General features: G+C 40.4%; 1 protein-coding gene and 2 long non-coding RNA genes across 4 annotated transcripts; 2 read left to right on the forward strand and 1 right to left on the reverse strand.

Moving 5' to 3' along the window:
- The first annotated feature begins 47,819 nt into the window (after positions 1-47,819).
- Positions 47,820-88,373, forward strand: LOC137167087 (uncharacterized). The gene is made up of 3 exons (XR_010923984.1): positions 47,820-47,915; positions 82,509-82,576; positions 88,308-88,373. It is a non-coding gene; the product is annotated as an uncharacterized lncRNA (long non-coding RNA).
- Positions 88,374-193,060: 104,687 nt separating this feature from the next.
- Positions 193,061-193,827, reverse strand: LOC137167212 (uncharacterized). Its single transcript, XR_010924057.1, has 2 exons — positions 193,648-193,827; positions 193,061-193,487 (listed from the first exon to the last, which is right to left on the reverse strand). It is a non-coding gene; the product is annotated as an uncharacterized lncRNA (long non-coding RNA).
- Positions 193,828-194,669: 842 nt separating this feature from the next.
- Positions 194,670-472,057, forward strand: FBN2 (fibrillin 2). Of its 2 annotated transcripts, XM_067569251.1 has the most exons (65): positions 194,670-195,166; positions 196,419-196,501; positions 202,108-202,206; positions 202,756-202,851; positions 206,579-206,674; positions 246,451-246,648; positions 264,504-264,629; positions 286,380-286,505; positions 292,980-293,132; positions 293,897-294,130; positions 296,294-296,431; positions 303,604-303,723; positions 304,354-304,479; positions 305,943-306,065; positions 307,995-308,117; positions 312,763-312,915; positions 314,068-314,121; positions 315,930-316,055; positions 327,996-328,121; positions 337,380-337,499; positions 341,096-341,233; positions 343,458-343,508; positions 344,043-344,168; positions 356,939-357,166; positions 358,756-358,881; positions 361,449-361,577; positions 363,773-363,898; positions 364,472-364,597; positions 365,650-365,772; positions 365,922-366,047; positions 367,217-367,342; positions 368,577-368,699; positions 370,795-370,917; positions 379,650-379,775; positions 386,981-387,103; positions 389,342-389,464; positions 395,740-395,901; positions 397,100-397,168; positions 397,848-397,973; positions 400,677-400,802; positions 401,961-402,113; positions 410,543-410,611; positions 411,498-411,623; positions 415,853-415,978; positions 416,395-416,520; positions 419,022-419,138; positions 425,733-425,861; positions 426,232-426,351; positions 436,098-436,223; positions 437,590-437,742; positions 438,408-438,473; positions 439,130-439,255; positions 439,389-439,508; positions 440,769-440,891; positions 441,477-441,608; positions 443,907-444,032; positions 449,136-449,342; positions 450,331-450,456; positions 451,286-451,408; positions 452,081-452,197; positions 452,950-453,078; positions 460,684-460,803; positions 465,674-465,905; positions 467,009-467,180; positions 469,892-472,057. In XM_067569251.1, exons 1-65 carry the CDS (start codon positions 194,940-194,942, stop codon positions 470,264-470,266), a joined length of 8,712 nt encoding a protein of 2,903 aa, XP_067425352.1. In that variant the 5' UTR covers positions 194,670-194,939; the 3' UTR covers positions 470,267-472,057. The 2 variants fall into 2 exon arrangements, with proteins under 2 accessions (XP_067425352.1, XP_067425353.1); XM_067569252.1 differs by lacking the exons at positions 246,451-246,648; positions 264,504-264,629.
- The last annotated feature ends 29,884 nt before the right edge of the window (positions 472,058-501,941 follow it).

The raw sequence follows: 501,941 nt of genomic DNA on the forward strand, positions 1-501,941 counted from the left end.
ATTAGCTAAACACATAACTTTAGACACTGTGCAGATGATGGTCACTTATTTTCAAATTGTGTTTTTATTTATATCTGTAAAATAACTTAAAATTTGTATGAAAATAAATGCAGTTCCAAGTATGATATTAATAGGAATGATGGAGTCAAATGTTTGTCACTTACATGATTGTGATCGGTAAACATAAATACCAAAATAATTAGAAAAATAAATTCCTGTTCTTAATGAAAAAGAAAAACGTAATCATGTAATGTTAAAATTAAGTAAATATGTTTTTAGTGGAGTGAAAGACAATTGACTAAAATAGAGTATAATGGCAGTGATACAAAGTGTGTCTGTTAGAGAAAGTAAGCAGATTTTAAGCAAATTTTATTTATTTTTTATTTATCTCTACTAAAAATAGTGTACAAAGTATCAAACTTGTGTTTCTGATATCTGTGTTAAAGCTCCAGAACTGTTATTTCAAACCTTGGGATTGGCAATATCTTGCTTAATTATCTCCTGAATGTTCTGAATTTACACATAAACTTAAAATGTGGCTTTAATGGGTGTTTGTGTATTTGTTTTTCTTTATTCAGGAATTAGATACAGTGCTCATGTCTGCCAATTCCTAAGTTATTATCTGCAAAAAACCCTAGAGTTTACAGGTGCCTATGTAGCCCCTGGAATCATGGTTAAAGTTGCCCCCATCCTCAAAAATCTGAAATGGCACCCCTAGTGAGCCAGGAATAGCCAGAGGGCTGGAGGTGGGCCATTGACTCTGGCAAGATGCAGCCTCCATGTGACATAAGGAAGCCCGCTTTGAGCCGCAGGCCAAGCACCAGGCACCACAAGCCACATCAGCAGCATAGAAGTAAGGATGGCAATATCATATACCATGCCACCCATACTTCTGCACTGCTGCTGTCAATGGCGTTGTCTTCAGAGGTTGAATCCAGGCCAACAGCCAACATCAGCCTAGCCAGTGCTAAATTTGTTCCGGGGTTGAACTTTGGCACCTCTTCAATACAAATTAAGCACTGGGGGGAGGCAGTAGGGCCCAGAGGTGACGCGGGATGTGTATCAAAATGCAAGTTCATCCAGGTTGCCATTTTCCCTAAGGCCTGCCCTGACCTAAATATTTGATTGTATGGAGAGTATGTGGCATGAAGAGCTGTGGTTGCACAGATGTTATTCACCCCAGTGAAGTAACCTAATTGTTGGGCTACTGGGTACATTTTTCAAGCCCTAAGAATTCTCTCTCACTATGGCATTTTGCATCCACTTTGCACAGGTGTCAATGGTCAATGGGCAGTGGAAAAATAACACTCTGATTGATTAAGTGCCAGTGTAAGTACCTATTTATATCATAAGATGTGACTATTAATTTGCGCTCACCACTGCCCATGTTTGAAAATTGAACTCCACAGTTGTACACTATTTGGGGGAAATATATTTTTATGAAAGACACTATAGCTGAAGTTACAATATTTAGCTAGCCACTGCGTGAGTGTTTAAAATAGTGCTTTGGATTATAAACTTTAACTCTACAGTGGAGGTCTCTTTTTAGAATATAGCCATGGCAGTTTTCATGTCATGTTTTTTTAGTTGTTTCATATCAGGTCTATTTTTCCCTCATGAGATGTCAAGAAGATGATTTGAGTAAGAATTCAGTAGCACTAAATGGCTTCATCTTTCCATTAATTTACAGAAAATTATTTCTCTGATACCTAGCACCATAGTGTTAATATTTAAGTGTTATTACAATAAGAATATCTCCCCCAGTGCACCACACTGATATCCCATACAATCCCTCCAAAATGGTTAAATATATTTAGATGCTCTACATTTTTCATACAATGTTTTAAAATTGTTAGTGTCTGGATACAAACCTTAAGAACGTTAAAAAGAAAAAAAATGGAACTCTTAGGCTGGATACCCAGTTATATCCAGGCGTTTGCTCATAACTTCATCCAAATTTGTAGGGGGGAAGAAATCAACTAAGAGAAGAACAATAGTAGATGAATATTTATACCAGATGAAATGCTTAAATCTTTTGAACAGTGCACAATAGAATGGAAACTGCCAGCTACCTGTTACTTTCATTATTTACAGTTACATAGTACTTTGCCATAGACCTATTTGAGGGGGTGGTGGTGGGGACCCATATGAAAACATAAGATAACAGTATAGTATGATCATATTATTTATTATTATTATTACTATTAAAATTAGTAGAAGTTAGTACTCTCCAGTATTTTGAGCCATTTTAAAAAGCCCATTACAAGTAGAGTTGAAAGGATTTTTTTTAAATGGTGTATCTGGTTTGGAAATAAATTGTGAAGAAGAATTGGAATGGAGTCTGGATTACATTTTAAAAAAAAATTAAACACAGATGAATCCTTTTTAACACAAATAGCCTTCCAGAAAATAGCTGCTTACCAATCAAATTGCAAATTTAAATGTCAAAGTTGACATGTAAATGTAAAAAGTGTTCTTCACATATTCTGATTGTGTTCCAGATTATCTGAATACTGGCAGGAAAATTCAAACATTGTTGCAAAAACTGGAATTGTCCAAATCGGTACATTACACCTCGTGGTAGGAGACACACTGAAAATACATTAAGAATAGGCATTGCTTTATTAGCTAAAAGAATAAGGGAGATTTTTAAACACACAAATAAAGAGTTAGGAACCCAATTCCCATCAGATCTGAATGGCAAACTCTTGTCAGTTGTGGCTACCTAGACATCTATTTCTACTTAAGCTTTGAAACAAATTCTGATCTATATAATAAATCACATAAGTCATTATTATTATAGAATGCGCTTGCAGTAATAGAGTGGTATTCATTTTGGTTAAAGATTCGTTGCTCTTGTTTATTCTTTCATCTCTCAAAGATGGTTCTTACTGGACATGGATGTTTAATTTACTTTTTTTAGCTGCATTATAAATTGATATACTAATGTCTTAATATAAATAGAAGCCCATGTTACAGTGACTTCTTCTTAAAGTAAATACAAAAAGCTGCAATGTTAGGAGTTTTCTATACAAGGAATCTAAAAACACATAGAGGAATAGAGTTTGGCATAGCTAGTTGTTGTGTAAACAGATATACTGTATTGTGTATCTGCTTCCTTCACATAAAACACCACTGTAAACACTCTACTGTTTTTAACTCTTTAAATTTAAAAAAAAAAGTTTAAATGTTGAAGATGCTGCTATAAAGATGTGGCAAGTGAACTGCAAAAAGTTACATTCAAAATAAATACTTAACTAAGGGCTTGTTTACCCTAGGGCAGTGTTTCTTGACCTGGGGTTTTAGAGGGGTCGCAAGTGCAGAGCTGGTATTGGGGGTGGCAAGAAAGGCAATTGCCTAGAGCCACAGGGGCACCATGAAACTAAGTTACATGCCTCAGCCCCGTGGGGATGGGACTCAGGCTTCAGGGGTACAGTAGTCTGGAAAGGTTAAGAACCACTGCCCTAGGGGTTTAAATCAGATTAAATCTAGTTAATCTGGTTTGAAAACACTTGTGTACATAGAACAGTCCATCACAGCATACTAACTCTGCATTTATCATTAACTCTGGAGTCCTCTTGCCACGTGGACTATGTTTGCTGTGGATCTAATTATTGGGGGTGGCAAGAAAGGCAATTGCCTAGAGCCACAGGGGCACCATGAAACTAAGTTACATGCCTCAGCCCCGTGGGGATGGGACTCAGGCTTCAGGGGTACAGTAGTTTGGAAAGGTTAAGAACCACTGCCCTAGGGGTTTAAATCAGATTAAATCTAGTTAATCTGGTTTGAAAACACTTGTGTACATAGAACAGTCCATCACAGCATACTAACTCTGCATTTATCATTAACTCTGGAGTCCTCTTGCCACGTGGACTATGTTTGCTGTGGATCTAATTAGTGCTGTCTACCGTTCATTTGTACACAATGCTGCTGTACATCACTTTGGCAGTCCTCCAACGACTATCCCATACTGCTTTTCAGGCAACCGTTACTGACCTCTCTCTTTACCTTTATGACATCCATTGCTCTGCTGTTAAGTTATCAGGATGTCTCCTCTTCTATTTCAAAGGTGGCACAGGGCCAGATTTCACCCATTTGCTTCTGGATTCCAGTATATCAGAATTGCTGGGATATTGCTACAGAGCAGTGCTGAGGCCCTAGATCTCATCACCATCTGGGAGTAAAGCATTGGTGCAAGAAACTGTCATGGCCAGTCACTAAAATAAAGATTTGGTTTTGGACATTGCAAAGCAGATGTCCCTGAGGGAGTCATGACTAGGATACCAACTAGTGCCAAATATTGAGCAAGGAGGTTGTAGCAGTGGCTAAGAACAGCATGGTAATTGCTAGGGAAAGCATTGGCTTGGCCAAAGAGAGTATTGGAAAAAAAGACAGGGAGATGCAGAGGCAACTCATGGAGACAATACTAAGCCAAAATGTAATGCTGTAAACCAGGACCTAGCCACATTCTTCAGGCCCTGGATAATACAGGATACCGGAAACGCCAGCAATTCCATCAACATATCCTCCTAGCAACTCCATAAGCCATACCCCTAGCTCTTCTGTTTCTTATCTCTCAGTAAACCTCTGCTCCTCTTGTAGCTCCATGGGTACATCATCCCTCTCCCAGTCCTGAGGGGGCAGCTGCAGCAGGGTTCTTTTCACTTCTTGACCACAGCTGGGTGGGGGAAGACAGCTCTGTGGGTTCTTCACCCCTCTCCTCTTTTCCAGGCCTGCTATCGCAAAGATTGAGTGGGAGGGGGACAGAAGCACAGAGAAGATTGACCCATTTTTCACAAAAGGGGAAGGGGAACAAGGGAGCAGAGCTACCTTGAAATGCTGGGTTTTTTCTACACCCTCTGCCCTCTTGTGAAAAGGGGGTTAGCTGCTTCCTCTTCCCCACCTATCAATTCCTCTCGGTGCCTGAAGGGAGGGGGAAAGCACTGCTCCAGTAGAGACTAAAACTTCATTACTCATATTAAATTGAAAGAGTTGGCAACACATAATATGGAGAAGGATTGGTCATTTTCTGGATGTGGCTGAGATGGCAAGAGAGAGGACCACAACAAAAAATCAGTGAGGCTGTGTACTTGGTTATGGTGATTATTGGAGTGTTGTCTAAAATGGAAAAAGTTGGAAGAGGGGAAGGTTGGGGAAGAAAAATTTGTCAGGTTGAGGAGAGGCCAGGAAGGCAATATTCCCTCTGGGGACATATCTTGTGTTAGGACAAAGTTATAATAACTATACAGTGTGATGTGTATAGTATGGAACAACAATGGGTGTTGTTTTGTTTATGTAATACGTCTTTAAATTTCTAAGAACTCTCACTGTGTGCAGAGTTCAACAGCAATTTTCTACTCAGAGTTCCTTGTAGAGTAAACTTCATGAGAGCATAGCACGTGACTCAACTTTTGTACTTTCTTTTTGATTTCCTTAATTTCAATGGGAATTTATTTTTGAATGCAGAAGTAAAAATTCTGGTAATGAGGTTGGGATTGTAAAATGACAGAGAAGCTGAATGAAAGTAAAAAGGAGTGGAAAAGCTCTCCAGGTTAAAAATAAAGCAAAATAGAAAATGTAAACTGGTCCATTCTGGAAAAATGTAATGTTTCCAATTTAATGGAAGATGGAACAATTTGAGATATATGTTTAGACTTCTGCTCAGTATTTTTATACAAATATTACTACAGACCAATGTAAGTAGAACAGTCTAACAATGGTGGGAAAGGTGAGGAGCTTTCAAACGGAACATTCTGGAAATGTCTAAACCAAATGCTTCCAGAAATGATTTTTGTTTAAAAAAAAAAAAAGTGGTAGAAGAGAGGTACTATAATTTTCAAAACTGAGGCTCCTGTACTCATTCTCTCTTTTTTTAAACTTAACTTTAACTTGCTGATAAGAGTACTGTGGGAAACTGTATCAAAGGCTTTGCTAAAGTCAAGGTATATCACATCCACCGTTTTCTCCACATCCACAGAGCCAGTCATGTCATCATAGAAGGCAATCAGGTTGGTCAGGCATGACTTGCCCTTGGTGAATCCATGCTGACTGTTACTGATCACCTTCCTCTCTTCCAAGTGCCTCAAAATGGATTCCTTGAGGCCTGCTCCATGATTTTTCCAGGGACTGAGGTAAGGCTGACTGGTCTGTAGTTCCCTGGATCCTCGTTCTTCCCTTTTTTGAAGATGGGTACTATATTTGCCTTTTTCCAATCATCCGGGACCTCCTGCAATTGCGATGAGTTTTCAAAGATAATGGCCAATGGCTCTGCAATCACATCAGCCAACTCCCTTAGCATCCTCAGATGCATTGCATCCAGCCCCATGAACTTGTGCATGTCCAGCCTTTCTAAATAGTCCTGAACCTGTTCTTTCCACACTGAGGGCTGCTCACCTCCTCCCTATTCTGTGCTGCCGAGTGCAGTAGTCTGGGAGCTGAACTTGTTTGTGAAGAGAGAGGCAAAAAAAGCATTGAGTACTTCAGCTTTTTCCACATCATCTGTCACTAGGTTGCCTCCCGCATTCTAACATAGCTGTAGAAATACTTCTTGTTACCCTTCACATCCCTTGCTACCCACAATTCCAATTGTGCTTTGGCCTTCCTGATTACACTCCTGCATGCTTGAGCAGTATTTTTATATTCCTCCTGGGTCATCTGACCAAGTTTCCACTTATTGTAAGCTTCTTTTTTGTGTTTAAGCTCACTGAAGACTTCTTTGTTAAGCCAACCTGGTTGCCTGCCATATTTGCTATTCTTTCTGCACATCAGGAGTTTAATGTTATAAATTAACATAAGTTAATTTATACTCTAGCCTTCCTCAACACAGAGGATGGACTATGGCCTTTAGGTCCCTTCCATCCATCCATTCTCTGTTGCAAAATACCTTACTCTTCAAGTAGCCCTAGTGAAAGTAATGGAACTCAATGATGGATAAGATCCTGCTCATCATAAGTAAGGTCTTCACAATTTGGACCTCAAACTACTCCATTTTTTATTTAATTTTGACCCAAACTATCAAGTTCTTCCTTTGTTTCAGTTCTGCCCTAATAGCTTATTGTCTGAATTGAAATTCTGAATGCTACCAAACAGAATAAAACTCCTGGATGTATTATAGGCAGGGCTGGTCACACTGCCTATTAAGGTTGTTCAACACTTCCCCTTAAATCCCTGTTGTCAGTTGCTTATAACTTTGTCAAACTTCAACTGTTCACACTGAAATTTTACATGGCACATACCGGTATTTGCCTCAGTCTGAATGTTTTGGAAAATTTCAACCAAAACAGTTGAGCTGTTTCCAAGAATAAGGCTAAGAAAAATTTATTTTGCACAGGTTAGAACATTCGTATTGTTGAAAAGCAATACTGTCCCCGTGCTTTGGGGCAAAAACTTTACATTTGGCTGGGGCCTGGACTCTGTGAGAGGGATATGCTTTTTAAGGTCCCTGCAAAAATCTGCCCGAATTATAAGCCTTTGAAAAATTGCAGTTTCCACAAGGTCAATAGCAAGTTTGGTTTTTTGCAGCTAAAGTCTCTAAAAACTCCATTTTCACTGCAAATGCTCAAGCCTCAACTTTCAATGCTAAACCAGATGTGTATCAGTCATCCCCACAGAGCATTCAAGCATGTTCCAACCTAGGCTTATAGGGGCAGAGTTGGACTTTCCCTGTAACAGCTACCAGGATGAGACTGAGCACTAGACATCTGTCTCTCCTGTGCTCTCAGTGACCCCTCCCCTTCCACCCCGCTGACACCCAGGCAGTGTAGAAAGGAAGACATCCAATTCAAATGCAGAGAGTATAGAAACCAGACCTGGGGGTGGTGGTGAGAGAAGAGAAATAGATGGACACAAGGAGTCTGGTGTGGGTGGGACTCAAAGGGTGGGTGGGAAACTGGGACTGGCTGGGCAATGAGACAGGGCAAGGAGCTGGAGTGTGGAGGGGAGCCTAAACAGGTTTGATGAAGAGCCCAGGGGAGGGAGAGGGAGACTACAAATGGGAGCCCAGTGTGGTGGGGAGGGAAGATGGACAAAGATAAGATGAAGATCCCTATAGTGGGAGACTAGGGCAAGGTGGACTAGAGGCCAAGCATGGGGAAAGAGATGGGTTGGTGATAGGGACCAGTTGGAGGAGACTGGGCAGAGAAAGGTCAAGCTTGAGGCATGGGAAGGGGAAAAAACAGATAGAAGGGTATGTGCTCACTAGAGCACACTTCTCAAAAGCCTGGAATTGAACCCAAGATTTCTGAGTCTCACAATTACAATGCTTGTGCCTGTCCACACAGCACTCATTGTGTCACCAAAGCACGTCCACAGTTGGTGCTTTAGCATCGACAGTGACAGCAGTGCACTGTAGGCAGCTATCCCACTGTGCAGCTTGCCACCTTATGCAACTAGGAGTTGTGGGAAGGCGAAGAGGATTGCAGTGCATCATGGGTGCAGGCTCAATGTCCCATGATGCAGTGATTTTTATCCCATCATTCCATTCATTCCACTGCATTTCATGGCATTTTTCAACGGCCCCAGTTTCCTATGTGCCCGCCCTCTCTATATAGGATCCTGCACTGCTCTCCACTGTTGTTTTCATTGCTCTGAACACATCACGGTTGGTCATGCAGTATATATATATTGAAACAGGAATCCGAGGCACCTGACCTGTTTTTTGCCATGCAAACAAACAACACTGGATTACTGTTTGCATTCACGGAGCATCTGCACATGGTGCACCATCACTTTTGGGCACGTGAAACAAGCACTGAGTGGTGGAATTGCATCGGTATGCAGGTCTGGGATGGCAAGCAGTGGCTGAAAAACTTTCAAAAGCTTAAAACCACCTTCATGGAACTCTCTGCAGAGCTTATCCCTTCCCTGTGGTGCTAGGACATCAAAATGAAAGCTGCCCTCTCAGTGGAGAAGAGAGTGGTAATCACCATGGGGAAGCTGGCAACTCCAGACTTCTACCGGTCAGGCACTAGTCAGTTTGGAGTTGGGAAGTCCACTATTGGAACTGCGTTATCGCAAGTGTGCAGGGCCATTAATCCACATTCTACGAAGGACTGTGAGTCTTGGAAATGTGCGTGAAATAGTAGATGGCTTTGCAAAGATGGGATTCCCTAACTGTGGCAGAGCAATAGATGGCACACATATCCAAATTTTGGCCCTGGACTATCTTTTGGAGGAATACATCAATAGAAAGGGATACTTCTCTATGGTACTCCTGGCACTTGTGGATCACTAGGGGCGTTTCACTGACATCAAGCAGGTTGGTCAGGGAAGATGCATGATGCACAGCTATTGTTCTGGAAGCTGTCTGAAAGTGTGGAATGTACAGGATACCAATATGGGCCAGGAGTTTGGCAGGAATGTGTGGGTGGAGTTTGGGGAGGGCATGGAAAGCAGTTCTATTTGGCTGCAAGAAAGGGCGAGCACACATAAATACAATCTGCAGCATTACTAGTGACTTTAGCATCTTTGTTTGCTCCTCTCCTGCCTATTAGTTTTTTGATTTTCGGACCCAGTGTGTCTCCATGTCCTTTTTTCTTTTGTTTCCACCTCAGAAGAGTTCTTTTAACATCTCTTTGCTTCTTCTTTGGGGTTGAGTCTAGTGTTCGCTGCCTTTGAGCCCGCGGAAGTATCTGTGAGTCTCTTGGTGGTGGAGATGGGGTCACCGCCAAGGAGGGCATCCTTATAGAAGCGGCAGGTCTTTGGCTCTGCATTAAAGTGATGGTTTGACTCCCTAGCCTTTTGGTACCCCTGCTGCAGCTCCTTTTGCACGGGACTGCAACATATCCCGTTTATAGCCCTTCTCCGCCATTAAATGAGAAATTTGCCTGTAGGTATTAAAGTTCCTTCGACTGATCAGATCCAGAAGCTTCAGTGTGCTCCGAGCAGGAAAGTGTTTGGTGAGTGGAGCCGCCATGGTCAGCTGGGAAGATGAGAAATGAGCTCTCCACCAGCCAAGCAGGAAGTTTAATTTAAAAAATTCTCAGGACTTTAAAGGGATGTGGGGAGTGGATTGCAGTATGTATATCACAACTGTTTTGGCACAAAAAGCTGACTTTGGTCAACAAAAGTCTGTAGTATAGACCAGGCCTCAGACTGAAGCATGTCTTGCTTCTGAAATAGTCATGAAAGAGTTAAAGGCCTAAAAGAAATAAAATAGTTGTAGGTATAGAGAAGTAGTATTTTTGTTATATACATATATTAATCTAGAAGTTACGTAATCAGCTTTAAGCCTAAAAAAATGCTTGAGAAAGAAGGGAGAAGGGGGGGACTAATAGATAAAGAAGAAGTGAAAGGCCAAACAGACATCAAGTGCCTGGATACAGATAAAGGGCAAACCACAAGATGAAGAAACTAAGGTTTACCCCCTTCCTGCTTTTGCTAAGGTTATGTGCCAACTTAGCTAATTAACGGGCCCAGTAGTTGGGAGTTGTCCCGATTAGACAATCCTGTTAAAAGGAGGTCAAAAAGGCACCCTAAAAGACGCATGCGTAATAAGGTATTAGAATATTATCGCACACCCTGCATAGAAAATTGGTTCATTAGCATGAACATGTGAAGATGTTTGTATAAAAAAACCCATGTATGTAGTAGGCGGTCGGGAAAGGTGTAAACCTTTTAGTACCCAGCCAATGGGGAACGAAGGAAGGGATTCTTTCGGCCGGGATAGGAAATATATATTGCTGAATAATAAAGGAGGGGCGCGCTCCTTTCAGATATTCTTTTTTCTGGAGTTGTGCCCAGCTTTGCAAACCTGTTAAAGAAATAAAAAGTACTTTTCTTGTTTTACTCTTTACCCGTATCCGATGTTCTTTTATTAAAACCTTTTTAGTCAAAGGTATTTCTTACAGTCACAATAGCTGGTTAAGGAATAAGTTTCTCCATTACATGAGTAGGGGTGACAGAACCTAGCCCTAAGAAACTATCCGCAATATTTGGCACTTACAGCCTCTGTTTCCCTTTGCTTTGTGGAAACTTGTCTGAGATCACAAAAAACATAAATAAATTATAGAAAATGTTGATAACCTGGGGTGATTGGAGTGGTTACCAATCTCATGAGCAGGCACTGAATCTTTTAATCGCATTGAATTTCTAGGTGAAAGTACTGTTAGTCATCCTTCAAAGGATTAGAACAGGGTATTTGCCTTCTGTGCCCTCAGGCAGTCCTAGGATCCCAAGTTATTTGCAACTTCCCTCTTCCCAGTTTGCAAGCTTGTATGTTATAACATTAAATTGAACTTCTGTCATACTGTTCATCACTTGTTTGTTTTTGCATAATTTTTGAGCTCCTCATTGCCCTGGAACATATTCCATAAGGAGTTCAATTTTACCTTCAGCTCTTTCAATTTAGTATCCAGAATGACAGTTAAATTAGTTGTTTTGGCAATGATTTTCCTGCTTGTTTGGAAGATGCAGCAAAGGAAAAATCACACAAATGTAGAGCTGCTTGTCCATGCACCTTCTTTTTGTCCTTTGTCTTTTGCATGCAGCCAAGTTTTCAGAAGTGGGCACTCATTTGTGTGCCCAGTGAGAGACACTGTGGGTGAAATCCTGGCTTCACTGAAGTCAGGCAAGACTTCCATTGACCTCAGTGGGGCAGACGAAGGCTCTTAAGCCTTACTTTCAGCTGCTCCCTCTCTTTTTTTTGTTGATGCACTGAAAGCGACAGAGAAGAGGGCTACACCAAAACCATCAAAGACTCAGCGGAAAAGGAGATTTGGGTAATATTGGGGCACAGAAGTATTCCAAAGGTGGCTAGGGTGGGTGCCACCCCATATGTGCACTGCCACTTCATCTGTCACCTTGATACAAGAGCTTCTGTCAGTGGTAACACTGTGAGCAGCAGGAAAAGGAAGATGCAGCAAGACCCATTCCCCAAACATCTTCTACACCTTCCCCATATATGCAATTCCCTAGACTTTGCTGAAAATCTGTCTGGGCTGCTGGGGAAGTAACTTTTTATTGTGTAATTTTATATTTTGAGGCATCTTGTTTGTTGAAGGCTGGTAGGAACTGTTAGAGCATAGGAACTCCTGGTTACATTATGCTCAACTTATTGGTCACATTGTCCCTTTACCTGACCTCTGCCACCTACACTCCTTACTGTGAAATCTAACCCACTTATTTTTATATCAGCTGCACTTCATGCAGTAGTTTACATTACGGCATAGCCCTTAATGCATATAATAAAGTTGTTTACGGCTTGACTTTCATAAGTTTGAACTGTTTCAACTCGCATTGACTCCATTTGGAACTGCAGGTACCCAGCACTTCTGAAAATCAGATCCTCAATGTAAATTTAATGAAATAGTAGTCTGTTGTATGAAATGTAAATGAGACACTGTTGAAAAGTTTCCTCACCTCTGGCCCAGCCCCTCATGACTGGGCATGGCATAGTAGGCTCTTTCCCCTTCTGGTGCCCCCTGCCAACAGCCACTCCAGTGGTTTCTCTTCCTGTAACTCAGCCTTTTGGCCTAGTCAGAGTTTAGTCACACCCCTTTGGGGGTAACACAGTCTAACACATAACAAATGTCCAATCTCTCTGTCCACTCCACCAGCCTTGATCCCAGCCCAGTGGATTATATGAAATATCTATAACTGCCATCAACTATAATTACTCAATACTTAGCGGTTTATATCCTCTCACTCTGCCCTGTGTCTTTCAGTTAATGTAACAGCACCTTTTTATAATACTCCATTTTCCTGATGTTTTTACTAAATCGCTTAAAGTAGGGGGCGTTTTTTAACCTTAAGATGTTTGAATTCCTCAAAAAACTTTCCCCTTTCTTTATCAAAGCCCTTACATACCCATAAAATGTGATCAATTGTTTCTTCCACCTTGTGGAGTGCATTTAATCCATTTTTGTGTCTTTTTATTTGAAAATGATTTTTATTTAAGCCACAGTGGCCAGCTAGCACTCTAAACAAAAGCTGTTCATTAGTCCTATCCAAGCCCTGAAGTATGTGATAATCCTCAAATCTAGGGCACAATTAAGAAATTATTTTTCATTAATCCAAATTTTTTGCCATTCCTCTTCTAAATTTTTCTGTGCTAGTCTTTTGAATTCCTGTTTACTCAAGGATCTTTATAAGACAATCTTTCCATTTCTTACAGTGTTTTTAGGGGCTTTGTCTGCCATTCCTGTGCTGGGATGTGCTGGGATCCATGCTAATGCTGTATGTCAGGAGTGGCCAAATTTACTGACTCTCCAAGCCATATGCAACAATCCTCAGAAGTTTGAGAGCCAGGGCGTGCCTTCTGGGGTTTGGGGCTCCAGCCCCGCATGGAGGGGGTGTCTTGGGGCATGGGGTTTCAGCAGGAGTGCGCCCTGTGGGGCTGAAGCCCCGAGCCCCGGCAGGCACACCCCATGGGGCTGAAACCCTGAGATCCCCCTCCTGCTGGGCAGAAGCCCATAACCCTACCACCCTGCCTCAGGGCAGAAGCCCTGAGCTCTCCTTTCCCTCCCCAGTAAGCAGAGAACGGGGGGAAAGCATGGGGAGCTCCAGGAGCCACACTAACTGTAAAAGAGCCGCATGCAGCTCATGAGCTGCAATTTGGCCACCCCTGCTAGATGTAGCTCCATCTGTACTAACTCTCTTATTAGAAATATAAATTCATTGATTAAATCACTTCTACATATTGAGACACCTTTTTTTTATTGTTATAAGGCCTGAGATTGAATTTTAAAAAATGACTGCTACTCCTGGGCATACATCCCAGATGAAATTTAATGCTAGCATTATTGCTACTAGTTTGGTTGTCATGACAACTACATAGTCAGATATTCTTTTAGACATATTAATTTTCAATTTTGGTATTTAATATGCCATCCCTTCTCTTCCTGTTTTTTCTGTTTTGGACGCATCTGTCTGTATTTGACAAAACTAACTCAATTTTTCAGCTACATGCTAGTATACTTTATTTTTAATACCTATTGTCTCTTTTTTATCCTTAAGTTTATAAAATAAATCTAAATCTACATTTGGACATACAACTTTACATCCATAACTAATTTTCCCATGACTGAAAGTTTTGACTTAGTTCAGCTTTTCCATGTCTTTCAACTCCTACATCCACACTAACTCAAATGGCATGTGGCGCTCTAACATCATGTGCTATAGTTTGCCTATCAAATGCCCAACAATCCTCATAAAAGTGTTTGGTACTTTCAAAACTGCAGTTGCCATTAACTTTGGCACAGAAAGTTAGGTCCAATAGTTTCATTTGTAGTATAACTGGCATTTCACTATAAGCTACTTGTAGCACATGTAGGTGTTGTAATAAATGCACCACACATAATTCATAGTTCCTGGGCTTGTATTAAATCTAATTTTTTAAGTTCTGATTTTGATGCTGACTCAAAAGCTTGGAAGCCATAGTCAATACCTGGTCTGATTAAGACTCCGTATGCCATCAGCAGTGTTTTCTTATCTGCCACCTAATTAGTCCCAGCAAGACTTTTAAGCAGGTTAATCCTTTCTATGCATTGATCTTTAACAGTCTATACAATATTTCCGAAGTAATTTAGTATCAAATATTACCCCAAAGAATTTGAACCTTTTAATAATATCTATTTGTTTTCCATACAGATATGGTTTACATTCCTTTGTAACTCCTTTTTGTAAAGCTCAATCCCTTGGTTTTAGGAATGAAGAAATTGAAATCTTATGCACTTCACTAATAAGAGGTCTCTTGTAATGCTTTGTTTATTCTCTTTTCTGCCATCTCAGTTTTCCTGCTCCTAACCTACAGAGCACAATCATCTGTGAATAGAGCGACCGCCTACCCCAGCACTTACTTATTTTAGGAGATCATTTATCATAATATTAAAGAAGAGTGGGCTGATAGCACTTCCTTGTGGTGTACCATTTTTAGTATTATATATATTCAACATAACTTTCCCAACTCTGGCCTGCATGGTCCTTTTACTCAAAAGAGTCTCTAATCCACCCATACATTCTTCCCCTATCCCTAGTACACCTACTTCATAAAATAAGTCTTCCCTTCATAATATGTCGTATGCCTTTTCAATATTTAGAAAGACAGCTATCATGATACCCTTGCACCTCATACATTTTTGCATTTCAGTTTCTAATTTAGTAATGTGGTCAGTGGTGCATCTTCCTCTCCTAAAAAAGTGGTTTTCAACCAGAGGTACATGTAGATCCCCATACTTGTCATATTTTACCATTAACTTCATTCAAAATTGCATGAATACGGTCCATTGACAAGTTGCAAATATACAAGTACTTTTCCACTGTATTTTGTCATAATTTTTCATTTTTTTCTGATTTTTCCCAGTTTGTGATGTAGTCCATCACTTCTATCATAAATGCAATACAACTTTTTTCATTACTAGTATATCATTGCCTATTCCCTCCGCCAGAGTTTATCATATTCTTTACAGAATGAGGCTGTGTCTGCAGTTCCTTTTCCTGCATTGATTATCTCTTCTTTCTCCACCTGATGCTTTGAGAATCACCTTATGGCCTCTGAAAAAGATATGTTAACAATTTTTATCTTTTGCCTAATAATACATTTTTGCTAATATCATCATCATCATCATCTGCTTCTGCTTCTACTCTTTTCTTTTTTCCCTTTGTATCCATTCTCCCTCTCTACTAGAGTCTTCTTGAGTTTCCAGATCGACTTCTTTTCATGTCAGAGAATCTTCCACCGCCCTGCCCCCACTATAAACTTCCTCTCTTTATACGAACCCTGGTTCTTCCCCCAGCTGGGATTCATCAGTAACTGGTGTTGGCCCACCCTCCATGAGAGCTTAATTGAGCTCTCTAGTTCCAACTGACCCTTTTCATGCCAGTAGAGGGTAGATGCCTCATCACAAGTATGTATTGATACATCACATGCAGCTACTTTCATTGATAAACCTCATGCAGCTAAATAAAAGCATCAAGGTGATATTTATCATTTATTATGTGACTACCTGGTGCATTTATTTGATATCTCCAGTGTCATACACATATAAAACCTAAGTTCAAAGTATTGCTAATCGCATTTCACGAACACTTACACACGACCTACTTTTTGGTTAGTTTTGCTGTCTTTCTGCATATGATCATCTGATGTCTGTCTGGTCAACTAGTGGACTTGGGAATTGAAAGATAGAACTTGTATTTGTAAATATCTCCAAACTAGCTCAGTCATAAAGGGATAAAAGGAAATGTAGGTAATAGTTGTTAATACTAAGGCAAGTATTGACATTTATGAAGAATCAACATTATATTACAAGCAGCTATATTCATCTTTGAAATGGGCTTTCTTGCCAAAGAATTTCATTTGGGTTTAGTATAATAACTTTAATTATATATCTACGTAAATTATTTTTTTGCATAATGTAACTTATGCCAAGCTGTGTAATTTTCAAGGAAACAGCTAAGAACAGTGGCCAAGATTTTTTTTAAAAATGGGTGCCTAGTTATGCTTCTAAGTCCATATTTAGATACTTAAACAAATGGCCTTATTTTTCAAAAGTGCTAAGCACCCAGGAGCTCCCAGTGTCCTTAGATTGTAGGCAGGAGTGCAAAGTCCTGTCCCCCACCAGTGCCAGAGGACCTCACTGTTAAGTGTCTAAAATTCAAGATGAGCTGGCTTATGGTTTTTTTTCCAAACGTAGTACTGCATCCACTGAAGCCAAGAGCGTCATCTGAATCTGAGCAAACTTATCTGCAAAATACACTGAACTCTCCTAACAACCTGAAATACTTGACATTATATTAGAGTGAAGGCAATGGGAATTCAACAAGTTATCCATAGTTCCAACAGGTCAGCAACAGATTGCAACTTCACTGACACCAAGATGGATAACCCCTTCCAACTATTGGTTAGTCTGGGACTTTTGCCATAAGTGTTCTAGCCATCTTCCTTCATGTTTCTTCTGTCGCAGGCCATCTATAAACAAAGATAACCTGAAAGAAGTTAAGGAAAGTGGGATAAGAAGCTCTATCTCAATAACAATAGACACCAATATTGTTACAGTAATCCAAGATACCATTTATAAAGTATATGGTGCCTGGTTGGCTGATTCTTACTACCACTAACAATTAATGGCAATTCTACTCAAAAGGTAGGGCTTGCAATTCACAGTTACTTAATCATCCAGGGCCTCATCTTGCAACGTATCTGCAAGGAGCTAAAGAAAAGCACTCAACTTCTCTACATACTCTTCCCTTTCCACCATCCCCCAAGTTATTCCACAGTGGTCTGCTGTGGCCATATATTCAGTTTCTAGGCTGTTATTCACAGTTCCTTCAATACGTTCTTTTAAAATGTGGTTGAGGTATGCAGAAGTTTCCATTAAAGTAAGAATTTACCAATATCACACAAATACTATTATACTCTACTATTTGAGATACAGTAATAAGAGCCTGATCTTTTGAGGTGCTCTTCTTAAGCCTTATCCTGCTGAATACTTGCAACTCTCATTGACATCAACTGGAGAACTGCCAAGACTGGGCCCTAACTATGGAATCTCTGAAAATGTAGGAAATATTGACTCTTCAATGGAGACCACTGTAGAATATACAGTAAAAACAATTTAAGAATGGGGTAAGACTAAATTGTCAATAAAAGCTTACCAACATTTGAAAATGAGACCTTTCCAAAACATACTTATGTCTGTCTGGTATTAATCTCTCTCACCTCTAGGATATTCCATCTGAAATTTGGATTTCATCTTATCCTGAAGTTTTGGGGCTGGGCTATCATTTTAAAACATATATATTTGACACTTGTACTCCATCTTTAGTTTGGCTGGGTATAACTTGCACCCTCCATGTTACTTTTCCCTACTGTAGGAGATTGCATCTTCAATTCTGGATGGCTGAACTGAACTCTAGAAACAAGAACTTTGCTCACCTTGTAGATCTTATCCTCCCTGCCACAGTTGCTCTTATAAGTATGAAACGGCTGCTGGACTATTTTTCTCTTACTATTTCACCACTTTGAAAGCGGTAGCATCTCTTCACTAGAACTAGATCTTTATGTGTCAAACTGCAAAGCTCAGGAAATGTTTTAGAAGACGACTCTAGAGTTTTTCTGGCTGGGACTGCACTGGGTCTCCGTGGGTATCCTGAGCCTTCCTGTCGGGGAGCACAGACATGACATAGTCTGCATCCACAGCCAGGTCCATGCCTTCCACCTCCAGGCCCTGCAGAGGCTCTTTTACAGTACAGATAATCTGGCCTGGAGCATGCTGGGCCACACCTTCCTGTGTTTCCTCCAAGGGCTCTGATATGACCAGCAGCTTTTATCTCCACCCAACAGGCCTCTCCTGTGGCCCCTCTGAGCTGCTGTTCTTTTACCAGGACATCCTTGGAACCTGGAAGCTAGTCTCAGCGACCAGGTCCATAGTAGCCACCAAGGAGGCACCAAGAACACCCTAGCAGAACCTCTTTCACACAATCCACACCTTAATGTGCAGTTGTTGGGGTCCCCTTTGGTGCACCAGAGGTTTGTTCCAGCTTGTACCACCAGGCTGGGGGACATCCTGGCCTATGACCGGAGGGACTGGGTGGACCCTGTGGTGCCAGTGCATGGGGTTGTCCACTCTGCCAGTCCCCCATTGCGTGGTCCATGGGGTGACGGCAGCTTTGTCTCCTGCTTCTCACGCTTTCCTTGAGTGGGCCGTGTGGGATGGTGATCCCACCCACTGCTCACCCCGGCCCTTCACAACTCACCAGCAGTCTCTTGCCCAACGAGCCTCCCTGGCCATTCCTGATGTTCAACCTAAGTCATCTGAACAACATCCAGCCAGTCCACTTCCGAACCACTCCCAGTAAACATCTGAACACACTTGTGCATCACACCATCCATTTCCTCACCTTTCTGTCCCACCTCAACACCAAGTGGCAGGACCTGCTGCAACTCAGGCAGGCAAGGAACCCTGGTGGGCCAGTCTGTACTCCACTCGGGTTCCATGGTCCAGCAGGAATATCAGTTAGCAGTTCCTTTGTTAGTCAGTAAGCATGGGCATGTATCTGGCGCAGTTCATAAACTCCCCCGACACCTGTCCTTTCTGCTGCATGAGGGAGATCCTGTCATTCATCTACGTAGAGTGCATCAGGTTGCAGCCCATCTTCTGACTCTTCCAGAACTTCTTACTGAGGTTCTGGCTGCACTTCTCCCTGCACCTCCTGTCCCCACAAAGTCACGGGACCTCCATGTCAACCTCCTGCTGACACTGACTAAGATGGCCATCTGTCATACCTGGAGGAGGAAGCTAGAGAGGGAGGTACTCTGCAACTGTGGGGCCTATTTCTTGTCCCTCATTTGGTCACGTCTCTGGGCAGAGTTCATCTGGGTGGTGTCCATTGACTTCTTAGACACCTTTGAGGAGTGGGTGCTGTCTGCGGTTCTCTGATAGGTGTTTCAGCCCAGGTCCCTCATCTTTAACCTTTCACCTCACTCCCATTCCCATTTAGTTTGTTTTTATTCCCCTCCATTTGTTGTCCTAGGAACTCAGTTGTAGCCTGTGCTTAGTGGATCCTTTCCTTTTAGCTGTGGGGATGGGCCTTTAGTTATAGGTAAGCCTAGACCTGCCTGCCCCAGTAGTACAAATAGTACACACCGTTCAATGCTGATGGCATGCTCCTCAGAGCCCAAGGTGAGAGACCTGGCATGGATGGAGGCTTGCCAAGCCATCTATTCAAGAGCCTCTTCCACTTGGGGTCAACTGGATCAAGAGCTCTGGCCTGATGGTGAGGGGCAGGTGGTCTCCCTCTCACCTGTGCTCCTTGCCATCTGGCAGGTTGTGGGTCCATTGCTAAACCTGGGCATATTCCTTTCTGCCATCGATCCCTCTCTGCTGGAGAATTGGAGTGAGCTAGAGGCCAGAGGCCCCTTCTCCGCCATTGGATCCTAGTTACTGTCTCCTTCCCTGGGCTCCTCATCCAGTTTCAGTCTCTTTTCCTCCCACCTCCCTCCTCTGGCTTTTTGTCCCTATTTCTTTCCCAACCAGTCCCTTTTCTGCCCCTGCACCCCACCTCCTTGTCACATTTGCCTCTCTGTCTTCCCTGCCCCCATTCCTCTTCACTGCTTCCTTGTCCCAATCTCCCTGTCCAGCCAATCCCATTCTCCTTGCCCCCAAACTCCTCATGCAGATTCACTAGCCAACCCCCACCTCCCCTGTTTCCCTGACTGGTCCTGGTCCCAGTCTCAGCCTCCCCTCCCCATTCATGGCTCCCAGCCACAACCTGTGCCGTCCACAGCTCCCAGGCTTGGTTTACATCAAAAACTTAGATCTACCTAGCTACATTACTTAGGGCTGTGAAAAATTTCACATTCTGCGTGATGTCATCAGGTCATCATAATCCTCACTGTGGACATAACTAGGTGGATAGGAGAATTCTTCTATACACCTAGCTACTGCCTCTCTGAGAGTTGGATTTACTGCAGTGACTGAAAAACCCCTTCATCACTGTAGTACACTACAGAGCTACAGCAGTGTTATAATGCTTGTAATATGGACATGCCCCCCAGTCTCCTTGTCCAGCCAGTCTCACTCTTGCTAATAGGGACTCTGACAATCTGTATCCACCTCCAGGCAGAATAATAGGTTTAAATAGGGTTTATAAATAGGCAGGAGAGGAATAACATGTGATCCGAGAGAACCAATCTAAAAAAAATATTTTAAATGGTAACTGATGACTAGTACCTCATTGGAAAGTGACATGCTGGATGGCATGATGCCAATGGCCAGGCGAAGAGAGAAATAACTAATGATCCACATAACAATTTCTGTAGAATCCAGCACTTGGCATTCAGATTACATCATGCAACATCCCTAAGTGCTTAAAAAATCACCACTATAAGTTGTTGTTAAAGGGTATTTTAGTTTCCCATTCACCTTGTACCTTTAAATTAAAAAAAAAAAAGCGCTTTATATAATGACATTAAGATTACACAGTGTTTGGGGCTTGTATTATAACAGCACTCTGCATTTGGTCTCATTTAATATGACTAAGTGTTAGAAATAACCCCAGGCCAACACTCCAGCTGTGAATGCCCCAAACTTTGGAAGGATCAGAAATGAAACCCAGAGCTGGATCCAGATTTCAATATGTCTCTATAACAGGCTGAACCAAATCCTTAGGTCTCAACTCTCGGACTTTCAAAATCTGGATCCACATTTTGTGGATCAAGCTTATCCTTTTAAGCATGTACCAATGCTCAGTAGTACACATTTCTTATGTTATCACTTCATTTCTGTATGGCTTCAGGATTTCTGAAGGGAAAATTTGCCTGAGACAATGGGTAAAATTTTCAAAAGCACCTAAACAAATTAATGCACTTCTGAAAATTTTAGCCAATAGCTATCTATGCAGAGCATTAGCATGCTACGAATTATAATGATAGAATTTAATGTATATTAAAGTATGAGCGGCATCTAGTATGAATCTGCCTATGCATCACAGACCAGATAAAACTTTTGCATGCATAAGTAGTACAGCATTTTTCTTTTACTGAAAGAGTAACTACAATTATGTTTTCATCTAATTTTTTACCGTGATTCTCAAAAAGCATAATAGGGCCCGTCTTGGCAGGAAATCCACAACGCAATTTAGAGTATCTTTCCATGAAGCTCTTAGTTGGAATTAGCTACCATAACTGCCATTCCCTACTCTTCCACCATACCCTAAAGTAAAGATATAAGAGCAATGTTCTCACAAACAAGATCTATTGAAAGGAAATAAAACCTTGCATGGTTCCAATTTATGAATGCCAAATTATTTGAAGTGATTTAGTGTATGCAAATAACTCAAGTTTGCCATGAGGCAAATAGTGGATCCTCTTTTAAATAATTCCATGTGTGACTTCATTTTGCTTCTGATAATGTGCATCTCATTTAAAGCTGGGAAAAATGTCTGGCTGCATATTTATGAAAAAACTTCTTTAATCCCCACTTTGGAAAAGGTTTTGTTTTATTGGGGTGGGGGGATGTTGTATTAATTTAGATGGAATAAATGGTCCCAGAGAGTCAAAGATGTTAACATGACTATGTCACTGTCCAACATTAAACCAGGCTTATGTTAGGGTTTAGTATACGGAGACCTCAGCCTGTTTAGTACCATGGCAAACAAACCATTATAAATCTTTTGAACTTTTTATTAAAGATAAAGAAAAAAAGAAAAAAAACAGTTAAAGCATTTGAAATGTGAAGTATTAAATAAGGCTTTCATTTTAACAACATTCCTTGTTCCCTTTCCCTATAGCTGGAGAGCTTTTAGCAGGAACCCCCATTTGACAGTCTTTCAGATGGTATAAAAGTTGGTAAGAACTGTCCTTTTGGGGAAAAAGAGAAATTAGTTGAGCTCGGCTGGAGTTGTACTTGCTGCTGCTGCTGCTGTTAAAGTCCGCTCCTGTTTCCTAAAAGACAAATGTGACCCAAACATGCCTAGGGTAGCCACCTGAAAATGCCAAGGTCAGGGCAAGCTGCAAAAGGAGAGCAGATTCTCCCTGCACTAGTGGGTGACACTGAAGTCAGACTTCCCAACCAGCCACTAACAGTGCTTCTGATTCCCCACACTGGTTACCAAGAAGCCAAAATAAAAATATACACAGCCCCCTTTACTGCATTTCAGTCTCTGGTTCCCAATCAGCTACTAGATCCAGTAAAGAGACCAGTTATTTAAAACTCTATGCTCTTTACCAAAAAGGTTTCTCCTGAACCCAAAGGGTCAGCCACAGTACCAGATCAATATAAGTTTGGATCTTATCCAAAATACCACGCTGCCAGCCAATCCTTCAGTAACTAAAACTAAAGGTTTATTATAAAAAGAAAGAAATAAACTATAAGAGAAATGTTAAAGGATTAAAGCAATCAGACAAATACAATTGATTTGAAAGTCCATATACATCAGGTTTCCAATAGAATTGTGGAGTTTGCAGACTTGTATAGTCCCTCTGGTGTACATCCAGTACCTGGATGGGTCTCAGTCCTTTGTTTCACAGCTTAAGTTCAGTTCAGTTGTAGATGAGTTGATCAGAGGTAGGTGAAGATTGACTGAAGATGACTGAAGACAAAATGGATGTCGGGCAGCTCCCTTTTATGTCCTTTGGCCTTTGCAATGCTGGATGTGGAATTTTACAGGAATAAGATGAAGTCCAGAGTCACATTGAGTAAGTCCTGATGAGTCATCAGGTGTATCCCTGGCTTCTCCCCCTGGGCCCATTGTACCTGTGAATTTCCTTACTGGGCCATTAAGCAGGCTAGTGCTGCAGCCATCTATGGTATTGACTTTTACTTGCAGCTTCACTTTTAGAAAAACATAGGCATGGCACATATTCTTATCCACCGGTCCAAGACATGGCAAACTTATACCAGCACTGGGCTGTTTTGGACATTGCTATTATCTGCCTCCCTGGTTTACTATTATTACTAATATCTGCCTCACTGGCTTAAAGCAGTGTTGCAAAATATATGGTCCTAGCAAGGTAAGCCAAGGAAAATAATGGGTGGAATAGCCTCATTATATTTTTCACCAAGTAGGCCTAATTTTTAATATACCAGTTTTGATCCACTGATTTCTGGTCCCTCACTTTTCTTGTTCATCAAACATGATTTTAAGACAATCATTGAGTTATATCAGTAGGCCTCTTCGTACTATACCAGTCTCTCTCCCTCTTGTACCTTTTCCCATCAACACTTGTTATTATAGGTTATTGTGACACTTTATGAACTTTCACTCACTTTTCACCATAGAGCTCATAATTAGGATAAACTTGTAGGTCCAATTATTACCATAGCTCCCAGGACTGAGTTTTGGCTGGCATTAGAGATGGAAGTTTCAAGGACTGTGGGGGAAGAGTCACACAGCACAAACCATCTCTGTTTCCAGTAGCCTTACACTGAGGGACTTAATGCACTCAGCTAGGGCTTCTGCTTTGGGGTGACCTATGTTTCAAGAGTTTCTTTGTTTTAAACCCTTCTTCTCATTCTTGATTGAAAGATAATGTGTAAGATATTCAGAAAGTGAATCTAGCATTGGGGCGGGGGGGGGGGGGGGGAAGGGGGAGGTGCAGGGAGGAAGGTTCATTCTATTAAAGAGAACATACCTAATTTGCAAAAACTAAACTATTCAGTCTCACGGAATCTCACAAGATTTATTGCCCTTTTACTTAGGGTTGAAGAGTTCCTTCTATAAGATGTTGCAGAAACATCCAAAAGCATTCAAACATAATTACAGATTATGGCAGAGACTTGTTTAAAAAAAAAACATGTCTTACCTTCTCACAGAGCATGAAAAGAAAGCTGGAATTTATTGGCGATCCTGATACTTATTTATGTAGGACACTGATGTAAAGTTATGGGTGAGCATTCAGCATTATGGTGATTAGTCAAGAGCTGATAAACAAGTTTATGAAACTGTTTAACTTCATTTATGAAATCAAACTGGTTAAAGAAAAATAAAGCCACAATGTGGAAGATGCATCTCTTTCTAAAAGAGGCTGCTGGAGAAACATAGGCATGGCACATGTTTATCTGCCACTCCAAGACCTGGCAAACTTATACCAGAGGCTACATCTTTTACTAGCCTGTGAATTTAAAAAAAAAAATCAAATTTTGAGTCACAAAATAAAAAAATATCAGTACTATCATATAGGTTAATGAATTGTGTGTACAGGTAAGCTCTATTACTCTAAAGACTTTCTAGCCACAATTGGTTTGAAATATTATAAAATGAATCTGCTATCCCCTGCAGATAATGTAAAGGCAGAATTGTTATTTAAGAAAAGGTGGAAGTCAGCTTCTTTTTTGCAGGAGAGCTGTATTTCAATGCAAATCTCAGTTTATAATTTCTGAGTGTCATTGTAGGAAGCCACTGTGGCCTCCCACGGAGCCAGAGCCTGGGGAAGGGCCCGAGAGCTCTGATTGGCCCAATTCACACCCTGCCCCAGAGTCTGCCCGGCAACAAGGGACCCGGCCGTGATAGGGCCACCCGGCCAGGCCAATTGGGAGCCCCAACAGGAAGGGGAAATACAAAAGCCTGGCCCCTGAGCTCAGTAGGGCCCAGACTGCCGGCAGAGGCAGACGTGCTGCCCCGCCAACAGAGGCCTAGGCCGGAGCCTAGCCGCCGCCGCCGAACCCCGGCCCCACCTGGGCCCGGGGATTGGATAGGGCCCTCGAGGAGCTGGACAAGGCAACCCGGCCAGGACGACTGGGCCGAGTTACCCCGACCCCGAGGCCGTGCTCTGGGACCACCAGACTGGGCCGAGACCCCAGAGCAGCCCGAGTGGCGGACACCCCCGGAGGCCAGGCCAGATTTGGAGGAACTGCCGGCCGCCGAGCCCCTCCCTGCAGCGGGGCAGGACTTGGAGGAGCTGCCCGAGGCCGACCCGCTCCCCTCCTACAACGACCTGGAGGAGCTGCCCCCTGAAGAGGAGTTTCCTGCCTTACCCCCGGTCGACGAGGAAGGACTAACAACGCTACCCCAGGTGGACTACCCTTGGGACACGGACGCAGCAGGTACTAGGGTCAGGGGGGAGGAAGCAGCCCAGGGACAGCCACGGCCTGTGGCTGAGTCCGCCGTATTGCCGGTGTGTTGCGGCGGGAGCCCTGCCGGCACAGTGGCAGCCGCTTCTGCCACTGCTAGGGCCCTGGGCTGGGACGCAGTGGAGACAGGTGGGCCTGCGTCCCCTTTGCCCTAGCCACCCCAGGAGAATTGCTCTCCTGACCTCGCCGAAAGCTGTTGCCTCCTCCGCTCACCCTGCCTAGGGGTTGGAGCGATAGACTCCTTGTTTGCCCGCCCTGCCTGAGGGCCTGAGTGATCCGCCTGCTCACCCTGCCTAGGGGCTGGACTCCTTGCTCGCTCGCCCTGCCTGAGGGCCTGAGCGATCCGCCTCTGCTCACCCTGCCTAGGGGTTGCTCTTGCTCGCTCGCCCTGCCTGAGGGCCTGAGCGATCCGCCTCTGCTCACCCTGCCTAGGGGTTGGAGCGATAGACTCCTTGCTCACTCGCCCTGCCTGAGGGCCTGAGCGATCCGCCTCTGCTCACCCTGCCTAGGGGTTGGAGCGATAGACTCCTTGCTCACTCGCCCTGCTGGAGGGCGAATTGCCTAGACTGATCTCTCACCAAGAGCGAGTTATTCCCCTGTAGGAAGCCACTGGGGCCTCCCACGGAGCCCGAAACGCTTACAGTCATACTCCTAGTTATTATAAAATGGAGAAGTTTGTAAGTCACATATGCAGTATTTCTAAATGACTTCAAAATTGTTCTAATAATAAATGAAATAATAGACATATCTAAAAAAGAATCAATTATCTAGGTGAAAAATCTCCTTGGGTAGAGTTGCTTTTGTAGAACAGTAACACTTTTATTCATTACCCATGGAATTTTAGCCTAGAGTAAAACTTGGCATTATCAGTGTATAGCCATACTTTGTAATTTATACTCATTACATATTTGTATTATGGTCACTCCCAGAGGGCCCTATCAGGAGCAGTGCCCTAGCATGCTAGGTGCTACCCAAATACATAGTAAGACATGGTCCTAGTCCTGAATACTGTATTACCCAATTTAAGACAAGACACAACTTGCTAGTGTAACAAATAATAAAGTGGAATGGAGAGGGATGGACTAGGAGAAGAACAGCAAGAGAACAAGTGGTTCTGTAGGAGAGTAAAGAGTTAAAAGCTGGATAAGTGGTCGGGCCTAAATTACAGGGAATGGGGTCATGGCACAGGCAAACCTTGTTTCTGCTAATTAGTGTGAATTCTAGTTAGAGGCTGTTCTCTCTCTTCTTTTCCTCCCTTCCGGGCCATCTGTGCAGGGGATAAGTCTATCACCACTCCTGCACAAGGCCTTTGGTGGGAAGAAAGTATTATCTTCCTTCTCCCCCGGCACACCTTTACTTCAAAGAATGCTAGTGTAAAATTTGTAAGTTTTAAGGTGATGTGCCTGACCTCTGTATGGTAATCCTGTAAACAACAAACAGGCGTGGGTATAATTATATTAATTATGTAGTTCTTAATATTCATTTCATAGGTGTCACTATAACCAAATAAGGGTCTATGGGAAGTTGCTAAAAATGTATACATTTACATACTGTTATGTATAAAATAATTCAATGTCTGTGAGCCAAGATGATCAGGGATGCAATTCCATATTCTGGGTATCCCTAAATCTCCAGTTGCCAGAAGCTGGGGCTGGATGACAGGGAATGGATCACTCAATAATTGCCCTATCTGTGCATTCCCTCACAAGCATCTGGCACTGGCCACTGTTAGAAGACAGGATATTGGGCTAGATGGACCATTCATCTAACCCAGTATGGCCATTCTTATGCTAAGCATTTATACTGCTCTGATTACAGCCCTTCTATCCTGAAACTAAGGTAATCTTAACTGTAATTAAACATAGTATTTGTACATTAATATTATAATGTTGACAGTTATATGGCAAACGTATTTTTCTTTCATTGTATTTTATGGGTTTTGTGCATAATGATTTTAAAAAGCATTTAGTTTAATATTTTCAAATGCGTGTGCCTAAAATTAGGCATTCAAAGCCACATGAAAACTAAATGGCTGTGTAGTGTTCAGCCTTTCTGAAAACCCATTCAGGTACCTCCATGTGTTTTAGATGTCCAAATTTAGGCACCTGCCTTTGGAAAATGTTGGGATTAGAGCCCAGTGTAGACACAAAAAATTGAAACAAATTAGGGTTTTTGTAAGTAAATCCTAGAGACTGTGGGTAATTGAGAGAAAGTAATTTATTTTCATTAAAAAATATTCTATCATGTAGTTTTCAACTCAGCAAACTTTAATATACTTGTTTGTCCTCTGAAAATGAAGAGGCTCATGCTGTCTGGAATTTGCATTTCCTTTGGGTCTGGAGTAGTTTAGATTTTTGCATGCTGCAAAAGCTATTTTTTCTAGGGCTTTTAGGGAGGCCTCAGGAAATGGGGATGGACGGAGAAGGATGGGATATATTTTGCTGCTGTACTGTCCGATATGTTAACTTTATTATGCAGCTGAGTGACACTCCTTTAAAATATCAGCCTTTAAAATATATTTTAAATAGAAATGCCTAAAATAATAGTGAAAATATGAATATTTGTTATTTGTGAAACACTATGTATTAAAACTTACTGGCTAGTTAAGGAAATAACAGTAATGGTCTGGAACACTGCCACCTTATGTTAACTAAGGTGATCTAAACTATTGATAGCATTGTTAAAGTACAATTCATGTGTGTGTTTAAACATTTAAAAGGAATTTTCAAATCAGTTCTTATAAATCCTTGTCACTATTTCAGAATTCCCCTTCAGTGAATAGGAATGAAAGATTCCATCTTAATACTTTCCAACAAGTTAATTATTATTAGTAGTAATAATAAGTATTTCTTTGTATTACTGTAGTGTCTAGGAGCCATAGCATGAACCAGAACTCTACTGCATTAGCACTGTACAAACACAGAACAAAAAGAGGGACTCCAAAGAGCTTACAATCTAAATTCTGCTTTTGACGATACGAAATAGGGACTTGATAAAAGTGGTTACCAGGCATGGTGCCTATTATTGTCTCTATTCCCCCTGACTTTGGCATTAACTCTTCTTGTCACACCCTATCTCATTTTCTTTAATGGGACCATGCCTGACATTGAGCACTATACCCATTGGTGTTTGTAGGATCATGCATTATGTCTGAAATGATCAGACTCCTCCAACCATAAATTCTTTAAAACCTTGGTTACCTTAACTGGTAAACTTGGCAATTTAAAATGTATGGAAAGTAAGAAGAGACATCATCCTATTGACTGAGTTCAATAATAGCCTTGTAATTCTGTTACCAGTTCCTTCTGCATGTTTTAATATGCAATATCCTGCATAAACAACATCAAGTTCAATAACATTTTAAATGGTATCTGCAAACACTGCATTACATCCAAAGTTTTTGCTACATTTACAAAATATAAAGTCATATTACATAGCCTAACTTAAAATGTAGAGTTTTTTGTCAATAGGCCTTGAAATATATCTCCTTGAAACTGAAGAACCATTGTAGCAACACTAGAAATGTAACAAATCTGACTGTTCCTAATTAAAGTTGATTGTAATGAAACAATCAGTTCTTTTCAAACATGCTTTTTATGGTGTTTGCTTGCTATCTTGCACAGTGACTTATGTTTTATTTCAATAGTATTTTGATGTGTGAGTGTATATCTGTTTGTTTCTGGATAATAAACAGAACAGTGAATAAACTAGTAACTTCTGTAGATGGAATGTGGACTGGCACAGCCATTCCATCCGGCTTCTGTACAGAGCTGGGTTCATGCAGAATTGAATTGTCTTGATTTTTTTTTTTTCTCCTGTGCCTCTACTGTCAGATGAAAATGAAAAGAAAACATATGAGGGAAGGAAGAAAGACAGGCAATGCTGATAACATTGCAACCCTTCTGCCTGCCCCCCATTCCCCAAATCTCCCATAATTTACTGCATGAAGATTAGGTAAACTACCAGCTTTTGACATGGGGTTCCATAATCTGCCTTTGGGGTGCTCCCAAACTATTCAAGACTGATTTCTGTGCCTAGTGGTATTGACTATTATAGTTGTGGCATCTATATAAAACATTGTGTATATTATTGAGGGTTTTGATACTTGCTACAGGAAAGTACCAAACATTTTACATAGTGTAACCAGTTCAGTGCTCTGTTGACCCCGTATAATGACCTAGAAACTCATGCATTTTGAAAAAGAATACTATCTACCGCTGAGATTTGCAGAAAGGGAGCATTGCTGCTGCAGATGTTATAGGATTTAGGGGAATAGGGTACACAAGGGAGACGGACCATTCAGTGGACCATTCCTTCACTTCCTGAGGACATTTTAAGGTAGTTGGGAGGGGAGAATCCACTGCAAGCCTGAGAAAGTTCATTCCGCCGCCCTGACCTACAGGGGCTTACCACGACACACCCCTTCCCTCCAAATTTTAGGGTGTTGAGATCCGCTGCTGCCTCGTCATCCCATAAAAGACTCATAGGGACCTTCCTGACTCCCTACAATCCTTAATAGTCTTTAGTCCCAAACAAGTCTACTCCAGTACACTGTGGGACTTTGAGATTGTCTTGGCTCATGTTGAGCTCAGGAGACGTCTAAATCTGTGGGAAGATCTCAGAGAAGCATCATATGCCTAAGTGGGGATTGTGAGAGAGCTAATGCAAAGACCAGACGGGGTTACGTGCCTTCAACAAGCTTTAGGCTTGTGGGAGCTTGGTAGTTGCCTCCAATGAGTCCCTTAAGGTAAGGGGTAGCCTATGGGTCAGAGGCTACAAGTCTAAGGCTCACAGTACACAGGAGAAGCCCAGTTGAACAGAACAAGGAGCCCCTACACAGGCCAAGGGAAGTGAAGGACTCTGACTTGTGACTCCCGCCATGAGCCTGGGGAGCCGCCAGAGGGCTAGGATGGCACTTCTTTCCAGTTCTACTAATTCCCAAGCATCATGTCAGCCATCTGTCAACCTGAAATCCAGTCCTGACAAAAACATTCAAAGCAGTTGCAGGTACTGTACCAGACACTGGGACTCTGACAATTATTTTTAGGCACTTCTGTGTTGTGGGGCTTTTGGTTTTTGTACATGGTTTTTCTCTAACTTGTTGCTGTGTGAGACAAGCAACAGGGGGAACTGAGTAATTATGGGATTCAGTGAACTTGACTGTACAAAGAGTGCCATAAAATGTATGAAGTAAAACTGTAAAAGACTTCACTCTTTCAGTTATAATTGTGTTAGTCTTAACGCCACTTAAATTCAGACAATTCTTTTAAGATGGCAGTGCCTCTTTAAAGAAGAAAAATCTTTTAAGGAAATAGAACTGGTTTAGTTAACTTCAAAATCTAGAGCTGCCTGAGAGAATACATCGGACTTTACATCACTGATTGGATGTTTACAGGGATAATTCCTGAAGGAAACACTTTCTCCTTCATCTTTTCTAATTATCTAGCTTCTGTTCCATGACCAATGTCTTCCAGTCATACTTTTATTATTCTCAGATTTGCAATATGAAGATTTCCTTCATTTAAATAATGTAATGCATCTGTAATATGAGAACATAGTAACTTGGTCATCATATAAAATATCAATTACATTTGCACAATGTTTGGTTTCAGCCGGTATTGGGTTATTTGATGCCAATGCTGTATGTTTTGTTTAAGATTGTTCACTATTTTTATACTTTTCTGATGTTAGCTGTGTAAAGTTTTATTAACATTGGAAATAGGAAATCATTAAGCAAAATGAAGCTGCCCTGCTAAGGAAGGAATAAAAGACTCAGCTCAGTAAGGCCAAACTCACTATTGACTAGTAATACTTTTCACCAGTTTGAATGCCTGTTTTTGTATCTCATGGCGTATAAAAACAACATTTATGGGCAGTTAAAAGTAACAGTGTATAGCAGTAGTGCAGCTTCCACGCTCCACCCAAACATTGTTTTTCACTCTTATTCATCAACGACCAACTCTGCCAGCAAAAGGGTAATTCAGTTTTTATGCCCATACTGGCCTGGATTTGAAACTCTTTAAAAACAAAGTTTATTAACTTAGTGTAAAGAATGCAAAAACATATAATACCTTTCTGCAACATGTAGAATGTCATGAACGTACTCTTTACAACCATATTTGACCAGAAGCCGTCTTTTTGCAGATCTTTTGTTGGAACAATATAGGATTTTGCAATCCCATCTAAGAAATAAAAAACATCAGATATAACTTCTGGATTAAATCCATTCACTGGATGTTCTTTCTGGTGCTTGAAAGTTGTAATACTTTTCACGGCCTCCTAAAAACAAAATTCAGATATGGTGCATTATTCAACTCACCTTAAAGATAAGTAAAAAATACAATTACTGAATAAAATGGATGTCTCTTTTGTTATCAAATTAGTTTAGTTTGAAGGGGCGATCTGATTACCTGTTTGGCATGCATCATTACAATAGTGCAGTGAATATAAGAATTAGATATTTAAAAGTAACTTTCTTTATTCACCTCTATTTAAAAATCTACAGACAAGGTGACATGTTTCTATTTTAAAAATTGAAGTTAATGCAAAAGTTCACAAATTGGTCTACCGAGACCTTACTGGTAGTCTGCAGAGAGCTGGCTGATTGTATGGTGCTGGCTGCCCTATTTCTAGTTGCAAATTTCATTAAGGACAATTACAAATACAGTAAATACTTTCCTAATGTTACTTTTCTATGTAAACAATTGCTGTAGATGCCATAGGACAGTTGTGATCACAGATGCATGGAGAAGATGAACTGCATACAATAGCAAATGCGGGCGGAAGTGGTACAAAAATCTCTGTTCAGATGTGATCCACACTAAGGGAAAAGTCTGAAAGCCACTGTTTTGTGGCTTTTTTAAAAAATGTAGCCAATGCTTTCTATTAGTCTTCAACCTCAACAGCTTTTCAGTTCAGGTTTTTCCCCCTTAGTCTGTAATGATGAACTCACTTCCTTTCCTTTCCCTCCCCCATTTCTCCATGCCCATTTAGTCTTTGACCTCTTTGGCAAACTTATTAACAGTCAGTTCACCCCACTGGCAGTTTTTATTATAGGAACCACACTGAGACCACCAAGTCACTTCCCACAGGCAACTGAATAGCTAACAGATGACAACAACTTTCAGTCACTACCAACCTGGGGTTGATTACCCAAAGTAACTTGTGCTCTAGGTTCAACATGGTTCAAAAGCCTAAGCACTTAAGATAAAAAATTAAATAACCACTAAATATTTTAGAAAAAGGGTATTATAAATCTTCTCACTATCCTTCTAGTCTGAACTGCCTTTCATAAATACAGAATAAACTCATCAATTCATCATCATGCACTAAATTGCCTTCCTTTCAAATTTTGACTTCCAAAAACTTTTAAAAATGAGAACAGTTCATTTTACAATGGCCAACAGACATTTCATGGTCTATTTGTATGAAAGTATTAGCTGCATTGTATTAGGCTTTTTGCCTAATAAAGAGAAGGGCCAGAAAACCCAGGCAACCCCTCAGTGCAAATAAATGGATCCAGATCTACACACTTCCATTGCATGCAAGGAATGGGAGCCTCTGAGTGGTCTCCCCAGAGTTTGTCCCCTTGTCCAGAGGAACCACAGCACTTCCCCTGTGTTTAGGGTTGTTTGCAAGTTCAGGGAGGACTTAGCGCTATTCATCTAACTTTTTCTTATCTAGGTTTTTATACTTCAATATCTGAGCATCTCAGGAGTAGCTTATAAATAGAAATAATCTTTTTTCCCCCCTAAAGAAATGTCTGTTCAAAAGATTTTTCCCAGTAGAGGGCACTGCTGTTCTAAAGGATTCTGTAGATCAGCACTTCTGCTAGTGTTACAAGGTAGCACAAGGCTACTAATAGTTTTTAACAGATTATTTATCAAGCGAGCTTCCCTTCAATGAGTGAAAAACTTTCCTCAATGCTTAAGTCCTTCACTAACTTTTTTCCTTCCGTTAATGCATGTTTCCTCCGTCCCTGCAAACAATCATCTTATCCCCTCCCTCATCCTTCCCTTCTCCCCTCCCTCCCTGTGTTGTAGTTTTATCCCGTTCTTAATTTGGGCCTTTAAAACCTAATCCCTGTTGGGGGGAGTGCAGAACTGTAAAATACCACATGGGACAGAATACAGACTATTACATCCTTTGAGCGGTTGTAGGATACTCCCTGGAACAGGGCACCTGTCATTCTCCAGTGTACTGCACTGCCTGGCCAGTTCATGTGGCTCACAGTTACAAACACACATCAGATTATTACCTCTTCACCAACTGGGTATTTATTTATTTATTTTATTTATTCCTTCCTTCCTTCCTTCCTTCCAAACTATAACAGCATACTGCAGGCCATCAGCCCAGTCTCACCCTCTAAGCTTCCCTTCTGAATTTCCCCTGGCTGCCTGTTTCTTCCATGAAAGTGGTTTGTGACAGCTCCACAAAGGCCACTGTGGAGGATGGAGTTGGGAGTGGACCAACAGAAAACCTGTTTATGCATATGCAGTGACCCACAACATACTGCAATTGGTGTAAAGGAAATGCAGCTTCTATTTCATTCCACAGGTTGGATTAATGGCCACAGGAGTGAAAGTAAGGCCTGAATCCTAATAATTTAGCAGAAACAAATGTTCTATTTAAGAAAATCCAGCAAACATGTAACAAAATCCCTAGGTCCAAACAAAAGCACTGTACTAATATTCCATTGAGGGAAGTGATTATTCCCATCTATTCAGCACTGGGGAGGCCACATTTGGAGTATTATGTGCAGTTTTGGGGTCCTCACTACAAGAAGGATGTGGACAAATTTGAGAGAATCCAGAGGAGATCAACAAAAATGATTAGGAGGCTGGGGCACATGACTTATGAGGAGAGGCTGAAGGAACGGGTTTGTTTAGTCTGCAGAAGAGAAGAGTGAGGGGGGATTTGATAGCAGCCTTCAACTACCTAAAGAGGGATTCCAGGAAGGATGGAGCTAGGGTGTTCTCAGTGGTGTCCAATGACAGAACAAGGAGTAATGGTCTCAAGTTGCAGTGGGGAAGGTCTATGTTGGCTATTAGGAAAAAGTTTTTCACTAGGAGGGTGGTGAAGCACTGGAATGGGTTACCTAGGGAGGTGGTGGTATCTCCATCCTTAAAGTTTTTTAAGGCCCGTCTTGACAAAGCCCTGGCAGGGTGTTGGACTAGTTGACCTCCTGAGGTCCCTTCCAACCCTAATTTTCTATGATTCTATTATTCTATTCCATTATCTCACACAAACACAGATACAAAATCATGAAAAAATACTAAAACATATAAATTAAAGGAAGTAGACTGGCAGGAGCAATTCCATGCAAACCAAAGCAGCAGTTTGTAAGGTTGAGCTAAAAAGCAAGTATATGGCAAGATTATTGGTGTTCCCTGCCACTGGTGGCATTCACTTCATTTAGCAGCATACAGAGTTTGACAAGTGCTTTAGGATCCTTGGAGAGTCAAGCTGCTACATAAATGTGAAACAATGTTATCACAATCTGATACTATCTGGATTACATTAATCTCTGCAGTAACTGTGTTACATTGGGATGAATCTGGTTTCCGGTGTCCTCAGAGGCTGTGTGGCTTTACCTTAGGTTCTTTTGATTTGGTGAGGTATGGGCTATATGTTGCCGTGCTGTGCCACAGAGTTACAATAATGCTTCTACCAGCATTCTTGTCAGCAGTTCCTGAAATAAGCTATATCTTTCAGTTGAGATTCTAGTTTTAACTCTGCACCTAAATGAATGCCACATCTTCTCCAGTCTATACAAATTGGCACAGCATTGCTAATCACCTGTTGGCTGATCTACCTTCCTGCTCTACTTTTCCCAATTTACTGCAACTCCAGCTTCTGTCTCCTCTCTCTCCCTCTACTCACAAGTCTGCTCTGGCTGAAGCTGACCTTGTGCCAGTACTTCAGGAATGAAATCCTGGGGTGGGATTTTTTCCTAGCTGGTTTTTACTCATATGTCTGGCCTCTTCTAACACTCACCTTTCTTTGACCTCCTCGGGGAGCAAGCAGAGAACAGCTATATAGTGCCATCAAAAGAACAGCTATGAAGCTATGTATTCAAAAGATATATGATCGTTAGCTCTCTTCCATTCACATTACATCTGTTATGTCTAACTACTGAAGTTTAGTATTACATGTGTCGTATATAAAATGCCTATATATTTCTTATGTTCAAAACTGAGTAGTTCTTAGGGATATGATAACTAAAGGCTTTTTAGGGGTGGGGGTTATCTGGGGACATGTCTCCTCTTGGGGAAAACTGTTTAAAACTACTTGCCATGTAGTGCATTCCACAAGCAAAAATATTTATTGTCCAGAAATATATTTAGGAGCCAGATATAAGTCACTGCAGGCAGACATGACTTATCAGTATTCAGACAGGGGGAAGTACTCCACCAGAGGGAGATAAATCTGCTCTTCCCTTGCCCCTTCAATTCAACACAGTATATTTCTCTCACCTGTTTCATAAATTGACTTTTCAGCCTGTCAATAGACTTGTAATGTCTTCTGTTAAATGTGCCATTGTATTGAAATTTCAAAGCACAGTTAAAAAAGTAAATGATGAATTGTCAAGATGCCATTAGTATTTACATTTTACATTCATTTGTCATATTAAAACAGCTGGAAGAATATCCTAATAAAATAAGGTGATATTGCTGCCATTTTAATGTTCAGAAACTGTAAGTAATGTCTTATTTTGTACACTTACTCCATATAAACTGACTCTAAAAGGGTAAAATCTAGAGCTAACCATGACCTCATGACTGAGCATTGAAGCTAATCCTCTATAAAACGTTCATATTCCAGCCTAAAAAAAAAAATCACCACACTGCATTAAAATATAAACATCTTCTGGCCACCCAGTGTGTTATGTACTTGAAAAATTCTCTATATCCTAGATTCTAATCTCCTGGGTTCAGGCACTGTTTCTATCTCTCTTTTGTAAGACACTTGACATACTGATGCCGCTCACTCAAAAATAATAATAAAAGTCCCATGGTCGCTGCCACTGATATTTTGTGGGTATACTTGTATAACAGTGTCAAAGATGGAAGCCCAATTGTGCTTGGTGTAACACAACAAAGACGACAGTTCTAGTCCCCAAGAGTTAATAATCTAGATTAGAGACAGGAAGAAACAGGTGGACAAAACAGACAAACTGGGTGTGGCTGGTTTGGAAGGAGGAAGTAATAATAAAACAAACCATTCAACAAAAGTCAGATCTTGTTACCTTCTTGCTTGTGCTACAATATTTTTTATTTCCACCTTTTAAACTATGTATCACAGAACCATTATGGGCCTGATTCCAAGCCCACTGAAAGACTTTTGTTGACTTCATTGGGCTTTGGATCAGTCCCTAAAAATGCTTCTGACAAAGCGAAACTGGTATTCAGCAAGTACTAAAGTGAGTTGTGGAACACAATAACCAATTGCCATATGTGTGATTCCATCCAGTAGTAATTCACTGATTTTATTATAAACTCAGTACTACACCTAGAAGTGTCTTCCATCCTGTCAGTGAAGTAGATAAAGCCATGGTGGCCTATCACCATGAGGTCCCCTGTATCAAAGTTCACATTTCCTTTTCTAGCAGTTTCCTTTCTGAAACTTGTCTATTTCCAGCATAACCAGCAAATGGGGCTGAGTTACTTGGCCAACCACATACTATACAGGTGAACGCCAATTTCACCTGTACAGCATGGGAACAAAAAAAAATTGCCTTTACAGTAGCGAAATTAGAGCATAAAGTAATATATTAAAGCACCTTAGAAATACCAACCCCTCCCTCTTCCCACTCTATTATCATGTTTTATAGTTACTTGCAGATCAGGAGAAATAAGTGAGTGGAAGGGGGAGCATAGCATTACTTCCCTATTTCCTGAAAACCTGGAACAATAATGAGACCCAAAGTTTGAGCCTGATCATAGAAAAATACACAGGAAGGACCAAAGTTCTGTTTGCTGAGATTTTTCCACTGATTGTCCCATCTCTCTTCACTTGGATGGGCTATGGGATATGCCCAGAGGTCACACAGATTTTTATGGGATCCTCATGGATCAGTAGTAGTACAGGGCCATTGGTAGAGAGGCTGTATGTCTGTCTGCTAGCTCTGGGTCTCGGGCACTCATATACTTGGCAATTAGGTTCCAAAGGAATCATGCTGCTAGGGCTTCTGTGTCTGGTGACTACTCCAAGGACAACCCTCACCCCACTGGAGTGGGACTCTCATTCTGGAATGGGAGCTGCAGAAATATAATGTAACCTTTTTGGAGGAATCTCTGCTCCTTGTGTTTCCTAGAATGAAAGGATTCCTACAGGCTGGCACTGCTCTGAACACTAACCTTTCCAGTGGGTGTAGAGCTGTGGCCCCAACTCCTCTCCAGACTAACTATATCTTGTGGGGAGAAAGCGTCACAATAGGACAATGCATTCCCACTTCCCTTCTCTTCTTGGAAGCAGTGGAATCCGCCAGGACCTCCCACTAGGGAACATTTACACCACTCCTTATTGCCAGCTATAGTCACAGTTGAGCTTCAAGGACATACTCATATGCTCATTTAAATCCATGGCAAAACTCCCATTGACTTCACTGGAATTTGCTCATGACCTATATCCCTAAATATATTTTCATTGTATTATAGCTATGGTGGATTCTGGCACATTTCCCAGTCTGTTCCTGAGGTTTTTAAAAAAAAAAAAAAAATCAGCTTCCAAAGATTTTTTTTTTATTGTTTTTCTTCTCAACAGAGACGTTGTCCAACAGTTTTCTTCATAGCTGTCTAGCAGCCTCAAATTAAATCCTTCTTTATTATTTTGAACTTTTGATTCAGGGAAGTAGAATGGGAGATCATGTTACATCTCAGGACTGGAACTGATAACACTGCAAACAGGACATAAACTTCAAAAAACTCCAGGACCCAAAGAATGAGCTGTGCAAAACCCATTATTTTGTTTTACATGATGACTCTTTATGCCAGATTTTGATTACAGTTTCATGACTCCCTGGTTTTACTTTGAGTTTTGTTTTCATGCTAATTTAAATAATCAGTGTGAAATTCAAATAAATCCAGCAAGTTTCACTGGCTATGTTGTGAAAACAGCCCATTTCAGCAATAACTCTGAGATCAGAAGGTTTTGGCTGATTCATAGCAAAACCCTAATGATGAAGATAGATGGCTTCAGGCAAAATATTATTTGAATCCCTTATCTTTGTTATGTCTGAGATTCAGTTTAAAATAAAATAATAATTAACGTAATTTATTTTTTGCAAAAATCTGAGCAAGTTTCACTGAGGTAACTAGCCTCATCTGGTTTGGAGCTTTTTTTTACAAAACCTTCACCTAACTCTTACCAGAATGATCTCACTAAACCAAACACTCATGCCTAGAGCTATCTTCTACTGGATGAAGTGGCAAACCAGCTAGACTGTTTCTTTGAGGACTCCTGGGTCCGGTAATTAGTATTATCTTATTTAATCAAAGGACCAAATGAAACATTTAATTGGACCTGAAACCATTTTTTTTAACTTTCGCTTTTCCAAAAAAAATTCAGAAACCATTTTTTTAATGGCTTTGTCGCTGACCTGAAATATTGGTTATTCACACAGCTCCTGTCATTTGTACATGAGATGTAACATAATGTGAAGAAAGGTGCTCAAGATATACCAGCAGAATAGTGTCAGAACTGATCCTGTGTCTGTGCCTTTGGCTTTCTTTCCATAAGGCAACATAGAAATGAATATATTCAGAGATGGAAACTATTATTATTGTTTCTCACCTATGAGCACTTTTAAACACCATCCAAGTTCATCCTTCACACGTTCCAATTTCCAGACATCATATTTCAGCAATCCAAAAGAATGCAAGAACTAATTTAAAAAAAATCACTTCAAGAAAAATCTGTTCATCTTCAGGGAATCTAACAAAAGGCCTCATCCAAACCCCATTTAAATTAATGGAAAGTCTCCTATTTGATCATGCCCCAAATGTACTGCCATTATACTATGAAGGAAAGCCACATTGCTGTTAGATGATGAGGAAAATATTCATTTCTTGGAAAACAACATTAAACAGAAAGATGGTCAACAAAGAAAAGAAATCTGGAGTCTATGGGTATTCTCACTCATAGTATTCGATTAAAGGAAGAATATTGATTCTGCTTTTCAAAAAGAAAACAGACTTTCTGTCCATTTCTAAATGATGTGCTGTTTATTACTGGAAAATTAATCTGGAATATTTAAGATTCTCAGAAAAATTTCAAATTACATTTCCAGATATCTCAAAGTTATTCAAGTCAGTTAGGGCATAGTTGTTTGTTTTAGGCTTTCCTGCCTTCATCCTTTGTTCCACAAATTTAAAATTGCTTAAAAATCAAAACTATACTATATTCTATTATGATGGTGGTGGGAAGGCTTTTGTGGCATCCCAAATTAAAAACAGCACATCATTCCTGGAAATCATTAATCTGGTTTGGTATCAATTGAGCTGATTCTTTACTATGAATTTTTTGAAATATTTGATTGCAGCTTAGTTTTGTGTTTCACATATACCAGGGGTGGCCAAACTATGGCTCGTGAGCTGCATGCAGCTCTTTTACAGTTAAAGTGTGGCTTTCAGGGCTCCCTAAATCCCCACCCCCATTCTCTGCCTACCAGACTATGAGTGAGAGCTCGGAGCTTCTACTCTGTGGCAGGGTAGTGGGGCTTTAGTCCCATGGGACGCATCTATCAGGGCTCGGGGCTTCAGCCCTGCAGGGTCATCTGCTGGGGCTTCAGCCCCATTCCTGCTAAAGCCCGGAGCCTCAGCAGGCATTCTCCATGGGGCTGGAGCCCTGAGACCCTGCTCCTTGCAGGGCAGAAGCTCCTAGCCCCACCATCCCCCCCCAGGAGTGAAGCCTGAGCTCTGACAGGCGTGCCCCAGCTCTCAAACTTCTGAAGATTATCATATGCAGCTTAGAGGGTCAGTAAGTTTGGCCACCCCTGACATAGACATCTATGGCATAAAGAATAGTGGTTGAGATTTTCAATGTATTATTATTAATAGAAGATGTGTAGCTATATCTCCTGCACTGCTTTGAAAAGCACAACCAGTATCCTAGTATATGAGATTTATATGGAAAATATTTTGAGATTTACATTTTTCTCTATTTCTCAAGGAGTTTGAGGACTTTCTGGAACTGGTAGTCGGTATTATTTTATTTAGAGAAAGGGAACAAGAGGCACAGAGAAATTCAGTAATTTTACCCAAAGTCAAACAGCAAATCAGTGTATGCAGTAACTATAGACCTAGATCTTCAGATTCCCAAACTTGTGCACCAACCAAAAGTCTACTCTGCCTCCTTATTTAATGTTTCACTGCATATCAGGCACTTATCAAATAAGATAGCATGTACTCCATGTGAAAAATCACCTTCAGTGGATCTTGTGCATAGGCACTTCTATACAGCAAAGATATTTTTAATATCTATTTAGGCCAAATTCTTTTCTCAGTAACATCAATAAAATCCTGTTGACTTCAATGGAATTACACTGATGTGAATGAGATGAGAATTTGCCTTAGAATGGTTGTGGGAGGTTTTTGGTTTGATTTTTTATAAATCATACTTTGTCATAGCTATGCTATAACCATAATGAGTGTGCCCAGCATGTAACCCCCTCTTCTCTTTACTATTTGTGCCTTAGAGAAAGGATAAAGTTTGCCAGGCTTAGAAGGAATGTTTCTTTCTTCTTTAAGTGCTTGCTCACATCAATTCCATCATGCTAGGTATGTGTGCCCACCACATGCACCAGTGTTGGAGATTTTTCCCTCAGTGGTATCCATCAGGCCAGCTCTAGCGCCCTCTGTAGTGGTGCATGTATGCGTCAGTATTACCAGCCCCCTCCCCTTCAGTTCCTTCAGGAGGTGCTGGAATGTCCTTGCCTTGGCAAGCATCTCACAGTAGTTTTTCTTATATTAGTAGTGTATATAGTTTTAGCAAGTTCATTTAGTTGGTTTTTCAGTAGTTTTAGTGTTCTCATTCACGGGTTAGCCCAGGGGATGGGGCACGCCCAGGTCCCCGAGCTTTAAGCCTTGCACATTCTGTAAAAAAGCCTGTGCTCGTGAACGACCCTCACCAGAGCTGCCTGAAGTGCCTGGGTGAGGCTCATATTCAGGAGAAATGCAAGATCTGCAGGAACTTTAGACCCCACACAAAGAAAGACCCTGACATCAGGAGTTGGCCCTCAGACCAGTGTCCAAGCTGGGCCAATCAGATTTGGTGCCTAGTACATAGGCATCGACCTGAAGCGCTCCCCTGGCACTGACTTCGTCCCGGCACCAATCACCATCACCAGTACTGAAGAAACGGCATAAAAAGACACATGCTGACAGATGGCACTCCCCACCTAAGCAGAGCAAGTCAGGAGCGGGAGATGAGTCGAGACCTGTGCCGGGCTGCCCAGAACTCAGATTGGCCCTGGACTCACTCCCTAGAGCTCCCAGCCCACCTCGGAACCCACCTCCAATGCCCGGGAATGACAGAGGCCCTCGGTACATTGTAGTGCTGTCCACCCCTGAGGCCTTTCAGGCAGCTACAGACTTACTTTCACTCCCAGTGCCATCCACCCCTCGGGACAACAGGCCTTCACGCCAGGACACTGTGCCAGGCCAAGCAGCCAAAAGCAGCTCAAGGGGCAAGCCCATGATGGGGGCCCCACTCAGGTTTCCAGTGTCACGGTGCCAATCACCATTCCTGTGGCCCCCACTCAGGTCTCCAGTGTCAAGGTGCTGCCCACCATTCCTGCGGCCCCCACCAACACCTCGACAACAGTTGCAGGTACCTCCTCAGTCTCTAAGATGCAGTAGCCACCAACTGGACTCTAGGTACCGCTCGCCGGACGTTCAGTACCAGTCACCAGATCTCCAGAATAGAGCATCAGGATCTCGGCCCCAATCCCCTGACTGGAGGCAGCATTCACCCAAGCGTTCCTACCAGTCACCAGAACATTGGTGCCTCAGGGAATCCCAGCACCGATCATTGGAATCTTGGCACCGCTTCCCAGCACCGGAGCACTACACCCGTTGCTCCAGTGAACCAGAGGCAAGATCAGCGCTGCTGTGGTCCTCTGGTTCGGAATTGGAGGAAGAGGAAGGTGCCTCCTCTAAAGGCCACAGCTGCCGGGTTTTCCCCTGCCCTACCAGCAGGCTCTTGGCCACCAACACAATGGACTGGACCTTGGCAGTTCTGGAACCCATGGGGGTTCCCCATGGTCCTGGGGTCTCAGCATCATCCAGGTCATAACCCACCCCCTTGCAACAGTGAAGGTTTGTCTCAGGTTGCTGGGTCACATGGCAGCATGTAGCTACATGGTGCAATATGCAAGACTATGCCTCAGACCACTTCAAATATGGCTCGCGTCAGTCTGTTTCCCGGTAAGTCACAACCTGGACATGGACCTCACAATCCTGCCTCAGGTACTTACCCCATTGGCTTGGTGGACAATCCCCATGCATGTAGCAGAGGGGGTTCCATTTTCAGCCCCATGCCCAAAGCTTTCCTTGGTGTCGGATGCCTCGGACCTAGGATGGGGGGGCTACCTCAACCCACTCAAGACCCAGGATCTCCAGTTACACAAACATCAGAGAGGTCAGGGCAATCCACCTGGCCTGCGAGGTATTCCTTCCCCAGATGTCAGGAAAGGTAGTGTGAGTACTGATGGTCAACAAGCAAGGGGGACCAAGATCCTCAGTCTGTGGGACTTCTGCATGGCACATGTGATCCACCTGGGGCCAAGAACACATTAGCAGATCACCTCAGCAGATCTTTCTCTTCTCACCATGAGTGGTGCCTGCACTCAGAGGTGGCAAAAGCCATCTTCCAGAAGTGGAGAACTCCTCGAGTGGACCTGTTTGTGACCAAAGAGAACAGGAAGTGCCACCACTTTTGTTTCCTGCAGGGACTCCACAGCAGCTGGCTAACCGATGCCTTTCTCCTTTAGTGGTCGGAAGATCTCATGTATGCCTTTCAACCAATTCCTCTTATTCACGGAGTCCTCATAAAGATCAAGAGTGAAAGGGCACAAATCATAATGATCATACCAGCATGGCCTCGCCAATACTGATTCGGCATGCTGTTGGACCTGGTGGTGGCAGCCGCTTGGACACTCCCAGTCCATTCAGACTTGATCTATGAGGATCACAGTTGGATGTTACACCTGGATCTTGCCTCCTTACACCTGATGGCATGGATGCTGCATGGTTAAGCCAGGAGGAAAGAGTCTGTTCCACCCAGGTCCAGAGAGTCTTACTGGAGAGCAGGAAACCCTCCACTGGGACCACTTACCTGGCAAAATGGAAACACTTCTGCTTGGTGGGGGAGCATTACCTCTCCCCATCTCGAGTACCTCTGCCATCCATCCTGAAATACTTACTCTACCTGAAGCAGCAGGGCCTGGCACTATTGTCAACTAGGGTACACCTAGCAGCCATCTCAGCTTTTCATCTGCACATCCAGAACAGGTCAATCTTCTCCCATGAGATGACAGTCAGATTCCTAAAGTACCAGAAAAAGCTCTTCCCATATGTCAGAGATCCAGTCTTTCCATGGTCCTCTTAACTTGGTCCTCTCCAGACTCACTGAGCTCCCCTTTGAACCCATGGCATCTTGCTCCCTTCTCCACTTGTTCTGGAAGATCATCTTCCTGGTGGTGATTACATCAGTAAGGCCTGTCTCAGAAATCAAGGTGCTAACTCTGGAGCCTCCCTATACTATATTCTACAAAGATAAGTTCCAGTTGCGACCTCACCCTGCATTCTTGCCAAAGGTAGTGTCACATTTTCATGTCAATCAGGACATCTTCCTGCCAGTGTTCTTTCCCAAGCCACATAGCTCATAACAAGGAAAGATGTTTACACACACTGGATGTAAGGAGAGCATTGGCTTTCTATATAGAGAGAACTAAACTGTTCCGGAAGTCCACACAGCTCTTTATATCTGTGGCTGAACACATGAAAGGTAGACCAATCTTGTCCCAAAGAATTTCCTCTTGGATTACCTCCTGCATACGTATATGTTATGAGCAGGCAAAGGCCACGCCTCCTGCCACTCTAACAGCCCATTTGAAGAGAGCTGAAGCCTCCTCAACAGCTTTCCTAGACCAAGTCCCGATTCAGGACATCTGCAGGGCTGCAACTTGGTCCTCAGTGCATACCTTTACATCCCACTAAGCAATCATACTGCAAGCCCAGGACAATGAGGGCTTTGGCAGGATGAGGGCTTTGGCATGTCCATGAACTCCTGGCTCACCTCCAGAGGTACTACTTGTGAGTTACCTTGCATGGAATGGACATGAGCAAGTACTCGAAGAAGAAAAAGTGGTTACTAACCTTCCGTGACTGTTCTTCAAGATGTGTTGCTCATGTCCATTCCATAACCCACCCTCCTCCTCCTCCTCCTCTGTCGGAGTTCTGGGAAGAAGAAATTGAGTGAGAGGGGGGGCTGGCAGCGCCCTATATACTGGTGCATTTGTGTGCCACTGCAGAGGGCTCTAGAGCTGGCCCTACGGATCTCACTGAGGGAAAAATCTCCAGCACCAGTACATGTGGTGCGCACATACACTTAGCATGGAATAGACAGGAGCAACACATCTCGAAGAACAACAATTAAGGACTGTTAATAACCAGGGTTTTTTTTTTTGCCTTTGAGAAGATGCTAAGACAGCCCACTGCACCTGTTTTATTTGTGTAGTTGACCAAAATAACATTTCCTTCTGTGGAGCCAGGGAATTCAAATATTTTAAGTGGGCCAAACCACATCAGGAATTCTTTCCAGACATCTTAAGCCATTTCCTGCAGTAATGTGCACTTGGTGATTTCTTTCATCTTCTGCCTGTGAACAGCCAAAGAGAAACATTCTGAAACTTAGATCACTGGTTCTAAACTACACTTTATTTTAGAGAACAGATGAAAACAGATACGTGGTAATTCATGCCAAACTCTGCAATTGATAAGACTTAGTGTAGTGACAGACGTTACATATCTGAAATTTTTTATGAAAGGTGCTGGAGAAGCAGCAGAATGGCTTTTAGCTCATTAACATATCCAATGTGATGGGGTGCAGTTTGCAGCTCTAGATCCCAGTTCAGCAAAGCACTTAATCACAGGAGTAATTTTAAGTATTCTGAGTATCCTGTTGATATCAGAGGGATCACTAACATGCTTAAATTAATAATGTGCTTTCCTGAACCAGGTCATAGTACTCAGCACCTTGCAGGATTGCGCCCTATATGAGAAGTTTCTCATTTTAATTTGGGGTCAGGAGACTGACCACAATTGGCATTGTGGTTACTTATGTGGTGGGACGTATACACATAGTGTGTGCACTATAGTGGGAGCACCATCAGTCATTCGCATTTGTTAATGCTGGTGACAAGCGCTGGCGGTGCATGCTTCCCTGGTTTGTTCAACCTGCTCTGCTCTCTTCTTCATTTCTGAACCCAACAGACACAGATGTGATCAAACACAATTATGAGCCATATGGTGATCAAGATGGGGAGGAGTTACTGCATATAAATAATTACTAATGAAATGGCTCCTCTCTGTCACATGGTCTCCAGTGGTAAAATTGTGTTAGAACACTCATAAAAAGTAGCCAGTGCTACAACAGTAGAACATGTTGGACACAGTAGATTTCACAAGTTTAGCTTACGCAGAAATATTCCCCAAGTCCCTTCTAGTTTCAGTCCCTTAGTCTTTGGTGTTACAGGAGTGCTATATTCTACCCTTATTAATTCTGATGGGTGCACAGTTCCAGTGTAAGCTTCTTGTAGACTGATGCTGTCCCACAGAGTTCTCTGTCTAGTTTGTTAGGTTGGTCAAGTCTGGTTTCTACAGGGAACTAGGCCTATTCCATGGGTCTATTCTATACTCTTCAGGTTCTTATATTGTACCCATCAGCATAGAATCTGAATTTTGTCTGGGAGCAGAGACTGCTGATATGAGTTTCACTCACAGACATGGTACAAGTCTCATTCACTCTTTCCTGGAACACTCCACATTCCTGCTTGCTGAGCCACCTGTCTTTCTGCTTTCCACTCCAGTTCATGAGGTGTCTGCTACCATTCAGTATCTCATCTGATAGGCTCCTTTATTGTTGGGCCAGGTTAACACACTTTCTCCTTACTCTTTAATACACAAAGTCTCTTTGCACCACTAGTCTGGCCTACTTGGTTATTCCCTTGTCTTTGATGCCTGGACTTCCGGACTTACTGAGGAACCATCGGCTCAGTCTTGAGTTTGGGCCAGCTGTAATCTTGGATTACTTGCACTGTCCCTTTTTTTGCTTGACCCATCTCCTACATCCAGACCACATAGTTAGACAAGACAGCTGGTGAGCTGGCCTAGTTGCTCCTTTGTCCCTAATACTTGGGCCAACTGCTGTGGAGTCAGGCTGCATTTGAGACTAATACCCATTTACTGTTAAGCTGCTTATTCAGATCCACGTTCTTCAATCCTATTATCCCAAGCTCAACTAAGTCTTTGTATTGCATGACCAGATTTATGACTTTATAAAGGTTGGTTATTGTTTTATATTCTGCATGATGGAGCAGCGGCATATTGTGGCTATGGGTACTGTTTTCAGGAAATTCTTTTTTTTTTTTTTTTTTTCTTTCTTTCTTTTTAGCTCATTTAACATTTGCAAAATCATAAGATTAATTATCAGCCATTAAATAAAATACAGTAATCTCCACTTATAAGTTACCAATTTGGAACATTGGACTTTTATGTGGTTAATCCTCTAATCTGCTATATATCCTTGTTTTGTTATTAAATCCTGTTGGTAATGCTGCTTTTTTTTTTTTTTTTTTGGTCCTCACTGTCCAACCTTTAGTTATTTACATTGTAATTCAGAAGAAATGTTTAACAGTCAAGGCTCCTTTTGAAGGGCTATTTTAATTCTTATTGAAACTAGTGTATGAGCATGATTCTCCTGTCCTTTATGCCAGTTTCATACAAGTGGAATTCCACTGAGTTTAGTTAAGTCACTCCTGATTTACAGTGGTAAAACTGGAATAAGAAGCAGGATCATATATAGTTACAGAAAAGAATACAATACTAAGAAAATCGTGACCAATCTATACTATTTTTAAAATACGATAAAATTATAAAAATTTACTGCAATTACAAACAAAAAAAACTCACTCTGGGCTGGTTACAAAGGAAAGAGCAGAGTTCTCCTATATGCAGGAACAGAGTCATATTGTATTTTCTACAGTCACTCCAAAACTGGATTGCTACAAATTTCTTCTTTGTAACACAGGTTGTTTCTAGTTGAGGAAAAGGATAAGAGAACTGAGGAAATTGAGAGAGAACAGATCTTAATGGTTTATCTTCCGTCACTGTTGCAAACTACCAGGTAAACATTCCTTTACAATATAGCTATTTAAATTGTAAGCTGTTTGAGACATGATTTACTGTTCTGTTATATGTGCTTACTCCATTGAGGTCCTGACCCTTGTTCTGAAGCTTTAGGGCTACTGCAATACAACTACTACTACTAATAGTAGTAATTGTTAATTAAATATTTCATAATAATTAATTGTGCTGTATGGGCCTGATGCTCTTCTCACACCAATTTTAATCTGGTGTTACTCCATTGATTTTAGTTAGTTTATTACTGATTACACTGGTGTAAGTGAGAAGAGAATCAAGTCTGAGATCTTAGTGACATTCTCTGTATCTTCAAAAAGCCTGCCTAAATTGTCTCCTTTTCTTTCCTGTGCCAATAGAAACACTGGTAGGCCTTGCCACAGGAGTTCATCCTACTTCTATCTTTACTTTTTCATAAATCTATGTATCTTTCTTGTGGCCAAATTCTGCCTTAACCTACACCCTGTGCAAACCCAGTGGAGTTGACAAAATATTTTGCCTAAAACATTTGCTAGGCAAAAATTGGCCATTAGCATTTACTGATCTCCAACCTTTATGGAGAGGCAAAGTTTTGGGAGCACTCTTCTAAGTTGTGCTGGGTACTAGTGGCTCCAAGGAGCCCTTGTGGCAGCTGGAGATCGCAGGGAAGACCCAGACATGCCTCCTTTCCTCTTATTTCAGGGTGGCTGGATTAGTGACATAATTCTCAAAGGTGGCTTTTGAGAGACTCATAAGCCCAGGCAAAGCCTCCATAATATATATATGTAAATGGCTGAATTGGCAGTCAAGCATCTTTTACTGCCTCACATGCCATGGATACCCTCTATACTTGTTTCAGACTTTCTGCTATAGGGTATAACAGATGTTCTTGTTAGATCTACTGAGTATATTTTACCATGTGGCTGAATCAGTGTTAATGCTACCCATGCCTCATGCCTGGAAATGCTAGGCCCATTCAATATTTGTTAAGAACTACAGCTACACCTCAGGTTTTGATTCCACACAGAGAAAGATATCAGTGACAAAGCAATAAGAAAAGTACATTTCAGGAGTCTCTTGAAAGGAATGATATTATAATTATGTTAATGGTAACAAAAAAGATAGTATATTAGGAAATTGAAGTGTTTTATTGTATAAAGCCTGAGAGAAAATATTGCTGAAAGGTTGGCTCATATACAATTTAACATACAAATAAAATTTCTTACAAATTCATTGAAGATACTGTATATGAGTAGTTTGGCTTCTGTATGCAACCTACTGCTTGTTGATAAATCTTTCAATATGGTCAATTTTCTCTAAAAATACAAGATATATGGATTCAACCTCTTGGTAATTGTGAGCCCGATAGCTGGCCATTTGGGCTCACCTGTATCCAAGCTGTGCTTTTTACGGCCATAAATGTGTACAAAAATTGGGTGCAGAATTAACAATTACATTTGAATTTTAAATGCACTGTTGTAAATTGAAGTTTTGGAAATCTAGCTTTATATGTGCCATTAAAAAAGGAAGTATAAGAGTTATTCACCAGACAATAAAACAATACAGTATTCACCACTTTGCATATACCATAGATGTTTTATTTTCTTCATTTCTGGTTTTTATTTTCTTACCTAGCTACTTCTGTGCACATTGCCATGATATCAGTAAGGCTGCACAGGTGTAATTTAAGACAGACTTTTGTCAACAGGATAGCATTTTGAGAAGATTAGCTAGTTTGATTTGAATGAGCAGTTATTTATCAGAATACCTTGATTTGGAGTTTTACTCCCTTAGGATACTGACATAGTATGAGGTACAAACACATTGCAGTTATAGTTCAGGCTGTCCTCTCTCTCTTTAATGGTTTTCAATAAGTGAAACCAGTCTGAGTTCATTAGACATTATAAATAAAATTTCCCACCTGAAAAATGTTACCTAATTCAATGCATCTTCCAGTACAAAGAAGAGAACCAGTAATACGCTACCAAGAAAGAGTGATATACATATCCTCTTGAAGTTGCACCACCCTGAACAAGAGACCTATTTTGTACTTTTAGATGATTAATGACAGCAGCTTTTGGAAACCCGGCATAAGAAAAGGAAGAAATAAATAATATTTCAGTTATTTGTTCATATTACTAATTTCATGATTGTGTACCATGGAATTATGTTTGGTGTTTGTGATGAAAATGGTTTTCACGGGACTGTTACACTAGAATAGAATTAAGGAAAGATTTTACAAGAATCATTTTCTGTCAGAAAAAAACGAGAGTTCTGTGGCACTTTAAAGACTAACAAATTTAATTTTTGCAGGCATAAGCTTTCATGAGGCTCAGCTCACTTCGTCAGATGCAGAGGTAGAAATGAGAAACATAGGATGAGCTGAGCCTCACGAAAGCTTGTGCCTGTTAAAATTAAATTTGTTAGTCTTTAAAGTGCCACAGAACTCTTGTTGTTTTTGCTGTATACAGACTAACACAGTGGTTCTTAACCTTGTTGGAGGTACTGAACCCCGCAAGTTTCATACGTGCATTCACCGAACCCTTCATAGTTGGAAAAATAAAAATTTTTTTTTTTCAAATTCAAAACATAGATATATATATTTTATTAGTGCACAAAATGAACCATGCATCAGTTGCACATAAAATCACTGTGTTCAAAGAACAAAACCAACAAAACATGAATGTCACACAAAAACAAAAACATAACTCAATGAATATTTACTGCAAATCAATGTGACTTTTGCTGTTGCCTTTCAGAGACAAGTTCAGAAATGCACAGCTTCACCTTGGCAAGTGCCACTCTCATATCATTTTCGCAACAAAGTCTGTTCCTTTTCTTCGTTTTTATGTCTACCATCCTCGAAAAGGATTGCTCGCAAAGATATGTTGTAACAAATGGTATGAGTATCTCAAGGGCTTTCTTAGCAATAAGAGGGTATGGTACGATTTGATGACACCAAAAGGTTGAGAGCGTTGTGGTTCTGAAGAGCTGCTGTTGAACCTGGCTCTGCTGAAGTTCAATGATTTCGTCGAGGTACTCATCATTGACATCTGCTGTCGAAACACTAAACGTGAACGGCTGTCTCACCCATGCTGGATATGACTCTCTGGTGGGGAAGTATCTGTCGAGAGACTTTGCGAGCTCATCTAAGTGCATGGCAATTGCTTGCTTCAGTTCCCCAGGTACAGAAATGTCTCCGTTTCCAGACACGTCTTCGATCTTACTTACACAGTTGTCCAGCAGGGGAAAGTTTGCGAAGTTATCATTCTCTGTTCGTCGTTTCCATAACGGTAGCTTTTTTTGAAAAGCCTTCAGGTTTTCTTCCGCTTCGATGATGTTGACTCCACCCCCTGCATCTGTTGATTGAGAGCATTGAAGATATCGGCCATGTACGCCAAAATGAGAATGAACTCAGAATTTTCGAAGCAATCTGCATGACAGTGTTGGTGCTCTCGCAAAAACAGGGCTAATTCCAAACACATGGCAAAAACACGATTCAGCACCTTTCCCCGGGATAACCACCGAATGTTAGAATGGTACAGAAGTACCTCGAATTCAGAGCCCATTTCATTACACAGCTCTTTGAAGATGCGGTGCTTCAGAGCACTATTTCGCACATAGTTCACACATTCCACTACAATTTTTAATACTTCTGCCAGTTTTGGAGGCAAGGTTTTTGTTGCCAACGCATGCCTGTGCAGAACACAGTGCGTAACAATGATGTGTGGAGCATCGACTTTCACCAGCGCACCAAAACCAGAGTTTCATCCCGGCATGGCTGGAGCTCCATCCGAACAAATTGCAGAAACCATATCCCACGAAAGATCATTGTCTCTGAAGAAATCATTCACAAGTTTCTTCACGTTGGCTGCCTTAGTTGTTGTTGTAAGAGGCTTACAAAATAAAAAATCTTCCTTTATCATGTCGTCTTTCACATAGCGCACAAATACAACAAGCTGGCTTAGATTGGAAACATCGGTGGTCTCGTCGAGTTGGAGGCTGAATTTTGCTGGGCTTGATATCAGATCTGCAACTACTTGAGCCAAGATGTCATTGCTCATGTCATCTATTCTGCTGCTGATGGTGTCATTTGAAAGAGGAATTTGGGACAACTTATTTTCAGCAGCTTTTCCCAGCATGATATTCGCCATCTTCAACGCAGCTGGTTTTACAAGTATTTCACCAATGGTGTGTGGTTTTCCCTGCTTTGCGATCAGGTACGCAACTTCGTATGATGCTGTTAAGATCGGTTTGTCGATGGGTACAAAGCCGAGAACAGGCAGAGTAGCCCTTTCATCGAATCTGGCTCTCTTCACCTTGAATTCAGCAAGCGTTGTGTTCTTGTATTTCCCATTTCCATGCAGCTTTAGGAAGTGTTCCCTTAGTTTTGCCGGTGCTAGACTAGAATTGCTCAACTTGGCATTGCAAATCATGCATTGAGGACGCTGACTCCCATCACATTCCGTTATACACGTGAATCCATATTGTACGTATTCGTCCGACCACTTTCTTTTTTTGCTCGACATAGTACGAAGGGATTGGAATATTAAAAAGGAAATCACAAATGACGTACAATCACGACAGTCACAAGTCAACTACTGAGCGACCAAGTTCTCTGCAGCACAGATATCAAGGCCAAGCGAGCAGCCAATGATGGCCATGCGGAGCGTGACGTCACGAATCATACGAGTGGGGTGAACGGCAGGGCTGCCAGGTCGTGCCATGCATGGCATTTTTTGCCATAAATTACGCAACAAATTTTAGAATTTCCATAAATATTCGTCAATATCCTTCAGTTTCTTATGGTGAAACATTGAAAATGCCATAAAAGTATTGTGTGAATGCCAAAAGTATATTAATGCACCTGGCAACCCTGGTGAACGGAATGGACACACACACACCTCCGCCGAACCCCTGAGACTGACTCACCGAACCCTGGGGTTCGATCGAACTCAGGTTAAGAACCACTGGACTAACATGACTAACCTTCTGGAACTTTTCTGTCAGAAGTGTTCTATATTCTCCCAGTTATGGAGAGTTTTATGCTCAAAGAACTATACCTTCTCATCTCAGCTTCTATGTCTCATGGTTCTGTGTCTCATGGTTCCAGAACTATGATTTCAGCAGTTTTTTTGGAAATCTGTTGCCATGGAAATGATTGTGATATCAAAGTTGTAGCATTTTTACTTCACTGGAAGATGAAGGAGGGGAAAGAGATAAAGTTGGGCTGTAAATAGTGGTGAACAAAATGTTCAGAGCTCAGGTTCAGATAATCGTCCCTAGAATACTCTACTGTGTTATCCACACCATTCCTTACAGAATACCCCTGCTCCCTACTACCTGGTAGCAGTTTGTGATGCAGGCATTCCCCTCCAGCATCCATTTTCCTCTATAAGGGGTAACAGGTGGATGTTGCACTGTCCTTCTTGTTTGAGCAATGGGACTCATTCTTAGTCTCTCTTCTCTGGCCCTTTGATCTTTAAAGCTATAATTCCTGCCTGCTCCCATGTTTGGTGAGGAAGACCCCATATATAGTAGAACCAGTACAGATCCACATCCACAGAGGAAGACAGGGAGCCTTCCTCCCACAGAGCAGGAATTAGAAGGTTTTTTGTTGGGTTTGTGCACAGCTTGTACAGCGCGGAGCCCACCTGTGCAGGTACACCACACCCAGGGGTATAGGCAGTGGGCTAGAATAAACCTCAGCTCAGACTTTGGTGGGGGAGAAAGGATTACTCTTTTCCTCCACAGAGATCCCAGTATCCAGCTTCATTATATATTCTGAACACTGGGGAAAAACTCTTGAAAAACCCTGGTGTAAGTGGGCAAAACTCTATTGACTTGAATGGAACCACGTTTGCTTACACTAGGGGAGAAGATGGTCCAAAATGTATTATGGTCATAAGTGAACGAATGCATTGTTCCCCCACCAAACACACACCAATTTCCTTATTGCAAACTGCACTCTTTATCTGCCTGTCAGTCTATCTTGGTGGCTATTATAATGATGAATTTTAAATTATAATCTTATATTAATGGCACAACCTCACCAACCTCCTGATGTGAAAATGTACATGTCTGAGTTCATTATGCCAATTGTAGCTCCGAGATCAGGTGAGAAAATCATCAGGGGCATTTTCTAGTTTGTCCAGTGAAGTGCCAACATGTTAGAAAGAAAAACTATTGTTCATTAGCCAGATGCTATTATTTTCCAAGTACTGAAAAATAAACTCCTCCAAGGTGCCTACACAGTCTGTTGGGTTAAAGAAACAATAGCACATGTATTTAAATAATTATAGTTGAGGTCCAGATCATCCACCCTAGAACTGCACACCTAGATATGTATACAGTCAATCTACTTCAATTGTACAGATGACCCTGGATTGCAAATCCCAGCCACATGGTCTGATGGAATAATTTGGAAAGATCACCAATTTAGAGATTTCTCAGAGCCCCTTTCTTGGGCTTTTTCTTGGAAAGGGCACTTCCTTGATTACACTAAAATATAGGCTTTCATTTTAAATCAAATTTAGCATTATGTAGTGCTTTAAATGTCCAAAGCACAGTGCAGACTAACCAATTAATCCCCACAAAACACATGTGAAACAACAGTATGTGATGTAATGCTAAACTATTCAGCAGAGTATGTATTATCCCCATTTTATAGATAGGGAGACAGGAACAGAAAAGTGAACTGAGTTGCCCAATAAGTCAGTGGCAGGACCAGAATTATAATTCAGGTCCTCTGGACACCCAAACCTTTATTTATTCCTCCAAGCCACTTTACTTTGGGACCACATTTTTAAGGTGGCCTCAAAATGCTTCTAAATCCATATATGCAATTTGTGGGTAGAAAAATCCCTGCTTCTGTAATGGAAATGAGCCTTTGTGAAATCAATGGAGTGGTACTCCCACTGGCCAGTAGAGAATATGGCTCTTAGTCTTTTCCATCACTAATTTCTAACTAGATAAACCAATCCACCTCCCTGTCACTGCAGGATTGTGCCTTACGGTACATTTTCTAGTATGGTACATTTTCTTTGTCCAATGATAATCAAACTAAGTTTCCATATCTTAATTTTATCTCTTAGCATACTAAAAGGGGACAAAACTAATTAATTCCACTCCTTTCTTGGTGTTTATGCCTTTCAGATATGTACAAACTTCCCCTTAGGCATTCTTTTGCCAAGCCATACATGTTTACCTCTTACAGTCCTGAAGATCAATGGCTCTAGCTTCCTAGCCATAATTTCTGCTCTTTGCACTTGCTCCAGTTTGTCAATAATTTTGTAGTAAACTAAAGGCCCTATTACAAGCAGACCTACTGATTCTATGGGTGTTCCCTGAGCATTGTGGGTTTTTTAACTCTTCCATAGAGAAATCCGCTCTGATTGGATCTCTTTCTCCAGTCCCTCATCTCCTGGAACATACAGGGGCTCCACATACCTATGGACTTCTTCCTTTCTCAGTGTACAGAGTAGGCAGAACTCCATCTATCCTGTTCCCCCTTAAAGGACTGGGAATGCTCCTCAGTTGGTTCCTCCAGTCTATTTACCTACACTTCCTATTCCAAGCATTGGGATGAAAGATAAAGGAAAGCAACTCCCTCTGTCTCCTCATCTCACATTTCAGAGGTGAGAAAACTCCTAGCTTCCTTCCTGTCTACTTACATGGTCCCAGCTACTGGGGAGGGATTACTTCTACCCAATTAGCCCCTCAGATGTATAGCTACTCAGTTAATTGACACCCTCTGACAACTGCCTTCAATTAAGGCCCCAATTAATGAATAATGGTGATTTGAGTGCCAAGGTGTGCTGAGTCAGCACCTGATTCAGCATACCCAGTTACAGGTGAGTTTGTGTTTGAAGTGGAAGCCAATTAATGTATAAACCGAGAGGAAAGCAATCACTGAGAGGTAGAATTTGGAGTCAGAGTATTTGGTGATATGTAGAAGTTTACAGTTTTCTGCCTTACTGTGGATGTGGGTCCCACTATTATGCAGAGTGCATGGAAGTGTCTCTGACTGTGAGCTGAGGACCCCTAATTACAGTGATCAGCAATCAGTAGGGCAGTAACGGCAAAACCGTTAATGTAGAGAGAGAAAGCTACTATTTATATGGAGGGAGCCAATCCATGCTTGATACCCTGGGATAAGTTCTAATGGTGGAAATAGAAGATTTGCCTGTTTCCATGCGGGGCTCTACTGGTACAGCTTTGCTAATTGTTGTAATTGGGGCAAATCCCCACTCTAGGCAAGGTTTAATTTAATTTATGTACACTTATGCAGCTTTAAAATCCACTTTTTTTTTTTTTTTGCTTGAAGAATTGGAAGATTAGCAAGATGAAGTCGCAACTAAACTATAATCCTCCTTGTCCTGTGACATCTTTGTGTATGCAACCCACAACTGCTCTGAAAATTAACAATAATTCACAAATCACACAGGATTTACCTGCTCCTTTCGTAATGATTTTGTGCTGAAGTTATTAACACAATGCAGGAGGAATCTGGAGCAAACGCTGAAGTTGAGGAAAGCCACCAAACAGCTCAGCTTGGCCACTCCAAACCATATATGGATGAAGTCAGGTTCATTACTCATCATCAGGGCCATAGTGTTCTCCTTTGTCAGAGTCCCCTGTTGCAGGCAGACCTGAGCTACCCTGTTACTCCTCCTGTCCAGTTCCTGGTAGGTGTGAACATCCCCTTCGTAGATGATGAATAGCTTGTAGAGACACATCTCCACTTGCAACATAAAAAGATCAGTTAGTGAGATGTTCCCCTTCCTTTCCCTGCTCTTATTTTTAATCTCATCTGCCTCCTGAAGATCAGATCCAGCCAGCAATACAGAAAAAATAACTTGAGTGACATACAGTGTTACTGCTCATGCAGCAATTGCTGGTAAAATAACATGTTGCTGGTAAAAATAGCTATAAATATTTTACTGATACATTAGTATGTTCAATAAAGGGTTTTAAAAGAGAGGTAAGACTGAAACAGTCTGAAAGGGAAAAATTAGTTAATTGAAATCCATCCAGGTCAAAATAAAGGCTGTTTTTAAATGCCATATTAGAATTTACAGAAAGTAGAAATACCCAGAAGAAAAATATAAAAAGGCTAAGAAAGGTGAGAAATAAAATTGCACAGTTAAATAAGGAACAAGAGTTCATCCAGGTCAAAAACTTGTCTTCTGAAAATGAAAGAATATGCAAAGTGACAGAATGAACCAAGACTTTGAAAAGTAAATGGAAAATGGAAACTAAGATACAAGAATTTGAAGGACAAATAACATAAGATATAAAGAAATACATTTTGTATTCTGAAACAGAACATTTTAAAATTGAGTCAAGGTTGCTGCTAGGCTGCATTTCCCACCAACACAAACCCTAGAAAGCAAGGGAATGAACAGTTAAGTCAATGGGCACCGCATTTACATTTAACTCTCTTTCATCCTTACCTACCTCCCTTCCACCTCACAGCCTACTGTGATCCTGAACAGTTTATGAATACTCTGGGACTAATTATTTAAAATTAGTCGTCAGTTCATGTATGTTGCTTTAATCAATTATATTAAAAGTAGTTCTGTAGGTGGTTTTGCATTGGTGCGTGTAAAGTAGGTGAGGTACAGTGTCAGGCTGCAAATGATAAATGCGAGAAAGGTTTACCAAAATATTTAGGAAAATGTGTGTGAATGGTTGATCTGTTAACTGTTTTAAATGTATTAATTTTTATGCAGACATCAAAAATTAAATCTGCATATGAATACACACTGGGGTATTATGTTAATTGCTGGAATGAAGGCTGCACATTTTTGTTCAGGATAAAGGTGGATGTATTATTTATTATAAAAGTTCAGTTTCTCTCCCTGAGATGCCTGTCTGTACCTGCTCCATTTTAGGGCCTGATTTTGATCTCATACTCCAGTGTAAATCCAGAGAAACGCCTCTGAGGTCAGATCAAAATTTGATCCTAACTTTTCATATGCCTAGTTCAAGTAGATTAAAATGAAATAATATACTGGCACATTATAGAGAAAAATAAATAACAAAATAAAAGGAAAGTAGAAATAAACATGTTTAGTTGACTACTACTGAAAGCGTCTCTAGGCTGGACCTAAATGTATATTCTAACGTGTAGTCTCCAAGGTATTTTTGGGGGTTATTTTGTTTTTTTTAATAGTTGATCAGTCATTTGTCCTGAAAAAAAAGTAAGATATGGCTGCAATGTGGCCTCTGTACAGTTCCTAGCTTTCCAGTGGTTCATTCTTTAGTGACCAGATTGGTGACTAGAGGCTACATAGAATTGCTATGATTTTATATTTATATTATAGTACTTCCCAGAAGGCCCAGTCAAGTCCGTGAGCCCCATTTGCCTTTCAAGAATTTATCTGACAGATGTTTTTATATGATCATGATTGATTGAGGAGTTTTGCAGACTGATAAAGGTCACTGCAGAGCTTGGAAGGTCTAGAAATAACCACTGTGTAGTTTAGAAGTTCCACATTGACTGCTACAAAATTTACAGTCTAACCACCAAAACAGTCAATATGGAGTTTCTAATATCAGTAGCACAGGCACAGACTGTGTTTGTGGACTCCTTGGACAACTGTGTTAGCTAGCAGAGTTTACAGATCTCACACTTGGAGTAAACTCTGTACCAGAAAGGAAAGATCTTACATGCATCCTACAGAATACATGTTTGTAGAGAAAAAAAAAAGGGGGATTCTGAGTATGAAAATGTTCTGGCTTTCACTGCACATATATATAAAACAAGTTTGAAGTAGGTAGACAGAAAAAACATTTTCAAGTTATGAGTGGATTTTTTAAAAAAGCAACAATTTTCCAAGGATGAAAAACTGCTATTTTTCTAAGCCCTTAATTTGTAAATGGCTTGCCTGGTTAACCTCAAGTTTCCCCCAAATTATTTTCAGTTTTGGAGACAAAACATGTAAAATTTCAGGCCACATTTTTATTTATTTATTTATTTATTTATTTAAATTTGGAAGGGGCTCAAAATCAGGCCTAGAATGGAAGCAGTCTTACAGCCTTAGCATTTGAGTCACTTCTGTAACTCCTCAGTACATTAGTTTCTGGTTCTCTCCTTAATGCTTCAATGGCATTTTGCTTATGCATTTATCTAGATTTGATCATCTGCATGATCAAAAATAAAATAATGTAAATAAAATAAAGCCAATGAGCTCTGAGATCTTTTCCCTAGAGCTTAGGAAAGGGCATTTTAGCAACTAATACAGACTGATCAAGTCATTCTTTTGTTGTTTGATTAATTTGTGGCAAATCCGATATGTTTGGTTCTTAAATTTAATTTATCTATATTTGTCCTACCAGAATGGTCCTTTGGCAAAGAGCATTCTTTTTAACAGAAAAATGATTGGTAGTTTTGTCAGATCTGAATAGTCTCTATTAGGTTGCAGGAATCTGGTGCACAGGGGGCTGCAAAGACATTTAGTTTCACATTGGTCTGGATATATGTTTCATGTTTAACTCATTCTGTGAGAGTTCTGTGTATTATATTGTGAATATTACACTGACATTAGAAATTAAATATCAGACTGAGCATTATTGGCCCAAAAATTTGAAGCCTAAAACACCAGTGATCAGCCCAGTTACCTAAACTTAATTTGTGAAGTGGAAAAATAATGATTAGGCAGAAATCTCCCCCAGTTCACAATTGGAACAGCTGTGACACAGGCTATATTTCAAATATCACTCCATTTAAAAAAAAACAACATTTTAACCCAGGCACTGCCAACAAAAAGTAAGATGTCAAATAAATCATTGTTAGCTTAATTACAAAAACTGATAATATTTATTGTGCATATACTATCTGATTTAGTATGTCCTTTCTACACAAATTGATGGTAAACTATTCTGATTCTTGAGAATGTATTTCTTAATCATGAACATTTGCCATATGGTTCAGACAAACAATTTTCAGCATATGTGCTGTTCTCATACTGTTCCCTTTGACTACTTGTTATTACTTATTTGTGGTGTGTAATTGGTCATCAAATTTACATGCTATTATTTCTATTCCCAAATTATTTTTTAAACTAGAAATAAGGGGCAAAGAAAAATGAATAGTGCAGTAATAAAGAAGAGCAAGTAATTAATCTGAATACTAATGACCCTTTTACACACACAAATATCCAGATATGAATACAGGTATATGTACAGTATGGCTAACCCCAAGCATTCAAACATCATGAGTCAGATTCTCCAAAATAATGAAATTGGCTCAAAAATCATGAGATTTAAAAATAAATAAATTTGGATTTTTATTAATCTTCTGTGTTTTGAACTATTAGGGTTCACGTTTTCAAGCTTTTTTTAGTCCTCATGGTTACACAGAAACTTTCCTATTTTTTTTTTTTTTTTTTAAGATGAAAGCTGAGATTTTCACATAATCATTTGACTCTGGGAGCATAGACTTCAAGATAAACACTTAATATGGCGAGAATGAACTGTTGGTATAAACAGGTATAGTGTCTATTCCACAATATTCATGCAAACACAGTCCTGTTCACATGAGTGCCCATAAACAGCAAATAAAACATGGTGAAACTGACATCTACACGGAATTCAAAGGAATGTTTTGTCTTTGCAGTATTCAGTCTGCTCACCTGTCTTTACTGCATGCTGCCTTTGCTTAGTAGGAATCTAACTAGTTAGCAGTAGCAATTTATTTTTAAATCACACTCTGATTTTTAAACATCGTGCATGGATTAAAACTTTCATTCCACACTAGACACAAGAATCATCTTTAGAAACTTATATAAATTAAAACAAAGGAATTTTCAGATTTGTATATCAGACACTAAACTGTTTGTTTATATAGATTTAAGCAACATTAAAAAAATGCCTATGCAAGAGCTCTATACACCCTGAAATTTACTTAATCTTACAACAAAAAATATATAATACACCCAATACGTGCTAAATGGTAGGCAATATTACAAAACCAGCATTTCCTCACCAACACTTTGATTATTTCGTGGTTAGCTTCTGTGATTAGGTTAGATCACCCCTGGATCTGCTCATAACTTCACAAGAAAGATGCACAGATAATATGCTCATTGTATCATACAGTGGAGATTCTCCTGTAGTTCCTCCCTAAGGTGACCAGATATCCCAATTGTATAGGAACAATCCCAATATTCAGGGCTTTTTCTTATATAGGCACCTATTACCCCACACCCCCGTCCTGATTTTTCACACTTGTTATCTGGTTACCCTACTCCTCCCCCACATGGCATTGTAGGGAAGAGTGAATGAACAGGCACATGCAAGTGTCTATATCTGTCCTCAGCAAGTCCCAAATTGCCTGTCCTGTATTTCCCCAGCTTTGCCTCTGATTGAGTGTGTGGTAAAAGAGTACTAGAATGTTGTACTTTTGAATTTAAAAGGGTTTGTTTTATATACCCAAGAAGAAATGGGGCAGAACTCCAGCTTCTGAAAGTGAACATTCCAAATAGACTATTTTAAGTAGAGTTTGTCTAATAATTGGAAAACAAATGTGTAAAATTTGGCTGCATTCTTGGATCTTTCAGCTCATTTTTAATAAACATATAAGACCTGTGTTTGTACAAATACTCCTTGAGGAACAGTTATTCATATGAATATCCATATTCACATGGAAACAAGCACATTTGTGCACAACTAAGATTATTCATTATTCTCTTGTTTAAATGTGTAATCAAATCATAGAACCAAACATCATCATGTAACTTAGGTGATCAATCACACAAAAAATAATGAATGTTGAATAGTAATAGAGCTCAATTTGCAGAGAATCTGTAGGTTGTAATTTGTTTAGACAAATGATTCAATTAATAATAATGGACAGATCTGGGAAAATGGTTATTGGCTCACAGGTAGCCTTATGTCCTGTTCAGGAGCTAAAATTTGTCAAATAAATCGTTGATTTTGAATTGTTCATCCTAGTCTAATTAGTAGACTTGTCTGGTTATGGCACACAAATGTGGAATGTTGCATTGTCCCAGTCACAGAGTGAGCTGGCCCTTGAAGGGAGTTGAGGTTCAGCTGCACCTATGCCACGCTTAACTCACCTCTCCAGATGGAGGACAACAGTCATATAAGGGAAGCATGTGACTAAGAATCAGACCTCCTGGGGGATATGACCTGTGTTCAGCTGTAAAGAGCTATTGCTGGGAGAGCAGACTTGTAAGCAAGTGGTCCATTGAAGAGTGGGCAAAACTTTAAGGATAGAGCCTGTGAGGAAACTTAGGAACTCTCTAGAGTTTGTAGCTAGAAGGGCTGAGAGAGAGAGAGACCTGCAGGGGAGCAGGAGCCAGCTAAAAAGGTTGGAGAAGAAGGTAGCCTGTGAGAAGGAAAGCCTCACTGGGATATGATTAAGAACCCTGCATTAGTATGTGAGCCATCTAAGAAGGCTCGTGGAAGATTTGTATTGTTTTGAACTTTAAGAAATCAGTTTCCTGAAGAAGGGGGAGTTACTGAGAAAAAACTGTAGTAGGAAATTTGCTTTCCTGAGAAGAAGAGGCAGGGGCAAAGGCAGAGCTTAAAGCCAGACCAGGTAAGGCCTTGCTTTAGGGCCAAATTCCCAAATGCCAATTATGCAGGCAACTGAATTGAACCCAGTGGGACTTTGCCCAGTGTGAATTTGGTCGCTTGAGTTTATCTCAAAGTTATCTATAAAGTTCAGAAATTAATGAAAATCTGATAATTACTGCGAAGACTGTGAGATGAAAAAACTCACAAGATTTTATAAACCATGACATCCTGTTAAGCCCTGTCAGATGCAATTAAGGAATGGCCATGACAAAGACCAAAAACAAAACACACCATGCTATTAACATTGGGTATTCTAAGCAGGCACATGGACTCCACATTTACATTCCATTAGCAAAGAGCTCAGTATCCCATTACTGAGTATTAGTTAGTAACTTGAGCCAAGATACAAAATTAGGACTGAATAGGATGGAAAATAGTTTTCCTCCCCTCCCTGACAATAGCAGGCATTAGAATGTTACTCTTTTTGTGGTTTTGCATGCAACTAATAATTCTAAGTGACCTATTTATGAAAGAATGTGTAGCTAAGTGCAAGATCATTTTTATTCCTAATAAATTGTTAGTAAAATAGTGCATTATTATCACTGATCCAAAACACTTCATTTAAATTGGCTATTTAGGCAACTAACCTTTTTTCCTGAATCTATTCTAAAGAGACCATGGGCTAGATTCTGCTTCTGTTCATAACAGGGAAACTAAGAAGATAGTTTAAGCATATAAAGATGCAAAACTAGATTGCTATTTTTCTAACTTTTTATGCAAATGAAGACTTTGGTTAATGCTTACATTTCTAGAATCCCTCAAGTGATTTATAAACTGGTAATGTATTTATCTCCTTCATGTAGTCTACAGAAGCAGCACCTACCTGTTTTAATGTATGTTTTCATGCTGGAACTACAGATACCTCATTTATTTTTTCACCATAACTTAATAGAAACTGTCACTGAACCATCTGTGAGCCATTTAACATTTGAGAGAAAACACCATAGAATATTAAGGTCAATAACAAAAACACATACTGGATGGCTCCTAGTCAACAATTATATCCTGAACATGGCAGATGCTGGGAAATTTTAATCCAAAGTGCAGCAAAAATACTTATATTAATACCTTTATATTATTATAATACTAACAATAAATAAAAGAACACAAATATAATTTTAAGATAAATATAACTGTAGGTGGGCAGTTGGGTCAGTCACAGAGCTGATTGAATAATTTCAAAGAATGACCTATCATTAGATCGTTTGAAAGACATTGCAAAAGTTATTTCTTCCTATTCACTCATTCTACTTATGCAAACCTGAAATACTTATTTGAGGTCAGATTCTGTTTGTTCTTTATGTGGCTTCACAGTGGTGAAGAGGAAAGCGTCCTAAATTTTTGCACAGCTCATGTAAAAGCTGGGCAAAATTGTAGTCCATATTCCTAGGAATTACTTCCTCACTTCTTTACGGGGGATTCCCAATGCTCCAAAGGAAGAGAAGCAGAGAGAAGTCAGAGCTATGCTTCAGCCATCATCTCCCACTCTCTAGCAAGCAGAAGTGACAGGCCACATGAGGTGGAATATGCTACACCAGGAAGGACTAGATCTATGTGGGAGCTCTAGATCTGACCACTGGGGAGCTCCAAGAGACATTCACTCTACACTCTGCTTTTCGGGCTATTCTGGTCTATACAGGTTCTTGTACCATGCTCATCACAATAGTGTATTCTGCAACATGACTAACATCTATCACAAGTTGTTTGACTCTCATCCTCTCCTCAGGGGGAGAAGCATGTGCAGTGGAGTGTCTTATTTTAGTAGGCGTTTTTTAAATCTACAATAGAACTTCAGAGTTACAAACATCTTGGGAATAGAAGTTGTTGGTAACTCTGAAATGTTGGTAACTCTGAACAAAACGTTATGGTTGTTCTTTCAGAAGTTTACAACTGAACATTGACTTAAAACAGCTTTGAAACTTTATTATGCAGAAGAAAAATACTGCTTTTAACTATCTTAATTTAAATTAAACAAGCGTAGAAACAGTTTCCTTACCTTGTCAAATCTTTTTTTTTTTTTTAAACTTTCCCTTTATTTTTTTGGTAGTTTATGTTTAATACAGTACTGTACTATATTTGCTTTTTTTTGTTTGTTTGTTTTTGCTGCTGCCTGATTGTATACTTCCAGTTCCAAATGAGGTGTGTGGTTGACTGGTCAGTCTGTAACTCTGAGGTTCTACAGTATATGTTATGTATTTATGTTACAGAAGGCAAAGCCAAAGAAATGCACCTTGCACTTGGAATGCAAGGTGAGGATGTCTGTGCTGGTCCTTAGTTCCTGGGGGGAATTCATTCTACAATCTTGGACTGTTCCTGAGAAAGTTCTGCCTCCCACACAGACAAGTTTACCTTTATTGTAGAGAGTTCCATTGTGCCAGAGGAACAAAGCTGTTAACCATGGTCTTCATCCCATAACTTTAGGCAGTCTTTTAGAAATCTTGTGCCCAGGCCAATGTAGGGCATGCAAGATTATTGTAACATGAGGACAGCTTAGCATGGCAAGACTAGGCCCTAACAGAAATTGGAAGAAGGCTTGATGAACCAAAGTAGGCCTCCTGAGACCCTGATTTGGAAACACACTTGTGGCAGCTGAAAAGCCCCTGGAGAAAGTACCCTCGAAGCTTGGAAATACCCTCGGGATAAAAAACAAAAGTTAAACCAACCACAGAACCAGTTTAAGCCAGCTAAGGATCAGATTTAGCAGTAAACAACTAACCGCAGCTTATTAAGGATTGGTCCCTAGCTAACTGCCAATAGGACTGAAAGTAACAAGTGTTAAGACCCAATCTCTGAGTGGATTGAGATGTAACCGATGAGCTTATTGCTAGGATTGGGGAAAGGAGTATATTAGGGACCCTCGGGTGCCGCCCTGCCTGAGGCTATCCGTGGATCCGTAGAGGTGCTAGTGGATACCCCGGGGAGTCGGCTCCCTGGTTGCAACTCGCTTATTAGGGTGGAAAATGGGCCTCCCCATCCTCTTTGTGGTAAGCACCTAATTTCCAACAGCTTTCAGTCTTGTAACAATAGTCTAAGATTTGTAACTCTCACAGCTTGGGTGCTGCTTGAATAAACTGCTTGTGTGGGCACTTCCTCGTTCAGCTGCTCTTTTCTTGTTACAAAAATCTCAAATTACGAACCCTAGATCTCAGCAAAGTACAGCCATGAATCACGTTGAATATAAGGATTAAGATCTTGAACTTGATTTGATATTCTATAGGGAGCTAGTGTAAAGAGTGAAGGACAGCTTTAATTTGCTCACAGTAACCTGTGCTGCTGAGGAGATGTACAGAATGTTTCAGTGTTAGATGGAGTTTCCCATGGGCTGATGGCTTCATGCCTAGGCTAGGTATAGTGTGTTGCTGTAATCCAGCTAAGAGGTGATGAAGGCTATGCCTAAATAGCATAATCAAATGCTCTATCTCCTTTTAAAAAGAAAATGTTGCACTTGTACCAGTGTCTCACAGTGAAACCACTGTTCCTGCATGTCATACTCATTTGGAAAATAGGAAAATGACTTTTTAAAAATACTATATCACCCTTGAAAACATTCAGATACCTTGTGCATTTTTAATAGTGCCATATAGCATCTCAAGCTCTTGTATGGACCACGGTCTTTTACCACCATGCACAAATTAACGCATTTTCTGCATTGTACAATAATACTTCATCCAGGTACCAAGAAATTCACATATATGTACACTTTGTCTTTAGCCCCAGAAGATCACAGACATACTGTGACACGTTTCTTCTTGCATCACCAGAACAATTATTTGCAACTTGTGATTAGCCAGGAGAGGGCAGTGGTTCATTAATTTTGTGACAAAATAGAGAGAATTTCTTTATAGCACAGTATAGTGTAAGTCCTGCACCTTGGGAAAGTCAATATGTAGTCTGACATTTGAAATCTTAAAAGTGGTTTGGTTTTGAGCTGTTCCTATACTGATACTAATCAAATTGTTTCTAAGATACTCTGGCTGTAACTAAATAACAGATTCTTTCTGAGGCTAGTTTAATGTAATGGCTCAGATCATATCAGAAATTTATAACATAATGGGAGAATTCTCAGGGAATAGGTAATTGCCACTATAGTTAAGATTGCATAAAAGTCTCCACTATAAACCTTTTTTCATCTTTTGGACTGAAATTTTCCCAGCTCTGATGTCTGCTTGAGTGTTTTAGGGGTTTTGTTTGTTTGTTTTTGCAAAATTAGAAGGAATATAGTTCAGCCATTTTAAATATGAGTGAAAAAATATACCGTGCTAATACTGCAACCTTTTTTCAACAGCTGTATGCTGAAGCAGTTGGGGTAAGAAAGCTGAAATTTGGTTCCCAATTCTACAGTATAATCTAGGTGTGTATGTACCATTGTGCTCCTTTGGAGCCCCAGATATCAGTCTGCCTGTACAGAACATATTGTAAACTTGGTTCCTTGGTATGGCAGGTAGCCTTCAATGAGAAGAAGCTGCTTTGAATGCTTTGGTGAAATGTTTTGATTTGAGCAAATTATGTTCTTTAAAATTGAATGCTCTTCACTAAAGTATATTTTGCATGAGGCTTTTTGCTAAGTTTTGGGTGTTCATTTAAAGAAGCCTGTACCACATATGCATGCACTAAAGTGGTCTTTGTGTGGGAAGAATAACCAACTTGTGCACAACAAACTTTAAAATCAGGTCTTAAGAAGTGTATTGATAGTGTGGAGAGATCAGGGACATTTAGAACACTCAGGGCACTGGTTGTAGTTAGATTTGTAGTAGACAACTCTGTTCTAATTCATCTACTGCACTGGCGAATGCAAAGCCCAGGTGCTAAAGATCACAGGAGATAGACCAATGAAGGTTCAAGAAACATGGAATTCCAGTAGTAGGTAGCCAAATATCTCCAGTTTCTGAAATGTATAGCTTCTATTGCTTGTTTTTTAAAGCCAGCAGAAACACTTTCAAAGGATTGGTGAGTGAAGCTCCCCCTTCTATTTTTCCCCCCGATTTTTTTCATCATTTTCTTTTTAAAATCTCCCACACTGGAAAAAAAACAAAACAAAACACTGATCCTAAGGTGAAAAAAAAAACCCCCCCACAAAATAAGTTAAAGAGAAAGTTACCAATAAGCAGTCAGAAGTCAGGAAATATTCCAGTTCTGGTTATATCATGCCCAACCTTACCGCTGCTTCCTTTTGCTGGATATGCACTATCATTTAGTTCCTTGATCACATACTATTTCTCAACTAATATAATATTATCATACAATTTTCACAATCTTAAATACGTTTATGAAGGAACTCCAATGAACATATATTCTACTCTGTATAAGCCAGATAGTCAGTGAAAGTCATTCATATGGAAAATACGCAACAAACCATTCTTGCGTCTTGCAACATAGTTAAATTAACAAAATAAGAAAAAACAGTGAAAATTTGTCAGTCTATACAGGTCTCCTAAGATTAAGGCTATCTCAGATATCTCGGAATGAAGAGAATGTATATTAACAAGTACAAATCAAGTAGAGATATACTGGATGATTATGACAATGAAATTATCATCTTAGCCAGTGAACAAGAATAAGGTGTTACAAGATGCTGCATGTATCTAAGAATTTAGGAAGAATGTATGACAAAATCTAGTTGAAAAATATGTAATTGAAGACAATATTTTAGTGCATATACAGAAGGGGATAGCAGTACTGTTGCACATGCAGTCTTAATTGTGGAATCTCTTGTCTTCTGAGACCATAACCATGCAATCTTTGAAGATAGACTTTTTTGTATTGAATATAAGTGATGATAGCCATGTGATGGACTGCAGAAAATGTTAAAAGTTGGACTTTGTATACAGTTTTGACTATCTCATCTGCACTCTGCCCATTAAATCTGAGCAGCTACAAATAATTTTAAAACAAAAACATGTCCAGTGTTGCCAAATCTTTTGATTTTTTATTCAGTTTTGGTTTTATCCAGAGTTTTGAGATACTTGTTTTTTCCTCAAGTCTCAACTGCTGCACTCACATGATTACAAATAAAAGGAACACCAAATGTATTACTTTTTAAAAGGATATGATTTTTAAGCCAGTTTCATTTTGTGGGGGTCTTGACTCAATTTTTTTTTTTAAATCATTTTCACTTTGTAATAATGCATGCCAGGGAAATTTTTCCATCTTCCTACCCAGAGGAACTCCCCACCCCCTCAAAATTAACCTGGCCCAAGGCTCATGATAGGCAGTGTTTAGTCCTGGCCCAGCAGCAAGCATAAGATCCAGTATCTTGCAATTTTTGCAAGTTACAAATAGAAGTTTTATGCCATCGGAAGAGGGATGTTCCTGGCTTTCTACATGGACACAGTACTTGATTTTAACCCTGAAAATCATGTGGTAACAGACATTAAAATCACAACATTGTTACTAACAGAGTTGTGGTACTGAGTTGGTGAAAAGCACTAATGCCTATTTTCAATGATTTAAGCATCTGAGCACTTTCTAACATGGCTTTTTTTTTTCACTGCCTGATATCTATATAGCTGATTTGTTCTTTTTATAATGTTAGCATTGTTGAACAGGCGAAATGTTTTGAACATGTTTTAGCTCAAATCAGTATGTCTTGGTGTGACAGGGTGCTGCGAGCAGATATAAATTGAGCCCTGTGGAAACCAGTACCCTGGTCATTTAAAACATTCAGGTCACTGGTTGTAGTTAAAGTAGGAGGGACTTAAATAGTTTGGGTGTGGAAGGGTAAACGGGATCACTTGCACCTGTTTAATGAGTTGATGGGGGGGAGGGGGAAGAGGTAATTAAGCTCACCAGCTTAGTAGGACTAAGAAAGCAAGCAGTATGAAAGGCTGAGTCAGTGAGCAGGAAGGGTGCTCTATGTAACTGCTGTTATATTGAGGTGTATAAACAATAATCAACCAGGGTACCTTCATTATGTATGCACTTAATTCATCCAGAGGACTTACTAGACAGGGTTTCTAGGAGCTGAACTAGGAGCCTGTTCACAAGAGGGTGCTTGTTTGGGAGCCACTATTCAGCCAGACCCAGGAAGATTTAAAAGGTGGCCTGTGAAAGGACAGGATGAACCTGGAAAGATGGAGGATCTGATGTAGTGGCTAGTAGGCCAATATAAGGAGATGTAGAAGATGTTGTAGTTATTCCAGCAGACCGAGCAGCAAGTGCTGCTGGGATAGCAGGCAGAGCAACAGATAGCATTTCAGGAGTTGGTGAAGGAGCGGACCCATATATCTCAGCAATTATTATAAAACATGATACTTCCTGCCATGGGGAATAGAAGTCACTGGGACTCTATAAAATGTGCCCTAGGGATGATGCTGATGTGTTCTCTGGCTTTTGAAAGAATTGCTACTTGGCTGAAATAAAGGATTATGGGCCTTATGGTCAGCCTCTTTCCTGATGGGAGAAGCCTAAACTGCTTACATGGTATCGAGGGAGGAGCAGGCCAAGAACTATGATGTCTTAAAGGCTGCTACACTGGACAGTGTAAACTTGTTGGCTAAAAATTACTGACAGACACTTCAGCCACCTGGGGTATAATCTGCTACCAGTGCAGAGGAAAAGGTCACATAAAGTAGGATTGCCCATATGTGGACTGGGAGACTATTGCAGCTGGATGGGGGTGATGGGAAGCACTCAGAAGGGAATAATATCAATTCCTGGAAGGGTGGGCTGAAGACTGGAGATGGGAATTATTGAATGAGTGACTTGGTGCTCACTGGTTGGAGAAGGCTGGTTAAACTGCAGTGGTTTCTGGAGGGGAACACTCAGGATAGAGCGCATACATGGAGAGAAAACACATATCCAGTGACAATAGTCCCAGCAAAGGTACATGGGCAGTTCTGACGGAAAAGGGTTTGGATAGTGAGAACTTTGCCTCATCATGTGATCTTGGGTACTATTTGGAACCCATTCCTTTTAAGTAGCTGAGGGGAGGCCTGATGGAAGGAACCTCAATGGAGGATAGAAGAAAGAGGAGCTAGGGTCAAGTATGGTACACAGAACCCACAAGAGGGGATCCAAATGAACCCTAGAGAGGCACCCACAAGCCAAAAAAGTGAGGCCCAAGGAGGAAATGTTGGGGTAGAGGAAAACCAAGATAAACAGAACTTTAGACAAATCCCAACTGACTGGAAGAATGGAACCTAGGTGGAAAATACTGGGGTAGAGGTGGAGAAGGGGGTGAAAGAGCAAAGAGTACCTCTACAAGAACCACACAAAAAGAGCTGGAGGTGAACTTGCCATACCCCAGCTAGCTTAACTCATAAGGGGTGTTAGAGAACCTCCAACTACAAGATGCTAGTTGGGGAAGAAACCCTAGTAGTTCTAAAAAGGACAGGATAAATCCAGAGCAAAAATCTGCAGGTTATCCTTGATATGATGATCTGTGGGCTGAAGCAGAGTCGTGCTGTAGGCCCTCACCTAAGGAGTGTTTCTGTGGATGGAGAATGGGAGAACCTCACAAATGGTCCATGGAAAGACAAATTTAAGGAATGCCAGAGGTCGTTAGGGTTTGCTTCCTGCATAAGAAAGGTAGAGCATGGTCATGGATAAAATTGAACCTTCAGTGGAAAAGGGGGGCCCCTAGTTGAGCTGTGAAATTTAAAGGGAGAGGTATGTGAAAGGGTGCTGTTAGCAGCTATAAATTGAGCCCTTTGGGAACCAGCATCCTGGTTACTTAGAACACTCTGGGCACTGACTGTAATTAGAGTAGGAAGGACTGAAGTAGTGTGGTTTTGGAAGGGTAAAAGGGATCACTTGCACCTGTAGGGAGCCTGGTGAGCTGATGGGGTAATTAGCTCACCAGCTGGGTAGCTCTGACAAGAAAGCAACCAGTACAAAAGTCTGAGCCAGAGAGCAGGAAGGAGGCACCACACAACTGCTGCTACATTGTGATGTTTGTAGAGTATCAATAATAAAGACATGTGGTGAAGGTACATTAGTGGACTGTGTGTGCTACTTAGCTCTCTTTGTGAGTTTACCTACCAGGATTTCCAGGAGCTGACTTAAGAGCCTGTTCACACTTGGTAACAATGTTCATGTAGACGTAACTTTCAATTTGGGGAAGAAAGAATTGTCAGAGCTTGCAATTGTATACTTCCTTCATATCCCTCATTTATCTTCTCCCCACCTCAGACAATGTTGTTGTTTTCAGTGGTTTTACTGCAGTGTTGTAGTGAGAGCCAGTGGAGTGGAAGGGTAGATGGTAATACCTCTGTGTGAACTTTCTCCCCGTGTGTGCATGTCTTAAGGGCTCCTGGTTAGGCCTGTTAACTACACAATATACACAGCCTTAGGTACTCTTTCTGCTGCCTTCTCCTGTGCTGCTGCTGCTTCTCCCAGGAGCCTTCTCTGTATGTCAGCTGGGCTATTGGCTTCTCTCTCCCTCAGTGCTGTCCTGGGAATTACAAGCCTTTCCTTTCAGACTTTCTGGACCTCAAACAGCTTTGCTACAGTCCCATCAATCTACTCTCTCCTATAGACAACTCATACTGCTGTAATTTCCTCAGAGAAAGACTGACCTGCTTATGAACCAACTACATCTCCTCAATCAAAAATATCAACTTGATATTTTAACAATTTTAGCTTCTTATAAGAGCAGATATGGTACTATAAATCTTGAGATTACACATTCATCAGGGATACTGGACGTGCTTCATAAGTGTGGTGTTGGAAGATGGAGTGGTATGGTTTATAGGTCATCTACACATTACTTCATAAAGGAATGGAAGAAAAATAAAGAAAAGGGATGCCTGGAAAATCTTCCTTTGTGAAGAATTTTAAATAAAATGGTGCATTGAAAAGTAAACTCAAAATAGGCATGATTGTCTATGTCAAAGTCAAAGACAAGCATTTTACATTGTGCCAGGTTAAGAAATAAGCTCTTTTTTTCTTTAAAGAAACTTTCAAAGAGGTTTCATCTTCATTATGATAAACTGCTTTAAAAAGGTATAAGATGGTATTTTTGGATTAATTGCTCATATTAAAACAATAGCACAACTCTAATAGATATTTACTAAACTTGCTGTAATTTTATTGTAATTTGTTCCTAAAATATGATGTTATAAATACATTCATAGTATAGCAAACCAGCAGGTGAAGAGCCATTGCTCCCATATATAATGGTGTACATATAATTAAAAAATGAGAGCAGGGCCTGCCCTGAGATGTATCCCAAATACATTCTGAACTGGGGGGAAATTTCCATGAAGAAAGTAGGATTGAGCCAGGATTGAGGCCTTGTAGCATGTGATAGACATACAGGACAAATTTTCAAAGTAGCCTCAATTCAGTGTTCACTTGTAGGTGTATAACTACTCTGAAAACACAAAGCTTGTGGTCAGCAATGCTTAGTTCATTACCACCTGCATTTGCTCATGCCCTCTCCCCTCCATTTGTGCACACAGTTATCGTCTGTATACATAAATTCTGTCATTTCTGTACACGTTAGTTTGCAAAATGTTGCATATGCAGTCACTTGTTTATGCAAGGTAGCATACATGCAAACTGAGGTCATATTTTGAAATTTTGGCCTATGCTATCCATCCTGGACACATATCAGTTATTCCGAGGGAGCAAGCAAGCAGACAAAAAAATAAAACCAGAATTAATTTTTAAAATAGCTAATATGTAAGAACCACAGTCATCATTTAACCAAAGGAAGCCAGTGTATGCATCAACCAAGACACCAATTATTTAATCTCACAATCCAGAAACAATTAACCTCTGTAGATACTCCACTGTATATAGTCAACAATATTAATTTAATGTAAGTACCCAGTATTATTAGCATCCAAAAAGGCATATAGGGAAAAAAATATTCATCCTGATTTTCCACCCTCTGGAAACTTTACACCTGACTAGGAGACAATCCAAGAGTCTGCTATCATTCACAGTAAATGGCAGTGAAGCTTTCTTCCTTTGGCTTACTGTTTGCAAATAGGGTTCAATTTAGTTCCCATTATTTTATAGTAGACCCTCAGAGTTACGAACACCTCGGGAATGGTGGTTGTCCATAACTGAAGTGTTCATAACTGAATAAAACATTATGACACTTCTTTCAAAAGTTTACAACTGAGCATTAATTTAATACAGCTTTGAAACTTTACTATGCAGAAGAAAAATGCTGCTTTTAACCATCTTAATTTAAATGAAACAAGCACAGAAAGTTTCCTTACCTTGTCAAATCTTTTTTAAACATTCTTTTTATTTTTTTTTAGTAGTTTACATTTAACATGGTACTGTATTTCCTTTATTTTTTTAAATCCTTTTTTTGTCTGCTGCTGCCTGATTGCATACTTCCAGTTCCAAATGAGATGTGTGGCTCACCAGTCCATTCGTAACTTTGATGTTCATAATTTTGAGGTTCTACTGTGTTTCTCTTTGAACCTCTAGTCTTTTTTAAATTTTGAATTCTTCCGCTTTTTCTCAAATCAGGGTCTGAAATTCAGAGACATTTCCCAACTGCAGCATTTTAAAAAACAAACTCATGTAATTTAGCTATCTGCACTATAGTAAGAGTAATAAAATTATACCATGTTCTTCCCCACATTTCTGGGGCCTGATGCAAAGCCCTTAAATCAATTGAAACCATTGACTTTAATGGGTGTTGGATCAAGGCTATAGTGCTCTGGGATGTCCTTCAAGAACATTGGAGAGCACCTAATAAATGAAATCTAGGCTTATATTCTAAGCTGTTCTTTAAGATAAAGTATTTTTAAAGAGATTGAAAAACTGATGAGAGTTTCCCCAGGGTAGAGTCTCCAGGATTTGTCCATTAATTGTGGAGTCATCAACATAGCTACACATAGACTTGAAGACTATAGGTGCTGGTATTCTAAAAAATAGTGCCATTTTTATATAGTCACTTTTCAGACTATAACAATAATTATCCACTTTATAAAAAAATATGCTGGGGAGTCCATTTTTCTATGTATGTGAAGTATACATGCTAGAACTTTGCATATATCAATATATATATATGTCTAATAAACAGCCATCCAGGCATATCCCAACAGCACATTACTAATTTACTATACAAAAATGTATATACGTGTCTCAAGTGCATTAAAATGCCATATGAAGTATCTCAGGAGGGAGGGGAGAGAAAATATACTGTAATCAGCAATTGAATAAGCCAAAGAAATCTTTCACAGGGGCTGTATTTCAAATAGGAATGATAATTACAATCTGTATTTTTGGATCAAATGTTGCACATTTTATGAGGGGTACAGACTCTATACGTAGTTTGGCAAAGAGAGAATTAACCACTTTCTCCCTCAGCAAGAAATGTTACACAGCTATCAGAGAGCCCAGCCACAAGGGGTAATATGGCTGAGTACAGCCATAGTAAATTACATGAGTTTGAATGAGTTGATATTTTTGGATTAAATTGAATCTGGAAGCAGATTGAATTGGGATTATGTTTTAAAATAATTGACTAAATGTTGGCTTTGGTAAAATATTTTGAACCATCTTCATTATTACTTTGTATTGTGCCAGGGCTTAGGACCACCAATCATGGATAAGGTCTCCATAGTGGTGAGTGCTGTGCAAACAGAATGAAAAGATGGTCCCTATTCTAAAGTGCTTACAGTTGTTGAACTTTGATTGCACGAAGAACTTTTTAATTTCATGTAGAGAAAGTCTAGCTTTGACAAGACTTTTTACTTTAATTTTAGGCCTTTTGCAGCCAGAGTTTAGAAAGTTAAAACAAAAGACTGTTTTAAATGAAAGAAAAAAAGGCTTTTTGTAGCTCACTAATTTCTATGCTTAATAGAACTCTGATGGTTGCTTTGTTGGTTTTTCGCTCAGCTGTGGCTGATTTGACATGTCACAAGACAATATTTTGATTTCTTTTTAATCCACTTAAATTGCATCAAAATTAATCATTTTTTACCAAAGCTGGTGAACTGTGGTGTTAGTGCCATGGGATGTGTATGAAGTTAACAGCCCTCAGCTGCTGCTCTTTTTATAGCCTCCCTAAGCATAACACGCTCAAGAAGCAAATACCACACTGCATTATTACCGTTTTACTGTAACTCCACGCTGCTTTAAACTTAGATCTCCAAAGCTGCTGCAAGTCAGTTTCTTGCTGTGTTTAAGGAGGTTTTCTTTATGTTTGGCTTCAGCCTAAAGGATAAGTCTGGGTCTCAGTGAAGGACAGCAAGCAGCAATAGCTTGAGATGAAGTTCAGTGTGTGCCAAGATAAGTGAGAGGTTTGTTTTAGCCCTTAATAAACATAAGTTGAAGTTATGAGAATTCAGCCTAAATTATGAACATTAAAAAAACAGACTGATAAATCTGTCCTGCAGTAAATTATGGCTTCTTAGCAATTTCAATGGATAATGCAAATGTCTGCTCCTCTGCTTCTTTGCCTGTCCTAATATTCAGAGCTCTGTAGTCTGGCACCACTCTGTCCTTTCTACCCTCCCCCAGGGGTTAAAAGGAAGAAAATTAATTACAGCTGCTCAAACCAGTATCAACTTAAACCAAAACCCCAGATCTAAGCACACTGGAACATTGTGAACCGTATTTGGGGTGGAGCTGAACTTCATGGCTGGGTCTTCATTTCTATTACAGACTGATGCAAAACTCCAGTTTGAATCATGCCCTGAACCTGAGAAAAACCTGAGTCCACTCACATATCAGAACTTATGGTTTAGGCCTGTCTCTGAGAGTTTGGGCTGGACTACCAAAAATGTCTCCAGCCCACAGCATCAAAGTTATCATTATTTTCATTCTCCAAGTCAGGGATAGATTTTTGCATGGCCCTAGTGTGTGGGAAGGAGGCAGTAGTACCTCATGAATTAAGATGCAAGGAGCCTTCCTTGCTTTTTGCATCTATCCTGCCAAGGCCAGGCACAATAGAAGTGAAGTGCAGGGATTACTCCTGGAAATACAATCCATCCCAAAAGAGACGGGGAGGGAATGGACATTTCTAGACACATCTCCACATGTTTGGTGGATCAGGTTGTTTGCACTATGCAAAAGGATAATGCAGTGTATGCATTTCTGCTCATTGGAGGGCTGTTGAAAGACACTGTGCTTTTGGAGACACAGTTGTGTGTTGGAGTAGGTAGTACAGTTCAGCTCCCCCTCAACCTGTGTCTGTCAGGCAGAACAGAACCCTATTTCCAGAGTAAGTGTAACAAGCAGCTCAGGTTTTATTTTATATTTTTAAATACTTTTTGGTAATAACCCCAATCAGTGGCAAATTCAGTGTTGAAAGCTAAACTGGAATTATACATTATCCACTTTAGTAGCAGTACCTTCTGACTAAAAAGAAAAGGAATAAAAACTTGCCCCTATTACACTGTGAACTTGCTCTCTGTGTATCCCTCTCTCATTTTCCCCTAACTACAGGGATGTAGTAACTACAGGTATATAAGGGAGATGGATCAGCCTGTAGACCTACATATCTGACAGATTTGTTTGGTAATTGCCAAGTAACCAAGCGCAGACACTTTTGAATGGGGGATAAACTACGGGTACTGGACTAAAAGAAGTAGAAAGAACAGACTTGTTGGCCTAAAGAAAAATAGAGTAATAGTAGTCCATTGGCATGTCTCCTCTCTCACAGTCTGAACTTGAGCCAAAACTTTCACTCTCCTCCTCCCCAGCCTTCCAAAAATCTAAGGCTATGTCTACACTGCAGCACTAATTCGAATTAGCCTAATTCGAATTACAGAAAGCGATTTATAGAAAGCGCTGCAGACTGTCCACACTACAGTGTTTGTGCTGGTTTCTTGCGTCCACACTGACCAGCTTTAATTCGAATTAGAAAGCAGTGCAATGTGGGAAGCTATCCCACAGTGCAACTAACCATAGAGGCTGTTGTGACGAGTGTCATCAACCCAGGATGCCGCGCTGCTTCCCCTACCCTCTTCCTCCACCCCCAAACAAACAGGAAAAGGATTTTCATGCTGTTTTTTTACTCTCCCGATTGCCATTGCTGCAGGCACATGGAGCCAGCTGAACTATGCTCTCATTTTGACCGTGACAAATACTTCACAGTTTATCTTGGATTACTTTAGAACTGTATGCTGTTTGCCTTTTATGCTCCCCCTACCATCCTCTGTATATTGCCTGCCTTTGATTTTGATTCTACAGGTGACTGGAGAATGTAAGATAAATAACAAAGGAGTCAGTTAGTATATTAATACAGTGATACAAATGTTTCCATTTCACTAATGGAAAGCATGATATAATGTACCCACATGTAGCATTGTGAATAAACTTAAAGTATCAATTTCCATGATTGGCCACTGAAACAATGTAGCAAAGAATTTCCTCTCACTACTGGCATTTAAAACACATTCACCATGCGAGGAGGAGGGTGGGTGGTGAAATCTTTCAAAGGGACAAACTTTAAAGGGCTAAACTTTCAAAGGGACAAATCTCAAAGGGACAAACTGCAAAGGGCTTGTTGTGTGTGGGGCGGGGGTGATCGCAGCTTGGATTTTAAACCCATTCACTGCAGGAAATGAAGATTTAAATCTTCCCAGGGCTGCTTTGGGGGAGGGTACTGAAATGGGGCCTCATGGGATACAGTCTGGAGGCCAATTAATTCGAATTAAGTCCCATTGCGTCTACACTCGCACTAATTCAAATTAATTGATGCACTTCAGGCGCTAATCCACTTGCAGAGGTGGTTTTATTAATTCGATTTTAAAGGCTCCTTAATTCAAATTAACAATGCACAAGTGTAGACGTGGGAGTAATTAATTTGAATTAAGGGACTTTAATTCGAATTAAGCCACCAGTGTAGACCAGGCCTAAGTTAAGTGTATGCCATACTCATCACATATTAGTACAAGATCATCTACGTAAAGGTGATGAAGTTCAGCTTGGTGTTTCCATAGTAACACCAGCTGTAAGTTCTTAAATTCTTATCTTTTCTCTTTTCAAAATTCATTGAGTGGACAGTGACTAGATCAGAGAAGTAACAGGGGACTTTGGTTTTGTTAAACAGCAATACTGATCTTCATGACAGCCAGCTGGCCACACATCAAGTAATAGCAGCATCAGAGGACAAACATACCTTTCAGTTGCAAATGTATCAAGTCCACTTGGACATATCTGTCTTGCCAGGGTGGGGACAGGGTCCCACATTGATTGGGGACCTCTTGGGATGATGGAGAGGTTTTCACACATCCAGATGCAAGAAATCTTTCAGATAGGGTAGTAACTGTGTTCTCCTCCTGTGGCTTTACTTTCTATCTTTCTAAAATATTTCATTTCTTTGGAGGGCTTGGTAGTATAAATCTTCTGCTAAAACTTTTAGCTATACTGTTTTACTTTGATTTTTGAGCATAAAAATGAAGGTTTCTTTCCTTGGGCTGTCTTCTTGAGTGATCTCACTTTTAATATAAAATAACTGGGGGAAAAAACTAAATGTTTTGATTTCCTCTAGCTCCACCTTTTTCTTTTTCATTTGGTGTGTCTGAATATTTTACTATGCACTTAAGGATGACATAGGTAAAATTGATTTATTAAAGCCATTGCCTTTCAAATCCTGGAATGTCTTATCAATATTTTGTCCAGCTCTATTTAGCAGTCTGCTAGCATGTTAGGGTTTTTTTTTTGTTTTGTTTTTTTTAAACTCCCTTATTTACTATATCTCAGAACTGAGAGTTTGTGTTATCTTTGGATGATCTAATTTCTGGAGGCAAAAGATGGATATCACAGCTCTGGAAAATATTGATTTTTTTCCTTCTTTCTACACTTCATATTAAACCATTCTAGCCCAAAACATAACAATCTCGCTCCAAAAACACAGCACTAAACAAGTTAGGAATGCAATTGTGCATGATGCAGTGGTCACAACTTCAACCCATGACCAAGGTCATGCAGCAAATAACAACCAATGGGGCTTAGCCTCTGCTGACCGCGGGAAATTATAAAAGTTCAAACCCAGGTAGCAGAGAGGAATTGAATCTACTTGGCACCCCGTGTATCTCCTGGTCGTGTCAGTTCAGCGGTCTGACGCATCTTCCCCAGCCCACTTCGCTGCGAACTGATCACTCAAAGCAGCTCTCTCTCATCTGCCGTATCTAAAGTAAACGGCAACTGAATTTGGCTAACATGGTATACCTGTACATAATGTTTGTGAGTATGGATTAACTGTTCTCTGTTGTGTTTGTCTTGTAACTCCTTCGGGGAACTCCAAAACCAGGCACCCTAGTGTCACACGCTGGCAGCCATGCGTTGATCCGGAGAGATCACAAACGCAAAAGTCTTGGGTGGTGCATTTTGTCCTTTCGCGCACGGAGTTCTCCTGCCCTTTGCTATCACTGTTTGCTATGCAATTGCTTGCTGTGGAACTGTTTATTATAGAAATAGAATGGTTTATTATAAGGATAGAATTGTTTATTACAAAATAAAAGGTTTATTGATTAAGCAAACTCCTAGAATCATCACTGTCTCGCCGACCCCCCGTATCCCAAACTGAACCTATCTGAGAGTTTTTCTCTCCATTTCCACAAAAGGTACTTAGGCAAATAAACCCAAGAGTTAGGTAACTTTACCCCAGTTTTAGATTCCAGTTCAGTCTACAAAATTCCCACTGAACCCTGTAGGCACCTCAACTCATTTGGTGCATACATTTTCAGGGGAAAAGTTCCTTAGGTGCCTACATTCTGGCCTCTGATCATTCATGCTACTGCCTCCCTGCAGACATCCATATACTATCGCCTGCTTAAACCCCAGGGTGACCCATGAATCCAAGGAAGAGAGACATCTACTCAGACCTGGAGTCAGGTGGCTTAGGCACGTAAGGTATTTCTTGAAGGAACATGTTACCGTAGGTTCCTGCTTTGCTCTACACAAAACAGCAGGAAGAGGAGATGGTAGTGATGTTACCACTACCCACATATAACTTTTAGCTCAGAGGTCAGTGCATTTTCCTGCTAGGACTTGAACAGGGGTGTCTGAATTTTCTCCACCGCTGCCAGGGAGTGGGAAAACTGAACCTGCTTCTTCCACATTCCAGCTGAGTGCTCTGACCACTGAGCTAAAAGTTATAAGGTGAGCACTGGCAGCAACTCAACTGCCACCCACACCTTCTCCTCTTCTTCCTCTGGTTGTCTTGTGAAGAGCAAGGCAGGTGCCTAACTCATTCCTGCAAGAAACACTTTAGGCACCTAAGCTACCTAAGTCCAGGCAAATCGATCCTGTTTAGGGCTCACTAGCAGAAATAGGCACCTCCTTGCAGCCTGGAGCTAGGGCCCATTCTTTGAGAATGGGCAGAGCTTAAGACACATCCCTGTCATTTGGCATCTCCCACTGGCTTCAGCAGTTCCCCACCTAGCATGCTGACTTTTGTGGATTGCATTCTAAGGTGCCTATCTTTCCCCATTCATTGTATAGGGACCCTAGGTGCCTAACTTAGACTTTATAGATCAATGTTGTTCCTGTGATTTTTCTAGACTCCTAAAAGTTAGGCACTGTAACACACAGTATTGCAATGTGTAGATCTCTCTGTGGATCTAGGCCTGTGGATCTAGGCCTGAACTGCCACTAAAATCAGTGGGGGCTGAGTGTGATCAACACTTTGCAGGACAGTACCTTGTGGGAGGCTTTTCCATTAGAATATGCATCTTTAACAAGCTATTTGTAATAATATTTCTAGGGTGTCTTAATGTGAATGGTCTAGTGAAATACAATTTTATAAGTATCACCGCAAGAGAAGTATAAAGCAAGAAGAAAATGTAACTTGGTTTAATTTTGATCTTCCCTTAGTGGTTGACAGTTTGCCATGTCCTCTTTATCTCTAGTTTCTGACAGAAATTATGAAGTGATTACTTTAGGCAGCCTCTTACTGCTGTCCCAGTGCTATGTTAATTAAGGAAAGAAGAAAAGCTGTCATGTCAGCTACTGTCAAAGTGTTGTGAGATCTGGAGGGATGGTGTCTTGTATGGCATCCCTCTGTCTGTGTCCCTATTCATCTGGCCTAAATTATAGGTACTAATATTTACTGTTGAAATAAAGGAAATGAAAAACCACTTTTACTCACCGGTGTTAAGTGACTATTTGTGGTTTCCACCTTTCTGATATCTAGACTTAGTTTATCTCTTCCTCTTTGTGGCTGGTTGTATGTTCTGCTAAGCTCTTAAATATTTTGAATGCTGGAACTGTTTTCATTATTTTATGTTATCTTTTTCCTACCCAGGATTAGATCCTCACTCTCTACATCATTTCCCCTCATAATCCCTTTCTTCTGTAAATTTACACTGAAAGCACTAGAGGATTGGATGATTCCTGTTCATTTAAAATTATGTTCCTGCTGTATTCTCCCTTTCTCCTTAGGAGACATTGGGGGGTTTTAAATTGAAATGTTAACTTAGCATTTTATAATATTACATGCAGTATTACTTTTTGAATGGAATGATTAGATGTAAAGCAGTGGCTATATATATATCACATAATGTTTTCACTCTGATGGTTTTTACCACAACAATTGTAGTAACCAGGCAGCTGTAGCCAATAAGTTCCTCATTCACGATAAAACAAAGCAAATATTTTTGGTGCATGCTACTTTACACAGCATCATCTCTGTTCACATTTTAAGTGCTCTAAGGGTTCAAATAAGGGCTTTCTTCAAGCAACTTTTTTTCACTTAAATATTTAGGATTATTCACACACAAACAAAATCTTACTTAGAAAAACATCACACTTACTTTGCAGAGGTTCCATTTAAAAAAACCCAGGTTGCTCTGAAGGACATGCTTGTGGTTCAGCCCAATATAAACACAAATCCAGATGTGTCAGCACAGTGATGTGAAGAAAAATTCTCTAGTCTTTATTTACACATTACAGCAAATATTTTAATAAGAGAAAGTGAAGAATGTTGACATTTCACCACTTAGGCCTCCATCAGAACAATGTCCTGAATGCCAAAATGTCAACATTCCTTGTAAATTTGACAAACATCTGGCATCTTTTTTTTTTTCCCCCATGTTTCATTGCTGCTGGCTATTGTGCCTATGAAAATGGAAAGGTGTGGCATCGCAGGCACAGAGGAACTTCTCTCAGTAAGCCTTCTTTATTCGATTGTATCCTCACCAGGTAGGAAAAATTGTTAATGTAACCTGAGCTTCTTAGATTAAAAACATTTTTTTCTTAGTTATCTATCATTGTTTTAATATATTGTAAAATCATAATATAGGATGAACACAGTTTAATGAAGTACTCAACTGGTGTATATATGCCAGTGCTATGAATGAAACAATTCCACTGTGCCCAAGCAAAGCAGAACTCACTCCTCTTCAGGACAGGTACTAGAAAAATGCTTGACCCAAATTCTCATTCTCTTTTGGAGAGAAAATAGCCTGCCTGCCCTGCCCCAGTTCTGCAGCAAGAGTTTCAGAAGGCTGCACCAGATCCTGTTGCTACCTCTGGAGAGGGCTTCACCTTAATTTGGACCTGAAATGTTCAAAAGAACAGCACAGTGAAACCAAAAAGGAAGGGAAGTCAGAACTGTGAGTTCTAACATTAGGCAAAAAATGTTTACATAAAGAATACTACATAAAGAATACACTGAAAAAGAATGTCAAAGCACTTATCCACACTAGGAAAGGGAGTGGAAGTTAGGTCAGGGTGTAGTGATTAACCTTGACCTGGCCCCAACAGGGTTGCCTGTCCCTTTAAAGGCCAGGAGGAGCTGGATCAATCATCCCTGGTCAGTTATCCTCACCCTGCTACACCTCTGCAATGTATGGGACTTAAGAGGACTGTCCAGTAATTGAAGACTTGCTGGGGATGAGAAGGGGCAGGCTGCTTTGTGCGAGACAAGAGGCTAGGCTTAAGCTAGCCTGAAGAACTGAAAGGCTTGAGATATGCTGGGAAGTTTGAGGAAGAGGAAGGCCTGAGAGACCAAGAAGCCTAGGGAGCTGTGGAACGAAAGCCTTAAGGTGGAATGCCTGGGCCAGGAGGAAGCTGGTCAGGCCAGATTTGAGGTGATGTGTAAAGTCTGAACCCAGGAGGCTTGTGGGCTGAATTAGAATTTGGAGACTGAATAGGAACACCCAGCTAGGAGAGCTGGCAGTGAGGAACCAGAGGGAGCAACAAGGAGGCTAGAATCCTGTGGAAGACTCCAGGTAGGAAGATGTGGGAGAAGCAGATGAGAAAAGCAGGGAGCAACCCAAAAAAAGTGTAAAAGCTGAGCCCAGAGAGTGGGGAGATGAGAGGCCTCTTGGGAAGGAGGATCTGGGCCCAGTTTGAGCCTTGGACAAAGACTTTTTGATTGTTTTTTTGGATTTGGAGTTTTTGGAAAGGGTAGACTTTTGTTAATGACTGAGCTGGAGGGCTAAGTCACTGCAGCCAGTCATCTCATCTCATAGAGTTTTTGTGGGAAAACTGAGGCAGAGTGCCCCAACACCAGGTCTTGTCATGAGGGGGCACTCTAGGATGGTAAATCTTGTCATGCTGTTCATGAGAATTTTGTAGTGGGGACACATAACTATGCATTTTGCACCAATTGAACAGGTAGGTTATACCCTATAATCAAGGGGAAAAGATGTTGCAGTACAGCCACACTAGTAAAACGGTATGGGTCAGGTCAAAATTAGTCAATATAACACAACCTCTCTCCACTTATTTTCCTAGTATGGACAAGCTAGAAGAGTTCAGGAAGTCTCCAGTTCCGGGGAGAGGGGAGGAAAGAGAAATGTAGAGAGATCTTATTTGGTCAGTGAGTCTAGAGAGCCTGAGGTCAGTACAGTTACTGAAGGTGTAGTGAAGGGTACATCCTATGCTGCAAAGACTCCAGCTGTCAGAGTGGTGTAATGGCCGTGCAGTCACAAGTGACGCCACCCTCAGAGTATGTAGAACAGGCCTCTATATCTTGGGGAAAGGTGTGGGGTTGTCCTGAATGGATGGATAATAGATGTTCAAGTTCTCTTTCCTGGACCACCCAAGTTATTAGTTACTGCCTTAGGGCAGCAGTTCTCAAACTAGGGATGGGCCTCCCAAGGGAGGTATGGGAATGTATTAAGAGAGGCCTGAACTGTGTGTGTTATGGGTTTTTTTGGGTTCAGCGCTCTGGCTATCAGCCCCAGATGGCTGGGGCTCGTGCAGAAGGGCTGTGCACACCCGGTAGACAGGGATAAAGGGGACAGCTGGAGCTGTGCCACCTGGGCTCGGGCTCTTCTCTCCCCACCCAATCCCTCACCTGGAAGCAGCAGGTCTCTGGCTGTCAGCCAGGGGTGGCAACAGCAGCGCAGAAGTAAGAATGGCAATAAAGCACTAAGTTGGCTGTGAAAAGTGATTTTGATGAATATCACTTTTCACATTGCCCCCCTTACTTCTATGCTGCTGTTGGTGTGGTGCTCCTTCAGAGCTGGGTACCCGGCCAGCAGCCACTGGTCTCCACTCTGCCTTCAGAGCTGGGTAGCGATATATATACTTGGGATGGGAGGGCATAAATAACTACAGGCATGAAGGGGGACCTGATCAAATAAGTTTGAGAGTCACTGCCCTATGGGGTGTGTATGAGTACGTAGATAATTAAAAATAACGTGGTTAACGTTACTTTCAGATGTAAAAGCTGTCATTGCACAATCTCATGCAAGAAAAGAGGCTGTGTGCCTATACCAGCAGCAAATAAAGTAGGCATTCCAGCACTGAAAGTAATAGTTCAAAAGTACTTCCCTTCTTTTGATGTTTTAGGATCTGAATGTTTCCTTCCAAACTGTCTCAAGAGAGCTGGCTGAAAAATGGATTTTTTTTCTCAGAAAAATTTGAAAATAAACATTTTTGCCAAAATTTTCAGAAGAAAATTCTGATTTTTGTTAAACTAAGAGTCTTGGTTTTTCAGCCAAAATTCAGTTTAGTTTTCTGAAGGAAAAAATTTCTTAAAATATGGAGGAAGGGAGTGATTTCTGCAAACTGTTTTTGGTGAGTCAAACCCCCAATTTTCTGTTGCAAAAAAGCTTTAATGGAAAATTTTCAACCAGCCCTGCTTCCCATCCTCAAATAAACTCATTGGCCTAATTCTTGTTGTAAAAATTCAAACAGTTATACTTTTTTATTTTCATTTCTGTACTCTCTGTACTTCTCCGTTGAAAGGAGGAGATTGTCATGGAAGTCAAAATTAAGAGGCACAAGAGGAAAATTGAAACAAGGAGAAAAGCAAACCATTAAAATATTTTAGGAACTGTTAAGGTTGCGCAACACTATTTAACCTTCCAAACCATTTTTTTAAGTGAAAATATTTTCTGTTATCAATACCGTCAACTCAACCATCTCAAAATAGGATATAGAATTTAAAAAGCATTGTAAGTACAATAAGCTAAACTTTAGCATTGCTTCTCTTTAGCAGCATCTAGGAAATAAGTAAATTCCATTAAACTATACAGTTTTTTCCATTTCTGTGTGGGAGAGTGAACCATGTATTTTGACAGTAATATCAAAAGGTACAGCTGATGTTGGGCGCGTGGAGGACAGAGAATGGACAGCAAAGTTACCTGTCAGTCATACTTCTGGGGCTCCCATGAAAAGATTGAGAAACCATCTTAATTCCACATGCTTTCCTTTTGTTTTCTTGGTGTGATCAGCTGGCATACCTACCTTGTTCCATAACAAAGTCTGCATCGCTGTATAGGGTCAAAACTCTTTCAGACTTGAAGCCTGTACTTCCCCTCATGGTCTGGGGAAGAGATATGGGAACCCAAGCCCACCCTCTCCTGTGGGTTCCAGCCTCAAGACCAGGTTAGCTTATTTATTGGATGTTGCTAAAGAGAAGCAATGTTGAAGTTTAGTTTATTGCACTTACAATAGTAGGTGAAGGCTGAGGGGCTGGCATAGTGCTTGGACTACTGACTTACCCTGGAAGGGGTGGGACTCTAGGTGACTTGGCTACAGGACTGAGTCATAAGAAGCAGCAGACCATTGCAGGACCAGGGCCATTATCAGGGGGTGTGAAGGGAGGAGAGCCTGTTATACAGTAGAACCTCAAAGATACGAACACTAGAGTTATGAACTGACCGGTCAACCCAACACCCTGTGAAACCGGAAGTAAGTAATCAGGCAGCAGCCGAGGGGGGTGGGAAAAAAAGAAGAAAGCAAATATTGTGCCTGTATTGCAAGGTCGGCATGCAGACAGAAACAGTCCAGGGTCTGCATTGTTCCTGTAAGCCAAGAGCACTGTTTCACCGCTCCCACCCCACTGGGAGGGAGAAACTATTTTCACCACACACACACCCTCCACCCCTCCAGAGCCCAGGAAAGAAGGCTCCCTGCTGATGCCGTGCTGCAAGGAACTGAAGGTTGCAGCCAAAGCCTGGCCTGGAGCTGGAGTGGGAGTCAGCTGTGCTCTGGAGGAGTTTTAAAGGACCACAGCCTGTGCACTGATGCGGCCCAAGCTTTGCCCGTGGTTCCACTCCTGGATCCTGCCAGCACTTCTGGGAGTGCAAGGGGCAGGGGAGCGGGGCGCTGGCAGCAAGCTGGCACCAACGCCCTGCCATGTGCTGCCTATGGAGCGTGGTAAGCAGTGCACTGAGCAGGGTGAGCCCTGGGGAGAGGAGGCTGAGGGCTGGAGTTTGTAGTGCCAAGAATGCGGGGCAGGTCCCCCCAGTTCAGCCCAAAGGCAAGAAACAAGAATAGGGCAGGGAGCTGCTTGCAAACCAGGCAGTGCTGCCAGGTGTCACCTTTGCAGAGATCTCTCCCAGCCTCAGCTGGAAGACACTGACTGCAGGGTACTGTGCCATGATGTTTTGTTCAGAGTTATGAACATTTCAGAGTTACGAACAACCTCTATTCCCAAGGTATTTGTATCTTTGAGGTTGTACTGTACTACTATTCCCAGCGGTTAGGGGCATGCCGGCCAGTAAGTTATAGCCTTACAAGGTGATGCAAATGAGGAAACAAATATGTATATGCTCACGACACTAGGTGTCTTAGGATTGCGACATCATAACTGCATAGTGACTGCTCTGTACATTTTTCCTGAAAATATGGATATTTTGTAGATATGAGAGATCTTTTGAAACTGTATCAATCATATCTGCATACTCAATTAAACATGATTGTGTTCCCATTTGCAAAAAATTGGAAAATGTATCTCAAAGTCATTAATGTGTACATATAAATAGTCATGAACTAGACCTTAGAGTATGTTTATACTGATAGCGGCAAAGTCACTGCTGTCAGATCGATTTTTCTGGATCGATTGAGCGGTCAGTGTAGACCCACTCAATCGATCAGGAAGTCGACTGAGTAAATCCACCCCCTCAAGTAGCTAGCGCTGCGTCGCCGGGAACATGATTCCCATTGGTGCAGTGCAGTGAAGACGGCGCGCAGAAGGGAAGCACAGCAGTCGATGGGATTTACGCAGGTTACTCTGCGTAGCTTGCATAACTCCCATTGACTGCCACCAAATTTCCAGGTAAGTGGAGACCAGGACTTAGGATCCAAACCTCTCTGAACTTTGGGAAGTTTGGTTTCAGAAACCAGACTTGGCAACTGGGGCCTATTTTTTCTGCATAGGGGACATAAATGATAGTGATGTGCCACCTTCTATATCAAAAGAAAAGTAATGCATGCTTTGTGAGGCTATTGTTTGTAGGGTATACTATGTATAGTATTTTCCCATGTGCCTAACTTTCTGTGTGTACCAGTTGAGCTAGCACAAAACTGAAATTAAAATTTTAAAAATTCCACAACCTCATACTACCTACAGCATTGTGAGTTACATTTTAGGACAAGTCATAAATGTGCATCCTGCAAATGCTGAGTACTAAAATCAAACCATTACTATCCGAAGAAAAACCTAAACTGTTACACTTTCCCTTTTAAATAGGAAGTCTAGATGCCTTAAGAGGATGAATCCCATCTGACCCAGAACTCAGGGAAGTAGAAACGTAATGTATATTGTGGCACATCGGCCCACATAAAACTGTAATTCTATAATGTCAGGAACTTTCAGAAAAGTGAAACTCAGCTGAATTATGTGCTGCAAAAGCCCACCATGCTTTACAGTGTGGAAAGAAAACAGGTTGTCCCTGGGATGGGTTTAATAAGCAAGTTACAATACCAGCAGGAATAATACTAACATTTACTCATCATGGTGTTGCACAGGCAAAAAAAAAATTTTATGTGAGGGGGGCATGGGTGCATACTCCCTCAGCCCCCTACTTCAGTCATTTCCATTCCAAAGGTCAGTCAATTACAAATCAACATCAGTACCTGCAATTCACTCACTCACCTTCAGCAACCTCTGATCTTTACATATTGCAACATAATTTTAACTGAAGATGAGTGGCCTATCATCAATAAAAGGGATTGTTTTATGAATAAGGGATTCAAATTAAGAAAAATGCAGATGTTCAGCCTTCTAGCGGTAATACTTACAGTTTTTGGAGGTGTGGTACAAATAGGATGATGTAATTTCACTAGACCTTAAAACAGTGTAAAATTGCTTGGCAGGTTGTGTGAATATCCGAAGAATATATTATTAAACAGGCATAAGAAAAAGTTGCTCTTATGGTAGTATATAGAATGTGGTCACTTTCCATATTCTGATATTTTGTCACTCACACTAACATCAGCCAAGGGTTGAATAAACTCTAAGGCAATATACAATTGCCCGTGAGCAAATACACTCTTAAAATGAAAACATGTAGCATTGATATTTTTAAAACAAAAAACTTATTGACCATAATGGAAGTTTTCTTGGTTAAAAGCAGCCTCCAAGGGAACTCCGTTTCTTTAATTTGGTGGCCTCTAACATGACCAGTTTATGGAAAATGACCTTTTTGGTAACTGAGGGGAAAGTTTCTTTTTTATAAATCTGGGATTTTGCTTTGTGCTCAGCAGCCCACCCGGAATGAGTATGCAATTCATGACTGCATCAATGAGAACATAAAAACTGGAGCCCCATTCATGCAAAGACTTATACACATGCTCAACTTTACACATTTTGAATAGCCCCATTGACTCCACCAAGGCTACGCAGTGTGTGAACTTTAGCATGTATGTAATGGCTTGTCTACAAAGGAAAAGTTGTTTGTTTTTTTAATATGACTTCAGATTTAGTTTTACATAAACAGCCTTGTATCCCCACACACTTTTTAAAAAAAATTTCTCTCTCTTTAATTAATCTGCTTTGAAGCAACACAATTATTTTAGAATGAGATATACTGCTTCAGGTATTCTTCCCCCTGGTATCCCACACTGCACTGGTTCACATCTGGATGAAGCTTTCTAGTTACCTGAGTGGCCTCCTCTGCTCTGGGGTCCTCTTGACCAGATGTTACTGCTGTGTTTAAATCCCAGCGTATACCCAACTATGTCACTCTGTGAACTTGCTAGAAGCTAGAATCGTATACCCACAGTCATAGCAGCCATGCCCTGTACTTCCATGTTGGCCTGTGTGGAGTTGCTGGACTTTTGTCCCTGGGGAGAAAAACGTGTCCAGGTTCATTTTAATAGGCATCACCAGCCTTTGAAGCTTTAAGAGTGGCTATTGCGGAAAGCACAGGAAAAGAGGCACTCCCAGGTTATAGCCCCTGCCAAGTGAAAGCTCAGGAGCTCTGGCAGAATTACAAGAACACTAGAGACAAAAAACAAAGTGTCTCGTAATACTCCCAGTATATGCACTTACTGAGGAGCTGGATTGCATTTTTGACACCGATCAATCCACTACATGCTGAACAGTCTGCACACAGAAGATATCCAGTCAGTCATGGTCCCTGGAGAGATTCCCCAGACAATGAAGATCTCTTCAGACTACACCCCCCAAACCCAGTGACCCAGGTAGAAATGGTGCTGCAGGTGGCCCCATGGACTCAGCTTGTGAGTGTTGCAGAAGGGACTTCAACCAATATTATGTCATGTATAAACAGAGTGGGCACTGACTTTTTAGGGGCATTTAAACATTTATGTTCTGCATACCAGCTGCATCCTGCCATGTTGGTTGGATATAGCTATATAAGAGAACTGACATGGTCCTAGTTCTTCATGGGGTTAGCTTTTATCACTGTTCCTCCTCCTGTGATCCCAAAATGGCATCTGCAAAGCTCAGAAGGGTTTATTTCCCTAAAATACCGAAGTAAATGACCATAGACCAAACAGTCTGGTCCCCACTCACTTTCCTGTGCTGCCTGATGCTCCATTTCCCTTCCAGTTGGCCATGGCTGCTCCAGTTCAAGATGCTGTGGCAACACAGGGTTAAAAATGGATGGCAGTAGTTTTTAAACAGAGAGAAATAGCAATTTGCCACATACTTTGGGTCACAGCTTTTAGATACCTTTACACTGAAGACTGCTATTTGAACAATAACAGCCTGTGTTGTTTCTCTGTTATTCTAGCACCTACCACACTGCTCCTCTCACAGTGTGTTATCAGGCTTTGATCTCTTGTCAAACCTCAAAGGGAAGAGAGAAGGAGTGAGAAAGTTTGTTGACCTCATCAGGAGATCCCAGCAGAGGGCCAAAAAGAAAGAAATTTCATGATGCAGGGAAAGAGAGAAGAGGATAGGGACTACTCTGATCATCTGTTCAAGGAATGCATGAACCATGTGGACAGAGAGGAATACTCCTTTATGTTAATGAACTCTGAGGCCTGGAGGATGAGTTTGGGGTGGGAGGCAAATTAGTATGCAGGTCTGAGCAGTGACCTCCATGCATTGCCCAGCTTTGCACCCAAGGCAGCAGCACCCTCTCCATAGTAGTGCACACTTCCATAACAGCAGCCCTGACAGTAGAGTTACTAACACCAAATTGGTTAGTTACTGAGTGGTAGATATTGAGGTGGAAGCTTCCAGATGGTGATGGCCACGTGATTCTTTGTGCTGAGGGGAGCTCTCATGTTGGTAGTCTGGTGCCGAAGCTCTGAGGTGAGCTTTGCACAGGTCTCCATGGTGAGGAAAGTTGCTTTCCTAAAGTTATGTAGGCACTGCTAGTCATCCCAGTTCTGCAGCACTATTCTGTCCACCAGTTGATGGTGCTGCTTGGCTGACCCCCTAATAGCACTCCAGTGAGTAAAGCCACTTCAGGAAAGAGTCATGCATAGTTAGCTAGGCAATTTAGTCCTCTTCCTCCTCCAGCAGCATTTGCACAGCATCATGGTGGTAACGCAGGTGGCGGTCTGCCAGTTCCTCCAAAGCCACCCTCTTGCATGACTGTCAATACATCTGGAGGACCCTATTCATATTAATGATAGTCCAGATTGCCCTGTTCAGTAGTGCCTCCTCTGTGCTGCCTGACAGCAGTCTGACAATGGCTCTGGACCACATGAATTATGTGATACCATTGGAGTTTGAGTATTTCTCCAAGTCCCAAAATTACATTAGGTTCTGGTAGATATCCCTCAATGCACCAGGAGAAAAATTCCAAAATACATTGAGTCTAGTGGTGGAGCTTTGCTCCATGGGAGATCTGTCCCAAATGCTGAATGGTTAACTGGAAAAAGCTCAGAGCTGCAGGGATCAATGATTTGCCAGATAGCATAAACAAAATGGCGTAGATGCACTTTTTCACTATAGTTATATAAGCATAATGATAACAAAAGAACTTCCCTGTGTAGTTAAGCCTTTGCAGGATCAAGGCCTAATTGTGCCAGTCAGTGAATAACCTGTCAGAAATGACAGTTCAGTATAGTATAACTTTATATTTCTATTCCATGCAAAAAAAAAAATCCTGCTAAACTGGAGTAAAAGTTGAGAGTACAGCACCTCTTTGATTTTTCCCATGCTGCCCCTTATGCTTAGGAGAAGCTCCCCATAGATATCTGCAAAACTAACTCCTTATCCTCCTTCAAAACACTCCTTAAAAATTTCCTCTGCCTTGAAACCTACAAAAAATTTGGCAATGGCTAGGCTGCTAGTGTGCTGAAGAAACAGCTTATTATTCTGACCAATATTGTCAGCTTTTTCCTTGTACTTCTCCATCTGCCTGCATCCAATTGTTGTCTCTTGTTTTATAATTAGATTGTAAGCTCTTTGTGGCATGGACCATCTTTCTGTTCTGTTTGTACAACACCTAGCACAATGGGGTCTGGTCTATGACTGGGGCTCCTAGGTGCTATGGTAATACAAATATATTTAATAATAATTTATTATAAAAACCTGATATTCTCAGCCTTAAATGCATCTAATACAAAGATATTTTCTGGGAATTTCCTTACTACTTAAAAATACCTTTACTTCCTGGACTGCATGCATTGGGGAACAGACCAGGGGTTCTAAAGTAGCTCAGACCCTTTGCATACATCTTTTAGAGCAGCTAAATGTATGTGTGGCAGGGGAAGCGGGGGTGGGGGGTTCTTCCCACCATGGAAATGACTGCCCTTCCATATTGCTGTCTCCAAACTCCCTGTTCTACTCGTCTCTTCCTCTGGGTGGCACTCTCTAGTCACCTGCTTCCCTCTAGTTTTCGTTACTGGAAAATAAGTGTGCTTGACACTTTGCAGGGGTTATTCAATACCTCCAAGGATCAGGCTATTAGTCTATCTGAGTTTCAGTTTCTCCATCAGTTAAAGGGGGATAATGATATTTTCCTACTTCATGACTAATTTTATAAAGTGCTTTATGTCTGCAAAGTATTAAGTCCTCCTGGCTCCCAGCCTTGTGCTTAATCCACTAAACTATGTGGCTTTTGGGAGAGTGCCACCACCACCTCCTCCTCTTCTAGTAGCTTTTCCAAACGTCACAAGTGTGCATCTCTTTGACTGAAATTTCCTTTTTTTCAGGCACATTTTGTACAGAAAATTTTCCACTACCCCTCAGACTATGCTTTTCAGGCTTTAGCATGGATAATTTTCAAACCTCCTTAAAAAATGTAAAATCAATAATTCAAATGAGTTGCAAAATCAAGAAATATATAGAGTGAAAAATATTTCACCAATTTTTTCCATCTCTATCAGGCATCTAAATGTACTTCTACTTGCATTACTGTAGACACCCAAGTTTGAAAATTAGACCTTATATCTGCTTCGTAATTTATGACTACATAAGTACAGTAAAATCTATCATAAGCCAGTAAACTAAAGAGGAACTTTGTTGTTAGGTCTTTCTTTAAAATAGAAAAAGAAACCTTAAAACTTTAAGGTTCTTGGTGTTTAATCCGCTGAATTACCTAGCAACTTCAGGTGTATTACTAAGGACAAAATCCTGTAATTCTTTCTGTTTTTCCTATCATAGAAACCTGAGCCAGATCACACAAACCCAGAGAATATACGATATTTGGGAAAGGGTTTTGTGCCACCATTAATGGCTTGGAGCTGGATTGCATTTTACTGAAGTCAGTTTTAAGTAATTTACTTGAATATTTACTATGATTACTGAGAAAATGTATGAGGAACAGGACCCTATCCTCTCTGCAGCATGTATTGCAGACCTACAGATCCAAAATTAGCAGCTCAACCACTTGAACTAAAGGAGACTCCTCATTAAGTGCTAGTAAATTTAAAGTATTTGTATCTCTGGATGAACAGACTGACTTGGATAAAGATGATTTGAGCCATCACACAAAATGCAGACTGAAAATAAACATTTTAGGGTTTAAAAAATTTGGTAACCTTTTCTTTTTAATTTTTCTGTCTCTATGCTTCCTGATTTTGGCCACAACAAGAAGCAAAAATGTACTGCAAGAAAAGTTATCCCCTCCAAACCAAAATGGTTTGGATAAGCAACTTTTGTATAATTATCCCAACTGAATTCCTAGTCTTGTGATATTTACCCAGAACTAGACATCCACTTTTCATGCCGGCAGCCACAAATGAGCAAGGCCATGAATGCGCCATAAAATAAAGTGACACTTTTTCTTATCAAACCACATTTTTCTACCCTTTCCCCAAAACTCTTCATATTTAATTTTTTTTTCAACCTTTTCCTTTAATAGGACTTGCCATTCCCATCCCAGCCAAATGCCTATTATCTTCTTCCAAGCTTCTCTTTTTCCCATTCAGTTTTATATTTCTTTTACTTTCTTAGAGAGGACAGGAAATATTAAATGTTTCATTAGTGCTCCCCCCCCCCACAAAAAATAAAATAAAAAGGCTCGTATATGATTTTCCTACAGGCCCTCTCTTTTTTCATGGAACCAATCCTTCAGCTCAATAGAAAACAAGGAATGTGGGTTTGTGGATTTTTTCTTCATTTCCTGGGTTTGTTTTTTTTTTAACTTCTTTCCCTTTACTCCAGAAGATATTTATTTATTTTTTATTATTTATTTCCCTCTTTCTGTTCTCAAGCTATACATTTGCCTTCCATAACCTCTTTGCTCACAGATTTCTATTTCCACTTTCTTTATCTATCTCATTTATTTCCTCAGCTCTTCTTCATTCTTGAGCATGGGGACTAATTAGTCAATTACACTAATGAAAACATTTCCCACATTTTTCTTTTATTCTTCTACAAAAGATGGAGGAGTAGTTCTGTAAGTTTCAGTCTATTTCATATTGGGAGTGGAGAAACACCATCCCAGGTAATGCTCCAGGAAGGACTGAAGCCACTGAAAGTGTGAGAATTTTCAAAACAGAGCCAGGGCTATTCAAGTCTAACCTGTGGATGTTCTTATGGAAACTTATATGAAAGATACTTTATAGCTGGAAACTGGAATAAACAAACAAATTATGGCTTGCAAACACGGCCCTGAATTGAGGCAATATAGAATCTATCACGACAGTGGGAACACCAGAAGGCTTTGTGTCTCGAGGAGCTACAAAATCTCTCAGACCTCTCAGCACAGGAGGAAAATGCTAGTTGCTAAGTCCCATTCAAGGGGTACATTGTGCACTTCCTTCTGTGACCTACCACCTCTATTTCTCATTGCAATGAAGGACCATTGCTGCATCTCCTACTTGCCTACCCCACTCTTTTTTTGAGGGGTGCTTACCCCAGGGGCTCAAGCAGAGGGCATTCTGCATTGCCTACCACTAAGAGATTCAGGAAAGTACTTGGAATGCCCCATGTATTGGAGGTGCAAGGAGGGGTTCTTGAGCCCTTCTTCTTCCCTGTTGCACTACCCAGCAACAATATGGACAACATTTTTTCTCTAATTGTCTCTCAGCTTTGTGATTCAAAGCCATATATGTTGCTTTGCTTTTTGTTACCTACCAAACATTTAAGAAATCCATTATTGAGGAAATGGACAGAAAGCTTGTCTGGATGGTTCTTCTCTTTGTATAATGTAATGACTATTCCATTTACCTGTCAGTGAGAGAAGTGATTTAATGAATCTGTGGCCCATACAACAGTGTGGGCAGAACTTATATTGGAATTGGTTTGTTCTGTATGCTTTAACAGTTCAGGAAAATATGGCACTTCCTCCTCCTTCACCACAAAAGGGCCTTGAAAATGGATCTCAAAAAATGTTTTCTAGAAACTTGTTCTTAAACATGTAAAAAGGATAAAGTTCTTCTCAATGAAGGGGAAATTGAGGGATTGTGGCATGGTGAGTGTTAGGATAGCTAAACCAGACTAATTTTCTTGCTAGCACCACTGGCTGCTGAAACTACTATAGGAAGTGCCGAGTGTGCAGCCAGCCAGCCAGCCAGCCAGAAGAACAGAGGACTCCAGCCAGGGAGACAGCTACAGTCCCAGATATTGATGCTGGAAAAAATCCATGCCAGATCTTCATGTCCAAGTCTTGATGCTTGCCAAGCACACCCTATGAGTGGCCACACATGTGTTGGCTTCCACAGCAATGCACACTGAAGAGTAGAATGAAAACAGGAGTACTGTAAGATCCATACTACCAGCAGTAAAAGGGGGGCTATTACAGAGTCAGAACTCTGAAAATGGCACAGGTGGACCACTTTTCTTACCTCATGAATTTGCTATCAATTCTTTCAGTAGTTAGAATACAGAAAATGTTTTGGGCAATCAAAGCGAGGGCACACACATGGTTATTATATTTGAGGAGCATTATTTTGTAGTTAAATCCAGGATGGGGAGTCAGGACTACAGCTGGTTGGGAATTTTTTGACACATTTTTAAATGCTGACTCCAAATTGAAACTTTTCACAGGAATGTATGAGTCTTTCTGAAAGTTGTCAGGAAAGTATCTTAGCTCCCGGGTGGAATTTCTGGTCAAAACCAGAGAGTGGGAGAGAAAGATTTCAATGGGAGTAAGGCACCTAGTCAATTTTCAAAAGTGTCTACATCCCAACTGCATTTTAGCACCTAAATACCTTTAAAATCTGGCACAAATTAGGATCTAATCCACATGAAGTCAAAGACTCATTATGACTTCAGGTAGTACTTTGAGTGGCGAACATATGGGCAGCTCAACTGCACTCTCACCATATGCAAGTAGCTACAGACAAGATCTGAGGTGCTGTCCCTATTTGTCCTCCATTTTACTGCACTTACAATGGGTTTATATTGTGAAAATGAGCACCTGTTTTGGTGGAATGGATCTTTTAATACTTAGAATTTTAAATGGTCCCAAACCAAAACCCACAATCCAACTTGAGAGATTTCAAAACAAGAACCCAAATCCAAATTTGCTTCCTGGGCTCATCCTTAGTTTAAGTTTAAAAGTTGTAGATTTCTGAAATCCCTCTCTCTGAACACAACTTAATCTCATTTGTTTTCACCTATTAATCCCATACCCTTGACTCCCACATCCTTCTCTCCCACTCTAAAGTCTTTCCCCCTAACCCTCTGCCCTGGTTTATTCCCAGCACGTGCTCCCTCGGCTCCTGGTGTTGTGCTCCCATATGCTTTTGGATGACGTCCCACACTGACTTCCTGCACTACAGATTTTCAAATAAGTCCTCAACAGCCTTCCAATCAAGCTTTCAATGTCAGTCAAAAGTTATAGGACTTTAACCCCAATTATGCTCTGAATTAACAAAACTATTTCTGATATACTGGGTAATTCATCAGGAGGCAGAACACCACAGATAACATCAGCAACATTTTCCTATCCCTTTCTCCTGAAGCAACAAGGTATAACAAACAGCAACTTTTAAATGTTGTGTGAAATTATATGTCAGCTAGCAGAAAACCTCATGTTGTTCTACATACCACATTGTCCTTCTTAGGTGAGTGGTTGTATGTTTGTATAAAAAAAATCCATTTGAAGAAAACCAGTTCCAGACTTCAAGATCTCATCATGGGCCCTCTCCTTATCCACTCATAATCATAGAAGTGAAGAACTGGAAGGGACCTCAGTTGGTCATCTAGTCCAGTTCTCTGCACACCAGGCAGGACTAAGTAATAATTAGACCATTCCTGACAGGTGTTTCTCTGACCTGTTCTTAAATACCTCCAATGATGGAGATTATACATCTTCCCTAGGCAATTTGTTCCCATGCTTAACTGCTCTGACAGTTAGGAAGGTTTTCCTAATGTCTAACCTAAACTGCCTTGGCTGCAATTTAGGTTAATTGCTTTTTGTCCTATCCTCAGAGGCTAACTAGAACAATTTCTCACACCCCGCTCCTTGTGACAACGTTTTATGTACTTGAAAACGGTTATGTCCTCCCTCAGTCTTCTCTTCTCCAGACTAAACAAACCCAGTTTCTTCAATCTTTCCTCATAGGTCATGTTTTCTAGACCTTTAATCAGTTTTGTTGCATTCATCTGAACTTTGTCCAATTTCTCCACGTCTTTTCTGAAATGCAATGCCCAGAACTGGACACAGTACTCCAGTTGAGGCCTTACTAGCATGGAATAGAGGGGAAAAATTACTGCTCGTGTCTTGCTTACAATACTCCTGATGATACATCCGAGAATGATGTTTACTTTTTTTGCAAGAGTGTTACACTGTACAGGTGCTGTATTCACATTCACTTTTCTGTATAGGTAGAATTTCTTAAATAAAATAGTCACTGAAAATTATTCACCCAGTTCTACCTAATTACAAAGCTTCTTACTTTTGTAAGTGTAATCATAATAATAAATAATATAGAATATACTTAGCTCATATATAGCATTCTTCCACCTTTACATTCCTTTACAAACATTAACTAATTCATCTTTAAAGAATATCAGTGAGGCAGATAAGTATTATCCCTCATTTTACAGATGACGAGACCAAGACAAATACGTTAATGATTATTTCCCTAAGACCCCCACAGAGGATTTCAGTATCAGATCTAGAATTAAAATTCAGGAATTCTTGTGCTCAAACTTCGGGACCACATCACTTAAGCAGGATGCTCTTTATATTACTGGATTTTTAATTAAATACTCATTTTTGCTATATAAAATAAACTAACTACATTTCAGTTGGTTAAGCAAAAGATATTTTAAAGGACATGGGGTTCTGGAGCTCTGTTTCATACTTCTAGATAACATATAGATCCGATCATAACATTAAGTTATTGTGCAGAATCCACTGCACATATGTTATAGCTCTGATGACTAACATTTAACAATACTAGTTAAGATAGTTCTGTATATGGTAGAGGGACCTGTTAGAAACCACTGCAGCAATAACTAGTTTGCAAGTAGAATGGAATAAGAGTGAGCTCTAGCTTTAATGCCTTAAGTTTTACTTTGGCAGGGGACCTGCCCATTGTGAGACAAATATCTCCTGGTAGCAGTATAAATGAGAGAGACATTTTCTATCCCATTCATCCCTAATGGGATGTCTGTACCTTTTATGAGCACTTTACATTACAAGAGAATCATAGTGTAGACACACGTTTAGAGTCTTGCTTTTGCTTGTGGATGTTTTATAAACAGTTAACCATATTTAGTTGCAGTTGTTTTAAACTGCATTTAAATGGGTTTTGTCCACATTACAAATCTCCCTGAGAGGATCAAAAGTTTCAATGTTTGGTCTAAAAGACAGATGTTACCAGGAAGGTGCTGCAATGAGTCTTAAGCCTTAAACAAAAAACTACATAACCTTCCTGTATATTTTCTTAAGAATGAAGATAGCAATTATTTTTCTTTGAAAACACAGATGTCTGTAAATAATGCAATGCTTGTTTCCTGCTAGAAAGAAAAGATCAGTCCATCTGGAACTGAGAGGGAATGAGTCTATGAGACTATGTAAATCTGCAGTTAAGTAAATGTAAATTATCTGAAAAAGAATGTTACCACCTCTCTGCAGCTGCAATTGTGGTCAATTGCTACGTTAACCTTTCCTGTGTGTTTACAGGATGACAGTATGGGAATTGATTGTTAGCAGATATGAAGTACATTTCATGATCCTTTTCCAACAGATAACGCAAATTAGAAGAAGAGAAAGTAGAAATTATATTGAAATCATGTAGCTATCTCTTGTTTGAATAGGTGGGAGGATAAATTTGGGAAACATGTATACTATAGTATAGTACTATATATGAGGACATTGCCCATTACCACATAGTAATGCAACACAATCAATGTGCTTGAAAATAATAGCTCAAGTACCTCAAACTGTTTTGTTGTAGATATTACAATAGGTATAAGAGTGCCCTAGACTTTTCCCCTGCAGCATCCTGAGCCAAAACTGGTTGATTTTACAAGTGTTTTGGTGGCCCCATACTAGTTTTTAGTGTACATTTGGCTGGTGCACAGACCCACCAAATAATTTGGCACAGTTGATAGACTCTGCTGAAGACTGAAACAGCCAGGCTATTGCAGGTCAGGATATAAAGGCATAGCTGTAGTGAGATGCTTGCATAGTCCATGTCTGCATGCCATGCTTCATAGTTAGGAAGATTACCAAAATTCACTCAGAAATTCTAGTTAATAAAATTTCTCCACATCAAAAAGAAAATTAATTAAATTCACCAGGTGAGACTGATTTTCTTTCTCCTTGTTTTTTTTCCTTTTGAAATAACTGCTTAAAACTAAAATTAAACACCACTGGCAAACAAGGCCTTAGCTCTACCACAGAAATGTCTGTAGCAGCTGTGTCTAATGACCAATGGGAGACTGCATAAACTGTAAAAGACTATGGTGCTCTCTCTCTTCTCCATGACCCAAGAAATGTATGTTAAACAACTCTCACTGATACGTGGACAGTAAATTAAATTGAACCATAATGAACCTCTAGTGGCAAAACAGCTGTTGTAAAACCATCTTGCTTCCTCAACATATTCCTCAACAAATTCCAGAAAAGTGAGACAACTGTATTTTTAGTAAATGCACAGCAGTTATCTCAGGAATTGGATCCAATATTTATCTTTTCCACTGCCGCCCCCCATTCTATAGCCCTACCAAGGAGTTCTTGTGTTAGACCTTCATTGCCAAACATGAGATTAATAGATTTTAATTTGGAAGGGTCCACTGTGATCATGTAGTCTGTCCTCCTGCATAACAGGCTATAGAACTTCCCTGTATTCATTCCTGTTTCAAGTTAAGTAGTGTGCTTGAACTAGAGCGTGTCTTTTAGAAAAACATCCACTCTTGATTTAAAAACGTTAAGTGATGGAAAATCTACCACAGCTCTTGGTAAATTGTTCCAATTGTTAATTACCTTTGTTGTGAAAAATGTGTTCCTTGTTTCTAGTCTGCAGTTGTCTAGCTTCCCACTATTGGATCTTGTTATACCTTTGTTTGCCAGACTAAGAGTCCTGTATTTGTTCCCTGTGTAGGAATTTATAGACTATGATCAAGTCACTGCTTAATCTTCTCTTTGTCAAGTTAATAAATTGAGCTCCTGTGTAAGGCATGGACAGATTCTTCTCTTAATTGACACCAATGTAATTAATAGTATCACCATTGAAATCGTGGGTGATACACTGATGTAAAACAGGTGTGAGACGAGAATCAGTCCCTTAATGTTCTCAGAGATAATTATAAAATTCAGTTTTGTTCTGGTTTAGTCACCATGTCAGAAATGTGAATCAAAATGAGCCATCAGATCATCTCTTCTAGCCTTTCATGTGAGATAATTAAGATTTAAAATTCCCAATCCTTTTGTGACTTCTTCACAATAATGTCCTCACCTCTGGTTATCACTATTTTCCCCTTAAGTTTCATTCTCCTTTACACAAACACATGATGAAAGAAAGAAAGTAAGGACCATTTGAGGAACAAAGGAAGTTACGCTGTTCTATATATGATGGATAAAAGATATCTAAATTCATTTTACAATGGATTGTACAACAAAATATCACTATAGATCAAGCTGACTAGTCCCAGAAACTTCTGGGTTCAGTTTTGAGGTAGGCACCCAGTCCCATATTTTACATAATATCTTTTTACTAAAATTAATTTTTGTTTTGGCACTTGACTGACAGTGTTAAAACAATATTGTAATTAGGTGGCTGTTTTGGCATGCACAGCTCTGCTTACCTCAGAACCTCTTTGCCAATTTTTTAACTTTAGTGTTGCCCTTATAAATAACTTATAAATAGCATTGCACTCGCTCACTTCTGCTCTCTCATAATATAATTCTGAGGCGAAACATAAACAGTTTGTGCATGTTTATTATTGTACTAATTAAATAAGATAAACATATTAGTAAGCAGATCTTTTACAAACATGCTGAGTCTCTCATTCTGAGCATGAGCAGATGAACTCTGCCTCTATCCCACAGCCCACGCAAACCATGTAAGTCATTCAGCATACACAGCCATAAAACAGCAGTAAACTGTACCAACTGTCTAGCTGGAAGAACTAAAGATAGCTGGAAAGAAGTTTTTAACATACAGGTCTACTTATAGTCATGGCCAATAGAAAACGACAAATGTAATCAATTGTGGAGTCTGTCATTTTTTTTCTATGGCAATATGTGTATTTGGGCCCCTGGCAGCCTACCACTCTCTAAACCAGAACAGCCATGCACTTAAGGAAAATCCACCTATTAGATTCATAAATGTCAGAGGGGAAAAGGACATATTTGATCATGCAGCCCATCTCCCTGCCAACACAGGCCTGTTTTCTACAGTATATTTTCTAGAGTTTTGTCCAGTCCAGTTTAAAATGGCTTAGATAGAGAGGCTTCCACCATTTCCCTGGGGAGATTATTCCCCAGCCTAACACTTGTCCTTGCCAAGAAGCTTTTACTGGTGTTCAGCCTACATTTTCCCTTTCTTAGTTGCATCCTGTTATTTCTAGTTATGCCCTTGTGTATCACACTAAATAATTCCTCTCCCTCTTTGTTTACATCCTTCAGCTATTTACAGTCTGTTACCATGTCCCCATTTAGTCATCACTTAATCAAGCTATACATAAATATTTCACATTTACTTTTCATATTTTTCCTCATAAATCAGTAGTTCCAGGCCCTTAGCATTATTTGTTTTTCTTCTTTGTGCTGCCTTCAGTTTATCAGTAACTTTTGGTAATGTGGTGCCTAGAACTGATTGCAGTCTTTCAGGTGCAGTTGTATGAGAGCCATGTACAGAGAGACTGTTACTTCCCTGAGTTGCAATATGATGCTTTCACATATGTGGTCTATACCTGCATAAGCCTATTTTGATAGCAGTCCTACTTAAATATCTATATAGCATGTACATAAGACAGTGAGGTGGAATTTAATATTATTTCAAATAAGAGAAGGAAGGCGGGGCTGGGAAAGCAGAACAGAGGGAACAGAATGGAAGAAAACAAAAGACAAGGAGAGGTTGGAAGTTAGGCGTAGTAGAGGAGTAAGCCACTGAGTTAAGAGAGTCTCCAGCATACCAACCTCCAGCATTCACTCATTGCAAACTATTCCAAATCAGGAGACTGATCCTGCAAACACTAAACACCATGTGTAGCTGAACTCCTGGTAGTGAAAACTTCACTTATATTATTAGGTGTTTGCAGGATCAGGCTTAAACATGGTAATTGTACAAAATTGTACTAAAGAATTTATACAGAAATATGCATGGGGTTAGTTTAATGTACAATTAAACATCTTCCCCAAGCAAATAGCATCAAAGCAACTCATGCTGTACATTGGGCGACACATGTCAAACATTCTGGCTAGGATTTTCAAAAGCACTCCTCATTGGTTTAACTCTGCTGCCATTGAAATCAATGGAAGTTTTACTGTGCACTTTTGGAAATCCCACTCACCACCTACATTTTATATACAATGGCTAATACCATAATATTAAATCAGTGACCTTATTGTGAAGTCAATGTGAAGTGGAAGACCAGCACAGAAAGGGAGGTCAGTGTTTCAAAATCTGTCCCTAAAACTTAATTTATTCCTATTTTGAGATACCAAATATATAAGCATAATTCACTTTTAGACAGTATTTTAAAAGGTAGCTAACACAGAATGGCCATCAGGTATCATTTCTTTTTATCTCCAAGACTGAAGCTAGAGTACAGTGTTGTTGGTGGAAATGGAACAGCTGAAAACAACAGAAAAGCTGTATCCAGTGTGAAGTGTTCCAAGAGCCATGTGCTAGGTGTTATTTAAGTTATACAGAGTGGCAGACAGGAAAAAGCCAGACAACAGCTGTATGAGGTTGTGAAGGTCTCAACATGAAGTAGAGGTGTTCTAACAAAACAAAAAGTTTTCAGTTCAAATGATGAAAGAACCATAGAAATTAGAGATGGAAAAGACCTTTTAGGTAAGCTTTTCCTTTATCTGCCAGTGATTTCTGCAGTCCAGTTCTAAGTGACTCAAAGAACAGAGCTTCCACTACTTTCCTGGATAAACTCTTCCACTGTATTATACATCTAACTGGCAGGAAATATTACTTGATATATTTTTCTCCTAGCCCTGAAGTTTGTGGTTTTGCCAATCTGTCTATGTATCTTGATTTAATCTTTCCTAATATGTCATTTCCTGCAGTCACTTAATGATTTATGAATGCATCTCTCTGAATTCTCTCTAGTTTTCTTGCTGTTTTTCTGTTGTTGATGGGGTTTGGGCTGTATGTAATTTTCTATGTGTGGCCTGCTCAGTGCCGTAGAGAGAGGAGCTATTACTTCCATGGGTCAGGATATGATGCCTCTGTCACTGCAGCCCTATGTGAGTTGGTGATTACAATGTTTAATTGAAAGGATAAAATTTGTCCATGCTATGGATGATCTGTATAATACCCTTTTATGCTACCTGAATCCTGCAGGGGGGCTGCACAAGGGGCCCCAGGCAACTTGGTCCCATGAGTTGCCTGCACACTCCTTGCATACCCTGGAAGAGGCATCTGAACCGTGTGTGGTGATACGGGTAGGATAAGAAAGGGGCCACAGCAATTGTGACTGCATAGTGGTGATGGAGAGCTTTCATTCTCACGTTTGTTTGGACAAATTTGGATTCATTTAGCAAAGTTCATACAAATAATATAAAACTGTAAGAAGAAGACATTCCTATAAAGCCCAATTTTTATTACAGTCTTTCGATCTCTGCATATAAAGGTCTTATTATCTACATTCGCATATATGTCTCTTATTAGTGAAATGCTGACTAGCACTACTTTTGAATGACTGAGTCTTGAGGTTGCTTAGCATCTCTGTCGATTTACTTGTGGTTCAGATAAAGAGAGTTCAAAAGTTACCACCATTTGATGGATGTTCAGCAGCTTATGTGAAATATTGCTCATTCCAGTTCTTAGCAGAAAGGTGGGTACATCACTAACACACTTGACACTCTCTGGGAATCTTAACAGATAAGCTAACGATCCAAGCTAAGTGCATGGGACTGAACTAACCTCTGATCCTTAGAAATGGTTCTTCCAAGTTATAGCTAAGGCATATTGCGGGACAATACAGAGAAGTTCATACTGTACTTGTTCTGTGGATAAATAAAGATGCCAATCCAGCATCTTTCATTTACATCCATTCACTTCAAAGTGAAGCTCAGAATCAAAGTTCTAAATGGTTTCTATGTTTTGAAGTATGTATTAACGGCACCATGTGATAGCAATAATTTTGTTAGGCCAATGGAGCCAATCTATATTTAATACATTCCTTTGGATCATAAGAGAATGTAAGTGCTGCCATGCTGGGTCAGACCAATGACCCATCTAGCCCAGTATCTTGTCTCTGACATTGGCCAGTACCAGAGCCCCAAGAAGAGTGTACAGAACACTGCAAGTTTGGAGTGATCCATCCCTGTCTTCCATTCCCAGCTTCTGGCAGTCAGAGGTTTAGAGATGCCCCAAGCATTGGGTTGCATCCTTGACCATCTTGTCTACTAGCCATTAATGGACCTATCCTCCATGAACTTATCCAGTTCTTTTGTGAACCGTTATACTTTTGGCCATCACTACATCCCATGACAATTAGTTCCACAAGTTAACTGTGTGTTATGTGAATAAATACTTCCTCTTGTTTGTATGAAAACAGCTACCTATTAATTTAATTGGGTAACCTTCTCAAAGCCTTTCTGAAAGTCCAAATACACTATATCCACTGGATCACTCTTATCCACATGCTTATTGAAACCCTCAAAGAATTCTAATAGATTGATGAGGCATGACTTCTCTTTACAAAATCCATGTTGACTCTTCCCCATCCAATCATGTTTATCTATGAGTCTGATAATTCTGTTCTTTACTATAGATTTTACCAGTTTGCCCAGTACAGAAGACTTCACCAGACTTTAATTGCCAGGATTGCCTATGGAGCCCTTTTTAAAAATCAATGTTACATTAGCTACCCTCCAGTCATCTGGTAGAGGCTTGTTTCAGCAATAGATGGAATACTACAGTTGGTAGTTCTGCAATTTCATATCTGAGTTCCTTCAGATGTCCTGAGTGAATGCCATCTGGTCCTGGTGACTTATTACTGTTTAATTTTGTCAATTTGTTCCAAAACCTTTACTATTCTCACATCAATATAGGACTGTACTTCATATTTGTTGCCCCAAAAGAATAATTCTGATGTAAATATCTCCCCCACATCCTCTGCAGCGAGGATTGATGCAAAAAATTAATTTAGCTTCTCTGCAATGTCCTTGTCTTCAATGAGTGCTCCTTTAACACCTTTGTTGTTTGGTGCTCCCACTGCCTGAATGGAAGACTTCCTGCTTCTGATGTATTTAAAACATTCCTTACTGTTAGTTTTTGTATCTTTAGCAAATTGCTTCTCAGACTCTTTCTTGGCCTGCCTTATTATACTTAACCTACCAGAGTCTGTGCTCCTTCCTATTATTCTCAATAGGATTTGACTTCCACATTTTAAAGGATGCCTTTTTGCCTCTAACCAGCTGGGCATTGAATGGAAAGACTGCATGAGCCTGTTTATAAGAAGAGACTTTTATAGCCCAGAATGGGATGACAGGTGTGACTTGGCTGGAGGCCTGAGCCATGGACACAGAGCATCTTGACTGGCTGAGAGAAGAGAAGGCAGGTCATGGGACAAGAGGCAGAAAGGAGGTGTCGGACCTGGAATCAGATCATCCCCAGAGCAACCAGAAGGAGGCACACTAGCAGTGAGCAGACCCCATGACATAGCTCTTCTAATTTCTATCTAACAAGCATGTTCATTTGTTGTAGTTCCGCTTTTTAAAGCTAAATGTTACCATGTTTATAGCCTTGTCCAGTCTTTCCATGTAGGAAAATTGATTGCTATTTAAAAAGCTAGCCTGTTGGAATTTATCCTATTCTCACAACTTCCTCCCTCTCGCTCGCTCTCTTATTCTTCCTGCCTATAAAATTTAATTATAACATATGTACTTTGTATGTATATAAGTAAAAAGAGATTTGGGAACCAAAATGAAGAAAATAAAAGCGTTGGTGTCTAGGCAGCAAAAAAACCCTAAAAGGCTATTTTGAGTACACACTGAAATTAAAGTTCCAGAGGGGTAGCCGTGTTAGTCTGTATGCAGCAAAAACAACAGGAGTCCTGTAGCACCTTAAAGACTAACAAATTCCTGCAGACATAAGCTTTCATAGGCTGCAACCCACTTCATCAGATGCATCTGACGAAGTGGGTTGCAGCCCACGAAACTTATGCCCACAGGAATTTGTTAATCTTTAAGGTGCTATAGGACTCCCATTGTTTTTACTGAAAATAAAGCAAGCATCTTCAACCTTTCAGTCCTGCCAAGATGCTGCAAAAGCAAAACCTCCTGGCAATTCTCTGTCAATAGTTCTCATGGACCATTAGTAGGAAACTATTTTATCATGCTATCTCTTTAGGATGGTTGCAAAAATGTAATGGGCACCATTCAATCTCAAACCATTCTCCCCTAATCAGGCATAACACATGCTGTTTCTACTATAGGTTTCATTTCTGTGTTTCCCGGATCAGGGTTCCAAAAGGGTTTGGGGTTTGCCCCCCCCCTCCTGCATCCCCCATTGGCAGAAGCTAGGAATTCCACCCTCAGAACCTGTGGATCCCCCAAGATCCATTAGAATTACAGGCCATCTACCGGTATAACTTGTGCCTCCTCACTTAGTCTGGGGTACCAGAGACTTCCTGACTCCATCTGCCCCTGGAAACCCATAATATAAAGGGGCATTCCACCAACTATAATTGTAAGGAAGGGTAACATAAAGGAATATGCAAATTTCAGCTAAACTACATGTAAACCAGCTCAGCCTAACAAAACTACATGTAAAAGGATGCTGTAAATCAACCTCCACATAGAAAACATCATAGAAATCCAGGTTCAGAATTTTGATGCCTGTCCAAATGTACAAGGGACCCCAGGAGGCCACATGACTCAATCTCCCTCCTCTTTTTTATCTGGTGGTATTTTCTTGTGGAGAAGGACTGGTAACTAGCTACCAGCATCAGTGGCATATTTGGTGACTGTCCTTACCTTCAGTGTCTTTGGAAAGATGACTAATCACTAAAATTCTGGATGGTATTCAAGGGATGTGATAAGCAGTCTGCCTCCCAGAGTGCAGCAAGTAGTAGCATGGAACTGCTCCCAAAACACTTTTTTCTGAATAACTAAAAGAAGGCATCTGCTTCCTCTGCGTATACAGGTTAAATTGACTCCTAACAAATCTTTTGAGACTAGACCACAGTTTAGTGAGTCAGAGAATCAGAACCAGCAAATCCATCATAATATTTGATAAAGGAATGTAAAAAGTTACCAAAATATTTTCACTAATTTTAATAGCAACAAAATATTGAATGAAAAGTCTAGAAAATTGCTCCAATTTTGTGAAAGCTTTGCACACTTCAAAAACAAGAAAATTGACCAAAATCTTACACGATGAATGCTTAACCAGCTCTAAACAGCCAAAGCCATACATAAAATTCAGGGGTCTGATTCCTCAATTTACCTGTGTGATTTACCTTCCTTTGTAAAGCACATTGAGATCAATCAAGGAAAAGGTTTAGATTACCATTTTTTTTTATTGTTCCCTATAATTCTGAAGTAGAGGCAGTCTAGGGAAGAATATTACTTTTTCCTCAACACTGGTAAAGGTCAAATTTCAAATAAAAGAAAAGAAACAGCCCATTAAGAAATTACAAATAACAAAACAATTATTTCTAGGCCTGTCTGGCACCTAGATAAAGTGACTGGCACTCTCTAAATATGATAGAGTAGAGGCAGTCATGCAATGCTTATGCTACTCAGTAAATAATAATTAAAAAATTTCCATTTTCTCAGATCCAATTTTTGAAGGGATTTTGGCTTGAAGTCATAAGCTTCATGAATCTTGGTTTTGTTCACATATTAGCTATTTATATATATTTCTTCACAGATAGCACTACAGGATACATGGGGAAAAGATTTGGGTGATTCATTTAAATGCAAGAGTTTGGCAGCACATATGGGGAAATATTTATAAAGCAGCTCAAGAAATAAGACCGCAACAAATTCAGGCTAATATTCTTCACAGAACCTGTTGTTCACCATCCACATTTTATGGGGTTGGATTACAGACGGATGCTACGTGTTGGAAATATAGAAAATGCATAGGTGCTTTTCTTAATTGCATTGAGGTGTTATAACTTTAATAATGATGCTGTAATTTTCTCAGTTCCAGGCCTTATAAGTAATAAGTATCCATAGTGATGCAGCTTTATGAAAATATTTGAAAGCAGCTTATTATTAACTTCACAATTCAGAAGCATTGTTAAAGAGTGCAGGAACTGCACTCCAAACATTAAGAAAAAATGTCAGAACTTGATTTCTAACCAGAGCTGTAATATCTTTTGGGTCAGTAAAGAAGTCTCTTCTCCAGGGAAGAATTTTTACCCTTCATGTTTCCTGACAAGTGATCTTTGCCAAAAAAACAGCATGACTCTGTTTTCTCTGAGTTAATTCATATCATGCATATCATAGACATTAGACTAATATTACCATTTACTGGTTATTTAGTTTCCTCCCAATCAAAATGATGACAGCAGTAAAATATGGCCATGTCATTAGTGTAAATGAGAGAACCGGTTTGTTTAATGTGAGAACCCAGTTAGACATTTTTTATTCCAAACAGAAAATAAGCAATATTTTTTCTAAGAATAAGCTCTATTAACCTTTTCTGTGCTAATCTTATGATCCAGCTGTTGTACTCCATTGACATTCATGGAATGTTGGGATATACCTTGTGCTATCAGAATACAGGAGCATAAGGAATGGCATGCCAGATTTGAATAACAGAATAGTGTCTGACAGTTACTATTAGCAGATGCTTCAGAGAAAGAATCGGGTCTTGCCCGTAGTGGAGAATTATGCCAAAATACCAGAGAAGTGCTTATGTGGCATTGCAGACATTACTTTGTATTCAATTAAAAAGAGGCAGCCCCACCTTCTGGTGACTATATGTCCATTCCTTTATTCAACAAGAAGAAGATATACTTTAATTGCCTTCTTTAAAGTAAAATCCTAAAGATTTGTTTTTATTAATCAAACCTTTTACGCTTGCAAACTCTCTGATTTCTGATTCAGTGCTGTCACAATAATTTTAGTCTTATTTTAGGAAACATAAATTCTATGGCTGGCCCCAACAAGCAGTGTTTGTACTTTAAAATGATACTGGAGAACTGGGAATCCTTTTTATTTATTTATACTATATAAAAAGAGAGAATTAATTAAGTGTTTGCCTGTTTGTTTTCAAACAGACCAAAGTCATTGCAGTAAATTCCTCATAATCAAATGTGAGTGACATAAAAATAGCTCCCAAGAAGATGAGTGAAAAGAGATGGCCCACATGTACTTTAGCCAACTTATACAGCATGCATAAATAGTCCTGGAGCCATCAGCAGGTCAGAACAGTTAGTGGAGAAGTTTGCCAAAGAGCCAGATGCTGCTATTGGAAAGATATCAGCAATGTCTCATGTGTATGGCCATGGGTACTGAAGAAGGAGACAAGACAGCAAATAAGAGAGTTCCTGGGGCTTTGATCCATTTCAGAACTGTAATTCAAATGACAATACTTGCTAGATAAAAACTGGATCTTTTTTTTCTTTCTCAAAGATTACTCAGATTGAATTAAGAGGTAGAGATCTTATTTGCAGGAGGTTTGGAATTTTGAAAAGGTAGGAAAAAATGTGGAATTAAACAACTCAAACTGATTTGCACTAAATATTGGAACACATGCCCAGAACTTCCAAAATAAAATGTGTTAATGTTCTGACTGAAAGTATGCTTCAGCAATGACAATAAGCCAATAAAGCCACACTTGACATCAAGACAATTTTCCTTGGAGTTGTTTTCCACATATAAACACTATTTGCTGCAAACCAAATCCTCCATTCACATGTTGCATCCATTGAAGACAGGCAATATAGTTAAAGTTCACTGGTGGATAAGTCTTGATTTTAAATCCCAAAGCTTATTAGAGGCAGAGTTGGTGGAGAGGCCAATAGTTAAGATTGCCTAACAATTTCCATTATAAGCCTCTGTTTTAAGTTGCTTACAACTTTGCCAGTATTTAATTCACTGGACTGACATTTCCAATGCTTGGTCCTTGGCTGAAGCTGATTTTTTATTTTTGAAATTTTATGCACTTCACTACTCTAATTATTAAACAAGCCCTCATACCCCTAATTCCCCATTTTTACAGATGGAGTAATTGAGATGTTGAATAAGGTTATAGCAGGCAAAGCTGGGAATAGAACCATGTCTCTAATATGGCAGACCAATATCTCCCTCACTTGCACATTAATTCTGAAAGGAAGTACTGTATTGCTAAGATCTATGTACTTGTCTATGCTGTCTGTAACCACAAAAGTACCTTGCTCTCAAAAGCCAGGAATAGACCCCAAGAATCCCGAGTCCCTGCTTTCTAACAAAAAATTGTGTAATCCACTGGGAAAGCATGTGTATCACCCTACTCAAGTGATTGGTCTACACAGAAGATGACAGCTGCCTACTATTGACCCCTTTAGTGCAAGTAGCAGAGGTCTGTAAAGGACATCTAAGATCATGGGCTCAGAGCCTGCTGATGGCCCATGTGGAGGTCAGTATGATTTCACCTAATGGCATTTCTGTTTTTTAAATGGTCTTTTTAAAGAAAAACTAAGAAATTGTATAAGAAACTCTATTTTTAAAGGACATTAAGTTTGCAAAATCAAGCACTCAGAATTAGGAAATGTTACCAATAACGGACACCATACAGCTTTATTTCTGCCCCCATGTGCGTATGCATTCTGATTAATGAAATCCTTAATAATATCACATATTATTTGTTCAGAGGATGGACAGTAAATGAGCTGGGGTTATAAAAAGAGCACAGATGTTCTCTTGTTTTTAAAGCACAAGTTGGAAACCTAGGCTGAGTTGTACTCCTGTGTCTCTCGGAGACTTCCTATGTGATTTTCAGCAAGACTCTGTCACAGTGCAAATGGATAAAGTGGCTGAATTAAGATTGTGTGAGCAACCTTAATTCTGTCATTTCCTGACTTTTGTTTGATAAACTTTCCAATCCTAAAATTCTATAAAAGTAGTCTTTTGTATGTTATTCACAATTCTCCCAATCCTAGAAACAGTCCATCCACAGAACTCCCATTGAGAGCAGAGATTGGGGAAGCGGCTAAATTAATTCACTCATTTTTTGTTTTTAATATAAAGCAACTTTGGGCGAGGGCACAAATCCAGGACTTCCACTGAAAAGGAAGGCAATTTCTGAAAACGTGTCCCCAGATATTTATTAAATATGTGTAAACTATGCTTGCAGAACAGTATACACACAAGATAGTAAACTATGTCATCTTTCAAATTAACTGTTAACATAAATGTTAATATAAACCTGACATCAGCACTAGTTTAAAATTTTATTCACTGAGAGAAGATTGATTTACATTACTGTCTAAATCATGTGTCACTAAACTATGGGTTGAAAAACATTACACATCCAAGAGTGTGTGTGTGTGTGTGTGTGTGTGTATAGAAAAGACTTAAGTAACATTTTTCATGCAGTGAATACCTATTTTTAGTTATTAGCCTGATAATATAAGAAAAAAGAAAAAAAGAACCCTGGGCAATGTGCCTGTGCACAGTGATTTTGATTATCTGACCCATTTTAAAAATGAGCTGCTTCTGCAGTTCATGTTCCTACCCTGTGTCATGTAGCTGGGTCTGCTGTCACAGGTAGTTTTAATGCCTGATTACTTTGATAATTATAGAAGTGTGACTTATTCATGTGTTATTTTTTGCCTCTAGCAATGTTGTCCAGATTAGTAATCTGAATTTACTTATTCAGGACTGAGACATTCTTATTTTGTGTTCAGAATAATCTTCAAATGCAGAATCACTATTGGCTATGTACACTGGGAGCTGGCAGGTATGATTCACAGCTCACGTAGAGGTACCTGTGCTAGCTCTGCTCAAGTTAGTGCACTAAAAATAGTAGTTTAGCTGAAGTAGCACAGGCAAGGGATCAGGTTAACCACCCAATTACATAGCCAAGGGGTCCACTCCAGGCAGGTATGTACTTGGGTGGTTAGCCCAAGCTGCCGCCTGTGCTACCCCAGTTATACTGCTGTTTTTAGTGCCCTAGCTCACGCAGAGCTAGTACGGGTACATCTTCATGAGTTGGGAATCACCTCTCCAGTTTCTCAGCAAGTACTGTTCACTTATAGTTGCTGGAAAACATGAAGCTATAAGTGTTGCTATGACATAAGTTCTCCATATCTTGCAAATTACTGTCATTTAAAGGATACTACACAGGATTAAGTTTTTACTGTTACTGAGTCAGACTTCCACATTTTCCTCATGTGCGTCTGTGTGATAACTCAGATTGAAAATCTCCTTCTTCTTGTCTTGTGTACATATGTCACTATGGTCAGTACCAGGGTTTTTAAAACAAAGATGAGGGGGATCACTGAAGGGCAGCTCCCAGAACTTTAGGAGGCCCTGTACTCTCTGATCAACCTTTTTTGAGGCCCTTGCTACAGCAATACACTGTACAATGCACTATTACATACCTACTCATTTAGAGTCAGCTTCCTCCTCCTAGTCTTCCATGGAAAACTATTTGAGGACAGAGAAGGAGGAAGACCCAGCCTATGGGACAAAAATGAACCATGCCATGTAGTTCTTAAACAAGTGTTTGAAACAGTCCTGTCACTGTAGGGAAATATTAAGGGTCAGTGTTTCTCCAGCTTCCTCACACAACCTCCCCTACAGCTCCATGAGCAGCTCTGGTATGACCTGGGAGTGCTATGAAAAGCTGCTCTTCTTTTTCTGTTGCAGCTGCAGAGCTTCTTGCTGGCTAGCTGCATCACTCCAGAAAGAGAGAGAGTAGCTATTCCATTGTCTGCTTTCCTAAATGTTGTAAGACGCCCAAGGAGTGGAGTACTATCTGCCAAATCAGGAGAATTCTTGGAAAGTGGAACTGTAGATGGTTTCTTCTCTTTGCACCATCTAAGCAATGCAAAACAAAGCACAGTATCTACTCCAAAATATTGACCCATTCACCATTTTGAAATAATGTATCTGGTCCTCAGGACACCACAAGGTTAGCAGTATCCTGAGGAGTGAACTTCAATAGAGACAAGGGAATCACACCAACAGTTTTCTTCAGTTTTGTACCAGAATTTTAACAAGGAGCTCTCCTATAGGATTTGCTGTTCGAAGGAAGCCCATGGCCCTTCTCCAATCTCTCACAAGTAGGATTCCAGTACTTTTGTAGACTCTTTCCTTACCCATGGTGCCACTGATGTAAAATCCTCTGTATCTGTCTTTGGTAAAGAGATGTTTTATACAACAGAATATCCAATAGACAGCTCCAGTTTCATTAATGAAGGAAGCTTCTTTCTTTCTTTCTCAATGTAAAACATTCATTACAAAATAACTTTCTGATGTTTTATGTTTCTGAGAACCATCCAGCTGACTCTTTCTGGCTTTCACTCATTGTTTGGGTGAGAATAACTGCCACTTCCTGCTGCTTATGGTAAATGGTATTGTCCAAATTGTGCTTAAGAATGCTTTATAATGCCTGGCCAGAGAAACCTTACCTTGACTAAAATTTAGTTACATAAATTAGTAAACAAATGTTTACAAATAACAAATCCATCAAAATCAGTTTGTAAATATTTTCAAATTGTAACTGCATGTGATGGGGTTATAAGCTCTTTGGGGTACATCGGGAGACCTGTTAGGCCAGAAACAACCCATCTCTATTTTACGGTTTGAAAAAAGTGGTTCTAGGAAGAGTGTAGGCATGAGTACAGACAATGGTCAAGCAGGAACAGTTGTTTTCCTCCCTTCACTGATTGTCTGAGGTGAGGAAAGGCAGCTGTGCTCCTGACCAGTCAGTTGGCTGATAAGGGAATGTTGATGATTATTCTCCTTACAGAACAGAAGAAATGCAAGAGAGCTGTAGATAGAGGAGACAGTGCTCTAAACACATCATGCTGAGGAGGATATAGACTCAGTTATCTGTTTAATCCATTTAACGTTCTAAATTTGTTGTATACTTGCTATCTGTGAAAAGGAAGCAGTATGATTCAGTCATTTGGGATATAAATATTGTTTGTCTGAACAACTAGCAGGGGAGTAAAAAATATCAACTTAAAGAAGGGTATTTTTACAAAATAAAACAATTTGTGAGCTGTCTGTTCCTCATTGCCAGACCCTGGGTCTTCAATGCTATGTTGTGAAACAGATTGGAATGTGTATGTCCTTTTGGCACTACCTTTACCTCTCTGTTTTGGCAGTCAGATTGCTCCATTTCCCCCCTCTGTCTGCAGCTATAACTATAAAGAGTGTGTGCTTAGGGGTGAAGAGACCAGATGCTGATTTGTAAATTTTACTTCCTCTATTCTTGATATAGTATCATTAGGTCTCTTGGAATGGTTTCTTTGATGTTGACTGCAGGACCCTAGCAGCCATGAAATTTCTGGTCAGGCTGTTTGTAGAGTCAGTGAAATGCCTCAGCTCCCTGATATCCTGGTCACTATATAACTTCCTCTCTCTTTGTCTTAAAAGAGAACTGTGGACTGCTAAGTCTGTAAAGGAGCTGCGTACTTGTAACCAATCCTCATGTTCTAAAGGGTGACTCCAAATAGCAATCTTTGTATGTGGGATACTTCATAACACTGTAATAAAAATTGTTACTCTTGCTTATGAAGCAAAAGGAAAAAGTGTACAGCTTCCCTGCCTCCCACAAACATGCAAACACAATCTACTTATCAAGTCATGGGGATTCCTAGCAGAACACCAAGAGAAGATCTTATTTGACATTAGCATAGTTGAAGATATTACTAAACTCATGTTCATTTTTTTCAGATGCCAGTGATCCATATATCACTGAATCTTATTTGCACTTATGGAGCCCATCTATTTTGAGGTGGCATTCACTGATTAATGGATGCACAGCATATGTCTTTGCCATACAGCTGAGTGTCATGTCCTACAAGTAGGAGGTAAGTAACAACCATGAGGGGGAAATGGGAATTTTCACATAAAAAAGTCCCTTTGTACTGTGCCAGTGATATAAGCACAAAAGTAAAAGTTTGATCTTGAAGTGGAAAATAGGTGTGGTGTTAGTGATTTGGTGGAATGTGAATGTAGAGTTTACCTAGGGATTGAATCTGATCTTGTTTATGACAGTGTCAGTTAGGAGAAAATTGCACTGAAGTCCACAGTTATAGTGTAAAACTGGTCTAAGTGAGATCAGAATTCAGAATCAAGTCCCTACATACTGAAGAAGGGGAGAACTTTTTTATTTTTGGCTGCAGTTTTCCAGACAAACACAGCTGCTCTTTTGTCCTTTTAATGTGATAAAACTGTAGCCAAGCAAAGAAATATGCAGTCCAAAGACTTGATTTTTTCAAATAATTGAATGTGATTAGGATATTAAATGAATTATATCAGATCATGCAAAGCAAAATCTTGCACTTGCAGCTTTGACATTTGAAAAGAGATGAATGGCACAACAAAATATCCGTAGCCTATGTGCATCCAGCAAAAACAGAAGAAAAGCTACACATGACATCAGTCCTACAAATGGAGTACCATCATAGTAGTGAGATCACGGCACCTATCAGCCATAGTTTTCTCCAGCACAAGTATAATTCTGAAAGCTGTGCTAGTTTAGATTGCTGCATTTTTCAGAAAGGAGTGGAGATGGAGGGAGCCATATTAGCACTCACTGTTTCCCTGTTTAGAAAGCTGTAGATGTAGCAAGAGAGCTAAGCTTGAGTCTCAACAAGCTTTCCTTGATTTTGAGATTCTGGAAATCCAGCAGGCTGAACTTATCTCTTGTTCCCCCATAGAATCAAAAAATAAAACCTGAAAGTTAGAGATAAAATGTGAGTTGAGAAAGAGACCAGCATAACTCTCATAGGAGAAAAACTAATCACTATTGGTCATGCTGCTGCACTGGATCTCTCAGATCTTTACATATGACTGACCAAGCATCCCTACACACCACTGAACATTAAAAAAACCTATGTGTTAACAGCTCTTTTATTTTGTCCAAAATGAGTGATATTTCAATGCTGTCCTTTTAAAAATGTGACTCCCTGTCACAAGTATTGCATTTGTGAGGTACTGAATGTTTGTTTTGACTTTATGTATTTGTAGTACAAACACAGTATCACCTCATTGAGTGGATTCATCACGATTTTGCACTAGTGTCATGCACTGGTGAAACTTTTAATCTTAAAAAAAATCACCTTATCTTCTAGCCATACCAAAATGTACTGGTGCATGGTAATTGGTTACATTTTTGTGGAACCGTTCAAATGCATCTATACTCTTCAAGTTGAGGAAGAGAGAGTGTTACCTTTACTCATCATATTTAATTCCAGGGATCAACAATGCACAGCTCATACTTCAGGCTAATCGGAAACATTTAATCTTTACAAATGTAGCATATTGACCACAAATTTAATAGCTATGACCCGGATGCTGCTCTTTCTTCCACTGCTACACCATACAGCATTAGGCTTCTGACACTATTGACTGTAGTTCTTATACTACATTCTCTTTTGGTGTATAACACTATTTCACTTTGTGCCTGTCCTTATTTGATGCAAAGCATCAATATGAGCAAATGGGTGCAAGGTAATACATGCTCAGCTTCTGTTCAGTGAACTGCATGGAGTTGTATGCTTTGTTGAATACTATGCTAGGGTGGCATTAGGAGTGATGGAAAACAAGCAATGATAAAATGGAAAAGGAGGGACATAAGGCACATCATCTTATCACATACTAAGGCTACCAGGGAAGTGTGACAGGTTAATCATGTAAATGAGAATTAGGTTCTTAACTCTTTCAGTGAAAGCTTCCATTATGCAGAAACTGATATGGCTATAAGATAAGTACTGGGGGATCAAGCAGTGTCAGTCAAACTGGCTCAGCAGAAAACTTATATCTGCTCTCAGAGACAAATTCTGCTCTCAGTCACACCAGTGTGCATCTGGAGTAACTTCAGTGAGGTGGTTACTCCATAGTTACACAAGCGAACATTAGAGCAGATTTTTGGCCCCATATTTTATTTTATCACCATAGTTAAAAATTCTTCTCCTAAAAGCAATATTTCTAAGGATGCCATTGTAAAGACAAAACAAAATCTGGCAGGCTGACAATTTCCAGAGGTAGTGCAACTGGAATGTCAATTACCCCAAGCAGGGGTACCCTTAGATAACCCTTTCATGTTGCTTGCCCAAAACAATTTTTTTAAACAATATGTACCTCCAGATATCTGTCAGTTTTTCAGGTAGCGGGTAGTTTAGGGTTTGTTGTTCATTAACATTTATTTCTATGCATGTATGTAGAGAGCAAGTGAAAAGAATGACGAGGTGAATGATTACATTTACCAGTTCTCTTGGTGCCACCATTTTATGGCTATTTTGGGAATGAAGATAGACTGCTATTTTATTTAATAAAGTTTCTAGTAAATTTCATTTCAGTTGCTGAACATGTAATTAGTCCATCTAAAATAAGTGAATATTTTCCCATGTCCATATTTGTTTTGTATTACATCTATACTCATCTCAACTCAATGCAAAACTAACACAAGAGTACTGCAGTATTTCATTTTTTAATTGCATATGGATTTCACATTTTGGCTTTTTAAAAAATTGTTAAAATGTGTAATTGTGTATGCTGTTCCTAGAGGACATTTATAATTGAATGATAGAGTCTTGTTTCTGATCCAAGCCGTGAGAGAAGCACTCATCTTCATCTGCAGTTCTCTAGCTGCCAAGTACTCAAGTGGAATGAGGGCAACCAACTGGAATAAGAATGACTAACTTAGTAAGTACTTTCTGGGAATAATTATGATGACATTTTTCAAGCAAGAATTATTTCTATATTTTTAAAAAATAACATAGGATTCTTTAATTCCCCTGATAGAAACATCCCTGCAGTTGCTAGACAACTAGCATTCTTTTTTTTACATTTTTTTTTTGTTTGCTGTTGGCACTTTGGACCCTATCCTGTATGTGAGAAGCTGAGAGCCCTCAGTTTCCATTGACTTATAGATTCTAAGGTCAGAAGGGACCAATATGATCATCTAGTCTGACCTCCTGCACAATGCAGGCCATAGAACCTCACCCATCCATTCCTGTAATAGACCCCTGACCTATGACTGAGTTATTAAAGTCCTCAAATCATGGTTTAAAGATTTTAAGGTACAGAGAATCCACCAGCAAGTGAGCCATGCCCCATGCTTCAGAGGAAGGTGAAAAACCCCCAGAGCCTTTGCCAATCTGCTCTGGGGAAAATTCATTCCCAACCCCAAATATGGAAATCAGTTAAACCCTGAGCATGTGGGCAAGACTTACCAGCCAGACACCCAAGAAAGAATTCTCTGTAATAACTCAGAACCCACCCACCCTATCTAACATCCCTTCACACGCCATTGGCATATCTACCATCAGTAGTCAAAATCAGTCAATTGCCAAACTAGGCTGTGCCATCATACCATCCCCTCCATAAATTTATCAAGCTCAGTTTTGAAGCCAGCTAGGTTTTTTGCCCCCATTGGTCCCCTTGGAAGGCTATTGCAGAACTTCACTCCTCTGATGGTTAGAAACCTGCGTCTAATATCAAGTCTAATGTTCCTGATGGCCAGTTTATATTCATTAGTTCTTGTGTCCACATTGGCGCTGAACTTTAAATTATTCCTCTCCTTCCCTGGTATTATCCCTCTGTTGTATTTATAGAGAGAAATCATATCTCCCCTCAACCTTCTTTTGGTTAGGCTAATCAAGTCAAGCTCTTTAAGTCTCCTGTCATAAGGCAGGTTTTCCATTCTGCAGATCATCCTAGTAGCCTTTCTCTGCACCTGTTCCAGTTTGTATTCCGCTTCCTTAAACATGGGGGACCAGAACTGCACACAGTATTCCAGAGGAGGTCTCACCAGGGCCTTGTATAAAGGTACTTACACCTCCCTATCTCTACTGGATACATCTCATCTGATGCATCCAAGGACCGCATTAGCCTTTTTCACGGCCACATCACATTGGCGGCTCATAGTCATCCTGTGATCAGCCAATATGCCCAGGTCCTTCTCCTCCTGTCACTTCCAACTGATGCATCCCCAGCTTATATCAGAAATTCTTGTTGTTAGTCCCTAAATGCATGACCTTGCACTTTCCACTATTAAATTTCATCCTATTTCTATTACTCCAGTTTACAAGGTCATCCAGATCTTCCTGTATGATATCCCAATCCTTCTCTGTATTGGCAATACCTCCCAACTTTGTGTCATCTGCAAACTTTATTAGCATATTCCCACTTTTTGTGCCAAGATCAGTAATAAAATGGTTAAATAAGATTGGTTCCAAGACTGATCCCTGAGGAACTCCACTAGTAACCTCCCTCCAGTCTGACAGTTCACCTTTCAGTATGACCTGTTGTAGTCTCCCCTTTAACCAATTCTTTATCCACCTTTCAATTTTCATTTTAATCCCCATTTTTTCCAATGTAATTAATAATTCCCCATGTAGAACCATATCAAATGCTTTACTGAAATCTAGGTAAATTAGATCCACTGCATTCTCTTTGTCTAAAAAATCTGTTTTCTTCTCCAAAAAGGAGATCGGGTTGGTCTGGCATGATCTACCTTTTGTAAAGCCATGTTGTATTTTATCCCAAGTACTGTTAACCTCGATGTCCTTAACTACTTTCTCTTTCAATTTTTTTCCAAGACCTTGCATACTACTGAGGTCAAACTAACAGGCCTGTAGTTACCTGGATCATTTTTTTTCCCTTTCTTAAAAATGTGAACTGTGTTAGCAATTCTCCAGTCATACGGTACAGCCCCTGAGTTTACAGATTAATTAAAAATCCTTGCTAATGGGCTTGCAGTTTCATGTGCTAGTTCCTTTAATATTCTTGGATGGAGATTATCCCTCCCTTCTTCCCCCCAATTTAGTCCCATTAATCTGTTCGAGTTTGGCTTCTACCTCGGATGTGGTAATTTCTACCTCCATATCCTGATTCCCATTAGCCACCCTACCACTATCTCCAAGCTGATCATTAGCCTCATTAAAAATGGAGGCAAAGTATTTGTTTAGATATTCGGCCATGCCTAGATTATCCTTAACCTCCACCCCATCCTCAGTATTTAGCGGTCCTACTTCTTCTTTCTTTGTTTTCTTCCTATTTATATGTCTATAGAACCTTTTACTATTGGTTTTAATTCCCTTTTAAAGGTCCATCTCTTCTTGGCTTTTGGCCTTTCTCACTTTATCTCTACATGTTATGACCTCCAAGAGGTAGCTTTCCTTGCTGATCCTTCCCATCTTCCACTCCTTGTAGGCTTTCTGCTTTCTCTTAATCACCTGCCTGAGAAGCTTGCTCATCCAGCTTGGTCTATAATTCTTGCCTATGAATTTTTCCCCTTTCTTGGGATGCAGGCTTCAGTGGGAGTTGATGGCATTCAGCATCTTGAAGTTTGGAGCATTAGATGAATTATACTACCAGTGAGCACCTTTGGCAAACTAGAACTGAGATGTATTTTTTAAATGATTTCTCAATAAAGTGTCTGATCTACTGAATAATAAAACTAGGGTGACATCATGGAAAAAAGGACCTCTTCTCATGAGTATTCATATAACTCAATTGGCTAGATACATTTTGCTCAGGCTTTCTGGTATCGTTCACATTTAGCCTGAAACTAACCCTGAAAAATGTCAATCCCCCAATTTTTTTTTAAGAGTTAAAAATTAGTGGTGATAAGAATTAAATGACTCTTTCAAATTTTCTGTAGTGTTATGGTATTATTATAGTTGTAATGTCCCATTTCCCTTTGCAATGATCTAGTTTCTTTAGAAGATCAGTTTTGTATTTATTCACTCGGACTATATTATTGAGTGGGAAAAATTGAGTGCTCCTTCTTCTTAATTACAGAACCTTAAGCCAATCTGTGACTGCACAGGACCTGATTCTGCCACCTTCACTCACGTTGAGTAGTACCTTTACTCTGTGAGTGGTCCCTTAATGAACTAAGGGGTTACTCAGGCTGAGGAAGCATAGCAGAAATGGGTTGTTTTGGTGCATTTCATTTGTGTTACCAATACCAAGGATTATTTAGTGTACCTTGAGGTGGGAAAAGAAGTACCTTTCTGGCTAGTGAAAAGATTTCTTTGACCTCGTAGACCTCCATCTATTACTTATTCTGTGATACCACAATACTGCTAGCAGCATTGCTATTTATCTGTAGTGTACAGGTAGAGGGGATTGTAGATGGGCCTGACAGTTGGGAAATGGGACAGAATAAGAATAATAGTTATAGGATCCGTACAAGCTGCGACATTAATCTTCATTAGTTTACAGAGAACTCTTTGTTATGCCTGCTGTTTTAAGGGTTAAACTACCTCTGTACTTTTTAATTAACTTTGCAGAAGTTAATTTGCCTGTTGAAGATAAACAGTGAATGTGACTACCACAACCAAAAAAAACCCTTTAATGTAGCTGAAAATCAAATATCAGCTTAGAAGTGTGTGTATTCAATGTAGTGATCTTAGTTCCACTTAGTACAAGTTCCAACAGGGCATGAATGTTAGGGGATAATTTAGTTATTTATTGCTTGTTCCACGCTGGCAATGTGCTCAAAGCTGTAGTGTGCATATAACTATTTTTATTTTAGTTTTGGATTAACTACTTTTTTGCAGAAAGTGGAAGAGCAACAATACAGATCTAAGGCCTAGATCTACAGAAGGACTTAAGCATTATAATTCTGAGCAAAATGTATGTGCCAATGAAATTTCAGTGCCTACAGGGTTAGATGGCAGCTAAGCAGTGGGCCTAAATTTGGGACTTAGGTACCTAAATCCCTTTGTGGATCAGGGCCTACAAGCTTTGTTCAGTTAAAATGTCTGCTGAGAGCATAATATAGAGTTTGCTGTGCTGGGCCAACCCTGGTATTGTTATACAGAGATATAATTATGTAACATAACAGACATTGAGTATGTCTAAAGGTACATATATAGAGCTTGATCTTGTAAAGTGCTGCTGAGTGTCCTCAACTCCGTCTGAAGTCTGTGGAAGTTAATGGTGCTGAGTACCTTTTCAGGCTCCGGTCCATTGTTAGCTTTATTTGCATATCTCTGTAGTTACAGAAATATTCAAAGGATAATTGAACAAGTTTGATGAAAAATCAAATAGCAAATTCTGTAAGCATGAAGAGAGGGGAGAATGGCATGTATGTGACTATGCACATGTCTAAGCAATTTTAGAATGTAGGTTGCAGGCCTTAGGGGGTATAGTATGTGCAATGTGGATACCCTCAACACTATTGTTAAAATTTCAGGCTATTCATCTCTCTCCATTCTGAAAACTGACCATTTATTCCTACACTTTGTTTTCTATCTTTTAATCAGTTACTGATCCAGGAGAGGATCTTCCCTCTTATCCCATGACCACTTACTTTGCTTAAGAACCTTTGGTGAGGGACTTTGTCAAAGGCTTTCTGAAAATCTAAGTATACTATATCCACTGGATCACCCTTGTCTACATGCTTGTTGAAGAATTCCCTGCAAAGAATTCTAGTAGATTGGTGAGGCATGATTTCCCTTTACAAAAACCATGTTGACTCTTCCCCAACAAATCGTGTTCACCTATATGTCTGATAATTCTGTTTCGTACTATAGATTCAACCAACTTGCCTGGTACTGAAGTTAGGCTTACCATTCTGTAATTGCTGGGATTGTCTCTGGAGCCTTTTTTAAAAATTGGCGTCACATTAGCTATCCTCCAGTCAGCTGGTATAGAAGCTGATTTAAACGATAGGTTACATACCAAAGTTAGTAGTTCTGCAAATTGACATTTGAGTTCTTTCAGAACTCTTGTGTGAATACCATCTGGTCCTGGTGAATTATTAGTTTAATTTATCAATTTGTTCCAAAACCTCCTCTAATGACACTTCAGTCTGGAACAGTTCCTCAGATTTTCACTCAGACTCAAATTGCTGTTCAATCTCAAGAGCACTTAAAACTATGTTGAAGTAAAATAATCTTGTTATAATGAAACAAAACACACTTGGAACACACCTAGGAGCAGAAGGAAGAAAAGAACGGAAAGGGGTAGGTGACCTGGAAAATTGAATTAATGTAGAACAGCAAATGTCAGTCTAATGTCTGCAATTGACAGGATCAGTCAATTAACCCATGAGGTCTTTCTTACTCATTTTTGTGAATTCAACAACCTGTAGTCCCAATAACCTGTCTGGCACCTCTCATACAGTCCAGTGAGAGTGGGTGGGGGGATGTGAATATAGCATGGGGACACACATCACTGCAATTCCTTCCTCAGTGATGGATCAGAACTGTTGTCCTTGAAACTCCAGGCTCTGTGCAGCAGGGGACAGTGACAGGCCCCTATCTAGCTTAAGAAGAAACCTGTTCAAAACTGACTACTCAGGGCTGGTGCAACCACTAGCCAAACTAGCCAGTCGCCTAGAGCAGCAAAATTTAGTGGGGGCGGCAAAAAACTAAATGAACTATTCATCAAATTACATAGGTAAACAAACAGGCTTCAGCAGAGGGAATGAAAGGTCAATGAGAAGGTACAATCAGGATCGTAATATTCTCTCTTTTTCATATAAAAATCTGTAATTATAAATGCAAAATTTGTATTCATACTAACACACAATATTCATTTTTGAAAGTTAATTGGGGTGGGGTGCAAGGCTGAAGTTTTGCCTAAGGAAAATAATGCTCTTGCACCGGCTCTGTGACTATCTTAGGAAGAGAATGAGGAGAAAAACACTGATAATAAGGGCTGCCTGGGTGAGGGGAATGAGTACACTTAAGCTTCAATAAATAATAATAAAAACCTTGAGTTATAAAAGCACAATAAGACCCTTATTCTGAGTATTAGAAATTCTCCTGTCCTCAGATGAGAATTCATTTTGCTGAGAATAAGCTATGTTTAGTTCTCCAGATGAGCTAAACAGCATATTTATTTGAATGACAATTATTGCATGGTATTGTTGTAAACTATATGTATTGTTTAAAACCTTCAATATGTGTATATTTTTAAGTGTTCGTGAAAAGAGCCAGATTGACAGCATGAGAAATTAACTTGTCAAGATATGCTGGCCTCTTTCCAGGGTTAGAATGTGAATAAAAGCTCTTATTCAGCTAGTGTAAGCATGACAGCTTGGACCAACAAAAGATATTACCTCACCCATCTTGTCTCTCTAGCTTTCCATTGTAAGCCTTATTTTGGTACATACATAGCTCGAACTAAATTTGACAAAACAAAATCAATTCACCTAAAAAGTCTCATACATAGTCCTTTGAGGTTTGTTTTTTTTAAATCTGAGAGTAGGTGTTTATCAGATACAACAGTTTGTGATATAAAAATTTTTCACTTTTTCAAAAAAATACTCCAAATTGAAATTTAGTCCCAAATCATAGGTTCATAAATCATAGAAAGGTAGGGCTAGGAGAGACCTCAGGAGGTCATCTAGTCAGGAAGTTCTCATACTTTTTTTGTTAAGGGATCCATTTTCAAATGCAATGTTAATTTCAGGCCCCCAACTGTAGAAACTGGTTGACAAAAGTTTAAGTTTACTTCATATAAACATGTTCTGTTAGTAATGCTTTAAAAAGAAAAAATACAAGCATACTTACAGACATCAGTGAGATGGGTGTGTCTGCTTCTTACCGCAGAGTCTGTCTGTCCTTGGTGTGATGGTTGACAAGCAAACTTGTAAATCATTCTCCACTTCCAGTCAGGGCCTGAACTTTGTCCTCATAGCTGTCATGGCAGAGAATGATACTTCACATACGTATGTTGTTGGGAAAGGTAGCAACACTTTCATTGCTTCTGTAACTAAAATTGGGTACTTCGCAGCAACAGTTGGCCCAAACTGGAAGGTGTCTGTTCCTGAAACTTTATTTTCAGTGTGTAGTTACAGGATAGTGTGAGCAGTTCCTGTTCTGTTTTTCCACTCTTAACAGCACGATAACATAGCAAAAGTTGAGAACGAATCTGGGTCATGTTTCTCCATGCTTATATTTTTAAGTAAACACTGAAGTACTTTGCCAAAGTTGAAAGGTTAGCAACGATCCTGTCTCTCACACAGTCAATGGTCAAGCTGTTAGTATCCAGAAATTCTGTCAGTAGCAGAAATAAAACTGAGATTCCTCTGCTCAGTCTAGTTTTCCAAATCTCTTATTCCAAATCTTCCAAATCTTCTTCCAAATTTATTCTGAAATGCTGCAATCTTGTCACTCACCTCAAGTATGGTTGTATTGCCCCCTTGTGTGGACAGGTTCAGTGCATTCAACAATTTTAAAAAATCTGTTACGTACGCAAGCTTTGCGATGCATATCAGGTCAAAAAAGTTTCTGGTGATCTTGGAATTTTGCTCAGAAAGAAAACCCAGTAGCTCTTTGCAAAGCAAAAAACTCTTTCAACTCTCTGCCATGAAATAGCCAATGTACTTCCGTACGAAGCAATACATTGTCATGTCCTGCCCCCATTTCTAAACACAGCTTTGCAAAAAGGTGTGAATTCAAAAGCCAGGATTTTACCAAATTCAGAACTGTCAAAGCTGCATTTAGCACATCATGTAATTCGGGTTCCATTTTCCTTGATGCAAGGGCCTGGCAATGCAACATACAGTGTGTTACAATTACCTGCTTATGGCTCACATTCTTGCTACAACACCAGTCCTACTGCCTGTCATAGTGGCAATACCATCTGTGCAAACAGCAAAATGCTTCTCCCAATTCAGCGATTCAGTTTTCATGAAATCCTGCAATAATTTGAATATTTCCTGACCTGTTGTCCATTCTGGTAACTCCTGACAAAAAGAAAATCTTCCAAAATGTCCTCCATCCAAACATAAAGAACAAAAATTAATAATTGTGTTGCATTACCAACATCAAGCGGAATTGCAAATTGTTAACATGTATGTAGCCCATTCAGTTAGTTGGCATTTTACATCACTTGAAAGCTCTTCAATTCTCCTATTGTGTCGTTATAAAATGGTCAATTTCTTTGCTGCATCTTCGCCTACAGTCACTTTGCACCTTTCTACAGCAGCTGGAAGAGTCAGTTCTCCAGTGGTATGGGATTTTTCACTCTTTGCCATCCAAAGCATTGTTAAGAAAGATGCTTTCAGAGCTCTTTCCAGAGCCAACGTTATATTTGTCATTTGAGTTTTCCATCTGTTGGATTCTTCTTTCTTTTGCTAAATCCAGAGACTTCTTTCATCTTTATACTCTAGATGCCTTGTTAAGCAGTGGTGTTTCAACTTTGCAGGTTTCATTGCTTCATTTGATATGATTTGCAAGCAGTGTTTCCCAATCTTTTTGGCTTGAGGGCCATAAATATAATATTTACAACCCTGAAGGGCCACCAGTCTCCGCTAGCAGCTCTCCTCCCTCTCCACTGCAGCCAGAGGGAAGGAGTTCAGCGAGGAGGCTCTCCCGTCCCCCTGGCTGCAGCAGGGAAACTGCGCACTCCACCTGGGTCCCTGGGCAGTGGCTCCCTTCTGCAGCCAGGGGGATGGGAGATCAGTGCTCCCCTTCCTCTGACTCCAGCAGGGACCCAGCACCTATGGACCCAGGCACAGCGCTTTGCTGTCCGCTGGAGCTGGGGGAGGGGAGCACTGATCTCCCATTCCCCTGGCTGCAGCAAGGAGCCTGCACCGGCAACACACTCTGCCTGGATACTTAGGCAATGGCTCCCTTCTGCAGCCAGATCAGTGCTCCCTTCCCTCTGGCTCCAGCAGGGACCTCAGAGCCTAGCGACACAGACAGAACACTTTGCCGTGTTCCCTGCTACACCCAAGGAGAGGGGAGAACTGATCTCCATTCCCTTTGGCTACAGCAAGGAGCCTGCACTGGCAACATGCTCCACCTGGGTACTTAGGCAGCGGCTCCCTTCTGCAGCCAGCAGGAGGGGAACCATGGGCCACTCTGAAAGAGCACGGGTTGGGAACCACTGTTTGTAAGCATACAATGCATTGTAGTTATCCATCACTAAATTCCATAAAACCAAAATCAGTATAACTTTCGTCAATCTTTCTGTTTTTCATTTGTTTCTTACTACTTGACTCTGCATTGTTCATGACTTCAACACAACTAGCAGTACTAGTATGAGGATGTTTTAAAAACTGTATCCATTTTCAATGTAATTTGCTCATACACTGTAAAAATATATTACAATTCCACTGGCCAAAGACATCTCAGTTATCAAAAAAGGACATCGCTTCTGATTTGCTGTTGCAAAGCAGTGAGATTTTTTTACATTTGTCGGTTTTAATCATTAGGCAATGCAGACATGCGATGATTATTTTTTCATAATATTTTGTGGATCCCAATGCAGTCTGTAAGGATCCCTTTGGGTCTGGACTCCAGTTTGAGAGCCGCTGATCTAGTCCATCCCCCACCAGAGGCAAAATTAAGTGTACTTGTTCATTTAACCTGTTCTTAGAAACCTCCAGTGATGGGAATTCTACAGCCTGTGTGTGTGTGTTTAATCTATGAGAAATCCAGTGAAGTATGTGAATTCTGCAAGGTTCCTGGTTAACACTTGAACAGGGCTCATAAACTCTATAGGAGCAGAGAAAACTGCTTGGTTTGGGGATTTATCTGTTCCACAGGACCAAAGAAAGCTGCTAGGACAGAGAACCTCTTGAGATTAGAAACACTGAAGGATCAAAATGGCAATTGGTCCTAGTAGCTTTCTCTAGGCCAGTGACTTTTATAAATCTATCTACTAATTATTGGTTGGAGACTAGACCCTCTCTTGTTTTCATTATATGGTCTGGTCTTAATACCCTCACTGAGGGCTACTACATTAACACACTCAAGATTGGCTGCATATCACTTACTCTAGACCAGAGGTCCCTAAACTGTAGTGTGCTCAGGGGGCATGGTAGGGCCCAGGCCAGCCCCCACAGGTGGAAGGGAGGGAGCGCCACACAACCCCACTCTGCCCTGAGTTCTGCTCTGGCTCTGCCCCCGAGTCGTGGCCCCCCAGTCACAGCCCCTGGCGCCCAGCTACCCACTCGGTCCCCGCTCCCAGCCTTGGCCCCCAGCCACTGCAGTCCCAACAGCAGTCTCTGACCATGGCCCCGCTCCCTATCACAGCTCCCGGCCCCGAATGTGGCCCCATTCCCAACCCCTGCTGGGGGGTGGGGAGGCACAGACAGGGATAAGGGAGAGCGGGGGGGTAAAGGGTTTGGGAACCACTACCCTAGACAGAAGCTAGAGATGACCTTTTGCCATGTCCCTCCTGGACTTATGGGTCACAGAGACATAAGCTACACCCACCTTCACAAGGTGGACTCGAGAACCCTAACACAGGTCACAAGGGTGGATCATCAAATTAGATCATCTTACCACAAAAAGTGACAACTCAGTTATTCAGGTATTTGTTCACCACAGGAAATATTTAACTTTATTACATGTCACAACACATGGTTGTGCCAGGAAGAAAAAGATAAGCAAATAAAAATGGGCAAAGTAAGGGTAGGAGTTGGAACTTCAGATGGCTTATAGGCTTTTTTAGAAGTACCTCCATGAAATTGCAATTTCCTGACTTTCAAACAGGAGTCTGCATTTTGTGATTTTCCCCCTCCCATCCCCCAAATGTTGGAGTTTATTACCCATTTCTGCTGGGTCCTTCAGTTCAAAAGAGGTATCAAGTGTGGTGGTAGTTCCTAATGGTGCAGACATCTATGATTTGAAACTACACTGAGAGCACTAACTGCTTTCACTTAGGCTTTTCAAGAGCTATTGGACACTGATTACAGATTGGGATGAATTCCATCAGATGATCTAGGGTGGGATTCATGAAGGGACTTAGGTATTGCAATGCTGAGTATCATGGCATCTAGAAAATCACAGGAATAATATTGTGATCCGCATAGCCCAAACTAGGCATTTAGGGTTCTGATACAATAACTGGAGAAAGATAGCCACCTTGGAATGTGATCCACAAAAGCCAGCTCAAAAAACCCAAAAAGGGAGCTGCCTAAGCAAGCCAGTGGGAGATGGTGAGCACAGCAGAGTGTCCTAAGCCCAACCCTTCTGAGATAGGTACCTAAGTCTGATCTGCAGGGAGGTGCCTATCTCTGCTTAGCAATCTATCAATGGAAGCCAGCAGCCTGGAGTCAAGCAGCTTAGGCACTTGAAGCATTTTGTGTGAGAATGAGTTGGTTACCTGCCTTGTTCCACGCCAAACAGTGGGAGGCCAGAGAAGATGACGGTGTAGTCCAGAAGTTAGCACATCCACCTAGGAGATGGGACATCCTGGGTCCAGTCCCCCTGCTTCAATCACTCTCATTATTTATCTACAGTGGAACACCTTCAACAGGAGAAAATGAGGGTAGCCCTCTTTAGAATATCCCATAGCTCAGTGGTTAAAGCACTCTCCTGAGAGGTGTGGGAGACCTCTGCTCACATCCTTTTTCTGGCAGAGAGGGAGAAATTGAATCTGGGTCTCCCACATCTGAGGCAAGTGCTCTAACCTCTGGGCTAAAAGTATAAACCCACCACTACCAACTCCTCTGGTGACAGTCAGATTTTGACTGGGACCTTATCCAATAGGAAGCTCCTGCGCACTCCAACCAGATGGAGCCCTGCTCGTTACTTAGGTCTTTGGCCACCCATCTTCCCCCGTTCATTATTCTCGCTGTGGTTTGGTGTTAGGCAACTGGATGCCTAGAGTAAGGCAGCAGTGAGCATGCTTAGAGACAGAAACATAGGTGCCTAGGGAATCTTTACCCTGAAAATGTAGGTACCAAGTGATTTTAAATGCCGACAGGGTTCAGCAGGAGTTTTGTGAATCGCAGAGGAACCAAAATTGGGACTTAAATGCCTAACCTGAGATTTTTTCATTCCTTTGCAGGCCAGAACCAAAGTTTCAAACAAACTCTTATTTTTAGACTTTACTACTAGTGAATGATAAATAGAGGCTCTTTCCAGCTGTTAAATTAACGATCGTTCATATTTTGTACTTTGAGACAAGGCTAAGTCGTACTGTCACTCAACTCGAGCAAGTGCTATAAAACTCCCATCAGGCTTGCCTGAAAGATATGATGCTGGCATTTATCATTTTTAATCTAAACCAAAGAAGCTTTATTAAAAACAACCTCTTTAGGAAGGGTAGTTTTTACTTTGCATACAGAATTTGACTTGCTCTTTTGTTCACAGAATAATGTATCTTTGTACATTCGAGGAAATTAAGGTCTAGATAAGATTTCAGAATTAAATTAAGGTCTAGATAAGATTTCAGAATTAAAGGCCCTACCCAGCAGCAAATATTCTCTACCTTCCCAAACTTCTGAACTCCCAATGATCTAAGATCCTGGCTTAGTGGGAGTTGAATAGGGAGGTGGATCTAATTAGAGGCCTATGCTGAAATCCAGTTTAAACAGAAACACCTCCACATTTGCAAGAGATGGATGTGGCTGGAAGGTAGAGCACTCCTGAGCTATACACCTACAGTGCTGTACAACTACTTCAAACCTTCAAATATTTAATGCCTCTTGACACCCCCATCCACCTGGAAACTCAACATTTTGAAAACAGTTTTTGTTCTGAGCCAAGCAAATTCCATTCATCTAGGATTCTGCAAAGCTTTAATTATTTTACCTAGACCATTTACAACCCACAACAAGAATAAAACAGCAGGAAGTTAGTTTTCTTTTGGCTTGGCCAAACTCCAAGGTGATGATTTTTTTTGTTAAAATGAGTCTAGTTTCCTAACTAGTCAGGCTGAGTTTGGTAGAGCATCCTTATTTTCACCATAAAACAGCTGAAAGAATTTTTTAAAAATTATATTTGTGATGATGATCAGTTGCAACTTTGTTAAAGGGCCTTACATTAAGCAACTAATGTCTATAATTTGTTCTGACACTAAAAATCTGACAATATTCTAACAAACAGGAGTTGCTGATTTATCCCTCTATAAGCACTTCTCCAGTGATATCTTTTGAACTATGGAAGCAAAATAAATTTTAAAAATTACATTAGCTTTTAACATTTAAGTACCTGTGTTTTTCTTATTGTTAATGAGCTGCAAAGAACTGAGTAAGAAGGATGCCACAGTTTTTTGGCAAAAACCCCCTTCTGATTTAAAAAAAATTCTGATTAAAAAACCACAAACAAACAGCATGCATAATGAGCTCAGCTAGAGATCGGGCTGGGACTCAAATATCTGCCTTGCCCAAATATCTGTCAGTACCACCAAGTATTTTCTCATCAACGGGGCGCACCACTTCTAAAGTGTGAAGAGGGGGGAAAACAAACATTAAAGAGGGAGAAATAAAACTTTGTTGTATGTTAAATGTTCTGGGAACAGAGGAGGAAAGTGTCATGGTGTGTAGCTGTTTCTGCAACATCCTTCTTGAATATATTGTATGTTGGGTGAACATATTGGGTGAAAGTACTGCATTGTGTATATTGTTCTAAATTTCTGGGTGAATTTTTGTTTGGGATTTTTCCCCCGCTTCCTATGCTATGGGATCTAAATAGTGTCTGACAGAAATAACTCCAAATAAAAACAAAAAGTTTTGTTTCTCTCATCTATATTTCTCCCATCTTTCCCTAAGGTCTAGATTACTCTGTTTCACACCAAAAACAAGGGAATACATGAAGCTGCATTGACCAGCAGAGTCCCCTGAGAGGCATTAAAGCTACCTTTGCACATATCCCCATCCTGAATTACTCCTTTTCACCACGACAATCTTCATCCTTAAATATAGTGAAATACCCTGGATTCTCAGGTACTGGAGATATATGTGCTGGAGGGTGGGGATGAAAGAGAGTGTGTGATACTGCAGTATTTCTATTTTTAACTTCATAGGTGGTAAAAGACTAAACAGAAGAAAGGTAATGAGAGGGGGGAACCTATATTTCTCATGGGAAAAAAGATAGCTAGAAGACTGAGGGGCCGGCACTAATGAGCATTATGAAGGAAACGCTGAGCCAGAGCTCATGAGCAGAGTCAGGACTGGAGAATCAAGTTGCCAGCACCAAAGCCAGTGCCATGTCTCTCTAGGAAACTAGTCAAGTTGGAATATCATCATCCAGAATCAACTTACTAATTGCCTATAAGAAATTAAACATTTCCACATGAAGAAACCAGAGTAAATCCCTCAAAAGACAAATTTTCAAAAAGTCCATTGAGACAATACCAGATCACAGACTCTAGGCATTACAATATAGATAATAATTTCATAAATCATACTAGAATCAGCCTAGAGGGATACTTTATAAGCCATAACCAGCCTAGCAGAGAGGACTAAGAAGACTAACAAATGGAGAAGACATCTGAGACTAAAACAAAGGTAAATTCATTTTTTAATGCTAACATTGTTAAAATGTTAAATAATACAGTCAATTGGCTATCTTATTGACAGAAGAGATCTGAATTTATTGTGAAGACTTGAATAGGAAAAAGACAAGCATGTTTGTTAATTATTTATTGGTTATGTTAGAGCTATACAACTGGTTTCAGAAGTGGTTGGCATTGATTGTGGCAGCACAACGATCTTCACCTGTGTGGAAAATCAGTGTAAATTAACATGCAAATTATGTTTACATATGTTTGTGCTTGATCCCTTTAGTCTCTTGAATGAGGACCTTTCTTTCTCTTCTCTATATAAAAATGATATGTGATGACAATATTGAAATGGAGTAGGGAGCAGAAAGACTTGATGGCCAAGGAGATTGGTAATTAAATACAGTTGCTTTTATCTCTTACTTGCAGGTTCAAATCTGGCCCAGACCAATGGTAGTAACAATGATGTTAGCAGTAGGCAGCTCAGTACTCAAAATTCACTCAGTTCAAGTAGAGAGAGATCCATATCACATAAAACACTACTACAGCTGAAAATAATTAACACACTTTTTTGGTGGCCTCAACAAATGAATGAATGAACTACATTTTAAAAATACTTTTATATCTTTATCCCTAGAGGGTGATGGTCCCTTTTGGAATAGAGTTAAAGTGCATTAGTGCATTCTTTGTCAAGAATCTAGCACCTCTGCTGCCCAGGCTATACCAACTTTGTGACTGAATAGAGAATTTCAGTCTCTAGAAATATTATTAATCTAGCAACAAAGTAAAGTTTAAGAAATATTTGGAAAATATTAACGTATATAAATCACCTGGCCTGAATGACACGCATTCAAAGGTATTGGACAAATTAGCTAATGCAATCACTTTAGCAACGACAACTATTTCTGAAAAATTACAGAAAATTGGGGGTGTTGCAGGATGAACTGGCCTTTAACAGGGTTGGAACTCAGCCTCACCTGTGCCAGTCTTAGCTCACCTCGCTGGGTGGAGGGGATGATCATGTGATAGGCCCACTGTGAGACATAAAGGTATCCTGTAGTTATTCAAGCTTGAGGGGATTCTCCAATTAAAACTGGTTGCACTGCTGGGATAGGCAGTAATGAAATGGCCAAGGCTGGGTACATAGAAAGAGGTCCTGGGAAAGAAAGATGGCAGTTTAGGATAGGGGGAAGACAGCCCAATTATTTGGGGTTTCAGGATCAGAAACCTGTAATAGTGGTGGACACACTTGCCTCTGTCCTGCCATCTTGTGAGGTGATATAACCATCCTGTCATCAAGGAGAAGAATTGATTAGAACCTGGGAAGACTGGAAGCTGAGTCCAGATAAGGGCTAAAAATTGTTGAGGAAAGCTTGTGCCTGGCTAGAATCTAGGTGAAAGACTGAGTTGTGTTTCTTTTTAATTAACTCTGGAAGGACTGGACTTTTATGACTTAGCTGGAGGGCTAATTAACCATAGCACCTAAAAGTGCTGGAAGCTGGTTGCTGACTATCTGAAGGGGAAGCTGAGATAACTCACACACAAAAACTGAGGCAGTGGGCAGGCTTGAACCTGAACTGGATGATTCCATAGCCACAGGGAGATACCAAGAGATTGCAGAAATGGAAATATAGCACTGATTTTTTTTTTCTAAAAAAGTCAGTTTTCCCTGCTTTTTGGTCAAAAAATATTTTGACAGGAATTTTCTGCTCTACTGGTAATGATGGAAAGAGCTCAGGTTGACTTCAAACTGTTAGTGAGGAAAAAAAAAACCCTAAAATTATATGGGAAACATAATGAATAGGAGAATTCTTGTACATAAACACAAAATACAGCAATTAGTACAAAATTTAGTGTGCAACTTTATTTCTTGATTCATGATCTTTATTGGACTCCAAAAAATGGAATCACTGACATATCAGAGAAACAAATTTAGAGATGTAATACAGAAAATGTGGGCTTAATATTTATATCTAATATAAAGAATTAAAAGTTCATAAAATTGGGAAGGAGATAAAGATTGAAAAACAATACAGAAGAAGTGAGAGCACACAGCATTGAGAGAAGGATGGAAAAGACAAGAAAGAAAGTTACACAGCAATAAATAGAAGAAAGAATGGAAAAAGTGGAGCAAAGGAAGGTAAAGAAAAAATGCCATGTTAAATGTATATAAAGTTTGATATATGTGTGCATGCACAATACTAGTGAATTGAAAGGAAATATGAATTGATATGAATTTTTTTCAACTCCAGAAAAACGCCACTTGTATAAGTCAGTCCAGTTCTGACTGAGACTGCCATCAACGTTGCCAATTAAAGTTTAAATTCTTATGGTGTTCTTGTTTTGGATAAGGACAGCTTTGTCCATTGAGAATTGGCCCAAGAATGGGACCACCAGTATCATTATATACATTACTAACAAGCCCATCACATTGTAACAACTTTCAGTCACTATTCATCCAGGCCTGAGAACCTTTTGCATTCATATGCTTTCATGTGCATTTCTTTCTAACAAAGAGTACTGTAACTGTATCCTACTACATAACAACACAGTTGTCTTTTTTCTTTCATCAAATTAACTTTTCATCACTTTTTTAACCTAAGTGACATTCTTATCTGTCACCTACTTACTCAAATAGGTGTTTTTGTAAAGTATATCACAGTACCTGAAGAAATCATTAGTTCCATGGACATCTGAAAATAGTACTTTTGAATTAATTGTGACATTCTGATAATGTGTAGAGTTTCAGTCTTTAGCCATTTCTTTCTTGTCTGTTCAAGAATATATCTAGTAGTAGTATCTCCTCACTTTTTAAAAAGTCTCACCAATTTCTTCAATGCTTCATGGAACTAGATTTCTGTATGTTAGAACAATGTTTCTTGGGATGCTTAGTCAGTACAAAAACAACGAGAGTTCTGGAGCACTTTAAAGACTAACAAATTTAATTTCTGCAGGCATAAGCTTTTGTGGGCTGCCTCATCTACTCTAACTGAATGGAATTTGCTTATACCTAACTTCCCCATTGTTTTTCCTTAACCTTAGATGTATATATATACCCCCAATCTGATTTCTATTCCTTACATCTGATGAAGTTACATCTGATGGGTTACAGCCCACGAAAGCTTATGCCTACAGAAATTAAATTTGTTAGTCTTTAAAGTGCTATAGAACTCGCGTTGTTTTTGCTGTATATAGACTAACACGGCTACCCCTCTGGAACTTAGTCAGTACAGCTGGTTTCCATGTGTTATCTTAGACAGTATCTTCCTGTGGAGTTAAATGCTTGGCATTTGTATTTATAATATTGTTTTTATTATGGCTTTTTCTGTTTCTCTCGCCTTCAAACTTGATCTGGTGTTGGCATCAATAGAATGTTTTCATTAGGAAAAAGTGTTCCAGTTCTTCTTACAAATAGTAGTTAGTTCCTTCAGTTGGAGTATTTCTTAGGTCCAGTAAAGCTGAATAAACTCTCACACACGTGTATTGTTGGTAATACCCACCACAGTTTTGGATTCTCGGATGCTGAGTGTAAATGATTCCTTACAGCTTTTTTGAAAACCAAAAACCTCATATTGCGAACAGAACAGGCCAAGAACACATCCAGCATTGACCAATGAGTTAAATCCTGTCTAGAGTTAATGAAATTTTGAAAAAAAATTACTTTGAGATGCAAAACTCTGGCACATGTCTATGATATATTTGGTAGCTATTCTGAAATTAAAATGTCTATTAAACATAAATGTACTAATTATGGTAGCATTGTCCCCAATGTTATTATCTCATGTCTTAAATTTACTATTAATAGCAGCATCTCTCAAGCTCAAAAAAATGACATAGTGAATCATCCAGTAATTCTGCCTATATTTCATAGGTTTTAGAGCCAAAAGGAATCATTATGATTACTTAGTTTGATCTGCATAGCACAGGTTATAGGATTTTTCCCTGCTGCTCTTGTTAGTTTATTTTATAGCACCTGTTCGTATACTAGGCCCTTCAGAGTAAATATTGGGCCCTCCCCTGAACAGTTTACGAACTACTGATGGATTTAAAAGATAACTGAAGACATGATAAATATCCAGAAGGTATGGGACAAGCAAAGAGATTGGTTAGAGATGTATAATTACATAAATATTCAGCACACATGTAATTACATCTGGGTGGTGTTTATATTTTTAAGACTACTTGTGTGAGGATGAACTTGTTCCAGAATCTTCTCTTTTCACTTCCTTCCCCTAATTTCTTTTCTTCTCCTCCTCCTTTTTCCATATGCAACTTTTTTGTTTTTTTTATCTCATTTTAGTTCTTTTAATCTTCTAAATATTGACATGTTCCTTACACGTCCAACAACAAATTATATGTAATACAACCTCCCAGTGTATATGTGCCCAAAGCGAGTCACTCTATGACCTTATTAATGTAACCCTAGTCCTTCACCCCATCCCTTCACCATTTGACTCTCTTGTTGAATTACCTCTAAAATTAGATTGTAAGCTCCTTGTGTCAGTGATTTTTTCAGAAGAACTGAACACCTGGAACTCCAACTGACATTAATAGAATCCTTCTGGAAATGTTTATGTATTTTTATACAGTGACTAACATATATTTAACCACACAGAGACAGTCATAAAAAGACAATGCAGAGTAAACATTTGATATATACACTCCTCCTTTTAGAGCTTGTTAATAATGAATAATCAATAATTTGTCAATTAATAGCCAATAATCAATTAACAACCTGTAGTTAAAAAGGGTTATAATTACAACTATATGTTCAACAAATAATGCTTCTCTGATTTTAAATCAGTTGAATAATTAAAACCTTGAATAAGTCAGTTTTGATGAGATTTATTAAATAATCAGTTACAGCACATAATAGGAAGAGGCACATAGTGACCAACAATCTGGAGAACTGAATTCTTGCAGTCTCGGACAGTCTGCACCCAATCTAGCATAGTTCTAAATACCTGCTTTTAGCCTGTCATAATTTTACCTCTAGGTTTTTAGGGTATCTGTAATTTTGATTTCTAATGGTTCTGTTTTCTTACCCAAATATATCTTGTTTTTCAGTGCACTTCAAGACTTTTTTTTATCATGTTTCATAAATTTCCTAACTATGTGATTAACAACTGCTGCTTACTAATTTTATTGGCATGTTATATTTATTTATATTCCTATCTGTTACAGTTAGAATATTGCTTGTTAAGTCAAAAGAGCAGAGCACTGTGTTAAAAGACCACTACATTTTTCTTAACTATTTTAGCATGCTTGTATTTTTCCTTTCTTAACATGACCATAGAGGACTATGGAAGTCTGATTCATGAGCAAGTTATAAGCATTAAAAAAGTCTCTGGTTCATAGGCCAACAGGCTTACTTCTGCAAACACATTCCTGTATGAGTAACTTCACTCACATAAGTACCATGGGACTATTCAAGTAAGATTATCTATTTCAGTATGTATGACTCTCATCATAGTAGCAAGTGCATAAAGACAATGTTCTTAGGCCCTGGTCCTGTGCTGAGCTATGTGCTTGCAGACTCCGGTACCCAAGACAAAGCCCCCTTGAAGTCAACGGGGCGCTGCACAGAGTTCATTGCAGAATGATTCTGGCCTTATTCTGTATATTTCTAGTGCTTGAACTGTATAACAGACTCTTTCAGTATGTGCTTAAAATAAGTATAATTCAGACAAAAAGCTAAAGACACACATGGATTTCTTTAAAACATTTTTAAGTCGGTCCTATATACTGACAATGCCATTGCTATATGGTATATAACAAGTTTCAAGTCATGGCTTCCTGGAAAAGCCTGCAATAGTTTGTCCAGGGAAATGTTGATTTCAGGAACCAGCAGTGGTTGAGGTTGTCATTTTGTTAAATATCCCAAGGCAAACATAAAGAGGTTCTCTGAACTTAATCTGCTACCTGGTGGTCTGTTTTACGTGTGTGCTTTGTATTATGTCCCAAGTAGAAAATTTTACTTTTGGATTTCTTCAGTGTATTCACTATCACTGTGCTTTACATTTGGGTTAGCTGGTGCCTTATTTCAATTTCTCCAGTTTGGTGTTAATTTAAGAAATAATAGAAAATCAAACTAAGGTGACATGGGAAACATTGCACATTCTGCAGGCACCAGTCATGGTTCCATAGCTAAGGTGGAGTTGAGTTTTGCACTTGAAGCAGGATTTCAACCTCTTTTGATTTATATGAAAAATAGTTTATTCTCCCTAAAACTACCACACCCACTCTGTGGGTGCAGAATTATTTTTTTTATTCTAAATCTAATCCATAAATTAGATTTAGAATGAAAAAAGGATCCTTTAAGAAATTTAGCAGTTTTGTCAGAACTTTTTTAATCTTGAATTGTCTTAATAATGAACACATCAAACTTCCCACATAGTTAAAACTCACTCAAATATTGTGCATGTGCATCTTGAAAACAAATTGGGATTAATGGTCATTTTTGCCATTATTCTTCATAAGTGAGTTTTGCTCTTCAGCAGACTCCAAAGATTATTCTTCAGTAAATTCCATAAAGAATTAACCTCTTCGCAATGGCTGCCTGCCTTATTTAGTCCTTGCTTCTCTCAGTGACTTACCTTATTTTGTTAATGTATTCTGTGAATCTAATAACCAAAACCACATCACCACCATTAGCAATTTCACGAATATTCTTCTTTTGATTCTTGTGATATAGGTTTAGGATTGAGCATAGTGTATTCTTCTCTGTGCCTGTTAGAGGGTAGTCAACATTCTGACAAGGTGTCTCTGTGACTTATGTGACTATCTCCAGGTACTGTATATGGACTCAATTCTTCCACACAAAACTAAGGATCATAGTGTATGATATCTGACTACTGGTGAACATGGAGTATCAGAGACTCTTAGTCTAGTGGTTTATCATATAGGCCAGTGGTATCCACATTTTCAGTATGCATGGTGAATGTACTATTTCAAAAAAGTCAAAGGCTAGAATCTATACTTGAGGGGAAATTCTCTTTCCTGTTGAGTAGTACAATGGGAGGAGAGACCTCCTACAAATTCCCTGCTGGAAATTTCCCTAGAGCAAGTGAGTCACTAGCATAGCTGACTCCTGCACATCTCTCCACACAGTCCATGGTACAGGAGATGTACCAAGCATAGATAGGAGTGTCAGGGGCCAGAAGAGGAGTGGCTGGAGTGCACTACACCCTGGTAATCCATAACTGGTGTATCATCCCTTGTGATCCTTAGCCAGCTGGCAAAGTTAGAGCAGTCCCCAGGAAACAGACAGCTGATGCTCAGAATGATGCTGGGGTGCTTCAGAGCTGCTCCTGTGACTACATGGAAAGAGTTGTCATCCTTTACCATTTTTCTGTAGTGGCAGGACTAATTCCAACATTTCAGTTTAAAAGTTGCAAATTGGGGCTTAGGGAACACATCTTCAATTCATAATCAGATACCTGTTTTATTCTTAACACAGTTCTCTTGAGGACTACAATTTAGAGCAAACCAGAACATATTTTGAGTTGACAGGGATATATGAATATGAATAGTTAACAGATGCAGTAAAAATAAAACTCCTAACATATTAGGAAATAAAGTGCTGATGGCAGAAAAGAGGCTCATGGGATGCAAGTAGAAACTCCTAGGTGTCTAGCTGAGAAACCTATGAATTCCTGCTCCTCCCCTGTAAGGGAGAAGCAAAAGGCACTAATTTGCAGCAATTAGCACTGTATCTGTTTTCATTGTAAGAAATTGTACTATTATACACAGAACCATTATATTTCATATTTGTATTACAACATAGCAAAGAAGTTATTGGGGCATTGCTCTAGAATTGTCCTATGATTTTTACCTTATGATAACCTTTGCTAACTTTCTCTTCCCTGATATATTTTTAAATTATGTAAATGTTTCATTGCCATGCCATGTTTAAAAAGAAATGAAAAAGCAATAGTCCATAGAATTTGATTAGAAAACTTCTTTAAACTAGCTCTCCCTCATGTTTGCTTTGACACTGCATGATATATTTGTTAAAGAACCATCCAGAGACTATAACATAGCTTGGTGTTGTGTGTGACGGTCTGAAAGAGAATTATATGTGCTGAAATGGCAAAGACAATTTGGCGCATAGTTAGGACCAGAACTTAGAATTTATTCTGTATGTGTGTGGGGGTTGTATGTACATTTCTCAGTGTTATTTTAACATTGAGGTTTTTCTATTTCATATAGAGACATTTTTAGTTTTGGAAAATACTTCAGCAGTGAACTAGGTAATTCATTTGTCAAAACATGGGAGGCAGGGAAAGAGAGAGGTTTAAATAATGCACCCCCATTGGTGCCGTATGTTAAATTAAACATTCTGATGCAATCTTTACAAGGCCAAAAACTCAGTATGCTCAGTGTTAGGTGATTTGGCCATCAATTCTGCTGGAAAATTGTAAGTGTGGAGTCAATTCTAGTAATGTGCCATGAAATCAATTCCAGTATTCCAGCTACCATTGATGGTCCAACTCAGACACAACAGGAAGCAAACCAGTAACACTTTTTTTCAGAGTGCACTTGGAACACTTTAAAAGTATTAAAAAACGCTATCTGCTAAAAACTTTTCCAAAGTGCAAATTGCTGACCCTACAAATCCTCAGAGATGGATTGTTTGAGCAATTTGAATAGCACAGTTTACTTGCTCACCAAGACATACTAGGTAAGATGAAATTCAGTCACTAGTCTAATAAACATTTTAGAAGGGAATTAATATGGAAAGAATGTCATCTGATGAGTGATGGGGAAGAGGCAAAGATGAAGTCCCAGATTGTCTGCTGCAGCCAGTTTCTGGTGGTCACACCAGAATGTGAGGCAGACATTCAAGAAACAAGTTATAGCTCCCTGAGTTTCTTGTGGTTCTATGCTGTCCCCGGCCCCTGGATAGTTTAGAGCAGTCTAAGAACAGCCGTTTAGTTTTCAAGGCGCCACCTACCAGCTGGGGATTTCCAGAGCACAGCTGCAGCAGTCCAGCCATACCCACTCCCACCCTTCTTATGCTATGAGTGTTTAGGTATAGGGGCTGACTATATTATATCCATGTCGACAGGGACTCCTTGGAGGAATCTACAGCTATGGAGTTCTGGCCAGTTTCTGACCCCTTTTGTTCTGAGTGATTCAAGGGTGCTGGAATAGACAAGAGACTCTAGCCCAAAGTGAGACTGAGTGAATAAACAGGCTCTGCACTGGGAACCTCTTATCAGAATTGGAAATACCCTCTCCTGAGCTCAGACCACAAGGTTAGCCTACTCAAAGGCCCTTCACATCGTCCTGTATTTGGTAAGTGAATCCACATAGTTTCACATCCACTGGTTACACTCTAGCCTTTGTCTGGTTCAACCCACACCAAGTCTTTCTTCCCTGTGTTGCTGCAGAGACAGCTCTCAGGAAGCAGTATTTGGAAGCATGCAAGGATATAGAATCTCCAAGCATATCTCCTGTGAAGCTTTTCTCTCCCCCCCCCTCCCTTCAGTGGAATTATGATAGGCCTATTGCTTTTAGCACTTTCTGAACTTGTAGATGGGGGTGTGTGAGTGGTATGATTGGACTCTCAAAGTAACTTAGTTTTTGCAGTGAGGAATCTTGTAAGTTAGTAATTTCGTACTTAGCTATAACAATTTAGTGGAGCAAGAACCATAAGTTTTACCAGTTCTAGTCCTAAGCAACATGATTTCAGACATTGCTTGACCTTTAATATTTAATTGCAAGAATTCAGACCTGTTGTAACAATATATGAAATAAGATTTCAGCAGCAGACCACAGAATGAACAACATACCATACTGTTGTTCTTTCTGTATGTAATTTATGGTTTCCTTTGTAGCATCTCAAATGCCTGTGTATAAAAAATTCAGATCTGATATTTTTATGATGTCATAATGAGACTGAATAGCTCAAGGGTATTTCTCAGAAGCAAATTATTTCAGAAATCTGCCTCAAATTAAGTTTCATGGTATAGGCAGAGGTGAGGGGTTTTTTGTGTGTGTTCATAATATGGATGTGAAATACTAATTTAAAAATATATCCCAATTGATAAACTCTGATATTGTTGTAATAAAAAAATATTTACCTAAAAGAAAAATAAAATGAGATGTCTGTTGCCCCATTAAAAATCAACAGTTCGTGGGTGGTAGTTCTGGCATAAAACTATTAAAAACCATGTTCTTCAGTTTTTAACACACAAGTCCCATCAGAGTCTTTAGGTAAAAAGACTAGAAAATAGACTAGAAAATAAAAAGCATAACATCTAAAAACTAACCCTAGATCACCAGAATAATAAAGTAGAATTACCCTCAGGATCAGAACTAGGATAATACTGCATAAACGTACTTGTGAACATTCCAAATATGCCTTAATATTATTCACAAACCTTCTTGTTTGTTGTCTGTGAACATTCACAAGAGTAACTTTGATTGCAAGAATGTTCATGAAAAGCAATATTTTCACAAATAATATATATGTGCTGATGGAAAAGTTTGTGCCAAAAGAGACTTATTCAAGCTCTCTTGTTTATAAGTCTGAGCCAGGGAGCAAAAACATTATTATATAGCAAATACATTACACAGGACAAATACCAAATTAATAACTGCAGTTTTGCAGAGAATATTACAAAGAAACTCCATGCTGAAATTTTCATAATAAATGCATTAAATTATTTCTAATTTGTAAAAAATCAGTTTGATTTATGAACAAAAAGGTTAGTTTTTATATGACTAGTTTGCCTTGCTCAGTTCAGCATACATTCTGAAACAATAAATCCAGCTTTGCCATATATGAAATTTACTTATGCAATGACTCCAATTCACAGGCTTCAGCCAAGTTCTCTCCATTTTCCACAGTTACTCTTGTGTCCTGTAAAGTTTCTTCCAATGCAGTAGCTCCCCAAATTCATAGTTTTCTATTGTATTGTATCTGTAGTTTTGGCAGGTACAAACGTGCTGCTACCGCACTTCGTATCAATAAACTCCCATTTTCATGATGGCTGTGCAACACTGATAACTTGTCAATCATTGCTCTGGCCTGTTCAATTACTGTAGATGACTTCTGTGAAGCAAAAAATTAAGGCTGTCATAAACAGCATTTTAATTTTCCAGTTCACTTTTAGACTTGTGGTTTCTCCATCATTAATCTTTCTTTGTAGGGGAGGCGGAAAAGGAGAGGGTTGTCCTGCTGTGAAATCATAGCACCTGATTCTGATTCCAGTTGCACTGGCATAAATCAAGAACAACATTGACCTAATTTCAGTGGCTCTAGATTTACACTGTATATGAGAACAGACTTTGGCCCATAATGCTGATCTGAAGGAGAACTCCTAATAAAGAATTTGTGTAATTTTAACAACTTCTGTGGCATGCTCTGAATTGTCACAAAATGATGCCTTCCTTCACTCAGTCTCTACATGATCTAGTAGAAAAGGCAGTTGGGTTGTAAGGGTGCAAGCTTTTATTCAAAATCTAATATCTGAAAATATAGGAAACAAAATACAGAAAAATACTGGTTAATTACATTTTCTTATTTATTGTATTTGTTGGCATATTCTTCCTTTTCATATTTTCTACAATAAACATAAGTATTTTTTTAGAGTCATATAATTTTTTTAAATTCAAATACAAATGGATCCCTAACTGGACACTTCACTAGTTACAACATGTATTTAATGTACCTAATGAATGTCCAAAACATACATCCCCTTATCAACAATAACATTTCATTTCTGAGTAATACTTTTTTTTAAAAAAATAGTCTTAAAATAACTTATGACAATGGCAGTCTTGAATTTCTATAGTACAAGGCAGATTTTGTATGAAAACCATGTGGTACAGCAAATTGATGTGAATGAGTACTGATTTGAAACATAGCAAGAAACATTACAGGAGGCAGCTGAATGAGAGAAAAAACAGTGAAGAAATAGTAATAACAGCGCTTTCCACTATTGCCAGATCTTGCACTGAGCACAGCTGAGCTGGACCATAAAATCTGGCCCCCTAAATCCATTATGGGTAGCATGCTACTGGTAATTATCAGCACCATCATGATGGAGTGCTAGGATTCCTGGTGTTCCTTTTTTTTTATTCTTTATTTATTGTGTCCAGCGCTAGGATTCCTGGTGTTCCTTTTTTTATTCTATATTTATTGTGTCTAGCGCTCCTAGTTTGTGATACACATTTTCAAAAGTATGAGGAATGATAAGTATGTAAATATTAAGAGGAGATTCAAAAGACAGGTGCAGGGAATCTTCCCCCACAAGTGCAAACACCAAATTAATTAAATAATATATCAGTGTCTACTTTGACATGTTAGGAGGACCCACTGAAACAGCATGTGTCCTCCCCTTATTAAGGGCCCCAACTTCTTCCATCAAAGTCAATGGTAAACTAGTTACAAACAGAAAAGTTTATGCAGTCAGAGCTATATTCATGAGACAATATAGGCAGTTGTACAGTCTCCCTGCTACAGAATGTGATTAGAATGAGTGAGGAGGAGAGTGGTAATAAATAGGTGCAATGATTCATAAATAATGCATGTGAGTCAGCATATACACTTGCATTTTTGGCATCTCTCTATGACAAATGAAGTGAAACATTGTTACTCTATCAAACCATCCTGCTTGATGCCCCTTCACTTGTACAACTCCTTTAATATAAAGCTAATACTAAGAGTAAATGTTTTTTATTCTATTGAAATTAATGTAGGGGAATCCTGCTGATATGGTGATCAAGTGCTATCCTGTTTATTTACACTACATGAATAAATGTTTCCTTTGTACATAGTAAAACCGTACATTTGGGAGACATGTGCCTGAAACAGCAGCATTTTACTGATTCAACTGGGTTTGCCCAAATATTCCTTTCTATATTAGTGGCAAAAAATATGATCCGCAAATCTGTAATAGTTAAGAAACAGCAGTCTCTCAAACAAGAAGCTTGTTAAACATAGTGAAACTTGATTTCCAAAGGACAAACTTTTAAAAAATAAGGGAATTAGTTAGGGAAGAACTCAAGGATCTGAATGTGGAGAAGGCTTGGAATTAGTTTCTGCAACTTTGTATCTGAAGGCTGCATCCCAAGCAAGGGGGAAAAATTCATAGGGATGAGTTACAGACCAAACTGCATGAACAAACATCTGAAACGTTATTAAGAGAAAGCAGAAAACCTATAGGGAAGGGAAGAAGGGATGGATCAGCAACGAAAGCTCACTCTTGGAGGTCAGAAAGTTAGGGAAAAAGTGAGAATTAATAAAAACCAAGCAGAGTTGGACCGGCAAAGGAAATTAAAATCAATAGTAAAATATTTTCTTTTTATTTATATGGCTAGAGAACAAGGAAAGAAGAAGTGAGATTGAAAGCACTGAAGACAAGGTGGAGATTAAAAATAATCTAGACATGGCCCATCACCTAATCAAAGACTTTGCCTCAGTTTGTAATAAGGGTAATGAAGAGTTTGAGGGCAGTGGTAGGATGGCTAACAGGAACAAGGATAAGGAAGTAGAAATTACCATATCTGAGGTGGAAGTCAAATTCAAAAAGTTTAATGGGACCAAATTATAATCTCTATCCAACAATGTTAAAGGAATGGGACATGAAATTGCAAGTCCAATAGAAAGGATTTTTAAGGAATCTGTAAGACACTGTGTCTTATTGATTGGAGAATTGCAAATATAGTATCTATATTTTAAAAAAACCAAAACAGTGATCTGGGAAACTATTGGGCCTCCGTTGTATGAAAGGTCTTAGAACAAATTTTGAAAGAGAGAGTAGTTAAGAGCATAGATGTAAAGAGTAATTGGGATAAAATACAATATGATTTTATGTAAGGTAGATGGTGCCAGGCCAACCTTATCTCTTCCTTTGAGAAGATAACTGATTTTCTAAACAAAGGAAATGCAGTAGGGCCCTGTCTACACTTACTTGTGAGATTCGGCAGCAGTCGACGGGAGTTACACAAAGCACACACAAAATTGCATAACTCCCATTGACTGCTGAGCTTCTTTTCTGCGCTCCATCTGCACTGCGCTGCACCTACGGGAACAGTGTTCCCATTGATGCAGTGCTATGCTACTTGTGTAGCTGGTCTTAGTACATCGATTTCTGGATCGACTGAGCGGGTCTGCATTGACCGCTCAGTCGATCGAGAGAAATTGATCTGACGGCGGCGAATTTGCCGCCATCAGTGTAGCCATAGTTTAGATCTAATCTACCTGGATTTCAGTACAGCAGTTGATATAGTTCCACATGGGAAATTATTAGTTACATTAATCCACATCTTCTCCAATCTGAGAAGCAAAAGGTGGATAAGTAACTGGTTAAAGGGAAGACTATTATAGCTCATGCTGAAAGATGACCTGTCAGGCTGGAGGGAGGTTATTGGTGGAGTTCTCAAGGATTGGTCTTGGGACCAATTTACATTTTCATTAATGACATTGGTACGAAAAGTGGAGTGTGCTAATAAAATTTGTGGTTGACACAAGTCAGGCGGTATTGCCAATATGAAGAAGGAGTGGAAAAGATTTGGAAGATCTTGAAAATTTGACTAGTAGAAACGGGATGAAATTTAATAGTGCAAGGTCATGCACTTAGGAACTAACAAAAATAATTTTTGCTGTAAACTATGGACTTATCATTTGAAAGCTACAAAGGAGGAGAAAGACCTGGGTGTATTGGTCAATCAAAAGATCACTGAGATGCCAATGTGATGTGGCCATTAAAATAAGGCTAATTCAGTCCTGGGATGCATCAGGCAAGGTATTTTCAGTAGAGACAGGGAGGTGTTCATACCATTATAAAAGGTACTGGTGAGACTTCTTCTGGAATACTGTGTGCAGTTCTGGTCTCCCATGTTTAAGAAAGATTAATTCAAACTGGAACAGGTACCAAGAAGGGCTGCTAGCATGATCAGAGGCACAGAGAACCTATCTTATGAGATGAGACTTAAAAAGCTTGGCTTGTTTAGCCTAACAAAATGAAAGATGAGGAGAGATATGATTGCTCTCTATAGATACATCAGAGGAATAAACACCAGGGAGAGAGAGATGTCACTTAAGTTAATGGCCAATGTCAGCACAAGAACAAATGGATATAAACTGGCCATCAATAAGTTTAGGCTTGAAATTAGATGAAGGTTTCTAACCATCAGAGGTGTAGCCTTCCACAGGAGTAGCGGGAGCAAAACACCTAACTTGTTTTAAGACTGAGTTTGATAAATTTATGGAGGGGATGGTATAATGGGATTGCCTACAATGCCATATGGCCCATCCACAACTGCTATTAGCAAATATCTCCAATGGCCAGAGATGGGATGCTCGATGGAGAGGACTCTTAGTTACTAGAGAGAATTCTTTCCCAGGTGCCTGGCTGGTGGTTCTTGCCCACATGTCCATGGTCTAATGTAATGCTATATTTGGGTGTCAGGAAGACATTTTCCCCCAGGTCAGATTAGCAGAAATCCTGGGGAGTTTTCACCTTCCTCTGCAGCATGAGCCTTGCATCACTTGTTGGGTTGAACTAGAGCAGTGATACTCAGACCTCAGTGGATCAGGAGCCAAATTAGCTATCAACATTACCCAAAAGATCCACAGTAGTGTGAATTTATTGTTTCATTTACTATCATGCTATATATTATTCTCTCAGCAAATAAATTAATAATTTAGTGCAAGTTAATAACTTAATTGGTTAACATATTAACCAATCAAGATGCTTTTACTAACTTAGATTGGTTAATAATTAAAATCACACAAAGTTTTAATATCGTGTGCTGCTAAGAGCTGCAGGAGACCCATTAAAGAGCCACTTGTGGTTCACAACCCTCAGTCTGAGTATCACTGAATTAGAGCAAATGGTGGATTCTCTGTAACTTGAAGTCTTTAAATTCTGGTTTGAGGACTTCAGTAACTCAGCCAGAGGTTATAGGTCTATTACAGGAGTGGATGGGTGAGGGTCTGTGGCTTGTGATGTGCAGGATATCAGACTAGATGATCTTGATGGCCACTTATGGCCTTAAAGTCTATGAGTCTAAATAATTTCACTCGGATCATTTACTATAATCTGTGATAACATATTTGGCAGTATCATTATCTTCTTATTGTGCTGTATTTTAAGTTGTTGCATAATGGACTTTACACAGACTAGTCTGATAACTCTTTTTTTCACCATTCAGGATAGTATTTGCCTTGCTGGTTGTGAAGAAGTGGGGGTGGGAGGGCATGTGTATATAATAAAACTTCCTAAAGAAACATATTTATAGTTATAACATATTTACAAATCCTAGCCATGAAAATATCAGAGACAATACATTAACGTTATAAAAGTGAGTGTTGTTTATTTTTTAATTTCAAGAGAGAATAGATGACTATGGTTAAAGTACTGGACTGGAACTTTAGAGTGTAGTGGGATAAAAGTTTTTGGACAAATAATTTATTCACCAAAAAATGCGGTTTCAGTAGACCTGAAAATACTGGTGAATGAAACTCAATAATGTCAGCTGAGGAAAAGTTTTTCATGGTCAGCTTGTGCATGTCTTCCCCCTTTATAATCTTTAGCCCAGTAATCAGGGCACTTGCTTGGGACATTTGAGACCCAGGTTTGAATCTCCTCTCTGGATCAGGGGCTTGACCTCTGGTCTCCTTCCTGCCAGGTGAGCACCCTTACCACAAGACTACAGGCTATTCCAGTGTGGGTTACTCTCAATCTCTCCTATTAAATTTGTTCCATTTTGTATAAATACTTAAATATTCATGGGGAAGGGGGATGGGATAGAGTGACAATGTCTTTAGTTTGGTAGCTAAGGACCACTCACCTGGGAAGTAAAAGATGTGGATTCAAATCTTCTCCTCTCTGCCTAATTCAGAGCAGGGATTTGAATCCACATCTTCCTGGTAAATCCCTTAATCACCAGGGTATAGGGTCATTTTCTCTCTGGCCCAATGCATTTTTGAGTCTTCATACAAAGTGGACAACTTCAATAGGAGAGATTGAGAGTTACACACAGTGGAATAGCCTAGTCTAGTGATTAGGATGTTCACCTGGGAGAGAGGAGACCTGCATACATTTTCCCATCCCCCCAATTTGAGTCTTGTAAAATATCTGATCGTTTATGTACAGTTTATCATATGAACATATAATGTGTATATACACACATCTCTGCAAAGCCTTAGCTTTTAATTCTTAAAACAGTCATGTGTAGCCAGAAAGTAAGCTTTCTATCACAAGTTCCCTTAACTCACATCATGAGCTCAACTGTGCTAATTTATACACAAAATTCTTCAGGGAGTTTTTAGCATTTTGGAAAGCACCCTCCAAACGTGGGGAGTATGGCTATTTGTTTGTTGTTTCCTGCATCTTTGATAGCAACATACCTTCTCTCTATCCAACAACAATAACAACAAAAACATTATTATCAAGCACACTTCATAATGCACTCACAGAAGAATGTTAGCAGTTTGAACACATTTTAGATATTTCTAAATCTTGGACATTTAAAAACCACTTTTTATATAAAATCTTTCATAACTTCCCTTTAACCAATTAAAAAAAAAAAAAAAAGATAAACACGACACACACAAATAACATACTTGGAATAGATTTTAGCTTTTTCCAGGAGTTAAAATATTCCTCAAACTCTTCTTAGAAAACATAGTTCAGACACAATAGAAATTGTTCCTTTACATTGTTTACATAAGAGAACGATACTCAGGACTTGGATTGCCATTTAGAACTGAGGTCATCTCTCAGACAAATATTAGGTACGGCCAAACCTCATGCAGTGTGAGATTCTCCAAATGGCTTAAACTATAGCATTTTGAGAGTTCCCCAAAGTTAGTTTGAATTCATAACTCCTTTTTGCTTTAGTTTAATCCCATGTCTTAACACAAAGAGTGATCAAGTTTTTTTTAAGTTATGTACTTGTAGCTGAAATTCTTTGAATAATTTATCAGCATTGATCAACATTCTTAGGGCAGTATTTGAGAAAGCACTCATACCACCAAGATTGGAACCCTAATGAATACATTTCCCTGGTTTGGAAAAGAGACTTCCTGTATTCCTTCTGTTTGCTGGTTTTGTTACCATGGATGCCCTGCAGAGTTGGAGGTGCTTTTCCCATTGGATCATAATGCTCCTCTGACCTGGGAAGTCCTGCTCAGTGATTAATCTACATTCCTCTAAATTATTGCTGAGGAGACCACAGGGTGAACTTTGTGGAGTTTTCAGTTTCTTATGCCCCCCTTTCGTCTATTTCTTACCCCTGCTTATTACAAAATGCACCATTCATGATTTATCTATTTGTATTCAGTGATATGATTTGTGTGTACAAATAGAGAACAAAATGTTTGTGGACAGAGACTAGCCACGTGTCCAGTGTGCTGCTCCAAAAAGTTAACTTATTCCCCAGAGCAGGGACTGAAACCCTGGTTTTTCTCTTCCAACGTGAGTGCCCGAACCATCAGGTTATAGAGGCATTTTTGCCTCCCTGTTGATTATTCAAGTATTTTATATGAAGTGGAACAGTTTTGACAGGCAAGAGTCTTTTCATGAATATCATATAGCCTGGTGGTTATAGCACTCACCTGAGATGGGGGAGATGCAGCTTAAAGTCCCTGCTCCAAAGTGGGGATTTGAACCTGTATCTCCCACATACTAGCTGAGCGCCCTCGCATAAGGCTTTCGGGTGTAAGGGGGGCACCACCACCACTTTTTTTTTTTACCAATGGCACTCTAAAGCCCAAAATGGAAACATTCTGTTTTGGAAATGTTGAAATGGTTTGTTTTGTCAGTTAGACTGAAATAATTCACTGAAATCAACATAAATTTGTGAAAAACGTTAACTGAAAAATTTCTCTGCTGTTGAGCTCATTCCAGAAGAACATGTTTTAGAGGAATGGTGCTGCCTCACTTAGAAACTCTCAGGGTATGTTTACACTACAAGTGCTACAACAGCATAGATAATTGTGACAGTGACAGACAGGGTTTTTTCCATTGCTGAAGTAAATCCACCCCTTCCAGAGGCAGTAGTGAGGTTGATGGAAAAATTCTTCCATTGACCTAGTGGTGTCTACACCAGGGCTTAGTTTGATTTAACTTTGTGTCTCACAGGTGTGAATTTTTCCACACCCCTGAGAGACCATCTAGGTTGGCCTAAGTTTTAGGTGTAGACCAGGCCTCAGTTTCCTCTTTCTGTTCCCATCATGTGGAAATGAATTAAGCAGTGGATTTTTTTTTTTAAATCTAAGGCAACCAACATATGGCTGGTCCTGTTTGTGGGAGAGGGGGTAATTTGGCCCAGTCTATTTATTTTTCATTATAATTTCTTTCTCTCTCTCTCTTCTTTTGAAGTGGCATGGCATGGAAAGAGGAAATGAGGCTTTTACTATTTAATTCCCCCACTTTTCCCAGATCCCCAGCAGCTGTCCAGAGGTCCTCCATATGAATCAAGCTCTGCAACTTGAGAAGGAAAGAGCTGGGACAACTCTATGTACCACCAACACACATTCAATCCCATCTGGCTTCCTGATCTAAGATGATACTGACTGGGTCAGCATTAATTTAGGCAGGGTCTCCGCCCACAATGTCATCTGGCTGATGAAAAAAATTATATGTGCTTTGTAAATTATTTAAAAATTCCTTTTTAATTATTTTCAAATATTACCTTCAAAAGATTAAAAAGCTCTTGAAATGAAAGGGGAGAGAGGATGAGCTATATCAATATAACAGTGCAGAGCTGTGGTCCAGTTTTCTCTAACAACTGCAAAATTGTTAAAAAAAAAAAAAAAAAAAAAAGTCAGAATTACAAATTATAGTTGGCAGCATCACTATAAAACATTAAAAACGTTATGCTTCATTCCACAATTAATTCCTGTGACATAATTTATGAAAGGGACTTTGTCATCATCTTTGCTCTTCTGTGAATGATTAGAAGACTTTTTTTGGCACATATCATAGACTGTAACTGTTGATACTATAAACAAGAGATACTTAAAGACAGATGTCGAAGGGACTCCACAAAAAAAGAAAAATTCCCCTCACATTCTTCAAGTACATCTTAGCAGCTGCAGTAGTTGGCATTGGCCATGAGAGCTGTGCAACATTAAACTTTATGGTTTTCTAAGCATTTCAGGTACTTATTTTATACCATTCCGTTGTATCAAGCTTTCCATTATTTTTGGCAGTACATCCTAAGGAATGTCTGCTTCATTCAAAGGCAGTGCTGGTGCCAGCCTCGCATTGGGAAAAGAAACTGAGATTGAAGAAAAATATTATAAAGAAGGTACAATAACAAAAAATCTTTCACAAATTCATCCTCTCTTTCAGAAGATGGCAGTTCTTATGGTGTATTTAAATCACTTGGGAAATTCAGTGACTACATTGTATTTACCAGAATTAGAGGCTTTTCAGCAAGCTTCTTTCATGTAGGTGCTTTATTTAGTTGGCTAAAATATTCAGAAAAATCTGAATAGCTCTCATAGATGGAAAACAGGCTTCACTCGGTCTAAAGAAAAAAAAAAGTTTGGACATATCTGTCACTGAAGCACCTGCTTTGGGCCCATCCCATAGAAGAATGTTTTGGCTTCATAAATTGTGTGATGAACTAAACTATTGATAGTTTGGATAATGTTTAAAGTACTCTTTAAAGTTGTTTCTTAGCTTTATGTCTAGACGTATGGTCTGAGGTCAGCAAATAGCCTTATTTAGCAGCTATGGGATAGATTGTGCTTTTAGGAAGAGGCATGAGCAGGGGGTGGTGTAGGCAATAGCACACCAGGAGTAGCCCCAAACAGCACTGTACCTCTGACACCACTCTCACACAATTCCCTCACTATTTACCCTTTGCTTTTGATAGGGGAATGGTAGTAACTTTCAGGTTTACACGAGAAGCAAATTGTGACACCCCTGCACCACTCTATTGGGGGGAGATTGAGCAAAACTCCTACATCTTCCTGCTCATCTGCCCTGGTTGTGAAATAACAGGAACATAGCACCTACATATATCTGTGTGCTCAGACCTGAGGTCCAGGGAGCCCATTAGGGATGTAAAGTGTGTGTGTGTGTATTTGCTTTAGCTGAGGGGACATGTTCTTTCTCCATAGTTAGTCACGAGCTAGCCTTGGGTAGCTATTAGTAACTATCAAAGGCCAGATTCTGCCACTCTTCCACATGTTAAATGTTACCGCACTCCATGAGTAATTCTGTTGAAAACAATAGGTCTACTCATGCAGTTGTGTACTTGTCAGTTTGAGTAAGGGTGGCAGAATCTGGCTCAGGGTGAAGCAGTGAAATCTGAATGAGAGTGTTGCACCTCAGCAGCAGGTAATAGCTGAGGTGGGCCTCATTAGGGGCCTGACACTTATACTTTTGTGGTGGGCAGAAATTCCCATTGAAGCTAATAAGGGTCATGCAAATCCTGGAGGGTGAGAACTGGATCCTGTGATATGCACTAGACTGAACAGATTTTACACAGAGATTAAGTGGACCTGATTCTCCTCTCACTGAAGCCAGTTTTACACCAGTATAATTCCACTCACTTTGGTGAAATTACTTCAGATTTACACACGTGAGGAGAGAACCGGTTCTGACATAAATTGTCATTCTGTAACAAGTGAATCTTTGGGATTTTTCGGTGTAAAGAAGTGCTCACTCAAAAGCTCTGAAAAACAAGGTAAATTAGCTAGAAGCAAGATATTTAGTGGGCTGGCCTATATTCTGTCTACTCATAATGAATATTCATGTAGTGTATGGGAAAGCAGGATCTGGGGCTAAAAGCCCCCAGTCACCTTTCCTTTTTAATTTATTTTGATAACTTCAGAACATATCTATGGCCCCTTCGTCTGCAAGCATTCGTTGTGGTTAATTACATTTGTTATGGTGGTGCCTAAAGGCCAACCAAGAACGGGGCTCCATAAAACATAGTAGACTGTCCCTGCCCCAAACAGCTTACAATCTAACTAGACAAGATAGACACAGGTTGCAGCAAATGTCATGTTAGTTCCTTTTTTATTTATTTATTCATTTATTTGGATGTGTTTGATTCAGAGGTGGTAACCTAAATGGGAAGAAAGGAGACATTGAAGGAAAGGTGGTGAGGAGGACAGGGCAGGGGAGAAAAGGGGCAGGCGTGAAGAGAAGCTGAGGTCAAGAGACTGAGGGAGGACAAAGGAGAACAGCAAACAGTGAATCAGCATAGGACAAAGAAAGACCAGTCAAAACTATAGAAAGTTCTGTAAATGTCCAGAGGTTCCTGCTTTGGATGCTTCCGGTCCTAGTGGCTGGAGTCTCTGACTGGCTCCACTCTGTGTATTTCACCCAAGATCTCACATGACAGGTGGCGGGGAGGGGGTCTTAGTCCATGTGCAGAGTGCATGTGGGAGGTTCTCCCCTGCACTGTTCTGGATCCAGTGAGTGCCTGACTAACTATAACATAAATTCCATGCTTCAGCTATAATAAGCTATTGTATTTTTATTTTAAAAGTGTTATTTGGATGTAACTTCTGTACACTTATTATTCATTGTTTGGATTCATCATGTACCCTTGATAGTCAGAGATTGAATACTGGGGATCTGTCCAGCTAACAGCTGTAAATTACAAGACATATTTTAAAATTTATTTTGTATATAATATGAATAGATTTGTGTAGAAAAACATTCTGGTTTCAGACATACTGGCCTTGTCTGAATAATTTAAATTCTCCGGGATTGGTTTTTCATGTGATTCTCTTCTGATTGGAAGTATCATTATAAACCACGCATTTGTTATGCTCACTTGTTGCATTGTGCCTTATTTAGTTGTGACGTGTAGAGTGCCCAACCTCCCTATGCAGAAACAAAATCTGAAAGTGGCATGGAGGCGTCTTTCACACAAAGATGTCATATCATCTGCTTACCCCTATCACAGTGGAATATATGGTCTCATTTGTTTACCTGAAACAATGTTGCAATAAAAGATAAAATGAAAATTTGTTAAACATACAACAATTCAAAAACAGTACAATATAACAAATATTGCATTTCTTTTGGGGCCAGGTCCTTCCCCCTTACATTGGATAGTACCTTATTCAACAAGTAGTTCTAGCAAAATGAACAGGACTACCAAACATGAATAAGAATAGCAGAATCAGATGTTTGATAAGTATGGAAGTATCCAAGGGAAAGACAACACTCCTGCTTAGAGGTGGACAAAATTTTCCATTTGAATATATTTTTCAACAGAAAATTCAGGTTTTAAGGATATGACAGTTTTAGCAAAAAGTATCTGCTTTCTGCAGAAAATTTTGGGTTTTGTCAAATAAACACCATAGAAATATTCAGTCTGAAAATCAAAATATATTGATTTGCAATGCTACTGCAGTACCTTATGGGAGTTGTTGTTTGGCTTCCTCATGTCCCCATTCTCCTCTATGGGCCTGGCTTTCCACCCAAACTAGAATCATAGAATCATAGAATATTAGAGTTGGAAGGGACCTCAGGAGGTCATCTAGTCCAACCCCCTGCTCAAAGCAGGACTAACCTCAGCTATATCATCCCAACCAGGGCTTTGTCAAGCCTCAGCTTAAAAACCTCTAAGGATGGAGATTCCACCACCTCCCTAGGTAACCCATTCCAGTGCTTCACCACCCTCCTAGTAAAAAACTTTTTCCTAATGTCCAACCTAGACCTCCCGCCCTGCAACTTGAGACAGTTGCTCCTTGTTCTGTCATCTGCCACCACCGAGAACAGCCTAGCCCCATCCTCCCTGGAACCCCCTTTCAGGTAGTTAAAGGCCGCTATCAAATCCCCCCTCACTCTTCTCTTTTGCAGACTAAACAAGCCCAGTTCCCTCAGCCTCTCCTCATAAGTCCTGTGCTCCAGCCCCCTAATCATTTTGGTTGCCCTCCGCTGCACTCTCTCTAACTTGTCCACATCCTTTTTGTAGTGGGGGACCCAAAACTGGACACAATATTCTAAATGCGGCCTCACCAATGCCGAATAGAGGGGAATAATCACTTCCCGTGACCTGCTGGCAATGCCCCTCCTAATGCAGCCCAATATGCCATTAGCCTTCTTGACAACCAGGGCACACTGCTGACTCATATCCAGCTTTTTATCGACTGTTACCCCCAGGTCCTTTTCTGCAGAGCTGCTGCCCAGCTCGTCGGTCCCCAGTCTATAGCTGTGCATGGGATTCTTCCTTCCTAAGTGGAGGACTCTGCACTTGTCCTTGTTGAACCTCATTAGATTTCTTTTGGCCCAATCCTCCAGTTTGTTTAGGTCACTCTGTATCCTATCCCTACCCTCCAGGGTATCTACCATTCCCCCCAGCTTAGTGTCGTCCGCAAACTTGCTGAGGGTGCAATCTACCCCATCCTCCAGATCATTAATAAAGATGTTGAACAAAACCGGCCCCAGGACCGACCCCTGGGGAACTCCGCTTGTGACCGGTTGCCAGCTAGACATGGAACCATTGATCACTACTCGTTGAGCCCTATCTCTCATCTCTCATCTCTCTTTTTTTCTCTCATCTCTCTTTTTTTCCTCTCCAAGAAAGGTGACTATGGTACAATCACAGTAGATGTAGTTCAATGAAGGAGTCTGTCTTATAAAGAAGAATGGGAACATGGCATGAGGCACCATGGCAGCATTTCCAAATTGAAATAGTTTCAATTTCAGTATTTGAATTTCTTCCTAAAATTTTAAATTTTCCATTAAAAAACAAAGACTTTTTTTTTCTTCATTTTTGTCTAAATCTTCTGCAGGTGAAAACAAAACAAGACAGATCCAGCTCTATTTAGTTAAGGGCCATATTTTCAAATCTCGTGTTTCCACGTATTTGTGCACGTAAAATCCAGGACACACACATGGAATATGCAGATGTGTGTTTTCCCATTTTGCGGGTAAACGAATGCTCGTTTGCAAATACAAAATATGTAGGCTAATTTTGGAGGCCATTTAAAAAATATAAAATGTGTCCAGGAACATTAGAGGATGTGGAATGCTGTTTGTCCATGATACCTGAATCCATAATTGTACTTGGTTTAGTAAGAATTTTTATTCTGGGATTTTTCCATAAGCTTTTGTGTTTATTATTTGCAAGAATTTTGTTAACATGATTCAAAAGAAGTAATAAAACTCTTAATCTGAGGTAGGTCTTCCATGGTACAAGCTTCAGGATATGGAAGTATTTTACTGAGTATTATGTACAGAAATGAAAAATGGCAAAGGCAAATGCCTCTGAGCACATATCAGATTGTTCTGTGTTTAACAGTGTATATAGGTGGCTCTTTGTGCAATGAAACAGCAAGACTGAACTTCTGCTATTTTACATATTACAGTAGCAACAAAATGGTGGCGAGTTAAGGGCTTAAAGGATCAGCTATATTCCAGTTTTCACATGTATCCAGATTTCCCCCTTCATATGTGACCTTTACTCGTTTCTTAAGACACAGGTGTATTAGTTTTTAAGAGACAGGGAAAAAAATGTAAAGAAAAAAATGGGGCGAAAAGAAAAGAACAAATTGCAGAGATTCACCTGGCTAAAAAAACCAGAATGCATCAAAATGTAAAAATTCTACCTGGCTCAGAACCATAAGGAACTGCTCTTATACACACATGAGTTTTACAGTCACCTATACCTTTCAGGAACAGAAATCTAGAAAAGTAGCATAAAAAGCATTCTCAGAAAATTAGGCCTAGATGGATGAATCTCCACCTCTAAAACACATTGCAACTGTCATAGATTAGACTAGACCTACCCTGGATCATACCCTAGAAACCAACTTAGGGAACGTAGTTAAATTATGTTTTTAATACATTTCCAGGTAATATGCTTCTAACATGGTTTTGCAGGCCAGTTTTGGTAGGACTAAACTATGGCAATATACAGTTTCATACCAAATTGATTAGCCAAACAATGTTATAAACCAGTTGGGACTATGTTGAAACATGAGCTCCTTAATTCAACTTTTAGAACAATCTAGATGGAGCCTTTCTTCCAAAGATCTCATCCCTATTAAACATCAAACTCAGGCATGAGGATTTCCCAAAACATCAGAGTGGTTCTGGATTGTAGCCTCACGTACGACCACCATCTGATGAAGACCACCAAGATAAAGGCTAGGAATTATGTAATTCCCAAATTAACTAGGACCAGTTGGAGAGCAGATGTTCGCACCTTGCAAACAGCTCCCTCAGTCCTTGTCGTCTCACTATGATCTGTTAGTACATATATGAAACTTGCTGACTTGCAGTTGAATATCTCAAGGAGAATTGTAATAGGAGTGCTGAAGTCAATACTGACAGGCTGGCTCCCTATCCTCATGCATATCTTACTACCATCCCTCTGAAGAGAAGCAGCAACAATATGAGAATACAACAGCACAATGATTAACTCAGAGTTGCTCATCTATGAAGATCTCTAGCGTTCCCCCAAGATGCCTCCATTAATCCAGAAATTGCTACTGGTGAGTGGCCAAAGTTCTCAAAACCTCTGGACTGTCACCAAAAGAAAAGTAGCAGAGGCTATGGGAAAACAGTGGGGTCAAGAGTCAAGACCTTATAACAGATCCTACAGCCAAATCCCTAACTTCACCATGCTATGTATGATATGGATCACAGTGACCCACATAAGAACCTCACATAGGCAATTACTTACTAAACAAATAAAAAATGACAAACAGCCCAATATGCAAATATGGAGAAGACATCCAAACCATGGAACATCTAGTGAACCACTGCCCTCGAAGATCTTTCTCTGGAGAGACAGCCTTGATTTATTCCATTGCATTGGAAACTATAGAGTGGATGACAAATTTGGATGCCCACCTTTAATGTTACTTTTCAAATTCATCATACAAAAGAAGAAGATACCCATTATACATAATCCTTTGTGGTCTGAGACCTGGATTCCACATCTTAACTATTCAGATGATTTTTCATTATTACAGAGTCTTTTAATGATAGTGCCTAAAAACGTACCCTCCCTAAGGGCTAGAAAATGCCTGTGTTGGAGGCAGCATGGAGGCATCTCCTGGAGTTCCTCAATGAACATGGGTAGTGCTGTACTGTTATACTCCTGTTCAGAAGTTCAGAATAGTTCCCTTCCATCCTGCATTGTCAGCCAGCTCTGTTGGCCAACATGTGGAGGGGCAAGCCCATGACTCCACATACTCTTTTTTTTTCAGTGGTTTGGATTCAGCCCAAAGTGACAGCCACCTTAGAAATGTTAATTTTCAGTACACAGAAAACAAAGACATAAAATTATATATCTATATTCACCATCCAGAGTTTGTTTTCATAAAAGCCAAGAGTGAAATCTTGGTCCCACTGAGGTCAATCACAGAACTCATAGACTTCAATGGAGCCAGGGTTACATCCCAGAAGTCTATGGATCATCAAGGGAATCTCATCATAGACTGATACTGATGTGTATTTATGAAAAAGTTTTATGGAAAACTATAATACCTCTTTTGCTATATCTGTGCCAACATAATTGGTGCTTTTCTTATGCACATCCCCTTTTTACTGGAAAGATTCAGACCAAACATTTAACCAGGGACAAAGAGGTAGCAGTGGCCAAATGTAAGCCAGCATGGTGAATAAATAAGGCATTTAACTTAGCTATTGATAATTTTCTCCAAACTCTCTTTTCAACTGGTACTCTGCCTTTCCCTATCACTGCTATAAGACAGTGCTTCTGCACCTGGGGATTGATCCATTTGGATTAATATCAATTATATGTAAGTTGTATATAACAATTATTAGAGAATAGACCCCAAAGAAAGGTAGTGATTACTAATACCTTTACACTGTTATATCTCCTTTCATGCAGATGGATGTGCTTGGGAATAATACTGATAAGCAGCTGAGAAAATAGAAAACTAAATTTTCTTTACCATAAAAATATAGCTCTTTGTGCAAGTTTCATAAAGTGTATGATATTTTTTTTAATGAAGGCTTAATAAATGACCAGATAAATGGCTGGATGTGATGCTGTAAATTGACAGAAAACTCTGGGCCAGATTCTCTCCCTTCCCATTCCAGCAGCACAAAGAGACCAGATTCTGGCAATCTGAGAATTTCCCAGGCATGGGAAAGTTCTCCGATGGCATAAAGCTGGCTTAGTTTTTACTCACCTTGCACTGGTTTTGATGTAGGGGGCATGTTGGGTTGGGAGGGAGCAAGGTTAAAGCATTGCTGTGTTCTGGTTAACCTCAGCTGATGAACTGTTTCCAACTAGCATAGGTTAAAGGAGTTTCCTGGTTGTTCTAATCTGAACTGAGGTCAAACCAATCCGAGAATCAGGGAGTTCTAACCAGCTGCAATAACTGCCTTGCATCTCTGATATGCTATCTAGGTTTCACCCACAACAAAGGATCTGGCTGTCTCTGTTTAGAATTTATCTTTCAGTGGGCAATTATTGCATTCAGCCACATTTAAAAATGTGAGTCATTGAGAGTGATGGAAAGAATTGAACATCAGAAGTCACTGACTTTAAACGTCCGAAATAGGATGCAAATGTTTCAGTGAGAACAAAAAACAAGGGCCTTTGCTGCATTTTGTTTAATTACATTTCACAATACATCCTTTAACTACTTCTTTTCATTTAGATAAAGTAGATTTTCACAATTTTTCAGCTGTAGGGAAAAAAACTTGGTAAGTGTGTGTATATCCCTGTAACTCATTATTTATAATTGGCATTGTTTTTTTTTTTTTGTTTTTTTTTTGGTGACACTGACTTTTCCCTGCATTTTTTTCTTTAGTTTTTAATATTTTTTATAACATTCCAGAACTAAAAGGACTGTAATATATGAATATGAGAATAATGGAGGGGAAAGGGAGATTATTTACCTGACCAGAGAATATTTTCACTGCGTGGGCTTGGGTCCCTCAGGTTGTGAGAAAGTGAATTTTCAATCTGCAATAAGGGCAAAAAAATCTTTGGCTGGACCCTCCCCAGAGGCTGAGCTATCCAAAGATCCAGCAATAGTTATCCTGGCTCTCCTGCTCCAACTCAGGGAGAAATTTCATGCAAATTTCCTGAGCACATGTTGAAGAAGTCAATTGTTGATGGTGATATAAATTTGTAAACTCTGAATGAATGATATATTTTAAATGAACCTACCAGATTGGCTCGGTAAGGGTGCAGACCCACAATTGTGCGAAATTCAGTGGATTCTGTTTATGTGAATTCTCCTAACCAAAACAAGTGGCTTAGGCTTGCACAAACCTCCAAACATCAATTGTCCCTGAACCTGTCATGAACCTTTGTGGTACTCACCAATCATTGTATCCTTATGGTATGGGATCTTTCCTTTACTACACAACCCGTCCTCCTAACGGACTTCAGGCTTCTTACATTTGATGTCTTTTGGAAGGCAATGAACCCATCTGCTTCCTTCCTCCTCCCAGTATCTTTAAGGGGCATCAGTTGGACACTTCTCCCATATTGTATCTTTGTGGAGAAGCCATGCTCTGGGCCTACCTAGTCAGCTGAAGACTCATACTCTCACTTCTGCAACTAGCTAAATGAGCTTGGGACCTGGAACACATCTCAGAAGTCCCTGAAGGGTAGCTAAGAAAATCTTCTCTACTGTGAAACTTGAACAGGCAAATTGATTTGCCTACTTATGTCATTATGTTAGGGTCTGTAGCAGAGTGGAAGGGATAACCCCCTCGGAACCGCTGCCAACCCCCTCCTCCCACCTCTGTGGCTGCCTGGGCTGGAATAAGCTGGACAAGCAGAGTCCTGACAGCAGGGAAAGGGGTAACAGCTGGAGGAGCTGATTAACCCAAGCTAGGATTGGGCTTAATGGGGTAAGCAGGAACAGCTATTCCCCTTGCTGGAGGGAATATATAAGAAAGCCAGGAAGAAATCAGAGAGAGGCATGGCTAGGGAGGAGGGTAGGAGCTTGGCTTCTTCATTTGCCTCCTGACCAGAACAGGTGAGCAGCCCAGAGCCTACGGCCAATCGCGTCTGATTCGGGAGTGGGAACTGTATCAGCGCACTGTAAATAAACAAGCATGGGTGATTGCATCAGGTGATGCCTACGAGTCCAGTTATTGCAGAGACGGGAGACCACCCAGAGGCTCCAGAAGGGCAGGGAGTCTGTGGCAATTGGCTACAGGGTCATTTGAAAAAGTGTGGAATTAGGATTTTCTGTCCTGTGATAAGGGAATGCGGTGAGATCCAAGATTTCTGGTGATGTTGTCACAAGAATAGATTAGAGTTATTGTTTCTTCAAGGAATTGTCTGTGATTTGAAAGACTAGGTCCTTTAAATTTGTAAAATAAGCTTGAGACCTTTCATAAAATCTTTCACTCAAAATACAGGGATTCTAGAATAATGGTGTGCATTTTGCTTTCAGTGCATAGTCTACTCTCAGTGCCTGGGAGAATCATGAGCAACATCATCCTGGAATACATCAAGAAACAAACAGATCTCCAAATTAGAGATGATCGAGCAGATTTTAGATCACTGAGATCATGCACAGACCATATTGTGGTTCTTAGAGCACACACTGTGGAGTTGCAAGCACCTCTTGTGAGAAATATTTTTAATCTCCAGAAGACTTTTCATGGCATACACAGAGACAGATTTTGGAAAATTATGGCATGGTATGGAATACCAAGAAAATAAGAATAACCAATTTTATATGATAATGCCCAATGTGCAGTCAGAGATGGTAACAACATCAGCCAATGGTTTGTAGTGACAACTGAAGTAAGTCAAGAATGTATTATGTCCCTATTATTGTTTGAAGTGGTCATGAATTATGTCAAGAGGAAAGTAACACCAGAAGGCAACCAAGGAATTTTATAGATAAATGATAAAGCACAATTGGATGATTTTATTTTTGCTGATGACATGGTTCCGTTTAGTTCAACATATCATTTAATGGAAGAAAAGAACCGGCTTTTGGCAGACACAGCAAAACAAGTTGGTTTGTTCATCAACAAAGGGAAGATGAAATATATGGCTATCAATATCCCAAAAGCAATCATCAGAATAGATGGAGAAACACTAGAAGTAAATCATTTAATCTGTCTAGGGAATGAGATGTGCAAAGATGATAACACCATGCTTAACGTCAAGGAACTAATAAAAAAATTGCAAATAACTCCATAAACTTGAAAAGTCACACAACTAGCACTTACTGGTGCTAAAAGATCGTATTTTTGTGTATACTGTCTTTCCTTTCTTTATGGAGCAGAGTGTTGAAAACCTACAACAGAAATTGATAAGTAGATAAACTCATTCCAAAGTAAGTATCTGCAGAAGATCTTCAGAGTCCATTGCAAAGAGTTTCTTGCAACATCAGAAATTCTAAGCAAACCAACCTACAGCATCAAACATGGCAAGAAGATGATGATGGACATATTTAAGACATGCTTTTAAGGATGCCACCACACAACTTCCATATCAAGTGATAACATGGACACCACCTGGAAACAGAAAAAGAGGGTGACCTATAGAAACTTTGCATAGAGCAGTAGAGAAAGAAGCCAGATTCTTCCACCTTACACTCAGAAGCCTGAATAGATCAGTACAATATCCTGTGCACCAGAAAGCAAGGGAGGATAAAGAAAATAAATAAATCAGATATAGAAAGTCAAGTGACCTAAAGCATCTTGAGTCCATGCTAGTGATCAGAACTTGTATTCACTACCTGGGTGACTGTATAATCAATATATCTGGCAGGCATGGACTTATTCAAACATCAAGCAAAATCAAGATGATGCCAATGACCAGAACATGCATCATGTTACACTGGAATAAAAACTTGGTACTAATGGAAAAAGACTGAGTGAAGGGACGGAATTAATGGTCTCCTGGAAAACAAATTACAGAATTAGAGAGTGAGCCAAAATGTTTGCTAGTGTGGTATAAGTAACACTGGCTAAATCCTTAATGTTTATGTCATCCACGACATAGCATGATATAGAGCTTGTTAAAAATCATTTGTAGTATTTATTTTTTACTCAGAAAACCAATAAAGAGTATTTAGAAATCCCCAACTCTTTTGGTTAATTACTCAAAAATACATTTGACTTGTTCAGCAAACTACAATCCAGACTTAAGACCCATTTTATAATTAGCTGGAAATTAAAATGAAGCTAAAAAAATCACCATATGTCTGGTCCTCAAATTCTCACTTCCGGCTAGATGCCTATTATGCACAGGCCAAAGTAAGCAGTGGTGCGAAGCCAGAGAGTATGTCTACACTGCAATTAACACCTGCAGCTGGTCCATGTCAGCTGTCTCAGGCTCCTGAGGCTTGGACAACAGGGCTGCAAAATAGCGGGGTAGACTTTTGGGCTTCACTGCAATTTTACAGCTGACATGGACTAGCCACAAGTTTAGTATAGATATATTCTCACTGACCCCCGGGGATCAACACGATGCAGTCTGCCTCAGAGATAGAATGCCTTTCAGATCTCTCCTGCAGTCAAGGTCAGCATAACTGCTGCTACCCCTTTCAGGGGGTCAATTTGTTTTCCCCTGTTGTGATGGTCTTGCTCCTAAGGCTGGTGAATAGAGGGGATAGAGCTCCACTTCTTGCCTGCTCCCTGGAAAATAGGAACTGAGTAATTCCTGCATTCTTCAAATGTAGGATTCACTATGTTGCTACCTAGACTGCGAGGATCCTTGTGTCCTCCGCCACTCCACTCTATATCCACACATGAACTTGGCATAATCTGGCTCTCAAGGAAAACTCCCAGGAAGTACAGAGAAATAGAAAGTACAGAAATGGCCAAAATCTATTGCATAAAGGGAAAAAAATCCCAAACAAACAGAATGATTATGCATGAAAGAGAAATTCAGGGTAAGCAAATGGGGCAAGAACAGAGACTAAGCTAACAAATACAAAATAAAATTATCCCATTTTTTTCAGTCACTTTGCTTGAGAAAAGGCTACAGATAGGTTTTTTCAGTTATAATTTTCCCTCTCTTTCTCTTTTAATTGTATTCTTTTATTTTTTTCTTTGTTCATTTGGTTTGGTCCACTTTATTAATCTAGCCTACTTCTTTGATGTCTCATTTGTTTTATTTTCTTTGCTTAGTTATCTCTTTCTATCTCATTTGTTTTCTTCTGCCTATTTTGTTTCTTACTTTCATTTTCTTTTGCATTAATTTTGTCTGCTGACAGTTTGGTCCACCTCCCCAAGCTAACTAATTAAGTTCAAGTAAAAGGGCAGTGGTAGTAGCAGGCAAGGAGCAATACTATTATTAAGGTTTTTAGAGAGGAAGCCAAAGTATTTAAGCCTGGAAAATCTAGGATTGAATCAAATAAACTGTCTTCATTTTTAATACTTTCTTCTATTAAACTTTGAGCATAAACTAATATAATCTTGCTTTTCAAAGGGCACAATAGTAAAGGGACTATTGAAATCAAATCCAAAACACATTATGTTGGTGGAGGACATGTTCAGCAGGATCAGTTTGTCATATTACAGAAAAAAAAGACATCTCAAAAGGTCAGAAAAGTTGTATTCAATAAGCAAGGGAAATGTAACAAAATGACAGAATACTAAAACTGCTTGTTTAAGAATAAATAATGAGCATATTAGAGGAAAAAATAATCGGTTAAGCAAATGTAATGAACTCCTGAGTGTGATTCTCTTAAAAAAACTCTGTTTTCTAGGACTTTTCTATAAGTTGTTTTTAAATTTGTTTTTGCATCCTACATTGTTTGTGTTACCCTCTGGAAAGAATGAAAATCTTGATATTTTTTATTGTCAGTTTTGCCCTTTTCTGTTTTTAATAAAAACATATCTTTTCTCTCTTCCGTTTCTCATGTAGCATGATCCAGTATTCTGTTTTGTGTATCGGAGGCTTGTGACTTCCAAATTGCCCAGTTTCAGACTTAAATATTTGCTTCTATCAGGATCTCTCACCCTACGTCACAGAGAAAATTGATCAAATTCAAGATATTTTTAATGGCTCTGTAAAAGTGGAACCTACAACAGGAAAAGATAATTGTGCCACCTTCCATAACTGGTTGTCTCATAAGTGGAGGTTCTGAAGGCAGTAAGGGCAGTATGTGACATAATATGTTAAAGGGAACCTTACTCCTATTTTAATACTTGTTGGCTACAGCCTGTGCAGTGTGCTTGATTTCACTTTTTCTAGATAGCTAATGCTTTTTATAGGGAGGGAAAGCTTTCAACAACACTTAAATATGCAGTAGTCCAGCCCTTCCAGTTCCTAAGGAAACCATCACTGAGCACCAGCAATCGCTCTAACCACAGCCCTGTCTCTAAATCTCTCTTCATGGGGAAAGGTCAATTGCAGAAACCTCAGTTCAGTATCCTAGATCTTTTCTGTGTTGGCTTTAGACGTTGCAACTGCATGGATACAGTAAAGATGGCAGAATCAGCAAAACTCCAAGACCAACAGTAATGCTAGGGAGAAGGGCAATGTTAGAGCCATAACCTCATACATGCCTTCCTATATTAGTAAGAAGAGTGTGAAGCCAGTGCCTTTTGTCCTATACTGCACCTCAGTCACACACAAAAATGAGGAATCCCCATTGATACAGTGTATTTCTGCACCACCCCTTTTCATGACTGGTGGCTGAAGAGCCACCATCTGGCCATTATTATTTTGTGTACTTTGATATATGTATTTTATGATAATGAAAGAAGGAAGAAGAGAGGTGTTTTACCTAACTCAAATAACCTAACATGTACTTCCTATATGTGAAGTAAGGCAAAAACTGGTCTCCTGAAATAGAAAATAAAGAATAAAAAGAGCATTAAACAAGACTACTAAGGTATCTATACACAAATGCAAGAAGCTAGGGAAATCAGCAGGCACTAACATTAAATGATGAAGATTGTGGTCTACTGAGCACAAGAGAAACCTGGTGGAAGTAGACTCAACTGGATTGTCAGTATAGTTAGACAGAAAGGAAAGAACAGGTAGAAGGATGACACTATACTTGAGATTTTTCAAAGCAAGGGATGAGACTCAGCCACTCATCTTCCATTAAAATTAAGTCAATGAGAGCTGTTGGGCACTCAGCACTTTTGAAATTCAGATCACTTATTTAGCTGCCTAAAAATGAATTTAAGAGTTTAAATATAGGCAACCATTTTTCAAAATCTTTGGCGCAGCTTGCACCTTAAACTCAGACATTACATAGCAAGTGCAGACTTACTGACTGACAAAAAGAGGGAAGGAAGAGTGAGAACATGAGTTACAATAAAGTCAAGTACATGTCTTAGTGGTTCTGTTAAATTACTTTTTGTTTGGTTTTTAAAGATCACTTCTCACCGGTTACATGGCATTAGTGAATTTTAAGGAAGAATTTGAATGAGGATAAAGAGGTGGCTTAGCAAACAGATTTAGAAAATTTGTGCATAGGGGGAGGCATAGGAAGATGTGCAAATGAGGGAGTAGAAGGAGGTATTGAAGGGAATGTGGGGAATACAAAAAACCCAAGGTCAGAGTTATAGATTGAAGCAGTGTGGCCTTAAAACCAAGCATAAAAAATTTACAGTGGTGAGCTAATGGAGGACTGCAAACAGAGGAGTGACACAGGGTGAACAGTGAGCAAAAAAAGATGATTTATTTTGAGCAAACTGACTTTGGCAAGGGAAGTGTACAGAAGACCTGCGAGAAGGAGGAGATTATAGTAGTCAATGCTGGAGATGTTCAGGGTGTGGGCAAATGATTTAGGATGGGAAGGAAGACACAGATATTGTTAAATATTGTGGATGAAGATGCAAAAAATATTTGGTCACTTCCAAATGTGGGGAGAAGAGGGAGGAGTAAGATAAACCACAGTTGACAGAACAGGGTGACTGAGAAAATGGTGATGCTATCAACAGTAATGAAAAATGGAAATAGATATGAGGATTGGGAGGAAAAATTATGAGCTTGGTTTTGGTGATATTGAACTTGAGCCACCCAAGATGAGATGTAATTATATATTGGGATTAAGGGGAATAAGAAGAGTTTTACAAATATATAAGAGAGAAGATGTATTATAAAGAAAATAGGTGTAGTAACAAGAGAGGACAAAGGTAACAATAAAATTATTCTAAAAGTAACTGAGGCATGAACTCCTTTTAAAACTAGGCTTTGTCTGTGATACTTCCAATGTACTGTTAGTAAAGCACTGAGTAGGATTAATGTTGCCTTAATACTTCAGTTCATTTTCCACAAAGTTTACTAATATATGATGCTAGGAAATGACATTTTTATTGCATTTGAATATTTGTCCTTGGAAAAAAAATGGAATTAAAAAAATGTTTTGCAAAACCTCTACTACATGTGTTTTTTGCAACTTCCAGACTTTTAGGGGTTAGTTCTCTATTCTGTTACAGCACTTTTCCACCAGAATGAACTCCATCAGTGTATTCACACTGGCATAAAAGTGGTGTAATGGAGTGCAGACTCACAAGCTCAAATTGCCACATTGTGAGATTCTTCTGATTTTAAGTATGGCTGGCACTAGGATGACCAAATATCCTGATTTTATAGGGACAGCCCTGATATTAAGGGCTTTTTCTTATATGGGCACCTTTTACCCCCACTCTCTGTCCCGATTTTTCACACTTGTTATCTGGTCACCCTAGCTGACATCCACCAAATGCATAGCCACAATGTGACTGTAGCAATTACTTTAGCATGTTTATTATATCAGACTCTCATTTGAAAAAGTATTTCATTGTGTACTATAGCATGTTTGCAGCTACATAAACACATTAGTGTATTTTAGAAGTTCCTTATGTCTGATCATCATTATCTTTCAGCATTTCCTTTAGCGTGTTTATATTCATTTAGCAGGTTTATTTTGTTTAGGCCAGATCTCGTCCCATTGAAGCCACCAGGAATTTTATCACCAATTTCAGTGGGAGCAAAGCTCAATACTATATATGTATGGATAGAAAAAAATCAAACCTCTAGTGTAGGGGAACTGGATAACTCAGCAGATTCCCAATCCTGAAAGATGATGAGGTGGCTTTAGCATCTCAACAAAGGCTCTTTGTATCTTATAGGCTCAGAGTCGTACTCATTTCCTTTCTTTCCTTGGTCAATCATTAAATCTGATCCATGACAGTAAAGCATGAAAGTTGCTACCATTGGAAGATATTTAGTGGCTGTTGGACTTATATCATAATAACTTGTACCAATATCTGAGTTGCTCAAAGCACTTTCAAAAGATGGTATTATTTTCATATTGCCAGTGGGGTTCCTGAGGCACAGAGGTGGTTACGTGACATCTAAGATCCATGCAGAAGAAGTCTGTGACAGAATCTGGAATAGAACCCTGGTCTCCTGACACACTGTTCACTTCTCCAGCCATCAGACCCTGCTGCCTCACCAGTATAGTTCATTCTAGTGCAGTGTCCACACCACACAAAACACCCACCATCAGAACTGCCATTAATGGACAACTTTGTTTGCGCTCTCAGTAGAAGCACCAAGGGCTGAACATATTAAAACCAGACTCAACAAGGTACAAGAGAATATTTAATAAGGAATAATTGTGTTTTGGCAGAGAAATAGACTTGATGACCTAATCAGCCTCTTTCTATTGTTAATCTTTGATTCTCTGAATGAGCCTGAACGACTTTCTCCCCATGATAAGTGGTTCCTCCAGATGAAGTCCGGCTGAGTCACAATAATAGGGTAGCATGAGGAAACTTGAACTGCTCTTGCCATTGCTGTGGCTAAACGGAGGACTGTGGTCTCGAGAGCTGTCAATCTGGAACTTGCAAAAGCATTACATTTCAAAAACAAACAAATGCTACTCTATGTGATAAAGTAATTGTATAATGTATGCTGAATTTAGCATCCCCTAGTATATAAATATTTTCAGTTTTGGAACTGCTTAAAATACAGATTTACAGCTGATAATGCTTGTCTATGATTGCCATTCCTCACTGCTGACAGCTCAGTGCTGTAATGTGCTGAGCGCCTTTAGCTCCTTCAGCTTTTGTAGGAGTTGAAGATGTTCAGCACCTCAGTAGAGTGGGCCATAGACAACTTTTCATCCTCCAACAGTTGAGAAAATGCAATCCTACAGGATTGGCTCCTTGTAGTTTACTTATTTAAAACTTTGGATCACTGAGGGAGCCTCAAGCGAAACACATTTTAGGATCTTGGGGAACAGGAATGAGACAGTCAATATAATGCAGGGCACTTAAGCTACGTTTACATTGATGGCGGCAAAATCGCCACCGCCAGATCGATCTTTCAGGGTCGATTGAGCGGTCAGTGAGACCCGCTCAATCGATCAGGAAGTCGACTGAGTAAGTCCACCCACTCAAGTAGCGTAGTGCTGAGTCGACGGGAACGGTTTTCCCATCAGCTCAGCGCAGTGTGAACAGCGCACAGAAGGGAAGCTGAGCAGTCGACGTGAGTTACACAAACTTTTCTGCGTAGTAGACTGCCTCCAAATCGCACGGTCAGTGTGAACCAGCCCTTAGTCTAAAATAGCAAACCTCACTGAGCAATCAAAATCTCAGTTCTTTACACTGACTAGGCTTCTCAAGATTAAAGATCAATAGCTTTTTTAAACTAGATGATGTTTAATAGCACAGGTAGTTTTTTGCAGCTGTTGGGGGCTGCAGCTCAAAAAAACAGTCTCCCGTAGATTTAACCCTAGGAAAGCTGAAGATTTGGAGTTCTCCAACGTGAATGAATGTCTCCCCTGTTCAACAAGTTTATATTTCCAGGACAATTATTCATGGTTTTTGAATACAGTAACTGGAGACAGAAAACACTAACAAAATCTCATCTAAATTGGCTGTGCATTCACTATCTTGGATGATTTCAGGGTCAGTAAGACAGAGGTGATAAATGAGTTACAATTACTCAAAACCAATAAATTCTGAGGCCCAGATGGGATTTAGCCAAGGTTTTTAAATGATAATAAGGAGAAAAAATGTAGAGTGGTGGCAGTAATCCTGGAAAACTAGATTATTATGAAAGCAATTTTGGAATCCTACAGGAGGAATAAAATTGATACATGCAACATGTGGTAAGCAATGCAATAGAAACTAAATTAAAAAGCAAGCATAAGAATACTAATAACAGCTAGCACCAAGTATAAGAACACCTGCTGAATGAACACTCTGGTAATATATACACCTCTCTAAGGGACTTGTCTCATCTTAGACTCTTCAGTGGTAGTTTTCCTAATTTGAAAATCAGATGTTCATTTTTAGTTCATTTTTTTTCAATTTCAACCTTTATCATCAACAGCTCCAAGAAAGGTGGATTAAAGTCAGTCATTGAGTCTGAAACTTAGCTAACCTGGGACTTTCAAGATACCTCAGTTAGAACACATTGAAAGAATGGAAAGAGAAGAGCAAAAATTAAAATTACAATACAGTGTGCATTTCTCCATACAAACTGATACTGGACTTCCAAGGGAAAAAAAAGTACTTTTCATGTCCCAGGATGTATTCTGATTAATGGTGATGACTATATACATGAGCTCTAATTAACACTAGTGGAAGAGCACAGGTGAGATATAATTCTGAAACTCAAAGTGTTTTTAGTGTGCTCTATAACACTGACCGCTTGAAGTCATTTGTAGATCTTAATGGTAATCAGATTTTCCACTCTGTGACAAATTGTGAGATTTTGAAAAAAAATTCATTCTGTCACAGAACAATAACAACAACAAAATCTCAGAACTATTAGCAGAATGGCTCCAAGAGGGTGAGCTGCCCAGGAGCTCAGTCGGCAAGCTGGTGGGAAACGAGGCAGGATTCCATTGGAATTTTGTTGAAATTTACATGTTCCAATGGAATGTTTCGATTTCAACAAATTGACATTTTCTGACAGAAAAATATTATGTTGGAAAATTTCCAACCAGCTCAAGTCATTGGGACTATCTATCTATCTATCTTCTGAGCAGCTCACAATCATTCATGGATTTTATCATTGTAATACCTGTATGAAGTAGGGAAATATTATCCTCAATTCACAAATAAGGAACTGGGTCTGGAATAGATTGTGACTTGCCCAGCATCACACAGCAAGTCTTTGGCTGAGCTAGGAATTGAACCCAGATCTTGAGTTCTACATCACCTGATTCTCAAGCTAGGGCCCTCCACTACACTATCCTTGCTCCCTGAGTTGTTGCTTCCTCCAGCCTAAGTTGTTGGTTTAAATTTTGTTAATGTAATAAAATATAAAGAGACAATGATAATAAATAAAATAAAGCAGAAGTGGACAGCAGTGAATATAAATTAGAAGTTAAGAAATACAAATAATTGATAAGGAATACTAAAGATGTAATGAAAAATCCATTACTGGTAGGGTTTAAGACAATAAGAAGGTTTTTTAACAACAGAAATTAAAAGAATCCGACCAATGGTATAGGTCCATTCTTGGATGGAGATGATAAAGTTGTAATGATGCAAACAAGGCAGAATGGTTCAGTAAATATTTCTGTTCTGTATTTGGAAAGAAGCCAGATGACATATTCAGAGCGCACAATAATGATGAAATACTTTCCGTTACAATAATAACTCAGGAGAATGTTAAACAGTATCTACTAAATTTAAACTATATTAATCAGTTGTTCCAGATCATTTGTACCCAAAAGTTTTAAGAATTGGCTAAAGAGCTCTCCTGATCATTGAGGTTATTTTTCAATGCATTCTGAAACAATGGGGAAACTGGGGACTAGAAGAAAAATAAAGTGTCAATATTTTAAAAAAATATAGGCCTGTTAACTAGATATTGATTGATCCCTGGCAAAACTATACCACACAACATTTGGAATAAAAAATTAGCATAATACAAAATCAGCGTTACATATTAAATGGATTCAAAATGACTTATCTCAAAATGTAATTGTTAATGGGGAATTATTTTTGAATAGATGTTTCTAATGGGATTCCTCAAGGACTGATTCTTGGTACAATGCTATTTAATATTTTAATGCATGATCTAGAAGAGGAGAATGTAAAATCATATAAAGTTTTCAGATGACCTGAAGACTGTTAGAGTGGTAAATAATGATATGGACAGGTCACTTATATAGGATGATCTGGATTACTTGGTAAAATGGGCTTAAACAAATAATATGAGTTTTAATGTGGCGAAATGCAGTCATACTTCTAAAAATAAAGAAGGTAGGCCATGCTTACAGGATGGGGAACTATATCCTAGAAAGCAGAGACTGGGAACAGGACAAGGATTGAGAACGGACAAACAAATGAATATGAGTTCTAATGTATTGGCAAAGATTTAAAGGTGTTTATTAACTGTCCAATGTCATTTTCTTTGGAACTGTGTTTCTAATGTGGCTCTGGTTCTACTTGGTTATTTGGCAAACAGCCAAAAACATTAATTCTAAATTTGAAAGTTTATTGATCAAACACAAGAAAGTACAAGAAATTAAAACAAGCATTTATACTAAAACTGAAATTGAGTGATTATGAAAAACAAAATTAAACAAAACCGTTAAAGTCTCTTTTCCTTGCAGGCAGAATATTAGTCTCTTATTTTCAGAGCTACCTTTCTTTGATGAAAAGGAAAGGGTTAATTTTACTCTCAGTCCTGGTGTGCAAAGGTTATTCACTTCTCTATTTCTAAGAGACAGACAGACACAAGGTGGGGCAAGAGAGAGGTTAGAAAAGGTGGGGGGATATATGGCTTTTGTTGTTGTCTCTGGAACATTGGCTATCTGGTCATTCATAAATGGATGCTTTGGCTGGCAGGTCAGCCTGCTCCTTGGACCCTCATTCATGCTTTGATCAGGAATGTAATCTGTTTGGATCATTTCTACTTAAACAAGGCAGGTTTGGATAAATGCACTATAGTTGATTTTAGGAGTCAGTGAAAAGCCAAGAGAATGAGAGACAGGATAGGAGGCAAATGGGGGAGGGCAAAAAGCAACACAACAAGAGAAGGGAAAACAATACAGGATTTTATGTACCTCTGCAGTGTGGGGAATTAGTTGTCCCGACTGAGGACTGGATATCATGGTAATCTGATTACTTTCAGCACTCACAGGTGAAAACAAAGTTCCTTACACAAGAGCAGTGCCAGCTGGTCTTCCTCTTGGGAATAAAGTTCTTAGCTTGGTGCTCTCCATCTGTCGTGAGGTCAAAGAAGCTGCAATGAGTTGCAGTGCTGCCAGGTAGAGGTTTGATCTGAAGGAAGATGATTCTTTTTTTTCAATCTCTTTATAAGAATCCCCAAAAGGGTAAAAGTGGGAGGCATATTTTATCCTCATTATTTTGTCCACCAATTAAATCCATTTCCATAAGGCCAAACTTGGCATAGGTAACTTTGTCCCCACGCTTTCTTGTTTACCAAGTATGATCTCACATAGTCCTTGAATTTTATCAGTAGGTTCTGTTTGTTTAGATTAATATAATTTCTCTGTCTGGTTTTCATGCACTTATTATAACATTAATAATTGAAAACAACTTGACCTATTTTTCATTCTTATTGTAACATCATATGAGCTTTCACATACTTTTTACAGTTGAGCTTAGGATAGCTTTCTAGGGTCCAATAATCATAACAGATCTCAGTGTATGATGCTATGGCCAAAATGGTTCATGCTTTTCATGGATGCATACACAAAGGTCTAGTGAGTAGGAAGACTGTATTACCTCAGTATTTGGCACTGATGAAACCATAGTGTGTCCAATTCTGATGTTTACATTTCAAAAAGGGTGTTGAAAAGTTGGAGATTGTGCAGAGTTACAAGTATGATTCAAAGACTAGAAAACATGCCTTACAGTAACAGATTTAAGGAGCTCAATGTATTTAGTTACAGTGTGACTCGATCATGGTCTCTAAGTACCTATAAGGTCAGAAGCTATCAGTAGCAGAAGGCTCTTTAACAGACAAAGACGTAACAGGATCCAGAGGTTGGAAATTGAAGCTTGACAAATTTATACTGGAGATAAGTTGCAAACTTTTAATTGTGAAGGAAATTAACAATTGGAACAATTTATCAATTCTCCATCACTTGAAATCTTTAAAACCAGGTTTGGATGTCTTCCTAAAAGATACACTCAGGTTCAACCACAAGTTATTGGCCTTGATGGAATGAATTCCTGTGGCTTTTATTATGCAACAGGTCAGATTGGATGATCACAATGGTCCCTTTTGGCTTTATAATCTATGAATATTTATGCTAATACATATGTAGCATCATTTTACCTTCACAATATTTACTCTTTCTTCTCTAAGCTAAATGACAAAACTCTGTCTCCTCTTTGCAAATGAGTATTGTCAAATGAGTACGAGGAGTGACCTGAAATTAATGTGAGCATAAATTATAACCAAATTTGTTCATTTTTCCCTTTTAAAAGTGCCAACTCTGAAGACTTTTAATCAGACAGCCAAGGAAGAATCTGATTTAAATCTTAGAAATATAGGATGAAAGGGATCTTGATAGGGGTCATCTAGTTCAGTCCCCTGCTCTGAGGCAGGATTAAGTATTATCTTAGACTATCCGAACAGGTGTTTGTCTAACCTGCTCTTAAAAAAATTCCAATTATGGAGATTCCACAACCTCCCTTGGTAATTTGTTTGAGTGCTTAACTACCCTGACAGTTAGGACATTTTTCCTAATGTCTAACCCAAATCTCCCTTGCTGCAATTTAAGCCCATTGCTTCTTGTTCTGTCCTCAGTAGTTAAGGGAACAAGTTATCACCCTTCTCTTTATAACAATATTTTGTGTAGTTGAGGACATTTAACTTGTCTAAGTAATTTTTAACTTGGTCTTTCCCTATTTTAACCTCAGACCTTACCCCATTTACACTGATGTTCACTATGTTAGTCATCCGATCACTGCTAATCATTTTGGTGAAAACGGAAGCAAAAAGGCATTTAACACTTTGTCCTTTGCTACATTTTCTGTTATTGTCTTTCCCTCTTCATTGAGTAACGGGCCTACCCTGTTCTTGGTCTTCCTCTTGCTTTTAAAATATTAGTAAAAGGTTTTCCTGTTATCCTTTATGTCCCTAGCTTCTTTAATCTCATTTTGTGCCTTGCCTTTTCTAATTTTGTCCTTACATGATTGTGTTGTTTTCTTACAGTCATCCTTTGTAATTTGACCTAGTTTCCACTTTTTATATGACTTTTTTTTGAATTTCAGGTCATCACCGAAGATCTCCTGGTTAAGTCAGAGTAGTCTCTTGCCATACTTCCTATCTTTCCTATAGTGTCATTAACAGTGTCTCTTTAAAAAATCATTACCTCTCCTAAACTCTTCTTTTTCTTAGACTTGCATCCCCAGGGATCTTACCTACCAATTCTCTGAGTTTGCTAAAGACTCCATTCTTGAAGTTCATTATCTTTATTCTGCCATTCCTTAGAATCGTGAATTCTATCATTTAATGATCAATTTCACACAAGCTGCCTTCCACCTTCAAATTCTCAACCAGTTCCTCCCTAAATGTCAGAATAAAATCTAGAACAATCTCTCCCATAGTCACCTTCTCCATCTGCTGCAATAAAAAGTTGTCTCCAATGCATTTCAAGAACTTTGATATATAACATCAAGATTTATTCTGTATTTACAATAAGTGAAAAGGACACTACTGGAAATTATGGGTAAATGTGGTTTGCACAGATCTTGCTGGAGATGTTTAAAAAAAACACTAAGATTAAATGTATTCTCCTATAGCAAATATATCATATTTTTAATGATCATGCATGTGGAGAAACTTGGACAACTAGAAAAACAATTTATTTGCTTGTTTGTCTGCATGGAAGACGTTAAAAAGATTTCTGCCATTGAGCTTCTACCACCTTTTCACCAATATGATGCTACTGTTTTTGCGTATTAATGCTTTTAAATGGTGGCTTTAATTGCTGTGGACCTCAAGCCGTTGAAGTAACCTTTCCTTAGGTAAAGTCAAAGTTCATTGAAAGTTTCACACACAGAAGTGGCAAGATTAAATTAAAACTTTATGAATACAGATGATACGCAGATTGGAAGGTAAATTTTGTTTGCACATGTGGTTATATATATAAGCTTATTTGTGGATTATTAGGAAGAACTGCAGTTAGCTGACTGTCAGGTCCTTTCAGTTGACTGCACAGTTGGAGATGTATCTGACTTCAGTAAATATTGTGACACTGGTGGGAGAGCATATTGTTTCTATTTCAGTAGAGGGCTGTAATCCAGAATCCTACAGAGAACAATTTAAACTGTGAGAATCGCATCTTTAAATTTTCCACGCATCAATACAGTTGAGCAAATTTTCTGTTTCTGTCTTTCAGACGGTTTACTTTGTGCATCTGACATTGTATAGTTAATTTTATTGTTTCACCACAGTGATTTTCCCGTTATTTATGTGGTTTTTTCATACAGTAACAATGACAGAACATCATTTTGAAAAATAGAAGAATGTGGTTGTAAAATCACATCAATTGGCAACAGGATTCAGGAGCAGTTGTAGGATCTGAAACTACTTTACTCACTTTTCTAAGTTTGCTAGATTTTAAGTTGACATAGCCCTGTTAAATAGGGAGGGAACAGAGAAAGAGACTGGATGCTATGTGTTCTCTTGTTGCTACATAACTAAATAATCTGCATGAGAGAACTAATTCATACTAGAGTGAAAGCAAGCAAATGTTTAACTTTACACTTGGTGAAAAAGCATACTGAAAGGATGGTTATTTTATTGCTTGTGCCTGTTTAATTCTGCTATGCTGTAAATAGCACCAGAACCATCATATTATTAGAATAAGAGGGTTTAGAGTTGTTGAGTTAGCTATCGTTACATCACTGTTCAAAAAGGGTTTGAAACGTCTCTTTCTTGATTCAGAGTAACTGTAACTTTAACATTAATGAAAATTAAGTTCATCCAAGGAGAGGGCCAAATTCTTCTCTGTTTTTCAAAGTGTAAATCAGGAATAACTCTGTTAAAGTCAGTATTAGTTTCCCAGATAAAACCAGTCTGTCCATTCACATTGCCATTTTCCACTACATATGCTTTCAGTGTACCATACTGCTTTCCTTATTTATTTATTTTGGATGGATGGAGCTGACAAAATGATAAAGCCTAAGGGCACCCAGTGAAAATAAATTGAGTTAACTGGATTTAAGTTGGTTTAACTGAGAGTAGGATTTGATCCAGTTAAAGCTTTTTGCCATTTAGATGTGTGTGTGTGTGTGTGTGTGTGTGTGTAAAATTAATATCTCCCTTGTGCAAAAATATAGTTTAAATCATTTAACAGTTAATGGGAACTACTTTAGCTCTTAGTAGTGTGAAGTTCAAATTCTGATTGCTGTTTTCTTTCTGTTCACTACCTCATATCTATCCAATAGTTCAAAACAAGAAAGGTCATTCTGAATGAAAATCTCTTCCCTCAAATTAAAAAATCTTGTGTTGTCACTTTCATCAGTGAGTTGTAAGCATGGTGCTCATCCTTGCTATATCATTATACTCATTACATTTGTCAATTAGTGTTGAATATGGGACTGTAGTTGTGTATTGGGGGATATTTACTGTTTTTGCATTAAAAAGACGCTGAACTTAGCTCCAACTGAGTGAAGTAAAACATTTGAAGTTTCACTTTACAGATTTTAAGATGATCCCCCTTAGAGGATTCAGTGAGTATTGACATTCAGGAAAGACAAGAATAAAGGCTAATGAAGTCTTCCAATGAAACCTGTTACGTTTGAGCTTGTGAAGAGAAAAGAAGGGAAGTTCATTCATTCTCCATTGCTCATCAAATGCAATGGTTGAAGAATAAACCATAAATCAGTTTTTTGTTTCAGGGATTATCTTTCCAGTAAGGCAAGAAACTATTTTAGACAAAGTGATATTGTGCTTTTTTCATATTTCCATGTAAGAAGAAGCAAAGATCTCTGTTGTGGATGAAAAAATTTTTTTAGTTCTTCATGAACCTATTCCAACATAACTTAAAACTTCATTTTAAAATCCCGGGTACATCAGTGTCTTGAAAGTAAATCAATCAAAAAAGTTATCCTCTCTTACTTTGTTTCTTAATACTGGTCAATTTCTCTACACAATGTTAAAATGTACTTATGGCAATGGATATTAGTTAGTTAGTGAAGAAATTTGTCTTGGGGCTTGTCATCTTCTATCAATAAGACTTCAATGCAGAATATAATCTAAATTAATTCCTCAATAACTCCTATTCTCTAATATCCCAAGGGTCTATCAAAACTAGACCAAACAAATTTTTTACTGCACTCTGAAGCATGCCAAACCCAGGCTGTATTGACCTACTGGAGGAAGCAGGTTCCAGAAACCTACATCTTGTCCTGAGAGCACCCTGCTACCTGCTATTGAAGGTTTGGCCACAGAAAATGGCAGTCATGTATCTAAAGGATTATAAATATTATGGTGGAACACCGGGAGGGTGACAATTCTTCAACTGGCAGTGAAAACAAATGGCAATATGGCCAATTCTCACAGTTGTATTCCAAGTCTCATGATATTTGGTGTTTTAGTTTGTTTGGGTTTTTTTAAAGCCCCAGAAACTTGAGCTCTATGATTACTGTATGTGAAAATTTCAGCTTTCATTTTTTAAATATTTTTTCAACATTGATTGTTGTGGTGAAAATCTGTAAACAGGAATCTTACAGACTCAGAAATCAGAAGGCCAATAAAAAAGAACCCAAAATTAATTAAAACCACTGGTTTTAAAAAGTAAATAATCTCAGGATCTTTGGAACCTGATTCATGACATTTAAATGCTTGGGAGTGGGGTGCTGGAACAACATCCAAAATCATTTGGATCCTGTGATGGAGTGTATACCCCACACAGACCCTGAGTGGGTTAATATGGGCGTAAGAGGCTAATTATGCTACCTGACTGCACCTGGAAGGAGAACCAGGCTTAACTGATCATGAAGCCCAGCTGGTAGGAGCAGGCTGGTTAGTACACAGAGTGGAAATTAGTAGCAGAAGGATGTTTTAGGGAGGAAGTACAAGTACTGATTACCATCCTTGGGTCTTCTTTGCGAAGAGAGAACAAATTGAAACTGAAATGCCTTTCCACCAGGAAATCAAAAAATGTCATGGATTACTGTTCATTATTTGTATTACCATAGCACGAGGAGTGCTAGTCATGGACTAGGACCCAGTTGTGCTAGGTGCTGTGCTAACACAAAGCAAAAAGACACTTATTTTTTTCTGTCCCCCAAAGAATTTACAATATATTATTGAAGCTTTATTGCCGAAATGATAGATTTTTGACAATACAAATCAAAATTAAAAAGAAATAAAATATCTTTGCTGTAGGAGCTTATGCTATCTCAAGAATCAGATCAGAATTTTCAGTTAGACCTGTTTTCAGTCCTTAAAATTGTCACCATATTATTGATCTGTTAAGCATAAAAAAAATACCTTGGCTGAAATGGTCAGAAAATTTTGAGTTTTGAAATTTCTATGAGAAAGGGAAAACATTGACATGGAAAATTTTAATTGTGAAAAATGTCCATCTCTATACAGACTATAACAGGTGAAGGAACCTAATGAACAAATATACAATTAATCAAGAGGTTGTAAAAATATCCAAACATACCTAATCTATCCAAGTTAGACTGTCCAACCGGGAAAAGTAAAACCGTCCAAGACCAACAACTCAGTTTTACCAAGGTGTGCTCTTCAGTGAAAATTGAAATTTCTTTGGTTCTCCATGTCCCCTAGGGACAAGTGGGGAATTTGAGTCACATCACTGGCCAAAAGATGTTTATTGTAGGTCCTTGCCCTCCAGAGCTGTGTTTCCAACAACAATGATTCTGCAGTTAGAACTTAGCTAACTATTCTATAGATGATGCATGAATCAGAGAAAATTCCACTGCACTCCCTCATAGCTGCATTAGCTCAGCAATGATAACAGAAGTAAAAATTAGTGAAATAATATTTTTGTCTGTAACATAAGAGAAGATATGAGTCAGAATACATAGATGGAAGAAAACTGTTGAGTGAGAAGGTGGCTTTCTGACCACAACCACATTTTAAATGACATAAGTACCCCTATGGTTTCAAGTACAATTTTTTTGACCCCTACTCAAAGACCACTTCTGTTTGGCAACTAATTTTTGTGGGTCCCTTGAGCAGTAATTTAAGAGACGTTTCAGCATACTGTATTTACAAACAGGAATCATGTTACCCACTGCTGAAACACAAACATCTCTAGGGTGGAAAGCAACATGCAGTACACAGCACACTTCACCACAGTGAGAATGGGAATTTTGGCCAATGAAACAGGGGTAAACCCCTTACAATTATGAAAAATGCTATGGAATGTTGAATGTCCACATAGAGCAAACAGGATTTTGGTTTTAAGGGGGTTGGGTCAGATTCACCCAAACTAGTGCAAGGTGATATGGGTAAATATCACATCCCTATACTGGCTAATCCCCTGCGCCCCAAGAAGAATCCACCTTGAGGAAGAGAATGTGAAGCCACTAATCTCACTTAATTTCTATTGGATCAGGACAGAACAGTTTTCATCTGTGCTCCTTTGCAGCCTCCACTAGGAGTAGGGTGGCCAATTAACAAATGTGAAAAATCAGGATGGGGTGGAGTGTAATAGGTGCTAATATAAGAAAAAGCCCCAAATATCAGGACTATCCCAATAAAATTGGGATATCTGGTCACCCCAACTAATAGATATGCAGAATCAGAACATCCCCGGTTGCTCTGGACATTCCCCTCCATGACCAATCCCATGCATCTTTCAAGGTCAGGAAGATGGATTGTGGCTGCTTTGCCGCACCACAATCTTACTGCTGGTTTGTACTTTACACTGCTCAAGGGTTTATACCAACAGAAGTTGGGATAGAGCCTGGCATGAATTTAGCCTGTTGTCTGAACGACTCACACATAGTAATCTTATTCTCTGCACTTATTCAATGCTTGGCATGCATAGATTTAAATCACTTTCCAGAGCTGGCAGAACATTATTACAGAATTCTTCACTAAAAATCCTACTTACTATTCTGAAGAGGAATGCCATTGAATGACACTGACTCTCTGTGTGATTAACACACACACATACCACTTCCTACCTATAGAGGAACTTCAGAGGACAGGACTGTATTTTTGTACATGTTGCAATAAACTCAGTTGGCTAGATTCTCATCCCTGTTACACTGATGTCAATTCAGAATCACTTCATTGACACTAGTGCAACTGAGATCAAATTGTGGCTCAGTGACTTTGCATTGTTGTCCTTTAATAATCGTCCTTTTAAAAAAATATAAAGATGGGTGTGATGTTTATACAGGCACTTTAATCAGAGAATGGTTGTATTTCATTTAAAAGTGTGGCAGTTAAATGTTAAAAGTAGAGAACTGGGTCAAAGAAACCTAAGATTTTTTTTTTGAATGCAAAACACACATACAGTATGTGAAATGTTCTACCCTAGTCTGTAAGAGGGAAGGGGTTTAACTAGCATTTCCTCTTCTGTAAATTTTCAGACTGGAATGCAATAGTACATCTGTATGGAATTAACATGGCATCTTTCCCTGATACATACAGATCCATGTGACTGCACAGCTAGAGTCTGTGATCTTGAGTCCTGATTTGGTTTACCTAGTAAAAATATCAGGATTGATTGTACCTTCAGGTCCAATAATTAAAAAGGATAATACAATCTTTCTAAAAAATAAAAACAAGAATCATTAGCCATCCTTGTAGTAGTTTCATCACTTATATCCTTATTTCTGCTTCAGAGACGCTCTTCAGCAGGCTAAACACCAAACCAAACACTTATATTTTCAGTTACTGCTAATAGATTCTAGACAATCAAGAAAATAGTGTTACGCTTTATCTAAATGATACCTTGAAACATTTCTTCTGATTCCCAACATCCCAGTGAGCATTCTTCTGGTGTAAGCAATTTGCTTTAAAAATACAGGTTTGATATATTAGATATAAAGATTGCTTTTCCCCCACAGATCTTTGGGTGTGATTTCATCACTGCATTACTCCAGTTTGATACTGCTCTAACGCAGTTGAAATCAGTGGAATTACACCAGCATAAAACCAGATTTATGCAATGGCAAATCAGTCCTGATATATGTTGTACTATTACAAGTTAATGATGCATTCCATAGAGATTGAGGAAAAAATATTATAGATATTTTCCATGTGTGTATTTATGCAGTCTTTTAAAACAGTCTCATTAACTACCAATTGGAGTTCTACATGTTGAGCACTTGCAGATTTGTACCCAAGTACATTTAGTATCTGACAATACTTAAATTTGCAAGTGGGCCAGAAGTTACAGATTTTATCTTCCATGGGGATGTGTTTATCTGTGTACCCAGGGACTGCCTCCATAACACTTGTGTACTTTAACACTTCAGTTTATCCTCTAAGATATTAAACCATCTAATTCTACACTAAATTATACCCCATACAAATCTACTGAAGCTGATGGGGCTGTAGTCTGTATAAGTCAGGGCAGAATTTGGCCCTAAAATACCCTGGTGGTGTTTTTCACTTCGTATTGCACTAGGAAAAGGAGAAAATTTAAAACAATTACGATTAATTTTGTTTTGTTCAGAATCATTTTAATTATATCATGTTACTGCCTACCCTTGGGCCTACAAGGGATTCTTTGGACTGCCTCTAAAATCTCTAGAATCTGTGGGGGTCAGAAATCTAAAACAGACAAAATAGAGACTTTAGGTAATGATACAGCCACTGGGACAATGAATGCAACTGTGACATTCAGTACAATAATGGGGGAATAGAGAGTTCACAGACTATTACTGAGCGTCAGTGTTATCCAGACTCACCTAAAGTCAGAGATATATTATTTCCTTGATTCTTATAATTGAAACTTTTATTGTATGTATTTTTATCTTCATATGGCATGGAGAAGCCATGGAGTGTGGAGCAGAGAACATTTTCAGGTTTTTCAGATGCCCAGTGCAGTCAATACATTGGCACTTGTGCTTCGTAACAATAATTCCTAGAATTTTTCTGCTGATCTAATTTACCCAACATCAAAGGATTATCTTGAAACTATAAGACATGACCTGAATGTACAAGATGATTACTGAGCTGATTTTAAAATGTTGTAGAATAAAAAATAGTAGGTATAACTCTGTGTGGATAAACAACTAAGAGAATATAGGTTTGAACCCCATGGTCTCATCTCAATGAGTTTTAGAGAATTTATGTCCCCTTTCTTTTTTAAGAGTATAATGAGGAGTTGAGTCAGCAAGCAGTAATTACAAAAAGCCCACAAAACCACTATTACTGAAATTCCATTTATCCATAAAATAATTAATGAACTACAAGGTAATTATTTGATTAAAACTTGATAAGGCAGAATCACTGCCCCTCTCCACTCTTGTTACAAGACCCGGGGACTAAAAGCATCCATAGCATCCATGATGGAGAGTCTCACACGGTTAGGGAATTTCCAGAGGGGGAAAAGAGTCAGTGCAGCCAGACCTACAACTCTCATCCTCTTTTTTTTTTTTTTTTTGCAGTCTGGTAAATGATTAATTATGGGCTTTACCCATAGACAAAGACACTACATCTGAGCAACTCTTTTGTATTTTATATTTTTTGTAGAACTTGACTCCTTTCAAAATAGATTGCACTATAAAGTATTTGATAAGTTTTTAATGAGATGCTGTTAGTTGTCCATTTCACTCGAGTCAGCACACACACACACACCATCCCTATTGCAACTCCCATTTCTGACAACATAAAATCCGTTAACTCTTTTTAATGGAAAGATGTGCTGCATTTCTCTCAGAGCACATATGAAGGGCAACTATTTCTATCAACCGAGGGACTTCTAAATTAAGGACATTTCACATTTGTTCTCTCTCACTTGCACAATTGGTACTTTATATACCCTGAGTACAAGAAAACACTTATACGTATCAGTTTTTTTATTTTTTCATCTCTAAAAAAAGAAATAGAGTGAAATATTCATATACAAAGTAATCAGATCAGTCTGTGCAGGAAAGAGTCAATATGCTGTAGGATATGTTACCTAAGTTTTCACTCATTAAGTTTTCACTCATGTTTACTGGAAACAGGATATGGTGCACCTGCATTAAAGATACACTCTAATGTGGTTGACAATATCACGCATCACAAAACTGGATTATCTTTTTTGGTAATTGGCAGGACTGTAGAACAGTTCTTCAGTATACTACACACTATCATTATTCATTATGTATTGACTTATTTTTATTGTCCATTGTAGAAAAGAAGTGCCTAAAGGCCTTAATAGGACAGAACCTTGTTTTGCAATGCACTATATAAGCAATTAGTAAGGCATTATCTTTTCCCTGAAGACTTACATGCTAAGATGACAATAAACATACGCAAGATAGAGAAGACGAAGGCAGTCAAAATATATAAAAATTGTTTATACAATAGACACAAATGTATAATACATTATTTTAAATTTAATGTAATATATGCACATCGAGTGTAACTGGCTACTCTAAGGCTATGCATTAAAAAAAAACTTAATTTAGGACCACATCCAGTTTGCCACCTCTGGAACTGGAGAGGGTTCTGGAACTGGAGAGGGTTCCAGAACAGGTAGTGGAAATGGTGTGGTTCCTTTGCACCAGGGCAGGAGGTGACGGGGAGCAAAGGTGGTGGAAGAAGCAAGAGGCAAGAATGTAAGGGGCTGTGTGGGGGTGGCACAGAGTTCAGCTCTGTATGGGGTTATCAAATCATCTCAGTGCCTTTTTCTTCCACAAAACACAATGGTTTCCGACAGATTTTAACCATAGTGTGTCTTCTGGTCATATGGGGCAGCTGTTGTCCAGTGAACATTCTGGAGTTTTTGTATGTGTACCTGGTCCTTTTTGGTTATGCAGCTAGATACTGGCCTTTGTTGATTGATCATGATGTCTTTTCAGCACATGCTAATAACTTTGAATCTCTGTTTTATCTGGAGGCAGACAGTATGTATAACTGAAAGGAGCCATTTTTCAATGCATTCAGTTTCCACATCATTACATCTGTGCCAGTGTTAGCTACCACATTATAAAATGCAGAGGTTTAGGTTATAGCCTTCCACTTTAGCTCTACTAACTTTTCATTGTAACACCTTCTCTGCCAAGTTACTGATTTATTATTAGTTTAGTGATACATTTTATCCCCAGTCCCGTGTAAATTTGGGAGAGTGTTCACTGCTGAACTGTGAAGTGTGCAGTTTAATTTAATCTGAAAATTCCATGTCTGGTGAATATAGAAACTGTAATGATTACAGATTTATTTGTATCCTCTAGTTTGATGTTTGAAGTACTTGGAACAACTGAGTTGTCAACTATCCACAATTCTATTCCACTACAGTAAACCCACGACTTGATGCTTCTGTGCTACTCCTAAGATTTTGTTGTTGGGAGACCCTGTGGTATTAGCAGATCTCACACTTCACTACACTTTTTTAATTTTTTTTTCTCATGCCAAGCCAGGCTATCACTTCCTTTTGCCATTTTTTACGTTTTTGTTTCAAGGAATCTTACCTGTATTCACTGTATTATTTCTTATTTAATTTTCTGATGTATAATCGTTTCTTTCCATTGATCATGAATCCACCCATTTCACAGTTTGTCTCAGTGATTTCATTATGGCTGTGTTTGAGATACACTGTACTGAGGCCATGCTTATTACTATATTATCCTTACTCTTACTGTATCTTCTTTCATGGTATCTTTTTTGCTTTTTGTAGGTAGATTCTCATTGCTTAGATGCACTTGTGCTTCTATTTTTTTATATATGCATAGGAAAGCATATCCACACTACTTTTTTTTCTGGCTTATAGTTGGTTTTCAGTTTACACAGTTGCAGTTTAAGTGACAGCCTCAGCATTGTTGGTATTGTATAATATAGCAGCTTACTATTATCACTCCTAAAGTCTTTTCATTTTGTATAAATCTAGCATGTACTTCTGCAAGTACTTTGGATGTATAAATGTGTCCCCTATTTCCCTTTGCCTCAACACTACCTTTATCCTGATTGCAATGTATCTACAGGCAAATTAACCAGATGCATGGATCATAATGGCATTGAGGTCCAGTAGATAAGATGATAGGACTCGGAAGAGCTGGATCTGCATTGCTGACCTTGAGCAAATCATTTAATCTTTGTACCTTGATTTCCCTATCTGTAAAATGGAGATTATGATCCTTTTTAATGTGCTTTGAAGTCTACAAAAGAAACTTACTGTACAAGATTAATTATAATTTATTTATTATACACTTACTATATATATATATATATATATATATAAAATTGACTATATAGATTAGAACTGCTCCCCCCATCATGATTCTTTGAGTGATTCTCACTTTTCCTCTCAGGAAAAACAAAAACATTTGTGTTTCAAAGGATTAGTTACAACCAAACAGGAAGTAACACAAGGATATTTACAATCTGTGTTATAATAGGAGATAGAAATCCAGTGTTTTGTGTTCCAGATGTATTTGTAAATTAGATACTGTATAGAATATCTCCCTTCACCACAGATAGGTGACACTATATACAGAAGACCAGATACTCTGCTTATGTAATCAATGTAGCTTTACTGAAGTTAATGGAGCTTTGTTAATTCACATTCTGGGCCGGATCCTAAATTGGTGTGATGTAGCATCATTATACATGAGTAGGCAGTTAAGATGTTTGATGTGGCTATATCATCTCTCCTTAGAAGCTCCCAATGCCTGTGATTTAGGCAGGTGCATGACACTGACCATGCATATGTAACATCTGATTTATTTTATTATTTTAACATATAATATTTTGAAACTTAGACTGCAAGTATGATGTGAGTTGAAATACCAGATGGGTGGGATATGCTCCCAGTATACCTTAATTAATAAATATTGGAAGATCAAAGTGGTACAGACCTACTGTAGCATTAGCAAAGTGGGAGCAAGGCCAGGTCATTGGTAGATCTTTGAAGCCGCAAGCCTTTTTTTTTAAATTATACAGTGAGGACCAACCAGATCTCACTCATTTGGGGAACATTTTAAAGCAAGTTTTAAAGATCTCCATATAACAATGAAGAATTTGCAAAGTACTAATACAGTGGTGACAAAAAACAGGTTTTCCTACCCACTTTCATGTATCACCCTCTAACATAACAGTGGAATGGGGCAAGATCACTTGACAACAAAGGTATTCTAGAGGATATTCTAAGGAAATAGCCCTGCAGAAATGTTTAGATATTAAAATACCACATTTTTTGTTTGACTGTTTTGTAATTCTTACAAATGCAAAGTTACATATCATATGCAAGTGAAGAACTTTAAGCACTAAGATATAACAAGGTGTTGCTTTCTCAAGTATCATCACCATCTATACTGCCACAAATACCTCCACACCAGTTTCAGTTTTAACAAACATGTCAGTGCTCCAAGACTGTTAACAAGGATAGAGATTGGTTGCAAGAAACAAAGGCAACATCACCACTGATGGGTGCAGGTGAGAGAGAAGGGATAAAATTAACTTAAGGAAAATATTAAAATATATCTGCAAAATCAAAGCTGGGCTTATAAAGAGACTAGTTAATATCAGTTGATTGGTAGAAGACATACACCTCAGTTTACAAGAGCTATATGTATTGTATGTTTATCATCAATATAGGTGTAATCAAATATTTTTTATATCTTATTGTAACCTTATTATTAAACATAAAGGTCCCAATTCTGCCACTCTTATTCACATTAATTACTTTGCTCTGCAAGTAGCCCCATTGCAATCAATAGAAGGTGGCAGAGTTTGGTTCTGATCTTTGTATAAAATCGTATTTTGTTAATCTACTATGTCCCTCTTGCTTTTGTTCTTTCTCATTTCCCTTCCTTCATGGGTTCTTTCTTTCTGCTACATACACCAATCCTGGTGTATATCTTTTCAGTGTCTTTTCTCTCTCATTTTTCTATTGTTTTATAATATCAAATTCATCTCCTCTTTCCTTCCTTTCTTCATGTTGTTAACGACTTCCTTCTTGTCTGTCTCATTCTTCTCATTTCCTCCTTCAGTCTCTCTTGTGATCTCTTACTAGATAATAGGGTAGAGTGGCAGTAAATCATGAAAGGCCTTAAAGACTAGAAGCTCGTGTCAGGTGTTGAGGTAAAGGGGAAGTCAGTGGAGCGTATGTCCACATGGCAATTAAAAACCCACGGTTGGCCTGGGCCAGATGACTCAGGTTCACAGGCTCAGACTAAGGAGCTGTTTAATTGCAGTGTTGATGGTTTGGGCTCAGGCTGCAACCCAAGCTCTGGGACTCTCCCATGTTACAGGGTCTTGGAGCCCAGGCTTCAGCTTGAGTCTGAATGTCTACATGACAATTAAACAGCCCCACAGCCTGAGCCCCATGAGCCCGAATCAGCTGGCATGGGCCAGCTGGGGATTTTTAATTGCTATGTGGACATAAGCTCCACTGACTTCCCCTTTACCTCAACAGAGGGAGCTGATGTCATCAGGAGTCTGAGCCAGGGAAATACTCTTGGCAGCAGCGTTTTGAATAGAGTTGAGTCAAGCAAGGTTGCAGTACACCAGGCCATAAAGGAGTTAAAGCAGTTAAAATGGAAATTGTGTGGTGAATGAGCTCCAGCTGTGTGGACAGACAAGAAAAGGCCTGAATGCGTGGATCCAGATAGAGGACAAAGATGACATCCAAGTTACAGGCCTGAGTAACAGAGGATGGTAGTTGTGTCCATAGTTTTGGAGAAAGAAGTGGGAGAGGATGGACAGGAAGAGTTCAAGAGCCCAATTTTGGCCATGTTGATTTTTAACATGACAACTGGACATTGCTAAAGAGATATCAGAAAGACAGGTTGAGATGTTGGATTGGATGGAGAGAGAGAGAGAGAGCTCATTAGAAAAAACAAACTAGATTTCTGAGTCATTGATACACTGATGGCAGTCAAAGCCATGCTTCCACAAGAGAGTACTTAGGGTGGAATTTTCAAGAGCCCCATATTTATGTCTACACTGCAATAAAATACCCATGGCTGGCCCGTATCAGCTGACTCAGGCTGCGTGTCTATAAAACTGCAGTGTAGACATTTGGGCTTGCGCTGGAGCCCAGGCTTTCAAACTTGGGAGTCCCACAACCTGGGCTCCAGCCTGAGCCGAAAGATGTATGCTGCAATTTTATAGCCTTGTGAGTCAGCTGACACGGGCCAGCCGTGGGTGCTTTATTGCAGTGTAGATGTGCCGTGTGACTTTGGAACCTAATTCCAACTTAGGCACTTAGAGCCTTAGTCTGATTGAGAATCAATAGATAATTCATAATTTACTCTATTGAAAGTGAGAACAACCCAGCAAAAAACAACCAACATCAATTTCACATCACAAACAGACTTTTTTGGGGGTTTGAAATATAAATCTCAAATATAATTTCACAATTTACCTCTTTTTTCAGTATTTTTCTTTTGCTCAATACTTTGCATCCCATTTTTAAAAATACTTATACTAAGGGAAGCCTAAAGTGGTTGTTTTCTGTTGGTGGTGGTGGTGGTTGTTTTTTTCAGGGAAGAGAAGGGAGGATTGCTTTGACAAAATTTGGGAATCCTTGCCCTATATAAATATCAGAAAAAATAGTGAGGATAATTATTTGCACTAGTGTCAAAACAAGGTGTATTGAAATGGCACTAAAAACATAAATGAGATTACATAATAGGTAAGTGTCTTTGAAGAACAGGTAAATCAGGTAGTGGAACGTTTTCCATAAACGAGTGGTTACAGAGAGCTTTAAAAGAATCTGGAAAGCAAAATAGAAAAGAAGAAAGAAAAGGCACACTCTTGATGGACGAGAGTCTTTATCTCTTAAAAATTGTTGGCTTTCTCTTCAACCACTTGTGAAATGTAAATATATAGAATAACACTTAAAAGCACATGATTATTTTCATTTAAAAGTTATTTTGTTGTAGTTTGCTTACAATTGACTAGCAAATTGCAATCTGTGCAGTACTATTTTGCTTCCCTCACAGCTGGAAACTTTGTCAGCCAGTTATATTTTGTTATCAGAGTAGCCATTTTACAATTTTAAATGACTAAATGTATGCGATGTGGTATCAAATGTACACACAAGTTGAAAAGAAATTATGGATCTAATCCTGCAGTTCTTGTTCAGGAGAGTAACTTTAAATGCAATGAAATACTTTTCTAAAGCACACGGTTCTTCCACTATAGAGTCAATGTTCTTAATTCTATATAATAAAAGCAAAGTAATATGAAAGTAAGTTGAGTAAGAACAAGCATAGGAGAACATCCTGTTTGATTAAAAGGAAGATCATATGGGCAACAGCTCAAATGGACATGGATTCTATTTTAGTAAAGTAGTAGTATGACAAATCACACTTTGCACTATTCTTAGAGTACAGTACTAATAAACTAGGACCATATATACTTAGTAAAAAGTCAAGTTGTTAAGAGAAAAAAAAAAGTACATCCCCAAAATAGCCAGTTTTCAACCTGGAATGTCTGATATATCGAAGTTTATCCTTGACTGTTTCCTGCACAGAGAGGAAATAAGATTTCAGGAACTCTTTATATCACTATTGGTAAAATGTGGCATAGAGCTTCAGCTATTTGGGGAAAGTCCTAAGGGTGAAGCAGTAACCATGATAGCATCCTCAGTAGCATTGTGGTCACTCAAGAGTGTCAGCTTAAAAGAATGAAAAGTGAAGGTCCTGCATTTATCATCAGATCAATGACAAATGTGTGTTTAAAAAAAAACAAACCACCACACAAAACCAAAACCACCCCTGGTTTAGTTGGGTCAGACTCAGGAACGTTTAAGGTGAATTTAGGCCAGATTTTGAGCACGTGTTGTTCAATTTTCAACAAATCTGGGTACATTGATGGTTTTGGGTGGTAACCAAGCAAACATAGGCAAGAAATCAGGCGACCCAGCTGATTCTGGCTTTGGTGTTTGAGGTTTATTTGAAACAGAAAGGCAAAGCAATCTCCTAAGGATGTGAATCCAAGCAAAGTAAAGAAAGTTTTCAAATCCTAACAGCAGCATCTCCCTGATTGTTATTATTATCCAGGCCTTCTAGGGAAGTCATCGAACTCATTTAAATACACATGGTTAAAAAGACAGAAGATGGAAATCTGACTAGGCTCCACTCCTGGTGTCCTCATTTAACTGCTGCGGTTTCACTCCGCCACTGCACGGACGCCTCCTGGAAGAATAAACATTCATTGTGTGGGCTCCCCAACGCATTGCAACCCCTCCTCCCCTCTACTGGAATTAGAACAAAGTCAGGCAAAAGGTCAGGGAGGGAAAGCGAGCGATTACACGCCCTTTTCACTGCGGGTAACGCTCCAATTTCCTCGACAGACCTCGGATCGGCTGCGGGACGCGGCTCCCAGAAGCAAAGGGGCTGCGCTGCGGTTCTCGCCTTGTGGCCAGAGAACTAACCCCGCAAACGCCTTGTGTGTCTCAGTGAGCAGGGGCTGGGGGCTTCTTGCATGTGAGGTTGCGGAAGGGTCGGTGCGTGCGAGAGCAACGTGTGTGTGTGTGTGTGTGTGTGTGTGTGTGTCCCAGACAGAGAAGAGGCGGGATTCGCTTTGGGGGCCGCTGCGCGTTGACTAAGTCTCTGCAAAGGCAGCTCCAACTCCGCGCCCCCCTTTGCACGTGGACCGGGGGGAAGGGGCTGCTCGCCGCCAGGGGTGGCTAAGGGAAGAAAGAAACGGAGGGACCGAGGCAGCGCTTGGAAAGGGAAAGGAGCCCCCGCCACAGCGCCCTCCCCTCAGCGGCCCCACGCCCCCCAGCAGCCGCAGCTGTTGCCCCGAGGAGCGGGGGTTGGGGGTGGAGAAAGGTGAAGTTGTAAAATCAGCGGCCTGTGGAATAAAACAACGGACACCCCCGCGCCCCACCTCCTCCCTCTTATAGCCGCCTCCTCACCCAGCCCCCCCCCCCCCCGACTTCCGCCCCTCCCCCGCAGCCCCTCCTCCTTTTCCCCACCTCCCCAGTCTCGTGCCGCCGCTGCCCCGGTCCTCAGCCCCCCTCGCCACTCCCTCCCCCCCAGCCCCTCTCGCTGGCTGCTGCCCGCGGCGCTCCCACGTGTGCGGAGCTGCGCTTTGCTGCCCACTGACAGGCGGCCGCGGCCGCCCTGCCTCAAAACCCTCCCGCGCCTGCAGTCGCATCCTTCAGCTTCACTCCTCCCCGGAGCAGCTTCTCCGTGCCCCCGGAGCCGCCTCTCCGGGACCCGTCTGTCAAACCGCGTCCTCCTGCTCCTCGGCCGGGACCGCTCTGCCCTCGGGCCGGCTCGGCTCGGCTCGGCTCGGCACAGCTGCGGGGCAGCCTGGCTTTGCCCTCGTGACTCCTCGCGCTGCCGGCGGCGGGGCTGGGGCCGCGGCCGCTTTTCGCCCGCCCGCTTTTTGTCACTACCCCCGCGGTGGGGGGCGATGCAGCCTGCAGCCGGCGGCGCCCCAGTGCGTGATTTGCCCGCGGCGCCCTGCTGCTGAAGGCGCTGCCGAAGAGGCTGGTTGCGGCGGAGTCGCTCCCGGCCAGGTGAAGAGGGAGCCGCGGCCGCTCCGCCCGCCCCCCCCCAGCTGCCGGCGGGGAAGTTTTCGGTACTTTGCCCTCCGGCCTCCCTCCTGCTCGGTTTTCCCGTCTCTCCAGGCGCAGGATGGGGAGACGGCGGGGGCTTTGCCCACAGCCTTATTTCTTGTGGCTGGGCTGCGTCGTGCTGTGGGCGCAGGGAGCAGCCGGGCAGCGGCAGCAGCAGCAGCAGCAGCAGGTCCGACCCGCGGGGGGAGCCGACGCCATCTACCCAGCCTCGGAATATCGGGAGGACGGGGCAGGAGCCGCCGCCAGCCGGGTCCGCAGGAGAGGCCAGCAGGATGTGCTCAGGGGGTAGGGAAGCGCTCTGCCGCAAACGCACTTCCATGCAGCCGCAGCCTCCTCCCAAGAAAGCCACCCAGTGCACAGGCAGCCCTTTCCCGGCCGCCTCCGTACATCCCCGCGCCACAAGCCGCTCCGCGTAACCCGCTCTTTACAAGCGCCCCCGTTCAGTCCACAGCTGCTTCCATGCACACTCCTCCCTCCCGCCGCAATCCATCCAGGCGTCCACAGCCCCAGCCGGGCAAGCCCCATTCACCAACACCTCCGTGGAATCCATTGCCAAGCCGTGGAATCTCACAGCCACCTTCCCGCAATTCACAGCTGTCTCCTTGTAGCCCCCACTTCACAACCACAACCAGTGGCTTGCGTGTGTCTTCTGCACACCCGACCTTTCCTTGCAAACTCACTGATTAGTCTCGTTACATGTTGTTTTAATTCTAAGTTTTGGCCACGATTTAAAAAAAATAGCTTCTTAGATATTGTGATTATGTTTGAAAATAGTCATTTGCTTGCAAAGGTAAATGTGAAAAAGAGGTGCTAATAACAAGTAACAAACGTGTCAAATATTGCTTCAGTTTTGTGATCACGGGTATTACAGCCTTAAAAGACTTTTGGTGTAGACTTTGTTCTGCATGTTAAAGGATGTCCTTAGTTAATATCTGCTGGAGAAATGTACTGTGCAAAAAGCTTGTGTTGGTTATGGTTTGAGGTGTTTTGGGTAGTTAAACGTTTCTAATTATAGACTTCATGACCAATCATCTCTAGCTGAAAACTGTCCCTTGGTGACATATGGTGGTGTAAAATGAGTTTTGAGAAAAGTGTGTTTTTGCAATAATATTTTAAAGGACTATTTGTATACACATGGGACCAGATTCATGCTTGGAGTAACTGCTAACTCCTCTGATTTCAGTGGATGAAATCACCAGGGATGAATTTGGCCTGTTGTTACACTTCCTCTCCCCCATTCACCTTTGGAAAAATTGCAGCAATATTGAATGAAATGGTTTGATTGCACTTCTTGCAAAAGAGGAGGGTTTTGTTTGGTTCGAGGAGGAATTTTGGTTTAAGTGGAGGGGGGGGTATGTTTTCTTTGTTTTTGGGGGGAGAAGGGAGTTGTTTGCTTTGGTTTGGCAGGGCAACATACAGTTTTTGTTTTGTTATACGTGGCCTGTAGATTGCTTCTCTTCTGTATATGTAAAACTGTGGCTTGCCTTTACATTGACCAACTTTTTTGTGTGCACATTTATTTGTATGTATGTGACAGGCCAAACGTGTGTGGCTCTAGATTCCACTCCTACTGTTGCCCAGGATGGAAAACACTCCCTGGAGGAAATCAGTGTATTGTTCGTAAGTGTCTGACTTTAGGTTTTTACAATATTAGACCTATATCTTTTACAATCTTAGAACTAAATAACCTTCTCCGAATATTTCTGCTTCATCCAGTATAAAATAGTGGAATATATCTTGTAATTAATTTTGGCAAGTTCAGTTTTCTAGTTTACACTTCAAAAAAGAAATGATAGATTTAGTGGCTCACAGTTAGCATAACTGAAGCCTTGGCAAATCACTGTATTTTGTTTGGGGTATTCCTAAGAGGAATGGATCCATTTAGTTTAAAAAATTCATAAATCAAGTGATCAACACTAAGAAAAATATCCAAATGTTAAGCAAATGGGATCTGAAGTTTTCTAAAACTTCTGTGGTAAATTTGGAATTACAATATAATGTTATAATATTACAATATAATGATATGATAGGAATCTTTTTAAGATCTTTGGGTGTTCATTTATTTTCCAGCTTGTCATTTTAGTTGTGTTTTAATAGTTTTAGTATAATAGTGTTTTAATGGGGGCTCAGTGATTATTGCACTGGTCATGCTAAATTTTGTGCTGACAGATCTGGCTATTGTTGACATGGCTTGGCAAAAAAAAGGAAAGTCTGCTGAACAGTCTATTTAAGAAAAATTGTCTACCTAGAAAGGAAATATAAAATTAAGGGTTTTTTTTTTTTTTGCCTGTTAAATTACTGTCCATTTCAGAAGTGTGCTTTTTGCTCTTTGAACTTCAGCTTTAATGGAAGCTGCACCTACTCATCCTATCTTTTTACTAACCTCTGTTACTTGATCAGTTTTCCTAATAAATACATCAGATTTCCAATTCAAGAACACATTGCTCTCCAGTTCTGCTGTGATGTGTGTTGTTGTGCCTCATCTAACAAATCATACATTCAGTGGGGGATGGGAAGAAAATCCATTGGCTTCTACAAGTCAGAGATGGAAAGACCTACCTTATCATTGAGGTCATTTATCTTGGCAGCACATGACTACTGGCCTTTTCACTTTCATTTATTTTACATAGTTAAGTCAATCTTGTTAACATTATCTCCAATTACACCTGATATCATTGATCTTAATTAGGTTGATGGTAATATTTTACAGGCAAAGGTAATTATGCAATTCAGAAGACAACAATCCAAGTTAGCTATGGAATATAGGAGCATCTGAGTGTGCATAATTCTATTTATTGTCTTTTGTGGGTTAAAGTTGACTCTTATGGTTACTTTAATGTAAAATATGAACAATCTATAGGGGCACATTTTTAAAGGTGTTTAGGTTCCTAAAGATGTATATGGGGTGCCCCATGAGATTTTTCAAAGCACCTGGAAGCCTAATTCTCATGGTAATCTTTAAAAATCTGGCCAGTAGTGCATACTAAGGACCTGATCCTGGATTCTCTTCACATTTGACTTGTGTGATTTATTTGCACAAAGGGCCCTATCCTGCTCCCATTGAACTCAGTGATAAAAGTCCTGTTGTCCGTAGTAGTGCAGATTTGGACCAAAATGACTGAGATTGGGTAAATTGTTAGCACATGACCCTGTTTTTAATAGATCTTTTTTGTTATGAAACAGTTTAGGAACAGAATTCTACATTCATAGTATGCTTTTGTTGTGACCATAGCCTCCTTTAGAACACTTTATAGTTACAGCCATTTAGTTTGGCCAAAAGGCTATCTCCACTGGCAACATCCCAGTGGAGATGCAGCTTACTACCAGCAAAGAGTTCTTTTGCTTGTATAACTCATACCAGTTCCCCAAATGGCATAAGCATTTTTTTTGTTCCAGTATAAATGTGCCTACACTAGGTCTTTTTGCCAGTGTAAAAAATGTAAAGAATCACACCCTTGCCAACATAATTACACTGGCAAAAGTTTCTAGTGTAGACCTGGCCTTAATAAGGAAATTGAGCTGTCCCATTTTTTTGGGGGATGATCAATGATTTAAATCAACTTTGGGTCCTGGTTGTTGGCCATGTATTGTAATTCAGATGCCTGACTCTTGCTTTTCAGTTAGCCAGTGAAAAAGAGAGGATTCTGTTTTTGCATCAGTCATGGTGATACCACTAATTTTAACAAAACAGTGAATTCACATGAATTCTCTTCCTCTCCCCTCACCAGAAAATGGGAATTCCTTCAATGATATTTTTCCCCTCAAATCTATTCCCTTCGATAGTGATGTTAGTTCAGCTTCTCCACCCACAGTTTCTATAAAAAGAGTTGGTATCTGTATATTCTGATTTTTGAATATCGGATTCAAAATGGTATCTTTGTGAGTCTGCTGGAATGATACAGATGAATAGATTTTCTTCATAGAAAATTTATTCATCAAGGTTTTTGTTGTGGTAACTGTCTGAGGACAGTAAAGGGCATGTGTTTATGGCACAAATGGTGCCTAAAGACTCCTTTGCAAACAAGGTCTTCAGTCTGGTTTTATTTTAAATTTGTTTTTGCTGTTATACTTCTGTGATGTCAGCTTAGGAGGTGATCTCTCTCTGCTTAGATATCTTGGAAAAGATATTTGAGGTGGAATATTTAATTTGCCCATTCCAATTCCTGGGAAATGGTGAGAAACCTATTTACTGATAACATGTCAGGTGGAATTTCATATGGAGGTTATAATATACCTGAGGATTAGCTAAATTTTTGTAAAGCTAGTGTGATGTTCCCCTCTGCAATCTGGACTGGTTAATTGTTGTCACCCCATCCCTCACTCTTGGAGCCTGTCTTTGATGTGAGAATCCCTACTCCTGGGCAGCTCATACACAGCATATAGCATGTAAATTGCTCCCAATTCAGTGAATGAGTGCCTCTAGCCAGCCTAGGGTTGCATCTGGAATTGTGCAATGGTATGACCCCAGTCAATTTCCCCAGTCCCAGATGCAACCCTAGGAACTGCTGTCTTACAGTGTTCAGTGCTGCATGCTGCAAACTCATACGTTGGTCAATTTATCAAAGAGATTGATATGCACCAGTCTTGTCACTTCAAATGGAGTCTCTAACACCCCCTAAACCAAATGCACTGCTTTAGATAAAACAAACAAATTTATTAAGTACAGAAAGATTTTAAGTGATTATAAGTCAGAGGAACGCAGGTCAGATTCGATCGAGAGAACTAAGCTTAACACTTTCAGCAGCCTTACAAACTCAGATGATTCTCACCACAGGCTGGCTGGTCTGCCTCCAGCCAGGCCCTCCCCTTGTGATCATCACTTCCGTTGCTTGGTGGTGTTTGTAGATGGAGGTGGAAGAGAGAGAGAGAGAAATTGCAAAATGTTTCTCTTTTTTAAAATGTTACTTCTCCCCTCTGGGGATTTGCCTCCCCTTCAGGGTTAGGTGACAAACAATGTCCTTGTATGGGTTCATCCATGTCCTGAATTAGTGAACATTACTTTATCTTGGCTCCAAGCTGGCCAGGGAAAAGGGGGAGTGGCTCACTTGAGGGTCCCTTTGATCCTTTGTTGATACCTAAGCCAGTCCTTTGTTCCTGGAATGCTGCATAGCTGGGCTTATTCTTTGCGTGCTTTAGTGAAGTGTGAACTGCTCCTCTGCTCCAGGAAAGTTTTTGCCTGAATCAGTTTTACCCTATAAAGACACATCTTTGGGAACATTACATAACGGATAACCATACACATGGTTCATAACCATACACATGACATTGCAACAAACATATTACTATAACAATAGTGCTTGCTATGTCATGAGCATTCCAAAAACATCTTACATGACATACTCTGCATTAAACAATACACAATGACGCCATAAGGATGTACGTGAGGGTGCAGTGTGTCACAGCTAGATTAATAATTTGCCATATATTCCTTGAAAATAGTTAATTTCAGCACAGATTACACTGAGACATTCCACTGCATTGCAACTTCTATCTAAAAATGTTCATCAGTTTAGAAATGATAATCCAGTTATTAAGCTAGCAGGTCTCTGAGTACTTCCATCATTTTATAATTAATACATCCAATTAGATAGGAGATATTTTATGTAACATTTTTCTGAATCAAATTCATTGAAGTTTAGATCAACAGAGGGTAAGGATGTGCAGGGACAACATATTCATAGATGGAAGTGGGTGGTTTTTGATGTCTCTCTGTGGTGCACCTGCTAACCAACTGAAGATTGATATTTATGGGCTGCAAATGTGAGCTAGGGATTGTGTGACTTTAATGGCATTGATAAGGAGCTTCTGTTTTGAGGGGAAAGGAGTTAAACAAGTTGGTAAATCTCCTAGAGAGAACACTTTAACTTGGCCAATGGAGCAAGAAAACAACATACTTTATTTTTGCTTTGCTAAGAAAGTTAGATTTCTTCTCCTTTCATTAATATTTTTTCTAAAGCCAGAATCCGGAATACAAAATTCTGGGACAGATGCTGTCCCTATTTCGCTTTCTCTGGTACGTGCTTGGAAACCAATTTTTCACACTCAGTTTCCTTTGCATTCTTCAACCAGGAAGAATAGGGTTTCTGTCCCTTTTCCACTTCAACAGAACTAGTGGAGATGTTAGGCCTCCAAAACATGTGGCTATCCCAAGAACCATGGGACCGAGGTCATCCACATATTGAGTCTGCATTTGTACTGTCTCCTACAAGAACCTGTTCGACAGTGGTGTTCCTGTGTGGTGCTGGCTCAACTAATGTTCTGAGACTTGTATTCCATCCCTTGTACAAAATCCTGCACAACATTTATTTGGACTTAATCAGGACAGAGGTCACAATTTGGCCCTTGGGATTTTTGTGCTTCTATAGTTGTTCTGTGAGTGGACCATCCATTAGAGTCGGTGGGAAATGCGCATGCATAAAGTTAGTAGTAGACAATTAATATTAGCACAGCCCATTACATAACATAATATATGTACTGCCCAGAGAATTTTATAAACTCTCATCCTAATGACAATATGGAAGTGTTGGTTTGCTTGTCTGATTTCATGAATTCTTTATAGGAAGGTTTTTTAGAGGGATAATACAACATCTGGCAGGCCCCAAATGTGACCGTCATCCTCTCTCAAAATGTCAACTTGACCTTTAAAATCCATCCTTAATCAGGAAAGGATAAGAAATTCTGCAAAATGCAGTCTGAAATCATTTTAAAATTAACTTATTTTGAAATATGTGACCCAAACAAAACCCATTCAATAATCTGAATTTGTAACATGAAATGCTTTTTGTATTTGGAGAGCATCATGTGCATTCAAAATTCAGTTTTCTACTTGGATTGTCTAAAACTTATAATTTTAACTCTATTCCATTACTTGTTTTGGAGGCTGTTGTTTCTAATTAGAATTTTTTTTTCCAATTTTCAGGCCATCATTTGGAGAGTTATATTTTGATACTAGCTATTTTGAGAGTGTTGCTTTGAATTTGATCACAGAAATGATTTACTAAAAATCTGTGCTATTTTTGAGTTTTTATTTTGGCATATATCTAATGTGTTGTTTAATTGCATCTCTGAAATTGAGCAATTTTCTGTCTTAGTTCAAGTCATGCATGTTTTCCGACTTCTCTTTCAAACAATAAGTTATGAATTCAGTTCATTAACTGGCATTTCTTTTGTATCATCAGACTGAAAACATTGTTTTTCACTGTCTTCTTAAATGCATTCTTCCCCAGCAATTTGTAGAAATAGTTGTGGTGATGGATTTTGTTCCCGTCCGAATATGTGCACTTGCTCCAGTGGACAAATATCACCTACCTGTGGATCAAAATCTAGTAAGGACTTATAATATTTGCATTGCTTTTATAGATTTCTCTTAAATTGATCTCCAATGAATGTCCATTTTTCAAAATATTTTAACCTATGGAACAAATACTTTATAAAATATAGTCATCACTACATAAAAATAAGTAATTTATAGTTATAGCTTTAATTCTGTCAATATGCATTGCTCTCTGTGTGATATGACAAAAAAGTGGGCATAATTAAACACACATAGCTACCTTAAATGCATATACATCTTGTAAAACCATTTTCTGATTCTGAATTTTTGCATAAAAAGTTGGTTACAAAATCCTTCTAGATATTTAGGAGCTGCAAGTTGTTGTCATATATCTTTGGAGAGTTATTTTCCCTATATTTTGTTTTAAATGTCTTGATAACTTGCTACACAAATATAGGGATGTGTACACATTCCTCAAATGGGTGTGTCCATTAAAGTATGTACTACGTGTATATGTGCTTTTGAATGACTTTGCCTTTAGCCATATTTTGAAGCCCGTTATAATAAAATTTAATGTGTGTGTATATGTGTTCCATTGTAGTACAACAGTGCAATATCAGATGCATGAATGGTGGTACTTGTGCAGATGACCAGTGCCAGTGCCAGAAGGGTTACATTGGAACTTACTGTGGACAACGTAAGTAACTTTTCTGTTCTGTGCTTAAATTTGACAAGCAGGGATCAGTCCCACAAACCTTGCTCATGGGAGTAGCTTGCAGTGTGTAGGAGAACAAAAGAATCCAGTTCTATACATAAGGTTCCTTATGCAGAGACGTCATGTCTGAGGAGGTAATATCGAAGTCCCTCACTGTGTGGACCAGATGGGGCTGCACCTACGCTACTTTGTAGTTATATCTGTTGACTTGATTTCTTTGTGCCTCACACGGAAAAATGTAAAAACATACATGAATTTGGAGAACAATAAAATGATTAAAGGCAAGAGAGATTGATTTATGAGGAAAGATTCAAAGAACTGAATGTATTGTGTGGCCAACTGATTACTAATTAGCAAAGACTATGATAAGAGACTACAAGTATCTGAGTGGTGTGATTGTCAATAAAAGAGAATGGTTAAGGTGGCCTGCAAGTATGCAAGTAGGAGTAAACAAATGAAGTAAAGAAAAAAATTAGATTGAATAGCAGGAAAAAAATCTGTGATGGAGCTATGAGTGGAAGAGCATCCTAAAAAAATAGTGACAGCCCCATAGTTTGAGTTATGTAAGCCTGGGCAAAGCACTGGAGAACATTGTGTACAATAGTGCATGTGCCAAGTGATATACTAGATGAACTTTCACATTTTTTATTATGATTTTAGGGAACTTTTTTCCATGAGAATTAAATTGTTTTAAGGGATCCTTGGGGGCAAAAAGTGCTGGGTTTTTTTGTTTTTTTTTAATTGCTTTAAAACCTAGGGTTAACCCTAGAGTGTCTTACTCAGGCCAGTCAATGGGAGTCAGATTGGATCCTTAAGCACTGATCCTACAAAGAACAGTGCATGGGCAGACTTCTGGGATTGCACAGAGCACATTGGAGGATTAGGGCTTTAGTTAGAGCTTGAGGATTTGGCCTCTAGACACAGGATTGAAAGTCATGTCTAAATTGGAACATAAGACACAATTATGGTTTAATTTAAATATATTTAAGTCCACTATACTTGAGATTTTAAAAAAACCTCCTTGTTCCACAAAATACTGTAATTTGTCCTCTGCATGTTATAATGGCAGCGCAGAAATCGCTTCATTTTATACATGGGACTGGCATCCTGAGTGAAAAGTAATTCAGTTTTATAGGCCTTGATAAGAAATACAAGCTTTATCACATTTCTAGACAACACCGTATTTTTCTGTTTCTCTTTGTGATATAGTGGTCAGTTGAAGTGTACTTTGTGTACATTTTTTCCAATTTAAAAGTTTAACATCTTTGGAGTTCTGAGTTGTTTTGGCACAGGGTAGTCAAATGCTTTATAACCTGTCCTTAAGCTGTGGGGACCTGAGTTGGAAGACAGCCTAGAATTTTAAGACCAAAATCTTTTTGTTGTTGTTGTTGTTGCTTGAGCAGGTTGTAAAGATAGTGGAACTGTCTTGTAGTTGCAATCTGTTCTCTTAGAGCGCATGAAATTTCTGCGCAAAGCTATATAGCCTTGGAAATAGTGAGCCCTGAATTACAGAATTGATTTTAAGCCACTAAATTTAATAATCTTTTCACTATGACAGGTGAACACCGTCTCTCTCTTTCACAGTCATATTGTATCTATAAATGCTTGCTTTCCTAGAGGCCCAGTGAAAATTATTGAGGGCTTAGAAAAGGAAAGGTTGCTCTTAAGGAATTGCTGTGTGCCAGCAATATCACATATTTTGCTAGGAAGTTCATGCTCCATTGTTTCAAGAATATATATGACATTGATTGGATTCAAATGGATTTACAGGACATTCATTGTTTGATTCACCCCCATGTATACGTGGTCTCTGTGTCTGTATCTGTGCACAAATTATAACCCACCAGTGGATTTACTACTGGGGAAGGCACATGAAGTTTCTACTGCAGTCCATTCTAGGGCGTTACACCAAAAGAAGACAGCTTTAATTTCTGATTGGTGCACCTTAGGAGACTCACTGGTGGAGGCTACCTGGAGATATGATGAATCATTGCATCTCCCAGGTGTGCTAGCTACGCCCTTTCTGGCCAGGACTGCCTACTTTTGTGGGTTGCACTGTCTTTCTGCATGCTTGCTGGTGAAGTCGGAGTTTCTGATGCCTGTGCCATTTTAAGCACCCCTTCCTACAGACTTGCTGATGTTGGGACCCCATAGTTTTGGGATAACTGACATATCCTAGGATGGAATATAATTACTATAGTTTTAGTATTTGGGAAACTGGTTTAGTTTTTTCAGAAAAATCTTTTTTTTTTTCTTTTTTTCTTTTTTTTAATATATGAAGACCATATGAACATATAGAGGTCCTGTAACTACTTTATTTGGGAAGGATTCCTTTTCTAACTTTATCTTAGTATCTAACAAATGATACACCATGAGTCCATGGTGCTGTAAAACTCCTTTGGTTGATCCAGCCACTTGAGGTCTCCCCTTGTGTAAATGGATTCTGTAGTGCTGTGGAACTGCAGTAGCAGCTTCTACTCCACCTCCATGCCCCTGCTCAGTTGTCTGAACAGGAGTGTGGCTGGGGAAATAGGGATGGGTCAGAAAGACACTTATGCTCTAGCAATCCCCAACTGCCAGAAGGGCACCTGGTAACCATTGGCAACCAGTGGAATTTACAACAGCCTTCAGGCTGCTTTAAGTCTTGCCTGTGGATAACTATAATGTTTATCAGCCTCAGAAGCAGGGAAACCCAAAGTCGACTTTAAGCCACCTTTGCCCACACATGCTCTTCCCAGGCTGCCCAGGATTTGAGCCATAGGCGGAGTTTCAAGCATTAAAGTGTGGTTCTACTCTGAAAATAGAATATGTAAAAGTGGTATCTTTTCATTGAACAACTGATTCTTCTGTGTATTCAAGTTATGTCTGCTAATATTAGTGGCAGAAATAAGTTCTTACTACTGTTTGTGGCTGCTAGAACTGTACAGCCAGGGCCATTATTCAGCAAGGCACTTAAGCCTGTGCTCAATTTTAATCAGCTACTTAATTCCATCCCCATTCAGCGGAGTTCTTTAGCACGTGCTTAAAATAAAGCACGTTTAAACAGGTGCTAATGAGGGTGGAATTTGGCTTGCACAGTCTTTATTATTAGTGATGATATGTAAGAAGAAAAGGACACAAGTTGGTTTTCAAGTCTAGACTGAGTTTGTAGGGCAGTTAGAAAAACATTTCTACTTGTAAATTGAGGACTGTGGACATGGAAATAATTGGAAGAACATTAACATTAGAGCTCATCAGAAAACAAGAAAAAGATCACAAAATACTTTTCTGTTTTCATTGAAATTTGGTTTTCATCAAAGATTTCCAACCATCTCTAATAAACATGGAACTCCTATAATGCCATTTTTACAAAGGTGCTTTTCAGAGTAGATAAATATTTTAAGGAATTTTACCTTTTAAAAAAATCGGGAAACTAATCCTATGCATAAGTTTTTATTTGGGACTAATGGATAAAACCAATATGGTCTTTGTACAGCCAACAGTTTTTGAGTTATGAATGAACAAAACATCTCCCTAGCTTGATAGAAAGTGTGGAAAGTTTCAGACTGAAAAGTTTTTGAGCAGATTTGACTGAAAACTGTGCTTTAGCCTTGACTATCTGCTTCTCTGTAATAATGCTGATGAGGTATATTTATTTAATTTATTTTAAACAGATTACAAAGATATATTATTATTACATCAGGATTTCAACCTTTTTTTTCAAACACAGCTGTCTGTGAAAATGGTTGCCAGAATGGAGGACGTTGTATTGGACCCAACCGCTGTGCATGTGTTTATGGATTTACTGGCCCTCAGTGCGAAAGAGGTAAGATAGATAAGCAGAGAGAGAAAAGAGAAGAATAAACAAATGTTTAAGCAAGTTTCCAGTTAGTCTTTTGTTGTTCACAACGTTTTTCTTTCCTTTGTGACTGCAGCATTTTTGATTGGCAAGTGGAGAACTATAGTGCTTTTGTTGTGGTTGAGAAAAAGCTGAGTTCCTGTAAATTTCTCATGGTCTTTTATGTAAATTCAACAATGGGCCAAATCCTACTGTCAGTTATGCTGGGTGCATTGGGGCAGATCTGTTGTTTGCACTGGAACTGTATAATTGTAATTGAGAGCAGAATTTGGCTCAATTTTCCATGGAGTAATTGTTTAAGGGAAATGTAAAGAGCTATTTACGCTGATGTGAGACTACCTTAGAGAAATGTTTAAAAAAAGAAAAAAATGAATAAATTGTAGTAACTGCCTAAGGCCCTGGTTCTAGAAAGCAGATCAGGAAAACACATCTTTAAGTGCTTTCCTAAATTGGGACCAACATTAGAAATGTTATCATTTTACTATTATTATTGAAGAAGCCATCAGCTTATTTATTACAAGGATAGAAATGTCAGTCCTAGCCATGTCACTCACAATAATGCTGAAAGTATTTAGTGCTAAACATAAGCAAAAAATTTTTAATTGAATTTGAACTATAATATTAATGTTAATCTTATAAGACAATAGGTTCCATGTATAAAAATTTAGAATAATCAGGATCAGTTGATCAATAAACAGGTTTTACTCAAAATTTGTTATACTTCAGTTTCTGTTGTAGATAACAGCTGGGAGTACTGATTTCATTTCTAAACTATGAGGGCTTCAAATGAACAATAATGTAGAAATGAACAATGTCAGATATCACTGCCAAGTACTTTTAACTTCTCAGACAAACAAAAAGTACACTAATATTAAATTGAGCTAAAAGTGAAATATCCCTCAACATACCTTCTAATACAAAATGTTCTTGAAGATGACTTTTTCAAAATAATCACTAGAGTTGTACATCTTTTAACATTAACCTCTCAGCATTAATCAAAGTTGATGCTGGTTTGCATGGCAAAAATAGCATTCTTTTGTCTTTTTCTGGTCCAGTTTATTTTCAGTGTGCTTGCAAATAAGTTTTCTCATAAAAAAAGAATAATGAAGAAGAGCAACAGTGGTGTGAAAAGCTAATGACCAGAATGCATTGTTGTTATACCCTCTCATTAAAATACTCAGTAGGATTGTCCTTTATACAGTAGTGGCATTGTGCCTCAAGGATCTTGAGTCATCCTATGGTATTTTAAACCCTTACATTTAGGAGTTTGCTCTCCTGTAGAGACCAGAGCTTAGTTTCCATTAGCACTAGGGAGAGGTACATGCATTGATGGGGAAAATAGACTTTTTAAGTTAAAGGTTGATGCTGGTTTAAATTTAGACCTTGTGTAAAGAGGAACAACTTCCAGAGGATTCTTTGTTTCAGCTTCAATATAGACAGTGTTCAAATGTGGTTAGAAAACTGATATAAGTGGTGTAATAGTGTATCTTGCACTTATTTGGCATTCACTGAATGTGCAAGTTGGGGTACTGTGCATGCTAAATGAGTAGAAGAGTAGCAGGAAAATAAACTGACACCAGGAAGTCATATAGAACAAACTCTGATTCTTGCCATTCCTTGTTTTGTATACCCACTGAAAACCAAATTATTTGAGGTTACAATACTTTGCCACAGGAAGCAGAGTGACATAAGTGATGAATTTGGCTCTCTGTCTAATTGCCTGTTGCTGTCATTTTGAATATCAAATCTGAAGAGTTACCACTTTTATAATATAATACCAAACACTCATCCAATAAATCCCATGGGGACTGTGAACTCCAGACCTAATTCTGATATACTTTGTTTTAGACTAATTAATATGGAAAATAATATGAAGCAGCAGTCTGTTGGAAATTATATTGATATTGACACAACTATGTGAAAATCCTCTTCATTGCTAAAATGTATGTACTTCGATTAAATTGGATTTTCAAAGGAGCCTAAGGGAGGGAGAACCTAACTCCCTGAGGCTGCTTTTAAAAATGTCAGTTTTAGTTCAGAGTGTAGGAAACTGTTATACAAATATAATGGTTCAGGTTATACCCCATGAAACTGTTATCTGAATAATAAAACATTGTTTTTGTTGTATTTTGGGGCTGTAGTGTGTGAATATTGTTGTTTGGTTTCTCTTAAAATTAATAGGCTTGATTCTGATCTCATTTATGCTGGTTTTAGTAGAATGCTAATGCCTTCAAAGGAATTGTTCCTGATTCTCATCAGTGTGAGATCAGACTAAGACCCTCTGTGGGCCAGGTTCCACTATTTTTACTCTGAAAATAGTCCCATTGACTTGAGTGGGACCCTTCATGGAGTAAATGGGCCAGAATCTGGCAGTGAAGATAGTTTTGGATTTTTTAATATAAATTGTTCTATGAGAGAAATATGCTGATTTCTTGGAAAGATTCCAAGAGTTGCAGGTTATGTATTTACAGATTTGCTGAGTTTCAGATATCAGTCTCAGAATCTGCTTTCTGACAATGCATTTAGGAACTTCAGACTCAGATTTTCCAAGCCACCTGAGGGATTTGGATGGACAAAATTTAGGCTTCCAAATCTTTTAGGTGTCTTTCTGTACACTCAGGCTAAGACTTTGAAACAGAGTGGCATGCCAAACAGGGATGACATCGTCACCTGTGGTTTAGCCAACAGTATATAATAACTGACCAGAAAGGAAATTAGCTTAATTAAAAATTTCAACCATGTGATTCTGGCCAAATTCTGCTTTCTGTTACATTGGTGAAAGTACAGAGTAAGTTCATTTAAATCAATGGAAGGCACTGTGAGCAGAATTTTGCCTAGTGTTATATATTCTGGAAGTCATGGGACTTTCTTCCAGCCTGATGCTGAAAACAGAACTAGTATTACTATTACACATCTTTCTTTGCTCATTTAATATGAGAGGAGTTCTGACTGTGTGATCCTAATCTGACATTAATTGTTCAGTCTAAATGGATGCTTAGGAAGTAATATAATATCATTAGACTAATTGGCAATATACATTATAGCTGTGGTAGCATATTTTTGATGTGTGGTTTAAAACAGTCCTGTTAGAAGTTTCTGAAATAATTAAGATGGGGGGAAAAAAAAAACAATTGTGGATCTGGTCTCAAAGTTTATTTTAACAATGTCGGTCTATGGATTAATATACTTTATATTAGTAAAATTAAACTGTCGAGAACACTCCTTGAGGAAAGGTGCAGGCAGATTGCAAGAGAGAGAGAACAATGTCTGTTTGTAGTTTTCAGGCACAATTTTAAAAATATTTGGAAGATACTTAGATTTTGTAAGTCTTCTCATTATGGGTGAAATTTGTGCACAGAGCCTGGGTGAATTAGGGATTGTTGTGAGTGGATAGAATCCAATCCCCAACTCAATGGGCAAGTTGCAGAGCAGAAGTGCAATCACTATGTGGCTACTATTCTAGCCTATGGCCTGGGATAGCAGTTCATTTTCCTAGTGCCCCCTGTATGGATATTCCTAACCACATGATCCATTCATACACAGATGCAGTGGGCACATGCTCAGCTCACCCTCCATGCTCACTTTCAGATTGCCAATGCCAGATTTATCAATGAGCCTACCTCTGCAGCATGCAAGAGGCATTCAGCTCTCCCTTTTGGTCTGCTTCATCCAAATTACCATTATTTAGGGGGTATTGGGGAAAGTAAGTGGTGTAGAACACCTGTGAGGACCTTCTGGAAAAGGTGAATTTCACCCTGTTAACAGTAGATGTGCTTGCTGTCTTTCAAGAAGGTTTTCCATGTATGAAATATGAATATTGATTGATTTATTCCTATTTTTAAAAAAAGATGAAGTAATGAGCTACAGTATTGCTCATTAAAAATAATATCCCCATGGTATATTTTGGTCATTTTAAAATGATGGAAAACATTAATTTCATGTGGTTTATGAAAGCTAGCATACACAGAACTGTGTAAAATATAACATGTCTGTTTTGTTCAATGGCAATTTTCATTTTTTCCTTTAATAATAAGATTATGCTTTACATGATGAAAAAGGCCTGATTCTTATGTACAGTGGTGGTAGTAGATGACTTAATAATAGTCTACAGTTAAAAAAAAATCTGTAGTTTGCTTCTGAAACAAGCTTTTTAGCAACAGTCCTTAATTTTTAAACTAAAGTTTTATAGTTGAAGTTTACATGAACTTCCCTTGTAAATCACATTAAAGTTTTAAAAGACTTCATCTTGTTTACATTTTACATTGCTATGTTTTTAAATGCATAGTTTTTATTGTTCTGTAAATTAAGGTCTTTTAAATTAGGTATTTTCCCCCTAATATATAACACATGTAGCTTTCCTTTAGATTGGCCTCCCAGACTCAGTTATATGATAAAACGTGACTGCTTATTCAGCTATCTGGGCTCCTAGCAGACTAATTTCCGGGCTGGAGACAGGAGGCTGAGCAGTAACTAATGACTGGCATGATTACAGTATTTAACTTGAAACTAGCTGCTGGGATAACAAGAAAGCAGAACCTGTTTTGGAGTGCCTGCCTTATTTTTTTCTGTTCTATACAATGACCTTTTGTACTTACTATCAAAAGCTGTTCTTGTGGTCAACTCCTTCTCCTCTTTGGTTTGTGGGCACACTAGGTTCAGTCTTTGGAAAGTTAAGGCATTTTATTTTGTCCATTGCTTAAAACTGAATGAATTATGAAAAGGTTATATACTGAAATAAATATTCTCTGTACGTGTGCGTGTGCGTGTGCGTGTGCGTGTGCGCGTGCACGAGAGAAATGACCCCACTATTCAAAGGCCCAATCCTTATTGTTTGCATACAAATAGGCCTTACTCATGTGAACAGCCCCTATTTACTTGCTTGAGAAGGGACTGCTTGTGTGAGTAAAGGTTTATACATCCAGGCCAAACAACTTCATTCACAGTTCATTCAAAGGAAGTTTGCATCCTTGCATTTCTGTGTTCAGTACAGGGTTTTAAAATTTATTTAGCTGAAGAGGCCCAAATCAAAAGATCTTGGGAGTCTGAGGGAAAGAAGAGATGCGGGTTCCACTGTTTATCATGGATTACAGGGACAGTGGAGATGCATTGGCCCCCAGTCAGAGCAATGCAGAAAGAGAATCCTCAAGTGATAGTGCTGTATGGAGCCTCACTGTATGTGCGTGTGGTGGTGGTGCAAGGCATAGTTTCTCAACCTGTGGTACGCGAGACACAAGCACAAGCAGGGGGTACGCAGTGAAAAAGCCAGTGAAGGGAGGTGGGCAGCAGCCGCCGACTTCTGGGGAAGCCAGGTGGCAGCCACCTGCTTCCCGCCTGGTCCCAGCTAGGAGGCATGCAGCAGGTGCCAGCTTCCCACCCGGTCCCACCTCCTAGCTGGGAGGTGGACGGCAGCCGCCCCAGTCCTGGGAAGGTGGGCGGCAGCCGCCAGCTTTTTGGGAAGCCAGGCGGCAGCCACCTGTGTCCTGCCCGGTCCCAGCTCCCAGGTGGGAGCCCAGCAGCAGCCTCCTGCACCTTGTGAGCTGGGCTCACAGCTGGGTGGCTGCCACCCGGGCCCCGGCTCTGAGCCAAGAGACAGCTTCCCATGCCCTGGCTTGAAGAATGGGCAGCAGCTGCCTGCCGCCTGTCCACATACCCGGGTCCCAGCCTGCGCAGAAGCCTCCTCCGCCCCAGCTCGCAGCAGGTGGCAGTCACCCACTCCTGGGCTGGCAGCCAGTTGGCAGCCACCTGCAACTTGCCCATGTTGCAGCTCCCCTCCCCGGCTCAAAGCCCGGTGCCCAGAAAGCCAGGCAGAGAGCCTAGCGACTTGCCTAGTCCTTGAACTGGGCTCTACCTGCAGGCTTGCTTTGCTCTAGTTGAGCAGTGAAATTGACAGCTATGACAGCCCCAGATTTTACCAGTATAAAATGTTAAGAGGGGCCCGCACAGTGTGATTTGGCCCAGGCCCACACCCCCTAGGGATGGCCATGGGGAGTGCTGCTATCCACTCTGGTGGGCCGCTACTGCCTGCTCGTACCTCACAAGTTCCCACCTGTGTGAGGAGAATACCACGTGACCTTGCCAGTGATTGGCTGGCTTTGACCTTTGCTCCTATATGGAGGAAGGGGAGGAGGGAGAAGGGGAGAAACAGCAGGGGGTTTTGTGATCTACCACAGCCACACAGCACTGCACAACTCAGAACTCTCCTGCTTTACGAGAAATACAGTTGTCCAGCAGTAAAGGGAAAAAAGATTGTATTTCTCAGAGTGGAAAATTGAGTGTTGGGGTACTTCTTAAAATTTTCAGAAGTTAGGGGGTACTTGCTACTTAAAAGGTTGAGAAACACAGGTGCAAGGGATTGGGGGGGTGGGAGGCAGTGGAATAGGGTAGCAGTAAATGACTCGGAGCCTTATGTGGCAAGTTGGACTGAAGTCCTCTATGAAACCTGCTCCTTGTCCTGCAAAAGGTGCATCAGAGAGGGTCAGATCACACGCCAATATTCATGATGTCTATTGATGGTATCAACAGCATGGGAAAGCGAAGCAGTTCAACAGCCTCTGTGCATGTAGTGAAAAGTTATTTTCAAGATGCCTCTATTATCTGCCAGCCAGAAATGCTACTGTATTCAGTTCAAGAGGATATGTACTTTATAAAGTTACTTGCTTTATCTAAGCTGTCGACCATTGATCTCTCACACATATGGTGTCTGCAGAGCAACATTCTATTGACGCAGTTGTAGGTCCATAAGCCATTTCAAGGCCTCCTCTGTGGTGCTGTGGATATCATCCATTTCGCCTTTGAATATCCATATCTGGGGTACTGCGTTATGATGTGTTCGATGGTTTGGGTTTGTCATCCCAATTGCATTCTTCCAGACTTTGTCGGATGTCACTGCTAGATTGATGAAAGTGCTATCAGTCATAAGTTTTCAGTGGAATCTGATCTAGATGTTTATAGTGAGGGCCAGGACCTGGTTACAGTAACTTCTGTGCGGTTGGAAACCAGCTTGCTCCTTGGGTAGGCTGACCTCCACAGTAGGACCAATTTTTGGGTCAGAATCATAAACTCCATCACTTTATAGGTGGTGCTCAATAGGAGATTGGCCTTATAACTAGAAAGATCATCTGCAGGCTTTAGCAGTGCGGTGAGCTTGGCTTCTGTCTACGCATAGGGGACTTCACCAGTTTTCAGGATGCTGGTGGAAAGCTGCATCATCCAGTTCCATGCCAGTGGACTCAGATTATATAGGAACTTGGGATAGATGCTGTCCTTTCCTGCTGTGTTTCCCAGTTTTGTGAGTGCAATGGATGCAGTGATCTCTTTACTTGTGAATGGTCCAGACCATGGCAATGATGGAGTGCGTGTGGATGTCTCCTGCTGGAGTTGATGCCCGACTTGCCCGTGGTGATTGTCCATTGGCTGTTTTTGATGTCCATAGAAGTTTAGCAACGATGGCATTGGGCTTTCTCATGTGACCTAGTGGCATATGTGGGATTTGTAATCACCAGGTGTCTTAGCAAGTTCCAGGTGTATCTGCTTGAGTGTGTGAGGTTTAGACCACACCACTGTTTCTGACTTGCTACATGAACTAGTGATGCCGGGAGGGCTTGTCCAATTTCTAGGTCTCTACACTGGTCATATTTCTGAAGGAGCTCTTGGCTCTCTGCAGTCCAGCAAGGAGTGTACAATGACCTGTGTCACTAGAAGATGTTCTTTGAGATGGAGATTAGCAGCTCAGTAAAACAGTCAAAAGTCTTTGGCATTGGGGGAATGTGGGAGATTGTATTCTCCATAGTTGTGGTGAAAGTGGCCAGTGCTGTGCCAGTTTTGAGTAGAGGACTGGGATTTGGATGCCAGTATGGTTCAGTACTGGTCTGTGCTGGCTGTTTGGGAAGTTGTCAAGGGCTATCTGCGATGCAGGGATTGATGTGCCTGAATCATCTTTAGAGATGAACATCAGGTCAGGACAGGATCCCACCAGCCATTATGAACTATGAGCAGGTGTTTACCACAACAGGTGCTGTCATTACCAATAAGCTAATTTTCCTTGTCACATGAGGGGCAGTGAGGTACTTTTTAATGTTGTTTGAATTACTGTAGCACCTACCAGCCTCAGTTGAGATAGGGTCTCATTGAGCAGGTGCTTTATGTACACATAGTAAGAGTTGGTCTCTGCCCCCAATGAGCTTATCTAAATAGACTAGACAGGCAAAGGAAGTATTATTTTTTTCCATTTTACAGCAGGGGAACTGAGGCACAGAAATTGGAACTTACCTTGTGTGACCTTAGGCATCTGTGGTAGAATTGGGAATCAAACCCAAATTTACTTAGTCCCAACCCAGTGCGTTAAACAAAAGACCCGTTCTTCCTTTCAAGTATCTGCTGCCTCATGTATGAGTGACTGTGTAGCCAGTAGTTAGAGACCGCTTGAGAAGAGAGGGAGGAGAGAATAATGTGGAAGGCTTTTGTGAACATTTACTCAATGATATCATGTGTACCGTGCTGCCCACCAGCCAGCAGTTCTCTGCTGACAGCTGCATACTACCCTTTGGTGTTCCACTGATTTTTTTTTTTTTTTTTATAAAGACATTAATTTGTGAGAGAAGGGAGGGAGTGGTGGTGATTTCAGTGCATAATAAGCAGAACATTTACCAGCTGTAGTATAGTGACAGTTAACATGCCAGGTTTGTCTCCTTTTAAGTTCCTTTTTGTTGTCATTTAGCTGACAAAATTTGTATTCAACTACTCAGTAGCTAAAGCAGGCTGAGGCAGAAAGGGAAGCTCTCACCACACCAGATGAGTGGAGGAGAGGGTGCTCTCTCTGCGCTTTTACTAGAGGAAAGGGAGCTCTTCACTTTATTTTATTTCCTGCAACTGTTCCAATCTTTTGAATGGCTGGGAGGCTTCAAGACCGGACTGGGAGGTCTGTGTAACTGCTGCTGATGCTGCTGGCAAAACTTAATTAATTTCTTACACTATAATTTGCTCCTTTGTAGTCCTGTGCGCTCATGCTTTATTCAACAGTGTTTTGTGGCACACATTTTCTAGGTTGGAAGACCATGTTTAGAGGTCTTTGTAAAGCTGCTGCTGCTGGGGCAGTTTATTCATATTTTTTTCTTGAACTATGATGAATTCATTTTGGAATACCATGACTGTTGATCTCTGGAAAAGTGAAACCTCTTTCCTATTCTTCTTTGTCAACGTGTGTTGGACAACAACTTAATTCTTTTATCAATACAGGGCCTGTAGGAGATGCCAGATTAACACTCCTGGAGACTGAAGTCTTTTGTCTATCTATGGAAATGACAGAGCAAGATTTTCTACTCTTTTCAATCAATATGCCTCAGGTCTGACTTTGAGGGAATACCTTTAAGGGTAATTTAGCCTTCATCCCTGTTTAGTTGTTGGCCTCTGCTGAGAGTGCCAAAAATGTGCTGACTTGGATGATAATTTTCATTATAACATCATCTGTTCAGCAGAAATTGTACAAAGAACACGAATTAATATAGTTCACAGAAGATCCACCACATGATAGCCTCAATGAACTGGACTGGATTCATTTTAATGACCTAGAACCAGATTTTTAAAGACATTTTTTATGTGCCTGACTCCATCAATGGGAGTTAGGTTCTTAAATACCTATAAAATATGACCTCTTGATGTGAATATTTACCTTATCTCCTTGACAATTCCCTGAAAAAATATAGTTCCAGTGTTTTCTGAATTTATTTAGCATGAGCCTTATAGAAATATACCTTCTTCTTCTGGCTCTCTGAGAGATTTTTATGAAAAACAGAATAACAATAGAAAGAAAATGAGTGTCAAATATATAAACATACATTGTTATTTCTGTTCTATTCTTTTGAGGCTATTTCTTTGAATTAGTCAACATTAAAGGCAGCATTTTGTATTCTTATTATAGCCAAATTTAAACCTAGCTTTGAGTTAGTACAGGAAAAATTCTAACCCTTCCCCTGCCCCCAAATAATAAAACCCCTCTAATATTTCCAGTACTCCACGCATTTTTCCTGAAATTCCTGTATTGGCACAAATTATATCAAAGTGCTGAAAGAGAGAGGAGAATAGAGGAAAGAAAACAAAGGAATGGAATGACAACAAGGAGAGTGGAGATAATAGGAGGAAAGACAGCTGGAGAGAGGAAAAGCAGAAGAAAAGGCTAGAAAAACAGAGTGGTAGGGAAAATAAGAGCAACCAAGAAAATGTTTCCCATTGTCCTTCAGCAAAAGGATGAGATTTCCACACCAGCTGTAACTCCATTGATGACCCTTGAGAGATCTTGCATTGTTTCCCTTGTCTGTAAGTGATTAGAAATCTGTAAGAAAAGGGACATAGGTATTTCAAAGTTACAGGGGAAAGCCTCAACTGGTGTAAAATGTCATAGCTTTATTGACTTCAATGCAGCTATGACAATTTACACCAGATGAAGATCTCCCCCACAGTAGGCAGCAGTTTGACCTTTTTGTTTTCTTTCTTTTTTTTTTTTGAGTGCTGCTGCTTCTGTCAACAGCAAGAGCAGGTGGAAGTTCACGTGTCGAGAAGTGACAACAAACAGGCAGGAATTAAATTTAACGTTATTAGCATGTCAAGTTGAAAAGAAATTGAAGAGCTGTCATGATATAATGTATCTAATTAAAAGTTTTGTACAACATAAAAATAGCCTGCAATGATAGAATATTCTTTTTGTCCATTTCCTTCATCATTTCATCATGTTAAAGTATCATATGATGTCACTGGCCTCTATTAATCGATAACTTCAAGGTGTCTCATAACTTGTAAAGACTATAAGCTTCATGTTACTTTAAAATTTGCTTTACATTTTCCCTCTACCAGAACAGAATGAGAAAAAAAATTACTCTGTATTTTATTATAGCTGGATTATTTAATACTATACAGACTGCCAACGTACGCTCAATGAACCACCTACAATCCCAGGCACCTGGGGGAGACATTTACAAGGGGAAAACATTACCATAGAATACGGCTTGTTGTTCCAGTTGTGACCACACAGTATTACACATAGGATCAAGGATCTGAATTCTTCCACAGTAAAAGATGTCCAGAACAGCATGAGTACAAATTAGGAGTCAAATGCTACCATTTTGATTTAGTAGTGGTTTACGCTTACTGTGTACTAACTTTGTACAGGTGTAGATGATTACGTACGGCGCAAGTTAGTGGAGAATCAGGCCTATTTTTCCCTCATAACCCAAATGTGTCTACCAATATTCAAGACATCCCTAGAGTAACCCCATCTAGATGATTTGCTAAGACGCTCACTATAATATGCACTTATTAGATATTTGTTAACCTCTGTGACAACAGAATTATTTATCGAAAAAATGACCGCATATTTTTCTTTTGCTATACGGATTGATGGATAACTTACTAAAAGTCCTCATTGTCTTTGTGGTACCTTTGAATGATGTGATGAAATATGCTATGTCACAACCAGATCAGACATAAAGTATCCATTTGCCTTTTTTGATATGTCAGTTCTAGTGTCGCACTTACTTTGACATAGGATATATAGGCAAGGTGTTAGGCAGAGCTGTTGAGTAATAAAAACAGATCCAATAATATTTTTGAAAATAAAAGCACAGCATTGTGAGGTCATTATTCATTAATTGTGGATATTCTGATTAATCCTGGGCATTTATGAAAATGTCTATCAAATGTTTCATGAATCTTAGCACAGATTATGCATCTGAAAACCTATTAGTCCTCATTTGTTAATCTCTTGTTTAAAAAAAGAAAATTGAAGTTATCCATGCCACAGAACATAAACAATACCAAGTGACCAATCACATGACAAAAACAAATACTATATATTCAAGCTGTTGGTAAAAACTAGTAAGCTAAAAATTATTTGAAATGATTTAGTGAATGAATAATTAATACATTTATGGAAATCGGGATTGTTTCAAAAACTATTCTCTAATAAAAAAGGGGCAAATTTATTCCAAAGTGCATATTATTTAAACTGTCTGTTGGAGATGGGGAGGAAACTAAAACATGGTCAAAATAAACCAAAACTGTCAGATTGCCAGGAACCTATATGTAGCCAGGAACTGCATCTCCTGTGTAAGCCTTTATAAAAGGATGTTTGAGATGGAGCAGATTGGTGAGAGTCCTTTTGGGAAGAGGTATTGGAAGAGCCATGTGTATTGGTCTTTCTGCTCTCTGGAGAGAATTGTATATTCAGGCTGGCTCTTTTTGTGACTTACCTGGAATTTAGAGGAGTCAATGCAGGGCCAGATTACTTGAGTTCCTGACTTTGCTGAATTCTAAATGAATCCTTGCTTATTTGCTTCAGATAATATTCAGTAAGTTTAGTATAAGTTTAGCAACTGTAAATGACAGGAATATCATTGAAAACATGAAAGTTTAGTGCTATTGGAAACGTCAAAAGACAGAAATGTGAGTCTCCAAGAAAACACAAAGCATGCTATTAATATGATTCCTGCTGCAGTTGCTGTAGTTCTTGTTAATCTATGCAAGAAACTGGGAATATTGCAGACCAAGTAACGTGATAAGAAAAGTGGTTATTTAAAATGCTTACTTAACTTTTCTCAGGTGAGTCTTTGTGTAATGGATTTTTGAAACATCTGATTGCCTTGTCAGGATTAGCTGGACAGTTTAAATTAGCCAAAGGAATTTAATAATATCAAAACAGCTCAAAGGATGAAAAGTTAAAAAGATCAGGAAACAAAAGTTCAGTGGATGTAATACATGTATGGAGATGAGATGGGAATACTCATCATACAGCAATGAGCTGTTAAAAACAGTAAGAAAATGAGATCTAGAATCAGACTGAATAGAATGAAAGCAGTGAGGATAAAGAATAAGGAGCTGGATGATGTAGGAACCAACAGAAAGAGAGGGTCTTGGCAAGTTCTGTGGAAAATGAAGGCTTCAGTGTTTAAGGCCAGTTCATGATCAACTTTCAAAACATTAAGGGTTGAGATAAAATGTTAGCTATAAGTGGAGTAACTGTAACCATCAGCACATTTTAGAAAGTTTTAGTCAGGTATTTGGTGGAAACATTGAGATGCTGCTAAACTTGTTAAGGTGTTCAATAAAGGGTGGAAAGAACTTCAGATAAGAAATTGCAGAAGAAAGGAGAACAAGGGATGAACAGGATTAATGCTTATTAGATTTGTAATGGATTGTGACAAACCAGTAGGTAGTAAACGTTCTGCACAGGAAATATTCTTGGAAAAGCATCTTCTTAACTAGTAATTGAGTGGCCCAAAATAAGTGGGTATTTTTTTTTCAGAGAGAGCTCTCTATCTTGATGATTTAAGGCGAAAAATAAGCAGGTTGTTACTGATTGTCCTTCAGATATAAGTAAACTAAAATGAGGAAGCCTGAATTTCTGTGTGTGTAGTATTGTGTTTAAAGAACAAAGGGATATAATAATGCTTTTGCCAAACAGATAAGCCCAATTAATATAAAAAATGCTGGTTGTTTGTTTTACAGTATTGACAGATTTACTTGTAAATTCTCTAATACATTCTGCACCTGGACAGCAAGTGCTGCAGTTTGCAGGATATGTTGTATTTTTCATACATAACGCAGAGGCTGAATCCCTGCTCAGTTGTAATTATGGTAATATGTAATGATTGGCGTCTCCATAATGAGAGAAATTCACACAGTAATAAGTTCTTTGCTAGCCGGTGCTCGTGAGTTTAATTCACAACCAATTCACTATAATACAAGAAAATACAAGTTTAAAGGACTGTTTAGGTGCTGATTTAGTTAGTCTTGTGATTGTGAACATTGTTTTTCTACCTCAAATAGAGTAGGCCTCCAGTAGGAATTGAAAAGCTAGAGCTAACTGTTAAGAAGTTTGTGTACCAACTAGACAACCTGTCATACTTCCAAAACTCTCACATTAATATCTTTTTACTTTCTAATATTAATATTTGTATTACAGTAGCAAAAGAACAGCCATACTAGGTGAGACCAATGGTCCATTTAGCCCAGTATCCTGTCTTCTGATAGTGGCTAATGCCAGGTGCTTCAGAGGGAGTGAACAGAACAGGTGATCCTCAAGTGATCCATCCAGTTGCCCATTCCCAGTTTCTGGCAAACAGCAATCCCTGCCTATCCTGGCTAATAGCCATTAATAGACCGATCCTCCATGAACTTTTACATCATTGTAGTCTTGGCCTTCAAAACATCTAAAGGCCCCGACCAAATTGCATCCAAAGGCCCCAGCCAAATTGGGGTGCCATGATTTTAGATAATGCTTGGTCCTGCTTGGAGTGCAGGGGATTGGGCTAGAAGACCTCTCAAGGTCCCTTCCAATCCTACAGTTCTATGATTTTATTCTAGGGTTGCACATATACATAGTAAGAGACTGGATCTGCCCTGAAGAGCTTACAGTCTTAATAGACATGACAGATACAGCAAGTATTGTTATCCTCACTTTACAGGTGGAGAACTGAGGCACATTGAGATTTAGTGACTCGCTGAAGGCGGAAAAATAAAGGTCTGGTACACTTGGGAATTGACCCTGTTCTCCTGAGTCCCAGTCTAGTGCTTTAAACACCAGCCACCATTCTTCATACAAAATGCCTGTCTGACTCTCTCTTACATAAGTACAGCAACGGGGAATTTGCTGGACAATATATTGTTAAAATGATGATTTGATGCTAAATATAATAATATAAAAGTGTTATTGTGCACAGATTTCCTGTGCACACAGGTTAATACTGTATCATGGTTATGTATGAACATCTTTCTTGAGTCAAAGAATCACAGAAATGTATGGCTAGAACAGACCTCAAGAGGTCATCTAGTCCATCCCCCTCTCCAAGGCAGAACCAAGTATACCTAGACCATCCTGACAGGCATTTGTCTAATCTGTTCTTAAAAACCTCCACATCCAGGGATTCCACAAACTCCCAGTCTATAGGTAACCTGTTCCAATGCTTAACTATCCTTATAGTTAGAAAGCTCTTCTTGATATCTAACGTAAATCTCTGTTGTTGCAAACTAAGTTGATTACTTCTTGTCCTACCCTCAGTGAATGTGGAGAATAATTGAGCACCATCCTTTTTATAGTGACCTTTTATATATTTGAAGACTTATGTCCCCTCTCTGCCTTCTCTTCTCTAGACTAAACATGCTCAGTTCTTTCAACTTTTCCTCAAAGGTTATATTTCCTAAATGCCCTATTTGTGTTGCTCTCTTCAGAACTCCCTCCAGTTGATTCATTTTGCTTAAAATGTGATGGCCAAAACTGGACATAGTACTCCAGTTGAGGCCTGACCAATATTGAGTACAGTGGAACAATTACTTCCTGCGTCTTATATACCACACTCCTATTAATACATCCTATAATGACATACATTGGGAGACACACATTAGGTGGCTTCTGAAGTGTATTCAGACAATAAGACATAATAGGGTTATACAACAGTTCTATCTTTGGTAAATGGAATTTGGTTTCTGTGAAAGCAAATATTAGTTATATGTACAGAATATTCTGGGACAAACCAATTATATCAGTACTGTGGATACTTCATCTTCTGTGGATTTAAAAAAACATTTCCCCATGATCATACTTTAACTTCAGCACTATGCAACTTGCATTAAACTGTGAAGTCTAATTCTATGGGTCGAATGAGAGTCAGTGTAGGAAGAGCACAACATAAATCGATGTCATTGGCCTCTGGGAGATATTTCACAATGCTCTGTTGTGACTGCTGTGGACATTAGCACTCTGCTGCACCATGGCCACGTAAACAGGAAATAGCTTCTCCCGGGAAATTTTGAATTCCCATTTCCTGTTTGGTCAGCGTGGAGAGAGCTTTGTAGCTGAACTGCTCGTGGCAACTGCATATCCCAAACACGCGCCAGCCTAAAGTTGACCTGAGGTCTTGGATCTCATCAGCCTGTGGGGTGAAGAGTCTGTTCTGGCTCAGCTCCAAGCCAGCAAAAGAAATTTGGATATCTACGAGAAGATATCGCATGGTATGGTGGAGAAGGGCTACACAGGAACGTGCAGCAGTGCCAGGTTAAAATCAAAGAGCTGAGACTGGCATATCAGAAAACTAGGGAGGCGAATAGTCGTTTTGGCCCAGCACCGGAGACATGCCATTTTTATGAAGAGCTGCATGTAATTCTTGGCGGTAACCCCACCACTCTGCCACCACGCAGCATTGATAGCTCTGAAGAATCCCAGTCCAGAATGAATGAGGAGGACTCTGGATGAGGAGGAGGAGAACAGGGTGCAGGAGAGCGAGGTATCCATTCTTCCAGAGAGCCAGGACCTGTTTGTTACCCCAGAGCAGCACAGTCAGGAACAGGACAGCGTTACAGACCGAGATGCCAGGGAAAGCACATCTGGTGAGTGTGTGTAGCAAATCGCATTTCTGTGGTCATGTCCCCAGTCTAGCTTCTTATTTTTGGGAAAAAAAGGAGTTTGTTTTTGTGGGTGTAGGAAGGCGCAGTGGCCTTCCTCTGAGCCTGGGCCCGTGGAAGGGCCACAGGCACCCAATCAGACTCTAGACTGGCCAGCAGCCCAGTCTGCCCGGAAACCAGACAGCTGGGCCCCGATAGGTCCTGCCGGGCGGCCAACCCGGCAGCAGGGGGGCAGAGCCTTAGGGAGGGCGGCAGCTATAAAAATCAGGCCCTACAGCCCAGAAGGGAGAAGGCTGCTGGCGGAGACAGACGCGCTGCCTCGCTGGCTGCAGCAAGGGGCTGAACCACGCCAGGCTACTGCCGCAGGTAACCCCCTTGCGGCCCCGGCGACCCACCTCTAAGGCCTGGGTTGGGCCTCCGGGCCCTCTGGACTGGCCGAGGTCTCCAGGCCCGAGGCGCTGGGCCCAGCCTCAGGCCCGCCGCGGCTGGGACGAACCCCCTGAACCGGAGAGCTGGAGTTCCGCCCAGAAGCCGGTCCGGACCTGGATGAGCTGCCAGACGCCCAACCCCTGGAGGCAGGAACCGACCTGGAGGAGTTGCCGAAGGCTGAACTGTACCCCCAGCCCTGCGATCTGGAGGAGCTGCCCCTCGCTGAGGAGCTTCCCAACCTACCCCCCGTGGACGCAGAAGGACTGACTGGCCTACCCCGTGCGGTGTACCCCGACGACCCAGAGGACCCAACGGACATAGGTACCGGGGAACCCGGGGAGGAAGAAGCCCAGGTACAGCCAGAGGCATGGCTGTACTAGGGGTAACGCCCAGTCGGCGTGTTGCGGCAGGAGCCCCGCCGATTGAGTGGCAACACCCGTGCCACTGCTAGGGCCCTGGGCTGGGACGCAGTGGAGTTGGGTGGGCCTGCGTCCCCCTCCCCTCCCCCCTGATCCTTGTCGATCCCCAAAAGGGAAATAGCCTTTACCGCCCGCTAAACTCGAGCCCACTGCTCATTGCTCGCCCGCCCTGCCTGGGGGCCGGGGCGAAAGACTCCTTGCTCGCCCGCCCTGCCTGGGGGCCGGGGCGAAAGACTCCTTGCTCGCCCGCCCTGCCTGGGGGCCGGGGCGAAAGACTCCTTGCTCGCCCGCCCTGCCTGGGGGCCGGGGCGAAAGACTCCTTGCTCGCCCGCCCTGCCTGGGGGCCGGGGCGAAAGACTCCTTGCTCGCCCGCCCTGCCTGGGGGCCGGGGCGAAAGACTCCTTGCTCGCCCGCCCTGCCTGGGGGCCGGGGCGAAAGACTAAAAGAATACCATTCCCCTGTTGTGTAGGAAGGCGCAGTGGCCTTCCTCTGAGCCTGGGCCCGCGGAAGGGCCGCCAGGACTGGACCGGGCAGGAGCCCGTCTTACAGTGGAGATGGGCTTCCTGGGTGTTGGTAAACTTCAGCAGAGGGTTACCCCCTGAACAGACTATATGTGCACAGGGATGCTCCAAGAATCCTCCGTGGATCTCTCCAGGAAACTTTCATGTAGGTACTCTGCAATCCTTTGCAGAAGGTTTCTGGGGAGGGCAGCCTTATTTCTTCCACCACGGTAGGACACTTTTCTTCGCTACTCCGCTATTAAATCAGCAGGCATCATTGCGGAACACAGCATAGCAGCTAGGCCTGTACCCTGATGCTTGCAGGAAATCTTCCATTTCTGCCTGCGTTACCCCCAGGAGACTGATATCACACATGGTCACCTAGGGAAGATGGCACAAGTTTACAGTGCCTGACCAATATAGTCACTGCATGTTATTCCTCTGCTGTGTACGGTGTTTCTGGGCCCTGACACAGACAATTCCTAGTCATGATATTGTTGGCATGGGCATTACGGGTCCAGGAACTGGTGCCCCTTTTTTCTCCAGCAACACTTCACCCACACCCTCCTCCAATCCCTTTTGACCACATCCTCCCAAACTGGTCTTTAGGATAGTAAAGGGGAGCCCAATGATCCTTCTCCTTGGTTATGTGTGGATTGGGGAATTTAGTGCTATATAGACTTCCTTGTAATGGATGCAAGGGCCCATTACTTACTATGTCTGGGTAGCGATAGGTACAGATTGGTATGCAGGTCTGGCTTTGCCTTGTGAATATGAAATGGAGTTCTTTTTACATTGTAACATTTCTTTTACTCCATGGGGTCAGCTAATTATGGCAACTTGGTGCTTTGCTTGCCTCACAGTGGACACCTCGGCTTCTCCCCATCTTCTACTCTCTCAGAGCGCCTTTCCCAGTTTAGGAAGTAGAAAAAAAAAAACTCAGGATGACATGTTCAACAAACTAATGAATGTCTCTGTGGCTGATGACACAGAGCTCAGAGCCTGGAGGATGTCCTTGTCAGAAAAACTAAACATGGACATGGAACACAGAAAATCAGCACAGGATCAGGAGTGTGCAATGCAACAGATGTTGTTGCGTATTATGAGGGATCAGTCTTCCATGCTGAGGCGTCTGGTATAACTCCAGGAAGAGCAGCGGCAGAACAGACTCCCTCTGCAAAACGTTCAGCCAACAAGCTGTTTCCCAGCCCCCACCCCAAGCGCTCTAGGAGGAGTACTGCACCTTGCTCAACCGTGCTGCACTCCATGCTGGTGAAGGTGAGCAGAAAGAGATAATGGCCTCTTTAAGAACTAGGAATGTGCGCGATTTGCTGTTTGCACAGTTGCTTGGGCAGCCTTATGAGACTGTTAAATTATCTTTCTTTCCACCCATTGTGACTGAGCACCAATAAAACTTTACTGCTTTAAAAATCATTTCTCTTTATTCATGGAGAGCTTGGGGACTGTCGTTGGGGAAAGAAGGGGAGGGGGCCAATGGTGCGAGGGATGGGAACAGAAGGCACAGCACTGACAGACGTACGTTACTGCTGTTCATTCCAAAAATGGGTTTTCAATGCTTCCCTGAGGCGCAGTGCTCCGCAGTTGGCTCTTAGCATATCACTCGAATCTGGTCACTCAAAATTAGCGGCCAGCCTATCAGCCTCTATGACCCAACCCTGGTGGAACATTTTCCCCTTTTGTTTCACAAACATTATGGAACACACAGCAGGCAGAGATCACAGTTGGGATGTTGCGTTCACTGAGGTCTAACCTAGTGAGCAAGCTGTGCCATCTTGCCTTTAATTGGGCAATTGCACATTCCACCACCATTCTGCACTTGTTGAGCCTATTATTGAAACGCTCCTTCTTGCTGTCCAGGTGCCTGGTCTATGGCTTCATTAGCCAGGGGAGCAAGGGGTAGGTAGGATCCCCCAGGCATTTCAACATCACCAATATTTATTTTTTGGTCAGGAAAGAAAGTGCCCGCCTGCATCTTTTTGAACAGAACTGAGTTCCTGAAGATGCGCGCATCATGCAACTTTCCAGACCACCCCACACTGATGTCGGTGAAACGTCCCCTGTGATCCACAAGGGCCTGCAACACCACTGAGAAGTATCCCTTCTGGTTTATGTACTCTGTGGCAAGGTAGTCCGGTGCTAAGATATGTGTGCCATCTGTTGCCCCCACTCCCCACAGTTTGGGAACCCCATTGCGGCAAACACATCCACTATGTCCTGCATGTTTCCCAAAGTTACTACCCTTCTTAGCAGAAGTTTATTAATGGCCTGGCACACTTGCATTACAGCAGCTCCCATGGTGGATTTACCGACTCCGAATTGATTCCCAACTTACCGGTAGTGGCCTGGGGCTGCTAGCTTCACAGAGCGATAGCCACTCTCTTCTCCACTGTCAGAGCAATTCTCAAGCGAGAATTTGTGCTTCAGGGCTGGGGACAGCTCTGCACGAAGTTAAGTGAAAGTGGCCTTTTGCATACGAAAGTTCTGCAGCCACTGATCATCATCCCACACCTTCATAAAGATGCGATCCCACCAGACAGTGCTTGTTTCCCGGGACCAGAAGTGATGTTCCACTGACTGCAGATGCTGCGTGACAGCCTGCAGCAAAAGGGAATTGTTTCATTCTATGGCTTGTAGCAGGGTGGCCTCAGTAACATCGCAATTTTCCGTGCTGCAGCTCCTTTCTCGGCCTTGAAAGTACTGCATGAGAAGTTGTGAGGTGTTTATGATGCTCACAATGATAGTGCAGAGTTGAGCAGGCTCCATGCCTCTCCGGCAATGGCATGCGCGTGGCAGAGAGTGAAGGGTTTGAAAAAATGGTGTGAAAAGGCTATCGTCTGTTTGTTTGGACTGGGACAAGAAGGGGGGAAGGGGAAGGAGTACGTTGCATCATGGGAGGACAACAACTTTCCCAAAAGCTTCTGCGTCTAGTTGAACTGTGGTATAGCTACCCTCGGGGCACTGCTTTGATTGTCGACCCAAGCGCGACTAATGGGGACGCAATACCCTGACGCTATGAGCATGGTGTGATCACGCTCCTGCGACTTCTAAAATTTGGTGGGTGAAAGTTAATTTAAAATAAATCAACTTCACTCCACAGTGTAGATGTACCCTGAGTCGGTAAACAGGGAAGTCTACAGATTTCTCCCCACAGAAATCTTGTTGCTTTTTTTCTCTTTTTGGGCAGGCTACAGTTCTCAGGCCTCTGAGAACCAGTACCTTTCAGGCCTACAAGAATCATCGTCTGTTTGTTAGAATGGTTAAACTCCTCTTTTCTGTTTGTCTATTCCCTTCATGATTATTCCTTCATGTTGAGTTTGGGCAGGCTTGTCTTTACTTCCATTTCCATACTGTCTTTGCAGCATCTACTCCAGTTTAGGGATGAGCATTCCATTCCTTGGTTCACTTTGCGTTACTCTGAATGCTGTTGCAAGGGTTGATCACTGCTTGCCAGAATTTGGCTTTATAATAATAATTTTGGGGATCCTATCTCATGTACACTTTTGATCTAAAATGCTGCTTTCAATAGCCAAGATATTAAACGGCTTCTACTTTTTCCATAATGTTCTAAATCTATGTTGCATTGCCATATATGAGAGGACATTGGGAGAGTATTTAATTTGTTTCATCTTTTCATATCTTGCAACATAAAATCTAGAAGAAAATGAAAATGAGAGAAAAAACTTTTTGTTAGGTTGAAATTAGGTCATAAAATTATCTCTAAGGTAAGTGAACGATCATACTTCAATACATATTTTAAAACATTCCAACTGACACATCATATATCTATGTCTCACATAGCAGTGCATTGCCCAAAAAGTTCAGTGCTTCTAAGTATTTGTACAATTCCATTTTAATCTGGAATATCTACAATAAATGGAAAGTTAAGAACGGCCTTCCAATTTAACTAAAAACATCTGAGAATAATAAAATGTAACAATGCAAGAGCCATTTTCCAGTATCAAAATTCTATCATTTGAAACTTGAAAATGTTTTCTTTTCTGAGAAACAACTTTTTTCTGACCTTTTGGCAGACTGAAAGATTAGTATCCCAAAAAGAAATAATGCTGTTAAATCTTATACCATTCAATTTTCGGAACCAATTCTGCATTCCTTATGCAGGTAAAGATCCAATGATTTTTTATTTCTGTATGAAAAAAATATTGCGTTTTAAAGCACTTATTAAAAGAAAAAGTTCAAGCTTCATTTCAGAACTATAATACGTTATACAAATTTCTCAGCTGATGAAATTTAATTGTCTATTTACTTTTCCTTTAAATGTTAAGTTCTTTGAAGTTTTGTAGAGCAGCAATTTGTGTTCATACATTTTTTCTAAGTGCCCGCATATTAATCAGCCTCTTTTTATATCCTTTTTGTAAGAACATATCTTGCTGTGCAACTTTGTAGCATTGTGGTGGGGTAAAGCTCCATAATGCCACCATAGCCCTGCCACTGGAAGCTTGTCTCACTGAAAGTATCCTGGTGTGGCTGAGAGCTGCTTTAGTTGCTCCAATGCTACTCCACATCCCATCTCCTGAGCAGGGGTTGTGTCTGGGATGGAGGAAGCGGCATGGCCATGACATCCCTAACAGTGCTGGCAACAGGGCCCAAGCATAATTTTTTCAGGCCCAGTACAAACTTGTAACACGGGCCCCCTCCCACACACATACCACAATCCCTCATCCCATACATACAATCTCATAAGCCATGAAAAATGTTTGAATTCTGAAATTACTGTTACGTATTCTACATTTCTGAAAAATACCACCTCCCCTTTGCTATTTTTGTTTAACATAACACCCAGTCTGAGAGTCCTACAAGTTTGCTGACTATTTTTGTAACTTTTTGGTCATAATAAAGGTATTATATCCTGTCAATGTCTTGGTTTTTTATTCAAAGGGACCAATGTGACTGCAAACATTTTATAATTAGGCTAATTAACTTTAAAGCTTTTTTTTTTCTGGCCTTTTTCATTGCAAAATCATGAATTAGCCCCTCAAAGTCAATTTCTCTTGCAAGTTCACACTCAATAGACAAGATAGCTAGGTGGCTTAACCTTTCTTGCCCCATTGTAGAATGCCTGCAGTTTTTGTTGAGTGCTAGCTTGCTGAAACTTCTTTCAGCTTCTGCCACAGCCACTGGCAGTGTGTGAAAAAAAGTGATGCATGTTCTGACAGCTTTTCTTTGTCATCAATTGCCAGTGCCACAAACACAATCTCTATATTGAAATCATATTCATCTTGATTTTGTTCATCTGCTTCCCTAGTTAGTATATTGCCTGACCACAGAAAGGCCTTGTCTGATTTGAAAAACTAGGACAGATTGGTGTCCTATAACTTCTTTTAGTTCTCTTCCTTTTATCTCCTTATGTTTCTGGCTGCCTGATTTGTATTTATAGCTACCACCAGACATGGCAGTATGGGGTGTATGTGTGACTGTGAGCGAATTAGACACTTACTCACATATATTTTGGGCCTGCAAATCCTAACAGAAGAAGCAGCAGCACTGGCTCTCACTGTCTTATAGTGCTTTGCTTTGCCCCTCCCACCAGCTGTCCCACCCTCCTGCCTACGCAGAAGGAACTCTGGGATTGGTAGTTCTTGATCTTGATATGATACACCATCACAGAGAGGAGCACAAATCTCTTTGTCTCTCAGTCTCAAACTATAAGTCCTAGTTTAACTGCACAAGCACACACACTCTATTCTAGAGAAGGGCTTGGGCTGGGCCAAGAGGCCCAGCAACTCACTGTTCAGAATGTTGCTTGAGACTGCTCGAACATTGCTTCTGATTGGCTTCAGCAAATCTCACAAGATCTGGACAATAGATACAGGGAAATAAGTTTCTATAAATATTCTCAGGCATTATCTACAATTCAGCCTCAATTTTTTTCTCCTGGTAATGGGGACACCCAGGGCTTCTGAGCCCCGGTAAAGCCCCTGGCTGGATCCCCAACTGCTGGCTCCTTATGACAAGTGGCTTTCACCCCCCATTGGCCTGATCCCAGCTAACCCTAGGATCAGGGGTGATGTAAAGCCACCTCTCTCTCTCTCTCTCTCTCTCTCTCTCTCTCACTCTCATCAAGGTGTGTCAATGCAACTCAGACATAGCCCAGGATTGGGCCCATTCTGTTATATGCGTTTGCTTAAATGATAGTTCAGTCAACATCTATTTGCAGAATTGATATGAACAGTGTAAGTTCACTGAAAAAGTCTTACAATGTATAGTAAAATAAAGGCCATTGAAAACTAGAGATCTTCTCGTTTAGTCACTTGATTGAGTAAATATACTTTAAATTTACTGGCCAGACAGCCCTTTTTAATTTAATTATTTGAGCTTTGCAGTTTTTAAATTAAAAGGCCGGTTCTCTGCTTGTGTAATATAGTTCAAGAGAGTTTAGCCCATTAAAAGCGGCAGGGAATTTGGTCTACAAGAGGTTATTCTCCAAAGTGAGCTTCTGTTTATTCATGTATATTTTTACAAGTGTATTTCATATACCCACCCCCAGCCAGCTATCTGGGGCAATTTTCTTCTTGTTTAAGTATATTTGCCTATAATTATAATAAAACTGAATCATGATACCATGAGCACAATATCTTTAGTGCTACATACATATTTGCATAAAAAATGTGTGAAAACTGTAGTAAGTACCTATAGTTATAAAACATTCATATACTGCCATAAGTTCCCATGATGCTTTAAAAACACAGATAAGCCATGTTTCCGGCCCCAAAGAGCTTACATTTTGAAAAAGAAGATAAACACAATAAAAGACACAAATGAACAAATCAGGAGAGGAAGGATGTGGGGTTTACTGAGAGAGAGAATGAGAAGACTAAGAACAGAAATCTTGGACAAAATCTAAATTTATTTAAGTTCTATGGAAAGATTCCTATTTACTACAGTGGAGTTAGATCAAACCTCCTGTGAAATAGTAATGGGAGAGGGGAAGGAAAGAGCCTTTGGATATGAGAGGTATAGTTTCACTTTTGTGTTGGTTCATAATAGAACTTTATATCCCCTTTAAAAATACTGATAGATACGAATCTTTAAACATGTTTAGGCTGCTGTTCTTCTAAGTTGCTGTTCTAAATGAATGAGTCAGTCCTTGACTGTCAGCAGTGCCTGATTCTATTACCAAGTTGTAAACTGGAATTGGCAAAAATAGAGCCAACAGAGTTAAGTGTGTGTGTGTGTGTGTGTGTGTGTGTGTGTGTGTGTGCATCTTCTGATGTGTTTGAGTCTGAGTGAAGAATCACTTTATGCTCTATAGTCTTTATTTTATCAACTAATACTGAAAATAATTGTAGCGGACTTTGGACCATCATTGGCAAATCAAGATAATTGTAAAGCTGAAATTGTCTTTTAGTAGAAGGGGTGCTTCTGTGGAAAAGTGACTCAAAGAATTCAAACATAGTACTGTATTAGTAGTCTGCTGATTGGAATTTCAAATAATGTAGCAAAGGCTAACTTTTAAACTTTGGGTATGATTAGGAATTCCAGTTCCGCTTTTCCTTAAACTGGTAGCAAATTTCTTTTAATCTGCAATGTTTCATTGTCTGCCTAACATTAAAAAATTATTCTGCCAGATTTTGGAACAGATATGGTAGAATTAGAGTTAGAGCTGTTAGTGATAAGAAGAGATGAAGCAGGTTGTCTACTTCTTTAATGAGAGTTTTGTTGCCAGAGCAGTTGAGCATTCAGTTGCATTGGTAGCATTAATTACATGGTAGTCCTAGGAGTTTTCAGGGGCTGTAGTTCTTGTGTTGATGTAATTTGATTATTCTTTAATATTTGGTATACCAGCTATTGCCAAAAAGCATGTCGAAGACATGCCACGAACATATGGTTGACAATGTTGTTAATATCATTGCAGAATCTTCAGGCACAGCCATTGCTCAGAAGAAATTTACATTCTTTTCATGAGAAGCCAGAGAATAAAAATTAAAATGTAGGGCTTTGAAAGTTACTAGCCTCCTGTTTTCTTTTGAAATATTGGACAAGTGGCTGAACATTTGAAAGAGAGGCAAAAATGGAAAAATTATGAGAACTATTTAATAATGTAAGTTTGAGGAGGGCTTTAAAGTGAGAACATAATCTTGGAAATCTGAATGTGAAAACTGATAAATGAGATTTTTCTTGTTTTTCTTATCCCTCTTAAAGGGATACTGTCATTCATGTTAGGGCCAAATTGCGTGCATGTGTGTGTTAACAAATAAAAGCAGTTCTTATTAATACAGTTTTAATAATAATTTTGGGCCATGTTGTTCCCTTGTGCAGAAGAATCTGGGGCGGGGGACACAAGAAACTAACTATGAAGTTCCACTGAATTTTTACAGTGGGGCCAAGGCATGGTATTCAGTCCCCAGAACCTGCAGATCTCTCACTGAACTTTGTCTCCTGGCCTCCTTCCATGCTCTCTTATTCACCTTGTGGAATCTAACCTGCTAGCAGCTGCCCTCAGGTACCCCCTTAAAGGGGAGATTTCACAGTACGGCAGGGGCTCTGGGAAATTAGTGGATACAAGCTTTAGCCGTATTAACTTTTAAGTCTGTTCCCCACTAGTTTCTGATGAGGATGAAATATGTAGTGCATCTGTCCCACACTGCCATGACTTGATCCTTCTTCCTAGCCCCATTTGAGCACCTTCCATAGGGTCCATGGAGAGGGGGATGTAATGTTGCTGCTCTTTTCTCCTTGCAAGAGAAATGAGGTCCCTCTCTGTGTGCAGATTCCCAGGGAATGATTGGAGCCCATTTAAAAGAGGTTTTTGGGGCTCAGTCCTGTGTTGCTTAATCTGACCAAAGTCCCAGTGAAGCTACTGAGAATTTTGCTTTAGTAGAGAATGCAGATTATGGGCCAGAAAGGGAAACTGACAAGTACAACATAGGTAGATACAAAGTGAAAATGATTAGATTGGTTTTTTTTTTTAATGCTGAATTTGGAAAAAAAAAAAAGTGTGATGTGACTTATACATGACAAAAAAATTATATTGGATTTTAAAATGTCTTTCAGTTTTATTAATTTTCAGTGAGCAGTAATGTAGGGAATTAAATATTTGTCTCTTTAATTTATTATTTTAACTGTACCTCACTTTAAATTGAAGTTTAATCAGGAGATTAAATGTTCTTTAAATTTGATCCATTTTAAATTCTGGAATATAAGAATGTCTCTTCCATAACCATTAGCTGGGCTGTATTTAGAAAGCTATCATTAATAACTAGCATTTTGTAGAAAAGAACTGGCCAGATATCTGTCTTAGCATGTAGTGAGATTGAACACATCACCTGTGGGGCAAAAGCAGATCAGTAGCATATTGCTGTGAAGCTTGGAAAAGACTGGATTTTAGAAGGAAATCTGGTTTCCTCCACTTCAAAAAGTAATAGGTTAGGGTAATGCAAAGGTGACATGTTGGTTCTTCATAGACAGCAGTGCTGAATTCAGTAAATTGTATATCCTTTTACCTTCTGTCCTTCCTGGTTATTATCAACAGTGGTCCTAGCAGGGCCCCCACATGGGGGGGAGGGGGAAAGGTACACTTTACCAGCCCCCGGTGACCTTGAGGCTGGCCTAGGCTGCAACCCCCTTCACCATGAGGAAGAAAATTTTCATGGCTCATGAGATTGTATGTATGGGATGAGGGATTGCAATGTGTGTGGGAGGGGTCCAGTGTTATATGTTTGTACTGGGCCCAGAAAAATTATGCTTGGGCCCTAGGTCCTAGAGTCCCCCTGAAGACTTTTCATGAGCTTAATCCAGTGGTTGTCAACCTATTTACCATTATGGGTCGCGTATGCAACTTTCTGTGTGTTATGTGGGCAGCATCCACACAATATATATACTACCTATCTGGCCCTGAGGATGTCACATGGGACACAACTGTGTGCTGATTGGATGGCAAGCGGTCTGTGGGCTGCAGGTTGAGAACCACTGGCCTAATTGATACATGCTAGTAGATTCTGTTGGGTACTGTTATAGCACTGAGGCTAATGATTGCCAAAGAAGGAAAACGTCCTTATTCCTGTTTGCAGAAAGGGTGTTGTGAATATAAACAGTGACTGCTGTTTCTAGTGAACTATCCACTGAAACCAACAGAACGTCAGGATAAGCCAGGTATGGTAGGCATTTTGGGGAATGTTCCTCATCCAGCTAGAGGTGACGTTTTGGCAGCTGTGAGATGGTTAAATTCCTCTTTTTGTCGGGGAAAAGAAAGTTTGACAGAGTGCAACTTTTATAGGGTTTCTAATTTGTTTTTTAAACATTGTTATGTTTTCTCTAGATTGAGCAGGGTTTACTATTGACATAACAAGTTTTTATCTTTTTTTAAAAGCTGGATGAATTTTGAAGGAATTCTCACATTGGTTAGAGCTGGGCATAGAGTGGCAAGACACTTGCTAATTCACCTCAGTCCTAACCCACGATACCTGTGATATTTTGGTGTTATGCCTTACTTGAATAGAGGCTCCCATTGATGCCTAACGGTGCCAAACTGCATGCTGACAGATATGGCCAAATAGGGACTCAGATGTAACCATGAAACTCCAGTTTTCACTTTTGACCTAGCAAGGATTTGAATACAGGTCACCAGTGGTAAAAAGCATGAACATTGGCCTGGTTTTGCAGAGGCTGTGTTTTGCGAAGCAGTATCTTATTTTCTTAGGGGGCAAATCTTGGATTGTGAACCATGCTTGAGTACAGGTTTTGTGCAGGATCAGCAGGGGTTGGGAGATGGAGGAATCCATTGTCATGGAGTAGCAGCAGGGCAACCGTGTAGTTGTTACTGCAGTGAGGGTTACAGTGGATTACGTTGCTGCTATCTCCCACCTCTGCAGTGTGATTTAATTGGTAGCCGGGTACACCCCCTCAGTGGAGCTGATCTGGATTTATTCAGGTGTAGCACTGACCCAAGTGACTTTATAGATTTTTTGGCAGAAATTTATCTGAATACACTGGTGGAATGTTTCCTTTCCAATATGCAGAAAAGAAATGGTGATAAAAGATATAGCTTATTTGGGAAATAATATAGCTTGGTGCTATATTATCTCTTCTGATGAGACCGCCATAATATGGATCCCCATTAAAGGAAGGTCTGGGACAGCTGTAGCCAGGGAGATTCCTTGATGTTGTAGTTTTGCTTCCAGGGACAGCTGGGGACCATTGGGAGCCAGATCCAATGCAGAGGTACAGAATCTGTGCAAATTACCTCGGCCTTCCTCTGATTTCTTGGTATCCTGGCATGCCACACAGACTATTCTATGGACAGGGAGCCCTCACCTCCCAAATGGAATGTTGTTTTCATTATATGTGTATTGAATAGTGCCTAGGATTCCCATTGTGGGCCAGAACTACAATGTGCTAGGCACTGTACAAACACAGAACAAAAAAAACCAGTCCCTGGCCCAGGGAGTTGACAGCCTAAGTTTAAGACAAGAGATAATAAGTGGACACACACAGACGATGGGGGAGCACAAGGAAACCCACAGCATTCATCAGCTTGATAGGCAGTGGTCTCCACATGCCAGATCCCTAATCTTAGAATGATAGGTAGGAACTGCTGCATAGGGGAACTTTGCAAAGATTTTCTTGCTCTATTTCCTCTTCTGCTGTGGGGGAGAGGGTTGATAATCATACCCACAGCTTGTTTTACAACTTTTGATACACGTTTTCTTGTGCTAGCTTGTCAATTCAGTGCTCACTCAGTTTATCTTGACTATAATGCAAGATCTAATTTAAACATACATTTTATAGGAACAATTATAAAATGATAGCAGGAGAAGGATGAAGCATGTAAACTAAAAAAAAAAAAAAAAAATTAAAATTCTTGCTGGAGCCAAGATTTAGAAAACATTCTTTCCCAAGGATAGAGACTTTTATTGCAAGAATGAAGCACTCTACTCTTTCTTTTATGATACTGCAGTTCCATATGGCAAAAGCTTTTTTCAAAGCAGTATTTTCTTCCCTTTATTTCATCATTTGTGATTTTTTTAGTTGCTCTCAGAAGCAAATATTTTTTCATTTCTCTGCTTTGTGTTCAGAAGAAGTTATATATATCGTTATACTTTATATATTTTAAATTAGTTTTATATGAAAAAATTTAGAAGGGTGTATTTTGTTCCAATACTGAACCAAGCTCAAACTAATAAATGCAACAAAATTTTATTTTTTTTGACACCGTGCCAAAGTTTTCCTTGTGTCTAGGTGTTTAGGAATTAATTATTTTGAATTAAAAAAAAAAAAGTGCTTCTGATCTGCAAATGATATTTTGAAACTTGTAATATCCTTTGTCTACTTAAAGCTGACATAATATCAATTATATTAAAATGCGTGTGCAAACCCTGGAATGTTATTTTTGGAAAACAGTTACCTTCGTAGTTCCACCCAAAAGAAAATGAGAATGTGCTTAGAATGAACGTGACAGCAGTGCGAAATTCTGTTAAAATCTATAAAGCCCACATGTACTGCTGCATTAAACATGTTTTTTCTTTAATTTAAAGTTTTCTCCCCTGTGTTTTAATTGCAGTGTGTACATTAAATTTCCCAATCAATCACAGACAACCATTAGTATGATGGAAAGTATTGCATCACAGAATTCAGTTATAAACTGTCATGTGGGATTGTTAGACTGGTAGTAAACCTAAGCTGGAAAATGAGTTGTCAGCTGTATGGAGGAGTATATGCCTTTGAAATAGATTTGTTATATACTTAAAAACTTTTCAGTTGGTTTAGCCTTTTTAGATATTACATATCAAAATAAAACATTGAGGACCTTTGTTTCAAATAATATTATACAGAACTCAAGTGATTTTTCTGGACTTACCTGAGTTTTTTCAATGTTCAAAATGTTTTAAAATACTTTGTATTAATAAGTATGTCTTTTATCTGATCACAAACTTCATTGCAATGAATGTTTAATTAAGAATTTAGCATGTGGAATTACTGAAAATCAGCAAGCCCTAAAAAAGCAGACTTGATATTCAAGCTTTGGTTTATATGAAGTTCTTTGTCTAAATAGCTGTACTGCCCAGAGACTATTTTTTCAAGAGAAATTAATGGCCCTGTCAATTTTTTCTTTTTCCGAGAGACTAGCTCTTATTTTCAGCCAACAATCTTTTTCTCCCCAATTTGTTGGATGTCACCTTTTAAAAAAAATGCTTTTTATTTATATCAGGCCGAAATCAGTACAATCCATCTACTTTCTTGTTCTAAACCTTTGAAACCTCTCTCATGACAATTGTTCAATGTTCACAGCAGCTGTCTTACTGCAAAATTTCCCGCCATATTAGAGTAATTAAAATATTTAAGGGAAAAACAATTTTAGATAGTCTTTAGTAAAGTAAACATTGTTCCTTTGTAATGTTTAAATTATGTTTTTGTCTACTGCAGTTTGTGATCTGCAGCTGGTGAAGTAAGGCTGTACATGAAGGAGAATATTTGCATAGGTATACATTTCAGATTCATGGCATAAACTCAGCTACAAATGTATATCATCAACCCGTTCTATCATGCTCAGATAAAAAATTAAGCAAGGTGAGGCCCAGTTTCCCCTATCTTTAATATGAACAAAGTGTCTAGTAAAGTTGTCAACCATCTCCAAATCCTTCTGACAGTCCCAATTTCTGGTGGTATGTTCCTTGTCCTGCTGATCTTGCTTGCAGCGCGGTTGAGTTCTGAATTTTTTTCACGTGTTGTGATGTTATGACGTTGCAGGATGATGGAACACAATGTTGTTGTGCAATACATATCACAATGGGGTTAAATTCACCCCTGGCAAAGAGGCCATGCAAATCCCTGTCTATTTGAAAATCCCTTTTTGTATTCTTGAGCCGGTGTTTCATGTGTAGGCAGGTAACTGTACAGAGACCTCTGCCCCCTTGGCTTCCATGGAGCTAGGTTAGACACTGGCTCCATTTGTTAAGATAGGGAGGAGTGTTTGGGCAGGCTGTGGAATGGGGGCAACTGCATCCCATGTAGCATTTACTGTAGGGCAGCAACAGCTACTTCAGCACATAACAACAGCCAGGTGGAGTCTGCATCCTACAGCCTCCTCACAGTATTTTCTCTGCCTAAGGATGGATTTCATCCTTCCACTCTGCCAGTATGGATTTAATACCCAACTCCCAACACAGTGCCCTTACACAAAGCCTTGTACCTGGACTCTGTGAGGGGAATGAATTTCACCCGGTGTGATTACTTGTCCTGTGGAATAAAATAGGTGTGAGCCCTAAAGGTGGGCCTTGGGTTCCAGTATAGTGCTCTGCCACCCTTCAGTCCTGTCTAATTTCTGGATGCTCCAAGCATCTATTGGTTATCTAATGGCACTGATTTGTGGCCGTGGGCTCTTGGGAGGTCCTTGGGAGCCTTTGGTATAATTCTGTCTCCAAAATGATGGAAGGGTTGAAATTATTTTCTTGCTCATCCCTGTTGGAGGCCCAGTACAATTTGAGTTGCTTGACCACTGTCCTAAAGGCTTAGCATAGCTTCAGTTGCTTGCTTGGCTATTCTGACCCCTGTAGCATGACATCTCCCAGTTGGCAGAGACTGAATGACCTTATGGATGTCTCAGTTTCTGCATAGCATGGCACATAACAAGACAAAATACAGATATTGTATGCTTGCAGCTGCACATAGATAACAGTGATGGGAACAAGAAGCTATCCTTGAACATCTGGGGTACACTGTTTTATTGCCAAGGGGCATACTTTTACTCTGCCCCTCCTATCACCAGATGTTGTTTTGACAACCCCAGTTATTATGGTGAGAATGAAATGTAGTTAAGGGTGGAAACCCAATGTAGGTATTTAGCATATATGATAATGAGAAAGATAATTCGGTGAAGGTTGTTTATGGAAGGATATAAGTAGTTACCACTTAGACAAAGGGGGGTGCTCCATCAACACCTGACTTGGCGGGAGGTGCTGCCAGTTGGACCAGAGGATCCACTGACTCCCTGGTGGGGCCCCTGAAGAAAGCCGTTCCTGTATACAGCCTTCTGAGTGACTGCTTAGCTCTCCAGGCTTAGTGAGTATGATATATTGTAGTTAATTTTAGGCTTTGTATCTAACTAGTACAGTGTTTCTCAATTAAATTTGGCCACGGAACCCTTTTGAACTCGATAAATAATTGCGGAACCCCCCCAAACTCTTAATAGTATTTTTACATATGGGGCCAAAAAAAAGTCGAAATAAGCAAATTATATACAAACAACTAGATCAGCGTTTCTCTATTAAATATAAATTAAATTACACTTACACTCGATACCCTCTGCCGAAAAATCCAGAACATCTTCCCTTTTTTCGGCGGCACGGAGAACAGCTGCTCGCGAAACCCTAACAGTGTTCCCGCGGAACCCCAGGGTTCCACGGAACACCAATTGAGAAACACTGAACTAGTATATTTATAGAAAACCTTATTGATCTGCAAATCGGGTGTACCGTGTCTCACTGGTATTCACACTATCACAAAGTGTCCAGAACCAACAGTCCCCTCCCTGGTTACCCCTAAATCATGCCTGTCAGATAGGAGTTATCTCTGGGGCTTATTAAAGCCCTTCTGAAGGGCACATTTGGTTTAGATTTGGAATGGAACAATTTGTAACAAATGACAGGATTTTTTTTTAAATCCCTGGGGGTTGGATAATCCCAGAGTCCCTATACAAGGCCTTAATTCCATCTTCATATTGCACAAAATGAACACTAAGTTTAATAACCTTAGTGTATTTTTAGAAATAAAAGTGTAAACATTCCCAGCAAAGCACAGTTAAATACGTTTGTCAAGCCAGGCTACCTCCCTCTTCAGTTATTGTTATGAGAAAGTGATTTTGTTTAAATGAGAAACAAAGGTAGAGAATCTGCAGTCCCTCAGTTCTCATCCATATAGCACAGATAAACCCTGTTTACCAGGGTTTCACAAGCTTAGATCCCAAATCTGCAATCTACTTCACATGGGTGGATCTCTGCTCCCTGGGGCCCGGTTATCATCAATGATCACTCTGTCGATGCTAGGATCTGCCAAAGAAGGGTCAGTTGCAGGATCAGCACCTATGTGGGAACAGCCTTTGTTCAAATATTGTCAGCACATCCTTTCCTAGAGAGAGAGCTCCTCGCTTAGGTGTCCCCTAAATAATTTCTAATGGAGACCATATAAATCCCTGGGGTGTCATTTTTTACTCTTTCACCTCCTCTTCTCTCCCTCCATCTTGCTGAGGTAGGCAGACATTTTTTTGTGGCTGTTGGAGAGGAGCTGACTAGAATTACTGGACAACAGCAATTACACTGGGGAACTCATTGCCATAAGAGGTCATTGTGACTAAGAGCTTAACAAAATTCACAAAGAGATTGGATATTTGTATGGATATCAACATATCCAGAGTTGTCATAATTAATTACAACACATTTTTGAAGGGATATTAAACCTTCTGCTTCAGGACTTAAATCAATCTCTTCCTATTAGAGACCAGGATGAGACCTAATGAGGGGGACAGATTATCCCACATCGGCCTACCGCAGGGTTCTTGCACTTTCCTCTGCTGCATCTAGTACTGGCCACTGTCAGAGACAGGATACTGGGCTAGGTGGACCTCAGTTCTGATGCAGTACAGTGATTCCTATGTTCCTAACCATTAGGACAGACTTTAGCGTCAGGCAGCTTTATTTAAACAACATATAGCATGGAACTGTTTATTTTAAAAATCAAATCTAAAAATTTCAAGAAAAATATCCATACGTCTGTGTATATATAGCCTCATTGGGTATGTCTATACAGTGAAAAAAAACCTGCGGCTGGCCCATGCCAGCTTACTCAGGCTCGCGGGACTCAGGCTCTGGGACCATTTCATTGCCCCACCCTGTACAGTCCTAGAGCCGAGGCTCCAGCCTGAGCCTGGAAGTCTACACAGCAATAAAACAGCCCTGCAGCCCGAGCCCAAATTGGCTAGCGTGGACCAGCTGTGGCTGTCTAGTTGCTATATAGACATACTCATTGAGTTAATGCAGAATGCATACAAAGAACAGGAATGCTGTTGGTGACTTCAAAACAAGTATTTATAAGTACTGTATGCTACTTCCATTTTCTCTATTCTGGTGCTTTCTATGCCAAGAAAAAAGTGGCTCTTTTGTTTTTAAATTTACATTTTATTAATAATTTTAATCATTACAGACGTTTTGTCAGTTTTCAAGTCACAATACATACTGAACTCAGTTTTCTGAGACAAAGAAAACCATGAATAATATACATGCCAGAAGTAAATCACCTTCTCTCACCAGGGCATTTAGACTTTCTAAGCAGCAAATAATTTATAGCATATGTTCCATCAGTGCTTTCTGGCAGAACTGTTCCAGTAGCAACACTGAAAAAGGAACAAATGAAGAAACACCTACTATTAAGACATGAAAACCCACACGGAAAATCTGATTAATGGTTTTATAGACTTTTAGGGCCAAAAGGGACCATTATGATAATTTAGTCTCCTGCATAACATGGCCCATAGAACCTCACCCAGTAATTTCTGTATCAAGCCCATAACTTTTGTTGAGCTACAGCGCATCTTTTAGAACATAGTTTCTCAACCTGTGATACGTGTACCTCTGGGGGTATGCGAGACACAGGCAGGGGGTACGCGGTGAACAAGCCAGTGAAGGGAGGTGGGCAGTAGCCGCTGACTTCTGGGGAAGCCAGGCGGCAGCCACCTGCTTCCCGCCTGGTCCCAACTGAGAGGTAGGCAGCAGGCGCCGGATTCTGGGGGAGGCAGGCGGCAGGTGCCGACTTCCCTCCCTGTTCCACCTCTTAGCTGGGAGGTAGAAGGCAGCCGCCCCAGTCCTGGGAAGCTGGGTGGCCGCCCCCGGCTTTTTTGGGACACTGGACAGCAGCCGCTAGCTTTTTGGGAAGCCAGGCGGCAGCCGCCTGCATCCTGCCCAGTCCCAGCTGCCAGGTGGGAGCCCTGCAGCAGCCTCCTGCACCCTGTGAGCTGGGCTCACAGCTGGGTGGTTGCCACCCGGGCCCCAGTTCTGAGCCAAGAGACAGCCTCCCATGCCCTGGCTTGAAGAATGGGCAGCAGCCATCTGCCGCCTGCCCACATCCCTGGGTCCCAGCCTGCGCAGAAGCCTCCTCCGCCCCAGCTCGCAGCAGATGGCTTTCTCCCACTCCTGGGCTGGCAGTCAGGCGGCAGCCACCTGCAACTTGCCCACGTCAGCTCCCCTCCCCGGCTCAAAGCCCGGTGCCCAGAAAGCCAGGCGGAGAGCCCAGCGACTTGCCCAGTTCTGGAGCCAGGCTCTACCTGCAGGCTTACTTTGCTGTAGTTGAGCAGTGAAATTGACAACTATGACAGCCCCAGATTTTACCAGTATAAAATGTTAAGAGGGGCCCACACCCCTCTAGGGACGGCCATGGGGAGTGCTGCTATCCAGTCTGGTGGGCGCTACTGCCTGCTCGTACTTCACAAGTTCCCACTTGTGTGAGGAGAATACCACGTGACCCTGCCAATGATTGGCTGGCGTTGACCTTTGCTCCTATATGGAGGAAGAGGGGAGGAGGAAGGAAGGAAGGGAGAAACAGCAGGGGATTTTGTGATCTGCCACAGCCACACAGCATTGCAGAATTCAGAATTCTCCTGCTTTATGAGAAATACAGTTGTCCAGCGGTAAAGGGGAAAAAGATTGTATTTCTCAGAGTGGAAAATTGAATGTTGGGGTACTTCTTAAAATTTTCAGAAGTTAGGGGGTACTTACTATTTAAAAGACACTTAGTCCATGATTAAATCATCTTTTGTCCTCCTTTAGGCTATGTTAAGTAGATTGAGCTTTTATAGTCTCTCACTATGTCATGTTTTCCAGACTTCATATCCTTCCTGTAGCTCTTCTCTGAACATTTTCCAATATTTCAACATTCCTTTTGAAGTGTGGGTGCTGGCACTGAACACTTTATTCCAATAATGGTCTCATTAAGGCAGTATTCAAAGGCAATAATACCTGCCTATTCCTAGCTGATATTCCTCTGCTTATGTATCTAAGGATGGTATTCCTGCACTTAGCCACAGAATTGGAGTGGGAGCTCATGTTCAGTTGAATATCTACCATTATCTGTAAGTCCTTTTCAGTGTCACTGAATTGTAGGATGAATTTAATTTTTTCTTTTACATCTGATTAAAAATTTCCTTATTTGCAACTCTGCGGTGGACTTTAGTTAGGGTCATGTCAGAACTGCAGCTGCTGGTGGCCCTAGAGATGCTAGCATGAAACCTAATGCTCATGCCCTAATATTCAGTGATACGGCACACAACAACTTCTTGCTGATAGAGAACTTTCTGGTTATAATAACTCGAGCCCCATAGTGATTTGGGCGTCTCCTCCCATATTACAGCATTAGCTGGGTCACATGCATGTTTCCCACCCCCATGCTATCTGTTTTAACAGGAAATCTCAATATACTGCTCCCCCGATATTATCCTTCCTCTTCTCATCTAATACATGCACACAATCTCTCTGAGCGTTCTGGTCATATTTCTTATCTCCTTCCCCAAACCCCTCCATGGGAATGAACTCTTCCTAGTGATAATGGTTAAGCAGTTTGGGGTAGGTGAGATGATTGACATACTGAACCTTTAAGTTTTTTAGGAGAGAAGGGGGCACTGAATTTACCTGAATAAGCCCCAAGTTTATCATAACTAAATATTAATCTATGCTAGTGTTTGGGGGGCCCAAGACATTCCTAAGGGGAACATAAAGCTTTGCATAGAAAAGCTTGTAATTGTACTTCTGTTCATATTATAGTTGGTCCACATTTTCTGAACAGTTGTTCTGTTTTTCTTTTGATAGCATTTGTATTTTCTCAAAGTAACATGACCATTGACAGTGATTTGAAAGCTAAAAGCAACATTCCATATGATATTCCCCTCAAGCTGCATGACACCTGCACAAACTTTCATGAAGGGAGTGCACAATGGTAACATATGATAGAACCCTTTCCTAATCCTTAGCCTTTAATTAAAATTCAGGCAATATTCACAATGAGTTCATGGTATTTAAATCCCTGATGGGATGTGTGGAATTTGTTCATGTTTCAAATATTAGTCATTCCCATATGAGTCTATAGTGTGACAAGGTCACTGTCTTATCAATCATCAGTGAGATATATAATTTCTGTACATTTTAAGAAAATGCAACAGTGCTCGGTTTGACAGGGAGGAACTTTGAATGTCAGTGAAACTGAAACCGTTGTAGAGCTGATACTCTGTGTTTTGGAGGAGAAGGCAGATTGGGACCTTTTTAATGTATAGCTTCTCCTTTAGATCATGTAGGTATTGTAGCAAAAAATGCTACTCTATGTATTTAAGTATTGAAGAGAAGGTGGGGGAAGCACAAAAGTCTTAATGTTTCAGAATAGAGTATGCACTAGAGAATATTGGATGGAAATCCTCTTACCTCAGAGACTCTTTTTTTTCTTTTCATCCCTTTATATCAAAATAACTTAGCCCCTGATTCTGCATGCTTAACTTTATGCACTGTGAATACACCCACTGAAGTGAATGAGGCTAATCACAATGTGTAAAGTCAACCATGTGCAAAGTCTTTGGAAGATTGATGCCCTAATAAGTTCTATTAAGGATGGAGAGTGAATTTTTGCTTTATGGGCCTGATCCTTGGTGTAAAGAAAACATTGGGCGTAGTCAGCTGGCACCTCCTTGCAGCAGTGTAGCCAAAGGGATGTGCCATGGGAGGAATGTGTATGAACAAATTACTGTTGATCTGCAGTGCTCCTAGACTAGAGGGTTGTCACAAACCAGCATAAATTCCAACAGTCTGGAAGCAGCTCTGATTTACACTGAGTGCTACAAGGATTAAGAGAATACAAGAGTGGCTTTGAGCCACATTTCCTCCACTTCTCAGTCCTGCACTCAGCATACCTCTGCCACTCCTGAGAATCTGTGCCTGTGGTTTTGCTTGTTAAATGTAAGGTCTGATGAAGATCAGTAGTAATATAAAATAATCTCAAAATTAAAGCAGTCTTTTGAATGTGTCATGGCTTAATTTCTAGGAAAATCCAAAATAATACAGGGTAGATATTATTGGGAAATATTCCTATTGGCTATTGCTGTATGAAAAAGTGAACATTCTATCATAAAGGAGGATGCTAGTTGCTAAATTATATATCTGATCATCATATATATATATATATCAAATTCTTATCTACAAATTACAAATATTGTGAAGCCATGGTTATACATTGCAAACAAGTGGGATTTAAAATGAGGGGGTTACACTTTCTTTACTAAATGTTGTATTTCACCAGTTTGATGTCACATCTGCAATTGCATATTTGCAAATGCTTGATTTTTCCAGTAGTTTATCAGCATAGCTTGTTCAGGTTCCATTTTCCCTGTCACTTCTGTTTGAAAATAAATAATAAACTAGTTTGTATTCTGTGAGAAGCATACAGTTAAGTCACTGGCTTGTACTAAGCATTACAGTTGAGATGCTAATTGTGTGACTGTTTCTTGCATGGCCTCATTTGATAGGAAATGAACCCATTGGTGCCATTGGTCTGGATTTTTTTCTAGTCAATTGTAATGAATTTGCTCATCAACAGGAAATCCCAGCTCTCCCAGGAGTTAATAAAATTATTATTTTATGTATTTTTATTTGTAGCCTTTCATATATTACAGTATTAATTTTACATGTAAATGAATTTACATTCATTTGGTCACCTAGAAGCTCAGTTTTGGGGCATTAGCTTCTTTCATCTTCCAACATCTTCCTCAATAATAAACACATAGCTAAAATCTTGTACTGCTTTATTTATTTATCTCTACAAAAATTAGTGCTTCCTGTGGAAGGTTTCCCACTACTTCTGCATGCAAGATCATTATTTAAATGTAATAGTTTCTTTACATTGAGATCTATTGAGGAAAAATGGATTCCGACTACACTATGTGGGGCAGTTGCTGGAAGCAACGTTGTCTTTGCATCAGACATTCCATTTTTCCATTCTTCTTTTCCAGATTATAGAACAGGCCCTTGTTTCACTCAGGTCAACAACCAGATGTGTCAGGGCCAGCTGACGGGTATTGTTTGTACGAAAACCCTTTGTTGTGCAACCATTGGACGTGCATGGGGCCATCCTTGTGAGATGTGTCCTGCACAGCCTCAGCCATGTCGTCGTGGCTTCATTCCTAACATCCGCAATGGAGCATGTCAAGGTAAGCCTTCTGTTTTGGCTGTGTATGGTTACTGCATTGTGAATGTTGTTTAGAAAAGCTCATATCCACCAAAAATCAAATTACTGTGTATCTTTTTCAGTGTTTATTTCATAGATTCCAGGAATCTATGAAATAATAAACATAGAAAAATATTACTGTTATTTGCAAAATTCTAATATTCTACTAATGGTATGGAAAAAAATGAATACAAACCAAAAAAAACCAAAAACCATAATGGGGTAGGGCTGTCTCTCACATCTACCAGCTATGGTATAATGCTAGTTACTCAACCTAAGTCTCTTGCTCTTTCCCTCCACTAAAGTAAAAAATGCCCAGGTACTTTGAGTTCTGTCTAGAAAAAGAAATGACGGCCTCTCTCTTACATTTAAGCAGTTTGCTTTGTAAATTGGAGGTATGGGTCCTAGTTCCTTTCCTTTGCTATTTATTAATTGTTTAATTACTTATTTGCACAACCTTGGAGGCTCATAGATCTTGTAGTTGGGGCCACTGGTGGTGTGTCAATCAGTTTGGGTGCAAAGGCTGAAGACTGCATCGGCAGGTGTGGTACCAGGAACGTTGCTTTGTGAACTGGCAGCAGCTCTCTGTGTATTTGACTAGTAAAGAATGGTCTAAGAACTGGGAGACCTGTCAAACTTGTTGTCTGATGCACCATCACATTCTGCCTTTTCTCTAGCAATCCGTGACTGATCATTCCACTCTGATATGACCTCACATATATGATGGATGAAGGCAGACATATCAAAAAGGTTTTTCTATCTTGCCCCGCTCTCTGTCTTCCTTTTGATTGAATTCTTAAACTGCATGTAGAATGAAATGGTTAAGGATGGTAGTAATTCCAAATGAATTAGGAGGTTACTTCCTTTCTGTTGCATAGGTTGTGTTAGTTGCAGATTGAGATATGTAATGAATTGTAGACTCTGTTGTCTCAGTACCTTTCCAGGGATTCCTAACAGCCAAATCAGCAGACATACTCTCCAGAGAACATAACTTCTCTATCTTTTCCCTAGTTTAGCTACAAGACACAAATAATACAGAATCCTGTTCACTTCAGTGTTCTAGGACCTCAAGGCAGTCTCTTATTCTGACTGTCTGGGCAAGTATCCACAGCTAGAATAAGTCTGGCTCATTATCACATCTACAATCAACAGTTACAAAATGTTCATGGTTACAATCTGACAAGCCATTGTAAGTGTTTATTGCATTGGCTATACTTTGTTTCACAACTCCTGCTTGCAGCATGTGATAATGGCATTCTGCCATGTTTAGAAAACATGAGTTATTCCTGTGGTTGGGATTGGGAATTGGACTTCAGATTTTGTGAAACAGAAATATGTACGTCTCCAGTGAAGTCCTCAAACCCTACAGTCAATGTGCAGCACCTAGAAGATGAAGATACAATTTGCTGTTTCTTTCATGGTTTGTTACAACCATTATATACACTTCTACTTTTTGTAATAATATCATAAATGGGCATAGCCTATTAAAGACATTGGGGAACTTGGTTACTGATGGGGATCTCAAAATAAATTTAATGCTCTGATCTGCGTGTGGGTGTCAACATCTTTTAAGTCTTATGATTTTCCAAAGCCATTTCAGAAAACATGGTCTGGTTACAGTGTTCTCTGTACAGACAGATCCCCCAGTGTAACTGAGAGAATACCTAACACAGTACAAGAGAGAATGATAACTAGAAGAACTCCTTTCTCTAAAAAATGCAATGTAAATACTTCAGTAAGTGCATCATTAGGACTTCCCTAAAGCAGTGGAGAATTCTGTCTCTAAATGCTGGAATTAAAAATTCACCAAGACTCTGCTATAATCCAAGGGAAAGTATATAAATGATGCAATGAAAACATCCCTACAATACTGGGGAATGTTTTGTCTAAATGCTGCATTCATAGGGGTTCAGAAAAGCCACATCTGGTGATACTTGGTGGATTTTATAGCTAATATTGGAATAATAGGCTCAGGAAGGGTACTCTGTAATACTGCAGTCCTAGCCATGTAACTTGTTATAATATGGCTAAATGTAAACATACACGTCTAGGAACAAAGAATGTACGGCATATTTCCAGGATGGGGCAATCTATCCTGGGAAGCAGTGGCTCTCAAAAATATTTGGGGGTCATGGTGGCTGACCAGCTGAACATGAGCTCCGAGTTTGATGCTGTGACCAAAAGGCTAATGTAATCCTTCTTAGACGCATAACAGGGAAATTTCAACTAGGTGTAGAGAAGTTATTTTACCTCTGCACAACTGTTGCTGCAATACTGAGTCCAGTTCCCGTATCCACAATTTCAAGAATGATGTTCCTAAATTTGGAGAGAGTTCAGAGAAGAGCCAGGAGAATGTTTAGAAGATTAGGAATCATGCCTTCTAGCGATAGACTGAAGGAGCTCATCTATTTAGCTTAAGAAAGAGAAGGGTAAGGGTTGACTTGATTACAGTCTGTAAATACCTACATGGGGAACAAATATTTGATAATGGGCTTTTCAGTATAGCAGACTAAATATAACAAGATCCAGTGGCTGCAAGCTGAAGCTGGACAAATTCAAACTGGAAAGAAGGTGTACATTTTTATCAGTGAGTGAAATTAACCATTGGAACAATTAACCTGGGATCATGGTGGATTCACCATTACTGGCAATTTTTAAATCAAGATTGAATTTTTTTAAATATATGCTCTAGTTCAAAAGGAATTATTCTGGGCGAATTCTGTGAACTGTATTATACAGGAGGCTAGTCCAAATTAACACAATTGTCCCTTCTGGCCTTGGAATCTATGAATCCATTAAATTCCCTCCATCCTTCTACTTCTTCATTTTTCCTTCTGCCTCTCACTTTTCTCTCCTGTGTCTACTAGTGTGCTGTTGTAGCTGTTGCTCTCACTATTACCTCATGGTGCAATGGCTTAAAATTTGCCACAAATCCTACAAGATCAGTTGCTTTTCTGGAATAGCAACTTCAAGATGGTGGGCCTCTTGCGACATCCACTCCTCTTATAAAATGTTTACCAATTTGGGGTGAAATTTCAGAAGAAAACCAGTTCTTGAGACTGAGACCTCTTCCAAATAGGAACACAAAAAGCCTGTCATTTTCCCTTCCTCAGGCATAGTTTTGATATTGACTTGGAACCAAAACTGTAGTTACTAGTTCAGATTAATCTCTCTAAACATGAATACCCTCAACATTTTTTATTGACACCATTTATTTAACTTATAATACTTGTATACACCATCCCTTTTTCTCTCTTATTTCTCACATCCACATTTCCAGTGTGCCCCACTCACAGGTCAAATTAGGCTTTTTATAAAGCTGATCAATGCTGGGGAGAGGGAGAAGGTGTCTCGACTGAGTTTTTCCTTGTATGTTGGAAACAATCTGTGCAGCCTTCTGTCAGTTTTAACCATTCACATTCTGCTGCTGCTTTTGTGGATTCATAACCATTATATGTACTTTTTAACTTCTACTTTTTGTAACAATATAATAAATGGGAAGTGCCTATTAAAGACACAGGAAGTTTTCTACTGATGGGGATCTCAAAATCAAACCCCTTTGGATAATGAAAACGTTGGGCCAAATACTGTAAACTCTTTAAACCTTTGTGCCAAACTCATCTTTGGTACAACTCCCAATGGCTTTAGTTAAGTTACTCTAGGGATGAATTAGGCTTTTTACATTGTGTCCTCATGTGATTTTCCATTATTTCCAAATTTTGGTTGCCCGTTCAGACTGTGTAACATATTTGTAAGTTAAAGGTGAACAATTGACTTCATCATGTAGTGAATTATATTAAAACAATGTAATTCAGTTGTCCTGTGAATTAACAATGACTGCTTAAAAGAAGTATTATTTTGATTACAATTGCTGTGTATGAAGATTTGATTCAGTCAATAGGAGTTACCAGATGATATATTGAGGAGTTTGTATGCCCAAGATGTTTCTGGGAGCACTCAGATAAAAGTTAAACTTTGGTTTTTTGGTTTTGTTCCAAGAAGCGATTACTTCTAGCTTTGACAATAACAGTCAAATCCCGGAAAGTGCTGAGCACTTGCAACTCCCATTGAACCAAATCCTGAGGTCTTTATGGGTTGATTGTACTTTAAAGGCTCAGCTATGAATTGGAGATGATGAAGAGCCTTACCACTCTAGGGGGAGCTATGCGTGAAGACTGAGTAAAAACTGAAGCCTAGATTTTGCTGGCCCTTACATGAGTGCTTAGCAGGGAGGAAGGGTAAGTTTCCTTCCCACTTGCACGCTAAAGCTGTGCAAAATATTTTGTTAATAGTTTTGTCCAAAGAATGGGGGGGATTCTGAAAAACATTCATTTTGACATTTTCAAAATGAAATGTTTTGACTTTTTGTTTTTAAATAAAGATGTAATTAAAAAAAACCCATAAAAGTAAAAAAGGCTAAATGAAATATTTCATTTCGGATCAAACAAAATGTTTTATTCAACCTAAAAACAAACTTTTTTTTTAGTTTTTTGTTTCAGTGACAAAAATTGAAAAATTGTTGTTTTGGGTTTACCTGAAATGAAAATGTGTTTGGATTATTTGATTCAGCCACTGAATCAAAAAATCAGTTATTCTCTTAGCTTTGTTGCACCATCTGTGTGTAAGGCAGAATTACTCTTTCCCTGCTCCCCTGAGGATCCACAACCCTTCGTGGGGTGGGAAGGAGCCCTTGAAAGGAGCCCTGGGGTCAGGTGATCGGCAGTGTCTGGCATGGCTTCCTCCACTTGGGTCAAATGTGCATCACTTTATCAAATGCTCAGGCCTGTCGACTGTTCCTCTATGCATGCCTCAGCGAGGCGTGAACTCTCACTCTGCTTTGTGTTTGCCTGGATCTATTCAAGCCAGTGCGGCACACATTTGGGAATATTACATAGCTGAGCTTCGTAATCATGCATGTGTCTTTGCAAGAAGCATATGATCATAACAATAATGTTCAGTATGTCATGAGCATTCCACAAACACCTTACAAGACATACTTTGCCTTAAACAATATACAGTTACACTATAAGGATGAACATGAATGATATACAAATCACACCATAAGGGTATACAGGGGGTACAGCATGTCACATCGTCTCTCACCAGCCCAGTCTGTGATTAGCAGCTGGAACCCAGATCCATGGTAAGAGCTCCCAGCTGGGGCACCCTCAACCCCATCTCCCCTACAATAGCCATATTTCACGGGAGAGATCAGATTTCATGGTCCATGACACATTTTTCACAGCCATCAATTTGGTAGGGCCCTACCTATGACACAGTGGCTGTAAGAAACATGAGCTTTGCTGTGAAATCATTGATTTCACTTAAATCCAGTTTAAATAAAGCATCATCTGCAATAAAGAACTGTTGCTAACCCCAAAAACCAAATTGAGGGTGTAAAGCCAAGAGGGCATGAAAGATGTTACAAGATTAGTGATTTCTATACTGGGATTGCCACTGTTTACTTAGATGCTATCTCAGGAAGCCTCTTCCTGTCACACACAAAGGCCAGAAGAGGATAGCACTAATCCATTTCTTGCTTTCTTTAAGGGTTGTAAAGATAGACAAATTAAATATTCCACTTAAGTAGGTAATTCAATGACCAATGCCATCAGCAAAATTAATGGAACAACCTGACACCAGCCATTAGGAACGGATATAGTACGAAACTTATAGAAGCTCTTTGATGTGATGGGAGCTAATGTAAGAACACAGATTAGGCAAATGTGGATGAGATAGACAAACAGCCCATTTGGGGGAGTCAGAAGGCTGCATGGTGAGAAAGTTACATGAAAAACAAAGAAAGTCAGAATTTACAAGGCCTGAAGATCTGGAGAACACATTTACCTTATGAGGATCCATGAGACAGCAAAGCATAACATCAAAGTTGCTGGGCCAGATGGAAAGGGAATTGGGTTGAGTACTAACTGAGGAGCTATCTTCACTTGTTACTAAATTGTATCAACTATTGTATCACTAGCTTCTGGTAGGCTTCTAGATTCAGCTGTCAGTCTTTCAGAACTGCTGGCCAGCTTTATCCTATGTTACGGCTTTTCTATATATGAAAATTAAACCAGAATCAGGTAGGGTGTGCACTTCTAAAGACTGGAGTTAATCAAGAATAGCTATCCAGAATAACTCCCCATGTAGGTAAGCCCTTACTTAAAGAACAAATAGAGCTATATCTATGTCTGTATCGATCCCAATATATATAATCAGAGAAGTAAGTGCTTGATGCAGATTTTCTGGTGTTAACTGATGTAACTTACAGAGTGAAAGAGCCAAAGGCTGGGGTTGGAGGAGGAAAATCAACAAGAGATCTAAGACGAAGATGAAGCAGCCTGTCTTGATTTTTTGTATAAACCTCGGGCCATTCATTTCACTTTTCTATGACTGTAAATAGGGATAAAAGCCTAGACAGCTGGCTAGAGAGACAAGGTGGGTGAGGTAATATCTTTTATTAGACCAACTTCTGTGAAAGAGAGAGGTTTTTGAGCTACACAGAGCTCTTTTTCAGGTCCAGGAGAGGTACTCAACTGGCTGGCATCTTTTGTGGATTAATCAGTTATGTTTGCAGAGCAAGTAGAATGCTATAGAATTTATTTATTTATTAATGATATCATCCAACCTAAAAAGGAATTAAAAAATAACCCAAATCTTTAAATCTCCCATCAGCAGCTCTTTTTGCTTCAAAAATGGGGTTTATAACTGATTTTTAACTCAGGGGAAGATAGAAATGACACCTGCCTTGTTCCCAAGAGATCAGATAGTACCTCATCCCAAAATATTCAGGCAAGAGAGAGTCTTAGTTGAGAATATTTTCTTGCCATTACTACATGGCTGTAGCAAGGTAGTGGCGGGAATCCCATGCTGGAAGATTTCTCAGCTCCTCCCTACATTCCTTAACAGTCCATTTCTCAGCTACTCTCTCTCCTCTTCAGACAGTTGATTCTTGGCACTGAAGAGAGGAAATAGACAACTCCTACCTCTTTGTCCCACTTCTGACCACCTGCAGTGGCTAATCCAATCTCAAGGTTTTTTCCCAAACATCTTCCCTCCTGTCACAATTGTTGTTCTGAAAATAGGACAGAGTTGCAGGAGATGAGTTGCTGAGAAACACTATAGTAAGACTACCTCCCATTAGAGATGGTAAAGTACATAAAAATGTCAATTTCATTATGAAAAACAACAGAGATTGATTTCTTAATAGGTCAGCTCTCAGGAACTACTGTGTGAGAGTTAAAGTGACTCTGTTAAAACAGATGTCCTTACCTGTAACTCCATCTGGCTCCCATTCAAGTCAATGCTATAATTCCCAGGATCAGACCCCTGGTTACTGATGATACCTTCAATTATTAAAACAGGGAAAAAAAATCAAATGCGCTTTTCAGCATTTCAGCATGCTCGTTTCCTTTTGCATTATGTTATTCATTTAGGGGACACAAAAAGGGCTAGTCTTTTCCACTGTATTCTAAGCCATTTAGCTTTTTGGTTCTCATGTACCGGGTTATTTAAAAAACAAATAAGCCTATTGTCATTTAAATTAAAATATAACATTCAGGAGAATGTTTGTTTCTGTTCAGTAAAACCTTTTTGTTAAAAACCAAACCAAGCTTCCTCCCCTAAATTTAGGGTCTAAACTACTGGACAGAATTCCTTTAAGTATATTTTACAGAGCCTCCATTTCCCCAAGCTTTTTTTGATCTTTAGGATTTGCTTAAAAACTGTCCACTCATCAGAGAGAGAGGCCAAAGTTGGCTAGGTTTTCAAAGGTTCATGTGTAAAGTTAGTAATGCAAATCCTGCAGGCGGTTACCATTTACTCAGAAAACTGTCTGAAAAAGCAAAGAACCTTTTTTCACTTGCCAGATATGATCAGACCCATGAACACATGGAAACATTCTACCTAATCTTTAGCATATTGAATCTCTTGGTATACTCAACCGTGCCTAAAGAATAATTAATTTAATTTTGTGTTTATGGCACTAAGAATTCTTTTTAATACATTTGGCCCTCAGGAGCATGAACAGTTGGGGAATGAATAATGTTAAAATTGATGCATAGTTAAACCTAGCTGGCAAGGTAGAACAAAAACACCCAAAGCACCTCTTCCATGTCTATTTGATCACAAAATTGTAGTATATGCAGACAAATTATTCCCATGGCTTAAAATGGTATTCAGAAAGTAATTCACTGAATAAGCCATTTTAAGAATATATTTTATTAACTTTGCTACTGCAATGGATTTATAATTATTTAATATCTTTGGCTTATAAGGCAGGGAAGTGTACTCTTGTGAGATTCAAACAGACTGTCTTTGGGAAGGACATCGGTAAACTCAGATATTGCTGTTTTCAAATTAATCTACTACTGGCAGCATCAATAAATTGTGATTTTTAACCGCAACTTTGTGGACATAGCTTAATTTAAATAAGCAGTAGTAACTGACGGTTGTGTTTATGCTCCGCATCTTAAGTTCGTTTTGAGGCACAAGAGTCAAAGACGAAATAAACTACAAAAGCTATGTGCTGGAGGGGGCTATTGGGTGGGTTTGGTGTGAGTGGAACGCCTCTTCTCTCTGGATATTGCTAAATCATACCTGCCATGTATGACTTCCCTAGACTCAAGAGCAGAAGGGATCATTTTGCATTTCAAATAGACTAGATTGCACCACACAGTAGATGTTTTTTTAAAAAAGAATGTTCCCGTTCCCAGGAAGGATATGCTGGAACTCCCTACCCTTACAAGGGATTCAGCACACCCACAATCTAAATGATGCATTTGTGCACTGTGCTATGTGAAATAAACTCAGGACAGTTGCAGGAAAAAAGTATAAACACTTCCAGTAAATGTACTTAAAATAAGTTTGTTTTCCAAGCAATGTTGTCATGACAAACTGCTTCTGCTTAAATGGTAAACCAGATGACTAGATCCCAAAGTCAGTTACCCCTCCTATCCACAACACGCAAACCTGGGGTCATGAGGCAAAGGGCATTTCTTTTGATGGGGTGAGAAGGAAAGCCTTTGTGTAAATATTGGCAATGTATCACTGGAAAGAGTAGGGGTAGAGGACAATCAGAGCCAAATAAAATGGATGTTAATGTGGGGGAAAAAAGAATGAGGGAAACATAGATGCTTTTGCAACCACATTCTTTATTTTAAAATACTTCTATCTTCCTATTGCTTGATTTAAAAAAAACACAAACCAAAAAAACAAAACTAAAAACCTCCTCCCCACACACTGAATAGGAAGCTGGCCGACTGTTTATGGGAAACAGGTAAAGTGACTGTGCACTAAATGCTGTCAAATAAGTAAATTAAACCAACTGAAAAAAATAATGAAAAATATTTTTTCTCAAATCCTTTGTTATAATAATCAAAAAGGATTCTTTTAACAGAAGTAGATAAGGGAAGTTTTAGATACAAGGGTGACTTCTAAGTAGACAGTGTACTTTTTATATTGCTGGCTTCTCTGGATTTTATATTGAAATAATTGAAGAAGTAAAGGAGTAATCTAAAATTCACCTCATAAAGCTTTCTGTTGTTTGGAGGCCTAGTGGCCCTCATTGTCATGGCTTATATGGAAAATGATCCCTGATATTTTTAAAAAATTGATAACTTGTAGAAGCCTCTTGGCTCTATCTCTTCTACAGAAGAGGAGGCTGGTGGTAGTATGAATATTTCTTCTTCGAGTGCTTGCTCATGTCCATTCCCAGTTTAGGTGTGTGTGCCCATCCACTTTTTCCCCTAGTGGTACCCATACAAGCCGGCTCTAACGCCCCATGCAGTGGCACACACATGCACCCGCATATAGGTGCTGCCAGCTCCCCCTCCCTCTCAGTTCCTTCTTGCCACCAATGACGGTGCTGGAACATCTCTTGCCTTCGCAAGTTCTCTTTCTAAAATCTAGTGATTTATTCATTGTTCTAGTGTATTATATCAACAGGCATGGGGGGGCCTGATCTCCTACCCTATGCAAAGAGGCCATGCACTTCTGGGACTTTTGCATCGGTCACAATATTCACCCAATAGCAGTTCATCTCCCAGGGGTAACAGCTCTTTGGCGGACCATCTCAGCAGGACCTTCTGCTCTCGTCATGCGTGGTCTCTCCATCCAGAGGTTGTAGCTCACATCTTCCAAAGGTGGGGCAATCCGAGAGTGTACCTCTTTGCCACCAGGGACAATAGGAAGTGCCGTCGCTTCTATTCCCGTCAGGGCCTCAGTGTGGGCTCCATCACCGACTCCTTTCTCCTCTCCTGGTCGGGGAGCCTCCTGTACGCCTTCTTGCTGATACCTTTGATCCACAAAGTCCTCCTGAAAGTGAAGAGAGACAAGACTAGGTTTCTTAAGGGACTGGGAAGGCTTTTCCCACCGATAAGAGACCCTTCTCCTTAGTGGGGTTTGAACTTGGTCCTATCCAGGCTCACTGGACTGCCTTATAACCCATGGCCCCATGCTCCCTCACATACCTGTCCTGGAAGGTCACCTTCCTGGTCACTATCACATCTGACAGGTGAGTGTCCGAGATCAGGGTACTAACATCAGAACCACCATACATGGTGTTTTATAAGGACAAAGTCCAACAACGCCCACATCCGGCCTTTTTGCCTAAGGTGATATCCCATTTTCACCTGAATCAGGAGATTTTCCTACCTCACTTTTGCCCCAAACTACAAAGCTCCAGTGAAGAGAGGTGCCTGCACTCTCTCGATGTCAGAAGGGCCCTGGCATTTTACATCAACAGAACTAAGCCCTTCTGTCATTCTACACAGCTCTTCATGGCGGTTGCAGACCGGATGAAGGGTCAGCAGTGTGTCTCAAAGTGGATCACGGACTGCATCCAAGCCTGTTATGAGCAGGCTGGAGTCGCGCCTCCAGTGTCCTTAACATCTCACTCAACGAGAGCTCAGGCGTCATCTGCGGCCTTCCAAGTGCATGTCCCCGTATTGGACATCTGCAGGGCAGCTACCTGGTCATCAGTACATACCTTCGTGTCCCACTATGCCTTAACACAGCAAGCTTGGGACAATGCTGGCTTTGGTAGAGTGGTGCTTCAAGTGTTACATCCATGAACTCCTGCTCGCCTCTGGAGACGCTGCTAGTGAGTCAACTAAATTAGGAATGGACATGAGCAAGCACTCGAAGAAGAAAGAATGGTTACTTACTTTGTAACTGTTGTTCTTCGAGATGTGTTGCTCATGTCCCATTGCAAACCCAGTGCTTTCTCTTCAGTCAGAGTTCCAGCAAGAAGGAACCGAGAGGGAGGGGAACCAGCAGCGCCTATATGCAGCCGCATGTGCGTGCCGCTGCAGGGGGCGCTAGAGCTGGCTTGTATGAGTACCACTAGGGGGAAAAGTTTTCCAGCACCGGTGCATGTGGCGCGCACACGCCTAAATTGGGAATGAACATGAGTAACACATCTCGAAGAACAACAGTTAAAAGGCAAGTAACCATTCTTTATGGTGACAGAAAGAATAACCTTGAATGCCTCCTCAAAATCCGAAAATCAGTCCTTTGCATAGTGGAGTGATTAGAATCGGAAGGGCAGGACAGGGCAGGACCATCCAAAATGCTAAAGCCAGCTCTGTGTATCTGACCTTAATTTATGACTGTAGACAAAGGAGTACACTCTTCTGAACTTGATCCCACCAAAACAAGGTTGGTGCATGATACATTGCTGATGTAAAGTGCTGTTTTTTGAAAGAATAAAGGAGTTTGTTTTTCAATTCCAACATCTTTTATAATCACTAAGTGCTCTGTTATCCTGTATGTGGGTTATTCCCACGTATAGGCTAGGAAACAAGATGGGTTTGTACTCAGTTTCCTTTTCATTGCTCTATCAGCAAAGAGCAGGGCAGCAGCACAGTTGCCCCAACCCTGATCCAGTCTGCCTTCTCCAAATCCACAAATTTGGATGTCTTGTGAGCTCCTGTGGAGGAGCATCTGAGGTTTTTAGAGACAAAGGTATAATGTAATGGAAGTGCCTCTACCTAGCTAGGATCTGCAGGTTTTGACTCCCCTGTGTTCACAGAAATGGAGCAGAGCATTTGGGCATGTAATCAATTTTTGTTTATTGTAAAGGACTTAATAAACATACAACTCCAAAATTTCATAGCACTGTAGTTTAACAGAACTTTTTAAAGGATTGCTGTGAAAGCTAATAAGAGACTAAGCATTTGAATGTGTACATCATGTATTAGCCTGAAGCCTGCTGCTCTGCTCACCCCCACCTTTTGTACAAAGAGTTCCTCTGTATGGCTGTAGCCTTCACTGATTATTTTAGAGAGATCTCTGTAAGATCCTCTGTATTATTTTAACTACTCATCTGATCTAGCAGTTACAAATTCATTCATTGGGGCTGTGCTGATAGTAAACTACAGAAATACAGGATGTTTTCACCTATAAGGAAAATGCTTTACATGTGTAGGACTATTGCGCTTTAAAAGTATAACATTGTAATTGATGTGTTTGAAAAGTTATTGGCTCACACCTTGTAGAATTAAAAAAAAAAAAAAAAAAAAGCAAGGGTTTTGCCAGCTTGGCCTCTTTTTGCAGTGAATAAGCTTGTAATGAACTAAAGTTATGGGTGCGATGTTGGTTCTACTTCACTGCAAAGGTACTTTTTTTTTTTTTAATCCATTTGGTAATGAAGTTGGTAAGGAAATATAATTTAAATGGGAAATAGTGCATGTTAAAGCACAGCAGAAATCTGTGATGAACTGCAGAGAAAGAATGAAAATGGAATAAATTATATAAAAGTATAATTTAACAACTGTGGAGGTCCACACTAAGAAGTCTGTGAAATCTGTGTCCTACTTTCTGCTTCACTGAAGTAGTTCCAGAATGTGATGACATAAATAATAGAAGGCTCATTATAATCCTTGCTGTCCATAATGCTAGCAAACAAGATCAGCTAACGGGAGTTTTGCGAGGCAGTTCTCCAGGTGAAGGAGGAGTGATATATGACCGTTGGGGTGAGTTAGTTGTCTGTAGTATGTGTGTTTGTGTCTGGGGTGTGCTTGCTGCTTGACTGAAGTATGTTGTGTGGTCTGTTTGTTGATCCTGTTATTGTGTGGTCTGTGTGCTGATCCTAGCAGCTTGTTAAGCAAGGCTGAGAGCTTCTTAAGGAGGCTTTGATCCCAAAGCCCTTTAGCACCCACCAACCCTTAACCAGGGGGTAGGGCTACTCAGGGAAAACCAGGGTTTAAAAAGCCCACTCCTAAGGGGAGTTTTGCGAGAGAGTTTAGAGGCGGGGGGGGGAGGGGGGGAGGGATGTAGATATACTTCATTAACATTCTGTAAACTAAAGACAATAAACCCTCCCACCCTATAAAGAACAAACAACAATAAAAGAAAGAGCTGCAGGAGTAAGAAGAGAATACAGGCAGAAGTCCAGCAATAGAGTGGGGGCTATCCAATTTATTGCATTGAATGCAGCATATATGATTATCTGCCCAATGGGCATGTGTGGCATATGTGGGCATTTGGTGCAAGCAGCTTCTGGCCCTCAGAGACTGCATATGGGCTTTGGAGACCAGGGTGCCTGTATTCACTTGAGATGTTTAGACAGACTTATGTGTAGTGCTGTGGACTAGCCAGTGGTCATGGTACATGTAGATACCGGTGACATAGGGAAGGACAGGAGAGAGGTCCTGGAGGCCAAATTTTGACTGCTAGGAAAGAGAATGAAGTCCAGGACTTCCATGGTAGCATTCTCTGAAATGCTTCCCATTCTACGTGCAGAGCCAGTTAGACAGGCAGAACTGCAGGGTCTCAATGTGTGGATGAGATGATGGTATAGGAAGGTTTAGACTTATTAGGAACTGGGGAATATTTTGGGAATGGGAGAGCCTATACAGGAAGTATGGGCTCCACCTAAGCCAAAATGGAACTAGATTGCTGGCATATAAAATTAAAAAGATCATAGAGCAGTTTTAAACTAAGGGCTGGGGAAAAGCTGACGTGTGGAGGAGCACGTGATTCGGACAGAGATATCCCTTGGGGAGGATCTATTACTGGAGATTCTCTGTATCCTACTAAGGTGGAGAAGAGGGAAGAGGATAAAATATGCATAAGATCTGATGAGAAACAGTCAAACGAAAAAGAGTCCCATTCAGTTACATCACATAATGGCAGACAGCTAAAAAGTGACAATTTTTAAGTGCTTATATACAAATGCCAGAAGTCTAAATACTAAGATAGGTGAACTTGAGTGCCTTGTATTAAATGAGAATATTGATATAATAGGCATCACAGAAACTTGGTGGAATGAGGATAATCAATGGGACACAGTTATACCAGGGTACAAAATATATTGGAAGGACAGAATAGGTCATACTGGTGGGGAATGGCACTATGTGAAAAAAAGCATGGAGTCAAATTAAATAAAAATCTTAAATGAACCAAACTGTGCCATAGCATCTCTATGGATAGTAATTCCTTGCTTGAATAATAAGAATATAGCAGTAGGGATATACTAACGACCACCTTCCCAGGATGGTGATAATGACTGTGAAATGCTCAGGAAGATTAGAGAAGCTATAAAAATAAAAAACTCAATAATAAAAGGGGGATTTTAAATATCCCCATATTGACGGGGTACACGTCACCTCAGGATGGGATGCATAGATAAACTTTCTTGAACCCTTAAATGATTACTTCTTGGAGCAGCTAGTCCTGGAACGCAGAAGACAAGAGGCAATTCTTGATTTAGTCCTAAGTGGAGCACAGGGTCTGGTCCAAGCGGTGAATATAGTTGAACTTCTAGGTAATAGTGACCATAATATAATAAAATTTAACATCCCTGTGGGGGTGGATAACACCAAAGCAGCCCACCATAGTTCTATTTAATTTCAGAAAGTGGAATTACAGAAAAATGAGGAAGTTAAACAGAAATTAAAAGGTACTGTGCCAAAAGTGAAATTCCTGTAAGTTTCAATGAAACTTTTTCAAGACACTGTAATAGAGGTTCAATTTAAATGTATACCCCAAATTAAAAAGCATAGTAAGAGGACCAAAAAAGTGTCACTGTGGCTAAACAACAAAGTAAAAGAAGCAGTTAGAGGCAAATAGGCATCCTTTAAAAAGCAGAAGTTAAATCCTACTGAGGAAAATAGAAAGGAGCATAAACTCTGGCAAGTGAAGTGTAAAAAGATAATTAGGAAGGCCAAAAAAGAATCTGAAGAACAGCTAGCTAGAACAGCTAATCAAAATGTAACAGCAAAAATTTTTAAAAATACATCAGAAGTAGGAAGCCTGCTAAACAACCAGTGGGGCCACTGGACGATCGAGATGCTAAAGGAGCATTCAAGGAAGATAAGGTTATTGTGGAGAAACTAAATGCATTCTTTGCATTCGTCTTCATGGCTGAGGATGTGAGGGAGATTCCTAAACTAAGCCATTCTTTTTCGGTGAAAAATCTGAGGAACTGTTCTGAATGAGGTGTCATTAGAGGAGGTTTTGGAACAAATTGATACATTAAACAGTGATAGGTCACCTGGACCAGATGGTATCTATCCAAAAGTTCTGAAGAACTCAAATGTGAAATTGCAGAACTGCTAACTGTGGTATGAAAGCTATCATTTAAATCAGCTTCTCTACCATATGACTGGAGAATAGCTAATGACATCTATTTTTAAAAAAGGTTCCAGAAGCAATCCCAGTAATTACAGGCCAGTAAGTGTCACTTCTGTACCAGGCAAATTGGTGGAAACTATAGTAAAGAACAGAATTATCAGACTTATAGATTAATACAATTTGTTGAGGAAGAGTCAAAGGGAAATCACACCTCACCAATCCACTAGAATTCTTTGAGGGGGTCAACAAGCATGTGAAGAAGGGTGATCCAGTGCATATAGTGTACTTAGATTTTCAGAAAGCCTTTGACAAGATCCCTCTTCAAAGGCTCTTAAGCAAAGTAAGAGGTCATGGCATAAGAGGGAAGATCTTCTCCTGAATCAGTAACTGGTTAAAAATAGGAAACAAAGAGTAGGAATAAATGGTCAGTTTTCAGAATGGAGAGACGTGAATAGCAATGTCCCCCAAGAGTCTGTACTGGGGGAACCAGTACTGTTCAACGTATTCATAAATGATCTGGAAAAAGGGGTAAACAGTGAGGTGGCAAAATATGCAGATGATACAAAACTACTCAAGATAGTTAAGTCCAAAGCAGACTGTGAAGCGTTGCAAAGGGATCTCACAAAAGTGGGTGACTGGGCAACAAAATGGTAGATGAAATTCAATGTTGATAAATGCAAAGTCTTGCCCATTGGAAAACATAAGTCCAATTATAAAATGATGGGATCTAAATGAGCTGTCACCACTCAAGAAAGAGATCTTGAAGTCATTGCGGATAGTTCTCTGAAAACATCCACTCGATGTGCAGTGGCAGTCAAAAAAGCTAACAGAATGTTGGGAATCATTAGGAAAGGGATAGATAATAAGACAGAAAATATTGTATTGCCTCTTTATAAATCCATAGTATGCCCACATCTTGAATACTTTTTGCAGATCTGGTTGCCCCACCTCAAAAAAGATATATTGGAATTGGAAAAGGTACAGAAAAGACAACAGAAATTATTAGGGGTATGGAACAGCTTCCATATGAGGAGAGATTAATAAGACTGGGACTTCTCAGCTTGGAAAAGAGACAACTAAGGAGGGATATGATAGAGGTCTATAAAATCATGAAGGGTGTGGAGAAAGTAAATAAGGAAGTGTTATACTCCTTCTCATAACACAAAAACAAAGGTAATCAAATTAAATTAATAGGAAGCAGGTTAAAAGAACAAAGGGAAGTATTTCTTCACACAATGCACAATCAACCTTTGGAACTTGTTGCCAGAGGATATTGTGAAGGCCAAGACTATAACTGAGCTCAAAAAAGAACTAGATAAGTTCATGGAGGATAGGTCCATCAATGGCTATTAGCCAGCATAGGAGGGATGGCTGTTTGCAAGAGACTGGTAATGGCAGACGAGATGTATCACTTGATGCTTACCTGTTCTGTTCATTCCCTCTGAAGCACCTGTCATTGGCCACTGTTGGGAGGCAGGATACTGGGCTAGATGAATCATTGGTCTGACCCAGTATGGCCGTTCTTACGTTGTAATGCAAATTCTACCAAACACATTACACCCTTTTTCTCTGCAGTATGCTATGCAGGCTTTGTCTTTGCAATGCGTTCTGTTGTGTTGGTCCTGATTGCCACTGAATCACTCACTCTCTGAAAATCTGCCAGAAGACAGATTTTGTTCTCATGCTCAAATACACACAGGTTAAACATAATGTGCTGCTTCTTTTCTCACTTACACCAGTTTTACATTGGTGTAACTATTGACTTCTTACATGAGTGAGAGAGGAGAATCATGTCTAGTGAGCTCAGCTACCATGGTGATATGGACCATAATATGGTAAGAACCTATATATAAGTAGGTGAAATGCCCATGCATGATGACTTGCATTCTAAGAGCACTATACTCTTCTCATTCATGTCAGTTTTACACAAGTGTAACTCCATTGACTTAAATGTGCCGGCTCCATATTTACACTAGCGTGAGAAATCTAACAGGTTTTAAATGTTGCATGCTTAATCTATTATATCACAATTTATAATTTAGGTGAAAGGGGAATAAAGCATGGGTTAGGGTCAATGACAAACTGCTCTGTTGTTGCCACAAATAGTGGTCTCCAAATTTATGATGAGATGCAGAAATGTGATAATGCAAATAATGGTTATTTTTCAGAATAATTTCAGAGATGGAGCTGTCTACCTGTTTATCAGAACTGTAACTCAAGCAATGTCTGATTTTAAGCAAACTACTGTTTTTTTCTTTGTAGATGTTGATGAATGCCAGGCTATACCAGGGGTCTGCTCAGGAGGAAACTGTATTAATACAGTTGGCTCTTATGAGTGCAAGTGTCCTGCTGGTCAGAGACAGAATGAGGCAACTCAGAAATGTGAAGGTAAGTGCATAGTGTCAGAGAACATTCCTAAATGGTGATCATTGACTCAGAATAAAGTGTCTCTTTGTGGTTCTAGAGACTCGTGCAGTGGATCATGATTGGAGCCTTTTTGGTAATGAAAGAAAAAGTTTGCAGAATTTAGGGTTTTAGCTGTTGATGTAGAGAGGCACTGTCAGTTGTATTTGTACTGTGCTTAGTCGTCATCACTGGGCTCATCACATCCATATCTGCTTTGTTGTTCATACTTTCCATTAGACAATTTCCCAACTTGCCTGACAAACTGAATAAAGTAGAAAATAATCCTATTCCAAAATAAAAAAAACATTAAGGAGAAAATGCTGAACGTACAAAACAGCATTTGGAAGCAATTGGATTATCATGTTTGTTTTTTTTTTTAAAGTTCAAAACATTCTAATCTTAATGGATATCATCAACCTACTGATCATAGTAACAGCTGATTTGATGAAATTATTGAGAAATTACCACTATATAACAGTTTCTGTTAAAGAAGGACTTGGCTAAATACAACCCCTATAAGAGAGTATATCCCTACATCATTTTAGTGCAGTAGAGTTTAATTTTTGTTTAATTTACCACTCCAGTTGAGACTCAGACACTGTTGGTATTCTACAAATAGAGTGCTTACTTGGTAAATAGGTTGATTGGCTAAGAGCAAAACTTTGTGTAGTTTCAAACCAATGTAATGGAAACCAAGTGTATATTGCTCTATATAATCTCAACAATTCTAGTAATTTATGAACTGTTCGTCTGAGAGGTGTCACTGTAATTTGTGCATTTTAGATGTTCGCAGTAGTGAAATTTGTTTACAGCTGAAATTATTGCTTGATTTTTACCTTCTGATGTACATCAGTTTATTTCAAGATTTATTTTTGTGAATTTACTAAGTTGCCATGTGATTAAAAGAAACAAGAACATGAGAACTTTACTTATTCCTTCCAACATTTTCTTAGAAAGCAAAGATAACATTACTTTCAAGTCTGATAGGAGAGAAAGCTCTTAGTGCAGTTTTTTGGTTTGCAGTTAAAAGGCAGTTTAAATAAGCTACTAGATTTCTCTGGTACTGAGTTGAGTTCATTTAAAAACAAACAAATGTGGTTAGATATCTGTGGCCAAATTTTGAAGTAGCCTTGGTCTTGCCTCTGTAACAGTCAGTAATCAAATATTAGGATTGGAAATTTAGGTTGAAATTAAAACAACACCATCAATTTGAAAATAACATTTCCATATGAAAATTTTGTGCCTATGTTGTTATACAAAACATTGAATGTTATTAAAAAGACCAAAACAAAAACAAATAAACAACAAAAGTTAAAGGATGTTGTTCCCTCAGCTCTTCCAGTCTTATTTTATGCACTTGACAATATTTTATGTATAACCAGTTTTCCTCTTTCGTGGATGGTCAGTTTTATTTTCTTTCTCATGGTGTAGCATGATGACACCATGCTCATGCATTACTTTGGGAGAAACTTGTGTGCATTTTCTTCTCCAAGCTCTGCAAGAAGCTGTTAATCAATAACATACAGAGCTGCTGTTGTGTCTGAATTTGGGGCTAGGAGGGCCTTTTCTCCTCCAGACCCCAGCACACTGCTGAGAAGCAAGAGGAGCTGTGTGTATGTATTTGAGGTTGCCCTTGTGAAGACAGCCAGGGAGTTCCAGAACCCTGGCAAGTGGACCAAGGGGACTTCCCTAGGGACCACAGAGACATGCAAGGGTCAGGGAATATCAGAAGCAGAATATTGTAGAGTATGTCTACACTGCATTGTAAACACAGGTCCCACAGTGCTGGGCTTATGGACTCAGTGTTTCTAAACCTGGGTTTGAACGTCCACACTGCTGTGTAAACTTGCACGTACAGTTGCTGGACCCAGGATTTACTGCCGTGCTATCCATGTTCATACTTCACTATGCATACATCCTGATTCAGATCTGTTGCTTGAGTGGCAAAATGACAGGGCTTGGACTGAAATTGCAGCGGGACTCCACAAGAGCCAGGCCTCATCTAGGGCTGAGCCATGAGGAGCAGCATGGATAGCCTGACTCCAGTCTACCTTGGTTTTCTCCATAGAAGCTGTGAAGCAGCAGATGGGCAGGGCAAGGAGTCAGGTGGTGGGTGTTTGTTTCCTGGGAACATGCAGAAGTCTGGGGAGCAGGTGGAGTGTGGGGTCAGAGGTTTGAAAGTCGTGCTTTGCCTTTATTTGCCTGCAAAAAGTGTGGGGGAGGAAGATGAGTGGGCCCAAGAATGTTGGTTCTTCTCAGTTCCTGTAACTCTGGCTGGAGATGCTCATTAGTGCTGTGGAGATGGGACGTGCAGTCTAATCACACGCAGGAGCTGTGAGGGGATGGAGCATGCTCAGTCACTCTGTGGAAATGGTGTAAGCACAGAGCCATCAGCACTAAGAGCTTTGAGAGGCTCAGGTGTGGTCAGTGAGGACAGAAGCTTCTGAGCTTTTGACTGCTAAGCTCTAGCAAGTCTCTACTGAGCATGTGTGAACTGTGATTTTCAAAAGCTTATAACCTGGCCAGATTTGGGTAAGTTTTCACAGGGTTTGCAAACAGCACATCCCTGACACAAAGGCCGGCCCCTGCCGAATTTGAAGTCTCTCCAGGGTGTTGCACTAGATGTTTCCAAATAAAAGGTTGCCAGAATTTTTAAACATGGGCAAAACAACATACATTTCCCTAGCCTAGTTCTCAGAAACAGTTGAACTGTTTTGGCTGAAATTTTCCAAAAAAATTCAGCTTGAGGCATTCACCGAGCATGAAAAGATTTAGCCCGAATTGTTAAAGTTTGGGAAAATTATGAGCAAGTGAAAACAGAGGTTTATAATGGGAAGTGTTGAGCAGCCTTAGTACTTGGTAGTGCTGCCCACCCCACCTATAAAAAAAATTGTATTATAGGATCTGTGACTAGAAATAGAATTATTTATGCTTGTAAAAATGTTGGCAATACAGTATATTTTTCAGTGCCATTCAAGCCCAGCTTTAATAAGTCTCAGAGAATAAATAATCTGCACAAAATCCAAAAGTATTTACTTGCAATCATTTCAACAACAAATATATTAGCGTTAGAATAAATAATAAACAGAAGCGTTGAATAAAAAATTTGAGATGACTCAAACAGATTAATCTTCAGCTTGTCAATTGAAAAATGGAGTGAAGACAACTAAATGCTAAACAGTTACATTTTATTCAGCTATTGTGCAGGCAGTACGTGTTAGAAATAGTTTTTTTGTTAGTGTTTATAGCCATCTGACTCCATTTTTTAAATTGCTGAGTGGAAGGCCTTTATTCAATGTCAGATTCTACAATTTATGCCTGAATACATTATACACCAAGGGCAAGATCCTGCATTCTTTGTGCACCTGCAATGCCCAATAAAATCAGTGGGAGTTTTAGGGTGGACAAGCAGTGCATTATATGGTGGAGGGAAATGGAAGGCCTGACTCGTATCTTCAGTCAGGCAATACTCCCCTGGGAGCCAGTGGGAATCTTTCTCAAAAAAAGGCTGCAAGGACAGGCCCTGATAAGGTATTTTTAAAATGAAAAGGATAGCACCTGAACAAAGATAACATTCATTGGTGACAATTATGATATAATTTCAGATCAATTAATCAAATCCTGATCCTGGCAATGTCAGTTGCACAGAGCTCTCAGCAGCTCTGTATCATGCCCTGGCTGTATAGCTGTTGATGCTTCTGCAGTTCCTGAGGGGAAGAATGTCACTTTGAGGTGGCCATGCAGTGTCTCTGCTGTCACTCATTCGCCTCCTCATTTCCAGGCGTAATGTCACAGACTCCACATGCCCATGAGGTAAACATGACAAGTGGGTTATTGGAGATAACAGAATGAGCAGAAAGTGCAGTGCCTCCCCAATATCTTCCTGGCTGTCTGACTGAGTGGGCCAGGTGGTGTTCCAACATGGCTTTTCAAAGGTGCAGCTGTCTCCAGGACCTCATACAGAACTCACTGGACTGAAGAAAGAGATCCCCCTCTTCTTCCCTGTGGCCCTGACTGTCAGGACAGAGAAGGAATGCCTCTGTTTAATTCTCTCCTCTCCTCTCCCCTCCCCCTCCTCACCACCACTGGTCAAGGTGAGGACTTGTTATATTTTCTGAGAAGTCCCCATTCTTAAACCTTTCTCCACTCTATGAGGGTCACAAAAAAAAGTTAACAAATAGATTAGATGTAGCTAAAGCCAGATCTTAGTGGCACCCATATTTTTTAATTTAAACTAAACAATGAATTGATAATGTATGCATCCCCTTTACTATCAGTCAGAATATTATCTAATTACTCTTTGTACTAATACATTTAGGATTAGATTGAATCCCATTTTATGGCACCTTGTCACTAGCAATTGAAGAGCAGAAGAGATGCAAACACCCTCATTCTAGACAAACAGTAAAGAACTAGTTTCAAGACAGAATATGTGTTAATGCTTGAGGTCACATTTCAAAGAAAATGTGTGAAATGTGTGTTATTTTGTTGCATGCTTTGTTCACTGTAACAGATGTGAAACACTGAAATCTATCAGAGTTTTGCATGAGGGACAAGTACAGGTTTGGGCTCAAAGTAATGGTAATGGAGTAATGGAAAACATTCGGGGTTTGCTTTAGATTCACAACCCAAATAGTTAGTGAAACCATATTGTAAACTTATATGTAGAAGTCAAGATATTAAAACAAGTTAATTAGCTCACAGAAAATAACCACTTGCAAATTGGGTGATAAGTGTTCACTGAAAAAGAGTTTGCTCTTTTTCTTTGATTTACCAGAACAGAGTAAAACAAAACCAAAATATTCTCATTATGTCAAACAGTAAAAGGAAAGCAGATTATGTATCATTTTAATGTTTAAACTATTTTTGTTGTATTTTTTCATTCATATCTGTTCACTTGCTTGTTTTTTTTTCCCCTGCTGTTTCAGAAGGATATACTTCTTTAAAATGACCTGTTCAGTGTGGCGTGGTGTTGCATTTTATTAGTGTCCTGGATGCCAGTGTATACAAATACTTACATGAGTTTATATTGGCTGATTGTAGGTCAGAAATTTGAACATGTAATGTTTGTGCCTGGCATAAAATAAAGCATACTGATGCCAAGAGAGCTTATTCAAAGATATTCCTACTTCTCAAGAGGGCAATTAAAACGTGCTTTGCATTTTGCTCCTTTAAATCATCAAAAGCTCTTTTTAATAATTTTTTAAAACAATTTTCCAAGATAATGTTCACAAGGAAGAATGAATGAACTAGGTACAACCAGTAAAGAATGTCCCCTTTACTGTATATGGTGTTTAACTAAGGGAGTGTAGGCAATTTAAGACAATGTACATGACAGAACTGAAATCAGATAACAGTATCTGTGGTTTGAAGTATTCATTGTCATTTCAAGTTGAATAATCAAAAAGGTTATATTTCCTACCTGGCTAGCGTCCTACTGTACTAAGATGAAAGGAAGGAAGGAAGAGACTGTCTACATTATAGAAATTTGTGCTGTTGTAATACATCGACATAGTTATGTTGGTGCAATTTTTTTTTGAATTTTCCTAATGTAGACAGAGCTTAAAATTGTAACACTTACTCTTCTTTGAGTGATTGTTCACACAGATTCCACGGTTGGGGTGCAAGCGCCCCCTGCATACAAGGTCAGATTATTTTGAATAGCAGTGCCTATTGAAGCCACCCTTTCACTGTACTTGCTTTCTCCCTTTCTGTAGCATAGGGTAAAAAAGGTGGGGCAGCCACAACCCATGCTCAATTCCTTCTTATCTTCTGTGGCTGTGAGACAGAACTCACAATGTCAATGTTCTTCGCGTAGGAAGTTACTAGTTTTTCAAGTTCTTTTTCGAGTGCTTGCTCATGTCGATTCCAAGTAGGTGTGTATGCACAGTTGTCAGAAGGATTTTCCCCTAGCAGTACCTGTCAGGTCGGTGCAGGTGCCCTCTGGAGTGGTGCCTCCATGGTGCTGTATATAGGGCCATGCCGACCCATCGCCTCTGCAGTTCCTTCTTACCGCCTGTGACAGTCATAGGAGCTTGATTCTTCTTGCTTCGGCAAATGTTCTCTCCTTAGTCTTCTATTGCGGTTCTTGTAAATAATTAGAATAAATACATGAGTTAGTCTTAGTTAATAGTTAGTCTGTAGATAAGTTTTAGTTAAGGGGTGTTTCCCCCCTTCTCTGGACTTCCCTTCTTGGGGTACCAGGGTATGCCTCGGTCCCAAGGTTTCAAGCCCTGCAGATCCTGCCACAAGCCTATGCCAAAAGGGCTCCCCACAACTCCTGTTTAAAGTGCTTAGGGGAGTTGCACCAGACAGATCGCTGGAGGATCTGCAGAGGGCTTCACCCTAGAAGCAGGAAAGAGAGGAATGTCTGCCTTAAACACATCCTCATGGAGGCAGTTCTGCGCCTGCAGGTCCCCCCGAACTCAGCACCTAGCGCCTTGGTGTGCAGTGCTCCAACCTTGGTCAGAGAGCCCGTGGCACCAAACAAGGGCTTGGTGCCGAGGACTCCCGGCACAGAAACTTGCTGACACTGAAGCCAGCATGGCACTGCTCCCATTCACTGGCACCCCAGAAGAAACAGAGGATGTCTGACAGAGGGTGCTCACCCATGGTGCGGACAGTGGGTAAGGACACCAGCTCAGTGAGCCACCAGACATGCCCAGTACCATCAACTTAGGCCCCACAGACAGTGCTGTCGAGTCTGGTGCTGATGGACTCCCTGGCTAGGGAGAGTCAAGTGGAGGACTCCACATCAGATACATTTGAGGCAGAAAGGGACCTGATAGCCACGATGGCACAGCAGTCCCTCGCCAGAGTGGAGAAGGCACCAGACTTAAGACTTCCAGTGCCCCAGAGTGCGGTGACATCCAGATGCAAGCCCGCTATGATGCAACACTCATCACCTTCTCCTCATGCTGGTCTCTGGCACATCACGCTCAGCACTTTCATGGTATCCTCATTTACAGTCCCAATCATCAGACTCAGAGGCGGAGTCCTATACCTCCAAATGTCGGAGCAGTGCCACTACAGGAAAAGGGATGGGCATCCTTCATGGGACCATGGCCTATTCCATGGCAGATGCCCCAGCAATGGCCCTTTTGGACCTTGTGGGCATACCATGAAACCCAGGAGTCTCACTCCAGAGATCCCTACTTGGTCGCTTCAAGCTCATTTACGAGTCATGCTGCATTTATGCTGGAGCAGAGAGTTATACCATGCGGCACTGAGACTGGCACCAGCAGAGAAACCGAGCTGCTGGCAGCTGCTGGGGTGAGGTGGGGTACCTAGGCCAACCCCGGTACTGGGACGGATCCCGGCACCAGCCAAGAGATCCTGGACCAGGAGGATCCTCACGGCCCAGTCATCCAGGAGGGCGACATTGTGCCTAAGGCCTCATCATCCTCCTCCCTGGATGAAGCGGTAGCAGGAACATCAGCTACCCATATCCCTATGGCCAACAGAGCTCACCAAAAGCTTCTGAAAAAGGTAGCTCATAACTTAGAACTATAGGTGGAGGAAGTCCTAGAGTCAGTGGACCCGATGGTGGACTTTTTGATGCCAGAAGGCCCCGTGTGGGTGGCTTTACTGTTGATCAAGACCATTCAGACCACAACAAAAACGCTGTGGCAAACACCAGACTCTATCCCCCCCACAACAAAGGGGATAGAGAGAAAGTATTTCACACCATCTGAGGGTTACAAGTACCTTTTCACTCACCCACAACCCAGTTCGCTAGTGGTAGCTGCAGCGAATGAAAAGGAGAGGCAGAGTCAACAGGGTCCGATGTCTAAGTTGAAAGACCCAAAAAAGCGGGACTTCTTCAGGAGGAAAGTCTATTGCACTGGGGGGCTCCAGCTCCATATTGCCAACTAACAAGCGATACTCAGTAGATACAACTTCAACTCGTGGAATGTGATGCTGAAGTTCAAAGGTCTAGTCCTGGCTGACTCCAGGGCAGAATTTGGAGCAATGGTGGAAGAGGGCACGGCAGTAGCAAGAATATATTTGCAGGCCACATTGGATGCAGTGGACTTGGAGACAAGGATCATGTTATCTACAGTTGCTATGAGAAGGAGTTCCTGACTGCAGGTGTTAGATCTCCTACCAGAGGTCCAAACTACCATGCGGGACTTGCCGTTTGAAGGTGTGGGCCTGTTTTTGGAGCAAATGGACTCCAAATTCCACAGCCTCAAGGATTCTAGGGCAACTTTGAAAACCTTGGGGATCCACATGCCTTCCACACAGAGAAAACATTTTAAGCCCAGTCCAATCAGATATTCTACCTGTGTCAACCTAGGCAGGAAGAGGGGTAGAGACAATAGGCATAGGACACTGCAATCATCCAATTCTGGCTGGGGCTCAAACAGACAGCCTCTGGCCCTAAACAAACCCTTTGAGGGTGCACCTGAGGACGGCACTCTGGGTCAGTTACTGGATCCTTCTCCCCGCTTCCTAAACCGTTTATTCCATTTCTACCATGCCTGGGCTCAGATAACATCAGACTGATGGGTACTGTACATGGTAGAGGTGGAATACTTCCTCCAGTTTTGTTCTGCCCCACCCTCCCATCCCCCTTCCCCGTCCCTCTTCAAGGACCCCTCTCAAGAGCAATTTCTTATGCAAGAGGTGTTGGAACTGCTATGAGTAGGAGCATAGAAGAGCTCCCTCAGGATCTGAAGGGAAAGGGGTTTTACTCCAGATATTTCCTAATCCCAAAGGCAAAGTTTGGTCCTTGACTTGCAGAACCTCAACAGATTCATAAAGAAACTGAAATTCTGCATGGTCACTCTAGCCACGATCATCCCCTCCCTGGATCTGGGGGGCTGGTATGCCGCCCTCCACCGAAAGGACGCCTATTTCCATGCATCAATAGTACTGTTCCACAGGAGAGTCCTCAGAATTGTGGTAAGACACACTCACTATGAGTTTATGGTCCTCCCCTTCGGCTTCTTGGCAGCCCTGAGAGTATTCACAAAATGTATGGCGGTCATCTCCGCCTTCCTAAGGAAATGCCAGTTACAGGTGTATCCATATCTGGATGATTGGCTGGTCAAAGGCTGCTCCAGGGAGCAGGTAGAAGCACAGGTCAGTCTCATATGGTTGATCTGGGTCTTCAGTTGAATGTACCCAAATCAACCTGATCCCCCATACAGAGGATATAATTTATAGGAGCAATATTGGACTCAGTCCAAGCCAGAGCACTACTACCAGAAACGCCTCTGGACCATTTGCTCCCTGATAGAGAACTTCAGCCACTTTCCCTCACGATGGTGCGGAACTGTCTGAAGCTCCTAGGCCACATGGCCTGCATGTATGTGGTCCAATATGCGAGACTGTGATTCAGGTCTCTCCAGTCCTGACTAACATCAACTTATTGGCCGAGCAGAGACAAACTGGACAGGGTGATCTCATTTACCACTTAGGTCATAGAATCTCTTCAGTGGTGACTTGACCCTCAACTAATTTGCGGGATGTTCCATTTGCCAGACCACAGCTGTCAGCGTTGCTGGTTATGGACGCTTCGGTGCTGGGGTGGGGAACTCATCTCGGGTCGCTAAGAACTCAAGGCCTCTGGTCTCTGGCAGACCTATTGCTTCACATCAATGTCAGGGAGCTGAGAGCAGTCGGTTCAGCCTGCTAAGCATTCCAATCTCACCTGGAACATAGAGGCATATCGGTTATGACAGACAACACTACTGCAGTGCTTTATATAAACAGACGGGGGGAGCATGCTCCTCTCTGTAGTGCCAGGAAGCCCTCAAATGGGACTTCTGCATCACCCACTCCATACACCTGGAGGCATCTTACCTTTCTGAATCTCAGAACAAACTGGCGGACCATCTCAGCTGTTTCTTCACCAGCCATGATGGTCCATTTGCCCGTATACTGCGAACGACATTTTCCGACGGTAGGGCTTTCCCCAAGTGGACCTGTTCACAACACAAATCAACAGGAAGTGTCACCAGTTTTGTTCCTTCCTTAACCACAATGTGGGATTGATTGCAGGCGCATTCCTCCTCATGTGGATTCACTACTACGTGGTTTCAATACTATGCGTTTCTGCCATTCCCACTCATCCACAAGCTCAAGAGAGACAGGGCATCCATCATACTGATAGCTCCAGCCTGGCCCAGACAGCACTGGTACACAACAGTGCTGCAGCTTCTTGTAGACACCCCGATCACCTTGCCCTTAGTGCTGGACCTAATCATGCAGGACCATGGATTTTTTCTTGGCAGCAGAAAGCCGTCAACCAGGGCTGCCTATCTGGCTAAATGGAAGAGGTTCTCCATGTGGTCAGTACAGAAAGGTACCCCTCCAATGCATGCTTCGCAGCCTCTTATTTTAGATTACCTGCTGCATTTGAAGCATCTAGGGTTAGCGGTGTCATCCATAAAGGGAAACTTAGCGGCAATCTCTGCTTTTCCACCCAGGGAAGAGGGGTCATTCAGTCTTTGCCAATCCCATGGTGACCCGCTTCCTTAAAGGCCTAGACAGGCTCTACCCTCATGTGCGCCACCCAGTTTCGGCTTGGAACCTTAAGCTGATACTCAGCAGACTAATGGGGGCCCCCCTTTGAGCCCTTGGCAACCTGCTTGCTCCTATACCTCTCATTGAAGGTGACTTTCCTTGTTGTGATTACCTCAGCCAGAAGAGTTTCTGAGCTTCAGGCTTTGACCTCTGATCCCCATACACAGTATTTCACAAGGATACAGTGCAACTACAACCGCACCTGGCTTTCCTTCCTTAAGGTGGTTTCTCATTTTCACACAAATCAGGAAATCTTTTTACCTGTGTTCTTCCTGAAGCTACATGCTAATAACAAGGAATGCAGCCTCCACTCTCTGGACGTCAGACGTTCATTAGCGTTCTATATAGAATGTATTAGACCCTTTCATAAATCAAATTAGCTTTTCATTGCCATAGCCTAGAATATGAAGGGTCTCCCAGTATTGTCCCAGAAGATTTCGTCATGGATTACCTCTTATATCAGGACTTGCTAAAGTACCAGCCAAAGTACCAGACCCAGCTCTGACAGTGCACTCCATGAGGGCGCAAGCTTCCTTGGCAGCTTTCTTAGTGCAGATCCCCATGCAGGAGATTTGCAGGGCTGCAACATGGTCTTCAGTCCACACTTTTATGTCACATTATGCCATCACTCAGCATGCCAAAGATGATGCAGCATTTGACAGTGGTGCTCCAGTCAGTGATTTTGTGGGCTTCGACCCTTCCTTCTATGGACAGCTTGGGTGTCCCTACTTGGAATCGACATGAGCAGGCACTCAAAGAAGAAAAAACAGTTACCTACCTTTCATACCTTTCCTTTCCAAGACCCATCCGCCTTCCCCTCTGTCGGATCCAACCAGCAAGAAGAAACTGAAGAGGCGGCAGGTCAGCAGGGTCCTATATACAGCGCCATGGAGGCGCCACTCCAGAGAGCGCTGCACCAACCCAATGGATACCACTAGAGGAAAAACCTTCCTATGACTGTGCACGCAGTGTGCACACACCTACTTGGAATGGATGTGAGCAACACTTCTCGAAGAACAACAGTTACAAAAGTTAGGTAACCAGTTTTTTTCAAGTTTGAAGTTTCACTAGTTAAATTATTGTTAGGTTTTCTTTGATTATTTCATCTTTTGCTGCAGTTAAGAGCAGTGTAAATAGATGTTGGAAGGCCAATCAGGCTAGTGGTTCAAGTACTTTACTTTCTCTTGATTTCCCTTGCTTTTGTGGGGAAGCTGGCTGGATGACTGATACAGAGAGAAGCTACTCTGCTGCAGTGCAGAACATTTTCCTTCGCAGCAGGAAACCCTCGACCAGGGTAACATATGGATTCAAGTGGAGGGGATTCTTTATCTAGGCAATGCAGTGTCAGCTTTCACCAGTAACAGCCCAATACCTGTGGGGATCTGGAATATTTCACCAGTAACGGCTCCAATACCAGCTATAATATTTACTCTATTTGAAACAAACCAGACTTTCCCTTAGTTCAGCTTGGGTGCCTCTCCAGTGATATCCTTGAATAACTCCCTCTTGAGTGATATACTGTTTTCTCACACCCCAGGGTGCTGAGATTTTTCAAAGGGCTTCCACATATGTTTCCACCAGTTTCAGAGTCCATCCTTCATGAGACCTCAATCTGGTGCTGATGGGATCATTGAGTTATGGCTACATAGTGTTTCTGCCACCTTTCGATGAAACTGCCTTCTTGGTGGCCCTCACATGTGCTAGATGGGTAGGAGAGATTCAGGCTCTCATGGCAGGCCCGTCATATACAGTCATCCGGAGTCAAAGGGTCAGGCTTAGTCTACATGCACCTCGGCGATACGGCGACAGTCAACGGGAGTTACGCAAACTACGCAGAAAACTTGTGTAACTCCTGTCAACTGCTGTGCTTCTCTTTTGCGCGCCGTCTTCACTGTAGTGCATCGACTTCTGGATCGACTGAGCAGGTTTTCACTGACCATTCAGTCGATCCAGATAAGTCGATCTGATGGTGGTGACTTTGCCGCCATCAGTGTAGACATAGACTCAGTGTCAGGCCTCACCCGACTTTTTCTGCGTAAGGTGATCTCGGATGTCAACATCAACCAATCTGTTAACCTCCTGGTTTTCTTTCCAAAAACACATCCCTCTCTGAGCAGAAATAAACTCTGCAGAATGGATGTTTGTTCTTTTATTTGGACACAACCAAACCATTCAGCTGTGCACCCAGACTCTTTGTGATGTTTGCTGAAAAAGTTAAGGGTCAATTGGTATTCTCATAGAGACTATTGAAGTAGAGCTTGGGCTGTATTAAGAAACACCAAGAAAGACCTTAGCCAAGAAAGAGCCACCCAGACAAGTCAATGGTAATTCCACCCATGCCCAGGCAATTTCTGCAGCCACTCTGGTGAAGGTCCCCATATCAGAGAGATGCACAGCAAAAATGTGGAGTTCAGTCCTCACATTATTTCCTAGTGCAAGCTTCCATGCTGAATGCGAACTTTTGTAGGGCAGTCCTCTTTCAGAGGGCTTCCACTAACCCATCTCCTGACATCAGGATAACTACCTGCTTATAGCCAAGAATGGAATCTGTGTGAACAATCGCTTGGAGAAGAAATAATGATTACTTACCCTCCTGTAAATGTTCTTCAAGGTGTGTGTTGTTCACACAGATTCCACGCCCTGCCCTTCATTCCTGCTGACCTGTGTCCTGCTCCAGACATTCTTATTGGTGAAGAAACTGAGTGGGGATTGTGCCTGACTTGGCCACAGAAAATAAAAGGGGGTGCAGGTGCAGTCCTAAGATACACTGCTATTCAGAAGAATCTGATCTTACGCGCATGTGCACCAACAGTGAAATCTGAGTGGACCACACATCAACCATAGTTTAGTGTAGGGAAAGAAAGCATTATTTCCTGGTACCCAAGATCCTGAAAAATAGAGGGCATATAACAAAAAAAGTTTTATATACATTAATTTACTGTAATATGAACATTATAAAGAGAGTTTATATTTCTATTAAAGCATTGGTTGAGGGGGCTAGCTTATTGGTCCAGCATATATGTTACAACACAGAGGCAATAAGCTCAGAAAGGTCACTTGTTCTTTTGGTTCAATAAAAGGTATCTCATAATCCTGTCTCTACCTCTTCGCCCCAAGAATTGATGCAGGTGAAACATTTTCTTAGTGTTGCAATTTATAACTCACTGGCTTATATTTTCAGCTGAGTAAAAGGATCATGAGATGGTAAGGAAATAGTCTAATAAAATCTCCTGTATGTAATCAGGCCAGTCTTTGGCATGATTTTAGTTACCAGAGTCATAGCATCAATTTTGCCTATGTTTCAGGACTGAAGTACAACTTTTTAGTTTTTCATATCCCTCTAAAGCACTACAAGATCTGGATAAGTGCTAATTAATACTGGGCCAACTCCTGAGGTCTTTATTCTGGGTCAGATCATCCCCATGGAAGGGCATCTTGGAAGTAAACCTGTCCCATTGCCTCCCCACTGCCAGAGCCTTTTCCCACTACAGAAAGTTGTCAGTGCCTTTCCCCACTACAGTGAAAGACTCTGGCAGCAGGGGAAAGTTCTGGCAGGGGAGAGGCAGCGGGGAAGGCTCCAGCAGCTTCCCACTGCTGAATCTTTCCCCTTTGTCTCCCACTGCCAGAACATTTCACTGACACATGAAGCTACACACTGCCATGTGGATGCAGCCTGCTTTTCACTGTGGCATGTAGCTACATGCCATCATCAGTGGTGGAGTGTAGTCAGAGTCAGAGCCATAGTCTGAGGGGTGGGAGGGATTTTAGGGCTGACAATCCAGGCCTCAGGTTTTACTCAGTCATGTCTTGGTTAAAATTCCTTTGTCTTCAATGAGAGTCAGACTGAGTAAAAACAGAGCGCACAGTCCTACAAATGATTTCACCTGAAGTTAATGGAACTGGTCATGTAAGTGTTTGCAGGTTTGGGCCCCAGGCAAGGACATCTGGAACTGGCCCTCTGTGAGGAAATGTCTGAGAAGAGAATATGTGTACAGAAGGAGGATTCAGTTAATAGAGTGTCCATTGTTTTAACGGTATTTTTTATTTAAAATATTATACAAAACTGATCTCATTACTGAGTATTCTACTGACTCCCTTCCCCTCCCTCAGTATGGAAAGCCAGATCAAACATTACTTGCTGACTAAAAAAGGGCAAAATCTACAATTCTTACCCAGGCAAAACTCCAGTTTTCAATGGGAGTGGAAGGAATGTAACACTGACTATTCAAACCTTTCTTTAAAATGATAATCTTTATACCTACAAGGGTGGGATTTCAGATTCTCTGCTACATCCTTTGGCCTTAAACATCCAGACATACTTTTGTATTTTTTTTTAAATTAATTTCCGGCAGCAATAATTGGAATAAATAGGAGTGTTCATTTCATGCTCTTTCTACCTTAATGTATATTTCCCTCAGCTGTGTTGAGCACTAAATGCATTTATTGCTTTGCTAGACTGTTACTTAGCATTAGGCCTGCTCTACATTAGAAAGTCAGCATTTGTTGACAAAACAGTGCTGATGTACACACTGCAGTCACCCCCTCTCCCTCCGCCAGCCGACAAAACTGCCCTGTTTTTTTGACAAAATAAAACCACTATGACGAGAGGCATAGGGTCTCCTTATCGCGGTGGAGGGGCTGTCATGCTTGCTAATTTCACTGCTCCGCTAGATGGGTCTCTCAGCTCCTCACACAGCTCCTTAGGTCGGTGGAAGTACTCCTGGTAATGATGCACTCCACTGACCCAGGGAGAACGGTGTGTACATCAGCCACCGCTGCAGTTATAGCTGTCATTATATCTTATGTTGACTTATTTTTCTAGTGTAGACAAGGCCTTACTCTCCTATGTTTCTTTTCTGAAAGGTGAGTAAAATATCTACATTCTGTTTATAGAGTATTTTGGGGGTGGGCAGAGCTAGCAGTTCTACTGAAGCAGAACTCACATTGAAGTAAATGGGAGTGCAGCCTGAATGAGGCTTACAGAGCATACACAACAGATGATTACATAAAGATACCATTTGTATATGCAACTATCTATGTGTGCCTACATGTACCTACATACTGTACATAGCTTAGACACCTGTTTGGGGGAATTTGGCCCATAACATTTACGTAGCGTAGGATTCTAATTTTTTTATTTATTTATAGTCTTTTCATAGTGTCTGAGTAGCTCACAAACATTGACAAACTTATCCTCACAGCACCCATGTAAAGTAGGGAATAATTATTGTCATCCCTGTTTGTAGGAGGAGAAACAGACACAGAGGCAATAAGTGAATTGCTAAAAAGAGATATGGAGAGTCTGTGGCATAGGTGGGAACAGACCCCAGATCTCCTGAGTGCCAGTCAGACAAAAAACCCTTCTTGCCTCTTTAGTATAAGTTTGTTGACCTGCAATATATTAGACGTCTTGTTAGGGATAAAATTCTGTTTATTTTGAAGACTTGCAGTTTATACAAGACCCTAATTTTAAGAAAGAGGTACATTTTACTTACCTGCTAGTGTTGATGGAAGTTACACATGTGGGTCCTGGGGGGAATGTCCTCATTCAGCTCTGGATTCTGCCTACTACTTCCATGCGTGTTCAGTGAGGGGGAAAGGGCAAATATGGTAATTCTGCCCAGCGCTTATGTGGACCACCCTGCTTGCCTGGTGGTCTACATAAGTGGTGAGCAGAATTACTATACTTGCACTTAAGGAAATGCACGGACTGTGCCCCAATTACTCCCTTCTGGGCGGAAATATACATCACCCCTTGAAGGAGTGCAGTGATTTGTGCTCCCCCAGTACACAAGGATGCTGTAGAAGGCGGAATGCCACTGGTGCACATCTCCGGCCCTTGTACACCACCCACATGTGGTCCTGCACCACCCACACTGTAGGCCAGGCCTAAATGCCACCTAAATTCAACTCTCTTTTGGTTGAAACTTAATACCAAAATGTAAACAGCCTTTTAAAGAATAAAATTCTGTTTCTATTTTTCCTTCTTTGTATAACATACTGGTTCATTACACTCTTTGTGTTAAATTCTAACTTGACACTACATTAGACAAGGTAGAATATAGCTAAAAAAAATTCCACAGCAGCCTTTTTCCGTGTTCAGACGTTTCTGAGACCCTTTTCTGGTATATTTGTCAAGATATTCATCATATCCTGCCCACTGTAAGCTTTACAGTAAAAAGCCATGAATTCTGGCCGATAAGTGGCCAAGCTGTTTTCTTTGGCGCAGGTATCCTATTAATACCTGCAGCTGGGATGTTTGCTCTGCACAGTTAGAGCCAGGTCGTATGGAGTTTGCTCAGTTTTATCTTCTTAGGTGCAACGTCAGAAGGGCAGGCACTCAGACAATAGGCTTTTTCATACTTACGGCAATGTTCTCTTTTACAGTTTAAAGAGCATTTCCTCTATAAGCATTAATTTATGCTCGTTTTATTGTGAACTGTGCAGGTTCTCCAGCCAACCAGTCTACTGGTCTTTCTAAAGTAAAATTTCAAAATTTCCAGTCAGTGCTAACTGAGATCTTGTTATGGGTATGTCAGTGCCCAAGAATGGGAAAAAATGGGTTTAGCTCAGAAACTAGTGGCAAGAAAATGACAGATAATACACTTAACCTGACGCTGGTAAAAAAGTGTGATGGGTCTCTGGTGCAGTAAGTCAACATGGGAATTTTATATCAAGAGCTCCTGGTATATTATTTGGTCAGGAGGGTTGGGTTTTCCTTCTCCCATGGAAAAGTTTGCAGGATCCATTCTCCCAAACATGGTAGATCCTCAGGGAATTGCAGGAGGCCACATGGAAGCTGTCCTCAGCTATCTGGCACTCTGTGGAGGGTACACTGTAGGAAAGATAATACAGTCCTAGACAGTTAACTTTTCCAGGGAATCTGCATGGAGCCAGGTGGGAATGATGTGCAGCTCCTTTCCCTGGCTTTCCCAGTCTTCACTCACTCCCTGCAGACTGGCAGAGCAGAGCACCCTGTGTGAGCTGGGAGCAGGGGAATGTTAAAGGGAAGTATCTGGCCAGTCTTCTCCTATTCTCCTCACAGGGCAGTGCTCCAGATCCTACCTCATTAACTGGAGGGAAAGTGAGTCCCTAGCTCTAGTTAGAAATACAATAAAGGATACAAAATTGCATAGCATTTTAAAGCCTATATTTATTGCACACGTACAGATTTTGTGAGTAGACGGGTGCTGCCATTAAAGTAGCAGCAGTCCACCTATGCAAAATAAAGTGAAAATGAATGAGAAACTCCTAGGTTTCAACAAGCATCTGTTATTTTTAGAAGACAACATTATACATGTAATTCAAGTTATTTCAATCAATTTCTCTGTCACAACTCTTTCCTCCGCTCAGTCAGGGGAAAAAAAAAAAAAGCAAGCATCCTGCAAAAGATTGCTGCAGGGTTGGAGAATGAGTGTCTGCGAATGGTACTAGACAGATAGTCCTGGACAATGAAGTCTTGTATCTATCTGCAGAACCAGCAGTAACAAAAATGGACAGTATAATCTTCCGCACACCACAGTGCCATAGTGCTGGAACTCTGCGGTGGAGGGAGTGCTTCAAGGATTAAGAGAGTAGAGAGCCTCCCTGCTTGCAATCTGTGGCATCTCTGCTGAAGTGCCAACACAAGAGGAATTCTGTTCAGAAAACATGAAAAAGACCCTTGTGGATTATTTGTCCTTGCCAGTTTTCTTTTCTGTCTGTCTTCGTGACATGGTGCCTTAATTTTTGTTTGTGTAGAGAGGATTATCATTCTTGTTTTAAACCATTTATCAGTTAGGACAAAATGCACTGCATGAAAGATGTCAAGGCAAGACATGCAACAGGTTCCAGTTCTGCTAGGATTTACATATGGTTTCATTTCATTGAATTAAATAGGATGGTAACCCATTCACCACATCATATATTAGGTTGTAATGTAGTAAATTCATGCAAGATTTTGCAGATTTCCTGGGGGAATTACTTGGTTTGGATTTATACCACCATTTGGGATTCTGAAACCTCTGTGGTGGTTAGCTATGATGTCACAAGTGAAGTTATTATTTTTTAGAATGTTTTCATCTGGCAAAAATGATTTTTTTTCTTACAAAATGTCCAAATCCCTACAAAGTGTGGATACCAGATGTATTAAAATGCCAGTTAAAACTTGCCACTATAAATAGGATGCTTTGTTAAAATAAAATATGGTACCTAAGTAGTGATATATAGAATCTAATTGAAAACAAATAAAAGGGATAAAAATATGTCTAAAAATATTCTTTGCTCTTAGAGTTCTTTTAAAGCTTGAGAAATCTTCCTATTCTGATTTTCTTTTTTCCGTTTGGCAAATATTTTAAACTATATACCAACTGGATTAGAATTCATTTTATTTATTTATTCATTTATTTAACAATAATTTACGTGGTTGTTTCTGGTAGGCCCTTAGTGTGTTGGATCCTGTACAAAAGCAAAGGACTGTGTAATCTCTGCCCTGAAATGTTTATGAGCTAACTCTGTATTGTTTGTTTTATTATTGGTATAATAAAAGCCTCAGAAGTTACATGATCTGCAACAAAAATTTGCTGCTGCCAAATCAGCATAAGAAGCATAAGCAAAAGAAGTATAAAAAATATTTGGTTCAGTTGTGCCCCCTTCCCCTTTCTTCTGCACGAAAAGATGGGGTCAGCAGCTGAGACATGGGAGGAGTAGGAAGATTGTTCCTAATTCTGCCCTGTGGAGTTCCATGCAGAAAAGCAGTAAAGCACAAAGCTGTATTCTAAAGTATTTGTTTCTCAGTTGGGAAGTACTGGATATATTTATAATAGTTTTTCTCAGTTGTAGAGTAATGGATTTATTTAAAAATCTGATATTTAGAATATGGGGAATAATTGCCACAAATAAGGAAGGCAAGTAAGCGTGTTAAGTAAATTTATCACTCTAAACTTGGTGTTGAGTCCTTTAAAGCAATATTTAAAATAACCTAATTGAAAAGATAATTTTTCACTTCCTCTGTGAAAAAAATTTCATGGTGTAAAACATTCTAGAAAGGTCATTTGATCCTCAAAGATATAAACTATCTGGATGTTTCGGTACTAGAGCAATGATAGCTGTAAGATGTCCCTTGTACAAAGAGAGGCACCTAAAAATCCCCTGAAAGTTTTACAGTGAACATATCACCATGCTTTTTTATTAGTTCCCTCACTGAACAAATATAGTGCAATATTCACATGCTCAGTAGGGCTCTGCATTTTCCTTTCCAGGTATTAGATTGTACCCTTTAGATCCCCATTCATGCATGGAGGGTTCCCTTTGTATCTCCTCCTACTTTGCTGTCATCCCTGTTGCTTTTCCCCACTCTCCCTTGATCCCATGGGCACTCTTCATTGGTCTGGAGTCTGCACGGTGGAGAGACTGAAGACTGGATGTTCTGGAGGAGTGGAGATACACACTGTTCACTCATTGGACCCTCAACCATGTTTCCCTAGAGGAGACAACACAGCCCAAGGCTATATTATTTTTTTCCATGTAGCTCCCCCATTTCCTGGGGCATTCATGACTAGGGAACCAGAGATACTGCTTGGGTCAGAGTCAGTGCAGAGGCAATATGGATGATCCCGGGAAATCTGCTAGGTTTGGGGCTGAGTCTCATGACTTTCTCTAGCGGGAGGGCAAATCCAAAGTCCTGATGCAACTATATGGGGGATCTCTGCAAGGTGAGTCTCTCTGAGAGTTCTTTCTTCATTGCTTCTTCCTGCATACTTTATGAGAGAAATGATCTGGGCCCAAAAGATTTTTTGTTTTTATTTTGTTTGGTTTATGAGGTAAAACTCTTAATGTCACTTTGCAACCAAGAACTTAAATGCAGACTGAGCCAAAACATCAACGTTTTCCAGGCTTTGGGTGGTGAAAAAGCCACAGAGTTTCATATGTTTTCAAGTGGAAAACATAAGTCAGCCTAAGTTTGTTGGAAACTTGGCCCCAGCTTGCTCAGAATTCATCCCAGGTTAAACATGAGCCAGGTTTCAAGTTTATTACAAACCCTGAAACATGGCAACTTTAATTTCGCTGCAGGTTGCATTAGAGAGTTACACAGAGCTCTAACAAACAGAGGACACGGTAAAAAAAATGTGTGTAGTTAGAATTACAAAACAACAACAAACAAAACAAAATAATGAACACTACAACCACCATGCTTACGTAAAAAAAAATCTTAAGGTTGCAACATGAAGCACGCAAAACTTAGGGCATGCCTGATACTTGAAACTGCCCCCTTATGCCTATGCATTATGAATGCAGTCTTTACTTATATAGTCACATAGTATTTCTTCTATTCCAGCTTACTCCCCTCTGCCGCTCACCTCTCAGCATTACAGTCAGACTGTCTCCTCTTCCTCCCACTCCTCACTGTGCAGATACCAATATAGGGAGCAATGAGAGCACAAGTGAGTGTATATTTAGCCCCTATCACATGCTCTCAGTTCTGATACCCAGTACCACATTATTCCACAGGTTTTGCTTTGGTTAAAACTTACTCCATGGACTTGGTGATATCTGAGTTCACATGGATTTACACGCAAAACTCTTTGAGTTTAGAGATGAGACCACTGATTTCAGTGGGACTGTTTGTGTAAATAAAGATTAGTTGTATGAAAGAATGTACAAAGATTGTTTCCATACTTCTAAAGACTATAGTACAATTTCTTTATACTGCTTGAGGATCTCAAAACATCAGGAAAACAGCTGGATCTGGCTAGCTGAGAATTCTCATAGCATGGGGGAGCTCTTAGAAGGTACTGAGCAATCGTACTTGCCCCCTATTTTGCCTGCCCACATTCAGCCCCAGAGCAGGGGGAATGTTTGGGATAGGGCTGAAGGGTGCTACATCTCAGCTATGCTCAGCTGTTGTATGGTCCCAAAGGGAACATAGCCAGCTGATATAAGTTAGAGCAGCATCCAGGCTGCTTTAACCTGCTCTACAATTTAGGGTGGCACAGAACTGGAATGTACAAGGAAAGCCAGCACTCTGAGATCAGCCAGCTTTAAGCAGCGCACCTGCAAGTGTCTGCAACCCATAAGAGTTCCATTGACTACAGTTTCTGTATTAAATCTGATCTGCATGCTACCTGAACATAATGAGCTTCATTAAAAAAAAATCTCTTCTTTGAAGAGCATTATATGGAAGTGTTTTGTTAATCACCTATTTCTTCCCTCTTTGAATAGATATTGATGAGTGCAGCATCATTCCAGGAATCTGTGAAAGTGGCGAGTGTTCTAATACTGTGGGAAGTTATTTCTGCATTTGTCCACGTGGCTATGTCACGTCTACAGATGGATCCCGCTGCATTGGTAAGTATGCCCTTCTGTGGGCTCTTAGGGCATTCTCATGCCAGACTATGGCCACTACTGTACTTTATAAATAGGAGGTGGGGCTACTGACTGAAGCTCTCTGTATCCCCATTCTTTAATGGGAATTTTTTGCCAGGGGATCCACACTATACACAGACACTGCCACAAATCCTAAGTCTTTTCACAATGTCTCACTGTACAGTCCTGTTTAGATTGCCACTGCAGAGCACCATCTGCAGAGTTGGAGAGTGTCTGCATGAGCTTTCTTATAGCCTGGGCCCCGCACTCCAATGCAGTAGAAATATGGTTTGGGTTTTTTTACAGTTTTATTTCCAGCTCTGTGCATGTGCAGATGGGAGCAGGATTTGACTCTTAGATAGGAAATAATAAGCCACAGTTGTGTGAACAGACATGAGAAATTAGAATCACACTCATTGCTTAACTCTGCTTCTATTGAAGTCAAAGGCAAAACTCACATTGATTTCAAAGGAGCAAGATCATATCCTTGCTTAATATTTCAAAGTCTCGCTTGCATAGGCGTACTCTAACCTCTGAATGCCAGCGTTAGAATGGCGCTTGTGTAAACTTAGAAGACATCTACAGGAAATGAAATGAATTGCTATTTCATTTGGCTTGAGTCGCTTTTTTCCCTTTGTAAGTCTAAAACAAAGATCAAATGTCAGTAGGTTTAGAGCTCTTTGGATCTGACTTTTCAAAAATCTGTTTCTGTCATTTTTAAAATATGTGTTTGTTTTTAGATGTGGTAATTTGTGTCATGGATCTTTTCACTATATTTGTTTTATAGTTGCATGTATGCCAAGTATATGGTTTCGAATGTAATGATGACTTGGCTGAAAATATCATTTACCCTGTGCAATAAACCTTTAGCTGTTATCCTACCATCTTGTGTCACTTATAATGTAATATCTTGAGGTGGTTGTGACACTAAGAAGTGGAGTAACCCAAAGAACCCATCAACAGCATAACATAGCTGCGATTAAAAAAAACACATTTAAAGGGAAACTATAGAATGGCTTTGTCACTAATACCACTTTCGGTTAGGTATCTCGGATGTTCTGATACTTCAGTTAATAAAGGAGGCTGGAATTTTCAAAGATGGCGAAGGGGTTTAGGAACCCAAATCCTATTGACTTTCAATGAGAGTTGGACAGGCATGTTTGAAAATCTCAGCAGTGATAAATACGTAAATAACTTAAACTCCTGGATTTCTTATTGAAAATGGTATTAAGGGCAAAGATACATGGCCTAATATATAAATACATAAATGTAAGGCCACAATCTGGCAAATGACTCCATGTGGACAGACTCCTGCATCCACAAGGAAACCTTTTGTTGTCTAAGTCAATTTTTGGATGCCAAACTTAAGATCTCTTGCATGTGATTTTCAGAGGTGCTGAGAACCCATGGCTTCCAGGATCTTCAGACAGAGCTGTAGATTTTCAGCATTTCTAAAAATCAGGTGTTCAAAGTTGAGCATTCAAAATCTATAGCACACAAAATCAGTGACCCTTCTGAAAATATTTAGGCCCTTGTCTTGGAAGTTATTCCTATCAGGCAGATCCAGATCACTGTGCATGCACAGAGCTCCATGGACTTAAATTAACAGAAAATATATGTAATGGGCAATGCTCAGTAAAACTGAGAGGAGAGGTGTCAGTTTATAATATTTCTCTTGATTTGCTTTTAAAAGTCCCTATTCAGGGCTGTAACTCTTGTAAAAACATTAAAAACATACAAACAAATCCTCTAATCAATTAAATTGTAATATATCACCTTCAGCCTCGGTACTGAAATAATTTCTGAACAATGCTACATGTTACATTCTAAGGCTCAGATCCAGCAAATGCATAAGCATGTGCATAATTTTATGCATATGAGTTGATCAGTGATGGTAAAGTTTCTCTCACACTCAGGTGTTTGCAGAATTAGGGCATAATTTGCTTGCAATATCTAGGTGCAAAGTAAGTTAAGGGCAGAATGGCAGCATGTTCTATTAATTTAGATGGAATCAATGGGCATCAAAAGTCAAAGGTATACATGACTCTGTCACTGTCCATCATTAAACAGCATTAAACAAAGCTAAGCATTGAGCTTTCCTATACAGAGACCTCAGCCTGCTGTGATGGCAAATACACCATTAAAAATCCTTTTAACCTTTTATTAAAGATACAGAAAAGACCGGGAAAACAAAGCATTTGAAATATAAAGTATTAAGTATGACTTTCATTTTAAAAACATCCCTTGTTCCCTTTCCCTTCAGCTAGAGAGAGTTTTTATAAGCGCCTTCTCCTGCCCTTTGTTTGACAGTCTCTTAGATGATAACTGTCCTGTTTGGGGAAATGCAAGCAGGTTAATTGAGCTGGGCTGGAGCTGCTGTTGTTGCCGTTATTGATAAAGTCCAGTTCCATTTCCTAGAAGACAGAACAAGACAAACACACTCAAGAGGGGAGAGAACAAAAAACAGCAACAATTAAAAAATATGCAGCTTGTTTCTGATGTTGACTTTCACTTGTAACATTACTGCTGGAAAAACACAGGCATGGCATATCATCTTATTAGCCACTCTGAGACCTGGCAAATTTATACAAGCATTAGGCATTGTTTCTGTCTGCCTTTCTGGTTGTGGGCTCAGAACAGCAGTTTTGCAAAATATATAGTCTTGGTCAGATAAGCCAGATTTTTGTTAGACAGAAGGAAAAAGGAGAAGAATAGAAAAGACAAGAAATAAGGTGAGAAAGGAAAACATACATGGGATGTGTGTGTGCGGAAAGTCTCATGTCCCAGGTTGTGCCTGGGATTCATCTGAAGCTGGTGGAAGTGGTAATGTCATCGGGTCCCTCTCTTGGCCCAGTCTGGTCAGGACATTTTTTATGATTATGATAAAAAATATCTGATGGTGTTATAGGAGATCCTGGGATCCCAGGAGACAGCGGAGGTGGTAGCCATGCTTGCTCCTTCCCCTTGTTTCAGTCAGCAATTGTTGCAGTTGTACTCCATTCACATCCATCCATTCTTATTTTCATCCCAAAGTCTCTCTCTTTCTTAAGGATCTCAAATGGATCGATGGGTAGATTAGCCCATCCCCTCATTATTTTGCCCACCAATTAGGCCGCATTTCTAACACACCAATTTTGGTTCATTGATATCTGGTACCACACTACTCTTGTTTGCCAGACCTGATCTTAACACAGTTATATCAATAGGCCTTTTTGTTTGGACTCATTTTGCACCTTTTCCCATCAACTTTGATTGTTATAAATTATTCTGATATTTTATGAACTTTCATTCACTTTTTACAATTAAATTACACTGTTAGGGTAAATTTACAGTTATTACAACAACCCTTATAATTGTGAATTAACTTTTTTCTGTCAATTTAAAATAAACATTTGAAACTTTTGGAACAATTTTGGGTTCATAATTTCCTAGATTTTATTTTTAATCAAAATACCAAGTTATTTTAATGCAGATACCTATTTTACCATTGTAGTTAGTCTCCCTAGCCTTCCAAATTACTTCAGTGATGCAACAAATCAATAATTGAGACTGTGGCAGTAAAATATGTCACTGTTTTTGAAAGAACTAGGGAGTCACAACCATTGGCATGTCACAAGCTGAACAAATCAAGCATTTATAAAGGATAAATGCTCTTGTTTTATATTGTTTCCACCCATGAAAAGTCCAAAGTTTACTTTCAGAAGCATGTATATCGTTCCCACTGAAGCCAGTGAGAACTGTACATGCATATTGTGTGTGTGTGTATGTGTGTGTGCAACAACTGCATTTTCTCTACAGAGAAAACTTAGTGACAAATCTTATCAAGTAAACAGAAGATCCTTTATCTTCTCTTTCTTTTTAACTCTGGAATAATTATTTGGCTTTTAAAATAATTAAATTAGAGTTCATATTAATGTTGAAACTTTCTGCCAAAATTAGATTATTTAAGAGAATCCTGAATGGTACTTCAACAGCCAAGCGCAGTTATATTAAGTCAAACTTCACTACATGAGAAAGTTGCTGACATTAAATAAGTTGCATGAAATATTAAATCTTTGGCTTGGATAGTAATAAAACACACAGGAGAGTGTACTTCTAAGTTACCGGTACTTCTGTACTGGCTGTGTCATTTGTAGTTTGAGCAGACTCAGGAGACCTTAAATCCATTACTGATAGAGTGTGACTTGAGATAAGCCACTTCTCCTCCTGTGCCCCCAGTTGCTTCACCTGTGCAATATAGATAATGAACCAGATTGTCTCCTAAATAGATTTTCCCCTGACTGTGCCATAGGATCAGGGATTTGAGAGGTGTGTGTGAGAGAATGAGCGCACATGTGCTTCCCCACGCCTAACCCCCACAGCAGGATCTTTGAAATCCTGAGATCCATCAGAGACCAGGTCATCCCTGCCAAGACCCTATGTTGTTTCTTGGCCCACTTCCAGCCCCTTCTAGCCATGCTTTCATATTAAGCAACGTAAAGCTCCTAATCTTTAAGATTGGACAGTGAATATAATTTTAAGGTGCTTAATGATTATAAGTGTGGGACTGAATAGTCTTTTTAACTTTTTTAACTTACTTGCTGCACCAACTAGTTGGAATGAGGTATTCTTAAAATTATAAAGGGCTTTTAGAAGAAACCTGAATTGCCATTTTTAATGTCATATCTGTTTTCTTTATATTTTATAGTGCTGTATTTTTTTAACATCCTAAAACCTAATTTGAGGCTAAATCTGTGGCCTTTATTTATTTTTTTTAACTGAATAAAACCCCTAAAGTTCAACTGAACACTGAAAGAATATCCTGAAAATTGTTCTTGGAGTTTAGAAAGGCCCTGTGATTTAACATGACACTGTCAAGGTTGTTAGGCCTTAAAATTAACATTCTGGACATTGCCTCACTGTAATGCTTACATGAAGCTCTAATTTTATTTCATGGTTTCTAATCCTCCATCAGTTGTACACCCATTTGTTTTCTCAACAGTCTGATAAAAATTAATGTACTGTTTCTGCTGCCATTACTCACACTGAATAGTACTTTTCTCTGCTAATAGTCCTATTGATTTCTGTGGGACTACTCATGATATAAGGTACTATTCTGTATGAGTAAAAGTGGTAGAATCTGGCCCTAAATGTTATATCATATTATATTGCACAATGAAAGAAACACCAAGAGCCACATTTTTTTAAAATCTTATGCTATTACTCTTTTTGTGCAGACAACTACATTTTTTTTTTTTACTCATGGACAATTACCAACTCCTCTGTAAAGCCAGTTCTACTCAATTTGTGCACATTTGTAGTTAGTCAGTGGAACTTTCATTGTGAGTAAAGCAAGGAAGATTTGACACATCTTTTGCATGTGTAATTTAGATGCCTCGTTTTGAAAACTTGCCTTAAATATTCTGAATTATATACTTCAGGCCAAAGTAACTGTCTGGGCAAAAATACTATAAATTGGTCAGTTCAGTTTAGCACCTAAAAAAATAGGAAAAATTTAGCAGAGTCTAAATGATATTAATACAAAGTGATTTGATTTCAGATATGTTATTTAACAAACTTAACAAACCTAAAAAATGAAAAGATTTATTGTGCTGTTGAAACATATAGTGCATATCCATTTATTAATAGAATAATTGCAGAGTGAGCTATTACATGCAATTGTTGGTAGCTTGTCACTGATTTTGATAACATACTTATCTTTGGCCCAGTCCTCCTTCTCTTAGCCTAATTGAGTAGTTCCTTACTTTGTTATTAGTCCCAATTCAATGGCTATACTTGCAAACTAAGGTGCTATTCAGTAAGGGTATAGGGTATGCACGGGCTTTACAGTGAACTAAATTGTGCATCTACAATACCCCTTTGTAAGGGACAGCACATAGATGCACTGCCCCAGGAGCAGTATAGGGAGGAAATTATGCCTGGGGGGCTCCAGAAAGTGATTACTATAGCCTGCCCAGCATGTAAGGCTCTGGAGCCACCCTCTGCCTGCCCATATACTGGAGGAAGGAAACAGCAAGCATGCAATGTTTGCTTACTCCTAAATGCCCAGAGCCAAGGTCTGAGGAGGCTGCACAGGTTTGTGTGTTTGTATGGGGGAGAAGTGGGGTTTCTTATGTTCCAGGATACCCTGCACCATGTTCTGGATAATATAAATCAAATATATGGTCATTTCATTGAGGAGTCTGGGAAGTGACTCGAGGGATTTGCCATGGCTAAACTGGAAGGAGAGAAGGTTGAGTTTGGTGACTACATTTTGGATTAATGCAAGATTAGTGTCACTGAATTATGACATAGAAATAAACCAGATGCTAATAAGCTATGTCTGATTGTATTTAAATTTGTGTTTTATACAGCTTTTCAATTGCTTCTTTGCTATTACTCCAAGTATTTGCAGTCACTGAGGCAAATTCCTAAAGGACAGTTCATATTAGTTTGGTTTTTTTAATTAATGTCCAGATCAAAGGGCAGGCACGTGTTTCTCCACCTTGGTGAATGGTCGCTGTGCACAAGAACTTCCGAGTAGGTTTACCAAAATGCAGTGCTGCTGTGAATCTGGTCGATGCTGGGCCATTGGATCTGTTCCTGAGATGTGTCCTGTGAGAGGCTCTGGTGAGTGGTTTTTGCTGTCCATTCCAGTTGTAACAGTGGTTGTTGGAAACATTTTAAACTGCCTTAAAATCAAATCTAAAAAAAAGTTAGGAGTTACATTATTATTCATACTTGTGTTCTTAATATGTATGTTTCCATCTCTGAACTATTTTTTCTGGTCCATTATTACTTACCGCCAGTTTCTGTAACCTCCTTTGTTGACGTTGGACATAGGTCTTGGAAACTGAGGAAGATTTTGTGGTCAAGCTCAAATAAAAAATGAGGGTCTGAGGGTCATTAGTTCATTACAATGTAAAGGAACAGCTGCTCTCTTTTTCTATAGCTTTTCATGTTTCTTTGAACTGGCAGTGTATATTACGTGAGTATTTCATTTAATCTCGTAGCCTGGCACTCACATAGCAACTTTCCTTATCGATGGGATAAATACATTTTCATTTTACCTATTCTAAGATATCTCCAGGACAAGGATTAGCATACTTTTTTTATCCATACATTGACAAATGCTCTACCAAACAGCTAGGAGCAAATTGTAACATGTCCTAATATTATTGTACGTGGTCTTCTTTAAATAACACTTGTTATGACTGTGAAATTCTCATAAACATAGGACTAGAAGAGAGAAGACAGTAAATTCCAAAATGAGGAATTGGTACTTTATTTTTTCCTTATGATACAAAGTTCTATATTTCAACAACTTCTTTACACACTGAATGAGGTGAGACTGTTTTACTGTATGCCTCTCTGCGTGTTCTGTTTTTTTGTAGATGAATACCGTAGGCTTTGCATAGATGGAGTTCCTGTAGGAGGTGGTTCCAGACCTGGTGCAACAGGAGGGAATGGATTCCTTCCTGGTGGAAATGGGAATAGCTATGGCCCAGGAGGAACTGGATTCATTCCCATTCCAGGTGGCAATGGCTTCTCTCCTGGTGTAGGAGGAGCAGGTGTTGGGACTGGTGGCCAGAGTCCCACTGGAAATGGTCCAATCATTACAGGGCTGAGTATGTTTCCTTGTTTTTTTTTTAATAGTTTCCCTCTATTTTTGATGAATGAGTTCATAACTTATTGCTTCTTGCTGTTTCTCTTAGGTTTTATTCTGAAAATGAGAAAATATCTCTGAATATACATCCTTATTAATGCAGTTGCATATAAGACATGTTTCATGCTTTCATGACTGTGGATTTTCTAGAGAGTTTAAGGTCCTTTTTTCCCAACAAAGATCATAATACAGACATTTTCAGTTTTTTGTTATTTGGGTTGTAGAGATTAGCTTCCTTATTGGTCCTTATCCACTGTAACTACCTCTATCTTTTATAATCCCTCAGTTTACCAGTTATGTTCACCTTTTAATCAGTGAACTTCTTATTAAGTTGTATGCCTGCAGTGACTTTAACCTCAGACTTCTGTAATATAGCTATTTATTGTCTACACCAGTGTTTCTCAATTGGTGTTCCACGGAACCCTGGGGTTCCGCGGGAACACTGTTAGGGTTCCGCGAGAAAGTGTCATTGCGCCGCCGAGAGCAGCTGTTCTCCGCGCCGCCGAAAAAGGGAAGATGTCCCGGATTTTTTGGCGGAGGGTGTCGAGTATGAGTGTAATTTCCCTGCGAAGCCTAAAGGGTTCCGCGGGGAAATTTAATTGAGAAACACTGGTCTACACATTTGGTAAAAATATAAGTTGAAGTAATATAGATGTAATAAATTATACAGGGTTATGGATCCCCTGCACTCTAGCCACTGTTTCATCTTTCTAACACTCCAAACCCATGAGTAGCATCAGCTACCCATCATTTAAAAAAAAAATTAACCTGCCAGAAAATTGTCCCTCCAAATGTGGATTTTTCTCCCCAAAGTTCCACCTTCCTGAATCAGTTTCAGTCCTGGCTTGAGACAGTTTATTTATAAATAAAATCTTTATTTTATTCAAAGTGATAAGATGTATAATCTTGCAATCCTTCAGGGGTAGAAGAGGGAGTTTCATTCCCTCGGAAAGAGGAGTTTCCCAGCCTAGCAGTGGGGACCTAACACTCACTTCTAGATCCTGAAGGGTCTGAGGTGTCAGGTTTTTAAAGCCCCGACTCTATATTTTTATATATAGAAAACCCATTTTAGATTAGTTTTAGAGATGTTTTACATTTATTAGTTTTAATTTTCTCTCTGTCTCAGCCTTGTAGAATTGAACTTAGGGAGAGTAAAGCTTTCCAAAGAGAGGGATACAATAAATAGTTCAATAAATGTTTTAAAAATTCTCTTAAACATTCCTAACGAAGTTTTTCTGTAACATATAGAGCATAAACAAAATACGCAAGGCATGGTGCAATATAAAAGCACGCATTCAGGATAATCTGCATGACTCACTTGTTGCCATTTGTTAGTAAAGCAGTCTTCGCAAATTCATGATGCTAAAACCTATATACTATCATCAAAACTATACACTATCATGTACATATAAAATCTGTGTGGTAGTAACATCCATTCAATAAACTATAGATCTGTTTTATCAAGTAGCTTTGAATATCTTACTTGCATACTGTCCACCAATCCATCACAGTCAGTAGTATTACTAGCATTCCAAACCACTGAGCCACCAGTACTTTTGAAACAAACCGCTAGAGAAAATCTTTCCTTCTTTTCCCTCCAAATTGGGAATTGTCCCTTCTCTCCAAAAATTATTACTTTGGCCTATGGCCCAGGATGAAAAATAAACAGTGGGACTACTCACATTTGTAAAGTTACTAATGCCTTGTGCAAGTATTGCAGGATCAGGGACATCGTACAAAACAGTGCATGGAATATTAGGATAAATACACCATAAATAATGGTCATAATAATGAATAACCTGGATCCAAATCCAATCATTCTTCTTTCATGAGACAGTTGATGTAAACAGTGTATCATAACCAAGGCCATTAGTTTAATTTTTTTCTGATGTTAATTTGTGTCTTTTCTACCTTACTGTCCTATCAATCAATAGTTCTTGGAAATACGTTCTTTTAAACTTCAAAGAATACCTAACCTCACTGATTTGTTTTAAAAGCCCACAAAACTAACCTCAATGATTTGTTTTCTAAAAAAAAAAAAAATTGATATAAATAATCATATAGATTATGTTGTGCCTGATTCACATTCTGATTCAACTTTCTAATTTTCTGTAATCTGTTTCAGCAATTCTCAATCAGACAATAGACATATGTAAACACCACCCCAATCTCTGCTTAAATGGACGCTGCATACCAACCATTTCCAGTTACCGATGTGAGTGCAACATGGGATATAAACAAGATGCAAATGGGGATTGTATAGGTAAGTGTACATTTCTACAGTCCAATATTTAGTTTTAAAATCCTTATATTTTTCATTTTTACCACATTTCTCTAAAAATGAGATTTTAATTTTGAGTGCATTTTATATTTTCCTCCACAGAATGTTGTTAGTAGCACTGGTTCTTGTTCAAAATAGTGTGGGAATCACAATGAAATTCTTTATAATGGGAGAGTGTGTAAGTCTTAAGAACAAGCTTTGGAACCAAAATTGCTATGTATCTCCTATAAAGAATAGATCTTTTAGGCCTGCAAGCTTATTTATTATATGTTAGTGTGATTGTTGGATCATTGTACATCTATCTTCACACTTTGTGGGCCAAATTCTGCTCTCATTTCCTCTGACTTTATAGTGTGGTAACTCCATTGTTGTCAGTGCAGTTAGTGTGGATTTATACCAAAGTGAGAGCAGAATTGGTCCTGTTTGTGGGTTTTGCCCTCTCTTGAATGTGAACGGCAAAGTGTTTTTGTATAGATCCTAATTCATTAAAAGAATTTATGTACAGACTTAAATGTCAAATATATTTTACATTATGAATCAAAATACTTGAAATTACCTGTGAAGAACTAAATTCAGCATTATATGTTTTCCTTTCAACCATTGATGGCTTCACACACTCTTAAAAGACAAAAAGGAGCACATCTCCCACTCTATTTAGGTGGTTTGTGATGTCATCAATTCTTGTAAGGAAATGCAAAACTTGCGACTTAGCAGTTCTGTGAAGAAGAATTCTATTTTCAGATATATTGTTTGAAAAAATACTTTGAAGTTTTAATGATTTCTTCTCCTGTGCCACTGTGTAAGAGAAAACTAGAGACAGCTGTGTGTGAAAAGATTCATGTCCGATTGGGGGAAGACACTCCATTTCTTCCTGGCAACAATTCGTGAAAGATGCTGACATCTGTTTTTCGTAATTCCCGGAACACAAGACAAGAAAGGGATATGGTCCTCTAGAAAGGGGACATCTCTGGCCTCCAGTCTTGCTCTGTGCATTCATGATCCCTCTCAACCTGATTGATTTCTATTTGCTTACTGTGAAAAATTATTTCAATTACAGGTTAGAATAAGTCATAAGTAGAGTATGCATCAGCTCCTTATGCCTCTAGCCTGGCTGGAAATGTGGTTTTAGAGCACCTTTCCTGGCATAATTAAGATTTAAGGGAAAGTGTCCAGGGAAGGATATAGTGGGAAGTGCACAGAACTTCCCACTTTGCATCTCTGATTGAGAAGATTGGGTGGGTTCATTCTACTACTAAGCTTTCCTGCCCTGGGCATCATCATCAGAATGTAAGTATGGAGTGGGAGTTTTAACAAAAGTCTGCATTATTGGGCTTTGGATGTCAGGAATTGGCCTCTACTAGCTAAAAATATGGGTATATTTTTGTGTTCACGTTGTAGTGGAGGTTCCTGAAGGTTTCTCATTTAGCATCTTATCCTGTACCATTGAAATCAATAAGAGTATTAATATTGACTTTAGTGAAAGCATGTTCAGACCTCTGGGGATCAATGCTGAAATTTGCTGAGCTCCTCCTGAAAGCTGCTATGTGCCCTGAATTCGTAGATTGTTAAGGCCAGAAGGAACCACTGTGATCAACTGTTCTTCGACTGCCTGTATACATAGGCCATTGAATTTCATCAAGTAGTTCTTGCATTAAGCCGTTAACTTCTGAATTTCTATTTGGTGTGATTAGAAGGGGGAAGCATATGTAGGGGGAGAATTTGGTCATGAATCCTCCGCAAGCCTCTGGGCTCTGGCTGCGGGCTACTGCCGCCTGGCTGAGAGCCCAGGCACGGGTGGCTGTCACACTGGGATGCCGGCAAGTTGCAGGCGTGCTTGCAGCTGGTCGGCAGCTGCCCAGGGCTTGTCGGCATCCTGAGTGGCAGCGGGGCTGCAGCTGCCTGTGCCTGGGCTCGCAGCCAGGTGGCTGCAGCCCTGCTGGAAGCCCAGTTGTCAAACAATGGGTGGCTGCTGCCCGGCTGCGACCCCTGGCGCGGGCGACTGTAGCCCCGCTGGCAACCTGGGTGCTGGCAAGCCGTGGATGGCTGCAGCCAGCTGGCAGCCTGGGTGTGGGCGGCTGCAGCCCCATTGGTAGCCGGCAGTTGAGCAGCTCGGCTGCCTCCCAGGTCCCGTCTGTGAGCTGGGACCAGGCAAGCCGGCGGGGGGGGCGGGGGCTGCAGCCGCCTCCCGCCTGGGAGTGGAGAAGTCCCTGTGCCCCGGCTGGGATCGGTAGTGGGGAGAAGGGCAGCTGGGAGCCTGTGAGTTCCCAGCAGAGAGCTGAGAGATGCCGCTCACAGCTCCCCCCACACTGTCCCTTAGGTCAGTGGAAGTGGTCCTACTGAGGATGCACTCCACCGACCCAAGGAGAGCAGCATGGACATTAGCCACTAGCGGTGGCTGAAAGTCGACACATCTCATGTCGACAAATTTCTGTAGTGTAGACATAGCCTAAGAAAACTAAAACAGCTGCTTTTGAGGTAAGTGGTAGAGGCCTGCAGTTCACACCACAGTAGAGTTATGGTGGGTAGTGTTTGATATGTAGATAAAAAGTGGAGGTGGAGTGGCCATCTGTGGTCTGGGATGCCCAGGTGGATCTATAGCCATTCCTGGATAGTGGAGTTATTGACCATGTGTGTGGTGTGTGTTTGCATAGACTCTCTGGCATAACACCACCAAGCATGGTGTTCAGAGTGGTAAACTCTACTTGAGGTGTTAAGACCCGATTCTCCTTTCATACCAGGTTTAGGCTGGTGTAACTTTGTTGCTTTCAACTCTGTGGAATTACTACTCATTGTCACCACTGTAAGAGGAGACTCAGGCCCTTAGTGAAGTTTATGTTATGTTAGGTTGATAAAAATGGTAAAATACAATCTACTTTAACCACTCATGCTACACAGGTAGATTCAGATATTACTTATAACTGCTGAAGTAAAATGAGTTAGGCAGTAAAATGATCTAAATACCATCACAGACAGCTCAATGCGCAGCAGCAGTCTGAAAACTGAATAAATTTTGAGTTGCATTAAGATGAAAATAGAGATTCAGATGGTGACTTAACGAAAACAGAAGGTGCTATACCATCTTCAGAAGGTGCTATACCATCTTCTGTACAAAATCAGAAAATGAGGAAGACTAGGTGTGTGTAAGAAGGATTTTATTAGGGTCAAGTCCATCTATCTGGGTGTTACAAATCTCACAATGCTAACTGAAGGCATCATTCTGCGCTGATCTACATTTTGAGTTACCCCATTGGATTCCAGAGGGATTGTACAGGGTGTGTAGCAGTTGGCATTAAAAAGTCAACACTTAACTCTGCTTGGTAACAGTTGGTATATGAGATCTCAGTTCTTTCCTATTTGAAGTATAGTAAAATAATCACAATGTCTCAAATGCCATAGTTAATTGTTGACTGGTGAATGGCAATTCCTGTATGTCAGCACAGAGTTTGACCCTGGGGCATTAAGTGGGAATTTAACAGCCTGAAATATCTGTGCATAATGATATATATTAAATTAAACTAAAAGACTTGTTCAAATCCAATTTGGATTCTCTTCTGGTTACTGAAAGAATAGGCTTGGGGCATTGGGAACAGCTACATTTCACTTTATAGGGTAGGGTTAATAATATAAAAATGAACACTCTTTCCAGACTATTATAATCTGTTTGGCTCCTTACCAGGGAGAACCCCAAGGGATATTTTAAGGTCAAAAAATTATTAAAGAATTTTTATGGGGTAAGACTGAAAAACAAAGAATGACTTATTCCAAAATGGTCCTGCCAGAACAAAAGGGTAGGTTTATACACTATTTCCAGACTTCCAATTATATTGTACAGCTTTCATGATGAAATGTTGTCTGCTGATAAAGGGATAAGACTTAACAATTCTTACTGGATAGATACCGAGCAGTCTTGTAGACCACAATCCCTTTTTAAAAAACTGATAGCAAATCTGTGTCATAGTAACCCTTCCTGGTCATCACAATGTTTGCAAAAACATTTTGAATAAAATGGTAAAAATAATATAGAAGTGTCAGTAGCAACTCCATAGTTACAGTTGTGCTGAGATTTGTACTTACAGCTTCACTAAAATCCCTATATTTCATACCTTTTTATCCTCCAATTTAGCAGAATAAATCTTCAGAGGACAATGAAACTTTCCATGGAATATTGTAGTGAAACTTTTGCTAACTATTGCAGATTAAATATTTTAAAATGGAGATGTGTGAGCAACAGAATGGAGTTAGTTGTGGTTGAAAAGGGAAAATGATGAGAGGAATATACCTGGTGAGGGGATTTATAGTATGAATGCATATATCCCACGTTTGACAGTTTGATTTGGGGATATGCATTCTAACAACCTGAACTCAAGGTTAACAACCTTTCTGTATTAGAACATATTTAGCCTCAGCCCCTTTTATCATCAACATGTAATAATATAGGAAAAACCTAGATTCACATTTAAATACAAGGAGTCATCTGGCACAAGTGGATGAAAGGGATGTTCTAAGACTAAATCAGTTATTTCATAGGGGAGTATTGTTTTCCTTCTCTAGGGTTTATGAATTAATTGATAATGAGAGTAGTTGATGACAACGCATACAGATTTGCTTTCACAGTTAAGCAGCTAACAAATTTGCCTAGAACTTTATGCTAGAAAAAAATCATCACCTTTCTCTCTACTTGAAACCGTAACAAAGTAGAGTATGGTGTCTATATTTATAAATTTCTCCTGTCCTCCTCTGTATTAGGACAGGATAAAGGCAGAATAGAAAGCATTGGGATTAGGATGTTAGACACAACGTTCATGAGAAACTCTGATTCCAAGTGTGACATACTATCAGTAGATCTACAGTTGAAGGGCTTTGTTCTGAAGAAATTATCAGTATTCCTCCTGGGCATGCTCGCTGAACACTGAGCCAAAATATGATTGGTCCACTGCACATGGGAATAAAACATTCTCGATGGCCAGGAGTTGTAGAGCTGCTTCTGGGTGGGAAGCTCATGTAACTACATAAAATTCTATTTGAGGACAGCAAATGGCTTGTCCAAACATATACAGATGGCCACCCTGAAAAGCAGTTACAGTCACTGCTTTCTGTGTTCTTTCTAATTCCTTGATTTTTTTTCTCTTTTCTTCATTTTGCTTCATTCTTTTGGCTTTCTTGCAGCGATGCTATCAACAGCACATTCAAATGTGAGTGTTTTAAAGAGCTAAATGCTTTTTGCATGAGAACGGCTGTCTGAATCTTTCATTTCTTTTTTCCTTTTATTAATTCACTCTCTACTATAGGACCCTGATTTCATTCAGCCAAGAATATTTCTATAAGCAGCTTGCTAAAGCACTGTTCTGTGTAATCCAAAATCTTTATGAAATGTATGTATCTGTAATTATTTATAACAATGTGAGCATTTACTATTGCATCCTGTGCAATGTGTGTTCTCACTTTGTGCCTTAGCTATTAGTGCCTTAGCTGTGATTTCCAGGCTTAGAACTATCATAGAACAACACTTTTATTTTGTGGAACTCCAACAGAACATGTTTATTTAGAAAATAGATAAAAATAAATCATATTATATGCTGCCTTTCCCATTCCAGCCAGTTACTTCCAAGGTGTAATGAACTGAGCTTTAACGTCAGGCTTTATTTACAGGGTCCAAGTTTCAGGTCATTTGGAAGTCAAACGAAAGTACATCCCAATTAAGGTCCAAATTGTATCTGGCCACTCCCATGTGTGAAAATCATAAAAGATTAGGCTTGGAAGGGACCTCAGGAGGTCATCTAGTCTAACCCCCTGCTCAAAGCAGGACCAACCCCAACTAAATCATCCCAGCCAGGGCTTTGTCAAACTGCAACTTAAAAATCTCTAAGGATGGAGATTCCACCACCTCCCTAGGTAACCCATTCTGGTGCTTCACCACCCTCATAGTAAAACAGTTTTTCCTAATATCCAGCCTAGACCTCCCTCACTGCAACTTGAGATGATTGTTCCTTGCTCTGTCATCTGCCACCACTGAAAACAGCCTAGCTCCATCTTCCCTGGAACCCTCCTTTATGTAGTTGAAGACCGCAATCAACCCCCAACCCCCCCCCCCCCCCCCCCCGACTCTTCTCTTCTGCAGACTAAACAAGCCTTGTTCCTCAGCCTCCCCTCATAAGTCATGTGCTCCAGCCCCCTAATCATTTTCATTGCCCTCTGCTGGACTCTCTCCAATTTGTCCACATCCTTCCTGTAGTGGGGAGCCCAAAACTGGACACGGTACTCCAAATGTGGCCTCACTAGTGCTGAATAGAGGGAAATAATCACTTCCGTCAATCTGCTGGCAATGCTCCTACTAATGCAGCCCAATATGCCATTAGCCTTTTTGGCAACCAGGGCACACTGTTGACTCATATCCTGCTCCTTGTCCACTGTAACCCCCAGGTCCTTTTCTGCAAAGCTGCTGCCTAGCCAGTCAGTCCCCAGTCTGTAGCAGTGCATGGGATTCTTACATCCTAAGTGCAGGACTCTGTATGTGTCCTTGTTGAAAATGTGGGTAAAGGACGCAATTGGCCTCTCTTATCCTTATGTTGGGGACATCAATATTCAGGTTGCGCTGAACGGACATTTTTATGTCAGCTGTAATTCTTCTAAGGAGTTCTGCTGTTGCATGGCCCTTCCGCATACTCCCACAGTACATCCAATGTTTTAAAGCCATAATCTGACCTCAGCTGTATATGTGCTGGGTAATACGCTGTTTTAAGTGCTTACCGCCTGCTTGTTGCATTGTAGACACTGCTTATTATTCAAAGGAAAGAAAACAAGTGTTTTGTTCAGTTAAACAACTAAATATGAAGCTAAAAAAAAGGATTTTTCACTAGACTAGGTGTTTCAGATTTCTCATAGCTTTCTTTTTCTCTTCTCTCTTTTAAGACACATTTAAGAGATGTAAAATACAATCTGTATTCCTTTGCTTTTTAAAATGTGATGGCTTAGTTACACTATGAATAGGTGTGTGTGTTTGGGGAAGGAATAATTTTGCACCAAGAACAGGCTTCAAGTTTTAGTGTTTGACTGTTAATTACCTTATTTCTTCAATCATAAAATGCTGTACTTGAAAGAAAAATTGCTGCATGCGCTGTGAAGTCTCTAATGGTCTTATTTTCTGCTCCCAACAGATGTTGATGAGTGCACATCAAATCCATGCACTAATGGAGATTGTGTCAATACACCTGGATCCTATTATTGCAAATGCAATGCAGGTTTCCAGAGAACTCCTACCAAGCAAGCTTGCATTGGTAAGAAAATTTGTTTACACATCTGCATACTCTACAGATGTTATGCTCTGTCAGATTCTATTGGAGTTTAGAAAATAATTATTAGTGTCGTCTTTTCAGTAAACCATGACAGTGATGTAAGTGCTTTTTTATTGAAGCTCAAATGTTGGCCTATACTTGAGTTAATTCTATAGATAAAATAGTGATTTAATTTTTGGCCTTTGACATTCATCTGTTCCTTCTGTGCCCCAGTTCACTTGGCTAGCTGGTTTAAATTGCAGAATACACAGAAAATTAAGGTTATACGTATTTTAATAGACCAATTATTGACTATCATTACAAACTAACACTTCAGTAATCTTATATTAGTACAATAAATGTTTGATGGTATAAAGCTATATACATACTGGGAGTTCAAGAGAATGAGGTCTTTCCATCTTGAAAACATTTCTTTCTATGTAATATTAACTGCTAGGCTCTTTTAAAAACAGTAGCTAGTACTGTGTCACTTTTAGTTCATTGAAAGAGAATCATCTGATGGAAACACTGTAAGTGCTATCAGGTACAATATTTTTTGTAATTTTGTTTGCTTATTGAAACTCAGTTTTTTGTTGTTTTTTTTTTTTTTATGATTTTTTCTCTCTCACTTAGATATTGATGAATGCATCCAGAATGGCGTTCTTTGTAAAAATGGCCGGTGTGTGAACACTGATGGAAGTTTCCAGTGTATTTGCAATGCTGGGTTTGAACTGGCTACGGATGGAAAGAACTGTGTTGGTATGAGGAGCTTGTCTTTATACAAGGATGAAGCATCAAAGAGAGACTTTGGCTTAACATATCTAGAAGTTACACTTTCCACAGTGTTCTTGATCTTCAAAGATGGAATTTTGTGAAATAAGATCTAGTATGAGGTGAACTCAGAGCTTCACTGGGGTCAAGTTGACAGTGTGTGGAGTTGCACCAAGTAGATGGTGTATGGAGCTGCACCATCCTAAAGGGAATTCAGGAAGGAATCGTCCTTCACAGGGTGCAGTCTCTCCCCGAGTGAACTGGTGTGTAAGTGGATTTTACAGGCTACTGCCTGCACTCACTTGTGTGGCTGGTGTAGAAGGGGATGGAAGGGTGAAAACCATGATCTTACCTCTTCCACACCCCTCCTTGCCCCTTTTAGGGCACTGTTCACCTCTGGAAGAATATCAAGGGAACAGTGTTGTCCTGAGTAAAAATCCTGCAATTGTGATAAGCATTTGTGAGGGTAGTGCAAGGGGTAAGGCTCCTTCTCTGCTTCCCCAAACACCAACTTGCATCGACATAAGGGCCTGTCACAATTTAGCACCATAATGGGCCATTGGCCTATTCATGTTTCTGAATTGTAAGTTTCATATTTTTAGGTTTTAAACTCTCTGGCTGCAGGATCTGTGTCTTGCTAGGAGTTTGTACAGCATCTAGCGCATATTTTAGTCATTGCTGCAATAATAATAATAGTAATACACTTAATATGAAGACCGTTAGGTGCTATAATATATTTATATAATTTCTTGTGGCTAGGAAGAAGGTTTATAAGTATTGCTGGTTCCTTCATATTTAAATGCTTAGCATAAAGTTTTTCTTCTGATAATTCCTGGTAGTTACAGAGTTTAGTACAGAGTGAACCATACAATTCCCTTTGAGAGTGCAGGGCAGACTGTCTAATACAGCATGTGACTGGCTAATATGTCTAATCCAGAGGTAATACATTGTTCTGAGGAAACAACATCTCTCCATCTAATCCCATAGCCTGAGTTTTACTTCTTTGTCTTGTTAAGGAAGATGGGTATTTTTATTTCTATTTAAAAAGTGCCATGAGAAACTTACAGGTGCAACAAGCTTTGAATTCTTTAAGGTAGTTGAGCCTTGTTCTCCCTTCTCCTAAGGGAAGGGGAGTTGCCATTTACTGCAGTGCCTTCTCTGTTGAAATATTCAGTGTAAATGACATTTTAACTCTGACGTTTTGCTGCTTTTTCCTGTAATCTGAAAACCTTTCAGGTAATACATGACAATTATTATTAGTAGGGGCTAATCTTCGGGGAAAATATACTCACTCACTCACTCACTCACCATCTCTCTCTCTCTCTCTCTCTCCCTCTCACAGAATTTATTTAAAGTGGCAGAGTTTACCTAGTGAAGTAGTACTGACGCATGTGCATTATTTCCTTAAGGTTATAGGGGTATAAGTCATTTTCTATGCTCTGTTTCTGCAGATCATGATGAGTGCACCACCACCAACATGTGTTTAAATGGGATGTGCATAAATGAGGATGGTAGCTTCAAATGTATCTGCAAACCAGGGTTTGTCTTGGCTCCAAATGGGCGTTACTGTACTGGTATGTATGACTGTGAGATAACACATTAGGACAATCTTAATTGAAATCACCTTTCCTGTCTAGTGAATCATGTCAGAATGGCAAATCTTTTGTCACATGGACTTAATAATTTTCCAATATCTTGCTAATTTGGTACAGTAGGCATCTTAAAATGCCGAAAAATACTCCTTGTAATTCTAGAAAGAAATTACAGAACCATGTAATCTGTGCAAGATGGTAGTTTGATGACAAATTGGCTTGTGAAAATTTGTGGGAAACACTGTATCTGTAATAAATTCTGTACCCACTGCAAAAATCAGTAACAAGAGTAGTAATATGAAAAAGTGTCAGAGGTTTCACTTTTTATGAATATTCAAATGTAAATTCCCACTTCAGTTGCCTGCCGCTGTATATTTGCATAATGTTTATTAGGACACTGTTACCACCATGGTGGAGGGCTAAATACAAGCTGCTTTAGGGAGGAAAGGAAAATTTTGAACATTTAGAGAATGGAGCTGAATCCAACTCTACTTGATGACAACTGAAAGATTCCCGCTGACTTCAGTGGAAGTTGGATTAGGCCTAAATGTTTTTCAGTAGAAAGGTATTTCATGACCAAATTTACCTGTGAACATTTTTTCTTTCTGTACTAAAATTGGATCTCGTTGTGACTCTGGTTCCTTTAAAATAAACATGTAGCTTTCCAGTTCACACTCAAAGATTATTTTTAAACTGTTCATTTAGATGAAAATTAGTATGGCTTGACCATAAAAAGATGAATCGGTGCTTTTTTCTCAATTGCACAGATATAAACTACCTGCAGACAAAAGAAAAAGTGTGTAGGGTCAAATTTAATTTAAATCAATTTTAAATGAATTAAAATCATATTTAAATCAAATTTTAGAGAAAGGGGGAAGGGAAATCCTGACTTCTTGTTATGTTTCTGAGTTGCAAATTACTTGTAAACTTACTGAGCATGAAGAAAACGGGAAAAGAAAGTTATTGGAACTCTGCTGCCTGAACTAATGAATGGGATTCATGAGCGGAGGTTAGCTGGCTTTGATTTAACTCAAGTGTGGTATGAAATTGGCATTAAGTTACACAGTGTTAGTTCATAAGAGGAGCAGACTTCCTTTCCCTGCTTCTTAAATAACACAAATAAACTGTCAGGCTTGAGAGTGCAACAACGCTACAGTCTTACCAGGTTTTGAATTTTGAAAATCAGTTTTTATTTAAAAAAAAAAAAAATCTCTATCACTTTCAAACAACTCCTGAAAGACTGACCGCAGTGGACAAATTGTTGCTACAGGATAGTGCTCTAATACTGAACTTTATTACAATGTACTGTATTGTACAGCCACCTCATAGTGAACTCAGTGCTAAGAAACTGTAATAACAGGTGTCTTAGAAAAACCTAAGTGAGATAAATTAATAGTAGTGACACTCTGTTTAGAGTTAAGTAGAAAATCCAAATTGTTTCAATATACTGCAGTGTGAAAATTGCACTACTGGCCAAAGTAAACCTGTCTTTACAGAGTTTGATTCTGCACCTATGAAGTCAATAGGAGTTTTTTTTTGTCACTGAATCAACGGGGAACAACATATGTCCTTATTGAAGTTATGTAAAAGATTGGCTTTGCTAAACGATGGTTATGCCATAAATATCTGTATTCTAACTTCAATTTTAAAACACAATATTACTCTGAAATTAAGGGCAGAAAACAACGTGGAAAATCTGCCATTGACAAACTAAACCACTGCGATACCTCTAGACTCAACATTTTTTTCTGAAATTTTTTTTATAGTACATGCCCTTTGGCTGAGACCTTGCATATCTAGTTTAACGGGGAAACACTAACAATCCCTCAACTACTATAGTGCCATGGGGCAATGCTTTAATGACATTTACTCAAAAATGGAAAAAGGTGAATTATGTTTCCTTCTGGGCAGATATTGATGAATGCCAGACTCCAGGAATTTGCATGAATGGTCACTGCATCAATACTGAAGGTTCCTTTCGGTGTGAATGTCCACCGGGCCTTGCTGTTGGGGTTGACGGCCGTGTTTGTGTAGGTGAGTGAGACTTTTTAAATGAAAAACAATTAGGACTTTTTATGATGATTTACCAGAGTATCATATTTAAAAAAATCAAACGACATTCTTCTAGTTAATGTTGATATTTGTTGTTGAATTAAAATGATTATGGAGGATTCATTCTGCCACATGATTGATAGTCTGCAATTATAAGATCAGACACTGGTGTGGTCTTGATCCTCCCTGTCTCCTGTGTCTTTTTAAATACATTTCCATTCCTGGGTGAGTATTTTCACTTGAACATCTCACCCTTTCCTCTACTTCTAATCACTCACCCCAAATCCATGGAAAAATAAACCACTTTGGTCAGCGGTGGGGAAGGAGTTGTGTTCTTTTGAATATATTGTTTCTCTCATTTTCACCTTTTCCCCTCATCCTATGAAGATGAAGTAAAGCAAACAAGACTCCAGCAGGAGAAATATGATAAATTATCATAAAAATGCAACCTAAGTAAAAATTATTTTATATGGACTCATAAATATTTCTTTAATCACTGTGTTTGGTGGCATGAAATTATGCTGCACAATACACTGAAAGTTAGAGGATAAAAAACATAAGGAAGAAGCCGAGGTTCTCTATTATTATCTTAAACTAAGGATATCAAATTATGTAGCTCTCAGCTTCACCAATTGAAAAATCTTGTGATTACAAACAACCTTTGAAAGAAGAGAATTTCTCCTTTGAAATGCATGATTTTTACTTTAGTAACCCAAATAAGGTTTGTTTGAAGTCTGAAAAATCATTGTTATAGAAATTAGAGATAGAAAGGATGTGGCAGGTCATGCGTAATTGTTCCTGACAATATAGTCTTCAATGATCTGTCCAATCCAGCTTTAAGTAAGTGAAGCAAACCTTTTCCTTGGGAAACTCTTGAATCTCAATAGTATGACTTGAAGCTGTGAATAATGAGAGACACTAAGGCTATGTGCATGTTCACTGTGCTTAAAGAGGTGTATTTGAAAAATGGCAATATACATAATCATTATTAGGTGCTAGCAAATGTTGTCTGATGGCTTTTTATCAGCTTTCTTTTGTGTAACTGGCTGTTTGCTATTACCTAGGGATCAGATCACAAGAAGAACATGGTTCACCAAAACTGTGCCCACAATCTCAGAATAGCTAGATGTTCCTGCTAAAATGATCAGCAGTGAAATAGTTAACTTTGTCAACATTTAAATTGTCATAATTATGATTCTGAGTTAAGATAAATATAGTTGAGATAAACAATACAGCAGTTATCAGCAGTCTTAGAACTAGTCAACGGATCAAAGATAAAAGGGAGAGAAAGGACCTGGAAAGGCCCAGTTTGAAGCAGTGTGTTCTCTGCTGGTCCCTGCTGGAATTATGGCCCTCTAGAGCACATTATAAGCCTGTACAACTAAGAACAGCCCTGAGGCTGAGCTAGACCCTCCGGATTGGTATAATACAAAGGTGGCTTCAAACCAACTTGAACTCCATGTACGGCTCCTGCACACCTGAAAACACAACCCATTATTTCTATCTGCCTGTCTACAGACACAGGAAGATTGTACTTTGAAAATATCTCTCTACAACCATAAGGGCTAATTATTTTATATTATTATTATAGCGTTATTTTAAAAGAAAAATTTAAATTTTGCAGATCATCAAAGAAAAAAACAATGCAGTGTTCCATCAACAACTAGTCAGTCTGACCCTTTCTATTACCAACTCCATTTAGAAACTCCAATAGGAAAGGTCCGCATGGTGTGAAGGGTTAAAGGAAGCTAGTGTGAAAAGCAGAATGTTCCTTTACTCTATTTCTTAATCAGAATACTGAATATGTACTGTATTTTAATAAATGCAGGCATTTTATTATAGTAAATTAAACCTATGCTTAAGTTTAAGCTAAGATTTAAAAGCAAGAATTGTTCTCACTGATGGTGCAACCATGATATTTGCTTATATCATATTAATAAATATTGCCAACACAGTACTGAAATGAGCAAACACAGCATGAGATGGTAAACTCCCAGCACCATTCTTTTTGTATTAGGGATTTCACAATTAGGGCACAGTAGCAGAGCCAGCTTTAAGCACTAGCCATGCAGAAACTTTTTGTGGTCCACACGTTTTGGGATCCAGGCTGATCTGATCTCACTTGCTGGCAGTGAGACAGTTGTGGAAAGCAACTTTGTGTCCAGTTTTCTCCTTTTCCTCTCACCCCCAGATTCAGCAGTTTGGGGATTCACAAATTGTAAGATCAGCTCTGCACAGTATTTCACATTTGAGCATACATAGCTGTACATATCATCTATATAATAAGAGTCCTTTTTTCAGAAAGGGAGAAAGAAGAAATCTTATGCAGTAGCTTTGTGCTAGCTTGTGTTGAATTTGGACTAACCATTAGTCTAAATAAGACATTGATTATGGCACAAGGTCTCTTGAGTGCACCAGAAGTTTTAATAATTAGCACCAGGCTAGAAGTTGTGTACAGGTTACACTACTTGGGACCAAGTGTGTCAGATAACTTATCTCTAGATGACAAGCTTAATTCTTGCAACAGAAAGGCAGGCACCACATTCAACCAACTGACTAAGCATTTTTGTGATAACAGGAAACTAATATAGAACACCAAGATACAGGCCTACCAGACTTGCATTCTGAACACACCGCTGTGTGGTGCTGAGACCTGGACTGTCTCCAGCAGGCTTGAGTGTAGACTAAACTCCTTCCATACCTGCTGTTTTCACTGTATTCTAAATATCAAGTGGGAAACGCAAGTCCATGACACCAAAGTATTTGAGAAAGCAAAATTTCCAAGTCTAATCACCTTTCTCAGACACAGGTATCTCCACTGGCTTGGCCATATGCAATGTATACATTCATTCCAAAGGATCTCCTTTATGGAGAACTTGCAGATACTCCAGGCTACTGGGCCAACCTAGACTCAGATGCAAGGACATTTTTCAAAAGGAATTTGAAAACCTTCAACATCAAGACCACAAGCTGAGAAGATGCAGTTAACAACAGGCTACACTGGAGGACTGTGCTGCGCCAGGGAGTCAAAGAGGCTGAATAAAAGTGATTGAGAGGAAAGCGACTAGAGCAAAGAGGAAAGTGCAGCAGGCCTCAAGTACTAGTAGTGCCCCGGCTTCATCCTTCTGATCCTACGTCTGCATTATCTGTGGCAAGGACTGTCACTCAATAATTGCATTTTTCTAGTCGCTTGTGATGCTAGAGCATGTCATACAGTAACTGGCTTTGAAGCTTGCACCATCATCTTTCAAGATGGACTGTTGCCACTTATAAGATTCCAGAATTGCCACTCTGTCTGTGTCACGCTGAAGCCTAGAATGTCTATTGAGTTAGTGTGAAGCAATGGAAACAGCCACAAGCATGGTTGAGAGCTCTTTTTGTTTCAGCTATCACTAGGTCCAATCATCACTGGGATTTGCGATTTGTTACTGTCCAATTTTTAAATTCTTGGTTATTTTGATTTTATAAATTACACCTATGCGACAGCATGAGCATTCAGGACAGTAAGGCATGTATCTGTCATGCCAAGAGTTCAGGACAATTGTGATATCGGGGGTAACTTAATCAATCATTACTCTTACTCTCCAGCAAATTTGCATGCAATAACTTCATTGGTTGTATGACTGCACAGATGGTGGATTACTTGGCCCTACTGCCACTGTTCAGCTCATGCACAAATCAGCACAGCTCTGATAGTACCACACACACATTTTTCCACTCTCATTCATACCTACCATAGGATCATAGCCGTCGGTCATCACTGGTACATGTTAAAGATAAAATTATGAATCTTACAGTTTCAACAGGAAATACCTGTAAGATGACAAGAAATCATGAGGCAGAATCATGACTCATTTGGTAAATTCAGTTTTACAAAAAGATGATGTAATTGTTCCAGACATACAATAATGTAGGTTATTTCAAATATTGTGTAACAAAAATTTCATTCATACATAATCTTCTGAAATGTCAAGGAGCCTGTTTGCTGTTTAGAAATGTACTGTATATGCTATGTTAATTTCAGGAGCTTTCTATCTGACTATGCTACATGATTCATTGAATGATCTTAATAATATTATTCAGACATTTCTAGCCCCCAGAAAAGTATTTGTAATCTGAAAATTAACAGATTATATGGTACTGATTTTATTTTATTTTATTTGTTAGTTTTACTCATGGTGTCATAGGCATTTTGCAGAAAAATGCCTTTAAAAGCTCACAATCAGAGGGCTCCCTTCTGCTGCCCTTACATTGCATACTATCTTGCTCCATTAGTAGTGCTATTGAGTCCAATGGGACTTTTCATGGAGTAAGTTACTGTACTATTAAACATAAGCATGCAGAATCAGCCTCCAAGTGACAGATGAGTTTGGAAAGAACATGCACCATAGAGGGGAATATATACTTGGAAAGGGAACATTCAGATAAATGTTTAAAGCCAAATTCTGCTCTTGGATGCAGGCACTTGGCTTTCAATGGCTTCTAAGTGAACCAACCTGCATACAGGACAAAATGTATCCTTTTCACTGGATAAGTTTAGGGCCTCAGGTTCTTGTTGAAAGAGTATTCATTCATATCCTTCCCAGTCTAAGGAAACATAGTTATTTCTCTGCCTCCCCTTTCTTAGATACTCATATGCGCAGCACATGCTATGGAGGAATCAAAAAAGGAGTATGTGTCCGCCCTTTCCCTGGGGCAGTGACAAAATCTGAATGTTGCTGTGCGAATCCAGACTATGGCTTTGGAGAACCATGTCACCCATGTCCTGCCAAGAACTCGGGTAAAATTGCATGATTCTTCTGATCTCACGGCTAATATAGACTACGAAGTCTGATTCAAAGCAGAGTCATAGAATTTGTTTTTTAAAGTAATCTAAATGTGTAGTATGTAATGTGAACAAAAGAGGATTACTCTGTAACTGCTGTAACTAGTGGGAATTGGACAGCCTGTCTCTAGAAATGGCTTCTCATAAGAATGCAAAAAAAAAACAACCCCAAAAAACATTTTCTTTTTGAATGTTTATGTTTTTCCATGTACTGTGCTGTCTGGAGTGCACCAAACTCCAGTGCTGTCCAGACTGTGAGAATTCAAAGGTGTGGGCACCAAAGTCTAGAAAATAGATGCAGCTGGGCCCCATAATTATCTTTAATTGTAGGGTGAGCTAGAGGAGGAATAAAGGTACCTTGCAGGGGTTAGACAAGGATCTGAAGGTTCCTTAACCAGATCAGTGCAGTGTAAAGTAGAGGGTTTGGTACACAATTCAGCTTAGTAACAGGGTTGATGTTCAAACCACTCTTTTTTTTTATAAGAACTAGTTTATTCATCTTTATTAACAGCAAAATGCAGGGAACATGAAGAAACAGGGTATTTGTCGCTTTGTGCCCCTTGAAAACAATATTCATATAACTATATTTTGGAGAACAGTCCATGTTGCTTTTTGGGGTGACATTGCCCTGTTGTGAAACTGTAGATCATCAAGTGTGACATTACTGTTGTAGATACTAACTCAAAGAGATGTACTTTCGAGAGGATAATGCCATAGTTTTCCTTCTGTTGTTTCATTCATCGTATCACAATTTTCATTCAAGTATGTATTTGGAGGCTTGGGATAAGATTGGGAGTACCTGCTGCTGCTGATGAGTTAATATGAACTATGTTTCTGGCTCCTCTTTAATAACAAAGCTGTTCCCAAAATACCAAAATGCTTGTTTTCAGCCGATGATGTATCTAGTTTTTGCTGGGAAAGCAAGTAACAACTACAATAAATAATACCATGGCAATAACATAGATACTTGATAACATTGTGTAGCAATATGTAGGGCTTGTTACCCACAAATTATTTTTCTTCATGAATGCATGTATATTTATTTGGTTTAGGATAAAAATAAGATCACTAACATTTTTTTATACAACTTCTGTTTCAATCGAGTAGCTGAATTCCATGGCCTGTGTAGTAGTGGAATAGGCATTACGGTGGATGGACGAGGTAATGTTGCATTTTTTTTCTTATATATATGAAACTCGTGAAAAATAATGAAAGGAAAACAAATATTCAAAAGTATGAATTCAGCATTTGGATTTTTCATAAGATACAAGTGGCTAAAGGCTTTTATCAAGATATGGTGTGTTATTTTTAATGTGGTACAATATTAAAATAAGTCAAAGGTTTCCTAAGAAAGGATGAGAATAGTTCCCATCCAAGTCAGTGGTAAAACTCCCAGTCACTTCAATGGGAGCAAGATGAGACTCTACTAAAGTACTTTCAGCAATAACATAGTTAGCATTTAAAAATACTTAAATAAAAAAGAAAATGTTATTTCTGTTCAATATTGTAAGCATATAGGGCCAGTTTTATCTTTTTACAGGGCTGCGATTTTTAGTATCGTGCCAAAGTTGTAAGTATCATGATGTGTTTAAATTCTCTGAGATGAATACTTTACGGTTTACTGACTGTATAAGCTCCACTAATACCTCTTAGTGAGGCTGTAAATCTCACAAGAGAAATAACCATGGTTCCACAGTGCTACAGTTTCTAAATATGGGAATTTATGTGAGGTCCTCTGTGGAGATAACAGTCTCTGTTAGGTATCTGAAGTCTTTAACTTCTCACTAGGGATATAAGGCAAATCATAGTCTTTGCCAGGCTCCTGCAGAAGACTAATCTCCTATAGGGATCAAATATAAATTAAAATCCCTTTTGGATGCCTGAACAAAATCGTAACATTTGCTGTGGATCTCATACAAGGTTGGCAGAGGACCCTGCTGCTGCTTACTCTGAGGAACTGGCTCACTTAAACCATTCCTCAGAGCGGGGGGGAAATGAACCTCCTCAAACTGGAACCCCTTACCCCAGCCAAAGCTGTGTTATCCTCCTCATCTATTCCTTTTACTGAGAGCAGGCAGGAAATCCCCCTTATAGACACTCCTCATTCCCAGTCATGGCCATCTGTGTCTCAGCCCTAGTCATAGTGCCTTTACCTCACTGCAGTAGGTCAACCAGTCCCTGCTCCCTTCGTTCTGTTTATGATCAAAGACCCACCTGGTTGCTCCCTGAAGACATCAGAGAAGTTGGGACATAAGAGGGCACTAAACTTCTATCACAGAAAACGCTTCAGGGAAAAGGAGGACCTGGACCTGGACCTGGACCTGTTAGGGGAAATCTGTGCTACAGGGAGGTAGGATGTGGCATGAAACATGCCCAACTGTTACCCAAGATTCAGTCAAGCTTAGTGAATCTTGGTTGCAGATTCATAATGACATCATAAAGTAGGCCAGATTCCACTGATTTACATTTTCTTATGAAAGCTTTGGACATTTTATAATCTTCAACTTTAATGCAAGGTTAACAAAGTATTTTTCTGAGTATGTACTTATGTATCCATAAATTGCAGGCCAGATCCTGATCTCAGATGTACCATTGTTAATCAATCCATGTAAATCAATTGAAATAAGTGGAGTAGCACCAGTGTGAAACATGTTTAAGTGAGATCACAATCAGGCCCAGCATCCTTGTTGGTCTTTCCAGTGTTTCTGAATGGATCTATGTAATCCACAAGAATCAACGTACAGAAAGAGTCATTTTTTGTTGTGTTAATATGAAAAAGTCCTGGAGCCTAGGAGGTGAAATGTGCAGAGAATGACTCCTAGGCCTTAAACCCATAGCCACTGAACATACAAAATAGGTATTTTGAGTCCGAGGCATTGTTATGTGTGCATCTATTCCAAGCTAAGATGTTGCATAGCATTTAATGTGTGATATAGCTGCAGTAATCTTCTCTGTTTATATTGATACAGATATTAATGAGTGTGCATTGGATCCTGATATTTGCTCCAACGGAATTTGTGAAAACCTACGTGGTAGCTATCGTTGTAACTGTAACAGTGGCTATGAATCTGATTCCTCTGGAAGGAACTGTATTGGTAAGTTATTTGAGTTATTAATTAGCTAAAACAATTAATGATTAAACTCCTGTTGATTTCAGTTGAAGCAGGAGAGGGCCGTTTGTGTGAGAGAGAAGTGGCTATTACCTTTAGCTACAATGAAAAAGCACTAAATCTCTTAGGAAAATCTACCCCTTTCAGTCCATATATTCAGGAGTGGCCTTAACCATTTTGCTGGTCAGGGTGGAAAACATTTTATGCGTACCCCCATCCCAGAGCAGCTAAGCACAAAAACAAACAACCCCCACCAAAAAACAAACCCACAGCCAGCCAGTCAGTGGAGCAAAAGCAGCCGGCCAAATAGAGTGCACAGCAAAAGGAATAAAAAACAAACAAGTGGCATAGTGTCCCTGAAAGTTGGCAATCAAGGTGACTGCCCTGCTCACTCATCCCTAAAATTGGCCCTGACTGCATGGCCAATATTTTTACAAATGTTAGGCTTATTTTTTTAAAAAAGCATGTTTTCTCTGTGATCTAGTTCAGTGGTTTTCAACCAGGGCTATGTGTATCCCTGGGGGTATAGATTAGTGTTTCTCAATCTGGGTGTTGTGGGACAGGTTAAGAAGGGTTGCAAGTGCAGGGCTGGTGTTAGGAGATGGCAAGCAGGGCAATTCCTCAGGGCCCCTTGCCACAGGAGGCCCCGCGAAGTTAAGTTACATGCTTCCGCACTGGGTAGTGGGGCTCCAGCTTCAGACAAGGCTCAAAAGTGAAAAACAGGCTCAAGTATCATGCTGAAATGTAAGTATGATATTTATATTCCAGTCGATTTATTTTATAATTATATGGTAAAAATGAAAAAGTAAGCAATTTTTCAGTACTAGTGTGCTGTGATGCTTTTGTGTTTTTATGTCTGATTTTGTAAGGAAGTAGTTCTTCTTTGAGTGCTGGTTCCTACGTGGATTCCAAATGTGGGTGTGCTTGCATACTATGTGCTGGAGCCGGAACTGTTCGTAGCAGTGTTTGTTGACCCGCGTCTGTGTCGTGTGTTGACCACATGATCCATCTGAAGTCTTATGATACTGCTTGGGTTGACACCTCTCCAGTTTCTGCTTACCACTGCATGGCCAGAGTCGGAACCCTGTTCCTATCTACATATTAGCAGCCTTCTTAGCGTTATTGTATATAGTTTGTTTATAGTTTTAGTAGTTAGCAGTTAGGAATTTAGTAGTAATTGTCCGTTTACCCCGTGTGGGGCATCCCAACCACTCCGGGGGTCTATGCCTCAGCAAACCTGCTTTAAAAGCTGTTAATCATGTCTGCGCTCCTTCTCCTTGAATGACGAACACCAGCATTGTCTTTATTGCTTGGGTGAAGCCCACGTCATCACCCGCTGCTCCATCTGTCACCTCTTCCCACCGTGGACTCATGGGGCTCGGGACCTCTGACTCTACAAATATCTCATGGAGGAAGCAATATGTCCGACTGTGCACTCGGAGCGTTCGGCCTCACCACTGGTGAGTGCTTTGCTGGCTCTGTCCAGAGCAGCATCCTTGGCTCTGGTACCACCAGTGGTATTGGCAGCACCGTCAAAGCAGCACAGTGCTCATAGGAAGCACATGCATGGGCACAAGGGTGGCTCCCCAGGAGGGATCACTTCAAAATGCAACGTGGCCTCCCCAAGCCACACCATGTTGGATGAGAAGTTGCGCGAGGACTTGACTGCCTCTCTGCTCAAAAAAGGCTTGCATGAAGCACAAACCTAACCGCCATTGAGACCAACCAGTGTCGTCCTCAACTTCTATTGCAGAACAGCTGCTTCCACTCCTGACTCCATCCAAGCTGCTGGAACCATAAGGAATCCCACACCCACCTGGCCACCTATCTCCACTGACACCTACGGTTGAGCTGCTTCTTCCGTATGCCGTTTCCCCACCACATCCCGGATCACCAGGAACCATATGCCCTCCATCACTGGCAGATGAACCGCTCCTGGTAAGCCACTGCCCTGAGGTGCTCCTCTTCACACTGTTGGAGAAGCATGTGAGTACCTCTTTGCAGAGCTGCTCCATGCTGGCTTCAGCTGTCCCAATGGCACCACCATTTCCGGACCAACCTTCCGACTCAGAGTGGTCTTCGGAATAAGAGCATGCTTTTCATCGGCACGATCCTACAGTTCTGAAAGTGACGCCTGCTCTATGCAGTGGTGTATGGACCTCCCACCGATGCATGATTCTGGTACCATTGTGGTCCACTGGCTCCAGCGGATCCGTATGCTTGGACCTACTGGCACCATTGGGGCCTGTACCGGGGCTGCGGGGCACCGCTGCCATCTCATCACTGCCCTTTCTTGGTTTATACGGCTCCTCCCTCGGTATATGAGGAACCCCAAGATGCTGCAGTGCGGCATCGCCGGAACTAACGGAACCACCAGTCCCCGCAGGATCATCTTCCTCCCTGGACAAGGCACTTATCCTGCCATCCATTTCTCCCCCAGAAAACCATGGTTAATACCAAGACCCCTTCTGGTGCATGGTGAGAGACCTTAACCTACTGGTGGAGAACGTAAAGGACCCCCAGGACAAGTTCCTGGGCATCCTACAGCCAATGGGACCCTTGCATACCACTCTACCCATACAGAGAGCGCTTCTTCAGCCAGTTCAGGCAGTCTGGCATTCCCCTGCATCATGTACACCTACACCTAAAAAGGCAGAACGCAGATATTTTGTGTCTGCAAAAGATACAGACTTCCTGTTTACACACTCACCACCAAATTCATTTGTAGTCCAGGCGTCAACAGAGTGTGCTAGACAAGAGAACTTTAAGTTCTCTTTTCCAGATTTAACAGCCAAGAAACTTGACCTGCTTGGTCATAAGGTCTATACATTGGCAGGCCTGCAGTTCCACTTAGCCAATTACCAGGCTATACTGGCGAAATACGACTTTCGAACATATGCCAAACTGACAGAGTTTCAAGCCTCCCTCTCAGAGGATAAACAGGACGCGTTTCAATCTCTGGTCGAGGAAGGCAAGTTAATGGCCAAAGTCACCCTCCAGTCCACAGTAGACATGGCGGACACAGCATCCCACTCCTTGGCCTCGGGGGTGATACTACACAGGGACTCTTAATTAGAGACATCGGTGTTCCCAAAGGGGGTCAAGACCATGCTTGAGGACCTGCCTTTTGATAACCAAACACTCTTTAGTGATAAAACTGACGAGAGTCTACACTCACTTAAGGACTCTCGCGCCACTCTGAGGTCCTTAGGCCTTTACACACTAGCCCCAACTCACCGCCAGTACCGGCCCTCTTTCCATCTCCGGTACCCTGCTTACCCTGCCTACCAACCTCACCCTCAACGCCATCAGGATCAACTGCATCAACGTCAATGCTTGCAATGACCATGATACCCTGCTGCCACTACCTTGTCCACTTCTTCTTTCCCGCAATGCCCATCCAAACACCCATTTTGATTCCTCCCTCAAGACCCATGAACCACCCTCCCCTTCTCATGCAGTTCCTCCGGTTATCTTCAGTGGCTGTCTTGCTCAATTTGCCCTCAACTGGAGCAAGATTACCACCGATCGATGGGTGTTGGACATCATACATTAGGAGTGGTATCTCATAGAGTTTCTTTCCTTTCCTACGCACCACCCTTTCCCCCATGAGACAACGGGAAACCCATCACAACACAATCTTCTCCGAGAGGAAGAAAATACCCTCCTCTAGAAGGGCGCAATAGAACGCGTTCCACGTCTATATCGTGGCTGTGGATTTTACTCTCCCTATTTCCTCATACCGAAGAAAGGGGCAGCCTTCACCCCATTTTAGACCTCTGGGCTTTAAACCACTTCATTCGCAAGTTCTGATTCTGCCTTGTCACCCTTTCCTGTATTGTCCTCTGCCTCCCCCCTGGAGGCTCTTGACATGAAAGATGCCTATTTTCATGTTGACATATATCCCACCCATCGCAAATTCCTTTGCTTCATGGTAGGCCTCTCATACTATCAGTTCTGAGTTCTGCCATTCAAAATAGCCACTGCTCCATGTGTTTTCATGGAGGTCTTTGCGATAGTGGTGACCTATGTGAGATGTCTTGGTCACTCGTTGTTCCCATATCTGGATGAAAGTCTACTAGTTGCGTCATCCCAGGAATGTCTCCTGACCACCATCAGACCCTATGAACCCTCCTCGCGAGCTTGGGGATCTGCATCAATAAGGACAAGTCGAACCTTGTACCCGCAACCTCAGTTTCATAGGAGCTTGGCTAAACTGCCTTACATCATGAGACTTTCTGCCATTGGACCGCTTTGTAGTCCTCACTTCCCTCATTGCACAACTCTGCTGCCACCCCCCATACATCTCTGGCAATGCCTCTCCTTCCTGGGCCATATTATGGCCTTCACCTCTGTCAGCCCGCATGCACACCTGCACATGCGATGTCTCCAACTGTGACTGGGTACCATCTCTGATCTGCAAGTAGACACCTCCACTAAATGGGACTTCTCCCCCCCCCTCAGTCTTGACTTCCCTCACATGGTGATGCAAACCCAACCAAGGTCATTGCCGGCACCTCCTTAACCCTCCCACACTCAGGACCACCCTCACTACAGATACTTCACTTGTAGATTGGGGCACTCATCTGCAGGGCCACACTGCCCAAGGACTATGTTCCCCTAGAGACGCCTGGATACACGTCAACATCCTGGAATCATGAGCAGTCTGCCTCACTTGTTAGGCATTCCTACGCTTTGTCCGATCTCATCATGTGCACCTCCTCTCAGACAATACATTGGCCGTCATCTATGTAAACAAATAGGGTGGAGCCCAGTCCCAACCCTTTGTGTGGAAGCCATTCATCTGTGGAACTGGTGCCTCAGGCATAACATAACGCTTCACACAGTCCATGTTCTGAGCACCAACAATGCCCTTGCAGACTCTCTCAGTTGCTCCTTCCACAACAACCACAAGCGTGAGCTCTACGGCCGCACTCTCCAGTCCATTTTCCACAAGTGCCACGCTGGGACGTCTTCGTGACTCCTGCCATCCACAAGCTCCCCCTTTTCTGCTCCAAGGGTGCTCTTGGATGAGGCTGTCAGGGAGACACACTTCTCCTCCCTTGGTCACCTGACTTCTGGTACACCTTCCCAATCGTTCAAACGATCATCCGCAAATTATGATGAGACTATGCAGTCCTCATCCTCATCTCTCCCTTCTGGCCTTCCCAGTACTGGTTCATCGATCTCCTTTCTCTCGCAGTTTACCCGCTGATTCATCTTCCTTCTCTCAGAGATCTCCTCACGCAGTAACACGGCCAGCTCCAACACCCCAACCCGGAATTGCTTCACTTCACGACCTGGTATTTGGATGGGGCTCACGAATAGGCAACTCGTGCTCAACACCAGTACACGATGTCCTTTAGCATAGCAGGCACCCATCCACTAGAGCTTGTTATCAGGCAAAGTGGAAACACTTCACGGTGTGGGCTGTCCATCACTGTCACCTCCTCAGCCCAGTCTCTATCCCCACTATCCTTGACTACCTTCTCCACCTACGACAGTCAGGTCTTGCCCACTCTTCCATCTGGGTCCACCTAGTGGTATTTAGTGCCTTCCTTCTGACAGTGGATGGGTTCTCCATCTTTAGCCACCCTACCACAACCCATTTCAACACCTTCCTGTCGGTCCAAAAACCCATCCCCTGTGAAATCTGAACCTTGTCTTCTCAACACTCACCAAGCCGCCCTTCAAACCACTGGCTAGTTGCTCCCTTGCCCACCCTTCCATGAAGGTAATCTTCTTGGTAGCAATCACATCTGCCTGATTGGTTAGCGACTTGGCTGCTATGATTGTGGACCCACCCTTCAGGTTCTTCCGTAAGGACAAGGGGTCTTATGACTCCATCCCAACTTCCTACCTATGTTAATCTCTCCGTTTCATCTCAACCAATTCATTCACTTCCCAATCTTCTATCCATAACCGCACACCTCACAGAGAGAGTGCACTCTTCATTCCCTTGACCTCTGTCACATGTTGGATTTCTACCTCCAGCACGCACACAATGTTCGTCCCTCTCCCAAGCTTTTCATCACCATTGTAGAATGTTGCAGAGGCTGTGCCCTTTCTTCCCAATGTCTCTCCAAGTGGATCTTTCATTGCATCGAGGCACTTTACTCCCTTTCTCAAGTCTCTCCGTCACCTGGCATCACTGCTCATTCCACACAGGCGCAAGTGACCACGTCTGCCCTCCTCATGGATGTTCCGTGGCAGGACATTTGTAAAGCAGCCACATGGTCCTCTATCCACACTTTCATCGCTCGCGATACCGTAGCCCCATCGGCAGCTATGGATGTGTCAGATGGCCATGCAGTCCTGCAGACTGTCACTTCTGGCGAGCTCTTACTCCCACCTCCACACTGAGTACTGCTCGCTACGCTACGCACGTTTGGAGTCCAGTTGGGGCCAGCACTCGAACAAGAAATGAAGGTTACTTACTGTAACTAGAGGTTCTTCGAGATCTGTGGTCCCTGTTTGGATTCCAACCCACCTTCCTTCCCATCCATTATGAGCTCTGTGCCTCTTGGTAAAAGGGACCTGGAGAGGCAGCGCAGCCTTATAAGACCTTGGATGCACCATATAGCCAACGCATGATGCGCACACGAGTCGACAAAAACTGCTACGAACAATTCCAGCTCTGGAAGATGGTGCGCATGTGCACCCACATTTGGAATCCAGATAGGGACCACTCATCTCAAAGAACCTCCCGTTACAGTAAGTAACCTTCATTTTTTAAGAGTTGAAACTCAGGGTATGCGAGACAGATCAGACTCCTGAAAGGGATACAGCAGTCTGGAAAGGTTGAAAACCACTGATATAGGAAATGGTGGTGGGACATATCACTATAGTTTAATGGTAACTGGAATTAATTGTTCTATGTGCCTGAGTCTGAGAGTGCATTGTACTGTATGTTGGATGTCATGGGTTCCCAGTCTATATCCTTCTAAGCTCTGTACAGTAATTTGCCAGGAGCTCAGAGGCCACACTTTTCACATAATAAAATGGAGCAGGTTTCAAACATCCTCATAAATGATATGCGTATATGGCCTATAGAGATAGCTGATCGCAGTATACAATACTTCATTTTGATCCAAGAAGTTTTCAGCTTATAACGAGATGGATCATTGCATGCTGGGTCCTGTAGTCTCCAGATGCTTCAGCTGAGTGATAAAGATGAAGCTAGCTATACAAGTCATATTGTAGAAGTCCATGGGCTACATTTGGATAGTGGGCCCACATTTGACCACTTCTGTTTTGGTTACACTGTTTCTTAGGTTACTCCATGATACACAAATGTTTCATTTAAGAGCTTTTATTAAGTTATTTTTATCAAATTATTTGCATTTTGCTTTGGTTTGATACCAGACTACCATTGTTGTATCCAGAAATATTTGCAATAACTGTTCTAGAATACCTCATGTACAATAGGAATGTTACACAGTTCTCTATTTTATTTATTTATTTTACTATCCATGTCAGTATACATAATTCCGTTGTCTGTTCTTTGTGGGTGTTGTTTATATTAAAAGCTCTCTCTCTCAGTGTATGTGTGTATGTGTATAAAATCTTCATCAGTAACCAGTGGAAGTAGGTCTGAAAGTCTAAGGAAATTATAAGTAGCATCTTAATTAACATACAACCTTTTTATTGTTGGTAGTGATTACTCTTGACACCTGAAGTTTCATTGACTTGTCCTTGGTCACCGTGGTCAACCAAACCACACCATTTTTGATAAGGAAAAACCTAGGCTGGGGGATATCATTTTAATAGTAAACATTCCTAGAGAGTGATTCAAAGCAAACATACCGTAATGGGTGTGTTTCTTTCCCTCAGTTTGCCATAAGGATTTTTTCAGCTACTTAATTTCTGAAGACCCCAAGTACGAGCTTTTGGCAGGGTATGCACTTCTGTAAAAAATGTTAAATGATATTTTATTTATTTGTTTGTTTGTTTTCAAATGTATATGTATATAAGGCAGTTTAGGTCATCTGTCCAAAGGATGGAAATATCGTCAATGTATTTCAGGGATATCATGGGTTTCATGGTGCATTTGCCCAGTAATTTTTCCTCAAGGAGGCTCATGAAGATGTTGGCATATTGAGGAGCCATCCTAGTACCTAGGGCCATTCACTTGGTTTGGACAAAGTGTTTGTTGTTGAATGTAAAAATGTTATGGATGAGGATGAAATGGATGAGTTTGATGTTGTGTTTGGAGTGGATTTCTGAGGGTTGTCCACTGTCTTGTAAATAATTGAGGCAAGCAGTGATGCTGTCATTGTGAAAGATTTTGGTATTTAGGGAAGCGACATCCATGGTGGCAAGGATGATGTTCTGAGGGAGGGTGTTAAAGTTGCAGAGTTTCTGGAGGAAGTCAGTTGTGTTCTGGAAGAAATTGGCCCTTTGTGTGGTGAGTGGTTTGATGATAGTTTCTGTGAGTCCCAGTATATCTTCAGTAAGAGTGCCAGTGCCAGATATAATGGCTCTGCCTGGGTTTCCTTGTTTGTGTATCCTGGGAAGCTTGTACACTGTCCCTAGGGTGGGTTCATAGGGGATGAGGTTGTAGAGTTTCTATTGGAGATTTTTGGGGAAGGATTTGATGATATCCTTATATTCCTGGGTAAATTGTCATGTGGGGTCTCCTTTGTGTTCTTTTAAAGTAGGTGGTGGTGGTGAATTGTCAGCTGGCCTTGTTAATGTAGTTATCGTGGTTGAGAGGTATTGTGGCGCCCACTTTGTCTGCTGGTTTGTTCATTGTCTGGTGATTGGATTTCAGGGACTGTATAGCTGTTCTCTCGGTGGAGAGGTTATGCTAGATGTGAAGTTTGTAAAGGATTTCGAAGTGAATATTTTTTCCTGAAGCAATCAATGTAATGGTCAAGAATGTCATTTCATCCACTGTGGGGTGTCCAGTCAGATGATTGATTTTTCTTATAACTGTTAGTGGGGATGTGGCAATTGTCGGTGGTGTCGTCCTTGTGAAAGAATTGCAGAGTAAGTGGAAAGAATTGCAGTCAGTGGAAGAATTCTTTTAGTTCTCCACATATTAGTATGGTATCAGCTTCTGGGGTGGGGCAGAAGTTCAGTCCCTTGGAGAGTACAGATAATTCAGCTCCAGTTAGGAGTAGTCTTGCTAGATTGATGATGTTAGGGTGTCCTGTGGTATTCAAGTGGTGGATCCTGGTGCCCTGGTTTCTCCTGGAGATGCTGTTCTGTGGATTGTAGAGTTCCTACACTGGAACCCATATGGGGTATCATTAAACAATTACAGCCCAAACTCAGTGGGCATCACATCCTGAAATAAATCTTTCCTGAAATTTCTCTTCAATTCATAACTTTGCTAGACACTAAAAATCATGGACAGAATAGAGACACTGGTTTATTACAACCATCTATAACAGGAGTGGCCAAACCGGCTCATGAGCTGCATACGGCTCTTTATAGTGCGACTTGTGGAGCCCCCTATACTTCTTTCTCCCCACATTCTCCGCCTACCAGACTGGGGTGGGGAGCTTGAAGCTTCTGCCTGTGGCAGGGTGGTGGGACTTGAGGATTCTGCCTAGCATGGAGGAGAGTTTCAGGGGGGTCAGTAAGTTTGGCCACCCCTGATCAATAACCCTCTTAAATCACCCCTCAAGAGCTTTTTTTCCTCTTTCCTTCCACCCTCTCTCCCCATAACTGGAGAGGTGTTAATTGGCCACTACATCTTGAATGATCCCTTGAAATATGTGTTCACAACATAAGAATGGTCATACTGGGTCAGACCAATGGTCCATCTAGCCCAGTATCCTGTCTTCCAACAGTGGCCAATGTCAGGTGCTTCAGAGGAAATGAATAGAACAGGTAATCAAGTGATCCATCCAGTCGCCCATTCCGAGTCTCTGGCAAACAGCAATCCCTGCCTATCCTGGCTAATAACTATTGATGGTCCTATCCTCCATGAATTTATCTAGTGCTTTGTTGAAGCCCATTATAGTTCTGGTCTTCACAACATCCTCTGGCAAGGAGTCCCACAGGTTGACTGTGTGTTGCGTGAAGAAATGCATCCTTTTGTTCATTTTAAACCTGCTGCTTATTAATTTCACTGGGGTGGGTGATCCCTAGTTCTTGTGTTATGAGAAGGAGTAAATAACATTTCTTTAATCACTTTTTCCATCCTAGTCATGATTTTATAAACCTCTATCATATCCCCTCCTTAGTCATCTCTTTTCCAAGCTGAAAAATCCCAGTCTTATTAATCTCTCCTCATATGGAAGCTGTTCCGTACCCCTAATCATTTTTGTTGCCCTTTTCCAAACCTTTTCCATTTCCAAGTTATCTTTTTGAGATATGGTGACTGGATCTGTATGTAGTATTAAAGATGTAGGCGTACCATGGATTTATATAAAGGCAATACGATATTTTCTTACTTATTATCTATCCCTTTCCTAATGATTTCCAGCATTCTGTTAGCTTTTTTGACTGCCGCTGCACATTGAGTGGATATTTTCAGAGAACTATCCACAATGACTCCCAGATTTTTGTTGAGTAGTAACAGCTAATCTAGACCCCATCATTTTATTTATATAGTTGGGATTATGTTTTCCAATATGCATTACTTTGCATTTATCAGCATGCTACACAATCGGTTCTAGTTTGTAGATAGTAATGACACTCTGAGGACATTTCTGAGGACCTGAAGAAGAGCTCTGTGTAAGCTCGAAAGGGGCTGGGACTTGGAGGGGAATGGCAGAGTAGGGACGGGGCCTCAAGGGAAGAGGTGGAGTAGGGGCGGGGGAGGGGTTCTGGCACTCATTGCCTGTTTTTCCCAAATTAGAAAGTTGGCCACCCTAACTGGAATTCAGAAATGCTGGATTATTTTCTCAGATCTGAGAAAGACTTCCTGTGTGATCTTTGGCAAATCACATAAGGCCCAACCCAATGCCCACTGAAGTGTCTTGGAATCATCTTATTGACTTTGATGGGAATTAGATTAAGCCCTTAATTTCTATTACATCCCCAACTGTATAATGGAGATAATAGCACTTTCTTTCTTCACAGGAAAATTGGGAGAACAAAATGTTTGTGAGGTGCTAAAATACTAACAATAATGGGAATCACAGAATAACTTTTAAAAATTAAGATTTTATATTTTTGTTTCCATTATTAAGTGTAAGCAGTCTACAGTAATCTTGTTTGTTAATAAAGTATATAATAGAAGATTTGCAACAAGTCTAAAGTAAGGTTAAGGAGCAACCTTAAGTTTTGGATTTTCCTGATTTTTGAGTGCTTGACTTTTCAGCCTTAATGTTAGCTTATTGTAATAATTTCACTATCAATCAATAGATAGGTAGGTAGATAATATGTACACTCATGAGACAGGCCCAGGTGCAGTATTTCAGTGTATGATTACCTGGATCAGTGTGTAGCAGGATATTTTTTCACAAATGTATATATTATATTTTAGTGTAGATGTTTCCTACTGTACTTTCTCTGATAGTAAATATTTGCACAGAAAAAAAGGATTAACACAGTGATGTAACTCTCAATGAATTTTTGTTAAAAGCATGTTTATCATCACTGCTGTTTGCCAAACAGACAAATCAGAGGGCAATAATCATGGCAGTTTATGAACTGCCAAAGAGCCCAAGGTTGCTGTGTTCTAACGAAGGATATACTGAGAACGTAAAGCTGTGCTTTACTGAAAAACTGATATATCTTTACAAAATGCTAGTGAAAATTTTTAAATGTAATGTAGAATTTGGGGTAAGAGGAATTTGAAAGTTAATTAACCTCTTGAAACTGAGTGTTGACATTTCTCCTTGTTCAGATACAAATGCATAAAACTGAATCAGACATACAACTGCTGCCAAGAAATCCAATTAAAAGAATACTTGGAGAAAAGGCGGGTAGACCTGTTCATTAATGTGTCTACCTGATCTTTTCTAGACATTGATGAATGTTCAGTGAACAGACTGCTGTGTGACAATGGCCTCTGTCGAAACACACCTGGAAGCTACAGCTGTACATGTCCAAAGGGTTATGTATTCAGCACTGAGACTGACACTTGTGAAGGTAAGAATGCTGCAGTGGGAATCATCTGGATAGTATTGATCAAATCAGTGATTTTATAATATTGGAGTTTATCAGATGAGAGAAGAAGATTCATGGTGATACAAAACAATGAAGGGAAGGAAAGGCCTGTATTATGGTATAAGTCATTTTGTCGTTGTTCTAAGTAGAATTCTCTTAGCATGATGGGGTGTGACTCTGAATTTCTGCCAATATAGCCAGTTCATTTTCTACTTGACAGTGTGTTTTGTTAGACAGAACACTTTGAAGAGAAAGTTAAAGAAAATGCACATTTATCTCTTGAGCATTCTGTGCAGATCTCTGATTTGTAGCCATGATAAGTGAGTCTGTTTTGGTCCCAGAAGTCCTGTCTTCTTCATTTGCCCCAACCTTGAACAAGGGCTTTTAATGGTGTGATGATATCTTGGAAATGGGAAAATCATGTAGAGCTAAGTCCTGATACTATTGATGTCAGTAGCAATATTTCCATTGTATTAAGTGGATCCAGGATCTGTGCCTTACTGACTATTAATATTATTCTTTTGTTGCTGCAAAACATGTATATATTTTTAATATTAATTGCTCTTTCCCCTGAATTATACAAATACCAAATCAATTAAGAATATATCTAATGGAAGCTAGTGAGAAAATTTTGCTTCCAAAATCAATTTTACAGAGTGGTGATAAATGAAGTTGGAGCAGAAGTGTTAATTTCTGTTTTATTTTGAACAGCAATGCATAATGCTACCCCAGGAATAGTAGAATTTTGTTAACTTTCAGTGTTATTTTTGGGTTGGCCACTTGAATTATATAGCTCAATATTATCACAGTACTGGATTTTTCACTGTGAATTGCCCTTTGCTAAAGGGAACAGTGTGGCGGTTGAAGGCTTCAGCTTTGGAATACTTAGAATCTCATGAACCAGTTCTTCAGTTCCTGGTTCTTCAGTCCTTTTCCATTCAAAGAAAATGGTGTTCCATGTAGTTTTATTATATCTGGTTCTTTCAGGTGCAGCTATTAAAAACTGAGGTCTTGTCTACTCTCATTGTGTGTTAAAGATCCAACTGCACACTTTTTCAAAATAGGTCTTTTCCTGTCAGTCATACCCAAGGATCTATGCTGTACTCATCACTATGCTGTCTCAGAATACCATCCATGGTATTCTGCTAACATTTATTCTTGAGAGTTTAAGCTTTCATATTTTTAAAAATAATTTTTAGAAGTGAAAATGGTTTCCTCTTTCTATGTTTAATATGCTAGTGTCTTGAGTCTGCTGCAGACAAACATAATATTACCAAGAGAGATGTTACATTTGCCTGTTAATCTTGATATTTAACTTCAAAGCATAACTCTGACCATAAATTTGCTAATATATTGAACAAGATACCAGAACAAAACAACTGAGCTTAAATCATTGAAATGCAATTTAAAAGGACAACTCCATCCAGTTTTGGTTTTCACTCTGAGAACATAACCAAACAAATTAATGTATTAATAAAAACATTCAAAACGACAGCCTATGGCCTTAGTGTCAGAGTGAAGTTTTATAAAATTGTGATGGAGTGGGATTTTCAGGGGAGCATGCAAGGAGGTGTCAATAGAAGTCTGAAAACCAGTTCCACTCATCAAGAAAATTCAACTCATAATTCTAAGGAATGACCACTTTTAACTTTTGTCTAAGTTTAAAAGGTGTATTAACTAAATTAATGATCAGTTTAGCCACCCTGCATCAAATATAAAAATACAAATTGTGAACAAATATGGTTTATTTAGACTTATTCAGTACATTGCTTCTGACACTTTTCAATACAATAGGTATCTAGGGTATACAGAGATATTTCACAACTACAGCAAGCAATGACTGAAAGGCAGGGATAGGGGGTGTGCAGGCATAATTGTAGCCCAATTAGTGGATTGTTATGTAAATTAAAATGTACATGTACTCTGCCACTGAAAGAAAAATTACTTGAGTGATCATTTAAGATTCTTCAAAGTGATAACAGTTCATAGGTAATCTTTTGCATTGGGGATTCTAATGAATAAATGAAACTCCTGTTTCTTGTTTGCCTACAGCGACTTTGAATATTCTTAAGAAAACATATATATATTCATAAAAGTAATCAATATATCATGATAGGGACTGGCCATGGTTACAATATTTGCACTCCCCTGAATACCAAGACTGCATGGGGCTAGCACTATTTGCTACACCAAAAGAAGCTAGGAGAAGCTAAAGTTGTGGCCCACCCACCCCTTTTACATCAGTCACTAGAGCTGGCTAGTTGAGGGGAAAGCACACCTGGCACTCTCTTACAGAGAGCAGCTGTGATTGAGTGGCTATGCTGGCTGTGTGCATTGAGGTTTATGTCTCAGTGAGATGTATTGTTGACACCCGTTTCTTCTGCTGCACTGCCCTCCACAGTAAGCAATACTTATATGGCAGGGCACAACTGACCCTATAGTATTGATTACTACTGTTACCTACGCACTATTTTAAAATTAATATAGTAATTTTGTGATGATCAGTAATGCTATTTATTTGGAATCTAATAAATCCAGAATATTAAAGATATTTCTATCTACTTCTCCACCTGGTGAAACTGACTTGGTACCGCATTCTCCAAAATGTCAGGTTTGTATTAATCTTTTTCTTCTGAATATAATTATTTTTAATCCAGACACCCTAAAATAATACATTGTGTCTACAGCAGGAGCTGAAGTATCTTGTCAATTATTGTTAATATGCTTGTGTGCATATTAAATTATACGCACATGGTATATGAATGATCTGTTGTATCCATCTAAAGTCACATAGTTAGGCTGAAGTTTAGATTTAGCTGATCAGGCAAAAATGATCCAATAATGGTTTGGCATAAAGCAGCCTATGAAACTATAAAATCCGTTACACTTTTTATAACGGTGAGTGGCTTGGCAGTTTGAGGAATAAATTCATCTCATTCTTTTTTTTTTTCCCTTCCAAATTCTGTTTTTAAAGAAATGGTAAGCAGTTCAGTTTACCTCACTAGCTGTAAAGTTTTTCTCTCAATAGTAACTTTATGTAATGTTTTTACATAACTCAGATGCTTGCTATTCAACAATGTAGTTTTAATTAATGTAACTTTCAACAATAACCATAATGAAATATTAAAGCCCTGTGGTGTTTTCTATTCATAACAAAGTTATGAAAACTTCACAAGTTGTTTGTTGTTGGGTTTTTTTTGTTTGTTTGTTTGTTTGTTTGTTTTGAGCCTTAAGAATCTATGAAAGTAGAAATTTTTACAACAGGCTCTGTGGTTTAGATTGTGTTTCCACAAATGTAAACCAGACGTGCTTTGAAGTTTATTTTCAGGAATGTACAATGGATTGTTTCAGTTTTTGTTTCTATGACATTTATAACATGTATACACCACACTTAAAATATATTTGTTTAAAAAATGGTAAATATCTTCATAAATGCTTGCTTTGCTTTTTAAAAATTAAAGGAATTATTATCAACTTAAAATCATATTTGTCTGAAAATGTCTTTCCTACTATTGTTACAATTAACAGCTAAAATTATTACAACAAAGAGGGAAAAACATTTTCTGTTTGTTTACTTTGTGCATATGACATTCATTGGCCTCAGTTCGGCAAAGCACTGAAGATGGAGTTCTGCACATCTAAGTGGCTTGCTGAATGGGGGCCTTTGTAATTTCCCCCTTTATGATCATTTAGGCTCCAGTCCTGCAAACAGTTGGGTATGTGATTAACTTTCAACACGAGTGGTCCTGTTGACTTCAGTGGAGGTTAAGCATGTGCTTAAGTGCTTTGCTGAATTGGAGCCAAACAGTGTTAAATGCACAAAGTAAACAAACTGAAAATCATAGAGATGGGGTTGGGTGGGTTTGTGTTTGGAAGATCAGGGCCTTAATCACTGTCTCTTTTTTGTGTGTGGGTCTTCACACAGAAAATAGAGAGATACAAATATTTTTTAATGGAAAATGTGATTGAAAAATCACAGAAAGCATCATGGAGATAAGCTTTTTATATTTTTAACACTAGCTGTTTGAAGTGTGATTTGACTGATGATAATTATATATTTGGTTAACAGAATGTCTCTCTTTTTTTTTTTTAATTCAGACACAGGAGAGAGAGTGTGTGTATGTTATATGTGGGGCTCTTTTCAGTTGCTTATAGCTTTGCTATGCTTTTAAACATTTGGGTTGAAATGTTCCATGATGGCTGCCTGCCTCAGGTTTTTTGAAAAATTTCAGCCAAAACAGTTTAGCTGTTTCTGGGAACGAAGCTAAAGAAAAATGTTGTTTTGCCTGTGTAAAAAATCCTAGTAATCATTTTTGAAAAGCTCTAACTCCTTGGTGCGTTAGACCAGGGACTCGAAATTTGGCAAAAAGGTAGCCTTTATGTCAGTATTGTGCTTTTAGCTATGCCTGTGAAAATCTGGCCAAATTATCAATGTTTGAAAAATCTCAGTTCACACATGCTCAATACAGACTTTTTAGACTTTAGCACCTAAATTCCTGAAAGATTCTGTCAGTACTGAGCGTTCCTGAGTCCAGGGCTGAGAGAAGGAATTTCCCTGCAGTTGCAACTCTGGGTTACTGTGGCCAGGTTGGGTCTTGGTACCTGAACTGACAGCAGAGATCCTATTTCATCTGTGCTCTCACTTACATCCTTGCTGTGCTCAGGGAGAGTAAAGGAGGAAGATGCCCACTTCTTATACAGACAGAACAAGAGCCAAATGCAGGGGAGGTTTGGCAGAGCAGGGTGTGGCAGGGCAGCAGGTACTGGGGGAATAGATTGGGACAAGAAGCTTGGGAATGGGGAATGCAAACTGGGACTGGAGGCTTACAGGGAGGAGAGGGAAACTGGGGCAAGGACCTGTGGTGAAGGGTGGAGATGGGGACTGGCTTGTCAGGGAGACTGAGAACCAGTGGGTAGGGAGGAGGGGAGACAGATCTCATAAAGAAATGGCTTGACAAAGAGATGGATACAAGGATGCAGAGGGGATCGGACACAGATTGGAAGAGAAGGCACAGGCAGGAGATTGGGACTAGGAGCCAGTGAGGATGGGGAATGTGGGTGTGATGGGTGCAAGTGGAGGCAAGGATTGAAGGGGAGAGTTTTGAATAGGAGCCATGAGGGGTAGAATTGGAATGGCTGGGCAAGGAAACTGGGGACAAGGTGCTGGGGCGGACGGGGAATGACTGGGCAAGGAGATGGAGTTGGGGGGCAGGAGACTGGGATGGGGAGTGCAGTGGGGTGAGACAAGGACATGCTGGGCAAGGAGACTGGGACTGTGATGAGAAGCCTGGGAGTGGAGACTGGAACTGGCTCTGTGTGGAGCATGGGACTAAGACAAGGAGCCAGGGGTGAGGAAAGAGACAGGTCTGGGACAGGAACAGCTTGTAAGGGACAAGTAGGTGTCACACTTGGGGGCGAAGGTCGGAAGAGTCTGCCCACTAGAACTCCTCTGCAGAACCTGGAATGGAACCCAAGATTTCTGAGCCTCACCATTTCTGTGCTGTCAGCAAATATCTCTGAAACCCACTGGCAACATTTGTGTCTCATCCCCCACTAGTGCGGATCCATTTCGAGGATGGCAACTTACTACTGCCATCAATTACTTCTCTAGTTCAAGTGGCTGAGGTTTGTGTGGTAGATCTGAAGGCTCCAGTTCTGCTGATGATCTGTGTGGGTGCCAATATGATGACAGATGAAGGAATTTGTTTTTTCAATTTACTTTTTTAAAAGCCTAGGAAGTTACACACAACACATATGTTACAAAACATTATTAAAGTTGCAAAGTCAGCCACTCAAAAATTAAGGAAATACCAGAATTAAGGTTCCTGTGCAACCTTAATTCATCCTGGTGTAGAGCATATGCACTATGATACAGTCACATACTACATAGATTGCATACTTTTTTCCCACGGGACCCCTGCTTCTTTCAGTGCACAGTATGGACCTGCTCTAGGGATGAATCAGGGTTGTGTAGTGAAGGAGACTGTTGTCTGTAGCGGCCCTACCTCATTTGTTGCAGAAGTTGGAAAGTGTGTAGTGAATGTTGAAGGCTAGTGCCGAAAGAGGAAGGAAGGTCTCATTGTTAAGGAAGCTGAATGTTTCCCCAAAGGATTGGATTCTATCCCTGCCTTTGCCACAGAGTTCTTGTGTGATGCAAGGCAAGTCACTTAAACCAAACTTCATGGATTGCCACTAATTGTGTGTTCCTTGTTTTCTGGGTGCCTGACTTCAGATATTTGGTCTGATTTGCAGAAGTTCTGAACACTTCCAGCAGCAGCTGACATCAATGGGAACCGTGCTTCGAACATACAAAGTGCTCTGTAATGCTAAATACTCTGAAAAATCAGGCCATAGGCATCTTGAATTGGGCACCTACAATTAGTGGTAACGTTTGACTTAATCTGTCTGGATATGTCTACACTGAATTGTAAACCCAAGTCTGTGGGACCTGGGCTTGTGGACTCAGTGTTTCCAAGCCTGCACGTGAGCATCCACACTGCATTGTAAACCTGGGTTTACAGTTGCTGGACCCTCAGTGTCACGGTTGTGCTAACACGTCTGTACTGCGCTATGCAGACCTTCTAACTTGGGGCTGTGGCTTGACCTGTATACATACTGCAGAATGGCATGGCTTGGCCCCAAGTCTCAGTAGGACTCTGGGTCTGAACCCTCCCCCAGCAGGGTCCTCGGACCCAGGTCCTGAGTGCATGCTAAGCTGAGACAGATTTGATTTGTGTGTGTGCAGAAGGGGGACTTGCTTTCAGACCTGAGTCAGAGCCCAGATTTAGTGATCAATGTAGACATGCCCTCTGTGCCTCAGTTTTCTAGCTATAAAATGAGGATAATAGTACCATCCTTTATCTCACAAGAGTGTTATGAAAGTAAATTCATTAATATTTGTGACGCACTGAGATACTTGAGTGGTGTCCGCCATAGAAAAGCCAATGAGGAAATTAATAATTCTCTTGTCAGAGCTGTGAAGTAAATAAGATGTAGGGCTACACATCTGCACAGCAAGAATATAACCTAATACTGAATATTCATCAATTGAATGCTATCCATCCTGGTGCAGTGAGTGAGGTAGGGTTCCTATGGAACAAAATAGTATGTGATCATATAATTAAAGACTGTATCACAGTGCACAGAATGCACAACCATTATGCACCAAGTGGCCAAATTAAGGTTGCACAAGAAACTTTAATTCTGGCATTTCCTGACTTTTGAATGCTTGTCTTTGCAAACTTAATGTCTTCTGCTGTATTTGTGTGTGTGTAATATACATATATGCATGTGTAATATACTGTATAAATAGTTAGCAAAAAAGAAGACAAATCTGTTGTTCCTGGTAGTCTTTTGAAATGGAGAAACCACATGTCCTAACATCGTTCAGATAGCCCTTATCTCCCTGTTTGTTTTCTCAGTTTTAAAGAATGACTGGTTATTGAAAGCAAGGTGGCAGAAATACATTACATGTAGGTTCTCCAAAGTCAGTTCTACCTTGCCAATCATTTAGCAGGTGGTGAATATTTAAGATATCTCCAATACCACACTGTGATCTGCTTCCACTAAATTCCTTGTCCCTTCTAATCATATGGGAACAAGAATATTGAATTTATTCTCAAAAAGCAGCTGCTCTGTATACTAGCATTGTCACTATTCAAAAACAATTCACATCGAGGACCAAGTCCTGATCACTTTATTTAGTTGAATAGTCTCATTTAGTCAATGGTCTCCAAACTTTTGATCTATGCCTCTCTTTTACCCGGTCCACATGCAGCTGGGAGTGGGGCTGGGAGCAGAGCCATGGCCAGGAGCAACAATGTGGCTGGGAGCTGTGGCCGGGAGTGGGGCCAGGAGCTGGGGGCCAAGGCTGGGGTTGGAACTGCGGACCGTGGTGGAGCTGGAGTTGAGCTTGGGACAGAGTGGGGTTAGGTAGCGCTCCCTCCCCTTCCCCTGTGGGGCTGAACCTAGGCCCCACTGTGCCCCCCTAGGTGGGGGGCATGCCCCACAGTTTGACAACCACTGTATTAAGTAAAGGAAGTCGGTTTTTCCCCTGAGTACAGTGCTGATTTGGGGGATAAAGAGAGAATTCAGTTTCCTAAAGGTTTCAGATTTCTTGATGTGTTCCATCATTTTAATAACACAGGTGATTCAGTGAATAGTTTAAATTCATAGTTGTTGTTCTGACCCCAAAAGCTCATAAAGAGATAAACGTGTAGAGAAATAAAGACTTGATATGGCATGCTACACCAAATAGAAAATGAAACCTTCTGTACTACTTCTATAAAATAAGTGGAATAGTTTGTTTTATCTTGAAAATCAGCCATTGATATGTTTCCTGTTTCCAGTGTGTATCTAGATCCCTTATTTAATTTTTAATTAACTTGTGTCAGGCTGTTTTAGGTTTATGGGCTTGACATTATTTCTATGTCACTCCTTGAAAACCGAAGCATTCACCAAAACTCTTTCATTCCTGACCCATGATAGGTGCTATCTGTTTGGATTAGGATGTTTGATTTAAATCTAAAACAAAATTGGGTGAACTGCAAAAAGACAATTGGTTGTTCTTAGGAAAAATTTGGTGGTATTTTTTAATTTAATAATTAATTTAACTTTTTTTTAAAAATGCTAATGTCAGCAGGAGTCCTATTCTTATATGTGGACAGGCTTAAAAAAACCCATGGGGGTGAAAGTGAGAAGGAGAGTAGCTGGAATGGAATACTATTAACAGTATTACAGTTTCAGTCTTATTTCTTGAGCACTTTCCAGGTCAGTGGAATCTCAGCCAGCATTGTAATACTTTGTTTCTGACAGGGTTTTCTTAATTCTTCCAAAGCCTCATGGAGCCATAAATGACAGAAACAATAAGACCTTTGTTTGTGCACAAAATGTTGTGGCTGGGAATGCATTGCTTTCCATGAAAAAAGGATTCTGATTTCTCACAAGACTGTTATAAATGATTCTGGAAAATGTTTTAGTCCAAGTTCTTGGAAGTTTCTGTCCTTGTATGAAAATGCCATTTAATTAACACTTACAGGATATGCAAATACTCATCCACATATGCACATGCACAGTGCTTGTCCCTGAATGCTCTGTACCTCATTTAAAAAAAATTAAAAAGCAAAAGCCAAATTTACCAGACATTCTGGCATATCGTAGTTCACGGCTTCATTTATATAGCATAATATTTTCCAGAAATGCATGGCTGTCCTAACAGTATCTTTTCCTTCTGGATTATAGATATAAATGAATGTGAAATCAGCCCGTGTGTCAATGGCGCCTGCAGGAACAATCTTGGTTCTTTCAATTGTGAGTGTTCACCTGGCAGTAAACTGGATTCTACTGGATTCATTTGCATTGGTGAGTCTATAAGTGTGGTGTTTGGTTGGTTAGCTTGGTTTTAATAGTATTATTAACACAAAGGAAATTAATCACATTGATTAAAGAAACAGAGAAGTAAACAAAAGAGTCCTCGTAGTTCGTACATGGTAATAGACAAACATATCTGACTGTGAGGCATTTTGGACTTGCTTTCTGAATAACAAATCCAGACGCGTTTGCCTGTTTCCATTGGAGCAGTATCAAACGCAGAGGAGACAAGCATAACACTTTCATTGATGCTATTTCACCTAGACAGTACAGATTACTATGAGTCCATGCACTTTGACTGGTGAGAATCAATGGGGGAGGTTTTAGGTTCATTATTGACAGAGATTGTTATTGCTTCTCTCCAAGAGGGGAAGATATCAGTTTAACCAAAGGGTGGTTAGCCTATTGCTTATACAGCCATAATTAAATGGTATTGGCCTCCCCAATTACTGCACTGCCTCCTAACTTCCTTTTTTGGGGAAGGATATTAAGCAGGACATGGCAAGACAACTCTGGATTCATTTGGAATCCTCTTTCTGGATCTTTGTCTATCTGGTGACAGGTATTGGTTTGGGGACAAAATATTTATCATATTAATATCCTTAATTGATGATCTCCAGATAATGGAAAAAAGTCAAGTGTCATTGATTTTGTTAGATCAAGCAGCAGCCTTTGAGGTGGTTGGCCACAAGGTGTCTTTGGCACAGCTGCAGAATGGGAAGAATGGGGACATTCACCAATGGCTCTGTTCCTACCTCTCTTGAAAGGTCTGAAATCATCATGTTTGGTAGACACTCATCCACCCCAAGTGCCCACAAGCTTCCATTTTGTCACCCCACTTGTGTAATGTGTATTTGAGGCCAGTAGGGGATCTTGTGATAGGAGTTGGGCTGGAGTCCCATTGGAAGTGAGCATAATGGATCCAATCATGAAGTCCTCAAACAGATAAAACTTTCGCTGGCCTTGATGTGGGTTCTGTCTGCATCAGGATTTAGAGCATTTATATAGTGATTAGAATATATGTATGTAGGAGCAAAAGGGGTTTGGAGGCAGAGCAAAATTGACAAATATGGATTTATAAAATTAGGACCTAATTCTATAATTTTTTACTCAAGCAGAATTGCCACTGGTTTCAATGGTGATGCAAGAAATGTACCTTGACTTCGGTTAATCCTATGTAAGGGTTACAGGATATAGCTCTTGTACTGTGTAAAAAACTTGACAAATACTCTTGTCAAATATAAGTAGGCTTGGAAGGATTGGATTTTTGTCAGTAAATGTCTGTAAACATCGATTTCACTGTACACAAACAAACCAATGAAAACATATTTCCATTGATTATCAGATTTTACAGATAGCAGTCCTGCTTGAGAACTTACTAGAGTTGAATTTTATGGATACGTTGTATATTTTGACATCTCATGTTGACAATTTGTGCATTAATGGTTGTAAAGATTTCTTTTTGAATCTCAACACCTGTCATTAATTATTGTCCGACCCCCCTGTGAAATTTCCTGATATATGAAAATTTAAATTGATAAAAACTGAAAGAATGCTTTAAAAATCAGTTATTACACATAAAATTATAAAAAAAGAATAATAATTGAATTCTGCCAAACCTAAATATATATTTTCAAAAACTAGTAGGCTAAGGAAACACGTTTTTCCCTGACTCCATGCCTGCAATAGAAGATCTAGGTCATGAATATATCAATACCCACTCTTGCCCCACTGTTCTTTGCTAAGTGCCCCTGTCAGCTTTGTCACTATAATCCTACAAATGGGGAGAACTGTGTGCTGATAAGCTAGTATAGCAGAAATGCTTCTGTGATGTGACAGTATATTGATCTAGTGAAAAAGAGCAGCTAATGAGACAAAGGTGAGTAGACAAATACAGATATATCCGCATGATGCTGATCTCACACCAATTTTACTCTGGTGCTACCCCTGACTTATGCTGGTATCTGATTCAGAATCAGTCCTATATGACAAGACTGATCTGAGGGTTTTTTCTTTTTTCCTTTCCCTAATGATGATAGAAGTTATTTAAAATGTAATTGTAACATAACACATGGCATTTAAGTGAAAGTGTACAACAGTTGTGTTGAAATAATGCTAACAACATAATACTGAAGTTAATTTTATTGTTTTAGTGCACCATTCCCAATATATGCCAGACTGTAAGTAGCACAACTGCTGAATTTCACTATCACCCTAGAAAGGGTGGATCCAGCTCATGTTTAAAGCACATTGGAAAGGACAGTATGGAGAGAAGTATGCATGGCTGCCGCCCATGCTTTTATTTGTTTTGTGGAAAGAGGACTTCAGTCTCTGAGGAATGGCAGTTCTGCAACTATCATAAACACTATGTTTTAAAAAGCTTCTATTAACTACTGGTTCATTTTACTTTCACATTAATAGTGTTTGCATATGAATGTGTCCAGGGAAAACAGTTCTGTTAATGGAATTGTAGTAAATTACCTAATGGGAAAGAAGAATGCAATATTTTTAAGATGATGTACTTGGCTGGAGATATAAATGCTACATTGCCATTTTGGGAATTATACACACAATAAGAAAACTGCCATTTGTTCTCTTTGAAATACTTTCTATGTATTTCTGAGTTATAGTTTGTGAAATTTTGACACCATTCAACCTTACTGCACAAAGCGGTAGGCTGCCATATGCCTGTAACATGAATATTTTATTTATTTCAAGTCAGAATCAAAGAGATGCAAGTGGCAGAAAGAATGCTTTGATGCTGGGTAATAAATAACTTTCTCACCAGAGAAAAAGTCAAAGTAACTATCCTTTGTAAATTTTGTCTGGACAAGCGAGATTGTGTAAAATAAAGGAAATTAACTCGTAAGCTGAAATAATATAAGACTAGCAGATTTTGGCTGGAAGATCCAGATGCAGCTGGTATGAGGAAAATCACTTGCTAACTGCATAGTTTAAATCATTTTGCGATATGTTATTTTGACACTTTGGTCCTATAAACTGTGTGCAATTTGAAATTATTAGATAACGTATATAATTCTGTGACGTGTGGAAAGGAGATATATAGAGGTGTGTGTGTGTGTGTGTATGTATGTATATATACACACACACAGTTATATAACTATATATATGACTGCACACATACACACAAAGTTATAAGTACACAAGACATGGGTCTGATTCTGATCTCAATAATACCAGTGCAAATTTTGATCTCCATAACCCTGGCTCAAATGGAGTGACTTTGATTTTACATGGATATAGGAAAGATCAGAATCTGGTCTATAATACTTTATTTATGCGTACTCTTTTGAATATTTAAATTATATTTGTGCTAAGATAAATAAACTTATGACTGTTATAACCATAGATTATTAAAGATGCATATTGGAATATAGCATCCACTATATTCATAAATATATATATTTCTGAGGGTGCAGAGATAAATAAAAATATAGCTTAGTCCAGAGAAAAGTAGAATACATTTAACTCTTCCTTTTTGATAAATATTCTTTACCTTAAACAGATTAGAAAATAAACTCTTTTTTTTTGATTCTCAGCTCCCATTCTTTTCTAACCCACTGCAGATAGCCTGAAAGGAACGTGCTGGCTGAACATCCAAGATCGTCGTTGTGAAGTGAACATCAATGGTGCTACACTGAAATCAGAATGTTGCGCTACTTTAGGAGCTGCTTGGGGCAGTCCTTGCGAGCGATGTGAATTAGGTATGGATCTAGGCAAGAATAGAAATATCATTGGTTAAAATAACTGTGCCTTGATTGAGTCCTCTTTCTCATCAGAGTATTTTCAGTAGAAGAATAACAAAATGAGAACAGTTGGTTAGTGTAACTTTTAACCCTCACTGTGTGAATCCCTTTGTAAATCATGAAATCCACTGGTAAATTACATTTTTAATTGATTTCTACAAGGATGAGTTTTCATTCTCCCCATAGCATGTGTATGTGTGTGGACAAGGCTAAGGGTAGCAAAGAAGAGAAGTATCTAGTGAAAAATCTGTAAGCCTTCTGTTTCTTGAAGGCTCCTAATACTCAGGTGTTTAAGAACAAACAACTTTTGTACTGACACCATTTCAGCTTTATGCAATGTTGTCATAGCTGTGCTGGTGCCAGGATATGAGAGAGATGAGGTGTGTGAGGTAATATATATTTTCGGAACAACTTCTGTTGGTGAGAGAGACGCACTTTTGAGCTTACACAGAGCTCTGCTTTAGATCTGGAAACGGAGTGTCACAGCTAAATCCAAGGTGGAACAGATAGTTGAACCTAAGTAGTTAACATATATTTCGAGGGACCTTTAAGGTGAAGTGGCCCACTAAAACCCCTCCAGTTATAGGGTGGAAAATAAGGAAGGCGAGGCAGCTGGGGGGTTGTTAGTGAGTTACAGATTGTTATAATAAGCCAGAAATCCAGTGTCTCTGCTCTGTCTGTGATTTTTAGTGTCTAGCAAAGTTATGAATTGAAGCTCCCAGGCTCGTCTTTTGAAAGTGTTGTGCAGGTTTCTTTTGAGGATGAGGATTGATTGGTCAGATTATAGAGTGACCGCTTTGTGAACAAAGTGGTCATTCTATATCTAACCTATCAGTCCTCATCCTCAAAGAGAACCTGCACAACACTTTCAAAAGATGAGTCTGGGAGCTTCAATTCATAACTTTTGCTAGACACTAAAAATCACAGACTGAGCAGAGACACTGGATTCATGGCTTATTACAGCAATCTAACTCACTAATATCCCCCCTCCAGTTGCCTTCCCCACCTTCTGACCTTTTCCCGCTTATGACTTTGGAGGGGTGTTAATGGGCCACTTCACCTTGAATGGTCCCTTGAAATATGTGTTAACTGCTTATGCTCAACAATCTGTTCCACCTTGTATTTATCTGCGACTCTCTGGATACCTCTACACCAGTGTTTCTCAAATAGTGTTCCGCGGGCTGAGTTGAAGGGTTCCGCGAAAAAGCGGAACCACGCCGCCGAAATTAACAGAAATCGCGCGCTGCTGAACAGCTGTCAGCGTGCCGCCTAAAAGCCGCGAGCGTGCCGCCGAACAGCTGTCAGCGTGCCGCCTAAAAGCCGCGAGCGCGCCGCCGAACAGCTGTCAGCGTGCCGCCTAAAAGCCGCGAGCGCGCCGCCGAACAGCTGATGGCGCTGCTGAACAGCTGTGATCGCGCCGCCAAACAGCTATTGGCGCCACGGAACAGCTGATCACGCTGCGGAAAACAGCTTAGAGAGCGCGCCGCCGAAACCAGCCTACACCGCGCCGCCAAAAAGGGGAAGATTTTCTGGACTTGTCGGCGGAGGGTATGGCATGGCCGCGCAAGGGTGCCATGGCGAAATATAATTGAGAAACACTGCTCTACACTAATTAAACACCCGTTGCTGACCCATGACAGCTGATTTGGGCTTGCTGAGCTCAGGCTAAGGGTCTGTTTAATTGTGGTGTAGATGTTCAGGCTCAGACTGCAGCCCAAGCTCTGGGACCCTCCCATCTTGCAGGTTCCTACAGCTCACCCACCTTGTCTCTTGCCAAGATAGCTGCTTGCCAAGATAGCATAATTTCTAGATCATAGAGCTTAATATCACTTGGGAATGGAGATTGAAAGCAGGAATATTGTCTGAGCTCCCGATGTGCGAGAAAGGAAAGATCACAGCAGTTGTTCTAAAGAGCAGAACAAATGGGAAGGAGACAGAATTAATTTATATGCCCTTCCATCATTAAGCTAGCCATGCCACTCGCTACCAAGCCAACATCACAACGTTTCACCTCTTGCTTTTTAAATGGGCCCTTAATACTAAGAAGATGCCATTTTTCATCTTATTTAGGCCGTTAATATAAGGTTTGGAGGCAGAAAAGATCACAAACTTTCTGATTATGACTAATTAATTATTATATTCATATAATTCTGAAAAAGATTTTTCCTTTTTTTGTTTCCAGATACAGCATGCCCAAGAGGACTTGCTAGAGTTAAGGGAGTTACCTGTGAAGGTGAAGTTATTCTTTCTTACTCAAGATTAGTACACTTTTCTTTTTACTGGATAAAGGAGATTCATTACGTTACATCCTTGATATTGGAAAAGTTAATCAGATTGACAATTTAGTGATTGCCATCACAGGCAATAGTGACTGTTGGAAGGTTTTGCCCTACCCTAAGGTATTGGAGAAGCTGAAGGAAATCTCTGTTCTGATGATACAGAGGAGGTGGAAACTTGATGAATCCAGCCCCTTCAGGTTTTCCCCCAAATAAGTAGAATCTCTGTTGCTTTATTTACCCTCACCTCCTCACCATCAGTGCAGGAGACCTTCCCATGAAATGTAGCTGGGCTGTGTTTGTACCATGGTGATTCACAGGGGGCTGTTGGCAGCAGGTATAAGAAAGAACCATCTTCGTACCCTAACAGTGTATAAGTGAAAATATTTTGATTGCCATCACGTAACTTTAAATGCTCAATGAGGCTGTAGCTACCTTAATAAATTAAGAATACACCTTTAAACTTCTTTTTGTGCTTCATTTCACATCAGATGTAAATGAGTGTGATGTTTTCCCGGGTGTTTGTCCCAATGGACGCTGTGTTAACAGCAGAGGATCATTTCACTGTGAGTGTCCAGAAGGACTGACATTGGATGGAACCGGTCGAGTGTGTTTAGGTAAGAGCATAGTCATTTCTCACTGTTCCTTAACTGTAGGGCTGACTTTTCATGTTCTTTGCAGTTTCTAAAATAGTTCTATGGTTTCTGGAATGCATTGTTCCTTGAGAGGTTTTTTTTTTTTAACATGCACGTTTATATTTTAACTTATGTCTGTTTAATACCCAAAACTTTGCACCAGCTTAGGAAGGTCTATACAAGAGCTGCTAACTTTTTCTCCAAAGATAGACATCTGGCTCAGGGCTTGTCTTCATTGCAGTGTTAGCTCAAGGTCTAGCTCGACTGTTGCCTCTAACCCACTGACTCCCTTACACGTGCACACACACAAAATTACAAAGCTCAGATGAAGAGGTATTTTAAATTTGAACTAGCTGGCCTGCCATGGGAAATGGACTGAAGCTTGAGTGCTGCTGATGCTCATGCTAGTAATGCAGTGGGAATGCAGCAGCTCTGTGCTGCTAATCCAAACACTATGTGCTGCTCAAGTGTTGTTTTTGCGGTGCGGCTGCTCTCCCTCGAGCTAGGCGTACCAGAGAGGAAATAACTTGAGCTAACACTGCAGTAAAGACAAGCCTTTATATTTCAGCATTTAGTCAATAGAAGAAACTGGTACTCTGACACAGAAAGAAGACCTTCAGGTATCAAAAAATGTAAACATCTGTGCTTTAAAAAAAATTAGCCAGTTGAAGTTGTATTATTTGTTGCTTCTGTTAACCTCTTCATTCTTGAATTAGTTGCAGTGACGAGCAAAGCATGTCATACAACGTGGTTTGTAGGGACTAAGGGACTCATGTTCAAGTAAAGTAGTAGTTACAGAGAAAACAGCACATTGTTCTTCCTCGAGGCTCAGAAGGAAATACAAAGTTTAGTACATAATACAGCTATTATAGTCATGTGGTTTTTCTGATCAATGAGTCAGTGTTAATATTACAATTTATAGTTTTCTAATGGCCAAGTCCTGAATCTGTAAGCAAATCCTGTGGAATAGGACTTCTTTCTCCCCCTCCCCCCCAAATTGCAAATGTGATGGGGGAGTGTAATTTTTCTTCTTCGAGTGCTTGCTCATGTCCATTCCATGCTAGGTGTGTGCGTGCCACATGCACCAATGCCGGAGTTTTTTCCCTCAGTGGTATCCGTAGGGCCAGCTCTTGCGCCCTCGGTAGTGGCATGCATATGTGCCAGTATAAAAGTGCTGCTGGTCCCCCCTCCCTCTCAGTTCCTTCTTACCACCAGTGATGGTGCTGGAACGTCTTTGCCTCGGCGAGCCTTTAACCAGTGGTTTTTCATGTAGTAGTATAAATAGTCGTTAATCAAGTTCATTTAGTTAGAATTAGTAGTTTAAGTGTAATTTATTCATGGGAACTTAGCCCCGGGGATGGGACATGCCCTGGGTTTTAAACCATGTGCTTTTTGTAAAAAGCCCATGCCTTTGAACAACCCACCCCAGAGATGCTTGAAGTGCCTGGGTGAGACCCACATTCGGGACAAGTGCAGGATCTACAAGAACTTTACACCCCACACAAAAAAGAACCTGGACATCAGGCTAACAGCGCTCCTGATGGAGTCAGTCCTCAGACCAGTTTCTGAGCCGGACCACTCAGATTTAGTGCCCAGTACATCGGCGTCTACCCCAAGCACTCCCACTACACCCGGCACTGGTCACTTTCCCTGGTGCTGAAGAAGTGGCAGAAGACGACACGCTGGAAGAGGGCCATCCCCTAAAAAGGACAACTTGGGAGCAGGGGATGTGCTGAGACCCACTCTGGGCTACTTGTCTTCCCTGGAATTTGGGTTGGCTGCAGTCTCACCACTCAGAGCTCCCAGTCCACCTTGGGACCCACCTCTGACTCTGGGTGGTGGCAGGGGCCCTTGACACCTCAGAGTGCCATCCACGCCCAAGGCCTTTCAAGCAACCAAGGACCTGCTTTCACTCCTGGTGCCGCCTACTCCTCGGGAGGATAGACTCTCATGCCAGGACCCCATGTCGGGGCAGTCAGTCAAGAGCGAGTCAAGGGGCAAGCCCATGATGGGTGCTCTGCACAGGTTCATAACGCCACTCACCGTCCCCTTATAACCGTCCCCATTAACGCCCCAACAGCGGTCGCCAGTCCCCCTCCGGTCCCCGGGGCACCGTGCCCTCATCCGGACTTGTGGTACCATTCTCTGGACCTTTGGTACCAGTCGCCGGAGCCTTGATGTAGAGCTCCAGGGTCTTGGCACTGATCCCTGGATTTGAGGCATCAGTCTCTCGAGCACTATTACTGATCACCAGAATATCGGCAACCTAGGGAGGCCTGGCACCAATCGGCAGAACCCCGGCACTGCTCCCCGGCATCGGAATGCTGCACCCACTGGTGTTCTAAGGAGCTGGAGACAAGGTCGGCACTGCTGTGGTCCTCAGGCTCAGATTTGGAGGGAAAAGAGAGCGTCTACCCAAAGGCCATGGGTACCCTATATGGCTGCAGGGTTCCCCCTGGCTCTAACACCGGCCTCATGGCCACCAATGCAGTGCCCCGGATCATGGCAGTTCTGGAACCCAAGGGGATTTTCTACTGTCCCAAGGTTGCAGCATCCCCAATCTGTCTTGGGGACATCCGAGAGACGCTCGGCAACAGTGTCACACCCAGATTCGAACAAGGAACTGGACCAACCAGGGGGGCTTCAGGGAACCTCAAGAGGAGGCTATCCCAGCTACGGGGGAACAGTCGCCAACTCCTCCTCCACTGGCCTCTTCGTCATCACCACCTGATAGGGCAGTAATGGGCCAATCTGCCACAGTCCCGCAGGATGTCTATAGGGCACACCAAGAGCTGCTCAAGAGAGCAGTGATGAATCTAGGCCTGGAAGCAGAGGAGCTAAAGGAGCCAGCTGACTTGCTCTTTGATATTCTGGCATCAGCAGCCCCTTCCAGAGTGGCACTTCCCATCCATGAGGGAGTCATCAAGCTGGTCAAGGCCTTATGGCAAAACCCCTCCTCTCTGCCCCCTACATCTAAAACGGCAGAGAAAAAATATTATGTGCCTGCCAAGGGGTTCAAGCAGCTCCACTCCCACCCATCCCCAGGGTCATTGATAGTGTCAGCAGCCAAGGAGAGAGATAGCGAAGGCAGTCAAGCTCCACCCCTAAAAATAAGGAGGCAAAAAAAATGGACCTCTTTTGGCAAAAAATGTATTGAATCGTGAGTCTCCAACTCCGCATATTGAACCAACAAGCTTTGCTGGGGAGCTGTGACTTTAATGTGTGGCATTCCATGGCCAAATTCACTGACTCCCTGCCGCAGGAGTCTAAGCAGGAGTTTCTGGCCATTCTGGAGGAGGGAGAATCAGTGTCCCGGGCTTCCCTCCAGGCGGCCTCTAACATGGCAGACTCAGTGGCCAGAACAATGGCATCAGCAGTGTTGATGTGAAGAGCCTCATGGCTGCAGTCATTTGGCCTATCGGCAGAGGTCCAACCATCCATCCTTCTATGACGCACGTCTATTCTTCAACCACACAGACACCAGGCTGAGCAGCCTTAAGGATCTAGGGCCACACTCTGCTTCTTAGGGCTATACATACCACCAGCTTACAGGAAGTATTTCAGGCGCCAGCAACAACAACGGTGGGCTAGGGTAGGAGCAAGCCTTGTCAGAGGAGAAACAGGAGCTATAAGCACCGTCAGGATCATCCTACCGCCACTGTGCCTCAGTCAAGCTTAGGCCGCTATCCACTAAGCATCAGACAGGCCTTTTGAGGGTTTGCCCAGGAGCAACCTAGGAGTCTCATCCCAGGATCCAACCCAGTCTTTCTTTTCAAACCACTTTCCCCCCTTCCTCCCTGGATGAGTGGCTATAACTTCAGACAAGTGGGTCCTAAATACTGTCGCAGTGGGGTACACCCTTCAATTCACTTGGATTCCTCCTTCCTACCTTCCTATCCCTATCCCTGTTCAAGGTCCCTTCTCATGAGTAACCCCTCGCGCAGGAGGTACAAGCCCTCCTGTGAGTAGGGGCTATAGAGGAAGTTCCGAACACCTGAGAGGAAAAGGGTTTTATTCCTGTTACTTTCTAATCCCGAAAGCCAAAGGGGGTTTGTGACCCAAACTGGACCTGCATTGCCTCAACAAATATCTCAAGAAACTGAGGTTCCATATGGTTTCAGTAGCCTCCATCATTCCCTCCCTGGATCCAGGAGACTTGTACGCCATCCTCAACCTGCAGGACACATACTTCCATATCTCTATATTCCATGGCCACGGGTGCTTTTTGTGCTTCATAGTGGGGGACAACCACTACCAGTTTATGGCCCTCCCATTTGGCCTATCAACTGCACCAAGGATATTCACAAAATGCCTAGCAGTGATTGCGGCCCACCTCAAACATCAAGGGATACAGATTAATCCTTACTTCAACAACTGACTCATCAAAGGCCACTCAAAAGCTCAGATCCAGCACAGTATCACAGTGCTGTAGGCGACCTGCCAAGATCAGGGCCTGCTAGTAAACAAGCAGAAATCAACATTAATACTGTGTAAAATATATCAGGACAGTCCTGGATTCTCTCCAGGCCAGACCACTCCTACCTCATGCCAGGTGCCAAGCCATGTCAGTCCTGATCATCTAGGTCACAACCCACCCCCTTGCTACAGCGAGGGTTTGTCTCAGGTTGCTGGGTCACATGGCAGCATGTACCTATGTGGTGCAATATGCAAGACTACGCCTCAGACCACTTCAAATGTGGCTCAGGTTGGTCTACTCCCAGCAAGAGACAGCCTGGATATGGTCCTCACAATCCCGCCCTGGGTACTTACTTCATTGGCTTGGTGGACAATCCCTGCAGCCCTGCGCCCAAAGCTTTCCCTGGTGTCGGATGCCTCGGACCTAGGATGTGGGGGTTACCTCAACCCACTGAAGACCCAGGATCTCAAGTTACACATAAACACAGAGAGCTCAGGGCAATCCACTTGGCCTGCAAGGTATTCCTTCCCCAGATGTCAGGAAAGGTAGTGTGAGTGCTGATGGTCAACAAGCAAGGGGGACCAAGATCATCAGCCCTGTGCCTAGAGGAGCTCAGCCTGTAGGACTTCTGCATGGGACATGCTATCCACCTTGGGCCAAGAACACATTAGCCAATCACCTCAGCAGGTCTTTCTCTTCTCACCACGAGTGGTCCCTGCACCCAGGGATGGCAAAAGCTATCTTCCAGAAGTGGGGAACTCCCCGAGTGGACCTGTTTGTGACAAAACAGAACAGGAAGTGCCACTGCTTTGGTCCCTGCAGGAACTCGACAGCAGCTTGCTGACAAATGCCTTTCTCCTTCTGTGGTTGGAAGATCTCATCTATGTCTTCCCACCAGTTCCTCTTAGTCATAGAGTCCTTGTAAAGATCAAGAAGGACAGAGCATGGGTCATAATAATCATGCCAGCAAGGCCGCGCCAACACTAGTTCGGCATGCTGTTGGACCTGGCGGTGGCAGCCCCTTAGGTACTCTCGGTCCATCCAGACTTAATCTCGCAGGATTATGGTTGGTTGTTACATCCGGACCTCACCTCCTTGCATCTGATGGCATGGATGCTGCATGGCTAAACCAGGACGAGCAAGCCTGTTCCGCCCAAGTCCAGAAAGTCCTGCTGGAGAGCAGGAAACCCTCTACTAGAGGAACTTACATGGTGAAGTGGAAACGCTTCTCCAGTTGAGTGATGAAGCATAGTCTCTCCCCATCTCAGGTACCGATACCTCTTATTTTGGAATACGTACTCCACTTGAAGCATCAAGACCTAGCACTATTGTTGATCAAGGTTTACCTAGTGGCTATCTGAGCGTTTCCCTTGCATAGCCAAGAAAATTCAATCTTCTCTCAGGAGATGACAGTCAGATTCTTGAAAGGCTTAGAAAAACTCTTCCCGCAAGTCAGAGACCTGGTTCCTCCATGAGACCTTAACTTAGTTCTGTCCAGTCTCACGGGGCCCGAGCCCATGACATCCTGTTCTGTTCACCATTGTGTCAGAAAGTTGCCTTCCTGGTGGCAATTATCAGTGAGGCGTGTCTCCGAAATCAAGGCTGTAATGTTGGAGCCTTCCTAAGCTGCATTCTTCAAAGATAAGGTTTAACTGCGACCTCACCCTTCATTTTTACCAAAGATAGTGTACATTTTCATGTCAATCAGGACATCTTCCTACCAGTGTTCTTCCCAAAACTACACCACTCTAATGAGGAAAGACCTACATATTTTGGATGACAGGCAAGCTTTCTATATAGAAAGACCAAAGCTCTTCCAGAAATCCACAAAACTCTTCATTGTGGTCGCTGAGCGAATGAAAGGTCTGCTAGCTTCATCGTAGAGGATTTCCCCTTGGATCACCTCCTGCATCTATACTTACTACAATCAGGCAAAGGTCACACCTCCTGCCTCTCTGAAAGCCCACTCAACGAGAGAACAGGCCTTTTTAGCGGCTTTCCTAGCACAGGTCCTAATACAGGACATTTTTGCAGGGCTGTAACCTGGTCTTCGGTTCACACCTTGACGTAGCAACAAGCTCGAGATGATTCCAGCTTTGGCAGGGCAGTATTGCAGTCGGCATGTCTGTGAACTCCTGACCCACCTCCAGAGGTACTGCTTGTGTGTCGCCTAGTATGGAATGGACATGAGCAAGCACTTGAAGAAGAAAAGACAGTTACTAACCTTCCATAACTATTGTTCTTAGAGATGTGTTGCTCATGTCCATTCCATGACCCATTTTCCTTCCCCTCTAACTGAGTTCTGGCAAGAAGGAACTGAGACCGGGGGGGGGCGGAGCGGGCCTGCAGTACCCTTATACCGGTGCATACGCATGCCACTGCAGAGAGCACTAGAGTCAGCCCTATGGATACCACTGAGGGAAAAATCTCCGTGCACATCGGTGCATGTGGCACATGCATACACCTAGCATGGAATGGACATGAGCAACACATCTCGAAGAAAAACAGTTACGAAAGGTTAATAACCATCTTTTATCCCCAATCTAGAAGTAGGGCATGGCATATCCTTGCAGAAAGGCCAATACTTCTGGGTTAGGGGAAGAGCAGTGGACATGATTTGTCCCTGCCTCATGTATCGTGTGTGACATATAGAGCCACACTGTTTTAGGCCATCTGTCTGAAAACTCAAGCCGGTTCAGAATGCATTGTTCTGCTTGTGGCAGAATATGTTATCAGTGCACAGTAATCTGCACTGTCTGTTTGTTTCCATGTGGAGTATAAGGAAATGATTTGACTTATATAGTGCTAAATGATTTGGGATCTGCCAGCCTGAGAGACTGCCTCTCTCTGCCTGCCATACTGCCACACTTATGATCAGAAAAAGCCTTTGATCTTGATTCTCCCCATTGTAAAAAATATGGCCTGCTTGCAAAGCATTTTCTATAAAGGACCCTTTCTTTTGGAATGCTTTGTCCCCCAAGGTCTGAAATAGTCTGCATATGTTGACATTCTTTGCATGCTGTGAAGCCCATCTGTTTTCAGGATGTTGATGAAGGGCTGAGAAGAGACAGTTGAAGGTGGGATTTGTTTGGTGGGGGATTTAATTTGTACTGGTCATGTGAATGATGCGATCTAATGATATAGGCTGGGGTGAGGAAGAAGTACTGCTGTCTTGGTTAATTTTTTCTTTTTATCTCCTGTATTATTATGTTTGTAAATGTGTGTCAGAGCTTTGGATGGGCTGCATTTGGTGTGGAGTTTATATAAGACTGAAAGCTAAATAAACAAACGAATATAAATATGCTTCAGAACTCTACCATATGGGTACAGGCCCCGTTCCCTATTTCGCCATGGTGAGTTGTGAAGACTCAGTGCAGCAATTCCCAACACTATGAGGGGAGTTCCCCTACACAAGGGTTTCTGTAGCTTTTGTATCCTTACATAAGCTAACATCTTTTCAGCATTTTTCGGTCTTGATTGCGTACATATGCCTCAGTGCTTAGATACTATAGTAGCGGGAGCTGTATTAAAAACAGAGATAGTATCAGGAGTTGGATGCAAGATCTGAAGTTCTTCCAGTAGAAATGAGAATATCAATGGATGTACCTATTTGGTATTACAAAAAAGGAACATTTTTTTCCATTAGAGAATCTATATTTTACATAACTGAGAAGCTATAAAAACTGCATTCATATGCCCCAAACTCTTATATAGTATTAAATAAGACTTTTAGCTTGTAATTTAAATGGACATTTATTAGCAAAAGCTTGGCAAAATGCAATAATTGACTTCAGGTGATTTGTGATTAAGTATGTGTTTAAATTAAAAGTCTCTGAAACTTTTTCATGCCACACTCTTCACCTCTGTTCAACAGCTGTGAGTTTCACGCTGCTCCTTGCAAATTCCCTGTTTGGAAATGGTACCAATGGATGCAGAGGGGAAAACTGACAGCCAAAAAACTGTACACTTTGAATAGATTCTGGAGTTTATATGATTTCAGTGGAGGTAGTGCAGTTCTCGAGGCTGAAGTATGAAGAGCAGCAACATTTTCACTATTTTCTAGGAAAGGAAATTTTTTTTTTTAAATTGAGCATTAGAAACTAGCTGATTTGCCTTTTTGGATTGTTGGCTCAGAGTGAAAAATGCATATAGTTAAACATTGAAACAGGGTCTCTGGCCCGTACCAGGTAAAATATTTTAAAATTAATTATGTGATTTCAATTTTTAGAAAGCTTCAGCTTGGATGAATGTGACTCTCTAAGAAATTATCCAAAGTGACATGCTCCAGTAGTTTTAACTCCTCATTTTTCAGCCATTTTCAAATTTGTGAGCTTATAATGCTTTTTGGAGCGCTCTACCGTTTTTACTGTTTTATTGCTATAGCCATCATATTTGCACTTTCCGTACATTTCTCCTAGGAAACTCAAGTTCAGTTTGTGGAAGTAAGACAACCAGAATGTTGTAATAGCAGCTCACAACATATTGCATACATTTTAAAATGCAATATCCAAAAAGAGAGAGAAATAGAAACAACATCCCATTGGGGGAGGACTTAATTAAGGGCAAAAATCCCACCCATCAAGTCTAAGAAACATCAAAATAAGCCTGTTCTGGGCAAATCAATGGACCCAGGCAAGACAATTAAAATTATTCCAGTATGATATATTAGAGGTAATGACTTGCCTTGGAGGATGTGCACTGTAGAAGAGGGCATAACAAACCAGTTTACAGCCTCTGTTACCAGGCTTAGGGGGTTTTCTTCATAGAACTATATTTCCTTTGACATAGTGAATTTGAGAGTATATATATTTCATAGGTATGCTTATTCTTAATCTCATTTTTTGTCTTGAAGCTCCACACCCAATCTGGCCATTTATCTAGGCTCATGCAGGGAAACTGAGCTCTTTTGAAAATCTGGCCCTTAACACTTGATCTTACACAGGACTGTGTAGTAGAGCATTACATGTATAATAAGCTCAAAGACAGGGAGGGGAGTGCAGTATTAATGGGAGCAATAATGCTCAGCTGCTTTGTCACTCATGCACAGAGGCTGGTGTAAGACCAAAGGGTGTAAGGCCAAAGAGAGGAGTGTGTTGCTAATCTCCTCATTATCTTGATGAGCATCACACATAAAACTTCTTTGACATGCCCATGCCTTACACCCAATCTATTTTTATCATGCCTGCTCTGCATCACACCTGGATTTGCAGGATCAAGGCCTTCATGTTTTTCTTTGTTTCAGTAGCAGTCACTATGCTTCAAGGATTCCCCTGTTAAAGATTCAAGTTGATCAAGATAGCAATTCTGTACATTCTGTGTTGGCTGTAGTTCTGCTTATGCTATTAATTAGCAACAGCTGATGTGAATCAGTGGTTTGCTTTTCAGGGGGTGGAGGGGAGCTGAAGATAATGTGGTGGATATAAGGGTGAGGAATTGTTCTAGGGGGATTTGAGCTTTTGCATTGCTGTAGTAGTTTATAATAAATTATATGCTGCACTTTAGTAATTAATTCTGGGTATTAATTGTATTGTATTTTTAAGTTACTTCACTTATAGCATGTGGATAGGTGCTTTTTTTTTAGCATGAGTGTATAAAAAAATCAGAGCTTTGATAAGAACTCAGATTGTTAGTGTCTCAGAAACAACCCAAAATCCAATCTAGTAAATATGTTTGTTTATGGGGAGGGGTTCCTTTTTCCCATATTTGTTTGCTCACAGGAAATCAGGATGTGTGTGTGTGTGTAATTGGCATCTTTATGTAGTTTTGTTTAGTAGGTTTGGCTTAGACTTTTTTCCATGCTTCCACTATTTCCAGCCTCTATAGGAAACTTTACAAGGAGTAGTGTGATGCATACTGTTGGTGGATAGAGGTGAGAATGGGCATGAGGGACTTTGATTTTAAAATATATATTACAACTTTACCTTAAATTCACCACTTCATTTGCAAGGGTTTAACCAATAAATGTCAGTTTAAATTATCTGGCATAAGTCTTCTATTAGACTTTCTAAGTAATTTGGGCCACATCATACATTCCTGAAATAAGTTTACTTGCTGCAAACTGCTTAATGTACTGCAGTGATTTAATGAAAGCAAGAATCTATGAGCAATGTGGTTGCTCAGTCTCATGAACAAAAAATAATTATACGTTTTGAGTTGGCATGGAAACCATGAGGATTAAGTTTTCAGTTCTTATATTTGTGTTGTAAATTGTTTAAATCAAGATGCACATACAATAAATTTGTATGATTTTGAAGGATTTGCATGAAAATATCTCTATAAATCGTGTCATTTTAGCTCTGCCATCTTTCCTCATCAGCCCTTCATTTCCCCTGTTGAATATTAAAAAAATCCAGACAGTGTTTATTAAAATCTAATTCCCAGTCTAGTCTGACATATGACAAATTAATACCACGTATTTGGAACTGTAGATTAGTTTTCTCTCCGTATCAGCTCTTTGTATCACAGTAGTCTGAGTTGTGTTACTTACATAATGGATTTGTCTTCATGTTTTTCCTTGCACACTGTAACAATCCCCCTTTTCTGTAGAATATGCTATGTTTCTTAAGGTCTGATTTAACTCCCATTGAGGTAAATGAGAACCTTTCCATTAACTGAAGTCAGTGACAAAAGTTCTGTTGGCCTGAATGGGCATAGGAACAGGCCCTTAGTACTTACACTATTCTTTAGTTGCTAAATCATACACTGGTACTGGCAGAGTTCTGGAATGCTAACAGGGCATTGTCACAGATTTGTCCATCAGGTTTCAATCTGGATGTTTAGAAGAGTAAATTTGTAGGAGGAATCAGAAATGGAAAGGGAAATTAATGCAATTAAATGCAGTGTTATGAACTCAGAAGAGTCCACCAGCCAGTGATCTTATCTTTCTTGCTCTGTTGAAAGAAATAAAGATTAAGATGTTAGGTTAGTGACAAATTTTGGGATGTGCTGTTATGTATTTTCCTGAAACTTCTATAACTCATTGCAAAGATTTGACAAGCCCCCTCCCCCATTCCTTGGGCCTGTACAACTAGCCAAATACATCTAGGAAATGGGTATTTTTCAATATGCCTGGAGTCAGTAAATATATGTGGATGCCTTGGTGATGACTCATCTTTCAGTAAACTACTGAACAATATGGTAGAAGCTCATAGTAGTGTGTTGTCAACATTTTTATTATGAACACTGTTTGTCAGGTATTCATAGCTTGGATTTAAAAATTCCCCTCCAGGCTAGAAATGACCATTTAGGGACTCAGCCATAAAATGAAATTTTTATATTGATTTAATCCTTTAAATTAAACAACTTTCTTTAAAAAGCATTTGATTTATTTCTTGGCATGATGGAAAAATGCATAAGAAATTTGGTGAAAACAGTGAAACATTCTGACATAGCCTGCTGGGAGATTTGTGGGATGTTTGATGTGTAGAACATTGTGCAGCTTGTTTTTAAGCCTGGGTGAAACAGATGAGCTTGGAAAAGTGTACACACACCATTTGTGCATTAAAACACACACATACACACCCAACTACATACGTAAATTAGAGATGTAATACTTCTCTAGATAGTACAGCATTCAAATGTGGATTTTGCAGGCCCAGTTGGTGTGTACCTTTTTGGTAGGCTCACCCAATTGCACACACGCTAGAAAATGTGTCCCTAAATGTGTCCATAAATGATATTCCATTAAACTGTTCTAGGTTTTGTTGTTACTACTTTGAGCTATTAACACAAGGCCAACAACAATCAGCAGAACCTGCACCAATTTTGTTTAAACTTGTACCTAAAATCTTCTGAATTCTTCATGTTGTTAACCCAATATCACAAATTTTAAAAAATAGCTCTGATTTTTAATATATATGTCATACAATATTTATAAATTAGAATATATTTGAACTGTGGATAAATATACTTCAACTTCCTACCATATACACAGAGAGAGTCAAGGGAGTACATACATCATGGCAACAGTGTATCTTGATGTTGTAATAATACAAAGGCCATAACATTTGCATTGAAACTTTGTCATCTGTGCCTCTGTTTCTGGAAATACTTTTACTCAATGAGAAACAAGACATATCTAGTCATCCATGAATAATGTAACATTAGCAACTGTATTTACACATCTGTGTATTCAAGTGACGTAATATCAAACACAAATGTTGGAGTCTCAAGTACTAATCTGATTTTACTGATCTTTCTCTCCTGGGAGCTATAAAAGACTGAACATCATACATGCATAATTCAAAAATAGCTGTTTTTAAAAAAAAGTCATTACATGTAGCAAGCAGTTATTCTGTAACCTGGTATAATTGCCTTTGTTGTATAAAATGTGCAGATCTCCGCATGGAGCAATGCCACCTGAAGTGGGAAGAAGATGAGTGCATTCAGTCTGTACCTGGCAAGTTTCGTATGGATGCCTGCTGCTGTGCTGTTGGTGCTGCTTGGGGCTCAGACTGTGAGGAATGTCCTAAGCCTGGCACCAATGAATATGAGGCTTTGTGCCCTAAGGGACCTGGCTTTTCCAACAGAGGAGATGTTCTAACCGGCAGGCCATTTTATAAAGGTAAAATCCATACTTCGCAGCACATTGCCTACTGGAGCCGAAAGTAGGTGTTGTTTGTACCTTTCAGTCCTTTAAGGGAAAATACTAGTGTTTATATGATTAGAGATGTTAGCAATTATATAACATTAACATTCAAACATAACAAATATTAGTTAAGAAATAGTCCTCTCCTTCTCCTCTGTGTGTGCAATGTGTTTTGTGGCAGCATTTTGGACATACTGAAGTGGGGATAAGATGAGAGTCTGGGAAGCCAGGGAGGAGAAGTTTATGGTAGTTAAGGCAAGAGATTAGGACTTGGTCAAGGTTCTTGAGCATGTGAGTGGAGAAGGATGGATATGTTTTGGAGATGATGATGTAGAGGAAAAACCTGCAGGATTTAACAGCAGCATCCATTATCGATTAGAAGGAAAAAGTGTCCAAGATGATACTGAAGCTGAATATTCTTGATAGAGAAGATAGTGGAGATAGTACCAGAAGTGATAAAGAAAGGAAGGAGAAAGCACTGCCTCTGCATGCTGCCTAAGTGGCTCTTGCTTTCTCCTCAAACTGAGAGGGTTGGAAAGTGCCTGAGGAGCTGCAGGTGAGACGCTTATTGGTGACTGAGTGAGGCCTGGGTTGGGGAGGGAGAACTGTATCATATTGTGTTGGGGAACTTTAACATGTTGTCATTATGTGTCACAATTAATCAGCTTTGATATTTAATTGTTACTGTCCTTATTCAGGTAAAACTCCTATTAAATTCAGTGGAAGTTAGCCTGAACAAGGATTAAGACTAGGATTTTATCCAGGATTTAGCTCTGCTTTTCTCTGCCTGTTGTTTTCTCTTATAGTTGCACAGCACTTCCCTCTGCACATATTGATGTCTCCAGGTTACAGTTTATACAGTGTCTTATAATGGATGCTTCTCAGTTAAGGGATCCATCCGGTAGAATGATACCTATAACTAATGTGTAATGCTCATCAGAATGTGTTTAGGGCCTGACTGGCTATTGTGTGTTCACAAAGGAACCCCTTGTGCAAGGTCTGTTACAGTTGCCGTCCCTGTACTATGGAGAATGTGGTCTGCTCTCTCCATACATTCCAAGGGACTGTTTTGCCCCAAAGAGGAGAAAAAGTGTGGGACCATACCCCTGCCACACCACTGCACTAGTCTGCAAAGCTGCGAGAAGCCTGGAAAAGTCCACATGTGCTCCAGGAATCTCAAAAGAAGTTTGTACCTGAGCGAGGCACAAACTCTCTCACCGAGTTACACCTGGGCCAGCATTTCTCCACACTGCTTCTTATAGGTACAAACTATCCCACAGGGTTTCCTCATCCCCTTTCTTACTTCGTTCTGAATTCAGAACCTTGCATTGATAGCTGAAGTTCAGTTTCTAGAAGAGTGACTTTCAGCAGCAGGAATGAAGCTACAATGTCTACAAAATCTTACCCAATGCCAGGTCTGTTTTGGGGTACCTCAGAATAGCCCAGTTTGTCCAGATAACAAAATGGTGCTCGGTACATATTGTGTAGGAAGGAATGGGAAATTAAAACACTGACACAGTTTCTTTGTTAATCATTTAAATGTTCTGGTTTTTTTTCCTTCATAGATATTAATGAATGTAAAGTGTTCCCTGGTATGTGCATGAATGGCAAATGCAGGAACACAATTGGAAGTTTCAAGTGTAGATGTAACAATGGGTTTGCTTTAGATATGGAGGAAAGAAACTGTTCAGGTAAGTCTTACTTTTTCCCTAGTATTCAAAGATTGCTGCAGCCATTTTGTTCAGTATGGAAATCTAAAAACTTGCTATCCAGATCTTGCTGTTCTTGGGAGTTTTCCCCTAGTAAGAAAAGCAAAATTTGGCTGATAATGTGAAGCTTTTGAACTTCTCTTCCAATGAGTGATTCTCTAATAATTGTAATAGTCTTCTAATTTATTCTCATACTCCAAAACTCTGTTAAATTACTGTTAAAGTTGCTTGAGTCAAATTACTAGAAATGAAATCACTAAAATTCAAGAAAATCACCAGTTAAGGCAACATTAACATCCAGATTAATTCAGCTCATATCCCTTACACCTAGGCATCGTAACACCAGATGGACTCAGAGACTCCTTACATCCATCACAAACTCACTTTCAGTTACAAAGTTCATTTTCATTCACAGCCACTCAAAATACACATATCCACTTCCCTACAATCACACTCAAATATGGCAACTGGTATTATATTGACAGATATGCAATATGTATTATTGCTACTTTAAAAAAATCTGAGGTCGGAGTTAAGCTAGTAAATTTGTGTGACTGAGGAACTGGATATGTGCATTGTAGGTGATAGTATAGTGTAAATGATAGGGTTTTATTCTGGAGCTGAGGAATCTGTGTGTGTGTGTGTGTGTGTGTGTGTGTGTGTGTGTGTGTGGGTTGTTTGATGTGTGGGTGATAAGGCATGTGAATTGAGGTTTGTATTGTATTGATTGTATTGGTGGAAAATGCACTTGAGCATTTATTTTTCAGTTACTGAGAGGTCAGAAAACATTTTTTCACAAAAGATTTTTTTCCCTCTTTTTCACTGATATTTTATTCAGATGAAAATTTTATGTTGACCAGCTCTAGAACTAATGATCTGTTAATGTGTTTTTGTGTTTTAAATTACTAACAAAATGGGAGTAGTGTATAAAATCTGCAGGAGGCCAACTGTGCTGTGACACATGAGAGGCCCACTGTCGTGAATTGTTGTCCTGCAGACCTCTGCACATTTTTATGCGGTGTATGCCTTACTGTTGTGTTGCATAAAGGGGGGCGAGAGGGAATGAAATTGAGTGAAAAGAGAGATTTTTACACTCTCATTATGGATAAAATGTGAAGTGTTTAAAGACTTCCTCTTCTCTCTGTCTACCCATGTTTCTCCTCACCCCTGCCTCCCCAACTCCATGTGTGTCTCTGCCTCCTGCAGCTCCTCTGTAAACACTTGGATTTGTGCGCTCCTAGTTCTCTGAACCACCTATCTGGATACCTCCTCTCTACAGTCTCCTGACCACTTCAATACCTCCCCCCCCCCAACCACTTTTATGCCCCACGTGCTCTGTTCCTGTCCTCCTCACCCCCTCTTCCTTGGACCTCATGGAGAACTACACCAGTTCTCTGCCCCCCAATCCTCTGCACCTCTCCAGGGCTCCTCCATTAATCAATGTTCTTCTCGTCCATCTATAACTCCATTCTCTGATTTCTATTCCACTTGTAAACTTTTTATACTTTTCCATTGTTTTACACTTACTACATTTTTTTAAAGTAATTAAAAAAAGAAACTTCTATATATTGAAATAGTGAATGGGGTTGAGGACTGAAGGAGTAGTGGAGAGCATGAACCAGGGGAGACAGCCTAGATAGAAGGAGTGGACAATCGGGTGAAGCAGTAGGCTAAGGAGAAAGGCAAGCAGTCTGGCCAGTGGGCTGGGGAGTCAGTGAGGAGCATGTCGCTCAGCCCTGCTGCCCAGTTCTGCACATCCTAGTTCCCTGTATTCCTAGCCCTGTTGCACACCCCTCTTCATACCAACTCCTCAACTACCCACGTTGCTCCCTGGCTCCTTACGTGGAGCCCTTTCAATACACTGCCTGCTTCCCGCCTTGGTTTTTGACAAATATGCTGTGTGGTTCACCAAACCAGGTTGCATTTGGATATAACTAATAAAGTACAGCAATCCAAAAGAAACACTATGCTGCACATCTAAATGTGAAAGGAGTCATTTTAACTTTCTAACGTCTAAAGAAGTTAACTTCTAACTTTCCAGAAAATTAACTTTCTATCTAGAAGTAAGTCCTGTGAATTAAAATACTCTTGATTTTGCTTACATCATAAATGAAAGTAATCCCCATATTACTGCAAATCTCAATGTCTCTTTGGGTATGGAGTCAACTGATACCTTCATAATAATGACAATTCCAAGAGGAGTGATAATATTCAGAGTTTTTCCATAACTTTGCAGTTCTTGGTATGGTGCCTATTGCATAAATATCATCCTATCAAAAATATAATCCTAAAATGACACCTAATAGAAACCAACTTGTAACAAGGTTTCATATCTAACTTAGATTTCTGAAGTCACCATGTTCCAAATCTTTTATGAATCAATTTATCACTGAAACCTTCTTTTAAAATATTGAATGAATTATTTATTTAAATGCCCATATGTACACTTCAGATTTCACTGGAATGAGTCACTTCTCCATTTCCATGTAAAGTAGGATTCACCTTCAACTATGTTTGATTTTTCTTTCTCTGCATTTAATGTAAAATAGACATTGATGAGTGTCGTATTTCCCCGGACCTTTGTGGAAGTGGTACCTGTGTCAACACTCCAGGCAGCTTCGAGTGTGAATGCTTTGAGGGCTATGAGAGTGGATTTATGATGATGAAGAACTGCATGGGTAAGTGTTGTCAGAATGTGCTGCAGTCCTTTCATTTACTGTTTCGGAGCCTGATATTTTAGACTGTGTGCACTAATGCACATCTAATTAGCATGCATAGTTACTATGTATAAATGTATAAATCAGCATAAGCATGTATAAATCAGGTCTGAGCGTGCACAGATGTGCAGTTATTGGTACAAATACCTGTATTTTGCATACAGTTGTGGTCACTGTCTACATGAATTAGGTTTACAATTCCCTTCGCACATTTTTGCACATTCACATATTAGGAAATCCTAGAAATGTAAGTCTGAAAGGGCCCTTGTGAGGTCAGCTAGTCCAGTACCCCACACTGAGGGAGGACCAAATAGAACTGGACTATCCCTGACAGGTGTTTGTCTAAACTGTTCTTAAAAACCTCTAATGATGGGGTTCCACAGCCTCCCTTGAAAGTCTATTCCAGAATGTAACTATTAGAAAGTTTTTCCTAATATCTAACCTAAATCTTCTTTGCTGCAGATTAAGCCCATTACTTCTGGTCCTACCTTCAGTGTTAATGGGAACAATTGATCACCATTTTCTTTATAACAGTCCTTAACATATCTGAAGACTGCTCTCAGGTCCTCCCTCAGTCTTCTTTTCTCAAGACTAAACATGCCCATTTTTTTTAATCTTCCCTCATAGGTCAGGTTTTCTAAACCTTTCATTAGTTCTGTTGCTCTTTTTTTGACTCTGTCCAATTGTCCACATCTTTCCTAAAGTGTGGTGCCCCCAACTGGACACAGCACTCAAGGTGAGGCCTCACCAGTGCCTACTAGAGTGGGACAGATACCACCTGTGTCTTACATGCAGCACTGCTGTTAATGTTCCCCAAAATTATATTAGCCTTTTTTGCAACTGTATCATTTTGCTTACTCTTATTCAATTTGTGATCCACTATAATCTCTAGATTCTTTTCAGCAGTAATATTATCTATCCAGTTATTGCCCATTTTGTAGTTGTGTATTTGATTTTTCCTTCCTAAATGAAGTGCTTTGCCCATGTCTTTATTGAATTTCATCTTGTTGATTTCAGACCAATTCTCTATTTTACCAAGGTTGTTTGAATTCTAATCCTGTCTTCCAAAGTGCTTGCAACCCCTGTCATCTTGGGGTCATCTGCAAACTTTATAGGCATACTCTCCATTCCATTATTCAAGTCATTAATGAAAATATTGAATACTACCAGACCTAGGATTGACTCCTATGGTACCTCAATAGATACATCCTCCCTGTTTGAGAGCAAGCCATTGATAACTACTCTTTGAGAGTAGTCTTTCAACCAGCTCTGCACCCACCTTTTGGTAATTTTATCTAAGCCACATTTCCATAGTTTGCTTATGAGAATGTCATGCGGGACTGTGTCAAAAGCCTTACTAAAATTCAGAATCTATATCTACTGCTTCCCCCCATTCACTAGGCCAGTAACCTTGTCAAAGGAGAAAATTAGGTTGGTTTTGCATGATTTGTTCATGGCAAATCCATGCTGGCTATTACGTATTACCCTATTATCCTAGGTGTTTACAAATTGATTGTTTAATAATTTGTTCCAGTATTTTTATAGGTATCCAAGTTAGGTTGACTAGTTTATAATTCCCCAGGTTCTCTTTTTTGTTTAAGATCGGTATTATGTTTATGATAGGTTTGTTTAAGATAGATATTATATTTAAGATAGGTATTATGTTAGCCCTCATCTATTCTCCGTGAGTTCTCAAAGCTAATTGTTAACGGTTCTGAAATTGCTTAAGCACCAAAGGATGATTTTAATCAGTTAGAATACAACTAACTTCCCTAAATATTCTTTAACCTGTTCCTTCCATATGTGTAACTTGCCTAAATATGTTGTTTGGTTAGTACTCTGATTGGTGAGAATTCAAACAGAAATCGTCTTTGCCTGCTTTCTGTTCCTTTCAGAATATCTCCTTCTGAATGATTGAACTTCATAGTTATTTCTTACAAAACAGGAGAGTAGGACTCATTCAAGAGCCATTACTGTACAATTTCATTGCTTACTATAGTACAGGAGGTGGAGAAGAGCATTCATTACTTCAGTGAAGCAGCCCCCTTCTCTGTGAGCCTCAGATTCTGAATCACCTCCTGATGCTGACAATTGTTTTTCCCTTCTTTTCCCTCTCACTAATTGTTCTTTAAATGCCTGTCATGTTTCCCTTTCAGACATAGATGAATGTGAACGTAACCCTCTCCTTTGTAGAGGTGGCACTTGTGTGAACACAGAAGGCAGCTTTCAGTGTGACTGTCCTTTGGGACATGAGTTGTCACCATCACGTGAGGACTGTGTGGGTGAGTTTGTTACCTGAGAATGGCATATATCTGTGGTATAAAAGCTGCTTGTCATGGACAAGGATGTGGCTCCAGGAATATCTACATATTCCTGTTCTTCCTTGTCCTGAATTCCTTCAAATCGAAACCACAGGACCTGCCCCTGAAAGGTCCTCAGTACCTATTGACTTCAGAGGCAATTGAGCGCTTAGAGCACCTTGGAGGTAATATTCAGCACCTCACAGGAGTGGACGCTCAGAAATTATAAAAGAATCTTGGCAACTTTTATTTAAACTATATAAAATCACAGAGTAAATTGCTTCATATAACCACAAAAGCTGAGTTCCTGGCACTTTATGAAATGCAGCTCTCCTTTCTGCACATACTTGGAGTACATTTTTGCTTTGTTTCACCTCTTCTGTGACATGTCACCTGTTCAATTGTAGTGTTGTTTTGTTACATAGTGACTTTCAGGGGTAATTTAAAGTATAGTCTCTGTTCATGCTTCTTTAGTAGCTCTGGTTTTCTAACAGCCATCGCAGAACTGGCCTTTTGAATAGCAAGTAGTTGATCTGAGCAATTCTTCTTTTTCAGATATAAATGAATGCTCATTGAGTGATACTCTCTGTAGAAATGGCAAGTGTGTGAACATGATTGGAACATATCAGTGTTCCTGTAACCCTGGATACCAGGCCACTCCAGACAGACAAGGCTGCATTGGCAAGTATTGAATACCTTAGGGTGACCAGATCAGGACAGTCCTATTATTAGGGGCTTTTTCTTATATAGCTACTCTATTACCCCCACCCCTGTCCCAATTTTTCACACTCGCTATCTAGTCACTTTAGAATACCTCCAACTTCATGCTTTTATGCCACCTTTCATCTATCTTTACATTTAATTTCCTTTTAGAACCAGTCAGAGCCAGGCTTTGTCACTTTCCAAAGCAGCAGCTGTAGGATCCCTCTGTCCTAAGAGTTATGGAAGGAGCAGATTGTTTCAGTTTAAAACAGGGGGGAAAGAATGGTGCGTTGCCTTGCTGACCTCTGCAAAATAGTATGAGAGCAAGCATTCTCATTATATTAACCCAATCAAATCTCAAGAGATTTAGCTAAATTCCAGATGATGGTGCTCAATTTATTCCCTGATCAAAGGCAGCAAGGGGCCCCATATTACTGCTTTGACCTTTGATTTGCCCCTTTACCTCTTCCCCATTACATGTGCTACATACACAATTAAAAAAAAGATACTGCATTATCTCTGTAAATACTTGTATGGGAGATTCTTCCTGTGATTTATAACTGCGATTCAGTAGTTTAACCTTTGTTTATAACAGTACTGTTATAATAATTTGTAGCATGCATATACCATTAAATTACCTACTGAGAGGTTTTGATACACATATGTGCTATGGTTCAATGCTTTCACCAGATCTTAAAGTCTCAGGAATTTTCTTTCCACAATGTCTCCTTTTACTTTCTTTCCTTTCAAGTTCTCATCTTTACTTTCTTTGGATCTTAGAGCAAGAAAATCAACAAATATCAACAGAAGCAATGCCTAAAAGCAGCCACTTGCTTCCATGGATAAAAATGAGTCATGAAGGAGGGAGGGGTAAACAAAGTGTAAATCAGTGATATAAAGTGAGAACAGAAATTTAAAACGAGTTCATTGTTGAAAATGATTCCCTTGCTAAATAAAATGGCAAGAAAAGATGGCTTCTCCTTATGAAAGCAGAGTTGTCAAATAATGTAGTCCAAATATTATTTTCCCAGATATTGATGAATGTATGATCATGAATGGAGGTTGTGACACCCATTGCACTAACTCAGAGGGCAGCTATGAATGTAGTTGCAGTGATGGCTATGCTCTCATGCCAGATGTGAGGACATGTGCAGGTAAGAGAGGGGATAAAACAACATTGTAGTATCTTCATGAGATTTCCATTTTAAAAAATCCAAGCATCATATCCTGCAGCAAAACAAAGCACGTTATTTTAGCAGATCCTTCTCTGTATGTGCTGTAATGTGATCTCCTTTTGTTCCAGATATTGATGAATGTGAAAACAACTCAGATATCTGCGATGGTGGGCAGTGTACTAATATTCCAGGAGAATATCGCTGTCTTTGTTATGATGGCTTTATGGCTTCTATGGACATGAAAACCTGTATTGGTAAGGGCCTAAAAGTTATATTTGAGCAGTTATGTTAATATGTGTATTTCCTAATGAATCACTCCAAGCAGAATCAAATTGTGTAAGAAAAAATTACTCAAAACAAAAATCTATAGTTTTTCTTAAGAAATGACCTTAACTTCCTTCTCCTGAAGAGAAAATATTTTTTTTAAAAGTCTTTAAAAATCAGTTTAATCTAATTTGGGACCAGTAACACTAAAATGCCATACTCCTAATCTAAGGAATACTGCATGCTATCACTACTGGGCAGAGTTAAGGCTGTTGGGGTGCCTTAACTCTTCATTTCCATAATGTAACAGATTTGAATTTCTTGAAAGTGTAACCTTAACTCTGAATTTCCTGGGTTTGTAATGCTTGGTTTGGGATAATTACATTATTTTTGTAATTTTTTTACCCTTACGTTATTGATCTATACTCTCAAACTTAACTGATGGATTTCCTCATTTAACTGTTCGCCGTTTACCTTATTTTAATTCTTGTCCAAATATAGGGGATTTTCGGTCCCTCGTAGTTATAATCCACATTTTAATCAGGGGTAAATGCTTTCATCTAGATTTTATTTATGTTTCAATTATTTTAATTTTAGTTTTTCTAGTGATACTCTGAGGCCTAAAATACATTCTCACATATATCATTCATCATAATTAAAATAATGAACAAACCTGTAAAAATTGAAGTCAATTTCTTGATAATTCAAGACCAGATAATAGGGCTACATTTGCTGGATAAATTGTTTTCTGGAAGAAAGTCTTAATAGCACTGCCACAATAGAATGTTCATGTCTGAATGTTTTTAAATTGATTTTAAATTATTATTTTAATAAATAAGCAACTTCATATTTCAATATCCAACTCTTTTATCCATTTTGAAAATGCTAGTGTAATTGTGAAAGAGTGTCATCCCTACCTCTTTAGAGAATTGCAGAAACGAAGTAAGGAATGGTTGAAACATAGTATGTTGAAGACTAATAATCGCTGTCAAGTCTCAAGTAAACCTTGAATATTTTACTAATAGAATTACTGATTACTTCTGACTTTCATTATTAATTTTCATAAATTCACCTGAAGGGTGAAAATAGTCACTAAAATAGATTATGCTCTTAAATGTCTGTAATATTCAAGTAATAATTAAACTATATGCACCTGCAGATGTGAATGAATGTGACTTGAATTCCAACATCTGTATGTTTGGGGAGTGTGAGAACACCAAGGGATCCTTCATTTGCCACTGTCAGCTTGGATATTCAGTCAAGAAGGGAACCACTGGATGCACAGGTACAGAATATTTCCAGCATTTGTGTCATGCATTATAGTTTTTACATTTCCTCTTCAATGTTTTAGCCTTTGTCACAGTGGGCAGCTCCTAGATGACTTTCACGTGATTGTATATATATTTCTGAGATACATACATACATTAGTTTTAGAGAGAAAAAAGTCCCATCAAGTAAATCTAAATAGCAAGAACAAGATAGAAGGAAAGAGAGAGGGGAGGGAAGAAATGATGGTAGAGAACAGAAACCAAAACCATGTGCAATCCTTTGATGAATCACCTAGCAACTGTACACCTATCCTACCCACCATTTTTCTGCAGGTAAACATCATCCTTTCTACTTCAAATGTGGCCCTCGTTAGCTGCATCGCAGGCAACTGGATATTTCCAAAACTGAACTTCTTAGGAAAGTTGGCAATAGTTATTAAATGGACACAAAGCTCAGATCAGAGAAGAGGAAGCTTTCCCGCCATTAAAAATTTCAATTTGCTGTTTCACTTACTGTTCTTCTGCAATGTCTGGTTTTATTGTAGTATGGCAAGACTGATATTCATATGATGTATATATTTAAAGAGATAATTTCCTGACTGTACATATTTTCTATATTTGAACAATTTCTGATTTTAAAGATTTTTGGTTTTCTCCTATTTATCAATTATTTGAGTCTAACAAGAGGAACATATGGTCTTAGATCTTCAAAAGTACTATCAGTAGGAACCTTTTTATCTAATTTTTTGTGTCTTTTTCTAGTAGAGTATAGTAAATAATTTTCTGTATGTTCCACAGCCATCATCTGCTTCCAATAACTAAAGGTTTTTTCCGTATAACTTGGCCTTTAGGGATTTTTTGTATAATTGTCAAAAACCTGGGGCTAATCCTTTTTATTAATATTTGCATGTGTGCTCAGAGTTCTAATGGACACATTTTTAAACAAATACAAATAAATACATTTGTGTAAGATTACATGAATATCAAATAAAAACCTGAAATTGTAGGAAATAACAAATCTAGTTTTAATATATATTTGCAGATGAAGAAAAAACTGGAAATAAATAGACTATATACTTGCCAGTAACACAAGCTGTAAATGTACCATTTAAATCATTATACAGTATTTTTATTTTAAAACTATGCAAGGGACATATACAGTATGTTGGAAAAACATCACAAGTCAAATTTCCAGTATTTCTGAAGTGTTGCCATTGAACTTTCATCGATCAGTTTGTTTTGCCTTGTTAGATGTGGATGAGTGTGAAATTGGTGCCCACAACTGCGACATGCATGCCTCATGTGTTAATGTCCCAGGAAGCTTCAAGTGCAGCTGCAGAGAAGGATGGATGGGAAATGGCATTAAATGTATTGGTGAGTGTGTAATCACTGAAGCATTTGTTTGGCTGAAAAGTTGGACTTACTTGACCATGTGAAAAAAATCATTTTTTTCCTTGACATGTAGAGATCTCTGGGCAAACGGATAAATAGGAGTCTTGAATTTCATTTATTTTTGTTTTGTTCTGTGAAGAAAAAAAGATTGGTGCCATCTCAAACTCTTGTCTATCTAGCACTTTACTTTAAGCCAGTGTTTCTCAATTGGGGTTCCGCGGGAACACCGTTAGGGTTTCGTGAGCATCTGTTCTCTGCGCCGCCGATCAGCTGTTCCCCGCCACAGAGAGCAGCTGTTCTCCACGCCGCCGATCAGCTGTTCTCCGCCGCGGAGAGCAGCTGTTCTCCGTGCCGCCAAAAAAGGGATGATGTCCCTGATTTTTTGGCGGAGAGTATCGAGTGTAAGGATAATGTAAGTGAGAAATGCTGACCTAGTTGTTTGAAATTTGTTATATAATTTGCTTATTTCGACCTTTTTTTGGCCCCATATGTAAAAATACTGTTAAGAGTTTGGGGGGGGTTCCGCAGTTATTTATCGAGTTCAAAAGGGCTCCGTGGCCAAATTTAATTGAGAAACACTGCTTTAAGCAATTTAATATGAAATGATTCAAGTCAGAATATTTAAGTTGGCTTAAAATTTTGGAAAGTAATGGATCATTTCAGTATAGATATCATTTGATGTGTGTCCAGCATTTTTAAGTTAAATTCAATCAGTTGTAGAGTGGAGAATGAATTAAATATTTTTTCCAAAGCATACAGGTAAATTTCAGGATGTGTAAAATGTTAAGTTCATTCAAAACAAATGGAAGAAACAAAATGTTTCATGAGATTCTGTATCAGTGACTCATAGAAGATCAGTTTCTATAAGTGAAAGGAAACTTTAAAAGCCATCTCCTATAGTTCTATTTCTGGCTCTGCCACTGGCTGCTGTGTGACCTTAGGCAAGACACTTCAGTTCTCGGTGCATCAGTTTTCCCATCTGTAAAATGAGGATAATGATACTGACCTCTTTTTGCAAAGCGCTTTAAGATTTATGGATGAAAATAGACGTTTAAGAACTAGATATTTATTTATTTAAAAGTAAGTCAGTATTATAAGACAGCACTACAGGTTAGGTTTTAGGCATCTGTGGATACAAATGGGCACTGAGTGTTATTTGTCAAAGTGCCTTAGTGAATCAGGCGCCTCACTTCCATTGATTTTCACCCACTTAAGTGCTTTTGTAAATCTCACTCAGCGACTATCACCATGTTAAGGTGGCTAAACACCTTTGTAAAACTGATCCTAAAGCTCACTGTGGTTAAACCACTGCTGAGAACAAGTGAAAGACCCTCCCCCACAAACTATTCTTGCGCAAATTATTAAGTGTCTGCGGTTTCATTGCCCCTCCAAGTAAAAAGATTTGTTATTTTTTGAGTTGTTGCAAGTGTATGCTCCCCACCAAGAGCCAGATACTTTTTTCCTGCAGCAGTTCCCACCAGGGTGGCACATGCACCCCGCTCCTTCTTATGGTCCCTCCCGCTGCTATGTAAGGGCAGTGCTATCCTGTGACTCCCTTCAGTTCCTTCTTACTGCCAGTAGCCTAAGTCAGAGCTCCCTGTGTTGTTCTCGCCTCACAGTTTATTACCTGCGCGTCACAGCCGTTTGCTGGGACTTTGTTAGTGTAAATAGTTAGGGGTCAGTACCTGTAGTGTGGTGTATTGTTAATTTTTAGAGCTTACGCAGCATTCTTCAGATTTTAAGCACAGTTTTGATTCCAACTTCTCTAACAAAGTACTAAAATTCAAGTTATTTAGGGATGTGCCATTTGTAATGCAGTTCGTGCTTGGAACCACTTCATTCAGGCATATAAACTTTATTGTAAGAGGAAAATATGAGGTGAAATCTACTGTATAAGAACCAAGTATTTTCTACTGGTATTTAGCATTGGTACAGGTGTCCTCATAGATACAATAATCAACTTTGTGTTTTTTGGTGTGTATTAGCTGAAACAGACTAATTGCAAGTGCAGCATATTACCTGCTATAAATATTCAGTTTTACTCTTTCTAATGTCTTGTCTTTCTTCTGCTGTACAGATCTTGATGAATGTTCTAATGGAACCCACAAGTGTAGTGTGAATGCTCAATGTGTAAACACTCCTGGGTCATATCGTTGTGCCTGTGCTGAGGGATTCACTGGAGATGGATTCACTTGTTCTGGTAAGATCTAAGAAGTTTCCTTTTAGGGTAGTTTGGCTACTGATTGTTTCCATTTTTTAGAAGCTTTACAAAGTTAGGACTAACTCCCAAAGGTGGAGAGAAGATTGTAAGAGCCTCTGCCATACAAGATGCAGGTCAAGATCCCTCCAGATCATTCAAGAAGCTTGTTAGCAGACATTCCTGGCTCTCATTTTAGCTAGTGTACCACACCTGCAGGAGGCTGATTTTCTGCTTAGTATTCTTGTCTACCCTGCCTTCCTCATCCCCCTTCCCTTACTTCCATCAGCCTGTGTATTTGCTACTGACACCAGTAAACTCTCTAGCCAGCTCCCCATTACAACTCCAGCTCCCCATTACACATCCTATCCCTGTTGGCAGGATCCCCGTAGCAGGGACTGCAGAGGACAGCATCTGTTTTTCCTGCAATATGCCAGTTAGGGGAGGATTTAATCATTAACATATGAAAATATTTTATTTAAAGTCAGGTTAGAACTGAAAAATATATCATGTTTTTTCCTTTGCATTTGCTCATAGTTGACTTCTAATTTCTATTTTAAGAATATGGTAACTGAAATTAATGTGAAGTTTATCCTGATTTTATATGCCCACTGATGAGATAATGTATTTGCATGACTACAGTTTTGTCACCATTTCCATCCACAATATAGACGTGCTGCAGCACCTGTTTTCTTTTAAGTACTAGTGCATTTTGATGTGTGTTCAATGACTTCTTTTATGAATACCTCTAGAAAATGCTGTAATGTCTAGAAAGTAATGTTCTTCTTCGAGTGCTTGCTCATGTCAATTCCAAATAGGTGTGCCTGTGCTGTATGCATAGTTGCCAGAAGGTTTTCCCTGGAGCCCCCTGGAGTTGCACTTCCTTGTCACCCTTCTTACCGCCTGTGAAGATTGACTGGAATGCTGTTTCTCTTGCTTCGCCAGTGTCCCCTTCCTAGTAGTTACCCACACTGTTATCTGTAAATAGTTTGAGTAGTGTTAAGTGTTTGCTTAGAATTAGATAAGAGTAGTTTTAATAGATAGATCCCCTTAAGGGATCACCCTTTTCCCTTTCTTCCCAGGGCAAGGTATGCTTCTGTCCCCTGAGTTTAAATGGTGCGGAGCTTGCAAGAAGCCTATATCCAGGAGTTATCCCGCACTATCTGCCTCAAGTGCCTTGGAGAAACTCAGCAGAGGGACTGTTGCAAGATTTTCAGCGACTTTCATCCCAAAACTAAGAAGGAGAGGAGCCAGAAGTTAAAATTTATCCTCAGGGAGGTGGCTCTCCGACCATCTCCAAGCTCATCAGAACTGGTGCCCAGCACATCAACCTCGATTTGGAGCACATCAGTGTCTGTACAAGACTCAGTGCTGAGGAAGGACTCTGGTTCAGGAGACCCTCGGCACTGCCATGGGTCACCAGCACCGAGGGACACCTCAAGGGCGTGGCACTGATCTCCCTGTGCCATGAAAGAAACAGAAGTGGACAGGGGACACTTGCCAGTGCCCAGATCATCAGGGCATAAGAGCTCGAGTGGGGTGTGACTTGTACCAGACCACTCAGGCGCTTCTCCTGCGGCCAGGGTGCCATTGACTCTGGCCCCAGAGAGGGGTCCTTTGAGTCCAGTACTCCAGAACTCCTCTCCGAGGGAGTTTGAAGAGGAGAACTTACAGCTTCCCTGCACGCCAGAGACCTTTGAGGTGGCCAGGGAGCTTATTGATGTTCCGACAGGTTAGTGATCCCCCAGAGTCAGTAATGAGTCAGTTAGGGAATAAATGAATTTTATTATAAACACAGGAGTAATATGGATTTTAACTAGTTATACTCCTCTAAACAAACAATTATCTATAAAATATAGACTAATATAAAAGGATAATAAAAACAATTAAGCACAAAACATAAACTGATATAAGAAAGTATTAAACAGGCAACTAACTATAAAGACCTAAACTAATATTAAACAGATAGTGGTTCCTTGCCAGGGAATCAAACCCTGGTCTCCCACGTAGCAGAGAAGGACACTTACCACTATGCTACACAGACAATTAGTTGCTTGCGGGAAACAGAAAGGGGTTACACAGATGGTTAACTACAAAGCGCAGAGGCAGTTAACTACAAGACAGAATGCTTTTACACAGACACACAGAGATTTCACACAGACAGTTAACTGCAAGACAGAAGGATTTTACACAGACCCACAGAGATTTCACACAGACAGTTAACTGCAAGACAGAAACAGGCAGTTAAACAGACAACGTAGCTGTAAAATACAGACTGATAGTTAACTCCTCACCACACAGACGTAGAAGAGCACACAGCCTGATATCCACAGCATTATTCGATTCGGCCGGCAAAACACGTTTCACGCTCGGGGGGAACACGTGAGCGGGAGAGTCGGGGACCAGTTGATCAGGCTGGTTTCGATAAGGCTCTCAGCGGGGGCTTGGGAAAGACCCCTCTTTATGGACTAAATGGGACATGAAGGGTTAACTGATTGGTCAAGGAACATGATATGGGCTTCGTGCCAGCACTGGATTGGCCGGGGGACACTTGCAGTTTTCCTGGTTGCTGGGGAGTTTCGTCTCCCATGGTCAGTTACATTCCTCATATATGACGTGGGAGCCAAAGGTGCAGCTGATTCCATGGTAACGCCCTAATAAGGTCAGGTCGTGGGTTGACTGTTAGCCCGAATGGATGAGAAGGGTGCGAGGGGGGGGTCATATGCAGGAATTGAGCTGCAACAATTGAAAGTATGGTGCCGCCTCCACAAGCACGGGAAAGAGCACCAGAGGCAGAGTCCTTGGTGCTGAGGAAGCGTGCGGTGCCTTTCAGAGGGAAGCCCATGATGATGCCCCACCAATATCTGCCCAGCACCATTCACTGGCACTGAAGGGCACCGCACCACCCTAGTCTCCGAAGAGTGAGTGCTCATGATTCGATTCTGAGGTGGAATCCTACACTTCTGGTCAGAGCCAGCACCAGGAGAGAGGGAGGTACTGGAGTTTGGAAACTGCTCATCCCTTCTCCATACCATGGCCACCCCAGTGGCAGATCCCAGCACAGCGGCCTTTCTGGATCCCTTGGGCTTTTCACCACACCCCAGGGTTTTATTCAGGACGCTCACACTCACTAGCATCCAGAAGTAGATACCAGCCACCCCGGTCAGAAACTGTTCCCCGATTCAACATTGACACTGGCACTGAATACGACGACACTCCCAGCACTGAACTCGAACAACTGGCACCGCAGGATCCCCTGGGCGCAGAGGTGCAGGAGACCACTCCTATAAGGGAATCATCCTCCTCATCCCCCAACAAGGCAGTTGCTGACTCCTCACCGGCATCAGCCATGGAGGACGACAGGGCCCACCAGGAAGTCCTGTGCAGAGTTGCCAAAAACCTGGTGCTCCAAGTTGAGGAGGTCTCCGAAGGGAGGAGAGTCCTGATGATGGACATTTTAACCCCATCAGAACCACTCATAAAGACAATTCAGAATACCGTGAAGGCACTGTGGCAGACCCAAGCTTCCATTCCCCCAACTGCTAAAAAAGTGGAGAAGGAAGTACTTCATCCCATATAAGGACTAGGAGTACCTCTATACCTACCCCCTTCCAGGGTCCTTGTTGGATGCGGCAGCCAATGAGTGGGAGAGGAGGGGGCAAGTCTCTATGCCCAAAGTGAAGGAGGCAAAAAAGATGGACTTATTTGGCAGGAATTTGCACTCCACCGGGATCTCCAACACTGTGTGGCAAACCAGCAAGTCATGTTGAGCAGCTACAATTTCAACACCTGGGGTCCATGCTGAAGTTCATCGACTCCATCCCATTTGACTCCAAGAAGGAGTTCGCGGCCCTGGTGGAGGAGGACAAGGCAACCTCGAAGGCGTCACTCCAAGGGGCTCTGGATGCAGCAGATGCAGCAGCCTGCTCTATGGCTGCAGGGGTAGTGATGCGCCGCAGCTCTTGGCGTCCGACCTTGGGCCTCCCTCACGAGTCCAACAAACTGTTCAGTACCTTCCCTTCGAAGGTCAGTCCTTGTTCTCAGAACAGTCTGACTCGAACCTACATAGCCTGAAGGATTCTCAGGCCAACCTCAAGTCCCTGGGCCTACACAATCCAGGGTCCCAGAGGAGACACTTCAAGCCTCAAGAGCTCACTTTCTTCAATCAGCCATATCAAAGACAGGACTTTGGGCTCAAGAGAGACAAGAAGTATAGAAGGAAACCTCCTTAGGCTCCCTCCAGCTATAGGGCAGGCCCTATGAAACAACCCCCTGGGCCCAAACATAACTTTTGAGGGTATGACTGAAGATGGCATAGCAACCCAAACCTGGATCCTCTGTCACTTATTTTCAAGCTGCTTATTCCACTTTTGCTATGCATGGGCCCAAATTACATCAGACTGTTGGGTGCTACGCACCATAGAACTGGGATACGCCATCCAATTCAGCTCCCTACCCACCCCCACAACCCGCACCCTCCCTGTCTCTCTTCAGGGACCACTCTCACAAGCAACTTCTAATTAAAGACGTGCAAGCACTCCTGAAGACAGGAGCAGTGGAAGAAGTTCCTTAGGCACTAAGGGGGAAGGGTTTCTACTCCTGTTCCTAATCCCAAGAGCCAAGGATGGTCTCAGACCTATTCTAGACCTCTGAAACTTCAACAGATTCACAGAGAAGTTGAGGTTCTTCAGGGTCTCCTTGGCATCGATTATTCCCTCCCTGGAACCAGGGGATTGGTATGTCGCCCTCGACTTGAAAGATGAACACTTCAGCATGTCAATTACCCCAAGACACAGAAGGTTCCTTCACTTCGTAGTCAACTGATCTCACTATCAATTCACAGTACACCTGTTTGGCCTCTTGGCAGCTCCCAGAGTGTTCACAAAATGTAAGAAGATTGTGGCTGCATTCCTCAGAAAATGGAAGATGCAAGTTTATCCGTACCTGGATGATTGGCTAATCAAAGGCCGCTCCAGGGAACTTGTAGAAGCAGACATAAAATTCATAAATTCGACCTTCACCAGATTAGGCCTACTGGTCAATGTGCAAAAGTCAACCCTGACTTCTGTCCAGAGGATAGAGTTCATAGGAGCAGTCTTAGATTCAAACTAGGCCATGGTTTACCTACCAGACTCCTAATTCCAAGCCATATGTTCCATCATAGAGGAATGGAAATGGCACCCCACTACCATGGCCAGAAACTGCTTGAAACAGTTGGGTCACCTAGCGGCATGCACTTACATAGTTCAACGTGGCAGACTGCATCTCAGGCCTCTGCAGACATGGCTGGGCTCAGTCTACTGCCCATCCTGGGATCACATTGACAGAGTAGTCTCAATTCCTCCATCTGCATTGGAAACACTTCAATGGTAGATCAACCCACAATCCATCTGTGCAGGAGTCCTCTTAACTTCCCCGTCTTCCCCTTTCTCTCCTCCCCCCCGAACTTAGTCACTGATGCTGGGGAGCCCATCTAGGACGACTCAGGTGTCAAGGGCTTTGGTCTTGGGAAGATCTATCTACCCACATCAGTGTGAAAGAGCTGAGAGTAGTGCACCTCACCTGTCAAGCTTTCAGTATTCACATAGAAGGCAAATGAGTTTTGATAAGAACAGACACTACAGTAGTGATGTTCTATATAAAAAGAAGGATGGAGCACATTTCTCTCCCCTGTGCCAGGAAGCCCTCAACCTGTAGCATTTTTGCATAGCTCGCACGATTCATCTGGAGGAATCTTACCTGTCAGGGTCTCAGAATGTGCTGGCAGACTACCTCAACAAATTGATATCCACCCACGGGTGGTCGCTTCAGCTGGATGTGGTGAAAGACATCTTCCGGAGGTGGGGGATTCCCCACATAGACTTATTTGCAATGAAATCCAACAGGAAATACGCACAGTTCTGCTCATTCTAAAGCGACAATCTGGGGTCAGTCACAGACACATTCCTCATCCCATGGACAGGTCACCTATTCTACGCGTTCCCTCCAATCCCTCTGGTTCACAAAGTCCTTCTGAAGGTCAGGAAAGAAGGGTTCTCCATAATACTGGTAGCTCTAGCTTGGCCACACCAGCACTGGTACACCACACTTCTTGAACTCTCGGTGGAGAGTCCTATCAGTCTTCCTCTAGTACCAGACCTAATCACTCAGGATCATGGTTGCTGTCCCCACATAGAATCCCTCCACCTTATGATTCCCCACATAGAATCCCTCCACCTTATGATTCCCCACATAGAACCCCTCCACCTTATGGTGTGGAAGCTCTATGGCTAAACCCTCAGAAGATGGAATGCTCATAGCAGGTCAGAGAGATCCCTTGTGGGAAGTAGAAAACCTTTCACTGGGGCTACCTACCAGGCCAAATGGAAAATAATTTCCATCTGGTATGTGCAGAAAGGTACTTCAACTGAACTGTCATCCATGCCTCCTGTCCTGGACTACCTGCTGCATCTCAAATATCAGGGGCTGTCAGTGTCATCAATTAAGGTCTACTTAGCTGCAATCTTGGCCTTCATTCTTGGGTAGCAGGCCATTTGGTCTTCATTAACCATATGGTAGGTCGCTTCCTTAAGGGCCTCAACAGGTTATTTCCTCAGATGTGTCAGCTGGTTCCCCAATTCACCTGGTGCTGTCAGGACTGATGAGGTCACCATTCGAGCTGTTAGCAAAATGCTCGCTCCTCTACCTATCATGGACGGCAGCCTTTCTAGTGGCCATCACTTCAGCTAGAAGAGTTTTAGAACTTAAGGCCCTCACATCTAAGCCTCCTTATATGGTCTTCAAAGATAAGGTTCACCTGGGCCCGTACCCAGCCTTCCTTCTAAAGGTAGTGTCACAGTTCCATTTGAACCAGAACATATTTCTTTCAGTTTTCTACCCAAAACCACATGCAAACAGCCACAAGCAGAAGCTTCATTCACTGGACATCAGGCAGGCACTGGCTTTCTATATTAAAAGAACTAAACCATTTAGGAAAATATCTGAACTCTTTGTAGCAATAGCAGATAAGATGAAGGGCCTCCCAGTTTCATCTCAAAGAGTCTCTTAATGGATCATGTCATGTATCAAGACCTGTTACGACTTGGCGAATGTACTGGCCCCAGCATTGAAAATCCACTCCACAAGGGCCCAGGCATCCTCAACAGCATTCCTAGCTCAGGTCCCATTTCAGGACATGTGTAGGGCTGCAACGTGGTTGTCCATCCAAACATTCACAGCACACTACGCCATTACCCATCAAGCCAGAGATGATGCGGCAGTTGGTAGAGCAGTGCTGCAATCTGTAGTCTGTTGAATTCCGACCCCTCCTCCTACGGGGCTGCTTGGGAGTCACTTACTTGGAATCGACATGAGCAAGAATTCAAAGAAGAAAAGACGGTTACTAATCTTTTGTAACTGTTGTTCTTCAAGATGTGCTGCTCAGGTCCATTCCTAGACTGACCTGCCTATCCCTCTGTTAGAGGCCACCAGGAAGCAGGAACTGAAGAGGCCGAGCGGGGGGTAGGGGGATGTCATCAGAGCCCTATATAGGGTGCCATGGAGGCTTGACTCCAGGGGGCTCTAGAGCCGACCCTATGGATACCATTAGGGGAAAAACCTTCCAGCGACTATGCACAGGGCATGCACATACTTACTTGGAATGGGACATGATCAACACATCTCGAAGAACATCAGTTACAGAAGGTTAGTATCCGTCTTTTCCTGCATACTATACCTCTCAACTAAGCTAAATTTAGATCCAAATTTACTTCTATCCTAAACAGACTGTCGTCTTTCTGTTCATTATTGACAGTTGTTGACTTCATAAGTGCAGGATCTTTAAACTATTTTTTTAATTGTAGTAGATGTAGTTGTGGTTTTTAAGGTTTTTCCCCTAGTGTTTATACACCTCATTCTAGGTCATTCTCATGTATTTTAAAGGCTAGTATTTCAGCATTTTGTTTTCATTATTTTGAGAGCTAAGCATTAATTAATAGAACTAATAAGTCAGATTTAGTGCCTGTTTACTTAGTCTGGATGAGTTGAGTCTTGTTTAACAGGGTTACAACGATTGCACTGAACAACATTCCCATATATATGAAATGTTTATAAATCTAAATTATGCTAGCAAAACAGTAAAATTTTAAGGACCAAATTTTGAAAGAGCACTTGCAAAAATTAGCATACTATGATATATGTATTGAAATGATAGTTTAAACCCACAGACCCCACTGTTGTTCACTTTGTACTTTCAAATAGTGTTTGTGTATGTATCATTGGCTCACGCAGTTAATAGTGCTCAAAATTTGTATGAAAATTTATTTACATTTGCATAAATTGATATTTCATTTTGAAAATTTGCCTCTGGAAGTGTTTTATTCAGAAATATTTCATCGGTGTATTTTATGATATAGGTTTATGACTTCAAAAATAAAATATCCACCTTATTATTTGTCAGAACTGCTACTAATGGGTCTGGAAAACCTGCATCAGTTCAAAATTTGATACTCTGTAGTAAAATCTATTAATGAAAATGTAAGTGCTTGGAGTTCCAATAGGGTAAAAAGATATCAGAAATCGTTGTTACGTTTTTGTTTTTCTACATTTATATTCTGTCTTTGAAAGTGTACCTGCTTTGCTTTATGTCAACAAATGTTTAAAAGAATTTATTTGAATGATGAATGGGAAGAAACAGAATAATACTTTGATGATACATAATAGAAATTTAATGGCTGCTTACTTCCTTTCTCCCACAGATATTGATGAGTGTGCAGAAAATGTTAATCTGTGTGAGAATGGACAGTGCCTGAATGTCCCTGGTGCATATAGATGTGAGTGTGAGATGGGATTCGCTCCAGCTTCAGACAGCAAATCTTGCCAAGGTAAGTCACCAGTACTTCTACCTCGTTTTCTGAGTTTGGATTGGCTGCTGTGAAGGAAACCACCAGAAGTGCTGGAAGAGCCTCAGCCTGAAAGTGGAATACACATAACATGTTTTAATATGTGGCTTCTCTAGCAAGGATTATTTTGTAGTATGAATTATGGTGAAGCTTTCATCTCTTATGAAGTTTTCCTGGCCTTGGGCCAAGAAACCAGGAGTTGAGGTTTGGCTCAACAAGTTTGTTTTCCTTAATCATTTCTCTTGTTTTTTTCTTAGTGAATGGTTTGTGGAAAAACTCTTCTGACCACTGTTCTATTTAATACATTTATAGAGGAAGTATAAACTATGTTGATCACCACTCTATTTAATAAATGTATACAGGAAATTTAAATTATGCTGTTTACTACTATGTTTGAATTACAACAATCCTAAAATTTCTCTTCGGAATTTTTCTTCTTCTCTCCCTCTCTGTCATATGTACTCTATTGTCTGAGACACATAACTTTTAGCTAACAGTGATTCCATTCTCTGTAGTAGTCTGATGTCATCTCTTGCTTCTTATAACAGAATCATATGAGGATTCTGTTCTGGATTGATTTCCGTGTACTGAGTGTTCCAAAGCTTTTAAAATCTTCTTTTAAAAAAACAAAAATGTTAGTGGAAACCTCATGACATCTTGGGGAGTCTAAACCTCTTGAAGAGACATTAAAGGCCAGATTTTTAAAAGCATTCTCTAAAATTGCACCCACAATTTCGCATGTGCAGACCCCCATACGTACGTATATAAATCAGCTTTCTCACTGCTGTAAAATTTGTAGAAACTTCTGAAAATTTGGCCCTGAGAGTCCACTGGTCTGATCCATGTGTTTCTACAGTATTGTCAATAAGCTTGTTTAGGGGTTTTTTTTCGGTGCAGCTTTTGCAGCTGCTTTGCCATCATACTGATGCTTAAACAAAAATCCTAAATTTTCAAAAGCCATGGATATATTTTGTAAACAAGAAAATCACAACTCTTGTGACAGCCATGGGACGTATTCATTTTTAATGATGCTATGTAATTAAGTTCTTGAAAGAAAAATCTGAGAATTTTGCCTAAGATTTTGGAACACAGTTGTGTTTTTTTGAGCAATAACATTGAGCACCCATGGAATCAAACTGTAGTATACAAAGCTTTGCTGATCTGGCGAGTCCATAGGAAGGACCTTTCTTCTGGGTGAACAGAAATGGTTCCTTGTACTCAACGGGTAAAATCCTGGCCATGTTGTGTACATCTGCACTGACCTTAACATAGGAATGGCCATACTGGATCCAATCAGTGGACCATCTAGTCTAGTATTCTGTCTTCCAACAGTGGCCAGTGTCAAATGCTTCAAAGGGAATGAACACAATGAGGCAGTTATCAAATGATCCATCCCCTGTTGTCCCATTCCAGCATCTGGCAGTCAGAGGCTTAGGGACACTTAGAGTATGGGATTCAACCCTGACCATCTTGGCTAACAGCCATTGATCGGCCTATCCTCCATTAACTTTTCTAATTCTTTTTTGAACCGAGATATACTTTTGGCCTCCACAACATCCCCTAGCTATGAGTTCCACAGGTTGACTGTGTGTTGTGTGAAGAAATACTTCCTTATGTTTGTTTTAAACCTGCTGCCTATTAATTTTGCTGGGTGACCCCTGGTTCTTGTGTTACTTGAAGAGGTAAATAACACTTCCTTATTCACTTTCTCCACGCCATTCATGATCTTCTAGACCTCTATCATATCCCCACTTAGAAAAGAGATTACTAAAATGAACAGTCCCTGTCTTTTTAATCTCTCCATATATGGAAGCTGTTCCATACCCCTTGTCATTTTTGTTGCCCTTCTTTTTCCATTTTAATATATCTTTTTTGAGATGGGCAGTCAGAACTGCATGCAGTATTCAAGGTGTGGTCATATGATGGCTTCATATAGTGGCATGATGGTATTTTCTATCTTATTATTGATTCTTTTCCTAATGGTTCCTAACATTCTGTTAGCTTCTTACTGCTGCTGCACATTGAGTGGATGTTTTCAGAGAGCTATCCACAATGACTCCAAGATCTCTTTCTTGAGTGGTAACAGCTAATTTAGATCCCATCATTTTATACATATAATTGGCCTTATGTTTTCCAATCTGCATTACTTTGAATTTATCAACATTATATTTCATCTGCCATTTTGTTGCCCAGTCACCCACTTTTGTGAGGTCCCTTCGTAACTCTTCGCAGTCTGCTTTGGACTTAACTATCTTGAGTAATTTTGTATCATCTGCAAACTTTGCCACCTCACTGTTTACCCCTATTTCCAGATCATTTATGAATATGTTGGACAGTACTGGTCCCAGGACAGATCCCTGGAGGAGACTGCTAATTACCTTTCTCCATTCTGAAAACTGACCATTTATTCCTACCCTTTGTTTCCTATCTTTAAACCAGTTACTGATTCATGGAAGGACCTTCCCTCTTTTCCCATGACTGCTTACTTTGCATGAGAGCCTTTGGTGAGGGACCTTGTCAAAGACTTTCTCAAAGTCCAAATACACTGTATCCATTGGATCACCCTTGTGCATATGTTTGTTGACTTCCTCAAAGAATTCTAATAGAGTAGTGAAGCATGATTTTTTTTAACAAAAGCTGTTTTGACTCTTCCCCAACAAATCATGTTCATTTCTGTGTCTGATAATTCTGTTTTTTACTATAGTTTCCATCAGTTTTCCCTTGTAGACTTACTGGCTTGTAATTCCAAGGATCACCTTTGGAGCCTTTATAAACACTTGGCATTGCATACTGGAATAAAAAACCTGTGGCATAGCTGCGACTTGCCCGGGTTAATTGACTTGGTCTTGCTGGACTTGGGCTACAAACCTGGTCTGGAACCTGGGCTCTGGGACCCTCCCCACACACAGTGCCCCAGAGCTAGGGCTCCAGCCTGAGCTCAAACATCTACACAGTAATTTTACAGACCCACAGCCCAAAACCTGTGAGCCCGAGTCAGCTGACCCAGGCCAGCTACGAGGGTTTAATTGCAATGTAGAGGTACTATTTGTGAAGTCAGAAGAGCCAAGATTTCCCCCTATGAGCCAGTTCTACCACCTCTGTGTTAAGCAGTACCTTCTTTTGTGATTTAAATGGAACTACTCACAGAGTACCGTAACATTAACTAGCAGAATTGGTCTTTGAAGAAACAGCAAGGATAAGCTTTTTAAAACAAGAAAATAATAGAAACTTCACTTCAGATTTGAAGATGTATTTGATTTCTATAACCTAATTTCCAATTATAAAAAATCATTTCATTTCTGTTTCTGATTTGGCTACTAATCTTGTGACATTGTTTTTGCAGTCCATATTTTGTGTTCTGTTCTATGAACTACAGAAGTGAGGCTTACTAATGAACTCAAGAGTTATGCCAACCTAATGGTATGGATGTTTCAGATGTTCAGTATTTATCAAGAGCAAGCCCTAAAGAATCAGTCCATTTCATTCTAAAAGACCACATACTGTGTACACATCAAGATATATTTTATATCTTCTGGGAAGTGTAAAGGTTGTGCCAGTATATACTTTAACTAATTCATAGGCCTCATTGCCTATTTGATACTGCTGGTACACAGTTCCTTCAGCTAAAGTAAACATCCATTTGGTGTTTCCTCTTGAACTGCTAGAATTTTCTTCATCCGTCTCTTTGGATCTAAACTTCTTTTTAAGACATAAATCTCTTTTTACAGTTAAATCCTCAAGACTGCAGATATATGTGGAAGAATGCTTTAACCAACAATGCCATAACTGGTGCTTACAGAAGATATTAACAAATGTAATATTTGCAAAATATGCATGTATCCAGGATTAATTTTCTTAGGATTTTAGGTGTCAGGAACAGTTTTTTGTTTCTCGCTGGGAGCCCAGAGATGAAAGATAAGAGGTCAACAGCTGGCTTGATGAGCAAAAGAGAGATTGACAACCATTTTTCTAATTCATGTGTAATTGAACAGATTAATACATTTTACCCTGGAACAAACAAGGGTTAGGTGACTAAGGAAACCATGTTCTCTGGACATAAACTGTGTCTGTAATTGAGTCAGCAATTTAACAATTTGTCAGTTTTGATTGCTTGATTCTGAGATGTATTATTTTTGAAAGGAGGTGTTTCTTTGTCCAGAGATACAATTATAATGTTACAATGTTGTTACCCTTCAAAAACAGCAAAAGGTGCCTAGCACCTCTCAGGAGCAGTTTCTTTTATTCAGCTAGAGAAAGAATATATTAAATTATTGGTCCCAGTGATCTTCTAGGTTGTGTAAGGAAATGCAACTCTCAACATGTGATTCCTTCCAAACAATGCTCTGCAGTTGTGGTGGTTGCTGTGGGTGTGGTTGACAGCAGCGATCTATTCCCAAATAAGATTGAAAGGAGGGTACTTAAACTACAATAAAATCAACTCCTTTATACAGCTCCTGAGGCCATATGAATCAAAGGATGTGGCTTGTGCTGGTGCTGGTGCTGTTGCTGGAGGTCCCCTGATAGTCTGCAGGGAATTGGGTCAATGTAGGCTGAGTACACGTTCTGAGTTACTAGGACATTTGGGGGATGTCATGAAATACATGATCAGTGGGTAAGAGGTATTCCTACTGAAAGTGACACTGTCAGATAGCCTGATGCAATGTGGAACACATCATCATCATCACTGTCAGAATGGCTACCATCCTACCATCCATTGTGTCCTAGCTGTGAATTGTACACATTATATCCTCAGTACAGATATGTCAATAATTGACCTTCAGCAGTGGATAATTAATACACATGCACACCCCAGTGGGTCACTGTGCTGTAATACTCCCTGTCTAGCATCCACTGGTTTTAACTTACAAAACATGCACACCAGGGTGGTTTGATTTAAATCATAATTTAAATCAGCAAACAGGAAACCTTAATTTAAATAGTTTCAATCATGTTTTGCATTTTTACTTTTTAGTTATTTTACTGAAGAAAGGTTGATTCTCCTTGCCTGGTAACCATTAAAACATGTTGATTTGCAACTAAATATAGCCTTTTCACTAAATTTGGTGCTTTTTTTCCATAACCAGAAGGATACGCTATAACTATACACATTATTTATGCAGTTATGTAGCATAACTTACATTTATTCAGATTCTTTATTTTTATATTTTTATTATGTTAGAAAATGATGGATGATGCACTTCTTTACTAGATGATTAATTTTGTATTTGTGATTTGTGTCAAGCTCTATTCAGATGGAAATTCAAATAAAATAAAATGCACAAAAACAGCATTTTAATTTTTATTATATAAAATAATCTTAAATATGAAGTATATGTAAGCAAAAAGTTTATCAAAACATTTTGCACTTAAAATTACCTGATGTATTAAACAAAGGAAGTATTATTTGTAGTTAGTGAATTGAGCTGATTGGTTTTGGTCACGATGTCCTTCAAGATTTTAGAACTTGTAGCGCTCACCCTCACTCACCTCATTTTTATTAATAGATTGGAAGAGGAAAACAAGCTTTTCTGCTTTTTTCAACTTCCACTTGGTTTATTAACTTTGAATGAACGAGTCATTGAACTGAACTAGTTGAATAAACTGAAATGAAAAAAATATTCTCTCTGCACCTGCAGAAGAGGCTTCTTTTGTCAAAAGCTTGTTTAGCACTTCAGCAAACCCTGGTTTCACACGCTTAGCCAGTGACTTCCACCAGTTCAGTGGTTTAACTTTCTTTAAAACTTGATAGCAAACATATACTTCTTAATATTATTTTTGTCTTCAGTTTCAATTATTTTAATATATTATACTAAGATTAGACCTTAAAATAGGTTGTCAATTTCAACTTTAATTTTAAATAGGTATATTTTTAAATAAAGAGCTGTGTTTACTTTAAATAAAATTCATTTTTAGTTTTTTTTAAAAGCTCTCAATTTTTATTCACCTAGTGCACATGTGCAGTCATATTTAAACAGCCTTTACTTGCTTTAATTTTCCTCCTCCATATTCCAGGTTTTTATGTAGGTAGGAGGGGAGTATAAGTTGAGCCTTTGTCTATAGCTCCAGTTTACACTTGGAGGGTCTTTCTACATAGCAGCCAGACACCTGTGGCTGGCCTGTGCCAGGTGACACAGGCTTGCAGGGCTCGCGCTGCGGGACTGTTTCCTCACTGTATAGGCTACAAGCCCAGGCTCTTGGGACCTCCCACCTCGCAGGGTCCTAGATCCCAGGCTCCAGGCCAAGCCCAGAAGTCTATGCAGCAATGAAACAGTCCCTCAGCCCGAGCCCCATGAGCCTGAGTCAGCTGGCATTGTCCAGCCGCAGGTGTCTAGCTGCTGTGTAGACATAGCCATAGTGTCTCTGAGAAGATGGGAACACTGTGAGTATGTCTACATAGCAACTAGGGAGTGGCCATCTTACTGCTCTCTATTTGGTGTACTTTGCATTCTTTCAAGGGGAGTTTGGTGAACCTTACGCAGGGCCCAAGCATAATTTTTTCAGGCCCAGTACAAACTTGTAACACAGGCCCCCTCCGACACACATACCACAATCCCTCATCCCATACATACATTCTCATGAGCCATGAAAAATTTTTTCATCATGTTAATGGAGGTTGCAGCCCGGGCCAGGGTCCCCAGGGCCTCCGGGCCTCGGTAAAGTGTACTCTTTTCTCCCCCATCTGGGGGCCCTGACCTTGCGCACATACTTACCTACATGCTGGAAACTAGGTGCATGGCAAATGATCAATCCCTTTAATTTGTTTAATAATGTTCTTTACTTTTTCTTTTCTTTTCTTTTCTCTTCTTTGTACATTTCTAAAAATTCATTTAATAGTATTTTGATTTTAAAATCTTTCTTTTTCATTTGGAATCATGGGGAGTCATTCCTGATAACACAACTTTTCTTGTGAAATAGAAATACTGAGCATTCACTTAACATTTGAAGATTATTCATAACAAATGTGACAAGAATAAGTGATGTGTTGTGGTCTTTAAAGCTACTTCTCAAAAATTCCTATCTTTTACTTTATGCACAGAAATAATTAAAGTATACAAAGAGTGCATCTGCTTTTCTGGAAATTTTTATGCTGTGATATATGTTTTTAGAGTGTTTTTAGTTGTTGTTAAGATAAGAGGCATTATTATGATGATGAGCTGTAATTAATTGCTCTTCCTCTATTCGTTCAGATATCGATGAATGCACCTTCCAGAACATTTGTGTTTTTGGTACCTGCAATAACTTACCAGGCATGTTTCATTGCATCTGCGATGATGGCTATGAACTGGATAGAACTGGAGGAAACTGTACAGGTATATTCAATTCTGTACAGAAATGGGGCAGGTCTTTCAAAGAGGTGTTCAGTTGTACCAATTCATCTATTTTTCCATTTTCTCCTCTGCATGAACATTGTAAAATCAGTTGATGACTAAATGGGCACATTTTTAAACTCTTTTCAACTAAGTACAATTAAAAGCTTCAAGCTGAAAGAATAGTATTAAAGGAAACAAGTACCCAAAAATATGTTTTTCTTTTATGCTTTCATCTATATTTAAGACTTAGTCACCCTTTCCTTCAGCCTACATACTCCTTCCAAACAGAATTTTTTTTGTGAGCGTGTATGTGTAAACATTCCTATGTGTGTGCATGCATTTTTAATTAAAGCAAAATAATTCATATAAAATTAAGATACTAGCTGGGTTTATTATATTCACAAAATAACCCTAGTAACAGGCCTCAATCCTGGGCTGGGCTGTTTCAGCAGTCCTCCTTTCAGTCCAGTACTTGTTCTCTGTTTGATAATTGCTGGATGTGGACAAATGTGTACTAAGGAAGTTAACTTTTAAAAAAATATTCACAGTTAATATGTATGTAGCATCATTCTATAAATGTATGTGGTGTTCTACAGACGCGGAATTAAACATGGTCCATGAGGCTCTTCTATTCTAATTAGACGGATATAATGCAAACACTTTAAGTATTAGTGTAAGAGTGGGAGCTGATTCTGAAGAGATGAACGATAAAAGCCTAAACAAAAGAAGTGAATTTTAAGGAGGGATTTGAAGGAAGAGAAGGAAGTTCCTTGATGCATTGGAAAAGGCAGTTGTAAGTGTGGAAAAGCAACATGAAATGCTTCATAAAACTGAAAACGGGTGAAACTTCTACAGTTTATTTTTAGAAGTCTGAACAAAACTGTACTCCTATTGGAAGTGGTACAGAAATCAAAATTTGATAGTAAAAAGGGAGATTTTTTTTAAACTCACTCTTTAAAAAAAAAAAAAAGCAGGGGAGGAGTGAAAGCAGGGGGGGGGGAGCAGCACCAATGTCCAATATAGAAGATGTTGCACTAGTACAACTTAATGAGTGTGGAAAGTCCTCCATTGTGCACAGCAGACATAATCATTCTGTTATAACAGTGTATTACACACATTGTCATGTGCTATGCAGCTTAGATACTTCAAATAAGAGTGGATTTATCTCATTCATTTTAATATTCCATTTTCTTGGATTGCCTCAATTATTATTGTTCACCAATCATACAATTGTGATATACTCTTTGTATGGATTTCTCATATGTGCTGCTAATATGCAGATTAATATTTTGATGAGATCTATCATTAGAAAGAACTCATTTACAACATTTAAATTTTTTCCAGACATTTTGGGACTTCCAGCATTTCCTTATCCCAGTACTAGATATAATATAACCTAGTTTATTCAGTTTCCAGTTAACCAAATATCCTGGTTAAATAAAGCTGTATTATGTCCTCTGGCAGAAATTTATGCTATGCATTGCTTCCCGCCTTAGACAAAGTGCTATATAGCAGAGCCCTGCAGCAGGACTGGGGTTCCTCAGGGCCTGCTGCCATAATAGCGGGAGTGGGTAAAATGTACTTTGTTGCGGGCAGGATTGGGTGGGCAAAAAAAACCAGACTGCAGTAATTTGTGGGAAAACACTTAAAAACTTTTAATACTTATATTTAAGCAAGGAATAGAAAGAGATTTGATATCTGTTATAACAGGAGTTAAAGTGTGGTTTTTTTACATGGTTAAGCGAGATTTGTTTTTCTTTCAGTGGTAAAAATTGTTTCTGACTTTCGTTTACATATATATAATATATTAACTGACCGCTTTTGTTTAATAGCATGGGGGAATCTGTCTCTCTTGTGGGATCTAAAGTTTTTGCGGGTGAGAGCGGGATAAAAATGCAAGAAACAATGCGGGAGTGGATGGCAGTGGGAGTGGGTATTGCAGAGCAGGACAGGAGTAGGATTAAAAAAATAGTCCCATACAGGGACTACTATATATGGCTATACAGTATTTTGGTTAATTTAAGACCTGGACAAAAGTAATATTTTATTAAATGTGCAAGTGTAGAAATTGTTCCTGAGTGTTTGATGAATTGTAATTGCTTCAACTTCAGCTAAAAATAAGATGTTCTCTTCCTCTCTCCCATTTGATCATACCCACACATCTTTCCACTGAAGTACAAAGTGATTATTTTTTTCCATTAAATCAACAGATTTACAAATGTAGCTTTCCCATTTTAGATATTGATGAGTGTGCTGATCCCATTAACTGTGTTAATGGTCTCTGTGTGAATACTCCTGGGAGGTATGAGTGTAATTGCCCACCAGATTTCCAGCTGAACCCAACTGGAGTAGGTTGTGTGGGTAAGTGAAAACTATGTCAAGTAACCATGAACCATAGACAGCTGATCAAGAGGCCTTTTGTACTGATACTAGATTATTGCTAAAAATAGAGGGCCAGAATTTTCCTTCTTTTGCATCCAGTTCAAAATTAGTGAGGGCAGATTTTGGTCCAGAAAATATGAATCTATTGCTGCTGTGGTATATATCATATCACACTCCTAAATATAGATTTACCAATGTTAAATGCAATAAACATTGCCAATTTTTCTTAAAATACATTTTTCTGCATATACCAGTGTGTATTTGCTTTATTGATTCCATTTTCTGGATGGATCCTATGTTTCTGATTTTAGTAACTGAGTTTTAAATCCAAGAGTTCTCGTGGGGCTCATGTACACTTCCTCTGAAGTGGATTTTTCAGGACTTGGCTCACTGATGTGGTTAAACCTATATCTTGAATTAGAACTGCATGTAGTAGCCATTTGGATTGAAACCAACCTGTGAAAGACACACTTCACTGCAGTTTATGTAATTCCCTCTGGTTTACTCTAGCTTAAAGTAGGTTTATATTTATTTGTCCCTTTGCAGTGTGATATGGAAGGATAGTTTTGTGGTTACAGTACTTACCAGAAGTGAAGCATTTTAGGTACTAGTGTGATGATGTCACAGACTTCTTGAGTGATCTTGGGCAAATCATTTAAGCTTTAAGATTGGAAACAGCACCAAAGGCCTCTTTACTCTGCTTTCTGGGAATGTCTTGAGTTGTTTTTTTTTTTTAAAAGCATTTATGTCTGTAATCATTTTTTAAATGATTGCAATGTTTGCTATTGGTTTGAGTCAAATAAATAAAGCCTGATCACATTTCTTTTAAAAAAAGTTTTTAATTTCCTGCAGAATGGATTCTGCTGCTCAGCTCTTCCCTCCTGATTTTCCCTGTAGAATTTAAAGGGTCTCACTAGCATTGCTCAGGGTATCAGGACCAAGCCCCACCCTACATCTCAGGCCACCAGCAGCAGAACAAGTTGGCAGCTCAGCTTATCCCAACCAATTTATTTTACAGTTTCAGGCTGGGATTTTCAAAGGTACCTAAGGAAGCTAGGTACCCAACTCCCTTTGAATGTAGTCAGATTTGGGTGCCTAACTCCATTAGGTTATTTTGAAAATCCCAGACTCAATTTTTATTCATATTTTGAGTAGTTGCAATTGTATTTCAGCATCTAGTTCCCCTGTCCATCTTGTGAGCTGTGGACTCACTGGAGCACTGCAAATCTAATCTTCTGAGTCCTCTGGCACAGCACATTTCTATTACGATCCCTCTGGCCTCCCTCCACCACCCACAGTGGCAGATAGGCCCTGCAAGTGCTGAACTGAGGCTGTCTGTAAAGCAGCTTTTCGGAAGTTTCTGAGGGTGAGTTCTGCCCTGCCTGTTGCCAGCTGCCTCTTGTTCTGCCAGAACATGGGGCCTTGAGTTGGATCTGTGTTTTGGGGTTCAGCACTCCTGTGGAGCCAAAACTGGCATGGGGAACCTCGAGCAAGAGCTCCAGGATTCGTGCAGAAAATGTTTTCAAAAGGGAAGAGGGCCCTATACAGCCTATTCAGGTGGTAAGTCTTGCAAAACTCCAGAGTCTCACCCCCATCCCCAAAAACCCAGAAGCCAGCACCCCCTACTGAATAGCTAATTTGTAACTTTAAAAATCAAATGGGAGAAAAGTCACAGTTTAAATGTTTTTTCATTCCCATTCTGAGGAAGCATTTGCTGGGCCTTTCCTTCTGCACAAAGACCCTTTCATAGTGTTCTATGTCAGACTCACTGCCTCTCTCTGAGCCTGCAGCATATCTGGATGTGCACAGAAGAGAAGAAACAACCTTGACTGCAGTCTGCTACTTCTTTGAGTCTCTGTCTCTGTCACCAGCAGAAAGGCAGTTAGACAGATTCTCACTCTTCCGGTGCAAGGGCTCCAATTCTCAGAGGCAGGAATGAATCTCTGCCAGGCCCCCTTCAACAATCTGGACTCTATGTTATAGAAAATAGAATACTCCAGGGAGTTTGTACCCAGAACAGAGGTACTTAGGAACTCAATTTCCCATGCAGCTGCACCAGCATAGGATAACAAAGGGTAAGTGAGAAATCCTTTTCCATAGATAAAATTAGATCAGTGTGCTACTCTGGGAAGCATTTTTAAAAACAAGTACAGCCCTTTGGGATAGAGAAGCAATGGCTCATTAGAAACTCACTAATCATATCAATAATCATTATCTCCCCTTCCTCATTTTCATTCTCTAGCAGCTCTTCTCCTGGAGGATGAACTTTCTGATTCATGCCATGAACTCTAAAGCTGGACACTCAGGAGAGCTTTCTCTCCCTAAGTACTGGAATTCTATAACCTGCAAGATAATACCCATAAACAGACAAAACAAAGGAAGAAGTTCTCAAAACTAAGGAGAAATATCTTCCCCTCAAGTAAAGTTAGATACAGTGTTTCCCATGCTCTTGTTCTTTGAGGACATCTTAGGATCTGATTGGGAACCAATGGCTAAAATTAACACGTTAAATAAAACATATGGAAATTTCATAAACTCTGGGAACTAACTCAAGATCAGTGCAGTCCTAAACCCATGCGAAAAATACATTGTGCACCTTTTAGAAGGGTTTTTTTCAAAAGATCCCATACACCATATAAAGGAGGGTACTGTACACAACTATTTTAATTTTCACCTTTTGAATACAGTAAAAAAGATTCCCTGGGGCTCATTGGCTTAAGGGTGAGATTTTCACTTTGGGTATCATAGGACAAATTCTGGACAAATCTTCACAGCAGTGTATAGAATATCAATTCTGAGCAGTCTCTTCCTTGTTCTCAATGTGATTTTCAGGAAGAGCAATGCCCCTGGCTCAGTGGCTACACAAAAGCTATATGTATGCCCAAAAATAGCAGAAAATCAACCCAAATCATCGCAGGCAGATGAGTCCAGAGGACATGCTGAAACCGAACCCGATTTCGAACTTCGAACTCTTAGATATACTCACTGTGGAAGCAAGCCTTACAGGATTGGGATTTTAACTGGAAGACAAAAAAACGGATTATGGGACCTCACCAAGAAAAGGAAAGCATCATCCTTCTTCATTGCACAGTTTGTGCTACAAAATGTCCCCAGATTTACTCAAAGGATACCACTTTCCAGTTCTCTTCAATAGCAGCACCTCCATTGGTGTGTCTGAACAAAAACCAAGGAGGAACCAGAATCCAAAGCTCTTCTCAGAAGCAATGGAAATAACGTCCTTGATGGAGAAGAATCTTGGGCCTTGCAAGGCAATTCATGTGAAGGGTAATCTGAAACCAAAAGTAAGAAAAGAAAGAGCCATGGTCATCCTGCTAGATCTGGACTAATTTTTGGATTTGATAATGTCAGCCAAAGCTCCTGGAGAAAAGATTAGACTAATTGAATCAGGAGTGCATTCTTCATTCAGCTGAGATCATCTCTGATTGAAATTTTAAGCACTAAAAATGAAGCATAATTCAGCAGGAATTGTCTGTTAGGGTGATGGGTACATTTTTGGTATCTAGATAGGACTCAACCAGGAAATTCATTCATTTATCTATTCCAATTTCAGTGTCAGTCAAGATCTGGTTATCTCAGATATATTAGAGTTTCCCTAGGATGCTTTGGACAGGGTCCTATAGCCAAGCACACTAAAAAGACAGGTATAAACCCCTAGCAGCATATTTTAGATATGAACCCCTAGCAGCTCCTTGACTGAATGTCTTCAGGAGTAAAGATTCATCAGAATGTCCAGAAGACAAGCCTGCTGTGAGTCCTATCTCTACCAAATGTTCTCTCCCTAGTTATCCATGTCTGCAGTGCAACACGTGTCAACCCCATAACATCTACATTTACATTTCTATTTGTCCATCAGGGTCTGATTTTATGTGAGGAATTACCTCTAGAAGATGGGTTTCAGAATAAGCACCTTTATCTATATTCCCAGACAAAATCTGAATTATGATGGATTTAAGATTTAAATAAGTTAGGGTAAAATACATTACAGGAGTGTTGCAATTATTCAAAAACCAAGGATTATAAATCCAGAAAATTCAGAGTAGAAGTTAAATTAAAAGAAATGTAAACATATAATGATGTGGACACATATAGTTAGGGTGGCCAAACAATCATAATTCTGATAATTCATAATTCAGAAAATAAATAATAAATCATAATGTCCAGTAGTGACACTGTGCAATAACCATATGACTACATGTTAAGATATTTTATTGTTTGTGGTTCCAGATTAGATTAAACTATTTTTAAAATAGTTTTTAATCTCTCTTTCCCTCACATTACTTCATTAATGTGTTACTACACAAAATTCCATGATCTGCCCTCTTTAAAAATGGCCACCATCTCCCATTGTTTTCAATGGCCTGAGGTCTTACGCTGATACAGTCTTTCAAAATAGCCATTGCCTCCCATTCATCTCAATGCGAGTGAAGGCGATTTCCCCTCATAATGATGTAGGCATCCTGTGCTGTCAGAAGTGGACAGGCACACTCATTCCCTTTGAGAGCAATGGCAGATAGATGTATTTCTCAAAATGGCCACTTGATGATAACCTGTGGTTTAAGTCCCACTGAGAACAATGTGAAATGGCAATTTATTTAATTCTCTGTATTAAAACATTATTTTCAGGTGAAACTTTCAGTCATGAAAAATAATGAGAGGAAAATTTTACTATTAATCCTTTAAAAAACAAAACAAAACAAAAAAAACCCTTCAAATCTAAACTACACATAAGATTTGAGTTTAAACTATATGGAAGGTTTGAAGAGTCTTCATTATTCAGTTTAGATCATTCAGGACAAAACATGATGGGTGCCCAATTTTTAAAGTATCCATTACTTAATTAATTAACACACTTGTACAGTCTCAGAAAATAAATTCTATCTTCAAAGAATAAGTGCTGCAATTGTCCCTTTTATAACAAGAACAGGATGCATTTCTCCTGGGAATAAGATGGTCCTTAGAACTCTAGAAACTTTTCTGTCCGAAGATCTCCCATCATTTTGTCCCAAATCTCAACATCCTTGGGCGAGGTCATGGTATAACTGGACATTTGTAGTGTTCTAAAGATCTCAGTGCCTACGCTGTAGGATCACACATTTGCTACAGGCAAGATGTTAAAATCTTACATCTCTTGGTGATTTAGTCATCTGCGAAACTGTTCCATGAGAGAATCAAGACTCCCTCTACAAGGGCTCTAGTGGTAACACAAAGAGGAAGAGTCTCAGCTTTATCAAAGAAAATTTGCGAGCAGCATTGTGATCCTCATACAATGCATTCACCAACTTCTACAAAGTGGGTTTCTATTTCTCTATAGAGTAATCCAGTAGTGGTAAGATGTGTCATGGGCTGGTTCCCAATATTTCAAATTACAAAACTACTATGGAGGGAATTTACATTTGTCTATTATTCTACTGGCATAATAAATAGTAATGATGATGATTATGTTTTATCTCTTCCTCTCTGCTTCTCTGATTCACCACTTGCTGTTTCCCATAGGTGAAGAATGAGGAGAGAATCTATGCGGCAGAATGGAAAATTTCTTGCCATAATTTTCTTTCTGTTAGCATCTTTCTTCCTCATTCTACCATCCCTAATAGTTGTTTTGATGACCAGACTGTAGTTTGTAACAATTTTTTTAAAAAGTCTAAAGGAATGCTACTAATTCATAAAATTCCCTTCAAGTCAGTTAATGCAGTTTCAGATTATTGTTTTAGTAACCAATTGCTGAAGAGTTTCTACAGAGTTCAAAGCACTCTTCTGGTGGCTTGAGGTGAGGGGGGGGTAGGGTTTTGTCCTGTATCGCCCCCAGGAGCAATACTGGTCCTCCTCTGACTTCCACAGGGAAGAATCATTGCCATTCATGGAGCATGAGGGGGAGGAGCTACTAACAAAAAGAAAACTATGGTAAGAAGTTTTCCATTCTCCATATAAAAGTCTGGGAATAGTAAAAGTACCATACCAGCATACACTGTGAAACTTTGAAGACATTCATACACTTTAAACTGGTCCCTAAATACATTAGGAAGAAGAAGCTATGTTGATCATCACCTTGCCATTTTTTTTTGATACACCTGATCATTAACATGCATGAGCTTCTTGACCTTACCAGTAATTTTAGAAGGATACAGCAGCCTAGGTCTTTCATCCACTAGTAGCGAAGTTTTAATATGATTGTCTGATCGTTCCTTCATCCAGGCTGGAAAGTACAACCACTGTTGAATCTGTTTTACACGTAGATAATCGTGTTGGCAATTGTTACCTGAAATATGGACCCCGAGGGGATGGCAGCCTATCCTGCAACACTGAAATCGGCGTTGGAGTCAGTCGGTCCTCATGCTGCTGCTCTTTGGGGAAGGCCTGGGGGAACCCCTGTGAGACTTGTCCCCCTGTAAACAGCAGTAAGAAAATTGTTTTTGTTTTTAGTTTTCTTACAAAAGGTGCAAAGCTGAAAAAGTACTTATGATAATTTAGTGTATAACCATAAACAGACTATAAAAATATCTGGTAAATTACTTCATAAGGTTATACTCTGAGTCTGATTGTTGAAGGAAGTTTCCATGGTATTCTCAGAAGTGGTGCATAGGCCACAGACCTGGGAGTCAAGCGACCTGAGTTTTAGTCTCACCTGTGCCACTGACTCAGTGCCTATTCCTGCACCATTGAGATCAATGGAACCAGAATCAAGCCCTCACTGGGCCTTTGGCAAATCATTTCATTCTTCTGTGCCTCACTTTCCCCTGCAAAAATGTGAATAATGGATCAAATTTTCAAACACGCCCAAGTAACGTTCACATGTAAGTCATTTAGGTGTTCTTAATATTTTATCCATTAACTGCATTTTTGCAGGTGAGTAATACAAGTAATAATGGTTGGTACTAGCATCATGCTTCTTATCCAGAGAACCCCAAGGTGAGTATCACTGGGTAAAATTTTCAAAAATGCCTCAGTAATTTTGCCCAGTGATACTTACCTTTGAAAGCACTCAAGGTTTTATGTATGAATAGTACAATGTAAGTACCAAGCATTATTTTGTTGTTATTTATTAAGTTATAATACTATGCGTTCTAATTGTAACAATACTCATCTCAGTTGTACAGTAGTAATAATTTCTAGGCCCTAATTAAGATGGGAACCACTTTATACTAGGCACTATGCAAAGAAGACAGTCCTTGCCTACAGAAGCTTACAGTCCATTCCACGTTAAGGCCATAACCAAGTTATGCGTGGTTCTGAGTATTATCTGACACTCCCAACCTGTGAAGTCTATGTACTTTCTTGACTTTATACACTGTGTGTAGTCCAGTTAAGTCAATGGGACTATTTGTAGTGTGTAAGTCTTTGAAGATAGGGGTGTTGTTGGGTTAAAACAAGTTTAGACAAGGGACAGGGACTGTATTTTTGTACTGTGTTTGTACAAGGCCTAGCACAATGAGATCCTGGGGTCTTTGACTGGGGCTGCTTGATACTACTGTAATACAAATGATGATGATGATGACATTAAAAATACCAAATGAAATGATAAATTGTAAAAAATATATATTCCTTAATACCAGTGTTTTATTCTACAAATAAGCAATAGCTTTTTTTCCCCCCTAGCGGAATATAATACGCTGTGTCCAGGGGGTGAAGGATTCAGACCAAATCCCATCACTATCATCTTAGAAGGTGAGTTCATCCTGAATAATGGCTATTATGGTTGCAGCTTGACAAAAGGTGACATTTTCAAAAGTCTGTACAATAGGTGTATTATAGGAAGTGTTCACATTCGTTGCATTGGAACACCACTTACACCACTTATTAGCATAAATAATACTACAGTGGCAAGTTCAAACTGGTGGTTGTGTGAGCAACCTTTACTCAATAAGGATATTCAAAAACCCATTTGAGAAAGCAAATTTGGTTTTTTTATAGATGAAACAGATGTATGAAACCTCCTTTATTGGACAGGCCTTCAAAAATTTGACCTCCAAAACATTAGAAGATCTACAAAAATTATGGTTTATTCAATGGAAGGTAAATGTTTCTACAAACATTTATCATGGAATGAAAGTCTGGTCCCAGTGAATTTCTCATGCATTTTCAGTCTGCAGGAATGAAGAATTAGATGCCAAACTCCCATAAACAATCATGGAAGCTGTACTCCGTATGTTCATCATGTTGAAAATGTGCTACAGAATATGTGGGATAATCACATTCCTTCTTCCCTTTGATAATGAAGTGCATATTTAGAAGCAAAAACCCATGTGAGGATTAACAATTGCTAGTTGGTAACATTCTAATGGATGGTTAAGGTCTCTTGTTTCTTTACATTTCAGAGTGAGAATATGGCCTTTTATCTCTACAGATATCGATGAATGCCAGGAGTTGCCAGGTCTCTGTCAAGGTGGCAACTGCATCAATACTTTTGGCAGCTTCCAGTGTGAATGTCCACATGGCTACTATCTCAGTGAAGAAACACGCATCTGTGAAGGTGAAATTTTTCAGTATCTTCTCCCACACTAGTACACACACGTGCAAATATTTTGGTCTTTCAGAGCTTTTACTTTTCTGCTGGTGTAGAACATTTAATGCATAGAGAGTAGTAGATTGCAGACTCACGTTCTGTACAAAGAGTAATGATAACCTTCATAACTATTATGATTCCCTAATATATTGACTTCTCTCTTGTTTGTAAATAGGAACATACATTGTTTGTGGTACTGACTTTACCTTGTGAAGTTTCTTCATATGTCTGTCAAGTGGGAATGTTTTGGGGGTTCATGCTAGAGTTGATCTAAGAACTGGAAACTCCTCAGAGCCTGCTGCTAACCCATCTAGACCCTGTGTGGTACTCCCTTGCTCCCCTTCATCTTTAGGTCCATTATCTTTCCTGCAGGTAGTAAGAGGTGGTACAAGAGTAAGACTCTTTCTGGGTAGGTGAATCAAATCTTGACAAGTCTTATGAGGCATATTGTAGGTTCCCCAAACCCCAGTCCTGCAATATGTGTATGGAGCTTGTCAGGACCCATAAGCCTCTATAGGCCTTAAGAGACTTTTGACCCACCACTCCTCCAGAAGCTTTAGGTGGCTTATCTCAGGCCCTCCACCTCTATAGTGACTCTGTGGTGTACCCCCTCATCCCAGACGATGCTGTTAGGAGAGAGATTTGGCTGGCTCCCTACCTCCACAGATATTAGGAATCCCATTCATTTTGCCAAGTCTAAACAGGATTATTAGTCCCTCACCCAGATAAAATGTTTAGGTTTCAGAGGGAGATTAAAGCCTATTTATGCTTATCAAGTCTGATGAGCCTAAGAAGGATCCCTGAGTGAGGGAGTTTTTAGGGCCTCAGCAAGATGTCTAAGGCTTGCAAGAAGATGGGATATCTCCAATATGCATCTCAGTGTTTTCATAGTGCTGGTAGGCATTAAGACTTAGAGGGAGGCTCCAGACTACACTCTTAAGTCTATATGAAGGGTGAAATATCAATAGTTTTACTGCCTTATTGCCCCCCCCTTGACTCTTCTGCCACACATAATCTCCTGTTAATCTAGCCCTATGCTCCCCTTCATTTTCTGTCCCCCATTCCTCACTCTGCCAGCACCCTTCATGTCCCTTTCCTACATTGCCCTCTGCTCTGCTGCTTCAGTGTCCATCCTGTCTCTTTCTCCCCACCCCCAAACTTGTATCTCCAGTGCACTTACTAAGGTCTGTAGGAAGTGAGCACCTTCAGTAGTCCATGATGGGAGGGGATGGGGGGTGGAAAGAGTGGGCTACCAGGAGGCTTGTGAGGACAGTATAGCAAGGAACATTCCTTCCTTGAGTATATGAATCCAGTAAACTTTTAATTGTCTCCCACTTTCTCAAGCCTGGATCTGGCACAAATAAATACATTTTAGAAGAATAGTCTAGGTGACTATATATATATATTTTTTTAAACTTATTTTATGTACAATTTGTCTTATTAACTTCAGTTGTGTAGGAAAAATTCTCACTGGGGATTGGCTTACATTTTGAGGTCTGTTTTTGCATAGAAAAAGGCCAGAAACTTACTGTTGTTTTGAAATCAGTGCTTAGGTCTCCAGCAGTCATTTGATGATGTACTTTAAACTCTTTGGAGCCATTCTGATGTTAGTATTTAAATGTTAGTAAGTTTGCAAAGGAGAGTTTAAGTAACTAAATTTTGTTCTTGTATAATAGATCTCAACTAGGTAAGTTTAATAAACTAAGTTTTATTTTTCTCCTTTTTTTGTTTATTTGGATGGATTTTTTGCTACCAAGTTTCAAAAAAGTTAAAAGAATTTTCAACTGTTGTGATCACCTCTATTTTAGGGTATCATTTTCAGTAACCACTTTTTCAAATCATTTCATATTTCGTTATGAAAAAAATCCTACTTCAACTTCAGACCTAGTCTACCAATTCTGAGACCAACATTCCTTAGTTTGTTGAGTTTAGGTGAAAGATGAAGGCAAAATTGGGTTTGTAATAGAAACTCTTGTTTCAGACATAGCTATGGTGTAACCAGCATAGCATACTCAACATACAAAGATAAGGCCCATACCTTAATGAGGTTACAATATCAATGTAGTTGTAATGTGATAATGGAGGGTAACACACAGTACGGAAAAAGATGGGGTGAGGAAGGACAAGGGTTACAGCAACAGGATTATGTGGTTACTCAGCATATGCACGTGCATTTCTAAATAGTGTTTTTAATGGATATTGACTTTCTCTTTTGGGCACCACAGCAGAAGTAAATCTTAACGAGGGATTTGAATGAAGAAAGGTTCATGGCTTGGTGAACCACAGCAGGGAGTTAATTCCTTACATGAGGGGTGGCATGGAAAAATGATATTGAAATGCGTATGGAAGTAGAAGGCAAATGAGATACTAAGGCTCATATCATTGATGGAGTAGATGGGACAAAGTGACTCAGCTTCAACAAACCTTGAATTCTTGACAAGTGTTGTCTTGCACTTCAGGGATTGGAGGAAATCGAACAATAACACATTTCAGCTGCTGTCACAAAAAGCCTGTTTAAATCAAAGCTGAGCAATGCACCCTGTGGTTTTTAAGTATTCCTTCTTTGCTCTCTTGGGATCGTTTAATATGGACTTATTCCTTATAATTATTTATTTGGGCATGTTCCTCTTGTCTGTGTGTGAACTATACCTTTTCATTTGTTCTCTCTAGATATTGATGAGTGTGTTGCACATCCTGGTGTCTGTGGCCCTGGGACCTGCTACAACACTCTGGGGAACTACACTTGCATCTGTCCTCCTGAATACATGCAGGTTAATGGAGGACACAATTGCATGGGTATGTAAAACTTTGTTTACCTGACATGCTGTAGTGATCAGAGCTGTTTTGGACCTCAACTGGCTGTTTAAAATCTTCCCTGCAGCAAGGCTGACTTTGAAATCTTAAAAGTTTATAGCCTCTTTTAAGTGTTTTATCAGAACACTAAACTTAAATGGTTGTAACTTCAATGCTTAAATGCTTTTGATGCAGTGTGACCTTTTCTAACCTTTATTGCAAAACTGCTACATCAGATAGCTATGAAAGAGCCATGTGGCTGATATGAAATGACTAAGTATGTTCTCTTCTTTAACAGAAGTCAGAAAGAGTTTTTCATTTTTCACATGTAATTTTTCATATGTATATTTAGCTTCCAGGTGGTGAGTCTGCTAGGAAACGGGTCTGAAGAACATCTACTATCTTTTTAAAAAGTTTCTTTTTCATTTTTTTCTCTTGTAAGGCATCTGTGACTGAATGGAGATGGAAGTGTATCAGTTTGAGCAAATACACTCAGCTAAAGTAATATGGAGACACATTATAGTTTAATTTAAGGTGATTTAATCCATAGAAAAAGTTATTTTTTAAATGTATGCTGCTTGCACTCTCAGGGTCACACTGAGTCAGAATTCATAAATCACAGTGGCTAAATCTGTAGTTGAAGGGATTTGACTTCAGCTGAACTACTTTGTGGGTTTATTGCAATGGGCCAGCTGCTTCCAGTGCACCACTCATGGCCTAGGATCACACTACTGGTAGCCTGCCATAGTTTCCCCTCTTGGAGTGTTTAAGGAAAACTTCACTCAGGTTTTTTCTTGGTCAAAAATACTGCTGCTTGGGGACTGGGTTTATTAATATAAAATACACTAAAACTCAAAATCCCAAACCAAGTCAATTCATAAGCTCCCAAACACAAGGTTTCTCTTTCTTCTCCCAGCCTGGGGCAACTCCCCTGGACTCAGGTCTTCCCTGAAGTAGCCTTTGCTCACTCTGGAGATTCTGCCACAGATGCCTAAGCTTCCTCTTTCACTGCAGTCATCTGCTGCCATGTATAGGGAATCGCCTGATTCAACCCTGCTGTACCTCATTCTGTGATCAGAATGGCCCTAGTCCTCTGTCCCTTAAGGGAAGAGCCATCCTGTTGCAGTTACTTCGTAACTCTCATTGTTTTCCCTCATGTAGATATTAGAAAGAGCTTTTGCTATAGAAGCTACAATGGCACCTCGTGTGAGAATGAGCTGCCTTTCAATGTGACCAAGAGGATGTGCTGCTGCACGTATAATGTTGGCAAAGCCTGGAACAAGCCTTGTGAGCCATGTCCAACCCCAGGAACAGGTAAGACGACTCCCCTTAACAATCCTGTTTCATTAACTTCCATATCAACTTGGCTCCCTCTTTGTATCAGTTAGTATGGGTTTCAGTCAAGATCATACCTTTGCCATTGTCCAAAGGGAATGAAGATTGATGCTATTCATGTTAGCGGCCACCAACAGTGCTTAGTTTTAATTGGCTAGACTCAGTCCAGTCATCTGCCATTATGATTCCAGGAACAGGGTGCCCACGGTTGAAAGTCTGCTACAGTAATGGGTTTGGCACAAAGCAATCACAACCTCCCCTCTGACATAAAGGCAGTCAGCGTTACCCAAATATTGAACAGTGGTGGATGTTACCAAGACAGCTGGGTTACATGACAACTCCATTCATCCTGGCTGAAGCCTCTTCTAGTGAGGTGCCTACAAAGCTCATGACAGAAATTAAAGACATTCCCGTTGGCTGCAATGGAGTAAGGGCAGGGAGCAAAACCAATATATGACTTTCCTTGGGTGAGTTGTCCCCAAGGGAACATGAAGGTGTAGATTACACACACCCCCCATCATCGGCAGAGTGAATCTGGCCCAGGAACTACAAGGACCACACAAGTTTCTCTTTTATGCAGAATGGAGCAAACTTCTGTGGATTTGTTAATTTTGGGTGAATTGTGTTCTTAATAATTGCCAAAGCACTTAGAGCCTTGAATAAATGTTTTTATGGACATAAATCAAATTGTAATTGAAATTAAAACAAGTGTACATAACTAACTGTAATATAAAAAGCCACAAGGTACGTGCCAAAAGGCATGTCATGAGAAATGCCTTTTTTCCATGCATTTATGCTGCTATGCAGATAGCTGCAGAATTCTCACTTCTAAAGCTGCTGCATTAATTACCACCCAGAAGGCTTGAAAGAGAGATGGTCTGGCAGTGACTGAGGTGGCCCAGGATGCAGAAAATACCTTGATTTTTGGAAGAGATGCTACAAGAGAAGAGCTCCTATTCAACAGAGTAGCAGAACTCAGCAAGACTGGCACCTTCTCCAGTTGTGGAACTGCTAAGGTCCACGGTTGAGGGACATTCTCTTGTACACTGACAAAATAGTGGCAGGGCAGACTTCCTATGGGGCTGGGGCGTGCTGGCTCCACTCCTGTCTAATTTAGAGACTGCATCTGGGGATGTGCTTCCCCCCATGGTATTCCTATCACCAGAGCACAGGCTCAGCTCTGGCAGAGTTTAGGAATTCCATTATGCAAGCTCCTCCACCTGCCGGCCTCCCACTTGCTTGGTTTTCATTTTAACAATTCATTGAGTGCAACCCATTTCTCAGGCATTCACCCACCATCCCAGACATGACAGTCTGTAAACTCCCTCTCCAATCTATCGCTTCTGGGCACTTTGTGATCAGTGTGGATACCAGTGAGACACGGTACACCCGATTTGTAGATCAATAAGGTTTAATGTGCAAGGTTTTCTATAAATATACTAGTTAGATACAAAGCCTAAAATTAACTACAATATATCATACTCACTAAGCCTGGAGAGCTAAGCAGTTACTCAGAAAGCTGAATACAGGAACTGCTTTCTTCAGGAGCCCCGCCAGGGAGTCAGCAACCAGCAGCACCTCCCGGGGAGTCAGGTGTTGATGGAGTTACCCCCCCTTGTCTAAATAATGACTACTTATACCCTTCCATAAATAACCTTCACCGAATTATCTCTTTCTCATTATCATATATGCTAATTACCTACATTGGGTTTCCACTCTTAACTACATTTCATTCTTACCATGATAATTGGGTTCGTCAAAACAACATCTGGTGATAGGAGGGGCGGAATAAAAATATGCACGTTGGCAATAAAACAGTGTACCCCCAGACATTCAAGGATAACTTCTTGTTCCCATCACCGTTATCTATGTGCAGCTGCAAGCATGCAGTATCTGTATTTTGTCTTGTTATGTGCCATGCTATGCGGAAACTGAGACATCCATAAGGTTATTCAGTCTCTGTCAACTGGAAGATGTCATGCTACAGGGGTCAGAATAGCCAAGCAAGCAACTGAAGCTATGCTAGGCCTGTAGGACAGTAGTCAAGCAACTCAAATTGTACTGGGCCTCCAACACAATCAGCTGCTGTTACATATTCCCTTTGGAAGGAGAGGAGTTTAGTGCCAGAGAGGCTAAGCTGAGCAGAGAGGCTTCTGTGAATGGGAGTGAGGGTGGTGGGATGGAGGGCTCTCTGCTATGCACAGCCTTGCCATGTAATTCTGGGAGCTGCATAACCTATGTCTAATGTGTTGCATGAACAAGGGGCCTATTCATATGTCTGCTCTGTGTATTATCTGATACTGCTTTATCAGCACCAAATTTTGATTGTAAAATTAGTAATCAAATAGAAAGACAAATGGTGCATTTGTCAACATGGTAAACCTCCACCAGAATACCTTTTTCATCCCAGTGTATGGGATTTCAGGAAAGGGATGCAGTAAATATTCAATCCCAGACTTTTTTCTGAGGATCAAAATGAGGAAGGAAAGATTTTCTGGATTACAACACCAGCAGGAAAATTGTCAAACCTGTATGTAATGCATGAAATTCCTAAATAAATGCTGACACTCAGCAGTAAAGCAAAGGTCTTATAATGTGCTGGGTTAAAAATAATCAATATAGCAAAAGATGCCTTTTATTGTGTCATTGGTTTTGCCCCTAAATCAGTGATTCTCAACCTGTAGTTGTAGTGCTGAATGCATCTTTAGTGGAGTCCATGTAACTGAAGTAGTCCTTTTGCTCTGCCTTGTCCACTATATGGCAGGGGAGAAATGATAGCCAAATGGAAGAGAACCACTTGGGAACACCCTGTACGACAAGCAGCCAGGAAGGAGGAAAAATGGACTGAAAGGAAAAAGACTTTTTTTCTTCTTTTCAGTAAGCAAGAGTAGGGAGAATGAAGAGAAGTACTCTTCTTCTAGCTACCAGGTGTGTGAAATGAAAGCAAGTGTGAGAGAGGAAATATTATGTTGCAGTTGCAGAAAGCCACAAAATATTTATGGTGGAATATCTGTACATACTTTAGTGATGTTTTCAGCACAATGTTGAGCTACAATAACAATATCATGATAAAAATATAGTATCATAGTGTCAGGATCTCATACATTGATAATTTATAGCTGTGAGACACCATTGAATAAGAGAGCCTCTGACAATGCTCTTTAAAATCTCTCTGCCTGGGCAATTCTGCAAATAGTTAGAGTTAAAATAACTCAGTTTCAGGGCTTTCCCTGGTTGGCTTTTCTTTTTTAGATGCTTTTATTGCAGTTAGAGACATTTTTGAACCTCTAATTCCACTAAGAAAGGGGTTTGTGTGGGGGTATCAAACACAAATTCCAAATGTAAGTGGTTGAATAGCTACACTTATTATGAGATAATGAGTATTTTCTGAAATCTGGATGTAGGCTGCACGTCACAGAAGCAGAGGTTATGGTGCATTGACCTTAACCAGCTTGCTGGCTTCAGCCCAGTAGCTCTTAAAAGCATTATTATGCTTTGATGAGAACTATAATGTTCCTTTCAGTGAGTTTACCCTTTACATTTTCTCTTTCTGAATAACTCTTATTTTTTGTGTTTTTGTTTGACAAATAGTCTCACTCTCTCTGGTTTAGTTGGGTAACAAAGATTATATAGTTTAATGGTGCCCATGCATGTGAATCACATCCATTAACATTAGACAGACCCCAAATCTTCAAAAATAAATGCTCTTGTAAGTTTTTCACTCTCTCTGCTTCTCATTTATGACCAAATTGTATCTACCTAATTAATTTATCATTTTAGGCATAAGTAAACCATGAGGGACTTGTTACTATTAACTGTCGGATCTTACTATCTTTATGAAATGTAATGTAGTAATAAGTATATAGCATTTGAAAATTACATATAAAAATCTAAATTTAAAAATGTTAAAATTGCAAAGTCAAGCCCTCAAAAGTCATAAATACCAAAATTAAGGTTGATTGTGCATATGCATTGTGAAACAGTCTTTAATTATCCAATCACATACTGTTTTTTCCACAAAAAGCAAACTGAAAAAACCCAGAAATGCCATCATGTAGTATTATATTGACACCCATTGTCAGCTCGGCTAGAACCTTTAAAATTATGCACTGTATGGACCTCTGCCACTTGAGCTAGCAGAGTAACTGATAGCAGTAGTAGCTTGTCATCCTTTATGTGGATTTATATCATCTCCTTTAGAGGGAGATAAAGGACACATTTTGCTGGTGGATTTCACAGGTATTTGCTGACAAGATAAGAATGCTGAGACTCAGGAATCCTGGATTCTATTCCAGGTACTATGGAGAGGGTACCATAGTGGTTATAGACAGCCCTACCCCTACTTCTTAGCTACTTGTTCCAGTTTATCCCCTCCTTTGCTCCTTTTCCAGTCCCCTTCCCTCTTCCTCCTCATCAGCTTCTTGTCCTAGCTCTAGCTCCAGCTCCAAATCTCAGTCCCCCACCCTCGTTGCCCTTTCACCCCTGTTCCCTTTAAAAAAAAACAAAAAAAAAAACCTGAGCTCATTGTCCCAGTCTCCTTTTCTGTCCCCTTTTCCTAGTCTGTCTCCTTGCCACCCATCCACACCCAGCTCGTCACCTCTCTGCATTCCAATCACTCTGTTTTCTCCTCTCCCTTGCTGTCTGGGCCCCCGCGGGGGGAAGCATTGAGAGCACAGGAAAAGAAAGTCCTGTATAGTACCTGTGGCCCTTGGTGGGGGCATGCCTGTGTAGATGGAATTGTCTGAAAATTTTGCTGCCAAACTCTAAAACATCTATTGAGCATCTGCAAATTGCAATTTTTAGAGGTTTATAATTTACTCAGATTTGGGCAGATTTTTACAGGCATCCCCGTGATACCAGAGTAACACACACCCCTGCCAAATTACAAATCCCTGTTCCAAAATAAGGTGTTAGAGCATCTGTGTAAAACAGTTGGCAAAACAACATATGCAAAACAACATATGCAACATTAACATGCCAAATAACACGTTTCCCTAACCTTTTCTGAAAAACAGCTGAAACATTTTTGCTGGATTTTTTTTTTAAATCATCCTGAGGTAGACACCCAGCATAGCAAATTTCAGCTCATCTGGTTAAGGTTTGGCAAAGTTATAAGCAACTGAAAATAAGTTCTTATAACACAACACACGAGGCAAATTTAACTATAAGCATTAGCGGAATAAACTATTGCCACTTTGGATTGAGGGCACAGTGTTAGGGGAGAGAACAGAGAACCTTTTTCTTCCTTCATCACCAGTTCCACACCATGTACGTCTGCTCGAGGCATCCATAATTTAGCTATTTGCACTTCAGGAGCAGAAGGGGTGGCTGTCCATTCCCATCAGAATGTCTAGATGAGACATGGCCATGGCCTGACTGTCCCACCCACTCTCCACTCTAGGTAGTAGGGGAGGTCTTGGTTAGATATTAGGAAAAACTTTTTCACTAGGGAGGTGGTGGAATCTCCATCCCTAGAGGATTTTAAGGCCCAGCTTGACAACGCCCTGGCTGGGAAGATTTAGTTGGGGTTGGTCCTGCTTTGAGCAGGGGTTGGACTAGATGACCTCCTGTGGTCCCTTCCAATCCTAATCTTCTACGATTCTGTGATGGCTGTGAGGCTCTGCTGGGTATAACATGGACTCTTTCAGTTCTTTAGGGATTCCAGCAAGAACACTGGCCCTAGCTCTCCTGGAGGCATTATGCCTGCTCTTACCCACTGCATGCACAATGCTTCCAGAAGCCCCTAACAATGTTATATATATATCTACAGATCTGCCCCTGGTGGAGCCTTGATTTGTCTGTAAGTTTTCAGGTGAAATTGGCTTTTCTAAATGTTTTTCTGATGACCAATTATCTGAAAGTAAAAACAGTTAATAGATTTTAAGGCCACAAGGGGACCACTGTTATCTAGTTAGCCATTGACTATCACCCAGTAACTTCTGCATGAAACCAAAAATTAGTGGTTGAACTTGAACGAGAGTAGAAATTTGAAAAGCATTGACGTAACTGGGAGTCAGTAGTACTTACGCTCCTCAGTGCGTAAATGAGACGTATATACCTACATCATTTAGGTGCTTTTGCAAATTGAACCCCTTGTCTTTTAGAAACATATTACTTCTAACTTTAATGATGATTACTTCTAGCTCTCAAATAATGGAGAATCCACCACATCTCACGGAGATTTGTTCTAATGGCTAATTAGCCTTCACTGCTGAAAATTGTGCCTTATTTTCCCATAACAGTAGTAGTATAGAAACTTAATATCAGAAACTATAAATCAGTTTTCAGTTTGTTTTAATGCTGATGTAATGACCAGAAGAAAAGCTTAATAAAATTTCAACGTTGTGTCAAATTCTGCCCTTAAATAGGTCATGAAATAAATAGGAACTGTACGTTTACATCCTAGGGCAGAATTTGGCTGTAAGTATTCACATAGTAAAGTTATTGTGCCCCAACTCCCCTATTTCACTGCAAGATGCACGAGGCTGACCGTAGTCAGTGTTTTACAGATTTGACATAGTGAGAGATGCTGCTAGTTGTATGAAACTACACATTGTTGTGTTGGTCAAAATGGGCCCATTTTTCCCTTTTAAATGTTCACCATGTATTGTGAAGGTTTTCTTACAAACATTACAGTGCTGGTAAAGTCTCATATTGACTCAGAGAGTTAATAAGAAATATTTGACTACCAGAGGGAGTTCTCTGACATACCCTGCATTAACTGATTCCACTAAATGCTGGAAAAAGGTTACTTACAAGTAACTGAACTTCTCTAAATATATTGCCACTGCAGATCCACTGTGGGAGTCATGTGCCTAGTCTTGAAAGCTCCATGGGTCAACAGATAGTAGTAAAAGCCATTAGGGTTGTCTACATCCTCCATCCTCAAGATGTCCTGGAAGGAAGGAAGTAGCAGTCTCCTAGATCTCCCTCAGTTCCTTGCCATTTCAAATACAAAAATCTCTGAAGAGGAGAGCAGAATAGGAGAGATCAGTGTGGATCTGCAGAGCTAATATATTCAAAGATATCTAGTTACTGTTTAGTTACCTTCAGTTTTCCCTTGTGAAATTGCCTTTGTAGATTCTCAACAGTTATCATTATTGCTTCCATAACCACATTGGTCATTGGGACACCATAACTGATGAATGATCAACCAGTTGTCTCCACCCTCGACGATTGTGTGTCAGTGTCTGAGCCCTGGTCCACACTCACCTGGCGATTCGGCGGCAGTTGACGGGAGTTTTGCAAACTATGCAGAGTAGCCTGCGTAACTCACATCGATTGCTGTGCTTCCCCTCTGCACGCTGTCTATACTGCGCTGCGCCGACGCAGCACTACGCTACTTGACGAGGTGGTTTTACTCAGTCAGCTTCCTGATCGATTGAGCAGGTCTACACTGACCGCCTAATCGATCCAGAAAGATCGATCTGGCGGTGGTGAATTTGCCGCCGTCAGTATAGACATGGCCTTAGTCTCTGCAAAGTCCATTCCTGTCTACTCTTTTGTTATCAGTCCATCTCTTCTTTTTCCTTCCTCTTCTTCTCTTATACTGTCCCTTGGAGGATGATCTTAGATAGGCCAGATGATCTTGTTGCATGGCTGTATCACTTCAGCTTGCGCTTCTTCACGGTCGTCAGGAGATCTTCATATGACCCAGCACATTGGGTGATGATGATCCGAACCTCTTTATGAGTGACATGGTCGAGGTAGGAGAGGCCCAAGATTTTACGGAAGAATATCATCTCCACTGCCTGTATTTTCCATTCAAGTTCTGCTGTAAGGGACCATATCTCACATGCATACAAAAAATGGAGACGATTAGCATGTGCAGCAATTTCAATTCGGACTTCAGGGAGATGTTCTTGTTCCTCCAAATTGGCTTTAACTTTGCCAGCGCTTTGCCATCCCTTTCTGTCCCTTTCTTCTGTGAGACTGTTCCCTTCTTTGTCTTGAATTGAGTTGGCTTTGGTCCATCTTTCCTTTGCCAGATCTTTTAGAACCTGCAAGACTCTTTTGCTATTTTTACTGTTGATGCACTCTTCAAATTTTAAAGCATTGGTTTTAAAGCATCCTCAACTGTAGGAGACTAGAAAGTAGTAACTAATCTCAAGAAGTAGGTTGAGGAATGCTTACTTAAACAGAAAATCAAGGCCTGCTCCCCAAACTCAATATCTGATCTAGCTCCAAATTGAACAAATGATGATACATAGACATATGAATCAATTTTCAAGTGGCAGTTGTTCTTATTGGCAAATTTGCTTTTAAATTTTACTTAGACGAGTAGTAGAGTTTCATCTCACTAGTAGAACTGACTGGAAGTGTTCTTGGAAAGCTGAGGAAACTTAAAGAATAATTATTGAAGGATTTATATGTATTCTTTATAAATGTATCATTTGTTTCATGTTTAGCTGAATTTAAGACCATATGTGGGAATATTCCTGGCTTCACCTTTGACATCCATACTGGCAAAGCTGTTGGTAAGTTTTACTAAATGTGTTTTCACCAAGTAATATTTTGTAGGATAGTGTGTCATAGCAATATAGTAATACCATAATGAACACTGTATACCAGCTGTATGTAATAAAACTGTAATTTCATCATGGGGTTCTAGTGACATCATAAATAGCAAAAGCAATATGTATGTATTTCTTCAGGTCACTAGAACTCCTCATCTTGACTTGGATTAGTAATTAATACTATTTTAATATAACTGTTGTATAAAAAAATCTCCCTTCTCCCAACCGGCATTTTGTGTGCGTCCTTTTCTCCCTTTGGAGCTATATGGTCTTCTGCGTTTCTCTGCTACATCCTGACAATTTCAGAAAAGCTTTAACAGTTTAGAAGATGATCTTTATTATATATTTCATCTTTTTCTTAATTATTTTTCTATTGCCATATCTTTTTATGACTGCTACCATTTCCTCTCCCTCTCCATCCCAGAACATGGTTATGACTGATAGGTACTTTAAAGTAATAATCACCTATAAGAAGCTTCCCTCTAAGTTTCTGTGGGACTTTTCTGCATGCTTGACGCTTTAAATATCTGTTTCCAGTATATAATGTTCAGTCTTATCCCCTTCTAGTTTCACTTTTCTTCCTTTTTCCAGCTTCCTAACTGATTTAAATTTATAATACAACTCTTGATCTTCTTTTATTCAATTTCATATAATTTATTTGCCGCCTCATTCAAAACAGTGGCATATTTAGGGGTTTTTTCTGCATATTATATAATATATTTTAACATTTAAATGATGCTGAATAGAGCTTCTCCAGCTTTGCTGTAAGCACAATGAAATATAGAGAATCCAAAGGATAAATAAAACCATGCAATAGTCCGTGTGATTAACGTATATTCACTTTCAGATATTGATGAATGTAAGGAGATCCCAGGGATTTGTGCAAATGGTGTTTGTATTAACCAGATTGGCAGTTTCCGCTGTGAATGTCCCACTGGATTCAGCTACAATGACCTACTCTTGGTCTGTGAAGGTGATTTGAATGACAGTTTTTTCTGTTTTGTCCCCACAAGCATGCTTATTGTAGAGTATCAGGGCATAGTTCCAGTGCTATTAATACTTCAAGAGGAACAGGTTGTGGGCATTCTTTCAGTGGTCCATCTCATAATATGCTTAGGAGGCACTTGTCTTTAAAAGATAAACATATGTGCCAGCCTATTTCCGGCACAGTTTTTGTTGCATTGGGTTTCAAGCAACCTGCTAACTCTTAAATGTGGGTCCTTAACAGTCTCTTCTCCTTTCTAGGCCATGCATTATTTTGTTTTCTTTCTTTACCTTCAGAAGTGAAGTCAGTACACCTGAATGTGAGGACTAACAGCACTCTCTTGAACACCACACTTTTGCCAATGCACCTCACTCCTGATCTGCTCTTCCAGTCCTCTCATAGGCAGAGACTATTAGTCATACTCAGTGGTGCAATGTTATTATGATGATAACACATGGGAATTAGAATTAGATCACTATGCTAATTTTCACTTATACCCTAACCTTGGATTTGAATTCAAGTCTAGGTGAAATTCTGGCTCTGTGGGAGTTTTTGCCATTGGCTTCAGAGGAGTCAAGATTTCACCCCAGAAGACTAGAACACTAACACACTGCCACTTTCCTACTGTTTTAATTAAATTATTATTTTGCTTTATTATTTAAAGTTACATAGTTATATTTTTTACCAGACCTTTATTTATTTATTGACTCTGACTTTAACAGTTTCATTGTCAACACAATGCAGAGGGGCTATTGTATTAATTTAGTTGGAATATATGGGCCCAAAGAATTTAAGGTGTTAACATGATTTTAGAAACTGTTTAATGTTAAACAATTTTAAACAAGATTTGGGGTTTGATATACAGAGACCATAGTCTGCTTAGTTCCAAAGCAAACACACAGGTCAGACATCTCTCAGGATTAGGATGAAGATCCGGGGTCTGAGGCAATGGGAGAGTGGGCAGCAGCCATGATGGCTCCTTTCCCTTCTCTTGTCTTTTCATCAGTTAGTGTCACAGTAAGCAGCTTTTATTCCTAAAGTCTTTTTATTTAAAGGACCCAAAAAGGGGGGTAGGTGGAATAGCCCATCCCCTCATTATTTTGTAATGTAAATTATGTAATTTCTGACACGCCAATTTTGGTTCATTGATTTCCAGTTCCAGGCTTCTATTTTTTGTTTGTTTGTTTTTGTTTTTTGTTTACTAAGCCTGATTTTAACACAGTCCTTGAGTTATATCAGTAGGTCTTTTTGTTTTGCCTTTGTACCTTTTTTCATTAACTTTTGTTGTTTATAGGTGGTTGTGATATGAACTTTCACTTATTTTACAGTTGAGCTCACAATTAGGGTAAATTTATAGACCCAATTATTGCAACATAATCCCTTTTTTATGAACCAGTTCTACCTAGAAATCAGACTTTGGTTCATAAAATCGTAATTACAAACAAAAATCTTATTTTACTTTGAGCATATGGGGTGTGTGTGGAAAAGGCACTTGGTTATATTTTAAGGTCTGCACTTTTTTATTTTAAAACTGAAATTAACAAATTTTATTTAATTAAATATTACAAGAATTACAGTTAAACCTTTCGTATGTTAACAAAGCTAAAATCTTGCAACTTTATTTATAGCTGAAACAAAACTTAGAACTGGTGCTGTTATATTTTTTAAGATGTTTGAAAATAAACCGGCTTTTATTACTTTTTTGGCTGTATGCCCAGAATGAGTAAAGATGGAAAAAGCTTTCTGTTCTCCTCCCACTCCTCCTTCCCCCCCTCCAGCTTACACAGTTAAAGCTATTTAAAGCTGTACATTTACACAAACTATAAAAATTTAATGCACAAGTGGTTAAACTTGCTTATTTGGGAAAAATCTTACCCCAGTGGCATGTTTACCTAAGTGGTGTTGCCTTTTTTTTTTTTTAAAGAAGAAACAAAATGATGTTCTTTGGAACTGCTTTTGCATTCATGAGCCATTTGCAATGCCCAAAGGTGGTAAAAATTTGCAGGGATTTTTAGACTATGACAGACCCTGCCCACCAGCTTCATCAACATTTGTGAGGACAACATGGCCACTGTGGCAACTTACCCACTATGGGGCTCTAACCTGCAAACACTAGCTCCGTGCTGTCTTACATGCACAACAACAACAAATATTGACATTAAAAACTAAACAGGAAAAATCCTTGCAGAATCCAAAACAATCACAAAAAGGTTTGGTGCTGCAAAAGCCCTTGGTTTTGCTGGCTTCTTGAAATTTAATTCACAGTCAGTGCAGTAGCAGCCCTGAATTAAGTTGGCATTCTGCTAACAAGAGGGTTACCCAATATGTACTTTTAGTAAAAATTGTACTTATATACTTTAAAAAAATGGCTTTCATTCAAATAATTGGCAAACCTTTTCTTTTCCCTGCTGTCCTGCAACGTTTTGTACTCCCTTTACAATGCACCCAGACCTTCCCTTAATTTACAGATTTTTTGAATAGACTGTTTAACTTCTTCATTGTACCACAAATTTAACAGTTTTTTACACTTTTTAAACTCCCAAGTATGTGTTTATAAACCCTTGTTTTTTAAACCAACTTTAAAACAATGGCCTGTTTGCCAAGTTGCCAACTTTTGAGTACATATTAACTCTTTAGGCCCACCTAGGGACATAAAATGTTGTATTAATGTTAATGGAATATATGGACCCAAAGAGTCAAAGGTCTTAACATGACTTTGAAATTTTCAAAATTAAACCGGTTTTTAAAAAGTTTAGGTTTGGCATGCTGACCATAGCCTGCTTAGTACATTGGCAAACACACCATTAAAAATCATTTTAACCTTATATTAAAGATACAAAAAAGAAGAAAAAACTATTAAAGAAATGTAATGGGTTAAATAAGGCTTTTAGTTTACTAACACTCTTTGGGACTTTTTCCCTTTAGCTGGAGTTTCTAGAAAAAAAAAATCCCCTTGTTTGACTGGTTGTTTGTTTTTTTGTTTTTTTTTAGATGGTATTAAAGATGGTAATATTACCATCGTCCTTTTGGGGAAAACGAGAAGTAGTTAGTTGAATTAGGCTGGAGCTGTTGCTATAGCTATTGTCAGATTCCATTTCCTAAGAAGACAAAACAAGAAAAACACACATGAAAGGAGAAATAGAAAGATAGAAAACGCAGAAAATACTGTCTCCTGCGGTCGAATTTCACTTACAACCTTACCACTGGAAAAACAGGCTCCACACACGGTCTTACCAGCTGCTCCATGACCTAGCAATCTTATACTAGCATCGGGCTGGTTAGGGCACTGCTTTTTGCTGCCTCTTTATGGGCAGAGACGTACAGTAGTGTTGCAAAATACACAGTACTGACCAACTAAACCAGACTCCTTCCTATTAGACAGAAGGAAAAAGTAGAGAGATGAAAGAAAAGACAAAAGGTAGAGAAAGAAAAGGACACAGGAGTGAGGAAGGGCAGACAGACAGTCTGACATGCCAGATTATGTTTGAGATTGAAGTGAAGGTGTCATCTGGGCCCTTCTCTCTGGCCCGGGCTAGTAAGGACATCTCTCAGGATTAGGTTGAATCAGGTCCGAGGTCTCAGGAGATGGTTGGGATAGCAGCCATGATGATGAAGCTTGCTCCAGTAGCCAATTTTTCTCCCCAAAGGGTTTTTTTTTTTTTAAAGGATCTAAAAAGGGAGTGGTGGATGGAATATCCAAGCCCCTCATTACTTTGTTTACTAATTAGGCCTAAATTCAGTTAATTGATTTTCTGTTCTGCATTTTTTTGCTTACCGAGCATGAGCCTAACATAGTCCTTGAGTTATATTAGTAGATCTTTTTGTTTGGACTAATTTAGGGGTTTTTTTTGGTTTGCTTTAGGACCTTTTTTATTAACATTTGTTGTTATAGGTTATTGTAATATCTTGAATTTTTACTTACTTTTTACAATTAAGTTTACAACTAGGGTAAATTTGTAGGTCCAGTTACTGCAACAGGTCTTAGATTCATAAGGTCTAATTCTCTCCTAATCCCAATTTTTCATTGATAGAATACTATTGACTTCAGTGCAGTTACCCCTGGTTTACACTGCTGCATGTGAGAGGAGAATCAGGATCAGGATCTCCATTCTCCAATCTCCATGTTGTCCTTGTATGGCACTGAAAATATCTACATGCTAGACAAAATAAATATATTGTGATACTTGACATTCGAATTAGAATTCTTGATGTTTCAGATATTGATGAGTGCAGCAATGGAGACAATCTCTGTCAGCGAAACGCAGACTGTATCAACAGTCCTGGGAGTTACCGCTGTGAATGTGCTGCAGGTTTCAAACTCTCACCTAATGGTGCCTGTATTGGTAAGAAATCAATTGATTCCACTGTTTTTATTTAAATCCATTTGTATCTATCAAATGTACATTTCCTGTTGAGATGCAAGTTAAACTATTATTTTTAGTTTGCTTGTATATTTCAGTCTTTATGTTGTCTGTAAAAACTTTACCTTCTAGCCATATTTCTCTGTTCAAAATAAGAAAATCCAAGGGATTTTTAAACAACTTTCTTAAGGTCAAGCTATTGCTAAAATATGTTTGGGACCTCAACATGTTATAAATAAAAAGAAAGTTCCTATAAAAAGTTTTGTAATGATTCAGTCTTGGTTATGGATAGTTTTAAGCATGTCAGAATAATTTAATAACATCGTTAAAGCATGTTTGTGAAAAATGAATGATAAAAATAAATAATGTGTGCCATGTGTTTTATATTTTTGTTATAGATCGCAATGAATGTCTGGAAATTCCTAATGTTTGCAGTCATGGCTTGTGTGTGGACAAGCAAGGGAGTTACCAGTGCATCTGTCACAATGGTTTTAAGGCATCCCAAGACCAGACCATGTGCATGGGTATGGAAGGGAAATGCTTTGAGTTCTAGACAGTGGAATGTAGCTAGAATCTGAATTATACTGGGTTGTATTCCTGTCAGAGTACTGATTTCATATATTATGTGTCAATTAGACAAATTAGAATTTCCTTTAAGAAAGTGTGAAGTGTTTTGTTTGGAGCAAAATATGCTTGATCCTAGTTTCTTCATGGCCACATATCACGGAATAAGGTATAAAATCAGTGTTCACAAAGATATGTGATGATGAATGCCTTCATATTGAAGGGCACTTAATGTGGTTAAATCCCTACTCTTATTGTGCTCATACATTGATGTGAAAAACATGTCACTAATATATATAAATCACAAAACCAAAGATTCTTGTCCTAGACTTTTTGCTTTGTTTGGTTTTTTTTTAATTCTACACATTTTATTATTAGGAAAAGGTAATGAATGCATGCAGCTCCTTTTTGTGTCATTGGTTAATGCTTTGAGAAAAGAGCCAAATAGAACTACTGCTGCTTTTGTAAATAAGTCCTGGTGTAAATTTTGACTCTAAATAGGAGTTCAGTGTCCCTTGGGAAATGTAAGATGTGTTCCGATTTTCTTATTATACAAATATTGAAAACCTCTTCATATGCTGCTATGTGTCTGTGTGTCTTCTTTTTCACTCTCTTTTTTTTTAAATTGAATTACATTTGTGGAGAGTACTTGGCAACTGACTTGTTCTAAATCCAAACATCCAAACTTTGATTATTTAAAGTAGTAACATCATTCATAACTTTAAACTAATATTTTTTAAGATTTCAAACCTAAATCCTGAAAACAATTCTTTATGGTAAAAGTATCCCTAGGATCCTGCCAACTCTTACAAAAAAATTCAAAAGCCTTACCTTTCAGATTAAAAAATAAATAAATTTAAAAATTCTGTAAATTCAGAAGATTCATGGAGGAGGGAGAGGAGAGGGGATCTCTGAGTCTGACTGACTCCCCTCCTCCACACTAATGCCTGCAAAAAATCATGACAGTTGCCATGTAGTTCTTAAAAACACACTACAAACTAATACTGAATTAAAGAGCCTTTGCAAGATCCTTTTAAAAGCCAAATGCTATGTGATCTCTAAAACTGTGAGTTCAGGTTTCTATGTCTTATTTTATTGCATTCATAGAGTGTAGTTAAATACCTAACTACCGATCCAGATTTGCATGCACAAGTGCAGTTTATACTTAATAGTTTCAATATTGGCACATGCAAAATTATAAAATGTGTGTATAAAACCTGAGATGACTCAAAGCCTACTATAGTGCCCAATCCATAATTCTAATAACTTGAAAACACTGAGAAATCTTTGCAAGATATTTTTCATTAATTGATTTCAAGTCTTCTCTTTTAGAATCTTGAAGTCCAGTAGTACATTTGTAAATCCTATTACCACTAAATGCACTCGTTGTATGATAGCCCTTTATAGTTAAAAGTACTTTATTAGAGGAAATGAAATGAAATTAAAGACTTCCTCATGGTACTGCCTGTTGCACTTATTTGTATGGCCTTAAAAAGTGATATTGTCTGGAAAGCATAGGAGTAGCTTAGATAATGTCCATTTGAAATCAGTAATCCTGCAAGTCTCAGTCTCTGGTGGTCTGTGGACTGCTGCCTGAGTGCATGATGCGGAGTCTTTCCTATGGTTCCATCAGCTAAATCACATTAAAAGACACTGTTACTTTTCTTTGTAAGCAATTGCTGTAGTTGCCACAGGAATGTTATATGAACGTGAATAGGAATGGAGGATGCCTCGTTATCACAGATGGGATCACATATATAATATGAACCACACAGGTATATGGTATCATGAGGGCCATTGGCACTTGGGCACTATATTGTTAACCCCTATCAGTACTCAGTTTAGTATTCTAATCCTCTGAACAGACAAACAGATCATCCGGCCAGTGTAAGTGCAAGACAGACTATTATTATTATTAATTTGTTTCCAATAGCACCCACAATATGCTAGAGACTGAACAACCATCAAAAAAAGCATGGCCCTTGGCCAAAAAAGCATACAGTGATTGTTGGGGACCCTTCACTTTGAGGAAACCTCTTAGTAAATTCAAATTTAAAGCCCAAATTTCCTCCATCATCATCAGTTGCTGAGGGTTACCTGAGATTCTCCAAAAGCAACTCATGACTTCACCTTCCCACCCACCACACTTTGCAACAGCAGGAAGTCAAGAAGCCGGTAACTCACAACTCAATTTACCATCTTCCCTACTGTATAGGGCCTTGTAATTCATAAGGACAGCTTGTTGACTATAAATGTATTGTGTCTTTCATTTTAAAATACAGATTTAAAAAAAAATTGATGTACACAATAATTTACACAAGGTTGCTCACCACACAAGAAGCCAGTACCAAAATGTGAAGTATAAAGAAATCAAAGACTGAGATTTACAATGCTGTGGATACCACATTAACAAACCGCTGGGAAGACAAGTTCCTTTCTACAAATTTATTTCTCTTTGCAGATGTTGATGAATGTGAACGCCATCCATGTGGAAATGGTACTTGTAAAAACACAGTTGGATCATATAACTGTCTGTGTTACCCAGGATTTGAGCTCACTCATAATAATGACTGTATGGGTATGTACTTTAATCCAAACTTTACTTTCATTGCTGTTGCTTTGGTGTCACATGGGGATATATTCAAAGAAATTCTGAAAAACCTACATTAGGAACCTATCAGGGTACTAGCAAAGGCAAGGAAGTGCATAAAATGATACTGTTATCTGTGGGCTTCTGTAGATAATACTTTCTCAAAAAATCATTATTTTTATATCATTTAAAGAATTTTCTTGTTTCATTCTTTAAAAAAGTGCAAACCCTGATTGTTTAGTACACTGGGACTGCTTTGCTCTGCTCTGATAGTGCAAAGCAGCTCCAGCCACTGGAGGATTCCTCTACGTTGAGGAACATTTGAGTAGAATAGTGCCGCCATAGTGGCTTTTGTGCTATCCATCTCTCTTGGCTTGAGGTGTAGAAGGAAAGGAGGCATGACTGATACTCCCTTGCACTCAATTGATCCCCAACTGCTGGGACAGTCCCTGGGAGCCATTGGTAGCTAGCATAAATCACATCAGACACCAGTCCAGCATCTTCAGAGGTTGAAAATGTGAATTAAAGTTCTTCTTCGAGGGCTGGCATGCATGCCATACACCAGAACTGGAACTGTTGGAAGTAGTCTCTGTCAACCCGTGTATGCATCATGCATCGGCCACATGGTGCATCCAAGGTCTTATGAAACCGCATGGGTCGATGCCCCCTGAGTTCCTTCTTACCACCGCATGGCCAGAATCGGAACACCTTTCTTCTTCATTTTCGATCTGCGAAGCCAAAAAAAAAAAGAAAAAAGGTTTTATTGTTGTAAATAGTTCTTTAATAGTAAGTTATAGTTATGACCTCTTAGTATAGTTAGTCTGCCATCATCCTATCCCATATGGGGCATCCTATCTGCTCCAGGGACTATGTCACGACAAGCCGGGTTTAAGAACTGCACTTCATCCTGCGATCCTTCTTGGAAAACAATGAGCACCAACACTGTCTTTATTGTCTCTGTGAGACCAATGTTGTCATCCGTTGCTCCATCTGCTGATCCTTCCATGAAGCCAGAGAACTCAGACTGCATAAGCACCTCATGGAGGAGGCAGTACATCCGAGTATGCATTCAGAGGTGGCAGGGATGGACCCACCAGAATGCCTAGCCTCACCGACTGTGTGCAGCCTCACCCGCTAGGACCACCCCGGCGGTACCAACAGCACTGGCAAAAACCCATCCTGCTCTTAAGAAGCACAGCCATGGGCACAAGCGCGAATAACCGAGAGGGACCACATCCAGGTGCAGCCTTACCTCCCCAAGCCATGACAAGCCAGGCAAGAAGCTGCGCACTGATCCAGCACTACCACCTCCGAAGAAACCTAAAGCAGAGCCGGAAGACCAAACATCATCATGATTGGCTGGAGTCATCTGCCGCCTTGGCCACCAGAACACCACCAGAGCTCCCATCTCCATCCACTCTGCTAGGTCCATCTGGCCTTTCCCGCCCAGTACCATGTACATTCCTAGTACCAAGCACACCTGGCCATCTATCACCCCTCACACTCATAGCTGAACTGCTTCTGCCTCTGGAGGGCTCCCTGCCGCAGCAAGGATCGACCGGGATCGTGTAGCCTCCATCTTTGGTGGATGAACTGCTGCTGTTATATCTACCATTTACCCTCCTGCTTGGAACGTCATCACATGCCCTATCTGCACCACTGGCTCCACCCACTCCGACAGCATCACCTTTTCCCAGTACAGCCATCAGACTCTGAATTGTCCTCAGAACCAAGCCCAACTTTCTCACCAGCATGCTCAAATATGGCAGCCACAACACCTAATGTATGCACCAACATATGAACAGCTCACAAAGCCATGGTTCCGATACACCCACGAACCACTGGCACAAATGGACTCTGTATGCTTGGTCCTATTGGCCCTGTTGGGACCCTTATCATGGCCACAGAACACTGACCCCTCCTCAGCACTGACCCTCGACCGAGTACGCTGCCCCTCCGTCGTTCTGTGAAGAACCAAGAGTCACCATCATGCCCCTGGCACTGCCAGAACTGATTCTAACTGGAGTATCATTGTCCCTGGATGAGCCTCTTATTTCTCCCTCCCTTTCCCCACCTGATGACCGTGGACAGTACAAGGACCTCCTGTGCCGCATGGCAACGGCCCTCAACTTTTCAGCTGAGGATGTAAAAGACCCCCAGGATGAGTTCCTAGACACCCTACAATCAGCGGGTCCCTCATGAATTGCACTCTCTATCCACAATGCACTCCTTCAAGCATCCCAAGGGATCTGGTATGCCATGACACCTAGGTGTGCTGAGAGATTATATTTGTCCCGGCCAAGGGCACTGACTTTCTTTTTATGCACCCAGCATCCAATTCTCTCATAGTGAAAGCAGCAATGCAATGCAGCCGACAACCACTCCTCCAGATTGAGCAGCCAAGAAGCTTACTTGACCTGATCAGGCAGAAAGTTTATTCTTCAGCAGGCGTGCAATTCCGCATTGCCAGCTACCAGGCTATACTGGCAAAGTGCGACTTCAGATTGTACTCTAAACCGGAGGAGTTCCAAGCCTTAATTCTGGAGGATAAACAAATATAATTTAAGTCCCGCATCAAAGAGGGTAAGCTAGTGGCCAAGGTCTCCTGCCAAGCAGCAGTTGATGCCATGGATACGGCATCATGCTCCCTAGCCTCTGTAGTGGTGCTTCAAAGGGACTTTTGGTGCCAAACATCAAGTTTCTTTAAGGAGGTTCGAACCACTCTGGAGGACCTTCCTTTCGACAATCAAAAACTTTTTAGTGACAAGACCAACAAGAGCCTGTACTTGCTCAAAGATTCTCATGCCACACTCTAGTCTTTGGGCCTCTATACTCTGGTTCCTGCCTGCTAACAAAACCAGGTACCTCGATACCCCACCCGGCCCACCTTACAAACTCTACCCTCCACTCCAGCAAAAACAGCCCTGCCAGTGTTCCTCAATGACCCAGATTCTCCGCTGCCTCCACCTCTACCTTCTCCAGTTTCCCTCAACACCCCACAGAACAACCTTTTTGACTCTTCCCTTGAGAACCACGAATCCCCCTTCACTCCTCCTCTGGTTTTCCCAATTGTCTTCAGGGGCATTCTTTGCACATAACTGGAGCAAGAATACTATCGATTGATGGGTATTTGACGTCATACACCAAGGATACTTTATAGAGTTCTTTGCCTTCCTCCCTCATCATCCTCCCCAAGGCAGTCATGCAGACCCATCACAACAAGACCTTCTACAGAAGGAGGCATCACCCTCTTCCAAAAAGGTGCCAAAGAACAGATCCTCTGCCACTGTTAGGGCCATGGCCTCTATACCCCCCTATTTCCTTATACCGAAAAAAGGAGGGGGCCTTCACCCCATTCTGGCTTTGAACTCGTTTATCCACAAATTCCATTTCCGAATGGTCACTCTTCCCCAAATCATCCCCTCTCTTCCCCCATGGCCTGGTTCGTAGCTCTCGGTATGAAGGATGCGTACTTCCACGTGGACATCCATCATGCCCACTGCAAATTCCTTCGCTTTACAGTGGGATACTCCCATTATCACAGGGGTGTCAAACTCGCTGATGGTGGCGGACCAAATTCACATAACCTGCACTTCACAGGGGCCATGCAATACCCTCTGCCGAAAAATTCGGGCCATCTTCCCCTTTTCGGTGGCGCAGCATCAGCCCTTTTCGGTGGCAGGATTTCACGGAGGACCCTGTTGCCAGACTGACTGCATTGCTGCTTTAAAGGATTTCTAGGAGCAATACTCTCTGCCGAAAAATTCAGGGCGTCTTCCGCTTATCAGTGGCTGGGTTCTGCAGAGGAAGGTATTGCCGCTTTAAGACTCTCTTAAAGTGGCAATGCCCTCCACCGACAAATCTCTTAAAATGGCAATGCCATACGCAGAGAAACTTTCGGCGGCAGCACGACTCACTCAAACTGGCCGAACGCGGGCCGGATCAAAAATGTTCGCGGGCCAGATACGGCCCGTGGGCCGTATGTTTGACACCCCTGCATTATCAATTCCATGTCCTCCCTTTCAGGAGGTCTTCACAAAGGTCTTTGCAGTAGTTGCAGCCTGTATACCACACTTGGGCAACTTCCTATTTCCATACCTGGACAACTGGCTCCTAGTGGTGTCATCCCATGAACGCCTCTCATTACCGTCCGGACACTGTGAGATCTCCTCACCAGTCTGGGCGTCTGTATCAACGAAGAAAAGTCTACCATCGTACCTACCAGAGAACTCATCTTTAAAGGAGCACACTTGGACTCCTTTGCGGAACGGGCCTTCCTTCCAAAGGACCTCTTTACCACTCTCACCTTCCTTATTACAAGGTACAATGTTGTCCCTGCACATGCCTCCGTCCCTGCCTTTCACTCCTGGGACACATGCCAGCGTGCACCTCCGTCACCCCATGCACCCGCCTTTACATGAGATGCCTTCAGCTGTGGTTTTGCTCGGTATCTGACCCACAGAGGGACCACCTCAACAAATGGTCCTCCTTCCGCCCTCAGTGGTACTTTCCCTTTCATGGTGGTGCAACCCTTTCAAGGTCATGGCGAGCACCCCTTCAGCCTTCCTACCCCCCACACACACTATCCTCACCATGGACACTTGACTCATGGGCTGGGGCACCCACATAAAGGGTCATATGGCCCAAGGCCTCTGGTCCCCCCCCGAGAAGCAAGGATGCAGATCAACATCCTAGAATTATGAACGGTCCAGCATACCTGTCAAACGCTTCTTTCTCTCATCCACTCCAGACATATGAAACTTCTCTCGGACATAACCACAGTCATATACATAAACAAACAAGCCAGAGCCAGATTTCCAACCCTTTGTCGAGAGGCAATCTGTCTGTGGAACTGGGGACTACGGTACAATGTCACACTTCAGTCCATCTACCGGATACAGACAACAACCTGGTGGACACTCTCAGCTGCTCCTTCCATTGCAACCATGAGTGGGAGCTTCATGACCCCACTCTTCGTTCCATCTTCTGTCAATAGGACACACCATGTTGGGACCTGTTTGTGAGAGCCACCTACCACAAGCTTCCCCTCTTCTGCTCCAGGGTGCTCTCAGGCAAGGATCTGAAGGGCAAAGCTCTCTTCTCCTCCCCTGGACACCAGAACTACGATACGCCTTCCTGCCCATATCGCTTCTCCCACAAGCACTCCGCAAAGTGAGACTGGAGAAAAGAGTATGTCTCTGGAGATCCTCTCCTTTGAGTGGGAAGTAAGAGCCTTCACGCATGCTGAACAGGAGTGGAAAAAGTCTTTAAATTCCTTCCAACTCCAGGTGAGAACCACAACACAGTCTATAGATCAGGTGTTTACACCCTTTTGTCCTCCAGCAGGGACAAAAAAACAAAACTTGCTGCACATGGGCAACAGAATGCAACTTTAAACAAAACAAAATCTGCAGCATTGAACAGAGGTCCCTTCTAGGTGGCAATATGGCTGTTGACCCACTCCCATTAGCCTCAGCAACTATCTTGCTCTCTCATTCTGGCTCCATGCTGTTTTCAAGGCGGCTAACAAGCTTAGGTTGATTCATAGCCCTGGTCATTCATTACTATTTGCCTTTCTGGCCTGACCCCTATGGCCTTCTCCCTCAGCCATGCTCCTACCCACTGAAGGGTAGCATAGCTCATCACAAGGAGATGATAACCAACTACAAATATCTGAATGGAGTAAACAGCGTGGAAAGAGAAGAATGGTTCAGGAATTGCCATACTGCATTAGACCAGTGTTCCATTTAGTTTAGTATTCTGTTACCAACAGCAACTAGTATTAGATGTTTCAGAGGAAGGTTGAAATCTCTGCAATAAGCAACGGAATTACATACCTGCTAGAAGAAGTGTGTTTATTCTTCAAATTTCAATTTTAATTTTTTTAAAATAAAGTATAAGTTGTCTCTGTTGATTCTAGTTGGTTTAAAGTCTTATTCTACCTAATGTTCTTTTTTTCCCATTAATCTACGCCCATACTTTCCCATCTGCACTTTCCTTGTACACTTCCCTTTTTAAATATACATTACTAAAATGGCCCTGTAGAGCTAACTGGGCATTTCCAAAGCTCAATCTCCCACATATGGTCTCCTGAACTACAGAATCAGCTTGCAGAAAGCAGGGTGATTCAGTCCTCACTGCAATATATTTTTTTAGAAATGTGAAAAATAACAATACAAGTTCAGTGAAAACCTGAGCACATCTATAACTTCAGATAAAATCCAGAATGCTCCATGTAACATTTTCTTCTCTGTGTCTGAAGTTAGTATCACACAAAGAGTCACTTGGCAGCAACTGAACATCTCCAGATGCAGTGGCTGATGTAATGCTGCAAGTTTAAAAATTGTACTACTCTATAAAAGAGGGGGTTGTTTAAATGGAACATATACCTTAATGCAGTGAAGTGAGAGTTACTTTCCACTAGCTGTCAACGGTTTTCTTGATGCTCAGGATTTGTCTCTTCCATGGAATTATATATTGCAAGTTTAGTGTGTTTATAACATACTGTATATACTGTGTCTGCATATACATTCTAACTATTAGGCCTCTTGGAAAGACTCAACTTCACTTGTTTATTTACAGATATTGATGAGTGCAGTTCCTTCTTTGGTCAGGTGTGCAGAAATGGACAATGTTTTAATGAAATTGGTTCTTTCAAATGTTTATGTAATGAAGGATATGAACTTACTCCAGATGGCAAGAATTGCATTGGTATGTACTAAGCCAACCAGAAATTCCAAACTTCTCTGACTTGAAATAATCAAACTGTTGGCCCCATTTACAAGGAAATATTACATTCTGAGTATCTAAGATAAAAGATTGAGAACAGTAGACTTACAATAAGAAAATTGGTGGTAAAAGCCCAAAGGTTTAGAATAATGTCATTTGTTTCCTTTCCCTAGCTCGCTAAATTGATGAAGTCAGGAAAGAACCTATAAGCTCATAAAAGACAACCCTCTATGATTTACATCTCAGTTACGGATGACAACATCGTCAAGCATAAACCATAAACATAAATAATTCACTGTTGCATTAATTTCAAATTTTCTAAATCTTTATATATTCTATTTATTCTTTTAAGATACCAATGAGTGTATGGCACTTCCTGGTTCGTGCTTTCCTGGTACTTGTCAAAACTTGGAAGGATCATTCAGATGCATCTGCCCACCAGGATATGAAGTGAAAAGTGAAAGCTGTATTGGTAAGGCTAACTCTTACTGTTACTTCTCAATGATTTACCAATATAGTAAGAATATCTGATGCAAACTTGATGAAAACAACATGTAAATATTATTGGTGAAAAGCCTCTTCTATTTTAGCAAGTCATGATGACAAGGAATGTGTAATAAAGAATAAGCAGCAGCCATCAGCACCTGTCCTTTTAGCCAGCAGGCAAGATATTATGAGCTGTGATGAGAGAAAAGGATGTAAGGACTCAATGCTTTTTATTAACCCAAATTGAAAAATATTTTGTCTAATGTTCAAAGAATTTACAGTCTCTTTCTTTTCCTAATCGTTTTTCCAAATGTAAAGAGAGAGATTATCTACTGAATATATACAGTGGCTACAAATATTGTAATCTTTGACAAACAGTGCATTAAACAGCTATTAGAAGTATCTGGTATCATAGAACTGTGAAGTTTAAAAATCTTGATAAAATATTGAGCTTCTTTTTCCTATGGAAACAGAGTTTTCTAAATCAGTTTCTCATAACAGATGTTTTCTGGTTTTGAGTCTTACAGCCCATGGGGACATGTGCATCAAGATTTCAATCCCAAATGCATAGCAGGCCTGGCAAAACAGATCCTTGTTTCAATTTCAGAAGAATATCTTTGCAAACCCTGCTGAAAATTAGTTCAATGCTTTAAAGTCACCTTTCTTTTCTTGTTTTGTGGATGAGAAATACAGAGGTCTGCTCCAGTGTAGCAGGCAATTGAAACCATAGTTACCAAATTAGAAACAATACCAAAACAAGTTCAGTCCTCATCAGTAAAACTCAGAGGAGGGCATATAATATATGTATAAGTTAAAATTAATCATACGAGGTCCTTATTGAAATTCTTACTCAGGCAGAACTCCCACTGAAGTCAGTGACAGACTTGCTCAAGTAAGGACTGAAGAAAACCTTTGTTCAGACCTCAGTATTTGGTCTGTAACTATTTAATCTTTCTAAATCTAGAAACAAAGACACAAAGACCTTTTAGAATTTCCTCTTTTGAAGTATGATATATTTTTTAAGATCACAAGTTCTTTCATGTCATTATATCATTCTACATTGTTCAGTTTGCCTGCCAACTTTGCAGTTCCTTTTGGCTGCTGCTGCTGCCCATATTAACATTTGAGTTTGAGATTAATCCAAATCACCTACAGTTGTAAAATCATTCAAAATGAAAGTTGTTGGGTCCCTTGGAATATTACTATTTAAGACCACATTTAATTTTCAATCAGGGTTTTGTATGTTTAAGGACAACAACACAATAAAAGTGTCAAATATTCCTTTTTATCAACTCACATTTCCAACAAAAACCAAAATCATGTATTCCTACTTTCTTCACCCTGCTGGGTTAAAAAAATTCTAGTAATATTTTGTGCTTGAAATCAAATGTCATTTTTATTAATATTTTAACTAATATCACAATCTTTTGCAGTTTTCTTGTCTATTTTATCTTACTTTTCTAATGTGCAGCCTTCTCTGTAATGCTCTGTTACTGTATTTGAAATTTCTCATATTAGGATTTGTTTATTATTGCTAAATTCAACTCATTCACACTTGTGCAATTACTTATGTACATGTGAATGAAGGCAGAGTGTGTCTCTGCATATGCAATTACATCAGATGTACCATAAGTCAGTAATTATCATAATTTTTTATAAATGTCATTATTTATTATCATTCTCTCTTAAGATCTGGAGCTCATTTTGATCTTTAATGAGAAGACTTGATTTGGCTAGAGATAATGAGACAAAATCTGTCCTCGGTTACATGCATGACAATAGTGAGAAGCAAAGACTAATTAGGGGAGCTGATTAGACTTTTAGGTTGACCAGCTGGAAATCCCCCCAAGCATGCAAACATTCTGGGCCCATATTGCTCATTGAAAGAAATGTGACTCAGTATCTATTTTATAAAAATTTTTAAAACACCTAAAATCAAATCAAAAAAACATATCACCAAAGATAAGATACTATTAATATTAAAATAAGAATAAAGCATTATAACTATCAAATAAGAATCAAATCAAATCAAGCCAGAAACAGGTTCTGAGAGTATCTTATGAGGTTCAGATCAGCAGTTAGGCCTATGAATTCTGCAGTTGTTTTGAGAAGACTTTCCCAACTGAGAATGTCTGACCTTCCCCAAAAAGTGCAAAAAGGCATCAACTTGCCTTTTGACGGTTTGGATCACTCTAATTCCATAGTGGATAACATGCTGGAGAATCTGAAAAGGACCAGAAACACAGCAAGATTCCTAGAGTTCATTCATTTCCCCTGGATTTAATCTTTTAAAATATGTGACTACTTCTGGAAAATTAGCAAAATAATCCATTATAACCAAGTGATCATCTCTTCGCAAAGTTGAGTGTCAATTCTAATTTTGTTGCATGGAATTGCGAGTTGTTCATATCGAATCATTGGTTCTTTCTGCTGGGAATCTCTGTATGTCTGACACATTTCACATCTGCTCCCATTTCTTCAATGTCACTATTCATCTGTGGCCAGAATACAATTTCTGTAGCTCTCCTTTTTGATTTGGTCATTCTAAGGTGCTCTTCGTGTATTCATTCCAAACTTTGCCTTCTCATCACTCTGTGGGAACTACAATCTATGTCCCCTTCAAGAGCATTCCTAAGATCATTGAAAGCTCATTTCTATAATAGGAATATACAGGTGAGAAGTGCTGGTTTTTTCACCTCTCCTTTATTTATCACTTGTATCACTGCTTGCAGCATTTCATCTTTAGCTGTTTGTTTCCAGATACAGATTGTGACACTTTTATTGTGTTCGCATGTATATTTACTTTTTGTTCCAGATCATCAAACTGTGTATTGACAGATGGAGCACATGCTCTGGTGAGGGTGTCTGCCATTACTTAGTGGTGTCCAGGTTGGAACTTCAGGGTCACATCATACTTCTGTATTTTTAAAAGCAATCACTATATCTTTAGTGGTGCTTCTCCAAAACTCTTTTTGTGTATTGCAATCAGAGGTTTATGATTACTTTCTGCTTTGAAGCTATGGCCATAAAATTGTGAAATCTAGTACATCCATATGCCAGACCTAATGTCTCTTTTTTTCAGTTTGAACATACATCTTCTTTACAATTGTTTTAGCCCTACATGCATATGAGACTGGTAAATCAATCAGTTCATAATACGGTAATAGTACTACTCCCAGCCCTCCTTTCAAGGAACATATGGAGAGTTTGATGTCTTTCAGGGGCCAGAAAATTGCAGCTCTGGAGATATCATCAGAATGTTGTTTAAATCATTGTACTCTCTTTTATGCTCTGGCATCCATGCCCATTATAATATCAGTGTATGCTTTCATGCCTGCTAGATCCTGTAATATCTACCTCATGCAGTGAAATATTTCGGGAGTGTAACATATTCTGAAAGGCAGTTTTAGGAAGCACTATCTGCCAAATGGTGGATTGAAAGTGCAGATCTTGGAGTTCTTCTTTGAGTTGTTGCCCCTGTGTGTGCTCCACCATAGGATGTGCATATGCCCGTGCACTCTTGCTCAGAGATTTTAGTTAGCAGTGTCCACGCCTGCACTCTGTACATCCTTGCACTCGGATGCAAGGGTATATAGGGAGAGGTGGATCCATCACTGCTCCAGTTCCTTCTCAACTGCCCTTTGCTCAAGACAGAGCATAGTGATGCCCACTGTTAACTTCTCAGCTACTATAATCTTAAGAAATTAAGTATTTTATTTATTTTCTTCCTAATTGTTATATTATTTGTTTTTTATTTGCTTTAGCACACATTTGTGTTTCTGGGGGCCTTGCCCCCACCTCACCCGGATCATCTTTCTTTGCAGTCAGGATCTTCCACCCTCACTCTTGATTTCCAATTACCTTGCTTGTGTTATATCAAAGACCCAGGGTTTCAAACCCTGCCAGACTTGCCACAGGTCTTTCCCCCTCAGCAACAAGCATCCCAGCTGCCTTGGAGAATCATATGTCTCATCTAAGAGCAAGGTTTGCACTGGGTTTAAAAGCCAATCTCACAAGCTGAGGGAGGATAGATAGAAGCTTTTCCTGATGGAGTGCTTGTTGAGACCTGTGGGGTTCAACTCCCTTCACATCCCTCCACAATGCCCCCCATACATTGGCCTCAGTCATTTAATCCAGACTGGTGACTTTCAAAGACCATAAGACAGATTCGGAAGTGAAACACTCAGAGGAGGAAAACCCCGAGAGAGAGAGAGAGAGAGAGATTTTCCAAAAGGGGAACGTTCTCTCTTTAGGGGAGAGAACAAGGAGACCTGCGTCCCAGTATGAGTACTGCTAAGGCTTCTGCAGGTCCCAGTACCAAGCTACCAGTACCTGCCAAAGAGACTTTGGGTACATCTTGTGCCAAGAAGTCTTCTAACAAACCACGAGTGGCACCATCATTGGTATTGGAATCAGAGACCTCTAATAAGCCACCTTCAACCAGTACTCCACTACTCTCTTCCTCTTTACATAGCCACAGGGAGTGCATGGGCCTTACCTCCACACCGCCTCCCTGGTACAGTCTACCTTTGGTTACATATGTTCAGAGTGCTGAGACTGTAACTTTTCATTGTCCCCAGTGCCTTTGTAGGTTCCTGTTGAGCACTGTCCAGCCTCTCTGGTACTGTCCAAATTCCTCTCCCATGAAGCCCTCTTAATTACAGAGGAACCCAGGTCTCCCCTTCTAAGGGGTACCAAAAGGATCCCTCCCTTCTCACCATTTGGAGCCAGAGCGTCCTCACATTATCCTGCACGCCAGCATAAGTCTCATCCCCCCTAGTATTGATACAACCCCCACTAACGATGGGTGGATCTCTTTAATAGGACGTGGGGGAGGATACTTCTTCAGACTGGGATGTTTCCATCCAGGATTCTACCTCTTTTCCATTCCAACTCCATTCTCTGGAGGTGTATTGCCTGAGGAGGAGATCACAGAAACCAGCAGACATTCATGTCATCATCTTGATGCACCCGAGTTGTCTTTCTGGAACTCATGAGCTCCATATGGAGACCAGTATTACAGGGTATCCTCCCATAAGAGGCCCCATCTTTATCAACAGACACCGGTACCACAGGAACCTCCTCCCCAGGAGGAGAGGAGCTCTTGTTAGAGGTTTAGAAGGTCCTCCTCCTTACCTGATGAGGTGGTTATGGCCCCACCACCATCATATGCAGATGACATAAGGGCTTTCCAGAGCCTGATGAAAAGAATAGTGGAATCACTCCAGATCCCTCTGGAAGAAATCCATGAAACTCAACACTCCCTGGTGGGGACTGTGCATTCCTCCCCACCCAAGGCAAGATCACCTTACCCATTAATGAGGTTTTACTGTCAGCAGCCCATACTGTGTGGCAGAATCCTGCTATCATCCCACCTACTTGCAAGAAAGCGAATTAAAATATTATGTACTGGCCAAAGGACTAGAATATATTTTCTCCTATCCCTCCCCCAACTCTTTGGTAATGGATGCTGTCAACAAGAGCAGCCAACAAGCTTATTCCAAATCAACTCCCTTGGATAAAGAGCTGAAGAATCTGGACCTTCTCGGCCAAAAGAGCTAGTCATTGGCTGCTCTCCAGTTTAGGGTTGCAAACCATCAGGCCTCAATGGCAGAATATGATTTCACAAACTGCTAAATTTACACATTTTAGTGACCACCTGCCAAAGACCAGAGAGAGCAGTTTCAAGCTCTTATATTGGAAGGCCAGATGATTGTGAAGGCTTCCTTTCAAACCTTCCTCAATGCAGCTGACACAGCCTCACATTTGATGACAATCACTCTCATCACGTGGCAAGCCCTTTTGCTGAAATCCTCCAGTTTCTCCAGAGAGGTTCAGAACACAGAGTAGGACCTTCCTTTTGAAGGGCCTAAGCTATTCAGCAGTGACACCAACAGCTCACATCATTCCTTTAAGGATTACAGGGTGACTCTGAAATCCCTTGGGATCTATATGCCTACAACAAAAAGATGATTTAGCAAATTGTAGCTTGCTCAACGTTCTCAACCTTTTCAATACCAGATCTATATGAAACATGGAGAATCCTTCTAGACCTCACAAGAAGGGGCCCTCTTCAACAGTGAACTCCCAGTCTACACCTTCCTTCAAATGTCCATTTTGTTAGCATGGTCAAGGGTCATGAACCACCCCCTTCTCTGGATCTCCTTCCACCTACTCCTTGGGTACCATCTCTCCCATTTTCTACCTGCCTGGGAATTCATCACATCAGACAGATGGATCTTAGATGAGGTTTCCACAGGATATTTCATTCATTTCCATTCCCTTCCCTCCTCCCCCTCCCCCCCATTTCCCTACCTCTTCAGGGATGCTTCTCACATGGTTCTCCTAAGGCAGGAGATTCAACCTCTATTTCTGTGGGTGATTGAGCCACTTCCCCCAGAATTTGTCAGAAGAGGTTTCTGCTCCAAGTACTTTCTGTTCCCAAAAGAAAAGGAGGATGGAGATTGATTCTAGATCTCATGACTATGAATACCTTTATCTTCTTGCAGCCTTTCAAGATACTGACCCTAGCAACAATAATTCCATCCTGAGATCCCAGAGACTGATTCATTGCCCTCAACCTCTAGACTGCATACTTTCATGTAGTTATACACTCATCTTGCATCTTTGTTGGTACAGAGCATTTCCAGTAATATGTCATCTTCTTTGGCCTTTCAGCTGCTCTGAGGATCTTTTTATCTGTCATTCAAGCTCAACTGCATCAGGTGGGATAACCATCTTTCCCTATCTGGACAACTGGATCCTCCAGGGTTGCTCCTTCCTTGAGGTCCAGTCAGAAAAAAACAAGGCCCTACCCTTATTTTACATTCTGGGCCTTCGTCTAAACCTGGAAAAGTCTACCCTAACACTGGTATAGCAGACACAGACTTTACTGGAGCTACTATGGACTCCTCAACCGCCAGAGCATACCCACCTGCAGACAGGTTCATCACTATGGCCATTCTTATCTCCACTCTAGAGCAGAGCCCAAATCAAGCAAGGGCTTGCCTGCAGCTCTTAGGCCACATGTCAGCCTGTATGTTTGTGATGCCCCGTGGAGGACCTCACCTTCAGTGCTTTCAGGCCTGGCTCTGAATGGTTTACACTCCTAATACAGTCTTTTCAAGTGAGTGACCATACCTCCAAGAGTTCTCTACTCTCTCAGTTGGTGGAAGGATCCTCCCAAAGTTTTTGTGTGGGAGTTCCATTTTTGCATTCGTCCCCATCAAGAGTCATCACTACAAAGGCCTCTCTGCTTGGTTGGGATGCGAGGCTTCACAGCCCAGGGCTAATGGATTCCTCAAGAAGCTTGTCTCCATATCAACGTTCTCGAATTCAGGGCAGTTCTCTGTGTGCCAGTATTTCCTCCACATTCAGCACTGAGGGCCGCTCAGTCAAGGTAATACTGGACAACAGAGCAGCAATTATATAAATTGTCGGGGGGGGGAGGAGGAGAGCAAGATCCTAATCCTTATGTGCCAAATCACTAAGACTGTGGAACTGGAGCTTATTCCACTGCATAACTGTCTCAGTGGTCTTCCTTCCAGGCCTGCAAAACACCATATCAGATTCTCTGAGCAGGCACTTACACCAAGACCATGAGTCAGAGCTCAACAACTCAGCCTTTCAGAGTATTAACCGGTTCTTGGGCCTACCTAAAGTTGATCTTTCTGAACACTATCCAATATGAAGTGCTGATGCTTCTTCTCATCGGTGGGAGAGACTACAGTTTTAACTTCATAGGGGATACCCTCACTGTTCCTGGGCCTCGCATTCTCTTGTATGCCTACTTTCCAGCACCACTGATCCTTAAAGCCCTGAACAAACTGAAACAAAAATGAGCAGTAGCTATCCTGATAGCACCATCGTGGCCAAGGCAAGTGCGGTTCCTGAATCTGCTTCTCTCTCTTCTAGTGCCTTTTTGCCTTCTTCATGCAGTAAGTCTCCTGATACAAGACTTGGGTACCATAATCCACCCCAATCTCTCATGTCTGCAGCCAAGGCCTGGCTTCTCGGTGGTTCTCGGGCATAGAACTGGACTGCTATCCCAAAGTTTACTCTGTACTCCTGAGCAGTAGGTAGCCAGTCATGAGGAAAACCTACCTGCAAAAGTGGAGGCAGTTCCAAGGCTGGTGTAAGCATGGAAGGGGGGGGTCAATTTATTACATTGCCAGGGTGACAGTTATATTTTTAAAGCTGAAGTCTAACAAATTAGGTTTGTCACTATATAATAGAATTCAATAGGATAAACCCTTTTTATTGAGTCCAGGGAGCATTAACTTACTAGGGACTGGTTTACACTTACCTCGCGATTCGGTGGCAGTCGACGGGAGTTACGCAAAGTACACAGAGTAGTTTGCGTAACTCATGTCGACTGCTCTGCTTCCCTTCTGCGCGCTGCTCACACTTCTTGAGGGGGTGGATTTACTCATTCGACTTCCTGATCGATTGAGCGGTCTAAACTGACTGCTCAATCGATCCAGACTGATCAATCTGACGGTGGCGAATTTGTCACCGTCAGTATAAACATAGCCTTGATCAACTTTTATCTTGAACAGAATTTCTCAAATCAGGACACTTGTTTATTCTTAACCAACCAACAATGTATTAATTCACCCAGAACCATATAAATCTATAATCAACTGTTCACCACTCAAATGTAGACACAACCAATTGTGTGTACTACACACACAGTATAGACTTGCAAGCAATTAAAACATATTAGAATTGAGGCTCATTAGTTATATTAAAGAAAAATGCAAATTACCAAGATTCCTCTTTGAGTACTTGCTCATGTCCATTCCTATATAGGTGTGTGTGCACTGCATGCACCATTGCCGGAAGCTTTTTCCTAGTGGTACATGCCAGGTTGGCTCTGCTGCCCCCTGGAGTGCAACCTTCATGGTTCAGTATATAGGCAGCTGCCATCTCGCTGCCCCCTCAGTTCCTTCTTTCCGTCAGTGAGTCATTGGAACACTGTTCTCTTGCTTTGCAAGTAGTTCCAACCAGTGGTTGTGCCTGTAATTAATTGTGAATAGTTCATTATTAAAGTGTAAATCATTAGTAGTGTATATTAGATTAATTAAGCACTTAAGTTGTAAAAAATTCCTTTATTTTTCTTTGTTTAACTTTAACATTACATAAATCCCCAAGTTTAAACATTCCTAGCTGTATTTTGTTTTAGTAAGTGGTTGAAAGCCAAGGGTTTCAAAGAAACATTTGTATATGCTAGCAAATTAACAGTGGCTGCAGAAAACATTTGTAAATATTAATGTGTGCAAGTGCTATGGGGGCTCCGTACTTTCTGAAGTCAGAAGAGAACATTTAGAATGTTTCATGTTGGCTGTTTCATATTTACAGAGAATCTTTTTCTTTTCCTGTCCTAAAATATCTGCTTCTGTTGTGGTTTGAAAACATTTATAATATGAATAAGACAATAAGAGGTGCCCAAAGTGAAGTCTGATGGTACAGGAAGGATTCAGAAGACAAAAAGCAGACACGCTTAGAAGAGTATGGGATAATAAAAACTAATAAACAAATGGAAAAAATTCACACTTCAATCACTATTTTAAAAAGGAAAGATGTGAAGGGGCTTTCTTGTGTCTGTTTTGCTGCTTGAATAGAGTAGTGTGTGTAGCTGAAGTAAAATCTTCTTTCAGATATCAAAGAAATGCACAAAATAGATGCCAGGTGGGCTAATGATGATGAATCTTTTCTCCTATTATATTGCAGATATTGATGAGTGCAACGAAGACCCCAACATCTGTCTCTTTGGCTCCTGCACTAATACTCCAGGAGGCTTTCAATGCATCTGTCCCATAGGCTTTGTGCTTTCTGACAATGGACGAAGGTGTTTTGGTAAGATGCAGGGTTAAAGCATGGGATTGCTGACAGCAATATTAACAGAAACTTTGCAAGAAGAGTGGGGACTATTAGTAACCTTTCACAGGTTGTCAGAATTGTTGCCATGTCATGCTCTTATTGCAAGTTTATTATGTTAAAAAATAATATGATTAGGTCATTCCAGCAAAATAAATGTTTGTCACATGGTGCACCATCCTCTACAGAAGACAATAAATCTTTCTTATCTTCCAGTACCACTTAGCAATATGACCCACAGTCACTGTGACCTTTAGTCCTTTTTACAAAACTAAATAACTCATTAGTTCTTCTAGGGGTAGATTCCCTGCCCTGTTATGCTCCCTTCGTGTCTCCCAGGCTATTTATACCCACAGTGTATGAGCAGACATTGGCTTCTATACCTTTGTCCCCACAGCCCCCCTGAGATGCCATTCACCTTTCCCAAGGTGATGTTCAATCCTGCTGAACTAGCACTGGGCCAGGGGTCAGGGCAGACAATCACAGAGCTATAACCAACTTCCTGACAGCACCCATGCTCAGCTGCATCCAGCAAATTCTGGACATGACAGGGAACCTGCCTCAAAATGTTAAAAGAAGTCCTTTTCTTTCTGTACTTTACAAATATTTTGTTATACTGTTAGTTTTTTATGAAAGAAAAATCCATATGTTTACTTGTAGGAAAACCACATTTGAGTCCTGAGCTCAGTTCCTTATTCCTCAGGCTGGCAGAGTCTGGGATTATGTGGAGGTGTCATTTGTAAAGGCAAGCGTGACGGGGTGGAAGTATTTTTTCCTGTGTAATGGTGGTCCCTGCTGGCCTGAAGAGGGTGGGTAATACACAAGACAGTCTTGAGGCCTGATCTACATTAAAAAGATAGGTCGACTCAGCTACATTGCTCAGGGGGTGTGAAAAATCCACCCCTCTGAGGGATGCAGTTAAGCCAACCTAACCCCCAGTGTAGACAATGCTAGGAATCTGGAAGAATTCTTCCATTGACCTAGCTACTGCCTCTCAAGGAGGTGAATTACCTACGCCGCAGGAAAAATCCCTCCCATCAGCCTACGTAATGTCTACACTAAAGTACTACAGCAGTGCCACTGTAGTGTTTCAAGTGTAGACAAGCCCTTAGTCTTCACCTCAATACTAAATGCAGCAGACAATAGTTGTGCATAACTTGGTTGGTATCCTGTTGTCTGGGTGGGAGAGGCATTCCCTAAAATAACGGGGAAAACTCAGGCCTAGAATTATCCCTTTCATTTTCAGACACACTTTTATCTAATTGAATGGGAGGCTGTCATTTAGTGCATGTGGGTTTTCTTATAACTTATGCTGGGGTTTTGTTTGTTTTTCTTGCCTTTCTAGATACCCGTCAGAGCTTTTGTTTCACTAACTTTGAGAATGGGAAATGCTCTATCCCAAAGGCTTTCAACACCACAAAGGCGAAATGTTGCTGCAGTAAGATGCCAGGAGAGGGATGGGGTGACCCTTGTGAGCTCTGCCCCAAGGAAGAAGAAGGTATACATCAAGGTTTAAAATAATCCTTTCCCCCATCCTAAGAGGAAAAAGGAGACAATGTGAAAGATGGGAAGGATACTTCATCTAGTGTGCAGATCTTTCAGCAGCCATTTCTACCATCATTTAAAAATCAATTCTGCCTTTCAACTAGCAAAAGGAAACAATTTGAAATACAAGAAAGTGTAGGGAAAGACTGAAATGTGAAGTCAAAATAGTGGGTCTGCACAGAAGTAAACTAACAGCCTCCCACAGTAGTTATTGTTGCTTTGGGATAGAGGAAAGGGCAAAATGTGGGTTAGCGCCATCCCTGGCATTTGTTTCTTCAGTGCCTCTATGTACAAGCAGTGAGGTTACCCTTACATTTGGTTTAAACTAAACAAACTGAAGGAGGGGAGCATTAAATGATTATGTTCTAGGAAACTGCTCTATAGACCTTGATACTATTACCCTGGTTTATTACTATTAAAGGATGTTGCAGCTGAAAGTAGCAGGAAGGAACAATACACTCAATAATGAGGAAAATATGTGATCAGAATCTCTCTTTTTCATTGATGTTAATTAAATTCAAACAAGCATTAGTTTTAAAAATACTACAGTCAACTGCCTTCATGGTCTTGGATCACTTTCATCCATTCAGAATGTTTGTTTTAAATGTTCCTATACAGTTGCTTTCCAGGATTTGTGTCCGTATGGCCATGGAACTATCCCTGGGATTGATGATACTCGGGAAGGTATTGCTTTATTTTATGGGCGGAGTTTGGGGGCGGGCATGGGGGGGCATTGGCCCCCCCCAAACTTATGATAATTTTTTTAGGACTTATCTTTTGGCATGGCCTGTGGCTGAGTCGGGTGGGCCTGGCGGAAAATGAAGCACTTCTGGCTTCTGGTCACATGACCGGTAGCTGGAGGTTCAGGGAAGCAATTGGCCGAGAAATTAAGCTGCTTGACAAGGTAGCTTAAGCTAAGGGTTGGCAGCAGAATAAGCTGATTAGTTAGACATATATATCTAACTCCCTACCCTTTCCCGACCCCCCCCCCCCCCCCTCCGCTCCCCAAATTAAGCAGTCAAACTGCCTATGCTTTATTTCTGACGCCACTTAGAAAATCTTTAATTCCTAGTTAAACTAGGCTCCATTCTGTAAAGCTTTTTATTTTGTTTTTTTTTGTTTTGTTTTCAAGGGAGACAGAAGTTTTGGGCACTGAGAAAGCTTATAGAATTTATTCTATTTTTGAAACTGCATAGCTATATTTTGGCCCAAGACCTATAAAACCAAGATGCTTACTTTTTGATCATTTGCTGCTTTGCATTAGAAATGCAATATTGAATATAAAACAGCTGAATTTGACAGCTGAAAGATCTTAGTTTACATGGCTTTCTATTTTTCAGATGTCAATGAATGTCTTGAGAGCCCAGGCATTTGTTCAAATGGTCATTGTATCAACACTGATGGATCATTCCGCTGTGAGTGCCCTATGGGATATAATTTAGATTTCACTGGAGTGCACTGTGTAGGTATGTGCTGATTCTACATTTGGCAGACACTGTATATTGCAAGGATAGCAATGATTAAAGTTCATAAGCTTAAAATACTACTTAACCTGTGTCCCAGTTCTCTTAAGTTTGTGTTTTACGTATTTCATCCTAGATACTGATGAATGTTCGATTGGCAATCCATGTGGAAATGGCACATGCACTAATGTGATTGGTAGTTTTGAATGTAACTGTCATGAAGGGTTTGAGCCAGGCCCAATGATGAATTGTGAAGGTAAATTGTGATTTTCCTTCTTTTTACTTCCTCTTTTTCTCTTATATTTGAAGTATTTTATTAACTATCACGTTTTTGTGCTACCATAGTGTATGTATTGGGTTTTTATCAAAAAGTCAAAGCTATAAGTTAGAAGGAACCTCTTGAAATATGGTCATGAAAAATAAAGTCTAGGGTTGAAATGAGCTTTGTAAAAGTAAATGTAGCAAAAATAGCATGTTTCATGACTAGTCTAGTGGTATAGTGTAACCCAGCTAACATTCCTTTTGAAGGAAAAGTTTTCTCCTGACCCAACTCTAGAGAAGTATGTTGCCTGTTAGAAGTGTTTCTAAGAATAACTGAATATTTTAAATCTACTCATTGATACATTGTAATGGCCATTAATGTAGCATCTGAGTGCAGATAAATGTGTTAGTCAAAGACACTGCTTGTTAGTTTTTCCCAAATTCTGGAGTGTGGCCTCTAGGGATGGCACAGAAGGGGCACAGATAGGCCGATCTACTGTTCTCCAAAGTCTCAGCATTCATTTAAAAATAAAATAAGGTTCTAAGTACCATGGTTGAAAAGAAAACTTTGGAAATGTGACCCAAGAATAATCAGTTCAAAAGTGTCTGTCTGTGTTTGCAGTAACTGACACAGTAGCTTTGGAGTATGAACTGCCCTATTCATTTCAATGAGGGCCAAGTCAAATGCCAGTGATAATACTTGAAATGTCAACATTGTTAAGTATTTCACTGCTCATCAAAGTATGTAGGAAAGGGGAGGGTGGGTCATATTATGAAGATCTATACACTTTGGGTAGGCCTTTAACAACGCATGGTGGGTTTGAAGAAGAAGAAGGGCATGATTAGTTTATGTTCCTGAATAGGGGCTCAGCTTTCAAAAGCTTGGGGAAATGCTGGCTTATCACACTGTTGAAAAGACTGTCTATTGTGAATAGTATCATGTAGTAAAATCTCAGCCAAAAACAAAATACAAAACACTTGCCACTGTAACCTTAAAGGAGGCTTTAGAAGTGGATATATTATAAAATGCAATATATTTGGCAGGCTATACTTCTAAACTGAGGGTACCATGGGTAAATTTATTTCTTATTTATGCAGCTTCAAAAATACACAAAAAATTTCCCATGGTGAAGCATTGATTTCTAACATTTTTTAGATGGTAACACAGAAAATATTGGTATAAAGAAAGTTCCAGTGGTGCTATTACAATTAAACTGGAGCATAGCATTCAGTCTCCCTTTTCCTTACTATTCAGACATAAATGAGTGTGTGCAGAACCCTTTGCTGTGTGCTTTTCGGTGCATCAACACTTATGGTTTCTATGAATGCACCTGTCCAGTTGGCTATGAACTGAGAGAAGACCAAAAGATGTGCAAAGGTAATTACTTTAACAAAATTTTAGAAAGCAATGGTTGCTATTGAAATGTAATTTTTTCCCCATACCTGTTACCCATACATGGCGAAAATACAGTCAAAAGTCTTTCAGTGCATCCTGTACCCATACTCTTCAATACAATGTTGCAACACAACCTACCATATGATGCACCAAATTGATACATTCAGCATTGTCTCAGAGACAAACGAACATTGCCTGGTGGATCCTATTGTCTCCACTTGCCACAAAAACTTGGATCAAAATGGCGCATTTCATGCTGGAACATATCCTCTCTGTGGGTTATAATGTAACATATTAAAGAGGAGGGTAGTGGCTATTTGCTTAATTTTATACAAATTGGGAGTGGCTCTCAGGGTTTTGATTAATTGCAGAGTTCATATCCCCTCCCCTCAAATATCTTGTCATCTCTTCTACTCTTAATAAAAACAGTTGACACTAAGAAGAAAAATAAAAAATATATTTTCTGAACAACAAATACTAGTTGTTTTCTACAATTGAACCTACAAGAAAGAATTCCTACTAGGTCTTTGTTATTTGAAATACAATATGTACTACATTTTTTTTCAGACCTGGATGAATGTGCTGAAGGTCTCCATGATTGTGAATCAAGAGGCATGATGTGCAAAAACCTGATTGGCACCTTCATGTGTATCTGCCCTCCTGGAATGACTCGTAGACCTGATGGGGAAAGTTGCATGGGTAAGGCTTGGGAAGGAAACATTTCATATATATTGTTCCAACAATAAAATGAAAAGTTTATAATATGTAAGTACATTTGGAAAATAACTAGTCACAGCATACTATTGTTAGGTGTCAGAATTATATACCTCTTTGGAAAGTAATTGAGATAACCAGAGACATATTTCTCTCAAGCAGTCCAAGATCACTGAAACGGTAGGAATTTTTTTAATACAAAGAAATAAAGAAAATTTACTCTATTGTACTACTTGACACTGGAGAATTGGTATAAAGTTGTTACTTTGACTTTGAGACAACTCCATTTATCTTTCAGAAAAAGCCAGCTCCTTAAAGGATATTGTCTCTTTGTGACTTGATTGTTTTCTGCATTTAAACATTAAAGGGGCAAATTTTTTGTACAATTTTGCCCATCCAAACCTGCTCTAAAATTCTAAATTATTGAATAGCAGACTAAACGGAAGATCTCCAAAGTCACAAATGGCAGTTAGGTGCTAACTGGTTACACCTTTTGCTACTTGACTGTGGGTATAGATAAAGAATTAGAGGCACAGCTGCTCACAATTGCATCTGCTATATTTTGTAGGCCCAGAAACGCAAGCACAAAATGCATCGGTGCTCAGCTATCTGTACACAAACATCTGTTCATAGGAATGGAGATACAAGGCCTCTTGAACCTTCCACTTGACATGTTTAGTCTCACCCTGTTCTGTCCAGTCTTTCCTTATTTTAGGGCTTGCATGATTCTCTGATCTTTATACTGAGTAATTCTTACACAAGTAGTCCCAATGATCTCAGTACGACTTATCGTGAATTAGAGTTGCTGAATTGGGCCCTTCAGTCTATTTTCGTTTATTTTTCTGTGTGGCCTACCTTTGCTTTTGGTGTACAGGGTTGTAAGAATTAAATCTTAAAATTACTCTGACTACCCAATAAAGCCTTTAATTAGCTAGCCAAAAAGGATCTTTTTTGATTGTTCTTTAAATATGAATAATAGAAGTAGAAGGTAATTGTAGGTAAACAAGAAATTGTATATTTGCAAAAATCTGCATTAATAGTAGAGAAATTAAATTTATGTATCCAGCTTTTTCAGAGTTAGGATGTAACAATCTAAAGTAAAATATGAAAATTTTACTCCAGCCAAAGAATTCATAGAAATTAAAAAACATCACAATTCAGAACAGTTCTCTCATGTTATAATAAATATGGAAACAGCTTTCCTTGGCCATTACTGTAATTTGTTTACAGGGAAAATGGATAGATCTGACCAAGTGCTGGTGTGTCTGGAATCGAAATTTTTTTTCCTTGCAGGGTAACATAATCATTGCTCATTCTGAAGCTTTCTGTGTTGACAAAATGTACTGGAATCTATCTCCAAGTTTAAAAAAAAAAGTCTTTAGTTCTCTTAAACATCTGTCCTGGGGAATGTGTTCAATAGAACAGTAATAAATAATCTTCCCTCAGGAGCAGAAAAAAATCTCTTTACAGAATTCTTCTGATTTTTTTGTGCATTCAGGGAAAGCAGTCTTCTTTAATCATAAAGAACATCAGTCTATTTGCTAGTCAGAAATCAAGAATTGTGCCTTTATCAGAGATCTGGCTGTTTCATTCAAACCTCTCTCTGTTTTTGCCCTGAACATCCAAATCTCCCAACGTTACTGTATCTATATGTTTTTTGCAAGCTAACATGGAAGAAAGAAGGGAACAGACATTTTGGTATTATAAATCCTATTTCAGGAAAGGCACCTAAGCACATACTTAGTTTTTACTGACTTCACTGGTTTAAGCATGTGCTTAGGTACACTTCCTTATTAGGTTCACTTTACTGAATCGGAGCCATATGACTAACTATTAACTTTCTGTTTCTTAATGACTCACACTATTTTATTTTGAATGACTCTTCATTAGTATTTAAATTTCATTTTAATATTAATTGCTGGACAAAGTTGTAGTGCAGCAGACTTAAACCATGGGTTCACTTGAAACATACTATATTGCATTTGTCCTTCCTTTCATAATTGGTAGGAAATTGACAAGGTTTATCTTTCTAAGATGTTATATTTTTCCATACCTTCTTCAAAGCACATAGAGTGTGCTGAGCTCACAAGGGAAGAGTGAACCTTAGCCTTTGGAGGCTTATTCAGCTGTTTAGCCACCGAATACAAATATATTAGTTACCAAAATGTTTGAATTTTATTTGCCTGTAGAGTAAATATCTGAATTGACAGACTAAAAACTGTTTGTCAGAGTTAAGTTTTAAATTACGTTTATTGTGTGTATGTGTGTGATATTTTTGTAAAGATGAAAATGAATGCCGTACCAAGCCAGCTATCTGTGAAAATGGTCGTTGTGTGAACACTATTGGAAGCTACAGGTGTGAATGTAATGAAGGATTCCAATCAAGCCCATCAGGCACTGAGTGTCTTGGTAAGTTGATTTCCTTGGCATACATTTCCCATTACATGAAAAAGTATAAACTTTGTGCAATAAAATGAAGGTGGAATATTTAAATAAAAAATAAAAGTACTGCTTTCTAAGATTTCTACCAATAATGCAGACCCTGAGTTCTTCACGTCTCTTGGCTGTGTGTAGAAGAGAGTAAATAATGATCCTTGATCTGATTTTTCAGGATTAAGATAAATTGAGCTTTCAAAAAGAAACAGTGATTTCTTTTATTTCTGGAAAAATTTATAATTAACATAGCCAGGAAAAATTGCATCAAATGGTAATCTAATGCCAAAGAGAAAATAGTTTGTATGTAATGTAGAATAGGCTGATGCTAATGTTAAATAACAAATCTGATGTTAAGAGCAAAATATTTTTAATTATTCCAGAGCCAGAACCTATTTTTTAAAGATACTGCTGCTACAGAATTCCAATGTTAGATCTGTTATACTGTACATTTATGTGTAAAAATATGTACAAATCATTATTTTATTGATGTTATCAGATTTTTTAACTCACTCTTTTGCTAGATGGAGATTATTATAACATGAACATTTAAAATAAGGACAGGCAATGTTACTAGCAAAATTCTGTATGTCATAGGCTCTAATTTCAGTCTGTAAATGAAAATTATAAATACATTCTAAACAATTAAAAGGGAGGTGATGCAAACGTAAAGCATCTTATGCCCACTTGGAAACAATAAGAAAGTTTGAGGATAGTCTAATAACATAAAGAGGAAGGAAAATATATGCAGTCACTGATAATTGGGGAGAGGCAGGGGTGGTTGGTGAAGCTGGTACTGGATGCTGAAGAAAGGAAAGTGAGTAGAACTGTTAACTGTCAGGTGGGGGCTTGGTTTGTTAGAATCTAGTAGCTTCTGGAAGAGGGGAGGACATCTGATGAGAGAGCTGCTTATCTTGTTTTTTTCAGCCTTCAGAATTGTGCATTCACAGAGTGGTTTCTCATTTTAACTATAGTAGAACCTCAGAGTTACGAACACCTTAGGAATGGAGGTGGTTTGTAACACTGAAATGTTCGTAACTGAACAAAACATTACAGTGGTTCTTTCAAAAGTTTACAACAGAACATTAACTTAATATAGTTTTGAAACATTACTATGCAGAAGAAAAACGCTGCTTTCCCCCTTTTTTTTTAGTAGCTTATCTTTAACACAGTACGGTACTGCATTTGTTTTTTTTCTTTTCTTTTCTCTGCGGCTGCCTGATTGTTTACTTCTGACTCCAAATGAGGTGTGTGGTTGACTGGTCAGTTTGTAACTCTGAGGTTGTAGTGTAGTAAATGTGAAAGCTACCGTTCAACACAAACAACTGGTTATTGTTTAATACTTTGATTATCAGACATCAGTGTATGGATTTATTGGATTCAAAATGCTTAACATTTTAGGAAGTGATAAGAAAACATCAACTGAACTGAAGTGATGAAATCAGACAATTCTTCTAGAGCAGTGGTTCTTAACCTTTCCAAACTACTGTACCCCTGAAGCCTGAGTCCCACCCCCACGGGGCTGAGGCATGTAACTTAGTTTCATGGCACCCCTGTGGCTCCAGGCAATTGCCTTTCTTGCCACCCCCAATACCAGCTCTGCACTTGCGACCCCTCTAAACCCCCAGGTTGAGAAACACTGTTCTAGAGCAAACTACAATCATTGTCAAGAATTTTTAAGGCGTAAGGACTGTGCTCCTCCCAAAAAGTGCAGGAAATCAGTTTTTTCAGCTGCTTCCAGAGTAAATGTACCATTAAATGAAACTGGGTTTCATGATCCTGCTTGTGATACATTTTCAAGGGAAGCATCCTCATCCAAATGTAGTTGCAGTCATAATTTAAGTCCCTGTTCTAAGCCTTTGAGCAGACCTTCAGCATTGACACAACCACCATCACTGTCATGACTGGTTGGCTGAACAGGTGGACTGATATCCCAGCTTCCCCAAAATACACAGGAAGATTCCAGGCTAGCTACAAAGGGGACTTAGACGAGGCACTGCAACACCCAACTTTTAGGCACCTTGCTGCCTAGTGGAATCTGCAACTCTGTTAGGCACCTAGACAGGCACCTACCTTTTCCCATGTGTAGTATAGACAAAGAATCGGATTCACAGAAGCCAGCAAGCCAAGGGGGTGTCATATTAACTAGCCAATATGATATGCTGAGGAGAGGGATTGGCCTAAGCCTTGCTCCTCAAAGGGAGTTAGATGCTTAGACAGAAGGCACGTCCCTCAACTTGGGAATTGCAACTGTAAACTCTCTCCTGGATTTAGGGCTGACCTGGTTTAGGTGCCTTTCTCACAAAAACTGAGGGGGAGGTGGGTTTGTGGTGGTGCTTTTAGTCAACAGCCCAGGGTAGAGCACTCAGCAGAATGTTAGAGACCCAGGTTCAAACCCCTATTCTGCCTGGTGTGGAGAAGGCTTTGGATCCCAGGTACCCCACCTCCCAGGAGAGTGTCCTTACTGTGGGATACTCTGGGTCTGTTCTCAATCTCTCCTGTTAGGGCTTTCACCCAAGACTGGGGAAGACCTGGGTTCAAAGCCCTTCTCCAATGAATGTTTAAATATTTACTGGGAGCACCACCACCATCCTCTGAGCATGCATACTGGATCAAACCTTGAGGATTAGATAGAGAGAGGAACACCTCATTTGTGAATCCCACCAGGGTTTAGACGTGAATGAGGTGCTGGGCGTCAGGACTCAGGTGGTTTGTGCATGCCCAGTAGCAGAAATTTAGGCACATGAGGTGTCTTTATCAGTGGAAACTAGGGACTTTAGGAGCCAAAGGGTTAGGTAGCAGCTGGGGGAGGATCACTGAAATGCACTGTGCTGGGTATTTCTTTAGAATTAAAACCCAATACATTTGCTGATCAGATTGTGCAATATTGTCAGACTTCCATTTAGCATAAGTATAAATCAAAGCTTTGTATGAACACCAGATCAGAATGTTGTCAGTGAGCCTAGCTTTCAAAATGTCTTGCACAATATACCTATTTAGTAGAGCTGAAGTCAACTACTGCTGTTTCTTAGTTAGAATATAGAAGAAAGTGAATAATGTTGACATTTTCAGAGTATGGCTCCACAGTAGGAAAATTCAGTCACAGGTGTAAAGTTTTACTGATATTTAAATTAGTTAAGCATAAGCAGAATGAAAAGTGATAGTCATAGACTTTAATTGATGTAATTGCACATGACTTTATTGCCTTCTGTACACTATTTTGGACTGACTGAAACCCAATAAATTTCAAGATACCTAAATGTGGACTGTATGAAAATTACATTGGGGGGAAGAAACAGTGCAATGATTGCTTGCCTTTGGTAAATTTAATTAGATCACTATGGATAAAAATTTTCAAAAGCACCTAAATGATTAAGGAGCCTAAATCCTATTAAAATCTTTTCATAGTTAGGCTCCTAAGTCATTTACATGTTTTTGAAAATTTTTCTGTATATCTACAATTATTAAAGCCAGTTTTCATAAAGTAATAAAAAAATCCTTACTCCTTTAAACAATGGATTTGTAGGTGGTCATTACATAAAGGAGACAAAGTAATCTCTAAAGGATTAAAGTATATTCAGTAAAATATATAAATACGTTACATTTCAAACTATACCCTCTACTAAAAACCTGCTGCTCAGCACAGCTTTCAGTCTGTGGCTCACGTCCACTTTGTAGCAATGTTCCATGGTAGCTATGACATCACCACATGATGTATGCAGGGATATCACAATGAATCAAAAAGTGATCCAGATGTCAGAGTTGATTTTAAAGTGTACAATCAGTTGTGATGCCATTCAATCCCCTTTCTATTTCAACACATAAAAAGTTATCTAATTTCCTTAATAAAATTTGTAGGACCCTTTTTAAAACAGTGAAATGTAAAAGCTTAAAGTCAGGAACAACTCTTAACTAAATAGATATAATAATTCTCTTCCAACAAAATTGGATCTTGTTAATCTCTCTGAAGTTGCTGCAGTGCAGGTCATATTTTCAATGATGAGATCAGTGTTCATTTAATATCACCATGTAATTTTAGCTGGTGGTTCAAATTAAGGGGAAAAATAAAGGCATGTCTAAAAACAATTAAATTCACCTATCTGATGCAGGGAAGTTTAATTTATACCTCTGTACCTGCTGATTCTGTTCCTCAGTAGATTTGTGTAGAGGACGATCAGGCAATTTGTTGTCACCTGCCCTCCATCATAATATCTAAAGGAACAAATGTAAGATGTGAGTGGCGCCCCACCAACAGAAACCATTCATCTGAATCAGTTTAGCCCTGTGTCTTTTGGGGTTCCTCAGCAGAGAACAAGTTAAAATTTGCTGTGCTTCCTAAATGTCCCTCTGGGTAGATTTTTCTGACACTGGAGATGTATGCCTGAGCGTAGGGTGGAGTGGAGAATGTGCTTCCAAGAGCCAGTGCAAATCCAGGAATGAATATGGTCCATGGTGTGTAACATTTTTAGTAAAATACAGCTGATTTTTACTATGAAAGGAAATATTGCCAGTGATAGAGCTGCTGTCGGAGAACAGCCTGCAATAAAGAAATGCAGTCCATTTTAATTAACAAATCAGGCAGGAACTATTACTAGTGTCAGTATCCTCTATGTAAGAAATTATGCTCACTGGGAAGGATATTTAGCATGCTAAGGCCCTCTTTTACACTTGAGTTTTGCCAGTTTATTTTATCATTCACACAAGTAGGCTTTTCTGCAAGGTTTGCTCGGGGGATGCTCCAGAATGCATCATTCTAAGACATAACTGATATTAGGTCTCATGTAACCACTGACTCATTTGGGGGCAGTCCTAGCAAACCTTCAACAGCAGCAGATCATCAAAGGATTTTTAGGGTAAAGTAAGTTAAGCCGTATTAATATGCTAGCTGCTCCTCACAGACTGGTTGCTGACAGAGTCAGTCAGCACATACATCTGGGCTGACTGCAGTTTGCTTTTCTAGTTCACTTTTAAAAGCATTCATATGTAATAATAATAGACCATAATAGTATCAGTCAAATTTCTTGTTTAATGCACATCCAGCTCACGTTCTTTCTTGATCCCTTCACTCTGTCCTTTCAGATAACCGCCAAGGATTCTGCTTTGCTGAAGTTTTACAGACAATGTGCCAGATGGCATCTAGTAGTCGTAACCTAGTCACCAAGTCAGAGTGCTGCTGTGATGGAGGGCGAGGCTGGGGTAACCAGTGTGAGCTTTGTCCTCTTCCAGGAACCACCCAATACAAGAAACTCTGTCCACATGGACCAGGATATATGACAGATGGAAGAGGTAACTGTAGGGAGGGCAGGAGAGAGGTAGAGGAGAGGAAAAAGAAATTAAAGATAACACAGAAAGTAACATGTTTTCTTAAATCTCTGAGAAAATATTTAGCTGACGTTACCAGCAAAGTTTACGGCAAAATTGCTCAGCTTGGTCTTTCCTATACATTCAATAATAATTTATTTCAGATGCTTTTTAACTAATGGCTGCTGTGGGAATATTCACATAAGCAAGGATTTGCAGGATTGGGCCCTAAAACAGGAGACCATGACTAATAAACTGAAAAGCTAGAAGCTGTCAAGAAGCTTTTGCATGCTGCAAAATGTATATACATGAGCCAAAAAGCATCAACAGCTGAAACTTGTAGCTACACAATAGTTTCATTCTAAGATCTGCATATTTCTTCATATTTCTACAAAGGAAGTATAACCTAACATACGTTTTTAATTCCTTATGTTAAAAGAAAGTCAAACCAGTCACAAAATTCATTTCTATTAAATGTACAGATTGTGCAGATTTAGTTTGCAAAACTGAACTTGGTTTCTCAGCACATCAGCAAGAGAATTAGGTTGGACCACGTTATAGAGTTTAGACCCAGATGTAAAATAGAATTTTACAAAAGTATGAAGGGTGTTTGCATTGGGCCCATCTCGAATGAAAATGTAAGGAATAGTAGTTTGTAATAAATTCATGAGGGGGCGGAGGAGTTGGTAGAGTGTTAGGGGAAAAAAGGAATCTGTATACAGCCAGTACTGTTTCAATGTCCTGTAATTCCATGAGAGTCAGCAAGCTGGAATTTGTCACTGCAAACAAGATCATTTTGTCAGCTCACAAAAAAGGCAAGCAAGAGAATTTTTTTTTTAAATGGGTAATGAGCTTGCTTTTAAAAAACTAGATGTTTCTAAATCAAATTAGACGGTAGGTGCCATATTCAAATGTGATACTGAGCTCCTGCTCTCATATTTTAAAACGTGACATGTTTATATTTCCTCTCCAGATATTGATGAATGTCAGGTCATGCCAAACCTGTGTAGAAATGGCCAGTGCATCAACACAATGGGTTCCTTTAGATGCTTTTGTAAGGTTGGCTACACCACTGACATAAGTGGGACATCCTGTATGGGTAAGGTTATCACGCTAATGCTTAGTATTTTTGCTAATCAAACAGATTTTTTTTTTTAAATAAAATACCTATTTTCATAGTGAAATTATTTAATGCCGTGGAATACAAAAATCATCTCTTCACAAAATTCACTTTTGTCTTCACTTAGTTTTTGGGAACCCTTAGACCTGATTTAGCATATAGTTCAGCTAACCCAGTGGTATTTTAGCAGCAACATGAACGTGATGCCACTGAACTGGCCACTAACAAACAGGGCCCCCACATGGGGAGGGAAAAGGGTACACTTTACTAGGGCCCGGAAGCCCTGCACAGCCTGGCCCAGGCTGCAACACCCATTATGCGTGTGGGAGGGGACCCATGTTACAAGTTTGTAATGGCCCCAAAAAAATTATGCTTGGGCCCTGCTAACAAGGCAAATCATGATTTGCAGAATAAGCTTGTGATCCCTACTTTTGGTAGAGGCTAATTAATTCATTGCTCCAAAGGATGACTAATGAAGTTACTATTCAATAAGAGTAAAGGGATCACAAGGTGCCCCTGAGTGAGAGGCTTTATCTTTAGAAATTAGTTTCACTGTTCTAGCTGATCCTCAAAGCAAATGTACTATTGCTTCAAAGGAAACACTCAGTTATCCACCCTCTCGGGTTATTTCACTGGTAGCTCCCATCTGTAAAGAAGAGGACAATTAGGAAGCATGGAAAGCAGTAATTATAAAAATAATCTGGAAATATTAGGGACTTTTATTTGTGCAGCTGTCACAGTTCATTAGTAGTGTTTTTGTAAGTAAATGAGTATTTTTTTTAAACTAATTATTGGTTCTCCAACTTAGATCTTGATGAATGCTCCCAGTCTCCAAAACCATGCAACTTTATCTGCAAGAACTCAGAAGGAAGCTACCAGTGCTCATGTCCCCGTGGCTACATCCTGCAAGAGGATGGAAAGACTTGTAAAGGTGAAGAAAGTTATCAGTTACATCTAGTTTTGTTAGGGTTTTGAAATTTATTTTACTCGATGGCCACTTTATAAATACCCTCAACTCCATAAACTCCAAGAGGTGATATAACAGCTGTAGCTCCCATGGAAGTCTCTGGTCCAAAGTCAGTGGTGAAATAGAAGGTGGTATAAATTGCATGTCAGGTATAAGTGGTGAATTACAACTTGCGTGAATTTGTCATTAAGCCTGGTATAAAACTGGTATAACTTAGATTAGAAAAAAAGGTAGAATGGCACAGGAAAAGCCTTGCACCAATTCCAGTTGCAGTAGGACGCTAATGCTAAATTACCGTAGCTACTCATTTTCTGACCATCATGCACCTAACAGGCCTGATTCTCCAATCAATTACACTAATTCTACATGTGTAACTTTGTTAACTTCAAGTTGTATTTACACCAGCATAAAATTGGTGTTAATAGAGTGGAAAATCATGGAGGACACTATTTAACTTGCTTGAGCATGTACTTCATGGCTGAATGTGGATTTAAGCTTCAAGTGATAAGATTAAGAAATTATTACTGAGTTAAAAGGAAATACTTTCAAATGATCGTATTGTTTGCAGCTTAAAGAGAATAAACATGGCTAAATCTTTTTCATGGAGTCTTACTAAGAGAAATCTGCTACTTTCAGATCTTGATGAATGTCAAACCAAACAACACAACTGCCAATTCCTCTGTGTTAACACTCTTGGGGGCTTCACCTGTAAATGTCCACCAGGCTTCACTCAACATCACACTGCGTGTATTGGTAAGAACACTTTGACAATGAGTTTTCCTGCATTTCTCTTTGTTAGAAAAACAAGGGCAATACTTAATATGAGCCTTTTGATCTATTTCTTTTGTACCACAGATTTAATATTACAAAGATGACAATATTTTATTTCTCAGTATTTCAAAAAGGCAGATACTTATGAAAAGCAAAAATGTCTGAGGAAGTCAAAACTCATCCACAATAAGCATTTTCTTAGTGAATATTTGTAGGTAATTACTATATATTAATTCTAAATGTAACCACGTGGAGACAAAGGGGTAAAATATTAAAATCTGACTTAAAAAAACCAAAAAAGCTAATCAGAAACAGATTAAAGAATTTTTTCTTTCCCTTGATAACTACAGATGTCTTTAAAAGCTTTAGCATATATATCTGACTAAATTAAAGCCATCTTAGTGTGTAGTATACACTGTGGGCCAAATGTTTGAAAGGCCATTCTCTTTTTTCTTCACCCAGTCTGTACTTGTGATTCAGTCATTGGGGCAAAGTACAGTACAGCTTGCCCCTCCAGTTCAGTTGTGCTAAAAAATTTGAGTACTTATGGTTCTAACACTGCAAATCAAGTAGCTAGACTTGCAAGTTTAGTAGGTGCAAACTATATCTCCAAAAAGGTGTGAATATGTATCCTGTATGTGTAACTTCTTATCCCTAACCCTAGTACACTTTATTACTCCTCCGTTACTTTATCTGTATAAAAGCTTTTAAAAATCACTGCATATTTTTTCTAGATAACAATGAGTGTGGTTCACAGCCATCACTTTGTGGATCAAAAGGAATCTGCCAAAACACTCCTGGAAGTTTCAGCTGTGAGTGTCAGAGAGGCTTCTCTCTGGATTCTACTGGATTAAACTGTGAAGGTAAAGTTTGAAGGCCATAAATTCTCAGCTAAGGCAGAAATCTGCAGTTCTTACTTACGTGAAGTCAAATGGAATATTTGCATGAGTTGCAGCATCAGGCCCTTAGTCTAAAGAGCAAATGTGGAAAAAAACAGAAATGTAGTTCAGAAAATTTGTAGGGTGATTTGCTTATCCTTCTGTTTTGTTGTACATACTCACAGCTCCAATTGCAAGTAGTAGCATAAGCAAAACCCTGAGTACTCTGCAGCACAATGGGAACTCCAGCAGTAGCCCCCACTATTCCATTGCAACATTAATTTATACCATCTCCATAAAATACCCTTCATTCCTGCACCCCATGTGCAAACACATCCAGTTTAGTTCATCATTAAAAATACTCACACATGATGATTATTATGATGACTGTTTCTGAAGCTAAGGTGTAGTTATGCTTTCCAAGCAGCCCAGCTCCACTCTCTGAGATCTCAGCTCCAGTATTACCCAGGCAGCCCTGCTCAGAACCAGCTTCCCAGCCCCTCCCCCCATGTGTGCTAAGGAAGTGGGAGCAACTCATCTCCTCAGTTATTGCATCCGTATATAGGGTGCTGCTGGCTCCCCTCTCTCAGTTCCTTCTCACCACCTGTGACAGTGCTGGAATGTTCTCTTGCTACTGCAAGCTTTTCTACCTAGTGGTTTTCATTGTTTCTTAGTGTATATAGTTCAGTTTATTTATTGTGAAGTGTTAGTGTTAGATTATGGTATTAGGTTTAGAGATCGACTCAGAGACGGGGCATGCCCTGATCTCTCAGTTTTAAACCCTGTGCTTCATGTACGAAGCCTGTGCCAGTCAACGATCCGCACCAGAGCTGTCTAAAGTGTTTGGGAGAGGCTCAAGTGCAAGACAGGTGCAGGATTTGCAAAGGCTTCAGGCCTTGCACGAAGAAAGATTGGGACATTAGATTGAGGGCACTTTTAATGGAGTCGGCACTCAGCAGCAGCAGCAGAACCAAGCCAGTCGGACTCAGTGCTGAGCAAGTCGGCTTCGGTGCAGAGTGCCCCCCAGCACCATCATCTTCCTGACACCAGTTGCCATTTCCAGTGCCAAAGAAGAAACCAAAGAAGGCACATGCCGTGTAGGGGTACTCACCAGCACTGAAGAAAGAGAAGAAAGGCACAAGGGACTAAGCGAGACCCACATCAGAACACCTGTCTCCACCGATCCTCAGGGTGTTCTCACCCATCTGGGTCTTGAACCTAACACTGGACTTGCTGCTGACTCCAGGGAGTGCCAGTGCCCTCTACACCAGAGGCTTTCCAGATGATGAAAGACCTCTTGGCCATCCCAGTGCCCTCAACCCTTCAAGAAGGAAGACCTCCGCACTGGGACCAAGCACTGTTTTCGTCCACAGGGCCTTACAGAGGGAAGCCAGCACTTAGAAGTCCACAGCATTCCCCAACACCTAGGCACTGGTCTACGATTCGTGAGCAGTCTCCAGACCCATGGCACCGGTCTTCGGAGAGATGGCACCGGTCCCCGGAACGCCTCTGGTCCCCAGATTCCCAGCACAGATCTCTGGCATCCTAGCCCCAGTCACCAATATCATACAAGAAGCCCAAGGACAAGAGCCGGTCATGGGATACACAGCACTCAGACTCCCGGCACCGCTCCCCTTCACTGGAGCACCCCGCATTCCCGCTACAGTGCGGCAAGGCAAGCGGCTTAGTCACCTCAATGGTCCGCAAGGAGCAGTTCAGACTTGGAGGTGATCCCACCCAAAGAGCAGCTTGCTGCCACAGCTATGGGCTTACCTCATGGCACCGCCAATGGGGTATGACCACGAGGTCAATGGGCCGTGGATGTGGATTCAGACCAGGAAGAGGCCCCTACAGCTTACCCAGAAGGGGCTACCCTCGCCAGAGAGGATGATCCTATTCCTTTGCCTCTACCAGCCTCATCCTTTTCATCTGATGCAGCCATGGTGAGACCCTCCAGTGCTGTCCCACTTGGTGACTTTAGGGCTCATCAGAAGTTATTGAAGCGGGTAGCATGAAACCTCAGTCTTAAGGTGGAGGAGCTAAAAGAACCCGCAGATGAACTGTTTGGCATCCTGGCAGCGGCAGCTCCATCCACGGTGGCCATCCCGGTTCATGAGGGATTGGTAAAACTGGCAAAGATCCTGTGGCTGATCCCTGCCTTCCATGTCTTAGCGGATAAAAAAGAAATATGTTCCCACAAAAGGGTTTGAATATCCCTATACATACCCCTCCCCAGGGTTGTTGGTAGTGACAGCAGCCAACAAAAGGGATAGGAAGCGACAGGCAGGTTCTCCCCCCTAAAAATGAGGACGCTAAGAAGCTAGATCTTTTCAGACAAAAGGTTTATTCCATGGCAAGTCTGCAGTTGCACATATCTAACCAGCAAGCCCTGTTGGATAGATATGATTTCAACATCTGGCAGTCATTGGGAAAACTCTCTGACTCCCTGCCACAAGCCTCCAAGAAGGAGTTTGAGGCCATCCTGGAGGAGCAGTGGCAGATTTAGCAGCCAGAACCATGGCATCTGCAGTGTCAATGAGAAGGGCATCGTGGCGCCAATTGTCTGGCCTCTCATCGGAGATCCAACAGTCAATCCAGGATCTCCCTTTTGATGATGCAGCCTTGTTCGTGGACCAGACGGACTTCAGACTGCCAGGGCTGAAAGATTCTAGGGCTACGTTGCACTCCCTGGGCCTTTATAGCCCATCGTCTGCTAGAAGGCATTTCAGGCCCCAATAGGTAGAGAGATTTGGGAGCTAGCCTAGAGGAGACCCCTACTGGAAGATGATCAGGGGGTTATAAAAGATGCCAGGTCCAATCGCCGGCCATGCCACTGATCAGGCTCAAGCTGCAAATGGACCTCTTGAAGGTGCACCCAAGGGCGACCTACCAGCCATTCCCTGGGATCCAGATTCCCTATTATTTTCAGGCCACCTCACTCCTTTCCTCCCAGCCTGGGCTGCTATTACATTGGACCATTGGGTACTAAATACAATAGCAGCCGAGTACACCCTTCAGTTTACCTTGCTCCCACCAACCTTCCCTGTGCCTCTTCAGGGACCCTTCTCACAAGCAACTTCTCACCCAGGAGGTTCAAGTCCTCTTGCGATGGGTGCCCTCGAAAAAATTCCTTGAGAACTGAGGGGGAAAGAATTTTATTCCCTCTGCTTTCTAATCCCAAAGACATAAGGAGGCTTGAGGCCCATCTTAGTCCTGTGATGCCTCAACAGATCTCTCAAGAAATTGAAGTTCCATATAGTCTCTTTAGCCTCCATCATTCCCTCTCTGAATCCAGGTGACTGGCATGCTGCCCTTGATTTAAAGGATGTTTATTTCCATATCTCCATCTTCCCAGGCCACAGGAGGTTCCTACGGTGCAAGCAGCACTATCAGTTTGTGGTGCTCCCCTTCATCAAAGGCATGGTGGTGGTTGCGGCCTATCTCAGGCAGTGGGGCATACCGGTCTTTCTTTACCTGGACGACTGGCTTATCAAAGGTCGCTCAAGGATGCAAGTCCAGCACAGCATCAGGATCATCTGGGCCACCTGCCAAGCGCAGAGTCTGTTAATAAACGAGCAAAAGTCAATACTAATACCAGTTCAGAGGATAGAATTTATCAGTGTGGTCCTAGACTTTACATGAGCCAGATCGGCCAGAAGCCAGGTTCCTGGCCATGTCGGAGCTCATAGCCCGAGTGTCAGCCCATCCTCTCACCACAGTGAAGGTATGCCTCAGGCTACTTAGCAGCCTGCACTTAGGTGGTCCAGTATGCCAGGCTGCACCTCAGACCTCTGCAAATGTGGCTGGCGACAGTGTATTTCCCATCCAGACGCCACCTGGACACAATCCTCACAGTCCCTTCATCGATACTTACCTCCCTATGGTGATGGACAAAACTGTGTCATGTGCAGAGAGGGGTCCCTTTCATGGCCCCGCAGTCAACGTTATCACTGGTTTCAGGTGCCTCAGAGCTAGGATGGAGAGCTCACCTTGGTATCCTCAGGACCCAGGGCCTCTGGGCCAGAGACAAGCTAGCTCTCACTATGAGTAGTCTTTGCACCCGAAAGTGGCCAGGTTCATCTTCCAGAGGTAGAGCACTCCCTGAGTGGACCTCTTCGCCACCAAGTGGAACACGAAGTGCAATCAGTTCTGTTCCCTGCAGGGACTCGACATCGGCTCACTATCCAATGCCTTTCTTCTGTCATGGTCGGGTGACCTCATGTACGCCTTCCTGCCAATACCATTCATCCACAAAGTCCTCATAAAATTCAAGAGAGACAAGGTACGGGTCATCCTGGTGGTCCCAGCATGGCCACACCAGCATTGGTTAAGGATGCTGCTCTTGGGCATTCCCAACATGACCGGACCTTCTCTCCCAGGACCATGGCCAGCTGCTTCATCCAAACCTGGCCTCCCTGCACCTGATACTGTGGATGCTCCAGGGCTGATCCTGGAAGAGCGGTCCTTCTCTGCACAGGTCTAGCAAGTCCTGTTGGGGAGCAGGAAACCTTCTACCAGAGCATCATACCTGGCTAAGTGGAAATGCTTCACCTGCTGGGCAGCTCATTGTAATATCTCCTGTCTAAATAATCTATCCAAGCTATCTTGGACTACTTGCTCCATCTAAACCAAGAGGGTTTGGACTTGTCATCAGTTAAGGAACACCTAACAGACATATCCATTTTTCATTCCCCTATACAGGGTAAGATGCTCTTCTCGCACAAGATGACAGCCAGATTCTTCAGAGGCATAGAGAGGCTCTTTCTGCCGGAGTGGCACCCAATCCTTCTATGGAACCTGAACCTGGTCCTCTCAAGGCTCACTGGCCTACCCTTTGTACCTCTGAAGTCCTGCTCTCTTCTGCATCTGTCCTGGAAGGTTGCATTCTTGATGGCAATCACATTGGCAAGACGAGTCTCAGAGATCAGGGCTCTGACCTCGTTATCCCCCTCATCCAGTTTTTTACAAGGACAAGGTCCAATTGCAACCGCACCCAGCTTTCATGCCATAAATGCTATCTTAATTCCATAATCACATTAGGCAATTTTCCTACAGGTCTTCTTTCCAAAGCCCCACAATTCCCATGAGGAGAGGCAACTTCACACATCCGATGTCAGGAGGATTCTAGCGTTCTACATCGATAGGACTAAACCTTTCTGTAGATCTACACAACTCTTCGTCACGGTTGCTGAACGAATGAAGGGACTACTGGTGATGTCACAGAGAATTTCGGCCTGGATCAATGCTTGCATCCGAGCCTGCTATGAGCAGGCGGCAGGGGTCATGCTTCCAGCTTCTTTGATGGCCCACTCAACAAGGGCGCAGGTGTCAGCAGCAGCCTTCCTGGCTCAGGACCCTATACAGGACATCTGAAGAGCTGCGACCTGGTCTTCAGTGCATACCTTTGCGTCCCACTATGTCATTACGCAGCAGGCCCAGGACAATGCTGGCTTTGACAGAGCAGTATTACAGTCAGCACATCTATGAACTCCTGCCCGCCTCCAGAGGTACTGCTAGTAAGTCACTTAATTAGGAATGGACATAAGCAACCACTCAAAGAAAGAACGGTTACTTAACTTTGTAACTGTTCTTCAAGATGTGTTGCTCATGTCCATTCCACAACCCACCCTCCTTCCCCTCAGTTGGCATTCCAGCAAGAAGGAATTGAGAGGGAGGGGGCCAGCAGCGCCCTATGTACTGGTGCATATGCACACCTCTTCAGAGGGCACTAGGGGAAAAAATTCCAGCACTGCTGCATGTGGCACACACACACCTAATTGGGAATGGACATGAGCAACACATCTCAAAGAATAACAGTTATGAAGGTAAGTAACTGGGGGTTTTTTCTTGTCTTCTGTTTTCCCTTAGGGCGGTCCCCTTCATCATCCTTCACACACAGCCAAGGAAGCTTTTAATTTGGCTTTCCTTACTGAGTATAGGTAGACAAATTAGACCCCCTCTGTGCTTATTTTACATGTTTGTATTTTTCATACACAAATGCGTTCCTAAGTGCCTTTCAGACTAGCAAAAAAAATCCTTGCAAAGCAAGTTTTTGGAAACTGGATGTAATGCCCAAAGATTTCTACTTTAAACTTAGAAATCTAAATGGACACCTGGTGTTTCAGAAACCATATTAGAAAGCTAAGAATCCCTTTTGTGGCTGACATTTTAGAGAGGTCTTGGCACTTAGCCCCAATTCAGGAAGAAATCCTAGTATTATTTAATGATTCTAGATCTACAATTATTTTACTATAGTTTTAAGTGTTCTACAGAGTTTGTGAAAATCTGTATTGCAGTCCTGCAAATTATTGCACACTTCACTCACAACTGCCACTTGTGGATTCCCTGCTATTAAAGCAAACATCACAGATGCTTTTCTATGTTCAAAGGCTTTGTTTTCAATTCAGACAGCATATTGGAACATAAGCAAGAAGCTCTCAATGAAAGCTGCTTCAGTATGTTGTTTGCAATAAAAAAAACCTTGTGGATTTTCATCCCAGATGCACACAATGGTCTTAAGGGTAAAATTTTCAAAAGCACACAAGTGACTTAGGAACCTATGTGCCTGATTCACTTTTGAGAAATGGGACTTAGATTCCCAAATCCTGTGGGCACTTCTCAAAATTTTTTGGAGCTCATTGACCCCATGGGACACTGAAAACCCTGCAGTTTGTCCTATGTACATTCAACATTTTTCAAGCCCTTGGGTAGTTTATACAGCAATTACTTAATCAAACTTGATGGGTGTAATAATTATCAACTTATTTGAAGGACATAGTTAATGAAGTCCTTATTCAAACAAATTCTTCCTGAAGTCACAAATAGAGAACATCGGGATTCTGCCCTATGGAGCCAATCAATCCTGGTAGGTACTGAACAGCCTCCTATTATTGGCCTCCCAGGAAACATTCAGCACTTTGTAGGATCAGGTCTTATGCATGTATACAATATTTACCAAAGACAGCCTATGTTACTGTGTATGGGCCCAGTCTTGCAACTCTTACTAAAGCAAATAGTTCCATAAGCTTCATTAGAACTTACTAGCATGTGTAAGGAGCCAAATAACAAATGCAACATCAAGCCCTAGGTGAAGAATCCTCTGTGGATAAAATATGGTCCTCTGATTATAGTTAAGGTTAAGATTTTGTCATGGCTATTTTTAGTAAAAGCCAGGGATGGGTCATGGGCAATAAAAAAAAATTACGGAAGCCTGTAACCTGTTTGTGACTCTCACTAAAAATAATGGGGAGAAGGGCTGAGGGGGACGACTGAAGCCCAAGGATGGGGTGGATCCAACACCTGGCGCCCACAGCACCTAAGAGCTCTGGGGCACCCCGCCCCCTACAATGCCTCTGGATTCTGGATGCCCCCGCCCCCTGCAGCGGCTGATAGCTCTAGCCGTGCTGCCCCATGGCCGAAGCAAAAAATGTCAGAGATCTTTGAAAGTCACAGAATCCGTGACCTCCATGACAATCTTATCCTTCATCATAGTTCTTGAAATAAATTGTGTGGTGGTGGTGGTGTTGGTTTGCTTGCTTGTTGTTGGCAGTTTGGCAATTTCTTCTTCCACATTTTACTAATTTTTTGTAGATGTGGATGAATGTGATGGAAACCACAGGTGCCAGCATGGCTGCCAGAACATCCTGGGTGGCTACAGATGCGGGTGCCCACAAGGGTACATTCAACATTATCAGTGGAATCAGTGTGTTGGTAAGAATAATCTCTTTTTGTTGCAGTATTCAAGAAGTTACATAAAAATGACAAAATGCTCAGTTTTTCAGAAACCCTATCAACACTTTTTTAGGTTCAGAAATACCTACTTTAGTTCATTAAACTTGCGTAGCCGTTCTCTGACTTACGAAGCAAAAAGTGGTATAATTACATAAAATTGTGCCAGCTGAATGTTACTGCCCTGCAACGGGAGGGAAAGACATAAAAATTCAAAGCAACTTCCACTGAAGGCCTGAAAAGCCCTTGCTAGGCAATAGTTAGGACCTTAGCGCTTTACAGCTATTAACTAAATAGATAGGTAACCACAAACGTACAAACCTTTCAATTGATATACACAGCAGCAATAGAAGCAAATGCAATTAAATAAAGACAAAGAATAGTTATAAGGATTCCCCCACCCCACTCCAAGCATTCAGTATGTTCTAAAACAGAATTAACAAAAATACATTAAAAATATAATAGAATACCACATCCTTCAAATAAAAAGACAAGGAAATGAAGTGATCCATATTTCTTTTAAGGCAAGAAGGAAAGGAAAGATGATCAAATGTAAGGTCAGCAGTAGCCACTCAATAGCATTTTGGGGAGAAAAACCTTAATTGTGTCTTTTAAAAGTGGGGAGGAATTAAATTACATAACTTCCCTTCTAAATCACAGATTCCTATCTATCCCAAGGTTTGTGATGATCAAGAGATTTTCCTTATGGAAAAATCCTATATACTAAGAATGAAAGCAATATGGCTCAATATAAATTCTATAGCAATCTACAGAAATGACTACAAATGTCACCTTTCTATGTGCTTTTTTAAAAACCATCCTATAGCACGGATAAAAAAAATTATGCCATAGATAAACTTCAAAAGAAAATTATATCAGATATTACAAGACGACTTATAGAAAACAAATACTTTTCTACACAATTCTATATGTTTCCGTAAGGGTTACCATTTGATGTCTGTCTGTTTGGTAATTTATGGCAATGGTTTTCAACCTTTTTTCATTTGAGGATACCTAAAAAAATTTCAAATGGAGGTGCAGACCCCTTTCGAAATCTTAGACAGTCTGCAGTATCTCAGGAGTCTGCAGACCACAGGTTGTAAATCACTGTTTTATGGTAATGACAATCTTTCGCAGACCTCGTAGACATAGTCTGTGGACCCCCAGGGTCCATGGACCGCAATTTGAAAACCACTCATATATGGAATGAGTTGGTGTTTTCAGTCTAGTAGAGAAGTTAAGAACTGAATGTGAATTATTAAGGAGGTAGTTATTCTAGCCATTTGAAGTATACTGGTTCAAGGTTCGAGTATATTGGCAGCGCAGTGCATATTCCATGGCCCATTCTGTATGCTCTCATAAGAAACAGAGGATATTAGCATCCAGAACCGTCAGGCCAACAGACGCACACAATTCACTTTTTAAAGAAACAAAGATGCATAAAGAATACAGCATTTAAGGACAAAAAGGATCTCAGAAATGCTGAAATTGATACTATGTTTTGTTTTTCAATTAATTTTAATATATCCACTCATAATAAAAGGTTACATTTTTATATTGTAGATAAAGTAAAATGAATCAAATAGGGTGAAAACAGGAAATTGGAGGAGTGATAATTATTTCACTTTTTTTTTTTGTTATGTTTTTATAAATTAGAAGAATAGATATGCATTACAGGAAGGACAGTTGTCTTCTTTGAGTGATTGCTCATGTCCATTCCATTATAGGTGAGTGCACGCCACCATGCACGGTTCCCGGAACTTTTTCCCCCTTCTTGTGCTCTTCTCCCAGGCACTTAAGGCACCGATCGATCGTGGGAGTTGCAGGAGTTACACAGCTTAAACCCATGCGACCGGGGCATGGCCCAGCCACCCTAAGTCCCTCAGGGACTTCCTATCTAACTACACTTAACAACTACTTAACGTACTTTGAATAATAAAGAGTTTAAACAAGGGGAATGGCACTTGCAGAGAGCAAGGCTAGTTCCAGCAACCGTCATGGGCAGAAAGAAGGAACTGAGGGGGTGTAGGGCCGGCAGTGCCTCATATACCGCGGCATGCACGTGGGACTCCAGGGGGCACCAGAGCCAGCCCTATGGGGTCTGCTAAGGGGAAAAAAGTTCTGGGAACCGTGCATGGTGGCGTGCACTCACCTATAATGGAATGGATATGAGCAACACATCTCGAAGAACATCAGTTACTGGTAAGTAACCTTGTTATCTGCAAGAAATGAGAGATTTAAAAAAAAAAGTGTACAAATGACACCAAAAGTGATTTTTAAAATACCAGAATCTTCAAATTTGCAAGACCAGACATCAGAGCAGCAAAAAGAGTGTAAGGAAATGTGGTGGCAACAATATTCAGTTCAGGAGAGTTCCCTACTATCTGGAAATGAGTAATCCAGTTACCATTTGAAAGAGAGCCCTAAGAAACTTTAGGTATCTAGTGAGGAGAATTACTTAACATCCCAAAAGGGAATGGAAGAACCTAATAAAGTGGAGAAACATAATAAAGTTTATTCACTTTAGCCTCTCTTGATGCATTTATGGTCTCTAGCTGTTCATGAACACTCCACTCATATGTGATACCTGTTAAGTTTAAAAAGTTTGGAGCTTAAGGGACTTGTCAAATTTATTTTGTGGGGGCTGGAGAGGGGGATGTGTGTACAAAGAGTTGAATCATTTCCATTGCTCAGCTGCTGCTTTTTGTACAGCATGTTAGTGTCTCCAGTGGACATTTTTAGTCTATCATGAATTGACTGCAGGTATTGTGACGATAGCTTTGAAAATCCAGTTTAAACAGTTTAATGAGACATTCAGCTATGGTAAAGGAGTCAACTCATCATAAACTTTAAAACAGAGGTAGTCAATTATTTTTTGTCATGGTCCAAATTTCTTCGCCAAGGTATAGTCAAGGTCCAGACTCCAGAGAAAACAATAAAAAAAAAAAAGATTTCAGGTTCCATTCAAAAGCGTCTAGTGGTCCGTATTTGGCCCCTGATTTGCCTAGTGACTACCTCTGCATTAAAATGACCTAGTATAGATCTACAACAACAGTATATATCAAGGGAAGTGAAGGCTCAAAAAAGTGCTAAAATTAATAACAAATTAAAATAATTTAAGTTTTGATAAATGTGAAGTATTCCTATTCATAGCAATTTCAAAACAAATGTCTATGGAATCACTTCATGTGGTGCACCTAAATGTAACCGATAAGATTAATTTTTATTACATGGTAATTTTTCTGCATACCACAGCTGCACAGATGTGGAGATATTCTTACTTTGTTATAAAAACTGCTTTTTCACCCTTGTTCATTTAGTTGCTTCATATCTGATTTAGTTTCCTAATTAGGAAAGACATTCCACATATAAATGTCAGATCTAATTATAACAGAACAACACAACCTGGTTACAAACCTAGCAAATGTGCTTTTGTTGGCAAGATTCCAGCTCTGCTAAACATGGCAATAAAATACCCAATAAACTTGTGCCAAATGTAATTTCTTGAAGCATTTTTTAAATCGTGCTGTTTAGGATATTTTAATGAACACAGATACAGTATATCTGTATACATACTTTTAACATGTTCATGCAAGATTCTGGTTTCACCTAATTTCTTTCTGGTGAGATACAAGGTAAACTGTGAAATAGGAATCTAGAGTTGTGTTTAGAGACGTTTGCCCTAACAATGTATCACCCACTCACTGAGGAAGGAGCAAAGATGGTCTTGTGTTTTAAGGCATTGAATATGAAATTTCTGGTTGTGACTTTGAGTGGGTCAGTTATTTGCTCTGTGACTCGGTTCCCCAGCTGTAAAATTGGGATGTTAATACTTCCCAATCTTCCAAGAGTTTTATGAGAATAATTTTTGGGAAGCACTCCAATACTGCAGTGATTGGGATATACACACACATACACCTAGATAGACTGTCTTCCGCATCCAATTGATGAACACTTAGCGACCTGTGCAACAATCCATGTAGAATGACACTGCTGGCAGTTCCGTCTGAGAGAGAACCACCTCAGTTTCCATAAAATCCAGATGAGGACAACTTGATTATCCCCCAGTGTGCGCTCTTTTTACATAAGGGTTTACTTATAGCCTGTCAAAACAAATGAGAGAGAGGAAGATGAGATGTCATCCAATTAAGACTGTGTTTTTGAGAAGCTCTTATATCTTTCAAGTAAGAATCTTTTAGAATATTGTATACCTCCCACCTCCACCTCCTCCCCAGTAAAACATTTAAAATCACCCGGGTCCTGCAATAGAATGATGGGTGAAGCACTAAGTTAGTATTTACATGAACTCAAATGGCTTTATTTTAAGGGGGGAAAAAACCCCCACAAAAATACGCTTCTCCACTGCAAATTCATCTTCACCCAGTAGTAACCTAGTGGAAAATGTGGTGTTAATGGGAAGAGAAAAAAAAACCACCAAAGAACATCAGCTTTAACTGACTGAAAACATCACAGCAGAAATTTAAGAGTTTGTTAACTTCCATAATACAGGTTAGGCCTCTGCAGCATTTAATGCCCAGCCATTGGTGGTGACAGAATACTGGACTAGATGTATCAGTGGTGTGGTAATTTCTATGAAGGAGGCCGGGCCTGGTTTGATTAGAATATCAGGGGGAGAGGGGAGGTGTACAACATGCATTTGGGGAGGGGCAGTCAGAATTGTATATTGGGAAGAACCACATTTGGCACATTCCCAGGCCTGGCCTTATGTGGGGGCGTTAGAAATTCTAGAAATAAATACTTTTCCTTCACTGGAAATCATAAGCTATTTATGACTCCAACCCACCACGATGATATTGTCTCATAGGGATAAATGTTTTATTTTGCTTATTAGATGAAAATGAATGTACCAACCCTAATGCTTGTGGCACCGCTTCCTGCTACAACACGCTCGGAAGTTACAAATGCGCTTGTCCATCTGGATTTTCTTATGACCAGTTCTCTAGTGCATGCCATGATGTGAATGAGTGTTCTTCCACTAAAAACCCCTGCAATTATGGCTGTTCCAATACAGAAGGTGGTTATCTCTGTGGCTGCCCTCCTGGATACTACAGAGTTGGACAAGGGTGAGTCTCTCTCTCTCTCACACAAGCACCCTCCCTCCCACCAACATATACTTGTATAAACAAGTGGTCACCATAAAAAGCATCAGCTACCCAAGCAAGGGCTGCAGAAAACTCAGTTGGCAACAGAACTAGTGCAGGAGCACACAGGGCCTCCAACATCTCTGCATGCTATGGCCCACAGAGCCCTGTGGCAGCCTCCACAGTAGGTATGAAGAGGTGGATTTGGGGCAAAGGCAAGCCAGGGGATAGAGCAAGGAAAGTGCGTTTGGAGCCATGCAGACCCACTGGCCTGACCTGCCTTTCAGGGCCATGTAGTAGGTCACAGAAATTGCAGAAGTGAATGAGGAGACACTACCAGTGCCCTGTGCCCGGCCTCTAGATTGGGGAAAGAATTCCAAGCCCATGTGGATAGTTCTTTTGTGTACCACCCAGATACTTAGGTTGTGCATATCTTAGGTTGTGCATATAGGTCTGTGGTACCGAAGAATCAAGAAAGTATGAGTTTGTGTGTGTTCACTGCAAAATGGCATTATTTTACAACTAGCATATGAGCAAAATTAAGTAATAGCTATGATTCCCCTTCTGGTGGCAGTACATAGTGTATCTGGAGCACTTTCCCAAATAGTCCTCATCTAACTGTACCTTTCCTTTGAAGTAACATCTATACTGTGGTTAGTAAGGAATTTCTACTGCACTGATCAACTAGAAGACAAAGCAGGAAAGAAAAGTAAACAACTTAAAATTAATATAATAGCCCGTTGGCTTGAGGCAGCGGTCAGAACATTTACTTTGGATGCCAAATGCCCTGTTAGGGATCTATTCTTCATAATGTATTAATTTTCTGTGTATTGAGAATTAGGAAGGTCCATAATGGTCCCGAACGGATAACCATCCTTTGTACAGCATGTTACATCAGGCGGGACAAATAGCAAAAAGTTAATCCATAGACATCCTGGAGGGAAATGGAGATATTGTGTAACAGTGCAAGGATTACGTGGGCTCATCTCCATCTAAATGAGGGCATGAAACTGAAGTAAAAAGTTTTATCTGTCTACCAACATTTTGAGAAATGAGTCACTCACATGATCATTCCTATTCAACAGCCATTGTGTCTCAGGAATGGGATTCAACAAAGGCCAGTACCTCTCTCTAGGTGGAGATATTGATGAAGAAAATGCTTTATCCCCTGAAGCATGTTATGAATGCAAAATTAATGGCTACTCCAAGAAAGATAGCAGGAGGAAAAGAAGTGTGAATGAAACGGAGCAAGCTGAGGTGAGTGAATACTGTAATGAACTAGCTAATATGTATAATTACCACTGCCCTGGAGTCAGAACCACTCTCTGGTGCAGCAAACACAGCACAGCTGATAGAAGGAGGAGTGAAGTTCTATCACCATAGTCATTGTGAAGTTCCCAATGACCATCCTGTGCTGCATTCTGTAGTCACAATGGTGGAGGCTTACGTGGTCATCAAGTTTTTACAAGATGATGCTTGGCTTCTAAACCTGAGCTATTTGTATACATGTTTACGGGTAAATTAATCATATTGTCACGTAATAGCCAGTACCAGAGAACCATAATTCAGGATCAGGCTTGAGACTTTCCAGCTTCCTTGTGTATCTTTGACAAGTAGAAATGAAGAGATGGTGGTGGGAGGAGGGAAATCCATGGTTGATTCCCACCATTGGCTGTATTTTGGGCATGTTCTCTTGTTTCAATCATTTTTGCTGAGGTAGCAAGAAGCCTTAGGGCAAAAGCACATCTAGTAGGTTGTGTAGCGCCAGTTTGGGAGGCGCACACTGCAGTGTATACTGCTCATGAGCTTCCCCCACCCTTACAACATTATGCAGCAAATCAGTGGTTATCTGCATTATAGGATGTTGTTTTATGGTAGTAATCCAAGTGCTGAAAGCTGCAGTAATGAGAAACTATTGATTTGGTTAAAAAAACAACCCCAAGACATAAATCTTCTCACAGTTCACAAGGGGTGTGACTGAAGATTAAAAGCATTATGGAAGAGAGATCCTCTTTACTGCTATATTTACATATGGTAGTATTAACTAAGTTTCTTACATAAACCATCTATGGAGCTCCTCAGCCAAAACAACACAAGGAGTTAGGATTCCCACTCTCTGGTCCACAAAAGGTTGGTAATAGCATGGAAGTGATTTCCTCCATTTCTGGAGAGGGGGGCTGAGTTCATAGCATTGTTCAAATGTTGATCCATGGCTTTGATGGCAGTTTCTGAGGAGCCTGTTAGTCCTGCCCTCCCTGCTTTACAAGGGGTTTGTGTTGACTTGGCATTAGAGACCAGAAAGTAGAATGAAAGCACCTGAATTTTGCAGAGCAAAGAGGAGACTTTTGTGCATATCTAAGGTGAAGCTTATTGCTAAGGAGTCTCATGAAATAGTGGCAGAAAGATGAGAGTGAAGTACTACATTGCCTCATTTATAGCTGAGGGTTGGAGGAAAATCAGGGAGCCATATTAACAAGTGGAAGAAGAAAAAGTTGTTTCTTGAGCGTGATACTTCTGGTACAGTTACCAGATGTCAGTATGGCACCCCTAGCCCTAGGTCATTACTTCACTCTTATCTAGAACTTTCATCTTATCATTATTTTATGTGGGTCACTGTATTATGACAGTCGTTACCAAATAGATTTTTTCTTTTAGTAATAAGACTATCTTTTCTATCGAGTTATTTATATCCTATTCATGGTAGTGGAACATAAGAGCATCTTCCAAAAAAAAAAAAAATTCCCTCATAGTTAATTTCTCATCTAGTTCACTGTATCCTAGTCTCGTTACAATATCTAGGTTACTATAGCTCTCACATGGCAGTAAGCCATATTGTTATCTGGTGCTGTTAGCATGATGTGAAATCCCCTAATTTCACTTTTGGAATTTTCACAGTAAATACACCTATGCTTATGTAAAACTATGTTTACAAAAAAAAAAAAAAAAAAAAAAGGTTGGGCTCATCTGGGTCCTATTGGCTAGCAGTATGCTGAGGTTCAGTGAACAACTTGTCACAGTACCTGCAGCCACCCTCTGTGCTTTCCCAAAATGTTTAATCTATAGCACATAATGGTATGTAGTGTGATAGGATCTGACCATTCTTGAGGGCACCCTGTTTCCACCTTTATAGAAGGACTTGAATTAGTAAAAGTTCTGCTGTGCAGCAGAATAGAACAGTGTGTGCGCCTCAGTCATTTCCTGGGAAGTAAAGATCTCTCAAAAAGAGAGGAGCAAGGGAAAACTTCCCAAAGTAGCAGCAGCCTTCTTATAGCTCTTGTAAGAGATGAAGAGCTGTTTTCAGTACAAAAACCTTCCTTTTGCTATTAGACTAATTTATCTTTTTTTCACCTTACATGTATTCACATCAAACACACTGGGACAACTTCTTGCTAGCATGCAACTTTGTTTGTGTTGGGGGATTGGTTTGCCAGCGGTGCAGACTTTTTTTACACTGCTCTTATCACTGTCAACCGCTGAACATAGTTTCTCATGATTCCAGGATGAAAACTCTCAATTAAACCTCTTTCTTCAAAGAACTTCCACTATAGTAGTAAAGGATTCCAATCTTTCATAATAAAGTATAATCAGGTATTTAGAACAGGTTGGAAAGTGGTACTTCTGTTTCTTTTCTGCAGAGTTACACAAGGACCTTTTATTTCACATGGACTTTTTTTTTTTTTTGAGCAAGCATGAAATGATGTAAACTCTGAGGCAAGATTGAAATCTGAACCCTCTGTGGACTTGGTGCTATAACTTTAATTATTCTATAAAATCTGAGTGAGAAGCTGTAAAGATTTCAGGGAGTGTTATGGTGAACTGAGTTCTCCCAGCTGGAAAGGATTTACAAATGGCTTCTTTCATAGCTGCAGTTTGAGAGAGAGGAATTAGGAAACTTTACTAATCAAACTAAATTATTCTGCATTATTGTAAGAATAATATAGACTCCTTTCCTCCTCCTTTCATTTCAGATTGAGCAGATTAGCTTGGAAAGCTTAGACATTGACATTCCTTTGAAGATGAAGTTGGACATCTCGGGGCTCGGTAACAAAGAACACATTCTAGAACTCATACCAGCCATACAGCCTCTTACCAACCATGTCCGTTATGTCATCTCCCATGGCAACGTCAATGGCATCTTCCAAATCCATCAAAGGGATGGACTCAGTTACCTGCACACAGCTAAGAAAAAGTCAGTGCCTGGCACTTACACACTGGAAATCACTAGCATTCCTCTATACAGGAAGAAGGAGCTAAAGAAACTGGAAGATAGCAACGAGGACAACTACCTCTTAGGAGAGCTTGGAGAGGTGCTCAAAATGAGACTGTGGATTGAACTCTATTAGGCATCTTCTAGACTTAATCCTGTTCTTGAATCACTTCTGTTCATCTATTTATCCACCTGAGCATGTCTACTTTTCAAAAGCTTTAAAGGGGTCAATGACTTAATTTTTAAAAGGAAAAAAAAAAAGAATCGTTCCATCCTGCCAAGACTGCAGAATGACCCTTGCAGGAGGAATGACTGACTCTGCCATGGCCAAAAAGTTTGATTACAATGGCAACCATGGTTACTGTATCCTTTATATAACCTCAGTTTAAAGTATATTAAAAAAACCTAAAGTTCAAGAGATCAACATATGGCACTAAATGGCACAAAAATGTGAGCAATTTTTTCCTGTTAGCAGTCTGTAACACTTTGGGTATTTTGCTATAGGTGCTAATTAAAAAATATAGATGTTTATTTATTTTTAATGCAGTAATATATGGAGAAATTACAAACTATGTAAACAAAAGGGAAACTTACCTGTTTTTCTTTAGATTTATAAATTTGAGCTATTTTAGAGGTGCTTTCTTTAAAAAAAAAAAAAAAAAAAATCCAGTAGATTTGAAAAAGGTTTCCTTTTGTTTTTGTGCCAGTTGTTCAAATAGTATTGAAATATTTTAAAGGGTATGACCAGTACTCTTTCAGCTCTGATACCATCCTCTAGACATTTAAAAATGCTCTTCAAAAACTTTTGAGTATTCAAAAAAAGTCTTGAATGACCAGAATTACAATATTAGTCTCTGAAAAGATGATCATATTTCACTGCAGGTCACTAGGACTATATTCTGTATCAGACACATGAAAAGAATAATGGAATCTGAGGCACAACCACTGTAGCAAAATACCTTGACTGCTTGTAATATCATTAGCATTGCAGGCCAACATGTACTGTATTTCCTTCCAAACTCCTCAAGATACCACATGTGCTACCACAACACCTCATTCTCACAAAGGGTGCTCTACATACTTGCATTACTGTAGGCAGCTGAAGAAAAAAAGTATTTCCTTTGAAGGGAACACCTGATGTTTCACTTTGTTTGGTGCTGGCTTGGATTAATGGTGCATTTACGGATTGAGCTGTTTCAGGACTGCCATGTGTGCAAACTAATTATGCAGTGCAGGAAAATATATTTGAACTCATTTTTTTAGAACTTTCATTAATACTGTAGTTATACACCATATGCCTCATTTTATCCTAGCCTATTTTGTAAAATGTTTGTACATGACATTTAGTTTTCTTTAGCAATTTTTTTTAATGTTGTACTGTGTTACATGTATGTCTCCATGGTGCTTTTTTGACAGCTGGTGCCTGTAACTCATCATATAACAGAACCTCATTATGTGAAACAGCCAAAGCACATGCGGACTCCAGGTTTGTTTCAGTCATGTAGCTGTGCTGACCAAAGATTAGTTACAAGTTACACTCAGTGTTGGGTTTCTGGGAAAAAGAACAATTCTAAATTTTAATCAAATGTTTGTGAGAAAAAAAGTGTTTTTTGTTTGTATCAATATGACAACACTTTCTTGCAATAAAGCGTATTTTGGGGTAGGTGTCTTGAATTGTACATGTATTTTAAAGAGAACACCTACCTGACTGCATAGTTGGATAGAGTGACAAGTGGAGGGCAAAAACAGTGGTCAGTGTAGGTGCATTCTTCCCCAAGCTAGACACTAACCACGTTGTTCAGGGCACATTAAGGAACTATGCTAAATATTCTGTACTGGCACAACATTTAATTAAATTTATCATGGAACATTAGAAAAACTTAGGTTCTAAGTCTGTCTCCCTTCCACTGCTGTATATCAGGAGTAACTCCAATGAAATCTCACAGTAACATTCAATATTTACCCATAGATGCTGCGTGCACTAGTTGACCATTGCAATCTCATTTATTTTTAAACAATGCTTCATCTATAAAACCATTGCATAAATAGTACAGCTTTCATTATTAAACGCAATGTCCTAGAGTCAGATGGCTAGGTTCATAAAGGGAGGCCTAAATTCCAGGATCAGGCACCCCAATCACAAACTCCCTCTTCATTGCCAACAGAGATGGTAGGATCTGAACAGGGATCTTTTTCCCCTTCAGGCAGTGGGGAGGATTTGAAGCAGGGGCTCCCACATCCCAGGTGAATATCCTAACCATCGGGCTAAAAGTTATAAGGGAGGTTCTCTTTCCCCTTTTCCCCCCATCCTCTTGCAAAAAACTACAAACACTTCAAGAGAGGGTTACCAGCTCAGAATCCCAAGCAGAGATACACACCTCCCTCCAGTGCAGGTTTAGGTGCCAAAGTCCCTGAGAAGGGTCAGGCTTAGAACAGACAAATCCCTCCTCTCGGTATCTCCTACTGGCTTCTTTAGGCAGGGAGCTGCCTAATGTCCTGGCTTCTTTGAATCCCATTTTTAGATGTCTGTCTTATTTACTCTATAGGGACCCTGAGCACCAGACTCAGGCTTTCTAACCCCAGTGATTTTTCTATGCACCTAGGTGCTAGGTTGCTCAGCATCCCAACTTTTAAAACCTAAGCTCCTTCATGAATCTAACCCAGAGCCTCCTGAGCCGAAGATAAGACAGTCCCCAAAGAGTCACATTCCAGATTTTACACAGAGCAAGTGCATTTTGTGATAGAATTTAGAAATACCAACTGCATGCTGGGTTATGCTTGGTGCTCCAGATAATGCTATCCAGCAATGTGTTTATGTTCCATCAGTTGTTACAACAGCGGGAACAGAGGGAAGCTATCAACATAGTGTAGTGTGGATACCGCTGCAAGTCAATAGGTACATAGACTTACATCACATTACTTAACGAGCATAACGGAGATCGACTTAGCACAGTAGTGAAGAGAAATGGTACTATACAAGTTAACGCTATGCTATGATAAAAGCCAAGTTCCATGATTATTCCTACTTTAGGTGTCCAATTCAGTTGTATTTAACTGGTTTAATTAATATACATAACTGATCATTTCTTTCCCCCCCTGGTGTACCATTTATTTCCTAATACAAGATAATGAATGGACTCAGTAATAACAATAGGTAGTCACCCCTCTAATATACTGCATGAACAATGGGAAGAGCAATTTAATGTTCATGTGTTGGTACTAACACTGTTGGCATATTGATTAAGTAAAAATCATTTTTGTGCCTCAGTTTCCTAAGCCACAAGACAACCTAGGACTCCTAGTCTCCTGCTATAATACTGGATCAATTTCTACGTGGGATAGGGAATAATAATCTACAAGTATGTCAGGTTTTTGATGCTGGATGAATTTTTAAATCCTAGGGCTAAGCGAGATGCCTGTATATAACCACACTTACAAGGTGGAGGTTTTATTAGAGTCTCAGCAATGGCAGCACTATATTAATCATTGCCAGCTTTCCATGTCACAGAATCAGCAAGATCATCAAATATTCCCCCTGCTTCATCTCATATTATTTCTAGCCCAAAAATTCACTCTAAGCTCCTGGCAGTGTCCCCTAACTATTTACCCACCCACTAGGGCAAATCTATTAGGAAGCTGCCGAAAAGAGATTTCAATTCCTGTTGTCAAATAATGAACTCAAGGGAGGGAAGCTGAATTGTAGCTGAGAAGATTTATTAGTAGCAATAGGATCCAGGAAAGGCTCTGAAGCCATGTTAAGTATTTCATTTTGGACTAATGCAGCAGGCTGACATCTGAGTACTACACACGTCTTCCAGGCCTGCAGTACTTGGAATAAATACATTCTGAGCCAAAGGAAAGGCCAGGACTCTGCACATCTGTTCTAAATTTAATTTTTTTCCATTCCCATTCAGGTCCTAAGCACCAGGTTGAAGTGGGAGCAGAAACTCAGGCTGATTTATAAAATCTTCACCACTTGAAACTGTGTGTGCTTCTGTGAGCCCTGCTCGTGCCTCAAGAGTTTTTTCTGGGAGATGCTTTTCAGCATGACTGCTTTGCGCCTTTCCTTTATTTCTCCAATACAACTGTACTTGGAGCAGGACTTTCACTGCAGCTTTTCATGTCCTACCCTGCCTTTTCAGACTAAAAGTAAGCAGATGTGAAGAGAGGATTTCAATTAATAAAAATATCTTGTAGGTTTTTAACATCCTTGGGCTGGATCCTGCACCACTGCAATCAATCAAGACTTTCACCATTAATTTACATAGGCCTTGGCCCCTAGTTTTCTCTGTATGGGGATGTTGACAGGAAGGTTCATTGTTCCTTTAGAGATATACTCACCATTAATAAAAGTTTACAGTAATCCTTTTCAGTGTTAGCTATGGCCACGGTGCAATCCTGAGTTTTAACTGCATGGAGCAGGCTGTCAAGTGATTTTTATCAGAACAGTAATATTTAGGCACCTAATTCCCACGGACATCAATGGGAGTTAGGAACTTAATACCATTAATTAATACCATAGTAATAGTAATACCATAGTGAGGAAAGCTAGCTACTAACAGAACTTAAGCAGAATATCCATACACTCAGAATACTTATAGCAAATAAACTAAAATGGTTAAGAATATAGAAGACTTAGACTGCACCTCACTTCTTACAAATACGAGAAGCAGTTCAGACTTGGCCCTAGGTGATGGTTCAGCATTAGAATGAGGAACTGCATCCTTCAGTTACTCCCCTTACACAACATTATGCGATTGACAGGAACCCTGTCTCAACCTTCAAGCCACATTTTTTACTATGCCTGCTTTCTCGCAATACTTAAATTTGCTACACATTTTTTCAATGCACTTCAAAATTTTACATGCACTCTGCTGCCCTCCATTTACAGTTCAAGATAAATTGCTAAGGAAGAATACAAAAGAATAGCACAAGAATGCAGGGAACAAAATCAGAAAGGCTAAGGCACAAAATGACTTATGCCTACCAAGGAACATAAAAGGAAATAAGAGGAGGTTCTTTAAATATTTTAGTAACGAGAAAGATCAAAGAAAGTGTACGGCCTCATCACAGCAGGGAAAGAGCGCTAATAACTGATGACTAAAGTTAAGTTTTGTCATGGGTATTTTTAGTAAAAGTCAGGGACAGGATAGGGGCTTCTGTGAATTTTTGTTTATTGCCTGCAACCTGTCCCTGACTTTTACTAAAAATACCCTGCGGGGGGTGGAAAAACATAGCTGCCAGGGCTTGCAGCTGCTCCAGCCCCACTGCCGCTCCTGCAGCAGGGGCTGACGCAACCCAGGCCGCTGCTCCAGTGAGCTGGCTGCCGGTCAGCTGGTAGGCGGCTGCTGCTCCGCAGCCTCAGCTGCTCCAAAAGTCACAAGAGGTTCTAGAAAGTCACAGAATCAGTTTCTTTCATGAGCAAATCATATCCTCACTGATGACTTTAGGAAGGCTGAAGGGTTCATTGCCTATTTTGCTTCAGTCTTCCCTAGAAGTGACCAAATACTCAACAATTAATATTAACACCGCAGGGGAAAGAATGCAAGCCAAAAGAGAGAAAGAACAGGTTAAAGAATGTTTAGCTAAGTTAGATGAATTCAAGTCAACAGGGTCTGATGAAATTCATCCTAGGATATTTAAGGTACAAGCAGAAGCAAGCTTGGCATCATCAGCCATTATCTTCAAGAATTCATGAAGGATGGGTGGGATCCAGGGGATTGGCAAACATAGTACTTATCTTGAAAAAGGAGAACAAAGAGGAGTTAGGGAATAATAGACCAGTCCACCTAAGTTTGATAGATACTGGTACTAATTATTGAACTATTAATTTGTAAACACCTAGAGAAGAAGCGTATTACAAAGATAACCAGCATGGATTTGTTAAGAACAAATCATGCCATACCACACCAATCTAATTTCCTTCTTTGACAAGGTTACTGGCCTAGCTGATAGGAGGAAGCAGTAGATGTGATGCATCTTGATTTTAGTAATGCTTTTGACTTAGTCCCACATGACATTCTTATGAGCAAACTAGGGAAATGTGGTCTATATAAAATGACTATGAGGTGGGTGCACAACTTGTTGCAAGACTGTACTCAAAGTGTAGTTATTAATGGTTCTGTCAAACTGGGAGAGTGTATCTAGTGAAATCCTACAGGGGGCAGTCCTGGGTCCAATGCTAGTCCGTATTTGCATTTATGACTTGGATAATGGAGTGGAGAGTATGCTTATAAAATTTGCAGGTGACACTAAGCTGGGAGGGGCTGCAAGCACTTTGGAGGACAAGATTTGTATTCAAATAGACCTTGACAAAATGGAGAACTGGTCTGAATTCAACAAGATGAAATTCAATAAGAAGTTGAAGAAAAAAACAAAACAAATGCACAAATATAAAATGGGGAATAACTGGCTAGGTAGTGATATTACTGAAAAGGATATGGGGGTTATAGTGACTCACAAATTGAGTACAAGTCAAAAATGTGATACAATTAGAAAGAAGGCTAATATTCTGGGACAGTTTCTCAACCTGTGGTACGCCTACCCCTGGGGGTACGCGAAACAGAGGCAGGGAGTACTCGCGGAAAAACTGAGTGAAGGGGAGGCGAGCAGCAGCCACCAGCTCTTGGGGGAGGTGGGCGGCAGCTACCTGCTCCCAGCACGGAACTGGGAGGCGGGTGACAGCCCCCAGCGTCTGGGGAAGGCAGGCAGCAGCCCCCTGCTTCCCTCCCCGTCACAGCTCCCAGCTGGGAGGCAGGCAGCAACCGCTAGCTTCTGGCTCTTCTGCAACTTGCCCAGGTATCAGCCCTGCTCCCTGGCTCAAAGCCCAGTGCCCAGAAAACTTGTTGATTTCACTGCTCTAGCTGAGCAGTGAAATTGACAACTATGACAGCCCCAGATTTTACCAGTTACCCTCTTTTCCTGTCTCTCTCTCTCCCGCCCTCCGTCCATCTCTCTCTTTCACCCCTTTCTCCTCTCAAATCTATGGCAAAAAATTTGGCGCAGTGCTTTATATTCCCCAGCGTTGGCATGCTGCTCAAAACCTCCTAGCTTTGGCCAACATCACCTCTAGCCCAGGTACATACTTGAGTTGTGCACTCCTGATGTAAAGGTGGTAACCCTAACCACGCTAGATCTGACATCTGTCATCACGGCCTTATATATTCAGCCCTTCTTCCAACATATGGCTCACATTAGTCTGTAAATATAAAATCCCATGGAATATTGAGTGTTGGGGTACTTAAAATTTTCAAAAGTTAGGGAGTACTTGCTACTTAAAAGGTTGAGAAACACTGTTCTGGAATATATTGACAGAAGTGTCATATGTAAGACACAGGAGGTAATTGTTCCTCTCTACTCGGCCCTGGTGAGGCCTCAGCTGGAATAGTGTGTCCAACTCTGGATGCCACACTTTCAGAAAGATGTAGACAAACTGGAGGGAGTGTCCAGAGAAAAGCAACAAAAATGATAATAGGTTAGGAAACCTGATCTATGAGGAAAGAGTGAAAAAAAACTAGGTATGTTTAGTCTTGAGAAAAGAAGATGGGGACAGGAACCTAGTAACAGTCTTCAAATATATTAAGGACTGCTATGAAGAGGCCAGTGATCAATTGTCCTCCATGTCTACCGAAGCTAGGACAAGTAGTAATGGGCTTAATGTGCAGCAAGGGAGATTCAGGTTAGATATTAGGAAAAGCTTTCTAACTTAAGCATAGTTATGCTCTGGAATGGGCCTCCAAAAGAGCTTGTGGAATCCCAATCACTGGAGATTTTTAAGAACAGCTTGGACTAACACACCAGTCAGGAACAGTTTAGTCATACTTGGTCCTGCCTCATCAAAGAAGGCTGGGCTTGACTTCTCGCAATGCCTTCCAGCCCTACATTTCTAGGATTCTATTATTTAAAGTGTTACTTCAAAAGAAACACCGCGTATGTACAAATCTGATTTTCTCAAACCCTCATTACTCAGCTAAATCGGTATATCTTGCCTAATTTAAATTTTCTATATAATCAAGTTTGGAGTAACAGCTGATCAAGAGAGCTCTCACACCTATTTTATATACATATAAAAATTGTAGGAAAAGTAATATTTTTCACTCTGCACTTACTTTAAAACAAAATAACTGCACCATTCTTTTCCTTCAATTTTTTTCAGAAAGATAATCACCAGACCTGAAAAACTTCACTCAAAAAAACAAAAGTCTGAGAAAGTTATGAGCAACTGAAAAAGTACAATTTATAATGAAAACACTTAAGCAGGCTTACCATAACATCTATAATACCTTGGTCAAAGGATGGTGGTAGGAATGTGGTGAATGGGCTATAACCATCTAGAAATATTTGAAGTTTAAATCTTCATCCTTGATGCTTACATTTAGCAAAATACAATGCGTTATTTAGTATAATATAAATATAAGTAATAGGGTAACATTAGATAACGGAAAGTTTATGTTGAGCATCAGACAAAATTTCCTGACAGGCCTTTATTTGAGTTTGCACTATCACTTGTATATGTAAATGATAGCTTATATATGCAAATAAACTGCAAGTGGATTTTGCATGTGTACACACATATGAAAAAAATACAACTGATAATGCATAAAGAATGAGTGTGCAAGTGCTTTGTGATGGAAAACCAAATGCACCCAAATGCAAGTGGATACACAAGCCTTGGAATATTTGTTAACTCTAGTTTTAAAAGGATACACTTTGACTTAATTCTCTTCTGCAACCCATCTCTAACTGCTATACATCTATATTTTCAAAGCCATTAACTATGACACAGTAGGCACCACTGTAAGTCTTTTATCTTTAATGCATATTATGTCAGCTCTCATTGAGTTACAAATGGCTTTTTTTTTTTTTTTTTTTTTTTTTTTTATAAAGATTTTTGAAACTGAAAAGCCCTACCTTTTTTCCGTGTGTGAATGATTTGTTACTCATTTTGTTTGGTTTGTTTCCTTGCCGATACAGAAAGTGTTGAAAACAACAGCAAGACTAAACTATACTGACTGCCTCTATAAATATCAGAAAACGAATGCTTCACTAACTGCACATTAGTCCTTCTGGTTAGTAAAGAAAGCACCCAATTAAATTTCAGCACGTAACAGACAACTTCCAAAGGAAAATATGACATGCTTTACATACAGAAAGGGTCTGATCCTGTACCATTTACATCAGTGGAAATTTTGGCATTAGCTTCAATAAGGCAGGACCAGAGACAGAGTTGTTAAAAAAAGTAATGAAAGTTTAAGGCATAGTCCCAGAAAAAAAAAAATCAAAAGAACATTAACATCATAATCCAGAGGATTATTGCTCTGTGTGTGTGTGTGTGTGTGTGTGTGAATTTGTACAATGAAATAAGAGCGAAGGCTGTGAATGAAGAGTGAAGAAAAAGGAGAAGAATGTGCCTCCACCCACATAAGAAAGTCAGTTGCCCAACCTAACCATCAGCAGAGCTGCTCAGATCCCAAAAATTGCCAGTGGGGGCTCAGTATGGGAAGCAGTCAAATATATTAGTATTCTGGAGCTAGGAGGACATATGTTTGAATGCTGAACTGACATAGCTATAATGCTAAGTCTACTTGCAAATGCTGCTCAAACTATTCTCCTTTCTAGAATTTCTTTCTGGCCTGGGCGATGTATGTAGCACAGAATTTCCATCAGAATGTATATACGTTCCAGATTCAAAATACAAAAGTATAACTGGATCAGCCTCTTTCAGGCTAGCCACCTCTCAAATGGAACCACACAGTGCATCAGGCTCAGTGGTCAAGAAGAGGGGAATACTGAAACACCACCAATATTTATCTCAGGGAACAATGATTAGGCAATTTAGTGTCCCTCTCTCCTGCAGACACCAAACCATTTAAAAAACAAGGAGAGGATAAAGGAAAACCATCTTCAAGATACTTTTTCCCAAGTCCTCAAAATGTTCAAGAGGAAGATTACGATGTGAGGGAAGAATTAGTGATGATCTATGCAAGGTCTACCCAAAATTTACAGTTGTATACACAGTCCAAGAACTGGAACTTTCTGCTAAAATGATTGGCCATGAAATAAAAAAAGTTCTAATCTTTCGTAACTGTTTTTCTTCAAGATGTGTTGCTCATATCCACTCCATATCAAATGTGTGGGTGCCACATGCACGGATTCCAGAGATTTTTCCCTCAGTGGTATCCATAGGGCCAGCTGTAGCGCCCTCTGGGGTCACATGCATATGCACCGGTATAAGGGATGCCGCTAGCCCCTCCACCATCTCAGTTTCTTCTTGCCAACAACTCCAACAGAGGGGTAGGAGGGTGGGTCACAGAATGGACATGAACAACACATCTCAAAGAACAGAAGTTATGAAACGTTTTTTCTTCAAGTGCTTGCTCATGTCCATTTCATGTCAGGTTACTCACAAACAGCACCCTTGGTGGTGGGCTAGGAGTTCATGGACATGCTGACTGCAACACAGCTCTCCCAAAGCTGGCATCATCACAGGCCTGCTAAGTGATGGCATAGTGAGACGCGACGGTATCAATTTATGACCACATTGCGACCCTACAGAAATGGTATCTGCATGAGGAACACTACTGACGATGCCTGCACACTTGTAGAATGAGCTGTCACGCTAGCCAGAAGTGGGACCTTTGCCTGCTTGTAGCAAGCCGGATGTAGGCAGTGATCAAGGATGAGATTCTCTGGGATGACACTAGGAGACCTTTCATCCTGTCAGCCACAGCAACGAAGAGATGCATACACTTATCGCTTAATCCTTTCAATATAAAAGGTCAGGGCTCGTCTAACATCCAAGGTATGAAGCTCCCTTTCCTCCTTGGTGCTCTAAGGCTTCGGAAAAAAGACCGGCACAAAAATGTCCTGATTGACATGGAACTGCGACACCACCTTTGGCAGGAAGGCAGGGTGACGATGCAGCTGGACCTTGTCTTTGAAGAACACCATATAAGGGGGTTCTGAAGTTTACGCCTAAATTTCAGAGATTCTTCTGGCCAAGATAATTGCCACAAGGAAGGCAACCTTCCACGAAAGGAGCAGTAAAGAGCAGTAAAGAGCAAGACACCAGGGTCCCATGAATCTTGACAGGACCAAATTCAGATCCCAAGGAGAGATCAGATCACGGACCTAAGGGTAAAGCCTTTCCAAGCCCATGAGGAACTTGATTGTCATCTCATGGGAGAAGACTGATCTGCCTTGAACTGGAGGGTGGAAGGCCAATAAGGCCACCATGTGAACTTTGACAGAGGATAGAGTCAGACCCTGATGCTTTAGGAGCAGTGGATAGTCCAAGATGGACTGTAAGGAAGACTGAGATGGGGAAAGTTCCATTCAGATGCTCAAGAGGTGATGCACTTCCAATTTGTCAGGTAAGTAGCTCTGGTGGAGGGCTTCCTGCTATCTAGCAAGACTTGCTGGACCTGCTTAGAACAGGCCCACTCCTCTGAGTTTAGCCATGCAGCAGCCATGCTGTCAGGTGCAAGGAGGCAAGGTTCTGATGGAGCGGCCAGCCTTGGATTGGCGAAATCAAGTCTAGGCAGTGTGGGAGTGCCTGAGGGGCTGCCACCACCAAGTCTAGTAGCATGCCGAACCAATACTGGCGAGGCCCTACCAGGGCTATTGTGATGACCTTCACAATCTTCAGGAGGATCTTGTGAACCAGGGGAATCAGTGGGAAGGTGTATAACAGACTGCCTGTCCATGGCAGAAGAAAGACATCAGAGAGAGAGTCTTTGCCAAGCCCCTGTATTGAACAGAAACAATAGCATTTCCTGTTCTGTCTAATGACGAACAATGTACCTGGGGAGTCCCCCACTTCTGGAAGATGAATCTGGCGACCTCTGGGTGAAAGGACCACTTGTGGCGAGAAAAAAAAAGACCTGCTGAGGTGATCCATCAACACATTCCAATCCCCTGGGAGATGTAACACATCTAGATGGATGGAATGCTTCACACAGAAGTCCCACAGCCAGAGGACCTCTTGACAGAGAGCTGAGGACTGAGCTCCCCCTTGTTTGTTGACATAGAACATTGAGGCCATATTGTCCATCAAGACCTGCACGACCTTGCCTGAGTGTTGTGGATGGAACACTTCACAGGCCAGGTGAATCTCTTGGAGTTCCCTGATGTTTATAGGAAGGTACAGCTCCTCCTGGGACCAGAGACCTTGGGTTCTGAGACCGCCCAGGTTTGACACATCCAATATCAAGGTCACCATTAGTTGCAAGGCCAGGAACGGTATTCCTTGTGTCACGGAATGTGGATCTGACCACCATTTTAGGGAGGCCAATATTGACAACGGAATCATGAGAACAGCATCCAAGTGGTGTCTTTCCAGGGTATAGACTGATGCCTGCCACATCTGCAGGGGCCTGAGGCATAGTCTCACGTTCTGCACCACATAGGTGCAAGCTGCCATAGTTCCTAATAGCCTGAGGCACACTCGGGCTGTGGTAACTGGGTGAGCCATGACCTGGTCAATCAAATCTGATATAGTCTGGAATCTGGCTGCCAGTAGGAAGACCTTTGCCTGAGTTGAGGACTGCCCTGATGAATTCTATTCTTTACACCAGAATCTATGTTGATTTCTGTTAGTTTATCAACAGACCAGTGCCTGACAGGTGACTCAAATCAGAATGATGCTGTGTTGGTGCTCTCGAATGGCCCTTGATCAGTCAATCGTCAAGGTATGGGTAGACTTTCATGCCTCATGTCTGAGGTAGTCCGCAAATACTGCCATACACTTTGTGAACACCCTTGACAGACTGAAGGGGAGTGCAGTGAATTGGTAGTGGCATTGGCCCACTATAAATCTGAGGAATCTCCTGTGTCCACAGAAGATGGAGATGTGGAAATACATGTCCTTGAAGTCAAGGGCGGTAAATCAGTCTCCTGAATCCAGCAAGGGAATGATGGAGGCCAGCCAGACCATGCGGATCCTTAACTTGAGATATTTGAGGCGGCGCAGGTCCAGGATGGGCCATAGGCCCCCTTTGGCCTTTGGAATTAGAAAGTAACAGGAGTAGAATCCCTTCCCTCTCAAGTCTTGGGGAAATTCCTCTACAGCCCCCCACCCATAGGAGGACTTGCACCTCCTGGATGAGAAGCTGCTTGTGAGAAGGGTCACTGAAGAGAGAGGGGGATGGTGGAGGTGGGAAGGAGGGATAGAAACAAACTAGAGCGTGTACCCCACTGCTATGGCACTGAATACCCATTGGTCTGTTGTTATAGAAGACCATGCAGGGAAGAAAGACGGTCCAAAAATAAATGTGGGGAAGGTGGATCCTGTACTGAGGCTGGTCATAGAGATGGCTGATGCTATGGTCCAGGCCACCGAGTCTTCCCCGTCTAAGGCTGCCTGGAAGGAGGTCCTGGCCACTGACTTGCCTTCCTCCAGGATGGCCGCAAACTCTTGCCTTGACTCGTGGGGTAGGGAGTCTTTGAATTTGGCCATAGAGTCCCAAACATTGAAATCGTATCTCCCTCAGCAATGCCTTCCTTCCAAACAAATCAAGCCTCTTAGCGTCTTTATTCTTTGGAGTGGCACTCGCCTCCTCTTGCCTGTCTCTCTTGTTAGCAGCCAAAACCACTAGGGACCCTGGGGGAGGGTGTGAATACATATACTCAAAGCACTTAGCTGGAGCAAAATAGTTCTTCTCTGCCCCCTACTTCAAGGCAGGCAGAGTAGAAGGGGTCTGCCACAATGCTGTAACCAACCTTAATACCCCTTCACGGAGCGACAAGGCCACCTTAGAGGGGGCTGCTGCAGCCAAGATATCAAATAAGGAGTCTGTGGGCTCTTTAAGCTCCTTGGCCTCCAGACCCAAGTTCATGGCAAGATGCTTCTGAAGCTCCTTGTGGGCCCTGAAGTCATCCGGCAGGTAATGGTTTGCCAGGCCCACAGCCACCTCAACTAGGGAGAATGAGGATGAGGCTAGTACGGGGGAGGGGCTTGTTATTCCTCCCTTGCTGGAGTCTCCGTACTGTGGTCTGAGCCCGAATCGGGTTCTGGTGCTGGTTATGACACTGCTATGGCTTGCCTCTCTGATGTTACCGAGAATAACTGCTGGAGGTGGGGTCCCAGTACCAGGGGGAACCCCCATGGATTCCAGTACTGCCAGAACATTGGCCATTGCCCCAATGGCCAAGCGCCAGCAGTCGACCCCGCACCAAAGTCCAGTGAGTAGGTAGGGTTTCGGTATCTCCTGGCAGTGCAATGGATTCCCCTTCCGACCCCGATGAGGATTCCTCCCTCAGGGCCATGTTGGGGCCGTTCCTGCTTCTGCTTGTTGGCAGTGCTGGAGGGATCAGTGCCAGGGATCCAAGGACCAGTGTTGAGGCCCACTGTGAAGGTCCCATGGCCAGTTTCCCTTTGGAAGGCACCGCACTGGCCTACACTGCAGAAAGGTTCAGCAGTCCTTGTGATCTACTTTCCCCTGCAACCCAGCAGCAGCAAGTCCCATTGACACCACAAACGTTCCAGGCGGCCAAAGGCTAGTACTGCCTATGCCTCAAGACCCTTTACCAACCATGGTTGCAGGGGAAAGTAGATCACAAGGACTGCTGAACCTTTCTGCTTCCCCGAGGCAGTTAAGGCAGCTTTTATGCGGGTCACTCACTGGCATGGGCTTATGGCAGGTCACACATGGTTTGAAGCCCAGGAATCAGGGCATGCCCCGTTCCTGAGACAAAGTCCCTGGATGGGAACACGATCTATACTATCTACTAACACTAAAAACTACAACTATACTTAAAAACTATCACAACTATATACAATACAATGAGAAGAAAAACCACTGGAGAGGACTTGCAAATGCAAGAGAGTCATTCCAGCAACCGTCATGGGTGGTAAGAAGGGCGGTGGGGGGCGGCGGCCACCAGCACTCACTGGCACATATGCACGTGACCCCAGAGGGCGCTAGAGTTGGCCCTACAGATATGACAGAGGGGAAAATTTCCAGCACTGGTGCATATGTGTACAAACACCTGACATGGAATGGGCATGAGCAAGCACACAAAGAATTTAATTATATGTATATGGTCATCATTAGCCTTCAGGGTTAACATGTCACGGAGGAAAAGGGGGCAATTCTCACACTTCTTAGAGAGAAGTATAGCAGTAATCTGCACACTCAGTAAAACAGCACTTCTACTGGTCAGATTAAAAAAAAGCTTTAGTATCATTAGGACTATAAACATAATTTTTAAACAAACATTTTGATTCAGCAGAAGCTGATTGGGACCTAAAGGAAGGCTAGTACACACGATCATCTATTAGCTCAGCCAGTGAAACGTCCCTTTTTCATACAAACTCATTGTAATCTAGACACGCTTACAGCACAATGCAACAGTCATGGAGTTTTAATATCAGAGGGTTGCAGTTTTGTGCTCCTTCATTCAATTACAGCATACACCCGCTGATTTGTTGTCAGATACTGGGATTAGGACACCAGTGACAAAACTTCCTGAACTTTTTCATGTCTATTAAAAATGTAAAACTGATAAGCAGCAATCAACACACAGCCCCTGAATAATAATATATAGTAATAAGCCCCACTTGAAAGCTGCATTACTGTATATATGGCAGCCTGAAACCTATTCTTCATAAGTAACAGGTCATCTATACTGGACACATGCAGCAATAGCCTTTCACAGTTTGACATGCTTGATTGGTTATTTGCAACTCTTTCTCTAACACATGCTTAACTGGTTTGTGTGTCCTGTAGGACACCGACTTCTCCTTCCTTTAATCCACTTGTAATTAGAACTGGTTGGATTCATTGCAAGTAAGTTAGCTAACAAATTTAGTCCTTTTTTTCTTCCTAAATTATTTGTGAATGGATAAATTATTCAAAATAATTAAACCAACACTTTGTGAGAACAAGTTTTTGGTTGTAGTTATATTGTAAAGTGGTTGTTCGAAGTATGTGGTATTCATGCAGTATTACTGGACACCTTTTCTACATTGTATTGTTTCAAATCCCCAGTTGAATTACCTAAGATGTTTGGTTCCACAAACATTCACATTTGTTCAATTAATATATCATGCAAATAATAAAAGATGCTTTTCAAAGCTGCTTTGATAGGACCCCACCAGTACACACACACTCAAGTATTGTGCTATTGTAGTTTTTGGGGAAATTTTGCATGCCAGAAGCCTTCTTGTGAAGAAAAAACTTGCTCACCTGGATGTTCAGAAATATAAAGGGTCATGCATACCAGCAAAGCACGTCAGTAGGATTTATTTGTAAGAACACTCATGAATACTTTTTATGGGTCCCCCAGCTCTACTTGTGGCATCATCCTGGCAAATTTCCTTAGTTCTTTTGCTATTAAAGAAAGCTTATCTGAAATTCAACAAGGCTAGTAATTTGCTCCTCTCTATTTTGGAAGGATTAACATTTTTAATCAAGCAAACATGTAAAAGATAAGTGATAGATAACATTCAATGTGGATTTGTCAAGGACAAATTATGTCAGACAACCTAATAGCTTTCTTTGACAGGATAAGAAGCCTTGTGGATAGGAGAGAAGTGATAGATGTGATATATCTCGACTTAACTAAGGCTTTTGATACTGTCCCGCAAGGACACTTCATAAACCTAGATGGAGCTACTTTAAGGTGGGTGCATAACTGATTGGAAAACCATTCCCAGAATGTAATAATCAGTAGTTCACAGTCAAGCATATTGAGTGGGGTCCTGTAGGGATCACTTCTGGGTCCAGTTCTGTTCAATATCATCATCAATAATTTAGCTAATAACATAGAGAGTACATTTACAAAGTTTGTGGATGATACCAAGCTGGGAGGGGTTGCAAATACTTTGGTGGATAGGATAAAAATTCAAAATCATCTGGACAAACTGGAGAAATGGTCTGAAGTAAATAGAATGAAATTCAATAAGGACAAATGCAAAGTACTCCACTTGGGAAGGAACAATCAGTTGCACACATACAAAATGAGAAATAACTGCCTAGGAAGGAGTACTACACAGAAAGGGATCTGGGGATCACAAACTAAATATGAGTCAAGAGTGTAACACTGCTGCACAAAAAAGCAAACATCATTCTGAAGTGTAGTAGCAGGAGTATTGTAAGCAAGACACACTGCATGCTGATAAGGCCTCAACTGGAGTAGTGTGTCCAGTTCTGGGCACCATATTTCTGGAAAGATGTGGACAAATCAGAGGAAGTCCAGAGAAGGGCAACAAAAATTATTAAAGATCTAGAAAATATGACCTATGGGAGGAGATTGAAAAAAAAATTGGGTTTGTTTAGTCTGGAGAAGAGAAGATTGAGGGAGTCATGATAACTGTTTTCCAGTACATAAAAGGTTGTTATAAGAAGGAAAGAGAAAAACTGTTCTCGTTAACCTCTGAGGGTAAGACAAGAAGCAATAGGCTTAAATTGCAGCAAGAGCGATTTAGGTTGGACATTAGGAAAAACTTCTTAACTGTCAGGGTAGTTAAGCACTGGAATAAATTGCCTAGGGAGGTTATGGAATCTCCCTCATTGAAGATTTTTAATAGTAGGTTAGGCAAACACCTGTTGGGGATAGTCTAAATAATACTTAGCCTTGCCTTGAGTGCAAGGGACTGGACTAGACGACCTCTCGAGGTCCCTTCCAGTCCTACAATTCTATGACTCTATAATTAGTGTTTAATAAATCATTGAGTTGTGAATGTGAAACATATTTTGATAAGAAAAGCTTATGTATTAAAAACAGTTAAGGTTGTATTGTTTAAAAAATAATTATTTGCTGTTTCATGTGTTTAATTAAATTCCAGTTACCATACTAAGGCAGCTGATTAAAAAGTTAATCAGTCACCATTTTCTAACATACTAAAACATACAATTAATAAGAATTTGAAGCTATGTTAAGGTATAATTGTTTAAATAAATGTATATAGTTATAGTGTACCCTCACTAGCAAAATGAGGTACCAAATCTAGTGTAGATTTAAATCAGCAAGTAGGAAATCTTGAGGTCAATCATCAATTTTAACTGTTTTATATTTATACTTTTTAGGTATTTTCCTGAGGAAAGGTTTATTCTAATTGGTTGGTAACCATTAAGACGTTGATTAGCAACTAAACCTAGCCTTTCCACTAAAGTTAGTGCTTCTTTTTACTAACCAGGAGGATACACATTTATTCAACCAATTATATAGCTTACCTTACATTTATTCAGTTTCTTAACGTTTACATTTTGTATTATGTTAGAAAATGGTGAATGATGAATTTTTTATTTACTAGATGGATTAATTTTTGCTTATGATTTGTGTCAATCTATATTTGCATGAAAATTCAAATTCAATTAAACATTCACAAAAACTTCATTTTAATTTATTTTTACTTAAAAAGCTAGCTTAACCTTTTTTTCTTATATATCCAGTGCTTTTATCAAATGTTTTGCATGTAAAACTGATTTAATGGTCAGTTAGTGTAGTGGAATGAACTAACGGTTTCTGGTCACCATGTCCAACATTTCAGATCTAGTAGATCTCATCCTCTCACTCCTAGATTTTATTTATAGATTGGAAGTGGAAAACAAGCTTTCCTGCTTTTTCAACTCCCAATTGGTTTCTTAACTTTTAATGAACTAGTTGTTTTAACTGAACTAGCTGCATAAACTGAAATGAAGAAAATATTCTCTCTGCAGAACACACTACTGCTGTCAAAAACTGGTTTAACACTTCAGCAAACTCTAGCTCCAGGTATGTAGCCAGTCACTCCCATCAGTTCAGTGGGTTGATTTTCTTTAAAGCTGGGCAGAAAACACATACTGCCTAATATTTTTTATATTTAATTTCAATTATTTTAATATTTTATTGCATATATTATACACACACACACACAAATATGCATTTTTATATTATGTAATAAATTTAGGCTCAAACGGGTTGTCAATTTCAAATAGGTTTATTTGTAAATAGGTGTATTTAAGGGATATTAAAATAAAAACAACTGAAAACAAATAAATACAATATTTTAATAACTGATTTTTATCCACTCTGGCAGGAGTTTAATAGCAGTAACATTTACAGGAAGTGTTCTCTTTCCTACAGTCAGCTCTAAAACAGTTTCTTACTCTCCTGCCCACTTCCGAAGAAACAGAAGGGAAGCTCGCCAATCACATTTCTCTGGATTCCCTAGATCAGCCATGACAACAAATAAATGAACCAGACAAAGTATGAATAAGACTGGTTACATGTCTGATAAGACTAGTTTTTTATTTCAGATTTCAGTTGAATTGAAGGACAGCTACAGAAGCAATTGTCATTTGATAGACTAAACTACCAAGAAATGGATATTTAGATCTAAACTTCAGACTGCAATAATTCCATGGATGTGGAGATAACGGCACGCTGCTTCCACAGTGAGATTTTCTACCAATGCATGAAGTAAGTTTAATCAAAATATGAAGACCTCCATCATCCACAGGGTCTAGCAATTATCTGCTTCCTAAGAACTACACACAGGAGTACTCCATCGGTCACATAAAACAGCCTCAAAACAGAGCAATTAACCTTTAAGAACAGCATTTTCTAGGCTGCCAGCCCAATGAATGCTAAGTAGGGCAGGTACCAATATCTCCAGAGGATTAAGAATGCATTTTTCTAGGTCACAAAACAGAAAGAGCAGTAGATGATATTAGGGCCTTGTGGGTCAGCTTGCCACTGGAAGAGAAATCTGGGTATATTCTTAGTACAACTTGTTTATTTTATATTATATACACACACACTGATCCTTAAACAGAGGTGGTTATGAATAGCACTCCAGCAATCCATTTTTTCAAAGCTTTCAGCCCAAACCCTTATGCCTAATATGCAGGGAGCAATTTTAGCTCAAGAATTGACACTAGTCAGAAAGATCACGGCAGAAAGCCAACTCCTTTGCTGTTTGCCACAACTCTCCCAAGAAAACTCACCACAGAAAATACCAACACCACAGCTTCAAAGACTTACAAACTTGCTTGAATGCAAAGAAAAAGAACTTCAAGACTATGTGCAAGTACACTGCCTGTTGGCCACTGCTGTAACAACATAAACTATAGTTCTGAAGTAGAATTAATTTATTCCATCCCACTATTGTCCTCTAATATGGTGAAATATTCTCAGATTTACTTATACTGATTTCACAGATCTCTAAATAGATTTTACTGAATTTGATGAGAATACATTATTTCCTTTTTCTTTGGACAGACTTGGAAATTATACAGCTTGAGTCTTACCATTCCATGAAATGATCCACTTTAATATAATAGGGTAACAATACAATTCTAAACCATTTTTAAAGGAAAAAGAAGTAAATTCTTTAAAAAATAGTATTAGTTTTTTTAAAATCCCATTCAAATGGAGGGAATGTATTCCTGTTATTTACATCAGGAGACTGGAAGTCAGGATTATTAAGCTGTTCCGAAGTCTGCCTCGATTCACTTATTCCTCTGCAGCTCATAGATAAAATGAGTATAATCCTACCTCCCTCCCTCCTTCTCAGGGATGTTGTGAGCATTAATTTAATCTATACTGCATGATGACTCAGCTGGACGTTGCAATAGAAAATGGTTTATTACTATTAATAACTAAAGTAAGATTCCCCTATTATAGAAAGGGAAATTGGTACAAACGCAGCAGCAGCCATAGAAGGTTGATCGCCTATATCTTTCATAATTCTGTTTGTTAACTACCATATTGCTGAGATTATAGTAATACAAGATGGTTTTGCTAATACTGTTTTATCCTGGGAAAGTTAAATTTGTTGATTATGATGTGTTTGGAATGATGCCACATAGAACAGATGTATTAGCAAAATAGACAGTAAAACATAAATGAATGCTAGGAAGTTGTGTGTCTGGACAGAATTAGTTTTGTTTAATGACCTAATGATTTCAAGGTCAGCCAATAGCACAGTATGGAAAGAATCAAATCTCTGTTTTCTGGTTAAACAGAGAAGCCCTCGTTCTTGGAGTTGCTGAGCACCCTCAACTCCCGTTGTTATTTTCATTAATTATTTATATAAATTACCCACAGGTCCCAGTCAAGAATGGGGCCCTATTTTGCTTGGTGTTGCCTGAATACTTAGGAAGGAAGAGCCTGCAGTCTAAATTCAGTCAAGGTACAATGAGTGGATGTAAACAGAGATGTATGGGTTACCAGAAACACTTTATCTAAGAACATATTGTTGATAGCTGGAAGAAATGAGGAGATTTTAACCAGAGTAAAGTTGGTCAAAATGAACACCACTCAAGTGTGCAATAGTAAGAAAAATGAAATTATGTATAATGTTAGCCAGAAATCCCATGGGAAACCCCCATATTTCACTTTGTGGTTAGCCTTGATTTCACATATTAATACACTGAATTGCTGTTGTTGGTTGACTCCATAAAATGTCATTTCCTTTGAGAAGCAAGTTTTTGTTGGCAGGAAGTGTGTTTTGTTCTGCTTTGATTTCTAGGTTACCGGTGCTGAAATTACTGTTTCACCGCAGACAATGATGTTTTACTTTGAGTTTGTGTTGTTGCAATTTACACTCATATTTTGTTTTGTTTTTTACCATTACTATTCATCACAGATTAATTATATTTTAAAAAGCCTGACATATTTATAAAACACACAGACTAAGACTGGATCAACTACATTCTTTCACACACACCCCTCGCAAAATTTTTAAAACTGTATTAAAGGAAGTATAATCAGTTGCGGTACAAAGGAATACTTCAAAACACTTTTTAATTAGCATCACCATGGTTAAAATATCACAGGAGCCTGCATGAATGGGAGGATTAAACATACAGGGTTGGGAGTGAGGAGGTCTTTAATTCTAATATCAGCTCTACCACTGACTTACTGTGTGACTCTTTCCAAGTCTTTTACTGCTCTTACTCCCTTTCCTCATCTGTAAAGCAGGGGTAATACATTGTGTTGGAGGCCCAGTACAATTTGAGTTGCTTGACTACTGTCCTACAGGCCTAGCATAACTTCAGTTGCTTGCTTGGCTATCCCGACCCCTGTAGCATGACATATTCCAGTTGGCAGAGACTAAATAACCTTATAGATGTCTCAGTTTCAGCACATAATAAGACAAAATACAGATATTGTATGCTTGCAGCTGCACATAAATAACGGTGATGAAAACAAGAAGTTATCCTTGAATGTCTGGGGGTACACTGTTTTATTGCCAAGGGGCATACTTTTACTCCGCCCCTCCTATCACCAGATATTGTTTTGACGACCCCAATTACTATGGTAAAAATAAAATGTAATTAAAAATAAAAACCCATGTAAATAATTAGCATATATAATAATAATAATAAAAATAATTAAATAAAAGTTGTTTATAAAAAAGTACACAAAGGGGGTCGCTCCATCAACACCTGACTCCGCAGAAGGTTCTGCCATTTGGACCCGACGATCCACTGACTCCTTGGCAAGGCCCCCGAAAAAAGCCATTCCTGTATACAAACTTCTGAGTAATTGCTTAGCTTTTTAGGCTTAGTGAGTTATAATAGATTGTAGTTAATTTTAGGCTTTGTATCTAATTAGTATATTTATAGAAAACCTTGCACGTTAAACCTTATTGATCTGCAAATTGGGCATACTGTGTGTCACTGGTATCCACACTAATCACAAAGTGTCCAGAATCAACACATTGTACTTTACAGAGATGGTGCCAGTGTTAATTTGTAAAGCATTTTTAACATAAAAATTGGTACACAAGTACTACATGATTAAAAATTAGTCTCATGGTTAAAGAATTGAGGCAGAATAAATATTATTCACTCAACTGCTGTAATACATAATGTTATATGGCAGTATTTTTTTTTTTTTTATTTATTTTTTTTTTAAGTTTTCAGCTAATCAGAACACAGAGCACTTTAAGGTGAAATGAGAACAGCCTTATGTACTTCACCTGCTCTCATAAGTTTATTTTCCATTTGCCTCCTTAATTGTTTCTCAAGTAAAAATGCTTCGCAAAAGAACGGAATGAAGATTAATGCAAGATTCAGGTTGCCAGTCTATTCGTGGATTCCAAGGCCTGAAGGGACCATTCTGATCATCTCATCAGACCTCCTGTACCACAGGCCATGGAAATTTCCCAAAATAATCTGGATTTAAAAATTCTCAGTGATAGAGAATCCATCATGTCCTTGGTAAATTAACTCCAATGATCACTGTTAAAAATTTACACTGTATTTCCAATCTGAATTTTTTCTAGCATCAACTTCCAGCCTTTGATCATGCTATACCTTTCTTTGCTAGACTCAGGAGTCCATCATCAAATATTTGTTCCCCATGTAGGTACTTATAGACTGTAATCCTTTTATCATTCTCCTGGATCTTCTCTGAACACTCTCCAATTTATCAACATCCTTCTTAAATTGTGGGTACCAGAACTGAACAGAGTATTCTATCAGCAGTCACACCAGTCCCAAATACAGAGGTAAAATAACTTCTCTACTCCTGCCCAAGTGTCCCATTTATGCATCCCAGTATCACATTAGCTAGCCCTTTGGCCAGTGTCACAGGGGGAGCTCAGGTTCAGCTGATTATCCACTACAGCCCCAAATCTTTTGTTTCACGGTTTCTTCTTGCTCCCTTTATACAAGTGTTCTTATACTGGCTCACGAACATTAACAAGATTGGAATTAGGCATTCAGAGACAGAGTTGTTCTTGTGCTTCATGAACCAGTGATTACTGCCTAGATCAAGTAGCTCTTTGAAGAAAATAGAAGTTTCAACCATATGAAATGCCCTCTCCATCCTTTATAACTGAATGTGTTATCTCCCCAAGAGAAATAAGAGAAGCCAGTGGATTTTAAAAATGCTATCTATTCCTTTTCTACAAGAATATGCAGTTACAACTATCAAAGTTTAAGACATTAGAGCACTATTGTACCTGAACACAACAATTATTTAGCCCCTCACATACAAAAGAGACACCTTATGTGTACAGGGAAACTATGCATGCATACTGCAAGAATTGCAAAAAAACCAAAGTGAGCTAGTTTAATATTCTGTGTTGCAGTCTCACCCTCAGCCTTCAATAAAACAACTTCATCAGCTTTAGCACAACAGTGCCATCTGGTGTTGCAAAGTATAGCGTGAACTGCTAAAGGTAAATTCTCCCAAGAATAGTGCTTCTTACTACTTCCAGGAAAATCAAAGATGTTTGCTATAGTAATGCTATCAGAAACTTAGTTATTGATTGCATAGTGTAAATGATGTGTTACAAAGAAGAGGTCCCTGCGCCAAAGAGCTTACAGCCTAATATTTGCCCACTCTAGTGTGCACTGGGCTCCATTCTTTTCCAAGAGGAAGTTACTAACCTTGTGCAGTAAACGATGGTCTTTTAGATGTGTCCCCATATGGGTGCTCCACTGTAAGTACACCTACAATGCAAGGTGCAGATATATCTGCACCTCTAATTGGAGATTTTTAGTAGCAGCGTCCCTTCAACCCACACATGCCCTCTCCCTCCCACGTGGTCTGCTTGGATGCTATTTAGTGCTATGCAGGCAAACTCCCCTCAGTTCCTTCTCTAACACAGAGCCCCTTAGGGAAACTCCAAATAGAGAGGAGGAGGGAAGGTTGTGGAGCACCCAAAGGGACACACATCTTGAAGAAACATCGTTACTGCACAAGGTGAGTAACATCCTCTTCTTTGAGTAGTATCCCTATGGGTGCTCCATTGCAGGTGACTATGCAGCAGTATGCCCCATGGAGGGCTGGGGCTTCAGAGTGAATTCTGTTACTACAGAAAGTATTGTGGAGCTGAAAATGGCATTGGAGGCCGAATCTCCAGTGATCGCATAATGTTCTGCAAAAGTGTGGGCAGAAGCTCAAGTCGCTGCTCTGCAGATTTCCGAGATAGGAACACCTTAAGGAATGCAACCGAGGTAGAAAGTGACCTCATGGAGTGCATATGGACTCCAGACAGAGATAACTGGATGTGCCCTTGATAACAGTGATTAATGCAACCAGAGACCCATTTAGACAGTCTTTGGGCTGATATTGTGGAGCCTTTGGATCTTTCCGCATGCAAAAGGAAATGTTTTGGGGACTTCCTGAAGTCCTTAGTCCTGTCCAAGTAGAATGCTAGTGCTCTTCTAACATCTAGCATATGCAGAATTGCCTCCCTGTTGTCACTATGTGGTTTTTGGGAAAACAACAGGAAGATGGATCTGTTGATCCATATGGAAAGCAGAGACAAATTTATGGATAAATTTGGGATGCGGCCTCATTTACTTTGTCTTTAAAAAAGACCATGTATGGAAGGTGTGCCATCAGAGCTATTTTTCTTATGCACCTAGCTGAGATGATGGCAGTTAGAAATACTGCCTTCATGGACAGATATGAGAGAGAGCAAGCTGCTGTGGGGCTCAAAGGAATGTCTAGTCAAAGGCCTGAGAACTAGGTTAAGATCCCAGACTGAAGCAGGTGTGCTCACATGAGGGAAGAGATTCCCAATGCCCTTAAGGAATTTATGAGTCAGTGGGTGAGTAAACACTCAGTATCCATCTACCTGATGGTGGAAAGCTGAGAGTTTTGACTCGTCACTGGGTAAGGATATGGTGCTGACCGGGGTCTTGGTGGTACACAGCCCAGTGCCAAGGGTGATTCCAGTGCCGGGATGTGCTTGGTAATGATTAATAGGGATTGCAGGTCTTTCCCAACTGTCAGGTCTCCAGGGTATTGAAATTCATGTGGTACTGTGGGCTCACTTAGTACCACAGAGGAGTGTCTGTGGTACATCATCAGTGTCGATGGTTGAGAAGGTGTGGAGACTCCCTAGATAGGAGCTTTGTGGTACACAGTACCAATGGTTTTCTCAGTGCCACTTTTTTTAGAGATGGTGCAGTACTTGTCTTTCTGCTCAGAGGGTGATACTGCTACCTAAGAGCCTGAGCTCCTGGCGTCTCTAAGCTGTGTGGAGCCGCAGAACTCACAGCAGAGCCCCCTTTCTGAGTTCCACACTTTGAGGTATGTCGTCGGTATCGATGGTTGAGAAGGTGCAGAGAACTCCCTAGATGGGAGCTTTGTTGCACTGGGTCCCGACAGTTTTCTTGGTGCCGCTCTTTCAGAGACCGCACAGTAATTGTCTTTCTGTTCCCGGTAGGGTGACCAGATGCCCCGCTTCTATAGGGACAATCCTGATATTTGGGGCTTTTTCTTATATAGGTGCCTATTACCCCCCACCCCATCCCGATTTTTCACACTTGCTATCTGGTCATCCTAGCTTACACGGCGGCACCACTGCCTCAGAACCTGAGCCCCTGGCCTCTCTAAGCGGTACCGTGCCACAGAGCTCATAGCAGAGGCCTCGTTCTGGGTACCACATTTCAGAGCTATCAGTGCCACTGGTACTGAGGTGGCCACACTGGGGAACCGCTCTGGCTGACCAATGATTCAGCTGGGGGGACTTGGAGTCCTTTTTCCCCCTGAGCCTTTAGAGGGGGAATCTGCTCATTTTTTCCTGTGACTCTACCTCCATTGAAGTTAAAGACTCTGGGGATGGTGCAGACCCTGGATCAGAGTCCCCTGGAGGCTGAAATGCCTTCTCTCTAAGGAGGAGTTTAAATTCAGCTCCCGGTTCCTGGGTGAGCTTTCAGAGGGAGCTGGCAGAGGGAGCACTTCTGAGGGATATGGGAGTCTCTCAGGCACCGGACACAGGGAGAGTATCTGTCCCTCACTGGACTTTGCAAGGGCGCCTCTTAAAGCAGGGGGAGCCAGGCATGTGCCCTTGGGGAGGGAGGTGACTATCCTCTAGCAGTGAGGGGTGCAGAAGAAAGTTCTTCTCTCTTCTTCTTCTTAACTGCAAAGAACTTAAGAGTGTCTTCTAAAGGCTCCTGAAGGGGAATCTCCTCAGATAGGGCAGAAAACTTAATAGAAAAGAAAGGGAAAAGAACTTTTTTTTTTATCCCAACTGGGTAAAAAGGAAACACTATTATAGAGAACAAAAGAAACAAAAACAACTCCTACTTATGCTAATGACACAGATAAGGAAGGGACAACTGCTTGCTCCATTTGAGGCCAAAGGTGGTGGAGAAGGAATTGAGCAAGGCGCAGCACTAGATAGCCTCAAGGCAAACTAGGAAGGAGGGAGAGTGCATGTGCAGGCTGAACGGACACTACCACAAATCTCCAATTAGAGGCACAGAGATGTAGATACACCTATAGTGGAGCATCCATAGGAATACTACTGGAAGAAGAAAGAGGGAATTCCAAACCTTGCTCTTGTTAGCTCCATGTATTTATCTCCAATAATACTGATGCTACTAGGTTGTTTTTTATTGCTCAATTTCTACAGAATTTCATATAACAATCATGCAACAATATATAATATTTTGCATTTACATAGCACAGCACCATGCATAAAAGATTCTCAAAGGTCTATACAAAGGAGAGTGCTTCCATTTTCCACATGGAACGTTTTCAATCTTTCTTGGCAGGAGATCTCTGCCTATAGACAGGAATTTTTTTAATTCAAAACATTTTCCCCCCAGTTGCATAGCAGCCTAAGTTTTAGATTTTGAACCCGGTACAAAGCAGAACAGTATGCAAGGGAAAATAATAATCTTATGTAGGGGAGTGAACTTGTATACTCTCTCCTGTTAATTAAAAACCAACCAATCAACCAACTACTATTTATCTGGTGCATTCCAAAGGGGAAAAAACTTAAGTAATAGTTCAAAAGTATCATAATCAAAATCTATGGATTAAAATCAGCCTGGCGAAGATGGTTTAGCAGTGCTCTAATGTGTGCTGGCTAGAAACGCTCAGCACAGCACAGCACAGCCCAGCCCAGGGCACTTCCACCACCCTTCCTCCCCATGGCCCCACCCACTATGCCACCGTGAGCCCCGAGCGGATGCCATTGAGCTGTCCAGCCCGGCTCTACCCTATTAGAAAGGGGACTTCCCAGCTGGCCCCCTTTAGCCCAGCTACGTTTCCATGCCCTCTGTGCAGCAGGCCTGGCCCAGGGCGTTTAACTAACGTTATTGACACCTCTGCTTGCCACGTGCTCCGGTCACACATTCACACTGGTTACTCACCATGGCAGCGGCTGCTGCTCCCGAGTCCCTGCTTGCCCTTTGCCACGTGCTGCTGCTGCCCTCCCCTGGGCGCTCTGTTGGTTCCTCTCGCCCTAGTTCCCCCGTTCATCCCCATTACCGTGCACTGGATTCTCACCCCCCTCTCATGCTCCTCCTGCGAGCCCTCCCACTCCTAGCCCCCCGCTTCGTCCTCCCCCCCCACCTGTCCCGCCCTGCCCAGCCCTGCCCTGCCCTGCCTAAACACCGGCTCCCCCGAGGAGCCTGCAGTGCAAACTTCGCCCACAGCGGGTCCCCCGCGGTGGCTACAGCCTCGTTGGAGGGAGGGGAGGAGAGGAGAGAAGAGGGGACGGGGCGGTAGTTCGGAGCTGGCCGGGCCGGGTTTTTGCAGCCCGCAGCCTTAGCTCTCGCCCCCATTATAGACGCGGGCGGGATCCTTTCCAGGCCACCCCTCCAAGGCGGCAGCAGTCCCTGCGCGCGGAGACAGCCCGACAGCTGACAGCCCTGCCCCTGCCCCTGCCCACCGCCTGAGGCAAGGCGGGCGCGAGGCCGAGACGAGCTGACGCTGGGATTCCGCCTCGCGCCAGCGCGCGCGGACGGTCGGTCAATCAGCGCACACCTGTGAGCAGCCCGGCGGGGCGCAGGTCGGGGTGGGGGCGGCGCTGCGTGACTCAGTCGCCTCGTCCGGGCCGTCACGGAGCTTTGCGGCGGTTCTGAACGCGAGCCCGGCAGCAGCCCGCACGTGGCGTGCGGTTTGCAGGCGGGCTGCCGGCGACTTAAGGCGGCTTAGGGGGGGTGCTCCTGCTCCTGCTCCGCGCCAGCCCCGCCGCAGAGGGGGCAAGACGTGCCCGCTGCCCCGCTGTGACACTGCCCGCAGGTTATGTAGCGAGTGCGGTGCTTGTAGAGAACAGCCCACTTTAGTTATGCTCAGAGAACATTTTAACAGGCACTTGCTGCAGCCGCGCGCCGCGCCCTAACCCTTGGGCTAGTGTCGGCGGGCGCCCCCTCGTTCTTGCCGCTTGTAGCTGTGCCGCTTAACTATGCTTTAGGCCAGCCCCCGTGCACGATTCCCTCCGCCCGCCCAAGGTGGGGCCAGAACACCTGGCAACTACTGGCTTCTCTGCTCCCTGCGATCCGTGAAAATGATAGTGCTGCCGAGCTGCCTCCATCGGTGCAGTATTGACAGTACGAAGCTGAGCCCTGGTCTATTCAAACCGATAGGCTGCGTAGGCTGCCTCGTGTCGACTGACTTTTGGCGTCTGGGAGAAAGAAAAAGTGTTAGTTTTCCCCATGGCCACAAGATGGAGCTTGGAGCATCTGAAACTAGCCAACCTTTATAAACAATTGTGTTTTCCAGTCTTTTTGGAGGCCCTCTGCTGCGGACTGAAAAGGTATTGAAGTTGCGGTAGTAGCAGCACTTACTTCTCAGCAGATCTTTGAAGCCCAGTATTCCCTCAGGTAGATGAAGAAAAGCAAGGATTTTGCACAAAAGGAGTACAAGTTTAAATTGAGGAGTCTAGGAAAGATTTTGAAATATCAGATGTCTTCCTCCACTTTATAAAAAGATTTTAGATAAACCCCACCACCCACTCCCAAGCAAACCTACCTTCTAAAAGTAATATCTTACTCCTCTCCCTGTCTACAACAGTCAATAACTTTTAAACTATACATATAAAGTCCACAGTTTAGATTATAAACTCTTTGGGACAGGACATCTTTGCATGCTTTCTGTGAAATACCTATGGAAGCAGTTGGTGTTGTAAAATATTTAGTTGGCACTTTCGTGTCTGTTTTTCTTAACTTTATTTTCCCCATTCCTTCTCAAAAGGTCTTCCATGCTCTCCCTTCCTAGTTTCCATCTCCTTCAGTCTTGCTCATTATTCTTATCTCACCACCAGATCTTACCTTACCCCTAATGATTGGCCTGGGCTCTCCTGACCTCTGTTCTCAGCATTCTCTGCCACGTTCTGCTTGCTCTGAGCCCACCAGCTTGCCTTTCCTGGTCCTACTTCCTCCCTATATTTTGTCCTCTTCTCGTTTCACTAACCTACCCAAAACGCTTGTTGGGGGTCCCCTATTTCAGATGTGCTCTCCCTGCATTTCCTCCTATTCTCCAAACCCTATCTCTGTCCAGTCTGCTTTCCAGTCCATCCTCTACCCCCTCAATTAATTGACTATAATGAAAAAGGATGAGAATCAATTTTTTGACCACAATCAATCCTTTCCTTCCTGTTCTCCAATCCCCAATGCATTTTCTAGGTCCCAAGCCCTGTAATCTCTTGCTGTCACAGCTAGGCAGGGAACCTATTGCACAGTGAAAGCAATTCAATGGGCAGCACGCACAGCTAAACAGCAACAGCAGAGGGGATACAGCAGTTGGCTTCGCATACCCCATTCACACAAAAAGAGCCTGGGACGGAAGGGACATCCTTTCAAAGAGCCAGAGGAAGGATAGTCCAGTGTTAGAGTACTAGCCTAGGGAGGTTGTGGAATCTCCATCATTGGAGGGTTTTTAAGAACAGGGTAAGCAGGAATGGTCTAATTATTACTTAGTCCTACCTTGAGGGCGGAGGACCAGACTAGATGACTTCTCGAGCACCCTTTCAGTCCTACACTTCTAGGATTGCCTCCTCCACTTCCACAAACAGAGAGCTTAATCAGGCAGATTTCCCCTGGAGATTATGAAAAGTCTTGATGGAGGGAAACAGGTGTGCTACCTCTGCAGCAACATTTCTCCATCAACACCCCAGGGACTCTGAAGTTTAATCACTTTATTAGGGCCCCAGCCACATGCTCTATGTCCAATTGGTAGTTTTTAAACATATGCCCTATTTTATTCTATAGTGGATCCTTCTGGGGTTTTTTAGTTTTGAAACCGCCTATTTTACGTTTTTGCTGCATTTGTCTTCCAACCACCCACTACCAGTGTAAAATTTTGATACCTGAAAATTGTAACCTGAGCTGCAGCTGAGTCACTGGACTAGAAAGACATCTGGGTTCAATTCCCAACTGTCAGACCTCTTGTGTGATCTTGGGCAAGGTCATGTAATCTCTATGCATGAGTTTCCTTTCTAGGGAAGGACAGTGTTCCTGAGTTAAGAGTGAGGAAAATTCACTGATGTTTGTGATGTGTTCAGATACTATGGTGATGGGGCTATATAATCAAACAGTCCCTCCAGCAAAAAAAGCCAGTTAGAACCTGTTAATTCTAAATGTAAGATATCAGTATTTGGGGGAAAATAAATTGACAGTCTTTGTTTAACAAATAGCAGTAAAGGGCAAAATAAATATTGCTTTGCATTTACCTTTAACTCAGTTCTCCCACTTCAGACAGCATCTTTGTGTAGGCATGGGTTTATTGCATGGATCTTTCAAATGGATCAAGTATTTTATTTAAAAATGGTCAGGAACTATTTCAATAAAGTACGGGCACAGGATAGAAGTATTCTGGATTCACCAGGGATTCTTTCTGCAATGAGATATTCTGTTCTCATCTAATCATTCATACCAGGAATCTGAAAAACTCCAAAATGAATTAAGGAGGCTAAGTCCTCCAGCTCTGTTGGAGGAGTCATGGCTTTGAGAGCCTAATTCTTTGCCTGCGTTCCTTCCTATAAGATGAGGAAAATACGAGTTTTCATTCTTATTTATGCTTCACAATTTCTTAGTTTTCAAATTAGCAGCTTAGAAATTTGGGATCTTAGCATAACAATTTAAATGACAAAATTAAAACTCATCAGTAGGTAAATAAATTTTCTC

This window comes from Emydura macquarii, unplaced genomic scaffold (assembly GCF_026122565.2).
Source record: "Emydura macquarii macquarii isolate MOO-44397 ecotype Brisbane River unplaced genomic scaffold, CSIRO-AGI_Emac_v2 contig_2897, whole genome shotgun sequence".
Taxonomy (NCBI): domain Eukaryota; kingdom Metazoa; phylum Chordata; order Testudines; family Chelidae; genus Emydura; species Emydura macquarii.

Excerpts from the sequence above, each read along its gene's own strand:
- FBN2 (XM_067569251.1), top strand. The coding sequence starts at position 194,940 with ATGGGGAGACGGCGGGGGCTTTGCCCACAGCCTTATTTCTTGTGGCTG. Across the intron at positions 341,234-343,457 it reads TTGCGAGCGATGTGAATTAG|ATACAGCATGCCCAAGAGGA; the intron begins GTATGGATCTAG and ends TTTTGTTTCCAG. Across the intron at positions 366,048-367,216 it reads GGACATGAAAACCTGTATTG|ATGTGAATGAATGTGACTTG; the intron begins GTAAGGGCCTAA and ends ATGCACCTGCAG.